Below are 487,587 nucleotides of genomic sequence, written 5' to 3' on the forward strand. Positions count from 1 at the left end.
ACCTTCTTTGAACACAGTTGAACTAATGTTTACAAATGCACAATCTACAGTCAATCCTTGAGACTTGTGAATAGTTACAGCATATGCAAGAGAAAACGGAAACTGTTTCCTTTGTACATATAAGTGTTTCACAAGCATGAAACGAACTGTACAACGACAAATGTCTATAACTTCTTCTATCTGATCAAATTTTATTTTTAAACATTCAATTCCATCTTTTTTCTGATAATTAATAAAACCCACAACTCTTCCCATAGCTCCATTAACTAAACCTTTTTCAACATCCAAATTTCTCCTTAAAAATACTCTACAGTTCATGCAAACATATAGATTTTTTTCTAATCCAGCAGTTTTGGAAATGTTCTTCTCTAGTGAATCCAATTTATTTTTCAGTTTGCCTGTTAATGTGATAGTAATTCTTCCATCCTGAATTTTGTCCACTGCTTCCAATTTCCTGATATCTTCCTTTTCCAATTTCAAAAGCTCCTCATTGAATATTGAGCATTCACGTAGAGTTGGCATTAAGCAGATGACATTTTTTTTTTCTGCAATGTTCTTGTATATCTTCTCTGCAACTATTTCTTCCTTTGGAAATAAATTATGTAGCAACCGACTCTGTAATGCTTTTGTGCCAGCTTCAGTGAGTAGTCCAATTCTGATATCTTTCAGAAAACTTCCATATTCTTCATCGTTTGCTTGCCTCATATTAGTAGTAAGTTCCTTGTACTCAAAGAAGGACCAAATATTTGCATTACCAATGCTTCCCAATGACTTCTTTGTGTCTTCATGTGTCACAGTATTAAACACTGGTTGTCATTTAACTGGAGTAAGCTGTAGAAGATCCCCAAAAACTATGACATGTTTTCCACCAAATAACACGTCATAGTCTGTCCTTAGAATTTGCTGCATTCTTAAATGCACAAAGGCAAGCATTAAGTTTGATACCATGCTCACCTCATCAATAATGAGAACTTGCATCTTCTTCAATACTCTTGAAACTTCCAAGCATGCTTCTCCAGTTAGCTTGTGGTATTGTATTTTGTTCTCATGCTCCATTGGTAACATTAGCAAACGATGTAAGGTGATTCCTTTTATGTTATATGCTGCTAACCCAGTTGGAGCAGTAACCACACAAGACAAAGTTGAATCCGTTTTTTGCTGTAGGTAGCTTCTGATGACTTTTATTAAGAAACTTTTTCCAGTTCCAGCTTGTCCGCTTACATACATCCTGATTGGATGAAATGATGTGCATGAGCACTCTTTTTTTTCATGTAGTAATCCGTGATCAATTTTGTTTCTGATCTCTTCATAAATTTGTTGCTGCTCTTCATTCAGTTGTCTTTCCAAATTTGGTAAGTCTATAAATTCTTCTTGACCTTGATTCATAGCCGTTTCCACTTCATTCATGGCTATTGCAGCTTCATTTTCAACGATTGGTTGTCCTAGGGGATCTTGACTGAGTGTTCCTGAACTTTGGCTGTCTTGAGAACTGTCTCTAGCTACTTCAGCTGCAATTGTAGTTTCCTGTTCAATTTCTTCATTTAACATTTCCACATAATTTGTGAATGTACTACATTCTATGCTGTCTTTGCAAGCATTAAATGAATCTTCATAGCTTTGAAATTCTCCCAGTAGTTCATCCTCTGTACGCCATGGTTTAAACAGCTGTAAAAGAGCCAAGTAGTAAAATTCCTTTTTGTCAGTAGTGTCGCAACTCAGCTTCCTGTGATTTATCAAACTTCCTTTTGTTTGCTTCACCAAACATCCTTCCTCACCAATGACTTTATATTTTCCATTGTTGATGTCTTTTGTGGCTTTCCGTGAATAAATGTAGTTCTGCAGCACTTCATAGAGACACATGTTCTCTAGGTGAAGACTTCTCTTGGGATAATATGTGTCCAACATGTTTGATTTCAAAATATCTGTACTTTCTGGGTCATTCTCGGCCAAATATTCAATTTCTCCAACAGATTTCAGTACCCGATTTCTCATTGCTGCAAGGCCTAAACTTGCCCAAATTATTCTTCTTGATTTCGAGTAGACACTTGCAGAAGATAACCTATCTGAACATTCGTAGGATCCAATTTCTCGATGCGATAACATCTTTAAACTGAAACTGTACAGCTTCTTACTGACAGTCTTCTCGTGAGAAATCTCTTGCCACATTTCTTTCAATTCAGTTTTTTCTGATTTAGTAATGTAAGACGTTACATATCGAGCAACAGCAATGGAATTGTCAGCTACATACTGTATATCCATGTTAGCATTCCATATGGATAAAATGACTGGGTTGTAGTCATTTATATTTTTTGATTCTTCTTTTCTTTTAAGGTTGTAGGTATTCTTAGGTGATTTTCTTGTAATAGTATGTCTCACAGATGACATAAAACTGTTTACTCTTCCATTTGAAAGAACAGGTCTAGGAAATCCAAATCGACATTTAGTGTAGTATTTATCTTTGCTCTTGTATTTCCGTCGACAGTATTTTCCACACCGATGACTTTGGAAATGTAAAACTTGCTCGTTTAACTTTTTCTCTTCTGTGCTTTTTGGTATAGCACATGTTGCATATTCTTCAATGAAAGATAACACTGCTTCATCAGTATCTGTTCCAAACTTTGGGGCATCCTTGATCCACAACAGCATATGAATATGAGGAGCACCTCTTGCCTGGTACTCTTTTCTCCAAAAGAAATCCACTACTTCTCCAAGAGGTGGATTTTTTTTATTGCAGATGAAGGACATCATAGCCTCAAATCTATGATTAAAATATCTGCAAACATTAACCGGATCCAATGAGCACAGTTCTCCTGCTGTCTTGTATTCGATGTTTTTAATGTTTGAATTTGCCTCTCGTAGAAAATCCAGAAGATCATCCCAAGCGTACTCAGCACAGCTTAGGGTAAGGAACCATGTTGGTGTTCCTAAATTCCGTAATATGCATTTTAATTCACCATGGCGTCGGTACCAATATTCATTTGTCCCACGCTGACAAGCCATCAGATTGATCAGTTGTGTTTCCAAATGATCATCTCGGTGCTGCACTTTCTCCATAAAATCCTTAGCAGACACATTTTGTAAATGTACTCCACTTTTTAAAATGTGATTTACTGCATATGATAATGCAGACAAGTCGCTTTCAAATAAAAGATGGAACAAATAAGGAATACTTTGTCGAAATCTGGGATCTTCTGCATATAGTCTTGTAGTTCGATTCTCAGAAGCTGGAATCTGTTCTGGACGTTCATCGTATCGTCCTCCTTTTCCTGTAGGAAACAGCTGGGGAAAACATCGAGCTTCCAAGCTCTCCTCCCATACACTCACGGGAGTTCCTTTTGCTTTCTTCATCTGAAACAGATCAATATTGTCTCCCATAACTTCTTTTGAATGAAGAGGATGTATGCTAAAATGTTCATAAATTTCTTCTTCCTTTGACTTGTCCACTTTTTCAATTTGTCCAGTTGGTGTTTCTGTGTCTTCTTGTAAATCTTCTTCTTCTTCTTCTATATAAATTGATTCATACCATTTGTTATTCCTTTTCAAATACAAATTTGCTCTTTGTACTTTCCGTACATCTACCAGCGCCTGCCAAATCTTCTTATTCTTTGTAGGTACACCATTAACCAGAATAACTAATGGTTCAGTTTCCAAAGTATCTGCATCAATAGTTTCCATATTTTTTTTCAAATCCAAGGGCAAATACACCACTCTACCTTTTAAACCTCTCAGTAAATCTGAAGGAGGTAATTTACCAGTTTTGGGCTCCATACGTACTATGGTCTGGAACGGATGAACACATTGAATAAGTATAGACTCACATGTATTTAATTCAGAAAGTTCGGCAGGAATAGCATCCAATTCTAAATTATTATGTACAGCTCTGGTCGGCATTCTATTTTCCTCTAACTTGTTGTAACAGTATTTACAAATACGCTGATCTTCACCCAATTCAAAACAATTTTCAAGAAATATATATGTGGCAAAATCCTTCCACTTATAATTATCTTCATTTTCACTTTTTCTGTAGAGATCAACATTCCTGGTTTGTTTTCTATAATGAGTTCTGCGGCAACAAATACAAGTAATATTTGGTCTTTCATTAGAGATTATTGCAAATTTTGTTATGTGATCATTAAATGTCTTACTTACAGAGGGTTCTACATTCTCTTCCACTTCTTCCTCATTTACTGTGTCCTTTTCTGCACTGTCTTGTTCAGGACCAAAGTAACAAAACTGAATTTCATCAGTAACCTTCTCTACATCTGATACCGATCCACGGAACAGAGCCCTATTCAATTCATCTAACTTTATTGCTGGACTTTTAGCAAAATACAACCGTCTCACAAACTTTCTCATTTCAGTATGATGAACAGCCAGCATCCTAAAATGATGAAAAACACTTTTACACACTTTTCTAGATAGACAAGCCAGAGAATGTCCCTGCAAACCAGTATTCTCTCTCACTCTGCATGGATCTAGACTTTGAAGCACCTTAATCTTCTGTTTAACACTTTTTTTACTATATTCTCTTAGAAACTCACAAAATTTATCAATAGATTCCTGACGCACAGTGCAAATACTACTACAATTCCAAGTGTACACTGGGGCTTTAGGACGTCTCCCCATAGCCTCATCCGCCATCACTTGTACCTCATCTCTTGGAACCATTTTCTCCTTCTCCATTATACAACCATTTTTCACTTCATAAGCACGACCTCTGGTGTCAACTGCATGCAGCAAACTATTACTTTGAAAATAACTCTCTTCATTAAAAAAAGGTTCACTACTTGAACTATGCATCCATTCTCCTAAAAAATTTTTACAAAAGTTTGTTCTTTTCACTAGTCTTTTCCTTTTGCTTTGTGATTTCAGTACATTGACCATTTTATCTAATGTACGCATCCTGTTCAAAATTAAAATGAATAGTTTCCTTTTTAATTCTAATGCCTTTGCTGCAATGGCTTCAATTTCTTTTTTTCTCTTATAAAATTTAGCCTTATTCTTATATTTCTTCACATCCTTTATCAAATTGGACATAACTCTTCTCTGAAACATTTTTCTACGAATCTCTTTAAACGCTGTTTTTCTTTTTAAGTTAATCTTTATTGTTTCTGAAGGTGTATTTGCATTAACTAAATGCTCAATTTTTTCCTGTTGTTTTCTATTTAAAACATTCTTTCCAGTACAGACATTTTGTACATTTTTCCTTTTTTTGAAGATATTGCTTAAAAAATCTTTTGTCTGCTTACCAGAAGACTTTCTCTTTTTCCCAACATGAGCATCTCCAACTAACTTAGGTCCTCCAGTTGTCTTCAAATATAGTTTTTTTTGTGGTTTTTCCTTAGTCTGGATTTTGTAGGCATCTTAAATTTTGTTCACTGCTCTTCAGCAATACCTGAAAAAAACTAAAAAAAAATTCCTTTAGTTTATTTAAATATATTACTACATTTTTTATGATCTTTTCAAATCTTAAAATACTATGTACCCCTTTCCTACAAGTGAAAATCACAATAACACCATCACAAATTAAATATCTAAAAACAATTCCTGTGTGCACACAGAGTCATGGTTTGAAATTAGGCAGAAAACGAAATTTCTTAGCCAATTTGAGAGCACACTTCCTACTGTTTTTTTGGCAAGTGATAAGTACTTTTACAGTCTGACACATTTTGAATCCACTTTTCAGATTCTGAAAAAAGCACATGTCCAAACAGCTTTTTGAGACCAGCAACATCTGTAACCTGGGTGACTGACAACACTCCAGCAAGGGCAACCAGCCTTAGTGATGCTGAATGTATTTGCATTACTGACTGCAACCTCAAACCCCACTCAGTTGTGAATATGTGCATGATTCCACAGGATAAGCAGCTGGGTGTGTGCTAAGAGTCTGCTTCTGCAGAAAAAATAGCTCCCCCTTTCCATCTAATGCAAATGTAAAATTACCAGAGTAATACGCAATAAATCTATATGTGTAATTCCTATTTGCACACAGAGTCATGCTTTGATATTAGTCAGAAAACGAAATTTCTTTGCCAATTTGAAAGTTCACTTACTACTCTTTTTTTGGCAAGTGATAAGTACTTTTACAGTCTGACACATTTTGAATCCTCTTTTCAGATTCTTAAAAAAGCACATGTCCAAACAGCTTTTTGAGACCAGAAACATGTGTAACCTGGGTGACTGACTACACTCCAGCAAGGGCAACCAGCCTTAGTGATGCTGAATGTATTTGCATTACTGACTGCAACCTCAAACCCCACTCGGTTGTGAATACTATGCATGATTCCACAAGATAAGCAGCTGGGTGTGTGCTAAGAGTCTGCTTCTGCAGAAAAAAAGCTCCCCCTTTCCTACTAATGCAACTGTAAAATTACCAGAGTAATACGCAATAAATCTCTGTCTATTATTCCTCTTTGCACACAGAGTCATGGTTTGAAATTAGGCTGAAAACGAAATTTCTTTGCCAATTTGAGAGCACACTTACTACTCTTTTTTTGGCAAGTGATAAGTACTTTTACAGTCTGACACATTTTGAATCCACTTTTCAGATTCTGAAAAAAGCACATGTCCAAACAGCTTTTTGAGACCAGCAACATCTGTAACCTGGGTGACTGACTACACTCCAGCAAGGGCAACCAGCCTTAGTGATGCTGAATGTATTTGCATTACTGACTGCAACCTCAAACCCCACTCAGTTGTGAATACTGTGCATGATTCCACAGGATAAGCAGCTGGGTGTGTGCTAAGAGTCTGCTTCTGGAGAAAAAATAGCTCCCCCTTTCCATCTAATGCAAATGTAAAATTACCAGAGTAATACGCAATAAATCTCTGTCTATAATTCCTCTTTGCACACAGAGTCATGGTTTCATATTAGTCAGAAAACGAAATTTCTTTGCCAATTTGAAAGCACACTTACTACTCTTTTTTTGGCAAGTGATAAGTACTTTTACAGTCTGATACATTTTGAATCCACTTTTCAGATTCTTAAAAAAGCACATGTGCAAACAGCTTTTTGAGACCAGCAACATCTGTAACCTGGGTGACTGACTACACTCCAGCAAGGGCAACCAGCCTTAGTGATGCTGAATGTATTTGCATTACTGACTGCAACCTCAAACCCCACTCGGTTGTGAATACTGTGCATGATTCCACAGGATAAACAGCTGGGTGTGTGCTAAGAGTCTGCTTCTGCAGAAAAAATAGCTCCCCCTTTCCTACTAATGCAACTGTAAAATTACCAGAGTAATACGCAATAAATCTCTGTCTATAATTCCTCTTTGCACACAGAGTCATGGTTTGATATTAGTCAGAAAACGAAATTTCTTTGCCAATTTGAAAGCACACTTACTACTCTTTATTTGGCAAGTGATAAGTTCTTTTACAGTCTGACACATTTTTAATCCACTTTTCAGATTCTTAAAAAAGCACATGTCCAAACAGCTTTTTGAGACCAGCAACATGTGTAACCTGGGTGACTGACTACACTCCAGCAAGGGCAACCAGCCTTAGTGATGCTGAATGTATTTGCATTACTGACTGCAACCTCAAACCCCACTCGGTTGTGAATACTATGCATGATTCCACAGGATAAGCAGCTGGGTGTGTGCTAAGAGTCTGCTTCTGCAGAAAAAATAGCTCCCCCTTTCCTACTAATGCAACTGTAAAATTACCAGAGTAATACGCAATAAATCTCTGTCTATAATTCCTCTTTGCACACAGAGTCATGGTTTCATATTAGTCAGAAAACGAAATTTCTTTGCCAATTTGAAAGCACACTTACTACTCTTTTTTTTTTGCAAGTGATAAGTACTTTTACAGTCTGACACATTTTTAATCCACTTTTCAGATTCTTAAAAAAGCACATGTCCAAACAGCTTTTTCAGACCAGAAACATGTGTAACCTGGGTGACTGACTACACTCCAGCAAGGGCAACCAGCCTTAGTGATGCTGAATGTATTTGCATTACTGACTGCAACCTCAAACCCCACTCGGTTGTGAATACTATGCATGATTCCACAAGATAAGCAGCTGGGTGTGTGCTAAGAGTCTGCTTCTGCAGAAAAAATAGCTCCCCCTTTCCTACTAATGCAACTGTAAAATTACCAGAGTAATACGCAATAAATCTCTGTCTATAATTCCTCTTTGCACACAGAGTCATGGTTTCATATTAGTCAGAAAACGAAATTTCTTTGCCAATTTGAAAGCACACTTACTACTCTTTTTTTTTGCAAGTGATAAGTACTTTTACAGTCTGACACATTTTTAATCCACTTTTCAGATTTTTAAAAAAGCACATGTCCAAACAGCTTTTTCAGACCAGAAACATGTGTAACCTGGGTGACTGACTACACTCCAGCAAGGGCAACCAGCCTTAGTGATGCTGAATGTATTTGCATTACTGACTGCAACCTCAAACCCCACTCGGTTGTGAATACTATGCATGATTCCACAAGATAAGCAGCTGGGTGTGTGCTAAGAGTCTGCTTCTGCAGAAAAAATAGCTCCCCCTTTCCTACTAATGCAAGTGTAAAATTACCAGAGTAATACGCAATAAATCTCTGTCTATAATTCCTCTTTGCACACAGAGTCATGGTTTCATATAAGTCAGAAAACGAAATTTCTTTCCAATTTGAAAGCACACTTACTACTCTTTTTTTTTGCAAGTGATAAGTACTTTTACAGTCTGACACATTTTGAATCCACTTTTCAGATTCTGAAAAAAGTACATGTCCAAACAGCTTTTTGAGACCAGAAACATGTGTAACCTGGGTGACTGACTACACTCGAGCAAAGGCAACCAGCCTTAGTGATGCTGAATGTATTTGCATTACTGACTGCAACCTCAAACCCTAAAAGTATTCCTCATTTATAACAATACACCTTATTTTATGGTGAAAACATAGTCCATATTATTTTACATGTTCCTCACATTTAAATTTCTCCCAAAACACAAAACGATAAACACAACTTCAACAAAAGGAATTCCAATTCTATTATTCATTTCTTAATTTACCATATACATCCCCTCTCAAACTCATAACTCACCTTTAAAATTAGTTAGTTGTGAAAGAAATGTGGCACTCAAACAGCAGATTATCAGAGCCAGGATCTCTGTTCTGTACACCTCTCTCCTCTCAGCAGAACCAGATAATGGCAATGTTTCCCTCTCTTTTTCCACACATATACATGTTAATTTCAAATCTCAGTGCTTCCCCCTTTTTTTCAAATGTAATCACACATTTCTATTGGTTGAAAACCAACCCTTTTCCAAAAGTACCCTTCCCCCAACTTGACTTCAGCCTAGTACCCTTCCCCCAACTTGACTTCTGCCTGCTACCATAGCAACAGCTCTTGAAACACTGCTGTGTAGAGTTAGGTCAGAAGTTCACCACACAATGTTTCATTTCCAAAGAGCAGGAGTGCTTTACTTTTCAAACCTAACAGCAAATCCATAGTACTGTTCTTTGGTAACACATTTTTCTGTACCAATACAAAACATGCTTCTATAAATTGACACATACAGCCTAGATTTTAGTGTAGAATGGTATGAAACAGCCAATCAGTTCGTTTTATTTAAAAAAAAATATGTATGCCTCCATTTCCAAACTGTCTTTCATTTCTTTTTCCCATTCTACTGAAATACACCTCCTGAGTGCATCCAGTTCTCCTTTGAAGATGTTCACAGTGTGGATTGTAGGGCACAGCTATGTCTTCTGGAGTGAAAAGTATGCAGAGAAAACAGGTATGGTGAGAGACCTTGCTTTGCCAAATGTAGACATTAAATGGATTGGTCAGAGAGGGTTAAAGTGGCACCAATTGATGCCATTGGTGAAATCCTTCATGCAAATCCAACACCCTGACCTCAGAATAGTGCACTGTGGTGGCAATGACCTAGGCACTTTGACTGGGGTAGGTCTGGAAATGCTTATGAAGGAGACCTTTGCACAACTGTTTTCACTTTTCCCTAAAACTGCCTTTGTGTATTCTAACATATGCCAAAGGCAAAAATGGAACTGGTCCAATCATTTTTGTCCGCAGATTGACAAAGCAAGAAAGCACGTCAACAAATCTGTTTCTGCTTTCCTCCGAGACTATGGTATGGGTTCCATTTACCACAACAACTTGCGTTACGACATGCAAGACATTTATAGAGGAGATGGTGTACACTTCACTGATGAAGGGAACAGAGTCTTCCTCTTGAACCTTAGACTCTGCATCGGTACTTACTTGTAGGTACCACTAAAACATCAAATCACTTCATAAACACAACGGCTCTTTTTAGAGCCCGCTAATATCTAAACACTTAAATCTGTATTTTATTTATTTTTTTATTTTTATTTCTACCGTACGCATACGGTAAGCTTACCGTAAGCTTACCGTACGCGTACCCCGCGATTTTTAAAAAAAATTAATAAATGTTTTTTTTGTACTTTTCTGTCCTTCTTTGACCCCCTTTCAAATGTTAGGGGGTCTGTAACTCTCTTCCTTGCCCCCTTTTCAAGTTATCACCCTTTTTTTTTCTGTGTGAAACACACAAAATGGCGGCCGCCGCTTCCTGGTTTCGACCGATTCGAATGTTTACTAAGATCTAACAGCCAATCAGAATCGCGCTCGCGCACGTCACCGTACGCGTACGGTAAGCTTACCGTAAGCGCACGGTAAGCGCACCGTAAGCTGGCTCAGATATATATATTGATTTAAATGCTATTTTCTCAGGAACTACTGAACAGATTTACACCAGACCTACAAAAGGCACTTCCTTGACCTGAGGACTACCTCTCTGCCAAATTTCAAGTAACTCTGTTCAGCCGTTCGGGCTGTAGCTGTGTCTAAAGGTCCTATGGAAAAATGCATGGGAAAAACGCGTTTTGGGACCCCCCTTTTTTCTCAGCCCCCGCTTGACGAATTCCCCGAGACTTTCAGGGTAGGAGCGGAGCGTAGCGCCCCATTAATTTTGCGAGGATTCGTCGACCGGCGCCAAAGTTATTCCAAATAGAATGTTGCGGTTTTCCTATGGAAACAGGGTCCTAACTATAACTACCTACTGGCGACCGCCAGTAGGTAATATATATATATATATATATATATATATATATATATATATATATATATATATATATATATATATATATATATATATATATATATATACATATATATATATATACATATATATTTGAAAAGAAACTCTCCAATACCCATAGAGAGGACACAAGATGCACCCAACTGCGAGCAATTCCTTTGTTGAGTCAGGACACAAACACGGGTGTGCCTCCCCTACATGTTTCGGTCTTAACACCTTAATCATGGGTTCCAGCGGCAACAAACAATTTTGCGAAAGCAGCTGACGTTGTTTTATACTTGCTGAAGGACAACCAATAGAAAACGTTCTCAATGCATGCTGGTTCCCACTGCATTGTGGTTAAGATGGTACAACACAATCCTTTCAATTACATATTCTGGTATGCAGCCGCTTTCCAAAAAATGATAAACCATTTTATCTTCATTCAAGCCCAAGTGGGTTCACCTTATTTGTGTCCTTTAAAAACAATTTCACCAGCTAGCAGTCCCAAAGTCACCATGTATTCACAGCAATACGGGCCCTCTACGCAGTTCATCTGCGATGGCTCCAGCCACCCGTCTTCCTCATGGCGGCACAGAACCAATATTCTCGAGGTGGTGCACTTTGCAGGCGCCGTTGGGCTACGGCGTCTATTTATGAAAAGAAACTCTCCACTACCCATAGAGAGGACACAAGATGCACCCAACTGCAAGCAATTCCTTTATTGAGTCAGGACACAAACACGGGTGTGCCTCCCCGACGCGTTTCGGTCTTAATACCCTAATCATGGGTTCCAGCGCCAACAAACAATTTTGCAAAAGCAGCTGACGTTGTTTTATACTTGCTGAAGGACAACCAATAGAAAACGTTCTCAATGCATGCTGGTTCCCACTGCATTGTGGTTAAGATGGTACAACACAGTCCTTTCAATTACATATTCTGGTATGCAGCCGCTTTCCAAAAAATGATAAACCATTTCAGGGCCCGTATTGCTGTGTTGTACCATCTTAACCACAATGCAGTGGGAACCAGCATGCATTAAGAACGTTTTTTATTGGTTGTCCTTCAGCAAGTATAAAACAACGTCAGCTGCTTTCGCAAAATTGTTTGTTGCCGCTGGAACCCATGATTAAGGTGTTAAGACCGAAACGCGTCGGGGAGGCACACCCGTGTTTGTGTCCTGACTCAATAAAGGAATTACTTGCAGTTGGGTGCATCTTGTGTCCTCTCTATGGGTATTGGAGAGTTTCTTTTCATAAATAGACGACGTAGCCCAACGGCGCCTGCAAAGTGCACCACCTCGAGAATATTGGTTCTGTGCCGCCAGGAGGAAGACGGGTGGCTGGAGCCTTCGCAGATGAACTGCAAGTATAAAACAACGTCAGCAAGTATAAAACAACGTCAGCTGCTTTCGCAAAATTGTTTGTTGCCGCTGGAACCCATGATTAAGGTGTTAAGACCGAAACGCGTTGGGGAGGCACACCCGTGTTTGTGTCCTGACTCAATAAAGGAATTGCTTGCAGTTGGGTGCATCTTGTGTCCTCTCTATGGGTATTGGAGAGTTTCTTTTCATATATATATATATATATATATATATATATATATATATATATATATATATATATATATATATATATATATATTCACTGAAAAAAACAAAGGTTACAGGGAGATTATAGTTAAGCTCAGATTTCACACATGCATAACCACTGAAATTCAGCAATTATAGTTATCTGAGCTAACTATAACTGAAGCCCTCGTAATGCACTGCTTCTGACCTCACATATTACACCACTCATGACATAGTCAGTGACATCACTCATGACATCACTGATAACATCTCAAATGACCTCACTGATGACATCATCCAGTGGGTGTAAGTGTTTGGAAAATGTTTTGAGACTTAAAAATATTTACTAAGGTAATGCATAACTTATATTACTATTCTTTCTGTACTAATAATGAGTGATACAATTTCTAACATGTGTCATCTGAGTGGGTGTGTGAGCATCAGAATCTCTGTGTGTGTGACTGTCTTAGTGGCTGTAAGCATGTGTGAGTGGCTATATGGGTGAACAAGTGGGTGTGTGAGTGGCTGTATCAGTGACTAGGCGGCAGTGTGAGTTGCTCCATGAATGGATATGTGGGTGTGTGAGTGGCTGTATAGGTGGATGAGTGGGTGTATGAGTGGCTGTGTGGGTGGGTATGTGAGTGGCTATATGGCTGAATAATTGGGTGTGAGAGTGACTGTTTTAGAGAGTCAGTGTCTAGCTGAGTGGCTGTATGGGTGAGTGAGCGGGTGTGTAAGTGGTTGTATGGATGAGTGAATAGGTATGTAAGTGGTTGTGTGGATTTATGAGTGGGTGTGTGAGTAGTTGTATGGATGAGTGAATGGCTGTGCTCAGAGGCTATATTGTTGAGTGAAAGGCTGTATGGCTGAATCAGTGGGTGTGCGAGTAGCTGTATGGGTGAGGGTATGGCTATGTGAGTTATTGCATGGGTAAGTGAGTGGTTGTGTAAACAGCTGTGTGAGTGAGTAGCTGTGTGAGTGCTTGTATTGGGCGAGTGAGTCACTCTATGGATTAGTGAGTGGATGTGTGAGTGGTTATATAGGTCTGTGAATGGGTATGTCAGTGGTTGTGTAGGTGTGTGAGTCGTTCCTTGGATGATGTCATCAGTGATGTCATTAGAGATGTCATCAGTAATGTCACTGGCAATGTCATAAGAGATGTAATATGTGAGATAATAAGCAGTGCATTGTGGAGGCATAAGTTATAGTTGGCTCAGGTAACTATAACTGCTGAATTTCAATGGCTTTGAACAATTGAAATCTGAGCTTAACTATAATGTCCCTGTAACCTTTGTTTTTTTCAATGAATTTTCAAGATTTTTTCATTCTAACTATAACGTCCCTGTAGCCTTTGTTTTTTTCAGTGAATTTGTACGGTTTTTTAATATTATTTGCTAACTATAACTTAATTGTAATCTTTGGTTTTATTAGTGAATTTCAAAGGCTTTTGTATTCTATACCCTAACTGTAACCTGTAACTTTTGAGAGTGTGTGTGAGTGACTGTGTAGGTCAGTGAGTGGGTATGTGAGTGGCTGTATGGGTCTGTGAGTGGCTGTATAGCACTTTGAGAGTGGTGTAGCTAGACCTTTGGTCTGTGTGGCGGTCCCTGCGTTTGCTGCCCCGCGGCCACATTGAAGAGCGGGGGTGCTGGCAAATTTCTCCAATTGCCATTGCCACAGCCAACAGGTGCATTGAAGAGCAGGGAGCTAGCTCTTGCTGCCCTGAGATGGCAGGTAAGAGTGGGGGGAGGCTGCTGTCCCCAAAATTCATGCTGCCCGGGGCAGACTGCTCCCCCGGCCCCCTTTGCTATGCCACTGGACTGTGACTAGCTGCATGAGTGTCTGTGTGGGTCAGTGAGTGGGTGTGTGAGTACCTGAGAGGGTGTGTGAGTGGCTGTGAGAGCACCTGCCTGGGTCTGTGTGTGTGTAAGTGCCTACATGGGTTGGTGAGTGAGAGCATGTCTGTATGGGACTGTGACTGGGTGCATGAGTATCTGTGTAGGTCTGTGAGTGCATGTAAGAGTATCTGTGTTGGTCTGTGAGTGGGTGTGATTGTGTCTGGGTAAGTCTCTGAGGGGTGTGAGAGCACCTGCATGGGTCTGTGGCTGTGAGAGAATCTGCGTTGTGATCTGTGAGTGAGCATATGAGTGTCTGTGTGGGACTGCGACTGGATGTGTGAGTGCCTGTGAGTGGGTGTGTGAGTATATATATATATATTTTTATATATAGGAAGGCACAAAGTACAGGAGACTATTTAGTGAGCAGCAGTCCAGAGGTTACTAAAAGTACCAACTGGCTGGCTAACCGTAAAGAGTTTGTCCACTGTGCAACATGCAGGGCATGCAAATATGGTGAGAGCAGAACATCGTTTTTAACAGCTTTTAGAGAGAAGCCTACTGTCATAAATACATTTCTAACTTGTAAATCAGAGTTCGCCGTTTATGTGCTGGAGTGCGCTTGTGGACTGCGGTATGTGGGAAGCACAAAACTGCAGGTCCACAAGAGAGTACTCCAGTACATGCAGGCCATCACCAACAAAGATATTAATTATCCGGTGGCCCGTCTCCACTCTAGTAGTTTGGACCACTTAAAGTACTATGCAATTGACAGTGTGCTCCCCCCAAGGAGAGGAGGCAACAGGGAAATCATGCTTAGGCGACTGGAAACTAAATACATTTTAGAAATGGACAGTAAAAGCCCACATGGCCTCAATACGACGGAGGACCTTCATACCCGGCTTTAGAAACAATATAGTTAGATGCATGAAGAATGAATTGTTTAGGATCTCATCTGTTAATCATTATGATTTTTAACAAACTGCACCTCAAATTCCCCCCAAATTCGTTTTTCCTTTTTAAAGTGTAGTTGGAAAACATGGGCTCATGTTAAAAACACACTTTTTTCAGACAAGTTAGTAATAATTATAACACAAGGGTGGGGGCAATTGCACTAAGCACTTTATTTAATTACATCTTGCATATACAAAATATTCATCTAATGAATGTAATCATTAGGTTTTAGTACAAAGGTAATGTTTACATATAATTGTGTATTTTGCACATTAATAATGAAATCATGAATTGTTGAAAAAATATCATGTTTTTAAGAAAATATGTATTTTTCAGCCTCATGCATCAAGCCAAAATCCAGTCGGTAAAATACCGATTCGTTAATAGCTCCCGGTATTGAGTTAAAAATACCCAATCCCAATGCATCAACCCAAAAGCAAAAATCGCTATTTAAGGAATCCTTAAATAGCGATTCCTTAAATAGCGATAGCATTTAAGGAATCCCAAATTGAGATTCCTTAATTTAAGGAATCTCTATTTGGGATTCCTTAAATGCAATGCATGAAAGTAAAAAAAATTGCGAATTTGCTAATAGGGGGAGCAAATTACCATGAAGATGAACTGCATGGTAATTTGCTAAAAGTTTGAAAAATGCACTTTTGTGCATTTTTCAAAGTTTCATGTTGCGCACACACATGCCCTTAGAGCATGTGTGTGTGCAACATATGTGCACATATCAATTTCAGGGGTGCAATAGGGTGTCATTTTGACACCCTTGCACCCTTGAAATTGCATGAGCAATATGCGAGAACCTACTGGTACTCGCTATTTGCTCATGCAATCTCCAATTCATTCCAATGGGCCTGGAGGCCCATAGGAATGATTGGGATGGCATTCCTTAATTGCTACTCGCAATTTGCTAGTAGCAATTAAGGAAAGTTAAGGAATCGCTGTTTGAATAGCGATTCCTACATGCATAGCCTTTTGCTATTCCTTATTAGCGATTCCTTATTTTTCGCTAATAAGGAATCGCAAATGCCAATGTTGATGCATATGCCCCTATATTATTTATATATATATATATATATATATATATATATATATATATATATATATATATATATATATATATATATATATATATATATATATATATATATATTTAAGCAACTATTTATTCATTGCATATAAAGTGAATAATGGTTTGTTTATTCTTATCCAGAGGCATTATGCGCGTATGTCAATAAGCAGTATGTGTTAACAACGCATAGGGCTATATTAACATTTCCAACTAAACAGCATGCTGCATTTATGCAAAGTACGAAATTGTTTACATCAATCATTCATTCAGTAAAAACATAGATAAAAAATGTGGAAAGCAGATGTAGAAAACGAACAAGTAGTCTGTTTTCTAGTTTCACTAAAAGAAGAAACAAAGTAAAAAGAAAAAAATGCACTTGTCACTTTAAAAATGGGGAGAAATGACTCGGTATGTCATGTGATCAAGAACCCTTGGAGGTTCGAAACGCGTGATGGCGGCCATGCACTGAAAATAAATTCAATTGCAAAGTTGAATTGAAGTTCGTGCCTTTTTTCGTTCTGAAGATTGGACCGTGGTGGAAAAGGTAACATGGATATATATATATATTTATATATATATATATATATATGTGTGTTTAATGCACAATGGGTTCCGCAGATCCATCATGGATTTAATTGGGGGACCACACTGAGCCCCACGGTGGATCAGTTGAGCTCGCACATGGCAAAAAAAGATTTGTAGGCAATTTCTTGCCCATCATACCTACTTTTCACACATATGTAACACAAACATGGGGTCAGGAAACCTCTACCTCGACCCCTTCATATAAATTGCAGTCTACATTTCAGCCCCAGGGACTGTTGTATGATACATAATATGGCGGGCACAACTTTTTTCTCAGGTTGTGGTCAGCAAATCAGGGCTTAGCTAGTGACATGTGACTTTGTGGATTCCCCGCTGGGTATCTGCAGAAGGTTCGTGTCCCTATATATTCAAATGTATTTTTCCTTTAATATATAAAAAACTACTGAACAGATTTACACCAAGTAATAAACAGAGCTCCTTCTGGACCAAGAGCTACCTTTCTGCCAAACTTGTTGTAATTCCGTCCAGAGGTTCAGGCTGTAGTCATGTTCAAAATCCTTACGGGAAATTGCATGGCAGGGGCAGGTTCAGGCATGGAGGTTCAGGCACTGAGCACAGAAGCGCTGAGGTTCAGGGGCAGAGGCAGGTTCAGGGGCAGGTTCAGAGGCAGGTTCAGGCACAGAGCACAGAAGCGTGGGGCAGGCAGCAGAGCAGTAGCGGGAAGCAGGGAAGCTGGGAAGTGATTGCTGGAGGCTAGGCTGGAGGCAAGACAGAGGGAAGGAATCTCACCGCGGAAGCAAACTGAGGGAGCTTTCCCGGTTGCTCGCGCTTACCCTCTGCCTTCCTCTGCCGTCCTCTGCCGCAACTTCTCCCCCATCACTGTTGCTGCGGACCTCGACCACGACCCGGCGCTGCCTTTGCCAATGCCCACTTGCTGCCGCCGTCTATTCCTGGGGGAAGAGCGCTTCAACGCAGTGTCTCAGTGTCGACCACGGCAATCACTGTAGTCAGTTTCGCCACCAAGTAATCTACTCAAAATATGGCATGCATGGTAAAAAGCATTGTGGAACCTCCCTTTTTTCCCTGCCCCTTCTTCACAAATCACCAAGAAATTTACAACACAGCAGCTGAACTGAGTGTTGCATTAATTTCAAAATGTTTGTGAAGATTTGCCAATTGACTTCAAAGTTATTTGCAAAAAAATGCTTTTCCTATAGAAACTAGGCCCTTACTATATATATATTCACTGAAAAAACAATAGGTTTCAGGGACATAATAGTTAGAAATTATCATTTAAAAAACCTTGGGAATTCGCTGAATAAACCACAGGTTTCAGGGACGTTACAGTTAGTTGGACATTTCACTTGTACAAAACCAGAGAAATACACCTTGGCATATATATATATATATTAAACTTTACAGAAACACCCCCTCACTGGATGTTGAAATCAGTGATGTCATTTGAGATGTCATCAGTGATGTCACTGACCATGTCATAAATGATGTAATATGTGAAGTCATCAGCCGTGCATTGTGGGGGGCAAGTTATAGTTAGCTCAACTAACTATAACGGCTGAATTTCTCTGGTTTTGTACAAGTTAAATGTCCAACTAACTATAATATCCCTGAAACCTGTGTTTTTTTGAGTGAATTATTAAGATTTTTTAAATGCTAATTTCTAACTATAATGTCCCTGAAACCTATGTTTTTTTCAGTGAATTTCAAAGGATTTTTAAATGCTAATTTCTAACTATAACGTCCCTGAAACCGATGGTTTTTACAGTGAATTTCTAAAGTTTTTTAAATACTAATTTCTAACTATAACATCCCTAAAACCTTTGTTTTTTTCAGTGAATTTCAAAGGTTTTTTAAATGCTAATCCCTAACTATAACGTCACTGAAACCTAGGGTTTTTCCAGTGAATTTCAAAGGTTTTTTAAATGCTAATTTCTAACTATAAGGTCCCTAAAACCTTTGTTTTTTTCAGTCAATTTCTAAGGTTTTTTAAATGCTAATTTATAAGTATAATGTCCCCAAAATACTTTTTATTATTTTTTACATTTTTATAAAAATAATGTAATGTTTTCTCTTTTGTAAAATATGTTTTTGTTGTTATTGTTTTTAAAAGTGGATTCGCATACCGATCATGTACCAGTCCCGGTGGCTGCGCAAATCCAAGAATTTTGCTGCCATATTGGTTAAGTCGTGTAGGATGTGCGTTCGGTATGCGAAGTGTGCGCGGTTCTCGGCTCCACATAATGTCACGTACGTATTTTCGGGGGTCGCATTATGTGCGCGAATCCCCCGCAAATTTTTACGTTTTAAAAGTATATGTATATGACTTTAATATGTATATTATACCAAGAGATTATTTAATCTAATTATAAATATCATATATTTGCAATTGTAATAAAGATATATTATTGTTAAATATATTTTTCAGGAATCGGGTCGGGTGTACACTGGGTGCGCGCCGGCTGCGCAAATCCCATGTGACTTCAAAAGAAAAAATGTCATCGGTTAAGAACCTTTTTTAATTCTAGAACTTGAAGTACCCCACCCATTTTTTTCATTCTTTCAAGTGCATCTCAGCAGACACACCTGTTGTCTTCTGCTCCTCTTCTTTGGCTTTTTTTGTGTTTTTTTCATTCATCAAAAAATGGCAGCTGTCAATGCACCTCAGCAGCTTCCACCTGAAGAGGAAAAAGACTTGGAGGGTACCCGTCAAGACCAGGTACGAAGTATCGCTTGGGCATTTTTCTCCATACCACCTGGGGAGAAAAAGGTGAATGCCCGTAAAGTGACATGCACCATTTTTCAGAAGGTCCTTTCACGAGGTTCAGAAAAAAGTATTCTTGCGGGACGTCATCTATGTTAAAGCATTTGCAAACAATACACCCTCGGCGTCTCGCAAGAGAACAGCTTCGACGGGAACAGCAAAAGCAGGCAACTGAGGAGAATGCTGCTGGACCTAGCACCTCATCTGCTCTACAACAACTGATACACCAAACATGATCCCTGACTTTGCCAGAGTGGAGCAGCGTTGTGTGAAATGTAAGAAGATCTTATGTTTTGGTTAGCAATCACTGGATACCATCCTGGTTGCCATTAGGAACCACCACTGTTATTTATTATTATTTTTATTTAATGCAATGACTTCCTAATTTCATATGCTGTGTCTAAAGTAACAAATGCTAATAAACAGATTTCATAATAATGACTTCCTAATTGCATAATTTTTTTAACATTTTCACAGTTTGTTCTGTGTATTTTTTCATTTTTTTTAAAAAAACACCCCAAAAATTCAAAAAAGAGTTCAAAAAACAAAAAAATATATAAAACAAAAAAAGAAGAAAAAAAATGGTTCTTCTCAGAACCGCCTATTTGGTTGACAATAGATAAATTAGTAAGTGTTTTATGAATTGTGGTAAGTGGAATATATGGAGAAGTGTTTGGGTAGTGCATGTGTGATTGCATGAGAGCATGTGTAGTGCCTGGGTGATTCTAGAAGTTCATGTGTACTACCTGAGTGATTGCATGAGTTCATAGGTAATGCCTAGGTGATTGTAAGAGTGCATGGGTAATGTCTAGGTGCATCAAGGAGTGCATCAGTAGTACCTGTGTGATTGCATAAGTGCATAGGTAGTGCCTGGATGATTTTATAAGTGCATGGGTATTGGATGGGAAATTATATGAGTACAGGGGTAGTGATTGAGATATTGGGCGAGTGCAAGAGTAGTGCCTGGGTTGTTAAAGGAGTACATGGATAGTGCATGGCTGATAGGAGGAGTGCATGGGTAATGCCTAGGTACATTGAGGAGTGCATTAGTAGTGCCTGTGTGATTGCATGAGTGTATAGATAGTGTCTGGAGGATTTTATAAGTGCATGGATACTACCTGAGTAATTGAAAGACTCAAAGGATAAGAGCTAGGTGATTGCATAAGTGTAGGGGTAATGTATGGGTCATTGGAGGAGTGCAACTGTAATGCGTAAGTGATTGCATGGGTGCACAGATAATGTGTAGGTAATTGGAGGAGTGCATGACTAATGTCTTGCTCTGTTCAGAATAGTTTATTAGAATTTTTAGTTAACAGATAGACAATACAAAAAATATTACAATAAAAGTCCCAAATAAGAAGATATGACAATTATCAACATCAATAAAGTTATTACAGGTACAATATATTATAATATATTATTACTAAAAAATAAAAAGGGAGGGGGAAGAATAATAATCATAAGATAGAACTACTAATAATAGAAACTGTGCAAAAATATCGATAAAAACGTAACAGATAGAAAAATACATTTTAAGAAGATAAATAGTTATCAATAGGTTTCCAGAATAAATTAAAAGAATTGCAATTATGAATAACACCATTCAAGGATAAATGTGTTCCTCTTCTAATAAAAATGACCCATGACCACCAAACATGAACAGAAAATAATGAGACATCTTTCCAACATGAGGTAATGGATTTTAAAGCTGCTGATAATAAGAAATAAAAAAAGTTTACCTTCTAAGTCAATTAATTTATGAGAAAGAACGACAGATTTACAAAAGTTAAATGATAAATCATCATGAATATTAAGTATTTTTTTTATAATATCCCAAACTTCAGTCCAAAATTAAAAAATCGTAATCGTAATCAAAAAGCAAATGTTATAACAAACCAGTATGTAAATTACAATGCCAATAATTTGAAGTCGGAAGGAGTTTGGCATTAAACAATTTCATTGAAGACCATAAACAATTATATAAAATGTATGAGTTTGTTTGATAAAGCAAAACAGGTAACCATCCTGAAATGCTATTAAGCCAAATAGTTTTCCAAGTTTCGTAAGATAAAGATAAAGATAAAGATAAAGAAAGCTCATTATTCCAAAATGTTACAAGCGTGTTAATATAGTCACCTTTAAATGTAATCATTTTTTATAAAGAATTGAAACACCATGAGGCTGAGTAGTAGAAAGTAGAAAGAGTTTGAATATAAATTATTAAATCAGATTTAGCACTAGAAGGTATAAAATTAGGAAATTTATCTAAAATAAAATTGCATAAAAGTTCATATTAGAGTAAATCCGAGGAAGGTATATTACATTTTTCCTTTAGAACATCAAAAGAAATAAAAGCATTGTTATAATAAATATCTTTGAGATAAAAGATACCAGCCTTAATCCATGAATGCCAATATTTAACATTTTTAGTAAGTTTTATGTTTAAATTATACCATAATGACATATCTTCAGTAATGGGCATAGGTGATTGAAAAATTAAATGGAAATCATGTAATATTAACTTTCAAAATAGCAGATTTAGTAAAAAATATTGATTTATTGGACATAGTTAACAAAGAAGGTAGGGGAAACGGATCTATTAAACTCTTTTCTATTGAAAGCCATGTAGGGGGATTAATCAAATGAGAATGATTAAACCAAAGAGAACTTTGCTTTAATATAAAAGCTTTATGATAACAAATAAAATCTGGTATACCAAAACCTCCATTACATTTAGGTAATTTTAATTTTTTATAACTAATACGAGGTGCTTTATTGCTCAAGAAGAAATTTAGTAAGAAATCGATCTATATCTTTATAAAACTTAATAGGAAATTGGGTAGGGATCATGGCACGGGAGTAAAAAATATTTGGTGCTATAGTCATTTCTATGGATTCCATTCTCCCCACCACAAAAGATGAAGTGAAGACCATTTAGATATTTTATCCGTAATATAATTTAAAATAGACTCACAATTTAATGATATTGTAGTTTTCATAGAAGATGAAAACAAAATGCCTAGGTATTTAAGTTTTTCTCTTTGCCAAATTATATCTTTCATGGGTAACATATCTGGGTTACAATGAATATTTATAGGAAAGAATGCAGTTTTATTAGTATTTCACTTATAACTAGAAAGCATGGAATAAAATGAAATAATCTCAAATAAAGGAGGAATTGAGGAAATAGGATTACCAATGATAAAAGCACATCATCTGCATATGCTAACATTTTAACATTAACCTCCTTAATTTTAATACCATTAATATCATTACATTTCCTAATTGAAACAAGCAAAGGTTCAATTACAAGAAGAAATAGGAGCGGGGAGAGGGGGCAACCCTGTCTGATACCTCTGAAAAGAGAAAATTGGTTTGAAGCTTGGCCATTAATTAATAAACAACCTGCAGGAGTAGAATAAAGAGCAGATATCATACGAAATAAAAACTGCCTATGAACTTTATCAAAAGCTTTTTCAGCATCCAATGCTCACACTCCTGCTGGTAAAGGTAAATTGGACACTTTTTCTATAACATGTAATAAGGTTCTTGTATTATTAGCAGAATATCTATTTCTCATAAACCCAGATTGGTGTGGATGAATGATAGAATCTAAAACAGAGGTTAACCTAGTTGCAAGTATTTTGGCATAGAGCTTACAATCTTGATTTAATAAGGAAATAGGACGGTAATTTGAAACAAGTGTAGGGTCTTTATTAGGTTTAGGTAACACAACAATTAAGCTTCAGTAAAAGAACCTGTAAAAGTCCCTGTGGAGCAAAAAAAGGTAAATAATTTAAATAGATGAGGAATAAGTTGTATTTGAAATTCCTTATAAAATTGTGCTGGAATGCCATCTGGTCCTGGAGCTTTTTTTTGTTTAAGAGATTTAATAGCTAATCAAATTTCATCTTCATTAATGGGCAGATCTAATTTATTTTCGGTTAAAGGGGAAATTTTGGGTAATACACATGTAGATAAAAAGGAATCAATTAAATAAGAATCATCAAAGTTTATTACATAAAGTAGTGCAATAATTTAGAAATTCATTAACAATATCATTTTGCAATGGGGCGTGGCTTGGCGCGCGGATGTGATGGCCGCTCCCGAGTGAAGCTCTGGGAAAAAGGTGCCGTTCTCCTGGCATTTCTCCTGGCTGGGCTCTCTCAACAGCACCGGCCATGGGCGGGGGTGAAACCTGAGAGCCCCCCCAGTGCAGCGGTGAGCAGTCTGGCAGCGGCGGCGGGCAGGAGATGCGGCATCGCGGAGGGACAGCGGCAGCCTGTAGGCGCGAGGCAGCAGGAAGGAGCGGCGGCCGGCCGCGCACACTAATTTAGCCCGCGGCTGACCATGAGGGCACCAGGCCACAGGGCTCATCATGCGGGGCGCTACTGAAGTGCCTGCATGAGGCGACCAGTTCAGGAGGGGCAACGCTGGCTGGCTGGTATGGAGGCCTGTGAACAGGGCTGACTGGGTGGGGGCAGGCGGCCCCCAATGCGCTCCGGCCCCCGGCAGACTTGGTTGTGGCCCTCCATTGTCGCTACGAGGCGGGCGCCCCCGCGGAACGGACACCACCATACAGCTGAGGGGTCCGTGGGAGCCCCTACCCAGGTACCGGAGAAACCGCAGGCAGTGCTTGATCAACGCGCAGGCTGGTGGACCCCTAGGGGGGGCGCGCCGAGGCGAGGTGAGAGGGCAAGGCTGTGGCGGCAATCTGGTCACACCACTGTGTGTGCCGGGAGAGTCTGGCGGACGCGGGGAGCGGCGGAGTGTTGCCAAGCTGCTAGGGGACTGGGACCCTCTGAGGCCCGAGATGCGCCTGATGGCCACAGTAGCGCTGCACTGACCTAGCAGTGGTGGTGGGGACAAGGGAACCCAGAAGGCCGCTGGCAGAAGGGGGACAGCTCAGGCCCCGAACACCCATACTTGCCATTGACATTCACAGAGGACGACGCGGCCCCCTTCTGAGCGACTTGGCACGCAGAACGCGGGAGCTGTTGACGTGGGCGCTAGAAGACTACTTGGGGCGTGTTGGCACGGGCTAACTACTGGCGACACCGCCGCGCTGCCCAGTGGTGGGCGGGAGCGCGGCAGCAACTTTCCAGAGGCCTGGTGACAGCCGTGAGTCCTCCCCAGTCCTCAAACGAAGTTAATACCTGAAGGTCCCGAAAGGTCTTGGGCGCAGCGACAGAGACTAACATACGGCCATTGTTGCGGTTCCGTGGACCCCAGGATCAGGGGAGACCGGCGATCTCCTGCTGCGTATGGACGGTGTAGCCCCTATGACTCTGGGTGCTTTTCTCTAAACTGCTGGATCCCGGAGAGGGTTGGCGGCTGGCAGCGTTAATTATCTGCAGGAGTGACAGACAGCGACGGTTGGGGCTGGTGCGGCTGCCTGGTGCGGCAACCCTCTGACGGATGCCTACAGCGCAGCAACTGGTCATGGGACGCCTGCGGAACGCATCGCGGGACGGCCAGGCGCCGGCCGGGTGCTCGGGCCCTGCTGTGGAGAACAGAGGGGAGGCCGCCGCCTCACAAACCGAAGTGCTGGCAGCAAAACTGGACACGGTACTTGCTGCGGTGGAGCGGATTGGCTCCACGCTGGAACAAACGAGTCTCTCTGGAGTCCCGCATTGACAAAGTCACTGTAGATTTCACGCTCCTCCATGCAGATCACCGCAAATTGGAAGATACGGTGTCTCAGCAGCGACAGTCCCTTCAGGAGATCCAACCAGTGGTGAGCACCCACACAGCTGCACTACAAGACCTCATAGATCGTGTCCACGCTTTGGAGGACCGGGCTGAAGATGCCGAAGGGCATTCCCGACGCTGCAATATTCGTGCGGTGGGTCTGCCGGAGGGCGAAGAGGGACGGCAGCTGGAACGGTATGTCGAGGGTTGGCTGCGTGACTTGCTTGGTTCCGAAATCCTGTCTCCGCAATTCGTGGTGGAACGCGCCCACAGGGTCCCAGCGCAGCGGCCCAAACCGGGAGCCCGTCCTCGCCCCCTCTTGTTTAAGCTCCTCAACTACCGAGACAGAGAGGTGGTGTTGCGCGAAACTAGGAAGTTGGGCGCCATCCAGGTGGGAACTGGCCAGGTGCTGTTCTTCCCGGACTACACGGCAGCGGTGCAAAGATGCCGGAGCAGCTACCTGACGGTGAAGCGACGTCTGTGGGCGCTGGAGATCTCCTATTCCCTGTTGTTTCCGTCGCGCCTCCGAGTGGTCACTAAGGAGGGGACTCGTTTCTTTGATGCACCGTCGGAGGTCTGGGACTGGCTGGATGAGACCGGGCGGGGTGGCGGCCGCGGCCACAAGACTCGGAGCCCAGCGTACGTCGAGGGAGGAGATCCCGGCGGAGGAGAGGAGGAGGGTCCCACGATAATGATGGGGGACCGAGCCGGGGAGTGGCTCCTAGTCCCGAGAGGATGCGCCTGGAACGACAGGGTGCACTGGCGGCGGTGGCGACGATTGGATCTCCTGAGAGTCGCAGAGATATGATCACTAACGAATGCGCTGGCCCAGGGACTAGTGGCTCAGCCTCTCCGTCAACCACACTCTCTGATGACCTGCTGATGCCGCTGGTGACCCCTCAAACCTCAGAACTGATAGTGTGAACCAGAGATGAGGTAGAGTCAGTACCCACTACTGGACATGCCCTCCAGGGCACTTCATGGGGACTGGTGGTTGCTGCTTAATGACTTAAAGTGCGGTGTGAGAGGTGCGGGGTGATGGCGGGGGGTTGTTGCATGGGAGGCTATGGTGCAGGTGGGAGGTGGGGAAGCCCACGGGCGGTACTCCTGAGCTGGGTTGTTGACATGCCGGGTGCTGCTCGAACTTAGAGATGTAGGCAGAATAGACAGAGTCCTCCAGCCCGCGCTGCCCCGAGCCCATGCCGTAAGCAGCATTTGCACCGTGCAGGCGTAGGCACCATGAGACAACGCTACACAGTTACCCCTATTAGCCATCATTGGGCTTAGTTGTACTTCATAAGCATTGGCTCATAGTTTGGACGAATGCCCACTTGGTAGTTTGCCCTGACAGTTTTAATGGTCTTGTTAACTAGTTTATGTGCATGGTTGCACGTCAGTGTTATTTGGTTTTGGTGGTTTTCAATGCAGCGCTTAGGTTGGATATGCGGAGATTTTATGCCCTGCGCCAACGGGGTGTCTCCCGACTCCGCCGCACTTGTCGACTATGATAGATCACAATGGCCACCACAAACGTAATCACATGGAACGTTCGAGGTATGCATACACCAGCGCGAAGATATTCCACATTTGCGTACTTACAGAGGCACAAGGCATCCATAGCCCTCCTTCAGGAGACACACATGACACTTGGGGAGCTGGGCCGGCTGCGCGCACGCTGGAGGGGTCAGGTCTTTGGCACCACTTACTCAGCACATGCAAGGGGCACACTAGTCTGGATAAGGGCGGGCACACCATTCACATGCTTAGGGACTCTGATTGACCCGGATGGGAGGTATACCCTGGTACATGGGCGACTTGATGGCCAGCGGATGGTAATGGGCTCACTATACGCCCCAAATATTGAACAGCCCTCATTTCTCGCTAACTTGTCTGCGGTACTGGCGCCATATGTGGGTCTCCCCTGGTTATTGGGAGGGGACTTCAACTCGGTCCTAGATGTGTACCTGGATCGCTCTCTCCCACCCCTACGGGATACACGTGTGGGCTTCAACGCCCAGGAATTGTCCGACTGCATGTCCCGCTGGGTGTTGGTGGATGTGTGGCGTAGTCTACACCTGGACACCCGAGTTTATTCGTACTACTTGGCGGTGCATGATCTTCATGTCCGTCTCGATGGGGTGGTGGGCTCCCACTCGCTGCTTTCCCAGCTAGTCCAGGCGGAATATCTAGGTCGGACGCACTCAGACCACAACCCCCTTAACATGAGTCTCCAATGGAGGCCGGATCGACCTCCGGTCCCTACGTGGCGCCTCCAGTCAGTGGCCCTGGAAGATGTAGAATTTCGGGCCTCATTAGGCACTGCGTTAGAACAGTTTTTTGATCTCAATGAAGGCACCACGAGCAGTTAATTGCTGGAGTGGGACGCCCACAAGGTCTGCATTAGGGGACACTGCTTGGGCGCGACGTGGAACATTCGCAGACAACTTGCGGGGGCCCTTACCGCCTTGGAGTCTCGCTTACTTTCACATGAGTTACACGGGGAGGGCTGCGGTCGCGAATCGGACCAACTGCTGCGACTTCGGGCGCGTCATGCCGAACTGCTGGAACGTCTGCGCTGCCACAATTATGCGGCCCACTCGGCTCGTGTCCATGCCACGTCAGACAGGGCGGGGAGGTTACTAGCCTGGTTGCTCCGCCAGGAGGCGGCCCACGCACCGATAGACACCATATGTGGCCCGGATGGATCGCTAGTATATTCACAATGGGAGATCCACCAGGCACTGACGTCACATTATGTGCCGTTGTATCGGTCGGCGGGAGAGCGGCCGACATGGGAACTAGATCGGTTCCTGGAGACAGCTGGTTTGTCCGTGGTTCCGGATGAGCATCAGGAATCACTTGAGGGGCCCCTCACAGCAGAAGAAATCAGAGATGCGGTCACCGCCTTGGCCACCGGGAGGGCGCCGGGTGCGGATGGGCATCCAGCAGAATACTATAAATCCTACAAGGAAACTTTAGTGCCCAAACTCCACGCTCTTTATCTGGCCGCCCTGGAGGAGGGTGCTCTGCCTGGGTCCATGCGGGAAGCCCACCTGGTATCCCTTCTCAAGCCTGGGAAAGATCCCACCCAATTGGGGTCCTATCGCCCCCTTGCCTTACTCAACACAGATTACAAGATATCGGCGAAGGTATTGGCGGAACGCTTGGCGCTGGTGGTACCAGCAATGATACATTCCGACCAAAACGGTTTCGTACCCAAGCGCAGCACCTCTCTTAATCTGCGGCGGTTTTTCCGAGTGGCGATGGACAGTGTTCGGCCCTGGCCTAGGGCGGGCTGTCTGGTCCTGGACCTTGAAACGGCATTCGATTGTTTGGAGTGGGGGTACCTGGTGGCAACATTGTCACACTTTGGACTGGGCTTCGGTTTTCTTCAACTGGCAGCCCTTTTATACAAACGGCCTACGGTGAGGGTGAGAACTGGGCCGTATATCTCTGACGCCATTCCGGTGGGTCGCGGCACCAGGCAGGGGTGCCCACTGTTACCCCTCTTGTTTGCGCTCGCAATGGAGCCATTGGCGGCCACACCCCGCAAGGGGCTGACCGATGGCATCCCGCTAGGAGATGCGGTGCATCAGGTGTCCCTTTATGCAGACGATCTGTTGATCTTTGTCAGCGACGTGGCCCGAATCCCTGCCGAACTGGAGCGCATTTTGTGTGAATTCGAGAGGCTTTCGGGGCTCCGGGTAAACGCCGCCAAGTCCTGTCTGTACGCGTTTGGTGCAGATGTCGGTGATCCCAGCTATCACCTTGGTGGAATACGGGTGCAGTGGCGGCTGGATACCTTCCGCTATCTGGGTATTCAGGTGTACCGCCAACCGGCAGATCTCCTGGATGGCAACCTGGGAAGGGCTGTATCTGGAGTTAGGGCCCAGATGAAATTTTGGAGTACCCTTCCCCTCTCGGTGACTGGCCGAATAGCGTTGGTCAAGATGGTGATCTTGCCCCGACTACTGTATTTTTTCACTAACCTCCCCATCTATGTCCCGGTATCCTTTTTTACGGGCTTGACGCGCTCTCTCCGAGACTTCATTTAGGGGGCTGCGCGACACAGGGTCGCGCTGCCCAAATTGTACCTCCCCGTTGGGCAGGGGGGACTTGCCATGCCTTGTTTTGAACATTATTATCTAGCGGCGCAGCTTCAATGGGTAGCACGTTGGTTGGCAGATAGAGGCCGCGAAGATACGGCAACTGCGACAACCCCCCCTCTCCCGCTGACTAACCTTCTCGGGCTCTTTCACCCGGCGGCTGAGGTGGAGAGGCCGACACCACTCCTATTGGCAGTGGCCTACAAATGTTTTCGCCGGTGTCTTCGCCTCACCCGGTCCGGGATCCCTTATGCACCGGCCATACCGTTGGAGGGCTCACCTGGCGGGCAAGGACCGCTAGGGGTTTCGGAACCCGACGACTGAACGGCAGTAGACGTGTGCACTTTAGGAGATCTGTATCGGGATGGGGCCCTTCTCTCGTTTGCCGCCCTAGCGGAGGAGACTGGACTGGCCCCTGGGCAGTTTCTTCGACACCGGGCCTTGGTGGAAACATTGGCGGAGCGGTGCGGAGATCTAAAGGAGGAGCCGGAGCAGCATTTAGTGATGCAGTACCTTCACGTGATGGGGCGTGGGAGATGCCTGGTCAGGTGGTTTGCTTCGCCGTTGCGTGCGCACGCGGCAGTGAGCCTGGCATCATTTCGGGGAAAGTGGGAGGCAGATTTGGATCGTCCTCTGACCGATAAGGAGTGGGATAGGCTCCTGCAGGGTCCGCGAAGGGTCCCCCGAAACATGCTGTTCCAACAAATCCAATTTTTCATCTTACGCCCGCCTCCATTAACAGATACTTTCACCGCACAGATGCTTGTTGGCCCGTTGTGCGGAACTGGACGTGGATTTGATCCACATGTTGTGGAGCTGCCCCGTCTTGGGAGTCTACTGGCGGGCGGTGCGAGATGCGCTCCGCGAATGTACAGGGCGTGATATCCCCTTCGAGTGGTCATCCCACTTGTTACATCTATTTCACAGATTGCCTTCTACTAAGGTCACCTCTAGATTTCTTGATCTGGGGTTAGTGGTGGCGAAGTGACTCCTCACTAAACGCTGGAAGGCAGATGCCCCTCCGCATGAGAGGGCGTGGCACGGCTCCTTCCTGGTCTGGGCAAAGGCGGAGGGCGTAGCCCTCCAGAGGGAGAAAACAATGGTGCTCAGGACGACCCCCATAGCGACACAGTGGGAGTTACTGGTACAGTCCATATTGCGATCGGGGGACACTGAGGCGGAGGAAAACGGGGGACACATTGGAGAGGTCACGCTACCTGGCCAGGGGTTGCCCCGCCTGACAGGGTGCGGCGACACTTGATGTCATACCTCGGGCTGAGATGGTGAGCCATGGGGACTTAAATACTGCTGGTTGCGTACTATCTTGAAAAGAAGTTGGGGGGCGGAGGGGGGGGGCTCCGGGAGGTGGCGGGGGGGAATGCCTGGATGAGCACCGGGCGCTGCTATTGAGTTCTACTATTGTTTCTCTGCAGGGGTGTTAGTTTCCCGGCTGTGTAGTTTTATTGTTAGAAACATACACTTAGACTTCTGTTTATGATGAGCAGCTGTGAGACTGTGAATTCAGGTGTAATGCCTCCACCTGATAGTTCCCTGCACGGGGGAAGATCTCGAGATAAATAGTGATTTCACGCTTGTGACCAGACTGTCGGGGCTTTCAGTATGGACATGCAATGTGCATTGCTCCCACTATTACAGTCAGGGTTGTACCTACATGGATATTCTCATGTTTGTCAAAGATAATTGTGCATTATCCTGTTCTGTGATATGATGTATGTCATCTAAACTTCAATAAACAGATTTCTAAAAAAAAAAAAACAATATCATTTTGCGATATGGCAATTTTGGTTTCAAATCTTCTTCCATCTGCTCTACAACATTGTAGCATTAAAATGCCATATTGTCCAAAACTTTCTATAAATAATATTGACAACATTTCTGATTTACAATGAGAACATTTCAGATCTTGATTAGCTGTTTTTACAAATTTGTTAAAAGACACTTTTTTATGAATCGTTCAGTGTCTATTTCAGTGGTTGAAGAAAATGAACGCTCTTCACATTTATGATCCCATCTGTAACTTAGTCCAAACAAATTTTCAATATCTATTCCTTCATCTTCCAATACTGCAAGTATGAACATAAGAAACTCTTGTGCATCTTGTTGTATATTAAGTGTAGATTGCGAAGAACCAGTACATATATCCAAAAGATGCCGTATGCCAGAAGCAGTATGGATTTTAGTTCTATCAGTTACCAACTTTAGAAAAATATAATGTAATAAAGAAAACAATCTTTTTTCTCGATTTTCCATAATTTCATGATAAAGATCCTCTAGATAAAACACAACATTCACAATTACATTAGCATAGCAGTTGATACCTGAACTATTTTCTAACTGGTATCCTACAATATCAACAGTGTCCATTTTCATTTTCTTTGCAACTTCATCATTCTCTTGAATTGTTTTCTTTTTTTGAATCTCTCTAGAATGTTTGTCATATTTCCATTTTGGACATACTGCACATTTCTCATATACAAGATATTCACCTAAGTTAGGAGCATAAAGTCTTCTTAGCCTATTATACTCTCTTACACAATTTGCATCAGCACTAATCGTTTTCTCTTCAAAATCAATCAAATACAACCCACATAATTTTCCTACTCGAGACAATGCAACGTATGCCATGCCCTCTTTAAACACTGTACTTCCAATATTTTCCAAAGCACTGTGTACACTCAAACCTTGAGATTTATGAATGGTTACAGCATATGCTAAAGAAAGAGGAAACTGTTTTCTACAAACATACAAGTCTTTTACAAGCAAAAAACAGTCAGCACAACGTCTAATCTGTTTTACCTCTTACATCTGATCAAATTTAATCTTAAAAAATTCAATTCCATCTCTGTTCTGAAACTGAACAAAATAAAAAACTTTTCCCATTGCTCCATTTACTAAACCTTCTTCTACATTCAAATTACGCTGTAAAATTACCCGACAATTTACACATACATATAAAGTCTTTTCTAAACCGGCAGTCTTGGATACCGACTTTTCCAAAGAATCCAATTTTGACTGTAATTTCTCTAAGAGACGAATAGTAACTCCTTTGTGTTCCATTTTATCAATAGCTTCCATTTTCACTATTGATTGTTTTCCAATTTCAAAAGTTCTTTATTGAATGTAGAACACTCTTGCAGTGTAGGCATTAGGCAAACTATAGACTTCTTTTCTCCAATTTTTTTGTACATTATTTCAGGTGCTATGTTTTCATTTGCAAACAAGTTCGTTAAACGCCGACTTTGTAAAGCTTCTTTACCTTGTTTTGTCAAAACACCAATTTTTATATCTTCAAGAATGTTTCCATAATGTTCATCACTTGCTTGCCGCATATTCTTAATAAGTTCTTTATATTCAAAATGAGACCAAATGTTGACATTTCCAATACTTCCCAAACATTTCCCAGTGTCTTCATGGACAAGTGTTTTAAAAACAGGTTGCCCTTTTACATGAGTAAGTTGTAGGAGGTCGCCGAATACAATTTCATGTTTTCCTCCAAATAGAACATCATAATCTGTTTCTAAAATCTGTTGCATTCTTAAATGTACAAAGGCAAGCATCACGTTTGACAACATGCTCACCTCATCAATGATTAGAAGTTTCATTTTCTTGTGTACTCTTGATACTTCATAACAAGCTTCTCCAGACAGCTTGTGATATTCCAACTTATTTCATGTTTAACCGGTAGCATGAGTAATCGATGTAATGTAATCCCTTTAATGTTGTGTGCTGCTAACCCAGTTGGAGCGGTTACAACACAAGTTAAATGTTATTCAGTGGTTTTGTGTAGATAAATGGTCAAAACTTTACTGAAGAAACTTTTTCCTGTTCCAGCTTGCCCACTGATATACATTTAAATGATGTGCATTGGCATTCTTTTTTTTCATGCAGTAAACCATGCTGTACCTGTTGTGTCACTTGCTGATATATTTCTTTTTGTTCAATATTTAGTTCTTCTTCCAAGTTTCCCAAATAAATAATATCCTGTTGTGCTTGTTTCATTGCCGTTTCTACTTCATTCATGGCTTTTGCTGCTTCATTTTCAAGAATTGGTTGTCCTAGTGGCTCTTGACTTTGTGGAGCAGAACTTTGACTTTCTTGAGAACTGTCTCTAGCTATTTCAGCTGCAATAGTAGTTTCTTGTTCAATCTCTTCATTTAACATTTGTAGATAATTTGGAAAATTGTGCATTCAATGCTATCTTTACATGCATTAAAAGCATCTTCATAGCAGTCAAAATCTCCAAGTAATTCCAATTAATTATGCCAAGGCTTGAAGAGTTGCAGAAGTGCTAAATAGAAAAATTCCCTTTTTTCTGGAGTATCACAACTGAGTTTCTTGTGGTTAATAAGATTTCCTTTGGCATGTTTTACCAAACATCCATCACATCCAATTACTGCATATTTGTCTTCATTTATATCTTCGGTAACATTTCTCTTAAAACTATAATGTTGCAGTACTTCAAAGAGACATATGTTTTCCAGATGGGGACTCCTTTTGGGATAGTTTGTATACAACATATTTGTTTTAAAAATATCTGTACTTTCCGGTTCATTCAATGCTAAGTTTTCAATTTCTTGTAGAGATTTCAATACTCGATTTTGTGTTGCAGCAAGACCTAGACTTACCCAAATGGTTCCTCTTGACTTTGAATATAAACTTGCAGAGGTCAACCGATCCGAACATTCGTAGGATCCAATCTCTCAATGGGAAAGCATTTTCAAACTAAAGCTATCCAATTTTTTACTAAGAGTCATCTCTTGTGAAATGTCTTCCCACATTTCTTTCAACTCCGTCTTTTCAGAATTGGTTATATGTGATGTAACATAGCGAGCAACAGCAATCGAATTATCTGCAACATACTGGATATCCATGTTTGCATTCCACATTGTCAAAATCACTGGATTGTAGTCATTAATATACTTTGAATCTTCAGTTCTTTATATTTTGTAAGTATTCTTTGGAGATTTTCGAGCTATAGTATGTCTGACTGCTGACATGAAACTGTTGAATCTTCCTTTTGAAATTACTGGTTGTGGGAATCCAAAACAACATTTTGTATAAAATGTTCCCTTTAACGTGTATTTCCGTCAACAATATTTTCCACATCGATGACTTTGAAACCGTAAAACTTGTTGTCTTAAGCTGTTTTCTCCTCCTTTTTTTGCAATGAAAGACAAAACAGTTTCATCAGAATCTGTTCCAAATTTAGGTGCAGTCTTGATCCAGAATAGCATGTGTATATGGGGAGCACCTCTGGCTTGGTACTCCTTTCTCCAAAAGAAATCAGTAATTTCTCCAAGAGGTGGATTATTTTTGTTGCAGATAAAAGACATCATAGCTTGAAACCTATGATTAAAATATCTCCAGACATTCACAGCATCCAAGGAACACAGTTCTCCAGCTATCTTCAATTCAATGTTTTTTACATTTGAATTTGCTTCTCGTAGAAATTCAAGTAAATTGTCCCACGCGTATGCAGCACAGCTAAGCGTAACAAACCATATAGGGGTTCCTAAGTTCCTTAACATACATTTAAGTTCTCTGTGACGATAATACCAATACTCATTAGTACCACGTTGACACGCAATCAAATTAATCAACTGAGATTGTAAATGATCTTCTCTTTGTTGAACTTTGCCCAAAAATTGCTTTGCAGAAAGATGTGTAAGATGAACTCCTGTTTTTAATATGTGGTTCACTGCATATGACAGTCCAGACAAGTCACTTTCAAACAGAAGATGAAATGAATATGGAATACACTGTCGAAATCGTGGATCTTCTGAGTACAATCTTTTTGTACGATATTGTGAAGCTGGAATCTGTACTGGTCGTTCATCATATCGTCCACCCTTTCCAGTGGGGAAGAGCTGTAGAATACAACGAGCTTCTAAACTTTTTTACCATACACTCATGGGAGTTCCCTTCGCTTTCTTCATTTGGAATAATTCAATAGTGTTTCCTATCACTTCTTTTGAATGTAGAGGATGTATACTATAATGTTCATACATTTCTTTACTCCTCGAGTTGTCCACTTTTTCTATTTGGCCAGTTGAAATTTCTCTTTCATCTTCTAAAGATATTTTTTGTTCTTCCACATATATATTTTTATAATAAATATTCTTCTGTACAAGATATAATGTAACCTTTTGAAGTTTCTTGCCATATTTTACGACTCTTTGTTGGTACACCATCAACTAGAATACCTACAGGTTCACTTTCCTCTCTCTCTAGACCAACAGTTTCAATATTTTTCTTAAAATCTAAAGGTAAATACACAACTCTTCCTTTTAAACCCCTTTGTAAATCTGTTGGAGGCAGATTACCTGTTTTAGGCTCCATACGAACTATAGCCTGGAACGAGTGCACAGATTGAATAAGAATGGACTCATACGTATTTTAATCTACCAGTTCCAAAGGAATAGCTACCAACTCTAGATTATTATGTACAGCTCTAGCTGACATTTTTCTCTCTTCTAATTTGTTGTAACAGTATTTACAAATACGTTGATCACTACCCAATTCAAAACGACATTTCACCAACAAATAAGCACCAAATTGCTCCCACTTATCATTGTTTTCCTTTTCACTTTTTAAATACACATCAACATTCCTAGTTTGACGTCTATAGTGAATACGTCGACAACAAATACAAACAAAGGGGTCCATTAGGATGGCGGGCGGTGGCACCACCGCCGTACCTGTGGTGGCGGAAAATGCCTTTTTCTGCACACCAGCAGCAGGCCTCATGCCCGCCAGATTAGTATCGCCAAACACAGCCAATTTCCCGTCCGCCGCGGTGCGATGCGCACGGCCATCAAAGTGCGCCCACCACCAACCAGCCAATGGAGACTCACCGCCGTGCGGAATGACGTCCCGTCCGCTGTGCAAATCAGGATGCCTCAAAAAGCCAGTCGCACCGCAGCAGAGAAACCGCCCAACTAGAGACGATGGAAGCTCGACAGCGGAGCGCGAAACCTTATTCCCGATCCCGACCGCAATGGACCCAGCTCTACACGTCTTTCTGGTGCTGTACCTGATACACCACCAGCAACTCATGGATCCTCGCAGACGCCGCCGCAGGTACGCAACAACACAATCCCACACACAACCACAACACACAACTCATGGGCTGATACAGGGTCGCTGGCCACACCAGACACCCTGGTGGGAACAGGAACACATCCATGAGTGTACCCACACATTTCCTACCTGCCACCAAGTCACCCCTCCGCAGCCAGGTCACACATCACCGCGATCTCCAAGTAATGTCCCGGTCACGTCACCGAAGCGGTGAAGACAAGGGAAAACATGCGCACAATGCAGAAGGCAGGGCCAGCACCAGGCATGGGCAGACCATAAAATACAGAAGGCCACACCTCCCCACTCCACACACTGTCCCCCCACATGAATGGACATGCCATGTGCACCCCCCTGTGCACCCCCATGCCCAACACCAAGCTAGGTGAATCCACACCCTGCACCACACAACAAACAACTTGGGAGACAGCCACAGCAGGAGTGGCTGCAGAGGAACACACAGCACATGTGCCAATGGAGACTCACCGCCGTGCGGAATGACGTCCCGTCCGCTGTACAAATCAGGATGCCTCAAAAAGCCAGTCGCACCGCAGCGGAGAAACCGCCCAACTAGAGACGACGGAAGCTCGACAGCGGAGCGCGAAACCTGATTCCCGGTCCCGAACGCAATGGATCCAGCTCTTCATGTCATTCTGGTGCTGTACCTGATACATCACCAGCAACTCATGGACCGTCGCGGACGCCGCCGCAGGTACGCAACAACACAATCCCGCACACAACCACAACACACAACTTATGGGCTGATACAGGGTCCCTGGCCACGCCAGACACCCTGGTGGGAACAGGAACACATCCACAAGCGTACCCACACATTTCCTATCTGCCACCAAGTCACCCCTACGCAGCCAGGTCACACATCACCGCGATCTCCAAGTAATGTCCTGGTCACGTCACTGCAGTGGTGAAGACAAGGGATAACATGCGCGCAATGCAGAAGGCAGGACCAGCAGCAGGCATGGACAGGGCATAAAGTACAGAGGGCCACACCTCCCCACTCCACACACTGCCCCCCAACATGAATGGATATGCCATGTGCACCCCCCTGTGCACCCCCATGCCCAACACCAATCTAGGTGAATCCACACCCTGCACCACACAACAAACAACTTGGGAGACAGCCACAGCAGGAGTGGCTGCAGAGGAACACACAGCACAGAAGCACAGGCCCAGGGCAACCACAACAACACCACATCCATGGCAAGAAAGAGGAGAACAAGCACCAAATGAACACACACACATACAATGAACAAACATCCTACTGGACACACACCCTGCCAAGTCACACAGACATAACCCACACTGACACACAGCCACATACACAGACCACATGCCACCAGCAATAGAGCACAACATATAGGAAAGCCAAAGTGAGCTGCACGCAAATGGAAGGCCAAGGAGACAACCAACAAGCATGTGTACATCACATGCAAGACAAGGAACAGAGAACAACACCCTCACCCCAGCAAAGCACACATGGCTGGCACAGTCAGTGAACTCAAACCAAAGACACCTCAGTGCAACAACTCAGGGAGCCAGCAAGGCAACCCATGTATAGGCACAGGGATGAAAGGAAGGCCCTGAAGTCAAACTGTGAACAGCCACACATATGTATACAACAACTACACAGGAGTATGCCAGCAGCACAACACACAGGGCACATTGACACACTCCATGACTGTCAAACACAAGTAGGATTCTTCACATATACCCCCCTCACACCTGCAGCACACAACCCCAGTGAAAAAATCAAAGAGATGGCCAGGATGAAAAAATATACAAAAAAGAATTATTTCTCAATAGGAGGCTAAATATTCCTCCATTGATAGAACATAGTCCTATTATTCATTCACATACATTTCAAAAAAGGGAAAAACAATCACATACCAAAGACCAAATGATTACAAAATTTAATTAACGTAATCCAGATAAACTTCATCATAATTTTGGAGTTTCTCTCAATATACCATATACATATATATACATACACATTTAACACTTATATACAATATCGCAAAAAATTAATAATGATAACAAAAATGTCAAGTTCCTTCCACCCAAATCGTCGAAAAAAGAGAAAGTGTTCACCTAAAACCTATAGGTAATACACTTGGAGGTAGTCTTATTTGCACAAGTGGCTCTAAAGGTATACAGAACCCTAAACACAAAATTGTGCAAACATTTTTTTCATGGAATAAATCAAACACTTTCTTATCAGACTCCTCTTAACAAAATCTGTCGACGCGGACGCGTTTCGGCCAAATGAAACATCTAGGCCTCCTCAGGACAGGGGTGAGGGAAACGACCAGGAATCCATATGCCTTCAACAATCCTGACAACGTAAATCCAAACGCGATAAAGGGAGAGTGCACATAACCCCAGTTTCAGACACACAGAAGGGTGTCAATAATGTCCAGTCAATACACAGACAAACAGTCACACTCCCTGGGGGTATCCACAAAACACACACACACACACAGGGATGCCAGAACCAATGTCTGCACAAAAACAACAGCCAAACACATATCTCCACAGAAACACACACAGAACCACAACAAGACCACACATGACCTGTGCAGCCAAACAGTGGGAAGGCAATGGGAGCACAGACACAACAGGAGTGCATAACCTCATCAGTCAGGAACAATGCACAGACAACATACCACAGCACAGACAAGAAGTGCAACATCATAATAATAATAATAATATGAAATTTATAATGCGCTCAGCTTACCCGGGGGCATCCCGGCGCAACAGACCAGAAGGAGAGACTCAGCTAATCACTACTATGGAAACAAGTGGGTCTTAAGAAGTTTCCTGAATGGTAGGATCTTGGGCTCTGAGCGAATCTTAAGGGGCAGAGAGTTCCAAAGAGAGGCCACTTGCACAGAGAAACGCCTGCCCCCAGAACGAGCTCTTCTTACTCTCGCTAACTGCAAAAGGTGTTTTTGGTCCGAGCGCAGCAGACGTGGGGGTTTGTAAGGACGGGCCATGTTAGCAAGGATGGGGGGGCCTTTGCCATGTAAAATTTTGTGGGCAGTACATAGCGCTTTAAATTTCACCCGCTCCTTCACGGGGAGCCAGTGAAGCGCTTTGAGGGCCGGATCAGCAGACTGCCTTCTGGGAACATCCATAAGGACTCTCGCAGCTGCGTTTTGCACCTGTTGGAGGGTTTTGAAGGTCGCTTCAGGAGCACCGAGAAACAGCGCATTCCCATAATCGAGCCTTGATAGAATCAGGCCACGTATCAACAGCTTCCTTGCTGGATCAGGAAGCAGAGGTAGCACCTTTCGGGCTGATCTCAGTAAACCAAAGCAAACCCCTGCGGTCTTCCTGGCATGAGTCCTGAAGGACAGGTCTTCTTCCAACCATACTCCCAAGGACTTGATCTCCTTCTTGGGGGATGGTGGGTCACCAAGAGACCGGGGCCAGCAGCTCGCAATAATGGAGGGGCTGGAATTGCCCAGGAGCATCAGCTCGGTTTTACCTCCATTAAGCTTTAGGGCGGAGATAGACATCCAACGATAAACATTGGCAAGGCAGTCGTGTAACACCTCAGGTTGTTCCGCCAGCTGAGTGAGGCCCACCACCAGCTGAGTATCATCAGCGTAACTGACGATCTTCACCCCTGAAGGGGCGACCACTCTTTCAAGTGGAGTCATATATATATTAAATAGGGTAGGGCTCAGCGATGAGCCCTGCGGGACTCCACATTGAAGAGGGATTAGGGCAGATTGCTCTGACCCTTCCCAGACTTGGTAGAAACGGTCAGAAAGAAAAGATCCCAACCATTTCAGGGCCGTCCCTGAGACACCTACCTCTGACAGACGTTGGAGGAGCACCTGATGACTCACGGTGTCAAAGGCAGCACTCAATTCCAGGAGGATCACTGCCACTGACCCTCCTGTATCTAGAGTGCTCCTTGCCTCCTCCACTACTGCCAGCAAGGCAGTGTCTGTTCCATGGCCGGGGCGGAAACCAGTCTGGGAATCTCCTAGCAGGTGGTTAGACTCAAGATGGTGAGAGAGCTGACGGTTGACCAACTTCTCTGCAATTTTAGAAAATCCAGGCAGAAGTGAAATTGGCCTGAAGTTGGTCAAATTGGATGAATCCAGTCCTGGTTTTTTCAATAGGGCTTTCACCACAGCCTTTTTCCATCTCTGGGGCACTGTGCCCTGAGCGAGTGAAAGGTTCAAGAGATCAGTCAGAGGAGTTGACAAGGTGTTAGCCACGAGCTTAAGATGTTTTATGGGAACTGGGTCACTCGGGGAGCCACTCTTCATCTCCAACAGGACTTTTATCACCTCCTCTTCCGAGAAGGGGCCTAAAGATGCTAGCTCAATCGAGCGACTTGTGAGGCTAGTAACCGGTTCATGGCTTTGAGGAATAGTGGGTAAGGAGGATAAGATTTTCTCTATTTTTGAATGGAAGAAGCTGGCCAGTTCCTCACATTTTTCTTTGGGATTATCATGCAACACTGGAGGGACCGGGGCTTTCAGAAGTTCCTTGAAGATTTTAAACGATTCTCCAGAAGAATTGCTTGCTCTCTCAATCCTGTCGCTAAAGAAAATCTTTTTAGCGTCCTTCAGTGCGCTTTTATATTTCCTCAACTCCCTTTTGTAATTGGCCCGGCTTTCTTCCGTCTGCTCTCTCCTCCAAGCACGTTCAAGCCTTTTACAAGAGGTTCTGATGCACCTAAGTTCGGGGGTATACCAGGGGGCAGAGCCAATTCTTCTCTCCCTGACAAGCCTCCTTTTATTCGGGATCAGTAAGTCCAGAGAGTTAGTCAGCCATTCGCCCAAGAGCTGATCAGCGGTGTTGGGGTCATCTACGGGGTGAGGACAGGTTCTAGCTAGTTCTTCCGCCCAACTGTCCACCGGGAGCTTCGACCAGAGTCGTTCCACAATATGTTGTCTTGGTGCGGGGTCTCTCCGGTTCCCCAGCAACCAGCTAAACGGAATGAGATGGTGATCGGTCCAGGGGAGAGCCAACATCTGGAGAGCCTGTAGGTTCGCAGAATTAGCAAAAACCGCATCAAGCTGATGACCTCTAATATGAGTGGCTCCCATATTAACGAGATGTAGGTCCAGTGCCCCGAGCGAACTTAGAAAATCCCTTGCTACTACGTCATTGGGGTCGTCAAAATGAAAGTTGAAGTCCCCAAAAATGACAAAGTTGGACGAGGCAGCAGCCAGTGGGATAACAGCCTCCATGAAAGAATCCACAAAGTTCCCTAGCGTAGCGGGAGGCTGATACACAAGGAGGCCAGCAATAGAGACAGTAGAGGAGACGCGAAGGGTAAACTGACAACTTTCGGCGTTGTTGATGCCGCAGTCTACTGCTTTGCATAAGAATGTGTCTCTGTAGACAATGGCCACTCCACCCCCTCTCCCATCCGGCCTATCAAGATGGAACATGAGGTATCCCGGGGGGAGAGCGTTGACAATGTCGGGGTCGGAACCTGTAGTCAGCCACGTTTCCGTCAGGAATAAGACATCCAGACTATGGTCCAAAAGGATGGAGTGAACCTCCGTGGCATGACAAGGCAGTGATCTGCAATTAAGCAGAGCCATAGTCAGTGAGTCAGGGTCCTTGCAAGTGTTATGCGGGCGACAGGCAAGACAATGTTTAAATGCTGAACCCTCAATCCAATAATAGCAACAGCTGGGGTGTCTGGCCGTGCGTAGAGCAAGCAGTGTGTCCCGCGAATACCTGTGAAAGGGGGTCCGAGGGCTAGAAGAGTTAAGCAGAGTGGTATGCCCTAAGCCCGTCTGGGCCCGGACGGGCACAGACGGGCTAGTCTTTGGCGTGTCTTCGGCGTGCTGAAGGTGTGCCCGCTGCGCTCGACCGCTGCGCTGTCGAGTTGTGTGCATGGTAATGAGGTGGAGGAGGAGTGGGCGTGGCTAAAAGCGATGGGCGTGGCCCCAAGTCACGTGGGAGCTGAACGCTGAAAAGGGATATTGATCTTCCCTTTCAGGCGCTCGCTCTCTAAACAATGTGCAGTTTTAAAAAAACCCACAGAAAACGAGTGTGCAGTCACAAGGAATAAAAGCAGTTTAGACAGAAGAAAACCCCGGCTTCCGCCTCAGGGTCCTATCAGGTCAGCACCGGCTGCTTGCTCAGCCCGGCATTTTGTACTTCCTGGGTGGGCGAGGCTAAAAGCGATGGGCGTGGCCCCAAGTCACGTGGGAGCTGAACGCTGAAAAGGGATATTGATCTTCCCTTTCAGGCGCTCGCTCTCTAAACAATGTGCAGTTTTAAAAAAAAACACAGAAAACGAGTGTGCAGTCACAAGGAATAAAAGCAGTTTAGACAGAAGAAAACCCCGGCTTCCGCCTCAGGGTCCTATCAGGTCAGCACCGGCTGCTTGCTCAGCCCGGCATTTTGTACTTCCTGGGTGGGCGAGGCTAAAAGCGATGGGCATGGCCCCAAGTCACGTGGGAGCTGAACGCTGAAAAGGGATATTGATCTTCCCTTTCAGGCGCTCGCTCTCTAAACAATGTGCAGTTTTAAAAAAAACACAGAAAACGAGTGTGCAGTCACAAGGAATAAAAGCAGTTTAGACAGAAGAAAACCCCGGCTTCCGCCTCAGGGTCCTATCAGGTCAGCACCGGCTGCTTGCTCAGCCCGGCATTTTGTACTTCCTGGGTGGGCGAGGCTAAAAGCGATGGGCGTGGCCCCAAGTCACGTGGGAGCTGAACGCTGAAAAGGGATATTGATCTTCCCTTTCAGGCGCTCGCTCTCTAAACAATGTGCAGTTTTTTTTTAAAAAAAACACAGAAAACGAGTGTGCAGTCACAAGGAATAAAAGCAGTTTAGACAGAAGAAAACCCCGGCTTCCGCCTCAGGGTCCTATCACAGAACAACACAGCCACATCAAACACACAGCAGATGCACATGACAATCAATCATATAGCAAACACAGCAGGACATCAGGGGATGCACACCAGGCCAGGAGAAGGCAACACACACCCACAGCACTGTATGCACAACAAGCAGTGTGTGCACACAAAACATAACAGTCCCACACAGCCATGAGTGACACACCATGAACACCCGCAACAACAATCAAAACAGCACACTGACAACATCACACTCAGGAAGTCAAGCAGTACCCCAACATACACACATACACCTAACACAACACCCACAGATGCACAAGTCTGGGACACAAAAGTGGAAACAACTTTACCAGAGGAATGGACAGCACAGACAGTTGAACTGCACATGAGCAACCATGCCTGCTGAACAGTACTAGAACAACACAGATAACTAATTGGGGAAATGTCATGAGTGGCACAGTGCTCTGGCCAAAGACCTGCACCACAAAGCACAGTGTCACAAATGAAGTGATGGGGAGGCACACGCACAGGCAACACAAGGGGACAGCTGACATCAAAGTGAAGTGGTGTGCACTTCATGAGTGGACATGGCAGAAGTGTACCATACACAAATAGAGGGAGTGCTGACTCACAATGTCAAGGCATCTGAAGCACAGATTGGGGATGGTATGACACCGCACACCACATGCCACACTGGAGGCAATAAAGCACCATCTCACAGCAATGCATGAGAACAGCACACCCACAATGTTAGCGTGGTTGAGCAGGTATGCACAGTGAGTACAAACAGTATCAAGACACATGGCTGTTCAACAAAACAAAACCCTGGCTTGCCAGTCACACACTCTGCATACACACAATTGGCAAAAGCAACAAGTAGGAGTCAGCCAGAACTGCAAGGACACACCAACACACTGTACAGTGCACAACATACAACTCACACATGTGCACACAATCACAATCACAGGCCTGAACAATCACACAAACAGGCACTCTGCTCCTGGGTTACACATGTGTGTAGTTGACATTGCATGGGCACACACACATCAACACTCACGACAAACTCACCCCCTTCACACTGCTCACTTCCTGACAACCCAAGTGCACACATTGAAAGGAACCCATGTGACTAGGATGACTGACCATCAAAACATGACCATACACCTACACTGCTGGGCACACAGAAAGTAAGAACACACATACATGATGACCCTGGCCAGCCTGCCTGTAAGCCTGTGGAAAGAATCCCACACTCTGCTGGCAGTGTCCCCAAACCTGACATGTGTACAATATAGTCAACATGAACAAAGAATGTAAATTACAACGGCGTACCATCTAAAAACAACATAATTGCACCCACAAGTATCACAGTCAGGAAGAACTGGAGTCCCTGTCACCCCAGTACAAAATTGAACAAGTCAGACAAGCCATTGGCAATGTTGAAGTGGCACACAGGGCATGTGGCACAGTAAAACATATACACACAGGAAACACTTTATTTAGTAAGGACACTGACCAAACAGGCAACAGGAGCAACTGTCTTTATTCACATATTGCACAGATAGGCACCAATATTAGACAAGAGCAAGGCACAAAATGCAGAGCCTGTACATGAGAAGGGGCAGGGGGCACACAGCAGTGAACGACAAGGCCAGCGGGCAGGACAAAGTTCAGACTGAGTCCATGAGAAGCTGCACAGGGAATAGTTTAGCACAGCAAGGAGCAACAAAGCCATTGGGCAGTACAAAGTGCAGAGTGAGTCCATGAGAAGCTGCACAGGGAATAGTTCAAAACAGCAAGGAGCAACACGGCCAGTGGGCAGGACAACTTGCAGAGTGAGCCCATGAGAAGCTGCACAGGCAGGGGGCAAACAGCAAGGCCAGTGGCCAGTCCAAGGTGCAGAGTGAGTCCATGAGAAGCTGCACAGGCAAGGGGCAAACAGCAAGGCCAGTGGCCAGTTCAAGGTGCAGAGTGAGTCCATGAAAAGCTGCATAGGCAGGGGGAACACAGCAGTGAACGACAAGGCCAGTGGGCAGGACAAAGTGCAGAGTGAGTCCATGAGAAGCTGCACAGTAAATAGTTCAACACAGCAAGGAGCAACAAGGCCGGTGGGCAGGACAAAGTGCAAAGTGAGTCCATGAGAAGCTGCACAGGGAATAGTTCAAAACAGCAAGGAGCAACACGGCCAGTGGGCAGGACAAATTGCAGAGTGAGCCCATGAGAAGCTGCACAGGCAAGGGGCAAACAGCAAGGCCAGTGGCCAGTTCAAGGTGCAGAGTGAGTCCATGAGAAGCTGCACAGGCAGGGGGCACACAGCAGTTAACGACAAGGTCAGTGGGCAGGACAGAGTGCAGAATGAGTCCATGAGAAGCTGCAGAGGGAATGTGTGTGACTGTACCGTGCCATGGTCATCACTACAGTCTGGGGTGTCACGATGGGCAGCACAGGCACTGCTGTGGGAGAGACAGGTGTGTGAGGTTGACCAATATACAGACTTGGCTGTCAGTCAGACTGGGAGCTGGCTGTGTCTCAGGCAGAGTTGGAGCACTGGACTGGTTAGAGAGAAGCCCAGCTGAGGTACAGCTATCAGTGGCTTGGGAAGCCGGAGGGCTGCTTGGACCAGGTGTTGTAGAGGCACGAGGAGGAGTCATGCTGACATGAGACACAGTGTGAGTGGGAGATTGTGGAGGGGTGCCTTTCCACTTCTTGGGGATTCTAAATGGCTTGCCTGACTATGGATCAATGGGAAGTGGTATGGCACACTCAACACCAAGGCTGCAGCAGGTGCAGACGCTGGCCCTCCCTCTGGGGATGTGCTGGATGCAGCGGTACGCCTCGCCTGGTCTTGCCCCTGCCTCTCCATCCCCTGTTTACCAGGTGTCCCCCCTACAGTGCCCTCCTTTCCCTGCTTCACTGGGCTTGGAATGGGAGTCGAGGTAGTGGGTGAATCTGCCTTGGAGCCCTTCTTATGTGTAGCCTTGGCAGCTACCACCTACTCAGTGGGCACGGCAACAGTCTGCTTGTCTTTGCGAGATGACTTTGGGACAGGAGAGCCCTTCGCGGGGGATGGCTCTGAGGCATGTGACCCTGAGGTCTGCTTCTTTGCTTTTTGGGCCTTGGTGTCGCCTGATGGGTTTTGTCTTTGTGCTCTGGGGTGGCTTTGGTTTTCTGTGGGGATGGTGTCTGCGCCCTGGACCACTTGGGCTGCTGCTGCTGTGTGCTACGTGTGCTGTATCGTGACCTTGAGGTCTGTGGAGCATGGTCACTATCGTCAGACGTGGCCACTGGCATGGGGGTGGACAAAGGGACTGGAGCTGGACTACGAGATTGTGCCAGTTGAAGGGCTGTCATCACTGCGGAGGACATTGACTGGACAATCCAGTGCAGCCCACCCACGTCTGAATGTATGCCCCCATGAAAGCCTCCACCTGTGCCAATTGTTATCGTGGTCTATGAATGCATTGAGGAGAGCTGTCTGGCCTACACACAGCTGGCGCAAAAGGTCCACAGACTCAGCACTGATGGCAGCAGGGGGGAGAGGGGCAGGGGCAGAGGTGCCTGGGGTGCCTGGGGTGAAGGACACTCTTCCTCTCTTACTGGTGCGAACACGGGCAGCACCAGAGGAAGTGGCTGGGAGGGTGGGCACTGTTCGCTGTGTTGTGGAAGATGATGCAGAGTCCCCGTTCCCTGTGCCTGCCAACATGGATGCGTCACCGCTGGCATCAAATGACGTAGAACTTTGCGTCTCAGGCTGTGATTCCTCCAGCAGACTCCTGTCCCCCTCCGAGGCGCTGGTCACATCTGTGTCACTGGGCTCCTGTGCAGCTGTTGTGCTCGTTTCCCCACCACTGGTGTCCGTCCCCTGTCCCTCCATGACCACGGGAGATGCTGCATGAGAGAGAGAGATGTAGGGTCAGTTCAGTGGCAGCAACAGAACAAACATATGCAAGCAAAGCAACACTGAGGATGACTAAATCGACATGTTGCATGCCACCCTATGCAATAACATTGTGCAAACACACTTTTGTTACTCAAACAGTGCGCGCAAACAAGAAAAGCAGGCATAAGTGAGCCATGTGATGACCACACAGCACAACATCCTGAATGTGGCTCCGTTCAAACAGTAACACAAATAGCTCTGACCTGAAGCCCATGACCCAGAATGCCATTGAAATGCCCAGTACTCGACTTCCCTTAGGAAGTACAGGTAGGACAAATGCATGACCACTGCACCCAGCACAGAGGTCACTTACAGGCCAATGCATCCCACTACCAACATCACATAGCCCAGCACTTGCACAGGCTTGGTACACATACAGCCACTCACAGCCAAAGTCACCCTTCCCAGAATACTCACCCCTACTTTGCTGCTGGCGCTCCTTCAATCGTGCATCCAGCTCAGGCTGTGTCACGGCCAAGATGCGGCACATTATTGGTGTCATGCTGCGCCGTGCCAACCTGCCAGTGCGAGGGAGCAGCCCCAGTGTCATCTCCGCAACGTTCTTTGCCAGCCGTGAAATGTTCTCCCATCTCTTGTGGCAGTGGGTGCGCTGGCGGTTTGAGACACCCAGAGTCTGCACCTTGGTTGTAATGGCCCTCCACATGGCCTTACGCTGGTGTACTTTGAGCTGCAGGCATGGGAGACAAGAGGGGGAAAACATCAGTGACACACTGTTATGTAACAAGATCTATCAGTACAGTAGCATGATACTGACTCATCCCAACTCCACAGATATGTCTTGCAGAGACAAGAATGCATCTCACAGGGTACATCTGCATTTGAGAAGCACACGTAAATGCATGCAGGTGTGAGGGGGGACACAGTACCTGCACATCTCATATACAAGCAGGATGCCAGCACAGAAATCCATGTGAAGTCTGCCCACATCTACTGTCCATTTCCAGGTAGAGCCAGACATACGTCACATATCAACATGTGTTTGGGGAGACTCACTGTGTCCAACAGTGCACAGGCCTCAACGACCTTGCCCTGTGAATAGCTCACTGTGTCATGTATATCACATTGAGGGACATAATCTCGCAAACCCACACCCTTCTCACAGGGCCAGTCGTGTGCAATCTACAGGGCTGATATGGCTCATTGATGGAGACCTGCAAAAAACACACATGTAACACTCTGTACATTCAGTGCAGTGTCCCTGTTAGATTGGGTGGTGACTGTGCAGGCCAGGTGGGCTCACACTGAGATGGACAACAGGGACCCACACAGCCATTCACACAAGCAATCACTGTCCTGACTCCTGCATTGCCAACTTGCTGCGTCACTGTATGGCTGACAAGACAAGACATGTCCCTCCAATCTTGATGTGCAGGCAAGGAAATGTGTGGAATAGGGTACACCCCTTCACCCTTGGAAACAGCATGTTAGGCAGTGCATGACACAACCCCATACTCTCAGGCACATATTGCATCAGACCGACTACATGTGTGCCCCCCCCGCATTCTCACCCCCTCTGTTGAAGACTTACCAAGACATTTGGGGCACCATATAGCCTAGGGTACTGTGTGAGCACCTCGTCCACCAGGACCTCCAGCTCCTCGCTTGTGAAGGGACTGGCACGGATCTTCTCAGTCCTTGCCATCACTGTGGACGTGAGACAGCAGCGGCGTCAGTGGGTGGTGAGGGGTCTCAGGCAGCAGTCCATGGAGGCAGCAGCAGGTGAGTGGTCTCGGGCAGCAGTCCCTGGAGGCAGCAGCAGGTCAGGGGTCTCAGGCAGCATTCCCTGGAGGCAGCAGCAGGTGAGGGGTCTCAGGCAACAGTCTCTGGAGGCAGCAGCAGGTGAGGGGTCTCAGGCAGCAGATCCCAGAGGCAGCAGCAGGTCAGGGGTCTCAGGCAGCAGTCCCTGGAGGCAGCAGCAGGTGAGGGGTCTCAGGCAGCAGTCCCTGGAGGCTGCAACAGATGAGGGGTCTCAGGCAGCAGGAAATGTGGGGCTCTCTCCCACACATATATAGCTCCCTGGTGTCATTTCAGTGGTTCTAAGCTGCTGCAATTGGTGTTCCAGGTCAGCCTTTTTCAAATGCATCCAATGACCGGCCCCGCAATGGCGGAGCACGCCTACAGCGATTTTAAAAATTGCAGCAGGCCACCGCGATAGCGGATCCCATTGGCTGTAAGGGCATGGTCCATGGCGGTGACACAACGCAGGGGCCAGGCGGTAGCTACCGCGAGTTGGGTGCCATACAGAGACATGGGTGACTGGGATTTGGGTGTCGGAGCATGGCAACCGCCATTTCACAGTGTGCATATGCCTATCACTACCGCGATTGTGTCCCGGGCATTGGCGGTGACACACCGCAGGGGCCAGGCGGTAGCTACCGCGAGTTGGGTGCCATACAGAAACATTGGTGACTGGGATTTGAGTGGCGGAGCATGGCAACCCTCATTTCACAATGTGCATATGCCTATCACTACCGCGATTGTGTCCCGGGCATTGGCGGTGACACACCGCTGGTGCCAGGCGGTGGCTTCGGCGATATGTGTGCCATACATTGAATATACTGGCCGTGATTTTTGGGGCGGAGCATGCCAACCACCATTTGAAGCTATGTATGTGCCTATCCTTACTGCCAGTGTGTCTTGTAATGCACAAGACACACTGGCGGTAGAGATAGGCATATACATAGCTTCAAATGGCGGTTGGTATGCTCCGCCACAAAAATCACGGCCAGTATGGGCGGTCGCTACGGCGAGCCTGCAGCATCATATTGTTGACTGTGTGTTATTGTTTTTTTGGAGCGAGCACGTTTCGGGCACCTATGGACACATCATGCTGTGTCCATATCAATGGTAATTCATGGACTTAGAACAGTGGACACTTACATTTAATCATGGCACTGGATGTCATTGATACGTTATCCTGTTACAAATGACAGCCTTCACGTAATATCTCCCACCAAATGCCACACTGTAATTACTAATGTTGCACAACAATTACCCCCAGTTTCATATCTGACACCATACATGACCCCCAATTGCATATCGGAGACCATATGTCACCCTAAATTTTAATTTTTACTCATAATTTAAGCATGAATGTCATCACTGAACACATATATCACCCTGTTGTCATTTTGGTAAGACCAATTACAGCCTTCATGTAATGTTATTGGACACACTAGCAACTCCTGCAGTGTATGTCCACATGTACATGTGGGTGCTCTACATACTCAAGGATGTTAAGTACATCAGCGCCACACTTGGCATACTGTACATTCTTATTCATTGTCACTTGGGTATATGCCTTAGTGGATGTTTTGTCTCCATGTCTGCCACCTGTTACCACAGTGACTTGTGTTGTTTTGTCTGATATGTGCTCATGTTGTTGGGCCTGTCACATGTGATTTTATCACATGTATATTTCCACAATAGTGAGTTAGTTGATATTGGATTTGAGTTGTGTGGTGTGTTCCGTTGGTAGTCAACAACGACCAGTGCATTTACATTGTTCACATCCAGAATGTTGCGTTGGATGATGAACTGTAGGCAAAATTGGGGATGGTGCTCACTGCCTGGGAAGTTTGATATGGCATTTGTGAACAGTCAAGGTGCTCCACTATTGCCTGCACATTGATGGAATGGGTGTGCTTTTATTTGCAGTAGTTGTGAGTGTATGTGCCTGCTATGGCGTGGTAGTCTTGCTTGCTCACCAGCTGTTCCTCGGCAGTGTGGGTGAACTGATTGTGCTGGTGAATCAAGATGATGAGGGCATCCTAGACAGGTGAGATGTACCTTGATAGTGCTGTCTGTGACACTCATCCAACTATTACTTTAGTTCATTGTAAGGTACCAGTGGCCAACAAGTGATGCACAGCCAGCATCTTTGTCTGAGGGATGTTGATTGTCTGCTGTGTCAGTCCTGCCAGCCTGTGGGGAATGTGGCTCTGGATGCATGTCCTTTGGAACATGTGGTGTGCAATTACATCCACTGGTGTCATGTGTCTGAGGCTGTTGTGCATTTGTAAGGCACCCAGTCCATTCATGCACTGACTTGTTGGTATACTGGGGTGAGTTTTTCCTGGTAGTGTTGTAGGTTGGTGTACTGGCACTGTTGTGTCTCCAATCAGCTGGATGAATATCTCCATGGCATCTGTTGTAGTTCATATGTGTCTTTGGGCAGTGCTACCTTCAACATGCATGTCATTGTTCAACTTAAGAGCAGAATAAAGGTTGTCCACACTCCCTGCTGATCACATACCTTATCCACTTTTTGTGTGCCACATTGACAATCTGTGTGCTTGTTGAGAGTATTGGGCAGTGGTGTAATGGTGTCTTGTTACACGGGTACACATACTCTGCAAATGCTTTGCATTATCTGTCACTGTCAAGCTTTGGATTCTAATTAGCAGCAGATGTGGCATGTCTACTGATGACAGTGGATATTAGCACATGCTTGTGAATATGTATGTGAATGTCTTTTAAGTGGCACTGATTCCAAAAACAGTCCTACTGAACTTTCCACATTGTGTTGTTATGGTGTCCCCTGTCATGAGTGCACAAGAAGGTGTGGCAGGTACAGCAGCCACGTGGAGCCAGCAGTGTCTATGCTTCCCACATGTCCTGTATCATATACTCTCAGGGCTGGGTACACAAGAGCTTGAAATGTAACTATTGGTATTCACAGAGACATTTCCCGTATTGGTTCTGCTCACTGTGCAAATACAGAACAGGTGTACGACTATTTAGTCTCAAGGTGGCACAAGATCTTACTTGCGCTGTATGCTTTAAGTGATGCCAGTCAATGTTAGCGCTGTGACCGCAAAAGTTTGGAAATTTGGACACATCTAATTGTGTGTTGCAATGACGTGTCCCCTTTCATTTCATCTAGGAGACCAACGAATGTGTATCGTCCCATCACCCTGATGGCTGACATGGAGGATAATGACGTGATACGCCGATTCCGTCTGGACAGAACAAACCTCCAAGACCTATGTGCAATGTTGGAGCCACACCTGCGTCCTCGCAGGACATATCCAACAGCACTCACAGCAACGTCAAAGGTGATGGCGTTCCTGCATTTCTTGGCTACTGGGTCATTCCAGAACACGGTGGGCATTGCAGGGGGTATCTCTAAACCAACCTTCAGTATGGTGCTACGGGATGCCCTGTCGGCTATGATGCAATACAAGGACTGATTCATACATTTCCCAAGGAGGCAGGAACTGGCGAATGTAAAGGGGGATTTTTATGCACTTGGACACATCCCGAATGTTGTTGGTGCAATAGACTGCACACATGTTGGCCTGGTTCCACCACAGGCACAGGAGCACATCTACAGGAATCGGAAACATTTCCATTCAATCAATGTGCAGGTGGTGTGCCAGGCCGATATGATCATCTCACACGTCTGTGCCAATTTTCCAGGATCAGCCCATGATTCCTACATCATGCGCAACAGCATTGTGTCCCAGATGATGGCCAATCTGCTTCCGGAGTGGGCATGGATTGTGGGTGAGTATGCAGAGTCAAGTTGTCTGTTGTATGTGTGCTATGCTGTCCTCGACCACAGTTAAGACACTCAATCTGTATGTGTATTTCACACTTAGGTGACTCTGCATATCCCAACGGCCCTTGGTTGCTGAGCCCACTCAATCCCAGGACACCAGCTGAAGTCCGCTACAACAATGCCCATGGGAGGACATGTCAGGTGGTGGAGCGAACATTTGGACTACTTAAATCGCGTTTTCGCTGCCTGGACAAGACTCTGCAGTACTCACCCAAAAAGGTGTGTCAGATGGTAGTAGCATGCTGCAAGCTACACAACCTGGCCTTGTGTAAAGGAACCCCCTTGATCCTGGATGATGATGACCAGCGCACCCCCACCTGCAAACCCCCAATTGTTGAGTGACGAGGATAATGGAGAGGAGGAAGTTGTTTACCTGCGTCAGCAGCACATCAACAACTACTTCACTTGAAGGTGAGTGAGAATGTACAACGGGGACATTGTCTGCTGATGTTGTGCTTGGTGATAAGGTGTATGTGAACTTTGTGACTGCAGCCTGTTGTTGAGTCAGTGTTAGCTGCAAATGTGTTGGTAACAGGGTCGTTTGGCACAGCTACTTGATGTCTATGTCAGTACTGTTGCTCATTGGAATGTGGGCAGATTAGAATACCTTGATGACAAGTGTTGTGCGATGGTTGAAAGGCCACCACCTGAGTAGCGAATATTGTTCTGTTGTGTTTTCCTAGGTCCCTTCAGCCTCTACTTGCCTGCAGAGAATCCCTGCTCCTGTGACATTGTAATCATGGGTAACATTGCACATACTGTGATTAACATGGAGCAGACACAACTACATTGTTGCGTGATTAGTGTTTATTTACAAGGTGTATCTGTGAGAGGGAAGTGGATATTTACATAAATGTGAATGGTGAATCAATGATTTGGCAGGGATGGTAGATGAGACAATCAAGTAAGCACAACATGGATGTGGTGACACAGTCCAACAGACGGATGCCATTTCCATTGCAGTGTGGGTGAGGACAGTGTACAAATTCTATGGCAGGGTGAAGAGGGGTGCCATCATGGCTGGCTCCTTGACTGGCGTTTGGCAGGTGCTTTGCCACGGGATGTTCCCAAGGTTTTCTTTGGACGGCCCCTTGATCTTTTGGCAGGGGGGACACAGGTGCAGGCTCATGGGAGTCTGAGGAGTCCCCGCTCTCCGTGACGGCAGGGGAGGATGTGGAACTGTCATCCTGCGGTCCACCGGAGGGAGGTGGAGGTGTTGGTTGTGCCGCAGGCCTGTCCCTTAGTACCACCACTAAATGGCCCAAGTGGTCCACGATTTAGCTCCTGGGGTCCACGAGTTTGCCCAAGTGGTTGTCTATGGACCTCAGCAGCTGTTGTTGCTCACGGGGATCTTGCTGAGCCTGGCCCATTTGTCTCAGGCACCGTTCATAGGCCCCAACGACTCTGGTGATGTTTGCCAGGGCTTCGGGCCCAGTGTCCTGTTGGCTTTGAGTAACACTTGGCCTCCCACCTGGTCACTGTCACGGACCTGTTGCCTCACCACTGTAGGCACCTGCCTACTCTGCCTGACATCTGCAGTTGTTGGGGTGGGCTGGTTATCCTCTGGGGCAGGGCGAGTGTTGCAGGCAGCAGTGGTAGTGGTGGTGGTGGTAGCGGCGGCACAGGTCGTTTCAGCAGGGGTCAGCGTTGATGTTGTTGCTGAGGGGGGTGGGGCAGTGTGGGCCTGGGACAGATTGCGCCCTGGCACACCAGATGGTCCGGCTTGGTCCGCCACATCCTAAGTTTCCTGGTAGTCCGCATCTGAGTGTCCATGTTCCGGGGAAGGAGACTGGCTCTGCAGGTTGCGGTTGTCGTCCTCTGCAGTCAGTTGTTGGTCACCTATGGGACAGAGGGTAGAATGTCATTGCCTTACACACCCATACTTGCTGTGTTTGATGTCTCTTATTTACATGTTTTGCTACACATAGTTAAGTATTTCACACATTGTATGTCTGCACAGTGATGTGCATCATGACATGATGTGGAGTTACACTCATTATTTTCAATGGTGTGATATGTAATTGGATACCATGCCACACATGTAGGATTTCTCATTACGATGAAAGGTTGTCATCTGACAACTGGCGGAAATACAACTTGATGTGAGGCAACTTTGCTGATTTCTCTGCCTAGCAGCCATTACATGTGCGCAGGAAGTAGCCATTGTCATGTCATGCATACCTTGGTCATGTCCTGTGCTTGGATTTCTTTCTACAACAGACCATGCTTGTTTGTTTTTCCTATGGTCGTAACTGCTCAGCACTAATGGAAGTTACGGTTCACATTCGGGGCAGTGCATGTGTGTTCCTGGATTTGCTTAAACATGATTTTTGGTGAGTCACAGTTCTGTTTCTGTCACAGTTCCGTACACTTAGCTGTCTGCATTCTGTCAATATATATTTAGTTTGCTCACATTTTGGTGTGAAGTGGGGCCTTGTGTTGTCATATGGCTCAATGCTTTTGCTGAGGGATGGTGGGGTGCATGCATTGTCTGCTTACCTGTCCAGTCACGGGGGCCTTAGTGGTATTTATCCGGTTCCTGGATTTCCTTTGGCTTGTGCAGGGCCCCGAGGCAGGAGCATGCGCTGTACCCCCCTTGTGCGAGACTTTTCCTATTAACACGTACTGAGTGTCAATAACAGTGATTATGATTGGTAACTTGCTTCGCTCTGGATTAAGAGCCAATTTCTAGAATCATTAACCTCTCCCTAAAACCCTACGGCAGTGAGGTTTACTGTCTAGTGGGGACCTTCTTTGTTGTTTGGAACTATTGTTTCTTAATGTTTTCTGATCGGGACAGCAGAATTAATTAACCTGTAAGGCACTGGCTTTTAGGCTTGCTTGAGTGCTCCTAATGTAAAAAGGATCACCAAACCTTACCTGTGGATGTTCTTCAGGATCCAGTATAAGTTAATGCTGATTCTCCTTTATCTGTGGTGAGCATGGATTTCACAGGCGGTCTGTGCTTCCTTTGGTGTGTGTGGCCAGAGCGCTAATATTTGTGTTATTGTTTGTAGTGTGTGCTGGTATGATGAAATACCAACAGTGGTCGGTCTGAAGAGGAGATTGATCATAGAGCACCCAGCCTAAGGTAGATATCAACCTAGTGAGAATTCACAAGAGTAGTGTTGCATGTCATGTTGTTTATGTGATGTTCTTTTTCTTTCAGGTTCTAATCCCCGCTGTTCCCTTCCTACCCTTCCCTCACTTGATCACTCTAATCCTCCGTGCAATAATTGCTGGAGTTGGAGATATCAAGAGGTGGATACCCTATTGCTTCACTCGGATCCTGAGGAGTACCGGATCAAGGGCGGAATCGTAACACTTCTGGCTGGGGAGGAGGGTTCCATCCTGCTGAGTGGGGGGACAGGGGTGGCTGGTGGGAGTTGTAGTGCTGGGTCCCAAGACACATTCCCCCTCCCTGTGAAGATGGCTACCTACCTGTTAGTTGAGGGTGAAGCAGACATGGCTGACACATGCTTCTGGCTGGGGTGGAGGGCTCCATTCTGCTGAGGGGGGGGGGACAGGGTTGGCTGGTGGGATTTATAGTGCTTGTTGGCTGGACACATACAACTCAGTTGCTGTTGGGTACCTTTGTGGTGAATCAGGTTGAGTGGAGGTTACATCTGTGAGACATGTGTTGGGTATTGTGGTGCAGAATAATGGACTTGGGCTTAGGAGGTGTAGCTTTGTAGTTGTGCAAGGCAGTACATAGCAGTGTGATGGTATACATTTGTTAGTACTTACCAAACTCCACTCCCTGACTATTCCTTCAAGACTCTCTGGGTGCAGTATGGCAAGCACCTTCTCCTCCCACGCAGTGTATATTTTGGGTGGAATGGGGGGGCCTCCACCAGTCCTTAAATGGTCTCTTCCCCCTTTTGTTACATATTTATAATTCTCACCTGCACTGTCATTTCATTTTTATCCACAACAGAACAGCAGGATGGCAGTGGATTTGATTTCTGATTGTGGATGGATCAGGATGAATACAAAATGGCTGCCAACTATTTCCTGTGATGTATTTCCTGCCTCCCACTCCCTGTAAAACATATCCTATATGAAATAATGTGTTCCGGGTCATTTTCGGAGTTTACGGCCCGAAATCGGAAGTCCCGATTGCGGAGCGTAATGCACGTGTGCTGACCCTCCGCTCCGGAACTGGAAACTGCGTTCACGGGCCGTAAACTCCGAAAATCACCCGGAACATATTATTTCATACAGGAAATGTTTTACAGGAAGTGGGAGGCAGGAAATACATCACAGGAAATAGTTGGCAGCCATTTTGTGTTCATTCTGAGTCATCCTCTATCACAGATCAGATCCTCTGACATCCTGCTGCTCTCATCATTCTTATTTTCCCCATAATGGCAGAGGGTTATGAAGAGAAGGCACCCCCTTTCACTGAAAGGGAGGTAGACATCTTTGCTGAGGGGGTGCTGGCCAAATATCCTCAGCTATATGGGGACCCTGAACACCAGCTGAGCAATGCAGCCCGGGCCAGGCTGTGGGCCAACATCGGTGAGCGCTGCAGTGCAGTGGGAGTCCACACCAGGAGTGCTAGGGCATGCCGCAAGCGCTGGGAGGACCTAAAACGCAGGTCCCGGCACAAGGCTGAGGAGCTGGTGGGCCAGTCTTCCCAGCACCATGTGCATCGTCCTCGCCTCTCCCCACTGTACAGGAGGGTCCTGCGAGCAGCTTGGCCGACCCTCCATGCTCAGCTGGAGGAGCATGAGTAGCAGGTACATGGTAAGTGCATCATATGCAATGTGTCTGGGAGTATGATGTGAGTGAAACAGTGCTGTACCATTGTGTGTCCCATGCCTCCATTCACAGATTCCGTGTCCATGCAGCAGTCACCAAGATTAAAAAGGCACACTGTGGCATATGGACTGTACAGGGCAGAGTGCATTTTGGGAGTTGTAGTTTCTTCATGACAACTGGCTAAATGAGCCACAATTGTGCATTCATACTGAAATCTGCTCTTCCCGTACCACTACAATTGGAACTAGGAAATCATAACTGATGTGTGCATTGGATGAGCAAGGGTACAGACACTGTCCAGTGTGCGCATGGCAGGCCAAAGGGTATTGGAGGCTGTGACTTGCATTGCATTTGTAGAGTTTGGGTTCCAATTGAGACAGATCATCATGTGCCATGGAATCAAGACAGACTTTGACATCCTTGCATCACTCTTAAGTGCTTCTAAATTTGCAAGGGGTGTCCACTGACAGATGTCTCACCCTCAGTGGCCTGTATGACATTTCACATGTACAGGTAGCTGTCACAACAATCCCCCACTGTTCAGCGGTATACTGCACTACCTTATCAGTCACCAAAGCCAATATGTGCCACTGGATTGTCAGATCATGTGTGGGGACAGTAAAAAGGCTAGACTCACAATGTAGCTAAAGAAATAGCCCAGACCCTCTGTGGATGTGTGACCCACATTCGGCACTTGTCTTGTCCCATACAATGCTACAAAGCAGATGACACTTGTCCAGACGTTAAATAGCTGCGACTCCCTATCAATGGCCAAATTCAAAGAAATCAGGACTCTTCATGTTCTCCTTTGGTGGACTGCTTTTGGAACCTGCACATGTAGCAGTGAAAGGACACACATATCACCAGAATTCCAGGTTGAGGGTTGGCCAATACAGTTGTGTAAGCCACAAACATTCACGTGAGATGTCGATGCCAGTGCCAGACTCAATTCAGTAAATGACAGTGAACATACACGTAATGTGAGCTCATAGACACTGACAACTGTAGAGTGTGATCAGGGGAAAATAAAGTCTGACCTTGGCTCATCTATGTATGTGTCTCGTCCTGCATGACACAACCATATCATTAGGATTTTGCTTACATTTCAGCAGGCACAGCTGGTGAAATGGAAGGACAGCAGGACCAGGTCCGGAGCGCGAGGCCACCAGTGCGGCGGCGGCTACACCCTCTTTCCACCAGCGAGGAAGAGGAGGATGAGGAGGGACCCACAGCATCAAGAGGCAAGGGGATTGCGCCCACCCGGACTGACAAGGGACACCCTGATGCTGGTGCTACATCCCGAGTGGAGGCTGCGGACATTGAAGGGGGGGGAGAATCCGACACCTCTGCCCATGATGTGGTGGAGAGCTACTCTGTCCAAGACTCTTCACCTGTGGGCCCTGAAGAGGTGTCCCTGGGGCAGGCCACCACACAATCTGGGCCTAACATCAGCCCCTCCCTACCTCTAGAGTCCCCCATTCCATCGGGGGCTCCAGCTGCATCCCCTGCAACCAGTCCCCCTCATCGTAGCTGCCAGCTCGATTACATCATTGGCTCCGGACCTGAGGCACCACATCCCTCCTGTCCCCCCGGCCCCTCCCGGTGTTGTTCCTCCTGTGGCTGTGCCAGGGAACTTGATGTGGATGTGTGAGGGTCAGCTAGACATGTCCGCTCGCATCATGCTACAAGTGTGTATGGAGGTACGCATGATGCGAGAGGACATTTTCCAATCTCTGGCCACCCTCACCACCAGCATCAATTCAATGGCCACAGTAATGTCGTCTCTTGTCTCCCAAATCCCTTCTCATACCACCGTCAATGTCTCCCCCTGTCCGTTGCCCCAAACTGTTTCCCCCCGTACTCCTCGTGTGTCACGAACACAAGTGGTGCCTGTTCCTGCACCCGCCAGCCGTGTGCCTGCATCGGACTCAGAGGATCTGGACATTGTGGTCCTAGAGGATGACCAGATGGACACTTGACTTTTGACGAAGACGTTGTCGTGAACTATTATTTCATTTTCCCCTTGTAAATAGACTGTTTTCCCTGACGCTCCGTGACGTATTATGTTTTTGTTGCCCCACCCCAATCCAAGTTCCCTTCTCCCTCTGCATTAAGATCATCATTTGTTTTCCTTTCTCCCTTCCAAACGGACGGTTGTTCTTCTGTGCCTTCATAAATATCAATGAGGAATTCTAATTACTTCAACTTGTTTGACTTCATTTTGAATGTCTGGTTCAGAATATGGACACATATTTGGTGAGTCATCTGCTATGCACATAATGGCTTGTTGCAATGATGGGTTACACTTGTAACTGTGTCACACACACACATACCTTCTCACATCTCTAGGCCACCTACAGTGTTACACAGGACATGATACACAACAGAATCTTTGTTTTGTAGGTCTTTATTTGTTCAACACACATTCACATGGTTAATTTGTCTTGGGGTTCCTGTCACTGGCAATCGTGCTTGCGACATCGCAATTTGGGGGGTGATGACCGCTCCGAGGGGTCAGGTCTGGCTCGTCGCCTATGTGGAGGTGGGTATTGTCCTTGGGACTGTCCAGGGTCATCTACATGTGCTGGGGCAGATGGTGTATGCACATTGGATGTTTGTGCCTGGACAAGGGCTGGTTGTGCAGGTGGTGGCAGTGCCTGTACAGGGGTTGGTGGTGGTTGTGCAGGTGGTGGCAGTGCCTGTACAGGGGTTGTTGGTGGTTGTGCAGATGGTGGCAGTGCCCGTACAGGGGTTGTTGGTGGTTGTTCAGGTGGTGGCAGTGCCTGTACAGGGGTTGGTGGTGGTTGTGCAGGTGGTGGCAGTGCCTGTACAGGGGTTGGTGGTGGTTGTGTAGGTGGTGGCAGTGCCTGTACAGGGATTGGTGGTGATTGTGCAGGTGGCGGGAGTGCCTGTACAGGGGTTGGTGGTGGGAGTGCCAGTTCAGCCCGCCAGTGTGGATGTGTACTTTTGCTGTGGTGCTGTGCAGTTGGTGGTACAGGTGTGGGGATGTGCTGTCCTGTGGGCAGATATGATGGCTCCCCTCCCTGCGTTGACAGTGAAGGGAGACTTTGGATCACTTTCAACATGCCCTCCATCATCTTCATGGCCAAGGCATGGTGTCTTGCACTCTCTTCCCTTTGGATGGATATCATGTCTCGCATATTTCTGGACATGTCCTGCCAAGTCCTATCCATCCTATCCAAAACTTGGCTCAGCCTGTCCACCACCTGAGGGAATTGGACAATGTCCTACAGGGACTCCGACATGTCGGACAGGGTAGCCCCTATGGCACGAATGTCCTGCCTCATATCTGTCTGCTGTTGGAAGAAGTCCTGCTCCCACTGGCCATCATAGCCAGATGCAGGCCCTCTCTGCAGCTGTCTGCCATGGATGGGACGAGCAGGTCCAACAGCAGGGGAGGGGGTGGCAGGTGGGAACCTGTGGGCAGGAGAATGGTGCCCAGGGGATACCTGCACCACAACAGGGCTGGTACTTCCCCCAGATGGTGGAGAGGATGGCAGGGATACACTGTCTAGGGAAGAGCGGGTAGGGGAACCACCATGTCGGTCCTGGACATGAGGGCTGTGAGGGAGTGATGTCTGTGTTGTGATGCGTGGGAGCTGTGGCTGGTTTGCTCGATGCTAGGGACAGGCCATACTTTGCTTGTGAGAAGGCTGACGAACGTTGCTTGGCAGAGGATGTGATGCCCTGACAGATTTTGCCAATCTGGCACGATAGCTCTCATTGGCATCTGTATCGTCATCGGACATGTTGTCCTCATCATCCACCAAGTCGACATCCTCAGGAAATTCATCCTCCTCCTCCTGAGCAGTACTTACTGCCGACATCACTGCTTGGAGGATCAGGGGATTCTCCCCTCTGATTCCCCGTTGGCCCGCACTGGTCATAGGTCTGTCATCCTCATCCTCAGCATCCCCTGGAACAGAGGTTGTAACCTTATTAGGGATTGACCTGGTATAGCATGTGGTGCAACACAAGGGTTGTATTAACTGTACTTTGCATCAACAGATGAGGATTATGTGACCTGTGTAGGGTACCACCACAAATGACAGCTCACACCATAGCATTGAGGTGTTACAGAGAGATGTACATGATACAAGCAAACTCACCAGCTCCAGTCACAACTTTCTGTCCCTTGGTGTTCCTCCCTAGTGTCACCTGCTGGACCTGTCTCCTCATAGCTGTTGTAAACATAGCTGTCCCTGATCCAGCAGCTGTAGAGGGAAGTGACAACATTCTCAATGATCTGCATCACTAATTGACAGACAGGCACATGACACTCCTGATTTGTATTTCACTTTGTAAACAACAACTGCTGATTCCATGCAGAAGGGGAGCTAGTGACACACCTCATGCCAGAATTACCTGAAGGACAGGTGCGCGATGGTTTCACTGCTGCAGCCAGGCTGTCATGCAGTCCCCGGGATGGTGTCCGGTGCTGTGGTGTCATCCTGTCAGCAACTGTGATGAGACATACAGGTCTATATTTTTTAACAACAGATGGTAGCTCTGAGCCAACATGTCATTCTCAATAACCATTTGTGGGTAATCCAGGGCAATGTGCAGCATGTTTACCTCATGGACTTTACATGTGGGCATCTGCTCACATGCAGCAGTTGCTAGCTGTTACCGCCACACAGCACTGACATCAATAAGATGACACATCAACAGACACACTTGTATGAGAAGGTTACTGATATTTCAAGGAAGGGATAAATGACCCGGACTCCTCCGCATTACACTGATTTCACCTTTGCCATTAAGACATACATTTTTCCGGAGTCTAATGTTGTCTGTTGACAAGTCAGAAAGGGGTTCATGTGTGAGATGTGCAATAGTCAGGGACATGATGTTGCTCATTTGTGCTTCCCTACTCATGAAGTCACAGAGCTCATTTTTGAATGAGAGAACACAGAATTCTTATGTCCATCCTTTGAGTGTCCTCTCTTTGCATACTCTATTTCCAAGATCATGGTACTACTTAGCTGACAACGATTGGTGTCTTGTACAGCAGACATCCAAACCTCATATGTCAAACACTCACTTATACATGTGAATACGGTAGGAGAGGAGGCAAGCAGAATGTAACATTTGGTTATGCTCACACATTGCGGATAGGCTGAGAAGCTTTGATGCCTTCCGCCTGCACTGGATTAGCGTGTTGCTCTTCAGCCAAGTCATTTGGCAGGTGAGACTGCATGAAGATTCACCTTAGCAGCCCCTACATCCATCTCAAAGGTACACAACTGGCATCAGTGTTGGCCTCAGCCATGCTATTTTCATTATGATTTTTTCCTATCATTGAATTGCAAGCCGGTTGTGTTTTGGTCACTTCATATGACTCATTGTACTATTGTATGTCCATTCTGCACTCACTTGGCATATATTTTGTGTCATCCTTTCATTAGCCACCAGGGTCTGATCTTGCATGGGTTCAAATGCCATATGTGGGCATATTGTGATGCAGGACAACAGTGTTGTACAACACATACAACATATGGTGTAGGTGAAAGGCACATTTAATGAGCATTCAGCCTGATTTATTCTTGGGTTTACTTCCCTATGCCCAGCACCGGAACAGTGTGTGGGCCCTGAACAGATGTCACAGCCAACCTTGTAGCAGAAGTCAGTGTGTGTCTTTGATTCTGGGAGGACCTCGTTGTACCTACAATGATAAGTGTGTTTTGCAACTTTACATTTCTGCAGCCACATGTGATGCACAAAATTTCTGGCACAAAGGATGAGCACAAGCAGTTGTAGGCACCAGCGTTGCTGAAGTGTGTCATACTTAATATCATGATTGATCCCACATATAACTTAGAATGGGCCCATTACCTAGATGCAACCTATATCACAATGACATGTCTACGAATCATGATGTGAGGTCCACTACCGTGTTTTGTTGATGGACAACAAAAAAGCCAGCCAATGTAAGTGGTACATGACCAGCTGTGTGGACTGGGCATTTGATCTATATTGGAAACATTCGAAGTTGGACAGTGTATGCATTGTCAATACTACTGACCCTGGTATCTCACTTCTTGTTCATCATTGCCATATTTGTGCAAATTGGATTTATTGATTAGGTCTACAGACACTATTACAACATAGTGGGGACAACCTTTTGACTAGTTGTGGCACTTGATTACAGGATTGGATTCCCAGGTCTTGGGCTGTTGCTGAAAAACATGTCATGTTCCACAATTACAAAAGTATGATTAGCCAAGACATTTAATATTTTGTCTTTCACTGTTCACAATTATCATTTGCTAAAGGTGGATGTCCATTGACAACTCCAATAGTAATGCAGCTATTTTTTCATCTGTGGGCACTATATGTCCCTCTGTCACTCCAGACAATGTATGCATTTTGACCATCTCCTGCCCACTTTGACTTACCAGTCAGTGAGGGTTGTATGCCTTTCTCAGTACGATGGCGATTCCTCCCAGTAAATGCAGGGACCTCTGCTACTGCAGTTTTCTGTGCTCTGGCTGAATGTGTCAATGGGTGAAAAGAGAGAAAAGTAAACAAATGGGAAATGTGCTTGTGGAACTTTTCTGGGATTGCCCCATTTGTTCTGCATGCTAACAGTGTTGTGCAGTACTGCCGCAGACTGGGCAGGTAGGAGCAGTGGTGCATTGGGGATGTAATGGCGTGGCAGGGTGGGAAATGTACAACAGATTAGGTGTATGACTATTTTGATCTGATGATTCTCTCACCTTCTGCTTTGTGATTTAAGCTGGCACAGGGTGATTTACTTCTTGGATAAATTGTGGGCGGTTTACAAGCCCCTTGGAATACATTTACACCGCCGTTGCGTCACTTCTATGACACAGCGGTGGGGTAATACAGGTGACACATTTAGACTTATTCACAACGTGATGCATCTATGGGGATGCATCACGTTGTGCAGCCCTGTGCAACATTAAACATGCAGCAGCTGTGATGTAGGCAGGGTGTGAGTTTCTTTGGTTATGCCTCGTACAAGTGATGCAGTGTAATCGACGAGATTTCACGGAGTCACTTTTCATAGGCTGGTGCTACACAAACTTACGCCTGCTTGAAGCACACATAATGAGTGGCACAGAACGTTAGGTGTAGGCGGTCCATGGACATTGTTGGAGTTGCGTCACACTTGCGACACTACTCCAGCAAAGCACCCCCTAATGCCATCAGATGCAACACACATCTGTCTATCCCTGTGCCACAGTGCACCGCATTGTAAATGTGATGCATCCGCGGTTGCACAAGAGTTGGATTGCGTGTCGTATTGTTACTGGCGCATGTCTGCTGATATTTGTCAATTGCTACTTAGCAGGGTTGTGTATTACTGCAACAGTACAGTGCCCATGTTTTCTACAGTGGGGGAGGGATTTGCCATTTCCATTGCAAAGGATTGTGGGACTTGTGGTGCTACATACAGAGGGTGACACATGAGTCTCTGACTGACTATAATTTTTATATACACTTTGGACAACTTCCTTATTCACAATGACAGTGCAACACAGACAATCTTTTCATGCACTTTTTCTTCTCATCCCACTTACCTGGTACCACGTAGCGGGTGTCACTAACAGGCAGCCCATGGACCAAGTGGGGGTGTATTGTGGTCAGGATATCCTCCTCCAGTGGGGTGAGGCGGATGCGGGGTCCAGAGTATGCAGCAGGGAGGATCCGATTTAATTTGATTCAGGAGTATTTCTCCTTCACCCTCTGCCTCTCATCCTGCCACATTTTCTTGATGTCCTGGACTGTGCGCCTCTCCTCTCCCAATGCTGTCACAGCAGTGGCTAATTGCTGCCATAGGGCTGCCCTCTGTGTCCCACTGGTGCAGTAGGGTGGGAGTCCATAGAGGCGTTTGTGGTGCCTCACTATGAACTCCACAAGCATGGTGGTCTCCTCTGCAGTGAAATTCCTCTTCCTCCTCAATAGTTCCATTATTCTCTGCCAGTGTCAGCATTGTGAACACAAACTCTCTGTGGCCAAACCTGTTCCTTCACTGTGTGCTGCTTTTAAATGTTTTTTGCTGCTGGTCAATTAGTGTTAATTGGCTTCAGCTGGAGCATGGTGGGGGATGGTAGGCACTTGCCACATCATGGCAAACTGGAGCTGTTGGCTGGGATTGGCTGGAGTCTGTCAGCTGATGCATGGTGGGGGATGGTAGGGACTTGGACCGGTGTTTACCCTTGGCTCAAATGATCAATGGCCACAGTTAATGTATTCTGGCTCCAAATCTGAGCTTCCGGCCCGGGAGCAGACTTTCCGGTCCGAAATCGGAGCTTCCGGCCCGCAAGCGGACTTTCCGCTCCGGGTGCGGAATTTCCGTTTCGGAGGCGGAAATTCCGGCCCTAGTGCAGACGTAAAGTTAGTAGTCGTAAATCCATTCTGTGACTAGCAAAAGTAGTAAGTTCATTCTGTGAATGCCACAACTAGTAAGTGCATTCTGTGAATACCAGAAGTAGTAAGTGCATTCTGTGAATACCAAAATGGTAGTAAGTTTAGGATTTGGTCTTAAGTTAGTTCTGTGAATCGGGCCCACTGTCTTTTCTCTGTGCATGCACCAGTCAAGGTCTTTTTCCCAGGCCTCTACTGTGGGTGGATGAGATGCTCCCCATAACTGTGCAATATTCCTTTTGGTGAGCATTAGATGATTAGACCCAGGGTGACCCATTGTGTCAGAGAAACATTCAAATCCGTCGGCTCCCAAACATTCAGGAGGCACCTACGGGCTTCAGGGTGGAGGTGTGTGGTCAGCACTGCATTGAGGGTGTCATGTATCTTCCGCCAGTAGGGACGAATAAGGTCACACTCCCAAATGATGTACATAAATGTCCCCACGTGGCCACATCCCCTTCTACACTCCCCCCGTCAGCTCTACCCATCTGCACCAGCCGGGGTCCTGTCATGTACACCCTGTGAAGGATTTTGAGTTGTACCAGTCTAAGTCGCGCTGGAATAGCAACGACTTTTGGTGAGGATACTGCCTCCTGCCATTCTTCGTCATCCATCTCAATACCATCCCCCGTCTATCTTTCCCGCAATGCTTGGGGAGGATTTGTCATATTGCTTATCAGTTTCCTATATATCAGGGAAATAGCTTTTTCGGGAAGGTCGCCATCCAGTACCGTCTTCCAGTGGGGAAGATTCAGGAAGGGTGGTACCCTGCGGCAGAAGGGATCGCAAGGCGTGTCGGGTCTGCGTGTAGTGAAAGTATTCTGTGTCGGCAAGATCAAATTGCTGTTGCAGGGTAGTAAATGATTTAACATCCGATTTATCCCAGAGGTCTTTGATGTGCGAAATTCCAATAAGGTCCCACTTGTCAAACCCTTTTGATTTCCATAGGTTACCCAGCTGTTCTGAGTCCCACAGTGGAGTCGCTAGCGTCAGCCAGCGATCCCAGCCAAGGCATTTAGTAGCGGTATACCAAACGTGGACCGCTGAATCTTTCTTAATAATTATGGAGAATATCTGAAAAAAGACAGTTTAAATAGTTTTGTTAAATAATTTAATATTATTAAAATAATTATATACAAATATTCTCATGTATAAATAAATAAATATTTGTAATTGCATTCCAAAGCTATGTCAGACACTGCACAATTCCTACAATTAGAAGACAGCACAACCTATACAACAGAATCATAGAGCACAACTAAAGGATTTCTCTACTGCTACCCAAATCAAATCTAAAGTGCAGTCTGTCAACCTTTAACCCCTTCGGCGCTACGCGAATTCTCCCGCTGTGCGGGAGAACTAATGAGCGGGAGGGGTTTGGACGGCCCCTGGCCGTCCTCCGCACACGCCCACCGTGACGTCGGACGGCTGGGGGCCGTCCTGAGCACCGAAGAGGTTAAGGCCTGCATGAAGTTTTGATTGTGGTAAGTCTCTGCTTGCACATGTATTCTCATATGTGTCATACATTTGAAGATGCTTTACATATAAAACAGAATTATACATATATTTGTAGGCTTCTTTTATATATAGTACACTAGCAAAGAGTATAGACTCATGCTTGCATGATTTCAGAAAGATAATGAAACTTACAGCACAAACATGTGAAGGGTTGCTGCTTTATTTTTACCTATACTCAATATCTAACTATTACCCCTTTCTATATCCTTCATCCCTCTTTCTACACCTCTCTTCCTTCTTTCTCCTCCCCTGTTCTCTCTTTCTGCACTTTTCTTCACTCTGTCTACACCCCTCTTGAATTTTCTGCACTTCTTTTATCTGTTTCTACATCTCTCTTGCCTCTTGCTGCACCTCTGTTGCTTCTTTCTGCACTTCTCTTGCTTCTTTCTGCACCTCTCTTGCTTCTTTCTGTACCCCTGTCGCCTCTTTCTGCACCCTTATTACATCTTTGTGCATTTCTGTTGCCTATTTCTGCACCTCTCTTGCCTCTTTCTGCACCTCTGTTGCTGCCTTCTCAACTTCTCTTGCTTCTTTCTGCAACTCTCTTGCTTCTTTCTGTACACCTGTTGCCTCTTTCTACACCCTTATTCCCTCTTTGTACACCAATGTTGCCTCTTTCTGCATCTCTGCTCCCTCTTTCTGCACACCTCAAGCCTCTTTCTGCACTTCTGTCACTTCTTTCTGCAGTTCTCTTGCCTGTTTCTCCACCTCTCTGGCCTCTTTCTACACCCCTGTTCCCTTTTTCTGCACCCCTCTTGTCTGTTTGTACACCACTGTTGATTCTTTCTGCACTAGTCTTGCTTCTTTTTGCACCTTTCTTACAAATGTTGACACTCCTCTTGCTTCTTTCAGCATATCTGTTTCTCCTTCTCCACCTCTGTTGGTTCTTTCTACACTACGCTTGCTTCTTTATATACCCCTCTTGCTTCTTTCTGCACCCCTCTTCCCTCTTTCTGTACCTCTCTTGTCTCTTTCTGCACCTCTGTTGCTTCTTTCTGCACATCTCTTGCTTCTTTCTCTACCCCCCTTGTCTCTTTCTGCGCCTCTCTTCTTTCTTTCTGCACTTTTCTTGCTTCTTTATACAATTTTATTACTCCTTCTGCACCGCTCTTGCCTCTTTTTACATCATTCTTACCTCTTTCTGAAACTCTCTTGACTCTTTCTGCAATCGTCTCGCCTCTTTCTGCACCTCTTTTGCTTGTTTATGTACTTCTCTTGCTTCTTTCTGTACCTTTTTTGCTTCTTTCTGTACCCCTGTTGCCTCTTTCTCTACCCTTCTTCCCTCTATGTGCACCTTTGTAGCCTCTTTCTGCACTCCTCTTCCCTCTTTCTGTACATCTCTTGTCTATTTCTGCACCTCTATTGCTTCTTTCTATACTTCTCTTGCCTATTTCTCTACCCCACTTGCCACTTTTTCCACCTCTCTTCCTTCTTTCTACACTTCTCTTAATTCTTTGTACACTTCTGATACTCCTTCTGCACCACTCGTGCCTCTTTTTATATCCTTCTGCCGCGCTAATGCTACATTTTCACTCGCCGTGAGGGGAACGGCTGCCATTCACCTCCCGCCTGCCTGCCTGCCTCCAACGTCGCATCATTTCCAGCCGTGAGGGGAACGGCTCTGTGGTAGGACTGCCCATCCCAGGGGGCATTGTGCCGAGGACGCACCGGACGTCACCAGAGGGCGCCGAAGGCCCTCAAGAGCACTGAGCGCCTCCCGCAGCGCGGGACGCGCTAATCCTACATTTTCACTCGCCGTGAGGGGAACGGCTGCCATTCACCTCCCGCCTGCCTGCCTGCCTCCAACGTCGCATCATTTCCAGCCGTGAGGGGAACGGCTCTGCAGTAGGACTGCCCATCCCAGGGGGCATTGCGCCGAGGACGCACCGGACGTCACCAGAGGGCGCCGGAGGCCCTCAAAAGCACTGAGCGCCTCCCGCAGTGTAGGACGCGCCCGGGCAAAGCCCGGGCCAAGGGCGGGCTCGTCCGTGCTCATCAGGGGCCGAGGGAGGCCGGGCTGGGCCACCTCTCTTCCCTTTCATATATTGTTTTCCCGGACCCGTATTTGTAAGTAGTCCTAAGAGCACTATACATTAACAATATTATGGCCCTGAGGGAGAGCAGAAGTAAAATGGGTACCGGGACCTTAACCGGTACCCTTGATAACTTTATCATTAGGGCCAACTCAGTTATTGACCAAGGGATTACGCTGATGGAGCGGCGGGTTTCCCAAGACTTAGCCATTGCTAGAAGATCCTCTTTGGGGTATTTTGCTAATGTGCGGTCTCCCAATTCCCATGGTCAGTCTAGTGGTAATACGGTTCCGGTGATTTCTGAATCTATGCATGCAATATCGACTGACAGAGATTTGGATTGCATTAGACCGGGGGAGCAATCAAGGGTCTCGGTTTCACCAGCTCTATCACCTCCTATAGTGGCTAGCCCTGTCAAGACTCCTAATACCAGGCTTTTACGGGAGAGACACCAAGGGGCAACTACAAAGCGCAAACAAGGCCAGGTTTGCGCCAATAAAGACAAGAGAGGGAAGTCGATAAAAAATAAATTGCCTATCACTGTACCTGTACTTAATGCTAGGAAGCAGGCCATTACTAACCCTCCGGACACCCTTGCCGCATCAGTAGAACATTCAATAACTATGGGAACGATACCACAGGTTAAGGATAAGGACAATTGTGAGGGGGTGAGGGCGCTGATTGAGGATGCCATTTTAGCCAAACTGAGTGATCTATTTAGCCTTCTCCTTCGCCCAGTTGAAGCCAGATTAACTAAGATTGAACAGCAGCTTAATGAGATTGGACTTGTTTCCCCGGAAATTCTAGATTTCCAAAAAAAAAGAATTTATGCCTAGAGACTTTGTACCTTTCAATGACCATGGGAGAGGTATTGATGTTCTAGAACCTGCACCCCCCGCAACTGCTACTCTAGTTTTACCAGCCTCAGTTGCTTCATCACCGAAGATATCATTGGCAGATGTGACCACGAACCCATGGGTTTTGAAACCGGTTCAGTCTAAAGAGGGAGTGGGAGCTTTTACAACAGAGGCCCCTTCGGGCAATATTAATATTGATTTGCCCCCGGAAGTGAGTCCCTATTTGATGGTTTTAACAGGGGTCCCGGAACTGTGTAAATCTGGTCAATAATCGTTTATGAGTTTAAAGAACAAAGTTGTCGACTGGTTAAATAAATTTAGGCCATTGCCCCCCCACTTCTCTAGTAAAATACTTATGGTCCGTAGGGTGTCTTGGGTGGGACATTTGACCAAGGATATTAGGGGTGATTGTGTTCTTGTTAATTTTAGGGATCCAAGAACTGTGGAATATATTTGTAATTGGAAAACCCATTGTCCAGGAGCTACAATCCAATCCTTTCCATTGTCTTATTTCTATCCCCCCAATCATTTCCCTACACAACAGGATGAGTGGACACTAGTTAAACGGAAAGGGAAGAGAATGACCACTAGGGGTTGGCAAGTATACTCGCCCGTTTTGTGTGAGATTCCCGTACAAAACAGGTTTAGTGGACTGGAGACTGTCGATTGACAACAGGCGAATGGGGGAGCTCCCTTGGGTACTTTCTCCCCCTTGAGCGGTAACAGTACAAGCCAGGGAGGAGTAGCCCAGTAATTACGTCCTGAGCCTCCAACTATTGTTTCTGTGAATGAGGGGGGTAACACTGTGATAGAATATGGCCCCGCAGTGGCTTTTACCAAGAGGGAAGCGGATCTACCCAGTATAGTGGAGGATGAATCAGGGAGGATGGAGGTGGGTCTCTCGAATCTAAGGCCCTAAAAAGGTCATGAGTACCCACTCTGTTCTATTGTTAGCTGGAATATTGCTGGCATAGCTGCCAAAGATGGTTACCCTGGTTGGGCCGAGTTTCTTAGCTCTTTTGACATTGTTTGCTTTCAAGAAACCTGGTGCAAAGAAAGTGTCAGCTTTTCTGGCCATGTTTCATTTAATCTGCCAGCTCTGGAATCTCCATCTGGCAGACCGAAAGGAGGGCTCCTGGTTTTGGTTTCTGTTAAAATTCCAATTGAGGTAAAAAGTTACCGGACCGTTGGGGCCCACTCACAGATCTTATGGCTTTCAGACAACCAGGGTTCTAATATTATTTTAATTAATTTTTATAACAACGTCTTCGATAGCTCAAGGTACTGTGCTGTGAATGAGTTAGAGGTTGCCCTAGAAAATTTAACGTCTGGGGCCAATATCGATTTTAACTATATTTGGGTAGGGGATTTTAATATATCCACTTGTATTTTTTCTAACATAGGGGTTTGTGGGGTTAAGAATCATTTTGAGGAAGATGATCTGCACTTCCCGCATAATCTCTACGGGGAGGCCCTGAATAAATTAATGGCTTCCCTTGATTTGGTAATTCTAGAAAACGCAAAGAATGATCAGGGTGATACTATCCCCACATTTACGGGCAGGAATGCAAACACAGTGATTGATCACGTTTGTGTATCATCCCAAATTACTCCACTGTGTAAACCACCCAAGGTCACCGATTATATGATGAGTGATCATAATTGCATTATTACTATCATCTTTTTATGGAAGTATAGAGCTTCTCCCCCCGAACGCTCTGTGGCGAATATAGAAGCTCACAGACCCAATGGCGTAAGAATTAGATGGAAAGGAGAAAAAGCGGAAGGAGCTATTGAATCTATAGTTAATGATTGCCGAGAAAAAATTATTGCTATCCTAGAGTGTGATCGTGAGGACAATGACATTGTAAAGGATTTTATTTTCATTAATAAAGTCATCGAAAATAAATTTACTGAAAATGTCTCTGGGAAACTAGCCCCCAGAAAAGGTTGGTTTGACCATGGTTGTACTACTAAATTATCAGAGCTTAAGCAGGGCTTGGCCATTAGGCCTAGAGATAAGACTATGGTCAACAAACTTAGGCAGAACTACAAGACCGAGGTAATGTGGCGCAAGAAGGAGCTACAGCAAGAGGCCTGGGACAAATTGACTCAGGCTGCGGGGACGCATAACTGTGCTCTATTTTGGGCAACAGTCAATTTCCCCTTTCTCAAAGACGATATGGTACCTGAACTTACCTCAAACGTGAACAATGTTACATGGGTAACCCACTTTTCCACTATTTTTAATTCTAATTTATTGTCCGAGGACAATAGTGGCAGTTCAAGGCCCTCTATTCCGCGGAATGTTACCGTCTTAGAGGTCATATCGAGTATTAAAGCGAGTAAGGGGGGCAAGGCACAGGGCCCTGATGGGGTCCCTATTGATGTCTATAAAGCTTTGCCAGACATGTGGGGACCACTGTTAGCCACGGTTTTTAATACTGCCGTATGCGATGGGGTCCCACCAACCTGGGAAGAATCAATTATTATCCCAATCTATAAAAAAGGTGACAGAGGGGATGTTAAGAACTACCGCCCTATCTCTCTCCTAGATTCCTTGGTCAAAATAATGAGTAGGGTTTTATTGGCGAGGTTGGAACAATGGGCTGAAGACAATGGGATTTTGGCTAGTACCCAGTATGGTTTTAGGAAGGGGCATGGAACCGTGGATCAGTGTGTAAATTTGAATCTCCTTATATGGAAGTATACGCAGGCCAAAACGGGTTCCCTCTATCTCTGCTTCGCTGATCTGAGCAGTGCCTTCGATATGGTGGATCACTCGATTCTCTGGACCAAACTGTTAGAAATGGGAGCTCCAGAAGGTATTGTCTTCTTTCTTGCCCAATTATACTCTAATCTTCGAACGAGTATTCGTTATGGCTCTACAGGGGAGTGTACGACAAAGTTCAGGGTACGCCGGGAAATTAGACAAGGATGTTTTCTTGCTCCACTTCTTTTTACGCTTTTTATAAATGAGGTAGATACTGTTTTAAAGGGGGGGACTCCATTAGGGCTTCAACGCCTGATGGATAGTTTTTCTGCTTTTATTGAGAATAGAAAACTACTAGTGGATAAATTCTGCTGTCTGGGAATCACATTCGCTAAGGATAGCAGATGGACCTATGAGACTATTAATGTACGGACTAAAATGGCAAAAAGTGCCCATGGTATTTTAAAATTTGCTACTAAGCTTGGGGAAAGACGTATTTGGGATATGCTACAAATTTATAAAGCTCGTAGCGTGTCTATTGCCCTCTATGGTGCGGGGGTCTGGAGATTTACATCCAACAGCATCTTACAATTAGAGGAAAATCTTTTTCTCAAAAGGTTACTGTGCCTGCCCAAATCAGCCCCAAACGAATGAACCCATAGAGAGCTAGGGATTCATCATTTATCCGACTTGATTTCCCTAAAGCCACTCATGTTGTGGCGTTCTGCTTGGCTGAAGGAAGAGACTTCCCTTAATAGGGCTGTTATAACTGATTGTCTTTCCCTTGATAATTATCTTAACATTCCATGGTTAAAATATGTTGTATGTAGTTTTAGAGATATTTATGGAATAGATGTTACTGTGGATTGTTATGCGGCTTCAGTTTTGTCTAAAGCAGAGATGAAGAGTATTTTTATGACTTATTGGGGGGAAAGACGGAAGGTGAACACCGGTCATCTAGTTACCAGCATATTTTACAACAAAAATGCGGATGGTGATGGCTATCCAATTTATCTTAGTAATGTTACTAGAGCCTCACACCGGTTTGTGTTGACCAGACTAAGACTGGGTATTGTACATAACCTGGTAGCCTTCCCCTCCCCTAAATCACACCCTGTTGGTCCCTGTCCCTGTGATGGCACTTCTGCACAAAGCACTTTGCATCTACTTTTAACGTGTAAATTGTATCATCATCTGCGAATATACTTTTTAAAACCATTTTTTGTTAAATATGGTGTAAGGACTGTGTGCGATTCAATGAAATTGCTTTTTAACATGTATGAAGCTGATATTTGTTTTTTTACTGCTACCTACCTTTTTAAATGTATGCATTTGAGGAATAGTATGATGTTTTAATTATTAGAAAGGCTCAATTATTTCACTGCATCTAGTATGATGCTATTTGGTGACGTTTGTTTATATGTGCTTTTATGGTCATTATTGCAATGTATCGAATAAAGCTTTATAAATTGAAATTGATATCCTTCTTCCCTCTTTCTGAACCTCTCTTGCCTCTTTCTGCAACCCTCTTGCCTCTTTCTGCACCTCTGTTACTTGTTTGTGTACTTCTCTTGCTTCTTTCTGTACCTTTCTTCCTTCTTTCTGTACCCCTGTTGCCTCTTTCTACAACCTTCTCCCCTCTTTGTACACCTCTCTTGCCTCTTTCTGCACCCCTCTTCCCTCTTCATGTACCTCTCTTGTCTCTTTCTGCACCTCTCTTGCTACTTCTTGCACTTCTCCTGCCTCTTTTTCTATCCCACTTCCCTCTTTCTGCACCTCTCTTACTTTTTTTTCCAATAATCTAGCTTCTTTCTGCACTTCTGTTACCCTTTATGTACCCCTCTTCCCTATTTCTACATACTTCTTCCCTCTTTCTGCACTTTTCTTGAATTTTCTGCACCCCTGTTTCCTTTTACTGCACCTCTCTTGCGTATTTCAGCAACTGTCTTGCCTCTTTCTACAGTTTTCTTGTCTCCTTCTGCACCTCGGTTGCTTCTTTCTAACCCTCTCTTGCAATTTCTATACCTCTCATCGCTCCATCTGCACCCCTCTTGCCTCCTTCTTCACCTCTGTTGCTTCTTTCTGCACTGCTCTTGGATCTTTCTGCACTTCTTTTGCCTGTTTGTGCACTTCTCTTACCTCCTTCTGCATCTCTGTTTCTTCTTTCTGCACTTCTCTTGCTTCTTAAATATTTATTTTGAATATGTGCAATAGCTAACTACTAGTAAAATGGTAAAGCACCAGAAAACTAATATTTAACATTTGATGACTGACAAATTAGTGATTATGATACTTTGTAAGACTCTCTGGAAAAGTTCACTTGAAGTGCACTAAATAAATCTAAGTGTCTCTTGGAAATACGAAGTGCACTCTCTCAACTTTTCACATCTTCATGGTCTTCTGTTTAAGATATGCATGAACTTGCACATGTATTGTGATATGTCTTATACATCTGAACATACTACACATATAAAACACAAGTATACATCTATTTGTATGTTTCTTTGATATATGATACTACTAACAAAAGGTACAGACATATGCATGCATGTTTTTAAGAGACATATGAATGATTGCTGCTATATCTTTCATTAGGCCCAACACCCTATGTAGTCATAGAACAATGAAACAGCAGCACAAAAGTGAGGTTTAAGGCATAATAAGAGAATACTCCATTATAACACTACTTTGTATCAGTCCGTGGAAAGCTACACTTCAAGCATACTACATAATTTTCATTACCAGCTACAAATCTGAATAGCAATCTGTCAAGGTTTAAGGTCTGCATGGTGTTGTAACTAAGGTATATTTCTACTTGCACAAGTATTCTGATACATATTATGCATCTGAAGATGCTAGACATACAAAACACAAGTATACATTTATTTATATATTACTTTAATATATGATATTGCTGCCAAAAGTTACAGAAATATGTATAAATGGTTTCCGCAATATGTTAAGACTTACAGCTAAGATATATGATGGGTGTATCTCAGTGATTACATTACTCCATGGGTAGTGCCTGGATGATTGTATGAGTGCAAGGGTAATGTCTGTATAATTTCAGGAGACATTGGATACTAATTAACTGAATGCATAAGTGCATACGTAGAGATTGTGTGCCTGGATAAGGGGATAAATAGACCCTGAATGCATAGATGAGTGCATAAGTAGTGCCTACATGAATGAATAAGTACAACAGTGGTGTCTAGGTGTTGGTATGAGTGCAACACTACTAGTTGGGTAATTGCAGAAAAGGATGAATACTAACTGGCTGATTACATGAGTGCATGAGTACTGCCTGAGTGATTTAATGAGTGCATCAGTAAATGAAATGAATGCACAAGTCGTGACTGACAGCATGGATAACTGCATGTATAGTGCCTGAGTGATTACATGAGTACAGGGGTAGTGTCTATAAAATTAGAGGACTGCATGAGTACTACCTGAGTGATTAAAGAAGTGCATAGGTAATGTTTGCGTAATTGCATGACTGCATGGGTAGTGCCTGGGTGATTGGAGGAGCGCATGGGTACTGTCTGAGTGACTGAAGAACTGCATAGGTAATACCTGGGTGATTATATGAGTGCAAAGTTAATGCCAGCATGATTAGAGCAATGCACAGATGCTGCCTTGGTACATCGAAGAATGCATGGATAGAGCCTGACTGATTGGAACAATGCATAGATAGTACCTTGGTGATTGCATGAGTGCAAGGGTTCTGCCTGGGTCATTACATAAGTGCATGTGTAGTGGCTGAATGATTGAAGGAGTGCAGGGATAATGCCTAGGTGATTGCATGAGTGCAGGGATAATGCCTGGGTAATTTCTGCCTGGGTCAATACATAAGTGCATGTGTAGTGGCTGAATGATTGAAGGAGTGCAGGGATAATGCCTAGGTGATTGCATGAGTGCAGGGATAATGCCTGGGTAATTGCATGAGTGCAGGGGTAGTGTCTAAGTGAATGCATGACTGCAGAGGTAGTGCCTGTGTGATTCTATGAGAACAAGAGCAGTGCCTTGGTGATTTCAGGAGTAATAAGGTAGTGCCTGGGTGATTGCATAAGTGCATAGATAGTGCCTGAGTGATTTTATAAATTCATGGGTAGTGGCTGAGTGATTGGAGAAGAGCATAGATACTGACAGGGTGATTGGAGGAGTGCAAGGGTAGTGCCTGCATGATAGATCCAGTGTATAGCTAATTCATTGGTGATTGCATGAGTGCAAAGGTAATGTTTGGGGATTAGAGGAGTACATAGGTAATGTCTGGGTGATTGTATGAGTTAAGGAATAATATCTGGGGGATTACAGCAGTACATAGAAAGTGCCTGGGTGATTTTATAAATGCATCGGTACTGTCTGGGTGATTGGAATAGTACTGTGGTAGTGCCTCAGTGATTGGATGAGTGTAAAGGTAGTGCCTGGGTGATTTTATAAGTGCATGGGCACTGGCTAAGTGATTGGAGGAGTGCATAGATTGTGAAAGGGTGATTGGAGGAGTGCAAGGGTAGTGTCTGGTTGATTAAACCAGTGTATTGCTAACACATTGGTGATTGCATGATTGCAGGACTAATGTCTGGGGGATTAGAGGAGGACATAGGTGGGTGATTGCATGAGTTGACGGGTAATATCTGGGGGATTACAGCAGTACAGAGAAAGTGCCTGGGTGATTTTATAAGTGCCTCGGTACTGCCTGGGTGATTGAAGTAATACTGTGGTAGTGCCTCAGTGATTGGTGGAGTGTAAAGGTAGTGCCTGGGTGATTTTATAAGTGCATGGCCACTGGCTAAGTGATTGGAGGAGTGCATAGATCATGACAGGGTGATTGGAGGAGTGCAAGGGTAGTGCCTGGGTGATTAAACCAGTGTATTGCTAACGCATTGGTGATTGCATGATTGCAGGAGGGGAAACATCGTTTACAACGCGGGGATTACATCGCGATGCCATTACATCGCGGTTTTTACAACGCAAGTCGTTACAACGACTTGCGCTAGATGGCGCTCTAGGACAAGGAATAGTATAATTTACTATCCAACACCTTCCCTACTGTACGTAGACTGGAGTTGGAATAGTAAATTATACTACTCCTAAGTCCTATTCCTTGTCCTAGAGCGCCATCTAGCGCAAGTCGTTGTAACGACTTGCGTTGTCAAAACCGCGATGTAAGTGTATGCGTTGTAACGTCATACATCCTTGCAGGAGTAATGTCTAGGGGATTACAGGAGTGTATAGATAATGCCTGGTAATTCGATGATTGCAGCGGTAATTTCTGGGAGATTACAGGAGTACATAGAAAGTGCCTGGGTAACTTTATAAGTGCATGTGTACTGCCTGTGTGATTGGAGTAGTACTGCGGTAGTGCCTGAGTGATTGATGGAGTGCAACATCCTGAGTAGTAGCAGAATACTGAAATTGCAGAACAAAAGTCAGGTCTATGACATGGTGTACACTTTTGTAAACAGCTTCACAATTCTCTAACTACTCAGGGTGTTGGGCGTACCCAAAATAAAGCATCACACCTACACATGAGTCTGTTATAAATCTCACCATATTCCTGAAACTATACATGCATATTTGTCTACCTTTTGAAATCATCATCATATATAAAAGAAATAAACAAATAGACTGAACTTTACATTTGAAAGACACGCCTACATTTCGGCAGTGTATGTAAAGTGTACCTTTCCTCAGACTCATAGAAAGTAGCCTAATCAGTAACCCTTCTGCCAACCTTTCTTAAAACTCACTTTTGTTCTCCAGCTTCACCATTCTACGAATATTAAGCCTAGTCAAACATAAAGCAGCAACCTATCACATGTGTCTACCATAACTCTAACCATATTCCTAAAAGCATGCATGCTTCTATGTACAACTATTGCCAAAAGCATTACACATATTAGAATACATGTGCAAGTAGAAACATAAACACACTCACAAGACCATAAAGGCCTTAAAACTTGATAGAGTACACTTAACATTTCAAACACACCTAGATTTATGCGGAACATTTCAATTGAACTTTTACACAGACTCTTAAAAAGTACTATAATCAATAATTCCTCTCCCAACATATCTTAAACATCACTTTTCTACTGCTACTGCTTCACTATTCTAGTACTAATCAGGTATTGAGCATAGCTAACAGCAAAGCAATCCTTCACTTATCATTGATGGAAGTCTCCCCATATTTCTAAAAGCATGTATTTATATATCTCTACCTTTTCCTAGTATCATCATATATAAAAGAAACATACAAATAGATCCATACCTGTATTTTATAAATCTAGCATCTTTAGATGCATAACACATATGAAAATAAATCTGTAAATACAGACATACCACAGTCACAAAACCATGCAGATCTTAAAATGTAAGAAGCTGCACTTCTCATTTCAGTTATACACCTAAAATAATGTGATATATTTCAACCATACCTTTCAACAGAATCATACAAAATACCCTAATCACTAATTCATCTGCCAACATCTTTTAAACCACAGTTTTGAGCTGCAGGTTCACCATTCTGCAACTATGTATGCTATTGGACCTACACAAACCGTTCACAAGTCTCTGCTGTAAGCCTCACCATATTCCTAAAAGCATGCATGCATATGTCTGTATCTTTTGCTAGCAGCATCATATATAAAAGTAATATACAGATAAATGTATACCTGTGTTTGATACATCTATCATCTTCAGACACATAACACATACCATAATATATGTGCAAGTAGAGACATACGAAAGCTAGAACAGAGGAGTGCACTCCTGTGGGTAATCCAGTTAACGTGGGTCAAACGATGGGCTGGTGCAATGTGGTAGATCCTCCTGAGTATGAGGAATGGATAAGGAATTGAGAATGCGCTGTCCTGTGGACCAGAGCGGCGTCTCCCACATGCACTCAAAGAGTTGTGTGTAATCTTTAATCTGCTTTTGATAGAAATTTTTCACTAGACGTTTTCTCACATCAGTTCTTTATTTTTAATTTGTGTTTCAATGTAATTATGGAGTATCTGCCTTATTACTTCATAATAACTATCAGCGTTGATCAACGCTAATAGTTATTATGAAGTAATAATAATAAATTTTGACGGATTCTCCATAATTTTAATTTTCAACTGCTTTCTTGTGACCCGGTTCGAGTCACAAGATGGCTGCCAACACATTCTGGTTTGGAGTGTTGGCAGCCAAGCAAAGTGAAGCTCGTGCTCGGGAGGGTTCGCGAATCCTCCTCGGTGCTGACCGGAGCGCTCCACTAGTTTTGAAAATTTTGTGATGATTTGTCATCCGGCGCCAAAGTTATTCGGAAAACAAAAAACGATTTTCCTATGGAAACTAGGTCCTAACTATAACTACCTACTGGTGACCGCCAGAGTAGGATATATATATATATATATTCACTGAAAAAACCATAGGTTTCACACACGTTATAGTTAGGAATTAGCATTTAAAAAACCTTGCTAATTCACTGAAAAAACCATAGGTTTCACACATGTTATAGTTAGCTGGACATTTTACTGATAAAAAACCAATGAAATTCCCCCGTTATAGTTACTGTAGGCAACTATAACTCACGCGACCGCAATCCTCTGCTGATGCTAATACTGTATTTAGACACTTATTTGCCCATGTCTTCTTCCATTAAATTTTAGCTATACATATATTACAAATATTTTTTTTTCATAAAGACACATATGTCATCAGCAGAGGATTACGGTCGCGTGAGTTATAGTTGCCTACAGTAACTATAACGGGGGAATTTCATTGGTTTTTTATCAGTAAAATGTCCAGCTAACTATAACATGTGTGAAACCTATGGTTTTTTCAGTGAATTAGCAAGGTTTTTTAAATGCTAATTCCTAACTATAACGTGTGTGAAACCTATGGTTTTTTCAGTGAATTTGTATGGTTTTTTAAATGCTAATTTATTTATGTATTATTTTTTATATATTTATTTTGCAATAAACTACGTATTAAAAATTATTATTATTTTTTTTTTGGGTTTTCACCCTGCGAATTATTTTTTTTTTTTTGCAAAAAAAAAAATTTTTTTTTGTGTTTTTCAGGGTGCGCGCACTGTGCGCGCACCCCCGCGATTTTTAAAAAAAAAAAAATTTTTTTTTTTGCCTTCGGGGTCCTTCAGGGACCCCCTGACAAAGGCTAGGGGGTCAGGAACTCTCTACCCTGCCCCCTTTTCACGTTCGCCACCTTCCTTTTTCACTCTCGCACTGAAAACAAACAAAATGGCGGCCGACACTTCCTGATTTCGACCGATTCGAACGTTGACTAACATGTAACCACCAATCAGAATTACGCTCGCGCACGTTAGGGTGCTCGCACCGTGCTCGCACGGTGCGCGCACCCTGCGCGCATATATATATATATATGCTTTTAAATGCTATTTTCTCCGGAAATACTGAACAGATTTACACCAGACCTACAAAAGGCACTTCCTTGACCTAGGGACTACCTCTCTGCCAAATTTTGAGTAATTCTGTTCAGCCGTTCGGGCTGTAGCTCGTTCTAAAGGTCCTATGGAAAAATGCATGGGAAAAACGCGTTTTGGGACCCCCCTTTTATCTCAGCCCCCGCTTGACGGATCCCCCCGAGACTTTCAGGGTAGGAGCGGAGCGTAGCGCCCCACCTATTTTGAGAAATTCGCGAGGATTCGTCGACCGGCGCCAAAGTTATTCAAAATAGAATGTTGAGGTTTTCCTATGGAAACGTGGTCCTAACTATAACTACCTACTGGCGACCGCCAGTAGGTAATAAACATATATATATATATATATATATATATATATATATATATATATATATATATATATATATATATATATATATATATATATTACCTACTGGCGGTCGCCAGTAGGTAGTTATAGTTAGGACCCCTTTTCCATAGGAAAACCTCAACATTCTATTTTGAATAACTTTGGCGCCGGTCGATGAATCCTCGCGAATTTCTCAAAATAGGTGGGGCGCTACGCTCCGCTCCTACCCTGAAAGTCTCGGGGGGATCCGTCAAGCGGGGGCTGAGATAAAAGGGGGGTCCCAAAACGCGTTTTCCCCATGCATTTTTCCATAGGACCTTTAGAACGAGCTACAGCCCGAACGGCTGAACAGAATTACTCGAAATTTGGCAGAGAGGTAGTCCCTAGGTCAAGGAAGTGCCTTTTGTAGGTTTGGTGTAAATCTGTTCAGTAGATTCTGAGAAAATAGCCTTTAAATCAATATATATATCTGAGCCCGCTTACGGTACGCTTACCGTACGCTTACCGTAAGCGTACGGTGGCGTGCGCGAGCGCGATTCTGATTGGCTCTTAGATCTTAGTAAACATTCGAATCGGCCGAAACCAGGAAGCGGCGGCCGCCATTTTGTGTATTTCACTCAGAAAAAAAAGAGTGAAAACAAGAAAAGGGGGCAATGAGGAGAGTTACAGACCCCCTTACATTTGTGAGGGGGTCAAAGAAGGACTGTAAAGTACAAAGAAAACATTTATTGATTTTAAAAAAAATCACGGGGTACGCGTACGGTAAGCTTACGGTACGCGTACGGTAAAAAAAAAATAAAAAAAGAAATGAAATGCAGATTTAAGTGTTTAGATATTAAGGGGCTCTAAAAAGAGCCGTTGTGTTTATGAAGTGATTTTTTAGTGGTACCTACAAGTAAGTACCGATGCAGAGTCTAAGGTTCAAGAGGAAGACTCTGTTCCCTTCATCATTGAAGTGCACACCATCTCCTCTATAAATGTCTTGCATGTCGTAACGCAAGTTGTTGTGGTAAATGGAACCCATACCATAGTCACGGAGGAAAGCAGAAACAGATTTGTTGACGTGCTTTCTTGCTTTGTCAATCTGCGGACAAAAATGATTGGACCAGTTCCATTTTTGCCTTTGGCATATGTTAGAAAACACAAAGGCAGTTTTAGGGAAAAGTGAAAACAGTTGTGCAAAGGTGTCCTTCATAAGCATTTCCAGACCTACCCCAGTCAAAGTGCCTAGGTCATTGCCACCACAGTGCACTATTATGAGGTCAGGGTGTTGGATTTGCATGAAGGATTTCACCAATGGCATCAATTGGTGCCACTTTAACCCTCTCTGACCAATCCATTTAATGTCTACATTTGGCAAAGCAAGGTCTCTCACCATACCTGTTTTCTCTGCATACTTTTCACTCCAGAAGACATAGCTGTGCCCTACAATCCACACTGTGAACATCTTCCAAGGAGATCTGGATGCACTCAGGAGGTGTATTTCAGTAGAATGGGAAAATGAAATGAAAGACAGTTTGGAAATGGAGGCATACATATTTTTTTTTTTAAAAAGAACTGATTGGCTGTTTCATACCATTCTACACTAAAAACTAGGCTGTATGTGTAAATTTATAGAAGCATGTTTTGTATTGGTACAGAAAAATGTGTTACCAAAGAACAGTACTATGGGTTTGCTGTTAGGTTTGAAAAGTCAAGCACTCTTGCTCTGTGGAATTGAAACATTGCTTGGTGAACTTCTGACCTAACTCCACACAGCAGTGTTCCATGAGCTGTTGCTATGGTAGCAGGCAGAAGTCAAGTTGGGGGAAGGGTACTAGGCAGAAGTCAAGTTGGGGGAAGGGTACTTTTGGAAAAGGGTTGGTTTTCAACCAATAGAAATGTGTGATTACATTTGAAAAAAAGGGGGAAGCACTGAGATTTGAAATTAACATGTATATGTGTGGAAAAAGAGAGGGAAAGTTTGCCATTATCTGGTTCTGCTGAGAGGAGAGAGGTGTAAAGAACAGAGATCCTGGCTCTGATAATCTGCTGTTTGAGTGCCACATTTCTTTCACAGCTAACTAATTTTAAAGGTGAGTTTAGAGTTTGAGAGGGGATGTATATGGTAAATTAAGAAATGAATAATAGAAATGCAATTCTTTTTGTTGAAGTTGTGTTTATTATTTTCTGTTTTGGGAGAAATTTAAATGTGAGGAACATGTAAAATAATATGGACTATGTTTTCACGATAAATTAAGGTGTACTGGTATAAATAAAGAATACTTTAAGGGTTTGAGGTTGGACTCAGTAATGCAAATACATACAGCATCAGTAAGGCTGGTTGCCCTTGCTGGAGTGTAGGCAGTCACCCAGGTTACAAATGGTGCTGGTCTGAAAAAGCAGTTTGGACATGTGCTTTTTAAAAAATCTGAAAAGTGGATTCATAATGTGTCAGTCTGTAAAAGTGATTATCACTTGCCAAAAAAAAGAGTAGTAAGTGTGCTTTCAAATTGGCAAAGAAATTTCGTTTTGTGACTAATGTGAAAACATGACTCTGTGTGCAAATAGGAATTACAGGCAGAGATTTATTGCGTATTGCTCTGGTGATTTCACAGTTGCATTAGATGGAAAGGGGGAGCCATTTTTTGGTGCAGAAGCAGACTCTTAGCACACACCCAGCTGCTTACCCTGTGGAATCATGCACAGTATTCACAAGCGAGTGGGGTTTGAGGTTTCAGTCAGTAATGAAAATACATTCAGCATCACTAAGGCTGGTTGCCCTTGTTGGAGTGTAGGGAGTCACCCAGGTTACAAATGGTGCTGGTCTGAAAAAGCAGTTTGGACATGTGCTTTTTTAAGAATCTGAAAAGTGGATTCATAATGTGTCAGTCTGTAAAAGTGTTTATCACTTGCCAAAAAAAAGAGTAGTAAGTGTGCTTTCAAATTGGCAAAGAAATTTCGTTTTGTGACTAATGTGAAAACATGACTCTGTGTGCAAATAGGAATTACAGGCAGAGATTTATTGCGTATTGCTCTGGGGATTTCACAGTTGCATTATATGGAAAGGGGGAGCCATTTTTTGGTGCAGAAGCAGACTCTTAGCACACACCCAGCTGCTTACCCTGTGGAATCATGCACAGTATTCACAAGCGAGTGGGGTTTGAGGTTTCAGTCAGTAATGAAAATACATTCAGCATCACTAAGGCTGGTTGCCCTTGTTGGAGTGTAGGGAGTCACCCAGGTTACAAATGGTGCTGGTCTGAAAAAGCAGTTTGGACATGTGCTTTTTTAAGAATCTGAAAAGTGGATTCATAATGTGTCAGTCTGTAAAAGTGTTTATCACTTGCCAAAAAAAAGAGTAGTAAGTGTGCTTTCAAATTGGCAAAGAAATTTCGTTTTGTGACTAATGTGAAAACATGACTCTGTGTGCAAATAGGAATTACAGGCAGAGATTTATTGCGTATTGCTCTGGGGATTTCACAGTTGCATTATATGGAAACGGGGAGCCATTTTTTGGTGCAGAAGCAGACTCTTAGCACACACCCAGCTGCTTACCCTGTGGAATCATGCACAGTATTCACAAGCGAGTGGGGTTTGAGGTTTCAGTCAGTAATGAAAATACATTCAGCATCACTAAGGCTGGTTGCCCTTGTTGGAGTGTAGGCAGTCACCCAGGTTACAAATGGTGCTGGTCTGAAAAAGCAGTTTGGACATGTGCTTTTTTAAGAATCTGAAAAGTGGATTCATAATGTGTCAGTCTGTAAAAGTGTTTATCACTTGCCAAAAAAAAGAGTAGTAAGTGTGCTTTCAAATTGGCAAAGAAATTTCGTTTTGTGACTAATGTGAAAACATGACTCTGTGTGCAAATAGGAATTACAGGCAGAGATTTATTGCGTATTGCTCTGGTGATTTCACAGTTGCATTAGATGGAAAGGGGGAGCCATTTTTTGGTGCAGAAGCAGACTCTTAGCACACACCCAGCTGCTTACCCTGTGGAATCATGCACAGTATTCACAAGCGAGTGGGGTTTGAGGTTTCAGTCAGTAATGCAAATACATTCAGCATCACTAAGGCTGGTTGCCCTTGTTGGAGTGTAGGCAGTCACCCAGGTTACAAATGGTGCTGGTCTGAAAAAGCAGTTTGGACATGTGCTTTTTTAAGAATCTGAAAAGTGGATTTATAATGTGTCAGTCTGTAAAAGTGATTATCACTTGCCAAAAAAAAGAGTAGTAAGTGTGCTTTCAAATTGGCAAAGAAATTTCGTTTTGTGACTAATGTGAAAACATGACTCTGTGTGCAAATAGGAATTACAGGCAGAGATTTATTGCGTATTGCTCTGGTGATTTCACAGTTGCATTAGATGGAAAGGGGGAGCCATTTTTTGGTGCAGAAGCAGACTCTTAGCACACACCCAGCTGCTTACCATGTGGAATCATGCACAGTATTCACGAGCGAGTGGGGTTTGAGGTTTCAGTCAGTAATGCAAATACATTCAGCATCACTAAGGCTGGTTGCCCTTGTTGGAGTGTAGGCAGTCACCCAGGTTACAAATGGTGCTGGTCTGAAAAAGCAGTTTGGACATGTGCTTTTTTAAGAATCTGAAAAGTGGATTTATAATGTGTCAGTCTGTAAAAGTGATTATCACTTGCCAAAAAAAAGAGTAGTAAGTGTGCTTTCAAATTGGCAAAGAAATTTCATTTTGTGACTAATGCGAAAACATGACTCTGTGTGCAAATAGGAATTACAGGCAGAGATTTATTGCGTATTGCTCTGGTGATTTCACAGTTGCATTAGATGGAAAGGGGGAGCCATTTTTTGGTGCAGAAGCAGACTCTTAGCACACACCCAGCTGCTTACCCTGTGGAATCATGCACAGTATTCACAAGCGAATGGGGTTTGAGGTTTCAGTCAGTAATGCAAATACATTCAGCATCACTAAGGCTGGTTGCCCTTGTTGGAGTGTAGACAGTCACCCAGGTTACAAATGGTGCTGGTCTGAAAAAGCAGTTTGGACATGTGCTTTTTTAAGAATCTGAAAAGTGGATTGATAATGTGCCAGTCTGTAAAAGTGATTATCACTTGCCAAAAAAAAGAGTAGTAAGTGTGCTTTCAAATTGGCAAAGAAATTTCGTTTTGTGACTAATGTGAAAACATGACTCTGTGTGCAAATAGGAATTACAGGCAGAGATTTATTGCGTATTGCTCTGGTGATTTCACAGTTGCATTAGATGGAAAGGGGGAGCCATTTTTTGGTGCAGAAGCAGACTCTTAGCACACACCCAGCTGCTTAGCCTGTGGAATCATGCACAGTATTCACAAGCGAGTGGGGTTTGAGGTTTCAGTCAGTAATGCAAATACATTCAGCATCACTAAGGCTGGTTGCCCTTGCTGGAGTGTAGGCAGTCACCCAGGTTATACATGGTGCTGGTCTGAAAAAGCAGTTTGGACATGTGCTTTTTTAAGAATCTGAAAAGTGGATTCATAATGTGTCAGTCTGTAAAAGTGTTTATCACTTGCCAAAAAAAAGAGTAGTAAGTGTGCTTTCAAATTGGCAAAGAAATTTCGTTTTGTGACTAATGTGAAAACATGACTCTGTGTGCAAATAGGAATTACAGGCAGAGATTTATTGCGTATTGCTCTGGTGATTTCACAGTTGCATTATATGGAAAGGAGGAGCCATTTTTTGGTGCAGAAGCAGACTCTTAGCACACACCCAGCTGCTTACCCTGTGGAATCATGCACAGTATTCACAAGCGAGTGGGGTTTGAGGTTTCAGTCAGTAATGCAAATACATTCAGCATCACTAAGGCTGGTTGCCCTTGTTGGAGTGTAGGCAGTCACCCAGGTTACAAATGGTGCTGGTCTGAAAAAGCAGTTTGGACATGTGCTTTTTTAAGAATCTGAAAAGTGGATTCATAATGTGTCAGTCTGTAAAAGTGATTATCACTTGCCAAAAAAAAAGAGTAGTAAGTGTGCTTTCAAATTGGCAAAGAAATTTCGTTTTCTGCCTAATTTCAAAGCATGACTCTGTGTGCACACAGGAATTGTTTTTAGATATTTAATTGGTGAAGGTGTTATTGTGATTTTCTGTTATAGGAAAGGGGTTTATAGTATTTTAAGATTTCTAAAGAACATAAAAAATGTAGTAAAATATTTAAATAAAATAAAGGAATTTTTTTTTAGTTTTTTTCAGGTATTGCTGAAGAGCAGTGAACAAAATTTAAGATGCCTACAAAATCCAGAGTAAAGAAAGACCACAAAAAAAACCTATATTTGAAGACAACTGGAGGACCTAAGTTAGTTGGAGATGCTCATGTTGGGAAAAAGAAAAAATCTTCTGGTAAGCAGACAAAAAATTTTCTAAAAAGGAAAAATGTACAAAATGTCTGTACTGGAAAGAATGTTTTCAATAGAAAAGGACAGGAAAAAATTGAGAATTTAGTTAATGCAAATATACCTTCTGCAACTAAAAAGATTAACTTAAACAGAAAACAGCGTTTAAAGAGATACGTAGAAAAATGTTTCAAAGAAGAGTTATGTCCAATTTGATAAAGGATGTGAAGAAATATAAGCAAAAGGCTAAGTTTTATAAGAGAAAAAAAGAAATTGAAGCCATTGCAGCAGAGGCATTAGAATTAAAAAGAAACTATTCATTTTAATTTTGAATAGGATGCGTACATTAGATAAAATGGTTAATGTACTGAAATCACAAAGCAAAAGGAAAAGAGTAGTGAACAGAACAAACTTTTCTAAAGTGTTTTTAGGAAAATGGATGCATAGTTCAAGTAGTGAACCTTTTTTTAATGAAGAAAGCTATTTTCAAAGTAATAGTTTGCTGCATGCAGTTGACACCAGAGGTCGTGCTTATGAAGTGAAAAATGGTTGCGTAATGGAGAAGGAGATAATGGTTCCAAGAGATGAGGTACAAGTGATGGCGGATGAGGCTATGGGGAGACGTCCTAAAGCCCCAGTGTACACTTGGAATTGTAGTAGTATTTGCACTGTGCGTCAGGAATCTATTGATAAATTTCGTGAGTTTCTAAGAGAATATAGTAAAAAAAAGTGTAAAACAGAAGATTAAGGTGCTTCAAAGTCTGGATCCATGCAGAGTGAGAGAGAATACTGGTTTGCAGGGTCATTCTCTGGCTTGTCTATCTAGAAAAGTGTGTAATAGTGTTTTCCATCATTTTAGGATGCTGGCTGTTCATCATACTGAAATGAGAAAGTTTGTGAGACGGTTGTATTTTGCTAAAAGTCCAGCAATAAAGTTAGATGAATTGAATAGGGCTCTGTTCCGTGGATCGGTATCAGATGTAGAGAAGGTTGTTGATGAAATTCAGTTTTGTTACTTTGGTCCTGAACAAAACAGTGCAGAAAAGGACACAGTAAATGAGGAAGAAGTGGAAGAGAATGTAGAACCCTCTGTAAGTAAGACATTTAATGATCACATAACAAAATTTGCAATAATCTCTAATGAAAGACCAAATATTACTTGTATTTGTTGCCGCAGAACTCATTATAGAAAACAAACTAGGAATGTTGAACTCAACAGAAAGAGTGAAAATGAAGATAATTATAAGTGGAAGGATTTTGCCACATATATATTTCTTGAAAATTGTTTTGAATTGGGTGAAGATCAGCGTATTTGTAAATACTGTTACAACAAGTTAGAGGAAAATAGAATGCCGACCAGAGCTGTACATAATAATTTAGAATTGGATGCTATTCCTGCTGAACTTTCTGAATTAAATACATATGAGTCTATACTCATTCAATGTGTTCATCCGTTCCAGACCATAGTACGTATGGAGCCCAAAACTGGTAAATTACCTCCTTCAGATTTACTGAGAGGTTTAAAAGGTAGAGTGGTGTATTTGCCCTTGGATTTGAAAAAAAAAATGGAAACTATTGATGCGGATACTTTGGAAACTGAACCATTAACTATTCTGGTTAATGGTGTACCTACAAAGAATAAGAAGATTTGGCAGGAGCTGGTAGATGTACGGAAAGTACAAAGAGCAAATTTGTATTTGAAAAGGAATAACAAATGGTATGAATCAATTTATATTAAAGAAGAAGAAGAAGAAGATTTACAAGAAGACACAGAAACACCAACTGGACAAATTGAAAAAGTGGACAAGTCAAAGGAAGAAGAAATTTATGAACATTTTAGCATACATCCTCTTCATTCAAAAGAAGTTATGGGAGACAATATTGATCTGTTTCAGATGAAGAAAGCAAAAGGAACTCCCGTGAGTGTATGGGAGGAGAGCTTGGAAGCTCGATGTTTTCCCCAGCTGTTTCCTAAAGGAAAAGGAGGACGATACGATGAACGTCCGGAACAGATTCCAGCTTCTGAGTATCGGACTACAAGACTATATGCTGAAGATCCCAGATTTCGACAAAGTATTCCTTATTTGTTCCATCTTTTATTTGAAAGCGACTTGTCTGCACTGTCTTATGCAGTAAATCACATTTTAAAAAGTGGAGTACATTTACAAAATGTGTCTGCTAAGGATTTTATGGAGAAAGTGCAGCACCGAGATGATCATTTGGAAACACAACTGATCAATCTGATGGCTTGTCAGCGTGGGACAAATGAATATTGGTACAGACGCCATGGTGAATTTAAATGCATGTTACGGAATTTAGGTACACCAACATGGTTCGTTACCCTAAGCTGTGCTGAGTACGCTTGGGATGATTTACTGGATTTTCTACGAGAGGCAAATCCAAACATTAAAAACATCGAATACAAGACAGCAGGAGAACTGTGCTCATTGGATCCGGTTAATGTTTGCAGATATTTCAATCATAGATTTGAGGCTATGATGTCGTTCATCTGCAATAAAAAAAATCCACCTCTAGGAGAAGTAGTGGATTTCTTTTGGAGAAAAGAGTACCAGGCAAGAGGTGCTCCTCATATTCATATGCTGTTGTGGATCAAGGATGCCCCAAAGTTTGGAACAGATGCTGATGAAGCAGTGTTATCTTACATTGAAGAATATGCAACATGTGCTATACCAAAAAACACAGAAGAGAAAAAGTTAAAGGAGCAAGTTTTACGTTTCCAAAGTCATCGGTGTGGAAAATACTGTCGACGGAAATACAAAAGCAAAGATAAATACTACACTAAATGTCGATTTGGATTTCCTAGACCTGTTCTTTCAAATGGAAGAGTAAACAGTTTTATGTCATCTGTGAGACATACTATCACAAGAAAATCACCTAAGAATACCTACAACCTTAAAAGAAAAGAAGAATCAAAAAATATAAATGGCTACAACCCAGTCATTTTATCCATGTGGAATGCTAACATGGATATACAGTATGTAGCTGACAATTCCATTGCTGTTGCTCGATATGTAACGTCTTACATTACTAAATCTGAAAAAACTGAATTGAAAGAAATGTGGGAAGAGATTTCTCACGAGAAGACTGTCAGTAAGAAGCTGTACAGTTTCAGTTTGAAGATGTTATCGCATCGAGAAATTGGATCCTACGAATGTTCAGATAGGTTATCTTCTGCAAGTCTCTACTCGAAATCAAGAAGAATAATTTGGGCAAGTTTAGGCCTTGCAGCAATGAGAAATCGGGTACTGAAATCTGTTGGAGAAATAGAATATTTGGCCGAGAATGACCCAGAAAGTACAGATATTTTGAAATCAAACATGTTGGACACATATTATCCCAAGAGAAGTCATCATCTGGAGAACATGTGTCTCTATGAAGTGCTGCAGAACTACATTTATTCACGGAAAGCCACAGAAGACATCAACAATGGAAAATATAAAGTCATTGGTGAGGAAGGATGTTTGGTGAAGCAAACAAAAGGAAGTTTGATTAATCACAGGAAACTGAGTTGCGACACAACTGACAAAAAGGAATTTTACTACTTGGCTCTTTTACAGCTGTTTAAACCATGGCGTACAGAGGATGAACTACTGGGAGAATATCAAAGCTATGAAGATTCATTTAATGCTTGCAAAGACAGCATACAATGCAGTACATTCTCAACTTATCTGCAAATGTTAAATGAAGAAATTGAACAGGAAACTACAATTGCAGCAGAAATAGCTAGAGACAGTTCTCAGGACAGCCAAAGTTCAGGAACACTCAGTCAAGATCCCCTAGGACAACCAATCGTTGAAAATGAAGCATCAATAGCCATGAATGAAGTGGAAACGGCTATGAATCAAGCTCAAGAAGAATTTATAGACTTACAAAATTTGGAAAGACAACTGAACGAAGAGCAGCAACAAATTTATGAAGAGATCAGAAACAAAATTGATCACGGATTTCTACATGAAAAAAAAGAGTGCTCATGCACATCATTTCATCCAATCAGGATGTATGTAAGCGGACAAGCTGGAACTGGAAAAAGTTTCCTTATAAAAGTCATCAGAAGCTACCTACAGCAAAAAACGGATTCTACTTTGTCTTGTGTGGTTACTGCTCCAACTGGGTTAGCAGCATATAACATAAAAGGAATCACTTTACATCGTTTGCTAATGTTACCAGTGGAGCATGAGAACAAAATACAATACAACAAACTAACTGGAGAAGCATGCTTGGAAGTTTCAAGGGTATTGAAGAAGATGCAAGTTCTCATTATTGATGAGGTGAGCATGGTATCAAACTTAATGCTTGCCTTTGTGCATTTAAGAATGCAGCAAATTCTGAAGACAGACTATGACGTGTTATTTGGAGGAAAACACGTCATATTTTTTGGAGATCTTTTGCAACTTACTCCAGTTAAAGGACAACCAGTGTTTAATACTGTGACACATGAAGACACAAAGAAGTCATTGGGAAGCATTGGTAATGCGAATATGTGGTCCTTCTTTGAGTACAAGGAACTTACTACCAATATGAGGCAAGCAAACGATGAAGAATATGGAAGTATTCTGAAAGATATCAGAATTGGACTACTCACTGAAGCTGGCACGAAAGCATTACAGAGTCGGCTGCTACATAATTTATTTCCAAAGGAAGAAATAGTTGCAGAGAAGATATACAAGAACATTGCAGAAAAGAAAAGTGTCATCTGCTTAATGCCAACTCTACGTGAATGCTCAATATTCAATGAGGAGCTTTTGAAATTGGAAAAGGAAGATATCAGGAAATTGGAAGCAGTGGACAAAATTGAGGATGGAAGAATTACTGTTACATTAACAGGCACACTGAAAAATAAATTGCATTCACTAGAGAAGAACATTTCCAAAACAGCTGGATTAGAAAAAAATCTATATGTTTGCATGAACTGTAGAGTATTTTTAAGGAGAAATTTGGATGTTTAAAAAGGTTTAGTTAATGGAGCTATGGGAAGAGTTGTGGGTTTTATTAATTATCAGAAAAAAGATGGAATTGAATGTTTAAAAATAAAATTTGATCAGATAGAAGAAGTTAAAGACATTTGTCGTTGTTCAGTTCGTTTCATGCTTGTGAAAGACTTATATGTACGTAGGAAGCAGTTTCCGTTTTCTCTAGCATATGCTGTAACTATTCACAAGTCTCAAGGATTGACTGTAGATTGTGCATTTGTGAACATTGGTTCAACTGTGTTCAAAGAAGGTATGGCATACGTTGCTTTGTCACGAGTGAAAACATTATCAGGTTTATTCATGATAGACTTTGATGACTCAAAAGTTAGTGCTGATGCAAATTGTGTAAAGGAGTATAATAGATTAAGAAGAAGCTATGCTCCTCATTTAGGTCAGTATCCTGTGTTGGAGAAACGTGTAGTTTCTCGTAAAAGGAGAAATGAGAATATCTGTAATGAAGATGTAGAGAGGAGGAAAAAAAAGAGGAGTGATGTAATTGCAAGCAAAAAGAAAAAGGAAAATGAAGAACAGGTTGTAGGATGTCATTTTGAAAATAGCTCTGGTGTCAACTGCTACGCTAATGTAGTGCTGAATGTTGCATTTTATCTGGAAAGTGTGCAAGAGCAGATAATAGTAAATCAGAGAAAAAGATTCTGTTCTGAGTTGAGTCTCCTTTTTCAAAAGCTGAGTAATGATAAAACTCAAATAGAAAGTGCTACTGAAATTAGAAAACTTTTAGATGTATGTTCAGGACGAACACAGTTTTCTCAAAATGTACAGCAAGACGCACAGGAATTCTTGATGTATTTTCTTCAGGTACTGGAAGAAGAAGGGGTTCCCATTGAAAATTTATTTGGTCTCTCTTATAAATGGGAACATAGTTGTGAAAACTGTTATAATATATGTGGCTCTAATGTTGATTCTGAAAGGTTTATTTATTTAACATTGCCAGAAAGTAAAACAGTCACTTTTGCTAAATTAGTTAAAGATGCTAATCATAGCATGGAATGCAGTGAGTGTCAATCTGACATGTTTTCAACGTTAATTTTAAAGGAATACGGACAGTATGTAATTTTAATGATGCAACGCTGTAAAGCTGATGGTTCAAAATTAGATACTTTAATAAAGAAGTTTACAGGACAGCAATTATCAATTTCAGGAAAAACTTTTGTAACAGTTGCAATAATTTTCCATGATGGACCTACTGTAACTTCTGGTCATTACACAGTTTATCTTAAATGTGAAAAAGGCTGGACACTGTGTAATGATTCCCAATTGATTTTTAAGCAACGTTTGCCTTTTGATTTAGCAAATTCCTATCTAATCTTCCTGAAACCTAAATTTTAGAGAGATTTGGCAACATCTGGACAAAACAATTTTACCATTTTATTGGATTACCATTGGAATTTTCAAAAAAAATGATTTTACAAATTATCATTTGGCCTAATGGAAAGGTAACCAATTGTAATGTGGACTTTTTCAATTCTTAATGAAACGTTGGAAAACCAAAAATTTCGAAAAAATCGGTAACATCTGCACAATTTAAATTTTGGAATGTTATTGGATTGCCATTGGAAATTTATAAAAAAAAGATTTTTAAATTTACTATTTGGCCATGCGGAAAGGTAAACAATTCTATTGTGGACTTATTTAATTATTAATAAATCTTTCGGAAACCAAAATGTTACAGAGAATCGGTGAGATCTGTACAATTTAAACTTTAGAATTTTATTGGGTTACCATTGGAAATTTAATCAAAAAAGAATTTTAAAATTACTATTTGGCCTAAAGGAAATGAAACCAGATGTATTATGGAGTTATTTGAGATATATTTTTGTGATTATACTTCTGAAACAAAAATGTCAGACGGTATTTTAAAGAAATAAGTTTTGATATTTGTTGATATTTTTTTTAGAATATTATGCATTTATATAATGTTATGTTTAAGTTAAAAGAGATCCTGGGCTTTTTTTATACAATCTTTGAGATTGTTATTTTTTTTTTGCCCGCTGTTAAATGATGAATGCAATTGCTTTCACAATTTATAGTGAAATGCAATATATTCTGAAAACAGCAAAAAAAGGCAAAAAATTGTTTTTGAAAAATATGTAAATATGTGTACTGTATTATAAAATGTTTTTTTTAAATATTAATACTTTTTTCTTTTTTTTCAGATTGAGATAGAAAATTTTCGAAAACTAGAACCATTTTTAAAGCAATTAAAAAAAAAAATTAAATGAATAAATATTGTTTTGAGTGGCTATGGTAAGTCTAAAATTTCATGGTCCCTTTTTTCCACTTCTCTACAATCACATTTTCAGTTTTTCATTGTAGTCTCTCAAGGACCTTGTAATGTGATAATTGATTTTTAGTGTTTTTTAAAAAAAAAAAAAAATTACGCGTACGGTAAAAAAAAAAAAAAAAAACAAAGTTTTAAAAAATATATAAAAAAAAGTTGAGGTCGGTCCGTGGCCTCGGACCACTATCCTGATGCCCATCCTCGCCGATTCTCGAGGTGCACCGTGTGCGAAGACGCGCTGACCGCGCTGCTGCTTTCCCGGAGTCTCAACCCGCCCGGATGCCCGAGTTCTGGGTGCTTTTGTCCTCGGCACTGAAATCCTGCGCCCTTACGGCCTTTGCCGGCCTCCTGGAAGCTCCGCAGTCACCGGACCAGCTAGCGCTAACCTGAGCCTTGCGGTCCCGATCTCGCCTCGCACCATGGATCGTTGCCGGATGAACCCGGGGAGAGACGGCCGGACACCTTCTGCACCCTGTGCCTGACGGGCTGGAGCTGTGGGGTGGGCCCCGGTGCGGTGAGTCTCCTGCCCCGCTCTGAGGACCGAGCTGTGGGGGGCTGCTGCCCCCTTTGCCTATTGCCTAGCCAGCGGCGGGGGGGACCGGCGAGAAGATAAGCGACTGTCGGCTTTTCCTGTTGCGGCGTAGACCTGAGGGGAATTGACCCCTTGCCACGACCCCCCCCCCCTGGCCATTGCACCGTATAGCGGCAAAACATGGCGTTGAGTGCCTGCTCGCGGCTGGGGGGTGATACTCCGGTCTCGCCCGCTGCCCACTTCGCCCTCCCTCTTCCGGACACCAGCTCCACAGTGCCGTCCCGGATTGCCGCCGATGCTGGGGCCCAGCTTCCGCTGACATGCGGCTCCGTTCTGGCCGTCCTGCGGGACTTTCAACTACAGATGTGCGCTGGCCTGCAGGCGCTGAGTGAGAGGTTTGACCCCATACTGTTGGCTGCGGGCCGTGAGCGCACTGTTTGTCATCCACAGGGCGTGGGTCTCCCGGTGCTCTTGTCCTCTTGCGGGGACGCAGCGGCGGTGTATGATTGTGCTGCACTGGTGCCTTCATTTAGCGTTCCCGGCGCCCAGGGTCCACCGCTCTCCATCTCAACTGCGGATACTTTGTCCCCCTGGTCATGGCTGCCTGCTTCATTGTTCCCTGCCTCACCGCGTCCGCGAGGCTCTCCTGCTGAGCGATACCTCACGGCTTCGAGGGACCGTCCGCGGTGGCCCACTGCTGCCTTTTTGTGTAACTCCTGTACCTTACTTGCCAGGTTTGGATTTTATGTGGTGCAACGAGGGACCTCAATCGATGGTCGGCGGCCATTTCGTGATCCTACTTCACCATCCTCTCACAAGCGGCCATCTTGTCTTTGTCTGCTCGGGACACGGGGCCTTCACGCAGGAGCTGGTTTAATCCCAAGCCCGCGATCGGGCCAGGGCTAGACTGACTTCTATCGCTATGGTTTATGGACGGGCTGGCCTGGGACTGGGACTGTATGTATGTTTTGCGCGCACTCGTCGCGACTTGTATCCCTTGCTTAAACTGTGGTGCCATGGTATCTTTGCATGCCGTTTTTTGGCGTAGAGGGCTCTCAGTGTGTGGGGGCCATAACTGGCTGATGGTTCGGGGCGCTCTGGGGTCCGGTGGGCTCCTCCCCACCTTCTTTTCTGTTTTCTTCCCTTCTTTACTCTGTTCCTACTCTCTCTCTTCTCTATATTTCGGGTTCATTGGGCGACAGGCACTATGCTGGGGGGGGGTAGGCCGTAGCCTCCGCATTGGTGTAGGGTGGGGGGGTAATACTCTGTTCTCAATTAGTTCTATGGGCCTTTCTTCTTTTATGTCTCTGTGCTCTACTTTCTTCGATTCGGGGTCCGGGTGCGGGGTGGATCGAGTGGGGGCGGCTCTGGAGGGGCGCGTACTTGCTCATGTGACTAGCCTGATATATCTCTGCACCGCCTCACCGATTGAGATTTTACTCCCATTGTTGTTCTTGCTGATGTTGCTGCTCGCCCGTGTGGTGAAGCTATCTTGCGGACTCGAATCTACTTTGCTCTTATCCTTCATTGACTTTTTTCTCTGATAAAATGATCAAAAACTTAAAATTAACCTTCACCTCTCCTTCCCCGGGTTTCGAAGATATCTCCAGTATGTGACTCATAACCTGTTGTTAATCCTGACCGTTGATGCACGGGGACTGTAATGTGGGTGTCAGTGCTTTACTGTATCGTGGCCGGCCTGACAGTTGTAGGCCCGTATTTGTTCTTTTAAGATGCACGAATAAAGGTTTTTAAAAAAAAAAAAAAAAAAAAAAAAAAAAAAGTTGAAAGGTAAGGTTGGCTCTTAAAAGAGCCGTTGTGTTCATGCAGGGACAGAGGAAAGAAAGAATGGGAATGTTAGACGGTACGACAAATGTGCTGATCTATTTTATTGTTCACTAGGGAAATACTGGTCTCCCTATAACAAATTAGATCATGACAAGTGGCGCACCGTATTTCAACTCTCAGAAAGCGAGGGTTGATTTCCAGAGGATGAGAAAAAGGAGATGCTCCCCCCACAGATGAAGGGCTCACCTGACCTGCCGAAGATGGACTCGGCCCTGCAGATGATGGTCCAGGCTGAGCTGCTGTGGATGTGCTTGGTTGACTTACTGAAGGGTTACCTTCAGTATGTCGAGCATGTATAATTCTGTGTACATCCTTAAGGTGTCTCAACATGGTGTGATTCCCGAAGGAATACTTCCTGTTGGGATTCCCTCTTGAAAGTACACGCTTACACAGCTTACAAGTCAATAAGGGTGCATTTACCTTTTGCTGGCCCTCTGGAAAAGAAAAATACTCCCATAAGAAAGAGGTCTTTTGTTTCCTCGTTCTCTGCCTCAAGGTAGTGCTGCTAGCCTTACTCTCAGAAGGGCTCTGCTGTTCTGCCATCGTATCACAAAGACAACCCAGCTCCTTCTCCTAAGGGATCACAAGCAGAAATGAGGGGAATGGGTGTGGTGTAGGAGAGTTCTAGAACTGAAAGTTGTAAAAACCAATCAAAAGTCTTGTTTCTTGTTCACATGACCTACCGTACGCTTACGGTACGCTTACGGTGCGCTTACGGCAAAAGTACGCATGCGCGTAAAAAAGACACGCGCACGCGCGCATGCGCACAACAGGCACGCCCCTTCACTTCCGCGTAACGTGCGCGTGCAGCGTACGCGTTACGCGCTGTGCGCGCGTGACGTGCGTCTACGCATATTGCGTAAATAAACGCAAACAGCGTAGAAATCTAACGTAATTAAAGCAAGACGTGCGCTTACCGTACGCGCACGTTAAAAAAAAAAAAAAAGTTATACTAATAAATCTTACCTGTTTATTTTATAAAAATGGTAAAAAAAACATATTTTAGAATTTTTAAAATTTAACCATAGTCTTTAAAAAAGGATAGAAAATTACAATAAAAATATGTTAAAAATAAATAAAAAATAAAAAAAATTAGCATTTAAAAAACCCTGCAAATTCACTGAAAAAACCATGGGTTTCACTCACGTTATAGTTAGGAATTAGCATTTAAAAAACCTTGCAAATTCACTGAAAAAAACATGGGTTTCACACACGTTATAGTTAGGAATTAGCATTTAAAAAACCTTAGAAATTCAATGAAAAAACCAAAGGTTTCACACATGTTATAGTTAGCTGGACATTTCACTCGTAAAAAACCATTGAAATTCCCCCGTTATAGTTAGTTCAGCTAACTATAACTCGCGCGCCCGCAATGCACTACTGATGACGTCACATATTACATCACTCATGACATGGTCACTGACATCACTCATGACATCACTGATGACATCTCAAATGACATCACTGATGACATCACTGATGACATCATCCAGTGATTGTGTGTTTTTCTGAATATTAAATATTTTTTATATTTATGTATATCTCAAGGTCAAAGGAAGAATAAATGGGTATATAAGTGTCTAAATGGATGCTTTTTATTTGAATTTTTTTTTGTGTAACTGACTGTTTAAGTGTATCATAGTGAATACATGGCTTACTGAGTAATCTTTAAATATTTAAATATCTGTATCAGTTTCTTACTTTGTGTATAAGTGGCTGCATGGGTTGGTGAGTAGCTACATGAGTGTCTATATAGGTTATTAGTTGGTTTTTTATCACTATGAGTGTCTGAGTTTCTGTATGGTTCGGTGGGGGGTATTACTTAGTGCATAGGTGCATGAATGAGTGACTCACTGTTTGTATGTGTTGAATACAGCATGTGTGCAGGACTGTATGGGTGGATGAGTGTGTGCATGGGTGTGTTAGTGAGTGAATGACTGTCTCTATAGTGTCTTTATGAGTAACTACATATGTTTTAAACTAGTATATGTGACTATTGGTGTATATAAGTGAGTATATGTGAGAGTGAGAGATTGGAAGAGTTCCTGTATGAATAAGTATGTGTTTCTATAAGTTATTGTTTAAAAGAGTAAGTATATGTAAGTTTCTGTAGAAGTAAGTGTGGTGGAGTGTGTATAACTGTATATGCAAGTAAATGGATGTTTGATTCTTTATTAGCATGAGTGACTATGTGTGTGAGTAACTCTATGGATGAGTGGCATTGTGTAACAGGATGTACAGGTGTATGAGTACATATGATGAGTGAGTACATGTATGAGTGACTGTAGAGGACTGTTGGTGAATTACTGTATGTGTATGTGGTTCTTAGAATTACTGAATAGTTTGTTGTAACTGATATTGATATGTTCATTATTTTGAACATTTTAGTTTCTATTTTTGAATGTGTGTTTCTATGGTTATATTAGGGGAAGAGGAGGTCTGCCACTCTATCACAAGGATGATGTCATCAGTGATGTCATCAGTGATGTCATTTGAGATGTCATCAGTGATGTCAGTGACCATGTCATGAGTGATGTAATATGTGACGTCATCAGTAGTGCATTGCGGGCGCGCGAGTTATAGTTAGCTGAACTAACTATAACGGGGGAATTTCAATGGTTTTTTACGAGTGAAATGTCCAGCTAACTATAACATGTGTGAAACCTTTGGTTTTTTCATTGAATATATATATATATATATCAACCAGGGTAGCCCACAACCGGTGAGTTTTAAGGCACTGCATACAGGGAAAAGCCTTCAGAAACAACCACCAGTTTTCTTTCGCCGGAGGGTCGAATGATGCTCCAGCAGGTCTGTAACACAGCAGGGCTCTTCCGCGGTCCAGGCGGAACCACTAAACATCAATCAACCAGGGTGCCTGCTATGGAAGAGCCCACAACCGGTGAGTTTTAAGCTGAAAATTCTTTTAATGAAGGCACTGCATACAGGGAAAAGCTTGATGACATCTTATAGGCAAAGTCCTGCTCCCCGACGCGTTTCGTGCTAAACAGCACTTAATCATGGGCTGCATGCTCAAAGTTCGGAAAAGCGGCAATGTGCAATTTATATATATATACACATATATATTACCTACTGGCGCTTATAGTTAGGACTTAGTTTTCATAGGAAAAGCATTTTTTGTTTTCTCAATATCTTTGGCGCCGGTTGGCGAATCTTCGCGAAATTTTCAAAACTAGTGGCACGCTCCTGTCTTGAAAGTTTTGGGGTAATTCGACAAGTGGGGGCTGAGAAAAAAGGGGGGTCCCAAAACGTGTTTTCCCCATGTAATTTTCTATAGGAAACTTTAGACACAGCTACAGCCCGGACTGCTAAACGGAATTACACCAAATTTGGCAAAAAGGTAGGTCTTGTTTCAGAAAGAGCCTTTTTGTTAAATGGTGTAAATCCATTCAGTAGTTCCAGAGAAATTTGAAATAGAAAAAGTTTTGATATCTAGGGAAGCGGTGGATTCGCGAACCCTACTGAGAACGAGCTTCATTCTCATTGGCTGCCAACACTCCAAACTGGGAACTGTTGGCAGCCATTTTGTGACTCAGTAGAACCGAGTCACAAGAAAACAGTAAAATAAATGTTTAAAAACAAGAAAAGGAGGCAGGGTAGAAACACTCTGTACCCGTTACGGACCCCCGAGCCCCGGGGACCACCACCTCCCCGGGGCTATGTAAATAAAGGGAGGGGGGCCACATGGTCCCCCTCCTTGAGCCCTTGATGACCCTGGGGACCGCCAACCCCCAGGGCCGGCTCCTGCAGTGTCCTGGGGTGCCTACCCCAGGGACAGTGCTGTTTGCTATGACAGGGCAGGAGCATGTCTCCCGCCCTGTCATAGCAACCTTGCTTTGGATTTTGGAAGCAAGAGCAGGGAAACCTGCTCTCTATTCCAAAATCCAAAGTAGATTGCTTTTCGACACAGGGAGCTTCATGTGAGCAGCTCCCCATGTGGAAAAGCAATGCATGCTCCCGCAGGAGAAGGGGAGCCGGCGGGACTGTGGGGGCATTGGGGCTCCCCCCACTGTCCCTAACCATGAGGCCAGGTCCTGCGGATGGATGGGGTCCCAGGTGCCTGAAAATGGCCGGGGAGGGGGGTGGCAGTCCCCCCTCCTCCGTTAAAAAAAAACCCATTAAAAATGTATATTTGGGCATGCCCCGGGGGATGGGGTCCCCGGAGCAAATGTAAATTAATGAAAGTGTACGTTTAAAAAAATTGGGGTCACGCGGCGGGCGCTCAGTGCGGCCCCCTGGTGTGAACGCGGGGGTGTGCGGCTCCCAGCGCGGCCTCTGGTGTGAACGCGAGGGGTGTGCGGTGCTCAGCGCAGCCCCTAGTGTGAACGCGATGGGTGCGCGGCTCCCAGCGCGGCCTCTGGTGTGAACACGAGGGTTGCGCAGCGCTCAGCGCGGCCACCTAGTGTGAACGCGATGGGTGCGTGACTTTTCAAAATGGCTACTGGAATGCATGCACCCAATGTGTAGGGTGCTTGAAGGGTGCGCGACGTCTGTAGAATATATTTTTTTTAAAAGGATGAATATAGTTTTCCTAACTAAAAATTATTCACAATTTTTTTTAAAAGTATATATATATGTATATATATAGCAAATCAAAAAAACATAGCATTGAGGTACATTAGACTTAAAAATTTTCATTTAAAAAACCTTTGAAATTCACTGAAAAAACCATAGGTTTCAGGCACGTTATAGTTAGAAATTAGCATTTAAAAAACCTTAGAAATTTACTGAAAAAAATATAGGTTTTAGGGAAAGTTATAGTTTTATTTATTTATTTTTATTTATTTTTTTATTAAATTTCCACACAAAAATATACAATACAGGGCATACGACATAACGTCACAGTGGTGTGAAACAGCCATATACATATCTGAAATGCGAAACGAGCTACCCAATGTAAGCAGGGAGACCACAACCAATTTGTTTCAATTTTTATGCCAGCGCTGCTGGTCCCACACAGCAAACAGGGAGGGCATATCACCCACACGCAGTCATTATCTACCACGAATCACAGTAGGGGCTTACAGTTACATAACTCAGTCAGGGGGATCCCCAGGCATCATGACGACGTCGGCGCCCACGGCTGGAGCAGAATCAGTAGATTGCGCTCGGGCTCAGTCTTGAAATGGCTCCCAAATATCCCTGGGCCTAGATGCAGGCGGCATTAGTTCCCAGAACACCGCCAATTGGGATTGGCCATATGTGACTTCTCTCAGCCATTCTTTGATAGTGGGTTTCCTACGCTTCCCCCAACCAATAGCGATCTGTCTCTTTGCAAATAACAAAAGCAGTGCATGTAGCCTACGCTTTTTAATGTGAGTGTATTTAACAAATCCCAACAGGCCCAGTAACGGAGATTGGGGCACCTGGACGCCCAGGATCTGGTTAATGGTTTCAAAGACTTTCGTCCTGTACACAGCAACGTCTGGACATGTCCAAGCCATGTGGAGGAACGAGGCAGCAGGCGCCCCGCAGCGTCAGCAGCAGTCGTTGTCCCTTAATCCCATCCTCTGTAAGCCAATGGGCGTCCTATAATAGCGGTGTAAAAATTTTTTGTAGTTGGGTGAGAGCTCAGTCATTTAGGCGCAGCAGTAGGCCCAATCAATATCAGACAAAGGTGTGGGTAATTCGGCGTCCCATTTAGGGAGAGCTCCGGAGGTCGCCGCGGGGGCGTCAGTTTGCGTGCGTGTGTACAAGCGGGTGATCAATTTGCGTGGTGACGGCGTAGTCAGTAGGTTTTCCAGGGCATTTAATATTGGCGGCTGGGATGGGAAGCTAGCATGCAATTCACGGCAAGCCGCTCTGAGTTTGTGGTGCAAAAATATTTCTCCGAATGGTACCCTTTCACCTTCCGCGGCTTTCGGGTAATCCCTGAAAACCCCCCCTGGGTATAGGTCTGCAAAGGTGTGGAGTTTGATTGCCTGTGCAATTTTATTATGTATCTCGTCTCGTATGTTAGGAAGGAGTGGGTTCTGTGCAATTGGGATCGAGGGAGCGTGTAGTACCGGTATATTTGCTCTTCTACGCAGTCCCTCCCATGCCCATCTGAGCGTTTCGGTAGTATCCAGCCCATCTAAGGGGCGTTTGTGTTTTTGATATACTGCCACACGCAACGGCACCAGAGCGACCGCATCCTCTTTGACTGCTACATGCGGCTGAAAAGGTGTCTGGTGGACCCAATATTGTAAGAATTGCGCCTGTGCACAAAGTGCATATAACTTCATATCCGGGGCACCGAGCCCACCCTGCCTAGTCGGCAGTGTCAACAAGTCCCACGACACCCTAGCCTGCCCTCCCGCCCACACCAACGAGAGCAGCAACGACCGCAATGTATTGAAGAATGACTGAGTGAGTATGAGTGGCAGATTCACGAATAGATATAGGAATTTAGGCAGGATGACCCTTTTGGTCAGTGCAATTCTGCCCGCCAGCGACAATGGGAGCCCTCTCCACAAGGCTACTTTGTCTTCCAGTCAACTCACAGCCCTGCCAAAGTTAAGGTTCCAGAGCTCTTGCACATCGCGTCTAATCCAGATACCCAAATATTTTACCGAGTCATTCTCCCACTGCAACGGAAATTCCGAGGTGACCACCCTGGTGTTATCTGTGAGGGGGAAAATCACTGACTTATTCCAGTTGATTGATAAACCTGACAGGCCACCAAATTTGATAAATTCCCTCAGTACCACATCTAGGTTACGCTCTGGTTCCGCAATTTACAGTGTAACGTTGTCAGCGTAAAGGGATATTAGCAGACTGCGAGCGCTAAATCCGATCCCCTATCTGTGTGAATAATAATGGGGATAGCGGACACCCCTGACGTGTGCCGCGTGTGATTGGAAGGGGGTCTGAAATAAGATCATTTACACGCACCCGGGCCGACGGTCTAGTGAACAACAGCTTAATCAAACCCCATCCTTTCCAGAATTCTAAATAAGTAAGGCCATTCGAGTGTGTCGAATGCCTTAGTGGCATCCAAAAAGGCCAACGCCGCCTGCACATCCGGATGGAGGTAGTGTATCACTGAAAATACCGTACGAAGGTTATGGGAGGTGGATCTGCCGGGAATGAAGCCCGACTGATCCGGCAGGGCGATCATGGGGAGCATAGGCTGCAGCCTATTGGCTATCAATTTAGCCAGTATTTTAACATCCACATTTATAAGTGATAATGGCCTGTATGAGCCCAGTTCATTATCAGGTTTGCCCGGCTTCAGTAGAGGGATTATAATGGCTTCACGCATAGATGGAGGCAGTATCCCTGTTTCGTGTGTTTCCTCAAAAACTGCCAGGAGTCTGGGAGCAAGTTCTTCCACATATGCCTTGTAGAACGCTGAAGTTAGCCCGTCCGAGCCCGGTGCCTTGTCCGGGGGCAGGCTCATGATGACACTTGTGACGTCTTCTATTGTAAACGGGAGGTGCATGTATTCCCGGTGTCTGTCATTAAACCACGCCAGGGCCACGGAATCTAGGAATTCCTGCATGCCCTCCGGGCATTCTACGAGCCGAGCTTTCTATAACTGCGTGTGGAACGAGGAGAATGCCCCCAAGATGGCAGGGGAGCCTCTTACCTTGTTACCATCTACGCTGGTTAGTTCGGGAATAAAGGCCGTAGCCCGCCGGGATCTAAGCAGGCCCGCGAGCGTGCGGACTGGTCTGTCACCCTCCCCATATCTACGTGCTTCAGCATATTTCCCTAAAAATGTTACTTCTCTATGAGCTTCCTCTTCGTATTCTAACAGCTTGCCTTTTAGATCAGCAAGCAGGGCCGCGCCTCCACCACTCTTATGTGGGTCTCCAACTCTTGTATCTTAGACTCAATAGTACCCAAGGTGGTTCTTATAGCCTTTAAGACTCCTGCCTGTCTGGAGATACATTTCCCCCTGATAACCACCTTAAAAGCCTCTCAGAGGACAGCCTCCGTGTCCACCGACCCAGCGTTCAGCGCGAAAGTATTCAGATATATCTGTACGTATTTCTTCCTTGAATGACTCGTCCAGGAGCGCCCTCGGGGGGAGCCTCCAAGTGAATTCCCCCTGTGTAGTATTGAGAAGGGATAACGTCAGAAGACAAGGGGAGTGGTCTGAGACTGTTCTTGCCAGGTGCCTGACCTCGACCACCCAGCCGGTCATATCTCTTGACAATAACCAATAGTCTAGTCGAGACCAAGCGCGGCGATGTTCCGAGAAGCACGTACCCTCCCTAAGCATAGGGTTACGTAATCGCTAAATGTCCACCATTTCTCCATCCTCAAGCAGGGCATTTAGGACCTTACTAGCCGCAGTGTGGTGCGCCCTAGCCGTGCCCTGTCTATCCAGATAGTCATGAAGTATGGCATTGAAGTCGCCACCCCAAAGGATCGTGGCGCAGTCCGTGGCCCTGACTTTTGCCCAAACTTCCTGGAAGAACTCTGGCGAATCGACATTTGGTCCATACAGAGCCACCAGAGTGAGTAGCGTGCCTCCCAAATATCCCAGGAGTATAATGTAACGACCAGCAGAATCTGTGTGGACCGCACGTTCCCTTCAATCCAACCCACGCTTTATAAGAACTGCCACCCCTCTGGCATAGTTAGAGTATATCGAGGAGTATGAGGACCCCCACCTGTTGTGTCTGAGCCTCGCAGATGTTGGGTTACTGAGATGAGTCTCTTGCAGCAGGCATATGTCAATGTTGTGTCTTGCCAGAAAGGCATGTACCATGCGGGACTTCCTACCGTCATTAAGGCCGTGTATGTTCCAGGTCAGACAATTTATGGTAGTCTCATGTAGTGTATGTCAGTCAAATATGTTGCAACCGAGCCTCCCCCGTCAAATGGAGACTTTCGCAATTACGTATATCGTACCCACCGTGACGAAGCCACACATCCCCAAACCAAACGAGCTTGAACCCCACCCCCACCCACCCACCTACATCAACCCCCTAACTAGGTTGAAGCAAACCCCCCCCCCCTAGAAAAACATCCAATTGAAAGCACTTCGGAAATTTCCCATGGGGACGAATGAGTGCCAAGCGGTAACCCCTACCTGCGCAGGGTGGCCAAGAGACTACAATGGATGGACTTGCACTGTGACTTAACAGGAACATCCCCATGGCTCAAATATTATTATCACTTCCCACCTTCACTTGCGGTTACAATCAAAAAAAACATCCCTTCTACAATCCACAGTGTGAACAGAGTATGTGTGCGATGCTATAACAGAGACACAATCAAAGAAATCCAAATGTTATTTCTACAGTGAGTTCCAAACGGACTATATAGATTTGTGTTGGAAAACCAACAATGTTAAAGGCAGGCCAGAGACAACGTATCACTCCCACCCCGCGGGCCAACAACAGACCCCCCCCCCATCATGGACATAGTGCAGACAGTAGAGCCAAAGGCCGGCTACATCACATGGTTCAATCATTGTCACTTAGCTGGTTTTCGGTAGCACCGCTGGGTCAGGGGCTAGATTTTTTCGACTTCCCTCCCACATGCTTGGCAAACTTCAGGGCGGATTTGGCGTTGGTGAAAAAGTGAGCGGAGCCATCATGAGATACTTTCAGTTTGGCAGGGTAGAGCAAGGAGTAGGGGATTTGTGATTGCACGAGAATCCGCTTCGCCGGCAGGAATTCCCGTGTGGCCGCCTGGACCCCTGGTGTGAAATCTGGGTAGCAGGCCACTTGGTTCCCCTGGTATTGTATAGACCACATCGTGCGAGCCTTGCGCATCCCGATCCTGATAGTTTAAAATCCTTACCAATATAGGACGCAGCGGCGCCCCCACCGGTGGCCGAGGCCCTAGAGTGTGGTGCGCCCTTTCCACAGTGAACTGAGGTGACAAGTATGTCGCAAACAGGTCCCGCAAAAGGTCAGAGATGTACACTTCCATTTTCGTGACTGCTGTGGTCTCCGGAACACCCGTGACGCGCACGTTGTTTCGTCTCGATCTGGCCTCCAAATCCTCGCTCTTTGCCCTGATCACCCCTAGGAGTCTATCCATTTGCGACAGCTGGTCTTATGTCTCTACCTGAAAATCGTGGAAATCTGACTGTTTATTCTCAAGGACATCTAATCGGTGCTCATGTACTCCCACCTGAGTCTTCACCGATTCCATCTGAGATGTAAGGTTGTCCAGCTTCGCGTCTATAGTGCGCAGGCTAGAGCACATTTCTAGCATGAGGGATCGCATGTCTTCACCCTGCTTTTCTTGCCGACCCTCCGTTTCTCCCCCAGAGGCCATCTGCACATTTGGATCCAGTTGTCTAGTCAACTTTCGCTGCTCAGAAGTGAGCCTGGGCTGCTTTGCGTCATGCTTGCCCATGGCGCACGGTTGCTCAGTTGTCCCCAGCCCGTAGTGGGCCCCGGCTCCTCCTCTTGCACCACAGAACCCGCAATAGATGCCTGGGCAACACCACCTTCTGAGAAGATCGACGAGAAGTAGGGTCAGTCTAGCTCAGCGGACCCGCGACGTCCACGTTACACCCCTCCTCTCACTCCAGCAAGATCCAGCAGTGGAGACCACTCAGGTAGGTACAGGGTGCCGTTTTGTCACCAAGATTGCGCAGCTTACAGCCTAGGGCCGGAGAAGCCGTAGAGCCCACCACATGCTTCAGCAGGAGCCCTCCATTCCGCCCCTGATGGGGAGACAACCAACCTACCCCGACGGGTCTCCTCCCAAAGCTGGATCTCCACCTCCTGCAATGCCTGGCAAGCCGCAACTCCGGGGCAGCGGTCACACGTCCCGAAACCCCCTCTCAGCAGCTCACCTCGTGTTTGCAGATCACCGCACTCCTGCCTCGGCCAGTCCGACCAGCTCTGTTTAAAAAATGGCGTCCTTGGCGGCAGGGTTGCACCCGCGCCCCGCCCCCGCTGCTCCAAACACCGTCTGCGCTGGATAAATTGGCAGTGTCCCACGGAGGTAGGTTACCAGGCCTCCGATGCGCACCTGGGCCCGGAGTGTCGCCCCTCAGCGCGTCCGCGATGTCTCCGCTCACAGGCCCGATTTCAGACCCCGGCCTCAGTTGCACGCGATGGCCGCGTACGGGCTCCACAGCGCACCGCACGTGTGCCGCTCACCACCTTACAGGCTGATAATTGTTCCTCCGCCGCATCTATTTTGCCAAAGGCGTCACCGCTGCATGCCACAGGTGATCCGACGTGAGGGGATTAGACGAATAGCAAGTCTATGTCCATATTCTGCTCGGATCAATGAGCGGATTGTGTCTCGGCCGGCGGAGCTCTCTCAGGGAGCAGCCATTCCGCAGCCTGGCAAACCACGCCCCCAGGGAAAGTTATAGTTAGTTGTACATTGCACTCGTACAAAACCCGGGAAATTCCCCCGTTATAGTTAGTTCAGCTAACTATAACTCGCGCTCCCGCAATGTTCAACTAACTATAACTTTCCCTAAAACCTATGTTTTTTTTCTGTGAATTTCTAAGGTTTTTTAAATGCTAATTTCTAACTATAACGTGCCTGAAACCTATGGTTTTTTCAGTGAATATATATATATATATATATATATATATATATATATATATTTCCACACAATTGAAAAAAGACGCGGCACTCCTCTCGATGATAGAGATGTTAGAGGAGATGAAGCTGCTCTATCAGGAGCAGCAAGCACCCAAGAACAAACCAAGAGGTCGTGGTGCTGGCAGAACAAGAGGACGAGGAAGGGGATCCTTCTTCTCAGACCAACAACAAGAAAGACAAGAAGAGGCAAGCGGAAGAGGCGGAAGATACAATCTGAGAAATCGTACCTCAACAAGGAAATAGAAACAACATCTCATAGAAACAAAAAATCACCAGACTTGGTCATCAATCTCTCCAGGTATACCCTCACCAAATTGGAACATAATGTCCTTAACAAAGGCTTGTCATTTTGTCCGGAAATTCACCAAGATCCATTTGAAACCAAAATAGACTTATATAAATATATAAGAAAACTGAAATTAAAGAAATTCTTTGCGAGACAATCACCTCAAAAGAAGGACACACAACCACATGGATCAGATATGGAAGATCTCCAACCGTATCGCATTGAAGAAATACCTCAGTTGCGTGTTGCATACGAATTAGCCAATGAGACACAAACAACTCAAATATCAGACGAACAAATTTTGGTGGAAATGAACATCAAAACGGACAAACGAGTACCGACAAATTTCAAAAAGAAGTCCAAATTTTGCCCAACTCTATACCCGGGCAATAAGATTGACACTTTCTATGAACTTGTTCTTGGAGACCTAGAATCAATCAATAATGTTCCCAACAACAACAATCGTGAAAATCTAACACAAAAAGAACGCACAGCCCTACAAAAACTCAAAAATAACAACCAAATCATAATCAAACCGGCTGATAAGGGCGGGAACATTGTCATCCAAGACAAGCAACAATATATGGAAGAAGCCATGCGCCAACTGCTTGATACAAGGAGCTACCAGTGTCTGAAAAAGAATCCGATTAACAACTTAATTTGCGAGATGAACAACAGGCTCAATGAATGGCATAACAAAGGCCTCCTAACGGAAGAAGAAAAAAACTTCATAATGGTGGAGGATCCAATAATACCCACCATATATTTCCTTCCAAAGGTCCACAAGACTCTAAACAAACCACCTGGGCGTCCAATAATCTCCAGTTGTGGGAGTCTGTATGAAAACATGTCTTTATATGTGGACAATTTTCTAGCACCCATTGTACCAACACTCAGCTCATACATAAAGGACACTGGTGATTTCTTACGCATTATTATGGACACCCAATGGAACTCTAACTATCTCTTAATAACAATTGATGCAGTATCATTATACACTTCAATACAACACAATCACGGCCTACATGCAATTCAATACTTCCTTAAGCAGAGACCCATCAGTCAACTAGCACATTCTGAAATGCTACTTGAAATGATCTCTATCTGTCTGAACAATAACATCTTCCTGTTTGACAGAAAAATGTATGTACAATGCTGTGGTACTGCGATGGGAGTTTCCTTCTCTCCTAGCTATGCGAATCTCATGATGGGTTGGTGGGAGAAGAACATAGCTTGGAGAGAGGAGAACAACCACCACATGATGAACGTAGCCCTCTGGCTACGCTTCATAGATGATTTATTTGTGTTGTGGAAAGGGACTGCAAATGAATTTGAGAATTTCTTCATGGAACTCAATAACAACAACGTGGGACTCAGCTTCACATATAACCTGAGCCCTAAGGAAATTGATTTTTTAGACACTAAGGTCTATATTAAAAATGGGCGTTTACAAACAACGGTACACAGGAAAAAAACAGCGACTAACAGTCTCCTGCATGGCGAAAGTTTCCATCCACGCTCATTAAGGAAAAGCATACCTTACGGAGAGTTACTACGCATGAAGAGAAACTGTTCAGAAGAGCAAGAGATGGTGAAAAAATGCGAGGAAACAAAAATCAGATTTCTACAACGAGGATACAGTCATGCTGATATTGCAAGAGGGGAATTGCAAATGAAGAACAAAAGCAGAATGGAACTGTTAACCAACTGTGAGAAATCAAATGTGACAAAAGGATCAACAGAAGACAACCAAACACGCTTGATACTCACCTACAGTAAGGAAACTCCTATGATCAGGAAAATACTCAACAAATATTGGAACATACTACAAAAAGATCCCGACATTGGCATGTCTATAGGAGAACATCCACAGATATCATACAAGAGAGCGCCTAACCTCTCGGATCACTTGGTACGGAGTCACTTTGTAGCCACAAAACCTGAAACCTGGCTACAATCAAGATCGAAGGGCTTCACCAAATGTCTGTCTTGTAAAGCCTGTAAGATTGGAAAAAACCTTAAAAACATCAATGATCCGGCTGGTAAGAACTTCCAGATAAGAGAGACCATCACATGTGAATCCACCTTTGTAGTGTATCTCCTCCAATGCTTTTGTGGAAAACAGTACATTGGTAGTACAACGTGCCCCCTCAAGAAGCGCATATTAGAACATGTGCGTGCTATTCAGAACCAAGACACGACATATGCAATAGCCAGACATATGTCACTACATGTGGGAAAATCATGGTTGGACATAAAGTACTCGGGACTGATCACAGTGCCCCTAAGTGAACGAGGTGGCAATCGCACCCAAAAATTACGCAGACTTGAATCGCGCTTAATAATGAGGTTCAAAACGAAACAGCCGTGGGGCCTCAATGGGGACGAGGAACTTTATGTACATTTATAGACCTCATCAACCATTTTTGTTATATACAACTCCACCACAACGTTTCAATAACAGTAACATCTGGCTAGAACTGTATCAGTAAATAATCTCGCTGTATTATCACACACACATGACATAATAACAACAATTTTCTCATGAAACTGTATACTAATTTGTGTTTACAGGTTGCTTTGTATCCATACAGACACACATAACAGCAGACTTTGCTGCACTTATGGGCACTCAGCCTCAAATATTTGCCATTTACAATGACACATTATTTGTATATAAACAAATCAATCACTTGCACTGTAGGTGTTTTGCACTCAGCAATTAATTCTATACACTTAGTAAGACAGTGAAGTAACAATACCCACTTTATCTGTATAAGTAGCACTTTTCAGTAAGGAATGATGTTAATTCCGTATATTTTGCATTTTGTTTAACTACAACACCCACAATGCAACATTAATGGCATTTTAAAGTAACTGTATAAAACCAAGAAAGGGAAAAGGGACCACTGTAACAGTCTACCGTGACCAGGAACTACGGTTCGAAACGCGTAGGAGGGTTACTATCTGAGATTAAACCAACATCTCTATCATCGAGAGGAGTGCCGCGTCTTTTTTCAATTGTGTGGAATTAATACCGAGATCGTGTCCTGATCTCGACGTGTGCACCGGCTGGAAAGGTGCTCCTTCCGTGCGGGACACTTGTGTGGAAAAAGAAAAAAAAAAAATATATATATATATATATATATATATATATATATATATTATCTACTGGCGGTCGCCAGTAGATAGTTATAGTTAGGACCGTGCTTCCATAGGAAATCCGCAACATTCTATTTGGAATAACTTTGGCGCCGATTGACGAATCCTCGCGAAATTCTCAAAATAGGTGGGGCGCTCCGCTCCGCTCCTTCCCTGAAAGTCTCGGGGGGACTTAACAGGAACATCCCCATGGCTCAAATATTATTATCACTTCCCACCTTCACTTGCGGTTACAATAAAAAAAAACATCCCTTCTACAATCCACAGTGTGAACAGAGTATGTGTGCGATGCTGTAACAGAGACACAATCAAAGAAATCCAAATGTTATTTCTACAGTGAGTTCCAAACGGACTATATAGATTTGTGTTGGAAAACCAACAATGTTAAAGGCAGGCCAGAGACAACGTATCACTCCCACCCCGCGGGCCAACAACAGACCCCCCCCCCATCATGGACATAGTGCAGACAGTAGAGCCAAAGGCCGGCTACATCACATGGTTCAATCATTGTCACTTAGCTGGTTTTCGGTAGCACCGCTGGGTCAGGGGCTAGATTTTTTCGACTTCCCTCCCACATGCTTGGCAAACTTCAGGGCGGATTTGGCGTTGGTGAAAAAGTGAGCGGAGCCATCATGAGATACTTTCAGTTTGGCAGGGTAGAGCAAGGAGTAGGGGATTTGTGATTGCACGAGAATCCGCTTCGCCGGCAGGAATTCCCGTGTGGCCGCCTGGACCCCTGGTGTGAAATCTGGGTAGCAGGCCACTTGGTTCCCCTGGTATTGTATAGACCACATCGTGCGAGCCTTGCGCATCCCGATCCTGATAGTTTAAAATCCTTACCAATATAGGACGCAGCGGCGCCCCCACCGGTGGCCGAGGCCCTAGAGTGTGGTGCGCCCTTTCCACAGTGAACTGAGGTGACAAGTATGTCGCAAACAGGTCCCGCAAAAGGTCAGAGATGTACACTTCCATTTTCGTGACTGCTGTGGTCTCCGGAACACCCGTGACGCGCACGTTGTTTCGTCTCGATCTGGCCTCCAAATCCTCGCTCTTTGCCCTGATCACCCCTAGGAGTCTATCCATTTGCGACAGCTGGTCTTATGTCTCTACCTGAAAATCGTGGAAATCTGACTGTTTATTCTCAAGGACATCTAATCGGTGCTCATGTACTCCCACCTGAGTCTTCACCGATTCCATCTGAGATGTAAGGTTGTCCAGCTTCGCGTCTATAGTGCGCAGGCTAGAGCACATTTCTAGCATGAGGGATCGCATGTCTTCACCCTGCTTTTCTTGCCGACCCTCCGTTTCTCCCCCAGAGGCCATCTGCACATTTGGATCCAGTTGTCTAGTCAACTTTCGCTGCTCAGAAGTGAGCCTGGGCTGCTTTGCGTCATGCTTGCCCATGGCGCACGGTTGCTCAGTTGTCCCCAGCCCGTAGTGGGCCCCGGCTCCTCCTCTTGCACCACAGAACCCGCAATAGATGCCTGGGCAACACCACCTTCTGAGAAGATCGACGAGAAGTAGGGTCAGTCTAGCTCAGCGGACCCGCGACGTCCACGTTACACCCCTCCTCTCACTCCAGCAAGATCCAGCAGTGGAGACCACTCAGGTAGGTACAGGGTGCCGTTTTGTCACCAAGATTGCGCAGCTTACAGCCTAGGGCCGGAGAAGCCGTAGAGCCCACCACATGCTTCAGCAGGAGCCCTCCATTCCGCCCCTGATGGGGAGACAACCAACCTACCCCAACGGGTCTCCTCCCAAAGCTGGATCTCCACCTCCTGCAATGCCTGGCAAGCCGCAACTCCGGGGCAGCGGTCACACGTCCCGAAACCCCCTCTCAGCAGCTCACCTCGTGTTTGCAGATCACCGCACTCCTGCCTCGGCCAGTCCGACCAGCTCTGTTTAAAAAATGGCGTCCTTGGCGGCAGGGTTGCACCCGCGCCCCGCCCCCGCTGCTCCAAACACCGTCTGCGCTGGATAAATTGGCAGTGTCCCACGGAGGTAGGTTACCAGGCCTCCGATGCGCACCTGGGCCCGGAGTGTCGCCCCTCAGCGCGTCCGCGATGTCTCCGCTCACAGGCCCGATTTCAGACCCCGGCCTCAGTTGCACGCGATGGCCGCGTACGGGCTCCACAGCGCACCGCACGTGTGCCGCTCACCACCTTACAGGCTGATAATTGTTCCTCCGCCGCATCTATTTTGCCAAAGGCGTCACCGCTGCATGCCACAGGTGATCCGACGTGAGGGGATTAGACGAATAGCAAGTCTATGTCCATATTCTGCTCGGATCAATGAGCGGATTGTGTCTCGGCCGGCGGAGCTCTCTCAGGGAGCAGCCATTCCGCAGCCTGGCAAACCACGCCCCCAGGGAAAGTTATAGTTAGTTGTACATTGCACTCGTACAAAACCCGGGAAATTCCCCCGTTATAGTTAGTTCAGCTAACTATAACTCGCGCTCCCGCAATGTTCAACTAACTATAACTTTCCCTAAAACCTATGTTTTTTTTCTGTGAATTTCTAAGGTTTTTTAAATGCTAATTTCTAACTATAACGTGCCTGAAACCTATGGTTTTTTCAGTGAATATATATATATATATATATATATATATATATATATATATATATATATATATTTCCACACAATTGAAAAAAGACGCGGCACTCCTCTCGATGATAGAGATGTTAGAGGAGATGAAGCTGCTCTATCAGGAGCAGCAAGCACCCAAGAACAAACCAAGAGGTCGTGGTGCTGGCAGAACAAGAGGACGAGGAAGGGGATCCTTCTTCTCAGACCAACAACAAGAAAGACAAGAAGAGGCAAGCGGAAGAGGCGGAAGATACAATCTGAGAAATCGTACCTCAACAAGGAAATAGAAACAACATCTCATAGAAACAAAAAATCACCAGACTTGGTCATCAATCTCTCCAGGTATACCCTCACCAAATTGGAACATAATGTCCTTAACAAAGGCTTGTCATTTTGTCCGGAAATTCACCAAGATCCAATTGAAACCAAAATAGACTTATATAAATATATAAGAAAACTGAAATTAAAGAAATTCTTTGCGAGACAATCACCTCAAAAGAAGGACACACAACCACATGGATCAGATATGGAAGATCTCCAACCGTATCGCATTGAAGAAATACCTCAGTTGCGTGTTGCATACGAATTAGCCAATGAGACACAAACAACTCAAATATCAGACGAACAAATTTTGGTGGAAATGAACATCAAAACGGACAAACGAGTACCGACAAATTTCAAAAAGAAGTCCAAATTTTTCCCAACTCTATACCCGGGCAATAAGATTGACACTTTCTATGAACTTGTTCTTGGAGACCTAGAATCAATCAATAATGTTCCCAACAACAACAATCGTGAAAATCTAACACAAAAAGAACGCACAGCCCTACAAAAACTCAAAAATACCAACCAAATCATAATCAAACCGGCTGATAAGGGCGGGAACATTGTCATCCAAGACAAGCAACAATATATGGAAGAAGCCATGCGCCAACTGCTTGATACAAGGAGCTACCAGTGTCTGAAAAAGAATCCGATTAACAACTTAATTTGCGAGATGAACAACAGGCTCAATGAATGGCATAACAAAGGCCTCCTAACGGAAGAAGAAAAAAACTTCATAATGGTGGAGGATCCAATAATACCCACCATATATTTCCTTCCAAAGGTCCACAAGACTCTAAACAAACCACCTGGGCGTCCAATAATCTCCAGTTGTGGGAGTCTGTATGAAAACATGTCTTTATATGTGGACAATTTTCTAGCACCCATTGTACCAACACTCAGCTCATACATAAAGGACACTGGTGATTTCTTACGCATTATTATGGACACCCAATGGAACTCTAACTATCTCTTAATAACAATTGATGCAGTATCATTATACACTTCAATACAACACAATCACGGCCTACATGCAATTCAATACTTCCTTAAGCAGAGACCCATCAGTCAACTAGCACATTCTGAAATGCTACTTGAAATGATCTCTATCTGTCTGAACAATAACATCTTCCTGTTTGACAGAAAAATGTATGTACAATGCAGTGGTACTGCGATGGGAGTTTCCTTCTCTCCTAGCTATGCGAATCTCATGATGGGTTGGTGGGAGAAGAACATAGCTTGGAGAGAGGAGAACAACCACCACATGATGAACGTAGCCCTCTGGCTACGCTTCATAGATGATTTATTTGTGTTGTGGAAAGGGACTGCAAATGAATTTGAGAATTTCTTCATGGAACTCAATAACAACAACGTGGGACTCAGCTTCACATATAACCTGAGCCCTAAGGAAATTGATTTTTTAGACACTAAGGTCTATATTAAAAATGGGCGTTTACAAACAACGGTACACAGGAAAAAAACAGCGACTAACAGTCTCCTGCATGGCGAAAGTTTCCATCCACGCTCATTAAGGAAAAGCATACCTTACGGAGAGTTACTACGCATGAAGAGAAACTGTTCAGAAGAGCAAGAGATGGTGAAAAAATGCGAGGAAACAAAAATCAGATTTCTACAACGAGGATACAGTCATGCTGATATTGCAAGAGGGGAATTGCAAATGAAGAACAAAAGCAGAATGGAACTGTTAACCAACTGTGAGAAATCAAATGTGACAAAAGGATCAACAGAAGACAACCAAACACGCTTGATACTCACCTACAGTAAGGAAACTCCTATGATCAGGAAAATACTCAACAAATATTGGAACATACTACAAAAAGATCCCGACATTGGCATGTCTATAGGAGAACATCCACAGATATCATACAAGAGAGCGCCTAACCTCTCGGATCACTTGGTACGGAGTCACTTTGTAGCCACAAAACCTGAAACCTGGCTACAATCAAGATCGAAGGGCTTCACCAAATGTCTGTCTTGTAAAGCCTGTAAGATTGGAAAAAACCTTAAAAACATCAATGATCCGGCTGGTAAGAACTTCCAGATAAGAGAGACCATCACATGTGAATCCACCTTTGTAGTGTATCTCCTCCAATGCTTTTGTGGAAAACAGTACATTGGTAGTACAACGTGCCCCCTCAAGAAGCGCATATTAGAACATGTGCGTGCTATTCAGAACCAAGACACGACATATGCAATAGCCAGACATATGTCACTACATGTGGGAAAATCATGGTTGGACATAAAGTACTCGGGACTGATCACAGTGCCCCTAAGTGAACGAGGTGGCAATCGCACCCAAAAATTACGCAGACTTGAATCGCGCTTAATAATGAGGTTCAAAACGAAACAGCCGTGGGGCCTCAATGGGGACGAGGAACTTTATGTACATTTATAGACCTCATCAACCATTTTTGTTATATACAACTCCACCACAACGTTTCAATAACAGTAACATCTGGCTAGAACTGTATCAGTAAATAATCTCGCTGTATTATCACACACACATGACATAATAACAACAATTTTCTCATGAAACTGTATACTAATTTGTGTTTACAGGTTGCTTTGTATCCATACAGACACACATAACAGCAGACTTTGCTGCACTTATGGGCACTCAGCCTCAAATATTTGCCATTTACAATGACACATTATTTGTATATAAACAAATCAATCACTTGCACTGTAGGTGTTTTGCACTCAGCAATTAATTCTATACACTTAGTAAGACAGTGAAGTAACAATACCCACTTTATCTGTATAAGTAGCACTTTTCAGTAAGGAATGATGTTAATTCCGTATATTTTGCATTTTGTTTAACTACAACACCCACAATGCAACATTAATGGCATTTTAAAGTAACTGTATAAAACCAAGAAAGGGAAAAGGGACCACTGTAACAGTCTACCGTGACCAGGAACTACGGTTCGAAACGCGTAGGAGGGTTACTATCTGAGATTAAACCAACATCTCTATCATCGAGAGGAGTGCCGCGTCTTTTTTCAATTGTGTGGAATTAATACCGAGATCGTGTCCTGATCTCGACGTGTGCACCGGCTGGAAAGGTGCTCCTTCCGTGCGGGACACTTGTGTGGAAAAAGAAAAAAAAAAAATATATATATATATATATATATATATATATATATATATTATCTACTGGCGGTCGCCAGTAGATAGTTATAGTTAGGACCGTGCTTCCATAGGAAATCCGCAACATTCTATTTGGAATAACTTTGGCGCCGATTGACGAATCCTCGCGAAATTCTCAAAATAGGTGGGGCGCTCCGCTCCGCTCCTTCCCTGAAAGTCTCGGGGGGATTCGTCCAGCGGGGGCTAAGAAAAAGGGGGGGTCCCAAAACGCGTTTTCCCCATGCATTTTTCCATAGGACCTTTAGTCCGAGCTACAGCCCGAACGGCTGAACAGAATTACTTGAAATTTGGCAGAGAGGTAGCCCTCAGGTCAGGGATGTGCCTTTTGAAGGTCTCGTGTAAATCTGTTCAGTATTTCCTGAGAAAATAGCATTTAAATCAATATATATATCTATAGGCGTGCTCCGAGCGCGTACCGTTAGCTTACCGTAAGCTTACCGTACGCGCATGCCGCCGTGCGCGAGCGCGATTCTGATTGGTTGTTAGATCTTAGTAAACATTCGAATCGGTCGAAACCAGGAAGTGTCGGCCGCCATTTTGTCTCTCGCACTCTGAGGGGGTGAAAAATAAAGGGGGATAACGTGAAAAGGGGGCATGGTGGACTATTCCTGACCCCCTAGCCTTTGTCAGGGGGTCCCAGAAGGACCCCCAAGGGCAAAAATTCATTGTAATTTTTTTTCAAAAAATCGGCGAATGCGCGTAGCGTACGCGTACGGCGTAAACGGAAACATTCCGTGAACTTCGCGTAACGATTCCGCGATTACGCGTACCGTGCGCGCACGGTAAAAAAATTTTTTCAAAAAGGAGAGGTTAAAAAAAAATAAAAAAAATTGTGAGGTAAGGTTGGCTCTTAAAAGAGCCGTTGTGTTAATACAGGGATAGAGGAAAGAAAGAATGGGAATATTATGAACGTCTACAAACGTGCTGGTCTATCTTATTGTTAATAAGGGAAACACTGGTCTCCCCAAAAACAATAAGACCACAACACGTTGTACACCTCATTGAAACCCTCCGAAATCGAGGGTTAATGTCCAGAAGAGCTGAAGAAGTTGATGCTCCCACCTCAGAGGAAGGGCTCAGCTGAGCTGCCGATGATGTACTCGGCTGAGCTTCTGAGGTTGGGCTGTGGTGACTTACTGAAGAGTTTTCTCCAGTATGTCGAGCAAAGGTCCTGGGATGTTTATCCCTAAGGTGTCTCATCATAGAGTGATTTCCAAAGGAATACTTTTTCCTTGGATTTCCTCTAGATAAAACACGGTCACAAAGTGTGCAATTGACCAATGGAGCATTGACCTTTTTCTGCCCCTCTGGAAAAGTAAAATACTCCCACACAAAAGAATCCTTTTGTTTCCTCCTTCTCTGTATGATGATGGTGCTGCTAGGCTCACTATCAGAAGAGGACTGCTGTTCTGCCATTGTATCTCAATGTCAATTCAGCTCCTTCTCCTAGGGGATCTCAAGCAGTAATGAGGGGAATGGGTGTGGTGTTGCAAGTTTCGGGAACTGAAAGTAGTTTAAACCAATGAAAAGTGTTCTTTGTGGATCACATGACCTACCGTGCGCGCTCCGTAAGCTTACGCTACGCGCTCCGTAAGCTTACGCTATGCGCTCGTAAACAAGTACGCATGCGCAAACGTGACGTACACATGCGCTTACGGAGCGCTTACGGAGCGCGTACGGAGCGCGTACGTATGACGCACTCGCGCATGCGCATTACACGCACCCGCGTAACCGCAACATTGGTTCCACGCAACGCGCATTCATGTACGCGTTGCCGAAGAAGTACGCGTGCGTATGTACGTCACGTACATATCACGTAAGCGTACCGTACTTATGACGTACGGAGTGCGTAGTGTCAGCTTACCGTACGCGCACGGCAAAAAATTCATAAAAAATAAATAAATAAAAGTTTCAAGGGTTGTAGAAGATAATAACTGTGATGTACAACTGTATGTAAACATTAATTTTTAAAAAATTAACCATTCCATAATGCAGGATATAGTACATATATTATTTTATACAGAGGTTGGATATTATTTTTTTTTAAAAATCTCAAAAAAAAATTTACATTTAAAAAACCTTTGAAATTCACTGAAAAAACCATAGGTTTCACACACGTTATAGTTAGGAATTAGCATTTAAAAAACCTTGGAAATTCACTGAAAAACCCATAGGTTTCACACATGTTATAGTTAGCAGGACATTTCACTCGTAAAAAACCAATGAAATTCCCCCGTTATAGTTAGTGCAGGCAACTATAACTCACGCGACCGCAATCCTCTGCTGATGACGTCAGATATTACATCACTGATGACATATGTGTTTTACTGAGAAAAAAAATATTTGTAATATATGTATAGCTAAAAATTAATGGAAGAAGACATGGGTAAATAAGTGTCTAAATACAGTGATGTAATATCTGACGTCATCAGCAGAGGATTGCGGTCGCGTGAGTTATAGTTGCCTGCACTAACTATAACGGGGGAATTTCATTGGTTTTTCACAAGTGAAATGTCCTGCTAACTATAACATGTGTGAAACCTATGGTTTTTTCAGTGAATATATATATATATATATATATATACATATATATATATATATATATATATATATATCATCTACTGGCGGTCGCCAGTAGATAGTTATAGTTAGGACCTATTTTCCATAGGAAATCCGCAACATTCTATTGGGAATTTCTTTGGCGCCGATTGACGAATCTTCGCGAAATTCTCCAAACTTTTGGCCAGCTCTGCTCCGCTCCTACCCTGAAAGTTTCGTGGTGATTCGTCAAGCGGGGGCCGTGAAAAAAGGGGGGTCCCAAAACGCGTTTTCCCCATGCAATTTCCCATAGGATCTGTTGTCGCAGCTACAGCCCGAACCGCTGAACGGAATGACACCAAATTTGGCAAAGAGGCAGTCCTCAGTTCGGACTCGTGCCTTTTGCATATTTGGTGTGAATCTGTTCAGTAGTTCCTGAGAAAATTAGGGTAAAAAAGTTAGTGATATCTATGGCCGGGGAGGATCCGCAGACCCTACCCGCACCGTAAGCGAACCCTCCCCGAACAGAGCGCGCACCCTCCCGATCGCACGCTGAATGCTAATTGGCTGTCGAGCGTCTCTCTACATTCGAAACCAGGAACTGTTGGCGGCCATTTTCAGCCTCGGTAGAAGCGAGGCTGAAGAAGCAAGGGGAATAAATGCGTAAAACATATAAAGGGGGCAGAGTGGAAATACTCTGACCCTCTAGAGGTGCTTAGGGGGTCCCAGAAGGACCCCCTGGGGCCCCCCTTTTTTAAAAAAAAAAAGTGGCGAAATGCACGCACGGTGCGCGCATCCTATCGCATTGGATGCACGGATTCTCTCGCGGTGGGTGCGCGGATCCACGGCAACGTTTTTTGAAAAACGACAAGAAATCATTGGTTGTATAACAACTTTCTACACTGAAAGGTAGGGTGTATATTTTTGTTTTTTAAAGGTATGATTGTTATTGGTTAACAAAAACAGATTGTAAGGAACATTATATATGATAAGCTGATATGTTGAAAAGTCAAGCACACTTCCTGTCTTGTGTAGGAACATTGTGTGCTGAACTTGTGACCTGTGAGCTCAGTGCAGTGTTCCATGACCTGTTTCTATGGTAACAGGCAGAAGGCAGATTGGGGGAAGGGTTGAAATGTATTTCAGTTGGAAAGGGTTGAAATGTTTAACCAATAGAAATGTGTGTTTGCTTGTGAGTTTATCTGCGAAGGATTGTGATTTGATGTTTACATGTATATGTGTGGAAAATGAAAGGGAAACTTTTTCATTCTTTGCTTTTGCTGAGAGGTGCACAGTGCAGAGATTCTGTACAAGAAAATATGGTGAGTGATTGATATACTCCTTAATCTACGAAAGAACTTGAAAGATGAGTTATTTAATTGTGAGGGGATGTATGTAGACTATTTCAATCAGACTAATGTATTTTTCCTGCTAAAGTGTAGGGAGTACTTTTTTTCTCTATAATGTGTGTGCATGTAGAAACCATTCTGTGATAGGCATTTGTGTTTTTCATGTGTTTGTGAACAGATAACTGTGCAGTTTTTATATTTTGGTAGAATTAGAAACCAGTCATTGTTTATGAATTTGTGAAATGAGTTATGTTATATTTCTATTCTAAAATGTAGTACTACTTCTAGATGAAGAAATGTGTTTTGATATAGTGCAAGGGATAGTGTTGTTTGTCTAGATTCACACAGTGAGTCTGTGTGTATTTGGGAACCACTGTGAGAGAAGCATTTGGTAATATTGTGTATTTGCTGACAGATAACTGTTTTAAAACATGTTATGTTGTCAAGTTTTAGTAGCATTAGAAGACAGTTATGGCTGATGCTTTCATTAAATGAGTCAGGCTTTGACATAAAAGTGCAGTCCTGAAATATGTAGATTGTGTGCAGTTCCCTTACCACTTGCACTGTAGTGGATGAGTTTTGGTAAACTGATAGGGATAGTGGTGCTTGTCTAGAATCACACTGTGAGTCAGTGTGTATTTGGGATCAGTGTGAGCGAATCATTTGGTAAAATCATGTATTTGCTGACAGATAACTGTTTTAAAATCTGTCATGTTGTGAAGTTTTAGTAGCATTAGAATCCAGTCTTTGCTTATATGTTGATTAAATGAGTCATGCCTTGACACTGATGTGCTGTACTTAAATATATAGATTGTGTGCAGTCCCCTTACCACTTCCACAGTAGTGAATGATTTTTGGTAAAGTCCCAGGATAGTGTTGATTGTCTAAAATCACACTGTGAGTCTGTGTGCATTTGGGTAAGGATTGTGAGAGAAGCATTTGGTAACATTGTGTATTTACTGACATAGTAATGAGTTTTGGTAAACTCCTAGGGATAGTGTTGTTTGTCTCGAATGACACTGTGAGTCTGTGTGCATTTGGGAACCACTGTGAGAGAAGTGTTTGGTAAGATCATGTATTTGCTGACAGATAAGTGTTATAAAACATGTCATGTTGTCAAGTTTTAGTAGCATTAGAAGACAGTTATGGCTTATGCTTTCATTATATGAGTCAGGCATTGACAGTAAATTGCAGTTGTGAAATATGTAGATTGTGTGCAGTTCGCTTACCACTTGCATTGTAGTGAATGAGTTTTGGTAAACTCATAGGGATAGTGGTGCTTGTCTAGAATCACACTGTGAGTTAGTGTGTATTTGGGATCACTGTGAGAGAAGCATTTGGTAACATAATGTATTTGCTGACAGATAACTGTTTTAAAACCTGTCATGTTGTGAAGTTTTAGTAGGATTAGAATCCAGTCTTTGCTTATGCGTTGATTAAATGAATCATGCTTTGACACTGATGTGGTGTACTTAAATATGTAGATTGTGTGCAATACCATTAACTCTTCCAGAGTAGTGAATGAGTTTTGGTAAACTCATAGGGATAGTGGTGCTTGTCTAGAATCACACTGTGAGTCTGTGTGCATTTGGGTAAGGATTGTGAGAGAAGCATTTGGTAACATCGTGTATTTGCTGACATATACCTGTTTTAAAACCGGTCATGTTGTGAAGTTTTAGTAGAATTAGAAGCCAGTCTTTGCTTATGCTTTGATTATACGAGTCAGGCTTTGACATAAAAGTGCAGTCTTGAAATATGAAGATTGTGTGCAGTTCGCTTACCACTTCCACAGTAGTGAATGATTTTTGGTAAACTTCTAGGTATAGTGGTTGTTGTGTAGAATCACACTGTGAGTCTGTGTGCATTTGAGAACCACTGTGAGAGAGGCATTTGGTAACATCGTGTATTTGCTGAAAGATAACTAATTTAAAACCTGTTATGTTGTCAAGTTTTAATAGCATTAGAAGCTAGTCTTTGCTTATGCATTGATAAAATGAGTCAGGGTTTGACACTAAGGTGTAGTACCATGTACTATTCTGTTCACTGTGGCAGAACTGAAAATTTAAAAGTTTTACCTAAGCACTGTCCTAGAAGTAGTCTGATTATTTAGTCAGAATCTAAGTACCAAATAGACTGCTTCAAATGTCTATGCAGTATGCATGTAGTGTTCTAACATACTATACACTTGTCTTTTACACCTTCAATTCCCTAGTCAGTATCCATACACTTCCAGGAAACATCCTGTCACTTCCTTTGCAGTCCTCTAGAGACCCATTCAACAGCATGTACTAATCCATTCACTGTGCCAAAACCCAAACACTTATAAATTCACCCAGACACTCTCTTTCCAGTACTCCAATGATTCAGTCACTGCCTAAGTATTCATGCACAGAGCCAGGTCTTTGCATATGGACTTCTTCAAACCCATATCCACTATGCATGCAGTCCTCTAAGCACCTACACACTTGTCTTTCACTCCTTCAATTCCCCAGTCAGTATCCGTTCACTTCCAGCAAACACCCTGTCACTCCATTTGCACTCCTCTAGTGACCCATTCAGCATAATGTACTAATCCATTCACTGCGCCAAACCCTAATAAATTCACCCAGGCACTCTCCTTACAGTACTCTAATCATTCAGTCAGTACCCAAGTACTCATTCAGTGACCCAGGCCTTAGTATATGGACTGCTTCAAACCGTTATCCACTATACATGCAGTCCTCTAACCACCTACACAATTGTCTTTCTCACCTTCAATTCCCTAGTCAGTATCCATACACTCTCAGGAAATACCCTGTCACTCCCTTTGCAGTCCTCTACTGACCCATTCAGCATCATGTACTGATCCATTCACTGTGCTAAAACCCAAACACTTATACATTCACCAAGATACTCTCTTTCCAGTACTCTAATGATTCAGTCACTGCCTAAGTATTCATGCACAGAGCCAGGTCTTTGCATATGGACTTCTTCAAACCCATATCCACTATGCATGCAGTCCTCTAAGCACCTACACACTTGTCTTTCACTCCTTCAATTCCCCAGTCAGTATCCGTTCACTTCCAGCAAACACCCTGTCACTCCATTTGCACTCCTCTAGTGACCCATTCAGCATAATGTACTAATCCATTCACTGCGCCAAACCCTAATAAATTCACCCAGGCACTCTCCTTACAGTACTCTAATCATTCAGTCAGTACCCAAGTACTCATTCAGTGACCCAGGCCTTAGTATATGGACTGCTTCAAACCGTTATCCACTATACATGCAGTCCTCTAACCACCTACACAATTGTGTTTCTCACCTTCAATTCCCTAGTCAGTATCCATACACTCTCAGGAAATACCCTGTCACTCCCTTTGCAGTCCTCTACTGACCCATTCAGCATCATGTACTAATCCATTCACCGTGCTAAAACCCAAACACTTATAAATTCACCAAGATACTATCTTTGCAGTACTCTAATCATTCAGTCAGTGCCTAGACTGAGCCAGGCCTTAGCACATGGACTGCTTCAAACCCTTATGCACTATGCATGCAGTCTTCTAACCACCTAGATACTTGTCTTTCACACTTTCAATTTCCTAGTCAGTATCCATACAGTCCAGCACTTGTGACTGCCTTTGCACTCCTCTAGTGACTCATTCAGTACCAAGTACTAATCCATTCCCTATGCGAAAAGCCTAGCACTAATAAATTCACCTAGGCACTCTCTTTGTTGTAGTCTAATCATTCAGTCAGTACCCAAGTAGTCATGCAGTGAGCCAGGCCTTATCACATGGACTACTTTAAATGCCTATGCAGTATTGATGCAGTCCTCTAATCACCTACACAGTTGTGTTTCACACCTTGAATTCCCTAGTTAGTATTCATACTCTTCTAGCAAACACCCTGTCACTCGCCCAGTGTGTAATCATTTAGTCAGTTAGCATGTAGTCTTTTAGTGAGGTAGGCTTTAGGGCATGAACTGCTTCAAAGTAGTATGCACTATGCATGTAGTGTTTTAATGATCGTCACACTTGTGGTTCAGGGCTACAGTTTCTTAGTCAGTTTTTATATAAAATGTGTTTGTACAGTAATGGAATAGTATAAATTTGAAAGTTATTAATATACATTTATTTGTGATTCTTTGTTACAGATACAGAATAGGAGTGTTTCTCATTCGTTTGCACTCTTCTCGTGCAAGATTGTTTGGATGAAGGGTCCTTCGGTGTTTCATCATACTTGCCGTGCCGTACGAGTATTTCTTGTTAGGATCCCCTCGCAACAGAACTCTTTTGCAAATCTTGTACGTGACCAAGGTGGCATTGATATTTGTTTGCCCCATGGGAAAAGTAAAAAATTTCCACACCACTTAAGGAAAACGTTGTGGGCGTGGTGCCTTCTGCAAAAAAAAATCCTCAGATTCTGTAAATATTTTAAAGCGGCAACAATTACAGTTTTTGTAAGTTAAACTTATAAAATTTTGTTAGCTGTATACATTTTATATATCTGTGATTTGTTTCTTGTGGTATTTTGTTAAGAATACCATGTTGTTGTTTTTTTAACAATCTTTTTGATTTTGCAGGTCTGTCATCGACATCCGTGGTTCCCACAGGAGTGTTCCGCTTTGTTGTTTTGTATTATGGTTGTTACATTTTGTTTATTAGTTTATTGTTTATATTTATGTTAATAAAAATATAAAGTTTGAAAATAGTTTAACGTTTATATATTTATTATTATAAAAAATAAATTTTTGGTTGTTCTCTTAAGTGCTGTGTGACTCTTTCTTGTTCTTATTACTGTTATTTGATGGAGTCCACCATGGTGTTAAATTTTGGGGCACTTATCGCTGGAATACTAGTTATATCTGCAGTTTGCACCAACTTCTGAATAGTGTGTTAGATTTTTCTGAACTTTACTTCCGTTAAAGAGCTGATAATGACATAGAGAGTAGCCGTTCCCGTGCAAAAAGACATGAGGTGCACGTTTGCGATTTATTCTAAATACTAAAATCCTGTATTGTATTGCACTGAGGTATTGGCTGCACTTACAGTGTACACACGAAATCTATTAAGAAATCTCATTGTATTTATATTGATTGGGAATAGTGCGTCAGGTGCTGGATCTTGACGAGATACACTGCTCAGTTCGTATATTGTTCTGCACACGAAAAAAATCACATCACAACTTTCACAGCAATTGTAATGCGAAACAAATTCCGGCGATAAGACACGTTAGCACCAGGGATTTTACACCTGCTTTCTGCTGGTGTTAAGCAGGACAACTACCTGCACCATGAAAGGGAACACAGCCAAGAGCCACACCAGAACACCCACAGGTGCCATAGAGTCAATGAGCATGATTAGGGCCAGAAGACTCATCGCAACAACTCAAGGACCACCAATGCCCCCCAAACCCATATCTTAGTAAGTGTGTCCCTGTGGTCATTGTCTTAGCATGATAGGCACGAGCCCTGCAACATCACAGTGTGCTGTCACCTCAGCGTTGGCAGTGAGCCTGGATGTGTAGCTACGTACGCATCCTCCTGCATGCACAACTGGCGTGTGCTGGTCTGGGGTTCACAGGTCAGTGCAGGGGTGTGCCTATCCGGCAAGGGGAACGGGGTGTCTCGGACATGTCCGTGTACAGGAAGTGCGGTAAGTGTGTCTCTGTGTTCTGGTGTGGCCTGTTGCAAGAGCTGCAGCAGTCGATGTTGTAAAGTGGCATGCACCAGCTCCAAACGGCACTGTGATGTTGTAGTTGGAATGTAGCAGGACATGCGCAAATAGGCATTACAATGGTGTGCCGTACGAGTGCACGAGATACAACAGCTCACCGTACAAAAGTGTGGGGGCTCGTGGGAGGGAGGAGCAGCCGTTTGGCAACATAACACACAGTGAACTCGACCATGTGCCACATGCTGGGCATCTCATCCATGATGACCACGGTCGCAGACATCCCACAACACCAACGACTGGCCTTTGTACACATCCTGTATGAATGCAGCGTGGTTTTCAAGTCTATGCTCGTTCAGTGGTGTGATGTTGGCGGGTTGTGTGACTTGTGCTCCTTATCGGTGTGTTTCATTTTGGACATTGTTAGTCTATATGTGTGTTGTACTTAATTGTGCATGTGTGCCATTCTCCCCATCTTCCCCCTCCCCCCACTCCCTGCTTCTTCCTCTTCCTAGTGCTGTTGTGCCTATAATTTTGTTGCTGCACACATAAATACATGTAAACAATAAATTAGAATAGTTCCTTAATTCTTTTAGGTTTAAAACTTCTCTATTGGTTTCTTTTTAATTTTCCATATGAACCGTTTTTTTAATATTCAACAACATATAGAAGTCAGAAGTGCAACACACTTTCTAGAACATTCTACAACACGTGCAGGTTAAAAGTTCATCAATTTTTTAAAACTTAACGATATTTTTTTGTAACATTTTCTTGAATATTTAACGACACGTGCAGGTTAAAAGTTGATGATTGTTTTAAGTTCCAACAGTGCCTTCCAAATGCAAGTAGCAGGTGTGGTTGATCTGAGCAAATTTTATCCTATGATATGTACTCCACGTTAAAACTGCTTTTTCTTAACCAATCACAAAGATGCTTTTCCACAAAACTAATGTGCACCCTTCTTTTAAAAAAGAATGCTTTTCATGATATCTTTAGAGATAAGTTATAGATAGGAATTAGCATTTAAAAAAACCTTTGAAATTCACTGAAAAAACCATAGGTTTCAGGGGCGTTATAGTTAGGAATTGGCAATTAAAAAACCTTTGAAATTCACTGAAAAAACCATAGGTTTCAGGGGCGTTATAGTTAGGAATTGGCATTTAAAAAACCTTAGAAATTCACTGAAAAAACCATAGGTTTCAGGGGCGTTATAGTTAGCTGGACATTTCCCTCGTACAAAACCCTAGAAATTCCCCTGTTATAGTTAGTTTAGCTAACTATAACTCGCGCCCCCGCAATGCACTGCTGATGACGTCACATATTACATCACTCATGACATGGTCAGTGACATCACTGATGACATCTCAAATGACATCACTGATGACGTCATCCATGTGATAAATTACTGCATCTTCTCACACCCTAATATAACCTTTGATACACCGACTCAAAATTTCAGACTTCCATTCTCAAAACCATAGATACTCAAAAACCAATATCTACATACCCACTCATTAACTCTTAGGTCTACATACACCCCCACTCATTCACCTGTACAGTCACTCATACTTACAGTCACTCCATACATGACTATCATATGGATTTATACACCTACATAGACACTCACACACCACCAATCATCCATAGAGGTACTCTCACACCTAGTCAGTCATGCAAATAATTAATTACACTCCCATTTACTCACCTATGCAGTTATACACACTCAAGTTCACTTACTCATAAAAATAGTACCACATTCTTACGCTCTTATACAATCATTGATACAAGCACACACTTATCCATACAGCCACTCTCACAATCACACACTCTTACATATACCCACTTATATACTCTTACACGCATATATACTGCCTTTAACATATGTAGTTAGTCACAAATGTACCACTGAGATATACATTCAATCCCTAACACACCCATACATACACTCACTCAACTATACAGTTCATCACAGATGCACTCTTAAAACCATGCACCCATAGAATCACCCACTCACACATCTATGCACAGAGTCACACACAGTCTGCGCACACAAACACTCAGGCACCCATACAGATACTCAGACAACCAATCAATAACCCATATAGACACTCATATAGCTATTCACAAAACCATGCAGCCACTTATACACCAACACACAGACACATACAGACATTCACACAGTTTAGTCACTAGTCTGCAGTAAGATACATTTAATGACTCACTTATAGAGTCAGTTACGCACCTAGAAAATCATCCATTCACACACTTGTACACCCACTCATTCTTCAACAGGCCTTTCAATATATATATTAAACATATTAAAACTTTACAGAAACACAGACTCACTGGATGAGGTCATCAGTGATGTCATCAGTGATGTCATTTCAGATGTCATCAGTGATGTCATCAGTGATGTCACTGACCATGTCATGAGTGATGTAATATGTGACGTCATCAGCAGTGCATTTCAGGGGCGCGAGTTATAGTTAGCTGAACTAACTATAACAGGGGAATTTCTAGGGTTTTGTACGAGGGAAATGTCCAGCTAACTATAACGCCCCTAAAACCTATGGTTTTTTCAGTGAATATAGATATATATATAATTTTTTTCACTGAAATACCACAATTAAGACCTGAATTATAGTTCTGGCTGAAACGTGAGAAACCACTGCACCGCCAATGTTGTTATTCTCTTGGTAGTGCTTTTTTTATTTCTGTTTGGCAAATTGGTGTTTTGATCATTTGGGCAACGGGAGTCATGGCATAAGTTATGTGCAGTGATAACCATAAACGGTGAATTCTAGTGGTTTTCCTCATTTGAACCAGAACCATAATTCAATTTTTACTGTGGTTTTTCAGTGGACTCACAATTTGTTGTTCTTAATTTCCAACCTCAGCTGAGTACAGCTATTGGTTATGCACAGTGGGGATTGGTTGCAGGTCGCCGGGCAAGACCCTGCTCCCTCCCAACTCACTGATGGCAGCCAGCCACCGCTGCACACACCTGATAAGGTGTCGAACCTGTGGGGAAGCTGACCCTGGATTTGTGGTACCCGGGCATGAAGCTTACCCTGGATCTGCAGTATCCGTGCATCCCCAACACTTGGCCCACTGTACCTGTTGAGGTAACTTTTTCCATTCCAGGACATTGCTTTTACATATTTGTGCATTCTGGGAGTTGTAGTTTTGATTCATTTTAATTGAGCCAATTGGATCAATGCACCTGATAACAATAATGTGTAAAGCAAATGAATGGAGAAATTGTGTCCGGTGTTCCTATGAAATGGAGCCATCTGATCACCTAATGGACGCTGCATACATAACATGTAATGTTCCCAGTAATAAATAAAAACATTGTCTCAGGTTTTCCCATCTCATTAAGATTGGCCCATGCAGACGCCCTGTTGGCTGCCACTTTCAGCCCGACACCCTTTCTTTTGACACTTGCAGCTTTCTCTTCCATTTATACATCAGTGTCACGCAGGGGCCGTTCACAGCGCAAACACACCAGCGGCAGCAGACGGCGGCTGCGGGTTGACTTGTCGCTGCTGCTGCTTCCAACTTGCAGTCCCTGCTTTGGGAAGCAAAGCCCCCTCCCCTCGCTGCCTCTGCCGTGTCTGCAGCGGCAGGCCCCTCCCTCCAGAGGTTGGACCCGTCCATCAGCATCTGACAGCCTGCGATCCTCGGGGCAGCGGCGCTCAATCACCGGAGGGAGGGAGGCCGCTCTCAAAGGTCGGCTCCCGCACCTGGCCACTGCCCGGCGAGGAGCTGGGAGGCGGATTCCCAAAGGTAAGCGGGCCCGGTGCTTGCCGGCATGTACCACTGGCTCGACAATGGAGGGGCATCCGATTATCCCCCCTCCTCGGACCCAAGGAAAAGACATCGCACTCCCCCGCCTCCCTCTCAAACTTCACATCGGGTGTCAGCGCTGTCTTGTTAAGGGTACCCCCCGCACCCCATCCCCAGGCTGCAGTTTGACCGGGAGGGATGTGACCTGGTGCCTAATGAACCGCACGAGCAGGCACCGGCTACCCGGAGCACCAGAGGGGGGTCGCAGCCCCGCAAGGGCTAAAATAGCACCGGATCTTTTTGCCAAATGAAAATGATCGTAAAATGTCGAATAAGAGAAAAATGTGTTTTGGTTGAGAAAGAAATGTGATGATTTTTTTTTTTGGAGGGGGGGGGCGGTCATTTAATCACCAGCATTTAGATTGGGACTGCCATCCACTGACAAGCTGGAACGAGGACCTGTCACGATAAGTGGTGGCAGCGAATTACTGGCCCCGAAATAATCTCTGTTGTGATTACAATGGCACGTGCGGCCCGGGTACCAGGAAGGGCAGCGGCTGGCTTGTAAACAGCTCGCTTATTTGCATTTTATTCCCTAAAATGTGCACACCTTACATAAGTGAAAAACAAAGCCGCCGCCGCCGAGGGACGGAGAAATGGAGCTGCCCCCCATCCTATAAATAAAAGATAATTTCCCGCTTTTTACTAATTTTTGCGGAGGTATATATAAAGAAAAACAGCTGTTTCTTTCTCGGTATTTATTTTTAAAATGTGTGTGGGGGGGGGGGGCGGGGTGATAAGCCTTCTTGTGAGGTATTCTCGGGCTGTAAATCAGGAATGCCAGGCCAATGGTTGTGCAGACTGACGGGTGGAGTTTAAAGACGGGACTATATGGAGCTTTGAACAGGTGCAGGTGTACATATGTTTTAACCATGATGCCAATGTTTTCATGTGAGCGTATTACATAGGAAGAAGGTATCATGTATACATTGCTACCAAGTTTCCCAGGATCATGCGTGGTGTGCTGCCCCAGTCCAGGTTTTTTTCTTTGAATTCTGGGACTTGTAGTCCTATTTTGTAATGGCATAAACAAGGCTATACCTCCCATAAGGAAAAGAACAAACCTGGACTGGAGTAGCAAATCATGCACGGACGTGGGAATCTAGGCAGGGCTTTAGGTCTGCTTATAACACTACGAGGCAGGAAGGTGAAGGTGACCTCAGACACATCCATTCTGCTGGACATGGTGCATGTTCTGTGGGGGTTCAGGTGGATGCAGTGGGCAGTACCTTCTGAACCAGGTATTGAATGAGCCACGAACAAGGACTGAATACACTAAGGATTGCGGCATTGTGTTCCTCTATTGCCTTGTTATATTTTTAAATTGGTTAGTGTTTACCTAATCTAGTTTCAGATTATATGCACAGTTTATGTAAAGTGCATATAATTTACATAAACCCTAATGATTCTTTATAGAATTTTATACTACTCTAGTAGGTATATAAAAGGGGCTTTCTGGGGTGTTCTCATTATAATTAAGGGTAACAAAATGTGCTTATTTGTTGCACTGCTTGAGAGAAATGGGGTCTCAGCAAGCACTGGGCTTCCTTTTCACTGTTGGAAGTATCTGTGCCGCCTCTTAACTGCCTCTAGAAAGATTGTGTAACTGCATGTTTTTAGGAGCAGAATTTAATTGTGTTTCTCTCAACAGGTTTAAATCCATAAATTACATGCACAAATTCTCCATTTGCTATAGTCCTTAAAATCCTGCATGACAAATTGACATTCTATCAAACTTTTACTGACTTCCATCCCCTATTAGGTCTCGCCTGACCGAGCGCATGCGCTGGTCTGGCGAGACATTTTGTGAGGGCTCCAAAAAGTGCTACCAGGCCAGCCTAGAGCTACAGTGCAGGTGCGCGGGCACGCACGCCGCGCTTGACTGAGCTTACTTTCACTTTCGCGGCCGCACGGCCGCTTTGATGTTTGATCGTGATCACTTTCGCGGCTGCACGGCCGCTTGGCTTAGCCAATAGGTCTCGCTTTTGGGACCTTATAAGTATTTAGTTATGTAACTGTTGCATGGCTAAACACTTATAAGGTCCCAAAGGCGAGACCTATTGGCTATGCCAATGCTTGTTTTTAAATGCTCCACTGTTTCCCTTCTTCCTTCTGTCTGCCTCTCCTCTATTCAAGTTACTCTAAATCTCATGCCTCTCCATCTTAAGCTCTTCTTGCTAATCATAACTATCTTATTAATTCCTGCATGCAATTGCTTCTCACGTAGCCCCCTCTAATGATCACATCTGTGTCCATAATGTACCATAAAGAAACTGATGTGAGTGCATGGAATGAACATGCAAAACCAGCCCCAATGTCTAATGGACTGACCACTGACCTTGGGCTTCCAGGTAGTGTTCTACTTGCGATAAAGTGCTTCAACGCCTCCTCAGGGGTAGTAAGCACTATATAAATGAAATTTAAATTTAAACATTAAAAGTAGGGTGACCAACCGTCCGTAATTTTCACAGACAGTCCGTAAATTAGCCCTTAAGTCCTTTGTCCGTGATGAATGTCTTCACGGACAGCATTTGTTCGTAATTTCAGCTTCTCAGCTAAAGTACAAAAGTTTATTTTCAGAATTTAGATTCCCCAGCTACAGTGTAAGGGAGTCTCCTGTGCTGCGTTCCGGAGGGAGGGGCAGACTGCTGAAAAGAAATAAACCCAGGGTGTCTGCTTCCCCTAAGACATGCAAACATGTGGAAGGCTGCTTGGGAGGTGTTCATTGCTGCAATCCTTGGAGCTTCCTGATGACACGATATTTTGTTTTTGCGAGGTACAGTTAGTAGACAGAGTCCATGAACTCAAAAATCTATTGACAGACCAAGAGACTAGGACAGGACAAGCTTTGAAAGAGGAGTTCAAGCGACAGAGAGAAGCATACAGCAAACTTGAGAAATAAAAAGGTACAGAGATCGGACTGCTAAATACCAGCTGATGTGTGATTTATTTTCAACGGCTGTATGGCAAGCTGTGGGAGAGCCACCGAGGAGTTTGGCAAAGAGAATATGGTCCTCTAGGTATACATTTTCTGCTTTATGAAATAGTATGCAAAAGTGTGCAATAGCACCGTAAACTGTAAGTTGACTCAGTGAGTCAAATTCCCCTTGCTGACTTCCGTATATCCTACAGTACGCAGGTCTGAATCATGGCAGGGCTCGCTCAGCTATTCATCCTTCCAAGTCTAATACACTGCTTACAACTCAGTTCGGCAAAAAATAAACCCTGTTAATAGGAAGTTATTCTTGTTCTCTCTTCCTCTGTCTTTATCCACACCCCTTTGACAGAGAAACACATGGTTTGATGCTAATGCGTCTTTCAGCCCATGAAAAGACCGGTACAACTTCATGGCATTTGCATATATGGGACATAAGGTGCTTGGTTTCAAAAAGAGTATTGTATCTGCATCTTGCCAGGAGAATTTTTCTCCTGAATTTTGACCTTCTGTCCTAAATTTTTTCCCTAAATTTGATCTTCTGGCCTGAATTTTGTCCCTTTTGTCCTGAATTTTTACACTCGCCGTCTTGAATTTGCACTCATACCAGTTGGTCACCCTAAGTAAAAACCACCAGGCATGCAAGTGTGAGTGAACCCTTATCAGTTCAACTTAAACTGGAAATATACTGATTGTAGCTTTATCAATCCACAAAATATGGATAAATGCAGATAGAATTAACAAAAAATAAAAGGGATAAATGGATAAGGAAACAAATACATATCATGAACCCAGGAGCCCTAATTCTAAAAGGATATTTGGCTCTAATCGCTTGGGCAGTGTTTCATCAGATATGCCAGAGCCTTCTGGCTGAAACCGTTCAACCTACTTCTCAGATGCTGGGCCTTGTTGTGTACATTAGTGTATCCAAGACAGGGATTCAAGGCCTGCCCATGACATGAAGATAGCCTCATATGCTATAAATGCAGGGCTGCAAGTACCAGAATGCAACGAAAATATCAGATCTGGGTGGACGTCTCAGATCTGGCCTGAGACATCTCTCAATTGCTGCTAAAGGGTGTTATGAAACAGTAATCTGAAGACAACTGCCTGCTCCCAGCTGCCGGGGCGTGCTCTGCTGAAGTGGGTCAGCCTGTCTCACATGCAGCCATGGGGCTGTGTGTTGTACATCTGTGCACTGGAAGCAGGGGGCTGAGATCAGGCAGCTGTAGGGGGTCTTTAGTCTCCTGGAGGTTCAGCATCCCTCCCACTGAGCCTCACAGATGCCTCATGCACAGTACAGAGCTCTTTGGCTTGGAAGCTGTTTCCCAGCCACCCCAGGAGGTTTCTAGTCAGTATGAGACCTTATAAAGCGTGAGGTCTTGCAAACATAAAAATCACAAGCATCTGGAAAACAAAGGAAATATGTATTTACATGAAAAAATGTATTTGGCACTGAAATACGCCTTTCCTATTATTGAAACAATAATGCACATATTGCTTCTTTGTTTACTTTTTTAATATGTACTTTTTGTTAATGGCTTAAAAGCTGTTTCCCAGCCACCCCAGGAGGTTTCTAGTCAGTATAAGAATGTATATAGCACGAGGTCTTGCAAACATAAAAATCACAAACATCTGGAAAACAAAGGAAATATGTATTAACATGAATAAATGTATTTGGCACTGAAAAACGCCTTTCCTATTATTGAAACAATACTTCACACATTGCTTCTTTGTTTACTTTTTTAATATGTACTTTTTGTTAATAATGGAGTAAAATGTCACTGAAGAATAAGACAAAGATAAAAGAAAGAGAGGTTTCTTTTTTTGCCAAGCAGAAGCCTTCCTTGCACTGAAAGGTTTTACATAGGTATCCAGTTTTTTTTGTTTTGAATAATGTAAAGCAAGTGAGCTTCGCCGCTGTCACTCGTTAGAATTCCGTGCACTCTCTGTTGTGACAGTCCTTGCACATTGGGTTACAGTCAGGGACCCTGGCATTATGCTGCAACGGAGGACCATATTGCATGGCAGGCTGACTGATTTGTGTGGGAAGAAAAGGTAAATAGAGCCGCTTAACACAGCGCCTATGGTGGCAGTAATATTTCGATGTTTTCTCATTTTAACACACAGTGTGGTCTCAGCAAAATGATTGCCTTAGAAATAAAGGTTTAATATCTGTACACAGAAATCCGCAACTGAAATGTGGAAAGTGGCTAGTTGACCCCACCGCTGCACTAAAGGAGGTGTTTTTCAATCATAACTTTTGATCCATTTTAGCTAGAATTTTTTTTATTGAAATTATGAGGCAGTTCCTTAACACATTGTAGCTTCTTTCTTGTGGGATTGTAAACTGCCTCTTTCCTGGGTGTTCATGCAGTTACACTGTACTAGTTCCCCAGATCTGCTTGTGGCCTAAAGAATGGAGAGGCCTTATTATTGCCTGTCCGTCCCTGTCCTTTGCAAACGTCTCACACTTTTGCATCCAGTGATATGTTGTACTGGACTTGTTCTCTTTAATACGAGGGTCTCATTCAGCTCCTGTTTTCAGGTGTGCTGTGTGCAGGGGGGCTTTAGCACAGCACTCTTTGATGGTTGTAGTTATCCTGCAGCATGTGCGTGGGTTGCTTTCCATTCCACGTTCCCTAGTGTTGCATTTGCATTTTAGACCTTGTTGATGTATATATGTATGTGATATTTGCATAGCACGGACCAGGCCAAAGACGAGCCTTGTGGCAGGAATGCACCAGGTTTATATATACACATTCTCCCCGCGAGGTCTACACATTCACTCACCTGCTGGAAGAATGCTTGGGGGCTGCAGTGGGTGCTTGGCTGGCTCTGGTTTGGAGGCGGCCTTGCCTCAGACACCTGGTTGGTTCACCCTTAAAGGGCCCATCCCGTGAATGTTGTCACAGTGCTACCCGAACCCAAGCAGACCTCATCAAACAGAGCCTCTGGCTGGCGAGTGATAGCAGTGCACAACTTGGTATAATACATTTATTGTTCCCCTCTTGACTGGATAGCCCCTTTAAATTCACGTAGTGCTGTACATCTGCCTTCTGTGTGTATTCATGCCACTTTGTAGGGGTTAGGTCACACATGCTCTGTGATGTTGTCACTTAGCAGCACTTGGGCCTTTGATTGCTGCCAGATGCCTGCGCTATGTTTAGCCCGCGCTGTTATTCATATTTTTAAGAAGTCTTGCTGTATGTTCATGTGTGATTTGGGTTCAACACAGATCTATCTCTTCCTGCTTTCAGTTGTCCTGCTGCCATCAGGTGTGTTTATTATACTTTTTTGTTTACGTCAAATTCTACAGCGAAATCTGGATACTTTGCATATTTCTCCTGGGAGTGTTACATTTCTTAGAAATGACTATCTCCATTTCCGTCCCACGGCAACTAGTGTTGCCTCTGAGGACACGGTCTCCATTTGTTGCCTTGTGCACCTGGATCATATCCAGGTTTTATTTTGTACATTGGTCATGAACTAAGTGCGCTCTACTTTCCCCATTCATGTTTTCCCTGCAGGATGATACATGTACCGCCTGGGTTGTACTGCTGAGTTATAAAACAGTGGTGACCAAGACACCAGTTATGAATATTGTATTGCAAAAGGTTTTCACAAGCTTCATTTTCACACACAGAGCATTCCCAGCCCCAGTCTTTAACTTGTAATACTTGCTTATAAATAAACAATTGTTTTTAGGGTACTTAGCGAAATAAACAATAAATGATGAAATAATAATTGGAGGGCCCAAATTGTTTTTCAGGGGCCTGCTGCGGCGCTGCAGAACACACTCTCCCTTTGCAGATGCTTTCCTATTTATCTTTTCCTTCTTTCTCCCTTTTTCTGAATCTCCCTGAATCTGATGATGAAAAACAAATTCCGGTCCCTAAAAATCAGTGCTGGTTGCCCGCCACCTGCAACCACCAGCACAAATTAAGTATTGTCCAGCCACGCAGAGGCACTCCATAACTCTCTTGCACACAGATCAAGTACATCAGACGCAGAAGTAGTGCAAGCTTCCTTCATATACAGAAAATGGGCAGCCGAGGCAGCACCTGTGTGAGCTCCCTCCACACACACAGTATGTACACTACTGTGATCAGCAATGCAAGTTAGCCTCACCCACAGAGAAGAGCTGCTGCACAGGCAGCTGCAGGGACACTTTCCACAATGAAAGAGCTGCCCAGGAGTTGAACAGGAGATGTACGCGGGCCTATGTCATGCAACAGGACATCAACCATCGCCCCATGCCCTGAGTTCCGTCTGATGGGGCCAATGAGGTAGATTTTCAGCATTCTCTTGCGGTGCTCTGCCACATGACCACCCGGTAAGTAGATACGAAAATGGGCATGGATACATGACATTATCCATCACTAGTGTAGGAGGTGTAGTGGCACCAGTGCCCTGGAACCTACACCCCAATTACAGTTTACTTTTACAAGTCCATTGTGGGTTGGGGACGTTTTCCATGCTGTCATTAGGGCTGATGGCACCCAGGTTGTGCCACTGGAAGGAAGCACCTGAATAAAGGTAGCCTGGTACCAGCTGTGTCTGATAAAGAGGGTAAAACCTTTATTACCAGAAGGCAACTTCAAGCTGCAGGCCAAGCTTTCAGATGCACCTTAGGGTGGGTGAGGAGGCCATCACCCGGGACAACAATTTCTAACTGATGTAGACGCTTCGTGACGACTTGAAAGTGCACAAGATTCAGAGTAAATCCTCAACAAGGTAGGCATTGTTTTTATACAAAAACCTAATCGCGTTTTGAACCTGTCACATGCACTTCTTGCAGTCCAGAATGTCACCATCATTTGCTACGGCTTTTCTCTGGCGGAGACCAACATTTTTGTGTGTGTTCTATGCAGTGCAGTTGTTTTACACATGAGCATACCCGGTGGACATATGTTTTCCACGAGACAGACAGGGCAGTGGATTCAGAGGAAAGGTTGTATTTTGATATAAAAAAATATATAAAAATCTGATTTTTATGATAAAAAACATTGGAAAATCCAGATGCTCCTGCAAAAGCATACATTTTGCATACTACATGCAGTACTCTTAGTTCTTGCATGAACTCTCAGCAGCAGCACAGAGCGCTGTAGGTTCTTGGCTGCGACCACTTATTGCGGCCATTTCAAACATAACCATCATCACTGAAACACTTCATCAGCTCATCAAAAACACCTTGCTATGGGAATGCTGCAATAAGCACGAGGCCGCTTTCAGAGTACACAAAAGGCATGTAGCGCGAGGCCGTGATGACATACTCCAGTCGAACAAAAGGCACTTATCTTGTAGTGAATGCCAGTCCAGTTGGTCTTGGAACAGTGGTATTTCAAGAACATCCCCATGGCAACCGGGTCTTGACTGCCTTTGCAAATAGAGCCCTGTTGGATGTTCAGAAGAGTTGTTTGCACATTGAGCATCGAGCAAGAGCTACATAGTGGGGTTTATCCCTCTTCATCTGTTCCTGTACGCCACGCGCTCGCTCAGGTAGATACAGGCTACAAGCTCATTATACCACAGTCATTGCTCCACACCTACTGCTCAAACTGAAAAAATTTGGAGACATTCTCTATGGCTCAGTTATAACTCTCTCCAGCTCAAGCCACAGGAATTCAGAAAGAAGAGAACTTATAAACGCTCCTTCTCCAGTCGTGCTTGTAGAATATGGAATGCTCTTCCTCCTGAAACCAGATCTAACCCTTCGACCACCTCAGAAAAAAGTAAGACTATTGCTGCTGAAGAAATACCTTCAACAATAGACCTGAAGCCACACAAATTGACTATTGTTTTGTGTACCAAAAAATCAGAGGGGGGGGGGGGGGGTGAACCACTTGAATCTTTGTCTTGAGAGGGTCTCTGGAAAAAATTTATTTGAGACCTTCACCTTCAACCAGCTGTCACAGCCTGCAGTGTGTGTTTACTTCTGCTTGCGTGAACTGGTGGATAGAGTCATCATCGGGTCTTCATCACTTGAGTGTCCCATTCTCTAACTGATACTACATCCTCCAACAGGGAAGAGACTGTCTGGGTAACAACAGGGGCTTTTGTTTAAAATCATCTCTTGTTCAGTATAAACAATTTGAATAAAAATTGGAAAAGTATAATAAAAAATAGTTTGGTGTTGATATGGGCAATTTAGTAGTCCACAACACCTGGTAGACAGGTCGACATGTTTCTGCAAATATGAGCCCATGCGGATCTTATGGCTTTCAACTGGACCTTAAATGTTGAAGACCTACAATCTAGGGCACTTCAATAATATGCATAAGTGTGGGGGCGAGGTAAATCACTCACCCAATCTTCTTCCTAGAGCACACTTTGCTCTGGATACGAAAATAGTTACTGGTTTGACATTGGACCAATTACTGGGAGAGGGAACCAGTTTGACCCCCTGGACTCTGGAAGTGCTCTGTGCAGTGTTCTCCTGATCGGCCGGACGCTGAGTAGCTAATGTTATTGCATCTCCCGCGTGTGCCGAAATGCCATTAGACCCACACTTGCGCATGTTATTGAAGTACCCTAGATGGCAGCTCTTCAACATTTATGTTCCTGATAAAAAGCCACGAGATCAACATGAGCTCATATTGATGGAAACATGTCGACCTGAGTACCAGGTGTTGAGGACTACTAAATTGCCCATATCAACACCAAACTATTTTTTAATCTTTTCCATATCCAGTTTTGATTAAAATTGTTCATACTGGACAAGATATAATTTTAAGCAAAAGCTACTGCTGTTACCCAAACAGTCTCCCTCCTGGTGGAGGATGTAGTATCACTTTAAGGACGGAACACTCAAGTGATAAAGACCCGATGATGACTCTATCTACCAGATCACGCAAGCAGAGGTAAACACACACTGCAGCCCGTGACAGCATGGTTGAGGGTCTCAAGAACATTTTTTCCAGAGACCCTGGCAAGACAAAGATTCAAGTGGTTCATCCCCGCCTTATGACTTTTTTGGGACTATATAAACAGGAAGTTGGATGGACCTCTACTTCTTCCTCCCACCTCCATTGATTTGAATATTATTTCATGTATACATCTCTGGACATTCCAATCTACCATGCAATTTTGTTACATTATATTTATTATGTTTCTTGTTGTTCCTTTTCACATTTGTATGCTTAACCTGTTTGTTTATAGGTACAGTATTTACTATTTGCATCAATGCTTGTATAACATGTCTGCTTTTTTGTACAGTGCTCTGATACTTGTAAGGTCATGTTCGCACTATATAAAACTCCTCTAATGAATAAATAAATAAATCCATTGAACTGGATCACTCTTCCTTCCACAAAAGCTTCAGATATATAACCAAACTCGACCTTTGATCTCAAGGCTGACCGTGCCTTTATTGTGAAAGCCTCACACTGGCAGAATCTTTCTATCCATTCAGACAGCCATATCATTTGATGTCACAGGAATACAGAGTATTGGGCCCTAGTGGTGAGGTTAAGGCCATCCCGCATGTCAGAGAAGGGAAGATCTCACCTCCTTGCTCCCTTAAAGTCTTTGGGATAGATCGCCATAATGGTCTCCCGCCCAAGTAGAGCAAATTCTCCACGCCACACCCAGGCAAGGTTCTACACCTGAAGCGTATCGCGCAATCTCCGATGGAAGGCTAAAATGTAAATGTCACAATCCCATGTCACCCTTCCTGTCTACGTCCACAGGTTGACAAAGACACACTGTTTGTAGCAACACTGCCTGACTGCAGCCTGAGATATGGAGATGTGGTGTTTGAAAGTCCACACTGGCATGAGCGTTCAGGAGGTTAGGTATGAGTGCCTTGTGGCACTGTGGCACTGTGCTGGCATGCCTAAAAAATGGTGCTGATGGGCAGAGGCTTGCATGCCATGCTCAGGTAGGGGCAAAGGGAAGGGTCCGCAGTGGGGCAAAGTAGTGCCTGTCCCTGCGGAAGCAGAGCGGTGCAGCACTCATTGTTCTGGTGCCTCCTCACAACAGCTGTGAGCCTGGCTCCGTGAAAGCCGGGTCTGGTGGCTCAGTGAACTAAAGCAGCCACTGCAGGGGCCTGTGTTCGAACTCATGGTCACAGGTTCAATTCCCGGTGGGTCCACTCAGCCTTTCATCTATCTGAGGACGATAAAATAAGTACCATTGAATTGGGTAAGAATAAACATGTTATTCAGCGCCAGGACACCTACGGGTAATCATGCGCTTTACAAATACACCTGTTATGTTATGTTAACACCAGCAGCCAAGCTGAGAGTTCAGGAGAGGGGGTGGAGCCACACTGTACCCACAAGCATAGCAGCTCCCATCTTCACCAAAAACATCATTAAATTAAAGGAGAAGCATTGAAGTGGTGCTGTCATATCATGCCAAGCAGCCCCCACATTGGATGTGTGGCTCAAACAGTGCATAGTAGGGAGCACTGAACAGAGAATAGAGCACACGGGAGCAGCGTCTTAAATCACTAGTGCTGCTCCTGCTACCCGTGAAATAACAATCACATATGCGTGGTGGCAGCAGCAGGCTCAAGTTCAAATATTTTGTATTCGGTTTATGCAACCAGAAAAGATGTATACAAAGTACATGAAACAAAATCCATCACAAAAACAGTAATAACAAGACATGACATATTTAGCACTATCTATGACCTAGCCAGATAAAACAATACCCAAAAAATCATTGTAAACATTCAGAATGGGCAAAGATTGTCATAGTAGCATAACATTATAGAGCTCATTCGTTTGTACAGAATATATAAATTCATGTAAGTTGTATTATTTGTTTGAGCAGTTTTATATAGTGCCGACGTGACCCGTACGGCTATCGGAGCGCTGTACAAAAGAGCAGACGCGCTAAACAAGCATAGATGCAAATAGTAAATACTGAACATATAACAAACAGGTCAAAATTGTATTGTATTAAAACTACATGGAACTGCAAATGAGGGCCAAATAAAGCAGTCCATATGTGCAGAGCAAACCACATTCTCAATCTCAAAATTATTTAAAATTAAAAAGTGCCAATATGCATCCTGAAAGTGGCACCAGCAATCCCAGTTGTGAACGGTGGCTTTTATTCAATTCTTTACACTCACACAAACTTTAACAATGAATGCAAATATTTGCTAACAACAACAAAACAGGAACTACTTGTCCCCAGCACCAAAGTGAGATAAAAAGAACAGAAGAAATGCACCTGTCTGCAAAATAATGTGGGCTAATGCCAATTGGAAAAATATATTACCTCTGACACCATAGATGATACACACTTTGAATTTTTCAAGTGGATTTTTATTTTCCACTAGGTTACAATTATATGGAAATCTGTATTCTATATTTCATCAAGACCTGTTGATCCTGTGCAGCAATTACTAAAGCACAAACATGAATGCTCAATACAACTTTACAATACTCACATGGGGGACGAACACAAAACAGGTTTATGTATACACACAATAAGACATAAATAGATCATATATTCAATACATGAATCTTCTCATACACTTTATAAACATCAAAATATGGAATATTATATACATGGAAAAAGTCCTACGTTATTCAAAAGATAGTACAGGGACTCCTATTCGTAAAGCCCTCACAGTACATTAGTCTCTTTGAGTGCCAGGGAGAGGTAGCCTACGGGTATTAGGAAACCAAGTTTGCGCAACTGTTCTGTATACTTTAGGAGTAGTGCCGGAGACTTGACGTCGTTTTTGTCCTTGATTCTCTTAGGCTTGCCTCATCAAAGAACCAACGCGTTTCGACCTTCTGTATGGCGCTTTTTATCGAAGGTCTTCATCAGGGTGAGTGCGTTTATACGGAGGACTGGAGGTATCTAATCATATAAAGAAGACCGTTTACTAATCAGGACTTTAAGGAAAATGAAGAATATTTACAAGTGAAATGGTTCGTTAAAATTTAATAATGTTACTACATACCACAACTGTGATTGGGAAAACTCGAAATCCTTAATTCTCATATTCCAGGAAAAATTTTTATGCTATGGCAAAAAAGATTATAGTCGAAGTCATATTTCTTGTCAATAAGGCTTCGTGCTGTTCTCATTAAAGTTTTTTTTAAACATGACAAACAAAAGATTTTTTAATGTGGCCAAAGTTAAGCCGCCCGGTCGTGCACCCACGAGTATCTGGGGTGGCAAGGATGGCTAAAAGAAAGTGACGACAGAAATCGTACCGTGAATCAAAGGCATTGTGTGCATGAGCATGCAGTAAACATAATCGTTATCTGAGCCTTACAGCGGTGCTCTGTTGTATTTTTCTAATTTTCTTCCGTATACTAGCAGGGACCGTGAGGGGGCCACCCATCTAATTGGCGTACAAGAGAAAAGGAAACCGGGTCTTCCATATAAACCCGGATCGCGTAGCCAGATCTAGGTGCGTGCAAACCTTACCTAGAAATGCCGAGAAATGGTTTTTGCGTGGAACGTTAGCGAGCCCCAACGGCCCAGCTGCAAGGAGGCCGTCCTATTTTCCATTAGGGTGTGTCTCAAATTGGGGTCTTCCACCAAGGAAATTAGTCCTGTGGAGCCCTGCCGTGATTTCTTCTATTAGGTATCCTCAGAGCAAAGCATGCTAGTGTCCGCGCCGGAACCAATACCTGGATGTTTCCGGGTTCTGAATGGTGACGTGTCGGGGGGCGTTTCTCATTTGACGTGGAACTCTGACTTTACCGTGGTGCCTAAGATTGTAATTAGCATAACTTTATTTAAAATATCGGTGATGGTCACGCTCAAACTGTAATGTGCATGAGGCGTGTGGAGAAGAGATTAAGAGTTTAAGTACGTGTTACTACACGATACACTTAGCATTGCTGAATTTGGAACCAATTCTAAGCTGAACTGTAGCAGGCTTTTCTTTCCCAATTTTTACAAGTTACAAACAAAACTCAAAACAGACTACTCGTGATAACAGTGCTTCAGAGACAATTACTGAGTACATATGGGTGATGATAACATGCCACCATATTAACATTTTCTTGTTTACGGCCAAAAAAAATTCTTTTGTTTAGAATTTTTTTTTCTTGTCTACAATTGTACATTGTTACAATAAAAATATTCACATTGCCAGTTATAGGGATAAAACCATAAACTAAACTCGAACAGATTACTCTTATTGTCAGTGCTGCCATAGTTATAACCACATGCATTTAAGCACTGGTAATGTGATGTCAACATATTACCCTTTCATTATGGAAATCTGGAATTTACAATAATGTACGAAATTGAATAGGAGAGGAAAGAAAGAAGGACTAAGGCGGGACTAACTCAAATCCAGTGGTTAAGCTCACTGAGTTCATTCAATCCATTATCGATTGTATTAAGGTACATAATGGTTTTCGCTTCAAATCTGGAAAGGAGGCTGTCGACATTGACTCCATGTACCTGTTTCAGTACGGTCCATTTTATATCATTAGGACTGTGTTGATGTTTAAGGCAATGTGTTACCATGGGTGCATTCATGACCTTGTATTTGATTCTGGAACGATGTTGAGTCATTCTTGTCTTGATGGCTTGAGTTGTCTTTCCAATATAGGCCTGGGGACATGGACAGATAGCACAGTAAATCACATTATGCGTGTTGCAATTCGTGAAGGTCTCGTGTTTTACAAATTTATTTCCATACATGAAAATCGAGCCTTCTATAGTGCTTTGACAAGAGGAGCAATTGCCACACCTACGGTGTCCTTTAATGGGTGGCAGGGTAAGCATAGTTCGGATTGATTGGGTAGTCCTTTTCTTAGCTGTGTCTGCATGTACTAGTTTATCCTTTAAACTTCGATTTTTCTTAAGTGCGAAGATTGGGGGATTTTTTAAAGGTTCCAGAGCTTTTACAGTGGACCAGTTTTTTCGAACTATTTTCTTCATTTCACTGGTTCGTCCTGAAAAAGTATTGACGCAAACCAGGGGTAGGTCCTCTCCTCGTTCTTTGGGTACCAGTAGGGTTTCCCTGGGGATATACCATGCTCTTTTCATGGCCCTCTTCAGTAACTTTTTTGGATACTGTCTCTCGACCAATTTCGCCATGAGGGCGTTTGCGTTATCAAAATAGTCCTCCTTCTTCATGCAATTGCGTTTTATTTGCAAAAACTGGCTGAAGGGAAAATTCTCCCGAAGATTACGTTGATGGAAGCTGGAGAAGTGAAGTATAGTGTTTCTATCTGTTTTTTTCTTGTATAGACTCGTATATAGGCACCCGGCATGGTGTTTTATCAAAAGGTCCAGGAAATTCATCTCAATTTTGTTATAATTGACAGTAAATTGAATGTCTCCGTTCCTATTATTAACCAAGTTGAGGAATTCCAACATTTGTTCCTTTGAGCCTCGCCATAGCATGAACACGTCATCAATATAACGGTACCACATTTTAATGTGGCTGTCATATGGATTATTGCTGTAGATCCACCTGTCTTCAAATAATGCCATAAACATTATGACCATTTCCGGCGCGAATGGACAGCCCATTGCGGCTCCTTTAATTTGAACAAATTGGGATCCGTTGAAGGTAAAGAAGTTATATTTCAGGCATATTTCCGCCATTTGCCGGATAAAGGACGTAGGAACATTGTGGGGACGTTCGCGTTTATCTAAGAAGAACTCGATTGCTTCCAACCCTTGTTCCTGCGGGATGTTCGTATAAAGGCTGACGATGTCAAGCGTGACTAAATATTCTTCTTGCTCTTCAAATGGTTGTCCTTCCAGCAGTGTAATGGCTGTGTCTTTGATGTAACTGACAGTGTCTCTCACCAAAGGTTTTAGGAAGGTGTCAACGTACTTGGCTGGTCTTTCAAGTATAGAATTCACTCCTGAGATAATTGGTCTTCCAGGAGGGTTCTCAAGATCTTTGTGCACTTTTGGGAGAACATATAGTAATGGTGTTCTTGGGTTGTTGTTGATCAGATACTGCGCTTCTTTTTTAGAAAGCCAGCCTTCTTCTTCTCCAATATTTATCAAAGCAATGAGTTTGTATTTTATCAAATTTACAAAATCTTCATCAGAACGTTTGTAGTGTTCCTCTTGGGTCAGTTGTCGTTCGACTTCCAATTCGTATTTTTCTCGTTGAAGGATCACAATGGCACCGCCCTTGTCCGCAGGCTTGATGATAATATCCTCATTCTCCATGAGTGTGTCCAAGGCTGTTTTCTCATTTTTAGACAGGTTCCATTTCGTATAGATCTTTTTTTGATCTAATACGTTCAGGTCCCTCATGACGTTTTTTTCAAATGTTAGCAACTCTACTGGCATTAGGTCGGCAGCAGGGAAGAAAGTAGAGGGGTTCTTTAGCCCCAAATAATTGATCGTTGTCTCATCCTCTTTGTTGAAAAATAATATTTTCAGACGCATCTTTCGAAATAATTGTAATAGCTCCAGCTTCATTTGGCCAATATCAGGGTTGACCGTGGGTATGAAGGAAAGACCTTTCTGAAGTAACGCTGTTTCTTCTTGTGACAGGGAATGAGTAGATAGGTTGTAGACAGAGTTCTTTTTTTCTTCTACCACCTGTAAACTCTCCTCCGGGTTGTAATTTCTCCCTGGTATTGTTGGGGCGGTGGAGCACGATTGTACCACTGTGTAGATCTTGTCCATCCTGTTGGGCGTCTTGGGCCTCTTCCTAAAAAAGATCTCGGTTGGAAGTATTGTCGTGATTCGTTATCCCTATTGCTGGTTCGGATTCACTAGAGTTGTCTGAGTATGAGGAAGCGTCGGAAAACGTAATATACTGTCTCCTGCTTCTGCCACCGTAGGTGCGAAGCATGCCCAGATTTGCCTGTTGTTTATAATATTCTGGATCTAGATAAGGATACGTCTTTTTTCTGTAAAATTGCTAATATACTTCTGGAGTTTAGATCTTTTTAAGTCCTCAGTATTCTCTTTGAAGGTTTCGTTTTCTTTTTCGAGTTTGATCAAGAGTGCTTGGGCGTTCTGCACTGCGGCATTGGTTTTAAATTCTTCCTCCAACTCTTTAATTAATTCAAGTTCCAATAGGGAGAGTCGTTCTACTGTCTTAATAGAGTGGAACATCCAGTCCCTGGAACATTTGGTACCTATATGGCTGAAGCCCTCAAGGTATTCTGGTTGATCTACAAAGATTACCGGAACGTTTTTAACCTGAAGGCCAGCGGGTATTGTCCCTGCTCGTAGATGTTCTAACAGTACTTCTCCGTGTAGGGCCGTTCGTACTTTTCAGACAGCCCATTGAGCCAGCGCCTCTAGAGTGCTCACCCAAAAAAGCCAATAAATGAAGAGGGGTGACTCAACACCCCTTGTTATTAGTGTTATCTTATGTGTTTGGTGCTGACATGTTGTCATTACACGGAGCTGAAACCATCTGTAGACAGGCGCAAAAAGCCCATAGTGGAGATCCAGTGGCCCAAAGATCAATATATTGAATGGTTGTGCACATGAAGTCCTTATTAAAATGCTCTTGCAGCTTATTGAGGCGCGGGTGAAGTGAGATAGCCTATTGCCTGTTAACAAAGTGGTAGTTGCAACAATGCCTCTGTGTTTTGCTCTTAGTTATTTAAAGTGAAAGGCTATGGCCCAGATTCTCAAAGGAGTCACGGAACGCAACACAGCAGTCAAAACTACAGTGCTGCTTTGCATGACAAGACTGAGCAGGAGAGTGCCATATTCACAGAGATATGTCTCTCTCCTCTCCTCTCCCTAATGCTGGCGCAGATTTCAGCTGCCAAGCGCCAGGCACACACCGTTACGCCATAGTGCAAGGGTGCGTGCCTGAGTCTACCGTAGATTTTGTAAAGAAAGAGTACCCTTCCTGTACAAAATACTATGGCTAGACAAGTTTAAAACCTTTTCCTGCTTTGTAGTGTTCTTTACAGTGCAGCACACTTGAAAAGTCAGAAAAGCAAAGAGAAATGAAAACATTTCTCCTTTTAACGTATCCTTTTCAGTGGCATTAATTATTAGTGCTAAACCCTGTCTACTAATGTTAGTAGATAGGGTTTAGTGTCGACAATCATGGTTGGTTGCATGGGAACACTTATGTACCATTCATGTAACACCCCTTACTCAAAGTAATGCAAAGCAGCGTTTTGCGCTACTTTTCAATGCAAACCAATGCTTATACCAATTAGCGTTTGTTTGGTAATCCCCAAAAAGGTTGAGCGTCTGGTTAGCATTACACGTTAACGCGAGGCTAAACCTCTGTGAATCTGGGTCTATGGGTCATATATTTGTGCATTGTGTTGCTGCTTTGTGGAATGTCAGTCTGCGTTTGATTGAACAGACAAAAGCACATTCTGCAATAAATTGTTTCATATGGAAATAGTCCAAGATTTGTTTCAATTCCTATGATACATTTCACTGCCTGATGGGCACAAGTGCATGTGAAGGATATTAATCAGTGACTGTGATATGCCATCCCAGCTTCTTTTTAACATTTATCTTACTAACGTGCTATCTATAACCGCTGGAGTTAATTTTTTTCCTTGTTTTTGACCATACTTTAGTAAACGTGAAAAGACTTCTGCATGTCTTTTAGTATATATGTATATATCCAACCACAATAATTTTGGCACTATGCCTAGTTATAGGATATTCTTGGGTATCTGGTAGCATATTGACACTATTTGTCTAACGCACTCACATATCGTCGGGAACAGCACATGAGCTCTGTGACTCTCCAATATATATGTTCAAATATGGCTGCCATAGATATTGGAAATTCATAAGTATACAGCGATACCAAGCTAGCTGTACTTGCTTTTACATTCCTGCATGTAAGGATTCAACCTATGTATCTATTACCAAATATGACCCAATGTTTTCTCTTGATTGTATGCCCGATTATGTGTAATCCATGCAGTATACATACGCATATAACTTTATTACACATAAGCTTGGTTAACTTCAAATGAACGCTTTCCAACATGGCTGCCATAGACATTGGGAATCCACTGGTATATAACATTACTGAATCAGTCTTATATGTTTTTTGCATATTTACATGTTAGGATTCAAACTACGTATTTACTGTTCGGCTTGACGTAATTTTGGCTCTTATTGTATTCCCAATTATGTGCAACCCAGGCAGAACACAGATGCATTGAGCGTTATTGCACAAATGTACCTACTCAAACATGGCTGCTGCTTTTACATTGACTCTAGAAGCATTGTTACTAGAAGTCCCTTGTCTACTTTCTAACCCTTGTATGTAATGACTCGAGACTCAGCACTCCGTTATGTGATCAAGCCCAGTCCACGGGCGTAACGTGTCACAGAGGATTTATGCCACCAATAAATCCCCTTTTTTGTGGATCCGTTTCTGTCATCTTTGGCCTGAGAGTGTGTTACAGTGGTTTGCAGATGTATTGGAAGCTGGTTGTCTCTGCCGGCCAACGCGCCAACCTCAATGGGCACTGCTTCCCGGAAGGAGTTTATATGTGTGTGTGTATATATATATATATGGAGTGCGGCTGATTCTCTGTAAAAGGAGGTTTTGTTAATATGTTATGGCTTGGTTCTGCCGCAGCGACGCACCATCAGCAAGTGCGCCACCGTTTGCCCGAAAGAGAACCGTCTTTGGTGAACGTGAAAGTGACAAGGGTAAACAGGCGCCGCCAAAGACAAACTTTGGTATGGATCACGGAAGCCTTGAAAATGGGCTGTTCCTGAGATGCAATGAACTTTAAAATGCAGGTAAATTAAGTAAAATTACTGACATCACCCACTGGAGGGTAAAAATTATGGGAACATTGAACTGCAAGGACCACAATGCACTGTACCCACAAGCGGATCCCCGTCCCTACCTACACATAAATCAAGCTGCTGGTCGAGTGCTACTTACAGGTGGACACCTTTGGAGCAGAATATAACACGCGGCCGTCCAGCCGCGGAGTATGCACCACCCCGGAAGTCTTGGGGGCCACGAAAGTGGAACAGCAGCCCTACATAGGATCGAGGACGGGCCCACTTGCAGGGTCCATATAGGACTTGATTATGTGCTTTCCGCACTACACTTCCCATAATGCACAGTCTCATTTGAGCCTCCCATTGGTGGGTGTGTCATATGTTAAATGGCGAAGTGGGTTAGCGGTTGTGCACACCGTTTCCGTTAAAGCCTCTGAAGAGAAGCATATGGAGCTTCGAAACGCGTCAGGCAAATCCACTACGGAGCGGCTCCTACAAGCGGATCCCCGCCCCTACCTACACATAAATCAAGCTGCTGGTCGAGTGCTACTTACAGGTGGACACCTTTGGAGCAGAATATAACACGCGGCCGTCCAGCCGCGGAGTATGCACCACCCCGGAAGTCTTGGGGGCCACGAAAGTGGAACAGCAGCCCTACATAGGATCGAGGATGGGCCCACTTGCAGGGTCCATATAGGACTTGATTATGTGCTTTCCGCACTACACTTCCCATAATGCACAGTCTCATTTGAGCCTCCCATTGGTGGGTGTGTCATATGTTAAATGGCGAAGTGGGTTAGCGGTTGTGCACACCGTTTCCGTTAAAGCCTCTGAAGAGAAGCATATGGAGCTTCGAAACGCGTCAGGCAAATCCACTACGGAGCGGCTCCTACAAGCGGATCCCCGTCCCTACCTACACATAAATCAAGCTGCTGGTCGAGTGCTACTTACAGGTGGACACCTTTGGAGCAGAATATAACACGCGGCCGTCCAGCCGCGGAGTATGCACCAACCCGGAAGTCTTGGGGGCCACGAAAGTGGAACAGCAGCCCTACATAGGATCGAGGACGGGCCCACTTGCAGGGTCCATATAGGACTTGATTATGTGCTTTCCGCACTACACTTCCCATAATGCACAGTCTCATTTGAGCCTCCCATTGGTGGGTGTGTCATATGTTAAATGGCGAAGTGGGTTAGCGGTTGTGCACACCGTTTCCGTTAAAGCCTCTGAAGAGAAGCATATGGAGCTTCGAAAAGCGTCAGGCAAATCCACTACGGAGCGGCTCCTACAAGCGGATCCCCGTCCCTACCTACACATAAATCAAGCTGCTGGTCGAGTGCTACTTACAGGTGGACACCTTTGGAGCAGAATATAACATGCGGCCGTCCAGCCGCGGAGTATGCACCACCCCGGAAGTCTTGGGGGCCACGAAAGTGGAACAGCAGCCCTACATAGGATCGAGGACGGGCCCACTTGCAGGGTCCATATAGGACTTGATTATGTGCTTTCCGCACTACACTTCCCATAATGCACAGTCTCATTTGAGCCTCCCATTGGTGGGTGTGTCATATGTTAAATGGCGAAGTGGGTTAGCGGTTGTGCACACCGTTTCCTTTAAAGCCTCTGAAGAGAAGAATATGGAGCTTCGAAGCGCGTCCCGCAAATCCACTACGGAGCGGCTCCTACAAGCGGATCCCCGTCCCTACCTACACATAAATCAAGCTGCTGGTCGAGTGCTACTTACAGGTGGACACCTTTGGAGCGGAATATATATATATATATATATATATATATATATATATATATATATATATATATATATATATATATATATGTTGCCCCAGTGAGGAGGTCGCACACGAAGGGGTTACTGCACACGATCACACCGGCAGCAGCAGTGCCAGTCAGCCCTCAAAGTTTCCAAACGAGACTGCCAGACGCGTTTCGGGCAATTAGCTGCCCTTGTTCACCAGCTCTACAACATCAGGCGGGGACAGCGGAAATGTGCAGGAATAACTTTATTTAAATATGGAGTCCCGCCCCCATGGGCGTGAGCAAGCAAGGCATTGTGGTTGATGTAGTCTTAACCCATAGCTGCTCCTGACTCTCCATTCCAATGAAAACCCGGTTGGGTGCCGCAAACCCCAATGAAGTAGTTCTCACAATGTCATTACCCCAGTGGGCTTGAAAAAATTGTAGAGTCACTTGCACTCCTGCCAATATTTACCGGCAATCAGGCCCCCTTCACTCCAGTCAGCGCTCATTGTACTCAAGCACCGTGGAACCGCCAGGTGTAGGCAGCGGGACCTCCTCGCGACCGGGCTGGCCGCAAAATTTGAAAACACGAAGGTTGCCCCAGTGAGGAGGTCGCACACGAAGGGGTTACTGCACACGATCACACCGGCAGCAGCAGTGCCAGTCAGCCCTCAAAGTTTCCAAACGAGACTGCCAGACGCGTTTCGGGCAATTAGCTGCCCTTGTTCACCAGCTCTACAACATCAGGCGGGGACAGCGGAAATGTGCAGGAATAACTTTATTTAAATATGGAGTCCCGCCCCCATGGGCGTGAGCAAGCAAGGCATTGTGGTTGATGTAGTCTTAACCCATAGCTGCTCCTGACTCTCCATTCCAATGAAAACCCGGTTGGGTGCCGCAAACCCCAATGAAGTAGTTCTCACAATGTCATTACCCCAGTGGGCTTGAAAAAATTGTAGAGTCACTTGCACTCCTGCCAATATTTACCGGCAATCAGGCCCCCTTCACTCCAGTCAGCGCTCATTGTACTCAAGCACCGTGGAACCGCCAGGTGTAGGCAGCGGGACCTCCTCGCGACCGGGCTGGCCGCAAAATTTGAAAACACGAAGGTTGCCCCAGTGAGGAGGTCGCACACGAAGGGGTTACTGCACACGATCACACCGGCAGCAGCAGTGCCAGTCAGCCCTCAAAGTTTCCAAACGAGACTGCCAGACGCGTTTCGGGCAATTAGCTGCCCTTGTTCACCAGCTCTACAACATCAGGCGGGGACAGCGGAAATGTGCAGGAATAACTTTATTTAAATATGGAGTCCCGCCCCCATGGGCGTGAGCAAGCAAGGCATTGTGGTTGATGTAGTCTTAACCCATAGCTGCTCCTGACTCTCCATTCCAATGAAAACCCGGTTGGGTGCCGCAAACCCCAATGAAGTAGTTCTCACAATGTCATTACCCCAGTGGGCTTGAAAAAATTGTAGAGTCACTTGCACTCCTGCCAATATTTACCGGCAATCAGGCCCCCTTCACTCCAGTCAGCGCTCATTGTACTCAAGCACCGTGGAACCGCCAGGTGTAGGCAGCGGGACCTCCTCGCGACCGGGCTGGCCGCAAAATTTGAAAACACGAAGGTTGCCCCAGTGAGGAGGTCGCACACGAAGGGGTTACTGCACACGATCACACCGGCAGCAGCAGTGCCAGTCAGCCCTCAAAGTTTCCAAACGAGACTGCCAGACGCGTTTCGGGCAATTAGCTGCCCTTGTTCACCAGCTCTACAACATCAGGCGGGGACAGCGGAAATGTGCAGGAATAACTTTATTTAAATATGGAGTCCCGCCCCCATGGGCGTGAGCAAGCAAGGCATTGTGGTTGATGTAGTCTTAACCCATAGCTGCTCCTGACTCTCCATTCCAATGAAAACCCGGTTGGGTGCCGCAAACCCCAATGAAGTAGTTCTCACAATGTCATTACCCCAGTGGGCTTGAAAAAATTGTAGAGTCACTTGCACTCCTGCCAATATTTACCGGCAATCAGGCCCCCTTCACTCCAGTCAGCGCTCATTGTACTCAAGCACCCGAAACGCGTCTGGCAGTCTCGTTTGGAAACTTTGAGGGCTGACTGGCACTGCTGCTGCCGGTGTGATCGTGTGCAGTAACCCCTTCGTGTGCGACCTCCTCACTGGGGCAACCTTCGTGTTTTCAAATTTTGCGGCCAGCCCGGTCGCGAGGAGGTCCCGCTGCCTACACCTGGCGGTTCCACGGTGCTTGAGTACAATGAGCGCTGACTGGAGTGAAGGGGGCCTGATTGCCGGTAAATATTGGCAGGAGTGCAAGTGACTCTACAATTTTTTCAAGCCCACTGGGGTAATGACATTGTGAGAACTACTTCATTGGGGTTTGCGGCACCCAACCGGGTTTTCATTGGAATGGAGAGTCAGGAGCAGCTATGGGTTAAGACTACATCAACCACAATGCCTTGCTTGCTCACGCCCATGGGGGCGGGACTCCATATTTAAATAAAGTTATTCCTGCACATTTCCGCTGTCCCCGCCTGATGTTGTAGAGCTGGTGAACAAGGGCAGCTAATTGCCCGAAACGCGTCTGGCAGTCTCGTTTGGAAACTTTGAGGGCTGACTGGCACTGCTGCTGCCGGTGTGATCGTGTGCAGTAACCCCTTCGTGTGCGGCCTCCTCACTGGGGCAACCTTCGTGTTTTCATATATATATATATATATATATATATATATATTATTTTTTTTTTACTGGAAAAAAACAAAGGTATTAGGGATGTTATAGTTAGGCTCACATTTCACTCATACAAAACCAGTTATAGTTATCCCAGCTAACTATAACTTGACACCCCTACAGTGCATTGTGTATGACCTCACATATTACATCACTCATGACATGGTTAGTGACATCACTGATGACATCTCAAATGACATCACTCATGACAGTGAGTGTGAGTGTTTTCTAAACATTTATGAGTATTAAACATGTATACCAACATACTACAAAAGTTAAAATAGTATACTATGTGTACTACTAATTAATGATACTATTTCTAACATATATTATGTGAGTGATTGTGTGTACCCATGTGTGAATGGATGTCTGAGTGGCTGTATTGGTGTATAAGTATGTCTGTGAGTAGCTGTGTGGGTGAGTGAGTGGCTGTGTGAGTGATTATATTGGTGAATGAGTGTCTGTGTCAGTGGTTGTATGGGTGAGTGAGTGGGTGTTTGGTTAAGTGAGTTGGTGTGTGAGTGGCTGTATGTAGACTAAGTATCTATAAATGGATGTATGTGTGAGTGAGCAAATGTGTGAGTGCTTGGATGGATGTGTGAATGGGTATGTAATTGGTTGTGTGGGTGTGTGAATGCTTGTATGGGTGTGTGTGTGGCTGTGTGAGTAGCTGTATGGGTAAGTGACTGGTTGTATGAGTAGCTGTATGGGTGAGTGAGTGGGTATGTGAGTGACTCTATGGATGAGTGAGTGGTTGTGTGAGAACTTGTATAGGCCTGTGAATGGGTATATGAGTGGTTGTGTGGACTTATGAGAGATCGTATAGGGGTTTGAATGGGTTCCTGAGTGCTCCTGTGGATGATGTAATCAGTAATGTCATTTGAGATGCCATCAATGATGTCACTGACCATGTCATGAGTGATGTAATATGTGAGGTCATGGGGGTGTAAGTTATAGTTAGCTGGGCTAACTATAACTGCTGAATATTGCTCGTTTTGTACGAGTGAAATGTGAGCCTACCTATAACATCCATATAACCTTTTTTTTCAGTGAATTTTTAAAGGTTTTTTTATGTTGTTTCCTAAATATAATGTCTCTGTAACCTTTGTTTTTTTAAGTGAATTTCTATGTTTTTATTTAAAAACAAATCCTAACTGTAACCTTTGAGAGTGAGTGTGTGAGTAAGAGCATGAGTGTCTCAGTGGGTGTGTGAGGGAGTCTGTAAGTGAGTGTCAGAGTGGGTCTGTCAGGGGGGTGCGCTAGTCTCTGAGTAAATATGTGAGTGGGTGTGTGAGTCTCTGAATTGGCCTGTGAATGGCTGTGTGACTGTCTGAGTGGGCCTGTGAGTGCTGGAATGGGTCTGTGAGTGGCTGTGTGAGTGGTTGTGGGAGTGGGTACATGAATATCTGAGTGAGTGCATCTGTGAGTGGGTGTGTGAGTGTCTGTGTGGGTATGTCAGTAGCTGTGTGAGTGACCTGGCCACAAAGGAACCCCACCTGCCCTTTCATCTAACCAGAGTCCACAGTTTAGCATACAATATCTAGCAAAATGGAGTTCTTTCTACTGGTTAATTACTAAGTGCTACCCCCTTGGGTAAATGTCCAGTACATATTCTACACTAGAGCTGCGTAATAGAGCACAAGGAAATGTCACCAGCGACCTTGTGTGCATTTTGGCATTGTGATTGTTCCTGGTGCGTCTTTATCCAGAAATATCTGATAACCTGAATCCTCCTAAAGCGAAGACAACAATACTACAAAGACCTAAATATCCACCAAACAAGGTTCCTTCCTATTAACTATATGAAGTAAGTGCTTCTTTGTTTGATGGAGATCCCATATTAGTCTGCATCAAGAACTCCTCACCAAAATCGGAGGGTAACATTCTGGGGAGGCTGCTTGTTAAGCTGTCCATCTTCCTGGCAAAAGGCAGGGAGACCTTTTGGATACTACTAAGTTGGGCGGGCCCAAACAGGAAAGCATCTAAGTGATTTCCAAATTTGCAAATTCCTATGAATTTTTAAAGGGAGAACCTTGGACTCTGCTCTTACCAGGATAGGACAACAAAGAACCCGCTCATCACAGTCACATACAGATTGCACTCCAAAAGATCAAAGATGCAGTCACTTCCATGAAGGCTTTCAGATACTTTTTTAATATGGAATAGCAGAGAAAACACTTGCTTTGATTGTGAGATGTGAGAGCAATCTTTCATCTCTTTCCCTGGTGTATGTTTTCGGGCAGGGAAAGAGATGAAAACTCAGCTTCCAGCAAGTGGGAGCGGTTTCACAGCTTTTGCTTGGCAGGCACTGTCAGCATGCAAAAGCATTGGGGGGGCTCCGCGCACCCCCCTATATTGTTTTAAATATGTAGCCCCGTGGAGGTGGTGGTCCCTGGGACATTTTTAAGCCCTTGGAGGGGGGCCCGTGTGCCCGCCTCCATTTTTAATTGAAGAGTGCATGCCTCCGGGAACTGGTCCACCAGGGGGCTACAATTAAATCGAGCGCAGGAGACCGTTCTTGTTTTTAATTCACAGTGATATTCGAGAATATTTAGTGAAAATTGTAGTGTATTAAAAAAAAATGCTTTTCTGCTTTGGCGGGGTCCCTCTGGGACACTAGCACCAGAGCTAGGGGGTCAGGGTATTCGTACCCTGCCCCCTTTTCTTTTTTTCTGTATTTTTTTGGGCACTCAGCTGAAGCGGAGTCCCAAAATGGCCGCCAGCACTTTCTGGTGGAAGTGTGGGCAGCCAATCAGAGCTCTGCAGATCTCTGCATGAGCTTGGTATTTATTATTCATGAAGTTGTCGCGGCCACAGATATACACATTTAGATATCCTTTAATTTCTCGACAACTACTGAATGGATTTACACCAAATAACTGAAAGTGTGATCTGCGTAAACAAATCTACCTTTCTGCTAAATTCGGTGTAATGCCATCCAGCGGTTCGGGCTGTAGTCGTGTTTAAAACTCCTATGGGAATTAACATGGCAAACTCTTTTTTTGACCCCCTCCCTTTTTCTCAGCCCCACATGCCAGATCAACCTGATACTTTCCATGTACAACGAGAATTACCACCACACTTTTTTGGGGAAAATTTTGTAAAGAATCCTCAAATGGCACCAAAGATATAGGCAAGCCAAAAAACACTTTTCTTATGGAAACATGGTCCTAACTATAACTACCTATTGGTGAATGCCAGTAGAAAACATATATAGATATATATATATATATATATATATATATATATATATATATATATATCCAACCTTCTTGTATCCGCTAGGAGCCTCGACCTCAGCAGGGCGGTCACAGCGCATGGGGGCGGAACACCCCAATTCACATCCAACAAAACTTCAATTCCAAGGAAAGAAGAACGCCGGACCTCAGACTTCAGGAAAAGGCACTTTATTCAGCACAATAACAGCTTCCTTCCTTCCCTTACGCGTTTCAGCTACTGTGGTAGCCTTGTTCACAGGTGAGCCATCATCTCTGAGTTTGCGGCATAACAACGTGATTTATACGCCCAGTCAGACTCATTAAGTGTCTCTGTAGTCTTGACTTCATACAACTCCCATAATGCACCTTGAAAACACAGTCTCGATTTTTTTCATAAAGCACCGCATTTCCTTTTTAAATTTAATTTTCATGAATAAACGGATATTTTGCAGGCTTTAAATATGAGTGCTGGAGTCAATTCAAAGTGTTTGCATTCATGCTCGATATCATAGCATTGCTGTTAAAAAAAATGTCAATTTCATTGCATTGTAGTACCTATATTTCATGAAATCCTTGAAGACAGGACGGGTGTCCTTACTCCTCCCTTGCCACGCAGTGCATACCAAAATAACTGGCTGGACCTCTCTGTGCCTTTTTGTTGGAAACATTGCGGGCGGGTCGCGCTCCCTTCATATTAACATCCAACCTTCTTGTATCCGCTAGGAGCCTCGACCTCAGCAGGGCGGTCACAGCGCATGGGGGCGGAACACCCCAATTTACATCCAACAAAATTTCAATTCCAAGGAAAGAAGAACGCCGGACCTCAGACTTCAGGAAAAGGCACTTTATTCAGCACAATAACAGCTTGCTTCCTTCCCTTACGCCTTTCAGCTACTGTGGTAGCCTTGTTCACAGGTGAGCCATCATCTCTGAGAGCCATGTGCCTACAGGCTGATTACCTGGATCTTTTTGCACCAAAGCATCTTTCATGGAGGGCGCCCGGCTGTAGGTTATGGTCGCTCTACTAGGTAGCAAAGGGCCTACTTTAGGGTCACCTAGAATCAGAGGCCAATTTTTCTTGATGATGTTCTTTATTGTTTTCTCCTGTCTGTTGTAACTCAGGATGAATCTAAAAGACTCAGCTTCCCTTGTCCCGTTTTCCTTCATCTGTGTGGGTTTGTTTATCAAAGTTTCTCTCGTGATCATGTTGCTCTTTTTAATAGCACTGTCAATGCATTTGCTGGAATACCCCCTTGCTAAAAACCTGTGTTTACTAGCTCCACCATGTTACAAAGCATTTTGCTATGTTGTGAACATTCAAATGGTCTTCAAGCTAGGAAGTGTTGTAGTGCTCTAAGACCGTCTTGATGGTTAATTGACGTATACAGTGAGGTTACATCTAGTGTAATTAGCAACAAATCGTCATCCCATTGAACTTCTCGTATTTTGGATAAAAAGTCACCCGTATCCCTAATGTACGAGGGAAATTGTTTACAAAGTCCTGGAGGAAAAAGTCTATATATTGAGAAGTTCCTTATAGGGGACTTTTTCGGGCTGAAATGATAGGCATTCCTGGGGGTTTCTTAGAGTCCTTGTGTATCTTTGGTATAAAATACAGAATTGGTGTTGTGGGATTGTCATTTCGTAAAAATGTATATTCTTGAAGCGTGATCATCCATGCGTTCTTCCATGCTATTAACTTCATGTAATAGTTGTTATACATGATTTTGAGGGATATCTTGTCACTTTTGTGATAGCATTCTCTATTGTTAAGCTGAATCATTGCTTCATCGATATAATCCGACTTGTTCCATAATACCACGTTACCCCCTTTATCCGAATTCCGGATACCTATTTCCTTGTTCTTTTTGAGTTTGTTGATCAATAGATGGTACTGCATTTCCTGTTTGTTTGTCTTTCGTTTTTCAACATTGAGCACCCTTTGGTTGAGTTGTTTTAAGCCCAAGGTTACCTGCTCGTGGAATACATCTATGATGTCTCTCATCATAATCGGATTGAATGTAGTGCGAGGCTTAAATGGTGTCACCTTCATGTTTTGTTTAGCCATCCTGTTCTCTATTTGAGTCACATCAGTGTTTTGTATGCTGTCCGCATTTTCCTTTGCCAGTTCTTGCATATCCTCTAACAGAGGCATAGCTGAGGCTGTGATATTAAAAGGAGGAGAATAGGTAGACTGTTTGTCCGGTTGAATCGCCTTGGCTTTATTTAGAATAAAGTATTTCTTTAATTTTAACTTCCGCACATCCCTGTAAATGTCCATTCTGGTGGCTGGGTGTGTATAGATAGATAGATAGATAGATAGATAGATAGATAGATAGATAGATATATTAGGCTTCTAGTTTGTGACTTACAACAAATACTTGAGGATCATTCTACAAACTGATTTGTCATGGATGATTCTTAAAAGAAATCGGCATATAGCAAAGCATAAATCATGAAACAGGATTGGTTCAGTATTCTGCAGGGTTGTGTTTCATTATTCCCTCTTCAAAGATCTTAGACAAATGCAATTTAACCCACTGCTACATACAGAGCCTTTGTCTGGGTTTTAGAAATTCGAAATCTAATGTGAAAGTTAAAAGCTTATCATTCCGATGGGGCCAGTAAATCAAGTTACAAAACCCATGCAAACAAAGAGACTACTCATAATAAAGGCATTAGCTACCTGGATCCACTTAACATAAGATTACACATTCTATAGGATCTAAACTCCAACCTTCACAGACAGCAGCTTTGTGATCCAGTTTAGAGCCTTTCCAAAAGCACACCATGATTTTGGTTTTTAAAGTGTACCTTTGGAATGATACCTTCAAAGTCTAGCCTGATTCCAGTACAGTCTGGAAATAGGTCTGACTGTTTTCTTCCTAGGCCTCATCCTGAAGAATTCCTTCGCAATTGGCGAAGAAACCTAAAAGTAGTACCTTCCACAAGTTGTCCTGCCACTTGGGATTCCAGGTCTCACTGGCTTCTGTTCTTTGTTGAATAGTGGCAAGCGAAGTGTTTACCGTCTTCATGCTCAGTGTATCTCCGCAACAGAGGCCAGGAAGTACACCTTGCTTTAAAACAAACACAGCTTATCAGATAAGTCTGTTGTGCAGCACATAACTTTGCACTGACGGCCTACATAATTGCTTAGCTACGTCATTCATATAGATGAACAAGATACAAAGTCCATTGAGTTCAACTTTTGTTCATTTGACAACTTAGTGGTAGTAAACTAGACAGTATCCGCAGGAAGGCAAACCAAAAAACCTATCTCCTCTTGTTTAAGTTAAAGAAGAAAAGGGGTCACTGCAATGCTTAATTTATATATAAAAAAAAAACTTAAGTGCCAGGGCTCTCCTTAGGAGGCCACTGCAGCTTGCACCACACATTGTTCATGCCGTGCTGCCAATGATAGTAGCAACACAACTACTGACTATTGTACTCCTACAGGTGTGACAATTCGGACTATTTCAGGCCCCCAAAGCTATAAGAATGGCTTGGGGAGGCAGGTAAAAGTCATTTTTCATGTATATTGAATTAATAATTAAGTGTTGTTGTGGTCATCTTTTAATTAGCCAGACAGTACCATCTTGTGGCAGACTGTCACAAGTGCCGGTGTTGACAATTAAGTGCTGGTACCGAGCACTGGAAACCACCTGCTCAAATTAAGCACTGACTTGGGCTGGAAGTGATTTTTAACGATAAAATGCTGTATTGCCTCTGTATATGGATACAAAAATTATTAAGCTTTTTTTGGTCTCCCTCGCACACATCTTTTTACTGTCTGTTGTTGAAAACCTGTTTTGGACCAATTCAATATTAACAGTGGGCTTTTAGCCAGCCCATTCCTTACCCCTGGCTACCTTTCTTGTTACCATCCCTTGATTGCTTCTTATTAGATTACTTTTCTTGCTCTTCTTGATTTTGTCCCTCTCCAGTAGCACAACTTTTTACCATCCTTTTGATTGGATGACTTGTATCTTTCTACAGCTCACATCAGGGAACTACATATTTAGGTCTCGCCTGCGTGGGCTGCGCACATGCGCAGTCACGCTGGCGAGATTTAATGATTTAGAGGGAATTCTGTAAAGGGCTTCAAACCCCACCCCTCTTTCCCATTGGCCGGCATCACCGTTTATACTAAACTAAAGCCATTGGGAAAGAGCACTGCGTGACGTAGACTTTTCCACTTTTCGGCCGGCCCACTTGAACGGGATCTTCTGCTTTCCGGCTGAAGTAAAAGGTTTCTTATCTTTATGGGGCCAAACACATGGCCCCATAAAGATAAGAAACGTTTTACTTCAGAAGGAAAGCAGGCGAGCACGGATGGCAGAAAAAGAGAAAAGTCTAAGTCAGCTGCCTGGCAAGCGCTTGTCTTTCTAGATGTCGGGATGAGAGTGGGAGCTGATTACCAAGCTCGGATTCCGGATTACGATCCCGGTAATCTATGTTCCTTACCAGACTCTTGCGCCTGTGGTAGCCTCGGTAGCATTGTCTGCACTGGCAGATTTTGGAAATGCTTAAACTGTTAAAAAGTCAAGCTATATGATTTTATTCATTGTCCACTTGTACTGTGAACATGTGTATGTTTTTATAAGATTTTTCGTTTCGCTGGAGAAAAATATATTTAATAAAAGAAAATGCGAATTCAGCCCAATCTTTAGGAACGGTGAGCTGCCCAGGGTCATGTTGTATTCAACTAGCACCCTTGGTCGAGCAATTGTATTTCTAACCCCCAGCCTTCTTGAGTTTTTCTCTTTTCTTTGCCTGGTAGGCAGAGAATGTTGTGTTAAGGCACCTCTGCTCCGTACTGCGGTAGCCTCGAACGTACACAATGAATTCACAGCGATTTCGTGTGTTCATGTGGGAACGCAACTTACGAGGGAACACATAGGACTTTATTTCGATGGCACTCCTACATTTTCCAGCTCTCGCTACCATTGTAAGTGTGTGATTGTAAACATCAGCTGTAGCCTCGAACGTACACAATGAATTCACAGCGATTGCGTGTTTCGTGTGTTCATGTGGGAATGCAGCTTACAAGGGAACACATAGGACTTTATTTCGATGGCACTCCTACATTTTCCAGCTCTCGCTACCTTTGTAAGTGTGTGATTGTAAACATCAGCTAGAGGTATTCTTGCAAAGTGAACATGGCCCGTAGGCATGTCCACTGTGCTATGACAGACTTCACATGAGGCCAGCAACCAATGGAAGTCAGTGCGCTGACCACGTGACAACCTCATGCAGTGGTTGCTTTCATTTCAAAAGAACAGCGCTGACTGTATTGGTTTCAGTCCATGTGCCTTGAATCTGCGACCAGGTTGAGAAGAGCCGCAACTATTGTTATTTCGGACAGAACGAGCGCTAGAAAAGCCAATAAGTTGTCTTTTTAAGAAAAATATGATTTTGTATGAAGGGTTGTGTCTATAGGTGCCTAGGTGAAGGCGAGAGCGTTTCAAGGGGCGATCGAATGCAAGTATAAGTGCATGGGCAAATGGGTTATTGACCGAGTGCAAGGCAGAATGAATGGGCGTGTCGTAGGGTACGTGGGTGAATAAATGCATGAAAAAGTGAGTGTATGGATGAATGATGGATGCAGAAATAGATGAATGAGAGTGCATGAATGAGTGAAAAACAAGTGACAGTGTGGCTGGATGAATGCTTAAGACTGAGCGAGGCCAGGATGTTGTAGGTGCCATCTGTTGGTGAGAGGTGCCTGTGCTCTGCCAGTACTCATTAACTAATACTTTAGCCTTGTGCCCAGTCATTCATTCATTAATTCGTACGTACGTGACCTGCTCATGCTGCTATTCGTTCACCAATTGACTCGTTCTCATAGTCTCCTATTCTGCCTGTGTTACCCTCGGATAGGTTGTCTATTGTAACCACATGGGCTTGTGTTTCAGAATCCACATGGGCCAGTGTTTTGGAATTTGACATGTTTTTCATTTATTTCCCACCTTTCTTGCAGTTGAGCAATACAGACAGAATTTTTGATCCTTCTTTTGAGGCCAGGTTAGCGCTGAAAATTCGGGAAATAAAACACAAAATAAAAACACACGACTAACCTCTTCAAACGCCCATTTGCTCTTCGTAGATCTGACATAGAACTAGATTGGCCTGTTTGTCTATTTCTTGTAATTGTGAAAAATAAAGGTGCATAAAAAACATTTACAGACTTTGGGTCAGCCCGTACAATAGAGTTGCTCAGTTGTTAACTTAATCATATTTGGAAGCAGTTTGCAGCAGGGAACACAAGCTCGAAGAGGAGAAGTTGCCCGAGATGTCCTAAGTAATGTGCATGGTTCTCCCCTGCAGGCTAGACAGAATTCTGGGAGTAGGTAAAACAAGCATTTGCAATGCAATAGGTCACGCATTTGGGAGAGTTTAAACTATTGGCATTGTAAATGACAATGCCTTTTATTTATACGCTTTGATAATTAACACAAATAAAAGGCATTGTCATTTACAATGCCAATAGCTCAAACCCTTGTAAATGTGAGACATATTCTTTTTTTAAAATATTTATTTTTATACAGCAGTGTATTTAATAAAACAGAGAATATATACCCCAAAAAAGACATTTTCAAATAAGTGTCCCGGGTTGCTAAGAAAGTGAAGGCACGCTGAATGTTGCAGGAAAGCATGTTGGCGTGCAGCAGGAGGAACTATTTAAAGAAACAAGCATTAAAAATGCAATAGGTCTCGCCTTTCATTAAGTTAAAGCCATTTGCTTTGCTATACAATACCATTAGCAAAGCAAATGGCTTTAACTTAATCAAAGGCGAGGCCTATTGCATTTCCAATGCTTGTTTTCGTTCTCTTTAAGCCCTTTAGGGGAGGGCCCGTTTGTTTTTACTCTCTACCCCATGTACCCTCATTTTGCAATTCTCCCTGCACTCTCCGTGTGGCTCCCCATCCAAGGGAAGCAACACGTATATTTTTCAAGTTTTGAATCAAGAGCATTCTGTATGGGGTTGTTTATTGTATTTCATATTTCTATCTGTGTACCATAAGTTATATGAAAGCTCCGGCTTTAGCACTCAAAAGCAGCATTTATTGCACCGGTGAAGGGGTGGGCTGCTGCACCCAGTCTACATCTGAGGCAGAAGGTTTAGAGCGACGGGATGAGCGTTGTCTCTTCTCCCAGAAGCCACAATTCGCTCCGTGGGCCTCTGCGGGTACCAAATCGCCAGTTTCAAGTCTGGTGGCATTTAGTAAATGGCAAGCATTTTCCGTTAAGTTCGGACACTTCCTTGTTCCTTTAGGCACTATGTTTCTTTTTAAGCTGGATCACGTGCCGCAGGCTTATTACATTCTGTTTCTGAGTTCCTTCCGTGGATTTTGAAAAAATACGCTTTATAAAGAATGAAAATGTTGAATTTAATTTCAGTTTCGAGATCCTATAATTTATGTGTTTGCTTTTCATCCAGTATTTTCTTTTTTTTCCTTTTCCTTTTTTTAAACAATGCGTTACCCCTAAGCAGTAGCAAAGCCAATAACTTAGCACTCTCATTTTAAAGGCAAGACATGTTGCCTTTGCCAATGCTTTTTGTGAAGTGGTACATATCGGCAGCCGCTAAACATTAAACTCAGTATTGTCAAAATTCCTATATATTTCTGGAATTTCCATGGTGCTGACTGGAAGTTGGAGCTGTAGAAATCTGCAAATCATGGTTTCAAATTCAATCAATCAATCAATCATGGTTTCCGCATCAGGATTTGTAAATTGCTCTTTCTGATTGTGACGTTACACGATTAAGTGGTACCCAGTGCTTTAAATGGGCCGGTACTCACCGGTACTGAGTACCGGCACTTCTTAAATTTAAAGCTCTGAGTACCGGCACTTCTCTACTGCCCTAGAGAGTACCGGTACTCATGAAAAGGTAGGCTCATTAGCTGTACTGGTGAGCAGGAGTGGGACGTGTATCCGGCAGGCAAGGCGCCGCTTCTGTAGCCCCGATCTGAGCCCCAGCTGAGCTATTCAGCAGGGCTCGTTTGAATAATCTGCGGTGCTCACTATCACGCTGTGCTTGACAGAGCATGGCCGAGATTCATTTTAGCTGCTAGTGTGCGCGTGTGATTTTCAAAGCGCAGCACTTCAGGTAGTGAAAAGTCCGTGCAGGGTAATATTTTAAACAGAGAAATGTTATCAGGGGCAAGGGCGGCGGATTCTCACACTTCCCGTACTTTCTCTCTATCGGAGGGATAATGCCCAGACAATGCGATCGGAGAGGCTCCGGGAGCGCTCCTCTAACTGCTTTCTGCACTGAGGCACCCCCCTTCCTGACTCTCTGAAGAAGAGACAGGCTAGCGATCCCGGCGGTGCCGCGCCAGCAGCTCTTCTCGGTGGATCGTTCTGACAGCTATAAAGAGATTCGGGTCAATCAGATATTAATTTAATAATCTCCTGCTGCTGACATTTAAAATGTTTGTTACGAAAATGATTAGGGGTCTCCAGCACGGCATAGGGCCTTGCAAATGGGCACACTAGAGTTGTCTGTCTGAGCTGAAAATGCGCTGCGTTTTGTCTAAACTAGCAGTTTTGATGATTTATTAGTAGATCAAAGTGTTTCACATCCCTGCTTGACAGCGACACTACGAAGCAGCACCCTTTCTTTTCCCAGCACAGTTAGACTTGCCCAGTCAGAGACAAGTCATGTGATTATTGTTCCCGCTGGAGAGGGGTCAGGGTTTTCTCTACTGACAGTTTTCACTCTCACCATTAAGTAGTGTAGAGAGTTAATATGCCTCCTTCAAAAAAGCATATTGTGTCGTACTGTATTGTATGTGGATAGCTCAGTGGGTTGCTGCTTTTGTCACAGAGAGCCCTTCGTTACATGTGGTTCAGCCGCACCTGAAGCTGAGGTTGGGGTGGAGGGTGCTGATTTTTTTAGAAATTGAATAATAGCTTCAAAAGCACCTGCTGCAGAGTTTGACTTCCTTGTTGCTCAAATGAGTGTGATTTCTGATATTTGTCTATTTACATTGACTTCATACCATGATTATGCTCGCAAGAAAGGGCCACTCTAAGTGTTACACATCTAGTTGTTGCCTGACTCTCGTAAATCCACTGAATCTATGAAAATGTCACACATTAGCAATCTGAAACATTAGCAGCTAAACTCAAATGGGTGTCTTCTCTGATATTTATATGATTCCCTCGTCTTCATTGCTTAATTTTGCTAGCGAGAAAGTGTCACTCATAGTCGTTGAAATGTCACTCATAATTGCAATGAAAATATGAAAATGTCACACAAAGCAGACTGAAACCTGGGCAGCTATGGGGTCCATTCAGGCCCTCTGCTGCCAACCACATTCACACTATCCTCTGCATTTGCGCAAACACAGGAATCATGGCAGTCCCCTGGCAGTGGCAATTAAAAAAGCCATGGTGAAGAGTATAACATGGCTTTTAATATATCAGAGTCTTTTGTGTGTCTGCTTATGTTTGTGTGTTTGCCTGCATTTGTAGGCCTGTTTTTTGTAAGAAAAAAGTGAGAGCGAGAGAGAATCAAGACACTCTCAGGAGGTATTTTAAAGAAAGTGGGTGGCACTTTGTGTGTACATAACTGCTCGGCGACAAAGGTTCATAAATAATGTAGTAGGGAGGGTCGGTGGGTGAGTGAGTGAGCGGATGGATGAGTGAGCAAGGGTGGATGTATAGATGGATGAATGGATGAGTGAATGGATGAATGGATGAGTGAATGAATGGATGGATGAGTGAATGGATAGATGGGTGAAAGAGGGTGGATGATTGTAGAAAAGGGTGGATGATGGGTGGATAAGTGAAAGATTGGATGGATGAATGAAAGGGAGGGAGGATGGATGAAAGGGTGGATGGTATAAAGGGGTGAAAGGGTAAAACTGAATGATGGATGAAAGACTGAATAGACAATAGAATGTAAAGGATAAATGGCGGACATCAGCAGGTAAATGGCAGGATGGAAGGATGAATGGATAGATCGATGGAAGAGACAAGAGATATCTTCTGGGGAGGGCCGTGATGATTTGCTTCATTTGCTTGGTGCCATAAGAGCTCTGGTTCGAAGTGCGGGTATTTTCAGTTTCCTCCTACTCGTATGCTTAAAAATATATAGTATTGTGCCAAACCACAGCAACTAACAGTATGGCATTAACAAGATGCAACTATTGCAAAAAAAGGGAAATGTTAACATATTATCGCATTTCTCTTTCATTTTGTGTAATGAGTTAACCTGCTTTGTTTATATAAACACATTTATCATGTGTTTTGGTGTGTGCTGAAACTATTATAGAAGTTAAGTATCATGATGTCTTGCTCTTAGCCCCGCCCCCAGCCCCACCCACTCACCACACCCCTAGCTCATCTTAATGAGTACCAGCACTTATTTTTTTCCATTTAAAGCACTGGTGGTACCTAAGTGTACAGACACTATTATGGACTGATAACAACACGTTAGCATGTTTTTGGTCACTTGATGAAACTGGATCAGAACCCTGCCTTTTAGTGCCAAGGTCAGCATCATGGCCGCTAGCCCACTCGTCCCTCGTGTTAGCAGCCAGTTTTCACAGCCCTTCACATTGGGAACTGTCCCTGGACAGGTACATTATACGTTTTTGTGGTGTCTTCCTCCCCTGCTTTGCTATTCTCCTGTTCCTTAGCTCAGAGATGCATTATGCCTCTTTTCAGAAATAGCTGCTGGCGCCATCTGCCTGAACACGAGACATTAATTGATAGAGATGTATAATAAACACTCTATTCAAATTCATATCTGCCTCACAGATGGAGGCGGACAGAAAATTACATTAGGGTGGACTTGTACAGAACCATCACCACCAACATTCTCTTAGGATCTACATAATGGAAAAAATGATGGATGCCAAAGTGAAACAGAACTGTGCCCCACAGTGAGCCAAAGGTAGGGTGGGCATTCGAATGACTTCTTCCGCCAGATCTCCCCACTCAGCTTCACCCTCCTTCACATGCACACACTGCTTTTACTGCCTCAGTAAAAATGTATTTTTCGTCAATTTCTAAGGAATACAGGGCCATATTATCAAGGAACGGCGATAACACGGCGATAATGGGCTTGATAATATGCCCTTGTGATTTCCCATAGAAGCCTGTTATGTCCTGGGCCCTAGGCCCACATACTGCAGAAAAGAAGACACAGACACCGGAATATAGTACTGGGAACTAGCCACGAGCACGTGCACCCGGGCCCTTTTATTAACCGGGTCACGTCACTCGTGACGCCGGTGATGGATGGGTGTGGGGTGTGTGTATGCCCACTCCCATAGGGGAGTGGCTACTAAGTCAGTGCCTGGCGAAACACTAGAACGTGTCTCGCAGGACACAACAGAAGCCCAGGTTCTGGTGTGAACCTGGGCTTCTATGGGAATTCACAAGGGCATATTATCAAGCACATTATCGCCGCTTTAATGATGTTATCGCCGTTCCTTGATAATATGGCCCACAACGTGTTTAAAAGTGCTAAGGATCACTTGCACTGCCTACTGCTAGTGTCGCTGCTGTGATTGTTTCCTTCCCTCTCACACGTCTCTGGCAGTGGATCTTGCTGCATTGATCCCAGCTAGATTTCCAGAGAACCATAGAAACGCCAGCCCCTACGGTGCATTCAGCCCTTTCTTCCCAATCAGCATAATTCCACATTTACGCAGCGGTGGACAGATCACAAGGGAGCAGTTCGCCCAGTGCTGGTTTTCCTTTGTATTCTGGTATTTGTAGTGCAGAATTTAAACTACAAGACTTCAATACAACACTTGACTGAATAGGCTACTTGCCTGCCAAGGTTAACTTGAAAGCTCTTGGTGCTTAATTTGAGCCGGTGGTTGCTGGTGGGGGGCACCACCACTTATTTTTACGCCATCTTGTATTTACCAAGTACAAGAGAGGGAAATTACACAGATCGAGAAGGCGAGGGAGAGAAACACGTCAAAATCGTCAGAAACGGAGAAAGCAGGAACCGTCGGGAGTGATAATGGAGAACAGAGCGCTTGGTAGGGGCGGTTAATGATGTATGAGGGGGTTTTAAAACTACCGACCTTGGTATTCCGCCTGCTGACATTTCACTGCACCGGCCGCGGGCTTCTAAGCATAACTTTGGGCACCAGCACTCTTTCTTTCACAAACTTAGCCCTGAAAGCTCTTCTTTGATTTGACCAGAGGTCTATGGCTAAATTTAAGTATGGACTTGGCAGTGCCAGATCACCCACAAGATTCTATAGATTCAGTGGGCACATAGTACTGGCCAGTTTTGCACAGGATCAAACATGCCAGCTGGTGGCCAACCAGTGGCTTTCGCTGCTTGGAGTGATGTGGGGCTTGGGAGAAGCCTTGTGCGTCACTCGCACCCCTGGCCCTCTTTCACAGTAGCAGTATCATTCTTGAAATAAACCTGTATGAGTCACCCAAAATTGTCAATGCTGGTACAGCAAACCGTGGTTCTTTCGTGCAAAAAGGACAAGTGCCTGGCTATGGCACTTTCAGTGCAATCATGAATGCAAGCACATGAGTTAATTCATTGTGCTCCAGTATTAGATCAATGCTGAGTTCTGTCGAAGACCTGCTCAAATTAAGCATTCTGTGAAAAACCTGGTGATCAGTGGCATAGCATTGGGGTCATGGGTCTTACTGCAAGCAATGAAACTAGGACCCCACCCCCAATTAAAATACTGCTCTAAGTAAGGTGGACCCCGGTGTCACTCCGCCGGCTACAGTAATGTCATTTATGGGTCTCCATGTTCCTCATTCTACTCGTCTTTCCTTCTCGCCTCCCTATCTCCACCTGCTCTCCTCTTATCTCCTTCCTCCTTTTGAGGGTCTGATCTCTAGCCCCATCCTCAGCTTCTCTCTTCCCCCTCTTCTGTCTCTCACACCTGTCCTTATTTCTGGTTCCTTTTTCTCATGTTCTCTTTCCCACTGTGCTTCTCCTTATCTCCTTTCTCTTTCTCTCTCAACTTTATTTCCTTCCCCCACACCTTTTCCTGCCCGCCTCCCATTCTTCCACCCTCTCCTTTTCATTCTTCTGTTTCCTCGCTCTTGTTTATTGTTCCCTTATCCTCGGCTCCCTCTCTACTCCCCACTCCCACCTGAAAAGTAAACACAGCCAAGACCCTGGCATGCCCCGGGTCTAAAAAACAACCAGAACAGGCAGCCTCTGAAATGACATCAGCTGGTGCAGGGCCTCTTGGGCAACCTCCCACCTTTGGACCCCAGTGCATTGGACTGGCTGCGCCAATGGTAGTTGAACCCCTGCTGGTGAAAAAAAGGAGCACCACAGAATATGACAATAATCATAATTTCTATTTGTAAGGTGCGAACATATCACCCCCTTAAGGGGTTCAAGGCGCTGGGGCCATCAGGAAGATTAAGTGCGCTATTGCCCAGAGTCACATGGTGCTGAGCTGAGCTGCTGCTGGCGATCGAACCGTGAGCCCTGCGCTTCGGATCAGATGCTCTGGCCGCTGCGCCACACCTCTTCCACCACAGAATGGTACCTTGGTTGCTTTACATCAGAGGCTTTACTCTGCTGCATGGGTCAGGGAGCATTTAGTTATTTTTTTAAAAACAAATTGTATTCGTCAAATGGCACATATAAAGCAGGGCTCTGTAACCCAAAGACGTCTGCACAATAAGCGTATAGCATCATGACTTTGACTTTTTCATGATGAGATCAAGGAAAAATGAAGAGCAATACAGATGAAAGAAACCATATGTAAATCCCAACCCAACAACACCCCCCTCCCTTTCGCACTCACAGCCTCCCAGGAGCACCACAGCAATGGAATATGCACCACAACACATCACTGCAGTATACGAATACGCAATAATCTATGGTTTGCACCAGCAGGATAGAATTAAACTGGATTGAGGGTCCCTGCTGCAGAGACCGGCTCCAGCTGCAAGCCTCGGTAGTCGGCCCATCGCTTCCAAACCTTGAAATGTTTATGCGGGCACCACTGGCATAACGAAAATTGAGGGGGCCGCCCTGCATGGTACGAAGAGGGGCCCCCTCCCGGCTCAATCACGAGCTCTCTGGCCAGAGTGCAGTGCCGAGGAGGCCCCCTGGAGATTGGGGCCCCATGCACCGCGGCGGCTGCGGGGGCCTGTGTTATGCCCCTGGCGGGCACCCTCTTGCAGTAAAAATGGGGAGCTCCAAACCCATGCAGAAGTCCAGACCCCTCTTCCATGCAGACACTGAGGGTGCCGGTGCCTTCCATGCCCCAGCAATGTCTCTCTTCGCCAGAGTAAACCCAAGATACATAAGATGGCGTTTATATATATTACCCCCAATCCCGTCCATGACATGTAAGAGCACCAGCTTCGGCGAGCGGGGCAGGTCCCAGCCCAACACCTCAGAGGGGTAGGTCACAACCCCTCTCCAGAACCGTGACAAGGAAAGACAGTGCCAAACTGTATGCATCAGGGTCCCCTCCTCCCGTTCGTACCTGAGACACACAGGGGAGGCCACCAGTCCGGCCCTCCACAAACGAGCCCATATAAAGTAGACCCAATGAAGATATTTAAACTGGACAAGGCGCACACGTACTGCTATGGCACCCCCCCCCCCCCCCCCCCGCAGGGAGGCCCTGGCCTCCGTCCAGTCCTCTTCATCAAGTGGACCAACATCTCCCTCCCAGGCCCCTCTAAGCTTCTGCAGTGTGGGAGAGCAATGAGTAACCAGGCATTGGTAAATCTTAGAGATCTTATAACCATCAGGGTCTCCCATAAACACCTTTGCTTCTATCTGGCTGAACTCCGCCAGTGACTCCAAGCCCTCCAGACTAGGGGAGAGGGCGTGCCGGAACTGGAGATATTTATGGAATTGGGTTCTCGGCATGTGGAAATCTTTTTGTAGGTCCTGAAAGGACTTCAGGACCAGCCCCCACATTACATCCCCTAGGGTATAGATACCAATGCTATCCCATCCTCGAAACCCCGACAGAGTAGCTAGTTGTGGCAGACGCCCATTGTTCCATAAAGGGGTCTCCCGCGTCAACGTGTTCCACCACCCCATCCTCCGTAAGGCCTGCCGCCAAATTTGGAAAACTACCTTCGTCGCCAACGGCAATGAATTACGTATCGGTGCAGAGTATAGTATCGTGTGTAGGGAGAGATACCCATGAGAAGCCGTTCAACAGCATAGGCAGGGTCGTCTCTATCCCCATACCACCATTCATTCAAAACGAGAAAGTGTGAGGCCATGTAGTATGATAAAATGTCGGAGGTCGCCAGCCCACCACAATACGTAGAGAGGAAGCATGTCCGCAGGGCAACTCTTGCCGCTCTCACGGCCCATAGAAATTGATCCAAGGCCGCATTAACCGGCCTGAACCATCTAGGGGAAATCGGGTAGGGGTGATTCTGCAATTGGTATAATAAACGGGGGAGCGAGACCATCTTGAAGATGGCCGATTACCATATATGGACAGTGGCATGTGGGACCAAGTCTTGAGTTCCTCCCCCACACATTCCCAAACCGGAACCAGATTCCTCTCCCATGACACAGTAGGTGAGTCCGATAGAAATACTCCGAGATACTTCATCCCGTTGGTAAACACTCGAACCGACAAAGCCCAGGAGCCTAGACCCGACGCATCCCCAAGAAGCCATAAGGTAGACTTGCAGGGATTCAAGTAGAGACCCGACGATTCCCTGAAGATCTGCATAATACGGAGCAGCCTTGGCCCAGTCCTTTCCACATCAGTAAGAAAAAATAAAACATAGTCAGCATATAATGCAATCCGTGCGCCCATTCGAAGCCAGTCACCTGCACATCAACACGCACCCAGGCGGCCAAAGGTTCAACAGTCAGTGCAAACAAGTAGGGAGACAGAGGGCAGCCCTGCCAGGTACCCCGTCCAATGGAAAAGGTGGAGGAGGTAGAGCCGGCGACACGTACCAACGCAGTGAGGTCAGTATAGAGTACGGTCAGGTAGGGCAAGAAGTGCGGTCCAAAATTCAGCCTGCGTAACAGCGCTAATAGATACACCCAACTAAGGGAATCGAATGCCCTGTCCATATCTGCCAGCAATAGCGCCGCCTGTTCACTTGGCCCCGAATGGTCGCTACGGCAACCAGTGCCCGTCGAATATTATGTCGAGTCACCCTCTGGGGCATAAACCCAGCCTGGTCTGGGTGCACTAAGGTAGTAATGTGGGACCGCAGGCGGTTGGGAAGAGCCTTGGCCAATATTTTAGCCTCGACGTTCAGGAGAGAGTTGGGACGATACAAAGAGTGTTGGTCTGGGGATCGGCCGGGTTTATGGAACGCCACCACCTCCGCGTGTCTCCAGTCGTGAGGAAGGCAGCCCCGGTCGCGGGACTCTTCCATCACGCTGAGGTAATGGGGCCCAAGCTGCAAAAAGCATTTCTTAAAAAATTCACAGGAAAATCCGTTTGGCCCCGGAGCCTTACCAGAATTAAGGTTTCCCAGGGCGCAACCCAATTCCTACTCCATGAGAAGTAGATCCAGCTCCGCACTCACCTCATCGGACAAAGCCCAAGGCGGGAGGTCGTCCAAAAATCGGCCTATTACATCTTCGTGGAGACATTCTCTGGGGGCGTACAGCTCTGTAAAATATGTGGAGAAGCTTTCCGCAATGTCAGAGGAGTCCATAAGGGACACCCCATCCGGTACTACTATACCAGGGAGGGTCTGGGAGTGAAACATCCCCTGACACAACCGGTGGAAGCATCTTACTAGACTTATCTCCCCACTGGTAGACCCTACTGAGCGTTGCCAGCCGAGTAAGGCGGGCCTCATCCAAAAGAAGAGCAGCATAGTTCTGTTGCGCCAGCAGCAATTCTTGCCGGACTCAGTTACCCGGCCCCCCTACTGCGATGCTCTAGGACTGAAATATTAGCCTCCGCTTGTAGCAGAGCCTCCCTCCGTGCCCTGCGGGCTGCCACATAAAAGGAGATGTCCACACCCCGTATATTGGGCTTCAGCGCCTCCCACAGGGGTTCGGCCCCAGAAACTGATCCCACATTGTGTCAAGTATTGATCGAGAGTGCTCTCCATACACTCCCTATAGTCCTCCTGCTGGAGGTTCCAAGTCGAGAGGCGCCAGCAGAAAGGCTGTCTCGCCCAGCTCATCTGTACCGTAAGGGCAATCGGCGAATGATCAGAAAGAACCCGCGGAAAATCAGCCTCGACCACCCTGTCAGCCGCCGGCCGAGGAACAAAGAAATAATCAAGGTGAGAATAGGAATCCTGGACCGACGAGAGATATGTGTATCCCTGAACATTTCCATGTAACCGGCGCCATGGGTCCACCCAATCAAGCCCCGACACCAGAGAGTAAAGTTTCGTAGATTGGAGAACAGCTATGCACCCCTTCGGGCCTCCAACGATCCCTGGACACATCCATCACGTCATTCCAGTCCCCCCAGCACGGACAGGCCATTGGGCATATCTGCCCATAATGACATAAGTCGCTCTACCAAACCCCATGAGAGCGGAGGGGGGGCATAGACACAGCCCAACACCACAGGTTCCTCCCTACAATGCCCTGCTGGAACAAATACCGCCCCTGAGTGTCTGCCCACGTCTTAATGTGTGTATGGAACTCGGCGGTGAATCAACACTGCCACCCCCTGTGACCCCCGCACAAACCCAGAGTGGAACACCTGAACGTAACCATAACGCTGAAGGCAAAGTGCCTTCAAACCCATAAGGTGTGTTTCTTGTAGAATGAGTATGTCGCATGGGCCCTTCTAGCCTGTTGAAGTATGGCCCCACGTTAGATTTTGTCTAGGGCCCCCCTGACATTCCAGCTTACTATTCGGATGGTACCAGGAGGGACCCGTGTGCTATTGAGTGGGACAGCCATGGAAGACCTTGGTAGTATGTGCTGGTGCGAAGGAAAGTATGTGGTGCATGCATAGAGGCCTAACGTTATTGTAGCGAAGTGCGACCTGAAAACAAAAACAAGAACAACCCAACAGCCCCCCTCCCTATACCTCAATAACGATGAAGTATCTGTTGCGGCGGGTGCAGCCCACAGACCCCAACAGGGGGTCCCGGCACACCTCGACCAATGGATCCTCAACTTACAGCCCATTGTCAACAGGCGCCCTCTCCATCGGGAAAGATATAACAGAGAAACCGGCCCTCACACGGGCTCCTCGAATCAAAGCAACCATGTCAAAGTCACACATGACCGTGGTCTCCCCCTCTAATTATGAGGCCGATGTAGTCTACCAGGAGGCCGATCCGGCCCGGGAGGATGCACGGCAGGATTGAGATCGACGTTGGGATCTGGAGCGTCTGTGACCCTTAAGCTTCGATTGAGGCTGCTTACGAGCTGCCTAGCTGGACGAAGAGTCTGATTCCCGCCTGGGCGGTGTGTGGGGACGCAACCTCACCATCTCATCTGTCCACTGAAAAACTTCTTCCGGCGAGTCGAAAAAGTGGGTGCAGGATCGGTACACCACCCACAGCCGGGCCAGATACAGCAGAGCATATGGAAGTTTGAGATCTCGAAGGCGAGCCTTGGCTGCCAAAAAGGATTGCCTCCGTTGCTGGACCAGCTTTGTGTAGTCGGGAAAGATCAGTATGCAAGCATTATCAAAGTGCAGAGGTTCCTTGGCCCTGGCCAGTTCGAGAATGACGGCACAATCATAATAGTTCAGTAACTTTGCGATGACCGGCCTCGGGTGGGCCCCCGGCAGAGGCTTCTGCTTAACAGCCCTAGGGTCACGCTCCACCACAAAGCAGCAAGACAAGGACTCTGGGGGAAGCCAGCTCTCCAGCCACTGAGTAAGAAACCGCTCCAAATGCCCTCCTCACATCCCTCCGGGAAGCCCACAAAGCGGAGGTTGTTATGCCTGGCCCTTCCTTCGGCATCTTCCACTCGTGCCGCAATACCCAGCTGTGTTGTCTCTAGTGTGGCCACCCGCTTCTGTAGGGTGGTGACGTCATCTTCCACTCCAGAAATCCGTGTTTCGGCCTCCGTGATACGAGCAACCGCATTCCACAGATCTTGCCGTAGGAGCATGACATCGGAGCCGACCGCCCCGATTTTGGCGTCGAGAACATCCCTGGACTGCGTGACAGCGGCCATGAGTGTGGCATTATCTGGCATGTCCGGCACGACCCCCTGCGCACCCCCCAGGCGCCGCAGCAGTGGCCCCAGGGCATGTATATTTATCGAGTGTGCTCTGTTTGGCCGTGCCGCCGCCTACCTTGTCCCTCGTCATGGCAGCCACCGAGCCCTCCTGCCCCAGGAGACCTGCCACTGATTCACCAAGCAACTGCGTCAGAGGGCTGTGGGCCCTTCTGTGACAGGGAGAGGGGAAGCACACTCCCTTGTGCGTAATAAGCTGACACAAACCCCTGGTCCACAGAATAGTCAAAGTGAAGAGAGGTGTAGATACGGGGCCCTCGCAACCCGATCTGACCGCCGATCGCGGGACCGGCAGCAAATAGGGGGGGGAGTAGCGAAGAAGGGGGCCCCGGGGATGACCAATGTCAATATAACAGTATTCATGGGCAGCCGCCCACTGCGGAAAGGCCACACTGCCTCGTTGAAGCCCCCTGCGCTGACTCCAAGGGTGGCTATGCATGCAACTGACAAAGCTCTAATTCAGGGAGTCAGAGGGATCACCAACACACTCCCCAGGGCCCCTTCATGGGTCCACCACCAGCCTCCAGGAAGCGCAGCCGTGGACAAGGACCACTGAGGTCTCCGGCAGTCCCACTGGCCGCTTGCACCGCCGCTGACTCGCACGACCCGAAATGGCCGCCGGAGCGAGTGCGCAGTGCCGTCGATGTGGAGAGGAGCAGAAGGCGGCTCTCTAGGTATCAGAGAACTAAGGGGGCCCGGACTCAACACCGGCCCTATAGCAATGAAGCGGCTGCTGGTCCCTGTCCGCGGCACGCCCCCCCCCCCCCCCCCCTCCCTCTTGTTGACCCCCGCGGCCCTATGGGAACGCCAATAGTCCAACTCGTCACTCCCCGTGGCCGATGGGACCGCCGATAATCCTGCTGCCACCCAGGTGGGAGAGCGGGGTAGGGGGTGGTCTCACGCACGACGACTGCGGCTGAATCTAGATAGCCACCGCCGCCTGACACCCTCCCCTTGCAATTAGTCCCCGCGGACTCCCAGACACCTTCTCAGCGCTCTATCGAGGGCCCCAGGCACGGCACACTCCGCTCGACAGCCGCCGCTCCAGGCCTCCAGGCTATGGTGCAGTACAGCCTACCCCGGGCCGCACTCTGGGTCTCTGGTACCGCGACAGTCCGAGCAGAAGTTCAGAGCCAGAACGGGGCGCAGAACGCAGTCCACACTCGAGCCCCACCCGGGACATGATCTGAGTGCAAGAAGAAGATCGGAGGAACAGGATAAGTGCAGGATAATTGCCTTGGCTGAACAGAGCTCACCTAGCACACGTCCATCATGGCTTGCTAGACCACACCCCGAGAATTTAGTTTTAATCAAATAATTTCTTGAGATTATAAATGGTAAATATTGTGAATAGATCGCTACTGTCAATAGTACTTCTTCTGATTCTAGATTTGCCATCTCCCACTCAATATCATCAGCCATATGTTTTTGGCACATTTTCTCTCTGTACCCATTTTCTTTGCTTGGGTTGCTACACAAGCTGAAAATAGCATCCTTACTGCACAAGTTCTGTCCTCTGAACCAATATCCAGGGGATCCTTAGTAATTGCTTAGGGAGCCACAAAGGGAGCCACAATTATCTTGTTTTATTTGGTGACTGAGGGCCTGATTTAGAATTCGGCGGACAGGATTCACTGTGTCGAGATGCCCAGGGTCGGCTCTAGGGCGGTGCGACCCGTGCCTTCACACCGGCACATGTTTTCAAGTATATTTTGATTTAAAAAGCACCTGCTGCTGCGTTCCTTGCCGCCAACAAATTTCAGGCAACAATAAAAATGTCAAAATGACTGGTGATTAAGTTCTTTCTGGAGAGAGATCGGAGTTTTGTCTAGTGGAGGTTTTGACTCCTCATAAGGTAGCACAAAGGGTTTATATGCCTGCTGCAAAGAACGTGGACCCTGCAGATTACAAAGTGCATATAATGTAAATAGGTCAGTGGTTACTGCTTTTGCCGGAGAGGCCCTTTTGTTACTTGCAGTTTATAGGTTAAAATCCTAAAATAGAACAGTTAGCTGCTAAGTGTCATGAAAGAGCTGCATGCAAACTGCATGGTATAGGTTAGAGAGTTATGATTGTTTTCCCCAGTCTTTCATTATATTAATGTTGTAAAAAGGGTTTACTTGGGTAGAAATCAATTCTTATTATTAAAGGGAACCCCCCAACCATGGTGTTATGTTTTAAACTCTAAGCTTCTGATCCTCCAGACCAAGCACTCTTAAACTACACTGTTTACCAGTATGGATGACATGTGACTTCTACACCTTGTAGTCCTCTGTCTCATGAAACGTTTCCCATGCACTGATTTACACATGTATGATTCATTGTCTCTGTGTAATGTGTGTGCAAAGTAAAATGCTCTGACACCCTGCACTGGTATGAGTCGCACTATGAAACAAAAGAAATGCATGAGAAAGTGGTTAGGGAGATTTATGAGCAGGGCCGGACTGGCCGTAGCGGGCACCGGGCGTTTCCCCGGTGGGCTGCCAGGGTGGGGGCTGGTTTTGGGCCCCTGGGGGCCGTTTTTGTTACCGGGGGTCAGCAATATCGGCCCCCTGTAACAAAATCGGCTCAATCTGGTCCCAGCAAACAGCTCGGCTGCACCCCCCTCACCCCAGGGGGCCTAGCCGAGCAGTTTGCTAGGGCCTGTTTCGGTTTCCAGTCGGCCTGCTTTAGAGGCACTGTTAAAGGGTGGTGGTGAGGGAATCCATGGAGAAAGAGATCATGGGGGCACTAACAAACATTGTTGTATGGGGCGCCACCAGCGCTAAAGCCAGCCCTGAGGGTGACAGAGTAAAGTTCTCCGTCGCCCTGCAGGAGTACCTGCGTGCCAAATGTAGAGATGCCCAGTGGACATCTCTTGCATTGGCAGAAATTGCTGTCACAGTGTTTCCTGTCAATACATTGAAAGTTTGATGGGCGGGTCTCTCTATGTGACAGACCTGTATGGCACACATTCAATATATATATAAGGTTTTGCATAAGGTGGCCTTACTGGAACACAGAGGAGTCCCTTCGAGTTTGGAATTCCCACCTGCACCCGTGGGCAAAGGAAACGAGGAAGGAGGAAAAGGAAAGAAGCAGCTAGAGGTGTGGTGTCTCCGGAGATCAAAATAGTTATTCACTTTTTACAGAAATTATTAATAAAAATAGAATATATCATTCATTGTGGACTCCACAACCTCAGCTTGACACAAAAGTCACCAGAGATACTTTAAACAAAAAGTCCTCTTTGCAACATGTTGGGTCAAAATGATGGCAAACCCCATTTGTGAGAGTGCTGAAGGTTTTGTTGTTTCACCCACTCCCAGAGAGCTTTTGTTGACATTCTCACCTTCATAGAGCCCACCTTGTGGGCACATGTCTACCTTGCATCTGCCTATATCTCCAGGAGTATTGCAGTGCTAACCAGCATGGTGTTCTATCAGAATGTCAAGCTTTTAATATCGAGCTGCCAAAATATTTTGACCAAAGTGGAGACTACAATATCATGGAGGTAAGGGCATGTATGCAAGTAGAGATTTACTGTTCTAAACTCCATCTATGTATACCTTAATGATTAATATATATATTGTTTAAGGCGCATAGCTGCAGAATTAAGAATAGTAAAGGTATGCATATCTACACATATTTAACTTCACAATATGGAGGTGGTCAGTATTTTTGCCATATTATTTTGACAGGTCAGCATTTTTGTACTCCATTTTGTGGCATACAAGCAGAACAGTTACACTTTATGTGTCTGGCCTGTCCTATCGACGTGGCAGAGGCTGGATGTTTGTGTTGATGCCAGTTCTAGTTCTAGACAGAGACCCAGTGACTGTCCAGTCTGTTTCTGGTGACTCCCAGATAAAATCTACTCATTGTTTTTTCTTCCAAGAACATCAGTCTCTTTAATGTTGTGCTCCTTGAATGTCCTTTTGGAAATTGCATGTCTATTGGAGCCAGCTGACTAATGCAGTTTGTACAATGAGCTGCAGGGCTGCATTCCTGACTTTTCTTCAGACCTGTGCCCTTTAGCCATGCATCTCTGACAAGGCAATCCTTATCATATTGCCACAGATGGCCCCACCCAGAGCATTCTGGTACATGTAGTGTTCAATGTTCACAGTTTAACGCTGTCGAGGTGCTGTTGATACACAATGAACACGTAGTCATTGTGAAAACTCATCATTCTCAATTAATTCGTGAAGTCCAATGCTGATCAGTAGGCACTGTAATTTGGAAATCTTGCTTATTTAATTCTTTTTGCTGACAGGGAAGACCAGTCTAGGTTTTCTAGAATGTGTCACTGTTTCCGCTTGCCCTAATGATATTGATAGCCATGTAACATGTGTTGTCTGTGTCTTACTGAAGCCTGTGCAAAAACTGATCAGAGAAACGGTTGGCAGTGCCAATGCTTGGTGTTGCTTTCATCAAGGGTACATGCAAACCTTGTTACTCCCCTGCCTGGAGAAGGAAGCACTCAGTTTAGCTGAGCATTAAGTAATTGGCGTAAAGGGGTGAAATATATAACATGGCCTGGTGCTGAGTGTGGTGGGGTGTACCTCTGTACTCGGTGTTCATGAGCAGGAGAATGTCTGGGGGGAGGAGGGGCAAATGTTGGAGGAAATGCTGCATATGTAAGCATAGTAGGCCAGTAACACCTTCAAAGCTTTATTGATTTCCATGAACGATTTTAGTGATGCTTTGGAGGAAGTTTGGAGATATTTGCTGGTAAATGAGGCATTTTAACAATACTTGGCCGACAACGTTGCCCAAAAACTAATAGGATTTAAAGGCAACTTTAGGGAGGAGTGGGTTGACGACTGTAACCGACAGGATTCTAGGGAAATGTTGCCATTAAGCCTGTAGGTTTAGATGCTTGAACAAGACCGGCCAAATCCAGGCTGTTGTTCCAGCTGCCATCTAAATAGCAGGCAAAAGACATACAGATGATGGACGGAATGCAGAGCCAATCAACAATTCACTCCCAGTCAATAGATCTGGGTTAAATCCATTATTCTTTTGCTCACCATGCCACCCAAGTTTAGATCTAGCCAAATGCAAATCAGTCTTGACCCTGTGCCTAATGGGAACAGTCCAGCCTGAACTGCCAAGCCAGGTCCTCCCTGGACTGGAAACAAGCATCCTAGGACCGGTTTCGGGGTTTCACCCCTCTTCAGCCAGGATAGCTTGATTCCAGTGTCATGGAGAGCATGGGACCCACGTCTGGGCATACCCTTCCCACTCGGGGTGACAAATGCAAAAACAACAGTTGATGGACAGAATGCAGAACAATGTCATACATGCACCCCAGTACAGAGATCTGGGCCTAAATCCATTGTTTTTTTGCTCACCATGCCGTTCCAGTTTGAACCCAGCCATATGCAAATCAGTCTTGACCCTGTGCCTCATGGGAACAGTCCAGCCCGAACTGCCAAGCCAGGTCCTCCCTGGATTGGAAACAAGCATCCTGGGACCTGTTTCCGGGAATGGGGAGCAAGAAAACGATGGATTTAGGCCCAGATCTCTGTACTGGGGTGAATGTATGATATTGTTCAACGTTCTGTCCATCAATTGTTCTTTTTACATCTAAATAGCAAGGCCAGAACGAGCCAGAAAAACCCCTAAGGGGTGTTCCATTGTTCACCAGGAACTGAAGCGACTTCCGCTTGAAATACCGCTGAACTGGGTAAAAGTAACCTTTGTACAGCGCTACCAAGCTGCGTCAATGTGACCACAAGGCGCATTTAAAGAATCATGTTAGGAATCTGGACCAACTTGCTGCTGTTCACAGACACTTAGATGATGGATGGTTGTTCCTGCCCACACCCCGTGGGCCTTTCAGAGGCACTGGACCAAAAGAGGTTATTTTGCGTCAGTCTTACCGCCCAATTAGAAACACTGACTTGGCTTGCTTAGTGACTCTGCCCCGGCCCTGCTGTACTTTAGAGGCACTGGCCTGTGGGGACACTTCTTCAATTTCTTCGCAGCCAGGGGTGTAGCTTCAGGGGCGTAGCTTCAGGGAGGGGGGTGTTTGGGGTCTCACACCTGCCTAATAAATGTATTTTCTGATGAATATTTGGGTTCAGGCTTTCAGTTGGATATAGTGAGGTGTCCATCAGATTTCACCTCAGATTTTTGCATGCACACTCACTCATCTCTGTTTTGAAAGTCCTAAAACAATTATTTTACCAAATATTATGTTTCTCTCACTTAGTACTCCAACCAATCAGTATTCCTCTCCCTTTCCGCTGCCCCGTAAGCTCATCTCATGCGCCCTGCTTGTCGTATAATGTATTTAAACATTACATGCCGGCATGATTGTCAAGAAATCTAATGCTCACAGTCACACCCCCTATTCTTCATGATGAATCTACACCCCAGTTTGCAGCAGATTCACAGCTGCCCCGGGTGTGAATTTCTACCTCAGATGACAAAATATGTTCTGCCCTGCTTCCAACATCCGTTTACAGTGTCCCGTCCAGAAACCCAGGGGCAGTTCCAGTTTACCAGCCACAGATGGTGTCTCCTGGACTAAACAGATTCAAAACCTTCCACCTGAACAGCTGCCGTCCATTAGAGGAGGGAGGGCAAGATCTCTGTGCCACCTCTTCCAGTCCTTGATCTGTGCCAGTGTAAACAGTAACACTACTGTGTAGGTTGCCTGATGTTCTTGCATGGGTTTGTTGTTCAGTAAAACATCAAGCACGTGTGTCGTGTATACGTTTGCCTTACAGCCAAGGGGGGGGGGGGGGGGGGGGGGGCAGCTAAGATTTCGAAAGGTCCGAGAGCTTGATATTCAACAATGTTGTCAAATAATCATTGTCTTGAAGTAGATTCATTCCAACAAAACCGTACCAGCTCGAACGTGAGAAACGAAGAGGCTGTTTTATCATCATGCAATCATGTGTTCTGATGATTCTAGCATCACTAAACAGTTAATGCGACTGGAATATACTTTACATGTTTCATTTATTTAAAATCCCTTTTACGTCTGTACAGTAAAACTGACCTAAGAGACATGCAGCTTGATGGCAGCTAAGGAGAGCTTCTCCTCTCTGATGCACAGCTCTGTCTTGTTCGGCATGCTTGCGTGACGATGATGCTGACGGGTCATGCACGGAAATGCCACCTCTTTCGGTTTCACCTTCACAGCTCATGCGCTGTCTCTGCAAGACACGTTGTTTACATACAGTGGATTTATAGCCCGCCCATAGCCTACCGTTTGTTAGCTTCAGCGTCGCTCTCATTTCTGTTTGTCGTGGCATGCGGGCGTCATATCCTCTTCTGTGTCTGGCCCTCTCCTGGAGCATTGACCAAGTATTTGTGTCCATCCACTTCTCCCGTTTTTGGAGCAACTTTTTTCATTGTGTTCAAGCACTCCATATGAGTGCTTGTGTTTTCAATCTGTCTCCCATATCCCTGTTCATGTAGCTTCTATTCCCTCCTACCCTGTTGTCAACACCATTGCACTCTACGCCACTGCACTCTACTCTGCACCACTCAACTCTTCACCACTCTACTCTTTATGTCACTGCACCCTGCAACACTGCACTCCAAGCACCTGAACTCTACACTACTCTATGCCAGTCTGCTGATCTCTGCACCACTCTATGCCACTGCACTCTGTCACTGTATTTTATGCCACTACACTTCACCATGCACCACTGTACTCTACGCCACTGCAGTCTTTGCCTCTGCACTCTACTCTTCACCACTCTACTCTTCTCTATGTCACTGCACCCTGCAACACTGCACTCCAAGCACCTGAACTCTACACTACTCTATGCCAGTCTGCTGATCTCTGCACCACTATATGCCACTGCACTCTGTCACTGTATTTTATGCCACTGCACTTCACCATGCACCACTGTACTCTACGCCAATGCAGTCTTTGCCTCTGCACTCTACTCTGCACCACTTTACTCTTCACCACTCTACTCTTCTCTATGTCACTGCATCCTGCAACACTGCACTCCACGCCCCTGAACTCTACACTACTCTATGCCAGTCTGCTGATCTCTGCACCACTCTATGCCACTGCACTCTATGCAATTCTGCTCAGCACCACTCTATGCCACAGCACTCTCTCACTGTATTTCATTCCACTGCAATTTACTCTGCACTACGGTACTCTATTCCACTGCACTTTTTGCCTCTGGACTCTACTCTGCACCACTCTACTCTGTGCTACTGGACTCTATGCCACTGCTCTTTATGCCACTCTACTCTGCACCACTCTGCTCTAAATCACTGCACTCTACGCCACTGAACTCGACTCTGCGCCACTGCATTCTATGCCACTGCACTCTACTCTGTACCACTGCACTTTACACCACTGTATTCTGTTCCACTGCACTCTACGATAATTGACTCTGCATCACTCTACTCCATGTCCCTGCACTCTACGTCACTGCAATCTGCACCACTCTACTCTAGGCCACTGCAGTCTATGCCACTGCACACAACACCACTGCACTCTACACCACTCTACTCTGCACCACTCCACGCCACTGCACTTTATGCCACTGCACTCTATGCCACTGCTCTTTATGCCACTCTACTCTGCACCACTCTACTCTTAACTACTGCACTCTAAGCCACTGAACTCTACTTTGCACACTGTACTCTATGTCACTGCACTTTATGCCACACTACTCTAAGCCACTCTACTCTGCACCACTCTTCTCTACGCCACTGCAATCTACACTGCTGTACTCTACTCTACAGAACTCTAATCTATACCACTCCATGCCACTGCACTCCTTGTCACTAGACTCTGCAGCACTGCAATCTATGCCACTGCCCTCTACACCACTCTACTCTCTGCACTCTAGGCCACTGCACTCTATGCTACCATAGTCAGTGCCACTGTACTCTACTCTGAACTACTCTAATCTGCACCCCTGCACTCTATGCCACAGCACTTGATGCAACACCACTTTAAGCCACTCTACTCTGCACCACTTTAATCTATGCCACTGAACTCTGTCACTGCCCTCTAGGCGACTGCACCCTTCTCTGCACCACTCTCTTCTATGCCACTGCACTGATCGACACTGCACTCTACACCACTCTCCCCTTCTCTGCACCACTCTGCTCTATGCCACTGCACTCTATGCCACTCTACTCTGTATCACTCCATGCCACTGCACTCCTGGTCACTAGACTCTGCACCCCTGCACTCTGCACTACTACACTCTACGCCGTGCAGTCTATTCTGAACAACTGTATGCCCCTGCCCTCTACACCATAGCCCTCTATTCCATTCTACTCTGCACCACTGCACTCTAGGCCACTGCACTCTATGCTACTTTAGTTTGTGCCACTGCACTCTACTCTGCATCACTTTACTCTGCATCATCACACTACTCTACTGCACTCAAGTCTGCACCACCCTAATCTATCCCACTGCACTCTAGACCACTGCACTCTTCTTTCCCCCACTTTACTCTATGCCTCTGAACTCTACTCCACTCTGCTCTTCTTTCCACCACTCTACACTATGCAACTGCACTCTATTGCCCTGCACTCTATGCCTCTCTCCTCTTCTCTGCATTAATCTACTCTGTCACTGCACTCAATGCCACTGTACTCTGCACCACTTTATGCCACTGCACTCTGCACCACTAGACTCTGTGTCACTGCACACTGTGCTGCTACACTCTGCACCAATGCACTCTATTATGCACCATTCCATGCCATTGTGCACCCTGTCACTGCACACTGTGACATTGAATATGCACCACTCTACGCTATGCCACTGCAACCTGCTCTGCACCACTCTACTCAAATCCCCTGCACTCTACGCCACTGCACTCTACACCACTCTACTCTGCACCACTCCATGCCACTGCACTTTACGCCACTGTACTTTATGCCACTGCCTTCTAGGATACTCTACTATGCACCACAATATTCTATGCCTCTGCACTTTGTGCCACTCTACTCTAGTAAACTGCACTCTACACCACTGCACTCTGCTATCCTCTGCTCTCCTCTGCTCTCTTTTGCTCTTCTCTGTACCACTCTATGCCACTGCACCACTACAATCTAAGCCACTGCACTCTATGCCACTGTATTCTATGGCACTGCACTCTATGCCACTGCACTCTACTTTGCACCACTCTACGCCACTGCACTGTACACTACTCTATTCTGCGCCACTGACCTCTACTCTGCACGACCACCTTACTATGTGCCACTGCACTGTACACCACTGCACTCTACTCTGCACCACTCTACTCTAGGCCACTGCACACTAAGCCTCTGCACTCTACTCTGCACCACTCCCTGCCTCTGCAGTCTATGCCATTGCACTTTACGCCACACTACTCTGCTCTATGCCACTGCACTCTACGCCACTGCACTCTACTGTGTCCCACTCTACTTTGTGCCACTGCACTCTATTTTGCAGCACTCAATGGCATTGCATTCTATGCTACTCTGCACTCTGTACTCTGACACTCTACTGTGCACCACGCTACTCAATTGCACTGCACTCTTTGCCACTGCACTCTACTTTGCTCCATTCTGCTGTATGCCACTGCACTTTATGCCACTGCACTCTACACCACTCTACTCTGCACCACTCCATGCCACTGCACCATACCCCACTGTATTTTATGTCACTGCACTCTACGTCACTCTACTGTACACTGTACCACACTAGTCTACACCACTGCACTCTATGCCACTGTACTGTACTCTGCACCACTCTATGGGACTGCACTGTACTCTGCACCGCTCTGCACCACTGCACTCTATGCCACTGCACTCTTTGCTGCACTACTCTACCCTGCACCACTGTACTCTCTGCTACTGCACTCTATTTTGCACCACTGTACGTCATTGCACTCTATGTCACTTTACTCTACACCACTCTGCTATGCACCAATTTACACCACTGCACTTTACTCCACTCTATTCTGCAACACTCTACTTTATGCCACTGCACTTAATGCCATTGCACTCTGATGTGCACCGCTCTACTCTGGGCAACAGCACTCTGCGCCACTCTACACCACTGCACTGTACACCACTACACTCTACGACACTCTACTTTGCAGCACTGTATGGTGCTTCACTTAACGCCACACCACTATACTCTACACCACTTCACTCTCCGCTTCTGTACTCTAAGCCACTCTTTTCTCCACCACTCTACACTATACCACTGCACTCAACACCACTGTACTGTACTCTGCACCACTCAACTCTATGCCACTGCACTCTGTCAATCGATTCTACACCACTCTACGCCACTGTATGCCACTCTGCTCTTCTCTGCACTACTGTACTCTATGCCTCTGCACTCTACGCCACTGTTCTCTGAATCACTCTACGTCACTGCACTTTATGCCACTCTCCTCTGCACCACTCTACTCTACGCCACTGTACTGTATGCCATTGCCCACTGTGTCACTGCACTCTATGCCACTACACTCTGTGAAACTGCACTCTGCTCTGCTCCACTCTAAGCCCCTGCACTCTGTCAATGCACTGTACTCCACTGCACTCTACTCTGTAACATTCTACTTCAGGCCGTTGCACTCTACGCCACTCTACTCTGTACTACTCCATGCCACTGCACTTTATGCCACTACAGTCTACCACACCCTACTTTGCACCACTGTACTCTATGCCACTGCCCTCTATTCCACTACACTTTACACCAGACCACTTTACTTTACGCCACTCTATTCTACTTTGCACCACTCTACTCTGCTATAGCACTCTATGCACTGCGGTCTAAGTCACTCTGCTCTGCACAACTCTACTCTACACCACTGCACTCTATGCCATTGCACTCTACTCTGCACCACTCTATGGGACTGCACTGTACTGTGCACCACTCTGCTCTATGCCACTGCACTCTACGCCTCTGCACTCGACTCCGCACTTCTCTACGCCACTGTACTCTGTGCTACTGCACTTTATTCTGCACCACTCTATGCCATCGCACTCTACGCCACTCTACTCTGCACAACTCTACTCTCCACCACTGCACTCTACACCACTCTACTCTGCACCAGTCTATGCCGCTGCACTTTACTTCACTCTACTCTGAATCACTCTACTTTATGCCACAGCACTCTACTCTGCACCACACTACTCTTGGCCACTGCACTCTACTCCAATCTACTCTGCACCACTCCACACCACTGTAGGCCTAGTCTGACTAGGGATCCATCACTAGACACCACAGCACTTTAAGTTATGGATGTCTACACTCAGTAATGTCTTTTCCCCACCAGTTCTTCTAAAAAATAACTCTTCCAAGAAACCTTCCACCCCCTGGTACACTCAAAAGCTGAGAGAGTTACACAGACATTGCAGACAATTAGAAGGCAGATGACGGAGAAGCTACAAACAAGAAGAATTAACTCTGTTCAAAGTGGCTCTTAAAACCTACCACCAACAGATCAAAGTAAAAAAGAAATCCTACTTTACCAATCTACTTAGGCTTGCCAACTCGGATCAAAAAAACACTTTTAAGATAGTGAACTCTTTCACTCACCCTAAAATACTTCAACAGGAGATCCCTCCAGCACAGATTCTATGCGATTGTATTGATGATTTTTTTTTAACGCCCCTCTCATTGCCCACAGAAGTATCCTCTAATTATGTAGGTGATAGACTGACCCTCCAATCTTTTCAAACTGGTAGCCTAGAACACTCACCCCATGCCATTCTCTCCTGTAAATTAGGGTCTTAGTTTGACCCCTGCCCCACACAGATTCTGCACGCTATTATTGGCACCATTAACCCAGTTATAAATATGAATTACCCAGGGAAAGGAAAATCACGGCAGTTAAACCCCCTCAGAAGAAAAACTTGCGGACCCTACCACTTCCTCCAATCTCTGTCCTGTCTCCCTGCTTCCGTGCCTCAGTATCCAACTGATCTCCTACTTAGAAGAGGCTAATATTCTACATCCTAATCAATCAGGCTTCAGGCCCAAGCATTCAACAGAATCGGCTTTACGATACACCGCAGAAGCCGATAAATCTGCTTTAGACCAGAGAAAAAATGCTGTACTGGTTTTACTAGACTGCAGTCACCCACAACATCTTCCTGAACCGTCTTGAAACATATAGCATTTCTCAGCTGGCCTTGGCCTGGCTAAAATCTTTTCTGTTCAACCAGAGACAAGTTGTCACTCTGGGCCACTATCAGTCAGCAGAAAAACCCCCTGCTTTCTGGGGTTCTGCAGGGCTCCGCTGTAAGTCCTGTGCTATTTAATGTTTATATGGCGCCCCTCATTAGCCTGATACCTTCTTTCAATATTGAGACTATCTCGTATGCTGACTATACACAGCTAATCTTGGTGTTAGATGAACATTCCACCATGGCTGAAGAAAATTTACAACAGCGGTATTTCAGTGGATGGAAGTGAATCACCTTAAGTGTAACTCGAAAAAAACTGAGATTCTGCCATTAGGAAAATCCAATACCTTCTCCCCCGGCCTATGGTGGCCCAAAGACATCCCTCCTCATCCCAACATAGTGAATGTAGAAAAGAACTTGGGAGAGAAATTCGACTCATCAATATCCTTTCGTCAGCAATCCTTAGCGGTGGCAGGTACTTGCTTCCACCTGATAAAGTCCCTCAAAAAGTTTTTTTTAAATCTACTCCCCTGCACGGCCAGAAAGGCAGAGGCAGTGGCCCTAATCACCTTGAGATTAGATAACTGCAACAGTTTATATGCAGGGACCAATAAGTCTTTCCTACACAAACTACAGATAGTCCAACATGCAGCTGCACGGTTAGTCTTAAAATAGCCTCGAGGCTCTTCAGCCTCAGCTGCCCTAAAAACATTACACTGGCTGCCTATCCTCAAAAGAGTCCATTTCAAGTTCCTAGTAATTACCCACAGAGCTTTCAGATCCTCAGGTCCCTATTACCCTAGGTCCAGGTTTACTCCCTATGTGACGCATCGCCTCCTTAGATCCTCGCCAGCGAGCCTTCTTGAGCCCCCCAGCTTTAGGTGTGTGACCAAGGGTGGCAAATCAATTGCGGTCCTAGGGACCAAAGCCTGGAACCATCTTCCTAGATCTCTTTGTTGTATTCAAACAGAGACTAATTTCAGGAAAGCCCTGAAAACCTGGATTTTTAATGACCCTCCGCTCTTTGTCGAGCACTCATCTGAGTTCTTAGCTCCGGCTGTGTGTGTACATTAGGGCTCCACATAGCGCCATGATGCTCCTCGGAGGGAAAGCTGCGCTTTACAAATATTATATAACGTAACATAACCCTGCCCTGTACGACACTACACTCTACAACACTCTACTTTCCAAAGCTCTATGCTGCTGCACTTTACGTCACACCACTCTCCTCTACGCCACTGCACTGTACGCCACTCTTCTCTTCTGTGCACCACTCTTCTCTAAGCCACACCACTCTACTCTACGCCACTGCACTCTACACCACTGTACTCTACGTCGCTCTACTCTACAACACTCTATTCTGCCTCTGCAGTCTATACCACTGCACTCTAAGCCACTCTACTCTGCACCACTCTACTCAATGCCACCGCACTCTATTCCACTGCATTCTACTCTAGACCACTGCACTCTACGCCATTCTATTCTACACCACTCTACTCTATGCCACTGCACTTTACTCCACTCTGCTCTTCAGTGCACCACTCTACTCTATGCCACTGCAGTTTGACACACCACTCTACTCTACCCCACTGCACTCTACGTCGCTCTACTCTACGACACTCTACTCTGCCACTGCACTCTATGCCACTGCACTCTATGTCACTGCACTCTATGCCACTGCACTCTACGCCACTGCACTTTACGCAACTCTACTGTACTCTACTCCAATGCACTCCATGCCACTAGATTCTACTATACATCACTCTACGTCACTGCACTCTACGCCGCACCACTCAACTCTATGTGACTGCATCCACTTCACTCTATGCAACTGCACTCTACATCACTGCACTCTACTCTGCACCACTCTATGCCGCTGCACTCTACTCTGCACCACTCTACTCTGTGCAACTTCACACTATGCCACTTCATTCTACTCTGTACACTCTTTTTCATTGCACTCTATGCCACTGTACTCTGCTCTGCACCACCCTATGCCACTGCCCTGCACTTTAAACGGCTCTACCCTGCACCACTGCACTCTGCCCACTGCACTCTTCCCACTGCAGTCTGCACCACTGCACTCTGTCACTGTACTTTATGCCACTGCACTCTGACTCTTTACTCTGCACCACTCTACTCTATGCTACTCCACTCTACTCTGTACCACTCTACTCTAGGCCACAGCACTCTACACAGCTGCACTCTATGCCACTCTACTCCACACAACTCCATGCCACTGCACTTTACACAACTATACTGTATGCCACTGCACTCTACGATACTCTACTCTGCCACTGCACTTCACACCACTCTACGCCACCCACTGAACTATATGCCACTCTACTCTGTGCTACTCTACTCTATGCCACTGCACTCTACGCCTAGGCACTCAATGCCACTGCACTCTACACCACTCTACTGTGCTCCACTGCACTTTACACTATTATGTTCTACTCTGCACCACTCTATTCTCTGCCACTGCACTCTACACCACTATACTCTGCACCACTCTACTCTACAGTACTGCTCTCTGTGCCACTGCACTCTATGCCACTACACTCTACTCTGCACCACTCCACTCTACATCTATCTACTCTGCACCACTCTACTCTACACCTTTCAACTGGGCACCACTGCACTCTATGCCACTGCACTCTACTCTACACCAGTCTACGTATTTGCACACTATGCCACTATACTCTACTCTACACCATTCTATTCCACTGGCCCTACTCTGCACCACCCTACTCATTTTCACTGCACTCTACACAACTTCACTCTACGCCACTCTACTCTACTCTGCACCACTCTGCTCTACGCCACTGATCTCTACGCCACTGATCTCTAAGCCACTGCACTCTACCCTGGACTACTATAACCCACTGCACTCTACCCCAGTGCACTATATAACACTCTACTCTGAAGCACTTTACTCTATGTCACTGCACTCCACACAAATCCACTCCACTCAGTGCCACTGTACCCTACTCCACTCTATGCCACTCTACTCTATGCCACTGTACTTTAGCCGACTCTACTCTACATCACTTTGCTCTATACCCCCCTACTCTGCACCACTCCACTCCATTCTATGCCACTCTCCTCTATCCCACTCTCCTCTATTCCACTCCACTCTACTCAACTCTACTCTATGCTAATTCACTCTACTCCACAGCACTCTACACCACTCTACGCAGCTCTACTGTATGCCAGTCCACTTCACTCTGCTCTACGCCACTCCACTCTAATCTGTGCCACTCTACTCCACTTCACTGTACACCACCCTGCATTATTCCACTCTACACCACTCTGCTCTGTCACTCCACTCTACACAACTCTACGCTTCTCCAAACCACTGTATGCCACCTCAAGCCACTCTACGCCACTCCACACCACTCTATGCCATGCCACTCCACGCTGTTGTACAAAATGGCTAAAAGACATTGGCAAAGCACATAGCTCTCATGTAGGCAAAACGTATTGGCTTTGCCAATGCTTGTTAGCTGTGCTACTGGTAACATCTGCATCTACTACCCTGCAGCAGTATCTGTCCATGGGCTGGCTACACAAGCATTCAAGATTCAGCTGGCATGTATGTAGAAGTGCACTTTTACCCTGATCGGGTCACTTGGCACTATTGGTGTATAATAGATCTTTATTGTTACCCAAACTAACGTAATGTAAGTGATTTTATCAACATAGAAAAGAAGAAGGACTGAGTGCACCCTGCGGGGTTTGAGCCTTTGGCCATGGAATTAAACAACGGATCCCTGCAGTGGTTGAACCTGCCCACTAGACCACATGATCTGGCCCAAATCAAGACCTTTCTCCAGGTTCAGACAAAGGGTTCATTAAGTCAAATAATGGTGGCTAAAAACCAATCCATTTCAACCAAACATTAGCAACTTGACAGGTGAGGCAGATGGACGTCTGTGATGCCTTCAAAACAAATAGCATGCTTAAAGTTAGAGTGAGAGACATCACATTGGTCAAGTTGCGTGCTCACCTTCCATCCAGTTTCTACGCATTGACAGTATGTAGTAGTCACAATATCCTAAAAAAACCTGCTATTACAACTATTTTCATTATCTGCCACACATCATGGTCAATGGAAGGCTTACATTGTATCATACTGCTTTGCAAGCCTCTGTTTATTTATTTGGTGTTTTGTATAGCGCGAACAAGACCCTGACAAGGGTATCAGAGTGCATCACAGTACAAAAGCAATGAATTCTAAACAGTTTAGTAGAGTTCCATAGATAGATACCTAGCATCTATGATGGGTAGATAAGTGTACATTCGATAAAAACATTCTAAGTAGAACAGGTTGTTAAGTTCAAGTGCAATAGGACATTTTCGAATTAAAAACAGATCACATTTAGAGAGGCTGACCTCACAGGGTATCACAAAAACGAGTTTAGTATAGAAGATTGATTCATAGCAGGCAAAAATGTTATAGAAAGTAGAGATCCCTCCAGGAGTCGGATCTCGTAATAGACAAAACAGGGAGTATCACTCCAACGAGAAGAGCAAGTTGAGAGATTATCTGTTGGAACTTATGGAGTAAAGGTGAGTACAGACTGATGAGGACTTAAGGGAGGAATTTGCTCATCAGAAAAGACTTGGCTTCCTTTTTAGGTCTCGCCTGAGCCAGCGCATGCGCTGCTCTGGCGAGACTTTTAGTAAGTGGGCTTCAAAAAGCCGACCACAGCTTTTTGTGTGGCCTAGAGCGTGAGGTTACGCGCACAGTTACGAGCAGAGGCGCCATCTGGCTTTCCTCTCTCTCGCAGGACGCTGCAGCTGATTTCACTTTTGCCATCGCGCGCACACCACTCCTGTGGTTTTTTTAGCGAACACGTGCGCGAACACAACTCCCAGGCTTTTTTAGCACTTGTGCCCTGCAGTTGGCGTTGCCAATTCTTGTTATTTACGATTTCCACACAGCTGAGAATTGTGCTGCCGCTGGTTTACATGGGGTAATTGAGGGCTCGTGCATCATCGCGAGGGAGCGGTGACCCTCTTCCCTGGAGACTTGGGAGCTGTGACAGCATCAAGAAACCGCTTCTATCCAGATTGTAAGCAAAGCTGAGGATGGAAAAGCAGACACTCTGTAAAGTCACTTTATGAGTAGGTGCTCTCGGAAAAACGCGCATCGATCAGCATCGCATTTTGACTCGTGCAGTGTCAACGTAACTTGCTGCTTAACGAGAGAGAGAACTTTAAGCCACCTCCTCCGTTTGTTTGCCTACATTTAAGACCCCTGAGGTGACTTCCAAGTTACACTTTTTCCTCCATGTCTTTGCTTCTCTAGTTATTTATTTCTTCCTAACCCTCCCCCTTTAAAGAATATTTCAGTTAGACAAAAACTAGCTGTGCTGTGTGCACCCATTCAGTTGAAGGAAATTCGGTTGAAGACTCACATCCCGGGTTTGTCGCAGCAGGTTGGTTCTCCTAGCTGTTCTCTAGGTGGCGGTGTGTGTAGAGCAGCAGAACTCCCTTGCAGGAATCTTTCTTGCTGTTTCGCAGTTGTGTTGCAATTGAACGGAAGTTTCTGCAGATCACCCAGGAACTGTCCTCCGCCCCTTGTCCCCCGTCTATCTCTCTGTAACCTGTAGCAACCTGCCGCGCTCCGAAGGAACTGGTTTCAGATAAAGCGTTTGACGGTGCTGAGTGACGTCGTGATCCGACACCCCGGATGCTTAGCTGTATTTCGCCTGCTGTTCTTGCTTGCCTGTTGCATGTGAAGGTGTCCAGCCTGGCTTGTGGCAGCTAACCACCGACTGCCTCGCCTCGCTCGATTGCCTCCAGTTCCCAGGAATGTGGGAACAAAGTTTACATGGTGAGTCAGCTTACGTCTTCACCCGTGATGCGGTGTATGGGTCGTCGGCTTGGTCATCTTTGAAAGCAGTGGGGTGGAATACTTGTCACGAATCTAGCGAAGGAAGGGAGGATGCATGTCTGACTTCTTCAGTGGAGGGTTGAGGAGGGCTGTGTGGGAGGGAGAGGGGATGTTCTCTCCATCCATCCCTGGCTCGAACATTTTGATGAAACGGGGTGAAACTGTACATTTTAGAGCATCATTTTCAATTACATTTGTTCAAAAGCTCTGCCAGGGCACTCCTTTCATATTCAAGTACTTTAATGGTGTACCAAGCCAATGCAGCCCAGCGCTTATCAGGCAAGTGTTGACACTATTTTTTTCAGACGGTGTCCTGTACTTCAGTGATTATTACGTCAGGGTCAACATCTTGTCATGGGTGGCTCCATAGACTCTGGTTGCCCCTCTTATGCTAAACATTACTTAGACTATTCTAAAGCTGATTTTTTTTCAAACACCTATATTTTCATTTTTTTCAAACACAGTACAGTAGTTATTTGCGTGTGATGTACATAGCACAGTGGGTTTAACTTGAGAAGTTTTTCTCCAGCCATCCATCACTTATTAGTTTGATCTGGATCCCCCCCAGGGTACAACACGTATCCACTGATCGCATGCTTCTCTTTTTACTGACGTTAAGTATGGTTCTCTCCCTCCACCTAATCCGTGCTATCTTCCACATGTTCCTTTGGGCTGCCGCTATCTGTTGACTCAGTCGTCATCTTGGTCTAGAAGTTTTTCACATATATTTTGCCAGACTGTGATGGCCTCCTCCACTCTTTGGTCCCTTCTACTAAGTTTCATATGGGTCTGCTCTGCTAGTGACCTCTCCTGGACGTCCCTCTGCCAGTGCTTTATCTTGGGTGCCCTTTGACCCATCCACGTGATGGCGATTTTACATCTGGCCAACACCAATGCCAATTGTAACAAGCATTGGCATAGCCAATAGGTCTCGCCTTTGGGACCTTATAAGTGTTTAGTTATCCAGCACAATATCCTTAGTGCAACAACATCAAGTGGTGCATGGCTAAACTCTTATAAGGTCCCAATGGCGAGACCTATTGACTATGCCAATGCTTGTTGAATATTGTCGTTGATGAGATTCTTCTGGTACTCAGAGGGAGCGAGTTCCAGATTCTTGGTGCAGCTCCAGAGAATGCTCTATCATTTGTTTTTTTATTGCTGAAGAATGAAGGTCTGTACCTTCTTCGTTCTCCAGATATATCTGCTTTCTGGTGTTCCGAAACATGTCATCATATATTCATGAAGCATCAATGCTCACTTAGGCTTGCACGTCTCTGATAACACATGAGGTATCACACCACCTTCAACACTTCTGGAATTACTTATCTGCAGTAGCTACAGCTCACCTGAGAAGCTGGTGGTGGTGAACATTGAAAGATACTTGCGCAAAGCACTGGCAACATTCGCACAGTAGAAAAAGATTAAATTAACTCCGCATTTTAATTTTGCAAAACATATCACCTCATGAAATGAGGTGCAGAATAGCAGAAGACAATCAGCATATGCGGCTTGCCTCTAGACTGATAGAGGCCGTGGTGCTCAGAGAAGTACAAAATCAAGAATACTGCAAAGAAGAACGTCTGGAGGAGAAGTCGGGGTTCCAAAAGAAAGTCCTTCTCCATGGAGTCGGCCACATAGAACACCGACCCACCCGAGACCGAAGGCTATTGAGTTCCAAATAGCCTAAGGCTTTCTACCGCCCTTTCTCCTGATCCCTCAGACTGCGTTGACTTTCCTCCGAGGGTTTATAACCTTTGTGCCAGCACACAAGGTCCTAGACTTCCATCATCCGATAATATTAGTTCAAGTGTTGTCTGTTATTATCCAGAACTGGAGCTATTGTCCCTCCTCTATGTATCTGGTCCAAAGCTCTCTGAGTGTATTTCCTGCTGGTTAGTAATGCTTTACAAATAACTCAATAAAGAAATAAAATGGCATAAAATAAAGCTGCAGCTTTTATTTCTGCTCGTGGAGCACTTAAGAGCAGGTGCAAAGGCCAGAACATGAGTAGGCCTAACAAAGGACCATGATGGCGACCGCTCCACCTGTGTACAGAACCAAAAGGCAGCTCCGAGTTTGCAGAATGGGAGGAAGAAGCTCAAAATGGCTTCTTGAGCCAGCCCTCTTGCAGAGCAGCTTATAGGAAATGATGGACCAGACAGATAGTTTTGAATCAGAGGTGAGTGCAATTGGGAGACTTTGCTACAGCACACTTCACAGAACTGAGTGAACAACTTCGCAAATTTCCTAACATTTGTGAGGGTTAAAAAAGCAACTACAGGACATAAGGCACTCAACAACGGTTTAAGTAAGAGCAAGAGCTGCAGGAGAATTGAAATGAATGCTATAGGGTGACGATCACATGCAAAGATTCTCAATGGGCACTTCATGAACAGCTCTGAAGAGGTAATTTGTGTTCTCAAGTTTCTCGAATTACACAATAAACTGGATTAAAAGCAAAGCAATGCCAATGGCAAAGCACACGTGCAAGCGGGCATCGGTGGGTCCGCCTTTCAGGCGGGTGTCCAGTAGGGTGCAATACCCAGGGATCCTGGTCAGCTGAAATATCACAAATGTGATGAGAGACAATGTTGTCCCTCTGCTTGATAAAATGAAAGACCGCTTTACAAGATGTGGGGAGCTGCATTCTTAGACTAGAGATGATGCTCACCCCAAGATAAATTTATGTTTGGCATGATCCCAATTTATATACCTCATTTGCTGTTCGTGTGATTGATAATACAGTGAAAAGTTATTTATGGGATAAGAAGAACCTGAGGCTTATATTGTCCAATTTATAAGCCTCAACAACATCCGAGAGATAGTTTCTCTGAAGATTGCCCGGTATTCCTGGGCACATTTTTCACAATTGGCTTGCCGCTTCTCCACCAAATTGAAGATTCCAGACTGGGGAATAACCAAATGTGATATGAAGAAAGAAACAGTATGGTTTTCATATAATGGAGGGAGAAAATGTTTGACATTTAGATGCTACACCCTGTTATAATACAGAACTGCTGATTGAAGGCCTGACAGTCACTCAGATGCACGTCAGATCATTGGCCTTTTAGGAAATCCCTCAAAACCTTACTCTTTAAAATGGTCTACCTCTGACGGAGAAGGATGAATGGCTGGTGTTTTGAGCACCAAGATACCCTTTGGGTAGCAGATGCGCTTTGGCACAACATAATAAAGCACATGGTGAACCTTTTCATTGGTTTTTATAGTCATCCAAAGTGATCAAGTCCATAAGACAGACTCTGGGAGGCAGCGTTTTAAGATTATATTAGGGAACAATTCCATCTGCATCAGGATGAGAATGGAAATTATCTCTAAGTAGCTCATTGCAGAGGGTAAAAAGCTGAGAAAATTGCCTTTCTACATCTAACACACATTGATTCATACCTATCACAAAAATTGGGGAGATTTTAGCAGAAAGATTTCTGGTGTATATATAAGAATCATTGATTGACGATTTACAATTAAAGTCAACAGAATGTCTGCCTTAGAATAAATAGTAAGTTAGACCACGAAAACACTATTAAGGGAAAGACTGGACGGACTTGTTAGAGTCGCATGATGTAGGACTGCGTGAAACATGCTTGAAATTCTGTTTTTTCAAGTTTTACAGGGTTGGCATTGGCCACGTCACAAACTCTCCAGTGCTAATCTGATCCTGGACTTCCATGGTTGGTGATACGGACAACATGACGCCGATTTGATCCTGTTCTAAACTACAGACACACAATACGTGCCGGGTGGAATGCTTGCAAATACTCTAAACTACTGACGATGCCTCTGGGTAGCATTCCAACCCATCGTTTTTTGCCCACTGTGCCATTCTAGACAGAGACCCACCTGCCGAACTGCCAGCCACGGCCCCTTCCAGGGAGAATACCTGCATTCCTAGACTGGTTTTAGCCTTAATATGGTCATCAGTGACGTATAGCTTGGATCCTATGGCACAGTGATCAGGATACCCACATCTGAACAAACGCTTAGCCCCTTAGGGCGTTACATCAAACACACTAAAGTTGATGGGAAGAATGCTTGAAAAGAGATAACCCCCTGACAATTACTCTGGGTAGCATTCCAATCCATCATTCAAAACTTGACTACATGCACTCAGCACACCAGTGCACACCGAGCAAATTCAGCAGCACTTTTATTGATTTCGATGTCCCTCTACTTGATCATTTTTGCTTCATTATCTGAGTAATTTAAAAAGATCTTTCTAGTAGGAGGCCTTTGGTTGCATGGTGGCTCTTAAACAGTGCTGATGAACGGAGGCGCTTTAGGCAAAGTGACATTATGCTGCCCCCTTTCTAAGGCGATGGTTCCGTATTGGTTGCTTTTCGAGGCAATCTGCTGCCGCTTGCTGGTAGTGATATAGACGGATGCCTCCTAGTGCCTTGTTGCAACACTGACCCTGCTTCTAACAGCTCCAGAATTTGATACTGGGACATTAGAAAGTGTCTTTGGGATGCTTCACACCTTCCTATTTGACTCCCTAAATGTTCTGGTCTTCGCGTACAGTAGGATTGGGTAGTTAGGGTTTCTACGTTTCCTGAAGGGCAGATAATCTTTTCTTGGTCAACGAGGTCTGTGAATCCTGGACAGCCGTGGCACTTTTCTCCCATAATGAAATGGTTCAGGAAATAAACCTTATTTGATATATAGGCTCTTTCATATGGCTGGTATTTAATGCAGGTGTCACATGCTCTTTGATGTTTGCACTGGTATGTGCTATGTACAGCATTTTGGCAAAGACCTTCTTTCATTGGAAGCCAGTGCAGGTGCATTGACAAAGCCTGTTCCATTTAACTCACTGATTGCTGTGTTTGCGTGTGCTATTGTGAAGATAGGTGGGTGGGTGACCGCGAGTGTAAGTCAATGGTTGATTTAATGAATGGATGGGTGAGTATATGGAGAAACACATAAGAGCATGGATAGCTTGATGGGTGAATGGGTGAGGGAGTGGATAGGTGCATGATGGTGTGAGGTTTCATATTAAAAATGATTTAATACAATGCCAATATTGAGAAGCCATTTCACGTAAAGTTTTTTTAGGGAATTTTTCCAAAAGAATGGCATTTACCATGTAAAAAAATGGCTTTTTTAAATTGCTTTTTGCATGCTTATTTTTCAAGGTAATAATTCCATTAATCTTGGAAAGGAGATCTCTTCTGTGTTGGGTTTCTGCAAGGTTTGCGGGGGTCCCTATTGTCTACCAATATAGAGAGAGATCCTACCTTTCAATGGCATTACACAATGTTTTGGCTTTGTCCAGGCTGAGTCCTGGTGCTGTTCTGCATTAGCAAAAAGACAAAAAAGGCTTGTTTGAAGATATGGAACAGCAGAAACAAAAAAAAGCTGCTGTAGTTTTATAACGTATGTTTGCATGTGTCACCTTGCATACGCCCTCATATGGGATATGAAGTGGTGGCCATTTTTATTTTTAATTGTATCCTTCAAATGGTGGCAGGTGGCAATCTTTGAGATGTAAATTTAAAAAAAATGTGCGAAAGTGCAAGACAAAAAGGAGCTAATTTGATTAGCTGGACCGTCTCCACCCCATTTTTTTTTTTTTTTTTTATTTTAAATAATGAGACAGTGAGTGGTAGGGCAGCAGTGGCTGAGCAGATGGGTAGTTAAGTCCACACCAGACCAGGAGGTTTTTGGGAAGATGGGGATGGTGGGGGGTTTAAAAAATAAAATTAAACCTACATAGGGACTAGGTGAAGGTAACAACTGATGAACTATAGGGGGAACACAGATGATAGAGATTTCGGGGGTGTAGTACACAAGGGAGAGAGCCAAAAACGCTCCATCAAGTGCTGAAAGGAAAAGGAAAATGTGGTTCCCTGATTGTTAGCAGTGGAGGGATACAAGTCAGACAATCTAAAGGGTGTTATAAAAAAAAAAACTGTGCTAGAGGAGAGGGTTTAACACAGGAAGAGGAAGGGAACCATCGAATAAGAAGCAAGCTCGTGAGAGTGACAAGAAAGACAACCAATGGTAAGCAACGAGCCGACCCAAAACCCGCTGTAGGTGTTGGTATTTTTCACAGTGAGTCATTGCCAACAAAGAGATAAAATCTGTTTGTAGGCAAGGCATAAAGAGAATGTCATGAGGCAATATATTCCCATTTGTTCATTAGGAAGTATTGTAACTGGGTATCCAATATTTCTTTCCTGTCCAAATATGCTATTCCAAGGTTCATCATTGACCTAAAAAATTCCTCAGTCCTTTTCATTGATGTGTGGACCTAAAACCATGAGTAGGGACTCTACATTGCCTAAAGGGCGACAAAGAAGAACCACAGATGGGAGATAAAAAGTGGAGGTCTGTGCATGTAATGGGCATAACATTACGAAAAGAAACTTTGTCGATGCCTACAATTTTGGTGTTTATAGCTCAGGTGGGTGCAACATAGGTGTAAGCGACTTGGATCCAGGCCATAACAGTGAGACTAACTCAAGACTATGTAAATGAGTCCCATCTGAATTCATTGTATGTAAATGTATATTTTGTGGATATCCTGAACATCTCTCAGGGATTCAGCTCTCCTGAGCCTTTGTTTGACAAACACAGATGGGTACCAAGGACACAGCATCATGAATCCGGGGAGCAAGATCCCTCCTTCGCTGAGTAGCTCCACAGAGGCATAAAGAGCGCAAGGTGTCCTTGCCCAGAGAGCAGGTGCAGCAGGAATCTCAGGAGTGGACAGTCCCATTTTCAGACACACAAGAACTGCATGGGCAGCAGCAGTGCAAGCCCCAAGCACTCACCAAGGGTAAAGCACTATTGGTGGTGTGAGAGCAAGGTGAAGGGAGCCATGGATGGGTGAGGAGTCCTGACTTCTGATTCAATGTATGGTCCCTGCCTGTCTTGTCAACTGAGCAGTGTGACACCCAAGGTGAAGGGAGCCAGGGGTGGGCGAGCTGTCCTGACTGATTCAACGGATGGTCCCTGCTGGTCCTGACCTGTCACCTGAGCAGTGTGACACCCAAGGGGAAGGGAGTGTGACACCCAAGGTGAAGGGAGCCAGGGGTGGGCGAGCAGTCCTGAATGATTCAACGGATAGTCCCTGCTGGTCCTGACCTGTCACCTGAGCAGTGTGACACCCAAGGGGAAGGGAGCCATGGGTGGGTGAGCAGTCCTGACTTCTGAATCAGTGGGTGGTCCCTGCCTCTCCTGTCTCCCGAGCAGTGTGACATCCAAGGTGAAGGGAGCCACGGATGGGTGAGCAGTCCTGACTTCTGAATCGGTGGGTGGTCCCTGCCTGTCTTGACCTGTCACCTGAGCAGTGTGACACCCAAGGTGAAGGGAGCCAGGGGTGGGTGAGCAGTCCTGGCTTCTGAATCAGTGGGTGGTCCCTGCCTCTCCTGTCTCCCGAGCAGTGTGACATCCAAGGTGAAGGGAGCCACGGATGGGTGAGCAGTCCTGACTTCTGAATCGGTGGGTGGTCCCTGCCTGTCTTGACCTGTCACCTGAGCAGTGACACCCAAGGGTAAAGGAGCCATGGGTGAGTGAGCAGTCCTGACTTCTGAATCAGTGGGTGGTCCCTGCCTGTCCTGACCTGTCACCAAGGTGAAGGCAGCCATGGATGGGGGAGCAATCCTGACTTCTGATTCGAGGGAGGCTCCCTCCCTGTCGGCCAAGCTCACTCACCACAGGGCTGCTTTCTGCCACTGTCTCTCAAAAATCTGGTATGAGCTGATTCTTGGGCAGAGATTTGGGTGGTCGATTCCCGAAAATGTGCGAAGAGCAGTCCTGCATTTGATGGATTAAAACAAGGAAGCTAGTTTGCCTCTCGTTTTTTTTATTTTTGTTTTTGCAATTTGAACATTGTAGGTATACCAGAAGCATTATAGGTTGCGATTTCTTTATTTTTAACCTCCTCCAATAAATCAGGCGTGCGCATACACCAGTGGGGTTTTTAAAGAGCGTTTACATCCCTTGCCAATTATGCTGCTCACGAATGCCCCCCCCCCCCCCCCGCAGAACATGACGAGGCCCCCCGAGTGTGCCATATCACACAGATATACATTGACCTTGGGCTGAATGCCCCCCCTCACCCCCTCCTTGAATGGTTGGGGGCCTGCATTACGCCCCTGGTCACAATATGTTGATAATTAACTAACCAGAAATCGGTAATTCAGCCAGAACATTCCAGTGGCCTGCTAATGGCTGTGTTTTATAGCAAGTCGCCATGAGCTCATACTGGCGGCTACTCTCGGGTCACACTTGATGTGGAACAACCAGGCACACAAAGTGATTAGCACATGTTCAGCCTCTGAACAACGCTGTTGTAATTTGCATTTCTGTGTGATTTGTTTTCCTTTGGCTCTGTTATTGGAAAGAAAGGCAGCCAAATTACTCCACAGTAAACTAATAGTGCGGGGCTCGCGCGTTACTACTCCGTTCCATGCGGGAGTAGCTCACCCAGTCCAGGTTTTCCGTAGCCTGGTGAGGTTTGTGTTCCTGTTTAACCAGTTATAGAGCCAGGACTACAGGTCCCAGATTTCAAAGGGAATTCATTGGCTGATGAGCTACTCGCTCACGGAGCTGGGAAACACTTGCACTCTGACAATGTCGCTGTATGAGGAGGTTGGCCCATCAGGTGGTAGGTCGCGAGGGGCGGCTTGCCTTTGGATCGCCTGTAACTCGGACAGCTCATCTGCTAAGGTTTTGCTGTTGCCACCCCCACCCCCAGTCACATTCTGCTTTTGGACCCCCTCATGCAGAATATATTGTTGCATGAATAGCACTTCGACCTTGAGGGGCCCCTGCTAATATAGAAACATCCTCTGCGCAGCATTAAACTGCTGTTTGGACTTAGGTGTATGCTAAATGTATCATATACCTAGTAAAATAGCCTTGAGACTGCACATGCTCATATATACATCCTGTGCAGTAGCTGCTGCAGTCCACTAAGCTATTTACCAGCATCAGAACCTATAACCTGAAAGCGCTACACACAGACCTCTGCAGTGGACACTCAACCTTGTGAGCTGTCTTACTGGTATTGGGACCTCTAAAATGCAAATAACAGTTTCCATAGAATGCACTTAACTCACGTTGCTTCTGTTGGCCACTATCAAGCTCTTCTTATACAACACACGCTCGTTGGATCATATGAAGGGCTTCAAGAATGATGGTGGCCTTTTTGAACATCATCGCCAATCCCTTCAAAACCCTTAACAACAAAAGCCTGTACCCACCCAATATCCATAACTCAGTGCTGCAACCTCTGCTGGATTCACAGTCTTTCTTAGTTGGGTGTGTGGTGGTGTATATCGCAGTGATGGTTGCTAGATGTCCGTTACGTACTCCCGCATGTCGCTGACTAAGCTATGCCCCTGAGGATCCTTTGTATTTTACTTTATGCTGGGGCTCTGAGGTACATAGCTTTATGGGTAATACATTTTATTGTTAAAACACTTGGTAACTGATAGAAAGGAATAGCTTTACAGCAGAAGTAACAAGTCCGCCTTTGCTTACAGGGGGCAGGGCAAGAAGCTGCCGCTGTAGGGAGGTACCACTCAGGAGCACCTTTTTTAAGGTCTCCTGCAGTTTCCTGGCACGAGGGAGGAGCTGGCCTCCACAAGGGAACCAGGGATTTTCCATGGAGCAGAAGTGCTCGCGTGTCTCATGAAGCAGGCAGGCCGTTCGGCACCAGTCGTATTTCTGAGTGATGGTTCAGCGTTGGACCAAGCATAGTCCCATGAACGTCTACAGAAGGTCCATGTTCTTCAAAGACGACATGCTCATGAAGCTGCAGCTCGAGTGGCTTCTTCTCCGAGCTCAGTGACATTGAGTATATCTTTGCTCCCCACTGGGGAAGAAGTCAGCCTGCAGGGAGACACCACTCGGTGGTACCAGACACTCTTTGTGTAATGCTTCTGCTAGTTGGATCCATATTCACGCTATACCAACGGAATGGCCATAATGTGGTAAGAGGAAAAACCTTCTAAATCATGACTGGCAGCTACACCACCTGCTAATAGTAAAGTGGACTGATTATCATAAATGACACAAAACCAAAGGCTGAGGGAGGCTGACCTTTTGCTCCTTTTTCCTTGTATTGATGGTATAATATAATCTCTGTAAGACTTTTATATCCCACGGAAAATTGTGTCTCCCTTTTTAATTCAGGTTGTGAAAGACCTATTGTGAATTTACAGTGGGCGTAGAGCCCGCCCATTGCTTACAATTGGTTGGCTTTATTGTCACTCTGATTTCCTAGCTTCTTATTTGATGTAAGTAATGTAATGTGGACTGCAGAGTGCTGTTTGTCAGCCGTGAGGATATTCAGGTACTGTTGATGGCTTGCCTTCCTCTTCTTGTGTTTGTTGCTGCCCTAGAGCATAGCCTCTGTACCATTCTCTTGATTGGCTGACCTGTTTCCTTCCACTCCTCACATTTCGGGAACAGAGTTTTCATTTTCATTCAAGCTATAAGAATGCACTTAATAAGAATCTATCACTTTTGTGCTACTCCCACCTTCAAAAGCCCGCCTCCACCCACTGTGTTGTTCCCCACCCTTCCCAGCCTGACTGTAAAAGCACAAGAACATGGATAGTTTTGCTGGGATATGGCTGAATAGCTTGGGTTGTAATTGCTTTATATCCTGCATTCTACATATTGCATGAACGCACAAGTTTTGGCTCACACACTGGCCTCTGAAGCAAAAGATGTATTTAGCATAATACTTCTCCTGGAGTCCCATAAATCCGCTTTCTGGGCTACTGCAGAAGTCGAAGCGGCTGAATCCTGTGGAAATTAAAGTAGACCTTGGCAAGCATTTCGATGTAAATTCTGACACTTCATATTCTTTTTGAATTCTGTTCAGTGTCTTCAGTGGAATTTATTGGAAAAATAACCAGTGAACACTGAAAACATTGAAATCAGTGTGAAGTTTCAAACTAACATAAGATATGTGTTTGCTTTTCCTCCAGTATTTTGAAATGTTTTTTTTCTTTACAGACACATGTTTACAGAAAAACATCGGCCAAGCCAATAGCTCTGCACTTATATTAGATCGGTGCAATCTAGTGGCTCTGCCAATGTTTGCCTTTTATGATGGTGACAGCTTTTGCTTGCTCCCAGATCCCATGTAATCTAAATAGAGAGGGGCATGTAGATGTATTTATGCATATGCTATTTCTATAGCGCAAACCTAGCCAAAAGGCAGTAGAGTGTTGTACATGGTCAAAGGCGAGCCTAAAGCCAGCAAGTTCAAGGAGAAGAAGCTGAGTTGTGAACGTTTCATGCATTGTAGTGCATGGTTCTTTAAAGCGGCGAGGCTTCAGCTCTTTCTTAAATTGGAGGAACATTGGGCCGGTCCTTATAGATAGAGAGAAGTTGTTCCCGATGCTGGGCGCATAGAGGGAATAGTCTTGTTGTCTTGTTTTTTCTTTTTTACTCTTCTTCGTCTGCAGTTTGATGGTGTCCTGGCTGCAGATGTGCAGAGATCCACCAGAGAGGGTGAGTGTGTCTGCAAGATAATTAGGGATGCCCATTGTGATAGCTTTATAAATGATGCAGCTGGCTGTGAAGATGGGGAGGTTGGCAAGGGGAGCCAATGGAGTTCCATCTGGTTGAGAGTGATGCGATTATATTTCTTCAGGCCCAGATGTGATGTGCTGCAGTGTGTATGATGCCCCTAGGTTGAGCCAGTGTAGAGTTTCTTTAGAAGAGAGAGCTGGTACCAGACCTTCTTTGTGTTTTTGGGAATGTGTTCCGTGAGAGATATGTTGGTGTCCAGGGTGAATCCAAGCAATTTGGCAGTGGGTGAGAGTTGAGGGATCGAAACAGTCAAGGTTCATGTCATTGAGTCAGGTTTGTGCTTTATCTTATTTATTGTTCTTAGTAAATAATAGGGATTGTGTATTGCTTGTGTTGAGCTACAAGTAGGCGCTGGACATCCAGGTCTGGATAATGTAGCTTTATAAGATCAAACAGTGCTTGCACAAGAGTTACCCATACAACCATGAGGCCTGGGTCTAAAGACTTCAACAAAACAATTGCACCCCTAAGTATCACTTGAAAAAAATAAATACATTCTTTAACAAGCTGAATAGCCACCTTCAACTAAGGCTGCCAACATATAATCACCCATAAAACCACCAAACTGATTTCTGAAAATATTTATCATATTTCTTGACTTTGAAAATACAAACACATAATAAAATTATATTCACTAAATATAGTAAAATAGTTTGCAAAGTGTCCCCAGTGAAGAACCACAAGAAATTGAAATTAAACAACTCCTTTACTCTAACAAAAAGTACCTGGGGTTTTTTCTTAACAAACAACCACAGAATATCGTCAATAGTAGTCCATTGGCCTTATAATTGTGACATGTTTGTTTGTTATGGTTATCAACACAGAATAAACTTACCAGGTCTCATCAGGACTCAAAAGATAAGGGGAGCGTCTTGCAATCACTACATAGTCAGAAATTATATATGGTCATCATATTTAAATATATATATATTTTTTTAAACTTTATTTATATTGTTGGCGTTTACATACATTGTTGTTCGGTGTGTACATATCAACGACATTTTACACCTGACATTACATGCTTATACAACATCATAAAGCATGAGCGCAGTGACACGAAGCATTTTTCATAAGCGCAAAGCTAGGGGTTGTTTTGTGAGTTGGGGGTCGAGTCCTGTTGGTGCATATAACTATGGAAAGGATCCCAAATATCCCGAGGTTGAGATCTCGGAGGCATTAACTCCCAATACGTGATAGCTGTTCATGACAATAAACAATGTCCCTTATCCAGTCTTTCAGTTTGGGTGCCATGGTGCCACCCCAGCACATTGCAATCCTGCGTTTGGCGAGGCGTAGTAACAGCGTATGCCAGTCTGCAAGAGATTTTCGGTAACTCTGCCACATGTCCCAGTAGGCCAACTAGAGGGGTGGGTGACAACTGCAGCTGTGTGATTTCCCCTATTACCCTATAGACCTCCACCCAGTATGTCGCAACCGCTGGGCACTGCCAGGCGAGATTAATAAAATCTGCTGTGTCAGCATGACATCTTGTACATTGAGGGTCTGGAGATAGGCCCATTTTATGTAGCATCACTGGGATGCGATAGGTGTGATGTAGAAAGTTAAAGTGGATGAGACGCAGCCGTTAGTTCGGGGAGAGTAGCTCAAGTTGGCTACAGCAGAATAACCACTGCGCGTCTGTGAGTGGAAGAGTAAGGTCCTCATCCCAGGCTATCCAGGCTGGTAGATGTGCAGCAGTTGAAGTGCGCTGCATGTTTCGGTATAGTGAGGTGATAAGTTTCCGCGGTGAAGTGGCAGTGTAAGTGTATTCTAACGCGGGGATGATTGCAGGTGGCGTTGGGAAGAGTTTGCGGCATGTTGCCCGTAATTGGTAATACAAAAAAGTGTCCAGCGGTGTGCTAGGAGCCTTCGTCGGGTCGCGAAAAAGATCACCTGGAAAGAGATCAGCATAGGTGTGCATATTGAGCCTGGCCGCTCGTACACCGGCACTAGCATACTGCAGAGGAGGCAGCAGGGGGTGCTTTGCTATCGGGACTGAAGGGGCATATAGGAGAGGAACACCAGCGCGTCGCACCAGCCTAGTCCATGTCCATCGTAGACACTGAGGGGTGGCAATTTCAGAATCGGGCCTTTTGTATGGAGCTAACAGAGCTGTGGACAGGGGCCAGGGCGATACCGTGTCGATTTCCACCGTGACATGCGGCTGAAACAGCGTGGGGTGTGTCCAATAATGTAAGAAATGTGCCTGGGCACAGAGCGTGTATAACTGTAGGTCCAGTGCACCTAGCCCCCCCGAAGCCGTGGCCGGGTCAGTATTTCATATTTAACCTGGGGCTGCTACCCGGCCCACACCAGTGCGATGAGGTTCGATCGAAGTCTTTTGAAAAAGGCTTGTGTAAGTGGAGTGGGAATATTTATTAATAAATAGAGGAATTTGGGCAGAACAACCAACTGTGCAAGGGCAATTCGGGCCACCAGAGACAGAGGGAGTTTCGACCACATGGGAATACGCTCCTCAAGCCAATCCATCGCCTTGCTGAAATTGGCTTGCCATAACTCGGATAGATCCCTGCTAATGTGTATTCCTAAATATTTGACTGGCCCTTTTGCCCACTGGAAGGGATACTCTGCGGGAAACGGAACTGTGGATTCCATCAATGGGAAAAGTATTGACTTGTTCCAGTTAACCTGGACACCAGATAGACCTCCGAAGCAGATAAGCTCGCAATATATAGGAGATAGGTTCTGTTCTGGGTGAATCACATAAAGTGTGACGTCATCTTCATACAGGGACACAGTTAGGCTACGTGTTGTGAATCCCACCCCTCGATTGGCATGGTGTTGTCGGATGTGTGCAGCGAGAGGTTCCATCGCAATTGCGAAGAGTAATGATGAGAGGGAGAAGCCTTGTTGCATGCCACTGCTAACCGGGAAAGGTTATGATATTTGCCCATTTAACGGTATTCGGGCGGTGGGCATTGTGCATAGGAGGTGCATTTGTGCGAAGAAAATGGAACCAAGCCCATTCTTGTTAAAAGGGGGAACAGGAATCCCCATTCCAGCGTATCAAATGCTTTGGTTGCGTCAAGCAGAGCCGCTAGCGCTGTCGTATGTAGATAGTGCATTACTGTGAATATGGTCCGGAGGTTGTGCACTGTGGAGCAGCCCAGTATAAATCCGAATTGATCTGGCCTGATCATTAATGGTAATAGAGGTTGTAATCTATTCGCAAGTACCATTGCAAAGATTTTATTATCAATGTTAATAAGCGATAGGGGCCTGTAGGAATTGCAATGTTCAGCAGATTTATCGGGTTTGAGAAGCGTGAAAATTACAGCCTCTCGCATTGAGGGAGGCAGCGATGCCCACCTCCAATGCATCATGATATACCTCCATCAATCGGGGGATTAATAGGTCCAAGTACTCTTTATAGAAGGATGCGGTCAGTCCATCCAGACCAGGAGCCTTGTCTGGAGGTAGGCCAGCAATGGCCTGCCACACCTCATCAGCAGTAATGGGAGAATCCAGATAATCTCGGTGTGAGTTGGAAAGCCAAAATAGTTCAATGGCGTCAAAGTACGCCTACAGTTCCGAGGGGAGAACTTCTCAGGAAGTAGAATATAACCGGGTAAAGAATTCCACCATGATACGCATGAGGTCGGGAGTGTAGGAGCATCGCTGGCCTTCCGAATCTATCAAACCTGTAATGTAAGAGGATGCCCTTGGTTTCTGGAGTAGTATAGCTAATGTCTTACCCGGGTGACCCCCCTCGCCGTAGCTGCGTGCTTGTGTTTCTCTGTCCAGGAATTTGACCTTCCTAGCTGCCTCCTCCTGGTATTCGGTTAGTTTACTACAGATGTCAACCAGTATCTTGGGGTCATTAGGTCGATTAAATTGGGTCTCGAGTGCAGAAATGTCAGACTCAAGAGTTGAGAGCACACCCCAGATGGCTTTGAGCACCCCATGTTGCTTGGCTACGCACTCCCCCCGAATAACCACCTTAAAGGCATCCCAAAGAGTGGCGGGGGATTGAACCGACCCAGTGTTGTGTGCAAAGTAGTCTTCGATGGCAGCACTTAACTCTTCTCGAAAGACTTGATCTCTGAGAGCGTTTGGAGATAGTCGCAAGGAGAATGCGCGTGTTGTTGCATGCGGGGCTGAAGTGTCAGCAGGACTGGTGTGTGATCTGAAAGGGTATGGGGAAGGTGAGAAACCTGGGGGTTCCAGGGGAGCATGGTTTTGGACGGTAGCCAATAATCGATTCTCAACCACGTTTTATGTTGTAGGGAGAAGCAGGTGCCCTCGCGCGTTTCTCACCATGTGTCTATGAGGAGGTTGTCTGTGATAACTGCCACAAGTGTGGATGCCGCTTGTGGATGAGGTCGTCTGATGCTCCCTGCCCGATCCATGTCGCCCGTTAATGGGACATTGAAGTCTCCACACCAGAGCACTGTTTGCGGGTTGGTGCTTGCAATTCCCTGCCAGACGGTAGTGAAAAAAGTCGGGTCATCTGTATTTGGGCCGCACACGATGGAGAGAGTGACGGGATAATGACGGAGTTTGCCTGTGAGGATGAGGTAGCGCCCCTCATTGTCGCATATGCAGTGGTCTGTGGTTCAAGCCAGATCTTTGCATATTAAAATGCACACCCCTCTTGCGTAACTGGAGTAAGAGTAAGCGTATGTGAGCCCCCAACCACAAGTGAAGAGGGAAGGTGGTGTAGTGCTCGAGAGGTGTGTTGCTGAAGAAGGCAAATGTCTACGGCGTGTTTGTTAAAATAAGCGTGTACAAGACATATTTTCCTGGTATCATTAAGCCCCCATACTTTCCAGGATATTAATTTGATCGTGTCTCTCTTAGCCATGTGCAGTTGAGGGATTTCTGGTGACATGTTCACTTTTACCCCGTGTCAGTGTGATATTGTAAGTCTCAGGTGTGACGATAAGAGGTGTTGATGCGCCAACAGTTTTAATTCAAACAAAAAAAACGTAAAAGAACAATCCCCAACAAACCCCCCTTTCCCAAGCCTCCCCCCTCCCACTCCAACCCCCCAATTGGGTTGAGGTAACCCCACCCATAAACATAACTTCTGGAAGTCATCCCAGGGGGTCGTGGAGACACCGTGGGGCTGAAGTATATAGCAGAAAGACCACACATCCCCACTCCGCCCCAGGTCTTTCTTGCAACAGTACACTTAGCTGTGACAGCGGTCTCCAAAGGGCCCAGCGGTATCGGCTAAGATGGCGGTTGTCCGCCTCGGGTCTCTTGCGTCCGTGTTGGTGACAGTTAGTTGTGGAGGAACTGGCGTGAGTCTCAGAAGAGCATTCTTTTTGAGTCTGCTGTTTAGCGAACTTGAGAGCCAGTTTCGAATTCGTGAAGTGGGTTGTATTGCCGTTGAGGGTGATTTTAAACTTGGCTGGGTAGAGCATGGCGTATTTGATGTTGTTTTTGTGCAGAAGCTGTTTTGTCGGTAGGAATTAACGACGAGCAGCCTGTATGGCCAGGGTGAAGTCTGGGAAGAAGGACACGACATCGCCTTTGTATTGAGTGCGTCCCTGCTCCCTTGCTTGTCGTAAAACGGTGTTGCGGTCTTTAAACTTGAGGAGATGCGCCATAATGGGCCTTGAAGGAGCTCTTGGTGGAGGGCGCTGTCCCAGTGATCTGTGAGCTCGCTCGACATTGAAGACGGACGACAGGTCTGAGCCAAGGAGGTCTCTCAGCATGGTATCAACTAAGTCCTCCATTCTGGGGATGGCTGTGAACTCGGGCATGCCTATTATGAGGAGAATGTTTCATTTTGAGCGGGTTTCAAGATCTTCGTTTTTTTGTTTTATGAGCTCTAGCACTTTGTCCATTTGCAGCATGTATTCCGCAGTGGCCGTTTGGTTATCCTCAGTTTCAGAGACTCTGGCTTCAACATGATCAAGTTGGGTGTTATGCTCGTCCACTCCGTTTGTAACTCTTTCCAGGTGGAGAGCGCGTCTAATTTGGCGTCTATATTCCGCAAACTACTTTGAATGTCTAGCAGTATGGTTTTGAGATCTTGCTCTTGATCGTCTGGTGCGTCGTCTTCTCGAGCCTGTGATGCAGTGCTTTTCTCCCCTTCATTTTCGGTTTGCCATGCACTGCGTGTTTTGTCAAAGCTTAGCTTGGATTGTCTGACCTCCGCTTTCCCCATGGTCGTAGGGGTGGTTGTTCTGCGGTCGTAGGTCTGCAGAGGCTTAAAAAGGGGGGGGGGGTGTATTTTGTGCTAGTTCGCCCCTGCCCCACGCGTGGATGGTGCCTTTTCTTCCTTTAGCACTTCTTTATTTTGTAGGTTGCGCATTTGCGGTTAGTAAGAGGAATGCAGCTTCCCCCCAGTGCCGCTTAGATAACAGAGTCTTTGATGTTAGCTGCCCTTTGCCTTGGGCCTGAGTGCGCTTCTGGTTGGGCCTGATGGGTGCGCGGGCTTCAAGAGTGCTGGAGTGCGCAGTGTTAATTTTGGGCAACAGGCGTTGGGGGATAGAGGTACGGGCCTCACCAACTTTGAAAATGGGCCCAAGTGCTGCACGCTGTGGCTGTGTTACCTGGTGTGTCCAGCAGGGATATGAAGCCGGTGCGTTCCCAGGGGGGCTGCGGAGTCTCTGTTCGCTCTCCTAGTGAGTGGAGATACGGGCCACAAGAGCGGGCACGCTGCTGCAACTGCGCGGCCGCCTCAAAGATCTGGGCCGCCTCACGTCGCGGTGTCCTGGCCTCCCGATCTCCAATGGCCGCCGGATCGGATAGGCGCTGCACTTCAGGGTGGGCCCTGATGGGCCAGCCAGGTGCCCGGGCAGTCACGGGGCGGTCTCTCACAGGTTTCCGTGGCCCGGCAACCTCCCGCACGGCCCCAGGCAGGTCTCTCCAGGCTCTGGCCCCTCCGCCTCCAGCCCCCGTGCTCTCCCTCACCTGGGGCTGGTAGGCCTCACCCCGCAGCTCCGCTCATGGCGATGCAGGCCTCCTCGGTATTCCGGCACGGCAGGCCCAGCCGAACGGCAGGATCAGCAGCTGCGGTCCTCGGCAGAAGGCAGGCAGGGTCCAGCACCAGCCCGTGCTGTGAATATGTCTCCGGTGTTATCTGGCCCTTATCAGATCAATGGGGTGTCGGGCGCGGGCCACGCGCACAGGCCGCAGCTCACCCTAGCCGTTCACAGCCCACGGCCCCGCCGGGTATCGTTCAGCTGCGGGATTAATGGCACCTTGCTGCTGCCACTGGTGATTGCAGGTTGACGCGGGCCAGTTTCAGGGAAAGATGGCCCCTGGAGCGACTGGAATCTGGTGGATGGTAAGCTCAGCCGGCAGAGCTCGCTCCAGCAGCGGCCATTTTGCACCGTGGTGAAGCCACGCCCCCATCCTTTTTAATATTTAAATATATTGTAGGGCATGGGCAGGGTCATTCACATGTTAGCTGAATCTCTAATATGCTTTAGTGCTGGGGCAGGATCAGTCAATTCGGACCCACCTCTAAAAGAGTTATAGGGCTGTTGAAGCGTCAGTCACTTGTAGGGTGTATCTGTGAAAGATCAGTAGGGCTGGGGCAGCTCAGTCGTGTGGCAGCTGCACCTCAGACATGCCTTTAGGACGGGGAAAATATAGGACGCATCAGGCGCACTTCTTGTAGAAAGAGCAGCTAGTGTAGAGGTAAAAACGCCCATGCATCTCTGACAGGCCTGTTGGGTTGCAGCAGATTCCATGACATGTGAGGTGTATTGTGTACTTCTTTAAAGCTACTAGGGCTAATAATAAATCAACCGATGTTCCTTGGGGTTATCCTTCTCTGCCGCCTATCTTAACAAGTGCTAATAAAGCCAATGGGTGTGACTTTTATATAATGCATGCTCACACACGGGCATATGCAGGCAGTGGAAACCAGTTACAGGTACTCTTGTCTCTCTCGCTATCCTCCCACTAACAGTGCTTAATTTGAACCGGTGGTTTCCGGTACTAGGCACCTGCACTGAATTGTCAGCACTGGTGATTATCACAATGTGCCACATGGTGGTGTTGTCTGCCTAATTTAAGTATTAGTACAACAAAAGCTGTTTATTCTTTCATTATACATTAACGATGACCAATACTTGCAACCCAAGCCAATACATGCACAGCCAAGCGTGGAATACTATTGTCACACTTGTGAGAATGTGATGGTTAGTAATCGTGTTGGTACTGTCATTGGCAGCGCTGGCAGGGACAATGGATGGTGCGAGCTGCAGCTTCCTCGTGACGAGGGCCCTGGCACCTATTTTATTTACAAATTAAGCACGGCTCCCACACTTCACCACTCTGTCAACCCCATGGACACAGCATCTACTTAAGTGCCACAGAAGCTGTATGGAATCGATTACAGGAGATTTAAAATGCACAGACTCACTTGCTGACAGGCAGAAGCCAATGAGATCACATTTTAAGCCCTCTGAGAATCCTTCATTGGCTGCCAGTGCCTGAAATAGTCTAGATTAAAGTACTGACTATTGTGCCTGAAGGTCTGCATCAGCAAAGGCGGAAATTCTTGGCAGCTCTAAGCTTTGCTGGCATAGTCTGAAAAGAGCAGAGATCAGACAGCCTGACTTTAGTGTAGATTTATTAAACCGGTTCTGTTAAAAAGGGTGATGGACATTTTTCAGTCACTGCAGCCAGGCTTTGGAACAATTTTCTTTCTCTTTGACTCCCAGAGAGACCTGCAATATTGACGTTTAGACCGGCTCTTCAAACTTGGCTATTTCTGCTTGTGTAGGGTCTAGAGCCACACACTAGTGGCATAGCATTGGTGGGACCACTTGGGTGGTTGCCCAGTGCGCAAAAATCTTAGTGGTATTCTTAGGGGTGCAAAATCTTAAAAGAAAAGTGAAAGGATACTTGCTTACCCACGGGCGCTAAATGCAAAAGAAACAATTGCCACTGGAGTCAAGCTAGCCTGGCTGATAAGGAGTGATGCCACGAAACCAGTCCCAAGATGCTTGTTTCCAGTCCAGGGAGGACCTGGCTTGGCAGTTCGGGCTGGACTGTTCCCATGGGGAACCGGGTTAAGACTGATTTGCATATGGCTGGGTCTGAACTGGAAAGGCATCGGGAGCAAACAAACAATAGATTTGTATACTGGGTTGAATGTTTGACATTGTGCAGCATTCTGTCCATCAATTGTTCTTTTGGCATTTGTCACCCCGAGTGGGACGGGCATGCCCAGACTTGGGTCCCATGCTCTCCATGCCACTGGAGTCATGCTAGCCTGGCTGATGAGGGGTGATGCCCCGAAACTGGTGCCAGGATGCTTGTTTCCAGTCCAGGGAGGACCTGGCTTGGCAGTTCGGGCGGACTGTTCCCATGGGGAACAGGGTCAAGACTGATTTACATATGGCTGGGTCTGAACTGGAAAGGCATAGGGAGCAAAAAAATGATGGATTTAGGCCCAGATCTCTGTACTGGGGTGAATGTTTGACATTGTGCAGCATTTTGTCCATCAATTATTCTTTTTGCATTTGCCCGGGTGCAGGCAACCCATGCTATGCCGCTGCCACACACTGTGTTGTGTTAGTTACTCACACCCATCGCCAAGATACTTCAGCCATACAACACTCTACAAGTAAATCTCATAATATAACAAGTGCCACTGGAATTATATGGCAAGGGAGGACTAAATTATGCAGCAGGGTTGACTAAATGATGCACCACGAAAAATCTAATTATGCGGCATAACGCAGCACATTTAGTGATATTATTTTTTGTGACATGAAAGCTTTATTGATTTAGACCCCTCAACGATCAACAATATAAGACAATGTTAATGCAATCATACCGTAAAATCGTTATTGCACATTTCCTTACATTAAAACAAGTTTAGAAAAGTTAACAAAAAATTAAATACATTGTGACATACATATTTATTTGCTGGAAACATTATAAAGCTAATCATTTTATCAGCTCTTGTTAAATTGAATCTAAAAAATGAAGAAATTAAATATTTACGACACACTGCCAAGACTGCCGGGCAAATATAAAGTGCATGTCTTAAATCTTTGATCTCTCCATGACATAAATTACACAGGCCATTAGTGTTGTTCCAGTGGTTATCATAGGCATTAAATGGTAGCACTCCCAGCCTAAGTAGTAATATTACATACCTAACTCTATGATCTAAGGTGAGCAATATGTAATTTTGAGGATGATATCATCTGAAATAGCAGATAATGACTCGTATAATTTGAGATTCATACAGTGATTAATGTCACTTCGATGGCTTAGTTTTGGAATGAAAAATGTCCTAGTAATTATGATGGAAAGTTTCAATTCTATTAAGGACGCGGAGGCAAGGATTATGCTCAACTTTCTTTATTCCTTTCTCCAGCAGGATCTTCAACTTTAAAACAAAAAACTAATGTTCCCATCAAGCACTCAGGAAGGGTCATGTTCAATACTCCAATGAGTAGTCCCTGAGGGATCCAAGGGCGTGTACTACCTTCTTGACCTCCTCTTTCTTGACTACGACCTTTTCATCCTTAAGTCTTGTTAGTCCGCTTTGGCACTTTCAAAACCTGAAAGAAATGAAAAAGACCATTGACTCCAATTCAGTGAAACTTTAGGAAAGTACCACAAAAACATATTGCGACTAATCACAGCACATTTCTACAATGCATATGTTCCATTATTAGACCACATTCTTGAGGAAAAAAAACGCATACTCATACCCTACTAGTCTCTCCCTCTTGATGATCTTAAGGCCGAATGATTCCGGGTTGGGAAAACAGGACTCCCAGAGCATCGGGTGGAAATAATCCTCACCTCCACGTCCTTAATAGAATTGAAACTTTCCGTCATGAATACTATGACATTTTTCATTCTATGTCAGGACCGGAGGCGAGGATTATGCTAGTTCAAAGCTTATCCACCACCAGCTACGCCATGTCCACCACTGGTTTGAAATAAAACCTCTTGAACATTGAGTCCGATGACCAGTCTGCGGTGTTTTTAATATCTTTGAGTCTGGCCCCCAGAGAAAAGGCCTTCAAAGCCATTGCGCCCCTCACAGAATGGGCGCCAAACTGAGAGACGTTTATACCCACTTCATGCATAACCCATCTGATCCAACGGGCTATGGTTGGTGGCGAAACCGCTTTGAAAGGCTTCCTTTGGGAGATTAGCAACTGTCGTTCCCCTGGGGTGTTAAATGGTAGCGGCAGTCGTAGTTGATAACCTTTCAAGTATTGCCCGGCGGTAATCGCCTCTTATACCATTCGATGCTAAACCAATAAAGAGGCAGGCGCCGGAGACTGGAAGGCAGGAAACAAAGTTTTATTCCGTCGGAGTGGAACACATCAGATCAGACAGCGAAGTATCGTCACAAGGTGCTCTAACTGCATCTCTGAGGCCTGGCCTCTTATACACAGGTTTATGACTTTATTGCAGGTTTATCATACATGGCACATTCTTGAGATTGTTTTGATACATGAAAGAACATCCTCGGAATCCCCACTTCGAGCTCGTTCCCACACATATCTACAGTGGAAGTCCCCACCCCACCCACAGTAGGAGATGGCTATCACACAGCTGGACATTCCGCCAATTCCCGGGGGTGTGTGCGACCGGTCGGGTCTCAAGGGGTGGGGGGCCTTGATCTACTGTAATCCCTTTGATGTGGGGTGTTTCCCTTACAGTAGGGGCAATAAACTGCATCCGCAGGGCTAGGTGATGGCCTGGGATCGGTTCGGACAATGGGGCGCAGAGGAAGGGGGTTATCAAAGAGATGCATGACCATGTATGGGATGTCGGTCAGGCGTGGGATGTGGTTCCATGGCAGAGTCGCGCAGAAGGAGAGGGTTTATGGCCCGTGTATGAGAGAGCGGGGGTGGCCGGCGCGCGGGGGAATGCTTGCAGCGCCAGGGGGACACGCTGGTGATCGGCAATGAGCAGGGAGAGACCAGGGTGCCTAAAATGGCTGCCGTGCGCTTTCCTATGTGTCGCGCTGGGGAGAGACAAGATGGCGCAGATAATGTTCAGTTCGCAAGCTAAATTTCCACAGTCCTCCCTTTTAACATATCTCACCAGCTTGTTTAGATCGGATCTATCCCCATAATACTACGAACTTCCACCTCATACAAAGCTTTCATTCGCTCCGCTTCAAAGTTCAAAGTCTTAGGGCAGATGCAGTTCATAAAAAGCGAACATAAAGGTGGCAGACACTGAATCCCCAAGCAACATCCACATAGTATCACAATTGGTATTAGGATAAATGAAAACAGCCTCCATCCCCAACTTCTAATAGTGTCCCAAAACCAACTTCCCAGTGACCATTCTTCTTGCTCCTGATGAACCTCTGCGGAAAGTCTGTGGAGGTGTTCAATTGCTTTGTAGACTGAGGGTGAGTTATCCGGTACGTAGGTACAACAGCTGGACCCAATGATGCGGCATGCTCCTCCACGATCAGCCAGAACCACATCTAGAACGAGGCGGTTCTGAAGAGCCACCAGGCGGACGGCCTGAAGCTCGGTGGTGTTGTTGGCGAGGATGCCAGCCGTAATGTTAATCGCCGTTTCGACTGCCTGGGTTAAGTGGCGGATGGCACGGCTGTTTGCCATTGGACCCCAGAGTGAAACAAGACCTTTTACTGCGTCCATGAACTGTGCTCCGGTGGAGTCGGCTTGCGCAATGTCTTTGGCACGTTTCTGTCGGTGGTGGTTTGCTGGAGCCACATATGTCGGAGGAAGGACAAAAGCGATGTAGCAGGTGCCTCCCCAACCTTTCGGAAGCCAGGTGTAGGCCTTAGTACCACAGACGAAGTACATATTCGGGGAGGCAACAAAGGAGGGTGGATCAACTGAGTCCAATGTTCGGGTGATGAGGCAGGAGCTGTGGCCCACCAGCTGCGCCCCCAGGCCTTCGATGCACACAAGTCCAGTGATGTTGATGACGGATAGGGCCACTGTTAGGGTGGCGGACGTTCGTTTCCGGAAGTAAGAGAAGGTGGGTCTGGCTGGGTTGTTAAACACCTGCATTTCAACTCGTTCTTTGGCAGGGATGTCCATGTGAAAGGAAGTGTTTGATCTCAGAGGACAGAAGGGGGCAGAAGTTTTTCCAGTTTTGTTCAGCCAGAACCCATGGTAGAAGTGTGACACCGTTTTGCCGGAAGTGGCATTGTCCTTGTAGCTTTCCTGCAGGAGGATAAGCCAGGCGAGGCAGGAACCATGGACCGAAAAAGGTGAAGGGATGAAAGGGATAGAGTGTCCGGTGGCATGTGGTAGCAATCCACAGATCCAGCAATTAGTGGCATTGGAGGCAAGATTGTGTTGGTGGAGCAACTGCACAAAAGAGTTATTCCAGAACTCCTTACGCCTTTCTCGGATTTGGGGTGAAAGTGAGATCAGATGGTGTTCTTTCATGGTGATAGGTTGAACGGTGGTCAGCAATGTCTTATGAGCGGGTGCGCTCTCCTCCATGATCCAGAAGGTGACCATGAGGAGAAGGCAAAAGAGAAGGGTAATGAAAAGTGCAATAGTCTTTGAGCTGTGCATTCTGTCAGTCTTTGGGTTTTTGTAGTGGATCTTCGGACGTCCGGTTGCTTCCATCATCTTCATGTCGGATGCTTCCATCACCTTCAAGGGACTCGGTAGCGGGCAGAACCACAGACTTTGTTTAGTTTCTCTCCTGGTGGCCTTTGAGGTGGCTAGGCAACCGCTCTTGAGATTTCAACTTAGTTTGTGGTCTGCTTAGCCGAAGTTCCCTCCTTTCGTCGTAGGTTATACCCTTCTTTGGATGGGATAGTGGGATCGGGATATTTCGTTAATTCAAGTGTCTCTGTATCCGGGCAGTGGCTCAGGGATGGTCGGTCTTTGTCCAGTAGTTCCTCTTGGGCGGTGATGTTGTCCGTGGTCGTCAGGGTCGATGATACCTTCTTGCAGTGGTGTGCATGCAGCCAATTGCGCTTCCCCTCCACTCGAAGAGCTGTTCGGGTGGTGATCAGGACTTGCAGAGGGCCCGTCCACCGGGGCTCCAGACTCTTGGTGCGCTGGAAGTTACGCACTAAGACAAAGTCACCCGGTTGGATGTCGTGCCCGGGGCCTCTGGAAACGTCGGGAATGGCTTGCAGCACCTGCTGATGGATAACAGACAACGTTTTAGTTAGGTTGTACAAATAGTCAGACATGAGGACGTCCGGGACGTCGTGGATGGATGTTGGTTTCGGTGCAGTCCAAAGGTTCATGGGCCGCCCGAAGACGACCTCGTAGGGGGTTAAGTGGTGTTTGGTGGGGGTGGAACGCATTGATAGCAATGCTAGCGGGAGAGCGTCTGGCCATTTCAGTCCTGTGGTGGCAACTATTTTTGCTATCTTAAGCTTCAATGTGGCATTATGTCGCTCAACCAAACCTGCAGATTGGGGATGGAAGACCGCATGGAATTTCTGTTTTACACCCAGCCCCTTTAAGATGAGTTGGATAACCTCGGCTACAAAGTGGGGGCCGTTGTCGCTCCACAAAATTCGACAAAGGCCGTACCGGGGGAAGAATTCTTTCAGTAGTACTTTTGCGGTAGTCATAGCGGTGTTGTCGCGGGTTGGGTAGGCTTCCACCCACTTGCTGAAGGCACACAAAACGACAAGTACGTACTTCAAACCTTGGCACCTTTCTAACTGGACGTAGTCCATTTGTAGGACTTCAAAGGGGTGATTGGGAACCCCAAACCCTCCCCGGGGTACAGCAGTTCCTTTCCCAGGGTTGTGTTGGAGGCAGACCAGGCATTGTTGGACCAGACGTTTGGCTGAGTCTGAGTTTTTGTCGTTGTGCCAGACTTTGGAGATGAGTTCGATCATGGGAGCAGACCCTATGTGTGCGGGGGAGTGTGCCATGGTCAGCATGGGGATCAAGTATGAGTCCGGTAGCAACCATTTGTTCGAGTCTTTAGTTCGCCAGCAACCGTCATCGTCCTTCAATCCCATCCGGGCCCATTCAGTTAATTCGTGTGGTGAGCTGGCTAATTGGATGTCCCTAATCGTTTCCCTAGCATCCTTACATTTCTCAGTTTGTGACCTGGTTACGTACATACGGGTCGTGGACCTATTCTCGGCTGTGGTTCGGGCAGTAATGTCAGCTGGTGCATTTCCCTGTCCTACAATGTCTGTCACTTTCTTGTGTGCCTGGCATTTGATCACAGCCAGCCGTGTGGGGAGGAGGAATGCTTCGGTCAGGGCAGAGACTAGATCTCCATGCAGGATGGGTGTGCCATGGGAAGTCAAGAATCCCCTCTCCTTTAGGCCTGGGCGGAAAATTCCGTTCCGCTCGTGGAATTTGCGGAATTTCGGTAATTTCGCGTTCCGCGGAGAACGCAAAATTGCCCAAAATTCTGCTTTCCGCGACTTCGCGAAATTTTTTCTTGTTCGCGTTCTCAAAATGCGTGTTCGCGAGATATTTCTCCCCGAGCACGCAAACAGCAACTGTGAACAGGAAAAAAGCATCGCGAACAAGCAATTCCGCGTGTTCGCGGAATTTCTGCATGTTCGCGGAGATTTTTTACCGTTTCGCGGAGATTTGCGTAACGCGAATACGCAAATTCCACCCACCCCTACTCTCCTTCCAAAGGAGCCAAAAGTGGTGAACTACCCCGAAGGCGTATTGGCTGTCTGTGTAAATGTTTGCGGTTGTCCCTGCTGCCAGGATGCATGCTCGTGTGAGAGCAATCAGTTCAGCCGCCTGTGCGGATCGCTGTGTGATGCGGGCTGTCTCAACAACTGTTCGGGCTGTGGTGACTGCATAGGCAGCGGAAGTGGTGCCATCGGGGAGCTTGATGCATGAGCTATCCACCCATAGTTCTCCGTCAGGGTCCAGGAAGGCAGTATCTCGAAGGTCAACCCTACTCTTGGTCTGTTCGTCGGTGAGAGTCACGCAGTCATGTATGGGGGGCGCATTGGGGTCAGTGTCAGGGAGAGGTAGTAGAGTGGCTGGATTCAGAGTGGTGCATCGTTTCAATGTGATGTGGGGTGCAAGCAGAGTCAGTTCATAGCCAGTCAGTCGTGCGCTAGTCAGGTGTTGAGTCTTGGTCTGGTTCAGGAGGGTGTCAACCGCATGGGGTACCAATACAGTGAGGGGGTTCGAGAGCACGATCCCCTCACTTTGCCGGATAGAGACAGCAGCGGCGGCTACTGCTCGAAGGCAGGCGGGCAATGCTCTGGCTACAGGGTCAAGAGTGGCAGAGAAGTAGGCACAAGGGCGTTGTTTAGGGCCTATGGACTGGGTTAGGACAGACAACGCGCATCCCTCCCTTTCGTGGGTGTAGAGGGAGAAAGGTTTAGTGTAGTCTGGGGTTCCTAGGACTGGGGCCGAGCAGAGGGCGTCTCGTAATTCTTTGAAGGAGGACTGGCATTCGGGTGTCCAGGGGAGGGGGAAGGGGACATCTTTAGCCAACAGGGAAAGCAGAGGTTTTACAATAAGACTGAAGTTTGGCAACCATTGTCGACAAAATGAGGTGAGGCCTACTAGAGACCGCACTTGCTTCTGAGTTTTGGGAACAGGGGTTTCTAGGATGGTCTGAATTCGGTCAGGGGTAAGTTTCCTCCCATCCTTGGATAGGAGGTGGCCTAGGTATGTCACTTGGGGTTGGCAGAACTGTAACTTCTTCCTGGAGACCTTGTGACCGTTCTCCGTGAGGAAGTGGAGGAGGTGAAGGGTGGCAGTGACACCAAGTGGGGTGGTGTCGGCCGCCAAAAGGATGTCATCGACGTACTGTATTAACACCACTCCATCGGGTAATTGGACTGTATCTAGTTGTCTCTTGAGGGCTTGGCTATAAATGCTGGGACTCTCAGTGTAGCCTTGGGGTGCCCTACAGAATCTGTACGACCGGGCTTTCAAAGTGAAGCCGAACAGGTAGCGGCTGTCTGGGTGGATGGGGATGGAGAAGAATGCGTTCTTGAGATCAATAACAGTAAAGGTGGTGGCAGTGGACGGAATTAGGGTGAGGATGGTGGTGATGTCTGAGACCACGGGGTACTGAGGTATGACTACTTTGTTAACTTCTCGTAAGTCAACAATGAAGCGGTATGCTTTCTCATCTCCCTCGCCTTGCTTCTTTACAATGGGTAGGATAGGGCTGTTGCAAACATTACTGACTACTTCTTCTACTACTCCTGCATTGACTAGGGACTGGATGATTTCCACCAATGCCTTCTCACCTTCGGGCGATATTCGATACTGTGGAAGCTTTGGTAGCACTGCGTCCGGTCGGACGGTTATGTGTACTGGGTCGATCACCATGCGCCCTACATCTGAGTCGGGTTTAGCCCATAGATGTGAGGGTAACGTGTCGAGTAGGGACAGGTTAGCATCAGTTATAGAGAGCATACGTCGTGTGTGACAAGGTCTGAACAGATCTGGGTTATCGTGCAGGATGACTCGAACTCCGTCTGGGGAACATCTGATGGTAGCTCGGAAATGTTTTAGCAAATCGAGTCCCATAATAGCGTCGGGGTGTTGGAGGAGAGCAGAAAGGTCGTGTCAGTGGCGTTATCTTCTAAGTCAAAGGAGATTGGTGCTGATAAGGGGTTAGTGGAGGGCGTTCCATCGAAGCCTATTGAGGTTACGTGTGAGCCAGACAAGGGTGCCCTAGGAATCAGTCGTTTAGATAACGCACTACGTGTCGCCCCAGTATCTACCAGGAATGGAGACTTTGTGCCCAAGACCTTAGCAGTGATGTAAGGACCTTGCTGGTCAACACGGAGTTCGACTGGATCCCTCCCTTGCCCCTGGCGGTCCTATGCAAAGTCATGGGTGCTTTCGTAGTCGGACTGCTGACACTGGTTTTGTCGGGGGCGATCAAAGGTGTTTGGTCTGCCTGGCCTGTCGTTGATGGCGTCGTTCGTGTACCCTCGTCCCTGTCCTCTATTTCTGGGGTCATATGCTGTGTCTCTGGGGTCCCTATTTTTGTTCATTTCCAGAAGGACCGGGCACTGGGATTTCCAGTGTCCGAACCCTCTACAGAACGCACATTGGTTCCCATCTAAGTCTCTCCGTCCGTTGTAGGGTGCAGGTGTATGGTCTCTAGGGGGTAGCTTTCTAGGGGCGGTTGGTTGGTAATTCCCTTTTGGGGGTTCCCTTCCTATGGTCACCCCTTGCAACTGTGCTATCATTACCCTCTCCTTCAGTTCCTTTTTCTTCCTCTCTGACGCCCTATCGTTCTCATTCTTTTGGTTTTCGTAGTATTGGGCCATCTGGAGGATTGCTGCGGGTTTGGAGGCTGCCCAACTACTCTCGCTGGTCTGTAGCTTCTGGGAGACTTCTTGTGACAGACCCTTCACATAATTCTGGACAAAGAGGTGATGTCCGGTTGCGGTGGTCATGTCCTGGCCACTATAATCGGAAAACACGGTCTCGAATCGAGAGAAGTATTCAGACACATCCTCCTGGGGTTTCTGGCGACAAGCCGTCACTATCGACCAGTCTACCTTTCTTTCTGGGATTAGAGTCTTCAACTTCTGTACAATCTTGTCTGGGAGCTCCAATATGGCTTTCGGGGGTTTCTGTCCCGGTTCTCGCTGTTTATCTATGGTATCGAGTTGTACCCAGGTATATCCGAACGGCTCAGCGTGGTCAACTTTCCGGATTTGCTTCCACACATCAGCCGGCAGACATAACCCGAAGAACAAGTCGATATCTACTAAGGTCATTATTGTTGAACCTAAGGCTGTACCTAGTTCGGTGTAGAAGGCAGTCGGGTTCTTTCTTAAGTCGGGTAGGGTTTTTCTAAAGGTCAAAATGTCTTGTCGGTCCCATGGCTGGTAGACCCAATTATATACAACCCTTCCCTTCGCATCTTGGTGGTTGATGTCGTCATGTGTTCCCTGACCTCGTGGGGGGACCCAGTAGGGGGCGGCCTCTTTGATGGGCATCATCCCTTCCTGCCTGGGGCTTAGTCGCTATGGGGGTTTCTGCTTTGGTTGTCTGTCTGTGCTCTTTAAGGTGCCGGTAGACCTCGAGTGTACGAGTGAAGAGGTCCGTCACATCGCCCTCTCCTTCTTCCCCAATGTCTACCTTCCTATATAGGGCCGCTAAGCCTTCGGGACCTTTATCGTGGTACCTATCCTCATATGTATTCAGGGCGTGATAACAAAGTCGTACGACACAGTGTCGCCTGCGGTTGTCGGCATACGAGTTATACACGTCTGTTATATACTCCTCACTTTCCTTTCACTCCACCAGTGTCCTTACTATCTTGTCGATTCCTGCTCGTTCATCCTTTGTTAGTCGATGCATTCTGGTGGAATCTTTCTTTCTCATCTCAGGGTCATCCAACGTTATTGCCAACGTTGTGTTCAGTACAAGAGGCTCGGCCGGCGCGGAGGCCGTGAGGACCGAGGCCCCTGTACTGCTTTCGCTTGTGTTTGGGGGTTGTGGGTGTTGCACTACCGGTTGGGAGGGTGCGTATGGAGGGGGCATGTAAATGATCGGGGGACCTAATAGTAATTCGTCATTCGTTCGTTGCTTAAAAGACAACTCAGGGTAGAGCATAGAGGGGGTCCTAACAGGGTACTGGCCTGATGTTTCGGGCTCCTGTCTTAGTTTAGCTTCCCTTCTCTCCTTTATTTCTTCTTCTAACTTTCTAGCGGCAAGGTGAGCTGCCTTTCGTAATTCCTTTTCTGCTTTTACTTCTTCCCTCTTTTTCCGTTGTGTTGCTTCTTTGCGCCACATGCCGATACTGTCAAGCATAGTAGGCGTCGTTTTATTACTACGCAGAGCTATTTCTAGCATTTCTATCTTATGGTCGTCGAAGGATCCCATCAGTGGCCACTGACTCTCGGGGTCCTTCTTTGTATATTTATGCCATAGTTTGCTATAAGCTACGGCGACTAGTCCATATTTAGTGAACATGTCCTTATTAGGGGTGCCTTCCAGTGGAGCCGGATGGTCCACCTCTAATAAGCGGTCCGGGCAGAACCAACTACCAATCAGTGGGGAGAAGATAGGCATGACGGGTTACAACGGGGACAAAAGTCAGCACTACCTATCTTTTCACTGCTTGCAAAGACTAGACAGAATATCTCTATTCCTCGTTATTTGTAAGCAGAGAATACCTCCAAAGAACCAATATCGAACAACTAGTGTTCGGACAATCAATCAATCAATGGGGAGATAAAGATAGGCACGACGGGTTACAATGGGGACAAAAGTCTGCGTTACCTACCCTTCACTATTTGCAAAGACTAGACAGAATATTTCTATTCTACGTTATTTGCAAACAGAGAATATCTCAAAGAGCACTATTCTTCAAAACAATCAATGTTCGGACAATCAATCAGTGGGGAGATAAAGATAGGCACGACGGGTTACAATGGGGACAAAAGTCTGCGTTACCTACCCTTCACTATCTGCAAAGGGAGAGAGAGAGTATTTCTACTCCTCCCCGTTTGTAGACAGCGAATATCTCAAAGAGAACAATCAATAAGCAATACTAGTATTTTTCAATCAATCAATCAATCGTTTCGCAATTTGTCGTGTTTCACGACCTTACCCGGACCGCGTGGACAGTTTCTCATCTTCCGCCTCCAGCGCCCGATCGTCCTCTACTCTCCGTATTTGCCGCGGCACTCCTGATGGTTCCCAGTCAGGACCGTAGATCACTCGAGAGAGGTCTGCTCGGAACCAGTGAAGTTCGGATGATCGGCTGCCAGACGAGGGTCTATCGGGCAGGAGCTCTCCCGATCGTTGCAGTCGTTCACTCTGTCGTCGGGACCTCTCCCACTGGATCCACGTGTCGCTGATGGGCCAAACGGTGGGCGCCAATTGTTAAATGGTAGCGGCAGTCGTAGTCGATAACCTTTCAAGTATTGCCCGGCGGTAATCGCCTCTCATACCATTCGACGCTAAACCAATAAAGAGGCAGGCGCCGGAGACTGGAAGGCAGGAAACAAAGTTTTATTCCGTCGGAGTGGAACACATCAGATCAGACAGCGAAGTATCGTCACGAGGTGCTCTAACTGCATCTCTGAGGCCTGGCCTCTTATACACAGGTTTATGACTTTATTGCAGGTTTATCATACATGGCACATTCTTGAGATTGTTTTGATACATTAAAGAACATCCTCGGAATCCCCACTTCGAGCTCGTTCCCACACATATCTACAGTGGAAGTCCCCACCCCACCCACAGTAGGAGTTGGCTATCACACAGCTGGACATGCCGCCAATTCCTGGGGGTGTGTGCGACCGGTCGAGTCTCAGGGTGTGGGGGGCCTTGATCTACTGTAATCCCTTTGATGTGGGGTGTTTCCCTTACAGTAGGGGCAATAAACTGCATCCGCAGGGCTAGGTGATGGCCTGGGATCGGTTCGGACAATGGGGCGCAGAGGAAGGAGGTTATCAAAGAGATGCATGACCATGTATGGGATGTCGGTCAGGCGTGGGATGTGGTTCCATGACAGGGTCGCGCAGAAGGAGAGGGTTTATGGCCCGTGTATGAGAGAGCGGGGTGGCCGGCGCGCGGGGGAATGCTTGCAGCGCCAGGGGGACGCGCTGGTGATCGGCAATGAGCAGGGAGAGACCAGGGTGCCTAAAATGGCTGCCGTGCGCTTTCCTATGTGTCGCGCTGGGGAGAGACAAGATGGCGCAGATAATGTTCAGTTCGCAAGCTAAATTTCCACAGGGGGATGGGTCTCCTCCGTCATACTCTCGTATTCCTTGTGACATCTCACCACACACAGTTTAAGAGAACTGTTGAAAGCTGGATATGACACAGTCCTGGAGTCTGTTTTGGTTCTGCGAACAATATGAAAAGTGACTCCCTGCGGGGTGAAAACTCTGCCTGAGATGTCCAGGGCTCTTACGCAAGACACTTTACAACATGACACTAGACACAGGAGCATGGCCAGCTTAGCCGACAGCTCCTTACGGGACAAATATTGGTTAGGCTGCCAAGACTGGAACATGTATAGAACTTTATTGACATTCCATAGAGATTAGTATTTAGGCTCCAGCGGCAACGTAAGCCAGATTCCTCTCACTAACCTGCAAATCAGCTGATGCTCCCCTACCGGGGCTCCCTGAATGGGCAAATGACCCGCCGAAATCGCCGACCTATAAAAGTTAATGGTACGGTACGCTAACCCTTGGGCCACAAATGAGGCAAAGAAATTCATGATAGCTACCACTTCGCACCCCATGGGATCGTGGTCGTTCCAAACGCACCAACCTACCCATCTGGCCCATGCGGATTTGTAGCGTTTAGTTGTGCTGTCAGCCCACGCTGCTCCTAGTAACTTCTGAGCCTCGCTCGATAGGCCTGAGACTCTCCAGCGATGCCTGAAATCCACCAGGCTACCAACGGCATCTGTCCCTGTTGGACTAGAGGGTGGGGATTGCCTTGGGGATCCCTCAGAATAAACTGATCTTGGTGTAGAAGGATTGGAGAATCCCAGGAAAGTTCCAGAAGAACTGGAAACCATACTTGAGATCTCCAATATTGAGTGATCAATACCACCTTCGTCTGTTGCCTGCGAATGAGGGTCGTGAGTCACATGATCATTGCAAGCGGGGGAAAGGCATTGCCCGTCTACCCGGACCAGTCCTGAAGGAATGTGTCTGTCGCTGTGGCCAGAGGGTCTGACTTCCAGCTGAGGTAGTTGATGATCCAGATGCGACGCAAACAGGTTTATTGTGAACGGGGTGAAGTTGCCACAGGCTCATGTCTAACCAGCTTCTGGAGCACCAGTCCGCTATCACGTTGGAGGCTCCTGGGAGATATTCCGCCGTTACCGAAATATTGTGCGATAGGCAAAAAGTCCAGAGATCCTTGGCTAGGTCTGCCAAGGCCTTGGATTTTGTCCCCCCCCCCCCCAAGATGGTTGATGTAACAGACAGCCGAGACGGTGTCCATCTTCAGGAGGACATTGTAAACATTTTTTTCCTTCGTCCAACATTGGATTGAGAAGGAACCGGCCATCAACTCCAGGCAGTTGATGTGAAGGTTGCTTTCTGTGGCAGACCACTTTCCTCCTGTAAAGGAGTCCCCGCATCACACTCCCCATCCAGATTTGCTGGTGTCGGACTCTATTACTAAGTCTGGGTTGCAGTCGAAGATGGCTCTGCCATTCCAGGCCTCCATGTGCTCCAGCCACCATCACATCTCCGTGCGTACCTCTTCTGTAACCGGGACCGGATCTGAATACTGTAGACCTCTGTGCAGGTAAGTGGCCTTCAGGCGTTGCAGCGTTCTGTAATGGAGCGGCCCGGGAAAGATTGCGTGGATAGATGAGGATAAAAGCCCTACCAATCTTGCTATTTGCCTCAACTATGTGGAGGGAGGAGCTAGCATTCTCCTGAGCTCCCTGCGAATATTGGTCATTTATTTTGCTGGAAGACTCAGGGTCGGGTTACTGAATCTATGACTAACCCTAGGAAGGTCACCTGCCTGGAAGGCTTCAACAGCGTCTTCTTGGCATTGATCATGAAACCCAGGTTTTGGAGAAGAGCCACCGTCTCTTGCAACAGACTTAGCAGGCGGAGGGGGCATTGTTCTAAGAGCAGAATATCGTCTAGGTATATAATGAGGCAATGGCCTTTCTCCCTCAGTGTTTCCACCACCGGCATGAGCACCTTGGTGAAGCACCACTGGGCTGACGAAAGACTGAAGGGGAGAGATGCAAACTCGTACACCTGCTCTTTCCACCGGAGTTGTAGGAATCGCCGGTGCGGGGGAAAAATGGGGACCGCCAAGTATGTGTCCTTCAGATCCAACCTGGCCCTCCAATCGTTGAGCAGAAGGAGGTCCTGCAAAAGATGGATCCTTCCATCTTGAAATGGCGATAAACCAACCACTGGTTGAACTCCTTTAGGTATATCACCGGTTTTGCGCGCCGTCTGTTTTGTCCACCATGAACACATTGCTGAGGAAGCCCCTCGGATGGAGGCGTGCCGGAACTATCGGTCCTTTCTGCAGTAGATCCACCACCTCCTGATCTATGAGGGAAGCCTGTTCTTGTGCAAAACCCAGCAGGCGGGGACGGAACTCCTGAACCGGGGATCTGTAAAACTCTATTTGGAAACCTTAAATAGTTTGCAACACCCATGCGTCCTAGGTGATAGATCTCCAATTGTGAGCAAAAACTGCCAACCTGCCACCCACCTTTAAGTGAGGAAAAGGATAAAGTCTCACCTGTTGTTGCCAGGGATTGGCCCCTGGCTGCTCCTCTGCCACCACGGCCTCTGAAGCCTCTTCGCGATTGGAAGAATTACTGTCTGTCTGGACCTTGGGCTTTCTTGCCGCTTCTTTGAGGGCCTTGGGTGTAGAAGTGGCCGGCCGAGCACCCCCTGCCACGGTCGGCCTTGTCAAAAATTCTAGGGTGAAACACCCTCTTAATGGAGAACTGCGCCTTGTCTAATGAAGTGAAGGTGGCTATGAACTTAGTAAGTTCCTTGATAAAAGGCTCTCCGAATAGCCCCCCTTGTGCCACCGTGCCTGCTTCCGAGGAAGCCAAATCTCCAAGTTTTGGATCAACCTCAAGGAGGAATAGAGGGCACAATTAGCTTTACCCAAGAACACTATCGTGCATTGTGCCCAGGAGAGGGACGTTCCCGCCAACTTGGCCTCTTCTGCTAGCTCCAAACTTTTTGTGATGGGACCTGATATATCTAACAACTTATCTTAACAGGCCCTCCATGATCTATCGATCCCTTTTTTCGGGTCCCTGATATATTTCTGCAGAAAGGTAGCCATCTTAGGATCCACCTCTGGCATCAGTGCCTTACCCGGTAGGGCGGGACGGGGGCATTCTGCTTTGAGGCAGGCCCTCACTTCCTTCTCTAGGAGTTTACGAAAAATGCCCAGCCACAAACGCCGAGACCTTGGCGGAAGAAGCCCATTCTGAAGATCAGGGGTGTATTAGGTCCTCAGGGACCAGCATGTCCGAGAGCTCCTCAGAGCTTTTGGTCGTGTCTAGAGAGAGAGAGAGAGACTCTATAGGACGCCAAGGTCTTGAGGGACCTGCTTCTTCCTTGGATTCCCCTACAGACTCCTCTGCATCCTCCTGTGGGCTGGGGGCCTCTGGGACCTCTAAGACTGGAACCTGGGACTTGAGTCCGCTGAGCCAGAGAAGCTTTTAGGCATTCAAAAGCCCCCACATCCATACCTGGGGCGCTTTAGCACTTGTGAGCACGTTGGGACTGATCAGCCTGACAGGTGTATGCAAATTACATTATTCGGCGTTCAAATGGGCCCATGGCAGCTGCCATTGCCTGGTGGATGAAAGCATCCACCGCATCGCAAAATTAATCATCAAGGGAGAGCACCTGCAGAGACTCCTCCTCTGTATAGTCCTCCTCTATAATGATGAAAGCGACCACCACCTCTGGGCAAGGGCCAGCAAACTGGAAGGTCAGGAGCCTTGTACCGCGTTTACAGACTAAGTGCTCTGCACTACCAAAAAGAGCTCTACCCAGTGAAAGACGTGAGTAATATCGCTCTATGCGTTACCACTGGGAACCATACAGCTAAAGGCCAGTCCTACCGTGACCAAAGGACACCATTTTTTGCGCTCCCAAGAAGCTAATGTGGTATGAAAACCTCGAGGGGCGACTCACCTTTGTAATCTAATGAGTGTCTCGCGCCTGGGCCCGCCCCTTAAAGCCTTCCGCGCTCTGCTGACGCTCACGCGAACTACGCGTGTAATTACCGATCCGTCAGGCGGGCGTATTTTAATCTGAATGCCGATGCGCTACGCGCGTGTCAAGCAAGGTGAGGCAATCCTTTTGTTACGGACCTGCTTGCACGCGGGCGTCAGGGCTTTCAGATGAAGGTCCAGGCAGCTGGAGTCGGGCGTGGTGAAATGGCGAGTGCTCGCTGATCCTGCCGGGTAGTACGGCTTGGGATCAGCGAGATGCGGACACACGCCCCCTGTGACTCCGAAGAGCACCGCTGCCTGGCAATGAGGGGCCGCGAGCGGAGTGCAACGAACGCTCCCGCGGGCCCTAACTGTACAAAACGTGTGTGCCCACACACAAAACACAGCACTAAGCAAGCCTTAGCAAGCACCAGCAAGTAAAATCGAAAATTAAGCTGTTATGAGATATTCCTAGTCAGAGTAAATAAACTGCTGGAAAGCAGGAAAGAAGAGGTCAAGAAGGAAGTACACGCCCTTGGATCCCTCGGGGACTGCTCATTGGAGGATTGGACATGACCCTTCCTGAGTGCTTGATTGGAACATTAGTTTTTTTGTTTTAAAGTTGAATATACTGCTGGAAAAAGGAATAAAGAAAGTTGAGCATAATCCTCGCCTCCGGTCCTGACATAGAACCACGGTTTTTAAGAAACGTTTAACTTGCGCTGGGGTCCAGGTATATAAATATTTCATCTTGCATTCCAGTTTATTTAAGACCAATTTACGGTTCTCCATAAAGGTGTATTCCTTTTTATGTACTTTTAGGGATTCCTGCCTCAATGTATCTCTGAGAGTACCTTCATTTGCATGAAATAAGTTATAGGCCCATCAAACACTTTTTGCCAATGCTGCAGCAAAAGAACTAGTAATGTGAAGTTTTAGTCTTAGAGCTTGCACCGGACCCCTTGGCTTATCGCCGCCAGGTTTCGAAGAATTTTAAATTTGTATTGTTTTAAAAGGACATTTGCATTCAAGTGCATATGTAAGAGTCGGGACTATCTCGACTGTTGAAATGTCTATTAAGTATTTAAAACCTCTACTTCCGGAAGATTTATAGAACTGATTGAAGGCTGCCATATTCCCTAAGCCTCTATTTCCTAGATGTTTAAAAAGAAGTTTATTATCTTGGGAGAACAGTTTTCCTAAATATGCGTATGATTTTACCATTTCAAGTGGTGATCCACCTATGTCCCAACTATACAGGTGACAATACATTCTTCCTTTAAAAGCCATTATTTTGCTCTTAGAGATATTTATTTTTAAAATGTTTTTTCCTGCATATTCATTCAAAGCTTTTAAATTTCTTTGTAAATCTATTGCTGTAAGATCAAATAAAACCACATCATCTGCATACAGTAATGCTCATAAATCATAAAAAGTACCACGTGGAGGAAAATTCCTAACATTTACAAATTGAGAGGATAGGTCAAAAATGTATATTGAAAGAAGAAGGAGGGTCAACAGACAGCCCTATTTTAGGCCATTTTTATCTGAATTGTTTATGTTTTTCTTAGTCACTCCAATTAACACTCAGAACTGAATCAAGTGGAGGAATGTAATGCTATGAGTAGTTTTAATAAATCCGACGGTATTCCCAATGCAATCTGTTTTCTCCAAGGTTTGGCCAGTCCACTTTATCGAAGGCCGTCGAGAAATCAATTAAGGCACTGTAGAGAATTTGCAATTTCCTAACCACATATTTATCTATTAAATTCTGTACTATTGCGATGTTATCAATCGAAGAATCATTTGGTATGAATCTAGCCTGTTCACATGGTATAATTCCTCTGGAGAAAGCCCAGTCCTGGAGGTGTTCTAGTATGCTGGTTCCAAAAATCTTTCCTGATACATCCAGGAGAGCAATCTGGCGATAGGTGGCCTTGAATAATTAAGAGCTTTCCTTATGGAGAGGTATTATGATACTCCCTTTCCACAAAGAGGGAATCTTATCTGTTTGATAACTATTTTCTAAGAGAGGAAGTAACATTTTCCACCACTCCTCAGGATTTGTTTTCAAAACTTTTATGAGAATTTTATCGTTTCCCATTGCTGCAGAAGATCTTGCACCTCTTATGCATGCTACTATTGGTTTACTTGTGGGGGGTGCTATTGATTCAGTTTTTTTACTGGGAGATTTAATATCTGTTCAATCGGTGAGGATGTATTCTCCTTATAGAGTTCAGATATATATGCATTCCATTCAAACCCTGGAATGGGGACAGATAATAAAGATTTCCTAACTCCACTGTAAGATACTATGTGGTTCCAGAATTCCTTTGACTTTTTATTGTGTGCTGCCAGCCGGAGCTCGATCCCGTTCTTATCAACGCCCCGTCTTTGTAAGTTTTGACAAATCCTTTGTCTTTTTTTCAGCAATATTAATATTTCTTTTCTCTTAATGGCAGAATATTCAATCAATTGAATTGTGATATTATTACTTAATTGCTTTGAATTTTTTACACATTGTAACACTATCTGGGCAAGGGTTTCACCTTATTAGTATTAGTTTAACAACCAGAAACCGCAATAAGCAGTGACATATGTAACTTATTTGACATAGAAAAAGCTTTTTCGTCAATATCTGTAGATTAAGCAGCAAATGATGGAATTTGTGGTAAATGCAGCAAATCCATAATTCTGTGGAAAATGCCATATTTATTGCATAGTTCCAGTGGCCCTGAATATAACTCACACAAAAAGGCCATCAGACATACTGGCACCAGTGCACTCATCCTACATAACTATAGGCATCCACACTTACATACAACACCCGTACACACACACATGCACATCTATGTATGCAAGAGAAACTGACCTGTTAGTGCCCATGTGGAACTCATTCTCTTTATGTAGGAAGCTTGCACTGCTGCTGCCTATGCCACATGCTTTGTGTGTGTGAAGGAAGCCTGTACTGATGGAACTAAGGTGTTACCTGTTCAGGGTGTGATTCTGACTATCTGTGTGAGGTGCACACACACTGCTGCTGCCTAGTGCAAATGATTTATTTTGTTATTCCCTTTTTTAGGATGTGGTTGGGATCCCAGTGTTGAACTCTTCCCTCGTGTATACGTCTAAATCTTTACATTCTTTCTTCGGCAAAGATTTATGTAAAGCATTAGCGGCTGGCAGGGAATGAGGATGGAGAGACAGGGACAAGCTTTAAAAAAAAATACCCCTTTCCTCTTCCGTCGGCAGCGTCTCTCCTCCTCTTCTCCAGTGAGTCCAGGAACCTGGAAGCACCCAGGCTGCCCATAGCCAATTACAACGCAGCAATGCAGTGTTGTAATTGGTCTGAGTGCTGTGGATCGGTGCTCAGATGGGGACTGAGGGCTTGGGCATGCTCCTCACCAGGTTGTGTAATGCAGCCTGGTGTGAAATATGCAAAGTGTGCATGACTGTTTGTTCGGCCCAAGACAGCCGGCCAAGCAGTCATGCCCACTTGTAACAAATCACATGTATATGTTTCTAAAATAAAAGGAATATAAATACAAAGTAAAATATAAAAGAGGGGTACTGTTGAGAGATAGAGAAGAGGGAATTCAGAAAAATTGGCAGTGCATTGCAAAAGGAAATGAAAGGCAAGAAGGGATGAAAAGATCAAAAAACACCTTGTTATTTTGGATGTTTTGTTATTGTTATATATTTATTATTAGTAGTAGTAGTATTCATCAGTCTTGTTGCTATTGTTATTTGTTATTGTTAAATGCCCCTGCCCGCGTCGACTTCCTTCCTTAAGGTCATACATTCATAAAATAAATGTTTTCTACCAAGAACAATTACATAAGCAATATTATCGAAGGGGGAGAGCATTCGCAGGTAGTTATTGACCAGGGTGGAGTCAGACAGTCCAGAGGCGAAACCCAGAGTCCTACACCGCACTGGCCAATAACTATCTGGGTGCACCCTCCCCCTTGAATAATATTGCTTTTGTAATAAGAACCTTAAAATGTGTGGCGAAATTCACAAAAGTATTTGTTAAAATGTGTGTTTTTCATGAGCCAACGTAGGTGAACGTTTACAAGAAGCAAACTTTTTGTGATAATGCCAGCCATTTTTGTCCCACTGAAACGTATGGTTGTGGATGCCTGATTTTGAGGGTCACTAAAAGGTTTACATATGAAAGGTGATAATAGATTGTAGACTTTATATAAATCTTTTGTCTGTGGTATCATACTAATTTTAGCAAATATGGTGAGTTCTAAGGTGACTTTAGCCTGTAAAACATGCTGATCCTCTGCTGGGATTTGATGAACCATGTATGAGAGAACACACTTTTCTCATAGAGGTTATGGAAGGTGCTCAAGAAACTAACACAAGAGCATGTTTTCTATCAATTCTCAAATATCCTCATCTGGGTGAGAAAAAAGTCTGGCATGCTGAGTGGAATTTACATCCAGCACCAGCAGCAGTGGGTCTATTGACTCCCAAGTGATTTAGCATAGTTTTATCACAGAGTTTTAATGAACAACTAGAGCACTAACAGTCAGTATTCAAGACAAGAGTTACGCCATGTTGTTGGAATAGTAGCTGTTGAATTTATAGGCTGAGGTACATGAGCATTGAGGTGTTAATGCAAATTTGAAACCAGCTAGTTAAAAACATGTGAGGGGAGGTTTTGGTTTTTAGTTATTTGAGTCACATTACATTTAAAAAGGGGGGGTAAAAATAGCTAAAAAAAGAGATCCCTATTTAACTCCAACATGCCCTTTACACATCTATTTGCTCAGGCTGCCCATCTTCTCTTTCGAGTAATAACTCCCTAATTTTAAAATAATAACATTTTTGTAGACATCAAATTTATTTTTAGTCTTCCATTTAAATGCATCTGAGTTGATTTTGTAGCAATGCAAGAAGCTATTTACAGGCACATCTCCTATTTACAATTAATACATTTGTAATCTAATGTTTAGTGAATCAGAAGGAGTTTGTGTTTGGACATTTAATTTTTTCTTTTGACTTTTTCCCATTTCCTCTTGTTCATAGTTGCATCTTCCTGCATGAATGTACAATAGCTTCTAAATATTTTTTGTGGATTAAATATCAGGAAATTATATAATGTATTTAAAAATATACATTTATTATCTGAAAATTTTTTAGTAGCAGAGATATGACGCAATCCAGACTCCTATTCAGCCCTAGGCACAAGAAAGTGACCGACTCTAAAGCTGAATTCTATGCCACCATGTCTACCGCAGGCACATTCTGGGAGCTATATGAATATGATACTTCTTTATTAGAACTCTGTGATGTTACAGGCACCTGTTATGAGAAAAGATGCAGTGATATGTGGGTTGATACTGTAACGTGTCTTGTGTCAAGTACTAGCTGTGAATCTCCTGGGTAGATATTGACGGGCGAGGAGCCAGTCAAAATGCAGCATTTTTGGTAGAGTACAGCTGTCGGAAATTACAATTAACTCTACTGCCCATTCAACGTTATTGCCAGACTCTCTGCCATATTCTCATCCAACCGGGTGCCAAAATTCTGGTTTATTTCCATGGGAATGTCATCAAGTGCACTACATTGGAGGTACTTCGATCACTATTGTCCACAAAAAAGAGTAATACGTGGCCTCAAGTATTTACAGAAAACCCTCCTGTTCTTAAATAGTACTCAGCAGCGGGACTGTGATAAAGGAGGTGCTTTTCCTGACACCCAGCCTGAAGTGCTGACATCATCTCTGTTGTCAAGTCTGCAAACACAGAGGAAATAATAGAATGAGAACCGTTGAAAGACAAATAACTTTCTATCTAGAAGGTTCAGGTGGCGATCTAATTGATCGTGCCTTCATTGATGTAGTTTGTGATCACAGTCCTCTGTTGAAAGTATGTCCTTCTCTCTTGCTGCAACTTTCCCTAAGCAAGGTTGACTGAAGGGATATTGGAAGCTAGATTTAATTTGAGTGCTTAAACCAACCTCATAGGGGTTGCAAACATCCCTTGTAGTCACTGAGCGAAAGGACAAAGGGAGACTGCTGTTTGCTAGAGCATAAAAAGGGATCACCATCTACAGCGAACAATACATTTATTTGGCCATCAGAAGACTATATGCAACATTAAAATGCTTAATGGGCAGCAGAGTGGTATTTGTACAACTCGATTATTCATAAGTATATGGCATGGTGTTCCAAGAGGAAAAAGTAGCTCTGGTAAACTTTGCACCTGGAAAAACACCAGTTGACGGGAGATGCAACGCCATCACTGGTCTCGTAACAGTGTATATCCCATAAGAATTCCTGTTTTGCGACCCAACTGGAGAATCCTTCTGCCATTCACTGAACTCGTTCCAACACAGACCACATCACACTGTACCAAACAAACACAACAAAGGGATTAGATGCACACACTATTTCTCCTCCCCCTGTGACTCTACATACTATTAATGCTGCCCTGATCAATGCTCGCTCCATGGTTAAGCACGCATTGGATATATTTGAGCTTTTGGTGGATAATCGGCTTGATCTTTTATTCATTACCGAAACCTGGCTTAATGAGTTTTCTGCCCCGACTATCTCCTTAGCCATCCCTACGGGCTTTAAAATTGCCAGGATGGACCGAAAAATAGGAAGGGGGGGAGGGGTTGCGGTTGTCTATAGAGAATGCTGGGTTTTTACACAGTTGAATTGTCAGGAAGTGGTGGAAAGTGAAGCTCTTGATTTTTCCATCTCTATTTCCCCTCACTTTTTGCTGGGAGGCACACTAATCTATCGGCCCCCTGGGGCGTCCAGCTAATTTCTTAAGATGCTGGATTAAGTTGTTGCACAGAGATCCCTAAAATATTCTAACTTCATTTTGTTGGGTGATTTTAATATTCACCTTGAGTGTAAGGAAGCTCATGAGACACTTTCCTTTTTAGAATCATTGGACTTTGCTCAATTAACTCTGTGGATCAAATCCCCTACACACAGTGGAGGGCATATTATAGATGGGATTTGTTCTAACTTCCCTCTACTAGTGTCTGATCCTTTTCCTGTTACTTGGACGGATCATTTTTTAATTCCTTTTTCTTGGTCCACTCAATCGCCCTCCGTTCCCTCAAATGTACTAGTGAGCAGACCGCCCCCTCATATCGAATCTGAGGTATTTCGGACAATTTTAGATGACACTCGGTTGGATTTGCCAGGGAATCTTTCCGAAGTTGTAAATGGATTTAAGCTATGGCTGTCAGCTGTAGCGGAGAAACTTGTCATTCCATCTGATCGTTAAAGAGCTCGAAAATCGCCATCCCATCCTTGGTTTCCAATGAACGTAATTTGTAAAAATCTGTCTGTAAAAGATTCGAACGGACTTGGAGACAGGCGTATAGTTCCCCAGCTAAATTAGCTCTTAGAAATGCTCAGAAAGTATACTACGCTATGGTAAAGACAGCCAAGGGGGTCTACTTTGCGGAGCGTATCGCACAATCTAAAAACAATTCTAAAGAAATGTTCTCAATCGTGCAGAGCTTTCTGGATCCTAGAGCTGAACACAGGACCCTACTAGGCTCGAATGACTGGTGTGAAAAACTTTCAGCTTTTTTCTGCAATAAAATTAAATCCATTCAGGATGGGTTGGGGCCCTCTAGTCAGCCTCTGGAGATACAACCGTTTCCCATGTGGGCTAAGGCAACCAAGGTTGGTCCTTTTTTGACAACTTTTTCGGTTATATCCCTCTCCGACACTCTGGCGATACTTAAATCGCTGAAGTCAGGCTCTCCTACTGATCCTTGCCGTGGCTGATACAGTTAACCCGGAAATTAACAATATGGTGAATCTGTCTCTTCAGACCGCCACGATTCCATTTGAGTGAAAGCAAGCTAAGCTCCTTCCATTACTGAAAAAACCCTCCCTTGATCCTGAATGTCCTGCCAGCTATCGTCCTATTTCCCTCCTTCCGGCTGTGGCTAAGATCTGTGAGAAAGTTGCCCATAAACAACTCTCTGAGTTTGTTGAGACCTCGGGGGCTCTCCACCATGCCCAGTCAGGTTTTAGAGCTGCCCATAGCACCGAGACAGCTCTGGTTGAGGTGACTGAGGCGATTAGAGACTGCCTGGATGCGGGCGGCAAAGCAGCACTTGTGCTTTTAGATCTTTCGGCCGCATTTGACACCGTGCCACACCAACAACTTTTGGCACGGCTGTCCCATATTGGCATCTCAGGACAGGTATGGAAATGGATCGAATTGTTCCTTGCAAATAGATCGCAACAAGTGTGGTTGCCGCCTTTTTCTTCGACCCCGCGCACTTTGATACGGGGGTCTCGCAGGGTTCTACACTTAGCCCACTTCTTTTTAATGTTTACATGACTCCCTTGGTTTATTTAGCTGAGGAGCTGGGTGCGAAAATTATAGTATACGCTGATGATACCCAGCTCCTCTTTACATGGAGTAAAATGGATTTCTCTCCCTCTACTGCCAGGACATGCCTTGCAGAGGTTTTTAAGTGGTTAGCTAAGGCCCAATTAAAATGCAACGAGGAGAAATCTGAAGTGCTTCTGTATGGGGCCTTTCCTTCTAATATTAGGGAAGAGATTTGGCCTGTTGGCTTTCTTCTTCCGAATGCCTCTGGCTGTCGAGCAAAAAACCTGGGGATCTGGTTTGGACAGCATTTGAGATTCAACACCCAGATCAGCAAACTAGCGGGGGCGTGTTTTGGGATTCTCAAACGACTTAAGAAGTTCCTGCCGCTACTTCCTAAAGATGCCAAGGAAATGGTTACACGGGCACTTATTCTGTCCAGGCTGTATTATGCCAATGCATTGTATTTTGGACTGCCGGCCTACCAATTGAAAAGGTTACAGATCGTACAGAATGCGATGGCTAGAACCTTACTGGGCTTGCCAGTTAGATCCAGTGCCAGCCTGAACCTTCGTACACTGCACTGGCTCCCAGTTGAACAGCGAGTTTGGTTTAAGGCCTTGGTGTTGGTACATGGTGCTCTCTATCAGACTGGGCCTTTCTACCTCAGAAGGCGTTTTGCGTTTTATGAGCCTTCCCGGCAGCTTCGCTCGAAGGGTCAATGCCTCGCGACAGTCCCTAGGTTCCGTCTGATGAGGCTAGGTGGCTGCTCTCTCTCTGTAAAAGCAGCCAGAGATTGGAACACCCTGCCCTTTGAGTTACGGAACATGGATAATCCTAGGCTATTTAAAAAACAATTAAAAACATTACTCTTCCACTAAATGCCTTTTGGGCAGGAGCTCTCGTGGTCCACAAGCATTCTTTCCTCTTTTGCTATTTGGCTCCCGCGCCGGGACACTTTTTTAGTATCTGTGCGCGATATAAAATGAGGCTAACATAACATAACATAACATAACTATTGGGTGGATTCACAAAAGCATTTCTGAGTATGGAAAGTAACAATACAGGAATCATCTTTTACATATTCTCACGTACCTTTGTACATCTGCCCCAAAATGTCCAACTCCCTATTAGTAATATGTGCAAAGAGTCCTTTCTGTTTGCACGAATTGTATATCAAGGTTCTCTGAATATTCCCATTTTATTCCATTTTAGATGCTTTGGGACCCATTCATGAATGCATCTAAAAGTATGCAAAAGATTTCGGTAGAAATACAATTTTACATACTCCAAAATGGTTTTGTCAATCGGCCTCAATGGCGTTAAATATACGCAAAACACTACTATCTCTTATTCCTCTTTAGTTCACTCCATACGTAGGTACAGATACAAATTTGTTGCAACACAATCGGAGAACCAATTGAGGCCTCACCCATGACATCAGAAAACCCCTTCCTACACACACCACATTATAAATCTACATTCTAACAACCAAGCAAAACAAATGGAATAGCCTCATACTCACCCACCTAAATCACTTTGTGCCTTATGTTAATGTTACACAACAGTATCATACTAGTATTAGTATCAATAGTCCTAGGCTGTAGCAGCAGTCATCAGGGGGTCCTCAGACCTATGTTTCCTAATTGAATGTGTAGCTGATCAAATGGCTCCTCAGGCTAATCTCATGTTGATGCCAACTGTTCATGACCTACAGGCACATGATTACATCCTGGCAGGACTCATGCAACCCTTATTCATTCTGAGGATGCTACACAGTGTGCCATTAAAATATGTAGTGGTAACCAATGTTTTTTTACAGCATGATAAAACTGCAGATGTGAGTGTCATTTAGAAACAAATAATTGTTCTTATCCTTGTAATCATGGTTGTGGACCCATATGACCCTGTCTGAAAGAAACCTTTGCTCAGTTGCTGTGACATAGACACATAACACCTCCACATGTCAATCAACTGGGCATCAGATCTCCCAGCAGCACACAGACTACTACCATATGAGTTGTAGGTAACGTCCTCTTCATGACAGATGAAAGTTCCCAATTCATGCCTTCTTCATAGTAGATGGAAGTGCCCCTGGTCTTTTCATCTTGCATGATGTTTCAGTAGCCTTCCACATTATTGATCACCAAGTCCTCATCGACATCTTCTTATTGTGCTTGGGATTCACCAAACAGAGCTCCAATGGTTCACTCAATATTTAACTGGAATTGTTTGATCGGGACTTCGAGAGGAACAAGGAGTCTCTGCCTCATGAAATAAATGCTGGTGCGAACCACTGGCAACCACCAGCTCCCATGAAGCCCTGTCTCTATTTTCTCCTGTGGGAAAGTGTCTGCTAAGAGCTGAGGTATCTCTCTGTCTTACTACTCCTCTTCACCGTAGCCTGCTTGGGTGTCCACATGTATTCCTTTAACCCCTTCCATGCTGCGCAGATTCCGCCGCTGTGCTGACGGAATCTTGCGCGGGCGTGGTCATGACGGAACGGTTCCGTCATGAGCACAGCTCAACCGTGGCTCATGACGGAACCGTTCCGTCATGAGCACCGAAGGGGTTAACCGACATGAGGAGCTGAGAATTTTGTGACAAGCTCCTACATCATATTCCTTTACTTTTCCTCCATATTTTTGACAAGACAACATGGTTGAGATGTGAATGCATAAATCGGGTACACTTGTCTGTTAATGAGAGCCAGCAATCAAACACAGTTGTGGAGGTATATTTATTTAAGCTTAAACCTGAGAGATACAAAGCATTCGGCCTTCAAGTATACTCTGCCTGACGCAGCTGTCTCAATCCTTTTATACCATTTAAACATCATTGACCTATATTGGAATAGCTGAGTCAGACGTGTGCACAAAATACAATTTGTAAGTTAAGCTAAAGGAAAACACTGATAGTAATCTTTTCAAAGCATGAATACATTCTCACAGTGCCAAGTGAAGGTGCGGTTTCGACATCTGCTAATTGTTTACCTTTCATATCTACCTCTTATTTACCTGATATTTCAGTTCTTGGAAACAAATGTGAAGCTACCATAAATAAACAGTTCATGGACTTTTATCCTCCTTAGCCTGAGTGCAGAAACCAGGGTTTTTAGAGCTGCATGGCTCATGAAGTCACAGTGAAAACACAACATGATGAACAGTTGCTCAATATTACATTTATGCTCCTACAAACCACCCCTTGAACAGCTGTTCAACATATTGTTTTAACTTTGATATTCAATATTTATTTGCATTGGTGCAGCCACTTCTTCCTGCTGTATAATGACACTTGAAACATGAACATTACTTGCTGGGGGAATGCACAATTTGGCACATGCCTGACAGTGAACACAAACTATATTTATACACAAACAACAAATATTGCAATAACTATAATTATTATTACCTTGAATACAGTCCAACCCGATGCTCCAAATAGGGAAGAAGTAGTATTCCTAGCACCTAATTACTGAACTCATAAGCAGAGGTATCTGTCTGATATATTTCCCTTCTCCCTGTAGCTACATTTTTTGTTGCAGATGCTTGATAACATGTTCCTTAAAGTTGTGTCTAATACTGGGAACCACTAGGCCCAAATAACAAGAATCATTCAGCATCAAACTCAAAAACAACAAAGGCATCACATGTTGTGTTACAAAAGGAAATTTTAGGCACATCCAATAATCTGAGACATTTTATTCCTTTTAATAGGCGTTCATCATTTGTATGGCAACATTTTCATGGTACTATTTGAAATGGTGGTCATGTGGATTTTCAGGAAGCGTGGTGTTTGAACCCAGTAATTTCGGGAACTATAGGTTATATAAATAGATGACAACGGTAGTTATGATGATCATGGCAAATGATATGCTCAATTTCTTTGTCAGCATGGTTCCTTTCCATCCTGATTGTTCGCATTTGGGTCCCTATTTTTCCTTATTCTTTACCATCACTAGGTTGTGAGAGGTATTCAAACTTTGTGGCTCTGGGCCTGATAGTAAACTATCATTGGTTGGGTAAAGAAGATGGAATTACTGTAGGGCGTGAGCACAGATTGTATCAAGGGCAAGTGTCCTTGATGGGCTAAGGTGGCCTAATGGTTGGGGCAATCCTGTGTGCTGCAGCCACTGGCAAGGTCTCAGGCAAGGGAGCTCTTTTCACATTCGAAGCAAAAGATTTGTTCTGCATTCCGTCCATCAATTGTGTGTCTTTTGCTTTTCACATTTGAGGCATGAATCCAATTCCCATATCCTGTATAATTCATGTCTGTTTGTGTTGCCAGCGAACTTATTCGGGACCCTTCCAATGTGGTTGTAGGCAACTAGATCACTGAATGTGTATCATTTATTTGTGTTGTTAGCAATGTTTTTGGGAACTCCATAACAGGTGAGGGGCTGTCCATCACTATTTCATGTGGACTGAGATGTGTTACATTATCTGGGGTAGTTTGCATACTCATAAGCGCATCCACCCAAATCAATGTGTATTCTGTGCATATTTGAGCTATATTGGCCTTCGGGGGCACTGGCTGCTGCAAGGTGATATACACAATAAAAATCTGTTGTACTTCTGTTGCCTTGCTGAATAATTCAATTATCTGCATTATACTGTTTGCATACCATGCAGTTTTTACACATCTTTTTTCTGCAAATTTCCGTATATTAACTTTTTACAAAAAACAGTATCATTCTGTTTATAATGCCATCTCTTCCCAAATGGGAAGGGCCGTGTATCATTATTGTCATAGGATATAATATGTCAGATAGCATTAATCAATGACCATGATGAACCTTCCATCAGCCATTCACCAAAGTACCATATTGTTGTCATTTTTGTATCTCGTCTTTAGTTGCTCGTTTTTGCAAATCTACTATACCCCTATCATTGAAGTCAGATGCACCTTCTTTCTCTTCAATAATATTTGATGGAAAACACCAGTTAATAACATAACATTACGTGCTGTCTCTTTGGCGATCTCATCAGCAAAAGCATTCCCTTTGCCTATGTCATCTTCTATCTTTTTGTGTGCATTACATTTTGATGATAGCTACTCTTTGGTAATTGTAAGCATTCAGTAATTTAACAATAAGTGGACCATGTTGTATTTTTATTCTTCAAGAAGTGAGGAAACCTCTTTCTGCCCAAAGCCTGTCAAAATGATGTGCAAATCCAAACTCATATTGGCTATCAGTATATATATTCACAGTTAATCCAACGCTCAGTTCACAGGCTCTTGTTAATGCTATTAATTCGGCTGCTTTTGCCGATAATTCCAACAGATTGCAAGTTAAATGACATTGTGTTAGGTGGTAACAGCATAGATTGCAGTGGTTGTCCCATTCTTGAGCGTAAAGCAAGAGCTATCAACCCACCATCTCTTTCTTCCATTGGTGTGTCCTGTAAATTTATTCTCCCTTTGGTCTTTTCCTCTGTGATCAGTACACAATCATGGAGCATTTCAGTATCTTTCAAGGGAAGGGGCCAGGGTTTGGCTGGATTAAGTGTGTTACATCGTTATATGGTAACATGAGAACTGAACAAACATAACTCATTATGTGCTAATTTGAAATTTGTCAAATTTTGAGTTTGTGTTTTGTTTAGCAATATATCTATAGATGGAGGCACATACAGATGTGCTTTGTGTACAACAATCAGTATTTCTGCTTGTTTTAGGAGAACAGCTGCTGCTTCAGTTGCACACAGGAATGCTGGAAAAGAAATTAAGTGCATGGTCTTTTCCTGGCACCATGTTGTTGTGTAAGAATAGCAAGTGTGCACCCACCTTGTTCATGTACAAAAAGAGTAATGTATTTAGTACAGTCAGGCATTCCATGAGCAGGAGCCTCACAAAGTGACTCTTTGATTGGCAGAAAACTATTCTGGTGTTCAGTTGACCATAGTAAAGGTTTGGAAAAAAGGAAAAGTTAGGAATCTATTTTCTGCAATAGCCTGCCATACCCAGGAAGGCTTGTACTATTTGTTGGGTTGTAGGGGGTTGAATATTCAATATTGATTTCACTCTTTGAGGGTCATGTCTCCTTTCCCCCTGCGACAGGAGGTGTCCTAAGTAGGCAACCTCTTGTTGAACAAATTACAATTTAAAGGGAGATAACTTGTGTCCATGTGTACCAAGGAAATGTAATAGGGCAGTGGTGTCAGGACCGCAGTCCTTTTCGCTGGTGCTTGCCAGTAATATTTCATTTATGTATTGTATGAGAGTGATGGCTGGTGTCAAGTGAAAGGTGTTTAGTTGTGCTTTTAGTGCCTGTGAATAAAAACCACAAAGCTCCAAAAATCTTACTTGGTGGAGTCTTCGCTGTTTTTTTAATACAGGGAGGATCAGGGTATTGCATGGGGAACCCTGTATCTCTCTCATCACTCTGTTCCTAAGTAAGTCCTGTATCACTTTTTCCATTCACTGTTATCCTTCTGGTGATATTTTGTACTGTGGCACTCGTGGAAGAGGAATATTTGATTTCACAGGTATTTATACAGGTGCAATTGTCATACATCCCACATCATTCTTACCAGAGACTCAAACATTCTTGTTTACTTAGTCAAACACCTAATAAGGTACTGTAGTTTGGGGTCAGGCAAAGTAGACATTAGCCGGAAAAGAAAAGTTTTCGGTACATTCAAGATATATGTCATCTGCATGGCATTTTACTGTTGCGTGCAATTGTTTGAAGTAAGTTTATGTGCAACAAATTAAGGGCACATTTGTCTGTCAATACAAAACAATGATTATCAGTTAACATTACAGTTTTGAACTAACATAACCAAAGACATTCACCAGATATAGCTAGAATTGCTTAATATAACTTGCGCTCACGCCATGCACTGCTTATGACCTCATCCATGACATGCTCCATGACATCATATATAACCTCACTGACATCTCAAATGATTTCATTGATGACATCATCCAATGAGGGTGTTAGTTTGCTATATAGTTTACATAGTGGTGGGTAGCTACCATATTACATGTCTACCTAATTTTGTACAGCCTGTGTCCAGCTAATTGGTATAAGTGTTAACGCATGTGCTCATAATGCACCATAAGTGAGCGGAGGTATTGTACGCAGTTTAAATCTTTGCATTGAAGAGTAACTCTGTGTTGCAGGTGACAGATGACTTGTGTTCTTTATGTTCCACGCAAGATTTTTGGGAATGCAAAAAACTTTTCCAGCAGGGCAAAGCTTCTATGCACTGCATACTAATTATTGTAAGCAGCCTTTAGTTATTAGACAGAATCGTCTCAGCATGACAATTTCTACTTAACAAAGAAGTCTATGTGCACCAGGTACTAACCTATGTACATGGGCTTGTGCTGCTTCAGAAGATGGGCTAGCTGTAAAGTTTTCACCCTAGTATGAAGGCTGCAGGTAGAATGATCTTTAGCACCTTCAGACCGTGGTTATTTTGAGTGAATAGTCGCTCTTTGGACATATTTTGCATCGAGTGTACACTGTGCTCAGTAGATACTTTTTAATACTCTATGGTGTATTTCGCATGAGAGTTTCACTGTCTGCAAACAGTGTGGTACAGTGTAAACTCTCTCGATAGAGCAAACACTGTTAACAGTACCCACTTCTTTTCTATTCATATCCAGTTAATTTCTCAATGTAGGTTCAATGACTGTCAGATTTTTGATACAGGTAAAGAGTGTCTGTAGTAGGCCATTAGTTATGAAACAGGGCTTGATTATCTGGAGAAAGTTGGTTTTCCCTGAACAGTTGAATACCCATTAAACACCGTGTGCAGAGTAGGTTATCCTTTCATCTGTAGTTCATAGTCGACATGAACTCGGCTACCAATGAAGTGTATGCTATAGGGTCAATGTTGCAAATAACACAAGCTTACTTTACCTATGAGCTATTTTGCACTTACTTTCATAGCTCTAATGGTATACCTGTTTATAGAGCAATGTGTGCGAAAGAAGTCTGGATGATGTCAGCAGTGATGTCATCAATGATATGATTTGAGATGTCATGAGTGATGTCATAAATGATGTCATAAAACATGTCATGAGTGATGTAATATGTGAGGCCATAAGCAGTGCATGGCATGTGTGCAAGTTATAATTAGCTATGTGCTTCTGTGTTTTTCTTAGTTCAAAACGATAATGTGGTCACTGACAAACTCACCTAACTACAACGTTATAGGGGTTGGCTGTAGGGCCTGGCCGACATCCATTCCCTGCGGCCAACCCCCAAATGTACCAACCCCACGCTGCGCATTGCCTTTGGCTGTGCTTAGTGGGGGGCTGGCCAGACCGCCTGTAGCCACTCTCATAAAGGCAACCAACCCCACACTGTGCAGGGCCTTTTGTTGTGTATGCTGGGGGGTTGGACGCAGGTCTTTGCTTGTGGCCAGGCCCTGCGGCCAACCCTCCGCATTCAGCCAACCCCACGCTACGCATGGCCTTCATCCATGTGTGGTGAGGGATTGGCCACAGGGTTTGGCCTGTGGCCAGACCTTGCGGCCAACTCCCTGCATGCCGCAAACCCAACACTTCATTCGGCCGACCCCACACTGCATACAGCCAACCCCACACTGCATACAGCCTTCAGCAATGTGTTTGGTTGGCCACGAGGCCTGGCCTGTGGACAGGCCCTGTGGCTAACACTCCCAAAGGCAGCCAACCCCACACTGCACATGGCCATAGGCTGTGCGGTGCAGGATTTGCCACAGGACCCTGCACTGGGGACCCCACCAGAGCCTTATTTATTTATTATTAGGCCCACTGGACCCGATCCCCAGGGCCTTTTTTGTTAATTAAGGGGTGGGCAGCTTGTCTCTCGTCCCCGAGCCTTATGAGGTCCTGGGGACTCCATCCCCCAGGGCGGTTATTTTCATTAAAAGGGAGGGGGTCATGTGGCCCCCTTTCCAAGCTTTATTAGGCCCTGGGGACCCCATCCCCAGGACCATTTATTTGTATTAAGGGGGGGCACACGGTCCCCCTCAGTGAGCCTTATTAGTCCCTTGGGACTCAACCCCCCAGGGCCTAACTTATTTTAAAGAGGAGGGGGCTGCATGCCCCCTCTCCTCGAGCATTATTAGGCCCTGGGGACCCCATACCCCATGACCATTTATTTTTATTAACAGGTAGGAGGCTGCGTGGTGCCTATACAAGCTTTACTAGGCCCTATGGACCCCATTCCCCAGGGCTATTTCTAAAAATTAAGCGGAGGGGGGCCACCTGGCTCCCCTCCCTGAGCCTTGTTAGGCCCTGGGGACTCCAGCCCCCAGGACCATTAATACAAATAAAGGGGAGAGGGGCCTCAAGACCCTCCCCCATCACAGAGCCTATTTAGGCCCAGGGGACCCCATCCCCCAGGACTATAACTATATATGAAAAAGGGGTGTGCCACGCGGCCCCTTCCCCAACCCACTAACAGCCCTGGAGACCCCATCCTCCGGGGCCCCCATTTGTAAAAGTTGAGTGTCTTAATGTCCACCCAGGGCACCCACCATACTCTTATTGGGGTTTGCAAGGGGAGCCCCAACACCCCCGCAGCCCTAGCTGCTTCACCGCATGCGGCAGGAGCCGACATTGCACCTGCCCACGGGGAGCAGCTACTAATGCTGCTCCCTGCACCCTGGAGCAAATCTTTGATCTGTTTCCATGCCTGTATCAGTGCGGGCAGGAAAACAGATCAAAAGTACGCTTCCGGAGGGCGGGAGCATTTTCAATGTTCCCGCAAGCTGGGAGCGGACTTGGTGTTTGTGCCGCTTGGCGTGAAATTAAAAAATGCTCTCACCAAGAGAGAGCAAACACAGGCTTCCCTGCGCATGCTGCTGCGGGCAGGGAAACCGCTCTGTCTCAGGGGTGGGCTCACCGGGACATAGCTACTGAGTGGGCCCCAAGGGATAGGACCCCCGGGGCCATCAAAGGCTCAGAGAGAGGGGCTGCAAGGCCCCATCCCTTAAAGTAATCAGTCCTGAGGGTGGGCCTCCACCCAATTTTGTCAAATGTTAGCCCCGGGGATGGGGTCCCTGGGACTTTGGAGGCACGGGGAAGGAGGCTGCGCAACCCTCCTTTATGAATACAGCCCCTGGGGTGGGCTCCTCGTGGCATAAGCTTTCTAAATGCAGCCCAACCGCCATCTGTTTTTTTTAATGTTTTTTTTTTCTGAACTCGCTGGATCACTTCATTTTTTGTTGATTTTTTTTCTTTCTTTCTACCCTGCCCCCTTCTATATATATATATTTTTTATTTTTACTTCAGGACAGGGGACAAAGTCCCCGAGTCCTGTAATGACTGCCAGCAACATTTTTCTCAAGTTGCTGGCAGCCAATCAGAGTGCTCGTTCATGTGGTAGTTTGTCTCAAAAGCAATGAAGCTCCCTGGGCTAATCAGAACGCTCTATTGTCAAATTGGCACTCCCGGGAAAGTCTCTTGAGACACTCATGGACCTGACAATCCAGATATACAATTATTTTTGTTACTTAATGCTCAAAAACTACTGACCAGTTTTACACCAAATCACAAAAAGCACAATCTGTGGATCAATATCTAGCTCCCTGCCAAATTTGGTGTAATGTTGTTCAGCAGTTTTTGCGGTAGCCCGTCTTAAATAAATCTATGAAAAATGCATGGGGATTTTGCATTTTGGGACCCCCATTTTTCTCGGCTGGATCACCCTGAAACTTTCCAGAAAGGAGCTGAGGTGGATGAACTTTTTTATTTTTGTAGGAAAGTTTTGTGAATATTCGTCAAACAGGGCCAAAGTTATTAGAAAACCAAAAATCTCTCTTTCTATGGAAAAGCACCCTAACTATAACTACATAGTGGCAACTGCCACTAGGTAATGTATATGTATGTATACGTGTGTCATTTAAAATTCAAAATAATTCTACCCTGTGAAGTGGTATTTTACATTTCTCTTTTCTACGTTGGTGTGTCTTTACGTTTTATGAATCTTCACAAAATTTTCCCAAAACAAGTCTCATCCACCTCAGTTCCTTCCTGGAAAGTTTCAAGGTGATCCATTAAGTGGGGAGCCGAGAATAAGGGGTTCCTAAAACACTTTTTCCCCATATGGAAAATTGAAGAGTGAAATCGCAAAACCAGTTAAATGGAATTATAAATGCACAGGAGGTTCAGCACTATGTACTATGGTTAGATATCCAAGTACCTAAATACTTTTGTATCGTTAACAGTTAACGAGTAAAATTCTGATAAAGCACACGACACATTAAACATATAAGTTTTTTTTCCTTTTCTTCTTTATTGATTTTGTATGAAGATTTCTTCCATGTCATATTTCATATTTTCATAGCCAACGCGTTTCGTCTCCCATGAGACTTCTTCAGGGCTATCAAAAGAGCATACACGAAAGAGTTTTAGAGTTCAATGTTAGCATTTCTAAACATTGTTTAAAAACATATTTCGATTCCTTCACATACAAATCTTTGCTTATAAAAACATAGCAGCTCTATATAATTCTACACTGACCATATCATTCATAAAGCGTTTTACATACACAGATAAAGGACCTAGTCTATAATAACATTGGACAGCATTAGTATTATTATTTTTTAGTATTGAGTTGTTGTCTGAATTGATAATTTCATCAATACATATCACGTCTTCCTTAACACCTAAGTTTCTTAACTTGCAAGTATATAGCATCCTATTTGCCTAAAAACCACATGATGGTCAAGAGCCTTAGGGTTACAAAAAGCTTCACTTAAAAGTATAAAATACATAGTTTTGTTGTAATACAAATTCACATCCTCATTGTCAATATTCTATGCTTGATTTATATCTTAATTAACAATCATAAGTAGACCTTTACATCACTATTGCATAATATTCTTTAAAATCATATTTGCTTTGCATACCTCAATGATATGGTGAATCTAATTCCTTTTTATCGTGTCGTTCTTTGGGGTATGGTTTCCAAAATTCAAGTATTATCTAAATCATAAAGTAATCTATAATAAGTATATCTGTAAAATCTTTCAATATTCAAATCATATTTAGTGATACACTGAATTCATTTAGAGAATAAAAACATACCACATAGTCATGTAGTTCTATTATTTGGAAAATATAAAAACATCAATTCTGTCTAAAAAGCTATAATACATAGCCTGTTATGATAAGCGATGCTGTCATCACATTGTGGACTCATAATGTTGTCAAACTGTCTTTAGCGAAATGACAATGAGATAGACACGTTACACAATTATCATGGAGACATCTCTCCTTATTCACACTTTTTTACAAGACGAACAAGAAAGGGGGACATTTTTCATATCCTCACTCCATACGAAATCATATTCGCATGCGCTAGACAATACCACCATTTCTTTCATGTATTCGCAAACAGAGTATAGTGGCGTGTTACGGGGAGTCATGAGCGCACAATCAAACATAGAAATCGTGCCTCTTGTGTCTACACCCCGCCCAACGCCGTATAGGTATAAAATACTCACAGTATTAATCGCATCTATTTGAAAACAACAGAGACCGCATATATATATGAGTAGTTCTCATATTTAAAACCTACAATTATATCGAGTCCATGTTGCATTTAAATTAAACAAAAATATATTTAGAAATGGACTGTGACTGCATACAATCAGACATAAAGATCGTGTCTCCTCCGTTTACATCCCACCCCATCCATATTTGTGTAAGACGCTTGTGGGATCGGTTGAATCTATTTCAAGGTACAGACACCGCATATATCCGTTTGAACAAGTGCAGGAGAGTGTCTCCTCTTTTTAACCTGTAACTATACCAAGCACATATAGCATTTCAGTTTAAATAGAGAATCTCTATCTAGTTAACTTACTTGCGACGATCTAGTAACCACCGACTCCGGACATGATTTCAGCGAAGCCGTGTACATGTTAGCTACGGCTTTTTAAACCCGGCGCCAGGTGATATCGTGGTCACATGACCTATGTCTCATTCAGAATGTTTGTTAAAGTTGTTGTTACAAATATGTCGGCCATCTTGGAGTGGTTAAAGACACATAAGTTGTAAACAAGATCATTTAGAGTTTATGGGTGAAAACTGAACGCAATATTCTAGGTAGTGATTCAACTCGAGAAACCTTTTTCGATTATTAAAATTAGTTGTTTAATTTCCTCAAATATGTTTTGTAACAATATGAGCCCAACAGCTAGATTTTATTCATGTCACGTGTACCGAGTGACATCCGATTCGTTTTGGCAAGGCTGTCGGGACTACTAGCGCGGCCATCTTGGGATGGTAAAGAAAGGTCTGGTATCATTAAAACGGACATTATAGTTAGTTGATAAAAGCCAGTCCTTTTATTGAAAACAACATGCCTGATGTGCAGTAATGGATTATGCACGTATAATAAAACAAATATATTGGGCAAAATTTATATAAAAGACAACGTATAGACGAAAATGCACGTGAGGTATCTTTGAGAGGTCAACGTATCAACATGTCAAGAAAGAAATTGTTCACAGTAATGTTGTATTTGTTCATTTTCATAACATTATTTTTTATAACATATTCAAGTTGGAAGAATGTGGCAATAGATAATCCTGACATGTGTAGGTCACTCTCTTTAACAATTAGATTATAGGAAGTGATGCATCTCATCATAGATGTTAAGACCAAACTGCACAGTTCTAAGACGGCATATCCATGACGCCTCCCGTTGTCGCAAAATCAATTGTCTATCGCCTCCACGTTCTGGCATCTTCACATGATCGATACCAATGAATTAAACATTTTTGTCATTGGGATGTTCACATTGAACATGTATTGAAACTGGATATTTATCATTGCCATTTTTTATGGCTCTTGCATGTTCTTGTATACGCAGTTTCAAACTGCGTATACTGCTTCCAATGTATTTTTTCTGACAGGCACATATAATCATATATACCGTGAAATCGGTATTGCAATTAATAAAACAATTTATTGCATATTCTCGTGAATTGTTGCTGAAATTCCTATTCCTATTCAGGCCAAATTGGCATACGCAACAATTGCCACAAATATGGAAACCCAGAGGTTTGTCTGGTAACCATGTGTGTATAGGTGTCTTTGAGTCCCTGATGTAGCTCGGACTCAAGATTTCTTTTAGGGTTTTACCTCTACGATAGACAACTTTCGGTCGCTTAGACATATGTGTGCTTATTTGATCATCTTTAGAGAGAAGATGCCAATTTTTCTTTAAGATGTTGTATACAAGATGACTTTGAGCGTTGTATTCCGTAATGAAAAGTATCCCTGATTCATTACTTTCTTTGGTTAATTCATGTGTGCCTCTCGCAACCAAAAGTTCTTTCCTTTTAAGGGTCATAGCCCTTTTTTCAGCCTTATTTAAACATGCCTGGTTATAGCCTCTCTGTCTAAATCTGCTCTTAATTTTGTTGATGTTGCTTCTAAAGTCAGTTTCCAAACTGCAATTGCGTCTTGCGCGAACCATTTCACCATAGGGAATGGCTTCTATGGTGGATCGTGGATGCGCGCTAGTTGCGTGTAGGTAGCTGTTACAGGCAGTTCTCTTCCTAAAAATGTCGCTATGTATATTTCCATCTATGACAAATAGCTTTAGATCTAAAAACTCTATATTTGTTTCAGAGTGCTGAATGGTGAGCTTTACATTAAAGCTGTTTGCATTAAGGTAAATATGATATCCCTCTAGCTGTTCAATAGTGCCATGCCATATCATAATGATATCATCGATATAGCGAGCGTAAAAGATTACATTGAATTACACCAAATTTGTCAGAAAGCTAGATCTTGATTAAAAAAGGGTGCTTTTTGTGATTTGGTGTAAATGTTAGGTAGCTTTTGAGAAATTAAGGTTTAAAATGTATGTATATATAGGGATGCAGACCCTCGGTGGATCCCACCGATCTAAAGAAAAGGTCAGATTGGCTGCCACAACATCAATAAAGATGTTGCTGCTGTCATTTAGGACTTGGAGACTCAGACCCCAGCCCTGCAAAAAGAATATAAAAATCCTATAGGGGGCAAGTTAGGCCTGGTGTGGGGTGTACAGTAGTGCTGCCACAAAAAATCACACAAAGAGTAATTGCACCCTACAAATCACTACATGAGGCCGCAGATTAAGTATCAACCACACTGCCTGCCAATATTACCCACCATGCAAATTGAGAGAGATTAATTGGAAATGCAATTCACTGTGATATCCACTGTGAAATGACAAACTACAGGAGAGACGGGCAAATCCATGGAGCAAATCACATTAGTGTATCTCATAAAAGGTATAAATAGTTAGAGAGACCTCAGTGTAAGACTGACTGTTTAGAAGGGAATATAAGGATCTTTTTGTTGGACAACCTAACAGTTCTTGCACCCTCATTTGGGCAACATACCTGGAGCAGTAAATGCATATATTTTGCAGTAGCCTAGAGGGACAGAAATAGCTGCACAATGTATAAGCAAAGAAGTGTATGGGACAGGTGTAACCAATACTCCACACTGGTGCTTGTTTTTCTGGAGACCTCTTCACACCTTCCTTTGCAATAGATGTCTATAGTTTGTGTACCCTTAAATAAAATCTTAAAAGTTTCTTTCATCCCTGACCATGCAGAAAGAATGATTAACACTGAGGAAAGAATATAACGTTGGATAATTTTTCTTGCCTCACAATGATATTGAGAGACTCTCATATGGCACCAATCACGTCTTGCTTTGATTTCCCTAATGTAATTAGTGATGAAATGTTAACAAGGATTAAGGCAACTTATCAACTGTAATGATACTTCAGAAGATCAGCATTCCTGTTAATATGAAATGTGCAGCAAGCTGAATTATACCACAGTACACCAGGGATAGCCACACCAGACTCATCTGAGTCATCTGAAGCAGCTCTAATGGACTTTTAAGAATGAAGAAAACTTGGCACTTGTTCAAAGTTTTCTACTAAATATATCAAACATTTCGGAAGCTAGTCATTTGGGGGTAAAGCCTTTACTTGTTGTAATTAAAATATGGTTTAATATCCATTTTGAATCCAAAGTGCGTTGGATGCTCTGTTTTAACATTGGCAATGGAATTCTTCGGTCGTGTTTCTGGAGTGGTCTGCTTAAGTTTTGACGGAGCCATGGATACAAGATGTGGACTAACATAGAGTAAATGTACAGTATGTGCTTTCATGTCTTTGAGGTGGAAAATGGGAATTAGGAGTACAAGTGCTCTTGTATGATTGCATCTGTGTACCTCCTGAGAGTAGCCACAAAAGAGGCCACCAATCCAGAATATTTAATACCCACCAAAGCAGGTGATGCTTTTATCCACCAGGCAGTAAAAACCTTTTTGCCTTGGGAGGCAATAGAAAGTGGTTAACTAATAATGTTATCACTAACCAGCTGTTTCTGCTCAGTGGGTCCTACAGATCATTATTATTATTGCGTCTTATAAAGCGCTCAGCTAGCCCAGCGTGTTTCCCAGCGCTAGACTCGGGTAACGTGAAATCAGCCCCCTAGTTAAAACAACCAGGTCTTCAAATCCCTTGGGAATCTCCATAAGGGAGAAGCAGTGTCACAACGATTATGGAAGGTTGTTCCATAGCTTCAGACAAGGTACAAGAACGACCCCCACACCATGCGTGCTAGATGAATTCTAAGCAGTTTACAGGGGGACTGGTTTGATGACCGGAGCATACGTGCGGACTGGCAAGGCGCCACCCGATCTCTGATGTATCGTGGAGCTGTGCTGAATCTAGCCTTGTGCGTATAGCATAAGGCTTTGAACTGTATTATTTTGTCTAATGTCAACCAGTGAAGCTCTTGAAACAGATTAGACACTTGATTTGGGAGGCAAAAGAGCAGGTTGGCCGCAGCATTTTAAACAACTTGGAGGCACCAAATGACTGCCTTCTCTACCCCCAAATATAAGAAGTTCCTGGAGTCCGTTCTCGACAAGATCGGGGCTTGAATCACTGTTTTTTGGACGGAGAGTGGTATTATGCAGATCTCTTTTACCCACTTCTGTACAGTCAAACAGGTAGAATCCATCTTGTCTACCTGTGGCTTCATGGTTAGCCGCTTATCTAGCCAGAAGCTGAGATTCTTTACCTTACATGACAAATCAGCATGGTTACCCAGAGCCTCAGGCCAGTGCTAAGGTCCACATAATTGGGGATGTTTCCCCCAATACTATGTCCTCAGTCTTCTTGTAGAGCTTGAGTGTGTGTACACCCATCCATGTGGAGATCCTGCTCAAGCTTAAATTCAGGGTACCAGTGCTAATTCCTTGTGTAGATGACAAAGCAAAGATGATCTGTGTCTCATCTGCATATGAGAACAAAGTTAGACCACAGCTTTCAGCGACCTCCACGATGGGCAAACATAAATGCTAAAAGAGCATCAGACTTAAAGCTGAGCCCTGAGGAACACCATAGGTAAGGGCTCATGGTTCTGATCTAGAACTGCTGGAGAGGACCTGAAATGAGCGGTCTTCAAGGAACGAAGACTTCCAGGCTAGAGCTGTAACCTGCAGACCTAGTGGCGTTAGCCTTTCCAAAAGGATGGAATGGGACACAGTGTTGAAAGCCGCACTGGAGTCTAATAAAATCTGTGCGGCTGTACCACCCTCATCCAGGAGCCATCTGAGATGTTCCGTGACTCCTAGGAGAGCAGATTCAGTGCTGTTCCCCACCCGCAAACCTGACTGCGATGGATGCTGACCATTATGCTCTTCCACAAAGGTAGTGAGCCGTGCGCTTATATGTTTCTCCAATATCTTAACGAGGATGAGCAGCATTGAGATTGGTCTAGGACTAGACCAATTACTGGGGCCAAGGTTGGGCTTTTTTAGCAGCGGTAAAACAATAGCATGTTTCCAGGCCGCTGGAATGCGTCCCTCTCTCAGTGAGTGAGTATTCCAACCACTTTTTAAAGTATATCCGGGTCCAGCAAATTAACTTTGGATGGAGAGAGCGGGTTGAGTTGGGAGCCTGATTTAATCGACAGCAGTATGGTCAGAAATTGAGGAGCGTTCAACAAGGACAATTCCATTTTCTGAACAACCAGAGGCACATAAGGCGGGTTTAACACCCTTCTTGGGCTGTCTTTTCCTATGCGTATGCTAGACCCTTTGCGATATGAGCCTGAATATCGACCACCGTTTTAACAAAGAAGTTGGCCATTTCTTCGACGTGGTTTTGAGATAGTGAGGGTGCAGGATATGTTTTGCTAGGGTCCTAAAGTTTCTTAACCATGTTGAACAATGTCTTAGGGCAATTTTGTGTGTTAGCAATTTTGTCTGGATAAAACGCCACTCTGGCAGCCTTACAGAGCTCATGGTAATGTTTCAGAGCGTTTTTTGTCTAGCCGCAGGGCTTCACTGAACCGTGGGGAGGGCAGATAAATTGTCTGTGAGGATCTCAGTGTTGCTGGCAAGGTTGCCTACGAGAGTTTGCAATCCACTGACCCACCAAGTGTTGTTGTAGATCTCCTATCTTTTCTTGATCTGGTGCAGTGCAATGCAATTGTGCGTTCAACTCGGAGGCATCCATTCTCACCCAGTTTTGAGATTTACCCAGAGTAGTGGTAGGTTTTATGAAAGAGGTGTCCTGATTAGCAACTAAAGAAGGCACGGCCTGATGGTCTGACCAGGGTAACGGCAACGAGGGGTCTGTAGTGAGATCCTCGAAATTAGAAAAGATAGGATCGAGGAGGTGTTCTTCCTCATGGGTGGGTGCTAAATTGACCAGATCTAGATTTGGGGCACTCAGATCCCCTATAACTGTCATTGCCATATTATTCATGGGGGCTTCGGGGTGGATGTTCAAATCACCTACAAGTGTAAAATGTGAGTATTTCAAAATGTAAGGGGCAAGTAGGTCAGAAGCCTCTGAGCACCATTTCCCCACATATCCTGGTGGCCGATCACTTAAAGCCCCATCTACTGTAAATTTCTGAGTGAGACCAAATGAGAAATTCTGAGCTTTGCAGTCAGTGATGGGTAGCTCTTGTGTCTTACATTAGTACTCATTCTTAGAATGATTGCCGCCCCCCCACCTACCCCGCCTTGCCGATCCCTCCTGGTAATGGCATAACTGGATGGGAGTGCGGCAGTCATGTTTCAGTTACAAACACGGTATCCGGGTCGTTGTCCCAGATAAAATTATATACGTGCTTCTGATTTTTAGTCCGGGATTGGACATTAATATTGTAAAATCTGAGTTCTCTCCCTGAGATACTTCTCGATATGCTTGCTTTCTTTCTCCTCTGGCCGCGGCTGCAGGAAGATCCCCTAGTCTGGTGGCAGTCAGGCGCTCTCCAAACGAAAAATAGGAAACAGCAGGCAGGCTAGGCGTAAATAAACCAACAACTCGCCTGCCTGCTGTGAGACCCTTCTTTTTTGGCGCAGTGGCGAGCCGCTGGACTTATACAAGGAAGAGGTCGCATTCTGCAAATTTTGATGGCTTTTTACAAAACTGCTTTTTTCAGAATGCTAAATTACGGAATCCTGGAGGGTCTGCTTAGATTGACACACTAGCTGTTCCTACCAGAATACACCAAGAGCTCCATTATTGTTTGGGACTTCCCATGCACACACACATCTGATGAGAGTACAGTATTTTTGTTGTGATGACTTCTCTCTGGGTTCATTACTTGGACACCCTTTACAATCTAACCAATGCAGTTTCAAGGCTCTTGAAATGAGCAATAGGCCACACGATGTGATGCTACGGTCACCATCTAGACCGGCGGAATAGCACCGGGCTCAGCCGTCAGACTCATGGTGGGGCATTCTATCCATGCCTTTGCAAAACAGGAGAAACTCTCACTAGAAATTAATTTAAAGAAGGAGATGATGCTGATAATACATGGAGTAAGATACAGCTACTGGCTACTAAAAGGATAACACAAGTCCGTTAAGACTTCTGAGACCAAATAGAGGAACACGACCACAAGCTGATCTTCTTTATAAACCAAGAGAACCATGAGCTGACTTGCAATATCAGTTAAGTGTATTGTAAGAGGCAGGGCTGGCTTTAGGGCAGTGCGACTGGTGCGGCCGCACTGGGCGCTGACCTGTGGAGGGGGCGCTGACCTCAGGGGGGGCTGTGTTTAGCAATAACTTATGATTGGAGAGATAAGAATCACTTTTGCCCAGTGGTAGTGAGAAAACCTGAGGAGGCGGTCATGGGGCATGGGGCCGCCAAAAGTGATTATCGCCATGGGCGCCACCAGTGCTAAAGCCGGCCCTGGTAAGAGGTATTTGTGTTTACATAATAGACGATCACAGCATCAGCCTCCCCAATCACTCTTCTAAATTCTTGGTCTCTCCTTCCTTCTGGTGAAAGAGATGCTGTGGTTCCAGATGTTTACAATAAATGTGGAATAGGTGCTGTGAATATAGACATGGCAATATGTAATTTGTAATTGTTTGCAAACTATAGTTCAAGCAGTGAAGTGTGCCACGTTTGAAAGTGGCTGTTGTTCAGAATGTGTACTAATATGCTAATAGTTCTTTCTGTCTTGTAATTAACAGCTGCAGTGCAAAAAATGTACATACTGCCACAAATACCTCCCAGTCAGCCAAGGGCAATACATTCTAAGGGAAAATCCTTCAGAATAAGTAGTCGATGAGCTGGTCATACCTTTATTTGTTAAACAAGAGTTGTAATTCTGCAATTGCTTTTCAAATCGCTTCATGGCTATGACTGGAGACACTGTGGTTCAACAAATCACCTGTGATCTGTTTTTGCAGTACAGTAGTGATGTCAGTATTGTATTACAGGTGAGAAGACATGTCACACCTAAACTGTGGAAAGTAAATTAGAGATGTGTTGTATACAATTATTACAGGCTTCCATGTATTGTAACAGAAATGTGATAAATATTGGAGTTACAGTAATATTTATACTTCCACATCTGCCACAATGTGTTATCATTTTACAGAAATGTCCGGGATTAAAAATGCCATATGTTATAACCTACACATGGTTCCAAAAATAGTTATCCTCGATATCATCCATACGTTTCTCAAACATTTTCAAACAGATTTAAAGCCATAATTCCTTCCCCCATTTGCTGACGAATTTGGCTTTAGTATTTTCTGTCCCCCATGATGCGCGTTTGCACATTCACAGGGCCGCCATCTATTCATTGTCAAATTGAAAGGAAGCACTAGATTATATATATCATGTCTAACACGTTTCTGACGACAGTGGTTTGAAATTTTGCCAAAATAACATTTAAGCGTCCCATTAGCCACAATAAGATTGAAACATTAGAAGGTAGAAAGCCTATGAAGTCGTAAAGCCCAGACTTCATTTAGTGATACTGAATGAAAATAGGATTCCCTATATAATCCGGTGAGATCCAACATAATCTCTGCAGATGCTATCACGTGCATGTATATTGTTGGTGGAAATGGTGGGGCACCACTACACATGATGGACAGAAGGGGGATGGGAGCACACTGCTACCTCCCAGCACAGTTCGCCCCTTTGCATCCTGGTACATGCAGTTCAATTTAACTGTTAAAAAAAACCAACGGGCGTTTCACGCGTCCAAAAGTGTTATATAGTAGATACTCCAAGATGTACAAGACACGAAAATGTCCTCTTGCAGTTCTGCCTTTGTGTAGAGAACAGCAAAATGAAGAAACTAGCGTGCAGAGAAAGAGCACAGGGCTGAACGCATACCAAAGTCCAAACGGAGCCTTAAATGAAACATAGCCATGTTATGTTTTGTCATATGAAATTTTTTGCTTCCGATAGCTTCTAAGAAGTCCTATTCGACACAGCTGATTAATAACATGAACATAACTAACAAGTAGCCCCTTTTGTGACACCTGTGTTTTTAGTGCATTCACTTGTTTTCAACTACCATAGTAAGCAGGGCCACTGACATTATGAGATTCTCCGCCTGCAGAGATTTCAGCACAATTTCACATAATCCACCATCTGTTGCATAATTTGCAAATTTAGCACACAAAAAAGAAAATCTGGCGCAACAAGATGCAAGTTAAGTCAATCAGTGGGAAATCCACCATTGTGCATTATGAAACCTCTATCAGTTAATGAACTACAGAGGTTTGTGTCTGTAACCAGAGAGCCACAGAAATTAATCCCTGGTTAAAGAGCGGAGAATAGTGACTTGTGTATGTTTAGTGCTATGAGGTCTCAGTGTGTTACATAATAGACTGTGAAAATGTAAGTAATTATTTTAAACTTGCATTACACACGGTATAAGATAGGCTGCCACAAAATGCGCAAAAAAAGGTATATGATAAAAAAAGTGCTTCCAAGATTTTAGTAATACCGAGATTGTACGTAGTGCATTTTCACAGCTCAAAAAGAATAAATCTGTGTAATCAAGAAGTTTCAAGTGTTCGCATCAATTAAAGCCAATACCAGCTTCCAAGCAGTCTACATTTTTAGATTGACCAGTTGGGCACATTTATGTTTCTTTCAAGCAATCAGGCACCAGTGCCCATCATAATATGGCACAAGCAGAAAAAACGTGTGTGCGGTGTGCCATTGGCTGAAGAAAGTGGACTGGCTGAAGGTGTCACCCATTAAATAGGGTCGCTTTCCGTCTATAAATGCCCTTATCACAAACAGAATTTTTGAAGCAGTCACAAGTTTTGCAACAACTTCCATAGTCTATGGAGATGCACAGTTATATGTGGCCCTGCTGAGCAGGCTGACCTTTTTAAAATATTCTAATGCTAATTTGCCCTATAAATTGATGATTAAGGCATTGGGATCATTGCATTGAGCCTCCCTTGTTCTCGCCTCCTTCTTTGGTAGGGCACATCTCTTGCTATCTCCTTTGCACAGTTTATCATGCTTGTCACTTAGCTGCGTGTCTTCAGGACACCAGGGCCCATATTTGTACAGAAATCTCTCAACACAGGGCAGCATGCAAAGATGTGGCACTGTGTTGCATGAATGGAGAGATTAGAACAGAGCCATACCTATTAATGTGGCGTTGATCTGCTTCCTCTCTGCCCTGGTGCTCTTTAGGCTGCCATGCACCAACGAATATACCCTTGCACTATAGCTCAAGGGTGTCTCCGTTGGATGAAGCATAGTTTTTCTACTCAAGAGGGTTCCTTCCAGTGCAAAAACTATGCTTTAGGCCTTCTATCACACTGTGTGTGTGTGTGTGTGTGTGTGTGTGTGTGTGTGTGTGTGTGCTGAACAATGCAACCCACATGCAACTTGGGGAAAAAAGAGGAGAAATTAAAACATTTTGCCTCGTTATGCCTGCCTTGAGTAGGTGCAGGATTTTGGCACAAACCCCTTTCTGCAATTATTAGTTAGGGACTTGTGTCAAAATCCATGGGTGGTTATTGAGGAACGCCCATGGAATGCCCCCTTGACACAAAGTAACACAGAGCAGCGCATTGCACAGCTTTGTTTTATTTTGAGTTACAATCCCGTGCAAATCGCGATTTGTGTGGCATTGTAAATCACACTTGGCGGGACCTATAGTTGTCGGTTTGGTGGCGGAAGGGGGACAGGGATGTGCACGCTCATGGCGCCCGGACAACCCATGTGCACGCTCACGGCATCTCTTTGAGCGTGCGCCTGGACAGCCGAGATGCACGCTCACGGCGTCTCTTTCAGCGAGCACGACTTCAGAGACTGCGGGTTCAAATATCAGCCACATTTTGGAAACAGCAAAGCAGGTCCGCAAGAAAAAAAGACACAGCAAAATACACAGCAAGCAGAACGCGTCTCTTTGCTCGTGGCGTTTCAGCACAACGCGCTTTCACTTTTTTTTGTGTGATATTCTCTCATCCCTAGTCTCGTGGGCGTCTGTTTTGCTCACATCCTATGCATTTGTTATTGGTTATTTTCACTCAGAGTTTGAACGGCGAAATCACTTAATCTCCCCGTGCCTACCAAACATAAAAAAATATTAATGTGTCCTCTTGTAACGTAACTGGTGCACATGTAAAGCGCTCCAACTAGCGTTTGTTATTGGTTATTTTGACTCAGAATTTGAACGGCGAAATCACTTAATCTCCCCGTGCCTACCAAAGATTTTTTTTTTAAATAACGTGTCCTTTTGTAACGTAACCGGTGCACATGTAAAGCGCTCTAACACCTTGGGGTCGAGTTCGCTCTATATAAATCAGCAACAAAAAAAAGTTTGGATGACGGAGCGGGGAGAGAGAGCAACACAGTCACAGAACCGCCTGCCGGTCATCTCACCAAAGAAAGGTATGTGTACAAATGCACTCAATATTGAACATTTCTTTGACTTTCAAAGTTTCCGGTTGCACGTATACACATATTCTATTTGCAGTTTTTAAGTATTTACTATGCACATATTGCCAGTGTTAGCAACACTGAAATCAAATATGTCCTCATTTAGCATGTGGAAATATACACTATTGTACAGGAACTGCACAGTCACCACTTCTGCTCCTCGTTTAACATGTATGTGCTGGGACAGAGGTGGATTGTTTCAGGCGAGTAAAAGGGGACAGGCGACTAGAATGTCTCAAAGGAAATGTGTCCTCCACCTCCGTGTGTCATAGTGCTTATGCTGCACTTCTGGGCAAAGTCCTCAAGCTCATTTGGACCCGCTGTGGGGTAAGCAACTGCACAGCTGCCAGTCCTCTTCTGGGGCTACTGTTCTGGTGGCACCTCCTGTCCTTGATTTTAGGTCAGGACAGTGGCATTACCCGTCCGTGTGCTACAGCTGCACACTACAAAAGGGACTAGGAGGCAGATCCAGGGCGTGCCACTCCACCATCCTTAGAACCACTCCACCATCCTTAGGGCCTACTCCACCATCCTTAGGGCCTACTCCACTATCCTTACACCCACTGCACCATCCTTAGAGCCACTCCACCATCCTTAGAACCACTCCACCGTCTTATGGCCACTCTACCATCCTTAGGGCCACTCCATCATCCTTAGGGCCGCTCCGTCATCCTTACAATGCCAATAGCTCAAACTCTAAACACTTTGAGACCTATTGCATTGTAAATGCTTGTTTAAAAGGGCAATAGGAGTGACCCGGCCTTTTTATAGGCCAATCTCTCTTATTGATGCCACAGCAAGGATACTTGGGAGGGTCCTCCTTGCCCGAGTAGAGGCCTGGGCGTCCACCACAGGGGTCATATCAAAAATACAATATGGCTTTAGGAGGTGATTGGATACTACTGAGTACATGAAGCCCATGAAGGGTTCTATCCACCTGGCCTTCATGGACCTGTCCAGTGCCTTTGACACTGTTAAACGGGACAAACTTTAGGCCTTGATGGGAAGAATGGGTGTAGAGGAAGCACTGATATCCCTCCTTCGCAGGTAACATGCTAATACCCCAGTTGCTATAAAATATGGCACCCAGGGTGAAAAGACCAAGCCGATTGTCTCTACAGAAGGTGTCCGGCAAGGGTGCATTTTTTGCCCCCTTTCTCTTTTTAATTTACACAAACGGCCTAGAGGCTTTTTTTATTAGGTAAGGAGATTGATTTTTCTCAAATTGGTGGTAACCCTGTCCCACTACTATCATATGCAGACGATACAGTGTTAGGCAGTGACAGCTAATAGCCTCCAAAAATCGCCTAATGATTTTATGTTGTCGCTTGACTTAAAAGTCAATTTTATCAAATCATACACCATGGTTGTAGCCCCAAATCGACAAAAAACAGAAACTTTCCCGTAAGAGGCAAAAGAATAAAAAATCCGAACAACTGTACTTATTTGGGGAACCTATTCATCAACCAGGTCATATTGGGAAACACTTATAACAGCAAGAGTGCCTCACACAAGCTGGGTAGTGGAGGGGCTATTTTGCTTCGCATGTAAATTAGGTCACAAGCCTGTGAGAGAGTTTGTTACCCTTTACAAAGCTAAATGTCTGTCTGTTGCAACCTACCGGGCAGGGGTGTGGGGACACCACAAAAGTCGCCAATTACAAGTCTTGGAAAATACATTTATAAAAAGATTATTGATGATCCCAAATAGTGCCCCCACACTCTTTTGTCATAAAGAACTGGAGTAGAGTTCATAGTAGACCGCATAGGTAGCACCCCTCTGCTCTTATGGGCAAACATTTGGCTGGCTGACAAATTAATGTTCTCAAGGGAAGTAATCAAAGATTGCATGAACTTGGACAGCGTCTTAATGATTCCATGGCTCCAATTTGTGAGAGACAAATTTCAACGATAGGACTGGGGCATTTTTATGACAATCCTGAAAGCATTCTTATGAACGCAAAAGTTATCATCAAAGAGGTGCATCACTCTAGGGCCATTATGCGCTACTCACAATATGAGGAGACGACCCTCCCACGTCCGCTCCCTGTCTAACAGTAATATTATCTAACTTTCACTACCAATGTGCAAGCAAGATACCTTTTAACGAGATTTCATTTATGAACTTTGCACTTTCTAGTGGCATTCCTGCGCCAAATAGGGTGGGCCGACAAGCTCATGCCCGGATAACTTGGCTAGCCAGAGAACTATGCACTTCTACACCTTATAGAAAGAGGCGAGGAGAAAATGTGTAGTCCCACTTTTAATGAAGATCCGCCCCTGTACATATATTGATGGTTTTAATTTTTTGCACACTTTGGCTACCCCTGTTATCTGCACTGCGATATCTAATTATATTAAAGTGTTGATGGCTATTAGAAAGCGCTATGAGCTATAGAGGCTGAATAAGAATGATGGAATTTCTTGCTATCTAAATTTATATTGCCGGAATGTTTTATGATCTGTGTAATACCATGTCGTCCTAGACCTTCCCTTTTATGTATTGAACTTTTTAATTGCAGATCCCTATGAACTGTTCCCCCTTTAGTTCTCAATTATTGTGATTGTTTTATGAATATTTAAATTGTAAAGCTTTTATTTGTTAAACTTTTATGTTTCTTTCCACCGAATAAGGTTATTCTTGACTTGACTATGCACCTGCCCTTCGACATTGTCAAAAATGGTCGGAGGATGGATAATGTTAAAATTATGCCCCCCCCCTTTTGATAAATTTCCGCAGACAACCATCAATGAGTATCAACTAAGAGAAGACAGCAAGGGATCAGATCGTCAATGGATTTTTGGGCCTTGTGAAGGGCAAGCCAGCTAAAAATGTTCTTGATGTTTTCCGGTAGAGCCTTGCAGAGTTATAGTGCAAATTAGGAAACTTCTTGATTCATGGTTTTATATTTTTGTCAGAGGAATCTCTTAGATCAGTCTGTGTCTATTTCTTGAATATTGGGAGGCACAAGAGCTGATATGTGATATATCATTTGTTGACTGTAGTTCAGGCAGCCGGGAAAGCTAGTGGAGGCCCATGATGGTTGGGGTGATGTAGTAGGGCTTCTTAGCTATTCTAACCAGACAAGGTGCTGCTTAAAGTATGGGTTTGATCAGGACAAAAACAGGTTGGACAAGCTATCTTTAATAGTATTATTGACATGAATGTATGATCAGACTTGACACGGCTAAGCAAATAGCATGGTTTCTCTAGATACCCTCATTACTTTATGGGGAGCATACTAAAGTGCCTGTGAGGCCTCTTCTAACTCTCTTGCATCTATAAATGCAAGAATCACTTGTACTGGAGCTAACTGTATGCACTCTTTATTAACAACACCACGTAAAATGTAGAATAATTGTTAGACCTGTCATCCTTGGTGTGGTCTTCCCCCTAACGTTTTGCCTTCACCACTCGTTTTCTGATTTCGTTTTTATTGGCATTAGGGCTCTGTGCACATTATCACTGCTAACCAGTGCTAAAGTGCTTGTGCTCCCTCTCTTAAACATTGTAAAATTGGTGTACACCTGTGTGGCACATTTACTTTACTAGGAAGTCCCTCGTAAAGGTATACTGAATGTAATCAGCACCTGTAAATGAAATGCTACTAGTGGGCCTTCAGCACTCATTAGATTGATGCAGGCAATCCAAATAGATTTTGTACCAACACTGTGTTCACTTCACGTGGGTTATCATCACTGCAGAATTCAGACAGAAATCTCCAGACATACCTCACCCCCGGGAGGTTGTGAATGATTTTATTAGGAGTACCCTTAGGAAGAGTCATAACGAGACTGACAATCGCGTTGCAGTCCATGGACCTTGGTTGGACCCCTCTTCCACAGAATCCTCCAATAATCATAGGAGGCTTTATTTAATTCTTCTAGACTTCAAGACCTATGATTTGTGGATCCATTCCTGAACATACTATTTGTCATTTGCTGCAAAAGTACTACCTAATGGGTGTTTCCCATTCTTCGTCCTGAAGATGACCCTGAACAAATAACCTCAAGGGGTCGAAATGTTGCCATTATAGCAGTGTACTGTACAGTTTATGAAATTCAGCAGCTTGCAACTCTATGTTAGAGTTTAGCTCAAGCAACTGCGCATCCTCCACAGTCACTATTTGTGTATATATTGTACAGCACTAGTGGTCTTCTTACTCGCTTACTTCACTTTCACTGCACCGTTGCGTTGTTTGGGAACACCGCTCTAATTTTGCATGTTTATGTTAATAGAGTTAAATGAATTCCTCTTCATAGGATTCCAACTGTTAAGTAATCAAATAAAATATATTGTTTCTAGTAAAAACCAATCTATTGATGTTTATTCGCTACATTTCCGTGGAAGATGAGGTCACACTTCCCGCTTCAGGGACCATTGTTTCCTATATAACTTTTGTTTGGGAGCAGGTAGAAATGTCACATTTAGGCTCAAATTAATTGTGATGTAAAACCCTCCTTAATGGTAGAGTCATATTTTAAGTAACACTTCTGTGGGTCCTAGTGGTCTCCCAATTGAATTGTACAAAGTGACCTCGCAGGTCCTGGCCCCATATCTCCTGCGAATGTACAATGAAAGCGTAGAGCTTGGGGGGTTGCCTGAGACACAGCGACTGGCGAATATTGTAGTTATACATAAAGAGGGAAAACCCCGGGACCAATCCCCCTTCTAGATCCAGAAATCAAAATCCTAGCTAAGATCTTGGCCCTTCGGCTGTCGTCCCATTTACTTAAGTTGATCCACCCGGAGCAGTCCGGCTTTATGACAACGAAAAACACAGCCCTAAATCTCCACCGCCTTTACGGGGTGCTGGGCAGGGCCTCCACCATACAAGAGGACGTGATAATTGTGTCCCTGGATGCCAAAATGGCATTTGATATGATGGAATGGCCCTTTTTATTTGCTGCCCTGGAGCGGTACGGCTTTGGCCCACGTTTTTTGGCTTGGATACGTTTATTATATACCAGGCCGATGGCTCGTCTAACAGTTAATGGTGGCAGATCGGCAGTTTTTGAGTTAGGGAAGGGAATGAGGCAGGGCTGCCCCCTGTCACCGCTGCTCTTTGCGTTGGCACTGAAACCGTTAGCGGTGTGGATTCGGGGTGATCCGTCTATTCGTGGATTAAATTGGGTGCCGGATTTGTCAGACAGGATATCCCTATACGCCGATGACATTCTTTTATATCTAGGCAAACCCTGGTCCTCGTTGCATTCTGTCCTCCATATTCTAGCCCTCTTTTGGAAATATTCGGGCTATGTTATCAACTGGGACAAATCCTTGATATATGTGCTTAGTGGGGCTTCTCCACGGCTCCCCCGAGATTGTACGGCCGGAGTGGTCACGGAGGGCTTCCGTTATCTGGGTGTTTATGTTACAAAGGATCAGGACTCTTTTCACGTGAGGAACCTTCTCCCGCCATTAAATCGCCTTTGTGCGGCTGTGCAGCACTGGAAGGGGCTGCCTCTCACCTTATTAGGACGGGCTGCCCTTTTTAAAATGATGGCACTCCCTCAGTTTTTGTATGCCTTGCAAAATACACCCTATCCAGTCTCGCCACAATTGACTCTGAGGTCCGTTCTCTGTTATGGAATGGTGGCACTCCCCGAATTGCATTAGACAAACTCCAACGCAGCTGGTATGACAGAGGTATTGCGCTCCCCGCACTTAAAATGTATTATTGGGTATCTCAACTAATGGTCCTTGTTAGACCTGGCATCATTGGCATGAGTCTCTCCTCCATTTTTTCTGTTTGCCTCCTCTGTTTACGATGTTTTTGCTGGTTTATTGCTTTGGGCACTGTGCCACTGCTGATCAGTGCCACAGTGCAAGTGCTCCCTATGTTAAATTGTTACGTTGATTGGTGTTACCATGATTGGCTTGGTTGACTTACTGTTCAGACCCTAGTCTAGTGCACTGCGTGTGCCAAGGGCGTGTAAGTTAACTGCTGCTGGTGGGCTTGCAGCACTGGTTGTGCCACCCACAGAAGCAGCGTGCAAAATGTGTCTCAGGCCTGCCACCGCGGCGCCTGCGTGCAGTCCCTGACTGCCATGTCGACTTGGTAAGGAAACCTACTTACCAGTCTCTAAACCTTCCCTTTGCCACATTTCAGACACCTCTATGGTAGGCCCTAGGGCAGGGTGCATTGTTGGTAAAAGGTAGGTCATGCCCTGATGTGTGTGGCATGACCTAATAGTGAATTACAGCCATTTTCGTTTTTCACTATTGAAGGGCTACCTGCCTCCAATAGGCCAGACTGGGCAGACTGATTATTAACTCCATTATAATCTATCTGACTCAGGGAGCATGGTAGCAAGTCGAGTTTAGTATCCCTGAACTCAGAATTTAATAACACACCCTTTAGGCTGGATGGTTTTTAAATTCTATGTTTGAAAATAGCACTTTTAGAAAGTGGCTATTTTCTTGTCCAACTATCTACCGGTCTCTGCTGGTTTGGTGTGTGTGTCAGGGGCTGAGTGGCTCCAGAGGTCTGAGTGAGTCAGTGTGGGGTGAATGGGGCGTTTACACGTAGAGTGAGGGAAGAGTAGCCTGCCCTGCCTGACACAATACTGGCCCCGCCTCCTGCTGGGCGACTGATAGCCCTGCTCCTACCAGTGACAATACTGGCTCCGCCTCCTGCTGGGCGGCTGAGGACTCTGCCCTGCCCAGTGAATAGGCCAGGTGCCTCTGCCTGGCAACACCCACAACAAACCTGAGATGGTGGGAATCGCCCTGCTTGGACAAAGGGAACAAAGGGAAAAAGGGGTATAAGAGAAGGACCCCTGAACCAAGAACTCAGATCACTTCTGACAAGGAAACCTGTACCAAGGACAAGAAGCCTGCTGATCTAAGGACTTGCCTCCCCTTTCTGCCAGAGGGCTGTGTTGCTGTGGAGGAACCTGAAAGCTGCTTCTTTATTTTTGCCAAGGAACAAGGAGAGAGGAACTTGGTGTGTACTCTCTGAACACTTGCTAGAAAATCTCCAAGGACTGGAAGAGTGCCAGTCTCCTGTTGAAGTCACAGGGCCAAAGGACTTCACCATCTACTGAATTGCTGAATTGCTGGAAAGTGTTGTTTCCAGTACGCAAGGGAAAATCTGCAGTCTCGACGCCGCCGGGCCTGATCGACGCCAGCAGCAACGCCAGTGAGCAGGGGGTATCGGCCCCGGCTCCAAGTGACCCCGTCTCGACGCCGGTATCGACGCCAGTGAGGAGTGAGTATCGGCTCTGCCTCCAAGCGACCCCGTCCCGACGCCGCTGCTGATCGCATCGACTCGACGCCCTTCTCGACGCCGTGAGCGCTGCTCCGGCCCGACATCCCTCGACGCCGCTGCGGATTGGCCCGACTCCGAGGCACGATCGACGCCGACCTCGACGCCGACATCTCGACGCCGTGGATCCTCGTTTTCTTCGTTTCTCAAGGTACTGTACTTGTGGGGTCTGTTGCGACTCCAGGCTCGACGTAGCGCTCCTCGCGGTCGACGCCGAACCTTGGGAATCTTGTAGACTCGACGTCGTGTGACTCCTGTGGGGGTTACATTGTTGCCAAAGAACTGTGCTCAGAAGAATACTTTGCTAACGAACTATTTGCCAAGAAGAAACCTTACTTGAACTATTATTTTTCCTTCCAAAGAGTATTTATTAAGACTGTGGTATATTTTTGTCGTTATTTGGTCTTGTGCTAAGCCTTATATAAAAATACTATTTTTATAATAACTTCTGTGTCGTGTCCATCTGTAGTGTATTCACTTTATTACTGTATGTGGTCATAAATGCTTAACACACTGCCTCTGAGATAAGCCTGTCTGCTCTGCCAAGCTACCAAGGGGGTAGCAGGGGTTATCTGAGTGTGTAATCCCCTTTCCCTGACTAGAGTTGGTTGGTCCCTATTTGTCAGAAGTGTATACCTCTGCCAACTAGAGACCGCCGGTTCTAACATTGGTGGTCAGCGGTGAGGATTTGAACTTTGCATTTATGACTCATGTGCAGTGATTAGTGTACGCTACATAGTGAAAGCAGACCATAACGCAGCCACATTCTGTTTTGGTAGGATTGCCTATTTTTGTTCTCCGCTTTCCTGGAGCTTATTTTCTTAAACACTGCCAGTTTTGACCATGGAGAATGCCGGAGCTGCTACACCTGTGGAGAATGTTGTGGGGGAATTTGATAAGGAGAAGATAGATTCCTACACGCTAAAAGATCTAAAAGGATTTTGCAAGCAGTTTAAAGTTCCTACCACAGGTGTCTCAAAGAAAGAGGGCTTCCTCAAAGCGCTGAAGGCCTGGTTAGAGGCCAGAAATCCCTCTGATCCGGTGGTGGTACCGGAAGAGGAAGAAGAAGAGGAAGAGCCCACAGGTGGGCCAGTGTCATCTCCAGGCAGTAGTGCGTCCTCTAGGAGCCTTTCCCCCGAAGAATTAGAAGACAGGGAGAAGGAGAGGGGGTACAAGTTGGAAATGGCAAAACTTAAATTAGGAGGGCAGTTGGAATTAGAGAATGCAAGAAGCAAGAGAGAAGCTGAAATGGAGAGCAAAAGATTAGATTTTGAGAGAGAGAAATTAGCGTTTGAACGTGAGAAGATGGTGAGGGAGATGGAGCTTAAAACTAAGAGTTTAGAGTTGAATCCCTCTGGTGGCAGCACTCCATCCGTGCCTGCAGAAAGTAGGTTTTATTTTCCTAAAGATGTGATCAAAGATTACAGTAAGAATGAAGATATTAGCCAATGGTTTAAAGCATATGAGTTAGCGTTATTGGCCCACCGGGTCCCTGAGAAGGATTGGGGAACGGGGTTGTGGAGCCGCTTTACAAACGAGGGGAGAGATACCTTGTTGAGCCTTCCTGCTGAGGATAGGATGTCTTATACTCATATGAAAGATGCTTTAATGCTGAGATATGGCTTAACTCCAGAAAAGTACAGACAAACCTTTAGAGAATGTAAGAAGTTGCCTGGTACTACGTGGGTTGAATATGTGTCTTTTTTCTGCAGAACCATGGATGGTTGGATAAAGGGTAGCAAGGTTGATAGTTATGATGCTCTTTATGATTTGTTTGCTTGGGAGCACTTGTCTAATAACTGTTTTCCAGAGCTACGCCAGCACCTTGTTGATAGCAAGCTATCTAACCCTAGAAAACTTGCTGAGGAGGCGGACCGCTGGGTCAGTACCAGGGTCCACAAGGGTCCAGTGGGAGACTCAGCCAAGGGTGGGCAGGGTCCCCAGCAGAAGAGTGGGGGGGACAGGGGTAAACAGAGGGAGTTTCAGAAAGGGCCCCAAAGTAGTCCCCAAGGGAACCAAGGGAAGGGTTCCCAGCCTCCCCCTGTAAAGAAGCCAGAGGCCCCGACAGGTAAACCTGTTCACAGGGGCCCCATGACCTGCTATGCCTGTAAGCAGGTGGGACACCGTTATTATGATCCCCAGTGTCCCATGAAGGATTCGAATGCACCGCCGCGTGCACCCCCTCGGCAGGTAGCGAGTGTAGCCCTGGGAGGGGATGAGATGGGTGCCCCCGGTGGGTGGGGTCCCGCAGAAATGTCCCTGGTCTCTTTAGGAGACGTGGAAATGGTCCCTCCAACCCCTCTGCCTAGTAACACTAAGAAATATAGGCAGTGGGTGACCATTAATGGCCATAGGGTGGAAGCTCTCAGAGACACCGGAGCGAGTGTGACAGCTGTCAAGTGTCACTTGGTGTCCCGAGAGCAGGTGGTCCCTCATGCATTCTACCCCGTTGTAGCTGCTGACAACTCACAGAGTCAGTGTGAGGTAGCTCAAGTTCCCTTTGAGTGGGGGGGGGTCTCAGGTACTCTTCAGGTTGCTGTGAGGCCCGCCATGCCTGTTGATTGTCTCTTGGGCAATGATTTGGAGGACTCCCCTTGGGCTAAGGTGGAGAGAAAAGCGCATCTGGAAATGTTGGGTCTGCCTGAGTGGGTGTGTGCGACCACCCGGTCCATGTCAGTCAGTAAGGGTGTTGATGGGGGCCCGGAGCCTGAAAGTATGGCCCAGGTCCCAACCGTGAAGAGAAGAGGCAGGGGGCGCGGGAAACCGTCCCCCATCGTTCCCGCGGTCCAGGAGGGAGCAGACCCTGAGGGGGATGCCCTGGAACCGACAGGAGAACAAGTGGCCGAACTGGGAGACCTGCCCGAGCTGACCCATTGGCAGCAGGATGGTGGTCCCTCCAGGGAGGAATTTTGTGCTGAGCAGAAAGTGTGCCCTTCTCTTGTGGGTATGAGGCAGCAGGCCTCAGCCCAAACGACAGGTGATCAGTCAGGATCACATTGGGTCTACTGGGAGAACGATCTCCTGTATAGCGAGCCTAAGGCTGCTGAACCTGGGTCAGCCCGTGTGCTGGTGGTACCCCAGCGCTTCAGAGCCTTCCTACTGGGGTTGGCTCATGACGTTCCGTTAGCTGGACATCTGGGGCAGGACAAGACCTATGACAGGCTTGTCACCCATTTTTATTGGCCTCAGATGAGAAGGGATTCAGATATCCATTGTAGGACCTGTCAGACTTGCCAGGCAAGTGGGAAAAGTGGGCGGAAGCAGAAGGCTCCCCTCCAACCTTTTCCCGTCGTCAGTACCCCCTTTGAGCGAGTGGGAATTGACATTGTGGGGCCACTGGACCCCAAGACAGCCATGGGCAACAGGTTTATCCTGGTCTTGGTGGACCATGCCACCCGGTACCCGGAAGCCATCCCTCTCCGAACAGTGACGGCCCCCGTGGTGGGACGGGCACTGATGGGTGTTTTCTCCCGCATGGGGTTCCCCAGAGAGGTGGTGTCAGACCGAGGCACCAACTTCATTTCGAATTATATGAAGTCTCTGTGGAAGGAGTGTGGGGTAACCTACAAGTTTACCACTCCTTACCACCCTCAAGGTAATGGGCTGGTTGAGAGATTCAACCGGACCCTAAAAGGCATGATCATGGGTCTTGAAGAACCAATGAGGCGTAAATGGGACGTCCTCTTGCCATGCCTGCTGTTTGCTTACCGTGAGGTGCCACAGAAGTCTCTAGGGTTCAGCCCCTTTGAGCTCCTGTATGGTCACCCGGTAAGAGGACCTTTGAGTCTGGTCAAAGAAGGCTGGGAGCAATCTCCCAGGAAACCTCCCCAGGATGTATATAGTTACATGCTGGCCTTTAGGAACCAGACTCGGCGCTTCAGAGATCTTGCTCAGGCAAATCTGGAGGCCAGCCAGGAAGAGATGAAGCGGTGGTACGATCAGAATGCCACTCTGGTTGAGCTTCAACCTGGTCAGAAAGTTTGGGTCATGGCCCCTGTGGAACCTTGTGCGCTCAAGGACAGGTGGACTGGACCATTTGAGGTTGTGGAGAAGAAGAGCGATGTCACCTACTTGGTGGACTTGAAATCTCCCAGGAACCCCTTAAGGGTCCTGCATGTCAACCGGTTAAAGCCCCACTTAGAAAGGTCCGAAGTGGGCATGCTCCTTGCCACAGATGCTGGGATGGAGGAGGAGAGTGAGCCTCTTCCTGACCTCCTGTGTGCAAAAGAAAAAGATGGGTCAGTGGATGGTGTTGTCCTCTCTGACACACTGACCCCTGAGCAGCAGCAAGATTGTCGCCATCTGTTGGTACAATTCCCTGATCTGTTCTCCTTAATCCCTGGTGTCACTCAGTGGTGTGTCCATGATGTGGACACCGGGGACAGCACTCCTGTGAGGCACAAGGCCTACAGGGTGACTGACAAGGTCAGAGCATACATCAAGGAGGAGGTCTCCAAGATGTTTGCCTTAGGGGTGGTTGAGTCCTCTAGCAGTCCTTGGGCCAGCCCAGTGGTCTTGGTCCCAAAGGCTGCAGCGCCTGGTGCTTCACCAGAACTTCGGTTCTGTGTGGATTACCGAGGACTCAATTCGGTCACCAAGACTGACGCGCACCCCATCCCCAGAGCTGATGAGCTCATCGATCGGTTGGGGGCTGCCCGGTACCTTAGTACGTTTGATCTAACGTCTGGGTACTGGCAGATCGCCTTGACTGATGGGGCAAAAGAGAGGTCTGCATTCTCCACACCAGATGGGCACTACCAGTTCCGGGTGATGCCCTTTGGGATGAAGAATGCCCCTGCCACATTCCAGAGGTTGGTTAACCAGGTATTGGCCGGACTGGAAGATTTCAGCGCCGCCTACCTGGACGATATAGCAGTGTTCAGCGCCAGCTGGGAGGAACACTTGCGCCACCTCCAGGAAGTGTTGTTGGCCCTGCGCAGAGCAGGCCTCACAATCAAGGCCAGTAAGTGCCAGATTGGGCAGGGTTCAGTGGTGTACTTGGGGCACCAAGTAGGGAGCGGCAAGGTGGCCCCCCTGCAACCCAAGATAGATACCATCCTGGCTTGGGAACCGCCCAAAACCCAGACTCAGGTGAGAGCCTTCTTGGGTCTCACGGGTTACTACAGGAGGTTCGTCAAGGGGTATGGCAACATTGTGCACCCCTTGACCTCGCTGACTTCCAGGAAGCAGCCGAGACTTGTGATCTGGACTGACGCCTGTCAGAAAGCCTTTGACACCCTGAAAACTGCAATGTGTACAGCACCGGTCCTCCAGGCACCCGACTTTTCAAAAGAATTCATTGTCCAGACGGACGCTTCAGAGCATGGTGTGGGGGCTGTTCTAGCACAGATGAATGAGGAGGGCCGAGACTTACCTGTAGCCTTCATCAGCCGGAGGTTACTTCCCAGGGAACAAAGGTGGAGTGCGATAGAGCGTGAGGCATTTGCTGTGGTCTGGGCGCTGAAGAAGCTAAGACCCTACTTGTTTGGGTCTCACTTCCGGGTTCAGACGGACCACAGGCCCCTCAGATGGTTAATGCAGATGAGGGGTGAGAACCCAAAGCTGTTGAGGTGGTCCATTTCCCTACAGGGGATGGACTTTACGGTGGAACACCGCCCTGGTACAGATCACGCCAATGCTGATGGTCTGTCCAGATTTTTCCGCCTTAGTGATGAGGACTCCCTGGGTGAAGGGTAGTTCTCCCCACATTTCAGCTGGAGGGGACACGTGTTAGACCTGGCATCATTGGCATGAGTCTCTCCTCCATTTTTTCTGTTTGCCTCCTCTGTTTACGATGTTTTTGCTGGTTTATTGCTTTGGGCACTGTGCCACTGCTGATCAGTGCCACAGTGCAAGTGCTCCCTATGTTAAATTGTTACGTTGATTGGTGTTACCATGATTGGCTTGGTTGACTTACTGTTCAGACCCTAGTCTAGTGCACTGCGTGTGCCAAGGGCGTGTAAGTTAACTGCTGCTGGTGGGCTTGCAGCACTGGTTGTGCCACCCACAGAAGCAGCGTGCAAAATGTGTCTCAGGCCTGCCACCGCGGCGCCTGCGTGCAGTCCCTGACTGCCATGTCGACTTGGTAAGGAAACCTACTTACCAGTCTCTAAACCTTCCCTTTGCCACATTTCAGACACCTCTATGGTAGGCCCTAGGGCAGGGTGCATTGTTGGTAAAAGGTAGGTCATGCCCTGATGTGTGTGGCATGACCTAATAGTGAATTACAGCCATTTTCGTTTTTCACTATTGAAGGGCTACCTGCCTCCAATAGGCCAGACTGGGCAGACTGATTATTAACTCCATTATAATCTATCTGACTCAGGGAGCATGGTAGCAAGTCGAGTTTAGTATCCCTGAACTCAGAATTTAATAACACACCCTTTAGGCTGGATGGTTTTTAAATTCTATGTTTGAAAATAGCACTTTTAGAAAGTGGCTATTTTCTTGTCCAACTATCTACCGGTCTCTGCTGGTTTGGTGTGTGTGTCAGGGGCTGAGTGGCTCCAGAGGTCTGAGTGAGTCAGTGTGGGGTGAATGGGGCGTTTACACGTAGAGTGAGGGAAGAGTAGCCTGCCCTGCCTGACACAATACTGGCCCCGCCTCCTGCTGGGCGACTGATAGCCCTGCTCCTACCAGTGACAATACTGGCTCCGCCTCCTGCTGGGCGGCTGAGGACTCTGCCCTGCCCAGTGAATAGGCCAGGTGCCTCTGCCTGGCAACACCCACAACAAACCTGAGATGGTGGGAATCGCCCTGCTTGGACAAAGGGAACAAAGGGAAAAAGGGGTATAAGAGAAGGACCCCTGAACCAAGAACTCAGATCACTTCTGACAAGGAAACCTGTACCAAGGACAAGAAGCCTGCTGATCTAAGGACTTGCCTCCCCTTTCTGCCAGAGGGCTGTGTTGCTGTGGAGGAACCTGAAAGCTGCTTCTTTATTTTTGCCAAGGAACAAGGAGAGAGGAACTTGGTGTGTACTCTCTGAACACTTGCTAGAAAATCTCCAAGGACTGGAAGAGTGCCAGTCTCCTGTTGAAGTCACAGGGCCAAAGGACTTCACCATCTACTGAATTGCTGAATTGCTGGAAAGTGTTGTTTCCAGTACGCAAGGGAAAATCTGCAGTCTCGACGCCGCCGGGCCTGATCGACGCCAGCAGCAACGCCAGTGAGCAGTGGGTATCGGCCCCGGCTCCAAGTGACCCCGTCTCGACGCCGGTATCGACGCCAGTGAGGAGTGAGTATCGGCTCTGCCTCCAAGCGACCCCGTCCCGACGCCGCTGCTGATCGCATCGACTCGACGCCCTTCTCGACGCCGTGAGCGCTGCTCCGGCCCGACATCCCTCGACGCCGCTGCGGATTGGCCCGACTCCGAGGCACGATCGACGCCGACCTCGACGCCGACATCTCGACGCCGTGGATCCTCGTTTTCTTCGTTTCTCAAGGTACTGTACTTGTGGGGTCTGTTGCGACTCCAGGCTCGACGTAGCGCTCCTCGCGGTCGACGCCGAACCTTGGGAATCTTGTAGACTCGACGTCGTGTGACTCCTGTGGGGGTTACATTGTTGCCAAAGAACTGTGCTCAGAAGAATACTTTGCTAACGAACTATTTGCCAAGAAGAAACCTTACTTGAACTATTATTTTTCCTTCCAAAGAGTATTTATTAAGACTGTGGTATATTTTTGTCGTTATTTGGTCTTGTGCTAAGCCTTATATAAAAATACTATTTTTATAATAACTTCTGTGTCGTGTCCATCTGTAGTGTATTCACTTTATTACTGTATGTGGTCATAAATGCTTAACACACTGCCTCTGAGATAAGCCTGTCTGCTCTGCCAAGCTACCAAGGGGGTAGCAGGGGTTATCTGAGTGTGTAATCCCCTTTCCCTGACTAGAGTTGGTTGGTCCCTATTTGTCAGAAGTGTATACCTCTGCCAACTAGAGACCGCCGGTTCTAACAGTCCTTAACCACTGGGTGCATCGCCCTATCACGGACCCAGCTTACAGAATGGACCGATTTAACATGACCGGGGGTAACTATCTGAGGGCACTATACGGCGGGCCAAAGCACGCACCTTTGTTCACACCCACCTCTGCCACAGTCTCAATCTGGTTAGCAGCTACAACTGCGTTGGGATGGAAGGGTAGAATCACACGAGTAACCCCACTGCTATAATCCTGTCACTTCGGGATGTTGTCGGCTCGGCCCGGTTTTGATAAATGGGATCTGATTGGCCTCACCGCGGTCGGGGATGTAAGGGGGAAGGGCGCGGTGGTCCCGTTTGCCGAGCTACAGGCCAAATACCAGCTTCATGAGGGGGAAACCTTTCGCTACTTACAAGTACGTAGCGCACTCACCAAGGCCATCCCTAAGGGCTCGGAACTCCCGGCCTCATCGCCTTTAGAAGATAGGCTCCTAGACGACTACCTGCCAGATAAGGCGATTTCCTTAACATATCGCAAGATAATTAATAATCTTTCAGCATCGATGGATAAAATCCATATGAAGTGGGTGGCTGACCTGGGGGACATATTGGATGACGATTGGAGGGAGGCCCTGGCTTCGCACACGGAGGGGGCTATCAGTTCCGGGTTTAAACTTATCCAACTAAAATTGCTACACAGAGCTTATTACACCTCCACGGCTTTGGTCAAGATGGGATTCCTGTCCTCCCCGGTTTGTCCCCGGAACTGTGGTGGGGTTTGTACTTTCCTGCATCAAAGGTGGGAATGCGAGGTCCTTCAGCACTATTGGATTGCGATTATGTCCCTTATGTCCCAGGTATGCCAAAAACCAATAGACACCACCCCAAGGTTATGTCTCCTAAATATCTGGGATGCTACAGATCTGAATCAGTCCGAGCAAACGTGGGTCTCTCTGGGCTGTATGGTAGCCAAGAGGAATGTTGCGAGGACCTGGAAGGGAGGTGCCGTGCCCCGTAGAGTGGAATGGGCAGCGGATATGGACTGGTGCATGCAGGCTGAGAGGGTGGTGTATGAAGGGAGGGGTTGCCCGGGCAAATGGACGAGAGTATAGGGCCCATGGAACAAGTACAGAGGACTCCTATGTACCCCATTTGCAGATGGTGCCCCCTACATTGCAGATGGAGAATCCCTTTAGATGACGTGGACTGCGTAATGCCTTTACGTTGTTGCTATTGTTTTCTGTATTTATTTTTTTATCACATCTCTGCGGCTTTTTGTCCTTTGTAATGTATCCTCCTGGACGATTGCTTTATTTTATGTTGTTGTTTATGTTGTTGTTTTTTGTGATTTTGCCTTTTTGTTCTATAATAAAAAGAATTTTTTTTTAATAAAGTGACACTTCTGAAAAAAACGCTCTTAGAAAGTTAGGTTTGTCCTGTCTTAACCATTTCTGTGCCTCTGCCAGTGGCCTGGGTCACGTGACTGTAAATGGCTCTGCTGTTGGGATTTGTGTATTCCTCCCAGACAGTGATAAAAAAGGGATTAAGTGTGGACAGGATGGTCCATACTGTCAGGATGACTGGAGGCAGGACTGTTCCCTGCCCCACTTAGATTTCAAAGGGGCTTGTCTCCAGCACACACAAAGGAACCTGACACTAGCCTTTTATCACCCCAGACTTCGTGGAGGCTTGACGAGGGAGAGGTAGAATGTTCCAGAACCAGATGTGGGGGTAATGTATGAAATCCCCTCACTTCAGAATCTGGCACCAGGTATAAATATTGGACCCTCAGAACACCTCTCCAGTACACTTCTGGACCTGTGGAAGACTTCAGAAGGACTGGCTTGGGCCTAAAGAGGAATGCCCTGCTGCTACCAGAGGACTGCCCTGCCGCTTGAAGGCTTACTTTGCTCCCGAGAGGGGAACTGACCATCTCCTTTAACCCAGGACCACAAGAAGTAAGTCCAAGGGCTAGTTGACTCACCTCCTGTGTGAGCTATAGGGATATGACAAGCTCATGGGGCCTTGAACCCTGCCCCTGCCACAGTGAGTCCTAACCCCCACCAGCGGTGCGCCCCAGGTCCAGGACCCTTGGTTGTGGTGTTGGTGGTACTTCTCCAAGAACCTGGGACTTACAAATATTTTCACCAAAATGTGGCAGGAGAACCGACAGAAGAGTGAGACCTACTTGCCAGCCGATCTGCACTAGGTGCATAGCCGCTTGGGCTGACTTCGCTGCAGCTCCTTCTACATTCTTCTCCGCAACAGCGAATCCTTTTCAGCTGGACCTCTCGGCAAAGGTATCTGGTTTCATGAAGCCCTCGCCAGCTATAGCTTACAGCTTTGCCCCACTGGAGATTTTCAACTTCCAAAACAGTGACAAAGTTCAAAGGTAGAAATCTTTACCGTGACTCCGTCCATTGGCTCCCCGATGATGAAACTTCTTCCATGGACACGGCCTGCTGCCTTGACTGGCTGAACTTTACCTTCTCAGGACATTTTCTTTTAATTTTCTTCTAAGTCCATAGGTAAGCAGAGACCGGGCCCAATCCACCTCATGTGCTCCTTCATGGTAGGCCTTAACTTTAGACTATGACCCGGTCTTGCACGATCATATACCCACAGTTGGCGCTTTGATCTTTTAGGTGATATTTTACACTTAAAACATTACAAAATCAAAACCAAGGTTCTACGGATTGGATTTAATTTGTTTGGGTATCATTTTATTTATTAATTTACTCTATTTTCCTAAATTGGTTTAGGATTTTTCTTGTGTTGTATTTTCACTTTATTACTGTTTGTGAGCTACATAAATACTTTACACACGCTTTTCTTTGTGGGACCTGCCTGCTGCCATTGTTACTTACCTGCCGTGAGGGGAACGGCTGCTCCAGCGAGGTATCTCCTTGCCTCTTTCCTCCGCTGTGCTGGCGGACGCCTTCAGAGACGCCGTGAGGGGAACGGCACTTCGGAACTAACCATCCCGGCATCCCTTGCGAGCGGCGCTTGCGGTGACGACACCTGGCAGCGCCGGATCACTACTTAGGCCGCCAGGTGTCACCGCAGCGCGGGACGCGCGCGGGCGGCGCCCGGGCGAAGCCCGGGCCAAGGGCGGGCCCGTCCTTGCCCGTCCCTGACCGGACCAGACTGGGCTGGGCCATCCCTCTAACGTTGGCTCAACGATTTTTGTGCACAAAAGGGGACTTGAGCGACGCCATCACTGTGGGCACAGAGGTTGAGTCAGGTTCCTTAAGGGAGCTTGTCTTACAAAAAGCGCCAACGACTCTCGACGCAAGAGAGCGCCCTGCAGACGTATCAACCATCAAGTATTGTCTTCTAGTGGACTTGCCTAAACCCGTCAGAAGTTCGGGTAAGACTGTTTTCGGACACTCCTTTCTGATAATCCTTTTTGAATCTTCTAACTTGGAAGTACTATTCCTCCAACTGTTGTTCTACTGATTGCCACTTCTTATTTGGTGTTTAGTTATCCCTTCTCTGAGTCAGATCTGTCTCAGCTTATCCAAGTAAAGCAGCACAATGATGACGAGGGGTAGCAAAAATGGTCTAACACACGTAACAGGTCCAATTGACCAATATATCACCAGAGCGAATGAGGCTATCGACCAAGGCATATCACTTCTAGAACGTAGGGTGTCCCAAGATCTGGCCATGGCAAGACGCTCTTCATTAGGTGCATTAGCTCTATCCAAGTCTCCTGTAAACCCTAGGGAGTCTAGGCCCTTAATGTTAGTACAGGCCGAGACACATGGAGTCCCTAATACCGTCGATCTCTCGGCATCTTTGATATCTTTAGACTCGCAATCTAGCATGACCCTCGCGAAGACGCCAGCCCTCCTTAGGAGCCCTGGCCAGGCGCCCCCGACTACCGATGTATCAAGGGGCAATGGGGAAGGTGCTATCCCTAAAACCAAGAAGGCTAGGGAGGCAAACAAGCGTAAACGCAAACTTGTCAAAAAAGCCCCTACTACTTGCCAACACAGAAATAGTATTCTCACACAGGGAGGACCGATGGATGCCCCAGTTTCCCCCTTGAATTCAATCATACCTGGGGTATCTACAAGATTGGGAGAGGGGTGTAAGACTTGTGAGGCCAACAACTTTCTTTTGTCCAGAATAGATGAACTTATTAAATCTTATTTACGACCTGTAGAACTGTCACTTCTGAACATTGAAAAATTGTTGTCATCTAGGAACATATCTTCATCGATTATCCCTCTTAATGCAGGGTCAGGAGGCGAGATGACTGTATCTAGGGAACCCATCAATCCACCCACTGGGACGGGTTTACTACCACCTAACAATTCGAATAAAAGATCTGAGCCACTTGTGGGTGAACGCAAGAAGGCTGTCGAATCAGCCAAACCCCAACCCCCAATTGTACACTTGAATTCTTTACCATCTAAATCTCCTGGGGGAATGAATAATCCTGACAACGATAGGGATTTGAATGGTCAGCACTTAAACTTACCACCTGAAGCTGACCCCTACGTTGTCATAATGACAGGTGTCCCGGGCCTAAGGTCTAATACAGAGGAACCCCTGGGCTCCCTAAAAAATAAGGTCCAACACTGGCTTACCCATAACAGACCGCTCCCGCCTTCTTGCGCAAGTAAAATCTTAATGGTACGAAGGGTGTCCTGGGTAGGTAGTGGAAAAAAACGGACCTGTGGGGATTGTGTTGTTGTAAATTTTGACAACCCATACACGGCGGAATTTATCTGCCGCCGTGGCTTAAGTGCCAAGCAGGATGGAATTGAGACAAGAAGGCTTTCCTTCTTTTATCCCCCCTCTAATCGCTACCTTGACTCAGGAAGGGATGGCCCTGAGGACTCCAATAGGGTTGGCAGTAGGGCGTGGGATGGCTGGCAGGATCAAAGGGGTAGGATGGTACCCTCCAACTTAGGCTGGAGTGACTTGCCTTTGACCAATAGATATAGTTGCCTGGATTTGGTGGATTGACCATCACCATCTATAAAACAGGGCATGGTGGCTTCTGACCATATCCCCCACAGCCACTCGCTGTCTACTGATGGCCCTCAAAATACTTTTACAGATATTAATCTCATCCCCTCGATCCAGAAGCCCGCCATTTATGATCTTCCGCAGGTACAACACATAAGTCCATGTTCAATTTCAACAGCTGTTGTCCCTATACTTTCCAATGATTGTCCTAGCTTCCCTAAAATTAATTCTTATCCTTTGGATACGATAAAGATCCTAAGTTGGAACTTAGCGGGCATTCAAAGGAAATTGTGTTTACCCGACTGGAGTGCTTTTGTGGAGTCTCACATGATCTGCCTGTTCCAGGAGACATGGACTCTCGAACCGACCTATCGGGTTGGTTACGTTACATACTTTGTCCCAGCCAATCTCCCCAGGAATGGCAAAGGCCGACCATCTGGTGGCTTGCTTATATGGGTAAACATCGCCCTGAATTGTCGAATAGACAGGAAAAAGATTAATTCATCAGACATCCTAGGCATTTCTCTAAGAGGCCCCCATCTGGGTCCCAGTCTTGATTTGTATAATGTCTATGCCAGAGGCACTAAATATGGAGCATTGTCCCCGACAGTGGCTTCCCTTGAAGGGGAACTTAGGAACAACATAGCTGCAACCCAAATCCTGGTCGCGGGAGACTTCAATTGTACTTATGAGCCTCTCACAACGGATGATTCTTCTGACCCCGGTGAAGACGATGCTAGATGGGGTATTCCAACCCTATCTATCCCCCCGATTAGAAAATGGACACAAGCAGCAATCCAGTTGAATGCTCTTACTTTGGAGTTCGGTTTAAGAGCTGCTAATGGCCGCACAAACTCCGATTCCATGGGAGCGGTCACATACAACAGAGACAAGCATACCTCAAGAATTGATTATATTATGCTTGATTTCTCCCTCTGGAGCTTTGTACGGGACATGATAGTTTTGCCCACAATTGAAAGCGACCATAATTCGCTCTCCCTTTCTCTTAAGAATCCCTGGCCTAATGAAGCGACTAAATTATCCTCCAGGTCGTCAGACACTATCTCTGTCGCGCCGTGCGGGAGGCGCTTAAAGTGGAAAATGGTCGCAGGGGATGAAGCCAAGCTTAATTCTATTAATGCAATGCTTATGGCTTCTCAAATTGAACTGGACATTATTGACCCAGCCCCTTCACATATAGAGAGGACAACATCTATCTTTGAGGGAACTCTGGAAACTATTGGAAACGTTTTTAAAAAAAACTGCGTGGGGCAGAAAACTGTAGTGCGAAATTCTAGGGGTAAGCAGGAATGGTTCACACCTGCCTGCAGAAAGGCCAAAACTATTCTAATCCAGGCTGTCAAAAGCAAAATTCAAGCAGAGGTTCAGGCAGCCAGGAAAAATTATAATGCATTCCTGGCACACGCTAAAAAAGAATGGGACTCAGAGTATTGGTCTACGTTAAAAGAGGCTAGTTCCGGGAAGGATTCTAGACGCTTTTGGGAAATAATTAGAACCAGAAACAGACCAGACAACGAGCTTATAATTTGCAATATCACTAGCCAGGCTTGGACTACTCATTTTGCCAAATTATATTCCAACCATGATGGTGATATTGCCTCAACTCCGTCTCATCGAGAACAAGTCCAGTTGTTGGAGTGTATCAACTCTGTTGCCCCTTCTAGGGGATTCGATCAACCCGCCGGCAATTTATCCCCGCCTACTCCTTGTATTGCCCGAGGGCCAGAGCTGGTGTTTCATGCTTTTTCCATTAAAGAAATTGAACATGCAATTAGCTCCATCAGGCCTCAAAAAGCCGCTGGCCCCGATGGCATTCCTGGGGACCTGCTGCGCTTTGACATCAAGAAGTGGGGGAAATTGATCCACACTCTCCTTAATGCCATCAACAGAGGTGCACCCATTCCCGCCTCATGGAAAGGTGCAGAGGTCGTACCCATTTTCAAGAAAGGGGCTAGGGATGATCCATCTAATTACAGACCTATAAGCCTCCTCGATGTAACGCAAAAGGTCGTCGGTAAGGTGCTGTTGGTAAGATTACTCCACTGGATTGAGGAAAACAGCATCCTTTCCGACCTCCAGGCAGGCTTCAGATCAGGTACTGGCACAATCGAACAGGCCTTTAGATTGTTGCTAGTGTACTGGAAGGTCATGGTCCTGGCCAAGGGCAGTCTTTATCTCGCATTTATCGACCTGAAGACTGCCTTTGACCTCGTACCGAGAGCGACCCTGTGGAGAGTACTCACTGATTTAGGGGTCCCGTATTACCTTTTATCCATTGTCATCAGGATGCATGAAAACACCTATGCACAGATCAGATGGGGCAGAGATGGAGAAAAAACTGATAGAATTCCGGTGGAGAGAGGGGTTCGCCAGGGTTGTGTGTTGGCTCCCACCCTGTTCTCTTTGTATGTGAATGGTGTGGTAGAGCATCTGCTGAAAGATCCTGCAGACGAACCCTCCCTGGCTGGGGATCGTATTCCGACCCTCCTCTTCGCGGATGACACACTCCTACTCTCTAAATCCCCTATGGGCCTCCAAAAGTTATTAAACAACTTCCAGTCCTTTTGTGGAGAAAGGGGTCTAGTAATTAATACGAACAAGACAAAATTCCTTGTGATGAATCCACCCAAGAAACCTGTACGTCCTCCAAGGCTGAATAATGTACCTTTAGAGAGGGTGGATGTGTTTGATTACTTAGGCATTCGCCTCTCACACAACATGCTTTGGGCCCCCCATTTATGTAAAATGCTGTTAGCACATAAGAGGGTGACAGGGGCACTCCTAAAGGAGCAGCGCTCTTGCGCAATTAGACCTATAGCCCCTCTTATGGAAATCTATGCAGCAAGGGGCGTCAGCTCCGCCCTTTATGGGTCTGAACTCTGGGGTTCATGTAACTCTAGTGAGTTGGCAAGATCGGAGAGAAAGTTCTGTAGGGCCATTATGTCTCTCCCCCAGGGTACTCCTACGACCCCACTGATGCTTGATCTGGGCTGCCGCCCAATTGATGAGCTGGCGAAATTTCGCCCCCTATTGCTATGGGCCCGACTATGGCGTGTCCCGGAATTAGTAAAATACGCTAATGGCCTCTCTGAAGTCTTGTCACTTCCCGGATGGTACAAGATCAAATGGTTAAAAGACATGAAAACCCTCCTTTGCAATCTTGGTCTAAGTACAGCATGGGAAAGCAGGTCTTCCCCTCCGAAAGCTATGCTAAAAACTCTGTACTGGAACTGGATTGCATCCCAGCAGAATTCTAATCATGCTTTGGGCAGACTTACGGAGGATTTTCTGAGCTTCAAATACCTGCCGTTCCGGGAACCTTACCTAGATGTTATAGAGAGACCGTTTGATAGGACCCTTTACTTTAAATTTAGAACTGGGACCCTCCCACTCTATGCCTTTACATCTGGCTGGAATTTCCCTGCACAGACCACAGAATGTTGCCCTTTCTGTATCAATAGACCTGAAACTGTAGCACATTTTCTATTTGAATGCCAGGTTTATGTACTCCCTAGAAACAGATGGCTCAAACATTTGTGCCGCTTGTTAGGCACCCGGAAGCACACTGAGGCCCTACGTATTTTAAGGTCTGACTCTCGGCCACTCTACGCCTGTGTCCTTTCCAAATATTTATCTTGGGCATGGCGTATCAGAATTAATAGGCTTAAAATAACTGTTTAATACGTTTTTACCTATTTATGACATTTCTCACTTTTTAATGTAAATATAATGATGATTTTTAAAGCTGTGATGAACAATTTTCTTATTGTAATGCTTTTATGATATATTTTTTATCGAAATAAAGCCTTGACTGACTTTACACATTGCCTCTAAGTTAAGCCTGACTGCTTTTGTGCTAAGTGAGCAGAGGGTTAAGCACAGGTTAATTTAGTGATGTTTGAGGTTGTTACCTGAGTGGGGCTTCCACCCCCCTCAATCAATAACACAATTTCTTACAATATTTTATAATTATTAATTGTTTTATTGCATGATAGGGGAGTAGTATATGCAAATCTCTTTGGTCTTGCATGGCCTCAGCAGCAAATGGAATCATATCATAAAGCAGTAACTGTGATGATGAAATTATAAAACAACAGTATATATGTTATGTTAGCGACATTTGTAAAAGCGCAGCGGTTACCCAAGGGTGTCCTGGCGCTACAAGTAGATGGGCTCTTGTTTGACATAGCACAGTGAGCTCAATTCTTCTGAGCTCTCCTTCAGACTTTGTCTCTGGTGCTTTTTTGTCTTCGTTTTTACGTTTCCATATTTGCTTTCATTGACTTAGCATTTTGTACTTAATTTGCTTCTTCCTTGAAATTGTGTGCCCTTACCTTGGGCTCCATGCCATGGGCTTCTTGTTTCCTTCAGCCTTCTGGTGTTTTACACTGTGGCCACTGAATGAAACACCCCTTTGCCCTCTTAGCATGAATTTGCTTGTGCCAGTTTGCCTCATTGGTTACTTTGCAAATGAGTGCTTGTGGGCAAGAGAGATGCCACGCAGCAGCCTGCCAACATCCTCGCTATGTACTCAGTACCCGGTACGAGTTCCCAGAGCAGGCACTAGTGTTGGTGTCCAGCACACCATATATGCACACCACACATGCATGCCATGGCAGGTATGAGGGTGCACAGCCTGCGTCTTCTAATAAGCTGACCCTGCACCATGAAGAGTACTATCCTTATGTGGCCACTAAAGGATACACCTGCTTTAGTTGCACTGTGCAGTCTAATTAATCTTTCATCCATTAACAATCCTCACCTGTCCGCGCTGTGGCCTCCATACACAGCTCATTGCTACACGTCTCTTACTTCCCTTTCCCCACATTTGGTCTTCGTATTTTCAAACCTTGTTTGTGTCTTCTCTGTTCACTTCTTCTCTTTCTGGGTCCCTTTTTTGTAGAATATAATAATGCTGTTTTCTTGTATAATCATTATCGAATCCTTAACATCCCAAACTTTTTCCCAAGGATTTTGAAATCAGCTGTGGGTCATTAGCTATTCAATTTCTAATGCGCATTCGAATTCCAGATATCAGTATCTTTGCAGCCATCTAACAAGTGATGTGAACGCCATGCAGAAATACTCCTACCAACTAGGTTTCAATAGTTTATTACACATTAATCGCACTACATCAAGTAATTGTCAAACATTTTATTACATAAATTAACCATGTCATTCCAATTCAATTTTAATTTTGGGCAAATTCAAGAGATGTACAAAATTACCTGCACCTTAGAACAATCCTAAGGGATCTTTTCACGAGCCTGTTGTCCCCCTTCCCTTGAAGCGCTGAGAAGCAGCAGCAAAGCGGTTGGGGGCATTATGAATCATTATGTTCATTATTGTACACCTTTCACATATTATATAGCAACGCATGAGCAGAAGGGGTTAAAATAGTCAGCGAGATTGCATCTCCGTTCAGAGCACGCTGAAATAGCAAGGGCCCGAGGCAAATAACTAGCAGTACCTGGAGGAGGTAAACAAACATGCCAAGGGAGAGTGCGTGACTGAGCCCGGGCGGCACCCGTACCTGTTATTGTTAAACAGATGCCGGCCTATGGACACGTTAGCATCTAATTTGCCCGTCATCTGATACTGCAGCTCGGGTTCCCTTCTTTCGAGGCTCCTCTGTCTGCACATTGACTGTACTGATCTAGATTGTTGCTGAATCCCAGTGCGCAATGCAGGCCGGAGGAAGGCTGCTAAAATACAATGAATTATCGAAGCAAATAAATCAAAATGTATAGATTTATAAAAGCTGTGTGAGTGGAAAAGCTCAGAGCTTAAAAGTTGGTTAAAATGTGATGCTGCAAGAAGTTGATGGCAAAAGACACACAGGTGATGAAAGGAATGCAGAGCAAATGAAACATTCACACCCAGTCAACAGATGTGGGTTTAATCCATTGTTCTTTTGCTCACCATGCACCCCAGTTTATACCCAGCCATCTGCAAATCAGCCTTGACCCTATGCCTCATGGGAACAGTCCAGTCCGTACTGCCAAGCCAGGTCCTCTCTGGACCTGAAAACAGGCATGGGGCATTACCCCTCATCAGCCATGCTAGCTTGAATCCAGTGACAGAGTGAGAAAGCAAAATACATACAGATGATGGATGGACTGCAGAGCAAATCAAACATTCACCCCTAGTCAATAGATCTGGGTTAAAACCATCCTCCATTTGCTCACCATGCCTTCCCAGTTTAGAACAGTCCAGCCCTTGCCAAGCCAGGTCCTCCCTGTATCAGAAACAAGCATCCTGAGACCAGTTTTGGGGCATCACTCCTCATCAGCCAGGCTAACTTGAATCCAGTGACACCGTGAGCCTGGAACCTGCATCTCGGCATACCCGGCACACTTAGGGCGAGAAAGCAAAAGACACACAGATGATGGACAGAATGCAGAGCAAATCAAATTTTGACCATCAGTCAATAGATCTGGGTTAAATCCATCCTTCTTTTGCTCACCATGCCACCCCAGTTTAGACCCAGCCATATGCAAATCAGTCTTGACCCTGTGCCTCATGGGAACAGTCCAGCCCAACTGCCAAGCCAGATCCTCCCTGGACCAGAAACAAACATCCTGGTACCTGTTTCGGGGCATCACCCCTCATCATTATCATTATGAATCATTAGGTTTATTACTGTACACCTTTCGCATATTATATAACAACGCATGAGAACAAGGGGTTAAAATGGTCAGTGAGATTGCATCTCCGTTCAGAGCACGCTGAAATAGCAAGGGCCCGAGGCAAATGACCAGCAGTACCCGGAGGAGGTAAATAAACATGCAAAGGGAGAGTGCGTGACTGAGCCCGGGCGGCACCCGTACCTGTTGTGTTCTGAACAGGCGCCGGCCTGTGGACACGTTAGCACCTAATTTTCCCGTCATCTGATACTGCAGCTCGGGTTCCCTTCTTTCGAGGCTCCTCGGTCTGCACATTGACTGTACTGATCTAGATTGTTGCTGAATCCCAGTGCAAAGTGCAAGCCGGAGGAAGGCTGCTGAAACACAATGAAATATCGAGGCAAATAAATAAAAAAATAATAGATTTATAAAAGCTGTCTGAGTGCAAAAGCTCAAATCTGAACAGTTGGTTAAAAAAAATGTGCTGCTGAAAAAAGTCGATGGGCCTAAGTACTGCCCCGTTAGCCAGGTTAGTCCCAGGATTGCATAGCCCCAACCAGACGAGTCCTCCCCACAGCCCCTGAGCCTTTAACGCCTTCACTTTATGTACCAGCTTGGCCAGTGCTTAATTTGTAAAAGAACATGTGCCGGTGCCTACAATGTTTCCTAGAATCCCGTGCCTTGCTACTATAGAAAGTCAGGGGTGTTGAATACCACGGCCGCACCCCCCACCTGACACTCCCTAACACATTATCTCACTCTTCCAGAGATTCTTTTCCATCCCAGCTTTTGCTCTTTGTCATTATTTTTCCGTCTCTCTCTCCCTCCTTATTTTATTTGTTTTTTTATCTTCTCTCTCTTGCTCTGGGTCAAAGTTAGACGAGGAAAAATAATCTCCGGTCCGCAAAAATGAATGCTGGTGGGCCCCACCTGCATCCGCCGGTTCTAATGAAGTACTGAGCTTTGCATGCGAAAGGCCTGAGTGCAGCCGATTGATTACATTTCTTCTGTCGCTTTTCCACAGAATTATCAAAGGGAAGCGCGGGAGGGAAAATGGCGGGAGCAGGAAGTAGCCGCGCGCTGAAATATTTAGTTGCCCGGCTCCTCACTGACAGAAATGTGATCCTAGGCGCTTTCTGTATTTGTGATTGTCGAAGTCAGAAGGGAGGCGAATCACGTCAGTGGAACAAACAGGCACATAGCAATCCCCACCAAAGTCCAGCGTGTTCTGTGCGCTCGCTGCTTCTGGTGGAATGATCCAGTCAGGGGCCCCCGGGGTGAGGAGGGGGCTCCGCTAGTGTCGGCTGTGCTCCGTCCGCTCACCCCCTGCTTGCTTTCTTTTCAGCGGGAGGATGGTGTAAGCTGCCGCAGATGGGTAGCACTTCCATCAGCCTCAAGAAGCTGAGGCTCGGGAAGCTGAAGGTGGTGCGGCGGCGGCTGCTCCAGCGCTACGAACACCAGCCCTTCGTCTCCTTCCTGGCCGGGCTCTACAGCTGCCGCTGGAAGCGCTACCAGCGCGAGAAGACGCAGCCGGGCGAGTGCTGCTGCCAGAAGGTAGGATGAATGAATGAATGAATGTCTCATTCTAGGCAGACCTGGGGCGAGGCCATTGCAGGTGCACTCGGGAAATGTGAACGAGGAGCCTAGCCCCCACCACAGTCACTAATACCACTTCGAGTCTATCTGTTGATTGAATGTACACAGCGCCCTGTTTGGCTGAAAGACCCGTCTCTAGGTGCTAATGTTATCCACCAAAAATGAACCAAATGGTGAACCAGATGATGCAAAGCACTTGCAGAACCACATTTGGCAGGCCAGGGTGAGGATGATGTTTGCACATGTGCGATTCACGAGGTCCCTGGTTGATATGGTTGTGCCACAACTAGTGCTAGGAAGCCCCGCCCCCTTCACCGCAAGAAACACCACCCTATCCTCATGTTAGATACAATGCCGTTTTGTATTGTATTATATTAATTATTTACACAACACACATCCCCAAAGAATCATGGCCCTCAGAAAGATGCAGTACCAAAGAAAAATCTAGACCACAGGCTAAAACAAGCATTGTTAAAGCCAGTAGGTCTGGCGTTGGCCACCTGCCTTTTGGCAATTCTTGTTTTAGCCTGTTTTTTTGCACAACTTTATTTGTTCGGGCAGCTGCAGGGCCCTCATCAATCTAAACGAAAACATTGGCTAAAGGCAAAAATGTTGTTTTGGCATCAAAAAAGCACACAGAAGGTAACAGCTTTGTGTGTTGATGTGGTCTTTTAAAAGGGCAGTAAGCCATAAGTCATAGTGAAGTCTGCCAGTGGCTGAAGTGGGCTGACACATTGCCCCTTGATGCATGCTGAAGTAGGTGGAAGAAAAAAGTGAACAACAGAATGACAAACTAATGGATGCAGTCTGGATGAAAACCCCTTTAGGGAAAATCAAAAGGTCTTGGTTAACACTGACGTTAAAAAAAGCCGGTCAGGTTGCATTGGCTGCTAAGATAGAAAGAAGGAAAGAGAGACAGGAAGAAGTAAAGAAAGAAGAAGTAGAGAAAGGCAGGAATGAAGAAAGAAAGAGGAAGGAAAGAAGGAAAGAAAGGAGGAAGATAGAGAAGATGAAAGAATTAATCAATCATTTTTTTATAAAGCGCGACTACTCACCCGTATGGGTCTCAAGACGTATCTGCCGTTCAGTTGAAGAGTCAGTTCTTGAGATCCTTTCCGATTTGCAGCCGAGATGGTTATTGCCGGAGGTGCAGAGGCAGGGTGTTCCAGGTCTTTGCTGTGAGGGAGGAGAAGGATCTTCCACCAGCGGTGGTCTTGCAAATCTGTGAGGTGGTGGCCAGGGCCAGTTAGGCAGAGAGGAAATGTCTAGTTGGAGTGTAGAAGGAGAGGCGTTGGTTGAGATATGCAGGTTCGGCGTTGTGGGGGGCTTTGTAGGCATGCGTGAGGAGTTTGAAGGTAATTATTTTGTTGATAGGTATCCAATGAAGGTTTCTCAGGTGGCCCGTGATGTGGCTGTGGCGTGGGGATGTTCAGGATGACTCTGGCGAAGGCATTCTGGGTGTTCTGCAGTTTCTTTAGGAGTTCCTGGGTGGTGCTGGCATAGAGTGCGGTGCTGTTGTAGAGTCTGCTGCTGATGAGTGCATAGGTGACGGGTTTCCTGGACTCGGTGGGGATCCACTCGAAGATCTTATGACGTAGGCAGAGCGTGTGGAAGCAGGAGGGAGAAACTGCATTGATTAAGCAGTTCATTGAGAGCGAGGAGTCAAGGATGATATTGAGGTTTCATGCATGGTCCGGTGGTGCGGGGGGTTCAGAGCGCTGTGGGCCACCAGGAGTTGTCCCAGGCAGAGGGGGTGGAGCCCAGGATGAGGATTTCGATCTTGCCTGAGTTAAAATTGAGGCAGCTGTCCTTCATCCAGGTGGCAACAGTGGAAAGAAGAAAGAAAGGAAAAAAAATGAAGGAAAGAAAGAAAAAAAGAAAAAGATAGAAGAGGAAAGAAAGGAAAACGAAAGAAAGAAGAAAGGAAAGAATGAGAGAAAGAAGGAAAGGAAGACCGAAAGAAAGGAAGAGGAAGACAAGAAAGAAGGACAGAAAGAAGGAATGGCAGGGTTGCAAAGTTGTGATTGTATTCAGAGTACTTGTGAGCTGCTGATGAAAAAGCAACAGTCAGATAAACAAAGGAATTTACAACATCATTGGGAGGAGACAGAAAATGATAAAGCTGGAATGTACTCTGATGTGGTAGAAGGCCTCCTGCTATCAAATCAGGTTTTACAAACAAAGGCAACACTAAAGTAATAATAAAAATGTTTAAAAATAACCCAGAAACACTGACACAGAAGGGACCTACCTCATGTGTGTGGATGTGCTTCTTGAAAAGGGCTAAATGCAGTCACTCAAAAAAAGTTAGCTAGTGGCTGATGTAGGCTGCCCAATTGCCCCATGCTGTATGCTGTAGTGGGCGGGAGCAAAGGGTGAATGACAGAAGAATAGATGAATAAAGGAACAGAGGGAGCTGAAAGTTCCTTATGTAAGTATATTATATATATAATTTTGGTAAAATCAAATAGTCTTGACTAACCCCAGATCTAAAAATAGTTTTTTTTAAATCGAACAAAGGGATGTAATGACACCAAACAGATCATTGGAGCCTGAGAGAAAGCTTATATTAAAACCCAAAATAAAATAGTTAAAGAGACACATGCAATTCTAACATACAAATTGATATTGAACTAACACAACATTTAAATGTGCAAAAGCCACAATAGACATATATACATAATATTATCCTTTAGTAGTAGGCCTCAAGATGTTTATCGCAAGTTTAATTTTTCCAGCAGCAGAGTTGAATGTGCTGAGACGTGCACAAAATGTCTAGAATTAACCTTACTCCAACATGCCTTTAGTGACGACTTCATATTGTATTAAAGAATGTATATTATTTTATTTTATTTTTATATATTTATTTTGTTTAGAGGTTTTATATAGCGCTGGCTAGACCCAGAGGTATCAGAGCGCTTTACATAAGTGTGAAGACAGTAACGGTACAACAATAATAATTCAATAGCATGGAATTCGGACAGGTTAATAAAGGAGACATTGGTTACGGTTATACAGAACAAGTATAACAGTCAGATAGTACAAAAGCTATTTACATATAAACATGAAGGCGCATTTGGTAATATGATATATGAGAGGAGGTAGGAATAGAGGGCTACAGGTAGAACGAAGTAAGACGTTGAGCAGGGGTTGGAAGACAGATGGAGAAGGGGGTAAGCTGTAAGAGAAGGGTGTGTGTGTGGAAGGGGAGGAGCAGAAGGGCAACAAAGGGGGCAAGTGCAACTGTGTCAGTGGAAAATCGAGGTAGGAGAGGGCGGATGGAGGGGGACAGTAAGAGAATGGGGGGGCCTAAATGGGGGTAAGAAGGGGGAGATTGCAGGGCAATGGATACTGACCCTCAATAATTATTGAGTAGATGGCTTTTGAGGTCTTTTTTTAAGTTGATGTAGGAAGGGTTACATCGCAGGTCTTTGGGGAGGGTGTTCCAGATGTTTGGGGCATTACCGGAGAAGGAGCGAGATTGTGTGCTTTTCTTTTTTAGCTGGGGAGGGACAAGGAGGAGAGCGTTGGTACTTCTCATCAGCCGTGAGCTGCCCGCTTTGCTGAGTTTATTGGAGCGGTAAAGGGGGGTATTTTGATGGAGGGCTTTATGTGTGATGCAAGCAGTCTTGTAGGAGGATCTATCTTTAATAGGAAGCCATTTAAGTGTTTTGAGGACTTGGGGGATGTGGTCGGAATGCTTGCTGTCGGTGACGAGCCTGGCGGCAAGGTTGAGCACAGATTTGAGTGGGGCTAGGTGGACCTTTGGCATTCCGGTGAGGATGGCGTTGCCGTAATCAATTCGCGAAAGGACCAGTGATTGGAGTACTATTTTAAAGTCATTATTTGGAATGAAGGGTTTAATATTCTTGAGATGGCGGAGAGTGAAGAGGGCTCCTTTAGCTGAATTTTTAATGTGGACATTGAGAGTTAGGTTATTATCAATGGAAATTCGAAGAGATTTTACTGAGTTAGATAAGAGAGTGAACAATTGAGAGCATTGAGGTCAGAGATCCAGGTTTGGATGGGAAGAGAGTTATTTTTAGGGGAGAAGAGAATGATTTCCATTTTGTTAGGGTTGAGTTTGAGATGATTTGAATGGAACCAGGATTGGATCTTTGTCAGGGTGTTGTTAAGGTGTAGGACATCCAAGTGGGATTTAATCTTATAGTAGAGTTGGGTGTCGTCGGCATACAGGTGGTAATTGATTCCGGCTTGTTTTAGAATGAGGGAGAGAGAATAGATCCCTGAGGGACCCCTAGAGAGACCGGTGTGGGGTTAGATAGGCAGTCTTGGAGTTTGATTTGCTGTGTACGGTGTTGTAGATAGGAGACAAACCATTTGTGAACAGGAACACCGAGCCCAAAACGATCTCTGAGCACATTCAGAAGAGCAGAGTGGTTAACCGTATCGAACGCTGCTGAAAGATCAAGGAGGATAAGTAGGCAGGTCTCGCCATTGTCAAGGGAGTGGTGGTGAATGTCATCTATTATGTTTAGCGTGGCAGTTTCCATACTGCAGCCATTCCTAAAGCCTGATTGTAAGGAATCCAGTAAGTTGACATTTTCGATGTGTTTGTCTAATTGTAGCAGGGCACATTTTTCAAGGGTTTTGGAAAGAAAGGGCAGGTTAGAGATGGGACGGAGATTGTTTAAGTAATTAGGGTCGGCATTAGGGTTTTTAATAGTGGGGGTGATTTGTCAGAGTTGGAGGGAGATAGGTACATAGCTTGTGGCAAGGGAGGTGTTGATGATTTTGGTCCAAGATGGAGCAGTGATGTGCTTAAGGTCATGGATAAGGTTTGAGTGGAGGGGGTCTTTAGTGTGAGAGTACGGTTTTAGTTTGGCAATGATGTTAAGAATTTTAAGCTCAGTAACAGGGTGGAAATTATGCCAGGAGGCATTGTTTTTAAGTTGAGTGTAAGAGTGGTTGGTTTCAAGAGGTGTGTTGGTGGGTAAGAGTGGGGAGTAGTCAAGGGGAGGTGTGGTAGTAGGTAAGTGTAAGGAGTAATTAGGGGTAGGTGTAGTATATTAGATTAATATAACATTTTGAAATTCTCTGCATGAAACACTTCATCATTGAATAGAATGACTTCATATTATTTCACACAATAAATACAATGCATGAATAGAAAATGTTGATTTTTTTTTTTAACCTAATGTTACTTATTTCATAATGAAGAAATGTGCTGAATAATATTTGTTGCAGTTGATGTTTTTATTTCACATAGCCTATTGTTTAGCCTGACATACAATTTATTTCATCAGATGGTTAAGAATGTTCTCATATCGTTTGGAAGGAGGTCTAAGAGTCGAAAAGCCTCATATGTAGACATAGTTTAAAATGTGTTTCATACTTCAAGATAATTCTTAGTGAACCCATTGTGTATAGACGTGGAAAGGAATGGGACTAGACTGCTCTCAAGAAGAATCGAAAGATGATTGGACGAGAGGAGGAGGTGGAGAAGAAGCAACATGAACTGCAATATTTCTTTCGACTGTTTATACTAGTGCGGGTCCCAGAGTAGGTTAACACTTTTCCCTGATGCTTTTCAAGACCCATGCCATATGTCTGCACTGAAGCTAAATGGCAGCGGCTTTATGCTGAAGGCTGTGATGGTTGCAGTTTCTACTGTATTGCATGATTAATTTGCTTTGTTGAACCTCTCTTTATTAGAAATTTAAGCTGATACTAATTGATCGAATTTGAGCTTCATGCTCTCTCTCACTCTTGCCTCTCCAACTTGAACTCTCAAATGATTCCTGCTAACACCCATTTCGTCCCATTCTTTAGAATAGGGATTCTTTCCTTTATGGAATCCTCTGCATTGCATTATTTGATATGACTTGTTCTAACCACATTTTTTTACTATCAATTGTGTAATCTGATTGATGCATTTTGTACTAATTGAATAAAAGAAGAAGTGCTTACTAAACCTTTTAATGATAATAAATCCCTTAAAACTTATCAACACTTTCATTATTGACTGAACTTAGAAATAGTATTGTGATTTTAATTTATGTGATGTATAGCTCCTGATCTTCTCATAAATGACTGCAAAGGTCTGTCGCCAAGAAGTAAAGGGAAACACCACGAGCAGGGATCCATCCTGTTGGTGTGAGATAGGGATGTTAAACCGTCTTATATAAATTGACTACCGCTCCAGCAAGCCTATTCTGTTCTCTGGCTGCCAACTCAAAAACGTTTTGTCAAGAAAGGTTTTGGTCTGGATTCTAGGGATAATAAGAACATAAGGACCTCTGGGGTTTGATGACCTGGGCATCTGGTACATAGTACATTTACTTGCCAGGAATTGAGGGGCTAAGCCATGGATTATACAATGTAGAATTCCAATGGCCTTTAAGTTAATCCTTTTCTTGATGCACAGTCAATGTAATTGGAGATATGCATTTGTGACAAGGGGTACCTGCGGTAAAGTGGACCACAGCATTTTGAATTGGTTGAGGACATAGCAGGGAGATTTCTGAAAGTCCCAGATATCAATGAAACCATAGACCAGAAGGGATAGTACCAGAGCTTGTAAAATTGAAACATGGAAATTATTGTCAATCTAAGGCGAGATTTGTTTGGTACATTTTAATTGCCAGAAGCACGCACTGGAAATTATGGAGACTTGATGCTCCATGGACACATCAGCATCCAGGTAAATACCTAGATTGCAAACTACCTTGGAGGACTCAGGACAAGGACCCATGATGACCGATAGAAGGCTGCAATTTCAGAATATCATTCCTGGCAATCAGTTACTCAGCTTTTGTGGGATTTAACTTGAGGTAGTTGATTGACATCCTACGGTGAACTGATGTGAGGGTATATGTGCCAGTTGAGCATGAGCTAGGGTTGAAGCAGAAATGGGGGGTTTGAATGTTGCAATTTAAATAAATGTGAGTGTCGTCGGCATACATGTAGTATTGTACATCCAGCTCATGCAAGAATGATGCTAGAGGGGCTATATAAATGTTTAAAGGTGGAAGCTCAGACCCCTGTGTGACCGAACAAGATGCCGACTTCGAATCAGATGTGAAAGAAGATAAATGGTTTGCAACCCTGAGGTGAGAGATGACTTAAACCACCAGATCGCCTGATCAAAGCCCATAATGTTTAGTCTTGAGAGGAGGATAGTATGGTCAATGGTATTAAACTCTGCTGATAAGTCTAATAAAATTAGAGCAACTGTATCTCTCCTGTCCACACTGCGTCTGAGGTCATCTAAAAAAAGAGAACATGACTAACTTGGAGCCATTTTTTAAGCTCCAAATGCACCCGTCATCTCCAGTTAAATATAACATACTGTGTTTTGTTGTTGTTGCTAACCTGAATATGTGCCCCTTAAGAGATTAAAATGAGCATTGTCAAAGTCAATCATTCTCATTTGGCTAGTGCTCTTCAGCTGTTTCTAAAACGAGCCGGCATTGGCAAAGTCAGTATTTGCTATCTTTTCTTTAGCGTTGATTCACTTATAGATTCATATTTCATGCACAATTATTCTCTACCATTGTGCTTGGCATTCTACATACATAGCAGTTCTAAAACATATTTGATACAGCAGTTTATGTAGCCTATTCATCACGTTTTGAGTCTTTCAGTCAGTCTGTAAGGTGCATAGTCTTAAACTCCACCCATTAGGGATATCTCCAACCTTCCTATTGCACAACATTTAAAAGGAGTCTGAAGGGGCGATGACCTCCTCTCCAAGAGATTTTGCCTCTACCATTTGTTACCCTTCTAGGCTTCTACCTCCGGGTTGGTCTCTGAATTGCAGGGCCAAAGCATTTATATTCGTCTGTGAAGCCAGTGCATTTCATATATATAGAAAGGACTAAACACCTCATAAAACTAACAAATCCTTATTCAAGCCTTGTAAACTTGTGCTGACAGAAAATAATTTCCTATCACTTTCTTAAAGAAGAGTCTTTCTGTTATTTGCACCCAAACTGTCTTCCAGGGTATTGTGATATTTGGTAGTCTTTTGAAAGCAATACCTTGATGGACAGAAAAAGGTGGGTGGCATTTTCGCTTGAAGAGGGAGCAGCTCCTGGGGGCGTTTAAGATGGCGGCCAGAGCAGTCACAATCCGCGGAGCTTCTCATGGGGCCTTGGGAAACACCCTGATGCATTGGCTCAACGCCTGTTCCACCCGAGAGCGCAGACACACTGGTGCCCACTGGGTGTGAGGAGCGCAGGGGGGCATTGGGGTGAGCCCCGTGGTGGTGCCATCCTGGACGGCGGCCAAATTCATCACCCGTGTGGCTGATATACGCGGGCCGACCAGTTTGAGAGCCCAGGAGTGCTAGACCGGGTGCCGCGAGCAAGCGGAACCTGCATATTAAAGTTGGTGGTGCGGCCATTGGGGTACCTTGCTGGTATTCCCGCTGCTGGGCAGCGAAGCGGGGTGGGCCCCAGGCAGACCCCGTGGAGGCTGGCCTGTGGCTGATGGTGCGGCTGGGGCGGCTTTCAGATTCATACTCACCTTGAGTTGTTTTGGTTCTGTGGGAGCGAAGAATACTTCCTTCAGTCCTCTAGAAAATCCGCACTGACATCAGTATGGAAATTGTGACCGTAGACAGTACAGTTCACTAGGGGACAACGGTTGTGGATGGAAAAGAGACATCTCGTCCTCGACTTCTGAATGCTGGTCAGGTATCACTTGACTACCTCACACGCAATACAAAAAATGCCAAAGAAATTTTTCACTTTGTCCACAGATATAAGAAAAGCATCTTCTAAAAGGAAGAATTGAATACAGGTTTACATTAGAAAGTGCTCTCACCAGGTTATTGTGTCCAGGGATTGCTGAGGTGTCACAAAATAAAGAATCCAGCTTCTGAAGCTGATGAAGTCCATGGAGAAATAAACCTTAATTCCCTCTGGGGTTCCTTAGTTGACAAAAGAAGAACTCAAAAATATTCCTTGAGACCACAACAGCTATATATATTATTATTATTATTACTTTATTTCGGCCAATTTGGCCATAAAAGTCACATACATACATAGAAAATCAAGCTGTAAACATGGCAGCAATTTAAGAAAATGGTACATGGAGAAAGAATAGCTTTTACAATTCATTTCATTTCAATTTTAAAAATATATAAAAATATTAAAAATGTAAGAGTTATGTAAACATATACACCTTTCCAACTCAGAGTACCTGTCCTTGTTTCTTACGGGTTATGTAGGCAGAGTATAGGAATTTACTTATGCTAAATACAATGTACTGGGTTGAGTTACTTTTCATGATCCTAAAAGCTATTGCGCAGGACCTAGTTCCCAAGAGGTTGCACATTGGTTTTAGCCATTTCTTTCTAGCATTCATGTAGGCGCTACAAACAAAAAACATGTGAACCTCATTCTCAGAACGGACGTTGGAACACATAGGGCAACACCCCGTTTTAACATTCAATTCTCCCAGTCTTTTTTGTGCCCATCTTTCGGTGTTGTAATTAAGCATAAGTATCCCGTATCTGAACTTTAAGTAAAGGGTTTTTGCAATGGGTGGCTCTATCTCGTCCAGGAATGGTTCAAAACGGAACCCATCCTTAAATGACAGAAAGACCTGGACTGCGGAGCCAACACTACTTCCATCCACTACATTTCCGCTCATGTGGATCCAAAAAGCTCGCTTAACTATTAGTTTGGAAGAGGTGGACATTTTGTCGGGAGTCTCCCACATTGAATATAAGCCCAGGAGTGTAAACCATTTTTTAATATGCACTAGCCATTGGATGGAATTAAAAGAATCAAGAGTCATCAATTCATGTAGACCATTTCTATATTCTATCAGTTCCGGGGTGGACCAGAGCCTAACCCAGAATATTAATGGTCTTAAGATAGCTAGGTGGTCTGTTCTCCTAAAGTTCAGGTCAAGTTGGAGAGGTAAAAGAGGTGTACTATTAGGGACCCTTACAGAAGCACGCATGAATTTGTTGTCCAGATTTTGAAAACTATTCTTGGCCCATGTGCCCCATATCTCTGCTCCATATAGCACAGCAGATTGTATTTTAAATTTAAAAAGTTCTAAAACCGGGGTTACACTTTTGCTCGTGCTAGTATTCATTTTACATAAAATTGGCTTGACATTTTGGGCATATGTTATCTTGCTTTTCTCGATTTGGGCTTTCCAACTTAGTTTGGAATCGAGCACAACACCCAAATAGGAGAAGTTTTCCACAATACCTAATTTTTGGCTATTCAGGGTCAAGAACCCTCTATCTGGCATACTGGGATTTAATGACATGCATTTTGTTTTGTCAGCATTAATTTCCAAGCCCTTTGTCTGGCAATAGCAACTGAAGGAATTAAGGAGTGCCTGGAGGCCCTTTTTTGTTTGAGATATAAGTATTGTGTCATCTGCGAAGAGCAACGCAGGCACCCTTTCACCATTGAGCTGCGGCGAATCATTAACACAAACATTCAAATATTCGGGGACATCATTAATAAACAGAGAAAACAAGGTAGGGGCCAGGACACATCCCTGGCGAACCCCGCGTTCAATAGGAATATTGCGTGTCAACTCGCCATTAGGGCCCCACCTGATATTTGCAAAGTTGTCAGCATGCAGCTCAACTATTTGGGCTAGGAGGCATCCCGGTAGACCTATTTCTCTTAAAGTTTTCCAAAGTAGACTGCGTGGGACAAGATCGAATGCAGCCCTCAGGTCAACGAAGGCAACATACAGGTGACCTTTTTTAATGTGCACATACTTCCAAATCAAACAACAAAATCGAAAAATTTGGTCAATAGTGCTGGTCCTACTCCTAAAACCAGCTTGAAATTTGGAAATTATGTTCGAATCTTCCAGCCAGTCATTAATCCTGAATAGCAAGTGTTTAGCATATAATTTTTGGAGCGTGTCCATCAGACTAATGGCTCTGTAGTTAGAGGGTATCAGTCTATCCCCCTTTTTAAATATTAACACAACCTCCGCTGCACGCCAACTATCAGGAAAGTTGCAGTTTGATGATAAAGCATTAAACAGGCGGTTCACATATGGGGCCCAGACGTCAACTTCGTGTTTGTAAAGATCCCCCGGTATTTTATCCGGGCCAGGGGCTTTGGTGTTTTTAAGTTCGTTGATCGCCCTTACTGTCTCATCCAGTGTAAAGTTAAGGGGTTCAATAATGGGGGATTCAATAAGGGGGGGGCACCATAAGCTCCCTTTACTGTCGCCATCGTATTGTTTATAAAGATTTGTAAAGTGAGTTACCCAGGTCATCTCATCCAGGAATACATCTTTCACAGCTCTCCCAGCGTGCCCCCCATTAGCCACCAGCCTCCAGAAGCCAACATTATCATTAACTTTTGCAGCAGCTAACATTTCAGCCCAAATTGATTCCTCCCATAGTTTTTTGGATGTTTTTAGTATACGTTTGTATTCCACCCTTGCAAGTTTAACTTCTTCTTTTGCCTTGTTTTTAATGGCAAGCAATAAGTTTCTTTTAGCAATCCTGCACGAGTGGTCATACCATAACTTTCCGTGATTGGCCACTCTTATGTTTTGTTGCTTTTTTCTCGGCATTTTTGATAGATACGTTTTTAGTTCTGAAAAGAAGACTTTGTGAAGATCAACGAAATGATCAAAATGTTCAGGTAAGAAGGCATGGTCAACTATATGTGCAAACGTTTGCTCAAAAAGAGAGTACACCAACGCTAAGGCCTTACCATCCGCCAGAACACGTGGCCATCTTACTGCACGTCTGTTGTTGTTTGTGTGGACGTCCTCACACATGCTTACATGGATATTCTCAGTTGATGTTGTGATGGTGTCACTAACCATATTCATGTTGATGTAAAGTTCCAAAGGATAGTGATCGCTTTCCCCCCTACTTATTACTTTCAGATCAATCAAAAAATGCCAGATGCTAAGAGAAACAAGTACAAAATCTAGATTGCTTTTAGCTTTAGAGAAGGTTGGTTGTTTTTGCAAGTCCGATGGGAGACGGCCATTGCCTGCTCTAAGGCCGTGATCTGCGGTGAGTCTTAATAATTGGCTGGCCAATGTGGAGTATTTAACAGATTTTGTGGTATCAAGCTGGGGGATATTATACGCTTGGTCCTCATCTTCGAACACATCAGAGATGCCCGGAACAGGTTCGTAATTACAATTTAGGTCTCCTCCCAAGATAACCGGGGTGTCTCCAACTACGTTTTTCAAGAGGAGATCCAGGGCTTCAAGTGTTGGTGAAACCTTGGAGTGGCCGATCGGTCTGTTATAAACATTAACGATGTAACATTCGTTTCCACAGGGTGGAGTAACCCTTAGGGCCAAGATATCAGGAGAGCCTGTATCAACAAGATCAACCTGCATGACCAAGGTGATTTTTAGCCAAATTATTAGGCCCCCCGATGGTCTTCCTCGGTCGGACTGGACTGCCTCAATACCATATGTTTTATATCCTACCCGATGTGGAACTTCTGTAGCCCAGGTTTCTTGTAGCAGACAAATGTCACAGATGTCAATGTAGTCTGCCCAGTCAGGGTCTTTTAAGTTCTTGCAAACACCTGCGATGTTCCACGATAGAATAAGTAAGCGAGGTGATAGGCTCTGAGTGTCAGGGGAGGGATTGACTACACACTGTTTAGATAAACTGCCTAGCTGTGGGTTTAGCATGTCTTTCTCTGCATCCCTGGCTCTTTCTTTCACTACAGTATTAGATCCCCCATCCGGACCACCCTTAGCTTTACTATAGCATACATTTCCGGCTTTATAAGATAATTCCACTTTCTGGGGATTTGAAATGGTCCTATGCATCCTAACCTTAATGATCTGATCATCATCATGCAATTGTAGGACATTTTTTAGTTTGGGATTACCTTTGTCCATGCTACAGAAGGTGTCATATAAATTAGAGATACAGTCAGGCATAGTGGCAAGTCAATCGACAGCGTCAAGGCAACTGAATCTATTGAAGGTGGGGATGCCAGACCACATATTATAATCACCATGTCTAGCCGAATTGGGAGCACTGCCATAATAATGGTTGACAGGGTTCCACTTGGGGACATGATGAATGGGTCTAGGTGAAGGGTAAAAGAATGATAGGGGTCTAGCTTCAATGGGAGGATTCGCACCGTACGATTTCCAATTGCATATTAGTTCAGCACTTTGGGGTTCTTCAAAGGATATGACAATACAGTCACCCGTGGTTGATTTGGCCGTTGGCCCTACCCATGGTACCCTCCTAACCATAAGGATCTTACTTTTCATCTGGTTAGGAATGGGTTTATATTTGTCTAGCCAAAAAATCACTTTGTTTTTTAAAGATTGAAAGTTTTCTTCATATTGGCTATCCAATTCTGGCACCCCTGTGAGGACAGCTACAAATGGACTAGCGTCTGGTGGCAGATCTATATACCCTCCTCTAAAATTACTGTACATGTGGCTAGACTGATGGTTTGACTTATGAGTGGTATTTATAAAAGATTTATCAGGCAAGGATTGATTGCTTGCAGAAGTAATGTGAGAATATGCAGGCGGATTGGATCGGGGTTTATTTGGGACTAATACGCTCTGGTTGGAAGAGTGGGTAGAGGGAAGAATTGGCAATTGAGAAGTATTACTATGTACCTGATTTTTCTGTGAAGGTTTACTAGTAATATTTACAGCTGTAGAAGTTGAGGGAGTTGGATTGGGTTTTTCTTTAGTGCTAATTGGTTGTTTAACATTAGTATTTCTTACTATCCCCTCCTTTTTTTGCTGCACATTCGATGAATTTGTGTTTATTGTTAAGACCGGGGCGGGGACTGGAGCTTGCTGGGTGGCTCTAGGCACTTCAGTACAGTTAAGGCTTAAACTTGACAAAGTGATGACACTTTTCTCAACTTCAAGTAGCTGGTTCACAATGCCAGTTAGCCTGATTTCTAGTGGTTTAAGTAGTCTCTTTAGCGTCTCCCACACTATTTTTAAGAATTCTTCCCTTCCACCATCTTGTTCTGCCATATCAGACGAGACTCTTTGCCCCTCACTGGCTGAGTGATCAGACATGACGATAGAAATTTGTTCATCTATGTTAGCATTAGTATTTTCTACAGTTGCTGGGGCTACATCGTGTACAATGTTATCAGTTGTTACAGTAGGCATACTTGGTGTTCCCCCCGTGATATTATGGCTAAGGGCTACTTTTGCTTTTTTCCTAGCGAAAGCGGTTAGGTGTTTGCGCTTTCTTTTATGCTTTGATGGTGCCTTGGCGGGTGACTTGCTTTTATTAGACTCTGTCTCAGCTGGTAGCTGTCAGGGCACCTCATTTGCGATATCCTCAGCACTCTCCTTTGGAAGATTCAGCGGTGATAGGCTTTCAGATTCGGCTCTAACGGAAGGCCCAGGAGGTTCTTGATTAATAGGAGGGGTTGTTTCTTCTACTGTTGAGTAAACCTCGGCCGAGGTTATAATTGGTTTTGTGCCAGTAATGCGTTCAGGCGTTTTGGAGGTTGCAATGCTGCCTAGAGAAGATTTTTTTCTGAGTGCAAATTCAGTTGAAAGCCTCCTAGCACACTCAAGTTCTATTGAGACTTTGTGCTGAAGTTTAGTTATTTCATTATCAATAGAGAGGCTGGTCCTGGTGATAAAATCATCTAAGGTGCCTGTAGCCTTTTTGGAGGTCTTAGTAGCCTTACTCCTAGTTTCGCGCGAGGACATTGTGTGGAAGGGATATTACAATTATATATGAGTAGTGCAGGAAGGCCAGCTAATGTAACACAGAAATTAAAAGCCAAGAGGAATGGCCCGGTCCGGTCTTAAACGGTCTCTAACGGCCTAAAACGGCCCTGTCTTTGCCCCGTCTTCGCCCGGGCTGCGTCCCGCGCTGCGGGAGTAGGATGTTGTTATGAAGCCTCAGGAGGGCGGCGGGCGGGCCAGCAGGGAGAGCGGACCGGAAGCTCTCCGTCGGTCTAGCAGGGACTTCTGGGAATTGAAGTCCCCGCACGCTCGCAGCCCCGCTGCAGCCACACGCCTGATGCCGCTTTTCCTCCTTACCGCCTCAGTGCTCCTCACAAATGTCAGGTATGTTCCCCTCCTCAGCACAGGCGAAGGGGCACCCGCGAAGCGGGTGCGCCAAGTGGTGGAAGTGCGCCGAGTTGTAGAAGGGTGAGCCGCTGTATCACGCTGGCAGTGCTATGTTCCTCCGTTTGGTGTGCAAACAATTTAAGAAAGTGTCCCACTCGTTTGGCAGCAAACTGATGTTATGAAGCCTCAGGAGGGCGGGGGGCGGGCCAGCAGGGAGAGCGGACCGGAAGCTCTCCGTCGGTCTAGCAGGGACTTCTGGGAATTGAAGTCCCCGCACGCTCGCAGCCCCGCTGCAGCCACACGCCTGATGCCGCTTTTCCTCCTTACCGCCTCAGTGCTCCTCACAAACGTCAGGTATGTTCCCCTCCTCAGCACAGGCGAAGGGGCACCCGCGAAGCGGGTGCGCCAAGTGGTGGAAGTGCGCCGAGTTGTAGAAGGGTGAGCCGCTGTATCACGCTGGCAGTGCTATGTTCCTCCGTTTGGTGTGCAAACAATTTAAGAAAGTGTCTATATATATATATATATATATATATATATATATTACCTACTGGCGGTCGCCAGTAGGTAGTTATAGTTAGCACCCTCTTACCATAGGAAAACCGCAACATTCTATTTTGAATAACTTTGGCGCCGGTCGACGAATCCTCGCGAAATTTTCAAAATAGGTGGGGCACTACGCTCCGCTCCTACCCTGAAAGTCTCGGGGGGATTCGTCAAGCGGGGGCTGAGATAAAAGGGGGGTCCCAAAACGCGTTTTTCCCATGCATTTTTTCATAGGACCTTTAGACACAGCTACAGCCCGAACGGCTGAACAGAGTTCCTTGTAATTTGGCAGAGAGGTAGTCTACAGGTCAAGGAAGTGCCTTTTGTAGGTTTGGTGTAAATCTGTTCAGTAGATTCTGAGAAAATAGCCTTTAAATCAATATATATATCTGAGCCAGCTTACGGTGCGCTTACCGTACGCGTACGGTGACGTGCGCGAGCGCGATTCTGATTGGCTGTTAGATCTTAGTAAACATTCGAATCGGTCGAAACCAGGAAGCGGCGGCCGCCATTTTGTGTGTTTCACTCAGAAAAAAAAGGGTGATAACTTGAAAAGGGGGCAAGGAAGAGAGTTACAGACCCCCTAACATTTGAAAGGGGGTCAAAGAAGGACAGAAAAGTACAAAAAAAAAATTATTCATTTAAAAAAAAATCGCGGAGTACGCGTACGGTAAGCTCACCGTCCGCGTACGGTAAAAAATAAATATATATATATATATATATATTACCTACTGGCGGTCGCCAGTAGGTAGTTATAGTTAGGACCACGTTTCCATAGGAAATCCGCAACATTCTATTTTGAATAACTTTGGCGCCGGTCAACGAATCCTCGCGAATTTTTCAAAATAGGTGGGGCGCTACGCTCCGCTCCTACCCTGAAAGTCTCGGGGGGATTCGTCAAGCGGGGGCTGAGATAAAAGGGGGGTCCCAAAACGCGTTTTTCCCATGCATTTTTCCATAGGACCTTTAGACACAGCTACAGCCCGAATGGCTGAACAGAATTACTTGAAATTTGGCAGAGAGGTAGCCATAAGGTCAAGGAAGTGCCTTTTGCAGGTCTGGTGTAAATCTGTTCAGTATTTCCGGAGAAAATAGCATTTAAAAGCATATATATATCTATATGCGCGCAGGGTGCGCGCACCGTGCGAGCACCGTGCGAGCACCCTAACGTGCGCGAGCGTAATTCGGATTGGTGGTTACATGTTAGTCAACGTTCGAATCGGTCGAAATCAGGAAGTGTCGGCCGCCATTTTGTTTGTTTTCAGTGCGAGAGTGAAAAAGGAAGGTGGCGAACGTGAAAAGGGGGCAGGTTAGAGAGTTCCTGACCCCCTAGCCTTTGTCAGGGGGTCCCTGAAGGACCCCGAAGGCAAAAAAAAATATTTTATTTTTTTTAAAAATCGCGGGGGTGCGAGCACAGTGCGCGCACCCTGAAAAACACAAAAAAAAATAATTTTTTTTTACAAAAAATAATTCGCAGGGTGAAAACCAAAAAAAAGAAAGAAAAAAAATTTTAATACGTAGTTTATTGTAAAATAAATATATATAAAAAATAATACATAAATAAATTAGCATTTAAAAAACCGTACAAATTCACTGAAAAAACCATAGGTTTCACACACGTTATAGTTAGGAATTAGCATTTAAAAAACCTTGCAAATTCACTTAAAAAACCATAGGTTTCACACATGTTATAGTTAGCTGGACATTTCACTCATAAAAAACCAATGAAATTCCCCCGTTATAGTTACTGCAGGCAACTATAACTCACGCGACCGTAATCCTCTGCTGATGCTAATACTGTATTTAGACACTTATTTACCCATGTCTTCTTTTCAGATTTCCTATGGAAACTCGGTCCTAACTATAACTATCTACTGGCGACTGGCAGTAGATAATATATATATATATATATATATATATATATATATATATATATATATATATATATATTCACTGAAGAAACCATAGGTTTCACACATGTTATAGTTAGCTGGACATTTCACTCGTAAAAAAACAATGAAATTCCCCCGTTATAGTTAGTGCAGGCAACTATAACTCACGCGACCGCATTCCTCTGCTGATGACGTCAGATATTACATCACTGTATTTAGACACTTATGTACCCATGTCTTCTTCCATTAATCTTTAGCTATACATATATTACAAATATTTATTTTTCATAAAGACACATATGTCATCAGTGATGTAATATCTGACGTCATCAGCAGAGGATTGCGGTCGCGTGAGTTATAATTGCCTGCACTAACTATAACGGGGGAATTTCATTGGTTTTTTACGAGTGAAATGTCCAGCTAACTATAACATGTGTGAAACCTATGGTTTTTTAAGTGAATTTGTACGTTTTTTTAAATGCTAAGTTATTTATTTATAATTTTTTTTTTTTTCAGGTTTTTCACCGTGCGCGCACCGTGAATTTAAAAAAAAATAAAAAATCGCAAGGTGCGCGCACGGTGCGCTTCGCACGGTCGTAGTGCGTGCCGTGCGCGCTAGGTGCGCGCACCTCGCGATTTAAAAAAAACAACAAAATTGTTTTTTTTCTCCCTTGGGGGTCCTTCTGTGACCCCCTGACCAAGGCTAGGGGGTCAGGAACTGTCCACTCTGCCTCCTTTTCACGTTCTCCACCTTTTTTTTTCACCCCCTCAGACTGCGAGAGACAAAATGGCGGCCGACACTTCCTGGTTTCGACCGATTCGAATGTTTCCCGACATCTAACAACCAATCAGAATTGCGCTCGCGCACGGCAGGGTGCGCGCACAGTGCGCGCACGGTGCGCGCGTATAGATATTGATATGCTTTTAAATGCTATTTTCTCAGGAAATACTGAACAGATTTACACCAGACCTGCAAAAGGCACTTCCTTGACCTTATGGCTACCTCTCTGCCAAATTTCACGTAATTCTGTTCAGCCGTTCGGGCTGTAGCTGCGACTAAAGGTCCTATGGAAAAATGCATGGGGAAAACGCGTTTTGGGACCCCCCCCTTTTTCTCGGCCCCCACTTGACGAATCACCCCGAGACTTTTAGGGTAGGAGCTGAGCGGAGCGCCCCATTTGTTTTGAACATTTCGGGAGGATTCGTCAACCGGCGCCAAAGTTATTCAAAATAGAATTTTGAGATTTCCTATGGAAACTCGGTCCTAACTATAACTATCTACTGGCGACCGCCAGTAGATAATATATATATATAGATATAGATATAGATATATATAGATATATATGTATATATAGATATATATGTATATATAGATATTTTAAGTCCTTCCTGAGTTTGAGATGATGGACAAAACAGAACAAGCATTGGCATAGCCAATATGTCTCGCTTTTGGGACTTTATAAGTGTTTAGCCATGCAACAGTTGCATAACTAAATACTTATAAGGTCCCAAAAGCGAGACCTATTGGCTATGCTATGCGAAAGTGAAAGTGATCGCGATCAAACATCAAAGCAGCCGTGCGGCCGCGAAAATGAGGCGCGCGCGCCCGCACACATGCACTGTAGCTCTAGGCTACAGTGGTAGCACTTTTTTGAGCCCTCACAAAAAGCCTCGCCAGAGCAGCGCATGCGCTGGGTCAGGCGAGACCTAAAAAACAAAGCTTTCAAAATAAAAACATCTGTGACAAGTGCACTGACCTACAAATTTAGGGAATTGATGATTGCATACGATGGGCTCGTTATAAGAGAAGAGTACGCACTGACAAAAAGCCAAAATCAGCTGGACAAAGCCAAAATCATCTGGAGTGCAAATAGGGGCACTTAGGGGCATATTATCAAGGACGGCGTTAAAATTATCGCCGGTTTAGCGGCAGAAAACTGCCGCTAAAGCGGCGATAATGGCCTTGATAATATGCCCTTGTGAATTCCCATAGAAGCCCATGTTCTGGTGTGAACATGGGCTTCTATGGGAATTCTCCAGCCCATTATCGCCGCTTTAGCGGCAGTTTTCTGCCGCTAAAGCGGCGATAATTTTTAACGTCATCCTTGATAATATGCCCCTTAGTTCCTGCAACAGAAGCAAAGGCCGGGAATCCATTGGCTTTGGACTCCTCAACTGACTATAAAATGTATGAGGCGCCCGACTGGGCCAATAACACACCAATGGATCTATAGAGTATCGGGGAAGGCATGTGGTAAAGAGTACAATAAACTCTCAGTCGTCCTTTGGTTATATTTATTCAGGAGAAGAAAGTCAGACCACCAGCCCACGCAGCAGCTAAAATCCAACTCCAACAGTGCAGAAGGACAGAACAGACCATTGTGTTGTCATGGATGACACATGGAATGCAGAGGTGCTGCCCAGCAACAGGGATAGGTAGCAATGGAAAAAACAGCAGAACATAACTAATAAGTGAACAGTGAAGGCACAGCAGATTATAGCCCATAACAGCATGGTAAAAAACCATGATGGAGAAGCATGGCACGCTGACTGCACTGCACGTGGCAATGTAAAAGTGGAAAAGGAAATTGCGGTGCAGCCAAATTTCTAAGTACCTTTGACTTAACTGTAGGGTACTGGCAGATTGGCATGGCCCCAGGAGCAAAAGAGAAAACCTCATTCGCCACACCTGATGGGCACTATCAGTTCACTGTTATGCCCTTTGGTTTAAATAATGCTCCTGCTACCTTCCAGAGGTTGGTGAATCAAGTCCTTGCTGGGTTGGAATCCTTTAGTGCAGCTTATCTTGATGATATTGCTGTCTTTTGTTCCACCTGGCAGGATCACCTGATCCACCTTGGAAAGGTTTTAAAACCTGCAAACTGCAGGCATAACTATCAAGGCATTCAAATGCCAGATAGGGTAGGGCACTGTGGTGTACTTGGGCCACCTTGTTGGTGGAGGCCAGGTACAGCCCTTACAGCCCAAGATCCAGGCCATCCTGGATTGGGCAGCTCCAACCACCCAGACCTAAGTCAGGGCATTACTTGGCTTGAGTGGATTCTACAGGAGGTTTGTGAAGGGATATGAGTCCATTGTGACACCCCTCACAGAACTCACCTCCAAGAAAATGCCCAAGAAGGTTAACTGGACAGTTAGTTACCAAAAGGCTTTTGACACCCTGAAAGAAGCAATGTGCTCAGCGCCGATTCTGAAGGCTCCAGATTATGCCAAGCAGTTCATAGTGCAGACTAATGCCTCTGAGCTAGGGATAGGAGCGTTCCTATCCCAGACCAATGATGAAGGCCAAGACCAACCTGTTGCTTTTATAAGCAGAGGCTTCTCCCAAGGGAGCAGTGTTGGAGTGCCATTGAGAGGGAGGCCTTTGCTGTGGTTTGGTCCCTGAAGAAGCAGAGACCATACCTGTTTTGTACATACTTCCTAGTTCAAACTGATCACAGACCTCTCAGATGGCTAATGCAAATGAAAGGAGAAAATCCTAAACTGTTGAGGTGGTCCATCTCCCTATAGGGAATGGACTTTGAAGTGGAAGACAGACCTGGGACTGCCCATGCCAATGCAGATGGACTTTTCAGGTTCTTCCACTTAGACAATGAAGACTCTCTAGGGCAAGGTTAGTCTCATCATCTTTCGTTTGATGGGGGCGGGTTGTGTGAGAAAGTGCCCTCTTTCTTGCATGGTATGCCCCCACTTTTTCCTGAATTGCTGATGTTCTTTGACTGACTGTGCCCTGGGCGCCTGCTAATCAGGTACCCTGGGCCTATGTTCCTTCCCTAAAACTGCACTGAAGCCTAAACCCAATTGGCATCTCTGGTTACATGTCAGCCCCTGGTAAATGGTGCCACAGGTACCCAGGGCACTGTGACCAGAGAAGGCATCAAAGGGCTGCAGCACTTATTGTGCCACCCTCAGCGGCCCTGTACCCTGACACTCACACACTGCCTTTGCAGACTGAGTGCCTTTGTGCAGAACAAAGTGAAGAGTTGATGTGGCACACCTCCCTGTGTGCCATGCCCACAAACCACTGCCCTGGCATACATCAGTCACCCCTCTAGCTGGGTGCCCTATGCCAGTGGTGAGGGTACAGGAGCATGAGCCCTGTACCCCTACAGTGCCCAAGTCCATTCCTGAGCACTGTAAATGCAGTGCTGCCATTAAGAGTATATGGTGCTGGACGTTTGTCATTACAAACTCCACAACACCATAATGGCTACACTGAAGACTGGGAAGTTTGGTATCAAACTTCTCAGCACATTAAACGCACACTGATGCCAGTGTGGGATTTAATGTAAAATGCACAAAAGAGGGCATCTTAGAGATGCCCCCTGAAACTTGACCAACTTCTAGTGACCTGACTGAGTGGCTGCCTAGGCTGCCACCACCAGACATGTTTCTGGACCCCTGGGTCGAGAGCTGCTGCTCTCGGGGGCCTGAAACAATGCACATCCTGGAACGAGGTGCCAAGCCTCCTCCCCAGAATGGGCAGGGTTCACTAAGGAGAGGCTTCAAAGGCCTGCCGCCTTTGTGATCCTCTCCAGACCATTTGCTGCTTTCAGCAACTGGTCCCCACTGGTTCTACCCCCCCACTTTGGGAGGGAGAACCGGCGGGAAAAACAAGTGAGGAAGAGAGGTGTGCCCACCTCTGCCAACTCCACCCCTCAGGTGGGGGAGGCGAGGTGAAGAACAACCTCGAGTCCCCGCCATCTTGAGGATGGGGGGACCCAGCCAGTCAGAGACAGGCTCCTGACCCTCTCCCACTGGAGAGTGGCAGAATTGGTCCCTGCCCTTACCTACCTGTAACGCCCCTAAATTTAGTATTTAGGGGGCACCCTGAACCTTCCTTTCTCAGATCCAGCCAACCTACAAGAAGAAAAGAAGAAGGACAAAGAGCTGTGCAGAGCTAACAAGAGGACGACGCCCACTGACTTAGCCCCAGCCCTACAGGCCTGTCTCCCCTCGAACCTGCTCCTGCGAAATCCTGGCGTGTCCAGCAGCCAGCAATCTCACAAACACCGGAGGACCTGCCCGCTTTCACTTCCCACACTGTTTCTCCCTGGAACAACGGATGTGTTTAAACTGCAGCTTCTTGTGCCAGCCAGGGACCGCGAATCCAGCCCACTCTGCACCTGCCGAACCCGGCCCGAGTTCGAGTGGAAAAACACCACGAGGAGGTCACCCCGGCGATCCTGACCCAAGATCCGGCGACCCCTGACCTGCCTCGATCCTCCAGCCGACGCCTGCAGCCTAAATCCAGAAGGCCCCCCCCAACCACGACCAGTAGCTGGTAAGAAGATCCGAGCCCAAAAGGCACCCCTGCACCCGAAGCCCCACTGCCTTGTGTGCCCAAACCGACAGTGCCTAGCCAACCCTTAACTTCCTAACTTACCTCTCCAAGTGGTGGTCGCACCCAGAAGTCCTTTATCTCCCTGCCTGCAGTGCTTTTTCAAACCGGAGGGTGCACCTTTTGTGCTACTTTGTTTTCCCCTTTGCCCTGACCTTAACCCTAGGAGCTTTGCTCCCAAAACCCAGTGGCCTGCTTGCCAGCAGCCACCAACCGGAGGCCCCCTATCCCCCTTTGGATAACATTGGGCCTCAACACTCTGCACCCGGCCGCCCTAGTGCCACTGAGGGTGTAACAACAGTGCATCACTGACCCTGGGGGACCCCTGAGTCTAACCCCAGAACCTTAACTCCCACAACCGTTTACTTACCTGTGAACCTTTAACCTGTTTTCCTTCCATAGGATAACATTGACACTTTTTTTCTCCAAAAAGTTTCTAAGTGTGGAGTTTTGAAACCTAAAAATATTCTTTAAAAATCGCACGAATGTGTTTACTCACCTGTTTGCAGGAAATATCCTTTACTGAGTTAGAAAAGTAACGTGAAAAGTAACTTACCTGCAATTTACTGTATAAGCCTATTCATTCCAATGTACTGTATTTGCTAAGTGTTGCATACTACTGCTCCGCTGTAAATCAAACAAAGTACAATTCCTATTGCATTTTCAAACTGTTCTATATGCAGTAACTTATTACTGAAAAGTATTTAATGCTTACCTGTACCAGACTTGCTTGGTTCTAAAAATAAACAACAGTATATTTTTATACAAACACAATTGGCCTAGAGTTCAGTTCTTGAGTGTGTGAATTAATTTACTGACTGAGTGTGTACATCAAATGCTTAACACTGTCCTCTGATACTGCCTTACAGCTCGACCAAGCTACCGCTATTAGAGAGTACGGTTCTATCTAACTTTAACCTCGGCCTACCTCTGGGGACACTTGGACTCTATACACACTATACCTCATTTTAGTGTAGTATATATAGAGCCGGTTTCTTACACCCCTCCCTGCGCGACTCCCCAATCCCTGACCAACCCCCCCCCTTTGCGCAATCACCCCCCCTCTCCGTGTGAAAACAGTTTCACTCAAACGTTAAGAGCACATACCATCTTCATTTGAAAGCTGGGATGTCTACCATTCAATTTATTTGTGAAAAACATTATATTGAAGGAACGTCAGGCCACTCCCCCTAATGTTTTGCACTGAGGCCAACGCATCATCCTACATTGGCTGTAATTATATTGTTTTATATTGTATTGTGCTGTAGCATTTATATAGCATTTCATACCCTTGACTAGGCAGCACAGTGCTCCAATTTCCCTTGGGTTCCCTTTCGGAGTGAATGAATAATAGGCCTTGGATGCTGTTTGACCCATTTGGGAGGTGTTGGGTGAGGTGTGTGAAGACCTGGTGCAGCGCACACTGTGCATAAGCATGCTGCTGGGGAGGTTTGCTTTGTTTGTTCTCCCCAAGGCATGTGGAGGGTTGCATCTCTCCAGCTCTTTTGTTCCCCTAAAGAGGTGGAGAATAATATGAAGCTAATCCTCTTGTGAGGACCTTTGCATTGTAAGTTGGAGATAATGAAATTACTCTGCCTGACAATTCAATACACCACTTGGAATTTAACAGCATTCTTCTTATCTGCTTACACAAAAGCTTTCTTTCTGTTTGCACACTGTAAAATGCAGAAATACTGCTGTCCCCTCTAAAGAGGTCAGGGATATGAAATGGGCAATAACTGCCTTATAAAGCTAACCCTGCAGGATTGCGTGCCCTCTTTTTAAATAATGCTTTACTTTTGGCTAACACAGTACTTTTAAGCCTCACACAAATAACACAAACAATTCTGCTATGGGAGTTTGTTGCTAGGCATTTTAAGCAGGATGTGCTGGTGATGGGATATTTATACTGTATTTATTTCCCCTCTGCAGTGGGAGCATGTGTTCTTTCTTGTGCTGATAGGCACATTCTGTCTCTCTTTGATATTCCTCTACTTCTGGGGTGAAGCACAGAATGACTACAATGATTTTGACTGGTAAGTGTCATAAAAACCCTCATCAAAATGCCCCTTATAGCTTACAAATCTGTTTATTTCGCCCATAATATATGCATTGACTTCCCCTGTGCCACAGGAGAAAGTGATACCTCCTTAGAGCTCGTATGAAGTAATAAGGGGTTCTTTCTTTTACATAACTGTGTTGTATGCCATGCTTTCTTCTAATTAACCAGAAAACCAGAACATTGCAAAAGAAAAAATGTAATTGCTCCATGTAAAATTCCTGATGAAGGTAGTGACAAAAGACCTATCAAGCCGAAATGTCACTTTGACTGCTTTGCATCTCATCAGCTAGCAAAAGCATGAGCTACTTGGAGGTACTGAAACGACCTGTTTGATCTCTTCACATGTCACCATGCAATGTGTCATCATGCTATTTAACACGGTGTGCCTTCAAGTGCCAAGATTGGGTTTGTTCATATCATAGTATGCGCATGTTATTCTTGACAAAGTCCACTTGAATGTCTAATTAATCATTGATCCTGATGACTACAACATTATTCCTCATGTAATGGTTTTGTTTTATATATAGTGTGGTTTAGCAATAGTAATTCACTGATCTTTGTGCATGCACTGCATCTCTTTTCTTTCAATCTCCAAAACAGTACTGCAAATGTGATCCAGTAACATGCTCCAGCATACTCTCTACTGAAAACAGAATCCAGCACCAACCATAAACAAGCATTTGCAATGCAATAGCTCTCGCAATAACATTATTTTGAGCTACTGACATTGTAAATAAAAAGAAAATTAAAAGGCATTGTTGTTTACAATACCAAAAGCAACACCTATTGCATTGCATAGCACGGTGTCCGTGAAGACGGCGCCGTGCTTGTTAAAGTTAAAAATAAATAAAGAGTGCGTGGGGAGGGGGGGGGGCAGAGAGCATTGGCATAGCCAATAGGTCTCGCTTTTGGGAACTTATACGTTTTCTTTTTGTTTTAGCCACTCTTTTTTTTTATTTTTTATATTTCTGTTTATTGAACTCAAACAACAAGAGTCATGCGTTACAGAACAGTGTATCGTACATTACCATAGTTGCAGTTCTTTAAAGGCATCAGTACATTACTTTCGTAATAGCGTGTAGAATTACCAGTCATGCAGTGAGATTTACACCATACAGTGATCATCTGGTGATGGGATAGATGGGGGTTCGCACAGTTCCCCCCGATAAACATTCCATTTAGACCATATTGCAATCCATTTTTTGGGACATCCCCGAGCTACATAGACTGTTTTCTCTCTCACCATACACCAGTCCATGTCCTCTTTCCATTTCTTCAGTGTCGGTGGTACGGCGGCTCCCCATGATTGCGCTATATTGCGCTTAGCGATCATCTGCCCCAGTGTGGCCCATATCCTCCCCTTCACATTCAGATCTGTGGGCTCCCAGATGTTCAACAGGCATCTCTTGGCCTCGAGCAACAGAGGGACCCCCCAAATCGTACTCATACATTTCAGGATTTTTTGCCAGTAGTCTTGAATTAACGGGCATTCCCAGAGGATGTGCAGGAACCCGCCCTCCATCCCACACCGTCTCCTACACTGCTCATCCACGCTTTTGCCCATAAGCATTAATTGCTTCTCTGAGAGATAAACCCTGTGTAGGATCTTGAGTTTAGCCGATATGGCCACTTCTTTCGGCGATGAAAGTGCCTCCTGCCATTCCTCATCATCAATTTCCAGACCATCCCTTACCCATTTCTCTCTAAGTGCTGTGAGGGGGTCAGGGGTGTGGTGAATAAGCTTTTTATACGTGAGGGATATGCATTTTTCTGGCATATGCCCATCGAGCAGTCGGTCCTCGAGTGGGGATGCCTCAGGCAGCTCCGTACCAATTGGGATGTTGGCCTGCAGAGAGTGTTTAATCTGTGCGTATCGAAAGTGCTCCGATTCAGCCATTTCGTATGTCTGTTGTAGTGTCGCGAACGGTTTCACTCCATTCCTCCCCCAGAGGTCCCTTATATGTGAGATACCTATAAGGTCCCATTTGTCAAAACCCTTCGTTCGCCCCAAAGTTCCCAGCCGTTCAGTATCCCATAGGGGGGTGGCCATAGTGAGCCTATTGGCCCACCCTAGCGCTCTATTGACTACGTGCCATAACTGTACCGCGTGTTTCGTGGGGCCTGTGAGTGTGAACCTGGTGGGTCTGGAGTACAGTGCTCTTGTGAAGTCACCACCAGGCAACAACCACCTATCCATTCCGTATGCTGGGTCATCCCCATTTCCGTATTGGCATTGGTTGATTGCAGCCAGCTGTGCTGCCCAGTAGTACTTCCTGATGTCAGGCAGGGCGATACCCCTATCGTACCATCCGAGCGTAAGCTTACCAAGTGCTATACGCGGTCTACCGTCCCATAGCAGATCTCTCTGCAGGGACTCGACCTCCCGAAAGAATGTATGAGGTACCACGTCCGGGTAGTTCTGGAGGGCATACAAGAATCTAGGCAAAGCCATCATTTTAAGCAGTGCTGCTCTCCCGAGCAGGGACAGGGGCAACTTCCTCCAGACTTCTACATCTCTTCGTAATCTCTGCAGGGGGGGAATCAGATTCCTCTCATATCCAGCCCTGGCATCGGCGGTTATATATATGCCCAGATATCGAAATCTGTCAACCGCAACCTGTATCGTGCAGTCTCTAGGAAGGGAGGGAGTGGTTCCATGGAGCACATAGAGCGTCGACTTCTTCCAGTTAATTCAGAAACCTGAGTTTCGTCCGAAACTGGCAAAAATATCTAACACTACTCTCAGGGAACGCGCAGGGGAAGAAAGATAGAGAAGGATATCGTCAGCGTAAAGCAAAATTCTATCCTCCCAACCCTCGGTCCAACGAAGTCCACGGATAGAGACATCACTTCGTATCCATGCCGCGAGCGGTTCAAGGGAGAGGGCAAACAGCGGCGAAAGAGGACATCCCTGTCTGGTGCCTCTGCCCAGGGTGAACACGTCCGACATCTTATTATTGACCATTACTTGTGCTAACGGGTCGGCATATAAAAGCCGTATCCACCCTATAAAGTTGGGCCCGAAGCCCATCTTTTGAAGCACCGCAAAGAGGTATGCCCATCCAAGGATGTCAAAAGCCATGGTTGCGTCCAACGAGACCACCACTGCATCCTCTTGGATCCCGGGGCAGCGCCCCAGCACTCCATGAAGGCGCCGTAGATTGAGGGCCGTATTTCGATGGGGTATAAATCCTGATTGGTCCGGGTGTACTAGCTTAGTTACGATAAGCCGGAGTCTGTTTGCTAAAAGTTTGGCAAGTATCTTAGGCTCTGCATTTAGAAGGGATATTGGCCTATACGATGTACATTCATCTCTCGGTTTCCCGGGTTTGGGAATGGTGACCAATATTGCTATGCGCTGATCCCTTGGCAGCTTACCTAGCTTCTTACTATCATAATACATAGCTTTCAAATGAGGCACTATCTTATCTGGCTTGATCTTGTACAGTTCAATAGGGAGGCCGTTGGGCCCTAGCGCTTTGCCTACCTTAAGATCTCCTATTGCCTTGGCCAGTTCTTCCGTAGTGAGGTCCTCCTCCATCATTTCGCGATCTTGTTCAGTGAGGGTGTGCAGCTTAATGTCGGCCAAAAAGTCGGAAGAGTCGCTCTCTGTGAACTCAGAGTCTCTCCGGTACACCCTCTCAAAGTGTGTAGCGAATTCTCTTGCTATATCGTGTGGCTCAGTTAGGACGACACCCGAAGCACTTTTAAGTTCGGGCACAACTCTCTGCGCCCTTTCTTTTTTATCTAGCCAGGCTATCAGCTTGCCCGCCTTGTCACCCTGATCATAGATACGTCCATCCCTGTCACGCGCCAAGGTTTTTGCCGCGTCTGTAGCGATTGATTTGTACTCCAACGCTTTTAGTTGCAATTGGTGGGTGATGTCGTCATCTAGACCGTACCCTGCTCTCTCCTCCAGCCGAGCGATGTCACGTTCGACCTCAATCAACTGTTTTTCTTTATCTTTACGTCTGCCTGCGACCACTGAGATGGCCTGACCCCTGAGCACCGTCTTAAATGCCACCCACAAAGTAGTCGGGGAATCCACAGTGCCCTCGTTGTCGTGGAAGTATTGTTCAATGACCTTACACATTGCGGCTCTGGTTTTTGGACCTTTCAGATACCAGGGATTTATAGGGGTGATACCTCCGACTCTCTTGTCCCCAATTATCAGGTGGACCCATATTGGTGAGTGATCAGAGATTCCTCCAGGCAAGTGCCTGATGTCTGCTGTGAGCATGTCTGCCTGTACTGGAGATAGGATGTAGTCAATTCTCGAGAGCGTACGGTGTGCCCCCGACAAGAATGTATATTCTGTACCTTCGTGATGTCGCTTCCTCCAGAGATCGACAAAGCCGAAGGCTTCAAGGAAGTTAGGGAGCCACTGCAGCCCCGGTCCTATGTCTCGGGGTGGGTGCCTGTCCAGCGCCCCCGAAAGGACAGAGTTGAAGTCACCCCCAATAACGAGGTGTCCCTCCGGTAGCCCGAGTAGAAAGGCGCCAAGGTCTTTATAGGATTGAACTTGCAATCCAGGGGGAATGTACACCGCCACTAGTATGAGTGTGCACCCCTCCCACCGCCCCGCGGCCGCCACGAAGCGTCCAAGCGGATCAGTCCAGGTTCGCTGAACCTCGAAGGGGAGAGTGTGGCGAAGGAGGATCCCCACTCCCCTAGACCCAGTAGTGAACCCCGCATGTGCAACCAGTTTATAGCCCCACCTATTGAGCGCTTTACATGTGTTACCGATTAGGTGTGTTTCTTGTAGTAGTGCTACTTCTGGGGAGTGTCGTTTAAGGTGCTGCAGCACAATACTCGTTTTTATTTTGTCACCCAACCCGTTGACGTTCCAGCTTATAAGTTTAAGACTTTTATCCAAGTGCATGTCTGGTGTGAAAACAGTTCGTCCCGAGCCATTCATGTACCATGCATACTGTCCCTGGTACGAACACACTAAATTTGCATGACAAACGATAACTCCCCCCTCCTCCCACTCCCCCCACAGCCCACCGCCCACCATTTCCAACCCGCAAATATAGTAACTCCGACGTCCAACCCCCCCTCCCTGCTACCCTGCCACGTAGGTTCCAAACTACCCACATCCCCAACCAGCAGAGGGCCTATCGCCCCAAAGAGTGAACAACTGTGTCCTGGGGAAGTGATCAGTAGCCGACCCCAGCCGCCCAAGGTCCTCTCCCCCGATTTGCAGTGAAATAAGTGCCAAGCACGGGAACATGAGTGGCCCTTCCGCTCCCGGGCAGAACCGATCGTGGTAGTAAGTGATGCACCCCACCCACAGATATAGGATATGAAACCAGGGCGTAGACATGTATCTCCCCAGCATCCTCAAGGTGCAAAACAAAGGCATACGATCATTACTTAAAACTGCGGGCCCATTTTCTACTGCCCTTTAAGATAGAGCCTCCCAAGTTGTACATTACGGTTTTGTGCAGTCTTCCCCTGGCGGGAGCAAGGAAGCCCTGTTCTTCCCAGTCTTGCTATCTTGGCGCACGGCCTGGGCTGTTGGACCGCGATCTCCATATGCGCCCAGTACGTAGTTCCTGGTCAACATATTCCTCCGGAGTCGCTTCCTCTCGATGATCTGGCTCTTTCCGTCTCATGTTGGCTCTGGAGCCCTTCCTCTGGTCTGACTTCCCTTCCAGCCAGTCCTGGACCTCCTGGGGTTTGGTGAAGAAGAGTGACTTCCCATCCGCAAGGATTTTTAGCTTCGCAGGGAAGAACATCATATATTTGAACCCGCGCTGCCGCAAGGTTGCTTTCACCCCTTCAAATGAACGCCGCTCCTGTTGAACCTTCAGCGTGAAGTCCGGGAAAAACCGGATAGTCGCGTTCTCATATTGAATGTCCCTCTGGGTTCTTGCTGCCTGTAATATGGCATCCCGGTCTCTATAGTCCAGGATCTTTGCAATGATAGTTCTGGGAGCCGCTCCCGGCCTTGGTTTAGGGACCGGTGCCCTATGTGCCCTTTCCACCGTGAAGAGCGAGGAGAGCCTTGCAGGCTTGAGGTGATTTAAGATGAGGTCCTCCAGGAAGAGGTCAACACTCGGCCCCTCCAGTCCCTCCGGGACCCCCACCACTCTGATGTTACTGCGACGGGCCCTCCCTTCTTAATCCTCGAGTTTCATTGCCATCTGGCGGTGTTGGTGAGTCAGAGTGTTTAGTCTCTCCTCCAGTCGTTTCGTGGTTGTCTGGAGGTCCGTGACATTTATTTCAGTTTCTTTGACCCGCTCTGTTGTTTTATTCATATCGGCCCTCATAAGGTTCATTTCAATTGACATTTTGTCCATTTTTGTTTCAAGGGTGGTTCCCAACCCCTTAATGGCCACCATGATGGACTGCAGGGACGGGGCGGACCCCCCCTCAAGGCCCCCCTGCGCGTCGTCGGATTGCGTCGTCGGCTTGGGAATGGCGTATTTGTCCAGCTTGTTGGACTGTACCGTGGCACCATTTTTGGGTCTCATACTTATGGTGCGTCTGCCGTCTCTGTGCCTCCAGCGGCCCTACCCAGTCGTCCCTACGCGCAGGTCCGGGCGGGAGGAGTGTTCCGCAGTCCGACCGTAGGGTACCCTTCAGTTCTCTTGTGTACCGGCGTGTTTTTAGCAATATTGGCTTCTACCTATATTCGGATGCGATCAATGTTGCCCATTAGATGTAGCGCAGTCCTTCCTGACCCATGTATGCATATTCAGACCTCCCAGACTCCTTATGTCTGCACCCACAATGCGTCTTCGTCCAGATCTGGAAGTCAGGTTGGTAAGGTCCTTCCTGGGGGAGCAGTCATGGGCACCGCAACGCAGCCGCGAGGTGCGCGCCACCCACAGACCGAGCCGCGGCCGTCACATCAGGCCCCCACTCCCCCGGCAACGGTGTCTGCCGTCCGGGACCCGATTGGGTATGGGGCGGGCAACGCAAGCCTGCTCCGGACCCCCGCCGCTCCACTGACTTGTCCAGGCGCTGCACCTGCTCCCGCTGCGTGACGCAGCCCGAATCTCCAGCCCGGCACAGGACGGGCGCGCGCCTCCCCGGATCCCTTCACGGTCCGCTCACCGCCGTATTCATTACATGCAGCTCCGGTTGTATTCCACGGCACTTAGAAGTTCTTCAAACCTGCGCCTGGGTAGCAGCAGCCGCCCCCAGCAGGCTCAGTGCACCGCTATTGGTCTTGCGCAAGGACCTCTCCTCCGTTTGTTCCCGCCGGTCTCCCAATCACCTTGCCTGCAGCAGCGGGAGGTAACGCCTGGGAGAGCGCAACGATCCCCGCAATCTCTGCTTCCTCTCGCGTTCGTCCGCCGGGCCCATGCGCGACTCTCGCGCCCACACGTCGTCCTCCTGGGCACGCCCACTCAGAGGCGCCGCCGGCGCCGCACTTTCCCGGCTCTCGCTGGCTCCCTGCTCGGGGCTAACGGCCTTTTTTGGGATTTTGGGGTGCTGTACCACTTCCGACGGGTAGATCGCCGCTCTGCCCCCGCTCAGCCGGATTTTGTGAGGATATTACAGGGTTTAGAGCCCCAGCTCCGGCGGAGCTTTCTCGTTAGGCGGCCATTGCTGTCGGCGCCAAGCCACACCCCCCACTTATACGTTTTTAGTTATGCAGTAATATCTTTGGTGCAACAACATCAACTGTTGCATGACTAAACACTTATAAGGTCCCAAAGGCGAGACCTATTGGCTTTGCCAATGCTTGTTATTATTATGTTATCTGTTTGCTGGATATATATTAGGAGTGGAATGGCAAAGAGGGGCGAAAATGCTTTGTTTCCAAATCAAGCTCAGGGAAATGTAGGCCTCGAAAAATCTACTGCCCACTCACTAGGACAAACAGATTTTATAATCGTGATATATTTTTAGGGCCTACTGGCCCCTTCTGGCAAGAGAGCTCAAGCAAACAAAGACTAGGTGTTCTGCTCATTAAGAGAGTGGATAAACAATAAAGATACATGTATATTTTGTTTTTATCTTTTCATATTTGCTGTGCAATCAAAGAGAGAAGTTAAATGTCAAAGTATGTCTTATTACAAATTGCTTCTCATTTTATCCTGTAGATTGGTGTTTACTTTGCTTTCGGAACGGTAGGATGGCTTTTTTTTATAAACCCACAACATTTAAATATCTTGTAAATTAACAGTACAAATATTTCGAAATACATCAGCAGATGCATATTTTTTTGTAATTCAGACGTGTGATGGAAACAAAGATTTTAATAGGATCAAAATAATGTGCAAATAATAAACATTAGCTGAAACTCAATTTCCAAACAGTATTGTTGTATGCTATACAGTTTTATCAGTAAAAGTACATGTCGGCGGTCAATTATGTGGCCATTTTAATGTAAAATATACTATCTGTAAATGGCAGTGCGCCACCACATGACACATGAACTAAGAAACATTACTGGCCCCACTCTGATGATAATGCTGTTAGAAAACTAAGACGCAAGCCAGGGTTTATGTGTAGCATATATGTGAGATAGATTCGTATACATGGAGCAAAAGATTGGTTTATTAAATCAAACAAAATAGTCTTTTGTACTGCAGATATGCTGAACTCACATATTTGAAGGTGCTCCCCTATGTCATAAGAAAGAAAATGGAGGTTTGTTGAAATAAAATAATTGCCTAGGATCACACACTTTGAGACCAGTTTATGGGTCAGGGGGATTACTTTGAGATTGGGTAGAATATGCAAGTCAATAGACCAGCAGGTCTGGTGACATTTTTATGATTCTATTGCCTCCTCTCCAGCCTGAAATGTTAATATTGACTTGTCATCATGGTAACCAAATAGGTAGGCGATGGGAAGTCCACCTGCCCTGGTGCACACCCATCAATCAGGCTTCCCCATGGCCGTCTAAGAGTGTTCAACAAGATTTCTCTGTCGACTAATCTCCGTTTACATAAAGGACCATTGAACTGTTAGAAAGTGACTTTCTAAACTGCTTTCACCAGAAAAACCAGTTCTGAAACGGGGTTCCTTTAGCTCAAGATGCTGTATACAAGTACAGCTCACACCTAATGCCTTGGACCGTTGATTCTGTGCTTTTAATAGTTAATTGACACACAATCTGAAATACTGAAGCACTGGGTGCAACGATACAGGCAGCCAAAATGGAGACCACGAAATGGCTTAATTTTCCTAGGCTTTGTGGACGAAAATAACAATAAATAATTCTAAATGTGCTGAATTTCACTGTTGCTATAGATATGTAAATTATTCCATGGTGACCCGTTACTTTATTCTTCTTGAGTAGCAAGTCCTCTGCATACGTTTCCATGTATCGAGTGCAGCGGTAATGCGCATGCTCGTACATTCCAATTAGTTTCCCCTTCAAATACAAATCTACAAAATCTGAAAATGGGCAAATTCTACGCACATCACTTAGGGGCATATCAGCAACAACCGGCGATAATTATCGCTAAGCGCACTTAGCGCTAGGATAATTATCGCCGGCTAACATGGATTTTTATCGCTGAGATAGCATGCTATTAGCAACGCTTATCTCAAAAGCGATAAAAATCCTAGCGCTAACTGCCTAACGTGAGATTATCACTGGAAACCCAGCGATAATCTCATGAAATGTGGCGTTAGCTTGTTGATAGGGCCTCACAAACTTAGCCATGATATCGATCTTCCATAGGATATCATGGCTAAGTCGGTCCTGAAGCAGGCGAAAGGAAAGTAGCGATAACAGGGGTTATCGCTGCTTTTCTTGCCGCTATGCTTCATAGCGTGGGGCTTGATGATAGGAGAAATGTCGCTTACCGACATTTCTTCTGTCATGTCAGGTCAGGAACGCCCACTTTGCATCTCATTAGAGATGCAAAGCTGGGCATTAGGAATTCGTGCGCTAATGCAATGTTTCACGCGTTAGCGCAACCTTGCTAATTAGGCGATAAAATTATCGCTGCTTTTCGGCCAAAAACGGCGGCAAAAGCGGCGATAATTTTCTATCGCCGCCTTGTAGATATGCCCCCTTGTGTCAGTCAGTTGTAGACTGAAGCAAATCATGAACTTACCCTAGAGAAGCAGCCTTTGCTCCAATTCAATCAAACTTCGATCCCGGTGGGATGGGCAGCGCAGGGCTCTTGCCGATGAAGAAGATGCCAACCCGCCTCACACTTCCAGCCCTAACCCTCTGGCAATGCAGATAACACCTGATGTTACTTAGAACACAGTGATTGGCAAATGGCCACAACGTGTGCCAAATTTGTCAGGTCTGAGGATGCATGGGGGGATTCTCAATGATCCCTCCCCACTTAAACCCCTTCCATAAAAATTGTTTTAGAATTAGGCGCATGAGTTGTTATATGTGTTTTTCCTCGTGCTTGCATGCACGAGCCCCTTCATGTGTTATTTTCCAAACTCTTGGTCCATGGCACGATCAGCATGTTCTAGAGTAGGACATCTGGTCGGTCCCATAGATCAAGAGTGGACAGTTGCATGGAGCCCGCCGGAGCTTGAAGTCCTGTAACTGGCAGTGCTTCCTTTTCTTCTTTATTGGATTAAATCTTTTTTGAAAGCTCATTTACTAGTCTTGAATCCAACTTAACATGAGTCTGCAGAAAATAAAGTAATTCTTTCTTTCAAACTAGTGAGTTGTCCTTTAGTGCGGTTACTTAAACCCGTGGCTAAAAATTAGTAGGATGGCTTCTGTATTTGGCCCCATTTTCATAAAGCTTTGCGAAAACCAAATATGTTCACTTACGTGCCTATTGCTCTAGGGGGGAGAAATTTATAGAAGATCTCAAAACTTAATTCACTGATAAACCCCCTTAACAAATTATTGTTAAAGAAGGATACAGAAACATTCACAAGCACAATGCCCCGTTACTGATGGTAGAAGAATGCAAGAAGATGATGATGAATGGGCACACCCTATGGGTAGAATGTTTACAGCATGGCCCAAAGGTCACGTCTGTAACCAGTAGCCACTAGGCATAGTAAACAAGCGTAATATGACAATATTCAAGATTTTATAACCCCCATACAGAAACAAATACTTTTAAAACAAAAACAATATTTTGACATAATGGAAAATATACTAAACGTATGCTTTATACGTCATTAGACAGACTGCCTGCCTCACATTAATTCACTTCACACCACTCGTATCGATTGACCGCCGCTTCCCGGATGTCTCTGCACACGCAGCCTGTCTGGCTGCGTGCACCCACATCAGCACATGCACACAAAGGCCATCCAACGATAACCTATCCCTACGCCTTAAAGGGACATTGCTCATATTTCTATCATTATACCATAAGAAAAATAGAAAAGGTACAGGTTTCCTCAAGTGCCTGCTGCTGGTAAAATCTGCCCGAGCGTTGCTGGGTAAAAAGGACAGATTCGATATTCTGAGGCAGATTAAGAGCTTCGGTGCGAAAGGATCCAGAGACCAAGGTTCATGTTTGAACTGAAAGGGAGAGGCCGGCTAACCGTAATTACATTTGGAAAACCCTGCACAGGCAATGATAACTTAAAACACCTAAAGAACGGCGTTTACCCACTTCTCGTGATCGCTATTGTAAAAAAAAAAAAACGCCCGTGAGTGGTGCACGCGCGCGCCACAGCGAACATGTGTTTTCAATTATCGCGCCCGTGTCTGGGCACGATAATTGAAACCACATGGCCTTTGGTGCGCGTAACAGACACCAATAGGCCATGGGCGGAGCAATGCGCCCGTCTTTGGCCTATTGCGTGCTGTCTTTCAGAAACACACGCACCAAAGGCCAATCACGGAAGCCAAAAGGAAAAGCACACGCACGAGCGTGTGCGATTCCAGGCTCCATTTTCGGACCCCACACAAAAGGGCTCTCGCTGCGCGAGCCCTAAAAAGTACTAACAACTTGCTTTCATTGTACATATAAAACGACATTAAATACAATAACTTTGATGTTTGAAGTGGTAGAACTTCCTCGTTTTATGTCATCCTAATCGATGCTTCCTTCTAACTGATCATAGAAAACAAAAATGACATATATACTTTCCCCCCTCAAGAACCCAAAAAAATATCGTACACTTAGAACCCGATTGGAATCACCTTTTGAAAAATAGGAGATTATAAAGGCAACTCTGAAACATATCTTCGCTTAGTTAAATCTTAAAAAGACACAGATGCATTCGCTCTGTAATTTTAAACTGAAGTGTATGGGGTAAAGTGCCCCCAACTGTATGTGATTAGGGTATAGGAAGCCAGCAAGTAGTCCTGTGATCATATAGTGACTAGAGGCTAAAGACCACGTGTCTTTATAAGGTAATAAAACTCCAATATAACATATAAGGCATATATTTAAACACTTGCAGATTTTAAATCAATCTTTTGTTTTCTAAGGTTGATAAAATGTGTTCTTTCTGCACATATACCGCAATTATTGAGTGCCAAAATATCAGTTTTTATGATGTGATATGTTAATGGTTAATATATCTGTTTGAACAGTAAACTGCATCATACGCAGGTCAATCTACTGGACACCTGTTGTGCTTATGCAGGGGTGGGACTAGCTGGAAGGGTTCCAAAGGTAGTAAAAATGCAGCGACACGTGTTGCAGCGAATTGGAAGGCCCTTTGCAAAGGTTGGCTGGTCTCCTTTATGTAGCTTATTGCTATTTTTGGGTGTTTAACTGGTAGAAATGAGGTACAACTAACGCCCAGACTCTGTTAACAAGCTTAATAATGTCAAAATAATGAAGTAACACTATCACAAAATGTGCCGCATAATTTGCACAACCCTGCTGCACAATTTGACCTTCCTCTGCCACATAATTCCAGTGCTTTGCCTATAACCAAGAAAAGGGAGACAAGAAGTGTTCCATTGAAGCAGAAGGGAACCTCAAAGAATCTGGATATTGATTACTTTCAGGACATGGAATCAGGAGTCCTGGATCATTGCACTAGCACTTTGATAAGCTGGAGGCTTAGTTGACTGATTTTTACTCCTCCTTTCACAAGAGAATTTCAGACCTGGAGGTCACTCTACACATCATGATTACGCCCACCCAACATGAGGGGTTGAGAGATCTTAATTCTGTGCAGTTTTTACCAATCCTACCACAAGAGCTTACTAGCCGACACACAGGGGACAGTACAAAATTGACAGCCCAACAACCTAAGAGTAAAAGACACACAATTGATGGACGGAATGCAGAACAAATCAAAACATTCATCCCCAGTCAAGAGATCTGGGTTAAATCCATCATTCTTTTGCTCACCATGCCACCCCTGTTCACGCCTGACCATATACAAATCAGTCTTGACCCTGTGCCTCATGGGAACAGTCCAGCCCGAACTGCCAAGCCAGGTCCTCCCTGGACCGGAAATAAGCATCCTGGAACCGGTTTCGGGGTTTCACCCCTCTTTAGCCAGGATAGCTTGATTCCAGTGGCACAGTGAGCCCAGGACCCACGTCTGGGCATACCTGGCGCACTTAGGGTGAGAAAGCAAAAGACACACAATTGATGGACGGAATGCAGAACAAATCAAAACATTCACCCCCAGTCAAGAGATCTGGATTAAATCCATCATTCTTTTGCTCACCATGCCACCCCAGTCCTAGGATGCTTGTTTCCGGTCCAGGGAGAACCTGGCTTGGCATGTCGGGCCGGACTGTTCCCATGAGGCACAGGGTCAAGACTGATTTGCATATGGCCAGGTCTAAACTGGGGTGGCCTGGTGAGCAAAAGAAAGATGGATTTAACCCAGATCTCTTGACTGGGGGTGAATGTTTTGATTTGTTCTCCATTCCGTCTATCAATTGTGTGTCTTTTGCTTCAACAACCTAAGAGGGCACAAACGTCAGAAGCAAGACCAGAAGTCCTCGCTTGTAATAGTATGCCTTTAACTCTGGTAGGTCCAGTACAGTCTACTCACAACTACCCCCAGAGTGTACACCTTATCTAATTATCTTAAAGGACGTCCCAGTGCTACCACCCTAAAGAGAAGAGGATCACGCAGCTCTCAAAAATAAAGTAATCTTTTGGTTGAAAATAATTTCAGGGTGGTCACAGGATCTAACGAAGGAAGTTCTGTTTATTAGGAGGATTACCACGCTAGGTGTTCATCCTAAAGATACCCCAGGGGACTGTATCAATATCTTTTTTTATGAACCCTCAAGTTGTTGAACTGCTCCTTCAGCGCCTTACCCAGATGACATCGGCTCAGAGTAAATTCAGAGCTTTACGCCTGGGGTATTCCTATAGACCTAGTAGGTCACATAGGGAAGTAAACCCTGTGGTGGGTACGTGTGTCTGTCCCGGCCAGTCACTTTTTAATGTCCCTACTAAGAACAGCTTTAAAGCCCTGTCTTCTTTGGAAGTCCAGGACTGACTGCCTCCTGAAAAGGGGGGCAAACAACAAGGAAAGCTGTGTAGGCACGAGATTCAAATGGGGGGTTTGCTTCACTCTCCTGCTGGCCATATCGCAGTGAATTCTGCCTGTAATGTGGCCTCACAGGGAGACCCCAGCAAATCAGTTTCCTTATTAAAAGGGTTGGCCGACCAACAAACAAGCAATCCCTTTAGATACATAATTACATGGGTAGGCTGTATCTGAGGTGGAGGACACGTGCTATGTTTTTATACTTGTAAAATGTATTTTTTAACTATTTTAAAATATTGTACTGTATTTTTTATGAATTGTGCTTTTATGGAGGGAATGCCAGTTGAATAAAGTTATTTGATGATGATGATGAGTCTGCTTACATTGACAGACTCACTTCATATTTTCAGAGAGAATGCATAGTCCTTCATATCTGGCATACATAATGAGCTAGAGACAGTCCAAAACATTTCAGATCTTAGTTTATCTCTTCGTAACTCGTGAAGTGACATGCTGAGAGCTTCCTAGCTTCCTGTGATGGGGAAGGTGTTAGGCTCCAGATGTGCTTGTGATCATCACTTGCTCCCAACTAGGACACAACTAAAACAGAAAGGAGTCAATCGTTCATTAAGTGAAGCATTTACATTTGCACCGCACGCACCTTGGCGGCTGCTCCTCTGTCCAGCAAAGCACACAGTGAATGTATACTGGACCTGCTGCTGGTGCCAGCTGAGTGCATGAGAATAGACTCAGATTTGCATCCCTTAAAGGGAAACGAACAACTTGGAAAAAGAAAATTCACATGGAAGGGATGACATTGGGGAGAGGATGCAGCGGACCCGTCACCCCATGGAGAACTGCACCCAGCTCCGGTGCTGCCCTTGGAATGGCAGTCTCAAAACATTGATACATTTCATAGCAACTTGCAAATTGGAGCGGATCCGCCTTTCATGCGTCGTCCTATTTGTGATTCAGAAGGGTTGCAAATGTTGTTCTGGGTCAGAAATAATATTCTGAATTACAAACTAACGTTTGTACATTGCAACATAGTTTTTGTGGTCGAAAACCCTGTGATATAGTGAACCATAAGATTTGAAACTGCAAAAAGCTTGTGTACATGAGATCCCTAATTCTTTTTTTCTGAATAAATCTTCATTGAAATAAGTTTGATATTACAAGGACAAAAACATGACCTGAAGGGCCTCCTCCAGTGGAAACATGTTAAGGAATATGGCACGTCACAAAGATCATTTCTCTAACATAAAGAATCCTCAAGTATGGTCCTGTAGTAACTGATGTCGAGTGGGTGCTAATATAACAAGCATTGGCAAATGTATTAGGTTTTGCCTATGTGATTAATAATATATATATATATATTTTAAGTTTTAGTTTGGTGAGCAGTTGTTCAATATAAGTTAAAGGTACTCCGTATAAGTGTTATGACTTGTTTATTGAGAGAGGCAATATATTGTGCAGTAACTGGTGGCAATAAAATTCGCTCCTGTACCTTCAGGTGATGTTGGCACTATATAAAACTGACCCAAAAATAAAATTGTGAAAAGCATGTTTAAAAGCGGAGGAGATTAGTTACCTGTGTGCTTGTATGAAGTAACTGGTGGTAATACAAAGTGCTCCTGTACCTTCAGGTGATGTTGAAGCTAAATAAAGTGCCCCAAAAATGAAATAAATAAAAAAGTTAAATTCAGTGCTGTAACATGTTTTTAATTTAATGAATTTTAATTAATGTTTCCTCACTGACTAAGGAATCGCAAAGGGTTCTGGTTTTGTTGTAAATTGCAACACAGTTTGATATTTTATATCCATACTGCGGATTGCTTTTCTTATTGTTTGTGCTATTAATATCTTTTTTGCCAGGAATGGTGGATGTTCTGCTGGATTTAGAATACTGAATGTGATCTAGTGTATGTGAAGGATAAATGCAAATAATGTACTGGTTATTGTTTTCTTGACCTAAAACAAAATATAATAAAAAGATTTGATCCAAAAAAAATTGTCCGTCTCATATGTAGCTGTTTCTGTGTGTGTGAAGCAGTTTGTTTCTCTGTGTGTATGCACATCTGTCTACTCGTGTCAGTATGTCTATGTATGTATGTATATGTCCATCTACGTGTAAATGGACGTGTTAATCTATGTGTGTACATATGTGATGTTATGCAGATCTGTATAGCGCACTATCACCCATTCGTACAGTTCTGCATGCCTGTCAGCTTCTGCTTTTCTCTGTATGCAATGCACTTGTTTCTTTAGCTCTTCGTATTTATATCTGTGTGAGCCCATCTCTGTTTTCTTAACTTAATATAGAAGCTCTTTGTTCACTGTTGGCGTTCTGTTATTAAGCATGTTTTAAAACTCATTGTTACACCCAGTTCACCCCACGAAGAGCGGATTAACACATTTTCACTGTGCCTTTCATGTGTGCATGTCCATCAAGCTCCTGTTGTGTTGTGTTTAAAAAACATGTTACACAGCAGCACTGTAACAGGTTTTTTATTCAATTAATTTTTGGGGTGCTTTCCTATAGCCCAAACTCGACCCGAAGGTATTGGAGTGCTTTACATGAGCCCCACTTACATTACACAGGAACACTCTCGTTTTTAAAAACATGTTATACAGCTGCACGAGCGTCTGTGGTTTCGAGTTAAAAAGAAAAAGCCCTATGACGCAGAACACTGGCCGCGTCATAGATCTTTTTTAAAGAAAAACGTTAAGCTTTGTGGTACAGCAGCTCGCGCCGCTGTGCGGCATGTCTTAACACTGTTTTGCTCACTGCTAAGCAGTCCGGGCTGTCCATTGGATGGGCTCAGCTGCTGGTGTTCGGATTGCAGATAGTTCATGGCTGGTTTCAAATGCCATAGGCTCCAAGCAACAAGTGATGAGATGGTTGGTCCCAGCTTTAAGGTCCTCCACTCTTCAAAAACAAGAAGGAAGAAAGGAACATAGAGGAATGATCGCAATAGGGACGTGCCTCGAGATTTCCACTCCGCTATATGTGTTGGTGTCATGTTGGATAAAGAGCTACCAGTGGAGCGGTGCGTGACCTATTCTACCAGACCACATGGACAATTAATCCACACCATGGCCTACCCATAGGAGGGCACTGGAGCAACCAATGTCAAGGCTGGTATTGGGTCTGGTATCGCTTATGGACTCTGTGCCATGTCGTGGATTAACAGCTCCCAGAAAGGGTATGCAGAGAATTCCATTGCACATAAAAAGCACATTTTGCGGCAAAATGCTACAAGCGGTAGTTGCAAGGTATTGGGACAGGTTTCCTGAAATCAATGGGAAATGAGAGAAAACTGACAACAAAAAGATGAGAGGGGGCGGGGTAGGCTAAACAGGGTTGGCTGCATAGATAAAGAGGAGATGGCAATGCAGAAAGGGCCATGGAGGTACAAAGGAAGAGAGGATTAAGGTCTGCAGGAAAAAAGAGACTGAGCAACTTCCACACGATGGACAAACCTGTGTCAGAGAGCGAAGCAGGGAGGCACTGCGGAAACAGGTCTGGAAGGGGTGGGTGGAGGGATAGAAAAACTGACGACAAAGCTCACCAGACAGTGGATGACGGTATGAAGACATAGGGCTGTATGTGGGAAGAATCCCAGAGCAAACTAAGGTTCGCTGCGCTTTTACACTGGGCTTGGGCCCTGCTCTTGACAGTGTCAGGCAGCACTGGTGCTGCTCACGCTGCTTCCATATTGGAGTGCACATTGAATAACCTGCTTGCGCTGGTTGTGTGTCACTTCGCAAGAGTTACCCCACGCCAATCCTTTACAGACTCTGAGTAACATTCTCCCTTCAACAGGCAACGAAGCACGGGGACCAGGTGCCCGAACAGGCGTGATAATATGGTTTATGTCACTGCACGTCACAGAAATCCACCAGGATAAAGCTATTCTTCTCTGAGTGATGCCAGAGTCCGTCACAGCGATACAAGCTGAGAGCCTTATGTCCCTGCTGCCTTAGGGGCTGCTTAGAAGCATGCCACTGTAGAGAGCAAAGCCGAAAAGAGAGCAGAACGGCTGTTTGATCTTTACTTCCGGGTCACAGTTGAAGCACCTGGCTCTCTGTATTGATATTAACATAAACAATAGACTAATTGTTTGTAAATGCAGACTCACACAGCAGCTGGTTTACAAACACTACGAACCCTGTGCATTCAAGCACAGACAATAATCACTCCTAGAGCAGTGTAGTCTTCCGATTTCTTATTTGCGCGACTGCTGACTGACTCCAAGATGGCAGCAGTCTCACAATAGCCGAGACAGGGATGTTTTGAGATGGTTGATGATTGTCACTGAAGTGGTGTGTGGGAGGAGGGAAAAGGAGAGGGAGCAATATGAGTGATGGAGACGAACTGTAGAGAGCCATGCACTCGGGAGAAAGTAAACAACAAGCACAGGGCAAGCTCTGCGCAGGCAAAAGCTTAAAGAAAAGTCCCACAAAGAGGATGAAAACAGTACTTGGGCCATGGGAGACTGATAAAAGACACAAACAGAGGAACAACGTGAAATAGTATGCTACAGCAAATAGAAACGTAGGAAGTGGCAAGTACAAGAACCAATGAAAAGCAAGAGAGGGATGTAAGCCCCTTTTAAGATTTATATTAAATACAATTGATTTCAGAAACACAGTGCAAGAGCTGTGCAGGCGAAACCTAAAAACCCATTTGGGGACCCTCCCCATTCAAGAAGGAAGCAAATATTTACTCCTGGTGGAAATTCTGCATATCCTAGACTCCAGTAAGGGGGTGAAACTGAGAGAACAGATTGGCTGAAAAGGAGGATAAAAGGAAGGTGAAAAATGGGCAGGGTAATAACAAGAGTGGCAGATGAGTAAAGATCAAAGAATGGAGGAGGGACCCAAGGCAGGGGCAGCTGGAGAGGGATGTGTATGACTACTGTGGAATGAGAATGTTGCATAGTGTGGTCTAGGGAAGAGAGTGTACACAGTTGATGGATCCTGGAATAAAGTTTGCACTTTGCAAAACCTCTAGTGTAAATCCAACTGCAAATGGCAGTTGGGTGGATAGACCTTTGTCTCTAAATTGATACGTAAACAGTAACAGTTCAATAACATCACTGACAGTTACGCACATTTTACACCATAGTAATGACAGAGAGTTGTAGATTTGCAAACCATAATAATCTAGAGTTATGTTACACTAAATAAGTGTTGTAATAAATGCCAATAAATAAAATAAAAACAATAATCACCTGATTACAGCAGGTCAAAATAGCAAATGCGGAAACAAGTTATTTAAAGATAAATATAGAATTTGAATAAGATTTAATTCCCTTGAAGGAAAGTTCCCTAAAACTAAACTAAGGTTTGGGTTTGGAGGTGATTATGGTAACTATGCAGCAGGTGTCAGCAAGGAAAGCCTCCAAAATCTGAACCAAATGAAGGTTTAGTCAGACAAGTGGAAGAATAGACTTGCTCGAGAGTTAAACTGGGTCAGCCGGGCAAACTGAGTATGAGGGTCTCAAGAGAGGAAGAGACATCTACTCTTAAAAGAGTAGATGGGAGCATCTGCATTCAGAAGTAGACAGGAGCAAACAGAGCTGACCAACTTAGCAATGCACAATTAAAACACAAGATCCAGCAAACGGTAACGCATCCCACGGTTCCCAAGAGATAGGAACTAATCAAAATCTAACATTCGACGATAGCATGCATGCGTTCTCTTTCCCAGGCATCACACAAAGGAGGCCCACCGGTGCATGGACTTCAGAGATATCTCATTTGGGCTGGTCAGAGTCCTGGGGACAGATGCATGAAACTAATTATAAAGTTACCATCACCCATATGTACGAAGCATTTTTCCGGTCATAAACAGGCCGAATCACAGAATCGAATGGTTTTTGGAATGTATAAAGCCCAAATTGTGATTCTCTAACTAGTTACCAAATCTTAATTTGGGTTTTGTGATTCGGTATTTGCTAGGTGTGTTTAGGGCATCCCATCCAAATAACGAATCGTGTTGGTATGTACAAATGTTTTGTGACTGAAATGTCTCAAAACATTTGCATTTTACCACCAATTCAAAGTTGGTGGTAATGCATTCGCAAATCGGAAGGGGTCCTCATCGGAACCTTTTTCCCTTTGTGAATGTTGGGCAAACTTTTTTAAGAGTAGGCAGTGCTTCCACGAACCACTGTCTGCTCCTAAAAAATGAAAACAAAACATTTAACTTTTTTATTGTTGAAACGCATCCCTTTTTTTCCTTTATGGAATACAGGCTGCATTTCAACAAACAATTGCGACCTACCTTATTAATATTCATGAGGTAGATCAATTTGAAACCCTCTAAGAATAGCAGTTAACAAACAAAAAGTTCTATGCATAAGTAATAGCGGTTTCCAAACAGCAATTCGTATGAAATCGCTATTCCTATTCTTTGTACATCTGGACCAATGAAACTAACACAATACGGTTCTCATTCAGATTAAAACATCTGAAAACAATTATTAGTCAATCTATGGCAGTTAGCTTGGCTCCTTGAATGAGAAAGGAAAATGTGATAATGCACAGTAGCCAAGAGCACATTCTAAAGTTTAACATGAGTTATTTCAGCTGAAGCCTACATCGACTATGGCTAACTTAACGTGAACACACACTCCTTGGGGAGAGGAGTTGGCCTAATGGCTAGGGCGCTCAACCTCGGACCTGGGGGAACTGGGTTCGAGTCTCGGTAATGACGCTAAACATCCTGTGATTCTGGGCAAATCACTTAATCTCCCTGTGCCTAACAAAAATGAATGTGTGTCTTCATGTAACGTAACTGGTGCTATGTAAAGCGCTCTGATACCTGATTGGATTCGGGTCAAGTTCGCGCTGTATAAAACTCTGCAAAAAAAATAAAAAACTATGGTTATCTATTAACATGAGAATCCCTTACATGTGATCAACTGTGAACACAAAATCTAATACAGTTACTCCTTCCAATCCATTCTGGAAATGGCTGCCTGCCTCTTCCCCTTCCCCTTCAACTGCCCGTTGGGTGCTGATACAGCTATACCAAATGCAACCGTCACAGGTCACGCCTATCCTCGGTCATCACAAGACAACGGGTAGATCTGCAGCCGCATCTCCTCAGTTGTCTCCTAAGCAGAGTGGTTGTCCAAAGTTGTGCTCTGGCTGTAGGCACAGGCTGCACCCACTCTCCTGCTCATATCTAGAGACCCATCTTCTTGTTGCGTGCTGCAGCATCAGTTATCACAGGAGGAGAATGTATTCAGTATCACAGCTTACAACTTGTCCCAGGTCTGCAACATGGCCAAAATGAGGCCACAGCTTAATTCCTTTTTGTCATCTGCCTAGGACTCTGGGCATCATACCAGTGCATGGCCATCCCTGATGGGGATCCACGCACAGCTTCACTATAAAGCTTTTTAAAATAATAATGGTATATGACATAGATTTTACACCGAGAATATAAGGAAACTTATAAGTAATTTACACCCATCACAGATTACAAGTTGGAAAGGCTATTCTTTTGTTAAAACAACAGTTGATGGACAGAATGCAGAACAATGTCATACATTCACCCCAGTACAGAGATCTGGGCCTAAATCCATCGTTTTTTGCTCACCATGCCATTCCAGTTTGAACCCAGCCATATGCAAATCAGTCTTGACCCTGTGCCTCATGGGAACAGTCCAGCCCGAACTGCCAAGCCAGGTCCTCCCTGGACTGGAAGCAAGCATCCTAGGACCGGTTTCGGGGTTTCACCCCTCATCATCCAGGATAGCTTGATTCCAGTGGCATGGAGAACACGGGACTCACGTCTGAGCATACCCGTCCCACTCGGGGTGACAAATGCAAAAACAATAGTTGATGGACAGAATGCAGAACAATGTCATACATTCACCCCAGTACAGAGATCTGGGCCTAAATCCATCGTTTTTTTGCTCACCATGCCATTCCAGTTTGAACCCAGCTATATGCAAATCAGTCTTGACCCTGTGCCTCATGGGAACAGTCCAGCCCGAACTGCCAAGCCAGGTCCTCCCTGGACTGGAAACAAGCATCCTAGGACCGGTTTCGGGGTTTCACCCCTCTTCAGCCAGGATAGCTTGATTCCAGTGGCATGGAGAGCACGGGACTCATGTCTGAGCATACCCATCCCACTCGGGGTGACAAATGCAAAAACAACAGTTGATGGACAGAATGCAGAACAATGTCATACATTCACCCAGTACAGAGATCTGGGCCTAAATCCATCGTTTTTTTGCTCACCATGCCGTTCCAGTTTGAACCCAGCCATATGCAAATCAGTCTTGACCCTGTGCCTCGTGGGAACAGTCCAGCCCGAACTGCCAAGCCAGGTCCTCCCTGGACTGGAAACAAGCATCCTAGGACCGGTTTCGGGGTTTCACCCCTCATCAGCCAGGATAGCTTGATTCCAGGACTCACGTCTGAGCATACCCGTCCCACTCGGGGTGACAAATGCAAAAACAACAGTTGATGGACAGAATGCAGAACAATGCCATACATTCACCCCAGTACAGAGATCTGGGCCTAAATCCATCGTTTTTTTGCTCACCATGCCATTCCATTTTGAACCCAGCCATATGCAAATCAGCCTTGACCCTGTGCCTCATGGGAACAGTCCAGCCCGAACTGCCAAGCCAGGTCCTCCCTGGACTGGAAACAAGCATCCTAGGACCGGTTTCGGGGTTTCACCCCTCTTCAGCCAGGATAGCTTGATTCCAGTGGCATGGAGAGCACGGGACTCACGTCTGAGCATATCCGTTCCACTCGGGGTGACAAATGCAAAAACAACAGTTGATGGACAGAATGCAGAACAATGTCATACATTCACCCCAGTACAGAAATCTGGGCCTAAATCCATCATTTTTTTGCTCACCATGCCATTCCAGTTTGAACCCAGCCATATGCAAATCAGTCTTGACCCTGTGCCTCATGGAAACAGTCCAGCCCGATCTGCCAAGCCAGGTCCTCCCTGGACTGGAAACAAGCATCCTAGGACCGGTTTCGGGGTCTCACCCCTCTTCAGCTGTGGCTTGTTCAGCCGTTCTAAGATTGTCCTTAAATGGCCAGACGCCTTCTCTATTGTGCGCTCTGAATATGGGTGTAGCTTAATACCACGTTGCCTGCAGGTACACAGACACACAGACTTTGTGAAAAAGTACTTTTGTGCATGTGCCTGTAAAGGTGCTATTGTGTCTTAAGAGCCCAAAGCTCTTTCTAAACATTGTCCTACTGGCAGTGAATGGGTATGAATACCGATTCTTAAGAGTGACCTTCTTCAACTATTAAAACACTGACAAGAGATTAAAGTAATATGCCATTTGGAAAGGGGTGCCAATTGGCCCCAGAACAATAGAGTCATAGAGCAGAGCACATCCTTAGAGAGCAAGTCCTGATTGCAGGGACCTTCCTTTGAGCTAATCTTCAGGCTGTGAGTGCTGTACTGGACTAGTGAGACTGTAATTTGGTAAGCAGGAATAGCCAATTCAAGAATGTGTGGAAATAGAGCCTTGAAACACTTGACTTGCAGCACTGAAAATGCCAGGCCTCCATCATAGACATCTGAGGCTAGAAGAAATACTTCCCAATGAAGGGACTGGGGTCAAACGAACAGGGTGGATGCATTTCAGCAGAATGAGGCTTAGCTCTAGGCCTGCTAGGGCAGAGTAGAGCTTACTGTGAATGAGGCGATGGTCACCTGCTGCTCTGAGTACCAGGTATGTGCTCAACCAGTTCACTAGTGATTATTCCAGTTGCATCTCCGGCACAAGTGTAGTATGTGCCTAAAGAGTGATGAGAGACAAGGCAAACCGCAGTAGCCACTTTTAAAAAGCACACTGAACGAAAAGTACTTCCTTCTCAATGCGCTTTGTTTGCTCACACAGGCCAGCACACGTGTCCCAATGATGCCCACCGGCTTCTCCACAAGATTAATCTATAATTTTAGGTTTAAGATCCCTCTGTTGGCCCACCTTATATGCAACAGCATTGGATAATGTAAACGTTTGATCATTGGATAATGTAAACATTTGTTATATGAAACTTTAGATTCTGAAATTTGTTTGGTAAGGTCTTTCTTCTAAATCATGTAGGAAAATTTGCTACCATAACTTCAACTCAGCCACTCCACTGAAGCATGCATGCCCTGTTTTGACATTCGTTGACACATCGTAATTATCAGTGGCTTAATTACAGTCACCCATGAATTGCAATGGGTTAACCGTGTTTGTGGATTGCTATTTGATAGTCATCTGCAAATGAACCTGCTTGGGAAGCTCTGCCTGGAATATCACCAGCATTGGCCTGGCACATTGTCTTTTTTGTATATCTGCCCATCGCAAGCCCCTCTACCCCCCCACCTGCCAGCTATAGATTATTAGCACTATTTGAGCCCAGCAGCAACAATATTGGGTAAGGCGCTGATTTATCAACATAGTTCCTGGACTACTGAGACGAAGGTATTGCCAGTGTCTTAAACTTGTTTTTGGAAGAATGTGGCCACTATGCATAGTATGACGGAACTGGATAAGCCTTGCTGTGCAGAACATGTCATTTAGTGAGTGTTCCCAAGGTGCTAGTTATAATCATTGGTGAGTTCTGCAGAAATATGTGACCAAAAGTGCCAACTGAGGGATTGTGGGAAACCGTGAAGTTTCAGCACCAGTGAAGCATGGTTCTGTGCTTACGCTACTGCCCTTACATCTATATTTTTGTGGCATAAATAACCTTTTAAAGAAATACTTAAAAAAGCTTCAGCATATGCTGAGTATAAAGTAGTCCTCCATTGTACCCCAATACGTTGATATCGCGCCATTGACACCTCGAGCAATCACGCTTGTCCAAATCCACTTACTGTTAATTTGAAGAAAGCTCAAGAGATGTGTTTTGAGGAATCTAATAAAGAAACCTGAAGGGCCACAAATTGCAGACAATCGAACACTATAAATATTTATGCATTCTGCTAAAGAATAGATTACATTGGTGTCCCTGTTAAGCAGTAAAGACCGCAAGCGCCCAAATGACAGCAAATGGATTCGCTGATTTGACTCCAGGTTGGTGCTTATTCCTCGAAGTTGCTCACGAATGCCTTTTCAGCAAAACCAGAACCGAAGAATACTTAAAGTTGGCCATTCTTACCTTTTTATTTCTACTCAGTGCATTTATGTTCTAAATGCTCAGGGTAAAGCCAGTCTGTTGCATCTCACCAGCACTGGTGTTGTGTTGGTTTTCAATGGTTTTAGAGAAAAACAAAGTAGGTGATCTACACTGATATTTGAAGAACTGACAAAACAGCATCTACTGGGGCCAGGCACATTGATGGCATTTTGTCTTAATTGGGCTCAAATCTTGAAATATCAAACCGTATTATCTAGAAGAATTGAGCTCAATAAGTCAGTTTAAGAAAGACACTGAGATAAAAGTGTATGTTGGTACATGTGAGGACATATGAAATGATGGGAGCATTGAGAGGCATCCAGAATGAACAGCAGCTCCTAAAAGTCTGTAAGTGTAATTCTATTGAATCCAAAACTCACAAACCTTTATATTGTGCATATAAGAACATTTTTACGGAAACTTTTTATTAAAGATTGCTTATTGACACATAGGCCCTGATTCTATATGTTGTGCAGGGCATAACTCTTGCATGGAATTCCACTCTGCACGATTATAAGGGTTTCGATGTTCCTGTACCCAGATTTTAATGGTGTGGAATCTCTGGACCTGATTTTACCGGCCAGTAAAATTGAAGTTGACAGGGCTGTTTTCCCAGAATCCATCCTACCTCTCAGCCAAGGCACAAGAGCCTCATGTAACTTTCCACCGGCCAGAGGACATGTTCCCATCCCCTCTCCTGCCTTCCTCAAAACCCTCTCTACTCTGTGCACTGGTCTCGCACAGGTAGTGATCACCTGCTCAGAATAGTTGGTCAATGTTGTTAACTTATTCTGCATTCCAAGAGGTTTAACTCGTGATTGGAGGAATTCCACAAGGAGTTTCTGCCTGCTATCAGTCATTACGGCCACCCAAACACTCTGCATGGAATTCCATAAAAATGTGTAGCACCTACTGTCGTAATAAAAAGATAAGCATGATGATGTGAATGCTACCTAAGATGTGTTTACATATTTTTTTAATAAGCCTAAATATAGTGCTTGAAGTGTTTTCTGTGTTTTTCAGATTTTTCTGCTGATTATGTGATATGTATATGGTTTAAATACAACATAACCCATTAATTAATGATATATGCTCTAAATTCATGACAGCTCTGCTGCTTCTAAACTCTAATATGTAGATCATTCATGTTTGAAACGGAGCTACGCCAAGAACTCGTTTCCCATTCTCATTGCATGTAAACCAGTCTATCAACCATCATGTTGAAAAGCCTTAAAACTACTTTCACAGTTACGCATACTAACTTGCTTTCGAACCACAATATATGAAATTTGAAATTATGTTTGTGTTGGACTTGGTTTAATGGGTTAGAGCACAAGACTAGACCTTATTTTAGAGATAGGGTGTGCTTTAGAGTTGACTGAGGCTAGACTTAAGCTGATGTTTAGGGTTGGTTTAGGCTTAATGTTAGTATTCATATTAGGTTCAGTAATAAGGTTAGCAATAGTCCTAGCGTCATGGCACAGCGGTAGTTTTTTTGTTGGATTAGTATTAGTTTGTGAGTCTGGTCTATGGTTAGGCACAGCATCAATGTTAGCCTTGCACAGAGTTAGGCTTAATGTTAGAGTTCATATTCAGTTCACGGATAAGGTTAACTATAGTCCTAGCGTCATGCTACAGCAGCAGGTTTGTTTGTTGGATTAGTATTAGTTTGTGAGTCTGGTCTATGGTTAGGCACAGCATCAATGCTAGCCTTGCACAGAGTTAGGCTTAATGTTAGAGTTCATATTCGGTTCACGGATAAGGTTAACAATAGTCCTAGCGTCATGATTCAGCAGCAGGTTTGTTTGTTGGATTAGTATTAGTTTGTGAGTCTGGTCTATGGTTAGGCACAGCATCAATGTTAGCCTTGCACAGAGTTAGGCTTAATGTTAGAGTTCATATTCAGTTCGTGGATAAGGTTAACAATAGTCCTAGCGTCATGATTCAGCAGCAGGTTTGTTTGTTGGATTAGTATTAGTTTGTGAGTCTGGTCTATGGTTAGGCACAGCATCAATGTTAGCCTTGCACAGAGTTAGGCTTAATGTTAGAGTTCATATTCGGTTCACGGATAAGGTTAACAATAGTCCTAGCGTCATGATTCAGCAGCAGGTTTGTTTGTTGGATTAGTATTAGTTTGTGAGTCTGGTCTATGGTTAGGCACAGCATCAATGTTAGCCTTGCACAGAGTTAGGCTTAATGTTAGAGTTTATATTCGGTTTACGGATAAGGTTAACAATAGTCCTAGTGTCATGTTTCAGCAGCAGGTTTGTTTGTTGGATTAGTATTAGTTTGTGAGTCTGGTCTATGGTTAGGCACAGCATCAATGTTAGCCTTGCACAGAGTTTGGCTTAATGTTAAAGTTTATATTTGGTTCACGGTAAGGTTAACAATAGTCCTAGTGTCATGTTTCAGCAGCAGGTTTGTTTGTTGGATTAGTATTAGTTTGTGAGTCTGGTCTATGGTTAGGCACAGCATCAATGTTAGCCTTGCACATAGTTAGGCTTAATGTTAGAGTTCATATTTGGTTCACGGATAAGGTTAACAATAGTCCTAGCTGTAGGTTTGTTTGTTGGATTAGTATTAGTTTGTGAGTCTGGTCTATGGTTAGGCACAGCATCAATGTTAGCCTTGCACAGAATTAGGCTTAATGTTAGCATTCATATTAGGTTCAGGGATAAGTTTTGAAATAGTCCTAGTAGTAGGTTTGTTTGTTGGATTAGTATTCGTTTTTGAGTCTGGGCTATGGTTAGGCATAGCGTTAATGATAGCCTTGCTCAGAGTTAGGCTTAAGGGTAGCATTAACTTTAGGAATGGGATTAACAGTGAGAACGAAGCTCAGGCTGAGCATCAGCTCATTCATTTTATTTTTCTATATTTTTGTATTTTGGAATTACATTTCCAGGATGATAATCAAGTTCAGTATTGAATGGTTTTCAGAACAAGTATTTCAAATTGTTGCTCTCTGGGTAAGGTTGCCTTCATCTTGCATGTCTGCTCCAATAAGACTTTTTGATGTTTTATTCTTCCAATCAAAAAGGTGTATCTGAGATGAGAAGTTAGCAACTGCAAAAACTACACCAACGCTGAATCAGGTTTCCTCTACAAAGCTGTGAACTAATATTAAATTTGAAAGTTGAAGTTTTCTTCGCAAGCTTGTCAAATAACTGTATGCCATTCCTCTAAATTACACAACTCTTTGTTTTTCAGGTACACATATGGAAGCGTGGGATACTGGTTCCTCTGGTCCCTTTTAATCCTAGTTGTAGCCGCAGTCTTGTTTACATACATAGCAGTTTTACTGGTAAGTAGCAGTATTTTAAACTTTGCAATTTCTCATTATATTATATCATTTATATACATTTTTCAAAATTATGCCCCTATAACAACAAATACAGAACAGGCAGAGGCAGACTGCGCCTGGTTCAGAACACACGAGCCTTGTTTCATTTTAAGATTTTTATAAATTATGAAAGAGCTGGAGACTGAGCAGTACATGTGAATGCAATGTAATATGTTTTGGAACCATGGCTAGTTTATTAGCCTGGATCAGGTTTTTAGAATATCTGCAAGAAGATACATTGCATACAGTCCATTTCACTGGACTTGACTTGCACATTTTTGGGTCATTCTCAAAAGGTGACCAGGTTTAGTAATGGGTAGGTCGACACGTGCTGGCCTCACATTTTCCTTATTGGAACTGCATTGTTTATTTAAATATGTAATGAGCAATGCTGCCGAATTTATATAATTGTGAGGTAGAAGAAAGCTCTTGTGTTACCTGATGGATATGTGTTTATGATTTGCAGGGTGCTATCAGAGGCAAAACAATATTAGTATATATCAATAAGAAATATAAATAATGTAACCATAATGAAGAGGATTGACATGGGTTTTGGGGAATTTCCCTTTTCCAGTAAGTTTCTGCTACTAGGAAACAGAAGCTAAATAGTCTGCCATCATGAGAAGTTGAACTCAGCAATCACATACTTGTTGTCAAGGGCATGCAGCCCTCAGCTCACACATTTCAAGTTACCACAGACTGGCTGGCGGAGTGTCCCAGGAGCTGTTACTCCCTTGTAAAACTTGTCCTCTCTACCTCTGACAGATCATGGCATCCTATTTATAGTATTTTTCTAGGGGGGACTGTGAGAAGTTGTTCTTGTGATACTGATGTTAGCATGTGAAGAATCTTGTTGGAATTTGTCGCGTCCTCTTTAGATGCAAAGAAATACTAGGTATAAAAAAATGATTATGGCACTTTAGATATAGGGATATATGAACGAAAAGCAGATTATCAGAACATAAAACAATGCAGCGTATGTATGTATATATGTATGCATGTGGCATTTCTATAGGACAGACCTATCCAAAAGGCAGCAGACCGCTACACAGGGTCAAAGACAAAGTCAATGAGTGACAGAAGAGATAGCTGGGTTGGGGATGGTTAATGCATTATGATGCAGTGTTCTTTAAAGAGGTGACTTTCTTAAATTGAAGCAGTGTTGGGGCGGTCATGATAGATACAAGGATGTTGTTCCGATAGATGGAAAAGGCCTGCTGCCTGTTTTTTTTTCACTTTTTAGTAAGCAGTCTGAAGGTACTCTGGCTGCAGATGTGCCGAGAACCACCAGAGATGGTGAGCTTGTCCACTAGATAATTGGCGTTGCTGATGGTGATGGCTTTGTAAATGATGCAGCTGGTTTTGAAGATGTTGCGGTCCAACAAGGGGAGCCAATGGCATTACATCAGGATGGAGATGATTCGATCATACTTCTTCAGGCCCAGAATGAGACATATTGCAGCCTGTAGTGCCAAGGTGGAGTCTGGTAGTCCACGGAGTAGAGTATTGTCTCTGTCTAGATGATAGTATGAGGGCGTGAACGGCAGTTCTCAAGTCTCTTTAGCAATAGAATGTTATATACATAGTTCAATAAAAGCAGTCGGGGAGAAGAAATGAATGTGATTGATGGGTACTAATACACATTGATAAGTATGCACACAACTATCAATATTATGATGATTTTTATTATTACTTGCACCATGTGCCATTCTCAGAAGTGAAATAAATGTAACATTTTATCTCCACCACTTCCTTTGACATTTTTTTTCATTTAATGTTTTTCTGTAATGATTGTGCAGTGCTAAGGGCATTTTCAAGATAAAGAGGTTTTAAGGGAGTGGGTGAAAGTAATCGGAAGACATCTGCATTGCAAGGAATTGGTGGCCTCTGGAGTCTGTGTGGTCAGCTGAGATGCTAGACACCAGCCATATTTGACCACCGCCCCTTGTCTGACTGGTTTCTGGTTTTTTAAGTCCATATTCCAATCGAATTTGTGCTTGAAAGATATACCGGGGGATTAAAAACAGACTTGAAGAAACTCGATTGGGCTTGCTTTAAGGCGACGGCATCTTTTGTGTTCATGATTTCCGACCCATACGATATAGTTGTTATGAATTTTACTGTGATTATCTTCAGCAGGTGACCTGTTGAACAGCCTTTTAGCTTCCTCTCTAGGATTTTAAAGGCATAGAGGAGTTGTTTTGCTTTCATTTTCCCTTGATCCAGGTGTTGATGACGATTGAGTATATGACCACATTGTCTTTTTTTCTTTTGTACCTTACAAACGCCCATTTTAAATCATTTTGTATTGTATGTTTTTTCCATTCTTTTACGATTTTTAACGAAATCAAATAAAATTATTATTGACTTGACTTGACAAAGAAAACTCTAATTGCAAGGGTGGATTAGCACATATGTGGCCTGGATATTATATAACTTTTCACAACCATCGGACATATATGCTGTAGAATACATACTCCTTCTTTTGGAAGGAAAAAACTTTTATCATATTGATCAGTAGCAAATCTTGTTTTTTTCTCATCTATATTTGAATTAAAATGTCTTTATATGTAGGCGTCCTCTCAATATTTATTTTTGTTGATGTATTCTACATGAATTGTTTAGTTGAATGTGTGGTTCCACACTTTTCAATTTTTGGCTTACTGCAATTAGTCACAAAAATAGTTGTTTGAAGAAATTATGCCCTTGGTTGTTACAGTTTATACCCAAGCTCTCATGGGGTTGTTGGGTGGCCCTTTCTTATGTACACGCCCTTATTTCCTTGCAATATATGTATCTAGCAGACATTCTCCTGAGCTCTGAAGAGTACCAGGATTATACTTAAGTTTACATCCTCGGGGTTATGCAAGAACACCTAGAACAAAAAAGGAAATCTGGAGATTGCCTTGCCCTTACCGCGCCCAAGAGATTTTGAGGATTTTGAGGAGTAGTTTAAAAGAGACATCATCTGAAACTGCAGACCAGGCACAGACTTCGACAGTCAGAGCGAGAACAGTCGAGATGCTGCAGAGGAGCAACAAGCCACAGCAGATTGCAGTGGAGCAAAGGCAGGCATTAATGTCCAAAAGCTGTGGAAGAGCAGTGCCATCTTTGGACTGCCAGAAATATGGAGTTAGAGACAAGGTAGCCTAAGAGTCAGAAGCAGCTGAGAATTTAGAGACAAGCTGATAAAGTGCGTGACAGTCAGAGACAAGTTAAAGGCGGAGTGCAGGAACAAAGGACGCATGACAGCCGAGGCACAGATAGCATGCTACAGTCATGGAGAGTGGCCTTCCCACAGTGTATGGAAGAAGAGACCGCCTGGGAAAAGGAAGGTGAGCGAAGGCGAGAGGTAGAGGAGGGAATCAGTCTGGGTCAGCTGAAGAAATTGCATTGATTCCGAGAGAAATGAAACACAGGCAGAGAGAGCCAGAAGAAAGGCAGGGCTGAGAGAAACTGGCACAGTCAGGCCAAGTGAGCAGGGGTACTTCAGGCAGCCTAGAGGTGTTATAGACAACTCAGAGACCGAATATAACTGTAGAGGAGAAATGGAAGAAGCACAAGCAGGCAGACATGGATTTATGAAACAAGGTCAGTGACTGCATTGTTGCACACAGAGGCAAGGTGGCGAAACAGACGACAGACAGACGGACTGCAGGAGAGGGTCCAGCGCTGCCAGACAGAATATTGGGCTGCCAGAGAGACAGCAATGTGTACATTTCCCAAATAAAGAGTTTAAGAATACAGTGACCTCAAATTATGTGTTTCCAAAATATAATTCTTTTTTTTTTTTAACATACTTTATTGTTTTTTTTTTTTTACATCGTTTATAAATATAGGCACATATATTTGCTGTTTTTACATTTTATGATGTTATGCAGTATAGGTACAATTATAGGATGCTTAGGGTTTACAGTTTGTGTCGCTAAACATAATTTATAGCATATTGAACCAGGAGTAGCCATTCGATTGGAACGGTAGTCGGATTTCCAATTGCCTATATGGCTGTATTAACAGTATTACAAAGAAGGAAAAAGAATAACGCAATTTGTCCCACCCCTCCCACCCAACTACCCAACTCTGCTGGCCCTACCCCATCCCATAATGTTGTCAATAGGTTACGACTCATACCCGTCCCAAACACACCTAGAGACATTATGCATTTGTTCGGTAACTTTGTTCAGCAGAACTATGCTGGAGTTTGCTTTGTGCGGGTGGGTGGGGGGACTGAGCTGCAGGTACAGGTGCAGGCTGGAGCGCGTTAAACGCTTCCATTATTAGGCCCCAGTCCATCGAGATTTCCAAAATATAATTCAGAATGAGTCAAGCAAAACGTCCTCACATAGTTTGAGTTCCTAAAATACTTGTAATTAAACTTAGCTCATTCAATTCTGTTGTTAGGTTTGACTTTAATGGAATGAAACAACCCGCTGTGTGCCACTCAACACTGCCACCGAGGAAAAGACAGTACCTTTACCACCAAATGCAAGAGAAACAAACAGAACGATCTGAATTGCAAGGAAAACCCAATCCCCTCTGCTTCACATGCATCATGGGGGAAACATTTGTGCTGAAAAGAATAGAACAACATCTCTGGGGTGGGCGAACGACTCACGGATACATGGGGCATCTGGACATCTCTGGGGTGGGCGAACGACTCACGGATACATGGGGCATCTGGACATCTCTGGGGTGGGCGAACGACTCACGGATACATGGGGCATCTGGACATCTCTGGGGTGGGCGAACGACCCACGGATACATGGGGCATCTGGACATCTCTGATGTTGGTGACATTTTCACACAGGTCTTGGAACAGCCTGAGAACAGGACATCTGTCAGTTGTCATCGTTTGCCATTGCTACTCCTTCATGAAGGGCGTATCAAAAGCTTTAGGATTCCAATACTTCTTTCATAACTGGGCTACTTTATTGAGAGTTTGTGGACAGATCAAAACATCAAAATTAGGCTGGAGTAAAAGGCAGCAACAATCAAAATGTGCTAATAGTAACTGCAAGTGACCAGAGAAGTGTGTCTGAGTTTGGGATAGCGATAGACTGTGCTGAAAGATCAGCCTACTTCTCAAAGTAGGGATAGGGGTCGATAGTCCCTACAAATATGGATATCTCGCGACCTGGGGCGGCAAGGAACTCTGGGCCAGTGGCTCTACACTCCGAGGGGGACCAACATTGATGAGGAAGGACACTGAGCACAGTCTGACCCACAAGGACAACAGGCTTGGGCCACAGGATGCTGGGGTGCGCGCCAACCGACTGCTGGATCTCTGCTCACAATGCTAGGTCAAAGGGAAGCAGAAACAATAAAAGGCGGTGGAAGGAGGGAGTGTTCACACCGGGTAGAGTCCCCACTCATCTCACCTGCATGGGTAGCAGTGGTGTAACAAAGGACCCCGCAGCCCCTGCGATGCATCCTGGCCTGGGCCCCCTCGTTACGCTAGTGATGTGTAGTGATTGATTCATGAGTCCTCCCTCTTCTGATCTCTGATGAGGGGTAGACTGGCCTTCTCAGCACTGTGTCTGCAGCCCTCCAATAGTCTGCTAACTGGGGGCTTCCTTGCAGCCAGGGTCAGCATCATGACAGGCTGGCACAGCTTCAGCAGGGCCTTCAGGTCTGTGTCTAGCCAAGAGGAAAGGGGACACACTCAGATTCACCTGTGGAAGCACTGCAGCAGCTAGGTCTGTAAAGGTCTGTGTCCCAGGAGATGTTTGTTATGGTGTAGGAGTGATCCTGCTTCTATTTCCAGGTTGTGGTAGTTGGGCAGTAGCCAGTTCAAAATTCCAACCAAGGTTGGGGAAGAATTTTCCCTGCTCAGAAGATACTGCGGTGGCCACTGCCTACGTGCATGTAGCCAGCTACAACCCCAGAAGCCTACTGTGCTGGAAAACCTTGCGTACTACAGCTAAGCAGGTCCTCAAAACAAAAGAACGCGAGAGGAAGACAGAGAGAGGGGCGGGCTGTCCTTGTAGTCTGTGGGTAGAATCCATCCTTCAACTTGCAACGACCATTCACACCAACATACACAACTACCTACTGTGTGCAAAAGTATTGATGTTCATGATCATCAAAACATATTCACATAATGTTAGCAAACAGTTCTATGCAGCAAATAATAAAGTAAAACACTGAGGCAGGAGGAGCCCGTGTATTCTTCATGTCTTATATAAAGTTGTAAAAGAATAATAAAAAGATTTGAATAAAGAATAAAATAAATACAAATGTGATCTCATTTCAAATTAATTTAGGAGGAAAAAGCTAGAAGCTGTCCACTCCTGTTGTGAGAATAAAGTATTCAATTATTTTATTTTACCTTGAAACAGGTGACTCTACACCATATAGAGAAAAGGCTCGGTTGGATCAGATTATTTTAATAAGGTTTATACGATATATTTTTACATGAAGTCCTTGACACGCTTTTTACTCATTTTATAAGATTATCACAGCTAGTTGTCATATAGATAACTTCTTGGAATTAATCACATTCGTTATGCGTTGTAACTGGTCTCATCACAGCTGGTTCTCATATAGATAACTTCTTGGAATCTTTGTTATGCATTGTAAATGCCCAAATGTCTCACTACAGTGTTCCATTCAATAAATCATCTTCCCTCTAGTTTACATTTCTGAACTTCGATAGATTTTCTTTGGATGCTCAGTGCCTGGCTTCTTCTCCCTCTCTGGCACCATTCATAATTTACTGAGGCAACTCTCCATACGTTCCCACAAAGTTCAATCGTGTTTCACTTTCTTTCAGTCCTGTGTCATCTGGCACATAAAGAAAAGAGGCTCAGTTACTTGGGTGCTGCCAAACTGTGGAATCCTCTTGGTTCACCACGTCCCTAATGACCTCATAGTTCATCTCTGAACCTGCATCACTCAAACTTAGGGATTGAGTGTTGTTCACTGAAACTGTTTATTGCCCCAGGAACCTGCGATGCACCAAGATGCCTGAGAGAACCGAGTAGTGCTGTAAGTTAAGAGCTACTGAAGGGCTACATGTGCACATGTATTTTTGAGGCCAGTGAAAGCAAGCCACCCTCTCTCTCTCCTGCTCCTTATACCAAATTGCCTTTGGACCAGTGCTTAATTTGAGCCAGTGATTTCCGGTGCTAGCCTTGGTACTTAATTGTCAACACCAGCGCTTGTGACAGTCTGCCACAAGGTGGCGGTGTCTGGCTAATTTAGAGATGACCACAACAACAGTTATTTATTAATTGAATATTGTTAGAACCGGCGGTCTCTAGTTGGCAGAGGTATACACTTCTGACAAATAGAGACCCACCTCCTCTAGTCAGGGCAAGGGGATTACACACTCAGATAACCCCTGCTCACCCCCTTGGTAGCTTGGCAGAGCAGACAGGCTTATCTCAGAGGCAGTGTGTTAAGCATTTATGACCACATACAGTAATAAAGTGAATACACTACAAACGGACACAACACAGGAGTTATTATAAAAAATAAGTATTTTTATATAAGGCTTAGCACAAGACCAAATAACGATAAAAATATACCACAATCTTAATAAATACTCTTAGGAAGGAAAAATAATAGTTCAGGTAAAGTTTCTTCTTAGGAAATAGTTCTTTAGCAACAAAAGTAAGTATTCTTCTCAAAACACAGTTCTTGGCAACAATGTGACCCCCACAGGAGTCACACGACTTCGAGGTTACGATATTCCCAAGGTTCGGCGTCGACAGCGAGGAGCGCTACGTCGAGCCTGGAGTTGCAACAGACCCAACAAACACAGTACCTTTAGAATGAAGCAACACGATGATCCACAGCGTCGAGAGGTCGGCGTCGAGAGGTTGGCGTCGAGAGGTCGGCGTCGATCGTGCCTCGGAGTCGGGGCGATCCGCAGCGGCGTCAAGAGGTGTCGGGCCGGAGCAGCTCTCACGGCGTCGAGAAGGGCGTAGCGTCGATGCGATCAGCAGCGGCGTCGAGACGGGGTCACTTGGAGCTGGAGCCGAACTCACTACTCACTGGCGTCGATCGGGCCCGGCGGCCGGCGTCGAAGGCTCGGAACACTGGAGCCGTACTCATGATGTCAAGCTGGATTCGGCGGCGTCCGGCGACGTCGAGATTGCAGATTTCCCCTGTGCACTGGAAACACCACGTCCCAGCAACAAGCAATTCAGCAGAGGGTGAAGTCCTTTAGCCCTGTGACTCCAACAGGAGGCTGGCACTCTTCCAGCCCTTGGAGATTTTCTTGCAAGCTTGAGAGTACACACTAAGTTTCTCTCTCCTTGTCCCTTGGCAAAAATAAAGAAGCAGCTTCAGGTTCCCCCCGGCAAACAGCACACTGGCAGAAGGGGGAGGCAAGTCCTTGGATCAGCAGGCTTCTTGTCCTTGGTAGAGGTTTCCCTGTCAGAAGTGATCTAAGTTCTTTGGTTCAGGGGTCCTTCTTTTATACCCCTTTTCTGCTTTGTTCCCTTTGTCCAAGCAGGGAAATTCCCCCCATCCCAGGTTTGTTGTGGGTGTTGCCAGGCCGAGGCACCTGGCCTATTCACTGAGCAGGGCAGGGTCATCAGCCGCCCAGCAGGAGGCGGAGCCAGTATTGTCACTGGCAGGGGCAGGGCCATCAGTCGCCCGGCAGGAGGTGGAGCCAGCATTGTGTCAGGCAGGGCAGGCTACCAGGGACTACTCTTCCCCCACACTAAATGTAAATGCCTCATTCACCCCAAACTGACTCATTCAGACTTCTGGAGCCACCCAGCCCGTGACACACACACCGAACCAGCAGAGTCCGGTGATAGTTGGACAAGAAAATAGCCACTTTCTAAAAGGGCTATTTTCAAACACAGAATTTAAAAACCATCCATCCTAAAGGATGTGTTATTAAATTCTGAGTTCAGGGATAGTAAAGTCGAACCGCTACCATGCTCCCTGAGTCAGATAAGATTATAATGGAGTTAATAATCAGTCTGCCCATTCTGGCCTATGGAAGGCAGGTAGCCCTTCAATAGTGAAAAACGAAAATGGCTGTAATTCACTATTAGGTCATGCCACACACATCAGGGCATGACCTACCTTTTACCAACAATGCACCCAGCCCTACGGCCTACCATAGAGGTGTCTGAAATGTGGCAAAGGAAAGGTTTTAGAGACTGGCAAGTAGGTTTCCTTGCCAAGTCGACATGGCAGTCAGGGACGGCACACAGGCTCTGCGATGGCAGGCCTGGGACACATTTTACAAGCTGCTTCTGTGGGTGGCACAACCAGTGCTGCAAGCCCACCAGCAGCAGTTAACTTACATGCCCTTGGCACACGCAGTGCACTAGACTAGGGTCTGAACAGTAAGTCAACCAAGCCAATCATGGTAACACCAATCAATGTATCAATCTAACATAGGGAGCACTTGCACTGTGGCACGGATCAGCAGTGGCACATTGCCCAAAGCAATATTCCAGCAAAACATCGTAAACAGAGGAGGCCAACAGAAAAAAAATGGAGGAGAGACTCATGCCAATGATGCCAGGTCTAACAAATATATATTAAAAATAACTATAACTTGCCGCCCAAGCCCTTCTTACAGCTTCGGGGGCTGAAATAGTCCGAATTGTCACACTTGTAGGAGGGAGATGGCTGATAGTTCTGTTGTTACTAACATTGGCAGGGCAATGTGTGGGGCAAGCTGCCGTGGCCTCCTGATGAGAGCCCTGGCACTTAATAATTTGCAAATTAAGCACTGTTTTGCACTGTCTTCCAACTCTCAAGGGGTCATCATTCTCCCTTACCTAAGGACAGGCTCGAACATTCCAGCTATGACATCATCATACACGTCAACATTGTGGAACAGGAAAGTGGGAGATTCAGAAAGAAATCAGGCGAATGCATTTTCCTTGTTGACTTTGATTAAAGCAGAGGCAGTTTTAGGCAGGAAGCAGCAAAATTAAAGCCATTTTACTGGGTCCCCCTCCTGAATCGGGTCTGATGGCATGTAAGCATCACGAGACGTTCTGCATAATACATCATACACATCTTGTGCAGATAAACAGCAATTAAAAGCCTTGGTAAAATGTACACCCAATCAGTAAACAGCACAAATGTATCTTTGAACCCTGTGCAGACTGAATGACCCTGGACTCTAGTGGCACCGCGCGGTGCTGCTGCACCGCTCCTGTTAAACAGTAAATACAATGTAAAGGTGAAGTGTCAGCTGGGTCACCCCATTGTACATGGGTAAAGGAGGCAGATGTACATTGTGCGCCAGCCCCCACCCCCAGTCTCCATCAGCAGGACAATGCAGATGTGCAGTGCCATCCAGAGGGGGACGCGCTGTGGGGAGGCACACGTGATATCACTGGGCTGGCTTTATGTGTACCTCCTGATTCACGACAATGAAAAGTGTGATTATATTTCCCCTTTCTTGGGAGAACATTGAGTTCTTACAACGCAAAGGGAATTGGGCAGCAATTGAACAATGCTGTACAGCGTGGATCGAAGGAATGCGGACTGTAATGTTGTCACTGCACATCTTCACAAGACTGTAAGGCTGCCCGGGGTGGGGGTTGCGCAGCGGCCCGCCCCCTTGAGGGCGGCCGCCTTAGTGCCACAGGAAGGCACAGGGGTGAGAGGTCGTGTCCCTGGGCTTGACCTAGGGAGACCCCAGTCAGGTAGCTCCTTCCGGCGGGGAGGAGCCAAGGGGGGGGGTACATATTCGGTCCCCGCCCCCTCCTCGCCCTCTTGTCCGCTCGTTTGCCTTGCAGCTCGGTCCTCGCGTGCCCAGCAGCCTCGGAGCCTCTCGCTCGCGGTGAGTTTGCCTGTCTTCCCTCCCCGCCCCGGCCCTGTCCCTGGGCAGCACCAGGTGACGGGGCCCTGTGGTCGGAATGCCACGGGCGGGGGGGTTGCGGGCACAAAGCCAGGCCCAAGCGCCGGCTAGAGAGGTTGCGGGGGCTGCGGGGTTGGGGCGCGCGTGTGTTAGTATCGGTCGGGCATCGGCAGGCCATCGTATTAGGATTTAGTGTTGCGGCTAGAGCGGGGGACTCCCAAGCTGGGGAACCAGGTTCGAGCCTGGCAACGGCGCTTAGCATCCTGCGAGTCCTGCGAGTTCGGGAGATCGCTTAACCCCCCTGTGCCCAACAAAAATGAATGTTTTCATTGGTAATGGTGCGCATGAGCGCGCTGATACCTGATACAAATATACAGCTATCTCTTAGCTGTCGTGTCTTCCCGTGTGTTATCATTTGTAAGCCACATGTATGCCTTTGGTGCGTCTCTGGGTGCTGACTACTCTGTCACTAAGCCCCCCCACGTGATGCATGCAGGGTTTCCTCGCTGGTCAGGTTTGTGTCTGGTCGGTGTAGGGTTCGGTCTGTTTTTGGCCGTGTTTATTTTAGGCTCCTGAACAGGAGCAGCTCGGAGCGGTTCAGTAGCTCCTACGCGTGTGTCAAGTATGCGTGCTAGACTTTTTGGGGCCTGTAGGGCGCGCGGACACTAATTCCTCAGCTGGGAGAGGCCAATGGCTCTGCCCATTCACGCCCGCAAGGTGTGAGAGTGAGCGCATGCGCATCTTTCCTCCCAGCCTTGTTTGTGTATAGAATTCAGGCACCAGGACAATCTTACCCTGTCGTTTTTTCGGGCCAAGTGATTCGAAAGAAAGAGCACCTCTTGTCCGCTCGTTTGCCTTGATGCCGTTCGTTCTGCCTGGGCTGGCGTCGGGTTTTCGTATCCCGGTGAGTGTTGGTGGTGACGAGAGCGAGAGTCGGGGGCATGCAGCTCAGTGTTAGAGCTCATGCTTTGCATGTACGAGGCCCCGGGATCAGTTTCCGGCATCTCCGAAATTTTTTGCCATGCGTGTCTTGGGCTTTTGGGCAGAGAGCTAGGCTGGTATCACGAGGAAGGAAGAGATAGGTTCTCCATATGGGTGGAGGACCCGCTTAATCTGTCAGATGTCGCCTTGAAAAAACGTTGTAAATTGGGGTTTTCTCATTTAAAGTTATCGGCCCACTCGTGCCGCCTGCAGTCTATAATTAGGCACCAGTCCGACCTTACGGCTCGAGGAGTCTGGCACGACCTGCACGGGGTTCGGAGAGTATATCCGGAACCTCATGCTTTGGTGGGCTGTGGATTTGTAAAAGTACCTGTAAATTGGGTGTCCACACTTTAATATCACGCATAGCATTATTTTTTCGGAACGCAACTCACCTGCCACTCCCACCCCCCAGAGCAACAGCCCAAAACGTTAGTGGGGGCTCGCACAGGAACCAGCCTGCAGTCCGGAGGGTTTGACCCTAGCCCCGGTTCACACCCCAAGTAAAACCCAGCTCAGGGATTTCGTGGAGGAAGCCCCGGCAGGGCTGGATTTAGGACGGTGCGACCGTGGTGCTAACTACTTGGGGGCGCCGGGTTTGGGAGTTCATTAGCCCTTTGAAGCACCAGAGGCAGCGCCGCTTCCCGCGGCGTTTACCAGGTCTCTCACATGTGGGTCAAGATAACTTGTGATTAATTTTCTTCCGGGAGAGAGATCAGCATTTTGTGGAGTGGAGGTTTCGACTGAGGGGATGTTAGTGCAGAGTGTCGATGTCCCTGATAAGAACGTATGCCAAGTAGATTACAGAGTGCATTGATGTAAATAGGTCAGCAGGTACTGTTTTCAAAGGAGGCGCCCCTTGTTACGTGCAAGTTATAACTTAAGTCCGTATATGTGTTGTAAAGGCCACTAGGACCTCTTCCATCTTTGTGACGGGGAATGCTACCTCCCCTTTCATACAATACTATGTGTACATACCAGCATGGGAGGTAACTGGTGCTAAGAAAGCGCTTGCTGCCCGATCAGGGTCAAGCTCGCGCTATGCAAACTCCCGCCTCACAAAATTAACCTTTATACAACAGTAATCCATGTTCTATTATGTATGGTTAGCGGTGTGTATGCTGTCATAGGAGGAACGTTTATCGTTCACGGTTGAATATACGGACTTTAAGGCACGGTCACTTACTACGTGGCGTCTAACCATGTTTTTATGCACAGCAGGCATGATGCGCGCTTTTATTAATTCCACTGTGGGCTAGAGAGGCCGGGTCAGGGGCCCCCTCCTTTCTGGGTCAGCACAGCATGTGCTGGGTCAAGGGGCACTGAAGCGAATTATGCGGTGTGTTCCACAGCTCCAGGTTTGAGTCCGCATCCGGGTGAGGGGGGGAATTTACGCATTTCCCACTCGTTCGGGAGTTGTCTACATTTGACGCTGTGTGGGAGGGGTCCCGCGGTTCGTGGTTAGCGTCTAGGCAGTAAGGGAAATGCCATCTTGGTTTGTACATTTGTTATGCATTAGATCAATGTGAAATAACTTTAGCCAGGCGGTCGAGGCCCATAGCTCTGCTTCCTGTCACGCCGGGGCACTCTTAGTAGTGCCCCTTTTGGCCTCCAGGCATGAGTTCCTCATGTGCACGTGACCGGCGGGAGTGAGGGGGGGCTACTACAGCTCGGCAGGTTTGAGTTGGACGCGCCTCGGGGACGCGGCCGGTGGCTGTGGTGACTGTCCCCGGGGCCGAGTATTGGGTTATCGCGGCCATGCGGTCCAAGGCGCTGGTTTTCGGCTCAAGTCTCTCGGGAGCCGTAGGTTCGACCCCACCGCCGCCATTTGCGGGCATTTATTTAAAATGTAGGTCTATACGGTGCTCAAGCACAGTGCTCCGACTTCTTCCGGGGCGGGTTCGGCGGTGATTCAATTTCTCCCAGTGCGCGAATTGTACTTAAGACGGCGCTCAGGTCAGCGCTCCTACTCAGTTCGGGTCGCGTTCGTGCGGTGTATACTCTCTCCCTGCGCCTGTACTCGTGCGGAATTTGGTGCTCATTTACTGCGCTCCAGTATCTTCGGGTCGTGTTCGCGCTGTGTCTCAAGGGCAAATCACTTATCTCCCCGCGGCAGATATTCATGTACAGACGGTGCTTATGTACAGCGCTCCAACACCTTCGGTTTGAGTCGTGCAGTGTCCCTGGGCAAATCACGTTAACCCAGTGCCCGAATATGCATGTAAGTATGGTGCTCTTGTACAGCGCTCCAACACCTTCGCATTCGCGCTGTGTCCCTGGGTAAATCACTCTATCTCCCCGGGCCCGCACTTGCCAGCACTAGGTGCACACCGCCAGCAGCCTGCTGCTTTCCATTATCGTTTTTTAAATTAAAAAAAAGTTTTAACCTCTCGCTTCTCTCTTGGATCGTGCCAGGTGTCCGGCAGACCAGTGGGTCTCGCTCGGTACTGGACGGATACCTTAAGCGTTTCTTAATCTTTGCACTTTTCACTCTAGCATTGGACACTACCATGCTAGGTGTAGCTACCCCCCTGCAGGGCATGCTGGGAGTGTAACGTCACTATGTTTAGCTAGTAGAGTGCTTTAATAAAGGCAGCACGGCGGGATTATGTATGGCGCAAGATAAGGGGCCGCCTAGTGTCAGCCCTGACAGAGTTTTATACGAGTTAAGCCTTGACGCGCTGAATTGTGAGGTCTTTTGACACAGCTGGGCCGGTGTTAGGGCAAGGAGATTGGGGCGGTCACGGTCCTTCATGCCCGGGTCTCAAAGGATGGGCGCAGTCACATGGGCAGAGCTCCTGGTTGATGCAGTTCTTGAACGTATTGCCAGTTGGGACGGCACGACGTAGTGGGAGACATACAATATTCGTACATCCTCCAGTCCTCCAGCCACTCATTTCTCATGCTTTCATTACCTCCCCCAGGTGCCGCACCACCAGATGTGCGGTACCCTTCCTCAAGGTTGGGGTCCCTTAGGGACAGAATTTGGCAAGCAACTAATTTTGTGACCTATAATCGGGTAGTTATGTTGCATGACCAGATCCAAATTGCCACCCGTTACTTTTATCCTTCACCGGATGTGCTTGTTCGCAGTAATGGCCGCCCCGCACGTGAGGTGCATTTACGGGGAATCGAGCGTGGCGCTTGCTGGCAACACGAGCAAAGGTATATGGCTGCGCGCTTTACCAGGAGCTATTGCTCAATGGTACGTCTTGTACCGGTGGTTGTACGGGCCACACAGGACAAGGGTTTGAGTTCCGCAAAAGCTGTCAAAGTGTCATAAATTGGCAAAATTTCTAACTCTTCTTTATAGTCTAAGTAACGCTGCAATAATCTCGGCGGGCCGGTGCCCGGCCCCGCGCAGGCCTGGGAGGCAGAGTGATTTGAGGAAACAATTGCAGCCGAGGTACTTTGCTGTATGTGTGGGAACGAGTGTCCGCCTCTAACTGCAAGGGAAAATGCCCTGGGTCTCACACAGAATCGGCTTTCATTCGGTTTAAGGAGATGAGTGTTGATAATGCGTAGGGATTGTTGGCCCAATTCTGAGCTTTTAAGATGTGCTGCGATACTGGCACAATTGAGAAATGGAGTTTGTGTCTCTTGTGAGGAAAATTTTCCAGTTACAGTTGCAGCTTCATTAAAGGTGTGATTAAAATGGTATCTAAAAGGAATGTCGGCCATGCGGCTGATCACATACCACAGTCAGTCTGCCCTTTCAAACAGCGAACTTTTCGCACCAAGGGCCCTCCTGCTTCTGGTGCCTTGCGGCAGGGGTGCGATCCTCGAGGGGTTTTTGTTTCTCAAACTGATGCAAGTGCCGAGAATTTTTCGCCGTTGTCTTTTTTGGATTACGCTCGCGATAAAGTGTCACTCATAGGTGCATTCTCACGAATTACACTGACTTAGGGAACGGTCACACATAGCAGTCTAAACTTTGGATGCTCTGTTCACTGTGTTTTTGAACCAAGATCATCTGTGTAGGCTTGGCTGATGCGGCTATTGCATAGCACCCAATCTTTGCCTACTGGTCATACATCAGTATAATTGTTCTATCTGCAGCAGTCTGTGGGGAATGTCTGAGAAGTTTTGCAGAAATGGTGAGGGAGGTCAGGTTCGGGAACTGGTCCCCGGGACATGGTTTGGGCCATTAATCACGTTGATGGTTTCTTATTTACGGGCACATTACAGCCTTGGGTACAGTAGCCACACGTACCTCTGCTTTACTGCTATATTTAATAACGCACATACGGTAGGTGCATTATGTGGTGGGCAGTTGATAGGCGGGATGCATTAGTGTTAGAGCAAATGTTTGGTCTCACGTCCCCTTCCCCTCCACAGAGGTCCCAATTCTGTCTTAATGCCTTGCTCCAAGCTGAGTTCACCAATTTCAGAATTCATCAGGTCAGACTTCCACAGTTGGCAAAGAGTAACTGAGCAGAACCTCAACCACTCTGCGCTGCAGGTCACGGTTCGTTGCTGAAGATAGATGATAGCTCTAGCTCACTGAAGGTACCACATACTGGTCCAGTGGCTACCGGGCTGACCACTGCCCATGATGTTTGTATTAATTGGGGGTTTCTGAAGACCTCGAATAGTCGCACTTACACACAGGTACTTGGCAGCGTTGGCACTGGGAATAGGTGAAGGAAGCTGGAGTGGTTCTTGACGGGTGCCCTGGCCTGACAGCTATTTTTTAATTATGCACTGCCTAAAGTAAGTGTGGTGTGATACAGTGGAATTTATTTCCGTTGTCGTGTGCTGCACTGTTTGACCAATATTAGGCCATAGATGAGCATGTCCATTGAACAACAGTCCCACAGTGTCGAGGTCAGCACAGGATACGTCACGTGTTTGAGCGCCACGACATGAGCCATGCTTCGCAGACGCCTCACACAAGCACACAATTTGATTAATTTCATTATAGGACCACTCAATGCAAATACAGTTAGGGGCACAGTCTGAGGGAGAGTTCTTTCCCATGATGGGGTTGACTTCTGGAGCCAGCGAGACAATTTGAACTATACCGGCAGTCAGCATCACAGGTCCCGCCGCCCTAACATGTTTCAGTAATGTGCATGGGTAGGTTGGACACGCGCCGTATCAGTGACGGATTTCGCTCCCACTGTAGTGTCATTTATAGTCTGGGAATGTCACCCACAGGGGCGCGGTCATTATGAAAATGTCATACATAGCAATATGAAACCTTGGCAGCTAGGGATGTAGGCGGCGGGCCCTCATTTGGCCACTAAGTGTGCAAAGACTTACTTGCGATGGTGCAAGGGGCACTCAGCAGTGAGTTAGTTGAGTGTCATCACACCCCGATATAACGTCAGTGATAAAACGCAGGTTGTGGCCACACACGACCAGGCATTCTAGGGCAGCTGGGGCGGGAGTGTGCCAGTGCCAGGAGGGTGCGGGTTGCCTGGTTAGGGCGGCTGGTTTGGAGGGAACACTAATACAGAGCACATTTTGCATTCATGGAAGGCTGAATTGATACGTTTATGGCATGGTGCCAGTTGCTTTAGTTATGCGCATGTTTCTGGGCCGCGTCAGGAACATTCAGAATGCAATGCTGGTGGTTAGCCTGTTTCATGCTGTTCAGAAGTGTTTTAGCTCAGGCTTGGCCAAACATGGGTCATAGGCCGGTGGTCTGCGCTGGGGTTCATGTTAACAATCAGGTGAAGCAGCAGAAGGGGGGCTTATGGTCCATATGATCAAGGGAAACCCCGGGGTGACACTATGATAGCCACTATTTAGCAGGAGACTAATTGGCTTTCACAGTATCCAAAATAGAGAAGAATTTTACACGTTGGTTCTCCGCTGTGGGCACCCTGTCCTGTCTCTCCCTGGTATACTAGCAGAACTTTGGGAGGGCAAGGGTTTACAGTGGTGGTGACTGATGGAATATGATGGGCGTACTCCAGCTGAGTGGAAGAGGAAGCAAGGGCGCTTGCAACGCTTACCTCCTCCCGCATTGGCACTGCCAGGCAGGAGTGTCTTGTCAAAGGGATTGTTCTTTAGCCAGGCAAAGGCAACTTTGGACCATCGCCTATTCAAGGTTTAAGGTCATTTCAGTCAATTCCACGGGGGATTTTTGAATGGTTGGGGGAACCTGTCCTGATGGTACATGCTGGCCGTCGGCCCGGTTGGGCGGAGACTTGTCTTGGCTGGACCTGGGAGAAGTCCTAGTTTAGGCATGGATCTTTTCCTAGTGGCCCTAGGGGAAGCGTTGGCTGCAGCTGGTTGTAGGGAAATAGGTCTACCTTGGTGGGGGGCCATGGTAGTGACGGTGGCCACTCCCAAGGCTGTGGAGGAGTTACAGGGCGATCCAGGGTCTGCACATACCAAGGGGTATAGCATGCAGCAGCACCGTGTGGTGCTAAGCCAGGATACCCAGGGATCTTTTAGCGTGTCCACTGGAAGACCTACGGCGCCCCGCTAACCGACAGGCGGTTGTGGGTCTGAGCAACCGGGGGCTGCCATGTATGCTCCGCCCACCCATCACGGGGGGCGTGGTGAAGCATGTGGACTGGAGGTCCACGGATGGGAGGGGTGGACCCTCCCAACATTTGGTGGTCACCAATTGGCGTTGCCATGGTGACTCTAGGCTTATCAGACGGGCAGGCGGCATGGGGCTGGCCTGCCCTGGGATCGCCCGTAAGATAACCCACCGTGTTTGCATATTTATTATGCTAATAAACCTGCAGCAATATTTCTCCACTTACATTCAGTGTCATGTGTTTTATTATGATTATGTACTGATGTATGCTATGTAACGGTTGCCGATATTGGCACTATGTAAGGCTGCCCGGGGTGGGGGTTGCGCAGCGGCCCGCCCCCTTGAGGGCGGCCGCCTTAGTGCCACAGGAAGGCACAGGGGTGAGAGGTCGTGTCCCTGGGCTTGACCTAGGGAGACCCCAGTCAGGTAGCTCCTTCCGGCGGGGAGGAGCCAAGGGGGGGGGTACATATTCGGTCCCCGCCCCCTCCTCGCCCTCTTGTCCGCTCGTTTGCCTTGCCCGCCCATCCGCTTACCCGGCATCAGGAGGGACAAGAAGGGGGGGGAAGGTTTTTTCTAACAACTTTCACTTTTGTGTTGCAGGAGGAGTTACAGGGCGATCCAGGGTCTGCACATACCAAGGGGTATAGCATGCAGCAGCACCGTGTGGTGCTAAGCCAGGATACCCAGGGATCTTTTAGCGTGTCCACTGGAAGACCTACGGCGCCCCGCTAACCGACAGGCGGTTGTGGGTCTGAGCAACCGGGGGCTGCCATGTATGCTCCGCCCACCCATCACGGGGGGGCGTGGTGAAGCATGTGGACTGGAGGTCCACGGATGGGAGGGGTGGACCCTCCCAACATTTGGTGGTCACCAATTGGCGTTGCCATGGTGACTCTAGGCTTATCAGACGGGCAGGCGGCATGGGGCTGGCCTGCCCTGGGATCGCCCGTAAGATAACCCACCGTGTTTGCATATTTATTATGCTAATAAACCTGCAGCAATATTTCTCCACTTACATTCAGTGTCATGTGTTTTATTATGATTATGTACTGATGTATGCTATGTAACGGTTGCCGATATTGGCACTAAGTTGCTTTCACGTGACTCTGGTTTCTAAAGCGCCTGTCTCACATTGTCTTGTAGATTCTTGCAGTATGTCTGCTTTCAGAAGGCCAGCGATTGTATTTACACTGGAGTCACAAGGTAAGCCATTTTGTTTCTCTTCATGTGCAGGGGAAGCCATTTTGTTTCTATTCATGTGCAGGGTGAGCCATTTTGTTTCTATGCAGGTGCAGGGTAAGCCGTTTCGTCTCTATTAATGTGCACTGGGCTTTGTGGGTCTGCACCGAGTGGTGGCAACAAACTGCGCCTGGTATCTGCCTAGTATACTGTCAAGGTTTGCACTTTATGTTGCGCTGTAGCGCTTGTCATTTTAGCGCTTCATGACTCTCTAGAGTTGCCTGAAAGTACAAAGGCTGATAAGACAGCAGAGTGAGAGAAATTGAGGGGACAGACTTCTGAACGGAATGCTATTTCCTAAAATGCTTGCATCTCCCTGGCGAGTGTGATTGTGTTAAGCAGCTAGACAACCTTTAGTGTTTGCTGGCAAGTAGGACACAAGAGAGATATAGTAGTGAGGAAGTGAAGGGAGGGAGGAGCAGAAGGTGGAAGGGGGTAGCACTCAAGGGGGAGGAGAGCACAGTGTGAGGAATCAGATCTGACAGTGAGATGTTTAGGCAGCATCATTTTTCTTTTTTCTTCTCTTCTTTCATTTTACCTTCCATATACTTGTTGAGGTTGTGTCTGTGTTTTATTTTGGATGGGTCGCTGGGTGAATGCAAGAACGAGTGGGAAGATGAATGGATTTCTGAGTGCAAGGATGAGTCACAGAGAGCATCTGTGGCGAGTTATTGAGTGCCTAATCTCACCAGTGACTAAACAGACTCTTTCCGTCCTATGACGGGCCTACTGGCATTGCCAGTGTTTGTTGCAAATGTATGGAGGGTCATAGAGGTTTTAATAGCATTTCTTGTCATCCTCTCTCGTGGTTCAGATGCCTCCCTTCATAGTTTTGGATTGTTGCTTCCCTTGGACTCCCTGTTTTCTTCATCTAGAAGCGTAGGTTCCACAATGTATGGATCTGTACATTCCACTTATGTACCAGAGTATGTTGATCAGCATATTTCACTTCTACCCTATTATTTCTAACTTGTTATCATAATATTTTATGTTTTATAAGCCTAACCGGTAATATATCTTTTATGATAAAATATAAAACATATAGCAGTGCTGACAAAACAACAATATTTGACTCTGAGGCCACTATTGCTGTGGCGGTCAATTTGGCTGAAAGAAGAGACATCTTTAAACTGTTGATAACCATTTAAAGATCCCATGGATTAAATATATTATCAACAGTTTCCAGGAGATCTATGGCCTTGATATTAAAACTGATAGATATGGGACTTCAGAAATTCCAAAGTCAGAAATGAAGCATATCTTTTTGATGTGTATAACTGAGAGGTGGGCCTGTAATACTGGCATTCTATCCACCTGTGTGCGTTACAGCAATATGAATAAAATGGAGGGTTATCAACCTTATTTGACCCAAGTGACCAGAGTTTCTCATCAGTTTGTTTTATCTAGATTAAGAATGGGGATCGTGCATAATCTGGTTGCCTTCCCTTCCGTGAACAAGCAGCCTGTTGGTCCCTGTCCGTGTGATTACTTCTCAGCACAAAGCACTATGCACTTTCTCTTGCTGTGTCAATTATATGGGAATTTCCGTAAAGCTTTTTTAAAACCCATTTTTGTTAAGTTTGGTGTCAGGACAGTACACGATTCTTGAAATTGCTCTTTAATCTGCACCACCTCGACATCTGTTTTTTTACTGCTACTTTCCTACTAAAAGCTATCAATGTCAGGAAAAGTATGAGTTTTTAAATATTTATTTTGCCCTCGCCTGTATTATGTTTTATTTTATATATCAGCTGTCTAATGCGATTGTAATTGTACTGTTATTGTCTTTTATTATATGTGTGCTTTTATGGACATTGTTTTTTTGTTCCGAATAAAGCCTTATGAAATGAATGAATGACTCTGTAAACCTTCTAAATTGAAATAAAATGTTAAACATTTGTAATTAAAATAAAGGAATTTGTAAAATAAGCATTTCAAGCATCAGCCTGAACTGTGGTGACACTTAAAGAGGCTGCATGTTCCATCTACTCCTAAGAAGGTATACCTTAATAGGACACTCACCTAAGGGTGTGATTTGTAGTAATATCCAAATCAAATTTGGTTAATCTGATGCTCATCCTTCCACTAGAATAGATTCTTTTGTTGGTGAGTATACTGTTTACCATTTAGGATTTCTTTCACAACTATCACTGGAGGGTTTTACAATTGTACAAGTTCTCTGTGGTTTATTTACAATTTGTGGATATCCAGTATTAGTGATTTCTCTACAGATTTTTCAGACCAATCGTCCTTCAGAAGTAAAAAGAACGTCAACTGGATTTCTGCTCCAGTCGTTCACCGAATCTCATAAATCCACTATTTTGTATTATAATACATTGGAATCTAAATGTATGTGATACTGAGAGGCTGATAAAATATGTTAATATTTTAAAGAGTTTTCTTTTTTACTTTGTTTAAAGCAAACAAGTTGAGACAACAAAAACAATTATTATCGAGGAAATTGGTTTAATATTATAGCTGATCACAATCATTTAAAGAAGTGAAAATTTAAGAAAAAGGTCTGGCCTGTTCCAACCACGAGATGGAGGTTGGATTATATGTGAACTATAATTTTTATACTCTACTCTATGTATCCTGAAGATTGTATCATGATGCGGGACCTTGATCGGACACCAGTCCAATCAATGGGGAGAGGATGTAACCTTACGGCTAGAGCGGTCGACTTCGAAGCTGAGGAACGGGGTTCGAGTTTCGACAACGACGTTCAGCATTCTGTGATTCTAGGCAATTCACTTAATCTCCCCGTGCCCAACAAAAATGAATGTGTCCGTCTGTAACGCAACTGGTGCTCGTGTAAAGCGCTCTGATACCTGATATCTTCAGGTCTAGTTCCGCTGTATAAAAAAAAAAAAAGTACATAAAATTGGATAAATGGTCTGGTTAACCCCTTCTATGCTCATGACGGAATGGTTCCGTCATGAGCATAAGTGCCATTGTGCTCATGACTGAACCATTCCGTCATGAGCACACATTAAAAAAATCCCTCAGTTTTCCCTTTTTTTTGTTGCTTTGGGAGGTGTGGAAGAGCTTTCCCAACCTCCCAAAGCATGGTTTCTGTTTTCATTGTAATGACGACCGTACTAATTCACAACAGGTGAAACTGAAACTTAGTTTCAGTTTCACAGTTTCAGTGCTTGTGGGGCTATCTCCCCGAGCACCGAAAAACATGGGAGAGGTATCGTTGGAAAGGGGGGAATCCCCCCTTTCCAATGGTACCCTTCCCTAGTGGATTCCTACTTGGGGATCACCCCAGGAGGGCGATCCCCAAGCAGGGATCCACCCACTAGCCACCAGGGAGGGGGGAGCGACCCCTTGGGCAAGGGCTTTTGCTCCCCCCTATAAAATTATGCCAGACAGCCTTTCTGTAGCCCTCAATCTGCCCCTCCAGCGGGGGAGAAAGCGCCCTAGGTGCCAGGGATTTGTTTTTATATTCCAGGGGTGGGGGCTGCCCAGAATGGGCATGCCAGTGCCCCCACCCTACCCCCCAAAGACGGCACAAGACTTTCTGCCCGCCCAGGGGGCAGATGGGGGCAATAGCCACTGATCTGCCCCCTGGGGGGACAGAAAGCCCACTAGGCCCCAGGAATGTTTTTATTTTATATATACGTAAGGGCAGGGGCTGCCCAGAATGGGCATGCCAATGCCCCCACCCAAAAAAACAATGCTACAGTCTTTCTGCCCCCCCGGGAGGCAGATGGGGCAATAGCCCCATATTTGCTCCCCCAGGAGGCAGATGGGGCAATAGCCCCTTATCGGCCCCCCCAAAGGGTGGGGGTGGGTAGAAAGCCCACTAGGCACCAGGGATTTATTTTTCCAAAGTTCGCCACAGGAGTTGTCCAGAATGGGCATGCCAATGCCCCTAGCCCCCCATAAAACGCCAGTCTTTCTGCCCCCCCAGGAGGCAGATGGGGCAGCAGCCCCTGACCTGCCCCTGGGGGGCAGAAAGTCCACAAGGCACCTGGGATTTTTTAAATATACGTAGGCATGGGGGCAGCCCAGAATGGGCATACCAATGCACCCACCCCAAAAAAATATTACCACAGTCTTTCTGCCCCCCCCCCCCCGGGAGGTAGATAGAGGCAAAAGCCCCTTATCTGCCTCCGGCGGGGCAGAAAACTAATTTAGGTGGTGTGGGCTCCCCAGAATGGGCATGCGAATGCCCCCAACACCCCCCCAAAAATGCCACAGTCTTTCTGCCCCCCCACCCCAGGAGATAGATGGGACAGTAGCAGGGGCGTCAGAGAGGACACTAGGCACCAGCGATTACACTGGCTTATTTTTATGCGTGGGTGTGGGGGCTGCCCAGAATGGGCATACCAATGCCCCCACCCCCAAACAAATTGCCACAGTCTTTCTGCCCCCCCTGGGGGCATATTGGGGCAAACCCCCCTGCTTCCACCCCCAGTGCGGCAGAAAGCCCACTAGGCACGGAGTTGTTTTTAGCAATGTGCCTACCTGTGGATTTTGGGCCCTAGCGCAGCCGGCACATAGGGAAATTCCAGATTCCAGAACTGTCCCACACAGAAATTTGAGAAAAATTATATTTTTTCAGCTAAATTTGAGGTTTCTAGGGGTTTCTGGGTTGGGAAACGTTGGGGAATCCATGCAAGCCATTCCCAACGTTAGGGGATCCAAGCAAGCCATACCTCGCTGGACTCCCCTGGGTGTCTCATTTTCAAAAATGTGTGGGTTTAGAATTTTCCCATGGTGGCCGCCGAGCCCGGGGGCTAAAACCCAGGTGACCCCCCTTGCAAAACCAGGTTGTTTTGTGATAGGTAATTTTGATGTCTCCTCAATACGTTTTGGGCCCTTTCCTGTCGCGGGTACTTGACCCACCCACGCAAGTGAGGTACCATTTGTATCGGGAAACCTGGGGGAACGCTGGGTGGGAGGAAATTTGTGGATCCGTGGAGATTCTAGAACTTTCCCACACAGAAATTTGAGAAAAATTAGATTTTTTTCAGCTAAATTTGAAGTTTGCAGGGGATTCTGGGTAGGAAAATGTTGGGGGGTCCATGCAAGCCATTCCTCGCTGGACTCCCCGTGTGTCTAGTTTTCAGAAATGTGTGGGTTTGGTAGGTTTCCCAAGGTGGCCGCTGAGCCCGGGGCCAAAAACCTAGGTGACCCCCTTGCAAAACCAAGTTGTTTTGTGATAGGTAATTTTGATGTCTCCTCAATACATTTTGGGTCATTGCCTGCTGCGGGTACATAACCCACCCACGCGAGTGAATGTACCATTTTTATCAGGAGATCTGGGGGTATGCTCGGTGGTAGGAAATTTGTGGCTCCATGGAGATTCCAGAAGTTTCTCACACAGAAAGTTGAGAAAAATGTAATTTTTTCAGCTAAATTTGAGGTTTGCAGTGGATTCTGGGTAGGCACACTTTGGGGGGTCCATGCAAGCTATACCTGGCTAGACTCCCCCCGGGTGGCTAGTTTTCAGAAATGTGTGGGTTTGGTAGGTTTCCCATGAGGGCCGCCGAGCCCGGGGCCAAAAACCCAGGCGACCTCCCTTGCAAAACCAGGTTGTTTTGTGATAGGTAATTTTGACGTCTCCTCAATGTTTTGGGCCCTTGCCTGTCGCGGGTACTTGACCCACCCACGCAAGTGAGGTGCCATTTTTCTCGTAAGACTTTCGGAAATGCTGGGTGGGTGGAATTTTGGGGATCCACGCAGATTCTAGAACTTTACACCACAGAAATATGAGGAAAATGTGTTTTTTTTTACGAGGTTTGCAAGAGATTCTGGGTAACAGAACCTGGTGAGAGCCAGACAAGTCACCCCATCCTGGATTCCCCTTGATGTCTAGTTTAAAAAAATGTATAGGTTTGCTAAGTTTCCCAGATGCCAGCAGAGCTAGGGTTCAAAATCTACAGCTAGGCACTTTGCAAAAAAAGGGTCAGTTTTCACTGTGATAACGTGGTGTGTCCATGTTGCGTTTTGGGCTGTTCCTGTCGCGGGCACTAGGCCTACCTACACAAGTGAGGCAGCATTTTTCTCTGAAGACTTTGAAGAATGCGGGGTATGTGGAATTTTGTGGATCCACGCAGATTCCAGAACTTTCCACCACAGAGATGTGAAGAAAATGTGTTATTTTTTTTACAAAGTTTGAGGTTTGCAAGGGATTTAGGGTAACAGAACCTGGTGAGAGCCAGACAAGTCTCCCCATCCTGGATTCCCATGGGTGTCTAGTTTTCAAAAATGTATAGGTTTGTTAGGTTTCCCTAGGTGCCGGCGGTTCAAAAAATCTACAGCTAGGCACTTTGCAAAAAAAGGGTCAGTGTTCACTGTGAAAATGCGGCGTGTCCACGTTGCGTTTTGGGCCGTTTCCTGTCCCGGGCACTAGGCCTACCCACACAAGTCAGGTACCATTTTTCTTGGAAGACTTTGGGGAATACGAGGTAGGTGGAATTTTGTGGATCCATGCAGATTCCAGAACTTTCCACCACTAAAATGTGAGGAAAATGTTTTTTTTTTTTTTTTTTTTTTACAAAGCTTGAGGTTTGCAAGGGATTCTGGGTAACAGAACTTGGTGAGAGCCAGACAAGTCACCCCATCCTGGTTTCCCCTGGGTGTCTAGTTTTCAAAAATGTACAGGTTTTCTAGGTTTCCCTAGGTGCCGGCAGAGCTAGGGTTCAAAATCTACAGCTTGGCTCTTTGCAAAAAAAGGGTCAGTTTTCACTGTAAAAATGAAGTGTGTCCACGTTGTGTTTTGAGCCGTTTCCTGTCGCGGGCACTAGGCCTACCCAAACAAGTGAGGTACCATTTTTATTGGGAGACTTAAGGTAACACAGAATTGTAGAGCAATTATTAACTATTGACTTTCATGCATTTCTGCCTTCCAAATGAAAGACAATGGGTACAAAAAAAGTCACTTTGAAAAATGTCTAATAATTCTCATGCTAGTACGGGTACTCACAATTTCGTAAATGTGCAAATAGCTACTGTTTCTAAACTCTATATTTTTTTACAATTTCAGAAATACATGGGTGTCTTTCATCCCAATTTTTCACTGTTTATATTTTCCCAAATTGATTGCTAAATACCTTGTACATTAAAAACCATTGCAAGATGCTGCTCAGTTATTAGCCCTGGGTTCGTTGAGTTCTTGGTGAACCTACAAGTCCTATATATCCCCACAACCAGAAAGGTCCACCGGATGTAACGGTATATTGCTTTCAAACATCTGTCATAATTAGAAGAGGTTACAGGTGACAACGTTGGCACAAAAAGCTGTTTTTTTCAACTCATTTTCATTTTTTCCCTATTTTCAACTGTTAGTTTCTATAACAAAACCTTGAAGGATCTACACAAATGACCCCTTGCGGAATTCATAATAGTATCTACTTTTCTAAAATGTATAGCTTTCCAGGATCCATTATTGCTTTCATACCTATTTCTACCATTAACTGGAAGAAGGTTGAAAGCACAAAAAATAGCAAAAATATGCTATGTCCCAGTAAAATGCCTAAATTGTGTAAAAAATGTTGGTTTTCTGACAAAAGTCTGTCAGTCCCTGAAAGTTGGGAAAAAGTTGATGTCAGCCCCACAAACCCTTTGTTGATACCATTTGCAGGGAAAAAAATAGACGCTTTCATTTGCAGCACTTTTTTCCCATTTAAAAAAAAAATGTAGCTGTATTTTGGCTCATTTCTGGATCCTCTGCAGGGGAATTCACAAACCCTTTCGAATTCCCATGATGTTGGAAGAAAAGGATGCAAATTTGGCATGGATACCTTATGTGGTCAAAAAGTTACAGCGAAGGGGTTAAACCAATTCTGACAATTACTTTCAATTGAACTGGTTTTCTCATATTTTTCACTGTATATGCCATTCACAAAGTCCGCCTGGTGGTTAATTTCTTTAACGGAGGGGGTGGCTCTCCTCCCATATCCCTAGTGTTCCCTCTGGTGCCTTTATCTTTTTTCATCATTTGTTTTAGCTGGAAACACCCACATTATCCTTCACCTTTTTTTTCCTTCTTGCGACCCCTACTTTATGCACCTTGTCTCTTCCCTTTTCCATTGTTTTATGCTCACTTTTTTATTTTTCTTCCTAACACGTTTATCCTGCCCCCATATTCCACTTTCTTTGGTCTTTTTAATCTACTTTTCTTACTATAGCTCCTTTCCTTACGGGTCAACACAGAAAACAGACTACTTTTCTTTACTTTGCCCATTTCGAATTTATTTTAATCGATTGTTCTTATACTTTCTAAATGTTTTTCTTGGAAATTGATTTTTCCTATTTACCATTTTGGCATTTTATTGATATGAGGTATAGTCCATCAGATCATCCCGCCTCTACAGCTTGAATTTCATGCATAACAAAAAAAAGTAAAGACCCACCCCCCTCAAAACATTAAATTCTGAGTTAGGGGTAAAGTATAAGGTTTATACATATGATGTTAGTACCTGGCCAAACAATACAGGTATGTCAAACTAGCTAATGCATGGAAGAGACTGCAAGCGAAGGGAAACAACCAGCACTCGTGACCAATAATAGAAAGAGTAGTATAGTCGAGGTTGAAAAGGTAGCCAGTGTGACAAATTACACTCAAAAGGAGGTGTAGCTGCCTGCCTCAAATTTATGTTTGAGTATTCTGCACACATTCAATGTGGCGATTTTTGTACTTTCAAAGTGGAAAAAAGGGTTGTTTAGAATATAATATAAGTCCTGCCTTCCTCTCTATTACTTATACTGCACTCAGTCAGGCTACCCTTGCCTGGTCTGAGACATTATTGATCTTTTAATTATCCTGATAGATATCCCCTTGTGAGTAATTGTGAGGCTTATGCATTATTTATGTACAGAACATAGCTTAGATGCCAAAAGTAGTAGGAGATCAGACGGCCTGCTGTGAGATCATGTTAACTCATCATGTTCGTTTTGTGGAAGCATCTCATAGCATGATTTGTATTTCATGGGAGTCATTGCTGTATGTTCTGTGTTCATAGATTGGAACTCTGCTTGTTTTGGTCTTCTCTGCTGTTGCCTTAGGAGTTTTGTCGCACCTTTGGGGAGAAGAATGGGCAGCAGTCGTCCTCTCCTTCCAGGTAAAAACCCTCCTTCTTCCATCCTAACTTGTATCCTAAAAAGTGTTGACAAAGCCCATTGGCTTGGCTTCTGTACAGTGCATGGACACAGCGACAAACAGCATCCTTAGCATAGATAGCAAGGGCATTTGCAGAGATGGATCGTACAGGTAGACATCAGTGCACACGCAGCCCAACTTCACCTGCGACATCCACATACTCGGGCACCCATGCATGCAAACCAACATAAAAACATGCACGTAACACGTGGTCAGAAAACACGCACTCAGGCACATATAGATAGACAAGAGGGCAGACAGATGGCCGAATGAACAGATGGATGGATAGACACATGGACAAAGCTTCATATCCCCATATGATTTAGCCCTCTTTCCAAAAGGAGTGCATATTCTAGCATGTGGTGCATGTATATCCAATGGTTGTTAAAAGTCTTATAATGTCCAATAATGCAGGTAAAACATCTGCTAATTCACTCTTGCAAATAATGTTTTCTTTGTCAATCTCCCATTCAATGTAATTGCATATTGTAGATGATTGAGCACTTGATGGGTGAAAAACAAGATTTGCAACTTCTTCCACTTCTTGTGCACTCAATGTGTGAAAAACAAGAACTGGAAGAAGCTCCACTTCTTACATTTCACGCATCAAGTGGACATGAAGCGTATATTTGCTTATTTATAAGTCCTGACATTTGGGCAGTAGCCAGTTCAAAAATCGAATCAGCCAGACTGGGCTTGAATTGTCCATTCGCAGAAGCCACTTTGTTGGACACTGCCTATGTGCATGTAACCAGGGGCCAATTCCAGAAGCCTGCTGTGCTGGAAAACCTTGTATATTACAGCTAGACAAGTCCCCAAAACAAACGAGGGTGAGAGGAAGATGGAGAGGAGGGTGGCTGTCCTTGTACTCTCTGGGTAGAATGCATCCTGTGTCTTGCAATCAACATTCACACAAACAGATCAGTAAAGGTGGACCCAGGAACTTTATTAACTTCAAAGGGGCCTGTCCTTTCACCAGCAAAGGTCAGGTGACAGCTAGAAAGGCAAAGCCTCTGTCCTCATAGTCAGGCTGGGACATAACCCAGTGGGAGGAAAGCTACCCCAGAACCGGTTTTGAGTGATCACTAAAGAGGGGATGACTCATTACCCTGGCTACACCTCTGGGTGGGCACACAGGCTCTGCACATGGTGAGAAGGCTTTCCCCAACCTGAATTTTAAGAGTGTGGGGTACTGTGGGTGTGTTTGCAGTAAGACAAACAGTAACTCCTGAAAAAGTGGGTAGGGTTACCCTGGGGAACTGCAACCCCAATGGTTAAGGAATGGCCAGGAGTCACCCCCACCACTCGGTGTGGCATCGCCTGGATCCCTCGTCAGAACATTTTCGGGCCATTCAGATGATCAGAAGAGGACCATACCTGCTGTCTGTAACCCGAGAAGAGTCCTGAAGTACTCAATATGCTCCCACTTGTACCCAAGACAAAGGAGTGGGCTCCAGGGTCACTTGGCTGACCTGCTGTCTGGGTACTGGGACACATCCAGCTGCAGGATGTGTTTTTTTCCTGAACTGTCCAGCTGATCAGTAGCAACTGGACGTGGACTGGACCCTGCTGTATGCCTCTGCCCGACACCCTGACAAGCCCTAAGTGCCTTACCTGAGGTCCTTGGGGCTTTAGAAATGTATTTCCTTAGTTGTTTGGGAACCAGAAGAGGGTTTGGAAACTTTGAAAAACTTTTCCTCAAGAGCTTTAGCAGACCCGGGGGGAAAAAGTATCTGAGTGGCTGTTCTATGGTGCCATATTGAATTTCACCTTTATCCCGCTCAAGGTTCCCAGCACCTCCGGAAAAACGACGGGGTCCCATTCTGTGTTGGCACTTAAAACATTTCAAATCTCTAGAGCCTCAGTGGAAACAGCCTGCTTCAGGTATCCACCCTTCATTTCCACAGTGGTGACTACAATTTCTGTGGCAGCCTACTCTGGGAGGATTATTCTGATCAAAAAATGACAAAGTGCTTTTCTGCATTGCGACTTGGAATACATTTCAATGGTTTTCTTTAGAAAAGTGACAAAGTCCCTTTCTCTGTTGGACTTCCAGACTTTTACTGGGATCGATCCACTTGTTGTATCCAACCAAGGCCTCATCTCTGTCTGCCTCAAATCTTGCTGAGCCCCCAGACTACTGCTTTCATAGACTATCATTGGCGCTTTGTACTTTTTGGAGCTATTTTCATTGAAATCTTTGAAAATTCATATCTCCAGTTTCTCTTATTTGATTTTTGTCACTATGGTTTCATTGTACTTACCCCGTTTTCTCTTTATTTCTAATAGGTTAAGACATTTTATTATGTTTTGTGCAATGTTTTCTATTTGTATGTACTGATTAAATACTTTACACATTGCCTTTGATTTAAACTTGAATGCTCTGCATCATGTTACCAGGAGTTTGGCACAGGTTTATTTAATTTGTGTGACATCTAGCAGGTGGTGGCCTTATCATGTGTGGTGGACCCTTGATCACCCCAACTATTAATCCACTTTCCTGCAATGATTATTATTTGGTGTAATGACACTATTTTCTAGATTACCTCTTAAAAATAGATTAAAAAGGTTATACATGCAGATTTTGCCCTAGGGATATTTTTATTAATTAATTCATCTTTCAGCAAGCTGAAGAATAATCTAAGTAATCTTTCTTGCTAGGTCACGGCTCCATATCTCCATATTGGTGCAATTGCAGTCATGACTCTGATGTCTTGGCCAGTAGCTCTTTACTTTGTGAGAATGACCAGAAAAGGTATGCCTTCCATTGAAAACTACAGGACTGTGTACACTTGGGTGGTCCAGCATGGGGGTTTTCTAAGATTGCATGTTGCTAGTAAATAACAGAAAAATGAAATCTTTGTCATATGTGGTGTTTTTTATAGAGCATTAGTATCAAGTGTTGTAAAACTGAAATCGATGAAATATTGTACTGCTAATGAATGCCTTTTTTCTTGAAAGCAAACTTTACACATGGTTAAAATTGTCGGAATTCGTATGCAAGTTTTGATTTGCTCCTAGACTTTGTATAAAACCTTAAAATGTTTGATTTTAAATTATAATAAATCCCGCAACACATTATGCAATGTGATGTATTATCAAATTTCTGGAACACCACTGCCTGTCGAAGAACAGCATTCATTTTGGAGTCGTATCACTTTTTTGTTGCCCTTGCACCAGCCTGAACGTCCTCCTCTTCAGAGGTCCTGAAGCAACATAGGAAGGTGAAGACCTTGATTAGCCATGCAAATAGCACTGTGTATGAACAATTACCACACAATTCAGCTTCATAGAGGCCTTCTGTATGAAGAAGAAGCATGTGAAATTGAGGGGCATAATTTGATGACATGCATTCCAAGTATTAATTCAACCATACCCACCACAACACATTATCCTGCAACTTGCAGCATCAGCCTGCTGTATACATGTTCAAACACCATTCTTGCACACGCTTGAGCACTAATTTGGTATACTTACATCTTTGTGCAATATCTTGACCTACAATATCAGTAAAAAGGGAGTGTGAATCTTAAGAGAATGTCTGGCTAAGAACATTGATATTTGCTTCATGAACGCTATTCAATGATTTTCTCCAAAATCCTGGAATCCTGATCTTGACTATAGGGAAAGGTCTGTTACATAAAACCGGTATGGCATCTGGAAACTAAGAAACAGAAGAAATACATAACTTGATGAAACCTCACCATTTCCATTAGCTTTTTTCCATTACAGACTATTGGCATTTGATTAGGACATCCTTGAAATTCATCACACGTATACCCCCATAAAGTCTAATGTTTGACTAGGTAAAATCTTTAACCCAATAACTCTATCTGGCCATGCCTAAATACCCATTTATTTTGCCCAGACACCATGCCAGATGGTAAGGGCGCTCCACGAGGTTCACCAGCCAATGCCAGCTGGAGTCCCTCGCATATCTAACACTACCTCTTGTCTTCTGCTACGGATCCCTGGGCAGAAAAGCCATCCACATTCTAATCGGCCAAGCCTCAACTTTTATTGATTTTCAGTGACTCCAATCTTACCTAATGACCATGCAGATTTTGACTCCCTGAACCTATGGTTGAACCCTAGCCAATGAGACCAGTCAAAGAAAAATTCAGAAGACCACTGTGGCTGACCGCCAGGAGCCTATGCCTGGACACTTGCAAATCTGGCTCAATGGAAATGCTTCTGCAGGCCTGTAAGGATGTATGACATATTTGCACATGCTTTTACAATCCATGCCTTTACAACATGGGCATTATAACGAACACGTCATTACCACACATTCCATTACAACGCAAGTATTTACAACAAATTGCCTTAGGGAAGTGTTGTACTTTGGAATAGTATATTTTACTGTTCCAACTCCAGTCCGTGCAACAGTAGGGAAGGTGTAGGATTTAAAATCTCACAATGCTTTCCCTAAAGCAAGTCGTTTTAACGACTTGCGTTGTAATGAGACGTGTGGTAACAATGCATTCGTTGTAGTGCCTGCATTGTAATGGAACTGCTGAAGGAAGTGACCTGATTAGGGCCACCCGGGTCACTCGCGACCACCTCTCAGCCTTCCATACAAATGAAAAGTCGGTCAGACCGTAGAGAATACAAACCAAGTTATTTATTAGTCATTCACTCGAGCGGTGTCCAGTCTGACCAGCCTCCTTAGATAACTGCTGAGGGACTGACTCCCACCAACATGGTAGTAAAAGATATACATTTTCAGCACCCCTAAATACCCGCCCAGACTGGAATTTTCCAGTCTGGGAGCTGATGCAAAGGAGGTACAGAAGGACGAGCTACCATCCTGAGATCGGGTACATGCTATCTTAGTTTCAACGTCTCTCTGAGAATGGGAGCGGGGCTACCTACTGGGAAAGGCATGCAAGGACAGAATGATCTATTCATTAGTGCAGTGAAGCTCAACCTTGTATAATAAAGAGAAATAATCGAGGCTGTTTTCTGCAAAGTCAGACCGTATGAGACAGAAGCTTCATTTCGATCATAGTACAAAATGGCGGCTAAATACGAAATGGTGCCGCAAATGCTAACTTAACTCGCACAATGCTATAAGGAGCCAGCTAGACGCATTTTCTGTCCAACAGACCCTCCTTTTAGCATTTGCTAACAATTTTTTTTCTAGTCTTAGGAAACCAATAACTACGTGCAAATTAAGAGGACCAGTATTATATGTCAATACACACATTATCAATATTAAAAAATACCCTCATCAATGGACATTAGGTCGTGGACAGCCTGCATCATCATGGCCGAAGACTTAGCATCATGTATTGGGGCCTTTGTTGTGGGTGTCAACTTTCCAACACAGTAAGCACAGTAAGCAGGAAGGCACTGTACGCATAGGCAACATGCGAAAATTACACCTGCAATTACTATCAGGAAGATACGAATCTTCCACCCCCAGGATGCTATTAAACCCCAGAACCAACCAGAAAGGGTCCAGGTACCATTCTCTTGGCGGATATCAGATGCGAGCCTATGCAGCTTCTGTATAGCAGTGCATACATTAGGGGCGTGGTCCGGTATGTACACGCAACAACTGCTGCCTATGACGCGGCAGGCCCCTCCCAATCAGCAAGGATGACTTCTAACACCATCCTGTTCTGAAGAGCAACAAGCCTCGTAGCCTGGAGCTCAGCTGTAATATTTTTCAAAATCCCTGCTGTGGTGTTAATTACCCCTTCCACGACCCTGGTGAGTCGATGCATGTTAAGGCTATTGGACATAGTGCCCCAAAAGGGCAAAGTATCCTTCATAGCATCTGTGAACTGCTGTAGAGTGGTGTCTGTCTGGTCTATGTCTTCTGTGTTAATAATCCTTCTAATTCAGGACAGATGGACACTCCTACGCTGCAATCGATGGTCCTTCTGATAATTGGATAGTGCTAGGTACACTGGGAGAAGGAGGAAACAGAGGTAACATACACCTGTCCATCCTCTAGTAAGCCAAACTTTAGCTTGAGATCGACAAGCAAAGTGGATATTATGCGGTGGAAGCAAAGGTGGACTATTACTCATGCTTAATGTATATGTATAGTTGCAATTACTCTCCCCCACTTTCACCTTCCCAAACCCTCGTACACAAAATCCAGCTGTTGTGTTGACTACTGGCACTGGTATTGCCTCATCTTGAGTAATATTGCGCATCTGGACTGATCGAAAGTATTCAGTGACATTAAATCCCTGGAAATCCAACATTTCATTTTGAAGCCATGTTTCATTTTTCTCTCTTTCATATACATTCATACAGGCTATTGGGGATAATGTATCAGGGGTCCTTTGTTCTCCCAGGATAAATCCTTGGTGGACACGTATATATTCTAACACTGTGTGATAATCAGCAGATGTCATATTCATAGAACAAGAATGATAATGAATGTATACCATAGAGAACAATTCGAACCATCTTTCACAGCTGCCTAAGTAGTACATAGGCAGCAATAACAGGCTATCACTCTTATGTGTAACCAAAGGGAGCAGTCCACATATCCAACAGTTTGTAACATTCGATGTGTCATGGGCTTGGTGAAATGTTTGCAAAAACACACTGTCTACATATGTTTTTCTGTGTTCACCTTTATGGGGGGCTAAAGTAACAAACGTGTGTTCAGGAGTGACATGCGTTGTACCAATCAAAGAGCGCACAGGATATTTCTCCTCTAGGAACCATACTGTTCCAAGAACTGTTATCAGGGAAATCAGAACAATTACCAAGAAAACTATTTCACTCCTTGTAGACCAACCAGGCTCATTCTGCCTGAAACGTGAGGCTGCAAAGGGCTGTTCCTCCTACCTAATGGGGTGGCCAAATGGATACATTTTAACCAGAGGAAAGGACATGCAATGGAGCCAATGACAAGATGACAAGAAAAGGTGCAAATGTTCCCAGTGTTCGGGCAGAGCCTCACTGGTAGACTTCTATTGTTCATCAATCGTTGGCGCTGTTGAGCACCGGCGATGGAGCTGTCGGACCAGCTTTTTTCTTGAAGAATCCCACGTTGCTCACGATAAATCACCCCCCCCCCTTCCTAGGGGAGCACACTCGATCAATCCTGTTCAATGTTCGAACAGTGCACCAATCTCGTCTCTCCCTATGCTACTGTTACTAATCTGACTTTTCCTTTGGTGCACTGTTCTTCCGTCGGGGGCGCACCATATACCTAGCTACTCCAGGGACAGAGGGAACAGCGAAAAGCAGCTCAGACACAGAGGGGCCAATGGACTGGGGCTCAAGCACAGAGGGGCCAATAGACTAGGGCTCCTAGATGGCCCTCATCTCAGGAGGCACTGCCTTGTTCAACATTGCGTTGTTTTCTTCCTCCGTTTGTGCCCACTTCAGCCGGGCATCCAAGAAAGCAACGAAACGGGGCACCTGCTCAGTTTCAGAGTCACCGACTCCGTTAAGCACCCATTGGTTGTAGGGTAAAGGGAGGGGCACCTTGCGGCAGTGTTGGCAATGGATCCAGTTCTTCTGGCCAGCCACCTTCACAGTGGTGCGGGTGGTGAGGAGCACCTGTGCAGGCCCCTTCCAGCAGGGCTCCAAATAGCCTTTCCTCTGGAAGTGTCTGGTCAGCACAAAGTCCCCAGGCCGAATATTGTGTCCTGGCCCCTCGGATGCTGGTGGTAGTGCTTTGTGGATATGTTGTTGAATAGAACGCAATAATTTAGTCAACTTATACAGATAATCCACCGGCAAAGGGTATTCAATCTCTGAAAACTGTTGAGGTCACGAGATGCCCTAGACATTGACCTCGTACGGCGACAACTCTGTCCTAGAGTGAGCCGTAGCTCTTGTAGACAAAAGGGCTAATGGTAAAGCATCTAGCCACTGCAATCCTGTGCTATCCTGAATCTTTGCCAATTTCAGTTTGAGAGTACCATTGTACTTCTCAACTAGACCTACTGACAGGGGGTGAGTTGCAGCATGAAATTTTAGTTTGATGTGCAGACCATCACATACCAACTGAATAACTTTTGAATTGAAGTGACTTCCATTGTCACTCCAAATAAAACGGGGCATACCGAAACAAGGGAAAAACTCCTTTAGGAGTGCCTTCGCCATGGCTGTATTCTCTTTAGTGGGGTAAGCCTCGACTCATTTACTGAATGCAAAAACGACCACTAACACATATTTCAGATTGTTGACTCGTTCCATTTCGATGAAAACCATCTAAAGGGCCTCGAAAGGGAAAGAAGGTGGTGCAAAATTACCAGGGGGTGCAGGGGTGCCTTTTCCAGGATTATACATCATGCATTCATTACAGTATTTAACAAGATGAGCAGCGACCTTGGGATTGGTATCATTCTGCCATACAGGATCTAACAGTGTCAAATACCCCTTGCACTGATGTGGGCTGGCCCGTGCGCCATAGTGACCACAGGGAGGACATATGCATTTGGTAACATCCATCTCTGTTTTCCTGACTTATCTGTCCAACACCCATTCTCATCTAACCGTGCTTTGCTTTCCTGCCATACTGCTTACTCCTCAACAGTTGCCTTACTCTGGATTTCTTTCACATTGTCTAGCGCATCCTCAAACATAGTGACCTCGGGCACCCACCTGGCGGGACCTGCTACAAACATCTTTTTTATCTTCGTTCCAGCTGTCTCCTTAGCTGTCTGGTCTGCAAATGCATTCCCCCTTCCCACGTCATCAGTAATCGCCTTATGGGCGCTGCACTTCACAATAGCCAATTTCTTAGGAAGTATCAAGGTGGACGGAAGCCTATGTATAAGAGGGCCATGCTGAATGAGTGTCCCATGGGAAGTAAGGAACCCTCTCTCTGAGCAGAGCCGCCCAAAATTATGGGCGACCCTAAAGGCGTACTGACTGTCAGTATAAATATTAACAGCCGGTCCCTCACTCAATTCACAAGCTCTAATAAGGGCGACCAGTTCAGCTGCCTGAACAGACTGATAGGGAACTCGTGATTTCTCAACTACCGTATGCAATGTAGTATGGGCATACGCTGCAGTGGTGGTGCCATCTGGTAATTTGAAACAAGAACTATGGACATATAGTTCCCCTTGGGGGTCAGATAAGGGAACATCAGTCAGGTCTACCCGTCCCTTCGGCTCTTCCTCTGTCCGAAAAATACAATCAAGTATGTCAATTTTCTCACTCTCAGAAGGGAGGGGTAGTAATGTGGCTGGGTTCAGAGTGACACATCTTTTTAACGTGATATGCGGGGCAAAGAGAGTTAGCTCATAACCAGTCAGACGCATACTAGTTAGGTGCTGCGTCTTGGTCTTATTCAAAAGGGTGTCCACCACATGCGGGACCATGACTGTGAGATCAGTATCAAGTACGAGCCCAGCCGATTGCCTTATGGAGACGGCCACAGCCGGAACCGGTCTTAGACAGCTTGGGAGGGCTCTGGCGACTGGATCAAGCAAAGCAGAAAAATAAGCACACGGCTGTTGCTTACCTCCAAAGGCCTGTGTTAAGACAGAGAGAGCACAACCAGCCATCTCGTGTACATACAGTACGAACAGCTTCAGGTAATCAGGCGTACCAAGCACAGGTGCAGAGCAAAGCGCAACTTTTAATTGCTCAAAAGACTGCTGACATTCAGGCGTCCAAGGCAAGAGCTCATGCACATATTTAGTGGTTAGCGCAAGCAAGGGCTTTATTAGTAATGAGTAATTAGGGATCCAATATCGACAGTTGCATGTGATGCCAATAAAAGCAGGCACATACCTCTGAGTGTTAGGGATAGGTATTTTAACAATGGCACTAATGCGTTCAGGGGTCAATTTCCTACCCTCCTTCGACAGTAGGTGACCTAAATAGGTGACCACCTGTCAATAGTATTAAAATTTAGAAACGGACACATTATGTCCATGGTGAGCCGAATGTTGCAACAACTTAACCGTACTGTCTTTGCATCCCTGTTCAGCGTCAGAGGCTATTAGTATGTCATCCACATATTGAAGCAATACATTACCTGGGGAAAGCAGGAGGGAGACCAATTGGGCTTTCAAGGCTTGGCTATATATACTAGGGCTCTCAGTATAGCCCTGTGGAGTGCGACAGAATCTAAAGCTCCTGCCAACTCAAGTAAAACCGAACAAATGTCGGCTATCAGGCTGGATCGGAATACTAAAGAAAGCATTTTTCAAATCAGAGAAGAATTTAGCAGAGGTAGGAATCATTGTCAGAAGAGCAGTAATGTCAGGGACCACCGGGAACTGAGGGACCACTATTTTGTTAACTGCGCGCAAATCAATCACAAAACAATAAACATCTGGGTGGTCATTGGGGGAGTCTGAAGATGCCTTTTTTAGAATAGGAAGAATAGGGCTATTACACACATTCGCCGCTGTCTCTTCAACCACTTCTGACTCAATGAGATCCTGTATAATTCGCAGCCAAGCTCATTTTCCTGCTTGTGGAATTTTGTACTGGGGAATACGAGGCAAAATGGCATTGTCTTTAACTTTTATGGAAATCGGGTGAATTTGCAAAAGTCCCACATCTGTATCCCCAGTGGCCCACAACGTGTGCAGCACATCTGTAAATTCAGCAGGGAGGGGTGCATCTTTTGACAGACACTGCTTAGTGCTACCTACATTCGAGCCCATTGTCATGTAAACACCTTCCGGGGAACACACAATTGTAGCATGTAGCCTCTTTAAGAAATCCAAGCCCATCAAATTCTCTCCACAATAAGACATTAACAAAAATGGCGAGTCCATAATAAAAGGACCGATAGTCAAGGCAAGAGGTTTGGAAATGGGGCTCACAACCGGCACACCAGAAAAGGCTACTGAAACATTATTTTGGCCAGACAGAGCTGCCCCAGGGACCAGCGCACGAGAAACAGAGCTATTCATTGCTCCTGTGTTCACTAGGAATTTCTTAACTGAGCCTTGCAAATCTGCGGTGACATAAGGACCGCGCTGATCTACAGGTATCTGGACTGGTCCATCACCCTGTCCCTGGCTGTCCTACCTGAGAGACATCCCTGTCACTTCGTCTAGATCATAATCGTCGTGGTAATACTGTCTCCCTTGAGGGTCATCAAAATAGTTCTGGTCAGAGCGACCCTGCGATGTCCTATCCTCACAAACCTTATCCTGATCACCTTCTTCACGGCCCCATCCATGATAGTCTTTGGCGCTGCCTCATTAAAACACTTTTCCCAAAGCCCAATCAAAGTAGCCAACATGTTCTTAAGGGCATGCTGCTGTACAAAAGGCTCATAGTCTTTCATCCCCTCCCACACATCCTCTACACTGTAAATGGGGTTACGAGCCCACTGAGCTGCCTGATTGGCTACCGCTCTTTTCTCTTCCTCTCCCACATCAGATCCTATCAATATCCATCCCAATCGCTCCCTAGCAGTTGCCCAGTCCCTGTCCCCTGATCCACGTCCAGGTGTTTTGCTACCCAGTGCTATCGGGTAATGAAGGAAAAGGGAAGGATTGATAGCAGAAGGAGCAGGCACCAACGTTGTTCATGGCTGTGTAGTGGGTGTAAGGGCTGGAGAGAGGTGAGACAGCGACACACTAGGCGTAGCAGGGAGACTAGCAGTTATCACAGGTGCAGAAGGTGAAGTCACAGAAATGACAGGAGGCGCTGCGGCCAAAGCAGCTTGGTCGGTAACAGAAGAAACAGAGACAGAAGAGACAGACAATTGAGACTGCGGCATGGCAGGGTATATTCTCTGCGGAGCGTATGCAGGTGTAGGTTGGGTGTCTAACAATTCCTCCGCAAATGTATCATTTTCTTCTCGAACCACATAGGAAGTTTCGATTGCAATGTGAAAAATCTTACCAGCACACTCTATTCCCTTCTCAGTCTTCTCTTTATCATGCGCAACAGCTTTCTGAGTCACTGTGTGCATCCTTCCCTTTCAGGCCTCTTTTTCTGCTTTCATTCGTCTCTGTTTAGCTTCCTTTTGCCATGTTCTAAGAGAATCAAACATTGGCTGTCTACTTCTTTTCGCAAACAATTTATCCTGTCAAATTGTGCTTTTGCTTGTCAAAAGTGCCTGTCAGTGGCCACTGCAACTCGGCATTGTCCTTCGTATATTTGTGCCATAATGTACTAAACATAATGAGGCCAAGGCCATGCTTAACATACATTTAAAAATTTGGAGTGCCTTCCGGAGGCGCAGGCTGGATCTCTTCCAATCGAGCATCAGTAGAACAACAATGACAACTCACACAGCACAACTTACTGAAACAGGGCATTGTTAAACGCAAACGTGTGCACTATTTATGCCTAGCAAATATTTGCAAATTTCTTACCAAAGTTGGTCTTCAGACCTTACAAAATCCAAACCAAAGTGGTACCATGTGTACAAAGAACTCAAACAAATTCAAGCGCTTGTCCAAAAACGATCCTCAGACCATAACAAACACAAACCAAAATCGCGCCATAGTCACAAAAACAAAACGAAAGCAAACTCACCTGGTGCACACAGGTCAAACAAATTTCTCCACTGTCAAACGGTCAGATCCAAGGGTTTCGCCAGTCAGGACCCCAGCTGGGATGACCACTGGCCAAGGCACCGCTTGGTCAGACAGACGGGGCAGCTGCGAGTACTAGACTCTCTCGTCCGGGGGCAAAGAAGGGTCACTCACCTGATGGGGTCCCTGTTCAGGCGCCAACTGAAGGAAGTTACCCGATTTAGGGCCACCCGGGTCATTCGCGACCTCCTCTCAGCCTTCAATACAAATGAAGAGTCGGTCAGACAGTAGAGAATACAAACCAATGTTATTTATTAGTCACATACTCGAGCGGAGTCTAGTCTGACCAGCCTCCTTAGATAGCTGCAGAGGGACTGACTCCAACCAACATGGTAGTACAAGATTTGCATTTTCAGCACCCCTAAAGACCCGCCCAGACTGGAATTTTCCAGTCTGGGAGCTGATGAACAAAGGAGGTACAGAAGGACTAGCTACCATCCTGAGATCGTGTACATGATATCTTAGTTTCAAGATTATTCTGGCCGTCTCTCTGAGAGTAGGAGTAGGGCTACCTACTGGGAAAGGCTTGCAAGGACAGAACGATCTATTCATTAGTGCAGCGAAGCTCAACCTTGTTTAATAAAGAGAAGCAGACAGCATGAGACAGAAACTTCATTTAGATGATAGTACAAAATGGCAGCTGGATACAAAATGGTGTAGCAAATGCTAACTTAACTCGCACAATGCTATATGGAGTCAGCTAGACACATTTTCAGTCCAACACTGCGTAGTTCTGTCTGCGTTGTAAACTCTGTTTCCCGACCTGTAACCCTGGAAGGACCCCGGTTGTGGTTTCACACCCGTCTCGTCATATCCTAGCCCTTGCTGGGAGCCTCAAGATTCTTGGCGGAAAGCTTACTGTGTGGCAGAGGTCTTCAAACTGGGGGCTTGATCTCTTGGGGAGGGGGGATGATTTGATCTCAGAAGGGGTGCCAGGCACTGACAAAGAGCAGTAACATGCTGAAAACTATGCAGTGTTTTGGTGGAAAAGACTGAGTGTCAGTTAATCACTCTGTAATGGGACATCAGTTACATTTTTTGTCACTCATGTCCTGGCTGATAAAGGCGTCTAAATAAATCTCTAAGTCCCTCATCCTTTTTCGAATAAACGATCACACAGTGGATGCTTTTACATTTTAAGGAGACCAAGCTGCCCATGGCATGTTGTCAATCATGTATTTGATTGCATTTTTAAGATGGGTAACTTAGCATAACTGCAATGTTTGGATTATTAAATATGTTTAGGGCTAATTTTATAGAGTGATTGTGAAAAAATGTTTGTCATTCTGGGTGGCCCCAATTAAACATTTTTATATATGAAGGGTGCAGTATTAAAATGTTTAAAGACCACTGCTCCACGGTCTTGAATTGCAGGCAATGCCTTCTTCTGGTGTCTTTCTGCCTATGCTTCAAATTAAAAAATACCCTGTTTAAACCCCACCACCACTCCAGAAGACAGTCTCAATCAATATCCCTTTTCCTTGGCCACTTCAGCCCCAAGCACGTTTTCTTCTATGGTTGCTCCCTCACTTACAGCTTCTCGTCTCACCCTTGCCGACCCCTGCCTAATGTATCATTTGGACTACCACTGTTAGTGGCCCTCGGTGGGAAGAGTGTTAAATAAATAGATCATTTCTTGTTCTGCAGGATACTTTGTGACCACAAGGCATTCATACACAAACTGTTCTGGTGCTTGGCCAACTTTTCTGATAGACATCAAACAACAGATTCCTTCCTTTTTGAATATTTCCCCAGATGTCATACTGGATCAGGAAATCCTCAAGAAGTATCCCTTCACGCTGGCAGGTGGCACCATGCAGCTCCGTGCCAATGTCTCTCCACTCTAGAAGTGACACACGGGGCCCTATAAAGCTTGCAGGCATGTGCGCTGACAGTTGCTTTCTTTCTGCATCAACAGACATAGATTCGGAGCTACCATTCATCTCTTACGATACTGTACTTTGATTTTTCCTATATTTTATACAGTGTGCAAGAGAAAATGTCACCACTGAAATCTACAGGTTTTAAACCTTGTGGGAATGTCTTAAGCAAATATCTGTGACAGACCCTCTGTTGGTTTGGTGCTTGTGATTAGACCACAAGTCCAAGGCCTAAAGTGACTGTGCCCAGATGCATCCCGAGGCCATCCAGGATCAGGAAGCGAAGATACTGGTTGTGAAGCACCGCAAGACTCCACGTCATGACCGGACATAGAGCCAAAGGGAAGTACCGCTCCCAGGGCCGTTTCCATGAAAGACCATCATTGTAGTCCAAACTTTTAGGTAAGTCGAAAAAGCACTAGATGTCTAAGAGGGACTTGGCTCCATGCAGCCATTGTCGATGTCATGAGAAGGTACAAGAGCGTCAGTTTGCCTCCTGTTCACGCTTCTGAAGCCGTTTCCCTTCAGAGCCAATTCTGACCCTTGTTCCACGGCTACTCGAATTTCCACTGGATTCAAGCTAGCGTGGCTGAAGAAGGGTGCGTACCCTGAAAACGGTCCCAGGATGCTTGTTTCCGGTCCAGGGAGGACCTGGCCTGGCACTTCGGTCTGGACTGTTCCCATGGGGCACAGGGTCAAGACTGATTTGCATATGGCTGGGTCCAAACTGGGGTGGCATAGTGGGCAAAAGAATGATGGATTTAACACAGATCTTTTGACTGGTGAAGAATGTTTTCATTGTCCGCATTCCGTCCATCATTTGTTTGTTGTAACACTCGAATTTCCGGGCTGTTATCGATGCCCCAGCAAATCGAAGAAATCCATGAAGCCATGCTGCTGCTTTTTGGCACATTACAGGTCCCCATTGGCATGCCTGCAAACCCCAAGGAGCCAAGAGACCTCCCAATTGGACTGCTGCCCTTGTTCTAGTTGGGCCCTCCGGTTTTGTTCCAGACCACAAGATGACGAAGGCCAACCCATAGCTGAGACGGTGTCACCCTGACTTTGACTAAGGTTTTAACAGAGCTGCAGCCTACTGGCCACCCTTCTGATTCCAGTACGCTGCCCTTGCCCTCCAGAAGAGCTCCTGCCCACCATGAGTTGTTTGGCACAAATTCTGATAGTGATGGGTATGATGCTGGAGACGAGTTTGCCCAGCCCTATCATGAGGACAATTGGTTTGAAGATCTCCAAGATGCCAATGGTCTGGATACTTCCCCAAACAATGGATTGGGTTCACCACCGGGCCATGCCACAGAAGAAAGTGTCTCCTTTGCAATGCTTGTTAGGAGTGCAGCAGAGGTTCTGCATCTTAGGAAGTTAAGGCCAATATCTAAACTGAGGTGCATCAGCCAGGCCAAACAAGTTTTGAGCCCCTAATTCCCTTTAATGAGGCTCTTCCAGATACACTTTTGGAGACTTGAGCTAAATCCTGTTCAGGCCCCCCTGTCAATCGGCAGTTTGGTGCACAACATAACCCTGCTCCGAACGACTGTCGTAGCCCAACAAGGTTAAGCCAAATGTATTCCTGCCTACTCCCCTTAACAGGGAATCAAAGGAGATATAGACCTTAGGGAAAGAGTATTTTCATCTACAAATTTAGCTCTTCACTTTGTAATTGCCAGCTTCCTTTCAGGCCGCTACTCTCATGCCTAGTGAGACTCAGTAGCCCAGGTGTTACACATTGTTCCAGAAGAGGCTTGTCCCGTACTCTCTCAGACTCTACAGGATAGTCATGATGCAGCCAAGTTTACCATTCACTGTGGGTTGGATGGCACAGACTCTATTGGTATAGCTATAAGTACCAGTGTGGCCCTTCCCAGGCATGCTTGCATGTGGTCCACTGGCTTATCTGGCAACATCCAGACCCATCTTATAGACATGCCATTCAAAGGTTCCGTCTTTTTGGGGATAAAGTAGACCCAGCCCTGGAGTGACTTAATGATAACATGGCCACAGCACACTTCCTGGTCATATATGCTCCCCATGCCATCCACATCAACAGTTTTGCCAGATCGGTGGCTATGGTAGGGGCTTTGAATACCTCCAGCCGATGTAGCGAGCATAACAGTTCCTCCAGCCCTTTCGTGGCTGTGTGTACCTACAGAAAACTATGACTACAGGGGCAGAATGCAGCCTAGTCTTCCACCCCTCCAGTTGCCGTAGCCCACAAGCCTCTTTAGTGTTCTCTTGATAGCACACAGCCAACCTGACAGAGTCTGGATCTGACATTTCCTGCTAGGGTGGCAGTCATTAACAACAGCAAATGGGTCCTGCGATTGTTCAGTGGGGTTACTTCTAACCATCCCTCGTAACTCTGCCACACCTGCCACCATCCTCAGACCAGCTGACGGAGGAGGATTTGTTGCTATTGCAGCAGGAAGGGCACGCTCTTTTTGGCATAGGTGCCATGGAAGGGGTACCAATGCCAGAAGCTGGTTGTGGGTGTTATTGCTGCAAATGTTTGGTACTGTAAAAAGCCTGCATCCCATTTTTAGACCTTCACCCTCTCAGTGCCTTCCTGTGGAAAAATAACTTCAATATGCTCACCCTGGCCCATGTCTTGTCTGCTTTCAACCTGGAGACTAGATGGAAGTGTTGGAACTGCAGGACACTTAATTCCATATTCCTCTCCTGAAGGCTGACAAGTGTTATATGTGGTTCATGGTGGAGTGGGAGCATTATCAGTTTACTGTGCTCCCCTTTGGCCTCACCAATTATCCCTCAGGTGTTCACAAAAGTGATAGTTGTGGTCGCAGCACATCTTTGGAGGTCATCGGTTTCAGTCTGCCCCAGTCGGACTTACCTATGGCAGTCGTCGCCCACCTCTGGACTACTGTGCACTCAACAGCTTTGGGGTTCACTACCCTTGTGCAAAAGTCGCAACTGATTTCTTTGCAGATGCTCCCCTGTAACGGAGCCATTCTGTACATGGACAGTTTCATGACCTCCCCCACCCTAGAGAAGAGAGTTTCAGGTATTCAGGCTATGATCTGGATGTTTCAGCCACTATCCTGACTCTCGGTGAGAATGACTCTGAGCCTGAGGAATTGATCGCCTCCTGCATCCTGCAGATGAAGCATAGCAGATGGCACATTCGGGCTCTACAGTAAAATCTGAAGTCCCAGTGCGCATAGCATCAGGGTTATCTCTCCGACCAGGTAAATATTTTGAAAGGGGACTGCAAAAGACCTGCGGTTATGGCTGCTGGGCCACAACTGGTGCAGCAAAAGACCCCTCTCCCTACTTCACCAAGTGCTGACAGCAGTGACTTATGTATCTCTTCTGTATAGGGCTCGTCATTTGGGAGAGGTAGAGATCAGAGGCCTCTTGTCACTGACAGTGGCTCGACTCTACATTAGTCTGCTGGAGCTCTGAGCAAACCACTTGGTGTTATAGCCTTTCCTTCCATCCATCAGAGGAAAGCCGGTGCAGATGCTCTTGGACAACACCATCGTCTGGAATGCCAGGGGATTTTCCTGGCGGTGTGCCACCTGGCCAGATCTCTGATTGCCAGGGCTGATAAATTCAGCCCTCAACACCTTGCAGGTCATGAATGGTAGTTACATTCAGAGGTGGCGCAAGGACTCTCTTGTGAATGGGAGGAACATTTTCACGAACATTTCTCCATCACTAAGAGCCCGCATTACCAGCAATTTTGCATGTTGGAGGTTTTAGGACATCTTTCACTCAGAGACACGCTCTGGACTTTTCTACGCCTTTCTGCCAATACTTCTGCTCTGAGTTCTGCAGATGATCAGGAGCGACTGGTCCTAAGTCATCCTAGTGGCTCTGGATGGACACAGAGAGCCTGGTATTCCTAACTCTTGGGCAGGAGCATCTGTCCACAAATCTGCCTGCCCCTTTGGGAGGATCTCCTGTCGCAGCAGCAGGGCAAGTATCTGCACCAGAAGCTGCGCATGCTCCACCTCATGCTTGGACATTGAATAGCGACAGTTGTGAGTTTTAAATCTTTCTTCTGAGGTTGTTGATGTTATCTTGGAAGCCAGGCAACCCTACACCAAGTATTTATAGGCCTGTTGCTGGGACTAGTTTGTGGTTTGGTGTTCTACCAAACAAATTGACCCACTTCACACTAAACTGTTTCAAGTGTTGTTGTTTGATTTGTCCCTCACCAAGCAAGGATTTGCTTTGTGCACCATTAAAGGGTATTTGCTCTTTTGGCCTTTTAATGGTTGCTGGACGCACCTTCTTTTTTTGAATCACCTATGGTCCTGCATTATATCAAAGGTTTGCAATATATATTTCCCCTTTTCAGTTTATTATCCCCAATAGGATTTAAATTTGGTTCTTACATTCCTCATGTAGGCTCCCTTTGAACCATTGCACAGCTGTCCTCTTCGGCTGCTTATTCTCAAGATAGTCTTTCTTCTTGCCATAATATTGGCATAGCATGTAAGTGAACTACAAGCTCTCCTTGTCAGCCCACCTTACACCACTTTCAACCCAAACAAGCTGTTTCTACAGTCTCACACTTCCTTTCTCCTGAAATTAGTGACTCCATTTCATGTCTGGCAGAACATCAGCCTTTGGGCGTTCTTTACTACACCTCATCCCTCTTAGGAGGAAGAGAGACTCCATCGATTGGATGGGAAAAGGGCATTCATTTTTATATTGATCGTACCAGAAAACATCGGGTGGATGAGCAGCTCTTCATTGGCTTTGCTGGAGCAAAAAAACGGCAGGGCTGTGCAATAGAGTACCATCCTTTGCTGGATCATGCTGTAATTAAGATCTGCTACACATTGGCCAAAAACCAGCCCCAGAGGGTTTGCGGGCTTACTCCATCAGAGCCAAGGCTGTTAGCACTGCGTTGGTCGGTGTAGGTTGGGCGCCTGTCCCGGGCATTTGCCAAGTGGCTACCTGGTCATTGCTCCCATATGTTTAGGAAGCAGTACTGTCTGGACAAACAGGTCTTTCAAGACAGGCCCTTAGCCCACTTGGTCCTGCAGGACATTTTGGTTCGAGTCAGTTCACAGACACACCACCTGGGAGCGACTCCTTTGGTATCTATTCAAAAGGTGAGGAATCTGCGGTTAGAAGTTTCTATCAGAAAAACATGTTATTTACCTTTGGTAATGCTCTTTCTGTTAGAAACTCTATCTAATTACAAATAGCTTACCGACCCTCTCATCCTCCCTCTCTGTGAACTGGACTATTTTTTATTAAAACAGGTTCCAAGTAGAGATCTGCAAGCTGGTCACTGCCAATCTGGAGATTAGATTCTATTTTATTTAGGGCATAGACAGCTACATGTCTCTTCCGGAGTAGAGCAATGTCGGTGTGGAGCTGCATAGTGTCTGCGCTCAGGGGTACTGGTTGAGATTTTACAGACACAGTCTGAATATTCAAAAGATGAGGAATCTGTGGATAGTTAGAGTCTCTACCAGACAGAGCGTTACCAAAGGTAAGTAACTTGTTCTTCCATGGACCCATGCCTCTGGACTGCTTGTTGGCTACACTCGCTTCAGAATAAGGGGTGGGATGTGAGGAAATGCGTGTAATATTTGGTGTGGTTGTGCAACCTCACTGTGTAATACACTTATCAACCCCTTTGCAAACCTTAGGTTTAGTTTTTCAAACCTTCAGCTTAGCCCTGGGTAGCTGTGGCTCTGAGCAGCAAAGCTTACAAAAAAAGGAATAAGTGTAAAGCATTTAAACAGCAATAAAACATTTTAAGAAGAAAGGAACACAACAATCAAGAAATCCGACCCCAATTTAAAAAATAGACCATATTTGTATAAGTCTTTAGACACTAGAATGAACTAGATCCACTAGAGGGTTCCAGAAATATGGAATATACAAGTAATAATAAATCACAGCATTGGGAAATTCAACAAATTTGACCCAGAAATATTTACGAGAAAAACGTAGGCAAGTGTCAATGCGGTCAGGTAGAGTTACTTGAGGTGACCAACTCCAGCCGGGAGGTTGTCCGGGGGACAAGCAAGGACTTAAGAAACAATTACCTCCACAGAAGAACCAGTCCTTAAGCAGCCCCAGGGACTTTATCTGCGTTGCAATGGATTCCTATGAAGTGGTCCTGATGCAAGGCATGAAGGATGCTGTGGATGCGACACGGTCAATGGGGGACTTCCTGCTGCCACTCCTCGGTCCACGGAGATGGTGCGGTGTCCTGGTTGCAGGGTCGTCATCCCATGAGGTCCTCTCTGACCTGGCCAAAGTCCAGTCGCCACAAAACTAACAGTCGCGGTCACAGGCCAATCCTTCATGGGCCAATAACTTGTCCTCTGAGGGTCCCAGTAGATCTCCGACAACACTCCTGGGCTTAGCGAACTGAGGTGCAACTCTGTGCATCGGGTCTGGGTCGCTGGTGCTGCACGGTAGCGGTGGTAGCGGCTTGAAGACTTTGGGCAATCACCTTGCCCCAGCAGGTTTTTAAGCTCTTGTGTCCCTGAGTTGCGAACAGGAGGCCAGTCGGCTGCCCAATGGAGTCTCTTCTCTTTTCTGGGCTCTGGAGACAGCTTCTCCTTGAGCAGGACACAGTAGGTACAGTCCATCTCTTTTCTAGCCACCAGGTGCAGAAGGTTCAGCCTCTACAGTGCAGCCTCGACAGTGCAGCCTCTCTTTGCTGGTCCCTTGTGAGGCAGGGCAGTTTTCTTTTGGTTCTTCTTTCAGTCAATAGAAATCTGAGATCTGGGTGCCAGGGTTGCCCCCTTTATGCTTGGAAAGTGCCCTCAGGGCTGGATGCGGTTGGTAGCCAATGGGCTTCCAGGTTCCCTCCCACCTGGTGACCACTTCCTGTGGAGTGTGGCATCTGGCTAACCCAGAATGCACCATTCTGCCCAATTCCAAGATAGCGAGACCCCTGGGGTTGGCTACCTCAGGGCTACATGCCCCTGGGGAAACTGGTTTGGCAACTGGTTTCCCCTTTCTGTTCCTGTGCCAGTCTGTCTGCTTAAACAATGGGACAGCCCTCCTCCCTAGTGCTACACATCTGCCCTTCAACGGCAGCTTCTCCTTTAAAGCCTACCTTTAGGGGCTGACACCCAAGTTTCTTCCTGCAGGAGGGAGTAACACTTCCCTGCAATCCCTCATTGTTCTCCTTCTTGAGAGTCGTTAGCACGTCTCCCCAGGAGGGCAGAAGCTGTCACATGGAACAAGCTCCATGTGTGTCTAGGAAGGTACAGAAGTTTTAAAGGCAACAAAGTGGCAGCTTTGTAAAAGCTGCACACTGCAACAAGTTAACTTTGACTTGCCATACAAGTCTGGTTTAATGTAATGAGTTGTTTGATACCTCGAAGAGCATACTTTGGTTGCACCGTTCAGGAGTTAGCACAGAAGCAGGGGCACTGTCTAATCCTTTGCTAATTGGACAACAAAATCTCCCCAGTAAAGATTCTAGTTTTGCGTGTTTACTGGTGGGGCATGTAAAATACATATCCTGCCCGTGTCATATGCAAGATGATGGACGGGGTGCTGAAACTTAATAACCACTCACCTCAAGCCAAGGGATCTGGGTTAAAATCATCAGCTGGAATTACTGGCATTGTGGGGTGTGGTAAGTATTGTTTGCAGTGTTACCACAACATTATAGGTTTTCACACAGAGAATGAGGAATTACTGCAGCTATTTGTGCTATCCAATGATTTCCTTAGCCGTTTCCACATTCGGGCCTTTTTCAAAGATACATTCCACTCGGTTTTCAGTCGTGATATGTGTCTGAGGAAAAAAACCTGAATGTGCGGATTTACTGCACAATTTGTAATCCTGATTTGAGAAGAAACTCCTATTTCTACCCGAATTGAGATGACCTCTAAAGTTGCAAAAAGTCCTTGAACAGAGATAATGGGCAATAGTTATTGAAATGGCTTAGAAATAAAAATGGTCTATGTCGTTCTAAAATATTTTATCCTTGCACATTATAAGGAAAAAAGGAATTTAATTTCCCGTTTAATTATTGTCACTATAAGAAATCTGAAAAAGGCATATTCCTGCAACATATTTGAGATTACTTAGAAAACATTCCACTAAACCTTTAGAGCACATGCAAGGAAAACTATAGTAAAAGGTTTCATGCTTGTTAACAATGGTGTATGAATGGTGCATATTTTTGCATTACATATACGTGAATAGGGGTATTATTTTGTAAAGTATTTCAGTGTGGTACCCTGGCTGCAGAAAGTAAACATTTGATTGGCTCAGTGATCTGTCATTCATTTCTTTCCACTTCCTGTAGTTTGTCAGGCGATCATCCTTGGTCCTTTCCTTGCTGTCCTAATCCTACTATACTTGATCCCACTGGGCATGTACTCCCCCTGCATCAGAGGCGAGGGCACACTGGGGCCCAAACCCGCTCTCTTCGGACACAGAGGCACGCCAGTGGTAGGTAAAAGGTGTTTATAATACTGACTCGTTCCTAGCTGCTTCCTTAGTTCTTCTGCCTTCTTTCCAGACCACAGGTTTACTGCATTTGAACCCTGTATGTTTCTTACTATTTGGTTCTGTCCATTCGATTACAAGTGGGCTATTTGAAAGAGAGTTGTCAAAGTATGTAGTGTGGCTCAATGTTTACTTTCTTAGGCCTATTTCAGTGTATCTGTTAAACACTTAAAAGGTGATGGAAGATGCTTGCAATACATCTAACCACTGGCAAACGCTCGGGTGGGATTCCAACTCATCGTTCTTTTGCCGACCATGCCACTTCAGGTCAGGGACAGCCGTATGCAAATCAGTCTTGGTCCTACTCCAATAGGAACAGGCCAGCCCGACTGCTAAGCCAGGTCCTCTCTGAACTGGAAAACAAGCAACCCAAGCCAGGTTTTGGCCTGATAGGGCCTCTTCAATCTGGTGTAGCTCGGTTCCAGTTGCACAGTGAGCAAAACAAGAATGAGTTTAAATGCTATCCAAGCAATCGCCAGGAGTTAGATGTATTGCAATCATTCCTCTCATCACCTGATGTGTGTTAGATGTTCAGTGTTTCTGTTGCCTGGCACCAGTCAAGGCATGAAAGACAATGGGATCTTTCACTGTTTATCTGGTGTAATATGTCAAATATCTAAGATTGCTGATTTTAGAATGTTTGTGTGTGTGTGTATGCAAGTTTTGTACACACACAATCGTTTTGTTCTATCAGTGGGTCTGGAACTAGGGGTGCTGGAGGTGCTTAAGCACCACCATGAAATCTGAAAGGGTTTAGATGGATAATGAGCAATAAAGGGGCCCTTCAATGGCTTTTCTTCTGGCAGCATTTTTGTGTTTAGAAAAAACACTGTCAGATATCCCCTATGCCTTTAGTGAGGCGATGTTACTGAACAGCACCCCCACTCAAAAATCGTTCCAGCACCGCTGGGTGCTATTGTTAAAGAAGAAATATCGTACTTTTATTATAAGTTAGGAGTCCGCAGTCAATAAAAAAAATATAGCAAGGATTACTTTCTATTGCTTGTTCTTTATGTATCCTTCGATCCTGTAAATAAAGGGACCTGTTTGTTCCTGCTACCATCCTAAGCCTACGCCCTTCCGCTTCTTTGTCTGAATTCTTCTGGGCGACAAGTGAATAGAACTATAGGATTACAAAACCCCACTGAGGCCTCCTGGAACTACAATTGAAGATAAAATACATCCCACCGGAATCATTGACATCTGGCAGATTACTGAAGATTTAAGTTCTGCAACTTCAAGAAGTGGTCCTACAACATGGAAGATGCAGCCGGCAACATGCTCCTCATGAGACAGAAATAGAGGGCGGGTTTTCTGCATGAAGGTAAACTCTCCCTGATTGAAACTCTAGTCCAGCGTGAAACTTACAAGTAAGACCTTCGACAGCCTTAAGTCAAGGAGCAACTTTCCACCCTAAATCTACCTAAAAGCGTCTGCCTATCTCCACTAGTCCCTTGGCCAATACTGAGGACAGTAATTATCTGAGTCTGTCATGTTTTCTTTCCACTTCCTTTAGTTTGTCAGCTGATCATCCTTGGTCCATTCCTTGCTGAAACATATACTTTAGCTTTTGCTTATTGGAGGTTAGGTTTTTAGTTCTAGCCTGTGCGTTAGACTTACTAACTGTGCTACATTTTGTATTTTGGCAACAGCATAGCTCTTTGGCAGGGTGCGCTGTTTCCAACAATTATTATGCTCATGCACTGTGCTGCATCACAAGCCCTTGATGATCATAAGGTTGAATAGACCTCTATGTTCGAAGGAGGCCGATGAGTCTTGGAAGCGCATGACATAGTGTGCAGTCTCTACTATGTGTGCTGAAGAGGTCGGCTACTGTGCTGCGTAGGCTGTTGGCAGAGAGTCAAGCCTGTGATACCCCAGATGTTCCAGCATGGTCTTGTGCTGACGGATATCCATGATTGTCGTTCTTTGAGTTTGTCGTTAAGTCCTTGTTTGTATTCTACTTTTGTAGAATAAAGTAAAACGAGCTGTATAGAAGAAACTGTGTCAGAGACTAGGAGGCCATGCAAACTAAATCCTGCTATAGTTAGGCTATATGGACTGAAGATGTGGTCCGAGTGAAAGTAGATGTTGATCTATGGTTGGTAAATTGTCAATTTTTCTCTAGGGGCGAAGTAATTGTCCTGTTACACACAACTACCACAAACAGACTGTGTGTGCTACAACTGTTGTAGAGTTCAAATCTCATAGCATGAATATGCTCAACTCTCCGTTGCTGCTGAGCTACTTACAAACGTAAGCTATATCCCTTGGCACATCAAGTTTATGAATATAACCATCACCCTAAATTAGTTGTATCTCCATACATTGTCTTTCACAAACCACTACTTTGTATTTATTGACAGAAAGAATTATGTTGTTTTTTCTCCATCCAAAGGTGAGACACATACAAAGGTAAGAACAAACAGTTCCTGCCATTGTAGAGGCCGTCACACAGGCCTATATGCCTGAAACAACCAGGTTTCTCACCTTCAATTTCAATTCAGGTAAATTTGCTCTTGATGAGATATCCTCTTACTGAGAATTGCATCCTGTTGTTATACCCCCATGACTACTCCTGTCCTTCTACATCTATTCAGTGCCCATCAACACAAGTTCATCTGTGTGCATGTTTAGGTCTGGCTTCACAGTGCAGCTGTTTGCAAAATGCATTGTTACATTTCTTTAAAATACACAGACGATTGGTTTCACCAAGAGGAGTTTTAGACACTCACCTGATGCGATTGGCTATTTGGTGTATCATTCTGCCTTCTAGGAATAGGAAGCGCTTCCACTGAAATGCATGAGGAACGATTTTCCATCAAAAACCAACTTAATCCTCAGCTGTTTGACGCATTCAATTGCATTGTATACAGAGAGTAATATGTTTTGCTATTTTTTCCAGGATTGGCAAAGTCAGTATTACAGACATTAATGTGAGAAATTGAATTTGTGCAGGCAACACATGTAAACAACGTTTATCAATGCCTGTGTCTAAATCAATACTTGTTTTTTGAAGCTATCTCCTCAACAGAAATTACATTTGAAGATGCTATTGTGTATAGATCAATATGCTATATGTTAGACAGAAGCATGAGAAATACTTTTGCCAGAATGTTTCTTGCATGTTGGGATTACATTGTGCACTTAGGTAAGTGAATCTCAAATATCTGAAGACAGAAGAAGGAAAGTGTGAAACTTGCTAAGATAAGGTCCAAAGAAACATAGGGTAGCATGGGATACATCTGTAATTTATGAACACGGGGTTTCCCTTTTTTGTCTTCTTGCAACAGCTGGCTCCTGAAAACACCAAATTGTCATTTGAGAAGACTATTGAGCATGGAGCAGCAGGCCTTGAAACTGATGTCACAATGAGGTAAGATGAATACAGCTGGGTTGTTGATGCAAGCACCACTTCATAGAGGAGGAGAAGTAAAATGTAGATAGTAATCACTGGTACTAATCTTATTGACCTTGGACAGCTAAACGGTTGAATTGGCCCTGCTACATATAAAGTTATGTTCTATAGATGACAAACAGATCTCAGAAGTGGTTAACTCACTGAGCTATTTTACCTGCTGAAATGGAAGCCACTCCTAAAAGATTGAGCACATATTCTAGTACTGGTTAACTAAGGGAGCATGGCAGTCAAGTTTCATCTCAATACATCCAAAACAGAATATTAAGAAAATATGAAGGTGTAAGAAATCGGGTTATTGGTTGAGGGGGGTGGAAGCCCTACTCGGGCAACAACCCCAATCCTTGCTTGGGTGAACTACAACAGTCACTATATTAACCTGTGCTTAACCCTCTGATAGCTTGACACAAAATCAGTCAGGCCTAATTTAGAGGCAATGAGAATGTTTATATAGCACACAAGCAGTAGTAAAGTGAAAACACAACACAAGAGATATCGCACACCAATTTAGAAAAATAGAGTACAAAAATAAAAATAAAATACCACCAAAAGGAAACAAATTAAATCCGTAGAATCGTAATTATGCAATTTCAAATGTTTAGGTAGAAATAGCACCAGAAAGCACTAATGGTCGGATTCTGGTCGTGCTAGACCAGGACAAAGTCACAAATTCAGGGTGACCGCGATGGAGTGTGGGCCAGATACAGGAAAAGCTGAAAAAGTTACCTTCTCAAAGTTTGATGTGCTGAGTTCAAAACTTCAGGATTTCACAGGAGGAGCTTAACTGCTGGCAGCTAAGGATCTAGGACCTGGGGAGGCACCTCTTGGGGATCATAAACTCATGCCAGCAGGGCCAAGTTGCAGCTGGTCAGCTGAGCAGGTGATTGGAGGCCTCTGGAGCTTGTTGTGTTCCTGTAGCCCACAACAGGAGGTGAGCCAACTGATCCTTGGAAGCACAAAAGTTAGCATGGGATGAAGGGAGCAGGTCCAGTCTTCCTTCTCAGGCAGAAGGTCAGGCCTCCAACAGCTGGGCAGTCCTCTGAATAACAAGGCAGCCATCGGGCAGCAGGACAGTAATCTAAGAACAAGGAAGTCCTTGTTCTGTAATGTCCACAGGTCCAAGAGTATACTAATGAGTGGCTCTGGAGGTCCAATATGTATACATGGTGCCACCCTTTAAGTTTGGAGAAACTTCCAACTCGACATCTGATGCTCAAAAGTTCCATCCTTCCCCTTACTTCCCAAGCCCAGGCTCCAAGAGGTCTAGGTTGACAAAAGGGTGGTGACAAGTTCCTTTAAGAGTTTGCTAGAGGCAGCCCATTGAAATGTAAGTAGGGCAGGTAACAACTCCCCTCCTAGCATCCTGTCAGGATGGCCCTCTCCCAGCTACACCCAGGTCCTATGGTCTGGGCCCGGTACGCATTCCTGATGGGGGAGCAATTAACAGGCTCAGCCAGATGAAAACTACTTCTATAAGGCCTCAAAAAGATTATGGCAGGAAAATGCCAACTTTCTAAACTTAAGCTATGAGACCTGGATGAATATCCAACGACTACAGATGCACTACTAAAACATCACTTAATCCTAAGTGTACAAGCAATTACATATGACCTGATTAGTATTTATTAAAGATTGAAATCAATCGTGAACTTAATCAACTTCAGTTCACACATGTGAAACAAAACATTAAAAAATTAACGATACGTGGATGAAAATGAGTAGTAGAATCTGCTTTTATTCTGCTGATAGCAGATAATCTTCAGAAAAGAAAGACACAAAGGTGCTTTTTCTCAGCAGTATAATTCAGCAAAACATCATTCCCAATGCATTTCGGGCTATGTTGCGCCCTTCATCAGGGGATTCTAGAACATTAGCAGTCACAATAAATGCCTTAATAATTAGAACACTGAAAGTGAACAGAATGCTTAAACAATACATATTAATGGGTTCAGAGGAGAGCAGGGCCGAAGATTTGAAAAGCATTGACTGAACAGAAAGAAAAATCCAAATAACAGCAAAAAGAAAAGCAAAGAAAAAAGAGAAGCAGGAAAAGATGATGCAAGACCAAGAGTTTAGAAATCACCCAATGTGCAACTCTATTTCTCGAAATAAAGAGAAGAGCCAGTCTAAAAGATGCCATGAGACTTAGCAACATGTCATGAAGTGAAGATATTGCATACAAGAAAAGCCACCGATCAGGAGATCACCCACTATACAGTGCTGATTAACACGAGTATACCAAAAAATAATGTACCTGCAGATAACGCCAAAATCAAGGCGCCGTGAATATTCCAGCTGAATCAAACTTACTAACAGCTGTGGAAATAACCAGCATAGCAACATTTAACTACAAAGAGGTATGTACGACAGAAAACAATGCCCAATAGTAAAAATTGCATACCTCTAAACGGCTATACGAACCTACCAAGAAGTGAAAGGAAAATCCAGTAATAGAAAAAATTTATAAAGATTGTAACTGCGACCCGTGGTGCTTAAGCCAAAGCTGAAAAGTGAAGTATGAAAACACGAGTCTTACCGACATAGACTCGCATATAGCCTTAACCCAAACGCTCAACCGTGGGAAACAGCGTCTCACAAAATGTGTGAATGACCTTTTTTAACAGATCACTTCTTGGCACTTAGGATAGGGTCAGACCCGGATCAATACTAAGGTATTCAGAAAAACCACAGACTGAAATAATGCTCTGTTATATCAGAGGTCCATCCGTGATCCTTAAAACGCCACCTTCCGTACTCCCAGTTTACCAGGATAAGGCAAATCACATCTGTCCCAATCCTAAGTGCCAAGACTATACAGGAATACAAATAAAATTTTATGGCCAGGGGTTATCCTCTGGATTCAATGCAAAGAGTTTCATCACTATATACATTAATATTAACGTGGCATATCGGTATTCAACAACAATAGCGCATGAAGAAGACGTCCAGCTCAAGATGTATGTTTCTTAGTAAATGTTCTTCTTTATTTTTCACAAGTAGATGTTCTTTACATTCCACATATCATAGCCTCATAGCCAACACGTTTCGTCTCCAACGAGACTTCTTCAGGGCTTACACGTATGGCATACAACGTATTCCTTAAAAGTTCATATGATTCAGATCCAATGGTCATGGGTTATCTATAGATCACACAGTTCTCTGCAGAAGTCCAAAGTGTGGAGTGAGCCTGTCTGTCTCCTAGGAGATTTCTGAATAGAGGAGCAGCTTCCAACTCCCAGGCCAGCAAACCTTGCCTGAGGTCCACTGGATGTAGTGAATCAAGGTGAAGCAAGAGCACTGCAGGTTACAAGAAGTGATCTGTTGAAAAAGGTAATTCACACACGAACTACACCCAGAGAGGTATTTATTTCAACTTTCTCATCACATTCGCATTTGGTCAAGAGGATTGTGTTAAACCTTTGGGAGTTGCTTCAATCCGAATCTAATATTGGTGGTATATTTGCCAATATCCTGTTTTCATATAAACGTTCAAGAAATCTTAAGGACATATTGACATCACCCTTAAACACCACAGAGTGTGCACACAAGGACATGACCAAGTGTTTAAATTGCTCGCATTGCAATAATAATGTGATAACGGGTAAACAAATGTCTCATCCCAGATCAGGCAAGAATATTGCATTTAATTTTACTGCTAATTGCAATAGTTCTCACGTCATTTTTGTCATCAAATGTCCGTGCGGTCTTATGTATGTTGGAAAAACTGAGAGGTCCCTTCGGACCAGAATCACCGGTTACAGAGTCGAATACGCACTAAAACCATGAGTTTGCCTTTGTCACAACACTGGTTAGCTAATAACCACACCATAGCGCAACTCAGATTCAGTGTAGTAAAAATTGTCAAACCATCACCAGAGAAAGATGTGTCTAGACTTCTGTTGCAGCGTGAAACTCATTGGATTTGGTTTTTGGGGTCTTTCGAGAAACAGAGTTGCATGTTGGGTGATTTCTAAACTCTTGGTCTTGCGTCATCTTTTCCTGCTTCTCTTTTTTCTTTGCTTTTCTTTTTGCTGTCATTTTGATTTTTCTTTCTGTTCAGTCAATGCTTTTCAAGTCTTCGGCCCTGCTCTCCTCTGAACCCATTAATATGTATTGTTTAAGCATTCTGTTCACTTTCAGTGTTCTAATTATTAAGGCATTTATTGTGACTATTAATGTCCTAGATGCCCCTGATGAAGGGTGCACCATAGCCCGAAATGCATTGGGAATGATGTTTTGCTGAATTATACTGCTGAGAAAAAGCACCTTCATGTCTTTCTTTTCTGAAGATTATCTGCTATCAACAGAATAAAAGCAGATTCTCCTGCTCGTCTTCATCCACGTGTCGTTAATTTTTTAATATTTTGTTTCACATGTGTGAACTGAAGTTGATTACGTTCACGATTGATTTCAATCTTTAATACATACTAATCAGTTCATATGTAATTGCTTGTACACTTAGGATTAAGTGATGTTTTAGTAGTGCATCTGTAGTCCTTGGATATTCATCCAGGTCTCATAGCTTACATTTGTATTAGGCGGCTGACAGAGCCTCCTACCAGTTGCACACTTTCTACATATTAAAATTTGGAATAATTGAGTACTATAGTTGAATTAGTCTATCTTGAGCGCATCTTAGCTGCTACTTCTTTTTTTGTACATACAACTTTCTAAACGTGGCATTTTCAAAATTGTAATATAAAATCTGTTTCTTACCTTTAAGAGGATTTAAAATTACAATTCATTTGAGTCTAAACATGACATTTCTACCTGCTCCCATTCAAATGTTAGCACTTATTGAATGTAATATGGTAACCCAATGTTATCCCATGGGAGAGGTAGGCCTTGCAGAAGTGTAAAACGAATTAAGAAGTTTTTCACTACTAAGTAATGTAAAACTTAAAAACACATGTCCTACTTTTTAAATACAATGAACCCTGTCCTATGGGCTGTTAAGGGCCTACTTTAGAAGTGACTTGTATACATTAAAAAGGAAGGTTTACACCTGGCAAAAGGTTCATTGTGCCAGGTCGAATTGTCAGTTTTGAAATGCATTACAGCTGCTATGGCAGCCCTGAGACATGTTTTGAATGGCTACTTTTAAAGGGTAAACAATAAAAAGATATCTCAAAAATAGAGTGGGGGTCTAAGGGATATAAGTTTAAAGACTCAAACAGTAAATAATCCCCAATTCTACATATCAAAACAAAGAAAACTGTGTCTGAAAAATCAAGTGACCTTGAGAAATGCTACACCGCAAATACTGCAACAACATGAATGTTCATACCAAAATATCACACTGGATATATATAAGCATTAAAAATCTGTAAATGCATAAAAGGTTCCCATCACCCACTAGAAGTGGCTCGCTTCATCATTTGGGAAACCAGGGACTTATCAGAGAACCATCCACCACCAAATGAACGTGGATCAGGGTTCAGAGTTTGTCCCGGACGCAACTGGAAATGTTGCTTCAATGGAAGGAACCAATCTACAAAATGGTATTGGGTGATGTGTGCAGTGCGAGTGAAATAAGTGTGATTGATAAAATTGGAAAACAAGGCACAGAGAAATTTTATTTGAGTGCTGCCTTGATGCCAAATTAAAACAGTGCTGTGACAGTTTAAACAAATAACTGTGTTGGATCTGGTCTACATGTTTCAGCTGATGGGTAGATTATACCCCAGCTTTCGTCAGGACCATGACAAGCTACTGCATATTATACGTGAAAAACCAGGTAAATCATACAACCTGAACCTGTGATAGGTATAGGAGAAATTACCTGTGGGAGTGGAAACAAACACAGTGAGAAGTAAATAGAAAAAGTGCAGCAATATATTTTATAGGTCACAAGACGCATAAAAATGTTATTCAATTATGCAAGATACATATTAGTATAAGCACCACGTCAAATAATTGAGATGCTAGCTATTTGTCACTTACCCGATCAGTTCTGGGTATGCGCCTCGCCTCACCTGGCAACTGCTCAGGCTTAAGGAGGCACCGCTCTAAGAAATAAATGAAAGGTATAGTCCAAAAATAAGAGTCCAACAATACCTAAAAATGAAAACGCTTATCCTTAAAACCAAGTGGGGAAAGCTGGGAGTCGACCCTCGAGAAGAAACTAAGCCCTGTGTGAGCGTGATGTCCAAACATTCATAATGGTTACTTTATGACAACAACACCCACATTAGTGTTGTTGGACCGTGCTACAAAGGGTATCTATAGTAGTAGGAGCACATAGTATATGAACCACATTGCTCGCGTATGCAATGTCGTCTCTCATGTTACAAAATGCCGAAAAAGCAAGAAATCTAGCTAGATATTATGACATTATAGCATGTTGGAATATAAGTATAATAATCTAGTCAAAAACGTGGAACTTGCTCTACTGCCAGTAAGGTAGCCTATCTCAGAAACTGTATCATGAGTGGAAGTGACTATATCTGCCCCGTGATCAATTCACAGTAGCAAACAGTCGAACAAAAGGCATGTTTAAATTAAAACAGAGGTCCGTTGTTTAAAAAGTGTGCGCACAGGTCTTACCTATCCGTCGGTACCTCAAACGGCTGCCGAGCCAGAAGGGGAGGTACGCGATCCTGATGGTATCGACCTTTATAGAACAGGGACCCGTGATGTCGGATCGGCGTGGAGAGGAGCAGAGTGATGACGTGAAGACGTCATTACGTCTAGCCCAAGTTACCATGGGAGTTGTAGTCATTCATATCGAGTCTACGAAAGACCAACCAGGTAGTTTAGTAGTCGTGCGTAGGAATTGCGGGTATGTCAGAATTAGGATGAGGATTCCAATTATACAAAAACAACCTACAAGTTATATGAATCACCATCAACTAGGGAGTTGTACTACTTTTAAATAATTTCTTGTACACGGTAATCGATCATTTGCTCACTGGACATCACTTTGACTATCTCGACATCGCTTAAACCATATGAGCTCTCAAAGGAAGATATCTTATGTTAGTGACCTGAGCTGGCATAAAGACGACCGATCAGGTAAGTAAGCCAGAGTGGTACAAATGGCATACCAATACAGACCCAAATCGAAAAGCAGTAACTGGAAAAGTGTGAGTGAGAATCCACAATGTAGAGAGCAATTAAGGTTGTGAAACTAGAAAATACAGGACGACTTGCAGGTTCAGTAAATCGCCATCCACTAGAGAGTAGTACTGCTTTCTACTGGTTCATCACAGCGATGTCCATGGTATTTGATCATTTAATCCCTGGACATCGCTTTTGAGTCTAAAAACCCATTTCTGCTGTCGGAGAAAAAGAAATTTCTTTATATCAGTGATGTGTGGTGGGATGAAAGGTTGTTCCAGAATGAGCCATCTCAAATCCTCGGGTTTGTGATTTAGAGCAAGAAAATGACTGGTTAATCTGGTAGCTTGATTATTGCGTCTTATGGTACTCTTATGTTCACCGATACGGACTTTGATCTTAAGTGTTGTCATCCCTATGTATCGAAGTAAACAAGGGCATGTTATCTGGTAAATCACTTTTTCCGAGTTACAGTTCGTATGTTTACGTAAGATCCAAGGTTTATCCAACCCTAAATCAACTGATTTGATTTGTTGAGTCTGAGGGCATGCAGAACAAGAGCCACACGGATAGTGGCCCTGTATTGGTGGCAGATCCCAAAGTGTTGATGCTTTCAAACCTGGTTTTGCTTTAGGTCTTGTGTGGACAAGGTTGTCACGCAAACTGGAACCTCGTTTGAAGGAATACAAAGGGAGTGGAATCTTGTCATTTCCAAGATTAAGTATGTGCCAATGTTTACGTACTGACTTTTGTACATTATTGGATAATGTACTGAAGGTAGTGACTAAAGTCATTCTAGTCAATGGTTCCTTAGGACCTGGAGGTTCAAGCAGAGCGTCTCTGTTATTGTTAGACGCCCGTTTATAGGCTTGTTTCACCAAGTAGGTTGGGTATTGTCTGACTTTAAGTTGTTTAGAGAGTTCATCAGCGTGGAATAGAAAACTATCTTTCGTGGAGCAATTCCTGCGAATGTGCAGGAACTGTCCTACTGGCAGATTTTGTCGGAGAGATTTAGGATGGTGACTGTGAAAGCTCAGGTGAGAATTCTTCGTCTGAGGTTTTTTGTACAATTCACTTCCCAAGGTACCTAATGTAGGGTAGATAGTGATGTCTAAAAAGGGGAGTCTGGTCTTTTCATGCGTGACTGTAAAATTCAAAAAGTTGTTTTGAGAATTCAGCCAAGAGTGAAAATCCAATAGGGTAGCCACAGTACCGTGCCAGACCACCAAGATATCATCTATATATCTCTTCCAGCAGGCAATCTGCCCGCGGAAGGGATTCTGGTCAGTAAGCACAATATCCTGTTCAAAACAGTGAACATAGAGATTGGCCAGACTGGGTGCGAAAATACTCCCCATTGATGTACCGGAGACTTGGAGAAAGATGGTTTCTTCAAATCTGAAGAAGTTCTCCGTCATCGCCAGTCTGGCACATTCCATGATAAAGTGTGTGGGTGTTATGGTGTCACGGTCTCTGTTATCCAGGAGACCCCTGATGGCTTCGAGGGTCTCTTCTTGGGGGATGCAAGTGTACAATGATTCCACATCGAAACTGACCAAGAGGTCAGTCTCGATATTGAGCAATCTGTGGTAGTAGTCGTAAGACGTCCTTAGTATCTTGTAGGAAAGTGGGAATTTCTCTGACCATAGGTCTTAGGAAAAAATCGACAAAAGTAGATAGGGGTTCCAAAAGAGAACCAATGCCAGATATGATGGGACGTCCAGGTGGTGGTCTTGTTGTTTTGTGTATTTTTGGCAGTATGTAAAAATACGCCATAATTGGAAATTTGGTGATGAGAAACTCGGATTCTTGTGAAGTAATCCACCCTGACTCTCTCGCTTCATTGACAAGATCATGAATCTCAATGGATAATCTTGTTGTGGGATCCTCTGCAAGGACCCGGTATGATTTGGTATCATTAAGTTGTCTAAGGCACTCGTCTCGATAGGTGATAGTGTCCAGGATGACTATAGCACCGCCTTTATCGGCAGGCTTGATGGTGATACTATCGTCATTCTGGAGAGTTTGCAAGGCCTATTTCTCAATACTGGGTAAGTTTTGATATACTCGATCACTCTTAGAGTCAAGTAGAGTGATATCATGTATGACTGCTTGCTCAAAAACTTTCACCTGGTCTGGTGTAAGATGAGCAGGAGGATTGAAATTGGAAGGTGGTTTTAAACCAGTATTTGAGGAATGCAGAGGGTCAGATGTATCTACGACCATTGCGTCTTTGTTTTTAAAGAAAAAATGCAAACGTATTTTTCTGAAGAACTTTTCAATCTCTTGTCTTAGCTGAAAGGGATCACCTACATTAGTAGGTACAAAACCTAGACCCCTATTGAGGACATTCAGTTCTGCTGTAGTACTACAGCATCCTGCTGTAGTTCCTGCGAATGTGCAGGAAATGTCCTACTGGCAGATTTTGTCGGAGAGATTTAGGATGGTGACTGTGAAAGCTCAGGAGAGAATTCTTCGTCTGAGGTTTTTTGTACAATTCACTTCCCAAGGTTCCTAATGTAGGGTAGATAGTGATGTCTAAAAAGGGGAGTCTGGTCTTATCATGCGTGACTGTAAAATTCAAAAAGTTGTTTTGAGAATTCAGCCAAGAGTGAAAATCCAATAGGGTAGCCACAGTACCGTGCCAGACCGCCAAGATATCATCTATATATCTCTTCCAGCAGGCAGTCTGCCCGCGGAAGGGATTCTGGTCAGTAAGCACAATATCCTGTTCAAAACAGTGAACATAGAGATTGGCCAGACTGGGTGCGAAAATACTCCCCATTGATGTACCGGAGACTTGGAGAAAGATGGTTTCTTCAAATCTGAAGAAGTTCTCCGTCATCGCCAGTCTGGCACATTCCATGATAAAGTGTGTGGACGTTATGGTGTCACGGTCTCTGTTATCCAGGAGACCCCTGATGGCTTCGAGGGTCTCTTCTTGGGGGATGCAAGTGTACAATGATTCCACATCGAAAATGACCAAGAGGTCAGTCTCGATATTGAAAGCAATCTGTGGTAGTAGTCGTAAGACAAGCATCCTGCTGTAGTACTACAGCAGAACTGAATGTCCTCAATAGGGGTCTAGGTTTTGTACCTACTAATGTAGGTGATCCCTTTCAGCTAAGACAAGAGATTGAAAAGTTCTTCAGAAAAATACGTTTGCATTTTTTCTTTAAAAACAAAGACACAATGGTCGTAGATACATCTGACCCTCTGCATTCCTCAAATACTGGTTTAAAACCACCTTCCAATTTCAATCCTCCTGCTCATCTTACACTAGACCAGGTGAAAGTTTTTGAGCAAGCAGTCATACATGATATCACTCTACTTGACTCTAAGAGTGATCGAGTATATCAAAACTTACCCAGAATTGAGAAACAGGCCTTGCAAACTCTCCAGAATGACGATAGTATCACCATCAAGCCCGCCGATAAAGGCGGTGCTATAGTCATCCTGGACACTATCACCTATCGAGACGAGTGCCTTAGACAACTTAATGATACCAAATCATACCGGGTCCTTGCAGAGGATCCCACAACAAGATTATCCATTGAGATTCATGATCTTGTCAATGAAGCGAGAGAGTCAGGGTGGATTACTTCACAAGAATCCGAGTTTCTCGTCACCAAATTTCCAATTATGGCGTATTTTTACATACTGCCAAAAATACACAAAACAACAAGACCACCACCTGGACGTCCCATCATATCTGGCATTGGTTCACTTTTGGAACCCCTATCTACTTTTGTCGATTTTTTCCTAAGACCTATGGTCAGAGAAATGCCCACTTTCCTACAAGATACTAAGGACGTCTTACGACTACTACCACAGATTGCTTTCAATATCGAGACTGACCTCTTGGTCATTTTCGATGTGGAATCATTGTACACTTGCATCCCCCAAGAAGAGACCCTCGAAGCCATCAGGGGTCTCCTGGATAACAGAGACCGTGACATCATAACACCCACACACTTTATCATGGAATGTGCCAGACTGGCGATGACGGAGAACTTCTTCAGATTTGAAGAAACCATCTTTCTCCAAGTCTCCGGTACATCAATGGGGAGTATTTTCGCACCCAGTCTGGCCAATCTCTATGTTCACTGTTTTGAACAGGATATTGTGCTTACTGACCAGAATCCCTTCCGCGGGCAGATTGCCTGCTGGAAGAGATATATAGATGATATCTTGGTGGTCTGGCACGGTACTGTGGCTACCCTATTGGATTTTCACTCTTGGCTGAATTCTCAAAACAACTTTTTGAATTTTACAGTCACGCATGATAAGACCAGACTCCCCTTTTTAGACATCACTATCTACCCTACATTAGGTACCTTGGGAAGTGAATTGTACAAAAAACCTCAGACGAAGAATTCTCTCCTGAGCTTTCACAGTCACCATCCTAAATCTCTCTGACAAAATCTGCCAGTAGGACAGTTCCTGCACATTCGCAGGAATTGCTCCACGAAAGATAGTTTTCTATTCCACGCTGATGAACTCTCTAAACTTAAAGCCAGACAATACCCAACCTACTTGGTGAAACAAGCCTATAAACGGGCGTCTAACAATAACAGAGACGCTCTGCTTGAACCTCCAGGTCCTAAGGAACCATTGACTAGAATGACTTTAGTCACTACCTTCAGTACATTATCCAATAATGTACAAAAGTCAGTATGTAAACATTGGCACATCCTTAATGTTGAAAATGACAAGATTCCACTCCCTTTGTTTTCCTTCAAACGAGGTTCCAGTTTGCGTGACAATCTTGTCCACACAAGACCTAAAGCAAAACCAGGTTTGAAAGCATCAACACTTTGGGATCTGCCACCAATACAGGGCCACTATCCTTGTGGCTCTTGTTCTGCATGCCCTCAGACTCAACAAATCAAATCAGTTGATTTAGGGTTGGATAAACCTTGGATCTTACGTAAACATACGAACTGTAACTCGGAAAAAGTGATTTACCAGATAACATGCCCTTGTTCACTTCGATACATAGGGATGACAACACGTAAGATCAAAGTCCGTATCGGTGAACATAAGAGTACCATAAGACGCAATAAACAAGCTACCAGATTAACCAGTCATTTTCTTGCTCTATATCACAAACCCGAGGATTTGAGATGGCTCATTCTGGAACAACCTTTCATCCCACCACACATCACTAATATAAAGAAATTTCTTTTTCTCCGAGAGCAGAAATGGGTTTTTAGACTCAAAAGCGATGTCCAGGGATTAAATGATCAAATACCATGGACATCGCTGTGACGAACCAGTAGAAAGCAGTACTACTCTCTAGTGGATGGCGATTTACTGAACCTGCAAGTCGTCCTGTATTTTCTAGTTTCACGACCTTAATTGCTCTCTACATTGTGGATTCTCACTCATACTTTTCCAGTTACTGCTTTTCGATTTGGGTCTGTATTGGTATGCCATTTGTACCATTCTGGCTTACTTACCTGATCGGTCGTCTTTATGCCAGCTCAGATCACTAACATAAGATATCTTCCTTTGAGAGCTCATATGGTTTAAGCGATGTCGAGATAGTCAAAGCGATGTCCAGTGAGCAAATGATCGATTACCGTGTACAAGAAATTATTTAAAAGTAGTACAACTCTCTAGTTGATGGTGATTCATATAACTTGTAGGTTGTTTTTCTATAATTGGAATCCTCATCCTAATTCTGACATACCCGCAATTCCTATGCACGACTACTAAACTACCTGGTTGGTCTTTCGTAGACTCGATATGAATGACTACAACTCCCATGGTAACTTGGGCTAGACGTAATGACGTCTTCACGTCATCACTCTGCTCCTCTCCACGCCGATCCTACATCACGGGTCCCTGTTCTATAAAGGTCGATACCATCAGGATCGCGTACCTCCCCTTCTGGCTCGGCAGCCATTTGAGGTACCGACGGATAGGTAAGGCCTGTGCGCACACTTTTTAAACAACGGACCTCTGTTTTAATTTAAACATGCCTTTTGTTCGACTGTTTGCTACTGTGAATTGATCACGGGGCAGATATAGTCACTTCCACTCATGATACAGTTTCTGAGATAGGCTACCTTACTGGCAGTAGAGCAAGTTCCACGTTTTTGACTAGATTATTATACTTATATTCCAACATGCTATAATGTCATAATATCTAGCTAGATTTCTTGCTTTTTCTGCATTTTGTAACATGAGAGACGACATTGCATACGCGAGCAATGTGGTTCATATACTATGTGCTCCTACTACTATAGATACCCTTTGTAGCACGGTCCAACAACACTAATGTGGGTGTTGTTGTCATAAAGTAACCATTATGAATGTTTGGACATCACGCTCACACAGGGCTTAGTTTCTTCTCGAGGGTCGACTCCCAGCTTTCCCCACTTGGTTTTAAGGATAAGCGTTTTCATTTTTAGGTATTGTTTGACTCTTAACTTTGGACTATACCTTTCATTTATTTCTTAGAGCGGTGCCTCCTTAAGCCTGAGCAGTTGCCAGGTGAGGCGAGGCGCATACCCAGAACTGTTCGGGTAAGTGACAAATAACTAGCATCTCAATTATTTGACGTGGTGCTTATACTAATATGTATCTTGCATAATTGAATAACATTTTTATACGTCTTGTGACCTATAAAATATATTGCTGCACTTTTTCTATTTACTTCTCACTGTGTTTGTTTCCACTCCCACAGGTAATTTCTCCTATACCTATCACAGGTTCAGGTTGTATGATTTACCTGGTTTTTCACGTATAATATGCAGTAGCTTGTCATGGTCCTGACGAAAGCTGGGGTATAATCTACCCATCAGCTGAAACATGTAGACCAGATCCAACACAGTTATTTGTTTAAACTGTCACAGCACTGTTTTAATATGGCATCAAGGCAGCACTCAAATAAAATTTCTTTGTGCCTTGTTTTCCAATTTTATCAATCACACTTATTTCACTCGCACTGCACACATCACCCTATACCATTTTGTAGATTGGTTCCTTCCATTGAAGCAACATTTCCAGTTGCGTCCGGGACAAACTCTGAACCCTGATCCACGTTCATTTGGTGGTGGATGGTTCTCTGATAAGTCCCTGGTTTCCCAAATGATGAAGAGAGCCACTTCTAGTGGGTGATGGGAACCTTTTATGCATTTACAGATCTTTAATGCATATATATATCCAGTGTGATATTTTGGTATGAACATTCATGTTGTTGCAGTATTTGCGGTGTAGCATTTCTCAAGGTCACTTGATTTTTCAGACTTACAGTTTTCTTTGCTTTGATACTTTTAAAGGGTGGCAAAATGAGTGCTATTGCCCACTAATAGCATTTAATTTACAGACCCTGTGTACCCATGGTACAATATACGCGGGACGTACAATTAAATTAAATGTAGCAATCAGGTGTAAACCAAAAAGACCATGTTTTAGGGGGTGAGCACTGGTTAGCAGAGGTAAAGTGCACAGAGTCCTAAACGACAACAACAAATGATTTCAGAAAACAGGAAGGATGAAAGTAAAAGGTTTGGGGGTGACACTGCAGAGAGGGCCATGTTCAACAGATGGTTTAAGAATCTTCCACGAGTCCAATGGTAAAATGAATTGTGTAACATGACGATTATTGCAGTTAATGCATGATGTTTGTAAAAAAATAACAATCAATAAATAAATAAATAGGCACCAATAAATATAATAAAGGAAAGAGGAAATGATCGCATGGATCCCACAGCATTTCAGCTGTATTCTAACTTTTTTTTTGCTTAGTATGATTCTATATTTTGAGATCAACTGGTGCCTGGCTCTGTTAAACTGCCGCCAAGGATATCTGTTTTAGCAAGGAATAGCATAAACTCCTTTCTGGACTATGTGGCCCTGTCATTACTTCAATAAATATAATAACATTTGTTATGGAATGGAAAGGTGCCACTTGCAAGTTGAGCCTCCTGGTATATCATATGGCAAGTATCATGATATGGGTTATAGTCACACAAAGGGGCAACAGAGGGCTGACATTGTGGAAGATTAAAGTTAATTATTTATCAGTAGTTAGAATTATAATAAAGATTTGTAAAAAAACGAGGAGGGCCTTTAACCCAGCGAGACCACAGATGTCCCACCTTCCCAAGACCTCTGCAACAAACTCTGCACCTTCTTCCACTAGAAGATCAAACAGATCTATGACAGCTTCAATACACAGGACCCTGCCACTACGTTCACCACCATGACACGCAACCACGCCGCACCCCAACCGATCCTGCTCAACTGAACTCCGCTTACCACAGTGAACAACACACCCTAGACAATGAAAAGCATCCATTTAGGAGCCCCATCGGATCCTTGCCCGTACCACATCTTCCACACAGCAGCTTCGCCACACCATCAACTGCTCCATCGAAACCACCACCTACCCAGACTCCTGGAAACAAACCCTTGCTGAAGAAACCATCCACAGACATGACTGAACACAAGAACTTCAGACCAATCTCCCTCCTCCCCTATCCAGCCAAAGTCATTGAGAAGGCCATCAACGCCCATTTCGCAGAGTACATCGAAGAGAACCACATCCTGGACATCACCCATTCAGGCTTCCCGAAGCAAACACAGCACCGAGACCATACTCCTCGCCGCCACTGACGACATCCACTCCCTTCTCGACCGGGGAGAAACCGCAGCCCTCATTCTACTGGACCTCTCGGCTCCCTTCGACACCGTCTCCCACACCGCACCCTAATCATGAGATTCCATGACGCCGGCATCTGTGACAAGGCACTGGACCGGATCAACTCCTTCCTGATTGGCCAAACACAGCGAGTCAGACTACCCCCATCCCTCTCAGAACCTGCAGAGATCAGCTGTGGAGTGCCCCAGGACCCAGTGCCCTGACCTCACCCTCTTCAACATCTACATGGCTCCCCTCACAGCCATCGTCAGAAGCCATGGCCTCAACATTGTCTCATACGCCAGCAATACCCTGCTGATCATCTCCTTCACCAAAGACCCCACAACCACCAAAATCAACTTTTACAACAGAATAAAGGCTTTCGCTACCTAGATGCGAGACAGCTGCTTCAAACTCAACTCGGACAAAACCAAAGTACTCATCCTGGGACCCACCCCCTCAGCCTGGGACAACTCCTGGTGGCCCGCCGCGCTAGGACCCCTCCCACCCCCATGGACTACGTACGCAACCTTGGCATCTTAATGGACTCCTCGCTCTCAATGAACTGCCAAATCAATGCAGTATCCTCATCCTGTTTCCACATGCTCTGCCTGCTTCGAAAGATGTTCAGATCGCGCCCCAAGGAATCCAGAAAGACGGTCACCCACGCACTCATCACCAGTAGACTGGACTACGGCAACGCATTCTACGCCGGCATCACCCAGAAGCAGCTCAGGAAACTACAGAACATCCAAAACACTGCTGTCTGACTGGTCCTCGACATCCCCCGCCACAGCCACATGACACAACACCTCAGACAACGCCACTGGCTCCCAGTCAACAAGAGAATCACCTTCAATCTTCTCACACATGCCTACAAAGCTCTCCATGACGCAGGACCAGCATATCTCAACCACTGCCTCAACTTCCACACACCCGCCAGACAACTCTGCTCCGGCCATCTTGCCCTGGCCTCTGTCCCTCCCATGAAACCACAAGACAAGCACCGGAGGAAGATATTTTTCCTGCCTCGCCACAAAGACCTGGAACACCCTGCCCCTCCACCTCAGGCATGCCGCGTCGTTCATGAAGGACTTCAAGACCTGGCTCTTTGACTGAACCTCCACACCCAGATGGACCAGCACCCCCCCCCCCCCCGGGTGAGTAACCGTGCTATACAAACACCTAATTGATTGATTTAACAACTTGTATTGCCCAAGGTAGAATGGCAATAATGCTATTAGGACATTTCACCCATTGAGGATAGAATGTTCTAAAATAAACAGGGAGAAACAGAAAGTCATTATTAGCCCCAAAGCACTTTGCTGACAGTGTACTGGTTGATGTTTTCAGGGAGCAGGCATTGTTACTGCATAAGCTGCTTTCTCTGAGTATTGTTCCTTGTTTGCACCTGGAGTCTAGACCAAATCAGCCTGTTCCAAGAAAAATTTCCAGGAAAAAATAAATGACCTGCTACAAATTGAATCTTAGTCAATGCCACCAGGAGAACATTTAGTGAGCATAAGCTGCCTAGAGGTGTCTTTGGCAGGAATGCTCAGGTAGCAACATCTAACTCAGAGTGTATTGGGAAGAGGATGTTGCCTAACGGTTAGAGCGGCTGACCTTGAAGCTGTGGAACCGGGTTCGAGTCTTGGCAAGGGACGCTCAACGTACTGTGATTCTGGGCAAATCACTTAATCTCCCCGTTCCTTAAATGTGTCTGTCCGTAATGCAACTGGTGCTCACGTAAAGCGCTGTGATACCTTTGGGTCAAGTTCGTACTATATAAAACTCCGACAAAAAAAAAAATTCAGGCATGTACGAATGATCATGATCTTATTCAGTAACTCATCGAATAACATCTCAATTATAACAACCTTCGTGATATCCCATAATTAAAATTCAAAGAATAAACAATCATTAACATGCGAGTGCAGACAGTACAAAGTGTATTACGTCCCTGTGAAGCATTGCCGAGACCCCTTGCTGGCTTTCCAAAAGCCAGTATGGCAGAGGGACGATAGTGCTCTGGCACATAGCAGTATGCACTACTCTGATTCAAAGTCTCACAGATGTCCTGTGATGCAGCCTTTTATAGCTGATAGGTTGACAGTCGTTGTCATTGATAGAGTGGTAAACTTTAATGTGTTCACCTTAGTTTTTTCCATTCTTCAATGATGTGGCTGTTAGTCCATATGAAGCAGGAGATTGACATCTGTTTATGACAAAAGCATATCTCAATGTGTTCTCCTCCTGCCCTTTGGAACCAGTACAGTCTTCCAGATTTCCTAAATGTCTTTATCAGTGATGTATATGTTCATAACATGTCAAATCAGGCTGCCCTCTTCCTCCTGGAAATGGTCCTAAACTTGGTGATCTAACTAGGGAACGGAAACTCGACTCAACTGTTTCTGATCATACGTTATTTGTTGAACATTTACTGATGTAAAGCGCTCCGATATCCTCGGGTCTTGCCAGTGCTATATAAAACTCTTAAATAAAATAAATAAATAGAAACTGGGGCCATGTATTTGGCTTCATTACACAATCCTTGGCAGTGTGTATGCTAGCAAAGGCAACATGTTTAAGAGGCTCTTAGAACATGCAATAGGTCTTCACATTTGCACATAGACATCAACTAAGCCAAGTTAAGCATTGCGTGACGTCAAGCTTCTTGTGCAGACAGAACCCTTCATATTACAAGGTGTTCGGATGCTATACAAAACACCTTAACCATAAATAATTCAGATATGATTTCGTGAGTTGAGTGCTCGCTGCTGACATCTGGTGTGACAAGGATGGTCATAAATACAAAACATAGCAGGGCCAGCTCTTCATACTGAGTTTGAGAAATTGATCATCAATAAATTAAGTAATATTAATATTTGTTATTTATACCGCTGACCTCTCGAAACTGCAGTAGTAAGTGCTATGTAAAAAGAAGTGATTATTTTCATTATTATAAGTAAACATAAATTAATTGTTGTTGTAATAAGTGGCTCCTGTGACCTTTTTTTTTTCTCCGGGTGTAGTCTATTGTGCGCCCAGGGTGACAGTGCTTTGAACTAGAACAAAGACATACATGGGAATGTTTCTCGTTGCTTGATTTGATCTTGATATTTTATAAAACATGGGTGTATTAGAGATATTCTGGTCATTTGAAATTAGTGTCTCTAAACATTGTATTCCATTTTTAAAGCTATGATGGTATCCCTTTCTTAATGCACGACGGCACTTTAAAGAGAACAACCAATGTCCACGAGGTCTATCCAAACCTAACCAAGGAGAATGCTGCTATGTTTACATGGGATGCACTGAAGAGCTTGAATGCTGGGAAGTGGTTTGTTAAGGTAAGATTGTGATGCTTATTAAATCAGTGCACTTTATCTCAAGTTGTTATTGTAGAACCAGTAGCATCAGAACATTGAGGACTTGCGTATGTTTCTGCTCAGGCCGTGTCTTTTGAGAACAATAGCAATAGTGGCACATAGCAGTAAATTGTCCAGATGTTAGCACATTTCATCTTTAAAGCTAGTGAAAAAGCACCCGTGATCCAAATACAGGATTAGATCAACGGGAAAAAACGTCCACTGGACTTCCAGTACTGCTTCAGACCACTCTGCAGTGCAGAGATCGCTTCCCTTCGAGTAGACGACAATGACCCCCACATCAATGACAAAAATGACCCTGCCTCCTGATCACGTTTGATCTCTCAGCAGCCATTGAGACGGTTTGACACCAAACTGTGATCCATATCCTAGCCTTCATCACAAGCCTGGACCACATTGTCCAGATGGAAACCACAAAAAGCCATAAACTCACTGCCCTCCTGTGGAGCACTCCCAGGATCTTTTCCCCAAGGATCGTTCCCTCTCAATCATCTCCAGCATCTACATGGAACTCTTTGATTTCACACATTTCAAAAACATCAAGGCCCTTTGTTATGCTGATGGCACACAACTCGACCTTAAAATCTCCTCCATCAATAACATATAGCAACTCAAAACCTGCCTCGAACTAATTCTTATCCAGATTTGAAGCACCTGTTAAAACTGAGCCTGAAACAAGACAGAATTCATCCAGTTTGCCTACAGAAACAGATAACCACAGATTCAAAATTGGTTTGCTGGCATGAATTTAGAGAACTTCCCTCACCAGCTGAATCGCAACACGAAATCACGTAGAGCACATTGCCAAGAAAATCAAGACTGCATGATACCAACTCACCCTCTTGAAAAGCTGAAGTCCTACCTACCTGATACAGACTTCAGAAGAACAGTGCAGGTTTTGGTCCTTTTCCACATCACTGTGCTCAAAGGCCTGCTCATACCATACTGATGCCCCTGAAAGGCATCCTGCATGCTGCAATTTGTCCTTTTAAAAAATTACCTCAACAGTGAACATATAGGTATACATTTTAATAGAAAATGTGGGAGGAATGAGGGAGTGGCTGGAATATGGGGATTATTTATGACCAGTTTAGAGAGGAGTAAGAATGATTTAGGTGAGGGCTAGGAAGAGGTTTAGAGAGGGCAAGGCACCCACCCGCAAAAGAATGCCCATTCCTGTTCCCAAATGTTCCCTTTGTTAGTTTCTACCAAAAAAGCACCAAAGCAGCTGTAAAGAAATCCAACTCAGAGGTAGAGTAGGTCCCACACCACACTGGTCAACCACTGGTCATGCAACCAATCAATCAATCAGTCAAGTAGTATTTGTAAAGCACTGCTTATCATCCTGAAGGGTATCCAGGCGCTGTGCTGCAGGTTCAGTTGAAGAGCCAGGTCTTGAGTTCTCTCCCATAGAAAATAAAGGTGAGAGAGATTAAAATAAAGCCCCATAGGAAATAATGCTAAAATAAATTAATTTATTTTGCCTTTTTACTATGCATATGTAAATGTAGTTTAGCGTTAAAAATACATTTAAATTATAAATAAATATTATTTTAATTCTTAAAATATTTTAATTACATTTTAAAATGTAAACATAAATATAAAGTGTTTTTTTAATTAAATTAATTCAATGCATGACTTAATAACTTTTAATGCACTCATTTGATTTACTTGTGATTTGGGTGCATTTTCTAAAACAAACATTAACATTTTTTATTTACTATAATTACAATATATTAAACTAATTAAATATTTAATAAAAATTGGGATAATCGTGCTGCAGTATTTTTTTTAATTTATCCTACTTTTAAATAAATGTATAAAATTCATTTTCATTGATATTTTGCATACTTTTTGTTAACGTTAATAAACTTTCATAAATTTCTCTGTGCTTTACCATAGAGAGATCTCAGCCCCGATAACGGAGGTCTCTGGCAAGAGGTCTCCACCAAATATGGCTGTAAAGTCACTACTGGTAGTAACCTTATGGTCGTCTATGTTTCAAGGGGTGGTGACATGTCTAAACTTTTGAACTGCTTTTCAGTTGTAATTGGTGAATAGTCAAAAACAATAAAGTTACTCAAAAGTATTAGAGTAAATTTACGTTTGTAGATTAACTCCCATGCGTAGCATCCTCTCCAGCCCGGGTACATGCAAATGATCAAGCCACACACGGAGCTTGATATTGCACGCCTTTATTCCGCAGCTTTTAATTATTAACTGAACATTCTACAGCATGAATTCTATCACTCACGCACTTATGTTACTGTTCTACGGAGTACATCAGGAACCAAAAGGGTCCCGTCATGTCTAACCCACAAGACTCTACATCTCTCCCCCTTTATTAAATAAAAAGTACAAATAATACATAAATACATCACAACCCTTCAATAAGTCATTTTGGTGCTCAAATCAATAGCCCAGATCTGGTTATGTGCGGCTGCGGAGATACCGAAGAAGTGTCAATGATTGACATTGTGACATACACATTGATACAGTCGTTGGGCTCTCCATATTCTCAGTTGGATAAGTCTCACTTCTGCTATCTGGATTTGGCAAATGTCGAGCCAGGTGTTTGAAATGCGAAGAATCTTGTGCAATGGACTTTTCAGGACATTGAGCAGTCCCCATGTGTCCTGTACTAGTCACCACCCTCAGTGGGTCAGCATCAAAAGGAGCATCAGACTTGCGTTCCTGACAATAACGTGGTCTCCTCTTTTGAACACAGAGCTCCAAGCACAGAGGCGTCTGTCCACATAGGCCTTCATTTTGCGTTTGTGAGACGAATCAGTGGTGCTAAGTTTATCAATGTCAATAGATCTTTCAGTGGTTCATTTTGAAGCAATTTGGTTCCCTTTGGCTCTCTCAAACATCAATGTTACAGGACTTTCACCCTTGGTAAAATGGGAGTTGACTTGTATGCACAAAGCATAGATTGGGGAATTGATTTGAGATGAAGCTTTTCCAGTGCATCACTCTGAACGGTCTTCTTGAGGGTGCTTATAAAGCTCTCAACAAAACCATTCACCTGTAGCCTGAGAGGGGTACTTTTCTGATGTTTGACATTTAGATGAGTGAGAAAATCTTTTAATTCTCGACACTGCAACGGCAGGAAATAGTAAGATTTCAAAATCAAATGAACACCCCATATTTCAAAAATACTTTCTAATCTCTCAATGACTCCGTCATGAGTAGTTGATGACAGATCTTCCACAAGGGGATAACAGGAATATTCATCATCAGTTACAAATAGATGATGGCCATTGTCACGGGGTCCAAAGAAATCAACTGCAATCTTCTCCCAGGTATGCTTTGGAAGATCAGACATGTTCAACGGATGCAGTTTTTTTTTGGATGGCAAGCAGTTGCACAAATGACATGCCGCTAACTCTTTTTCAACTAAATCAAGATGAGGGACCACACTTGGTCCCGTGAACTCGTTTAAGAGCAACAACTCCACGATGTCCCTCATGGGCCAGTTCAATAATTAGTCTCAGATGCTCTGGTATGACAAGTCTTGACCCTCGTAAGATGATGCCCTCTGGGGTAACTGAAGGTTCTTCCTACACTTTTTTTATTTTCTGGTATTCAGGGTCATCATGAAGACATTGAATATGTTTTCGCCACGATCGATGTGTTATGATGTCTTTGAGTATTTTAGCAAATCTCTGTCAGTGCTCGTGGTAGCAATGATTTGTTCCACCAATATGGTAGCAGGGGTGATGGATTTCACGATTAAGTTAACATAAGCGTTAGCCACTTTAGAAGTGGTGCCATGACATAGTATTGATACACGTGAGAGGTAGTCAGTAGGGGTTTGATCTTTTCCTGGACGATGTAGAATCGTATAATCATACTACTGCAGTCGCAACCTCCACCTCTCAATGCGAGGTTGCATCTTGGCTTTAGGATTGCTGAAAATGGTGAGCAATGCTTGGTGGTTGGTGGGAACTGTGAAATGCTTTCCATACAGGAATACATGAAAATGCTCACAAGTCCACATCACAGCGACGTTGTGAATAGACCTGTTTAGTCGATGAATAACTTCAGCTAGTATAAGCCACATTGTATCTTGGTGCATTGGGATGTCCAGTGTGCTGGGCAAGGATGGAACCCAACCCCACTGGGCTTCTATCAAATACAACCTCCGTCTTCAATTTTGGATCAAAGAATGCTATTTAGTAGCATTCTCAATTGCATGCTTGATTTTCTTGAAGCTTTGTTCACATTCATTTGACCATCAAAATAGAAAATTTCGTTTTGTTGTCTCTCAATGGGACACTTACAGTGGCAAAGTCACGTATACACCTTGAACACTAACTGTCCATACGAAGGAAGGATTGCAGCATGGTTACATCTTGTGGGGTAGAAGTGGATGGCAAGGCTTGTGCTTTATTTGGATCCGGAGTCATTCCCCCATCAGAAAACATACAACCAAAGAACTTGAGATTGGTATTCTGAAACTCATACTTTGCTGCATTTAAAGTGAGATTTGCATCGGTAAGTACACAACACACTTGTATATCATATTCCTTTTGGATGGTCCACAAAAACTAGTATGCCATTACTGTAATTGAAAGCATTTGTGACTGGCTATATTATGTGACGAATGACATCCTGAAAGAGTTCTACAGCTGATGACACTCTGAAACTTAGTCTTTTATATCTAAACAAACCAACATGAGTCGAAAAGGTCATAATGTACCTGCAAATGTCTTCCAGTTCAAGTTGGTGAATCCCTTTTTTCAAATCAAGGCAGGAAAAGACTTTAGCTCCATTCAGCTGTTTAATCATGTCAGCAATATGCTGACCTGGATGTTGTTCTCGTTCCATTGCCTTCTTCGCTTAGCGCATATCAACGTGGAAGCGCACAGCTCCTCCACTAACCTTCTTCGACACTCACACTATGGGTGATACCCATGGCGTTGGACTAGTGGATCGCTGAATGATGTCATGCTTTAATAGTGTCTCAAGTTCTTTTTCAAGAGCCTCTTGTAAATGAAATGCAATTCGATTATGTCATGGAGCAACAGGATGATTGTCCTCATTTATGTGAAGTTGCATTTTCATGGTCATAAGCCTTCTTAGTCCAGGATGAAAACTGATTCACTATCTCATGATAGGCATTGATATTGTACTGTACAGCAATCAGCACATGTCAGCAGCAGTACTGAAACAGAGTAAACATGCACTCGGTTAAGTGCCATGCAGGACATTAATTGGTGCTTGTACTTTGGTCTTTTTATGTTTCACAGGTAATATGAATGAACCTTGAGTTTGCCGTGGCACCGAAGCAGCCTACGTATACACTTTGGTTTTCAATGGGGTTAAAGGGGGCACTGGGGACTGTTCATTGTACTTTTCGGTTGGGATGATGTTTATCAATGCGACGCGGTCTATGATAAAAGGTATGGAGCACCCATTCACTTTCAGTAGGATTTTGGGACAGTGTCCAAATTAATTTTGCACTTTCATTAGTCGGCCTAGCTTCAACCAGCATTCTTCCTTGCAAGAAGATAATTCGACATGCGCACCTCATTCAGGCGTCAACATTAACATCGCACACTCAATTCAATTCAATAAGCTTTATTCCGTTAATATAAAACAACCATAAAAGCACATAAGAAAACGTAATTAAAAGACAGTATGGTACATTAAATTGATACGATTCTGACAATTAAAATATATTTAAAATATCATGCTTTTCCTTGCATCAATTGATCTCAAAATATTGGTCACAGCATAAAAACATATATCCGGTGCCCGCATTGTTAACAGTAAACTCATAGCAGCATTTGTAGTTAAAGTGCAGTATTTTTTAAACAAAGGTTTAAGAAAGGCAATACGAAAATTTAAAAACAAATCACATATGAGGAGAAAGTGCAGAGTACTTTGTTTGGTACGTCCATCACATGGGCAAGGGCAATCAGGATATTTTTTAACACAGGGGAACGCTACCAAGTGATGGGCGATGCCTAATCTCATTCTTGTAAGGACAAATCGATGTGAAGATCTAGTTACCTGACTCAAATATGCTTGAAAACCCTCTGTGTCTGAGAGTGAGTAGTAAAACTGGCTAGTTGTTAAATGCCCGCTGTTTTTTTGTCTTACAGACTTTCTCTCCCTCAGAAATGTGTTTTTCAGTTCATTTTTAGACATTATTCTTACTTCATTGGGGTTTTCTAGGACGTTTAAATTGAATACATCCTTAAAAGTTTGTACTATATAATTGAGCCATGGGATCTTTAAGCAATTATCTAGTTGGAAACAGTCATTAATCATTTTCCTGTTAAATGCAGTTTCTTCTTTCAACCATATAGATCTCCAGGTTAATAATGGTCTGAGCCCAATAAGGTCCGTCAGGTAGCTAATCCCCACTTCGCTATGTACTAAATCAGAGGACGCTGAAGTGAGTAGACAGAGCAACCTTTTAAGATACGAATTTTCCTCTATTTGCAAATCACCATGGGGGTAATGGCCCCATACCCCGGCACCATAGAGTGCAATTGAGGTACATCTTGATTGATAGATATGCATCATATCTTTAATGCGACGGTCCCCTATTTTTGCGGCAAACCTGAACACACCATGCACACTTTTTGCCATCTTGGACCTAACATTCACCATTTCCTGCGACCATTTACCATTACTTGAAAAAGTTATCCCTAGGTAACAGAACTTGTCTACTGTTTGTATTCTCTGCCCTTCTATGAAGAAGGATTTAGATTTCACAGGCCGTAGGCCACAGACCATGGCATATGTTTTAGTCCTATTGATCTGCAACCTTCTGCCCTTAATAAAATCCACAAACTTGTCTATTAACCTCTGTAAGCCAATTGCTGTTCTTGCTAAAAGTACTGCATCATCTGCATACAGCAGAACAGGCACAGCTTGTCCTCCCGCCTGGGGTGCATCAGACTTTACAAGTTTTAGTGCTGCATCCACTTTATTAATAAAAAGGGTAAAAATTAGCGGGGCAAGGACACATCCCTGCCGAATACCTAATTTGACCTTAAATTTAGGAGTGCACTCGCCCTTTTGGCCATACCGTACTGATGTTACTAATTTTTCATAAAGCCTGGCCAAAAAGAAAATAATAGATTCTGGGGCACCAAGCTCTAGTAGAATCGGCCATAGCATGGCATGATCCACTAGATCAAATGCACTGCTTAGGTCAGCAAAACATAGGAAGAGGGACCCTTGCTGAGCACGTGTATATTTTCCTATTATTAAATCCAAATTTATACACTGTGCAAGGGTACCCCGTCCCTTCCTAAAGCCATACTTGGATTGGGTTAAAATCCCGTTGTCCTCCACCCATTCCTCTAATCTGACAAATAGAACCCTACTCATAATTTTAATAGATGAGTCTAGGAGAGAGAAGAGAGATCGGCCGATAGTTTTTTGCCCCAGATCTGTCCCCTTTCTTCAATATGGGGATGATAATAGATTCGCCCCATGTGAGAGGGGCACCTTCAACAACGGCAGCATTAAAAACTCCCCATGGAGCCCCAGAAAGCAGGTGTGGCTTTATAGACGTCTATTGGGACACCATCAGGGCCCGGGGCTTTCCCTCCCTTACTACTGCTAATTCCTTGTTCTACCTCTGCTAATGTAATATTAAGTGGTAGAATCGGCCAGGGACTAAGTTCACCAGCATCCATCATGGTTATATTCCCTGGATTGAATATACTGGAGAAATGCACGACCCATGCCTCACTGCTAACATACGATGTCATTTCGGGAACAACCTCGTTTTTTAAAAAGGGTGAATTAACTGTTTCCCAAAAAAGCTGGCTATTTGAGGTATCCACAGCCATTGTGAGTTTATCCCAGGCCTCCTCTTGAATCTCTCTCTTTCTGCGTTTTAAATGTAGTTTATAGGCCTGTCTTAGGGTCTTAACAAGCACCGGATCCCTACTCTTACTAGACAGTGCTTGTTTGAGCACACTCATCTTCCTCCCTGTCACTTGACAATGACGATGACAAACCTTTAGATGAGTAATTTGACGGCACTCAACATCATTCAGTTTCTTCTTGCCTCAAGTGGTGTTGCTGCTTGGCCTTGTGAGCGTGGTTGGTACGTCTCTGGAACTTTCTGGCATCCTTTTTGTTTTTTCGATGTGATGCACTGGATCTATACCTTGCTTTGCAAACCATTACATAATGGTTTTCTTTCCCGCTGCCTTTGCATATCTGACCTTCATTACATGCCCCTCATTTACCTTCATGTGGAAAGGAAACACAACTTCTTTTTAGTTGGAGACATTACTTTATGGCCTTCTACCTTGTGTTTCGGCTTACTTTTCACACTCAGCGTGGATTTATTTTGGGCTGTTCCAACCTCCATGTTAGCTGCTTGTCTGTCCGCTCTTTCTTCCATTCTAGCTGCCATGAGTACCCACTCCAAGCTGAGTGTTTCTTTCAGCATTCGTCGTCTTAAGGAATTGGAGAGACAACCGTCTATTAGTCTTGGATGCATGGCCACTTCATCATTGAACTCGTCGAACTTGCCATGCTTGATGAGCAAATAAAGTTTTTTTCCAAACTCATCCATTGTTTCACCAGTTTCCTGCCTTTCCTGGTTGTAAATGTACCTTTCATAGTCGATATTTGGCATTGGATTGCACTTGGTGTTCAGCACCTCCTTGATTAGACGGTACGTCACTTCACCATTGGGTGGCATTTCCTTTATCACTTTTTTCACTCCTTCACCCGCTAAATTCTTCAGATGTTTATTGATCTTTTTGTCACTTATTTCTTAACGCACATCAATGAAATCATCGAAGGTTTCAATCTAGTCAGTCCATCTGTCACCAATATTTTGCTTTTTGATGCTATCGAAGGGAGGCAGTGGTTTCAAGAAGCCAGTGGCGCAGTATTTGACACTTTTCAACAGCCATTGGAAAAGAACATTTCACTATTCCGACCGCTGCTCACGGCCTTTCAGTAGGTCCGACGTGATTCACCAGCCTCGTAAGCATAACCCCCATGCTTCTGCTTGGGTTGCAGCGCCTGGTGCTGAGGTTGGATGGCTCTCTTTACTGAGGTTCTGGTAAGCGTGATTGTATTCTCTTTATATATGGTTAACGCCACCTTTAATGTTTCTCTGCATTTATCTGCTTCTACTCACAGCATTTTCTGGCACCTGGCTGTCGCCGCTCTTTGCACTTTCCTTACCTAATTGTTACTGCCTTTAGCGTTGTCATACAGTATGAATGATAGCTCTGTGTTATGCTATGGCGTAGTATCTCTTTCCTTAACTTTACTACCAAATTTCTAGCTGACGATAAACATACTGTACAGAAGGTCTTCACTTTCTTTACAGGACTTGCACTGGTTTGAGTGGCTCTTTGACTCCACATATGCCAAATTTCACTTCGACTGTGGCACTCGTGGCATGGACGAGCAATTTGCTGGACCACGGCAAACTCTCCAGGAGAGCACTCTCAGTTCTTTGGATTGCGGGGTGTACGTAATCCCCTATCTCATCGCCAGTTGTAGCGACTTCCCCAGCCTGGTACATGCAAATGATCACACCACACACAGAGCTTGGTATTACACATCATTATTTCTCAGTGTGTAACCGTTAACTGAAGATTCTACGTCATGAATTCTATCACTCACACACTTATGTCACTGTTCTACAGAGTCCATCAGCAACCAAAAGGGTCCCGTCATCTCGAACTCACAAGACACTACTAGGTTTACCTTTGTGAGCACGTAGGCCAAAATTATGAATCCTTACTGACCCATCTTGCTTACATCACGTGGTTGCATCACTACAGTACATGAATATGCTTTAAAATTAACAAGTAGAAACTGTAATTTTGCAGAGCTCAACTCATTCTACTGTGAGAATCGTAGGGAGGATAGTAGAATGTTCCAGTCTAAAGTTGGTTGATACATTTCAAGTACTAAGAATGCTCTTTTTTCCAGTGGTGTTATCTGCTGTACCAGGGTCAGCTTTTGCATTTTGCTAATTAATTCTTACTGCACTCTTTGAGCCAACTGAACTCTTCGATAAAATTCCATTGCTGGAGAATGGTATCTGCCCCAGTTTAGGAAATTGTGTTAAACATTGCTGTAGCTACTGGCTCAAGATGTCATTCAACTGACTAAAACTTGGCTCTTAAAGAATAATCCAGCTACTGAGATTTATTTAAAACTTGGGCATTGTCACCTTTCTGAATATCCCCTAAAGAGTTTTGAGTAGGAACATGAATGTGCTTTGTCTTAGGAAATGTGATGAACACCCTAAAAATGTTAACTTTGTTGGTATTCACAAATGTTCGCAATGGTTTTCCCATTCTGTTTGCACACTTATATTTAGTTATTAAAAAGGTGGTGTAGGAGATGAAACATGTCGAAAGGATGTCGAAAAACAATATTTTCTGAGGGTCTATTACAGATAATATATCTAAATGGAAAAGTGCTTTCAATATGGTATAGATAAAAGGTCAAAAAAGTTAAATGTGCAAATGCACATTTCTGCAAAACTTTATCCTGCAGATGGCCACCAATATGCCTGAAAACCTTGTATGGATGTTTAGGTATTATCCTGGGAATGTTTGAGAAACTTAAAGAAAACCGAAACCTAACCAGATTGTAGGCAGACTCCTACAGCATAATCTTTTGCACATCTTTTCTCTACATCGAAAATTTTTCTCCATGTGTAGAAAAAAGGGAGTAAAAAAGTTAAATGAGCAAATGCACATTTTTGCAAAAGTTATTTTCTGCATGTGTAAGTTTAGAAGAACAGTAATATGCCTAGTAGTTCTTTGACGAATTAGATCCCTTTGCAGGGATTCGTGAGAATCTCTGCTAGGTGAGATCTCTCTAATCTGCAGGCCTGTTAACTAGATATAGTAGATGTACAACCATTTGATTATTGAAACGTTTCTAGGTGATTCTGATATGAACTTGCTGCATTAGGTAGCACATATGTTTGTTTGATGTATTTTATTTTACCTTTGTTTACCTACGCTTTAAAAAGGATTCATGGCTATTGGCATTCAATATGATAGCTTCCTGTCTTGTTCTCTCATGTTATAAATAATACTGAACACTATCCTTTAATCTCAGAAGCGACTGTTTTTAGTCGGGGGATTGAGAAACTCTAATGTGGAACTGTTCATTTCTGCTTGCATATGTCTCTGCCCCTAGATTCATCCATGTCTAAATCTATCCATGCTTTGATACAGCATCAAATCCTTTATCCCTGTTGGAAAGTAAAGAGCCTTCTCATCTAATGTTAGTAGTGAAAATGTTAGAGAAAGGAGTATGTCTTTAAGGTATATACTTTTTCTGTCAGTCTGAATAAAAATTGTGCAATGTTACATTAGACAATTGATTTTTGTCAACATTAAATGTGAAATATTCTTGTTGTTTTTCTAGGACAAGCCATTTTTGTCCACGGGCTCTTTGTCAAGTGAAGATGAAAGATTAGCAATAAATCAATCTATTTACAAGTTGAATGACTTTTTAAAACTCGCACATCATGCAAGGAAGTATGTGTTATTTGATCTCTATCGACCCCCCATTTTCCATCCTTATCGAGATTCCTGGATTAAACGAACCCTGCAGGTCATCAATGAATCCGCAGTGGATCCACATCTGGTAAGATTTCATTTCTCACTTAAACATCACCCAATGTAGAAAGACATCTAGGCAACATTTACAAAATGGTATTTTTTAAAGCAAATGAAAAATTAAATTGGATTTAAAACAGTATCGGGTAATATACCACATCAGCACCTGGTCAAAAGCTATGATGTATAATTTATCTTTACTGAAGGGAAGCACTGTTGTTGTTTTGCAGATTCAATGATGTCTCAACTTTGTCTATCTTTTTAGTGGCATTTTATTAGAGTAACATAGTGGGTGAAAAGGATGGACCAGGATGTGGCCCTGTGTAATGCGAGCGGCTGAGAGCAGTTCAAGCATTCCAGCCATCCCTTTGTTCTTGTTGCAGTAGACACCCTAGTGTAATCTGTTTGCCCAGAGGTGGGTTCCACTTTGACTGTACCTTAGCACTTCAGCTATTTGTCATTGAACAGGCCTAAATAAGCAAGAACCAGTTTGAGACTGCTTGTGTTCCTGTCTGGAGGGGATCTGGTCTGGCAGTTCAGGCTGGACTGTTGGAGCAGGACCAAGACTGATGTGTGCCACTCTCTGTCTAGAGTGGCACAGTGGAAGAAAAAGAATGGGCTGGAATGCGTGATTGCCAGTAGTTCAGATTAATTCAAGCATCCCATCTTACCTTTTGTTCATGTTGCTTCTGCCATCTACCTCCTCTAACTCAACCATCTCCTCCTACTAGCTAGCCATACCATATGCACGTCCACCTTCAATGGAAGCCTTGAAATAAATGGTTCATGCCTCGTATGTTGGCACTCTGAAGATTAGCTTGGGGCAACGCTATATGGGAAGATTAGAGTGCCATGATCATTCCACTCCAGTGCTTCACGCTGACTACTTCAAAACCTCTGAACTCTGAACCAACTTCTGTTCACTCGGGTTCCCCTACCAGCTGTCCATTTGCCCCTTTCTGAGACTCTCTCCTATGCTTCTCTTTGGATTCCCATACTCCGGCAGTCATCAGCACCTGCCTTCAACTAGTCTTCCAATGAATGCCAATGTAATGCCTACTTGCAAGTCTCCTTCTACCTTTCGGGCACAGCTAGACCACCAACATAAATCTGTCTGCTGACTCCTGCAGAGGCCTGTGTCTTTGAAAGAGTCATTGCTCATCCTCATTGGGACTCCATTGCTGTTGTGGGTCTAACTGTGGCCCATTAACAACCGATGCAGATTTGCAAACAGGTCATTCTTTGGCCATCTACTGCTCAGTCATACTATACGTTCTATTTGTAATGAAAACAGTCAGTTTGAGAAAGTTTAAGATCAATGTACTCTTTATTATCGCAAGCACACCTGCACCTGCACTTACCAAGTTGCCTCTCTGATCTGTGAAACCTAATACAGTCCCTTAGCACAACTTACCTATCAGTCCCTTTTCACACTAAGCAGTTCATGAGATCTGAACTTTTCCCAGCGATTCTTTAGCAAATTGCGGTAATGAAAGCACCACAAGAAATTCATCCCAGTGAGTCCCGGCTGCTGTTATAGAGCCCTCAAAGCATGGACTTCAACTTCTCAAAGAACCTCAGCCACTGCTTGCACAGACTATGGTGAGCCTGTGCAAAACTGTGCAAATCAGTCCTCTTTCTCCTTATTATAGGCAATAGAATTTGCACACCGGAACCCAGTGGCATATAATGCACTGTTCCTATGTGAGCTGTGCTACTCTTTTGAAGAAGTAACACCACTTAGCAACTTCCTTGAGTCCTAACTTCAGACTTTAAGTTCTGTTTCTATGTACTAGCACTTCCACTGTGGTCTCAGTGTAAAGGATTATCTTATGTTCCCAAACACTCCTTTTGCTTACATACTTCACTGACAACTGTCACCCAAAACCATCCTCTGCTATTAGACACCAGAGCACAAAACTCATTTTACTGACCAAACGAAAGATGGTATGACCTCAGTAGCAGTGCAACATTTTTCTAAGATGTTTCTGGAACATTTTGACATCAATTTAATTCATTATAAAAAATTGTTGACTATAGATCTTACAATTGCCGTGTAAGTTTAGCAACTGGCAGCACCTCTTAACAATTCTCAACTGTCCCTTTACTCAACAACGGTAATATCCGTGATCTAATAATGTCACATTATTACATGACAACTGAATATTTTGAGCTTGACTGGTCAGACCGCTCAGCAATACCTTTCAAAAAAGGCCCTCTTCTTCTATTGGTGAACAGGCAAACCAATCATTAAAAAGACCTCTAAGGAACATGTGCCTTGATGGGCTCTGTTAAGCCTGCCAGATGTTTGGTTGCTGAATATCAAGGTTGTCTAGTCTTTATTTTACCTCATGACCAATGTACTATTCCTTCCCTTATCCTGCACCAGTGTAGTTCCCTATTACCCTTGCTTTCTCTCTTTGTCACTTTTCTTCCTGCTTCCCTCTGTGCTCCTTTTTTTTCTCTGTTTTTCTGGGTCAAAATCTGATGATTAAAAATAAGTCCGGGTCTTCAAAAAAGGCTGCTGACAAGCCCCAACTCCAACCACTGCGTCAAATTAAGCACTGTAGTAAAGCACAAATGCAATGTAAGAAAACAGGAGGATATATCAGGGTCTCACCTGAATCCTCAAAGACCTCAAGAACCAAAGGATGTTCCCCCTGTAGCAGACTCTCTGCTAAGTTTCATTGCTTCAAAAATCAAATGGAATTATGTAAGGTGTTTGGTGAATCTATGGACTCAATCTCCTCACCGTCTGTCAGCCGTCACAGGGTTTCTCTCGAGCTGAGAGGTTCCCTCAAGACTTACAGTCTCCTCGATTATTAGACAATGCCTCTTCCCCATCCCTATAACTTTGCCACATGCTATGCCAGAATCTGGACAACGATCCTCCACACAGGCCTCAACTGGCTTACACAGATTCTCCCCTTCACCGCTCATTTTTCCCTCACACCCTCCACCCCTAGCCCAACACTCAGACTTGGCTGCGCGCCATGATGAGATATCTCGCCAGTTGCACCTTCTCACTTCTGAGCTACATGACCTGAAAGCCCTCTCAAATGATCTTTTCCCCGTGATCAGCTCTCTCCTCACCTCTTTGAATTGGCCCAGAGCGTCCACCAAGGATAGCGACCACATGGTTCAGCCTCTAGCCCCCTCCATCTCGAAATCCATTCCCCTACCCAATGCCTCCGCCAGCCCCAGAGGATGTGAGACAAACCCGGCGTCCTCTGACCTCCTGGACAGTCACAACTCTTGTTCTTCTTGGTCCAAATCTAACATGGTCCAGCCGAGACAAATACATTCCATCCTTTCTAACCCGAACAAAGAACCTCCTTGCAATCCTAGATGCAGCAATTCTGACAACCTCACCCATGTGAACATCACCCAGACTCCTTCCCCCCCGAATCCACTACGACTTAAATGTGTACTACTTAATTGCAGATCAGCCAGTAAACATGCCTCCGATATCTTCGACCTCATCAACACAATGAGTTAGACATTATCATCCTCACTGAAACTTAGTTAAATCCCGCTTCCACTCCTATCTTAGACCTCCTAGTACCTCCCACTCATGACATAATTAGGCTAGACAGAGCTCTGGGTGGTGGCCTAGCCTGTATTCACAGGAACACACTCTTGATTTCTCACTTGGAGTCCTCTGCGCCTTCCTCCAGTGAATACCTGTGTCTCAGCATCTCAAATAAGAACCTACCGGTTTGCAAACTTCACACCTTTTACCACCCCCTGGGTGACAATCTCCCCTTCATTGAGCAACTAATGGAAATCATCACTAGCAGTGTCGACTCAGCGGTGGCCCAAATCTTCCTTGGTGATTTCAACCTTCACTGGTCTAACCCCAACGACTCCGCTGCATCTTGCATCAAATCATTCTTAAATGATCAAGATCTGACTCAGCACTGCGAGCAACCAACTCATATTAAAGATGAAACTCTAGACCTCATCATCTCTAAAGGGTAGACCATCACCCTAGACCATCACCCTAGATTCCATTACCACTTGTGATTGGTCCGACCACCATAGCATCCTCTTTTACATTAACAGGGAGGTGTTGATGAGGAAGGTTCAACCATTGAAATCAAAGATATGGAAAAGAGACCTCAGATCAATAAACTCTGACGACCTAGCTGCCCAAAGTAAATCTGCCTAAGTTGACTTGGTTGAGGTGCAATCACTCACCGACGCCTACAATTCGACAATCACCAACATCATGGATGACATTGCTCCACTGCAACATAAAAATGCCTCAACAAGAATATACAAACCGTGGTATAATGACAACTTAAACACAGAACGACGCAACCTTAGGGCAGTTGAACGTTCCTGGCGATCCAATCCCTCCTAGGACCAACTAAAACTCCTTAGAGATGTCAGGAGCCTCTACAACAAACAAATCAAAAGTGTCCAGGCTAACTACCTCAGACACCAACTGCATCAAGCGGCAAACCCCTTCAAGAAACTGTTCGAATTGGTCAAACAGCAATCAGTCGTTGGCCAAACCACTCTGAACCTGGTGGCAGCCCACCCTCATGCGACGAACTTGCCTCTTTCTTCTCTGAGAAATCTAGACACATCTCTGCTGACCTCGCCTCTAAGAAGGCTCTATTGCCTTCCTCAAGTGTCGCCTCCCCCTTTGACCCCTTTGAAAAGGGCAAACGGACCACCAAGAACAATGCGTCGTGGGGCACCTTTACCCCATTTACTGAAAATGACATCCACAAGATTCTTCAGAATATCAACCCTTCCAACCACTTCAGTGACCCGTTGCCCCCACCCATCTTCAAAGAAATCAAGAATGCACTCATCCCCAACTGGACAAGGATAGTAAATGCTTCTCTTTCACAAGGCACCATCCCCAATTGCCTAAAAGCAGCTCAGGTATCACCTATTCTGAAAAAAACTAACGCTAACAAATCTGATCTCAATAAATTTCCGCCCCATTTCCAACATCTGCACCCTAGCAAAACTTCTAGAAAAATGTGTTCAATCTCAACTTTGTGCTCACATTGAGAATAATCAACTCCTAGACCAGCATCAATCTGGTTTTAGGAAGGGGCACAGCACAGAATCGGCTCTCACCCACACCCAAAAATGCTTGACAAAACGAATCCTGCCTCCTCATTCTCCTTGACCTTTCCTCCGCATTCGACATGGTTAATCATGACAACCTCCTATCCATGCTGCAAAACATAATGGGTTTTGCTCATCAGGTGTTACAATGGTTCTCATCTTTCCTACATCACAGATCACAAAGAGTCAAGGCTAACCACTCTCTCTCCCAGCCCTCTCCTGTACTCATGGGGGTCCCCCAAAGGTCCGCCCTATCTCCTATCCTCTTCAACCTTTTCCTTGAACCTCTCGCTAACTCATTAAACTCCATTAAAATTCTCTTCCACATGTATGCGGACGACACGCAACTCTATTTGAAAATATCATCCCTGTAAAACATCATCTACACACTACCCTAACGTCTACTCAAAACTGGTTAACAGAACCATCTCCTGCTTAACACTTCCAAAACAGAATTCCTGCTCATCTCCCCTCCGAACCACATCCCCAAGCTAGACCTATGGCTGAGTCACCTCACTGCTTTCAATTGCACTCCTCCCATCATAGACTCAGCCAAATCTCTTGGAGTCACCATGGACAAGCACCTGAATATGAAAAATCATATCAGCAATGTATGTAAGGGAGCAAACCATTTGTTGAGGTCACTCAGAAATATCAAACCTTTCCTTCCACTAAATGATTTCAAGCAGGTGGTCCAAGTGCTTGTCTTGCCGAGGCTAGACTACAGCAGTGCTACCCTCTGTGGCCTTCCCAAATACGCCCTGGCTCCACTAAGGTCATCACTGAACGCGGCGGCTAGACTGGTCACAGGCACCAAACGATACGAACATATATCACCAGTCCAAAAATCTCTCAATTGGCTGCCCTACGAAGCACAAATTCAGTTAAAGATTGCTGTTCTGGCGCACAAAGCCCTTCACTTCAATACTCCCAGGTACCTAGCGCAAAAACTTGAACTATCCTGTGGTTTAAGAGCCTCAAGAAGCGCCACTACCTTCCTCTTGAAACCACTCATTCTTAGCAAAAAAAGAACTTGTCACCAAGCTTTCTCTGGCGCTGCACCAAAGATATGTGATTCTCTTCCACCGGAATTACGCAGAATCTCTTCAACGAAGGCTTTCAAATTGGAAGTTAAACTATTCCTTATGAACAAATTCTTACCCTAAGAGGGTTAGGTTCACTTGCTCATTGACACTGTTCCCACTTTCATGATACCTTCATTTGTAATGGCTCTTCTTTAATGCACACTGGGACCCCCCCCCCCCTCGTTGCCCGTGTACACCTGTTTATTGTATTACCCTCCTAGGCGCAACTATCCTGCTTTCTGCGACCATTCCAGTCCTTTTTTTTTTCTTTCTCTCTCTACTGGATGTTGATATTGCATTTATGTTCTTCCTCCCATCGTATTGTAAAGCGCTCTGATATCCTTCGGGATCTTGTTCGCGCTATATAAAGCTTTATAAATAAATAAAATCATTGTTGCATTGCACTCCCGCTGAGCCCAGTGCCCACACTTTCATCATTATCTTTTTTTTAAATTCCTATATCTTCTCTGATCATATCTCCTTCTAAAGCACAACTCTTGCGTTGCTTCTTGGATGCAGCACTGCACGTCCTGTGTAGTCCCTGTATGTATTATATTTATTTTATTTTGAATAGTTTTGACTTGTTTCTCCTCTTTGGAGTTCCTATGAAACCATCCCATCCTCTCTCTCACACTCCAGTTGTGGGCTTCCGGTTCATGCGGGAGTTAGGGCTCTGTAATCTTGACTATCTTCTAACATTTTCAGCTCATGCTGGCGTGTTGGCACTAGGTATTACATCTGGCATCCTTATTCCTGCTGTGGTTTGGGCCTAAAGCATAGACACAGTTTCAACCTTGTATGGCTCTCTCTGTCAATGGACAATATCTGAGATTTCTATCTTCATACATATCTTTATGGCAAAGCCACATTTCTTCACCTGCAATGACGGCACTTTGATTCTATGCTGCTAAAGCCCTTTGATCCTGGTTGTGAGCGCAGAGCTAGATTATACGTTCCCAGTAATTCATTGGCTCTGGAAACGTGCCAGTCCTTTACCCTAATCTTCTAACATTTGAGGCAAACCTATTATATAATGAGCAGTGAGAGGGCCATTCTGTTTGTTCATCTGCATGATATAAATATATAAGCGTGTCCCCATAGACTAGGATTAAAAAGGCTAGTGATATATAGGACTGAAAGAATGTCCTATTCGTCAACATGTTTCTGTCAGATGACCAAAAAGTTTGCGCCATTCATCAGGACCTAAAGCGATGTCACTCTGCTTGGTTTTTACCAGTTTAGCGAGGACGCAGAGGAACATGAGAAATCTGTTATCTGAGGTAAAAAATCCCACAAGGTGGAGGTAAATTTATATTACCGCCTAGACATTGGACCGGACTGCAGCTGGTACCATTGTCATATATAACATGACAATTAAGTATGGTTTTAAAATATATTATTTTTCACTAATTACTAGCAGAGTGACATCGCTTTAGGTCCTGATGAATGCCGCAAACTTTTTGGCCATCTGGCAAAAACATGTTGACCTCTGACGAATAGGACATTCTTTCAGTCCTATATATCACTAGCCTTTTTAATCCTAGTCTATGGGGACACGGAATAAATTTAGTTTAGTCACCCAGGAGCTAGTTTTAATACACATTTTTTTTTTTTTGCACTCTGCCCCTCACCCCAATCGCCTAAATTGGGAACATTATAAAACACCTCACGCTCCTCTCCACAGGGAGAGTTGTAGCCCACACTGTGTACCTTGCGGTCACAGAGTGCAAGAGGGGACCCAATGATGAAGCATGTCACCCTTGGGTGAGTGAGGGTTCTCGTCTTTAACCCCTTCGGTGCCCGCCCCTTTCCCCGCCCTGTGCCGGCCGTTACATTAGCGGGCGGGGTTTGTGACGAGCTGGACTCGTCATGGGCACAGCGCCACCGCGGCCCATGACGAGTCCAGCTCGTCACGGGCACCGAAGAGGTTAAGATAAGGACTCCCCCTTTTCCCCATACACAAGTGTGATCTTGTTTTGTTTGAATTAGCGTCCCATTACTTTGTGTGAGTACTATATTCTGGAGTGGTGATGTGGATGCTGATACTCACTCCATATGGTATAACCCTCTAGTGTGAAATATATAAATATATAAGCACCAGAACTGCATTCTTGTTTTGTATATCGCATTGGGTTTATGTATTTAAAACCTACACAAGGAAGTGAACTCTTGAGAGTTTAAAGCAGTTGCAAGTTGGTGTTTACAATTGTCTTTTTTTTATCGTTCCCTGCATGAAAGTGAAACACTTAATAAACCAACTTCTGGCAGTGCGGTTTGTTTTTACAGTGCCTTCAAGTAAAACTCTATTTTATGAAAATCGGTTCTAAAGCTATTATTTCCAGACAAAAAGTGGCGAGCTGCAGGCTGCGATGTGCAGACGCCCTAGCGGTTGTCGACTCGTCTGTTGACAAATCCGAGGGCAAAAAGATAATTATTAACAGATTACAGCTGTAAAGGAGATTGTGACGGTCCCTGCACGGCCTGATTTATTAGCTGATTAAAAATGAGCTATTAAGTTTCAATTCTGTAGATCCATAAAGCTGTGCAAATGTATTTAAACAGATAATTCTCTGCCTGTTACTCTGTTGCTCTTTTACAAGGGCGTGTCCTAAACGTGGGCTCTGATTGGGCGCAAAGGTCAGGCCATAGAAAGCGTAATAATCACATCTGTAATGCCTAGTCCTTCTTGTGCCTTCTGAAAGCGGAAACACTTTGCTCTTTAACAGAACCTCCTGGCCCATTGAGTCAGAAGCCAGAGAATCCTCTGTGCTCTTTTTGCAATATTGCATCCTTTAATAGCTTAGGGCTTTCGACCAATGGCGCACATACATTGTTTGGTGAGGCGGTGGGTGCTGGCTAGTGGGCGAACACCTTGTGACACTCGCTCCATACCATGCACTGGGTGGTAGGGAAGATCACGTTCTGTATGACCGGTGGCAGCACATTTATTTTGCTAAATGTCTGCAAAAGTTGGGATGGCATGTTTATTTCTTTCAACAGCACAACCGTGCACATCGCACATAATCCACAGGTGGTGCAATGGGCCATTTACTCTCATAAACAAGCCTGTATGTAATTGGTGTAACCTTCCCACAAAATAGCATCATGTGGGATGAAGCGATGCCGCCTTGCAACATGGCAGACTTGTCACGGGCGCCGATGCAGTTCAACATAATGGGTTCAAGGATGAGGCTGGACTGTGGACTCCCAACAACATTACAGATTTAGGAAGGCATGTATGGACTCTCCCTACAATCTGGCAACCCTAGGGCTGGGCATCTGCCAGGAGAGGTGTGGACCCAGTGAGGGAGTCCTTTAGCCAGATGGGATGGAGCAGCCACTGTCAATAGTGTGACCACCTGCCAAAATGCCAGGGATCTCATTGGTGGGAAATCATACCTCTCCTCGAATTCTGTGTCATCAAAGATTGAAAATAAAAATAATGGCATGACGTTTTTAAATGTTAATTTCCACTAAATCCAAAGGCCTTAATCTATTTAATACAGTGGTCCTTAGTTGGACTCAAAGAAGATGGGAGGAATTTGAGAAGTGAGAGAAGAGCGAAAAAGGTGGTAATTAGAAATTATGTAGGTGCCAGCTTCTAGGGCTCACTTTCCCAAATAGAGACAGCTACTTTTTAGATTTGTTTACTGGGATGGTCCATTTGATCCATGGCTTTGGGTCTCTTGCATCTCTTACATTGCACCTGAAAGTCTCTGCTTCCTCATCTTGGATAAAAGTGCGTTTCTTGTTGACACCATTTCAAAGTTTCAGGATATCCACTGTGATGTCTAAGGTAAATGGGAATCATTTACACAGTAGTAAACCTGAATATCTTGCAGTAGCCTTGACTCTGTGGATTATGGATTTGGAACAATGGCTCATTTTTTCCCCAGTGCTTGTCCTACCTCTATTTCAATGTTTGGCATGAGTGAGGTTAATGCAAGCAGACCTCTTAATGGTATACTGCTGATTCAAAACTATTTTTCCTCATAGGTTCTGTGGCTTCCCAATGAAGTTAGGGCAGAGGTGGCTGCAGTAGCTCCAGGATTTCACCAGACTCTGGGGAAGAAGGCGCCCATCGAAGAGCTTGTGAAAAGCAATATAGTGAAACTGAATCTGCACTACAGTGAAATGTCCAGCGAAGACATCAGGTAGGCAGCATAGCACATATTACAACACTTTCTTCTAGGATGACTTCACAGAAAGAACGGGCTTCTCCAAATTTGTACGAATTTAACGGAATTTACACTACCTTGGATGATCTTTGAGCGAATGAGTGGCGCATGTTGTTAAAGCATTTTGTTTCAGAGTGAATTGTCCTCACCAACTCTTCTCCAAGAGAGATTTTACATAGTAGAAAGGAATTAAGTTATTGACATTTTAAAAGAATCCATTAGCAGGCACTGTAGTGACACATCTCAAAAAGCGTGTTTCATAAAAATTTATTAAATCCCATTTGTCTATCTCTTAATAAAAACGTTCAGTGCTTTCCTCTCAAAATCTACATTTTGTGGCACTTACTGATGGAATAGATGCGGGAAGAAGAGAACTAAAGTAGGAGTACGTAGCCTTGAACACACTTCACCCAAACTGCCCCCACAGTCGCAGGAGATCTCCTGGGTCAAATCCAGTTAAAAAATGTTTAACAATGTGTGATTTCAATATTCACAAAATGACCTTCCCCTTTATAGAATGCAGTAGGAGAATCAAAATACTGACATAATGACTTTAACAATGCTACTCAAAGAATGTCACAAAAGTTCCCTCTAGCTCACACTGGCATCCTCTCCCAGGCATTGTGGAACACAAATCATTCAGTCTAACAACAACTCCACCTCATATTAGCCCTGTTGGACATTCTTAGTCGGATGAACTCCATAGTTGTACACCGTGATCACAACATTCATGTATTTATTTCCACTCTAGTGTACCTTATTGCATATTTGATTTAGTCTGAATGAAAATCCTCGGTTGATACTTATATTGCACAGAATCATGGAGGCCACCCAATGTACATTTACATCAGGGTCTGTCTATCAGCAGTTCAGATTTCATGAAGGCGTGTCCAGAGTAGCAGAGGTTAGCACCTTGGGGTGAGCCCGTTTAAAGAGTCTACACCGAGGGCATCTCTTGTATCGGCATCCTTATGAACTTTACTGGTGATGTAATGTGCAGCAGGTAATAGTCCGTTCAGGCAAGGTAGTGGAGGCTTGTAGTTGGTGCCAGGCAGACTAAAGCCTACCATATTTATAGATCTCCACCTATCTGGCAGAGATCTCTATGCCTTCAGAAGAGCCACTGCCATGCCATTGTAGCAGCTCTGAAGGCACTGTACCTTGGCTGAGTGGCTGCCATTTTGTTTTTCAAAAGCAAACTCCCAAAGTAGGAGTTTGTATTTGAAAATAAAACTAATAGCCCTAACACTATGGTAGTATTCTCACATGATGGTATATTAAAAATAAAATTACAAATAGTAAGCAAAGGTCTACATAGTAAGATCTCTACTACAGAAAAACACAAAACAACAAGAAAACAGTATGTGTAAATTCAACATAAAATCGTTCAACTTCTAAGACCTTTTCCTCACTAGAACACTCTTCCTTTCTTGGCTACCTGTCCATTACAAACTAATAATGTTGCACCAGGGACAGATACAAAGTTTCTTCACCAATCACGTCTATTACAAACTCGTTGCAGCTTTTCTCCTTAACTCTTACCTCCTTAACCCTGACTCAACTCTCATTTTCAATCCTGTTTTCCCACAGACTCCCTTTCTAATCCTAGTTTTTGAGAGAACAAGGGCAACTACATATAGATACCTACCTCACATCCTCAATCCTTCCATCTTGTGTTATAACTCTGTTATCTTGACAGCCATCACCTTCAGAGAATTGCACCTGTTTCCTGTTACTAAGAAACACCACTAAATGCACCCTTGTCCCTTCCACCCACCTGATAATGGGTTTCTTTAAATATTTAGTTTTGTTTTTTAACCTTAACATGGCTTCCCTTGCTTGACTGCTGTGCCTCTTCCACTTTAGGAAGCACTAAATCTTTTCATCTTAAACTCACCTACAACCCAATTCCCGTTACTTCCTCGTCCATCTTCCTCGATACTGTCCTCACATGCAAGATTTTACCTGCATCTTGAAGAACCTGTTTCCTAGCCCACCAGAAAATATTTCCTCCATCATGGCTGCCAGTACCCAGAAGGCAATAGAAAAGGGAGGAACTACCACATCACTTACTGTTTTTTCTTTTCTGAAAACCTGACTCCTTAGCTGATGTGATAAGTTTATTGTTGTTTTATGATGTATGTTTGTCACTTCCTTTCTTCAAATTCGGTTATTTCGTTTTCAATAGTTTGCTTTAGTAGCTTTCTAAAGATTTATATCTGGACGCCATGCTATAGCAGACGGCACATAGGCCAGTCAAGATGCCAGACCGGCACTTGCTTCAAGTCAGACACATGTCAATATAATATGTAATACTCGCTCTTGGGGGCATTATATTCTGACATTTAAACCTACAGCACTAAGCAAATAATTGTGCAGGCTTTACTACTCCACAGACGCCCATCCTAACATGGCACGTTCGGCTCAGTCTCCTACGAGTGTTGCAGCAAGAGTGCTGGTTGTTAACGAACCAGCCCAAACAGGAAGCTTCAGTTGCATTCTTCTCCCAATTGCTGCGGGAACTGCCACATGTGCTTGTTGGTTGGCATTTTGGCTAAATTTCAGAGCTTTCTCTCTCCTTATCTGGGCAGTTCCTTCCTTACTTTGGAGGAGGCAATAAATTGGTACCTGGGCCCTCTTCAGAAGCTCCATCTATGTTCTTCATTCAGCAGATGATTGAAATGGCACTGGAGGCAGGCCTTAGAGCCAGGGAGGGCCCTTCACCCAAAAAGATTTGTGGGATACAAGATGGAGATGATCCTGCAGCTGATATGGAGGAGGTGGAAAGAGGTCGCCTCATTCAGGAGACTGACCTTTCAAATGTAGCGCTGGGAAGTTGATCCAGGTAGCCATGCACTTTATAAGTTCTGAAGAATGGAATAGAAATGTGCTCCAGTATTTGCGAATAATCTCAATCTACCCACTCCAAATACTTCTGTTGATGAGCCTTTCTCACAATACCTGAAACAAGAACTGGAGTCTGTTCCATTCCATGCAGCTATCTGACGAGTCCTGGCACATGAATGCAAGGATATTGAAAAGTCAACCTTTCCACAGATTTTGCCCAAATGGCACTAAATAGATATATTTTCAGATGAGTTTCCAGCCGTGCTAAAAGTGGGTAATCTTATGGCAAGCCTTTAGTCTCAGGGCAACATCATATCTGAGGACGCATTAGCCCCCAATTCTGTCGACAAGAATGTTGAAAGTGCGGAAAAGAGTTCATATGCTGCCTCCAGTTTCGCAGTACAAGCAAACATGTACACAACCTACGCAGTATAGTCGTTTTTGAATTATTTCCAAACTTTAGCTGACAGCATGGAGGAAGGTTTGGACTGTACATCCCTCCTTTTCCTCAGGGAGCAGAAGTTGTTTTTTTAAATCAGATTGGTCATTTGATAATCTGTGTGCTTCAGCAGTAGCTGCAAGGGCAGCCATTTCTGCTCGTCATCTGTGGATGAGGTCTTGGAAAGCTGATACATTGCAGAAATTGGTGTTAATGAAGTTGCCCTTTGATGGTTCCAGGCTCTTCGTCCAACATTTGGAAGATATGATAAAAAAAGACAGTTGAGAACAAAAAGCTTGTAGCTCCAGTCAAGTCTTTCTCGGGGCAAATGCCTTGGCTATAAGAGAGCTTTTCTGCCTACGAGTTCTAAACGGGTATCGCAGCCCTTTTGAGGATGGGTTTGTGGCCAGGGGGCCGAAAATCAACTGCTATGGTTTGCAGTAGGAACCGATCATTGCCAGTTTCGAGTCCTTCGTTTTGGGTTGACTTTGGCCCGTAGGTTTTTAGAAAGCTCTTGGATCCTTGGGTATTTGTCCCATTGCTCATCGAATTGGCGGCGGTGAGAGCTGATCTATTGTTTTTTCTTCTCCTGATCAATGATCAGTAAGTCTGCATTCAGACCGACAACCAGATGGTGAAAACCTACATGAATCGGCAAGGGGGAATGGTTCAATCTCTCCATCTTATTTCCAGAGAGATTTGTTTTTGAGCGGCACTCACTCTCCACTCTCTGAAGGCAGTGTATCTTCCGGGGAGAGGTACTGGGCCTACTGACCAACTCTGCAGGACATTTCCCTATTTAATATCTGTAGGAAGGTAGGATCCTACTACATGTGTACTCCCACTTTTTGCCTGGTGCTAAACTGGTTTTTGACTAGTCTGACTGGGATCCTGCTAATCAGGACCCCAGTCTACCTGCTTTCTCCCTAAACTGTTATGTTATGTACTTTGGTACACTCCAGATTGGAAACTGGGGTACCCTTGTCAGTCCTAGTATATGATACCCATGTACCCAGGGCATAGGTACCCCAGAGGCCTCCCATGGGCTGAAACATGTATTATGCCATCCATGGGAGGCCATGCAAAATAGAACTACAGGCCTGCCATTGCAGCCTGTGTAAGTTATAGGTTTACTATCTCTAAGGGTCATTGCACTTAAAACCTATAAGTCACCCTTATAGCAGGCCTTTACAATCCCGAAGGCAGGGTTCTTGGTCCCTAGTGAGAGGGTACCCCTGCATGAGCAGGACACCCCTGCAGCCTACGGAGTCCATCTCCTGGGTTGTCAGTAAAGCAGCTGCATACTAATATAGAGGGGCATTATGTGACAGCGTGATGACCAACTCTAAAACGGCTGCAACAAACACTATCATGTTTGGTGTCAAACATGTTGGAATCATACCCCCACACCGGTTACCGGTGTGGGATGTATAATTCCACCCATCAGAAGCATCCCTCATGGAGCTCCTGGTGCTCCTGGTACCAGCCCTCTAGTCCCAGGCAGCACAAAATGGTTGCTACCGACCAGAGACACATGTCTGCCCTACTGCTGCTGAGCCAATCTCGAGCAGGAAAAGGCAGGACAATAGGCATCCTGTGTCAGGGAATGTGTGACCGCCTCTCAGACAGAATTTAGTGTATTGGGGCTGGGTAGGTGAGCTTGTAAGCACCTGAAAGTCTGAATGAGGGGCACACTTGGTGTCCCTGTGCATAGTCCAGTTCAGACTAGTCCTGCGAGCCGTTGGCTCCTGCTCTGGTGCAAAACTGGACAAAGGACATGGGAGTAACCTCCCCCCTGTCCAGGCCCTCCCCTGGAAGGGTCCCCTGAATCTTTCCAACGCTCTCCCGTGGGTACTTTAGGGCTTACCGGACTGTAGGACCTTAGATTAGTCGTGGACAAGATTCAGAACTGAAACCACTGCACTTCGACCGTCTGGGTACTCTGGACTTTGTTTGGCCTGACGTTGTTTCCCTCTGAGTCTGTTGCATCATCTGTGCCTGTGCACCATTACAGGATCAGTGCAGGACCTGTGGAGCATCCAAGACACCTGAAGATAATCTCCCTTGGAGTGAAAGAGTCACTCCCCTGCATTCGCAGGCACCGCGACACTGCTGACTGGTCTGCTGATCCCGAGCTCCTACGGACTCCAAACAGTCCAGCAACACAGTAGGTGGGTTCTTACGTCCCTTGAGGCCTGAGCTACCCTCTCACTCAGTTTGAGGCCAGAATCCCACGTGGGGGCTGCAATACGAATCCCTGTGCACTGCGTACATTTGCAAGTGCAAGTGCCTGTTGGCAATTTTGCAACAAGTGCATTGGGCTCTGAGTAGCCCCAACCTCTGGCAACTTCTCCTGCAAAGATCTTCAACCACCTCGCACCGAGTGCTCCGTGGCCTGGTATTTTGTGAAGCTGCTCGAGGTCCTCTTGCGACTCCTGTGCCTCTAGTCTGTGGGTCCAATACAGGGTCAACTTTGCTTTCCTTGGGCTCCCCTGATTGCTCGGGCCTGCCCTGACTCCCCTGTTTGTGGTGAGTCCCCTGGACCTTGCTGATCCAAACCGTACACTTCCTTGACCTTTGCGTGGGTTGCCGTTGCCAAGGCTTGTTGGTGCTCCCGCCGGACACCGACCCCTCAGCACTTAACCTCCTTTGTGGGACAGCTCGCATCCGGCTCCTGGTTGTCCCCGACATCGCCTGGTCCCCGCAGCTGCCGAGTCAAGGTCACTGTCCACTATCCTGAAGCACCCGACATCGGTGGGCATGCATCTACCGAGCCCCTGGTCACTCTCAAGTGACCCAGACTCTGTCCCCTCTGCTTTCAGGTATTCTTCGACAAAAATCCACGTTTGGATTCCAACAGACACTTTCTCCTCTTCCAGCAGTGGCACTCTCTCGAAGTCCTCCATTGGGTTCGACGGCGGTTTCCAACACCACTTCACACCTATGCACCAGGCTTCCCTGGGATAGGTAACTTGGATACTTCGGTATCCATGGGTGGGGTGGCTCTCCAACCTTCGGTCTTCCACGGGGTTTCTTCGAAGTCCACTGGGAAGGGTCCATAAACTTAAAAAATCCAACTGCGATGTGCACATAGACTTGTACGGAGCACGCAGTCGTGTTCTCACACTGCACACGCACTCTATGGGGTCCCTATCTACTCACTTTGGCTGGTTCCTTGGGGTCCTAGCAATTCTACGTCCTCTCAACACTGTCTTGACTTGAGGCGTGGTTCTTATACCACTTTCTTAGTATATGGTTTACCCCCCAGGCCCACTGTGTACTAGTGCTATTTACTGTCATTTCTTTGCTTAAATATTGTGTGCTTTGTGTCTATCTCCGTGTAGGAGATACTGTAACGTACTAGAAAGTGTTCCATAATAAATACATATTTTTATAACTACTGTGTGGTTCTCTTTTCATTTAATCTATACTATAAGATTGCATTCTGGTAAAACAAGCTGCTTTACACTCCTTCAAGACTAAGCTTGAAGGCTTCTCTCCACAGCTACCACTTGGATAGCTTTCTAATGTTGTCTGAGACCTCTTAAATCACCATAAGGGTTGCCTGGACTGGTGCAAGGTGCCCACTGTAATTAGTGGACATCATATACCAGGCCAGCTTCTCACAGTTTTGAAGTCTTGGCTGCAAAGTTTTAATTTTAGTTTGGAATGCTGGTGAGGATCCTTCCGGCTGGAAGGTCCTAGATGATGGACGCCTTTGCAGCTTAGAATGATTTATCACACATAGCATTTAGGAAAGCCCTGAAAACTTCCCTGTTGATCTGGGATCGCTTGTGCACGAGCTTCATCTTTTCCTGGATTTTCCTCTTTACCAGAAGCTGTTCATTACTGTTGGCTTTCTTATAGTAACTTGTTGAAGTCCTAGAAGTGTGCGGAAACCATTGCTGTTGTTTTCCTTTTTTAATGATTATTGTTGTTACAGCACTTACGCCAGCGCCAATATCACCACAAACCTCTATGTGATAAGTGAGCCGTGGCTGTTCTCATTGGCTTGGTGCTCGGGGGCTCACTCTGTGACCACCAACGCCGCTCACATCCTGAGGAAGATAGATCAGCCACTATTTCTCATGGCAAGTATTAACTCAAGACCCTGCTTTTTCACACCCTAGAAATATAGCTACAGGTTTCTTGCTGCTTACTGTCTTCTAACAAAACAGAATGTAAAGACACTGCTGTGGTTGTGTCAAACATTGGAAAACGGACACCCCGGAGTGGCACTTAAAGACAGAGTCACAGCTAAATTGCTTTATTTAATTTATTGGTAATTTTTTTTAAAATTTTGAGTTCCATGTAAAGTGCTTTTTCACCCACAGGGTTTCGAGGCACTGGTAGCAACAACCTCAAGGCTTACAGTGATCAAGATCAAGAACTATTGGACTGCTTCATCGATGAAACATTTGCAAAGTCAATCGTTCACACCTTCGCCAATGGTTGTTAGCCATTCTGCACAGCATTGCCGAAGCTGTGCAGCATGGCTAAAGTAAATTTTGTAGCTCCTGATCTGAGTCAGACTAGTAGGTAAAAACAAAATGAATAAAAATATGAGGAATGCGAGATTGGAAGCAACAGGGGCACAAACAGCGGGCGAAGCAATGGGGGGGTTGGTTAGAAGCAACAAAGGGGAGGACTGAGACCACAGAAGCAACAGGCGCAGGACAGGGGGAGACGTAAGCAACACATGGGTTCAGGAGATGGGGAAGCCACAAGGGGAGGGTGGGAGAAGCAGACACACCATAGGGAAGGATAGATGCAATATAGAGAAGCACACAGGCAAGCACAACATGGAGGAGAGCTGGGTGAGGCACACAGGGACAAACAGCAGAAGGGGGAGAGAAGTACATGAGGGAGACAGCTGAGAAACACACACTCTCAAAGAGTGCTTAAACACAAATAAGGGCATAAAGTAGAAGGTGGCAAGCAACAGTAGGGGCAGTACAAGGGAGAAGCAACAACATGGGCAGTGGATAGGGGTAAGCAACAACAGACAGCAGGCAAGGAACAAGAGGGACAGCGTCTGGTAGCAAACCACAAGACGGACAGCAGGTGGGGCAGGCAACAAGACTTACAGCAGGTGGGGGCAAGCAACACCATACAGCGGAAGGGGGGCAAGCAATAACACACAGCGGGTGGGGCAATCCACAACATGAACATTAGGAAGGGGACAAGCAACAACACGGATGGGGGTAGAAAGAAGAACATGAAGGAGCCAGCTCTCAAATACACAAAAAGAAAAAAGTAGCTCCCAGAATGCGAACAGTGGAAATATAATGTTTTTTGGGCATGCTCCAGGGGAGTGTTAAACACAAGAAGAGGACGAGAAGTCCTCTTTGGTTAACAAATGAACAAATAAGAGTGACTATGAAGCAACCAATAGTAAGCAGTGGGCGGGCTCAAAGGCCACAGTCTGGACCTAAAAACATGTTAAGATAGGAAGAGGAGGACAAGGTGAGATTTGGTTGATTAAAAGGCAAGTTTGTAGATGTGTTAGGTCCAGCAATACAGAGTCCAAAATAATTGTTGCAGCATCTGTGAATGTCTATTTTTTAACTTTGAAGAGTTGTTGCAGCACTTGTACATGACTGTTTTTTCACTGTGAACAGAGCCTGAGAAGGGCGATTTTTTCACTTTAAAGAGGCGTTGCAGCACCTCTGTATAAGAGACTTGGTGAACCCCTGAGAGATCTTGAAAAAGCTGTTGTTAACCTAAAATTAAGTATGTGAAGAAACTTACACTGCACCCCATTGGCACTTCACCAGTCTCAAGATTGAACAATCCAGAACAAAGGAAACTGTTTTTAGGTTAAATGTGACCTACTCTAAATTCCCTTGGACCTCACAAAAATAATGCCATAAATAGGAAGAAAGTATATACTGCCTCTGTGTCCATACATCACTAATGAGCCTTTGATGACACTTTTCCTTTCTTTTCTAGACCCCCGATCAGTATAGGTTTGTATGGATCCTGACAGACGTCCTCTCTGCAGTACTCATCGGACTCATCTTCACTCTTCATATGTAAGTTAACTCCTTGGCACTACTATCTTCATTCAATTGTAGGCCATACCAAGGAAATATATGCCATCCATTTTACTTTTTGATTGCTTTCTAACTTTAATGGCCTTTTCGCTGGCATGTACTGTACTTACCCCAAGAGTGAAAGTCAACCCCAGGTTCAAGGAACACAGGAAAACTGCCTGTTTAGGACAATGTTTGTGCAGTTTATACAAGCACCAACATCCATTTCCCTTTACTAACCATGAAGGCACCAAGTGAGGACTGAGGGATGGCTCTTTTGGCAGCTGGTCTTTGGTCAGAATTAGGTTCATTATGGCTTGTTTGGCCTTATGCCCACACAAAACAGTCCACTATATGAGCTGAACTAAGCAGTCTGGTCAGCTGACCTGCACCTTCCAAGAATCCCCAGATTCAAGATGTCCTCGAAGACAGGAATATATTTACTGCCCCAAGTCACCAAATACAAGGGTATCATCAATCAGAGGATTGTAAACCCAGTAAATCAGAGGATTGCCCCAGTTAGAGGCTTATAAACGTGTTATGCCAGCATCTGGGGGTGCTTCTCACCACCCGATTGTAATATGACTAGGATGGAGGAAGGATGGTGGTGGGACTCGCCGGCACTTGCTCCTTTTTCAGCTTGCCTGGTTCTCAGCAGAAGGGGGACATTGGACTCTTCATCCCAACACTCCCAAGGGATCATGGGAAATTTTAGGGTCATCTTCCTTGGGGATTAAAAGCCCCCCAATAAAGAGTCCAATTCCAGCAAATCCCTCACCATTCCCAATTGTGGATTGCATGACTGCCTTCAGTTCACTGGGTCCTTGAGGTTCTGGGGGCGCTGGTTCCCCAATATTACCCTGCACTGCCTTGGAAGGTAGAGTTGTAAAGCAGAGCACAGGCGTCAGCATGGCAGTGCTTTCAACACCAGGATGGACCAGTCACCCCCACTCTATTCTCCCACCTGTCCACCAGTGTCATTAAAGGGATAATACTTCTGGGACCGATGGCTGGACGTGTCAGGGTGGTGTTGGAGGTGAGGACTGGGTGAAGCGGTTCCCCTGCTTAAGTCTAGATAAACCACAAAATGCTCTGACGTGGCTATCAAAAAACAATAAAATAACACAATATATTAAATTCACAAGAACGTGGTCAGAGTCAATTTTGATAGCACTTTGGGGAAGTTGAAGCATTTACTTCATTTAAAATGCAAAACAGGAACTGAGTGGAACAACTCAAACAAAGGGGCCTATTTACAACAAAGTGATGGAGTGCGGCGTTAGCCTCCTTGGCTTAACGTCAAGCTCCGAAACTTCTGAAACGCAGGGCTGCACCATATTTACAACAATATGGTGCTGTCTTATGTTTCCCCCTGCGCCTAGCCTAGCACCAACACAGGCACCCATGCACCATAGTGCAAGTGTTTCTGCATTGAGAATGGCCAGGATGTGGCAAAACATGTAATTCGTGCTAGCCTGGATACAACTAGTTGCTTGAGGCAAGCAGTCAGTACCAGTGTGATGATTCATCGCCATGTCTGGATGTAGCCCACTGGGTTTTCAGATGTACAGGCATCGCTTATAGATACCCCTTTTGATGGATTTCTCCTATTTGTTGAAAAAGCTGACTCCACCTTAGAACATCTCAAACAGAGTTGAGCCACGCCGCTTTCTTTGAGCTTCGAATATACTGCCAGACAGTTTTCCCAGCACTTTCCGAGGCTACTCAAGGGAGTTGATATACAGGCAGTGCCAGGTCCCTCTGCCCCACAGCAGGCACCACTATGCTTTTGTGGACAGGGAGAGGGATCAAACAGGCACCATACAGGTCTGCAAGTGCACCAGTCTTACTAGTCCCTCTCCCCTGTGACATCAGCTGCCAAGCCACTTTAGTTTGTCCTTAGCAGCGCATACCAACCCAGTAGGAGACAGGATCCAACGTTGTGTGGCAAGGCTTGATGTATTTAGCTAGCTTACTTTGCCTCGGAGCTGGTTTATGTTTTGCCATCTCCGGATATTTGTCTGTCAGCCAGACCCCCACCTGGGGGCAGCACAAGCAGCACCAAACCTACCCAGCAGGGGCCCGCCGCCGCGCCAAATCACAATTCTTATACTGTGGCACTGAGCCCAGAAGACCCTATCAAGCAGGTGGAATGAGCGGCTCAATACAGTTCCAGGTACTCAGGGCAAATGAGGATCCTGCAGGGGGTAGAGACTAGCAGTATTCTGGCCTTCCAAGGCCCCCTCATCGGCAAGGGGTAGTCCGTTACATATTGCCCTCCCTGCTCTGGTTGTGGCCTACTGATGGTTGGCAGCCACCAGGGGTGTAAGGTTAAGCCCCTTGGTGTGGTTGCTCCATGCATCCTCTGTCCCCTGGGGGGGCATTACCTACACAGGCTTTGCCGTGTCCCTCGGATCTGCTACCACTCTAGTGTGAGACAGGAGGAGGGGTAGCAAGCAAGCCGAGTGCTTAAAGGCCTTGAATTTGATGCCTCCCACCTGGGCTCTGTACTTTTTTTCTCCCAGCCATGCCTGGCCCTTAGTGCCCTGTATCAGTGCGCTGACCACGCGCTCTACCCGGTCTTGGAGAGGAGACTTCACCTCTGTTGGGTATTGTGTATCTTCTTTCGTGATGGGTGCAGCGGCATCACCGCAAAGGCTGTGGTGCTGCCCAACCCGCCTGCCCGGTTTTCCCCACGATGGAGCATTCTCTGTCTCTAAATTTAGCTCCACCACCATCAGATTAATTTATTCAGCATTCCAGGGGTATCTGTAACAGTGATCTAACCTCTGATGGGTCAAGGTTTATTTAGGATGAACGGCGCAAGCAAGGAGCTTACTTACAATGAGGCTGCCATCTTGCCGATCCAACCATGCTGCCCAACGAGCATTTTTTTTAAATTGTGGTGGAGGACTGCAGGTAGTGCAGCAACCCCCCAGCAAAATTAAAAACAGTATGTCTCCTAGGTAATTAAATTCATGATCCCAGGAGAGCTTACCATATGTTTTTTAAAGCACTCAGAGCTGGGCCTCTAGTCTCTGCAGCTCGAGTGTAGTGCCATCTTGTGGTTGTTGTTATGGCTAAATTTTGTAGCTTGAAAAATGTTTTTTTTAAAACAAACTCAGACATGTTGATTTTTAATACAACTGAATTAAAACTTTTTATGACAATCACTTTTATTAAACATTGCAATGTGTGAATTAATTAAATAAACATTTGATTATAATTATTGGTGGTATTTTGACAAAGACACTAGATTTGCTTTATATCTACTGACTCCTTGATGAAGCTAATAGGCCCACTTGTTATATTTTGGTGTTCTAACCCTTTGACACAGTCAGTAAGTCTTCCATAATTAAAATAACACCCTGTAAACGGTAACATCACATAGTCAAACTTCGGGGGTTGGGGCTGAATACCCTGCACTATGGGGGACAGGGCATTTGCAAGGTGTTGAGCGCAGGTCTGGCTGCATGCCTTGCACCCTACCCCACAGTGTGCACGGCCAAAGTCTGGGCCCGGCACAGGGTTGGCCAACCATGGAGGATTGAATGCAGGGCCTGGCATGGACAGCCAAGGCCGTGTCCGGTTCTGGGTTGATCTCCCAACCATATACCACATGCAGCTGAAAGATGTCCCTGGCATAGGGGTAGCCCCCCCCCCCAACCACGCATCGCCTTGGCCACATAGCCTGCACAAGGTTGGTATAGTAAAAAATAATACTTTAACTTAAAAGGTCCTAGAAATTTACTAGAAAAACCAAAGGTTAAAAGTGAATTTATAGTTAGGTATGGAAATAATATCTTACTTTACAATAAAAAAGTCTTAGACATTCACTGAAAAAATAGAGTGGAATTATAGTTGAGTGAAAATAGTTACAACATAGATTGGTAAACTAAAAAAAAGCCAACATTTACCAGTATTAGTTAACTGAAATAACTATAACTTGTGCCAGAAACTACCTATAACTCTAGCCCTCGCCATGCACTGCTTATACTCTCACATATTACATCACTCATGACCGGTTCAATGCATTGATAACACAGCTGACGACATCTGAAATGACATAATTTATCACAACACTATGCACAGCGAAGGCACGAATTACAGTTAGCTCATAGTGCGAGTTATAGTTACTTCAGTTAACTATAATGGGTGAATTTCAGTTTTATATATATATATATATATATATATATATATATATATATATATATATATATATATATATATATATATATATATATATATATATATATATTTATTTATATATTTAGTTTTTTTAATTTATATTTCCCTTGGGGTAAAAAATAAAAGTGGCCCAATAACACCTTATTTAGAGCAACTGTTCTAATATTCACACATTCTGCTAGACAGCAAAGGTGAACTTCCATGTTTTTAGCATGAGAAATCACTGTTTAGTGCCTCGCAGATTGGATGTTACAATGCCTTTCTACAGGGACATATCTCTCCTAATAGCCACAATGTGATTTTTTTCTTACTACATCAAGGCAACCCCTGACTGACTACAAATACACAAGAACACAATCTGTGACATAAACCAAATGCATAGATGTGCATAACATGCAGCTTACTATCATTCTTGGAGAAGGGGAGGCACATCATGATCTACTCAAGCTTTTGTCTTCCATGAGCCATGCCCCTCCTAAAAAGCATCAATGGTAATAAATAGCATATAACAACCTGCACAATTGCATATATGCTAAATACACCATGATATACAATACGTGTTATGTGCAGGTGCTTTACATTTTCCTTTATATCCTCCAGTAAATTCTGTATTTGTATTTGCAGGTGGCGGGAGACAGGTTTTTCCTGTTGTTCTAATAACTCCATGCTCCTAGAAAGAGGTACAGTGTGCTTGAATGTTTTACATTTGTGTATGTGGATTGGGCAATATCAGCTAAATGTATATTTATAATATAACCATTCATCGGAGTGCTCTGAAGCAGCCCTAAGACAGCACGTGGTCCTATCCAAGGACATTAAAGCATGCCATGGATGGATATCAGCGCACCATCCAGGATAAGGCATTGTGACTTTGGATCAATATATGGTAATCCTGGTGCCAGATTACTCAATTCTGGATCAAGGTCCCGTTCTACAACAGATAAATCTACGTCTGTTCCCATATTATGGAAGTGGCCTGGGGGCACAATGGGAGATTGCATGTGAGTCCATTCCCATTAGAGGGAGACCACAGATATTTGTTCAATCGGTTTTGGAACAGTAATATTGTGATATGTTTTCCTGTCACCTTAACCTTTTGATTACTGGCCACAGGCAATGTTGTCTATTTGTGGGTTTAAGTTAAGGTAAAACCAGTGGCGGCTGGTGACATTTGAAAGTGGTGAGTTGTAAACGTGGGGCATGACTTTTATAAAGCGAGCGATGTGAACAAGTTCAGTGGACAAACCGGAGGTCCAGGGTGAGTGCCTCTCCCGAGAAAGAAATGAAAAAAACATGGCAAATTGTGCATTTTAAAGCAAATGAATGCAACGATAAAGCAAGGCTTATAAAGCAGTCGTAACATATAGTCTTGAAATATTCAACCCATTAAAAACTGTCCCATATCTTCCTGCATTACTATGTTCCACAGTTACTGTAATGTGTAAATTGTACAGCATAACAACGATATCCCTTTAAAATAAAGTCTTGTCCAGTGTTTTGCACTGCATGCAGCATTAACTTTGGAAGAAATATGCTCTAACCAGAGTTTGAGAAGCACCCACAGCTAGTGGCTGCAACCAGTCATATAGAAATATGTGCAGACAGGTCTGGGATGAAAAAAGTGGGGGCTCTCTATAAAGGAACATATCAAATACATTTCTGTTATTCCCATAGTGTGCCACCTGACCGTTATTTTGGTTTCTCTCTGAGATGTAATTGTATCCAGATAAATGACACAACAACTGACATATATCTAAAGCCTGTCAGTATGATTGGCTTTGTCAACAGGTGTTATAAATAATTAACATTGGAAATGTTTCAATTCAAAAACTGCGAGTCTGTGAATTAAATAGCATCGAGGCCTGTGGAAGGAGTTTAGGACTTCCGTAATGTGTGCTTTATGTTAAATATGTATCCTCTTTTTCTCTGCACATCTTCAACCACCTCTTTCCTCTTCAGCATCCTCTTTTCACTCTTCCCCAAATGCATTTCCTCGCATCTCTGTCACTTCACTGCCCCCAAACATGCACTGCACTCCCTCAAATGTTTCAGTTTTTATGTCCTCATCTCACCAAGTAGGCATCTGCAATTCTATGATAGCCGCCTTTCCAACCTGTGCACCCCGCGGCTGCTGCATTCGCTTTGGTCTGTACCCAGGACAGACCTGCACCATTGTTGTTGGCTTGGTGTAATCATAGGACCAAGAGGAGTTCTACAAACCCCAGACCTCTACCCCACACTGTAAAGGCCTGCCAGATATTCAAACAGTTCTCATTTCCTCCTCCCTGGTGCAGTCGAGCCATTTTGGAAGCAGCTTAAGCCCAGTCTTCAGGCCTGGGGGGCAAAGGGTCTCTCCACTTCATACAGATTTCCCTCCATGCTATTAAAACAAGATATAACAGTTAGCCTCTATGTGTATGTCTCATCTTCTTACTTAACGTGCCATTGTCCCCCAAAAAGAACCAGAGTCACATTTCAAATCATTTTCTCTCCAAAAATACCACATAGAGCTTCCTCAACTCCTCTCCAAAAGGCAAAGAGTCTGGGACACTCATAAAAAATATGGAGGTCGTTGGCTTTAATAAGGTCACATCTTGGGCATTTAGGGGTGGAGAGTGGAGTAAACTTTCCTATCCCAGCAGGGGTGTAGTATAATCGATTAATAACAAAGAAATGATTCTTCTTGAGGTTTGTCGGCTTGACATACATGTAGCTTCAGAGAATGTTCATATAGTTCGCATTCCAAGGTAACCTGGTTTCATACTAGATGTTGTGGGGGTATTCCTTCTCCTCTGCCTCTACAGACATCTTATACCATTTTGAAATTTCCTTGCTCTTTTACATCTTGGAGGGATTGCTCCACCTCCAGGGTCCCATGTATTTTCCTCTTCTCCGCTGCAAACCAAGAGACTAATTGCATGTATTTAAATCTGAAGAAGCCACTTTCCATCCTGGCTCTTAATACCTCCCATGGGTTGACTCCCTTAGAAGATACCAGATCTGACCATATAGTCATACCCGCTCTTTTAATTGGTGTTGCAAGAATATCCTCAAGGCATTCCGGGGTCCCAGGGGATTCCCAGATTGGGGCAAACTCAGAGTAATACCCTATCCCCCATCTACTTCTAACCTTATACCACAGACTAAGGGCAGCCTTCAGTACTTTCAATCGTACTTTTTTAAAGTACCTAAGTGCCCCGAATTTATACAAGAAACCATCTCCACCATCCTGCCTTGTCATTTCAGCCAAAAGCCTACCTCAAGATGACTCGTCTGGTTTCGTAAGCAACATCCGAATATTTTTTAATTGAAAGGTGATACAATACCACTTTATATCCAGAAGGGCCAACCCCCCTTTGATCAGCCTATGCCTAAGCTTTTTCCAAGCTAGTCTGGCGCCTTTATAAGCCCAAATGAAACTTGTGACCGTACTCTGGATTTTACTAATGTCTAGTTTTGGAAAATTACGGGGGATGGCGTTAAAAAGATACAGTAGTTTAGGGAGAATAACCATTTTAACTAGATTGACCCTGCCATAGATTGTTAAAGGGAGGTTTTTCCACCTGGCTAGTAGTCGGTCGACTTCTTTTATAGTCCTATTTAGGTTAATCTGCAGGATTTTCTCAATATCCTTGATGATTGTAATACCCAATTATTTAAACTCCTGACTTGTTCTACCCCCCAATAGTCGATGTTCCAGCACATCACCTCAGTTTTAGAGGTGTTGGCTGGATATCCCGACAGAGATCTGAATTCCTCTAACAGCACTTCAACCCTTGGTATTGCCACTGCAGGGTTATCCGTATATAGCAGTAGATCGTCCGCGTATAGAGCAACCTTGCTGCTATATTGATAAGATTTAAAAGGTGTAATCAGATCATCTGCCCTAATTGCTTGTGCCAAGGGTTCTATGTAGATGTTAAATAATAGGGGTGAAAGGGGGCAGCCCTGTCTCGTTCCTCTTAGAATGTTGAAGCTAGATGTTAAAATCCCATTTAATAGTATTTTAGCGGAGGCCCCCTGATAACAATTTACCAGATTCTGGATGAAAATGGGCCCAAAGCCCATTGACCTTAACACTTCCCAAAGATATATCCAGCAGACTCTATCGAACGTCTTGGCCGTATTTAGTGCTACTACGGCCAGGGGTTCGGATCGAGCTGTGGCCAGATCTATATTGCCAATTAGTTGTTGTGTTTGTTCTTGAATATATCTTTTAGGGAAAAAACCTTTCTGGTCAACATTAATCAACTGTGGGGCAATTTTGACCAACCTCCCTGCTAGGATGCTCATGAAGATCTTATAATCGGCATTCAGCAGGGAGAACGGTCTATAGGAATCCGTCTTTAGCGGATCCTTTGAAGGTTTCAAAATCTGCACTATAGTTGCCTCTTTCCATGACCTAGGTATCTTGCCCTCTGACTGATAGACTGAATTGAATAAGACTCCCATAATCGGGACCAGCTCTTCCAGCAGAAGTTTTTATACCTCGCTAGGAAGCGCATCCGTACCTGCAGCTTTGTTATATTTACATCTCCCGATTTGCTCTCTAATTTCACCCTCAGTTATTGGGGCATCTAGGCATTCGCAGCTTTCATCTGTTAAGGTCGATAGGGATTTCTCCCTCCACCAGGTCTTAAGGATCTCCGTATTTGGTGTAATTTCCTCCTTATACAGCTCAGAGAATAGTGAAATCAGCCGAGCTTGCATGTCCACCGGTCTGCTCAATGTTTTCCCATTTTTATTTATAATTAGTTAGTTTGTGATTTTTTTACAGAATCTGCTCTTGCTTTCCATGCCAAAAGTGCTCCTGCCTTTTCTCCATATTCAAAATCCTGCATAGATTTTGTCAGCCACTGTGCCTTACATTTCTGATCGAACCTTACTCTAAATTCCTGGCGGGCATTATCGAGGTCCCTTTGGACTTGTAATAATCTTTCCAGTGCCCCCAGATTAAGCTGGATCTTTTCTGCCTCTAATTGGGAGATGTTATCCTCCAACAATCGTAACTCTTGTGATTCCTCCCTATTCTTGGTACAAATGCGACTGTGTAGAAAGCCCCTCAAATAAGCCTTGAAAGTTTCCCATACATAATCCATAGACATTGACCCAATATTATCAGAGAAATAATTTTGGGATGCACATTTGAGATCTCTTGCTATCTCTGGGTCAGATAGCATGGATCTTTTAAGTGTCCATCTAGGTCTTACATTATCCTGCTCCCTTTTAAGTTAAATACAACAGAGGCATGATCTGATATGTGGCTGGGCTGGATGACTATTGAAGTCATATCCTCTACAATGGACCTGTGAATCAGAACCTAATAGATTCTGGAACATTGTCCATATTTCTTACTGTGGAAGATGAAGCCCTGCTTATTACCCATCTTTGCCCTCCACAGATCCGCAAGCTCCAGATCAAGTATCATATTATTTAGAGCCTGACGTACCCGAGGCGCCCCTACATAATGACTCTGATTAGATCTATCCTTTAGGGGGTCCAAAAGTACAACAAAGTCCCCACCAATTATTATAGGGGAGGCTACTTTCATCAGGATCCATTGCAGCTTACAAATATATGTGGGTTCATCACTGTTAGGGCCGTAGAAGGATACGCATACCAACTCTGACCCTCCAAAGTTTAATTTAGCCATTATCCATCTCCCAGTTTGATCAGTTTTTATTAATTTAATTGTACAGCCCGCGCATTGTTTAATCAAAATAGCCACTCGCTTACAGTGGGCTGTCTGTTCTGAAGTGCAATAATATTTTATCCACAAGTACCTTGCAAATATGGTGCGGCTCTCTAGGTGGCTCAAATGGGTCTCCTGAATTCAGTGGCGTAGCTAGAGCATGTGGCGCCCGGGGCTATCCCTCAGATTGCCGCCCCCCCCGGGGGGGGGGGGAGGGCATGCACTTCAAAGAGGTCCGAGAGACACGTAGTATCGCCGCTAATAGTTACCTTGATCATGCAACTTACATGCACATACATGACACAGTCCAAGGCTACACAGTTGAATACAGCGGTGACTGGCAGTACAAAAGAGAACACACAGACTGCATGATCTATCTGGGGACTCAGAAAAACCGCATGTGACATCCATCAGAGAGCTGCGTGAACAATGACCTGGTAATCCCCTCAACACAATGCAAACATGCACATACATGACACTGTTCATGTAACCTTCATCTACAGCTGACATTAAATGACCATACATCTCTTCTTAGTCTTATAAGGACCAGTAAAACTCACTCTTTTCCAAATCTCTTTCTAAATATTATCACTTTCCATGTAATGTTCCTTTGATGTGAAGAGGAGGTTTCTGAGGTGGGAGTATCAGGCAAGTGATACTACTCAGGCTCCATCTGTTCGAGCCTTCATGGAGGATCCCTCTTCATTACTACCTCCACCTGACCCCGGACTCTGCAATGCACTCCCTTACAGGCTCCCTCTGTGCGAGCCTTCAGGGAGAATCCCTCTTCATTACTACCTCCACCTGACCCTGGACTCGGCAACGCTCTCCCTTACAGGCTTGATTATCCACTACTCCTCTCTCCAGTGCACCTTATCTCACATCTGACCTTCGGCCCCAGCCCCATATCAGGCACCATCGGGCTCCACTTTGCTTTTTCCCAGTAAAAACATTAGTAAAATCACCTTCAAACTTAAAACATTGAATATAGCAGTAAATATAATTAGCATGCACTTTAAAGTATGTTCCACAGTAGCCCTTATGACCCGACTGCTAATTAAATAAACAAAAACAGAAAGGCCATGACAGGGCCGGCTTTAGCGCTGATGCAAAAGTCTTTTTTGGCGCCACACCAATAACCTCTTTCTCCATAAATACCTTTACTACCACCTTCCAACAGTGCCCCTCATCTCTCCATGGCCCCCCTAGTGACCTCCTCCTCAGATTGCCTCACGCCACAAGTGCCCCTCATCACCCCATAGCCCCTCCCCCTCATGACCTCCTCCTCAGACTCCCTCACTACCACCCTCCACCAGTGCTCCTCATCTCACCCTAGCTCCCCCTCCACACCATGACCTCTTCCTCGGATTCCCTCACTGTCACCCAGGGCACAAGTCCTAAAAAAAGAAGTGGGGGGACGCTGACGTCACAACAGCAAGTGATGTGACGAAAGGTGGCTTGCACCATCAGACTCATTGCCTCCCCTCGCTCACCCCTTAGATGCCATTGCATCAGAGAAGCCAGAGCGTGAGCAGCGTTCTGAATGAGATCCGATCTCGCCCCAGAGAGGCCAAAGACTAAATGTGTGGATCCATTTGCTCCAGTAATCGAGCTCCCGTTAAAATAAGTGAGGGGACGCCATCCACCCGCCTGGTACCCCGACTCGAGCCCTGCAGTCACCCTCCACCAGTGCCCCTCATCGCTCCACAGCCCCTCCAACTACCTCCTCCTCAGATTCCCTCACTGCCACCCTCCACCAGTGCCTCTCATCGCTCCGTTGCCCCTCTCTCGTATGCATTTGTTGTTTAGCGCTACTCATATCAGTGTACTGTGTCAGCACTTTACACTACGAACACATTATAGAGAGACAATGAATCATACAAGTATGTAAATCAGTCTACAGGGAATGTCACATAAGCCAATGAGGATTACAAGGTGTAGGAATCACATGTCATCCATACTGATGGGCAGTATATTTTGAGAGGGTTTGGTCTGGGGAAACAAAAATGTATCTCTGCCCAAACATACTAATTTTAGCAACATTAGAATGATGAAAGACCGAGGAAGTTCTAACTATATCACAAAACAAATCTATACCATTCATGTTTGTATGCAGCTCTTTGGTGACAGTTCATTGGTCACTGCCCTATGTTAGGATTGTAACTTCTGAACTGCAAGTAACACAAGGATCTCTGTGGCAAAGGCAGCAACCCACTGAGCTTCCACACAAAATACAGTTCATCTGCATTTAAAAACTACTAACAGACAAATAATTGCTCTCCAGCGAATCATTAATCACCAGCGTTATTGGGGCATCTTTCATTGTCTTATTGTTGTCCTGCATCGGCCAAGATAATGATAAAAACTATTTAAATAAAGCGCACACGAAGTACGTGTCCTGCTGGACCTGCGCATTTTTTTAAAATAAAAGTAACACATTCTCTTACCTACTACTGCACTGAATTATCCACGGACGCAGCAGAGCAGACTGCCCCAGGCCAGGTCCTCACGAGAGTGCGTAGTGGTGACGCGCGTGACGCGTCACCGCTACGTTCTCATCGCGAGGGCCCTGAGCAGGCTGGGATGGGAACAGTATACGCGGGCGGCGCCACGCGGGCAGATTAACGGTCATCAACGCGCTGCTTGCACTCAAAGTGGGCTGCCCGGCCGCGCGTTGCGGCCGCGGCGGACTTTATAATTAATTTAGTGACACTATGTCCCTAAATAAATTATGAAGGCCGCCGCAGCCGCCCTAAATATAGTGCCGCCTGGGGCGGTCCGCCCCCACCGCCCCCCCCTAGCTACGCGCCTGCCTGAATTAGACATATTTGGGCGGGAGTTTGCTCTAGATATTTCATTGCTAACCTCTGTCTATGGGGGCATCGTAAGCCATTAATATCCCACGAAAGGAATTTTAGATCTCAATATAGAGAACCCAAAGCAGACCACCTGAAATTGAAAATGTGATAGAGGATTTTTTTTTTTCCCCACTGCTCTCCCACCAGTGCTCCCCCCCTCTTCCCATCCCCCATCCCACCCCGTGCCCCTCGAACCCCCCGGGAACCCTCCCTACTATTTAGGCTATAAGCCTAATCAGCTTCAGCCCCTCGGGCCAAACAGACAAAAAAAAGAAATAATTAAGCATTTTCCTTTCCCTGGTCCCTCTGATCACTGATCACTTATTTCAACTTACGCCTTCCTTACACCTCCGCTCCCTTCTTAATTTTTTCAATAAGATCATCTGCCTCCTCAACCGAGCGGTGAATGTACATGTGATTGTTCCACATGGTACGAAGTGATGCAGGAACTTCAATTGCGCCCTAGCACCCAGGTTATTTAATTCCACCATTCGTTTGCCCATCTCCCACTATTTCTGTGCTGTGGTATGACATATATCGGACCTGGTATTAAATGAAAAGGAGTTAGAGAGGGCATTAGATGTTAATGTTCCTTCCTTGAGTGCTGTTGATAAAATTGCCTCCTTAACAGTATATGTGTGAAAATTTATCAGGATTTTTCTGGGCTTCTGTTTTGCTGGTTTCTTTTTATAGGGATCACGATGCACCCGTTGTATTTCTTGCAACAGATCTATATTTGGGGAATTTTTTTAAACTGTCTCTTTTAGTAGAGATATCACAAACCCCCTGATATCAGAACCTTCTAGGTCTTCGGGAACATTGATCAATCTCAGGTTGTTTCTCCTGGAGTGGTTCTCCAGCCGCTCCTGATCATCCTTCATTTCCCTATTTTGGCTTACTAACTTAGCCATTTCTGCTGAAGAAGTATTAAGAGCCTCTTTAATTTTTGGAATCTCCTGCTTGAGAATGTCTGTTCTTAAAGATACCTCTTCCAACTTCTGGGCTAATATAGCACACAATGCCTGAATTGCCGCTTAGTTGGTTTCGGAGACAGTAAATCTGTTCCCCATCTCGTCCTTGAGTGCTAAAAGAATATCAGCTAAAGAGCCTAGACTCGATGTAGAAGGATGTTGGAATGATGTTACTTGTTGCGTTGGTTCTAGACGGGGACCCGGCTGACCTTCTTGCACCTCCAACACACTAAAGCGGCTTGAGATAGAAACCGCAGGATGAACAGATATCTGGGGACTACTAGAACCTTCAGACAGTGCCACTAACGTGCTATCAGTAGCTAAGAGTGTAGGGGAAGATTGTACTTCTTCCAGCGGCGTGATTGACATAGTTGGCGATATATTTTGTGGTTGGTTTGATTCCATCCTGCCGGAGATACTGAAACAAGTGCCTTCTCTGCTGGAAACACGAGTAGCGGGGCAGTAAGAACTTTGTGATATGACTTCAAAGAAGGTGTTATCTTTATTTTGGGGGCCAATGGTTTCTTCCCTCTACCTCTCCCTCCGCTTTTTATGAATTCAGAGGAATTAATTCTTTCTCCCTTCTTTTCCACCCTTTCTTCTTCTCTGCCTCTCTTCTTTTGTGTATTTGAAAAATTTACAATCGCTGTGGAGGGGGTATCCTAAATAGACAGCCCGGTGCTCAAGGGGAGCTGAACAGCCCTAGTTCTAGGAGTGTATCTGCGTGTTTTTGGTGCGGGTGCACCTTTTACCTGCTGACCTTCTCCCCTCTCCATATAGTAAGGGATTCCCCCTCCTCCTCCTGATTCCCAAGCAGCAGCAACAATCTCCCTCTGTTGGGTTCAATTTACACGAGAAAGGTATCCAAAAAAATCCTTACCTTCCTTTCCAGCCTCAACCACGGCCTCTGTGTCCAATTCGATCCCCTTATGCCCTACCTGGGGGGCTTGCTCCCCCACCGTGAACCACTCGCGTCCTGGATCCACCACCAAGTGGTCTCCAGTGCTGACTCTGCATCCAGAGGCCGGGACCAGGAAACAGGCAGTCCCGCTCCGGAGCCACTCTCGAGCCGCGCCCTCCCAGCGCGAAGCGCGAAGTGCTGGTGTTCCTCCCCGGAGCTCCGGAGCCATTCACCAGGCTGATAAGAAAAAGGGAACCGGAGGCAAAATTCCAGAAGTAAAAAAGGTAATGAGGCACTAATCACGACGGGGGAGAGGTGGGAAGGGCAAATAATCATGCCAGAATCATTGCGGGAAACCCCTCAGAGAGATCGGGAACGCGCCGGAGGACTGTGAGCCAGCGGCCGCCATGTTCCCCTCTTTATTTTTTTTTTCACTCCCTCAAAATTCAGCACTTTAATTTCGCTAACTTTTGCCTTGCAAATATTTTGACATCTGATTCTGTATACCCCTTTCACACACATATCCACAGAATTTCAGTTGCAAATGGAATACATAAACATTGTTCTGTGTGCTCTGTAGAGATCCCAACCCACTGACAGGCACTTTGTTTGGTGTCAGCCTTAGCGCCTGCGCACTCAATCAAAGCCCCTCATAAACACCTGGCACGGCTCAAGACTCAAATTTTGCACTGGACAGATACAGATAAACAACAGTATTAGAAAATTGCTTACTCTTGGGGAATGCAAGATTAAGTAAAGCATGTGAAATGCGAGAGGCACTAAATCGTTGACTTTTTTAACATTCATTGTTTGCAAGTCAGTCCATGTTTTTGGCATCAGTGTTAACTTAGGGGCATAAAGACGGTCAGTTTTAATGTCATACATCAGAGAACTGTCCACTGTAAGCACATATAACTCGCCTTGTTTGACTCAGATATTTGGATCAACTTCGCAAGGGAACAAGAACCCTGCTTGTTATTTGGATCCATTTCACGGGGGAACAAATACAGCAGCTCCACTTCTAAGGGAGCTAGCAATCTGCAGCGAGGGCCTGGGGTGTCACAGTGGGGGAGGTTTGCGTGATGAGGGGTCTCAGCACAATATACATAACACAACGTTAGCTTGCAAACACTTACCATTACTGAGAACAAGGCACCAGATCAGAACTGCTTACATCCACTCTCACGTATGACGAAAGAGTGGGATCTATGCCTTTGAATGACAGACGTCTGAAATTACGCAGGGATTAAGTCTCCGATGCCTGAAACAGTGACGCTGAATGCACAACTGGCCTAGAGAGTGCATACAACCATAGACCACAATGTCAATGAAGGTCTTTAAAACAGAAAGCCCTGTGTCATGCATTACAGTCCAGAACGTTGATTTACTGCCTGGCTTCCATCTCCTACTTCAGAGCGAGGCGGGGCAGGCAGCCTGAAACAGACAGCCCAAACTTAAATACTTCGATTTAGTTAGAGATACGATCGTATCTCTAAATAAATCGATCTAATTAATATGTTTTTGTATAAATGTGTAGGAATGTCAGAGGGGCGCAGCCCCTGAGCCCTAATGGAGACACCGCCCCTGGGCTAACCAGCAGAAAAATAGAGGACATCATGCATGGCACCCTACTCAAGTCATTGTAAGAGCTACAGTCTGATTTCACGATGCATCGTAGTCAGTTTGATAAATATTTGCAGCTGGGGCACACCCTCTCCCCATACCTGCATGATCGCTCAGTTCTCCAGGAGTTCAGCCCGCTGGAGGGCAAACCTGAAAGGGGTCTTAGGCAGCCATAAATTGTCCACATTTTACCAATCCCTAGTCACTAATAGTTCCACCACGCTACCCACCCATTAAATGAAATGGCAAGCCATTATCGCAGATCTAGTCGACGATGATTGGACAGAGACTCTGGAGGCCCCTCGTGGGGTGGTGATTTCCTCCCATCTTAGACTGATCAATTGAAATATCTACATAGAGCATACTACACAAGGAGCTGTCTGCGGCGCATGGCCCTCATTGATTCCCCCAGGTGTTTACGCTGCGAGGTCGAGGAAGGCACATTTTTGCGTACGGTGTGGGATTGCAGCATGTTGACTCGCTTCTGGACGGGGTGGTGTTCCTGTTTGAATGCAGTCTTAGCCTGGGATATCCATCTTGTCCAAAAGCTGCTTCTCCTACATAGTACAGATGGAATTGGGGGGATCGCTTCAAAGGCCACTTACTATTTCTCAGGCTCACGCTAGCGAGGAGGGATACAGCCAGGCAGTGGAAGGTCAGTGAAGCGCTGCATCTTGTGGCCTGGAAGCAAGGGATGGACTTCTGTATGGGGTTGGAGTTCGCGGTAATCCAGGTAAGGGGGAGCCCCCAAAAACATCAGACAATTTGGCAGAGGTGGGCCGAATATAGGGGCTTGGTGCTAGGGCCAGTATGTTCATCTGAATCCTATTTTGACACTGAGGTTAGGCAATATGGCCAAGACACAATAGATACTGTGGAAGGATCTAGATAAGCAATTGTATAAATCCCGATAAAAATTGTTGCGAAAAAACCAAAGAACAGCAGAAAAATGGAAGCTTAATTTCTACTAAACAAAATGACTGGATTATTTTTTAGGCTTCACTGTTACGTACTACATACCACCAAAAGGATAATGACTGATGAAAGACTGTCCATTGGAAGTGTAAAATGTGTACACTCTGCATCTGATGTGGGCAAGGACAGAAATCAGTAAGGGGTGGGAGACAAAAGAGGGGAGGGACAGATATGATAGAGAAATCTAAATTTCAAGATCTACAATACAATGCAGAAGGTATGTTTTGGTAGCACTACCACATGACAACAGGACAATGCAACATTTAAATTAGTGGCCATGAGAGGAATTGTAAATATAATTAATAGGACCTGGTCTCCCTGGCCTCCATTTTTAGATTATTGCTTCCCCAGCACTTTTTGGTTTGTCTGTAGGGCATGCCTCTTCCCACTGTCTTTCAACAGGGATCGTGCAAACAGTAATGCCACTTTAAGAAAACTGACATTTTTCCATCTTCCTATCCTGTTAATGAGGCTGTATTTTCTATTTATAGTGGCAATCAACAACACCTGTTGGCGGGTTCTACTCACCACATATTCCACAGACGGAGAAAAAAACACGTTGGTAGCAATTAGTATAAATCTCCCCAGTGCTTGGTTTCCTAGAAGAAGCTGATTGGGGGCAGGCACTATTGGCAGCTGTTCCTCCATTTTATTTGACAACAGACTCCACTGTTGTCGCTCATCCAGGTTACAGCACCCAGAAGCAGGTATCCCAGGCTCATGGACAAGACCAGAAATCTGGATTAAAGAGCCCCTGGGCAATTCCTACTCACATTCCTTAAACTGGCAGATCGATCTGGGGCAGAGGCGCAACTAGAGCCAGATTTCGGGGGGGGGCTGAGCAAAAATTTCGGGGGGGGCTGAGCAAAAATTTCGGGGGGGGGCTGAACTTTAAGCAATAGGCAGAGTGGAGCTGCAGGGGCTCTTAGAAGGGGTGAAACAACAGCAAGGCCTCATTAACGTGCAAATGGTCTTTTAAAGACCTGTGAAGTGCTCGGGTGCGGCTGTTTTTTTGCCCGGGAAGGTGTCTCATCCCGGGCTGCCACACACGAGGGGGGGGGGGGGGGGGGCTGAAGCCCTGTGAGTCCAATGGGTGTTGCGCGCCTGATCTGGGGAGAATTCATGCCTCTGGCCTACAGGTGGAAGAAGTGTGGCGCCGCGGCCAGGGCAACTGACTCCGGAATCTGGGGATCATGGTTCGATCCCCGGCGCCGGTGGCAGATTAGCCCAGCACCATGTGACTCTGGGCAATTGCTTGCTTAATCTTCCCTTACGGGTGATTGTTTGCGCTTTACAATTGTGGATTACAGGATATTTACCTATGGCTGCAGGGGATAAAGGGCGCCCTAATCCCTTATTCTGGAAACCATTTCATCCAAGCTTGATTGCTTTATTGCTAGGACGCATGTTTGTTATAAGAAGGCATACCTCACTCTTACCACAGAAAACCATTATATTAATCCTATTAAATAGATAAAAGTCCACAGAGGTACATGTTGATCTGGACCCTGGCCAAGCAGTGATACCCGCTGCCTGGTATTGGCTCCTACTTGCATGATAGCGCGTTGACACTCTCTTCTTGTTCCCGGAGACGACTGAATTGCACCATACTTGAAATGGGTGCTTAACATTAGTGCTAAAGAGGTCTTGTGCAGCTGTGGGTGTGAATCCCTATCTACAAACAATCACAATGTTAACATTTCCCTTTGTCCAACTGAAGACTCTTCACACTATGGTTTGTATATTTCTTTCAATGTGAAAGTCTGAATAAATAAGTTATATGGAAGCAAATACTGCAGTGAAAGTCAGAAGTGGTTTAGTGGCTATTGGTTTGTCTAGTAGCCACACAGTAGGACCATAAGTCATAAAGGTGCCAAGCAATAACAGAAACAATTCTGTTCAACTATAAGACCGAGTCTGGTTTTCTCTCGCTCTTCCACTTTTCTCTTTTATTATTTTCACTGCACACTCCATGTTGTGCAATTTGGAAATAGTCTTATGTACTGAAAATCTCTTAATGGAGAAACAGCAAGAGAACTTTTTTGGCGCGTTTCCCTGTGCAGTGGAAAAATGGGTGTGCCATGCATAGAAAGACCGGCAATTGTTCCAAATGGAGGCTTTGGGCAATCTGCAATTATTTGCCCATTAACTATTTCTAACTTATTGTTCTAAAGAGTGAAAACCTAATTTCCAGCCCTTATTTGGAGTGTATGCAACAATACAAAACATTTGCACTACATCAGTCTGTGAATTGAGGGACACAGAGTGCCTTTATACAGCAGATATCTTCATAGGCTATGTAGTCATAAAACCACAATAAAGAAACATTTATGAATTTTTTTTTTTTTTGGGAACAAATTTTATTAGTCAATTTTACAATCAGCGGAGCTCTGTACCCCAGAGACAACCGTAGCATCAATGTACCACATCTTAATTTTGACCATTTTACCATAGAATAACAAAAGTGAAATACATAAGGGCCATGCATATAAAATACAACCCCATTCAACAAGCCCCCCCCAAACCCCCTCCATCACCCCAAACCCCATCGCACACCCAGTCCAACACCATCCGCAGGTATGATCCAAACAGCAGCTATACTCTCGCCATGAGACATGCCCCACCTACACCCTGTCACCAACACTCGTGTTTTACATGCCACCCCCAGACAAACGGGGAAGATACAGCAAGACACATAGATTCTATTCTGGGGGGGTTCCAAATCCAATCCCCTGTAATCCGCCCAGCGCTTCCAGATTTTATAGTGCTTGCGAGGGCAACCTCGTGCTAAAAAGATGGGGGCCTCTAGACCCATGCAGAAATCCAATCCTGCTTTCCACACCGAAACGGAGGGTGCGGCCGTCGCCTTCCAAGCCCTTGCAATGTCATGCTTTGCAATGGTAAAACCCAGGAGCATCAAATGGCGCTTGTAAACATTGCCCCCTATATACATTTATGAATTTTTGTCAAAGGGTTCAAGACAAAAGGTACTTTTGGAATTAATTTGAGGCTGCATTTCTAAAAGAGAGCTAAAAGAGGAAACGCATCTACAGGCTGTGAAACTGGAGTCATAAAAGATCTACTGAATAGTTCATGGGACTTCTTTATAAGTACATAATTGTATTTATGTAGTACAAGGTTTGGTGGGAAGCTTTTCAGACACTTCTGTTAACATGGGCAGCATGGTGAAACATTAGAGCTTGTAAGTAGTGTTTCCACCAACCTGACTAGTTCCCACCTGGCACAGTAAGTATGCTGATAGTTTGAATAGGTTCAAATGGGCAGCTTAATTACCAGTTCTTACTTTCACACTGCACCTTTCTGGATTATTCTTATTCTAATTTTTGAGTTTTATATAGCGCAGCTAGACCCGAAGGTATCAGAGCGCTTTACATGTTATGTGGTAAAGCCCACAAGAGGTACATGAGGGAATTCACAAGAGTCATAGTTGAACAATACAGTATTAAGTGGCTATAGAACCACACAAGTATAACACAAGGCTTCATTGAGGAATCGGGGACAGAATAAGAGACTGAAAGAGTCATGTGTCCATCATGAAGGAACTAATCAAAGAGGGAAACGTAGAACAGCTTGTGCGAATGTTGAAGTAGTTGTTGAGGAGTAGAAATTAAAGGTCCAGTGGACATTGCCTGTTAAAAAAACAGCAAGAGTACAATAGACAGTCATCTTCGTAGCATGTGGCATGCGCATTCTGACATGGACTGTGTTAATAATCCCCTACAAACACTTTTAAAAACAAAAGTGTTTTTAAAGCATTTTGTCAGCATAAAGCACCTTCTTCCATGCCCAATCTCCCATTCTGACTCATAGGTTGGTATTGCCTCTATGTATCTGTATCTACTCCAAATGCAACCCACGCAGTTGCTAATGTGCAATTGCTGAGAAGCGCCCCAACGCCCTTGGGTCAAGTTTGCACATACAAAACTCAACAGACAAATAAATAAGTGACTTATCCTCCTTATCTTTTCTGAGACCCCATAACATGTAAAGCACTTTGATACCTTCGGGGTCAGGGTGCTCCAATGTTTAATGCCCATCCACAGGCACAGTGCACATGTATGACGGGGACAGTCAACCTACCTATACAGAGGCCCAGATTTACTAAATCTTTGCGCCGGTGCAAATCGACGCAAAGCCTGCAAGGGTATTTTCGATCCAGCACAAAAGTTGTTCTAGCCTGGAAAAGCACCTTTTTCTCAGAGCAAAAAGAAACTCTTTGTGCTACTTTGAATCGTTTTGCATCAAGGGGTATTACTAGGATTTTATTGGGATGGAGCAGCACAGGTACCCGTAGGTTTTGAGTCAAAGCCCAATCTACTAAGATAGTCAGACGATCATTATGACAAAACTAATGTCCCCCAGAAGGAGGCGTTAACAAGGGGAAAATGCTTATTTCTCAAAACACCCACTTATGCATGTGTACTGCAGTGCACAGCACACATCCAATGAGTAGCAGTCTTCTAATTTTACCTTGGTATAGGAATGTGTAATGGAAGGGTATGCTTCCATGCCCAAATCCTATGTTATTACAATCTAATGGGGTAACCCATGGTGAGCCACAGGACCTAGATAGATATAGTATCATACAAGCAATAAATAAAATGGTCCAAATGGCCAAATATACTGTGTTAATTCACGTATTAATGGTCCTACTACTAGATCTTTGGGAGAGACAGAAGAGAAAGACATACTTGGTTTTTTGAAAAATAAATTCAATTTACATTTCGAGATTGTTCAATATCATTCAATACATTAAGAAATGTACTGCCTTTGCTCTAGAATAGTGCATAGAAAAGTGTAAATAGAAGTGCCCTTGTGCAAAGTGATATAGAAAAATTGTCAGTGGAAAAAAAACTTTTACTTTTTCAAAAATGGAACAATGGCTCAAGTGGTTTCCAAATAGCAAAAGTCGAGCGGTCTGCTTGAAAGATAACTTATTATCTAGGGATTGAGTTCATGATTAAAGATAGGTGGTCAAGGAATCCGGACACACCATCCAAATGGAAAGGATCTAAGTATTCAATCCAGGCCAGACAATGAATGTTGACTTTTCGACCCGACTGATGCCTAAAACTGATTTTTCGACCTGGCATGTGGGTCTTCATCAGGACAAACACAAAATCGTAAGAGAAAAGGCAACCTGAAGTAGTGTGAGCAAAATTAATCATTGTGGGTTACTAATTATTATACCCACACAGGGCGCATTGTTCCTTATTCTCAAATACACATTGTACGATGTGTCCAAGCCATTTAATGAGGTCCACGTACCATCAAAGAACCGAAACGGGTCTCTAGATGAAAAACCAAATGAATCAGTGTGGAATACAATGATCAATCAGAGTGTGCAGGGCACATGGGCTCCTAGACACAACTACACCTTCTTCCTAGCAGTGTAAAGACAGTCCTGTGTCCCCAGAAAATCGCAGCGGATCTCTACACAGGACAGCTGCATCTGTCAGCGCATCAGTTTTTGGATGAGAATCCGATCCACCATTCAATCACGGCGGGTCTCTGGAACAACCTCAGTGGACGACAGCAACTAACAGCGTGTCAGTTGCGGTCGTCCCACTAATGTTGTTCCAGAGAACCGCCGCAATTGAATGGTGCTTAGGAGATGACAGCAGCAGAAGGTGAATGTTAGCATATGTGGCTTTGTGTTGTGTTTTCCCCCCTTATGCAAAGTAGCATAGATAGTAAATGTGGTTGCTGTAATGTGTGAGAAATTTGAAAACCTGGCCATGATGGTGCTGGATGTCTGGGTCCTCCATATTTTTAAACTTGCTTATAGGTCCCAAACTTCTTCGCCCATTGGATAGAAGAGACCAGCAGTCAGCCTGCATAGCTCAGCCATTGAATGAGGAAAGCAGACAGATACTTAGACAGAACTGAAGCTAAGCAATCAGTTGCTGCTTATCCTAGCTGCTGCCTCTAGTTACCCTTTGTTTACCCAGACAGTTCTCTTTCCAACACAGGCTGCATCTGGCTGTGGATCCAATGGCAGGGCGTGCCTTGGATGAAAACATATGGAGTGAAGCTTCCTGTCTCTAGCGACATGCTGGAGTATACCACTGGACTTACATTGGCACTTTGGAAACAGACCCATCACGTGGCCCTGTACCTCAACTCCCATCCAACCAGTGAGCTGGTTCCAGGGTTCAGCAGTATGTATGTGCTAGTATGTGTGTGTGTGTGTGTGTGTGTGTGTGTGTGTGTGTGTGTGTGTGTGTGTATGTCTGTGTGGGAGTTTGAGGCTATGGGAGATTTGCATTCTCATGAGTATGCATTCAATGCAGCGATTTGTGGCAGTACTATACAGCATCATCCCAAGATGTATACACTTGAATGGCATTAATAAATCCGTTTACTGTGTTTTTTCCAGAACTTGATGGTTCCCTTTCTGAAGAAAGTGACCTGAAGAGCCTGCCAACAACCCCCAACCGATCGCCCCATGATGAGATTCCAGGAACCACCACAAATGCTTGAAAAGAGAGCACCTGAGAACTGAGTGATTACAATGCTGTCATATTTACAGTAACCTCTCTGTGAGCATCCACACAGTGGACGTAGTTCAAATGACTATAATGAAAAGGGGCATTATATGCCTGTCTTTGCATACCTGCTCTCCACTAAATGATGCTTGTTTAGATGTTTGGCCTCAAACACATCCTACTTTAATGAACCAAATGACTTACAGAAAATCCAAACAGAAAAACTGGAATGTAAAATTGTAATTATGGTCGGAGCCATTTGCATGTGGATTAGTTCATCTGGACGCATATCATTTAGGATTCAAACCATATATGTAGAACTTCATTTGGGCAACTGTCGATGGAGGCGTGGCTGCGGCAGTACCTCTTGACCAAATGCTCAACATGAAGAGAAGCCGGTAAAGAGGCATATTGGTAAATGTAAACTGGGTGAAGTGATGGAAACAGTCATACCGCATTCAGCAAAGACTTGGTCAAATAGTTTAAGAGCAGTACTGAGAAGATTTGGGTGTTAAAGTTCTGGAATCTTGGCGGCTCCTACGACAGCTGGCCTCTACATCAGTCACTACGAAGTAACTTGTTGCATTAGTAGGAAGAAGTCAGTGAAGAACCTTTCTGTTTTCAGAATGCTTAGCTAAATAGAAATTGGATAAATATGGTGGTTGAATGTCCTTGCTAGCTTTTGTGCCTACAGTACATAGCAATCTTTATGTTGCAGTGAATCATTGCGCTCAGTCCTCAAAAGTGGGACTGAAATGGAACATTCAATATCCTCGAGGATCAGCACATCTACGGCACATCACTTTAATGTTAATTATCATTAACTATTGTAAAGGAACAATATGAAAAAACCTTGGAGTCGACCAAGCAATATGTAGAACCTACATACGCCTAACTTTACACCAATATATATACCTAGAACATTTCCAAAGTGTATAATTGAAAGTATGTGTTTTAAGATGCCATATTTGAACGCTGATGTGAAACAGCTGAGTGCCTAATTTAATTGTAGTCATCATTTGAGGGAGTACCCTGATTGACTGGGGTGAAACAGGCAAGTGGCTAGTTTGCTTGAAGTACTCCTGGTGGTTTTACTCTATTGACTGAGGTGGTTATAGTCATCACGGCGGTAGTGCTCTATTGAGTGACATTTGTTTTATCCTCACAGTGGTATTACTCTATTGAATGATGTTGTTCTAGTCATCATGGTGGTAGTACACTATGGAATGACGTCCTTGTAGTCATCATGGTGGTAGTACTCATTTGACTTAATAGCCACCTATTGACCCAATAGCTACATATAGTCACCTATCAATTGATAGAGGAAAGCTACCTCGAGGCACATCAGTTTCCTGTAATCCAACCAATGGTTACCATTAATTTCTCTTTTATATCATATCTGGTTCTTGGGTTTCTCACACGCTGAATAAAATCCTGCCCAGTTTGTACTGTATATATTCCACTCAGGAATATTAATGGTCTTCGTACATGTGCCTAATACAAGTATGCTTCAGTCCTTAGGTACTTCCTGTAGGACTTTAGTTTAAACCTTGCGCTCTTTGGGTGCCTACCTGTTGCTGATCAACGTTAGCCCAACATAAAAAAACAGTGTTGACCAAGAAACATATTTTCATGCTACTGTATTTACAAAAAAATATTTTTAAAAGATGTGTCACTTTATTGTACTAATTAAACATTGCGTTTACTGAGTACATTTTAAAATAATATTGTCACAAATTGTACAATACACATTTATTGTTGTACCCAGAAGCAATATGCTTACTCTACCATTGTAAACAGCTGCCAGAATACACGACCACTTTATGTGCTGCAGAAAGAATCACACTTTTTGAAATGCGAATATAAAACAAATCGCAATGTCATATCCAACAACACGGCCACTTCTATGTGCTTCAGAAAGAATCACACTTTTTGAAATGGGAATATAAAACAAACAGCAATGCCATACCCAGCAACCAAATTTAATGTGGGTTAAAATGTGAGTTGCAATTAAATACATTGGAAACTGTTAGATGATACTGGAATGGTTGGATATCAGGCGTCTATAGTCCATTTCTAATTATGTTTAAATGATGTGTTTTGGCCACACACAGTAGTACTTTATGAATACATTATCCAAGCTCTACAAAGAAAATTCAGACCCTTATTAATAGACTACATAGCTCTTCAACTTCTCTGGCCTTCACACTGCCACAGACCCATCCTAGTGGACGGGAAAGAGGAAATGAAGAGGGAATGCAGAAGACTAATTGTTAATCGGGAGTCCAGCTATGGTTATACATCACAACTCATCCCACTTGGAGAAATGCTAGAAAATCATGCAGGCAACCATCTGCAGGGAAACAATAGGGATCAGAAACCCTAACTTATTCTTCTTTATCATGTTGTGTTTTCTTGCTGTTGAGAAAATATCTTGCTGCCTGTGGATCAGTGAAGACATGTTTTAGTGTCCCAAGTTATTCTAACTTTTCTCCGGCTGAGATCCAGATCACCAAAATGTTGGAGCCTCTATATATTAAGCTTTCCAGATTGTGGATTAACCCGACGTGAACATGACCTCAGTCAGTGTTTACCATGTGTTTTCATTATGTTTTCCTTTATAAGCACCAAGAAATGTGACTGGCAATTAGGCCTTTATTAGTTAAGTTGCTCCTTGTGGGACTGCCAAGCCATGAAAGCTGCTCTTTGAATTTTATTTGAGGAATATCTCAGAACACACAGTCTGGAACTACTCTGATGCCTAAAATGATAAGTGACCTAGCTTAAAGTAGTCTTGCAGAAGACAAAATTGCTTCAGTTTTGACCCCTCTTGCTTGTATTTGTCTGGGGGTTATGTATAGAGGACCTCCCTAAATGCAATGGGTAACTTTACTGGAGAGGAGTTTATTGTGAGTAAGGAAGAGGGGTGTAGGCGGGTGCCAGACACTCGGGGAGAGGAGGGTGGTCATATTGTTATTAGACTTGATTGTATTTTTCATTACCTAAATAATCTGCCCAGAGATATATTTTAAAATATTGAATGAGTGGATCCATAATCCCTGGACATGCCTTCACACAAAAAATAGTGCTGATGTGCTCCTAAAAAATAAACCATGCTTTTAAAACATCCCTGCATTCATTGTTATCAACATTTCATTTAAGTAAATTATGTGCTTGTGCTTTGCGACTGGATTTTTTTTTCTCTAATATCATTTGTCATCTTACCATTGTTATTAGATTTCGCACTATAAGAATACTATACTAATATTATCTATAGATTTTCATTAAAGCTTTTCAGAGAACTCATTGGGTTCTTGTGACTGCAACAGAGAGGTAATCTTTTCCCCTGCAGATGATCCAACTTTTATATCCATCACCTGTGTATGAAAATCATGAATTTCACATCACCGTGCAAATATGTCAACCTAAAGTGCGCTTTCCTCTGTTTGAGCAGGCAAACTTTTCTGCCCCTCAAGCCTTCAGCCATCTGATAATGTTGCTGTCAAAACTGAAATGTAGATATATCAATAATGGGGCTGATTCTCAAAAGCATCCTGTAGAACTCTTTTACATACTGTTACATGCCTTGAGAATTGGTCTCAAATTATCTTAAATGGGAATACATTTGGAATGTTATGAGAATATTCATAGTACGAATAGAAAGGGATGTGTCCTCTTTACACTCTTATGATTAAGGATTTGGAAGTTTTGTAGATGATTCACAAAGACATGTAGGAGTACTTCTGTATTACTAATTATCATACTCCTAAATGCTTTTTTGTAAGTCGGCCCCAATGTGTGTAGTAGTAACCATAGGGAAACATCTGCCCTTAGGCATGTCAGCATGTCTCTCACTCCCCACAGTGTTACCAACTATTTGAAAGCATTTATTGCAATGGAGCAAGACAATTGCAAATGTATTCTATTATGAAATCAGACAATAAATGTCTACCTTTGCTATGTGCATCCTCTGGGCTGCTCCACCGTCACCGCCTTCCATTGTGCTCTCTCGCTCTACTGTATCCAACACCATCCTCATTTGCAGCACACCAGGAATGCTGACAACCCTTGGTGACTGCAACAAACCATAAACTGATGTTACCAAAGTTATCCCTCAGGTTGACCTGACTCTTTGGTAGAGTGTCTTAAACCCTTTGCTTGCATCCCTTTGAGTGAGTTAATGTCCCCCCTGCAATATTAGCATAGTTCTTACCTATGCTGAGGGCATCAAATATCATAGTATCACCCTCCTGTATTTGTGAAGTAGATTTTAAAACATTAAAGGGGTCTTCTAGTGAATTATGTCACAAAAGTCATAAACTCAAAACCCAAGCAGGTGTTCTAAAACAAATCAACTATTCCAGCAGAGGCTGCTGCCAAAATAAAGATTTGGGGCAGCACGGGGCAAATTATTTTTAAAAACGCACTTACCTGCTTCTCCCGCTGCCGGCTCCTCTCTTCTGGAAGTCCCTGGGCCAGCACAGGCTCCCAGACTCCCCACCCAATACAGATGCTGCTCTCAAACTGTGAGAGCAGCACCTGGATTGGTCTGAGCATCCTGGTTAGGCACTCACGAAGGGACTGGGACCTGTGCCATTTCTCCACCCGGCAGTATAGAATACAGCCGGTTGGAAAAATTCTAAGTGCAGATGTCTGCTTGGCTGGCATAAAACGGCCTGCCAAACTGACATGCACACTTACAAGTGCCCTCCAATCCTCCTTTCGGGCCCCTGGCTAGTATCAAGAGAGGATTGCCTAGCCCCTCCCTAGACTCTGCAGCGGTTGAACTACTCTACAATGCTTTATGCTAGAGCGATGCAGGGTGGGGTTAGGTTATGTTATTGGTTATTTATAGAGCGCACGATCACCGGGTAGGTCTCTTGGCACTAGGTAATGAAAAGTCGAGAATCCCTACTATTTATAAGCCTGTGTAAATAACCATGTCTTCAGAAGTTGCCTGAATTTGGTGTAGACAGATGCCTGCCTAATTTCCAAGGGAAGTGTGTTCCAGATGCGAGGAGTCGTGATGGAGAACCTACGTCCTCCGATCCCGATTTTCTTGTAGGTGAGGGTGGCCAAGTAATGAACGTAGCTTGATCGCAGTTCTCTCGTCGGGCAATATTTTACGATTTGAGCTTTCACAAAGCCCGGGCATCTCAAATGCAGTGCCTTGAACACCGTGCAGCATGCCTTAAATCTGCATCTTTGCGCCACCGGCAGCCAGTGGAGGTCCTTAGTCACCCGCGTGATAGAACCCCCTCTTGGTAGCTGAACTATAAGCCTAGCAGCCTGGTTTTGAATTACCTGAAGCTTGTGCAAGAGGGATTTTGGGAGAACCAGATAGAGAGTTCGCATAATCCAATCTGGACATAACCAGTGCCAGGATAACTTGGATCAAGGCCTCTCTCGTCAGGAATTCCCTAATCTTTTTTATCCAGCGAAGATGCAGGAAACAGGCCGAGGTCACTGCACTGACCTGCTGTTTACATGATAGATCCTCGTCAATGACCACCCTCAAACTTTGTACTGCCCTTTTTGAAGTGGGAGGGGAGCCTATCTCACTAGGCCACCACCCCGGATTCCGACATACCGTTCTATTCTTAGTGAGAACTATCTCAGTTTTATCTGAGTTAAGTTTCAGTTGGTTATCATTCATCCATCCCCTGATGAATAGCATGGTGTTTTGGAAGTGCAGCCTAGCTACATTGCTGTTGTCGATCGCGAACAGCAGTTACATATCATCAGCGTAGTTGAAGACGTTTACTTCTATCATCTTAGGAGATCAGTCCAAAGGTTGGATGTAGATATTGAATAAGTGGGGGAAAGAGAAGACCCTTGGGGCACATCACAGCTCACCTTACCCTCTTTAGAGGAATAAGGAGAGAGTCGCACTGATCGAGATCTATCCTTCAGGAACGATTGCATCCAGTTCAATGCTGCACCCTGTAACCCTGCGGCCCAGACACGGTCAGCCAACAAAGTGTGGTCCACCATGTCAAAGGCTGCCAACAGGTCAAGCAGCACTAAAGTTTCAGTGTTCCCCTTATCCACTTCCCTTCACAATTCATCCAACACCAAAGTAACCACTGCTTCAGTGGAGTGTGCTGGTCGAAACCCCGCCTGACACGGGTTCAGAAACTCTGACTTCTCTAAAAAAGCGCAGAAATGGTGAGCAACATAGGCTTCCAAGATCTTGGCTAAATACGGGAGGCGGGGCACAGGGTGGAAGTTCTCCATGTCTGATGGGTCTGCCACCACTTTCTTCAGGAGGGGTACGATAACTGCCTTTTTAAAGGATTTAGGTACCAGGTCCAAGCTGATAGAGTAGTTTAGAAATTGTCGGAGACTATCTCCACCAGAGGTAGCCACCTCTCTAAAGACTCTTGGAGGGCAGATGTTGGTAGGCGAAACTGATTTAACTTTCATCATAAGTTCCATCAGATCGTCCTGCGACACATAGGGGAAATGCGAGAGCGTAAGGCTATTCGTTTTAAGGGTAAAGAGGACTGATTTATTTCTTTTCAGTTCGAGAGCTCTTTAGCTGCTATATTGATCACCAATTCGTCAACCATAATAAATATTCTTATGAGTAACAATATGTATCAAAATGCTTTAGCCGTCCATAAATAGGCCTCTTCATTTTGTCCCAGTTGTTTGGTTTGTGGGTTTATTTAGGGTGAAAAAATGATGAAATTATAATAAATTCTAATGCGGGTTGTAAGACCTAAGAAGTGTTGCTATTTAACTATTAACTAAATTGTTCCAGAGTACTGGAAATCGAGCAAAAAGGGACAGAAGATATACTTGTAGTCAGTTACACCCTGGCTGTTGAAAGTAATTTCAGTTTGTGTTTCCTCCCACAGCAGAAGCATATATTTATGTGAATCCTCATTTACAGCACTATGAAATGAACTGACCACATTATGTAATATCTGAAACAATATTTTTCTACTGTACTCAGAAGTCTAATTTCTTCTTCTTCGTCCATATTAATTGTTGCTCATGAAACGCCTCATCTAAACGTTGATCCAGAACGTCAAAGTGGCTTACCTGCTTATAGGTACATGTTAAGAAAGAACATTTGTGAAGGAATAGGGGTATCATATCTAGGAATACAGCAGATCTGGAAAGAAAGCCATGGATCATTAAATAGTTTTTGCAAATAAATGTTGGCAAACAAATAGTTACTTTTAATTGTGGTATTTTATATATTTTACTGCTGCAAAACAAGTTTCAATAATGCTACTGTTGAAGTGGAAGAGTGGAGAGGAAATTGGAGTAAAGTATCATAAAGTAAATAATTTATGAAAATTCAAAAATCGCGTGTATAGATCTCTGCTTCAGGCATCGAACCCACTGCTATCTTGACACATTTTTGTATCAATTTCTCAGATTTCTAGGTGGAATTAGACATACTCCCTTTGCAGTTGAAACAGAATATGTCTAGTCACACTTTGTTTTTCCAAGTCGTAGGTTCGCACACTGGGGTGACCCTGTTCAGACAGTATCCAAAAGGGCCAAGGACAGGGACGGCATGACTTCAATGACCGGTTTATCACTCTGTGGCAGGCTATAATACTATTTGAACATTGAACATGAAGGTGGAAACAAATTCCCCTTCTTTCACAGCTCCTGCTGATCAACTTTGATAGTTGATGCTGGCAGAACAGCCACAGATAACAAACATGGACAGCAGGAGCTGAGAAAAAAATGGAACAGTTTCTGCACCCCTTCATGCTCCTCAGCTCTTCCAAATTGCTTTTTTTCATTTGACAAAGCACAGAAGAGATGGTGATGTGGAGAATTAGCACCTCCTCTGGTTCAGAGTACAAAATATTGCATAAAAGCACAAAAATTGGTAAGAGATGGTACTTACAGAGTGCTCTTGCTTTCAATGGTAAGCACAATAGAGCTGGCAACAGGCATGCATGTGCATTGATACTAATTGAAGGTCTGTACAGCCCTTTGTGAGCATTTACGCAATATTTGTTTCTCTGCAATAGTACTTTTTTGACAGAACTCATAAGGGAGTCTTCTTTGATCCTGCTTAAGATTCAATCGGGGTAAGCGTAATCTCCCTTTTCTCCATTTTGTACCAGGCCACTACCAACACTGAGTGTTGGTCACGTTAGTGACTTTTAAAGTAAAATCTGAATATATACTTTTGGCTACTTATTCTGTAATTTCCTTTGATTTTTTTTATACATATGAAATTCTAATGTTCTACCTTTTAATTGAGTAAACATTTAGGAGAGCAGCATCATTTTTCTTGCTCCTGTATTGTTAACACCATCACATTAATTATTTTTATTCTCCCTTTTTTTTTCATAGTGTAGGGGGCAAGTACTTCCACCTAATGCACAACCTCACTTGTCCTGATGAAGGCCCCTCACTTAAACAGTTACAAGGGTTGAAACATCAATAATCTATCATCCAATGCTCCAGATTATGCAAAGACAATTTGATTTTATGTTACTAGGTCTGCGAAGAGTTGATTCTGGACAGCCAGAGCACTATCTATTGCAAATGAGTTTTTCCTTCTATCATGTTTTTACTTACAACTCACGTGCACTGCGTTGCCTCACCTTCATATGGAGTACCATTGTTTTAATCACTATTTCTTGAATATATATATCATTTATTGACATCTGTGTGAGTTTTATTTGTTTTGTTTAAATTTGTTTATTCTTATTTTGTGTGATAAACAGTGGGTT

General features: G+C 44.7%; 1 protein-coding gene and 1 non-coding gene across 2 annotated transcripts; one reads left to right on the forward strand and one right to left on the reverse strand.

Annotated features, from left to right (window-relative positions):
• Nucleotides 1-132,261: 132,261 nt before the first annotated feature.
• GDPD4 (glycerophosphodiester phosphodiesterase domain containing 4) lies at nt 132,262-482,000 on the forward strand. The gene is made up of 17 exons (XM_085623257.1): nt 132,262-132,573; nt 295,917-296,125; nt 320,915-321,018; nt 349,752-349,845; nt 369,294-369,353; nt 378,368-378,466; nt 381,166-381,259; nt 401,169-401,314; nt 404,665-404,747; nt 423,701-423,851; nt 435,288-435,509; nt 445,654-445,811; nt 453,065-453,212; nt 455,074-455,156; nt 459,969-460,024; nt 478,765-480,747; nt 480,832-482,000. Exons 2-16 carry the CDS (start codon nt 295,943-295,945, stop codon nt 478,866-478,868), a joined length of 1,785 nt encoding a protein of 594 aa, XP_085479383.1. The 5' UTR covers nt 132,262-132,573; nt 295,917-295,942; the 3' UTR covers nt 478,869-480,747; nt 480,832-482,000.
• LOC146805920 (U6atac minor spliceosomal RNA) lies at nt 362,495-362,616 on the reverse strand. Its single transcript, XR_014968129.1, has one exon. It is a non-coding gene; the product is annotated as a U6atac minor spliceosomal RNA (small nuclear RNA).
• Nucleotides 482,001-487,587: the final 5,587 nt, after the last annotated feature.

The sequence above is a fragment of the Triturus cristatus genome, chromosome 8 (assembly GCF_964204655.1).
Source record: "Triturus cristatus chromosome 8, aTriCri1.1, whole genome shotgun sequence".
Classification (NCBI taxonomy): domain Eukaryota; kingdom Metazoa; phylum Chordata; class Amphibia; order Caudata; family Salamandridae; genus Triturus; species Triturus cristatus.

Coding starts and splice junctions, on each gene's coding strand:
- GDPD4 (XM_085623257.1), top strand. CDS start 295,943: ATGGGTAGCACTTCCATCAGCCTCAAGAAGCTGAGGCTCGGGAAGCTG. Junction 378,467..381,165: donor CAGTCGTCCTCTCCTTCCAG/GTAAAAACCCTC, acceptor CTTTCTTGCTAG/GTCACGGCTCCATATCTCCA. Junction 401,315..404,664: donor GACACAGAGGCACGCCAGTG/GTAGGTAAAAGG, acceptor TTCTTGCAACAG/CTGGCTCCTGAAAACACCAA.